Source organism: Meriones unguiculatus, chromosome 4, assembly GCF_030254825.1.
Source record: "Meriones unguiculatus strain TT.TT164.6M chromosome 4, Bangor_MerUng_6.1, whole genome shotgun sequence".
Classification (NCBI taxonomy): Eukaryota; Metazoa; Chordata; class Mammalia; order Rodentia; family Muridae; genus Meriones; species Meriones unguiculatus.
Genome location: NC_083352.1, coordinates 60,765,780 through 61,272,876, shown reverse-complemented (window position 1 = coordinate 61,272,876; position 507,097 = coordinate 60,765,780). Strand labels below are relative to the sequence as shown.

The following is a 507,097-nucleotide window of genomic DNA, read 5'->3' as shown; positions in this document are numbered from 1 at the left end:
ATAAATGACCTATCAATCGGGTCACCAAATGAAACTAGACAACCTCAATGTATTTTGGTAAGTGGAAAAAATATAGAAAGGATACATACTTTGATTTCAACTGAATTATTGAAAAGGCAAAATTACAGACATAATAAAATGATCAATGGGTAATGAGGGTGATGGGGAGGGAAGGTGAGTAGAGGGAATAGAGGGGATTTTTTAGGGTAGGGAACTATTCAGTATGCTGCTGTTATCTCCAAAGAACGTGAACAAACATGCAATAAGCACATGTCAGAAAGGAGCACAAAGAGAGAGCCGGGTGTGCGCTATGGACTTCAGCTAACGGTGGCATATCAATATTAGTTCATCAACCTCCTAACACGGGGACCACATGAATGGAAGGCGTTAGCAGTAGCGAGAATTGTGGCTATATTGGAAACTACTTTATGTTAATTTTTCCATAAAACATCTCTAAGCATCAGTCTATTAAACCTACAGTACTTTCTCTTACTTTCATTGGCAGGTATCACCTTTGTTACCAGTTTTCTCCGTGGCATTTCAACAAGTGTATGCCGCACACCTCTCATCGAATCATCCCCGTTTTCTGTACTCTCCCTCCCTACACTTAAGTAAGCAGTATTCTAAATTCAGGCCAGCTTTATTTAGCTTCCACATATGAAAAGAACATACGGCTCATGTCTTTCTGTGCCTTGCTTATTTTACTTAACACAGTATTCTTCTATTCATTTGCTCAAAATAACAGGATTTCTCAAATGTTGGAAGAGATATAAAAAGAGGAGGACTCTCATACACAGTTGTTATGGAGAACAGAATGAAGGTCTTCTAATAAAACTACAAATAGAATTCTACTCCTAGTTTTAAGTATTATATATATATATGTATATATATATATGATATATAAGTATTATATATCCAACCAAAGAAAATGAAATTCATATAAAGAAAAGATACCTGCATGCTCTATTCATGACAACACTGTTTACAATACCTAAGATAGATAGAATCAGCATAGGTACCAATCAGCAGCCAAAAAGAAACAGAAGATGTGGTACATAGCATTTAGTAAGATGCTCAGCCGGTAAACAAAATGTGGTAGATATATTCGATGTAATGTTATTCAGCCACCAAGTCTATTGATTAAAAAAAAAAATAAAACAATTAAACAAGTAATCCCCTAACTTGTTTGGCATCTTTGGGATCAGAGAGGACCCGTGTGTCAGTACAAGGTGAATAAATAAAAAGTGGAATTTAATGTACTTAAAGAAATAGACAGGACCAAATTATGGAGAGTCTTGTGATCCAAAGGAAGATGTTTTGATTTCATTTTGTATATTGTATTTCCTTTGTATTTCTAGGACAATATGAATTCAAAAATTCTCTTCAGGTTATCATGAAAAAAAGGATGATTTCTATACTAGGAGACATAAACAAGGTTGCCTTCATTAATGCTTTAACCTCAAAGGCACCAAAATGCATCCATGTTGCTTCCAGGAACGAAAAAAAGTCACTTCCCCTTAGATTATTTCAACCAAGAGGGAGCCCAGATTGAATTCTTACTTCTCTCCCTGTGCGCCTTCTGTCTGTCCTAAGTTTACAGGCACTAGTCTGTCTGTGGTCTGTCAGTTCTGTATGTGTGTCTGGGCCTGCTTTCTATGAGCTCTTGCCTTACCCGTCCCTCACAAATGCCTTTTCTCTATATTCATTGAGCAGTATGGAAAAGGAATAAGGGATAATTTCAGAAATCGTAGATTGTTTTACCAGGGAAGAAACTTTACTCACCCAAAGCAGCCAGAAAAAGAAGCAATACTGCAAATGGACAACCTATATAGATGTTGCTTGCAGCATTCATGGTAGATGTGTTGCGTAAGGCTGCTTCCAACCACGGCTGCTTTCAGCTGGGGAAATCTCAGTTCCTTTTGTCCAAGCTAAGTCTGAGATGCCTGTTAAACTTTCAGGTGGAGATGTCATTCTTACTGATCTAAGGAATGATGTTACTAACATATAAATAATGGAAATGGGGCAGTTTGCATGGGGGAGTGTAGTGAGAATTCTGGAATTTTGGTTTCTTTTCAGTGTCCAAGTGGTTTCCATTGTGATAGGAACAGGGACTGTCTCTGACATGAACTGATTGGCCTGCTCTTTAATTACCTCTCCCTGAGGGGGAAGCAGCATTACCAGGCCACAGAAGAAGACAATGCAGCCATTCCTGATGAGACCTACTTGACTAGGATAAGAAGGAAGGAAAAGAAGACTTCCCCTATTAGTGGACTTGGGGAGGGGCATATGTGCAGAGGGGGGAGGAAGGGAGGTATTGAGACAGGAAGAGGGAGGGAACCACAGGGGGGGACACAAAGTGAATAAAGTGTAATTAATAAAAAATTTTTTAAGTACAAAAATGTTATAATAATATTTTTGTTTTGTTTTAATCCCCGGTGTGGACATATGGGGCTGTTTTGGGGTGTCCCCAGCAACTGACTATGATTTGCCTCGTGCTCTAGCAGAGGTGTGGTTTTGCCAGCTGCAGATAATTTCTGCAACTGTGTGACATTTGGAATTCTGGGAACTTTTCAGAGGGTGTTTAAATGCTAGGGCCCCAAGAGGTGGGGTTGGTGGTTGTTCGTCATTCAGGAGAATTGGTTGTGGTTTGTTAGTAGTCCTGATCAAAGAAGAAATATAAAGAAAGAAATTAGATTCAGGGATATCTATATTTCTCTTCTTTTCTACCTTCTTTTTCTCCTATCTAGTGATAAGATGTGAAACTGGAGGAATAAAGGGTGGTAAAAAGAAGAACTCACAAAATAGCAAAGACCAGCTACAAGCAAAGGAGGAACAAGAAAAGGAAATTTGATTCAGATTTCTCTCCCCAACCCCTTCTTTTTGTTCTACCTAGTGATAGGGGATGAAATTTGGGAGAAAAAGTGGGGAGGGAGAGAACCTACAAATTAGCAAAGACCAGCTACAGGGGAGAAGTTATGACCTGGGTGTTTAAGATGTGGAAGCTGAGATGTTTAAGAAAGCTGAAAGGAGTTTTTGAGTATGTGGGAAGAGATGTGAGTCTGAACCTGACAAGAGAATGCCAGATCTGAAGAAAGCATGTGAAAGTTCATACTATATCAGATATCGTTGAAACTGAGATTGAAGAATGAATTTCATATACTGTGCTCCCACTTCTCCTGGAAATGCTTGCAGTCATGAAGAGGAATAAACATGTTCTCCATTCTGACTCTTTTTACCCTAGCCTGTATAGTTCAGGCCTTCTCTTCTGTAAATCCTTCCATTGGACACCACCCCAAACTCATTTGGTGGTTGGAGATGAAAGCAGAACATATTGCTTCCAGATCTTTTTTTTCTCTCTCAGTTGTCTGCCTGCCTGCCTCCCTGTCTGTCTCCCTCTGTATGTGTGTTTCTCTGTCTCTCTCTGTAACCCCCTCTCACACGCACATACACACTCACTCACACACATACATGGTCTTAAAACTCTTAGATAAGTAAAAAGGGTTGGAAAGTGCCTTTGGTCCATGTTGACAACATGTGCCAGATCTGCTGTCATATGAAGCTCAGAGTCTCTCCATGTCTGGTAGTCCAAGCAGGCTTGGGGTTTGGAAGGGTACAGCAAGCTGCCAAAATCCAAAAATAGATTTTGCCTCAAGCATCCGACTTCTGGTGCAAATCGTTTTTTCTGTCCTTCACATGTGCCTACATCCATCTACCTAAAAAGAAATTAGTTTAACTTTACCTCTGTACTGATGGAATTTCATATTTTGAGAGCTTTATAATCATCCTTGAAATATTTTCTCCATTTTGTTTCTTGAGGGAGGAGAAATTTCCAAGGTAAATTTTCTCTAGGAGTGAAATACTCAATAGAGAGGTAAAATATAATTTTTTAAAAACATTCATGATTTTAGGAAAATATTGACCTGGGAAGTAAGTTATTTGGGATTGATAAAGGGGTGTTTCTGTTCTATTCCTTGCCCCAGTACAGTTGTTTCTAAAACCAAAATTTGAAGTTATTTTTAAACTGAGTATAACATGAATACAGTATCGGTTTGCTCAGTTGTTTTATGTTAGTGGTTTGTTTGTTTTAGCAAGTATAAGCTATGCACTATATACTTTTTGAAAAGGTTTGTTTTCTTTCCAGAGTACTAGAATAGGATATGCTTCGGAAAATGAAATAATTATGTTATTTAATCTGTTGAAATGAACACTGAAATATTTTTGTTTCTGGACACCTTATAGTCTCAAAAATCAAAAATCAAGTACTGCTTGAAACTATTCCTGTTTGTTTATTAATAAGATGATAGGCATATGTAACTGAGCAATGTAGCTCCCAGAACTGGGGAGGCAGAGGCAGGTGGATCTCTGAGTTCAAGACCAGCCTGGTCTATAGAGCGAGTTCTAGGACAGCCAGAGCTACACAGGGAAACCCTATCTTGAAAATAGAAGGATGATAGGTATATGATGGATATATAAAATACAAATGTATATTTTATATATAGATATATCATGAGAAAATTACAAAACAAGAATATAAAACACATATCTCATTATTTGTTTACATGGTGACAGCATAGAATGTGCATTATGAGAGAATGAGAATAAAGAAAGTGTGGAAAATCCAAGAATAATTATGATAGTTTGGGCTTCAAAGATTTTCTTGAGTCCCAAGAAATGGCACTTTGAAAACCACAGTTCCCACAATGACATGAAATGTCATTGGCTGAGCTCATCTTTAGTGTTCTTACTCTGATTCTCTATGATCTCTGACTTCAATGTCTGTCCCCTTAGGCTTACAAATTCTTTTCTTTTTTTTTTTAATTTTATTTTTTTCTTATCAGTTACATTTTATTAACTCTGTATCCCAGCCATGTCCCGATCCCTCATTCCCTCCCAGTCCCTTCCTCCCTCCCTCATCTCCACCGTGCCCCTTTCCAAGTCCACTGATGGGGGGGACCTCCTCCTCATTCATCTGATCCTGTTTTATCAGGTATCTTCAGGACTGGCTGCAAAGCCCTCCTCTGTGGCCTAACAGGACTGCTCCTCCCTTGGGGGGTGGGGAGGCCAAAGAGCCAGTCATTGAGTTCCTGTTAGAAATAGTCCTTGTTCCCCTCACTTTGGGAAACCAATTGGTTACTACCACAGGCTACATCTGAGCAGAGGTTCTAGGTTATATCCATACATGGTCCTTGGTTGAATGTCAGTCTCAGAAAAGACCCTGTGCCCAGATATATTTGGTCCTTGTGGAGCTCCTATCCTTTCCCCATCAGACTAACTCCCCTTCTTTCTTATGATTCCCTGTACTCTGCCAAAGGTTTGGTCATGAGTCTTTGCTTTGAAAACACTGCTAGTTAGAGTCTTTCAGATGCACTCAGTAGACTCCTGTCATACGTTCAATGCACATCCCATCTGTCTTTCTAAACAAGGATTGATCATCTTACCCCATGTCTGCTCTCTTGATTATCTTTTTTAGGTGTATAGATTTCATTATGTTTATCATTTCTTATAGGTCTATATAAGTAAGTATATACCGTGTTTGTCTTTCTCCTTTTACATATTCTTTTCCATGGTCATTGACTCATACTCTTGTCAGGTCATGTTTCATTTACAAATCATCTGCAAAAGCTTCCCATTTTAAGAAGGTGCCATGGAAATCTGGTGTGACAGAGCATTTGCTGCTCTGAGCAGAAGTATGGGAATCCATCTCATTTTCAGGAAAGAACCTTCACTATCCATCCATTTCATAAAGTTGTATTTCATGCTATATTTAATTTTTAAAATAGTCCCCCAAGTACTTGAATCTAATTTAAAAAAAAAGATCAGGGCTAATCATGATTAAGAATTTTTGTGTATATGAAGGCACAAGAAGTTAAACAGTTTAGTGGTGAGAACTATCTTAAAAAAATATCCCATAGAAATCTAGTATTCAAAGTATAGAGAGAATTATTAAGCTCAGTCTTAAAAAGCTGAGCAACACAGTTAAAAAATAGAAAGATTTCAACTTCTTTAAAAGACGTGCAAATTAAAATGATATAACAAGATGCATAATGTCTTTAGTCATTAAGGAACTTTATATAAAAACCTCTGCATGATTGTTAGTCATAATGCATCATGAGGGTAGCTACAGTAGTTTTAGAAAAATACATAATTTTAGAAAAAGATAATAACAAGTAAGGTTGTTAAAACCTTGGAATTTTTACATATTTCTATTATATGTGTAAAATGCTAATGTTGTAGAAAACACTTTCTATTTGCCCCCCAAATTAAACATATGGTTATAGGATTTAACCCCACTCCACATACAACAGAAATGAAGACTTATATTCACATTAAAAAAAAAAACTGCATAGTAACATTAATTCAAAGTAGCCTTCGGTATGGATGCAACTTCACTGAATAAATAAACCATTCTAGCCATACAGTGAATACAACCAAGCCCTTGTTTTATGCCATAATGTTAATATAGCTCAGAGATATTATTCTAATTTATGACAAGAGCCTTCCAATGCTCGGACATCTCAACAGGCTAATAAGATTTATTTTTACCCGTGTGTGTGTGTGTGTGTGTGTGTGTGTGTGTGTGTGTGTAACTGCATTCATTTATATACCACTTACATGCAGGAAACCAGAAGGCATACAAAGGCATGAATCTATAATTACTGGTGCAGGTTCCATAAACACGAGCTTCTGGTGTTTGTAAGCTCCATGCAGATGCTGGAAACTAAAGTAAGGTCTTTTGCAAGAGTAGCAAGTCTCCCCAGCCTCCATTAATCTAACTGAGAAAATTAACACGCTAGATAATGTAATATGTACCTGTAATCGCAGAACTGGGGAGGCTAAGACAGGGGGATCATATTATGTAAGAGCTAAGGATCACTTGGTTCTAGAATAGCTGGGGCAATACACTGAGAAACCCTTAGAAAGCAAGAAAGAAAGAGGGGAGGAAGGGAGGAGAGAAGGAGGAAGGGAGGGAGGGAGGGAGGGAGGGAAGGAGGGAGGAAGGAAAGGAGGGAGGGAGGGAGGAAGGGAAGGAGGAAGGGAAGGAGGGAGGGAGGAAGAGACTAAGAGAGGGAGGAAGTAAAATTAGAAAAGCAAACACAAAAGGCTCATACTGTGTGGCTTTATTCATATGAAATGCCTGGACTAGACAAGTCCACGTAAATAGAAATTAGGTTCCTGGTTTCCAGAAGAAGATGAGAGAGGAGGAAGACAAATGACTACTAACTGATAGAGGCAACAACACTTGCAATAAGACGAAAAGTTCTGGAATCACATAGTACAGCACTGAGAATGTACTAGAAGTAGCTTAAGATGGTAAACGGTACGTGATGTGAATTAAATTCCACTGAAACATTGCAAAAACAAAAAGGGAAATACTTCCTACATAAATCATCACTGAGAACAGCAGAGTGTGTTATGCAAAAAATAAACAAATGAGTGAAAGAAATTTTACTGCAGATTTTTGTTGAGAAGGAATGTGTGGCAAATTCTTATTTCCACTCTGAGTCAGCCTCCCAGAGAAGCAGAGCTGGGCTTTCTCGGGTCACTGCTCTTGCTCTACAGTGGCTCACATACTCAGAATTTGAAAATGCAATCATTTGAGCTGCGTGAACACAATTCTGTTGGAGCTTATGAAAACCCACAGAAGGTGTATATAGGCCAGCTGGAGACAAGCTTCAGTTAGAGAAGAAATTTTTTGTTTATTCTTTTAAAAACTTAGGCAAAGTGAAAATTAGGAAGGAAGGAAGGAAGGAAGGAAGGAAGGAAGGAAGGAAGGAAGGAAGGAAGGAAGGAAGAAAGGGAAGGAAGGGAAGGAAGGAAGGAAGGGAAGGAAGGGGAAGAAAGGGAAGGTGAAAAGAACAAAAGAAAAGAAAAGAAATACCAACCCAAACTACCACCTCATGGAAAAAGCTCATTGAACTCATATACCATGGATGAATATATAGAATGCCCTTTCTTTGGTAATCTGTAGAAGGTTAAGGAATGAAACACAATTAAGGTAGAACTATCTGCATTCACCATGACCACCCCCCCCAAAAGAAACACAATGCAATAGAATATACTTTCAGGGCTAAATGGAATGCACTGTTATATTTTTAATGACCCTATTACAAGCTCATCGCTAAGAAGTGCACTGAAATGGTCTAAGTCATGGGAGGAAATGTCTAGTGAAGCTTTGCCTCCAGTCACTTTCAGATCCACCACCGAAGGGAATCCAATGAGGCAGGCAGTGAGAAACTCACGCCTCAGTGGCAGCCCAGAAGTAGATGAGACAAAGATGTCATAATATGGATGAACTTTCAGCAAAGACCATCAGCATCGCTCTGTGCACCCAGCCTGCTGTATCTGGAACAGTCGCTTCGGCTGTCTGCTTCTTCGGAGCACTTGAGATGGAAGTGATTGCAGCATAAACTTTTCTGTATTTTAAATTCGTGGCTTAGACAGTCCTATGCAATAAAAAAAAAATAAAGACTAGAAAGTTGCCAATGAACTGGATAAGTACAAAGGGAACACAGTATGGCACAAAAGTTCAAAAAGACATATGCTGTGTGTGTTGTGTGTTCCAAATGAATGCATAGCATTAAGGCTCAGAGGTAAACAAATATTCCTCGGATGTTTAAATAAAATCAATGTATCTTATAATCTCTATACATCTATATAATCTAGAGAGTTACATATTTGACCCCACTGCAACAGTGGGAAATGGAAAGTCCTTTCTTAAGGGACAAGAAAAGCATACACCGTTTTGAAGAGCTGCCACCTAGTCTCTTTTCATGGGGCCTGAAATTTGGGTCTGAAGGGCAGGAAGCAGCAGTGAACACGCACCCCCCATCTGGAGAGGGGTGGGACAGTTTCTAAAGAGAGGCTTCCAGGAGAAAGGAGAAATGCTTGCACAGAGCCAGATAGCCAGCCACAAATGTTAAAGGAACAGACTCAGACGTTTGTTTTTTTAATTTCCTGGGTAAGGTAATTCAGATAAAATCATACTTTTTGCTGTTGATTTCTATCAAAAACCTTATTTTCATATAAATGAGTTGAAATTTTCTTAATAGGAATTTAAGAGCCTCCAAGCTGTCTTGAAATCAAGATGAGGATAGCGCACAGTTTCTCAAAATAATTTATATCCGTAGTAAGAGAATGTTCCTTGACTCCACAACTCAGATTGTTTTCTTCTGTATAACTGTACTTCTCAATCTTCCTCATGTTACGCTGAGCCCATCCATTAAATTATTTGTGTTGCTACCACATAACTGTAATTTTTCTACTGTTAGGAATTTTCAGGTAAACATCTGATAATGCAGGATGGTCTTAGGTGATGCCTGTGAATTGGTCATTCAGCCCTCCAAAGGGGTCATGACCCACAGGGTGAGAGCCCCTGCTGTATTCTCATGACTGCTGTTGTTCCACGCAGGCTTGCAAAGAAAGAGAGACAGTGTGTGTTGCCCCATGGGTCTCATGTATCTGGAACTATTCCATCCTGCAGATAGTACCTTCACCTTAGTGTAGAATTGTGTGGCAAGGCAAGGTTAATCTGCGAAACGTGGCTGAGTCAGGGGAGTGACTGAGGAAGGAGAGTGCTTGGTTGCCACTTGCCTGCTTTCTGAGCTGTGGTATCCCACAGGCTGGCACGCAATCCCTTGTCTGAAATCACAGGGTCAGATTATTTCAAACACGTGAGTGTTTAGTCTTGAGGAAAGTAACATGTTGCAAATGTGTTCTATATACTGCGACACTATGATACCAGTAGGGACTAAGCCACAACATAGAACCAAGCACATCAACTTGCCTGTGGTTTTATTACGAACATCAGACTAAGTGAGAAAGAAACAGGCTCTTATCAGTGCAGATCAAGTTATTGCCCAAGTAGATTCTGGAAGAGCTTTTGGAATAAATAGACAGACAGACGGATGGACATACAGACAGATGATAGTGATGATAGATAGACAGATGGCATATCTATATTTTTATATAGAGAAAATGTGTGTGTGTGTGTGTGTGTGTGTGTGTGTATGAGAGAGAGAACTTTTGGCTTGCAGTTCTGTTGTTCCATTTAAGGCACTACCTGTTTTGTCTGCTGAGAGGAGAATCCCACCCTGATTTATTGGTGGCAACTCCACTGCAGTGGGTCCTTCATCATTGCCTCCTTTTGGTCTATTGAACCAAAGACAGCAGCACCACACAGGAAGCCGCCACCTGACAGCGGGTCTTATAAGACATGGCCTTGGCATTCAAATCGACAGATCCTTGTTAGAAATACTCCCAAGAGACTTTTATAATTACTGTTGGGCTTTAGTGAATCATAGAGAATATGTATCTGAGTGATTATGTTAACTAATTTTTAGCCTTATAATTTTCTTTGTCTAAATTATATATATTACCTGTCTCAACACTCCATTTAATCTGATGTAAAAAATACTGTTGTTCCCTAAAGAACTGAAATGGGTGGGTTATCTCTCCCCTCTGTTTTTCTGCTTTCTCTTTTTACCTCTTCTCTCTCCCCCACTCACACTGAGTCCTCTTACCAAATTCCAAGTAAATGTTAAAAATATGAAGAGTAAGAAGACAGCTTACTTGTTAACACAGTGCAAATATTGTCAAAGTGAAATAAGGTCACCGTTTTGGCTCTGCACCCCAGCATTTACTTGGAACTGGCAGACTTATTTTTTTTATTCCATGTCCACACAATGAGGGAAAGAGAGAGGGCTGGTTCAAGGACTGAGGGCCATGTCGACCAGTGCATCCAACAGAAATGTGTAAGCCACATTTATCATTTCTATTTTACAAAAAGAAAGAGGTGCTATTACTTAATTATGTATTTTATTTAAACCAATATATACAAAACACTAATACCACTAATTAATATACAAACAATGAAGAAAATTAATAAAGGTATATTTTACATTCATCTCTATTTTCCTACAAAGCCTTCAGAATCCTGTACATAGGTACATTTCAAGGTCTGTGTGACACATGCAGATATTTGTTGTTGTGTTGGACAGTACAGGAAATGCCACACATAGAAAACAGCATGGGACCCAATTCCTCAGAGGTTTGCTACTCTTCTGGGAAAAAAAAATGGTCCCTACTTCTACTTCTTCACTTTTGTATTGCCTCTGCCATCTATTATATCTACTATATATGAAAATAAAGACCATCAGCTGATGAGGATGTTCCTTCCGCTGCACCATCCAGTCATGAAAGCACACTTTATACATGGTGAGGATGGTGTTGTATCTTGGCAACTACAAGTTACAACTTGAATCTAAAATTGAAGAAACAAGACAATCAAAACATATGCCCCATCTTCCTGTGAAGACATTTGAGGAACCCCAGATCTTCTGTTGATGTTAACCCTGAAATTTCTACTGTAGAGATTTAAATTTAGAAAAGTGCAGTGTATAAACACAGGTGATAGTAAATGAATATTGAAATAGTTGTAAAATGTTTAAGCTTGTTAGCTTGTTTAGGAATCTAGATTCCTTTCCCATTGGAACTAGAGTCTTAAGATTTTTTTTTGTAGCAATGCTTATTTAAGAAACCAATTTCATGTTGATCTTTCACTAATGAAAAATTTCAGGCATATGCTGACACCACTGATTTGTTTACTATTCAATAGTGGTCAATGATATCACTCTGTTTTATTCCAAGGCTAAGAAACTGAGATCAAAAAAAGCATAGCTACTTGCCCAGGATCACACAATTAGGAGACAATGGATCAGAAATTATACTCATATTCCTTAAATTAATTATAAAGTCATTGTCATTTGGTCTCTCTTTCCCCCACCCCATATATAGACAGATAGATGTAGATACAGAATCCAAATCACATGTGACTTTTTTCCTGAGCTCATTTTATTTTGCATAACAAAATGACCTCCAGAGCTATCTATTTTCCTACAGATATCATTGTTTCATTGTCCTTTACAGATGAATGCAATTCAATTGTGTATATTTTGGTTCTTGCAAATTTGTGCAAGTGTCAATTTAACAGGGCTATTACTGTGCAAAGTAGAAATTTATTTTGTCTTAATCTGTTAATCTTGTTAATCTTAAACTGTTAATCTTGAACTTCTGAGTCTATTTCTCATTGGACTGTGTCTAGGTGTAGGCAGCACCCTTGTTCATCCTGGAGTTGATAGATTATTAACACCATTGTCTGGCTTTGCAGGCCGAAGCCTTTTCTTTTTCATCCTATTTTTATACCACACCACCCATCTTGCTGATCACTTACCAGTGTCTCTCTTACCAGTTCTTCCTAAATAGGGTAGAATGCAGCTGGGTGCTTGAAGATAGGGTATTAAATTGAGTTTCAGTCAAAGCCTTGAGGAAGAGGACAAGATGGCAGAGGAGGTCCTAAAAAAATGCCAGGATATACCAGCTATCTACAAGGGACTAGTGTCAAGGACAATTTTATTATATTACATATGACAATGCTTAAAGATGGCCCCTTGAAGCCCAAGGATACCTGTTTAATTCTTCACCTTTTCCTCATTTCCTTATTTCCAAAAAAACCAGAACCAAGTGATAGGAATAAGGCATGTGCCTGTTGCAGAAGCTATAAAGTTCACATCAATACTTTCATTCATCTGCCACTCTTCTGGGTCAAGAGGACACAGCGACAGTATAATTATGAAACAAAAGTGTGTCAACTTGAGGGCAGGAGGCCAAAGCAAAGTCCAAGTAAACAAACTATAAGGTCACTGCTAATGAACCAACACTGGTTTCTCACTGAGATTCTCCTGGTCTGTGAGGAACTTAATAAAATTAGACAGTGCATCAGTGGCTGGCATGAGAGCAAAGCCACATAATGATGATACAATTAGCCTAGTTCACACAAATTACTTGTGCACATTATTACAGATTCATGTAAGCTAAGAAACAGGGTTAACTCCTTCCTCATCTCGGAACACAAACCTTGGAAAAGTCAGTGTGCCAGTGATTATCTATTTCTCCTTGTTGGATATTCATGCAGAAATTAAATGTGGTATCTAATGAGAATTTAAAGATCAACATTCTGCTGAACTAGCAGAAGAAGTGGTGCTTAGTCTCATTACATTTCAACAAATTTGTGTCATTCTGAGTTTGTTTAATTTGGAATTGTGGAAGTTATACACGAATCTAAATTACATGAAGGGCCCCGGGCCAAGCTGTTTTTCAAAAGTATAAGCATCAATCTGTTCGATCTAATCCCTAAAATCTGTGTTATATTCCAGGGAAAACAATAGTTTCTTCAATATCAAACATTTGGCCATTTAAACTGGTAATCAGAACTGATCTTAAAATAGTCCTGTTTACCTGGCAAGATAAGCATTTGGCAGAATTATCAGAATGTATTGAAAACTGAGACAGAGCAAATGGGCAGGGCTATCGCTGCTGGCTTTGTGGATAGGTATACATCAGTAGACATTATGTGTCTTGACAAAGGCGCATATCTGAGAATAGGAATTAGTCCAAACTGGTGTTCACCCAGTGAATTGAGCCACTCTAGATAATTGTCTTGACTCTTTCCCAACTGACAGCAGAGATTTCATTACAATAAAAGCCAAACTAAAATGTAATGTGTTATAAAAAATTACCATATGCAAATCATCTTGGTAATGTGTGTTGAATATTGGTTCTGTAGTTCATGTTAAAGCTCGTTCCTTATGTAGCTAATGGCCCTGGTTATCTTTTTAAGTTTTACCATCATCAACCCAACATATTCTGAGACATGTCATCCAAGATTTAGGTAATTATCCATGGGTTGTTGATGTTTTGTTTTGTTTTGTTTGTTTGTTTGTTTTGCCTTAGTCTATTGAAACTGCTTCCCAGTGCCAAACTGATCACCCTCAGCTCATGCTTAGATAATGCCACACCCCAGCCACATAACAGAGTGGTCTACAATTGCCTGCTACCTTAAGCTCAGGCTTCTCTGTCTAGCTTTCCTCTCTTCTCTACTTTTACTACCTCTCTTTCTTTCTTCCTTTGGGTTTTTAATTGATTTATAATATATAATACAGGAAGGCATTAGCTTCTTGAATGTGAAGATTATGAATGTTCACTAACAAAGCAATCATGGATCAATCAGATCTAGAGAAATTCTTGCTCCTTTCTAGGTAAAACCTACCATCCTAATGGAAACACTAACCTTACTTCCAAGAGAAGACATTAATTAAGTCAATTTTAACATATGTTAAGATTCTCCTACATGCAGAACTTGGAAGAAAGCTCTGATTTGGGGGACATAAAGATGCCTTAGACCCTCCAAACCTGACTGCCTGTGACAGCAAATCTCATTCAAGCCATACAGCAGGTGTATCTCAGTACCCTTAAGCATCATTGAAGTAACCACACTTTACACAAGAACTACCAGCCAGAGGTACCAGAAGAGCAACTGATGAGAGTGGAGCAGGAGCGGGTTGGCAATGGGCAGTAGATGACAGGTAGGTAACTACATGCAGCTTCAGCTCCCTCCTAGTTTCCCCAGTTCAACTCCTTAGTCACTGCACAGCTTCCTACTCAATGACATTTAACAAAGAACTCAAAAAAGGTGCCTCCAGCTATGACATTCAACCTGTTGTGCTCCCAGCTTCCACCCAGTGCCCTTGTGCTCCAAGGAGAATGCACACTGTGCAGGGAAGGTCATTGGTGCCATCTGTCCTAAAGTACAACTTTCCTTCTCAACAGGGACAGACAAGCTAATATTTTTAATGTATATTTCTTAAAAAAAAAAAAGACTAGATGTATGCTAATTACATCTAAGTACTTGGTGTGTTATTATAAACTTGGAATTTTACTAAGCTCTTATATCGTAAAGGTAATTCAAAAATAGTAAGTCAATTACTGCTGAAACATCATGGCAGATTACTCATAGTTCCAACCCCACCACAGAAATACTTTAAGTTTCACACACTAAGAGTCAGGTGGTGTTCACATGATGGATCCAACCTCTGTAACGGTGCTGTAGTGATCACACTAGGAAAGTTTTCTGTGCACCTTTGCTATATCTAATCTTTGCATGTGGATGCTTCTATGGAGACATCACATCTTGCCTTCTTGTAGCATGGCACATTAGCTACGGGCCTACCTCTGCTCATTCAAGGGAGCCACGTAGCTGAACTAAGATGACTGATGCTCGTACAGCATGGCCTGGATTGTTTTCCCCTCCATCTATTTATTTTTATGTAAACAAAGAAATCACCTCTTTGGAGATGTAGCTCAGTGGTTAAGTACTTGTTTATATAGTATAAGCTGGGCTCTGGGTTTCATCTCCAGCAAGGGTGGTGAAGACAGAGGGATGACATTCAAGAATCTCTAGGATTAAAGTATGGAAGATGATATCTGTCCTGCACGTCTTACAAGGTGTTTTATTAACTCAGTGGCCTATTTTGAGCACATAGCATATACATGAAGTGTTTGTTGCTGGAGACGGAGGAAAGCATTGGAGCTACATCTCCAGTCACTGAAGGAGCATGTTGCACAGTACCAGAGCCAGGTAAAGGCTGTAGTACAGGTGGACTTCCACTCCCACTCAGAAGAGAACTAAAATCAGGCTTCAGAAAAGCAGGATTCTCTGCCTGCCCAGCTCACATCAAGCATCTGAACTCTCTAAGCTTAGGCTTGCCCATTTCAGCTCCTTCTCTAGTTCTACTCTTTCTCTGCTGAACTCCTCTTTACCAACACCTTGTTACCAGCTACTTTCCAAAGTGGGAGTCAGTTGTCCATCAACTTAGAGTCCCAGCCATTAGCAACAAAAACTATATACCCTTCCTGGAAGAAAAGTGAAGGGACCTGAGAAATACAAGAAACTCCATTCAGTCTTTATTGTCTTCCCTTGACAATGGACAGAAGATTTTCTTCTGAGAAGGTAAAAATGTTTTAAAACACTCTTTTTCAAATCCAATATACCATTTTACAAAGATAATTTCAGAATCAGAAATGATTAAGACCATAGTTTCTTGTTCTCAGTCTTTATCTCGTCCCAGTTTTAGTTCTAGTTTCAGTAATCCTAAAAAGACAGTTTCTCAGGCTAGTAAAACAGATCAGCTGGTAAAATCACTTGCCACCAACCCTGACCACCTGCACCTTCATACATATGCCATGGCTTGCACACATGCACACACACACACACACACACACACACACACACACACTAAATGAAGTGTATATTGTAAAAAGTATAATTTCAGTTTCCTGACATCTCGATTTCTTTACCTACTTATCTCAAATAATGTTTTATTTCTATGTACTCAGTTACTGAGCTCGATAGTTGCATCCTAGACCACTGCAGTGCCTCTAACCTCTCAGCGTGCAATGTCAACCTCTTGACCATCCTGTGTCTTTCTGGTTTATGAGCTAACTACCTCTGCTATAAAAGTCCTTCAGCATCATCCTGGCGTCCACTTCAGGGATCTTCCCAACCGTTCACCATCCATCAGTGTTTTTATGAGAGCATCATTTACTGCTTTACATTTCTATGTCCCACCATTGTGATCACTTTTTTATAAATACAATGACTCCTTTTATCTACCTTACCTCCAGGAGTGAATTCTACCATCTTTCTCTTTCTGTTTGAGCATGCCTTCAGAAAGTTGTAATGCTCTTTTTCATTCCAAAGTCTTGACATCAGGCTTCTAACTAGTTCTAAACAGCTTTATCATAGTTCTTCTATAATTCAGCTTCCAGTCGTCCTGTAGAACCAGTCTCAACCTCTCTGTCGGATTAGTCTTGACATACACTAGGCTCTGCCTCTCCACCCCTTCTCAAGCTCACACACACAAACCCAGGCCTTCTCCAAAAGTTTGTGTATACAGGCTAAACTATGGTGCTCCCCAACCTATTAGAGACTGTCTTCCCTGACAAACGTCCGTTTCTCTTCACCATGTACTCTGAGTTGTCAGATTCAGTGGTCAGTTGTCTGGCTCACAAGGGTGGCAGGCTGCATAACAACGCCACATAGACATTCACATCATACTGTTTGGACCGGGGAGCATGTTACCTTCTGTAGCCACCTTAAAAACAGGTTTATATGAGACACTTTATATGTGCTGGCTCCTCTGCCTCGAGATTCTGGAGATGCTCCATGTCAACATTATTAGAGAAGAAACTTGTGGTGCCTTTTTTTCTGTTACTCACTGTTCCTGTTCTTTTGTTTTGTTTTGTTTTTTCATGGCATTTCACAACTTCTATGTATTAGCCAGTTTATTTATTTTTTTAATCATGTTGTTATTTCGCTTATTTACTGGTCTGAAGTTTCTACAAGATCAGAGAATAGAACTCTTACTTACTATGGAGATTTGAATGAGAATGACGCCCATAAGTTAATATATTTGAATGCTTTGTCCCTAGTTGATGGAAATATTTGGGAAGGATGACTAGGTACGGGCTTGTTGGAGAAGGCGTGTCATTGGAGGTGGTTTGGGGTTTCAGAAGCCAATTCCATTTCTACCCAGCCCTCTTTCCCTGCCTCCTCTAAGATGAGAGCTCTCAGCTGTGACTCCAGCGCTACGTCTGCCTGACTGCTGCCATGCTCCCCTCAATGGTTATGGACTATCCCTCTGAAACTGTAACCCCAAATAAGTGTTTTTTTTTTCTGTAAGTTTCTCAGTCGTGGTGTTCTATCCCAGCAGTTGCAAAGTATGATAGCTATCAACATTGATTCATCAGTTGGCACAGTTCAGAATGTTCAACAAATATAGCAAAAGTTTGTAACTGAGGATGAAGGCGCAAGGGAGTGGTCCTTGCCAAGGGTGACTAGAGGCACATAGTTAAGCACTGAGAGTAGAGAACGGGGAGTGCCTGTTGCTGCATTTATGGAAAATGTAAAATATATTAAACAAGAACATCTCAAAATTATTTAGACCTATTTTATAAGCAAATATTCATAACTATAGTACATGAGATGGATTGAATCACAAAGAAATTGTAGGCAAAAATGATGGAGGTATAAAATAATTTAGCAGATAGGTATATCTTTTTTACAAGAAAAAGGACATTATAAATACATGATTATTCTGTTCACAATAATTATTTTCTTTACTACGACTTAATCTTTGATTTGATAAGACAGTTCAACCTTTGGTTTGCCGTGTTCAAATTATTATGTTTGAATGAATGTCCTAGTTTATTTCAGAATATATTTGCACTAACAAGCTGCAAAACATTCATAGTTTGTGGTTTAGGGCTAATCAGGCTAAAAGAATCTTTCTACAGTAATTTGGAAAAGATTCTCACATTCATCTGGCTATTTTTAGACACACACATCCTCCCACTCCTTCCAAATCGGATTGCCTTAAACTGGGAGTACTAGTCTCCTTACTCAGGCCGTGTGTGTGCCAGCCCTGGGTCCTTCCAACCATCTGAACCGAATAAAGAGTGCCTGGAGGAAGTGAGTAAAGTCACTATCGCTCTTGAAATTTTCAAAAATAGACATTTAAAAAATGTGCTTCAAAGCAAACAAAAGCTAATTCTACCCAAGTTACCTAGAAAAGAAAAAAAGGCAGGAACAGCCTTGCTCAGAATACCAGGAGAGATGAGCAATGGAGAGGGGGCCAGGGAAGGCTTGAAAAGGCTTGAACTGAGTTCATGCCAAGAGGTCCACCTCTAACAGACTGTTTTAAATGGCCACTTTGTTCAGAAGCTGTTTTATAAGGCAGACGTTCTCTGCCACATGAGCACTGGATGGGTGTAGTGCCTGCTGAGGTCCTGTGATGAAAGCGGGGCCTGTTGCCTCCTACAGTCCTCCACCTCAGTTAGCCACTTCCTGGCCCTGCAGGGTTCCGCCTCCTCATTTTCACCTATTGGATCATCTCTGGCACAGTAGAACCCAGAGAAATACAGAGAATGCAAAGGAGAGGGCAGAGCAAGCTACTGTAAAAGGCAGCAGAATAAGCTGGTTTCCATTTTAATTATTAGGATACATGGTGTTATATGAATCCCTGAGTAGTCATGCATCCAGCATGAAGAAAGTAAAATAGACTTCACAGATGAATGCCAATGGGCATTCCCAATGTGATATTATATCACTATAAAAATGCATGAAGGATGTCCCCTTAGCAGGTAAGCAAGCTCTGGAGTGAGACTGTAGACAGGGAGGCACTGCACAGTCTGCAGATGAGGCCCTTAGCTGGGTGCTGGGATACTTTACTAACTTTCCCTCCTGGCCCGGTAGAGTTACTTGTCTTTTAGACATCTTAGATTAACATAGTGGCATTTAATTCAAGAAGGGAGTGCTGTATCCCTGCATTACGGATGCCAGGTTCATCCATGGAGGGGAAGAAGCAGTTTCCCCTGGGGGAAGAAGCCTTAGTTGGGAGCCAGTTTGCCAAGCATAGGAGGGATGAGGAAATGCTGATAAAGCCACAGTGATATTTACAAGCAAGGACTAGTGAGCGAAACAATGGCTCCTCAGGGTTGCAGCATTTCCCACTGGGCAGTAAGGAAATGAAAACGGTCCAGCAGTGCAAATACAAGAGTGAGGTTCGGGAAAAGCGCCTGTAGTCAAAGATTGTAAAAAAACATGGCAGACTGTATTCTCGTCTTGAAAATTCATGATGCAGAGTAATATTCTAAGGGTTTTGAAAGTTGGTTGTGATGGTACATGGCTGTAATCCCAGAGGTAGAAGCAGGAGGATCATTAGTATTTTTGGTGTTTTGTTTTGTTTTGGCTACTTTATTGGGTTCCTGTATCTACCACCCTCTCCACCCCACATTACTAGCTAGGCAAGAAAGAAGGTTGAAAGGTAGAGCGTAGCTCTCTTTACATTACTTCCTGCTGAAGGGCATCGAGTTCTGGGGGCAAGTCCAATCTTTATCATGCTCTTTCCAAGCAACAATCCAGCAATGCAGCAAACAGCAAAAGCAGCAGCAGAAACCAGAAGCGTCAGCAACCGGAAACATTGTGAACAACAGCTGCCACAGAGCCCTCTCTGCGGTGCTCTCACATTTATACCCGCTCAAGAGTTCCCAGAATTCCAAAGGTAATGGATCTGTAGCTGGCAAAAATTATGACCCTCCTAGAGCACAAAACAAATCATGGTTAGTGGCTGTGGACAATATGCAGCAGCCCCAAATCCCACGCTTGGAATTCAAATAAAAACATAGAAGTCAGGCGTAGTGACACATGCCTTTAATCCCAGCACTTTGGAGGCAAAGGCAGGCAGATTTCTTGAGTTTGAGGCCAACCTGATCTACAGAGCGAGTCCAGGACAGCCTGGACTCTGTTACACAGAGAAACCTCGTCTCAAAAGAACCCAAACCAACAACAACGAAACACATAATTGACAAAACTCAACTGGATTTTTAAAGAAACCAAAATTCTCTCACTACATGTGAGTTCAAGGCCAACTTGAAATCTAAAGCAAGATATCCAAAACAAGCCTAGAACAGTCTTTCCAAAAAGAATCAGGCTTAACAATCAATGTAAGTCAACACCTTCAGAAACTTAAACTTTTAAAAGGTATGCTTATTAAATAGATTACATATATACATATAATTGCACAGACTAATAATCTATACTGAACAAACACAGTAGTTTTAAAGTATTATTTAAGAACATAAATTGTAAGCTTCCTAAGAAGGTATGCAATGCCTCCAGGACGAAGCTCTTGTCACTGCCTGTCTCAAACTTCGCGTTTCATACTAACCCAAAGCACCTGGCTTCCCCTCTTGGCATCCCCTGCCTCCCTATAGGTCTGCAAGCCCTAGCCTGCCCTGTAAATCACAGGCCACAAGGTTTTGTGCCTCAGCAAGGCATAAATGATCTCTCTCCTCCCCCTTAACCACCTAATTACTATTTATTCTCTAAGCTTTGAGTTAGTCAGAATCTCTTTGGATAATGCATTTGTGTGAGATGTTTTGTAACTTAGAGTAAAGCCGATGATTAAGAAAAATAATTTACTTATACCTAGAGATGTCTATTTTATAAATTGCTTTCTTACATATTGGTGCTTGCTGCAATTCTGCATAAACATATAATGTTATACTCCTAATTGATAGTTGAGGAGGTATAGGTCAGAAATTTTAAGTGACTTGCTTAAGATGACCCAGTCATGAAACAGCAAAAACACCCAGTCCAGTCTGTATGGCTCATCGAAAGTCTCTGAACATCCCAGGAACTGCTTTTAAACCAAATGAGAGAGCTGTTTTTCCCTCCATCTTTCCCCAACACTGTCCTTCCTGACTCCATGGGCCTCTGTGAGCAGAGACCAGGATGTGTATATGATTACTCCATTGCTTTAGCTGTTCCTTCCCACACTTTTCTGCTTGGCTGGATTTTTTTTTAAGATTTTTTTTTCTGCCTTAATTGCAAAACAAACAAAAAACAAGTGCAGCCATGTAAGCCCTCCCACCCCCACTCTGCACCCCCCAGCTCCCCTGCACACCCCCCCCCCACACACACGTGAGGGTATTTCTTTTACATGCAAATATTTGTAATAAAAGGAGCTTGAAAGATGAAACCAAGCCTCCCTTCCTTCTTCCTTTCTTTTGTGTTTCAAAATTATTGGCTGTACTTAAAAAGTTAAAGGCAAATAAAAGCTAAAGGAACCCCACACACACACCCTGCCCTGCTGTCTTTGTAAACCCTGAGTCCTATAGACAGGCACTGCTGCCTTTAGCTGCCCACCCTCCTGACTCTTGTTGAGTGAACCTAAGCTATGGGAAGGTGTGAGGCTTATCCCTGGCATGTGTGCCCTATTCTCCCATCACTACCACCCCATCACAGGAATAGCTACACTTGGATGGTCAACCAGGTCTGTCAGACCCAAGGCCCACAGGCCACATGGGCCAGGATAGCTATGAATGTGATTGGCCACAACATTTTCAATTTCCTTAATACGTTATTCACAGTTCTCGGGTAGCCACTATGTAGAGGACAACATATCACAGCGTGACAAGGTTAAACATACCTGGATATAGCAGTAGCCTGGGAAAATCACTTGTACCAAAATAATAAAGGTATTGGGGCTTTCTCTCCCTTCCTCCCATTACTGTACCACATACTTAAAACACAATGGCGAGAAAAAGGTTATTTTGGTTCACGAGGTTAGAGGCTTCCATCCACACTTGCTTAGCCCTTTTGCTTTGGACAGCATGGCCGCAGAGTAGAAAAGAACTGTTCACAGGATGGCCAGTACATGAGAGGAAGAGGGAAAGGCAGGACTCTCTATCCCTCCCTACAGCATGTTTCTGATAACCAGAAGACTTTCCACTAGGCCTTAGAGTGTTCTTCATCTCCCGTGATCTGGGCAAGGAGCCCTTGGGGTCCTTTAGGGGCGAGTCCAGATCTGAACAACACCAGAGAGAAATAAGTATGTTAAAGGAGAATCCATCTCTGAACCTACCGTAATACTTACTAGACAACTGAACTGAAAGGGCCAGAATCTTTAGTTCCATGGCTCCTTAATGGACCATAGACCTGAAGACCCAGGAGGCCCTTCTAGCATTTTTAACATTTCATCCTAAGAAAGAGTCTATTATTCTCCAGTTTCTAAATTCATTTTGACCCTAGGGGAGACACAATAACCATAAGGAAGGAAATCTAATGTATATGTGTGTTAAATAGACCAAAATGCCATTTTTTATCATTTAAACAGCTGAATAAACCTAGCGGAAATCACTTCGATGTCAAACAGCGCTACTTTTAAGTATTGCTTTCTGTTCCCTGTGCCCTACTCTTTGTTAAGCTGCCAATGGTCTTTTAAGATAAATAGGCCTTTCTTCTATTTCCAGGTTCCCACCAGAAGGCAGAGCATATGTGATAAGCACATATGCTCATAGCCTGTCCGTAGCCCACTGAGGCTGTCAAAACCCTCGAGGTGCCGGGCAGAGGAAAGCGGGAGCCTCCTGCCAGCATCTGCATGTGCTGCTTAGCACGACTCCCCCACCATGCCGGGCTGTTCCATACAAACTCTGTTCTTTCCTCGGTGACAAAGATGCTCTGTGTCCCACCGGGATCAGACAGTGGCAGAGGGTGATGTGGACATCTGCCTTCTCCTTTCCCTGTTGTTTTGTCTGCCACTTGGACAAGTAAGCTTCAGAGTCTCCCTTTACTTCTTAAACATGGGGTACCAGGTAAAATGGAACTGCTCCATCAATATACTTTTGGTCATTTTTCTTCACTTGAAGTTCTGATCTCCAGCCCTCATCTATGATGATGGCTGTTTATAATCCCAGTGCTGGGTGGCAGAGACAAGAAGGTCCTTGGGGTTTATTGGCTTGACAGCCTAGTCAATCAGGAAGCTCCAGGTTCCGCAAAGCATCCTCCTATCTCAAGAAATAGGGTGGATGGCACATGCCTTTGATCCCAGCACTCAGAGAAGCAGAAGCAGGGCTGTCGCTGTGAGTTCGAGGTCAGCCTGGTCTACAAAGAGAGTCTAGGACAACCAAGGCTACACAGAGAAACCCTGTCTTCACATCCCCCTCCAAAAAAAGAAAGAAAAATAGGGTAACAAAGGAAGAACCCCAACTTTGCCCTTTGGATTCCACAAGCAAGAATGCACACAAATATAAAACTCATTTCACATTTAAACACTATTTTGTTGTACAGATATGTACCTCATGCTCTAATTCCACTCATGCTCTTGAATATATCACAGCTTGATAATGTTTCAGTGAATTTTGTTATCTGTAAAATATATTTTAAAAATCACCAACATGCAACTCTAATCTGAGTTTATAATTGAGCCAAATATTTTACTTATGAGAGACATTTGCAATGTTAAAATCTTTTGGATGATGTTTAAGTATAACTCAGAGTAAGAAAAAAGAAAATTTTGACAGAGTTAGCTCTTTTTCCTGCTTTTCATCCCGCTTTCCCTCTTTCTTATATCCGTCACAGCAAACCTGGCATCAAAATGAATGTGCCTGACAGAAAGTACTAGAAAAGAGAGGAGTGTCAGTGGCTGATGACTGTCTCACAGCTGTTTGGCTGTTGCTAAGGTACAGGAAAGAGTATCATTTAGTGAGAGTGGAAGGAAGAAAGAAGAGGCCAGAACAATGGTCTAAGCACAGGCTTTCCATAGCCTGAGAAACTGTCCTGTCTGGGGTAGAATCTGCCAACACAGGGAACCAGTGGAAGAAGCACCCGAGAAAGCAGGGAAGGTTCAGCCCAGTTCTGAGCTATGGTGATCTTTCTCCTCAAGACACTGATGCTCCAAAGAATAAGCATGATTCAGTTTGAGTCTTCTTGGCTGACATAAAAACAAATATAGGGAATTCATGAAATTGAAAAGCTTCTGTAAAGCAAAAGATACTGTGAACAGAACAAAAGGACAGCCTACAGACTAGGAAAAGATCTTCACCAGCCCTACATCTGACAGAGGACTAGTATCCAAAATATATAAAGAACTCAAGAAATTAAATTCCAACAAACCAAATAAAGGAAAAGGGACCTAAACAGAGAATACTCAACAGAGGAATACTGAATGGTGGAGAAACACTTAAAGAAATGTTCAATATCCTTAGTCATCAGGGAAATGGAAATCAAAACAACTCTGAGATTCCATCTAACACCCATCAGAATAGGAAGATAAAAAAACAAAAAACAAAACAAAACAATAAATAAAACCTCAAGTGACAACACATGCTGGTATGGATGTGGAGAAAGAGAAACACTCTATCATTGCTGATGGAGTACAAACTTGTACAACCACTTTGGAAATCAATCTGGCACTTTCTCAGAAAGTTGGGAACAGTGTAACCTCAAGACCCAGCTATACCACTCCTGGGCATATACCTGAAAGATGTTCCAATGTAGAAGGACATTTGCTTAACTATGTTCATAGCAGTTTTATTCATTACAGCCCGAATCTGGAAACAACCTAGATTTCCCTCAACCAGAGAATGGATGTAGAAATTGTGGTATATTTACACAATGGAATAATACTCGGCTATTAAAACAAGGAAATCATTAAATTTGCAGGGAAATGGATGGGTCTGCTGAATATCATCCTGAGTGAGGTAACCCAGAAGCAGAAAGGCATGCATGAAATATACTCAAGTATAAGCAGATAATAACCATATAATACAGGATAATCATACTACAAATTACAGACCTAAAAAAGTTAAATAATAAGGAAGACCCTGGGGAGGATGCTTAATTCTCATGCAGAAGGGCAAATAGAATAGACACTGCAAGCAGTTGAAAAGAGGGAATAGGATGGTAGCCTACCATGAATGTCCCCTGAAAGACTCCATCAAAGCAGCTGCTAAGATTCACAGCCAAACTTTGGCTGAGTACAGGGACTCATAGGTAAGACTAGGAGACTAGAAGGACCCAGAGTGGACAGGAGCTTTATAAGAACACCAACAGAGGTGAAAAATTTGGGCCCATGGGGGCCTTCAGAGACTGATGAACCAACCAAGGACCATACATGGAGAGGACCTAGATCCCTTACTCAGAAGTAGCCGATAGGCAGTTCAGTCTCCATGTGGATTCCCTTGTAAGGGGAACAGGGGCTGTCTCTGATATGGACTCTGTTCCCTGCTCTTTGATCACTTTCCCCTGGTTGGGGGCCTTGTCAGGCCACAGAAGAAGAGGATACAAGGAGTCCTAATGAGACTTGATAGGCTGGGGTCAGATGGTAGGGAAGGAGGGCTCCCCCTTTTTGAGGACTGGGGAGGGGGAGGAGGAAAAGGGAGGGAGGGTGGAGCCAAGAGGAGATGAGGGAGGAGGCTATAATCAGGATGTAAAGTAAATAAATTATAAAAAGAAATAAGTTTAAATACATTTTAAAAAGGCAAATAGAGAATTGACTGAGTAACGGATGGTGGGATAATGACAGGTTGCGGACAGACAGGCATGGGTCTCCATACCCTCCAGTAAAACAGTAAAGACTTTGGAGCCCAGACAAGAGAGGCTGCGGTACCAGCTTTGCCACTTTTCTTCATTTCTGGGCCTTGGTTCCTTTAGCCCTGCAGCTTCATGGAGAGTGAATTGAATAGCAAATGTGTCTAGGGGCGAGAGCACACAAGAAAATGCACTCATAACCAAGTTCAATGAATAGGTGTCCTTGTTTCCTCTAATTACTTATATGATGTGCTTTTAAAGCAGGTCCTATCTGTCTGACAGAGTTTTGTGACAGCTATTTCCAGGAAACTCACAGCTATGTGAAATGACCCACTGGGGACAACCTAGAGCTATTGAAAGGCATTCAAAGGACTTAGAGTCTGGGTGACATGGGCACCAACACTATAGTCCTCCACCTTCAGCCTCAGCCTCACAGCCCCAGCCTCTCTTCATAGAAAGGGCCTGCTCACCTCTCTCCAGCTGTGGAAACTCTGTTGCTAAAATCTGGTACCTCCTCTATGCAAAGGACTCCAGAATATACTCATGGAAAGCCTGGACATCTGTGCGTGACACAGAACAGAGCCTTGAATCTCTTTCTGGTCCAGAGTTCTTGTCTGTTTCAGCATTTTCCCACTTACTTCAAAAGCAACTGGCCTTTGTGATCAGATGCCAGAGTGGGCACATATCAATTTAAAATACAAAGAGTCACTAAGAACATGCCAATGGGGTGAGTTGGGGGTAGAAAAGGAAATAGAAACAGGATGGAAATGAAAGACTTCCTAATTAGAATATTTTCTAAGTCTTGCCATCTGGTTCTTCCATAAATGTTCATTGCAGGGAAGTGGGGGCACCAGACAAGTTGACGTCTCTGATGACATGAGTTGGACGTGCCTTTTGGAAAGAGGGAAAAATTGTCACTCCAGCCAATGTGGAAAGAGCATGTGGTTGAAGAGTCACAGGGACATGTGCCCTGAGACTTAGAAGGGATGTGTGATGGTTTTGCTTGTTTAAAAGCCTCTCCCCAAGTCTCTTCTTTCTATCCATGGCAGATAAAGTAGCTCCTAGAGACACCAGTGTGTAGGGAAGCAGGATGCAGGAGCAGCTGTTAGAGCCCCACAGACTCATCAGCTTAACTTCTGTGCCACCTTAGGGGAGCACCTTTACCTTCTGCACACTGCAGTGCCAGTGACCCTGAGACACAGAATGTAATACATGCCATGTTCTGGGGGTGAAAGATGATGAAAATGGGAAGTGGGCCATTGGGAGTTGGGTGGGCCATGAGTGGGAAAAAGGAGGCTCGAGAAAGAGAGCCTTTACCCTCTATATCACGTGAGATTAGACTGAAAAGTCATCTGTCAAGAATCTGCCAGCACCTTGATCTTGAACTCTGTACCTCCAGAAACATGAGAAATAACTTTCTGTTCTTTGTAAGTCACCCAGTCTGTGGCATCTTGTTATCGAAGACCAAATAGACCAAGGCAGTAGCGATAGCCACCATCAGTATCAGCTTGCATCACTTTCATTGTAAGGAACTCACCTTATAATGGGTAAAGAAGCTAAACCTTGGTGCTGAAGGTGTATGGGTACCTAGCAGATGGGATAGCCTGCAGTATTCTGAAACCTATTTGTAAAGTATGAGTAAGAGTGTTCAGGGTTTATTCGTGCATTTCTTACCTCCTGAGTTGTATCTTTTATTCTGGTTCTACTTCCTATGTCCTTGCCTTCTCTTTCTTCACAGAGTACAGTCCTGTACTCTGCCCCAGCTCTGCTTCATCTCTCCATTTGTCTTTATTCAGGAGTTCCAATAATTTTCCAAATAGAATTTTTCTATCCTATTTATAGGAAGCAACCCAGATACCATCTTCCCGGATAGAACCTCTTTTTGATCCTACTAAGTTATGAATGCCAAGCCAGGTGCACTGGGCTCAGGAACTTTAGAGGGCTCCAGTATAACTGCTAAGGACACCAACAGAGGACACCACCCTCTGAGAAAATAGATAAGAACTGGATGGCACAATATCACTCCTTTGAGTTGAAGCTGAGTGGAGTGGTTCTGGGGATGCTTGGGAAACACGCTTAGCACGTGGGAGGCTCCCAGGCCAGCAGACACACTGTGGATCCTCCTCTGGAGACAGGAAGCCCAGGCTGAACACACTGTTTAGAGGAGGCCTATCAATCAGAACAGAGTGGAGAGAACTGGGCCTGGGGGGAGAGCTCAGTTTCTGCCCTCACTATGCGGCTTGAGGCAAATCACTCCATAGTCCCCGTTCATTCTCTGTTCTCAATAGGAGTGCCACGCTACCCACTTCAGAAAGTCGTTCGTCACCAGTTGAACTGAGGGGATAGAGTGCTCTGGTGCTCTTGCACACTGTATCCTCCCTCCATCCTTGTTAGGATTCTAGAATTTTATTTTTCTCTCTAAAACAGCGGAGGGAAACTATCACCATTAGCAAAGACATAGTGCCATCTAAATTATATGTTATGTCTATCTACATTGTATGAATCTTAAAATGATGGTAGGAAAATAGGAAGCTAGCTTAGAATTCTTTCAAAGCAATGAAACCGTGGACTTCATAGAAACAACAAAGATGGTTTAGTTTAGGAGTATTAATAATATCACAATATTATTATAGATGGTGAATGTCTGCAAGCAGGAAGATAGAAAGTTTAAGGTCATCCTGAGCTCAAGGCCAGCTTCGGCCATCTAGGATCTTGTCTCAAAAATAACCCTCAAGTATACACAGAGGGGAATGTGTGTGTGTGTGTGTGTATGTGTGTGCGCACCTGTGTCTGTATCTATGTATTACTCTAAAAACACATCGCAACTTAGAGAATATATATACATATTCTTTATATACATAAAGAATATTTTATTACATATAAAGAATTTTATATGATTTTATTATTTATAAAGAATTTTATATAACTTTATTATATATAAAGAATATATAATTTATATACTACAATATATACATGTATATATAATATATACATAAATATCATATATTCATAAATAAGAAATATGCATGTCATTTTTATGCTTACAAATTACTTTTACATGGATCATTCCATATGACCTGTAAAAGAGTTCTGTCCAGTGAGAGAGAGAGGAAATTATTTGCTGCTTTTTAAATAAGTCCATTGAAGTTCAGAGACATGCTGTGAGTCACATTTAATAAATGGTTACTCCAAAACTCAAGCTTATGTCTTCTAACCCCAAATACCCCGCTGACTCTCACATTCCAAGTAAGTCCTCTGCTCCTAGAGTCTTACTTGTCAAACAGAAAGCATAAAATATGCAAATGGCAACCTACTATAGGTACAAGCAATACATTTGGGTACACACATGTATGTGGGATATTATATTTTAATTACTGCGTGAACAAGTTTCTTCAAGGCTTCAAATGTGTAGATACAGGTCAAGAGTAGCAGCTAATAGTTATTGAGAATTTCTGTGCCATGTAGTAGTCACCTAATCTCCACACCAATAGCAAACCCATAAACTAGGCATGATTAGGTAGTCTTAGAGAAAATTGGTCATCACAAAAAGTAAATTTTTTTTCCAAGGGTCACACAGCCACCCAGTGAAAGGAAGACTCAGAGATGTTGGTTTGTCACCAAAATTCATGTTTTCAATTAAAATGCTATTTATATCCAATAACCGTGATTTCTCTATATCTTATCCCCTGCTTCTTACCCAGAACTAAAATTCCTTTCATAGACCCCGCACTATTTAATCATTTCTCATGGAGTTCTCCTGCACATCCCTTCCAAGCCAGCCCTCACATCAGTGCCCAAGTGTCATCCATTTCTCTGCATTTCCCATATTCCAGCTCACACAACTTAGAACTGAAATGTCCATCAGCCCTGCAATAAGTTTACACACACACACACACACACACTCACATACACACACACACACACAAAGTAGGAAGAAGAGTTCCAGGCTCACTACTCCCTCCCACTATCTGAATTTCCTCAAGAAGCCTCTTAATGACCCAAGCCCGTGGCATGGTGGTGAAGGTGCACAGACTCTGGTCACCTCTCAGAAGTTCCTCTTCTCACTCTCTACACTAACACCTAAATTGTGGAGGTAACACATTCAAACTACAATATTGAGTACTATAATATTCAATGGCCTGAACCATGAGAATTAGGTCCACGGGGAACCCTGAAGGAACCATAGTCTTGAATGAGGAACTTCAGGAAAACGTTCAGATTGTTTGCAACTGTGTTGAACATGTATATACAAAAGACGTATATAGTTCAAAGTTTCTTGGAAGTTTCATTTATAAGCCACATGGTGACTTTCAGATCAGACTCCAAATCACAGGAATAGTTAAGAGAATTTAGGATTAAACAATAAAATGAGCAGTAAATGGCAAGGAAAGTGATTCCACTTGGACATAGGTGCGGTAGGCTATCTTGATTTCCCCAACACACACCCTATCTGTCACTTGTAGATTTTTCTCCACCAGTGTTTGTTTTTGTGACTCTGAGCAGAGTCCAGCTCTCCAGCAAACACTAACCTCTGGCCCCCAACTCGTTGGATTCTCCCCCTGGGTGCTAAAGGTGTGTTATTTCCTTCCACAGGCTGATGGTGAAACCATGGGGCTGAGTCATGTCTGACTGCAGCTGCTGAGACACTGAGGTCTGAAATCCTGGCAAGGGCCAGCCCTGCTCCCTTAGAGGAAATGGCCAAGCAGCCTCAACAACAGCAGATGAAAACTTCCTTCCTTTTCATCCAGCTGCAGCCCCCCCCAACCCGAGCTACTCAAACTCTCCCCGCCCCCTTGCCAGCCACTGCAACCTCAACAGCAGCCCCACAGGGACTGGAGGAGGGACACATTTTCCCAAGTCCCAGGACAAGCTCCTTGGCTCCCAGGGACCTCAGCTGTACACAGGGTTCTGCTAACTCTTCTTTGAGCCTGCTGCCTGCGGAAGGCCCTGGAACACAGAGACCAGCTGCTTTCAATTGCCATTCCCTAAAGGAGAAGAAGAAAGAAACAAACAGACCCCAGAATCTGGAAGCAAGGAGGAGTGGTGTTTGCGGATCCTCACATAGTAGGCGTTGCCTGGCCCCTGGCTCTAGGAAACTTGGCCACGCACAACAACTGCCATGCCGGCTCGCTAGCCCAGCTCCTACAATGAATGATGGGAACAGCAGTCCTTCCGTGGGCTGGAAGCACTGGCCAGTCCTTTCTGCCCACGAGGACCTGTGGGGTATGGACCCACAAGCTAGGAATGTCATTGAGCTCTCAGGTCCACAAAGTACCCTGTCCTTTACTGCTGACAGGGGCAAAGGGGCAATCCAGAGGAGAGGAACTTTTACCCAAGAGGTACTCACGAAGAACTATGAAGAAGAAATCGGTACCACAGTACTGGCCACACGGGCACAACTCTTCAGATATTTTCCGACCATCCAGATCAGCCAGAGTTGCCTGGCACCACCTGCTGCTGTGCCCCTCAAGGTAAGACCCTGAATATACTGGAATTCTCTAGACTCCTGCTAAGGGTCAGCAAAGGGGATAGAGACAGGGCACGGAAGGCAAGTTCTGACCCTGGGCCGGTCTCTCCTGCAGGTCACACATCCCTCAGCAGCACAGGTGCTCACCTGCTTCCGTATTCTCTTGGCTCTTTCCGGTACACTGCTGCCTTTCCAGCCACTGTAGCGTCCTGTCCTAAAGGAGACAACGGATATCGGTTTCTTGAGATTTCTGCCAGGGAAAGTTGGCTAAGGGAGAGCAGACTTTGTAAGAGAAGTCTAGAAAGAGGCACAGGGACGTGGGATGGGGGAGTAGCTAGCCACTATAGGAGGTGGTGGGGTTTTTTTTGTTGTTGTTGTTTTTTGGTTTTTTTTTTCATGTCTGTTAATTCTCATAGCCATTCTGAGAAATTGAGGTTTGTATTTTCAGTTTCAGAAAAGCGAATTAAGGTGTAGTTAAGCCAAAGTCCTCTCCCTCTTTTCAAAAAAGTATGAATAAAAGCAAACTCTGTTTTCAAGGGTAAGGGTGAGGAAGACAGGGAGGGAGGGCTTCAGTGGGGGGTGCTGATTTTCAGAAGTGAGGCACAGCTGTGGAACACTGGATTGACCCCCCTTTAACACACGACCCTTGGAGCCCACATTTACCTGCCAACTATACCTGGCACCCCTGGACATGAGCCTCTGCCTCCATCAGGAAGGGGAAGTAGCTGCATGTGGTACCCACGGTTCCTTTGGGCTCTTGCAGGCTCTTTTGACTTCGCGGTGGTATATTAGCATCCTCTTCTCTGCATCTCTGGACCACCCTTTCCATTATGCTATCTCCTGAGGTCCACTCTCTCCACTCAGTTCAAGAACATCACTTTCAGATGGGTGAACAAAATTTAAAAGAGTTTTTTTTTTTTCTCCCCTTTTCCAGCAGCGTGGGTATTTCATTTGGTCAGTGAGGGTTAGGTAAACCTGAGTCTCTATGCAAGGATTAGCAGAATGAGCTACAAGAAAGGTGTGATATGTAGCAGGCTGACATGAAAGGAACTGTCAAGGAAGCCACAGGAGAGTTTGATGAAATTCAGAGTGCCTTCTGGGGGCTTGGAGGTGATGGGCTTCCCCTGGATCCTGTGCCTGTCTTCTGTATGCTCCTGTGCACCCTCACCCCCTTCTCTTTGCTATTTTAGTCAGAAGGCCTCCAGAGGCACACTTAAGGATGAATCCAAGTTCTCTCTGAGCAAAAGCGATGTGAGCATACTTCCCTAAGAAATAGTTTACATTCCATCTGAATTCTGGTATCTCTCTTCCTGCAGGGATTTAGGAGATAGGACACATCAGAGCCCAGTCTCTGGATGTAAGGTCACATAGCAGTTATCAATAGACTTTGATGCTATTCATCTCTGATCTTCTTCCCTCTGGTCTTTGGAACATAGGTCCAAGCTTCAGACCTGTGGCCAGTTCTCTGTGGAGAAGTATGTTGGGAGTTGGCCCAAGAACATAGACCAATACTAGAAACTATCTTACCCTCCTTAAGTGAATGGAATATCTATCCTGCATAAACTGAAGCTTGCAGAATTCCTAAGGGAAAATGGATATTTCAAGTCTAAGTCCTAACTGTAAGCAAACCACCAGAACTGAGTCTAAGCTTTCCCATCTTGAAAACAATAGCACCCCTTGCTTTGCACTTGCTGTATATAGACATTAGTGTTCTCAAGTGCTAGTTGAAAGTGACCCTCAGTACCTCTTTCTTCTTCTTCTTCTTCCTCCTCCTCCTCCTCTTCTTTTTAATCTTGTGGTGCTAAGCCTTGAACCAAAGGCCTTTCTCATGCTGGACAAGCACTGTATCACGGTGTTGAGGGGGAGAAGAGGAGAATCATAACCAATGGGACATTAAGGAGGGCCAGAGAAGCCATGGAATCTGAGGTTCAGGCAAGGTGCTTCCAGAATCCAGTCTGAGAATAGGGCTTCAAAAGTTGAACCTAGCCTTGCTGTTCAGAGGTAACTCCCCTGCCAGAGAAAGATGGGAATAGTGAAATCCATTCTCTCAGATTTCCAAATCCTTTAAATGCTTTACAAGTGTCATTGGTCAGGTGGTCCAGCCTCATGCCATGTGTTTGGTTTTGTTGTTGTTTTGTTTTGCTTTGCTTTATCTTTCTAGAAAAATCAACAAAGATAGTTCCTCTGTTCGATTCTTGGTAGTGTGAAGTATCCTTCACCACTCCCAATTTGAAAGACTGAAAATTTCCCATTATTTTCATGTTTGAAAATTTACCTATATGAACATACAAAGACTGATTAAAAGCATTTTCTTGTTAAATCAGCTGTCAAAGGTAAGATGACTCTTGTTGACTCAGAGTGGGATCTTACAGTTAAGGTAGTAAAGAAAAAATACTATCAAGGTAAAATGTTGATTAGATGTAGTAAAGTTTGCTCCTTCCTATGTACATGTTGGAGAATTGATCCTTGTGTCAACTTTCCCAGAAAAAAAATGTTAATAATAAACTTTTTGGGCCAGAGTGATGGCTTAGAGGATAAGAACACACTCACTGTTCTTCCAAAGGTCCTGAGTTCAATTCCCAGCAACCACGTGGTGGCTCGTAACCATCTACAGTAAGATCTGGTGTGCAGGCAAAATGTTGTATAAATAATAAATAAATCTTTTAAAAAAAGAATAAACTTTTCTTTGAATATTACAAATGGACATGAAAGTCATTGACTTACATGCTTTGACTATGAGAAGGAGTGAAACAAATTAAATCTTAAATCACCCAGTTCTTCAATTGTAGGACTTAGCTCTAGTTCTCTTGTGCACTCTGTGACTTGTGCAGCTTCCATGTGCTGTTTACTCTTCCATGAAGATGTATCGTTCTCAAATCCTGGATGAGAGAAGGTTCCTAAAAATAGTCAGCAACTTGCTAGGACTCACAGTAGCTTAGGACTGGCTGTCAAATCATCTACCCAGAGTTCAGGGCTCCCGCAGCCTTCTTTCATAATATATGTAGCTGGGGATATTCCCTTAGAAGGTAACCTGTGTCCTGGAGCCTTCCGTTGATACTGTACTAATTTTCCTGGTAGGGAGAGTGTGTGAAAGACTGAGGGCTATCAAATCTAACTGGGCATTGTGTCACTCAGCACCACCAGCTTTCTGGATGGGGAAGAGGCGAGGCTGTGGCTCTTTGGTGATGCCAGCAGAGGGCCTTCACATTCCCAAGACTAGTCTATCAGAGTAAATTAGGAAAGGTGCAAGGTCTGGGCCAGAGCCTGCCCTCACCTTGCCTTCTACTCCTTGTTATGCTGCCCCTTTGTGGGAGCACAAGGAACTGTCCACATTACACCTAAGTCTGGGGCTAAAGACGGCAAAGGGTAACAACAGACAAAATTCCAGAGGGTATGGGGTATACAGAAACTCAAAATGTCACCTATAGTTCAACTTTCTCAAAAGCCCAAACTCCTGGGTTTTGTTGTTGTTATTGTTTTGCCTTGTCTTTATTTCCTTCCTCTCTCATAATAGGACTTCAATTCCAATCAGTTTTCTGAGTTTTCCTCACCAGCTTCTAGGAATGTTCATGGTTTAGGAAACAGCATGTGGAAGAGCAAGACAGATATGGGGACAATAGAGATTTAACCAGCCCATTCCAATGATGGAAACAGAAGGCCAGAGGTTTTCTGATAGTCAGACTCTGTCCTAGGAGACTATAGGAAATAGTTTTAACTCTCTGTTTTGTATCACTACTCCTTGAAACAAAACCAATGTTTTAACTATAAATCTGTAAAGCACATTAGATTTAGAAAGTTTTTATTTATAAAAAGAGGTCATATGTAATGGGCTCCAAGAGATTTTTGAAAAAGAATAAAAACTAAAATTTAAAAGCCAGCATTCTGCCAAAAAAGCTGGCCCAAAGACCTCTAATGAGTCCCTGAGCAAAGCTAGCTCAGCTCTTGTGCTCTCTGAGGGTTTTCCAACTCTGTGGTAGCTATGAATCCGTGAACCTGGAAAGGGAAGAGAAAGTGTTTCATGAGAGAAAAGGCCAACACAATTTCACTTCATCCATTCTACCTCACTTGTCTTTAAAGATTCATTGTCCTCTTCATTAAAGGGGGCATACCTTTTTGGAGGAACACTGGGGCTTCAGCCTGGAGCTAGAAGCTCAAAGTCTGTCACCAGTTCCCATCACAGAATGATACGGTCTGTGTTGCCAGCTGTCAAATAGATGTTTCTTTTTTTTTTTTTTTTTACTGGATCCTAGCTTAAAGGAAATTCCCTTTGAAGACTGACCCTGAGCCTTGGACTATTTACCCCCCAGGAAACTCTCATTTCCCTTCTCTAGGAAGTATTCCTTCCTTCTTCAAGCTTGTTTCACTTTTCTGGCCTGTCATAGTTTAGAAACTATTCTACCCATGAAGTGGTATCCTAGCTAACTTTATCTCTATTTTAATCTACCTTGGTGAGTAATGCTGAATTTTAAAAAGGAATTTGAACAAAGAGAAAGCAGGCACAAGTGCTCATCTAGAAATTTTAACAGTGACAGAACTAAATGTGCAATGGAGCATTTCTTTTAGAAGATTCTGCTGTTCAGAAGACAGTGTTGATTAGATTGCAAGGTTTATTTTTAGTCCATTTCATGCTACATTGATTTTGACAAAGATGTCCTGATTTATTACTTGAATAAATAACGGTTGAGATAGCAGAATGGGTTTCAACCTTCCTCGAATCGTAATTTGCCTTAGTATCTCCATGACAACACACTCTCTTCCTCCTTTCCTTTGACATTCACACAAAGTCCTGTGGATGGTTGTATGGATGCTACCGTCTGTCGAGTAATTACACAAACCTCAGTGTTTCAATCTACCTACAGGAAGAAAGGGTCAGAGTACATGGACTATCTTGTATCTGAGCATCCCTATGACATGAGGAAAAGTGCCTAGACTGGGAGCTGAGACCTCAGGGTTCTAGCTTTCTTTCTGATTCAAAGTAGCAAAGGGAAGGCAAATATCCTCATTCTGTATCTGAACGCCATGGTTGTTATGTGGAAAGATTCGGCTGCCTGGTTTGGCTTTTTCATTTCCAGCATCTGATCTAGGACCACCCTTGTCAACCTACTTGTGCCAGTATTTATAAAGTGGCAGCTAGAGCTGTAGAAGTCCACATATTGAGAAGTGTATCTGTGTTAGCAACTTTCTTTATTTGTACAATCAGATGTCTTTCCCCTCGTCAGTGGGAACAAAGAGCAGAAACAGGCAGCTGGCTCGATAATGTCCACAATCTCTTTCAGAGTATTGTAAAATTACAATCGCTTTTGTAAAAATATCTCCTCTGGGCCTCTCATATTTTAAGAATACCAGATTTTATGGCCTCTGGGAAGATTGTTTTAAAAACATATTCTTGAATTAAATAATATGTTAGCTTCAGTTAACAAGTCTATTTGTGCAACTTGTAATTCTAGCAGTCAAGAGGCTGAGACTGGAGGATTGCTTAAAGTTTAGGGCCAGCCTAGGCTATATAACAATAACATCAAGAAAAGAAAAAGCCTTAGGCTCAAGTCATTGCCTCTTGTACTGCTGTGATTTGTAAATAAGTTTGTTTCCTTAGACGCGCACTACTCATTGAATGAAAAAGAAGAATACAAAAGGACATCACTGCTACTAGGTATGGTGAAGAAGAAAGTTTATTGTGGATAAAACAGAGAGCATTGCTAGAGACAAAGACATCTGGGAGGGTCAGAGAGGACATGACCCTGAGCTGGGCCATGTGGGAACAGCGGAGGGTGGGGGGAGAGGGGAGACCCAGGAGAGTAATGGGTGGATAAAAAAGGGGGCCAGGTAACAAAACTGGCTGGATTATATATAAAAGGGGGAGGGGAAGCTGGGGGGAGGGCAGCCTAGCCCTGGGCTAGGGAAGTTTAGAGAAGTGGTGAAGTATGCCAGCCATATCTTGTAACTGGGGGATGCTGGGAGACTCTGGTGGTCATGTTAGTTTTGATATGTCAAATAGGTAGGTACCTCAATTAGCCCATGTCTGAGACCTAATAATTACGGCATGGTAATTTTTTTTCTCCTTTAAAGATTGTGTGTACACACACAAATGTGTGTTTAGAAATATAAGATATTGCAAGATTTGTGCATACATGTACTTACATGAAAGAGAGCTGCACAGCTGGCAGATTACCATCATGGGTTCTGTGTATAGTCTTGTATCAGTTCACTGGGACACCTGACCCAGTGTTTCCAAAGCCAGAAGTAAAAAAAAAAAATTGCATTCCTTGAGTTGATTTATACTGACACCTTAAACTGAACTGCAACAGTGAAAACCGAACATCAAGAAATGAAAGGAGGATGGTTTATGCTGTTGGCTCATGGAGAGGCTGCAGTTTTAAGACAGTCACTTATCCTCATTTTAAGGTCATTGGTAGCTGTGGCTCCTTTTTATCTGTTCTTTGTGTTGTGTGTGTCCTGTATAATTAATTTTTTCAATATCCAGGATGTATAGCGTGCATTTACCTTTCAACTGCCAGGTCCAGAAGATTATGGGATAAAAGTCCTGGGGCATTCTATTCCTTTTTCTTACCTCTTTCTTTTTTCCTTTAGAAATGTCATTTTAGCTGTAAGAGGCTTGGTTATTCTTCACAGAGTCCTCAGCTTAATTGTATGGTGCAATGACCATTGACAAAACAGCTCATTTGCCTTATGTCATAAGCAGAAAGATCTTAGGAGAATCCACTTATACATGAATAGTTCTTTGTGATGAAGATCCAATGTCATAAGTTACAAATAGTAAATAAAAATAACAGTGAAAAAAAGAGTAGTAACAAAATGGCGAAGAGCAGAAAAGTAATAAAAATCAAGATCAAGAAAAGGTCATATTGGGATTAGAAAGAAAATCACATGCCATAAATGGCTATGGAGCTAATGTATTTAAAAGTCAGATGTTGAGCTGTCTATATCCTCGTGCTAAGAGACACGCAGTTAGCATCGCAATTCATGGGTCTTATTGTGAGAGGGAAAGGAGGGAGAGAGGAGTAATTTTTAAGATGTTAATAAAAATTAATTCTATTAGAATAAAAATTGCTTGCCCTTTAATGTGCTGGTGAGATGGCTCAGCAGTAAAAGTACTACCTGTAAGCCTGATGACCTGCACGTGATTCCCAGGACCTACGGTCCTACAAAGCGTCCTCTGACCACCATATATGTGCTGTGAACACACACATATACATACACATACGCCATATGCATACACACATAAACCACACACACATATACACATATTCACGGCACACAAATGTAAAATGAATAATTAAAATATTTTGTACAAAATATTTTAATCTTTGTATTTTTATTAAAAATAGGTTTCCTCATATCCTGATCATAGTTTTGCCTCCCTCTACTTCTCCCAGTTCATTCCCACTTCCCCTCCCATTCAGATCCATTCCCTTTCTGTTTCTCATTAGAAAAGAACAGGCTACAAGCCAGGCATGGTGGTGTAAACCTTCAATCCCAGCCCGGGAGTGGGAGAGGTAGGTGGGTCAGCTACTCTACATGGTGAGTACCAGGATAGCCAGAGGTGTGTAATAGACCCTGTCCCAGAAACGAGACAGGAGGAGGAGGAGGAGGAGGGGGAGGAGGAGGAGGAGGAGGAGGAGGGGGAAGAGGAAGGAAGGAAGGAAGGAAGGAAGGAAGGAAGGAAGGAAGGAAGGAAGGAAGAGGAAGGAAGGAAGGAAGAGGAAGGAAGGAAGGAAGGAAGGAAGGAAGGAAGGAAGGAAGGAAGAGGAAGGAAGGAAGGAAGGAAGGAAGGAAGGAAGGAAGGAAGATAATAATGATAATAATAATCATTTTATTTTTACTTTTTTAAATGAGAATTTTTAACTTCCTTGTGTCTTTACTTGACATAATTTGATAACATACATGTTCACTATAACAGCAGGTGTTCCTTGCTGATAGCTCTAGATCTGAAAGATTATTTGCACCCAGGACCATAATGTCTCTGTGTGTATTTCTGTCTTCTCTGCTCTCAAAGATCTTTTGATTATTTTAGTACTTACTTATTTTTCTCCATATTGGACCATCTCTGCTTTCTGTTATTAGTATGTCTGCTACTAATGTACTTTAAAAAACATCTATTATAGCCTAGGCATCTAAACAATAGATTATTTGTTTAAAGGAAACTTTTTGTCTTATTTATTTATTTTTTAATATTAGTTACAGTTAACTTTGTTTCCCTGCTGTATCCCGCTCCCTCATTCCCTCCCAATCCCACCCTCCCTCCCTCATCTTCTTCCTACCCCTTTCCAAGTCCACTGATAGGGGAGAGCCTCCTCCCCTTTCATCTGATACTGGTTTATCAGTTATCTTCAGGTCTGGCTGCAAAGTCCTCCTCTGTGGCCCAACAGGACTCTCCTTCCTCGGGGCGGGGGGAAGAGGTCAAAGAGCCCACCATTGAGTTCATGTCAGAAATAGTCCCTGTTCCCCTTACTAGGGTACCCACTTGGATACTGAGTTACCAAGGGCTACATCTGAGCAGAGGTTCTAGGTTACATCCATACAGGGTCCTTGTTTGGAGAAACAGTCTCATAAAAGACCCCTGTGCCCAGATATATTTGGTCCTTGTGGAGCTCCTGTCCTCTCCAGGTCATATTAGTTCCCCCCTTTTTTTAATGATTCTCTGCACTCTGCCGAAGGTTTGGTTATGAGTCTTAATATCTGCTTTGATACACTGCTAGGTAGAGTCTTTCAGAGGCCCTCTGTGGTAGGCTTCTGTCCTTTACTTGTTTTCTCCTACATCCAATGTCCATCCCATTTGTCTTTCTAAGTGAGGATTGATCATCACACCCTGGGTCCTCTTTCTTGTCCATCGTTTTTAGGTATATAGATTTTAGTATGTTTCTCCTATCTTATAGGTCTATATAAATGAGTATATACCATGTGTGTCGTTTTGCTTTTGGAATACCTCACTCGGGATGAACGTTTCTAGGTCCCACCATTTGCCTGCAAATTTTATGATTTCCTTGTTTTTAATTGCTGAGTAGTATTCCATTGTGTAAAAGTACCACAATCAACATAAAACCAGATACACTAAATCGGTTAGAAAAAAAAGTGGGTAAGACATTGAAACTCATTGGCACAGGAGACAACTTCCTGAACAGAACACCAACAGCACAGGCTCTAAGAACAACAGTCAATAAATGGGACCTCATGAAACTGAAAAGCTTCTGTAAAGCAAAGGACACCATCATCAATATAAAACGGCAGCCTACAGACTGGGAAAGGATATTCACCAACCCTATATCTGACAGAGGGCTAATATCCAGAATATCTAAAGAACTAAAGAAGTTAAAAAGCAGCAAATCAAGCAATCCAATTTAAAAAAAAAAATGGTGTACAGAGCTAAACAGAGAATTCTCTGTAGAGGAATATAGAATGGCAGAGAAACACTTAAAGAAATGCTCAATGTCCTTAGCCATCAGAGAGATGCAAATCAAAACAACCCTGAGATTTCACCTGACACCCACCAGAATGGTTAAGATCAAAAACTCAAGTGACAACACATGATGGAGAGGTTGTGGAAAAAGGGGAACCCTCCTCCATTGCTGGTGGGAATGCAAACTTGTACAACCACTTTGGAAATCAATCTGATGCTTTCTCAGACAATTAGGAATAGTGCTTCCTCAAGACCCAGCTATATCACTCCTAGGCATATACCCAAAAGATGCTCAAGTATACAGCAAGGACATTTGCTTAACCATGTTTGTAGCAGCTTTATTAGTAATAGCCAGAACCCAGATGTTCCTCAGTTGAGGAATGGATAAAGGAAACTTGTTAATTATATAAAGGAATAGTGAAAAGGCTGTGAGGAGCTGAGTGACATACCTCAACAAGAACCTCATGGACTTTGGGTTACTTTTTTTTATCATTACACGTGTTTGTGTGTGAAAGATGTGTATCTGTGTGCACCTGTTCATGTATGTTACTGCAAGTGAATGCATTAGCACAAGTGTGGAGGCCGAAGGACAGCCTTTGGTATCAGTTTTCCCACCTTTCTAAATCTATCTTGTTTGAGGCAAAGGGTCCTTGTTTACTACATACACCAGGCTAGCTGGCCCACATGCTTCTGAGGATTCTCCTATCTCTGTCTCCTATCTCGTAACAGGAGTGCCAACAAGTGCTTGCCGCTATGCCCAGCTGTATGTGGGTTCTGGAGATTTCAGATCACATCCCCATGCTAACATGGGAAGCACATTATTTACTGAGACATCTCCTCGGGGCATCCTCATGAATTTTCATATAAACTTTTTCTTGATGTTACCTGATTAGAGATGATCCTTTGGTTTTTAGGACTATGAGTCTTGAGGAACAAAATCACTAAACAAAGTAGGACAGTTTAGTCTAGATTTCTATCCAGAATTTATGTACCCTAGAAGCTCATGTAGTGCAGGTTTGGTCTCCCCAGCTTGGTGCTGTTGGGAGATAGATGAACCTTTAAGAGAGAGAGAGAGACAAGTAGAAGGCCTTTGGGTACTTGAAGGGCTTAGTGGAACTGTAGCCCTTTAATTTCTCTCTGTAAGCTACTTTATGCATTATTAAACTGATAATTAATTAATTCTCTAAGGGCTCGTGGTAGAGCTCAGTTGGTGAAGTTAGATACCTTACAAGTTGGATCCCTAGAACCAATGTTTAAAAAGCCAGGCCTGGTGTTTACAGTTACTATCCCAGCACTGGAGAAACAGAGACAGGTAGAGGGCTGAGGCTTAGCTAACCTGGTAGTCTAGTCGACTTGGCTAGTTACAGGCCAATGAATGAATCTGTCCAAAAATAAATAAGTAAATAAATAAGAATAAACAAAAGTGAACCCCTCCCGAAAACATTGACACCTGACATTGATGTCTGGTTTTCTCGTGTGTAACATATATAGATCTACACACACACACACACATACACACACACTTTATGGTAGATCTTTAAACCTATAATACAGTGGAATAACTCTCCAAGCTATCTTTGGACTCATAAATCAAGTGTGGTTATGTTTTTGCAAACATTTTTCTCATGGTTTAGGCTTATGTTTAAGGAGTTCTTGAGTGGGCCTATGGCCAGGAAATTACAGTAATATTTTGCATTGGATCAGCTTCTTGACCTAGTTTTCTAAATCTACTTTGTGAATAATCTTTGGGAAAAAATGTGCCCTCAACAGCTGGATCTGCTAGAAAGAATCAACTTCACTCTTGCTTGAAACAACATAAAAAATAAATATATTAAGCTGAAGTAAGTTTTTCCCACCTTCCATGCTATTTTAGAAAGCTGGCGGAAAGTTAATTATTAATGTCTTCATTTGGGTCCTGCTCGGGATTGAGCCCAGGGGTTTGTGCATGCGGGCGAGCACTCCACAGTGAGCTACACCCCACTCCTTGCTTTTTGTTTCTAAGGGTTTCACTAATTTCTAGGGCTGGCCTCACACTTACTCTGCAGCCCAGGAAGGATTTGTGTTCCTCCTGCATCAGCTTTGAAGTTCCTGAGATTAGAAGTCTGGGTCACTATGCCTGGCTACCTTTCTTACTCTCAACTTTTTTCAGTAAGCTTTTCCTTGTCCCTACGAACTGTCCTGCCACCATCTTTTCATCATGTAACGTGCGCTGCTGACAACTGTTTGCCTTCTGTACATGATTGTACTTTGCATACAGTCTCTAAATCTTTATGTGGAAAACAAGACACACAAAGTAAATTAGAAGTGTATTAATATGAACTATATAATTATGTTAGTTACTTTACATGTTATTTGATTGAATTATTTAGTGTCTAAGTTTATCATAAAGCATCAGACACAAAAGATTCCTTCTCTGGTCTCTATATCCTTAATGTTAAGACAGATGAATATATATGCAAAGAGATGTTTTAATGCACATACAAATGAAACAGCAGCAGGATAAAGATGAAAGTTTGCTACTGGATACCAAGATTAGTGGGAGTAGTCATGGGAGTGATGGCTGAATAGAACTGTATGTTACTGTTTGCACATTCTAATTTGAAAGGAAAACTCACCATCTTTATTCCATTTAATCCAGAGTTATTTTCAGTGGAGATAGGCTTGAAGGTGAGTAAAGGGAAGAAAAGCCTAAAGAATGGAAGAGCATTTAAGTTTGTGGCTTCTTTCAGGTTCATGTATGAACTCTGTAATCCATCATGAAGTGGTGTGACTGCATGGATATAGAGCACATTCATTTTCTAGCCTGAAAATTAAATTTTCTTGCTTAAAATTTTATCTTGTTATTCAAAGTGATGAAAAGTTACAAATAGTAAACTACACATATGAGAAACAGTAAAGTGCCTTGAAAACAAGTATATATTTTAGCATCAAAATATGCATCTTCTTGGACTAGTGAAATGAATTGTTGGTGGCTAAGAGCACTGACTGTTTTCCAGACAATCGGAAGTCGTTTCCCAGCACTCACATGCTGGTTGACCACCATCTGCATCTCTGTTTCAGGAGACTTGACACCCTCTTCTGGCTGCCATGGGTACAAGGCATGCAAGCGGTGCACAGACATAGATGCAACTTAGGGACCCACACAGAGAGAATATAAAAATAAAAACATTAACTATGAACCCTCTTATGCAGTCCTGGAGAATTTTAAAAGGGGCACAAAATTTGGATGTAGATCTTCATGTGTACACTGGATTTGCAATGTTCTCCCTTCTTCTACAAGATTCCCTCTCACAGGTGGCAGGCGTGAGGCAAAGGAATAATGCCACCTGCAAGATGTTGCTAAGAGACAGCAGACACACAGAAATGGGCGCTGTGAATGTGGCCCAAGCCAGGACCTGATGCTTTTTCCTGATGAATGCACCCAGTGGTGAATGTCTGGGTTGGACATGGAACACTTTGAATGAGAGTCCTTAGGAGCAGACTGCAATTCTAGTACATCAATGCATGTGAACCCCTTGGGGGTAAGCCCGTAACCCTTGGTCAAAAATGATGTTCAGAAGTGTGTGCATGCACATACACACATACACACGTGTGTGCGTACATGTAATATTTTCTTAAAATAGAGTATTTAATCTTTTAAAAATCCTACAAGGGGTGGTTGAGACAAATGACGTTACAATAATGCCAAACTCTTTATTTGTACATCTGTGACAACTGGGAAGATGCTCACGTTTTAGTTTTTGACACTACAGGAAGAACCTAAGTGCAGCTTCAACGATGTTTAGCCATCAGGAGACCATCCGATCATCAGGAATCATCGCTAACAATAAACAGCAACCATTTCCTTGGTTTTCTCACATTTAAGAACCTGTTTAATCGGGAGGCCCTGATTTCACGATAAACCTGCAATTTCCTGGTCACCTCATATGCATCTGTTTGTTGAGTCAAGTCTTATCTTTTCTCATCTTTCTTTTTTCTGTCTGTCTGTCTGTCTGTCTGTCTTTGTTATTATTCTGCACTGCAAGGGAGCTAACCCAGTGTTTTATGCATGCTGGACAATGTTCTACCACTGAGCTACATTCCAAGCATATGTATGAGCACAGTTTAGCTGTGTGTATCCAGTGCTTTTGCCGATAGGGTGCCAGGGTACAGAGGTATAAACATGGCTTGGCTTACCACACAGAATAATACTGACACAACAACTCTGCCTAAGTTTTGTGCCTCCTGGAGCCATAACAGTTCACCTACAAAGGCGGTTAAGCTGAGAACCCAAAGCCACGGGTCAACTTCACAATACACCGAGCTATAGAAATTACTCCAACTCTGGATTTCTCATGCTTCTAAAGAGTAGCTTATTATTGTGAAATTTAGAGTTACCAGATTTAACAAATGTAGATCTCCATCTGAAGGCTTTTTTTTACACTATAAAACCAACACCTATCTGAAGTTTAGATTTAACCACTGTCCTGTCTCTCCTCAGGCATCTTTATTTGGAGGGTTTTTTTTTTTTTTTTTTTTTTTTTTTTTTTTTTTTTTTTAATGGTAAAGTCTAACTGGCTGAGTGATCTTGGATATCTTACTCAGATCTTGGGTCTGGAGAAATGGTTCAGTGGTTAAGTGCATTTGGCAGAGAACTTGGGTTCAGGAGCCAGCACCAACATGACAGCTCACAGTTGTCTGTACCTCCAGTTCTAGATACATCCTGCCCCCTAGAAGCACCGAGCATGTGTATGATACACATATGTACCTATAGGCAAAGCACTCAAACACTTAAAATAATTCTTGTTTTGTTTTAATCCTTAACCAAGATTTGACCTTCCAAATCCTCGTGGTGAAAGTTCATAAATGTTTCTTCCAGAGTTCTTTCCATAAGAGTCCAGACTCTAGCGTTGTATCCATGATGAGCAGGATCATCCAGAACCTACAGGAAATAAGGGAGGCCATGTCCAAAGTTTCCAGTTTTGATACAGTTTTGGAAAAGATGTCGCTTGCCTTTGCTGCTCCTGACATTTGAGATGTGAAGGTGGAAGGACAGCATACTAACAAGTTGGGTACTCTGCATGGAGGACTGGTGACAACCTTAGTAGATAGCACATCAACCATGGCTCTAATGTGCACAGAAAGAAGGGCACCTGGACTCAGTGTTGACATGAACATAACATACATGTCACTTGAAGCAGGAGAAGAAATACCAATCACAGCACATATTCTGAAGCAAGGAAAAACACTTTCATTTGCTTCAGTGGATCGGACCAACAAGGCCCCGGGAAAGTTAATAGCACAAGACAGATACACAAAACACCTGAGACACTGAGGAAACAGCAGCATGACCTGAAGAAGCCCAACAATGCTAAGAGTGTGATTTGTGAGCAACTTCCTGAAATAAATTATCAAAATCAGAAGTAAAAAAAAAAAAAAATTCCTTAACTTCTCTGAGACTTCTTTTCTTTCCCCTCAGCTGTTGTGAATGTCTCTTTCAGCAAATGTAAAGCACTGAGTATATGGTAAAGTCCTTACAAAATGCTTGTCTTATCGTGATGGTGACCTTCATGTACAACACAGTTTCAAATATTTATGTACAGATCTTATCTGCTTGACTAGAAGGTGGACTTTTCATCTGCACAGACATGCACTTACGGAGCACATAGTTTGCTCATAAATACAGCTTTTGCCCCAGTACTTTTGTGGAGTCTGGTTTCCTAACTACTTGGCCAGACGCTTCTGGTCTCTTATTCCATTTTTTTCCCCTTCTCCCATTGGAAATGTGATGTCTTGTTCTTCAGTTATTTCGAGTATGGAAACGGCTTCTCTTAGCTTTCATAGGCCAAAGATCCCATGATGGGAAGAAGATCCATCGCTCATATTAAAACTGAAGGCCCTCCTGTGTAATTATTTGAGATTATGGATGAGAATGGATGGCACGCACTAGGGCTGTTCTAAAGATTTAATGACATTTGCATTCAAGCTTTTGAAAGTAATTATGACAATGGGTGGCTATTTCTGCTGAGTTTCCAGAGTTGAAAATAATTTGCCCTACATTAAGTTTGCCATTAAGTCATGATATAGGAAGAGCTTCCATCATAATCATCTATTAGAGGTGAGAGGCACTTAGATTTTCCTATAAAATTATAGTGTATAGCAAGGATTTGGGGAATGGTTGATAAGGAATTGTGGAAAGGACTTTCTGGATCACTCACCTTCCCAGGCCTTCCCTTGAGAGGAAAGGGAAGTACCCAGCAGAGAGCCGCACCATCATTGGTCACACTCACAGCAAGTTCAACTATAAGCTGCCTCAACACAGCTGAAGTCCAGTGCAGTCCCACCCCTATGTAGTAGCAAAAACCATGACCAGCATGAGAATCCAAGGCCATCTGAGGCTGACTTTATTTTTAAATGCATAACTGCTGTATGTATCACCAGCTGTACCATTCTGATATGCTGAGAGTGCCGTCAGGCATATCCCCGATGCTACAGGGTATTGTGTGGTAAACACTGGTTCTGGCACATGGGTGCAAATGATGAATTTATGAACTGGACTGCCCCTTTGGATGAGTAGAAAATCATTCCTCTCTACATCATTATCAAACAGTGTTTCCCATATATCTAATTGATGGTGGGGTTTTCCTCTGACCTCTCAGGTGCTAGCGAACTAAAGGGGAAATATCTGCTGTCAGCAGGAAAAACCGAGTTCACAGACAGATGTCAGGAATGCTTCTCCGAGCCTGCCAAAAAAATATGTCCACAGAGGGTGTAGACTGATAAGCCCAGGAGTTACCCAATTGGCTTAAAGAGGGGGAAAATGAATCATAAGAGTCAGTGGGTCTGTGCTCCTAGAGAACAGCTCTGGCCTGCTTGTTACTGTGAGGTTTGCTTAAATTCCTCAGGAGCATCCCATCAAGAGCCCTGTGTGACACCTCTTGCCTCTATCTCTGGACATACTGCAGAATATGCTGCACCTGGACCATCAAATCGTGCTTTTTCCTTTCTTCTCCAGCTACATAGTCACATGGGATTTCCATCCTTTCATATTTAGGCTTTTGAACTTTAAAAACATGGGGCCAGGGTCTAAGGACTTTTGGAATGCTCTTTCTGTGAGAGACTTTTTTTTTCCTTGTTGGGATGATGTCTTGCATGCTCTCAGATGAAGCTTTTGGATGAAAAGATGGTTCTGGAGTTTCTCACAACTCTCAGCTGCTGTGAGGCTGAGCTGAAATAAGGGTTATGGGGGTTTGAAAGGCTACGATGATGATGATGATGATGATGACGACAATGATCAAAACGACCATCATGTCTCCTCTTCATTATCATGCAAAGTCACGGCACAATACAGTTTCTTCACAGTACTGATAAAAATCTCATCACTTTTTAAAAGTGATGGAGTGTCTATCCAAAGAGTTCCTTTACCTTACAGTTAAAGCAATGAACTCATTTGACAAATACTAATTTCTAGACAAAACCAATTATGAATAATAATAATTGTTAAAAGACAAATCCTTGAGATGCTTATAATGAATGTCACAACGAAATTCAACAGTTATGGAAATGAACATTAGAGCACCAGGCCTGAAGAGCTGTGAAGAAAAGCTTCCTGGTGAGTCACAGTAGTAATGTTTACTGATAATTTATTATGGGCAGTTATAGTATGTACATTACTCATGCCCAAACCCCACAAGGAGAATGTGTTATTGGATTTATTTCATAGATAAAGGAAATCAAGGTCAAAGAGGTGAGTATAGCAAGCTGGAGGTTCATAGCTAGTTTGAGGAAGTACTTGACCCAGCTTTAGCAGTTACACACCAGGCTCTCTGTCACTTGAGGGCAGGAAGGGAAGTGAGTGAGGTTAGACACAAGGACTAGGTCAGACTCTGTGGGACTCGGTGGACCTGGTTAAATGTCAGATGTGACGACTGTGTGAGCTGGGAAGGAGGTTTCCTTAGTGCCTTCTGCTCCTTTAGAGTTCAAAGCCTCCACAAGAACACGCAGCTTTCTCATTTATAGTTGAGGGAGGCTAAATTCTTCATATACAGCCAGGCTTAAAAAGGGTTGATTAAGTGTTCTTAAACAATAAGTGATTCATGAATCAGGCAGCATCCATCAAAAGAAAATTTTAAAAAAATGATGAGCAAAGCAGCAGGGCCTCACCTGCAGAAAAATGAACACAGAGACAATCGAAGGCCAGCTGTGACCAGGCCATTTCCCTTACAAGGTATATCCAGACAAGACTTCATCATACTGGTTTGAGTAGATTGGAATTTTTTCCTAGTGGCTGCAGCTAGCACTCTCCAGTGCTAGCTACTTGACACTCTTTATTCTTTCCTCATCTGCAAAGTTAGCTCCATAAGAATCATCTATCAGCACCTCCATCATGAGGTGATAGACACATTTTATCCATCGACGATGAAGGGAACACTAATGAGGTTCATTAGGACTGTGCAAATCCAGTCAGCCAAGACCCCATGAGTTCTTTCATTGACAAACCCTGTGTCTGTATAATTGCTTGGCTTTTTCTTCCTTTCTTTTTTATTGCTGGTATCAAAGCTTAGATGCTGAAACAATTGAGTGAGTATGAATGAGCCTGGATGAATAGAGCAATTAAGAAACCAAGAGAACATAGGAACAGGGAAGGGCCTTTAAGGGTTGGAAGAGTTAGCAGTTCCCTATGAAAGACTCCAGGGAGGGCTAGTCAGGCAGGTAAACAGTCTGATATAACTGGATTTGGTCAGTTTCACCCAGGATGGGTGGTAATAGTTGTCAGAAATTTTGGGTAGAAACTAAAGTATGATCCTAAGAGAAGATAAACTAAATAAATGGTACAAAAGGAGAACATTCTAGATGATTTAGTCATGAGTATAAACTCTGTTTTTTTTTTTTTGTTTTTTTCTTTCTTATGTGTAAAAATAGCAGTACCTGCCTGCTCCTGGTGCGCTCAAGGTTTTTGCAACCTGACATAGCTGCCAGTTGAGTCATTTGGCTAATAAGAATGATTTCTCTTCTTACCAGTGAATTATTAACTATACTCATTTTTTTTCTTTCTCTAAATACTCTTCAATTTTAAGTATCTTGACCAACTGGATCACTTGATTTATTTAGCTGATTTTGTAATTTTATTTTAATTTTTAATTAATTAATTAATTACAATATTTTTCACTTTATATCCCCGCTGTAGCCTCCTCCCTCATCTCCTACTGGTCCCACCCACCCTTCCTCTTCTCCCCCTATGCCCTTTCCCTAGTCCCCTGAGAGGGGAGTACCTCTTCCCCTTCTATCTAACCCTAGCCTATCAGGTCTCATCAGGACTGGCTGCATCATCTCCCTGTGTGGCCTGGCAAGGCTGCACCCCTCCCCCCCCAGAGAGAGGTGATCAAAGAGCTGGCCACTGACTTCATGTGCAGCCCCTACTAGGGAACCCATTTGGAAACTGAGTAGCCTATTGGCTTCCTCTGAGCAGGGCATCTAGGTCCTCTCCATGCATGGTCCTTGGATAGAGTATTGGTCTCTGCAGAGTCCCCTGGGCCCAGGTTTTTGGCTCTGTTGGTCTCCTTGTGGAGTTCCTGTCCCCTCCAGGCCTTTCTATATCCCTCTTCTTCCTTAAGATTTCCTGCACTCTGCCCAAAGTTTGGCTGTGAATCTCAGTATCTTCAGTACCCTGGTGGGTAGAGTCTTTTAGAGGGCTCCAGTGGAAGGCTCCTGTCCTGTTTTTTGTCTTCTCCTACTTCTAATGTCTATCCTGTTTGTCTTTCTGAGTGAGGTTTCAGCCTCTTCCCTAGGGTCCTCCTTGTTGTTTAGCTCCCTTAGCATTATAGATTTTGGTAAGTTTGTCCTATACCATATGGCTAATATCCACTTATAAGTAAGTATATACCATATGTGTCTTTCTGCTTCTGAGTTACCTCACTCAGGATGATCTTTTCTGGTTCCCGCCATTTGCCTGCTAATTTCATGATTTCCTTTTTTTAATTGCTGAGTAGTATTCCATTGTGTAAATGTACCACACTTTCTGTATCCTTTCCTCTGATGAGGGACATGTAGGTTGTTTTCAGATTCTGGCTATTACAAATAAAGTGGGAAAAGATCTTTACCAACCCTATATCTGAGAGAGGGCTAATATCCAGAATATATAAAGAACTGAAGAACTTCAACACCAACAAACCAAGTAATCCAATTTTAAAAATGGGGTACAGAGCTATACAGAGAATTCCCAACAGAGGAATATCAAATGACAAAGAAACACTTAAAGAAATGTTCAACATCCATCATCATTCTGGAAATGCAAATCAAAACGATCCTCAGATTTCACCTTACACCCATCAGAATGGCTAAGATCAAAAACTCAAGTGAGCACACATGCTGTAGAGGTTGTGGAAAAAGGGTAACCCTCCTCCATTGCTGGTGGGAATGTAACCTTGTATAAGCACTTTGGAAATCAATCAGGTGCTTTCTCAGAAAATTAGGAATAGCACTACCTCAAGATCCAGCTATACCACTCTTAGGCATATACCCAAAGACGGCCCACCATTCAGTAACAGTGGTATTATTGTACATATAATCTTAAGGAGATGCCAACTATGAGCTCAGACAGATTTTTTTAATTCCATGTTGTTATAGAGAAAGGGGAAGAGGTAAGGATAAATGAGGCATGAACGGATGCCCCTTGTAGGGGCTGGCATCCGGCTGATACCTGATGAGCTTGCCAAGGCTATAAAAGAAACCATGGCTAATGAATGTGCCCCACTGTGTTTGTGGATGACTGAAAGGAGCCAAAGAAAGGGCCACTCAGAGCAGGTAGAAGCCGGGGAGCCTTCAACAAGAGGGCTGTTGTTGCCTTGCCAAAGGAGTTATCTAGATAACCAGGGACGGGCACCTCCTGAGCCACTTCCCCCTTAAACCTGATGCCCTGCCCTGGAAAGACTGTTTGCTTCCCTGTGTCATCTTTAATTTCCTTCTTTCTTTCCTCCTTCAGTTAACTTTATAGCTGAGAGTCTCATGCAGAAGAATTCAGCACTCCCAAATGATAATAGGTACAGCGATGTAAGAAGTACTGGTTGGACTTTGTTTTAGAAGCTCACATCACATTACCAAGATCTACATTAGTGTCAACCTACATAGGATAACTGGATTACTGATATGAGAAAACAGTAGCCTTCTTATGTACGGAACTGTAGATAGCCCCATCTTGATACGTAGCTGATACTGAAAGTAAAACCTCTCTACATTCATTCCTAGAGCCACTTCTGAAATTTTAATTCAGTTTTACAGTATTTTTATACATTTCCTTCAGTTACCTTAAAGCACAAACTCCTTAAATTACAAAACATAAAAAATGTACCCTTTAATCTGATGTTATTCCCAAGTAAGCAGAGAGACAGAGAGAGAGAGAGAGAGAGAACAACCTAACTTAGGTGTCATTTGGGAGGTTCACTGGCATTAAGTGCTGGCCTTGGGTCACATGTTCTCATTTCAAACTCCGATCTAAAGGTAGAATGAGAACTGTGTACCCATTTGTTCTCAAGCCCTGCTTCATCACCTGGGTTGCGTAGAGCAAGGCCCGGAGTCGCAGTGGCTACAGGAGACAGATCAACCAGGTGCCCTGGCCACAAGGCTGGCTATTGAGCGCCCACAGCACTCTGGCAGGCTAGAGGAAAATGGTCAAGGGACAGCCTGAATTTTTTTTGGGGGGGTGGGGGAAGGTGGTTGTTGTTGTTGTTGTTGTTTTTTCTTTCCTTTCCTTTCATCATCTTCACAAACTATTTCCTAACTTCCTTTTCTCCTTTTGTGAGAGTGATTAAAATTTTCAATCCAGTTAATACTCTAAAAACAGGATCCTTTGTATTTATTGAATAACTGATAACAACCTTTCATCCCTTCCCTAGGAAGCTGATCTCATCCAGTCTCATCTGATACTGGCTTAAATCTTAGGCTTTGCTGAAAGTTGCAAGCATCCACTCTCCTGTTCTGGCTTGTTGTTTTTCCACAAGCAGCTGCTACTGCTGTTGGATAGACTATTACAGAACATGGTGTCCTCTGCTTTTCTGGGCCTTCTCTTGCTCTATTCCCCACCCGACCTTTGGGTTGTAGCATCAGCAGAAGTAACTGCTGAATGCAGGGCCCATCTTTCCACATAAGTACAATCAAAGGAATTAAGAAGCCTTGTTATATTACTCTTCCCTCTGGTCCTCACTATGGCACTATCCTGTGGCTGCTTCCTGGCACTGTAGTGGACCTATTACCACACTGAGATGCTAGTTAAGCAGAGGGAAGCACCCTATGCATTAGACCACAGTAATTCTGTTTTCCATGGTTGCTGCATTTTATATTTGGCTTGTCTCCCAAGGACCCATATATTAAAGACTCAGTTACTGTCCTTGATGCTCTTGAGAGGAACCTTTGTGAGGTATGATCTAGAAGAGGAAAGTGTCACTGGCTCAGAACCCTTTGAAGGGGTTTAGGACCCCAGACTTCCCCACCCTCTCCTTTGCTCTTCTTTTTCCTCTCCATCTTCTCATGGTTTTCCTCCTCCTCCTCTTCTTCTTTTTCTTCTTCTCTTCCTCCTCCTCCTCCTTCCTCTATCCTAGCTCTTTCACTGTTTCCCATTCTCTCTTTACTTCCTGCCATTAAGTGGATGCACTACTCCCATAACATACCTCTGAAACTATAGACCCAAACAAATATTTCCTGCTTTAAGTGGTATATCTCAAGAATTTTTTTGTCCCAGTGATAGCAAACTAAGTGGAAGTTTCAGCCCAAGTGGCAACAGGTAACTTCAGCACCCTAATTATCCCTAAAGACTCCTGGGAAATGATCAACAGCTTCTGTCAGTCATTACAGCAGAATATGTTGTATCTCTCCAAATTTGGCAATTCCATTTTGCAGAGAGATTACATGAATCAGATGGTTCTGTTACCAAAGTGAGGTCAGCTGGAAGACGGGAACCAATATTGGGAAGTTGGCAACCATCATTGCAGTGAGGAAACTGAGCAGTTACAAAAGCTTATTTGCCTACCATCACAATCCTCAGAGAGCTCTACTGCATTCTGAGGGTCATAGTTTTGTCTTTTAAGAGTTGAAAAAATAATTAAAAATTTGCAAGGAATGCTTTGTTTTAGTTAGGGTGTTCTTGCTATGAAGAGACACCATAATTACAGCAACTCATAAGAAGAACATTTAATTGGGGCTTGCTTACAGTTTAGAGGTTTAGTCTATTATCATCATGGTGGGAAACATGGCAGCATGAAGGCAGACATGGTGCTGGAGGAGCTGAGAATTCTACATCTTGATCTGAAGGCAGCAGAAGGAGATTGTGTGCTACAGCGAGTGTACCTTGAGCCTAGGAGACCGCAAAGCCCACCCCACAATGACACACTTCCTCCAGCAAGATTACACAAACTCCAATAAGGTCACACCTCCTAATAGTGCCGCTCCCTGTGGGCCAAGAATTCAGACACATTGAGTCTATGGGGCCATCTCTACTCAAACCACCACAGTCACTAGGGTCAGCCTTAAAATACTGAGAACTGGGACAGATGCATTGTGAGAAGAGGGAACAGTGGCATTCAGCCCCACACTATGATAGGCGAAAGCCCTTTTTTTCTTGAGTTTTGGTTTTGACTCTAACAGGTTGTGTCAGCCACTCATATCACTGCAGCTGCATCATTAACTATAGCCTAGGACCTGAGAGATTAGAGAAAATAGAGAATGAAGGGATTATGTCTATTTTTTAATTCATTCATTTATTCACTTTACATCTGATTGTAACTCCCCTCCTTCCTCTTCTCCTGGTATTGCCCTCTCTCTCTCTTCCTCCTTCTCCCCTCCCCTGTTCCTCAGGGAATGGGATTCCCCCACCTCTACCACCACTAACCCAACTCAGCTCATCAAGTCGAATCAGGACTGAGTGCCTCCTTTTCCCTGTGGCCTGGCCAGGCAGCCCTGCCAGGGGGAAATGATCAAAAAGCAGGCAACAGAGTCCATATCAGAGACAGCCCCTGCTCCCTTATTAGGGAATCCACATGAAGCCTGAGCTTCATCAGCTACATCTGTGTAGTTGTCCTAGATCCAGTCTATGCATGGTCCTTGGTTGGTGCTTCAGTCTCCGCAAGTTCCTGTGGGCCCTGGTTAGTTGGCTCTGTTGGTCTTCTTGTGGGGCTCCTGTCACCTCCAGGTCCTTCTATCCTTCGCCCTGCTTTACCGCAAGACTCCCTATGCTTCTGTTAAGGAGGTTCTGCTATGCTCACAGAGGCCTAGCATAGCTGTCCCTGAGAGGTTCCACTAGCAGCGGATCAAAACAGATGCTGAGACTCAGAGTCTACTTTTTTTTTTGAATTGCAAGTTTCCCTTCCTGCTTTTCAAGCAACAAATAGTATGTCTCCCCTCTCTCTCTCCCTCCCTCTTTCCCTCTCTTCCTCCCTTTTCCCTTTCCCCTCCCTCCCTTCTTCTTCCTCTCGTCTTTTCTCCCTTCCCTTCTAGCCATCTTTCCCTCTTTCCCTTCTTTCCTTGCTCATCTTCAAGTTCTCAAGTTCAATTTGGGGAAAATGGAGAAAAAGTAAAATTAGAAAATACCGTTGCACTGTTGCTTTAAGTTGGAGAGCTGTACTCCAATTCACCTGCTGGTGTGTTTTCTTTTCAGGATCTCCACGTGTCTTAGGTACACGTGCCCTCTAGTTGTCTGCTTTCATTCTCTGTGTTACATGGTTTTGTTCAGTGAGAACACATGAGCACACATAGTAAAATAAGTCAAGTTTTCACACATACACTTGAGCTCATTACAATACATTGAACCTTATTTGAAAGCTAAGCAATGGAAAATGTAGGAGTGTTAGTATTGCTACTTTTCACAAAAATAAGCCATAATTTTTTGAAACATAATTTTTTGAAACATCTAGAGCCAAAGCTTCTGAAATCTGTTTGCCTGCCCACATTTTTCAGTCTCACCGGTTTTGCTTGAACACATACTGTAAATGGAGTCACTGACATCATTGTGCAGGATGAGAAGATGATTGGCTGTCCAGCATCTCCTCCCAGCTTTCGCTTCTGTGAAATGGGCTAGTGCCTTTCTTGACAGTTGCAATTAGGTAACACGCTACTTTAAATAACAAGGTTGGGTAGAGAGGTGCATTAATACAGATTTCTGGTCTTTAGGGGCTTTGATAATGCTTGGAAAGAGGCTCCAGTAGCAATCATGGAATGAACGAGTTCCTTACATGCCAGGACTTTAGAGGGAAGGAGTTTAGATTAGTGAAGGTACAAGATAAGATACAGAACAGTAATTTATGGAGTTAACCCACTTGTCCTACCCTGCTTTAGGGCTGCTACGTGCTAGGAGCTTAGCACACTATAGAAGGCACTGGACGGACTGTAAGGTGTGACTGGCTCCTTCTACAGGGATAGGCTCTGTGATCCAACATGTAAGATGTGACCTATTTAGACATTTCAAATACATGTTCAATGATCTATAAAAGGACAGATATAAATTTCAAGATCTTGCATAGAAAAATAGCAAAAGTGTCGTTTTCACGCACACACTTGAGCTCATTGCAATACATTGAAATTTATTTGAAACCTAAGCAATGGAAAATGTAGGAGTTTCTTTCAGTATTGCTACTTTTCACAAAAATAAGCCATAATTTTTTGAAACTTCTTACAAATGTGAGTTTTCATTATTAGATGGGTTTATAATTTCTTACCATTTTTATATGAAAAGTTTTGCAAAAAACATTTAGTGTTAACACATTGAGAACATCAGAGTTCCATACTAAAGACACTTTTAATTTGGGAAAGTGCTGATTCTTGCTTTTTCAACTTAACTCTTGCTTCTCAAATCTCTCATAAAAGATCCCTGTGCAAAGGGCTAGAGCCACATCCCTTCTGTGCCTCCTATTACTGCTCTTCATTTCACACAAAGGGAAAGTCAAAAGAGAAATTCTGTCTCTTCTGCCAGACTAATCTATGCCCTCAGCTGTCCTTGAATATTAATCTTCTAAGTCATGGACATGACACTCATTTTCAGTTTGCTAAAGAGAATTGGGGAATGATGTCTTCATTATCTATCATGATCTATCCACCTGATGATGAAAATTCACATTCCCACAATCCACAATTTAGATTCACTAATATCATCATGCTTTAATTTAGTTCATATCTCTAAAAGGTCAATATAATTTAATCTTGTCTCCCCACAGAAATAGTTTTAAATGTAAATTAAATTAACCCGTTCATGTCCAAACTGTGGCTATCTGAACTATGTATGTTCTGTATGTACAGCCTTCATGGAAATGACATTCTCTACAGCTTCAGATCTCACCCACCTGTGTCCTCTTCTGTGTTATATCCATGTACCCAGTGACCATTCCCTAAACTATTAAGTCACCATTGGAGAAGAGACTTCCTGTCACCCTTCCCCTCTGTCAGTGGAGCTAGACTGAGAGAGGGCAGGGCAGTCTGAAATTAGAGTTCATCTTCCCTTATCCTGAGGAAGGTAGAGAACAAAGTATGTCCTTTATCCTCTGACATCTGGAGAGCTGTGAAAATTACACAGGTTGGAAGGGAGGGGATTGCTTCCTGAGGTATGTTCAGGAGGCTCTCACCCATGTAATTACTGCATGGTCAGCTTGCGTGTGTACTCCCCAACTTTAATACTCTCTCCTTGCAACTTCTGGGTAGAAGACGGGGCTGTATTACATACTAGGCAGTCAATGAGGAATGACAAATTAGAAGGGGGAATTTAAAGTTTTTAAAGTTTTTAGATGTATTTATTATAATACACACACACACACACACACAGACACACACACACATGTATTTTACCTGCATGTATGGATGCATAGCACATGCATGTCTCATGCCTATGGAGATCAGAATAGGGTCTTTTAAAGAATAATTGGACATGACCTCATCGCTCCAAGAGCCTGAGTGTCACACTTCCCCTGTGATGGACATACTGTGCATTCAAACTACCTGAGAGCATATAGAATTTCCTTGGTAAGTCACCAGAATGTCTGTAAATTAGACAATCCTAGAAAAAAGAGTTTCTAACATGTTATAGCGGGACGACCCCGTGTAACAACAGTTCCATGAAAGTTTAATCATTCATGTAATGTTCTAATGATTTTTTTTCCACAAGTAAAATATCTCTGAAATCAAGATTGGATTTTCTAATAACATGTTACTTAAATAGATTAAAATAAGTATGTTACCAAAAGGTATCTAATGAAAGTAGCTGAAGGTCTGACCTAAGCAACAAGTTCCCGGTTAAAACACTGATGGATGAATGGTGAGACATTTCGCTTTGCTGCTCTTACCCTTTCATTGTTCAGCATATAATCTGAAAATTCTCAAATTATAAGTAAATGTGCTTTCACATGATAGTAACATCTAGTAGAATACTTACCTAAATATATTTCCCAGTGATTTTCACCACTATAATTGTGGAAGTGCTGATTTTTTTAGTGGTGCCCTGGACTTTTGTGTATTATATAATGGCTACACAAAATTCCTTTTTTAATTAAAAAAGTTATCATCGTTGTGTGTATATTTGTTTGTATGCATGTGCTTGTGTCTGATGTTCATCCCATGGCACATGTGTAGAAGTTAGAAAAGAGTTCTGAAGTTTGCTTTTCTCCCTCAGCCTTTAGGTGGTTTTCAGGGATAGAATTTGGGTCCTAGGACCTGTGGAGAAACTTCTTCTAACCAGTAAGCAATCTCCCCTGCCCTTGAAGCTATTTTCTGTAGAAAAAAGAACTATCATGAAACATATTTTTCATTGGGATGAACAGACAGTCCCCTGGCTGGAAAGCCAAGGAGAGCTTCGGTTCTTTGTGGTGGCAAATGGCTTTGGTATATAGAATCAGTGAAAGAGATCTGCTTCTTTCCACCTACAGCTTGTGTTCCGTCAAATTAGACAAACCAAAGACAAGCAAACTTACAAACTGAGAGAAGTACTATGAAGCTGAAGAACAGAGAGTTATAGGAGAGGGGCCTACAAAAAGTCTCATTTTACCACCACACTTGATGATCTGAGTTCAGTTCTCTGGACCATGTAATTTTAATGTCATTAAAATTATAGAAAAAAAAAGATTATTTTTGAGGTGAAGTTTCTGAAGTTGGAAAGGTCTTGATGAATTCAGAATTAAAAGGCCAATGTGATGAAAATCCCAGGACAAAAACAGGAAGTAGCGCAGTGTCTTATTTATGTGTGTAGTTTATTCTAAGTGCCATGGGAAGTCATTAAGCAGTTTTGGACAGTTGGATGCTGTCATAGGATGATATTTTTAGATTTCCCTAATCTCTGTGTAGATAAGAGTGGGTACCGGCAAGCATGGAAACAGGAAGCAGTTTGGGGGGCTGTTAGTTCAGGAAAGAAAAGGCAAGTGAGTAGAGTAAAATGTACTGTGGAGACAGAACTGTGAGAATGTGGAAAGGGAATGAGAACTCCGTGAAGACACAGTCACTGGGTGGAAAAGACTACAAGTGATGTTGCAGTGGAACAAAGGTTTATATAAGAGTGCAGTTAGGGTGCGTAAGGTCGGAGGTATCTGTGAAATATCCAAGAGAATGTCCAGGGATATTAATCTATAAAATAGACACCTTCCCTCCCCCCCTTTATCCGTGGTTTACTTTCTATGTCTCAAATTAACCATAATCAACCACAGGCCAAAGTCTCAAAGGGAAAATTCTAGAAATAAACAAGTAATAAATGTTAAATAACTTTCATTACAGTGTATTGTTGTCCTTGTTCCACTGTGCTGATTGTTGCTCTTACTGTAGTGTACTAGTCAAGCCTTACAATAGATACTTATGTGCAAAACAAAGAGTATATATGCTATTATTACCCATGATGTCCAGCATCCTCTGAGGCTTTGGAGCTGTCACACCTACTAATAAGATGGGGCTATAGAGCTTGATCTCTATAAGAAAATATAGAAAATTAGCTCTAGAAGAAAATTAGTATAAACATAAAGGTTTAAAAATTTCTAGCATATTAAAAATATTTAAATCCCTAGAAATAAGCAACATTGCTCAGGGAGAGAGTGTGGAGGGAGCAGTGGGAAAGTTCAGGATAAAATACGTGGCCCATAAGACATCTAGAATATAAGCAGCAGAGTAATCTGAGTTCACGAAGAAGAGGCACAGACATTGGCCAATCAGGGCCCATGCCAGGGGCATCCCTGCTATAAATGAGTAAAACAGACATTAATCCCTGCACTTGGTGAGTGAAACAAATATTTAGCAAGGTTGTAGGAAGGCCAAGACAGTAGAAGGGCTAGGAGAGTGGTGGCTTGAAATAGTAGCTGTCGACATAGCATGAGACATTACACTCAGCCATGCTCTGAGTGATAGTTTAGCCATAGCAGTGATTTAGTCCAGCACATTGCTATGTGTTTGTTCATAGTGAGGCTGTCATAAACACAGCTACTGTATTGATTAAGTACTAAGTATTAAAATGGTACCTAATACTTGATAATGTAGAAGATTATTGTTACTGCCTTGCAAATGAATTGTCATTATTTCAAATGGTATTCCTTGTACTTATACAGAGAATCTTATTATGAAATATTTTACCATGTAGCAGCAGCAGCCTCATATAACTCATGTGTACCACATCTTATGATTGCACCAAGAGGCCATGTCAAGTGGCATGAAGGCCTCTCCACCATTAGGTTTGTGTGACACACTCTATGATAGCCTCACAATGGAGGAATCTAGTAATGCATTTCTCAGAATGTAGCCCCAGTTGAGTAGCTATAAGTTCTTGTGTGTGAGGGTCACAGTAAAGTATCAGTCCTTGTATGTGAGGGGTTGCAGAAAAGAAACTGCTAAAATAGCCATTCTATTAGGGGAAGGTTTGTATTTTAAGTAAGAGCTCTCTCTTCTACCTTATTTTCCCTCTGAAGATATCCAGAAGCACCTGATATTTCCAGAGCAGAGAGAAAAAGAAACAAAGTGGACATGCCTAGGGCTATCTGTGAGAAAAATGAGAGAGCACAGCATAGAAAATTTATATAGGTTATAAGGAGGATGAATAGCTGTGGAGAGTGAAGCCTATGAGGTGGAGCAGGGCTGGGAGTTTGGGGCAGAAAGTGAGTGATAAGGACCAGGATGCTAGCATGTGGCCTGTGAAATGTCTGATGGGTATTTGTGGGTAGGGACTGAGGGATCCTGGAGGCTTTCATGAGCTTTGATATGCTGATAGGCACCACAGGTGTATGTCAATGGAGAGTCCCTTCTGCCAGAGGCAAGAGAAATGACTCCTTTTAGGGGAATGGGAACCTATTTTACATGTTCTTGGGGAATGCTGCTTTTTATTTAATCACTAGAAATCAATCTGTGATCTAGCTTGAGTCCATATCTGGGTATGTGGACCACCTGAGACCTAACAGTCCTGAAACCTATAAGAGAAACACAAATGTGACCAGAGTTAGTACCGTCCTAGCCAGAGGGTTTTTGTTTGTTTATTTCTTTGTTGATGATTGTTTGTTTTATGAAAGTTTGAAAGACCACCTGTGTCCAGTGTTCTTCAGATGGCAGTGTGGAGACTATGAAAAGCTTGGCTATGGTTATCAGTGGAGAGCTGAAGCTATAGGTAGAGGGGTTTTTAGAGGAAGCAAAACATGCTTGTATGTCAGTAGGAACAGAGGTGAGTGCTGGAGATACAGTGTCCAGAGAATATCCAAGACACACAGCTTTAAAAGGGAATAAGACAGAGCAGTAAGAGCTCTCCAGATCCCTCTAGAGAAGAGCTGGAGTCAGAGGCAGGCTGGCACATGACAACAGGGCAAAAGGTCATGCTCATCTGGCTCATCCTTTTCTTAAGTACCAGCCAAGGTCATGACCATGGCACAGCATGCTTCTAGTTAATACAGTAGAGTTTTATCCTCACTTTTTTTTTTAACTTCCCTTTTCATCTTTGCTCATTTACCTTGAATCCCAGTAATGAGGGAAGAGTTTGGTAAGGACTATTCAAGGATACTTGTGCCACAGGGACTATCAGTGTCTACTTAGCCTCAGGCTATGGAAAACAGACAAGTCCAGGATCAACAACTTCAGGAGATGGACTGCTCATAAGAAAGGCATACAGCCACAAAATTTACTCAGGAACCCAAATGAGCAGTTCACTTCCTGCTAAGTCTGGAAAGCAAAAGCATCTGCTTTGCAGACATAGCTTCTATTTAGACATAACTTGGTTTGTCCCTATATTTTTCCATTCTTGTTACATTGCCCATAAGGAATTTTCTATTCTTTCCATCAAGCGTCTGCTCTTTACCCTGTAGTTACAACATCCTGATTTCTTTCCCACTAAGGGAAAGAGTTCCAGATACTGGGATGTCCAGACTCAGGCTGTTTAGGTCCATTAGGATGCAGAAAGGGGAGATTCATTTGCAAAGCAATAACACAGCAGATTTCCAAGAGTCTGTGACAGGTTTCTTTTGAGTTCCTGAGTTTTATATTTTTACATTGAGATGGTGTCTTTTAAATTACATACAGTTGAATAAAAAATATAGAGGAAGGGAGTTATCCTGAGAAGTTGTGATTCCTTTTAAATGAGGTTACTACTTAAATAGCAACAAAAGACACAGCAATCAATACCGTGGAGGAAGAAAAGATGTTGAACCAAAATGTACAGGTTGTCAAGGTGACAGGATGACATTACAGAACAATGTGTTCTTAGTGTGGCGTGTAGTCACATGTTTATAAGCAAAGAACTCGGAGGCTGTGTTTCTTGTATGCATCGGCACAGCTAAGTCCTGACTTACACTTAGTCCAGTGTCTGCCTTTGGTGGACCAGCTTTCTAGTTAATCTGAGTGTAATCTGAATACAGGAAAAGGAACCACTGTGAAGATTAAACATCTGTGGCCACAGGTCACAGAATGAGGCGTGGATTCTACTGAGTCTGGGATTTCAATGAACTGCTTCAAATTATGTAACTTGGCACCATCAATGCCCTTTATACACTTGCCCTTTACACACCTTGTGGATTTTCTTTATAACTTGTGAATGAAATCCCAGGACTATGACATCAGTAAATGCAAAAGTGTTTAGGGTGTTTAGCAAGTAGATGAGTCTCCTTATGTGTGAATTGCTTCCTCAGCAATTCTTCTCAGTTAGAGAAGGTTAAACTGTTCCTCGGTAATTTATCAACCCTTATGAGTCTCATTGGATTAACATATCAAAAGTCTATGTCTTCTCCATACAAATCAAGTAAAGGGGGCAGCAATCAATCTAGAGGGCCATGGAGAGGGTTTTCACTACCTCTACCAAGAAATGGCATGCATCTCCACTGACTAGAACTGCACATAGTACATTCTTTACCTCTAAGAGGGATGAACATGAAGTCTTCTATGGGCCCAAGAAGAAGTAAAGAGGATATGGTATGCACCAGAAATTTTAATCACAAATTTTCTTTCTGATGTCTTTCTCTCTATAATATTATACATAACTACAATGTATCTGTAATATCCTTATTTTATTTATTTATTTTTTTGGTGGTAATGCATGCCTTTATTTTTTTTAATTTATTCATTATATATCCCAATTGAAGCCCCCTCCCTCAACTCCCCCCAATCCCACCCTCCCTTCCTACTTCCCTCTTCCCCCCATCCCCTTCCCCTAGTCCTCCTCTGCTATCTGTCCATAGCTTATCAAGTCTTAGCAGGACTGCCTGAATCCTCTGTGGCCCTCATCACCAGGGGGGAGTGATCAACTATCAGGCAAATATCAATGCATGGAGAGCACCTAGACCTCCTGGGCAGATGTAGCCAGTTGGCAACTCAATCTCCATTTGGCTTTCAGAGTAAGGGGAACAGTGGATGCCTCTGTCATGAACTTGATTATCCTTATTTTCTAAATGACTCAGTTAAAAACAAAACAAAACAAAACTTCAGCAAGTCCAGAATTACAGGTTTCTATAACATGATTGAACATGATGGTGTTATTAAGGGTCAAAATCATTGATATGATTCTGTTTGGGAATTACTTTAAGTCCCATTTTTATAAAATAAATTCATAATTAATCATTAAAAGTAAGCTTACTGATACTAAGAATTCCCTGAACTACCCTTCATAGCCATCCAAATGAAGATTTCTCGTTGCATGTTAACATACACAGAGCAGGGGAGATGTGGGGGACAAAATGGAGATGGTTTGGGCAAAGAAGTTAGCTCCATGACAAGAAGATTTAAGAGCACTGAAGATGTCATTTCTCCACTTTCTCCTTCCTGTTTCCCTTCTCTTATTTTCTTTAACACCTATTATTCAACCACAAATTTCCAAACACCAAGGAGACGATCATAAACAAAGTAGCCTTTGTCTCTGTATTAGGATATTCCATGGTAGGCAAATCCCTAATTCTCAGTGGCTTAGCATAAAAGATTGCTTGTAATTTCCAAATACATTCCAAAATGTGTGTTTTCAAGAAGTGGAAGGATGTTGTCTCTGTGCTTCAAGGGCCAGAAGAGGTACCAAAAATGTGAATCATAAAGCATAATTTCTCAGAGAATTTTGAAGTAAGATAGATTGGATACAAATAGATGTAATTATACAGGAGCTTAACACATCTCACTGTACTTTATTATTCCATTAGAAGTGGTTTTGATTCAATTCATCTTAGCGTCATTGGATTCCATCCTATTCCCAGCAAATATCCTGCACAGCTCATAAGTAAATTCCTTGGCCACAGGTTAGGACCAGAAGAGGCCTTTTCTCTTACTGCCCCATGAGCAAAGCATGTAAAGCAGTTTGGAAATGGTGATGGTAGGAAGGAGGGAAGAGCAGAGCACAGGCGTTGGTCCGCCTGCCTGGAAGGGAGTAGAAGCAGGCACATGTTCATCGAGGCTCGCTTCACCTGCCTGTGTATACAGCTTGCTTCCAGGCCAATTGTTGCTGCCTTTGTCATCTGGAACCCAGATCACTAGACCCTTCTTTACCTCTTCTCAATGGAAGGAAGCTACTGATTTTATTACGTTCAAGAGAATCTAAAACACTTGTACTTTCGAGACTTTGGGGTAAATGTGCTGGGACTGTATAGAGTCAGGCTATTTCTCTTGGAATATTTATCTTTTATTAGGGCAGATGTCAAGCTCTCTGAGTCATCTTGATCCAACAGGCTGAGTCTTGTATCGGGAAAGCATTTTTAACTGTACGTATTTGAATGCCTGATCTCTAGCTAATGACTGTGTACAGCAGAGAACTAAAGTTTCTCCTTGAGATGAATAGTGACAGTTTTTTTTAAAGGAGGTAAATTTGTAGCCATTATTAATTTCCCAGCTGCATGCTTAGCATAAAGGCTCAAGGCCAAGATAATCTCTGGTCCAAGATGCCTCTCAACAAAACAGTGTCCTCCAGTTTGTACTGTGGGCATTTTCTATTTTATTGCAAGTCTCTTTATCTTCTTATTTTCTCTCTTTATTTTGTAACACAACTGACCTTGAAATCACTGCCCCCGGAAATCACTTTCCTACAGGATCTTATGTCTTTGTATTCCATCTTATAAGAGAAAAAGGACTTGAATGTTTGTGTATATGTGTGTGTGTTTCTCTGTATGTAAGTGTGTTTGTGTGTGTACGTGTATGTTTCTGTGTGTAACTGGGATTCATCTTACTTGTTCTTAATACCTGCTATGTACTATTCAACAATTTCCCATGCTTCCTTCCTTCATCTGCTCAGACCTTCCGAATATGACTTTAACACTTGGTTTGCGATGACATCCTTCTTGGATTCTAACACTAGCTCCAATGTTGAAAGCTTGCCCATGGACTTAATACCTTAAGACAATGACCTTTGTGAAAGTAATCCCTAAATTTTCCCATGTGGTTGGGACCCTGGCTCCAGGCTGCTCATCTCCTAGTTGACTTTCATCTGATACAACTAGGGAGTTAGTAATTTCCAGTAAGACCTGACATGAAAAAGGCATCTAACAGTAAGCACAGACTGGCTGGTCAATTATCTGATGACATTCAAGTCTGTACCCAAGCACATGTTCTTCCCTAATAGGACTGGTTTCTGAGTCTTAAAGCACTTGATAGACTCATGTAGAATTTTCTGGGATCGTGTCCTTACTCTCATCCACTATCAAGTTCCCCCAAACTGGAGTCCTTCCACCTCTCAGTACCACTAGGCTCCCTCCCAACCCTGGACTTCTTCCTGACATAACCTCTGCCCATTCTTCAAACTCATTCCTGCTTAAATTAGTAGGAAAGCACTCTTGGAGGAATTCCAATAAATATATTTATGTCAAGTCGGTTCTTAGCGGTTGGCACTTACTTTTATGACTTCCGGTGTGTTTTTAATGAACACTCTGGAATTTTTACAAAATTGGTCCTTCTAGGTCCATCTCTTTTTTTTTTGTTCCAGATCACTTTATTGAGATAGGGTCCTCAAACTCAGTATGTAGCCTAGGCTGGCACCAAACTCATAGTAATCCTCTCGCGTCATTGTTCCAACTGCTACAATTACAATCAAAGCCACTCACTCAACAGTCTCCATTTCATTCTTTCTTCTATATTATCCCCTACTTCAATACCTTGCCCAAAAAGGGCTGAAAGTGGGCATTTTGTGAGTGCCTAGTACAAACATTCCTCTTCCCATTTCTTGTCATCTCCATCTATTCTTATTTTTACCTCTGTTCTCTCTGCCTTTGTTATAGCAGTGGAGGAAGTTTTTCTAGTCCTTCCTAGATTTAACCCATCTACTTGTGCTCTACATTTGTATGCATCTGAGCTAAAAACATCCTTTAGCTTATTATTTTGGGTAAGTGCTATGTGTCTCTTCCTTTCAGTAAATGTGCAAAGCCCTGCACTGTGTGGGCACACAGTGGATATAAAGATGAATAAAATATAGCTTTTACTCAGGGGAAGATAGTAACATGATCCTGATTTGACTGTGTGGTAAATCAACATGACATAACAAATAGTCCTGCAAGCCTTCACCAGAAAGAGCAATTACCCTGATTGGAGATTTATTTCCTCTGCTGCTCCCAAACTGGTTTCCCAACTCCAGCATCAGAATAAATAGAAAGGGATGGAATTTATGCAAGTACCCCCATTTCCTTAATCTGATCATCCATACAGGAAAGATTGATTGATTGGGTACCTACCAGGCTGCAGCACTCTGTTGGATGTTGGTAGATTCCTGATGAGCAAAACTGGGTCCTCCTGGGGTTTGTGGATAACTGAAATACGAGCTCTCATCACTCAAGTAAGTGTGAGACGTATTACGCACCATGATGGGCAATATGAAAGTGCATAAGGAGACATGCACACTGATCCCACAAAGCAGGAGCACCTCTACGCTTGGGACAGTGAAACTGAGAACTGAAGGGGGACTGTTGGCTAGCAAGGCAAAAAGAGGAAAGGAAGAACAGCCTAGAGAAAGTCCACCCCCAGAGCTGAGAAATAATGCAGTCTCTAAAGTATTATTTTAAAGATGTTCACCTTTCTTTTAGGTACTGCTAGAATTGGAATTTTAATGGCTGCATTCCTTCCCTTGTAATAGTTGGGTTGGTTTTTTTTTGTTTTTTGTTTTTTGTTTTTTGCTGCTTTTAATGACAAATTGTTAATTAACAAGTAAGCTGATATGTGTCAGAGATAAATTGCAGGCAGGGAGCTTTGCTTCAGAGTGGTGGTTTTCAGTCTTCTTAACGCTGCAACCCTTTAATACAGTTGCTAGTGTATGGGCAGTCTGCTTCAAAATTGCCTAGTAACCTATGATGTCGTCATGTGTCGCCCGCCATGTATGTAGCAGAAGCCTGGAAGATGCAGTTCTGCCCACGACCATGTAAAAGGACCAACCCACCACTTTCTCTCTCTCTCTTACTCTCTCACTCTTCCTCACTTGCTCTCTCCTCCTCTCTCCCTCCTTTTCTGTCGGGGTAACCCCAATCCCCATTTCTGCCCCTCCGTCTCTCTCTGTCTCTCTCTGTTCCTGCCCTCATGGCTCACTCAGGCCCTAAGTCTCTTCTGCTTCCCTTCACCCAATAAACTCTTTCACATAATAACTGTTGTGGAAAAAAAAAACTGTTGAGGCATTATTTTTAAAATAATAACAACAGTTCCTCCTGTTGTGGTGACTTCCATCCATAAAATTATTTTTGTAGCTACGTCATAGGTGTAAATTTGCTGCTGTTATGAATGGTACTGTAAATACCTGATATGCAGGATACTTGATATGTGGCTCCTGTGAATGGGTCGTTCGACCCCCAGGTTGAGAACTGCTGTCTTAGAGGCTCATGCTGCTTGAGATGCACAGGAACTTGTCCTGTTGTCTGTAAGGCTGCAGCCATGGGAAATGTTTACCTCGTTTTGGAAAAGATCACTTCAGCTTAGGAACTGAAAGTAAAATGTGCTCTCCCCACCCCAAATTCATGTTAGTACCTTAATACATTACAAACTGTAAATGTGTTTGACAATAAGGCTTGTTAAGGGTAAGTAAAGAAAACTAAGGTGACCAGGAGAAGCACTAACGCAATCTGACTGAAGTTACACACCTGCAATCTCAACATTCTGGAGTCTATGGCAGGAGAGAGTTAGAGGGTAGCTGGGCTACATAAGTGGGTACCTGATGTGACACAAAAATACAGCCAAAGTGACACAGAGGCACAGCCCTTGGCAACCCAAGTGAAGAAGCGTCAAGGAACCAAGCCTGCTGACCCTTGCTGCCGTCAGAACAGTGAGAACTTGAATTGATGTTGGTAAAGCTTCCAGGTGGATGCTATTTCTCTTTACCAGCCCAAGGAAAACATGGGTCTCATGCAGCGGGCCCAGATTTATGTGAAATGAGGAGACCTGATTACGCTTCCTCATTTCACTGCCCATGCAGAGTAAACACTGATGGCTTTCTTTATTTTGTGAATGAATCTTCTTAGAGATTCATAATCAAATTATACCCCCTCAGATTTCAGCTCCACAGTTCTCGTGTTCATTGGCCTCTTGCTGATTTGGAGCCCATTCTCTTTCTTCGGAAGCTAGCACACGGGTAATTAAAGCCCCCGGAGTACATAAATGATTCATTCAGTGGCCAAGCACTTTTCACTCTTTTATTCATCTATCTTTCCAAGCTGACTGCTTTTTACCACGCTCAAGGCTGCAACTATTTCTTTAGAGATCTGGATTTCAAAGGTGTGGGCTTTAAATCGGGGGAAAAAAAGGTACACTCTGCCCTCATAAAAGGCTCTGTAAAAGTGTCTCCAGGTGCTCTTCTGTTTCAGGCAACAGGTCACCCAGGACTATATGCCCTGGAGGAAAGTGTGAGGCCATGCCTCTTAGAAGAGCAGAGATTGGCTCCATTGTCCCACCAGGCTCCCTGGCATTCAGGTTTCTTTCAGTGCCAGAGGGAAGCCAACAAGCCCACTGGTCTCACCCTGATGCCACTTCTAGTGAAGATTTCCAGAGAATCAATCAGAAGCTGTCTGCCCTGGATCTTTGAAGTCTTTGAATATGCATATTACTTGTTCTAGCTTTGGGCAAGCCAGGGCTACTGCCTAACCAAGGGTAGAAAGCACATTTGCACAATGCTTCATTTTTCAACAAGCCTATTCCAGATATAGTCAGCGGTCAAACTTGATGGTGAGGGGACATTATCTACCACCAGAAGCTTCAGACCAGGTGGCCTATCAGCCAAGACATCAGTCCTAGATGTGACATACCAGAGTGATATGTCAGCTTCTACCCAAGGTACAAGTATCTCTGGCCTTCTGCTAACACATTACTCTTCTTAAGGAAGAGAGGAACAGGTATTGCTGATTAATTCAAATCACTCACAGCATTGCTACTGCGTACGTCCCTGTGCCAGGTGTTATGCAAGGTCCTGGAGAACAACAATGAATAGACAGATATCTTGCGCTCTGCCCTTAGGGCTCAACAGTATAACTCTGAAGGAGTAAAAGCTGTTTTCTCCACACACACCCCTACTCACAGCTTTAGCTTTCTCATCTTTGTCTTTTCCTCCATGCATTTATTCCCTGCAACCTCCCACTTCCCAGGGCCTTACTGCTGGAGAGGCTTCAGGAAGAGAGGTGATTCTTAATCAGGGCATGCATCCCCAATAGAGGAATTCTGCCCTATAAATAATGATGATATGTGTCTCTAGAGACCCCTCTAGTTCAGGGATCCCCAAATCCCAGTTTGAGATGAAATCTGTACTCTGAACCAGCTCTGCTGTACACAGAAGGTCCTGGGAAACTTCTCCAGAGCTCAGGGAGCTGCCAAAGTAGAGAGGCACCTTAAGGCTTTCAAATCAACAGTGAAGTTTGTCATTAGCTAATAAGAAACTGACTGCATTTCTCTCTCTGCTCATGTTCTTAAGTGCCTTGTCTACTCAAGCACCTAGCTTAGTATCTGCTTCCTGCAGAGATTTATGGCTGCATATCCATAGGAATAAAAGTCCTGCTGGCGGTGAGCCCCAGAGAGGCAGTGGAGTTTGCAGAGAATTGCTGAAAAAAAAAAAAGTAATTGCTGGCAGCTGTATGCCCTGGGGCTGCTAGCCATGAAATTTAACCCTTAATTATCCAGGTATTTTATGGGCAAAGACTTCTCTTGATCTAAGACAAGTGTTAGATAGTGCTATAATAAAGGACTGTGTATCTGTCATTACCCATTTTAAAGTCTTTGCTGCTGTCACAGGAGTAACCAGCCATTTCATTTGTTATAACTTGAATGATGGTGAATGCTGCTCAGCAATGTTGACAGCATTTCCTTGGGACTTCTTTTGTTAGCTTCAACAAAACCTCATCAGTTCTTACTGAGGAGTTAGCATCTGGGGCTTTATGCAGTAATCCAACATTGCATCAACCTTGGAAGAAAAGGCAGTTTGGCTTGCCGTGAAAAGTCGAGGCAAGGTTATACTGTACTTGGGCGTTTTCAAGAGGCAGAACAAAAGGGTAAAGCGCACAGCGCCAAGACTGAGTGAGACTGTGCGCTGCCCTTTGCTGGGTCTGACCTCAGCCAGAGCCATGGTCCTGGGAACGTGATTCATTTGTTCAATGAGTAAATGAAAGCCCAAGAAAGGACATTTCCCAAGGCTAAAGTAGCGAATAAATGAAGAGCTCCATCAAACCAAAGCCAATAAGTTCAAGTTACCTCATCCCTACATAATGCAATGTCGTTATCTCCTCTGGGGTCATCACAGTCAGTTTACTTAATGAACAACATTTCAAATTCATTTCAGCTGTAACCATCTATTACAGACATCGCAAAAGCAATGATGCTTACAGGGTAAAGGAACATATTTGGGCTCTAGTACTGATTAAACTAAGGCAGGCTCACTGCAGAGATAGTTTAGTGTATAAAAGCCTTCATTGCTCTTGCAAAAAAAAAAAAAAAAAGCTAGATTTGTTTGCCAGCACCCACATAGTGGCTTGCAACCACCTGCCAGTCCACTTCCAGATAATCTAATGCTCTGGGTACGTATGAATTCGTGCAGGCATGTATTTTTTGTTCACTGGGAGCTTTTTGTTTGTTTGTTTGCTTGCTTGCTTTGTTTTTTTAATAAATCTTAAACCAAGCAAGTCTTGAATTCAGCTTTGAACAGCTCTACCTGCCTGACAGATAAGGCGAGTATCCAGTGCTTTGGCATGCTCACAGTGTCCTGTATAGTGTTGATGCCTAGAAGGTGCTTAGTGAATCTTCACAGCCCCTTCCAGGCCTCCCCGCCCCAATTGGCTAACTTTTGGTAAGATCAGTGGCTATTTTTTTTCTTATCTTTCCATTTTAGGCTTTTCTTTCCTTTTTTAATGGGGAAAATATTTTTGAAGTGTGAATCACTACTTTTCTCTCCTTCCGTATAGAGACGTGATCTTCGTCAGTCCTAGAAAACAACTACTTAGAAATGCTGCTTTCAAGAGCTCTGTGCTGTTGCTTGGAAACGGTTTTTGTTTGTCCAGGAAAGAACCTTGGCTGAGTTCAAGGGACTTTGGCTACTGTCTTTTCTTAGCTGCCTCAAGACTCCCAGTGAATTCAAAGTAAGACATTTGAGAGGTAAATAGAGCAGTACCCAGGCCCTTTAGTCAAAACTTTCCACTGTGCACGAATCACGTGCATGGTTAAGTGCACGTGTTTGTGTGTGTGTGTGTGTGTGTGTGTGTGTATGTGTGTGTGTGCGAGTGACATGTGCACCCATGCATGTACATGCAGAGGTCAGAGTAAGATGTCAGGTGTTCTTCTCTGCTGCTCTCTGCCTTATCCCCTTGAGGCAGGACTTCTCACTGAAGCTCGAGCTCACTGTTTGCTTTTGTTTGGTTGTTGTTTTCATTTTGGCCACAAAGCCCACAGTGGACCACCCTGCCCTGTTTCTGCCCCTATGTCCATCCCCAACACTGGGGGGCGGGACAGTCACATGTGGCCATGCCTAGGATTGTCCATGAGTGCTGGGTATGCACATTCAGGGGTGCTCTTACCTACAACCCCCCATCCTGCTGTGAATCTTAATTTTATTCATCAGAGCCTTAAATTTTTCACCTGCAAGAAATAAAGTCACTTTTGTACAATGGCTTTTAAAGTTTTTTAGACATTAAAAGCAATTTAGACATTATTTTCCTTGAAAATCTGTCTGTCCTTGGAATAAACATGGGTCTATCATATAATCTTCCTGATCTCTTCACCCAAATCCTATTTATCTTTGGGTGGTCATATATGTGCACATATGAACGCTGAGTGTGGATTTGCTTGGAGAGTATGTCAGGACTTCCATTCATATGGAAGCCACACCACCACATTTCACTGAGTATATAGAAGGAAAATATCATTCTGTAGGATTTACCTATCCAGAAGATAGGTCAGCTGGGAAATTACTTTGGAATTTGAAACCGAGATGGGGGCAGACCAAGGCTATCGGAACAAATGCCACTATGCATTGTGGGGATCTAAGCTTTCCTTCTCTGCTGTTGTGAAAGTTTGTCAAACCACGTGTTCACTCATCTGCTTCTCATTAGTTTTGTTTTACTCTCAATTAAATACACACAAACACACACACAACTAAGCCATTTTAATGAAGGGAAATTCTGTTTTCCTTTGAAGTTTCTTTGATTATGAGATTCACAGAAACCTCTGAATTTAAAAGAAAAAAATGTACAAATTAGAGAGTCCTCACTAGAATTTAAAATTAAATGTGGTTCTGATGGTTCCTCTGTGTTATTGCTTTTTTTTTCAAGTTTTTTTTTATGTTTCTTTACTCTTTGATTCTTCTTGTGAAACCATTTAGAAAAAAATTCAGTCTTGAAACACTAATGGCAATTATCTTTTTTTTAAACAAGAAAATATAATTCATCAGAAAATTCTTGCTGACAATATCCAAACAGATATTCTAGTTTAGAGAGTGTTACGATTGAGCCTTTCTCTAGTTTCATCCATTGAAAAACTGTCTGAGCATAGTGTCCTGCACTTTTCTAGTCCGTATTGACTTATAGCTTTGAGCAGTCTTTATGAACGATCCAGATTAGTGGCATTCCTCAAAGTACTAGCTTTTCCAGCAGCCAGCTTTTCAAAGTGAAATAACACAGTAGAAATATTTCATTGTGCAGTCTAAGCTGACTTTCATGTAAAATGCAACTTGGATTTCCATATAGAGCATATTTCTTCATGGTTGTTTCCACATAGTCTCATTTCATCTTCAAGGATTTGTATCTCTTTTATTTCTGATAAAAGAAGGTGCAACACATTCTGAGCCGGGGTAGACAACTAAACTGAATGTCATGTAATAGATACCTTCTCTTTGGAACACATCCTGCCATATTCAGATCACATGAACAAATAGAGGTAGTAAATGCACTAGCCAGCCTCTATTCCACATTGTCGATTTCTGAGGTTATATATTTCCCATTCTGCTTCAGAGTTAGAAGGCATAGTGAGCCAAATAAATGTTATAGAAGGTGATTTTTACATACAATAAGATCAAGTCTCACAGTGTATTTCAGAGTATGATGCTGGAAATTCTAAGTAGTCCAAGAATAATTCATTGGCCTCAATCTGATTTTCCTCCCTTTTCTGGAATACCACCAGTGATAGGGGATATATTACTTCACAAATTAACCTTTACAGCAAGTTCATTTCTTGTATTATCAATACTATTCTGGTCCACACCCCCATAGCCTCTGAGAAGGCTGCTTCCAGTAGATTATGAATCTTAACAGGTCTTTTTGCTAGTTCTTCCTTTTCCATAACACCAGTGACATATTCTCCTCAGGGCAGCACATGATCTTCTTAAAACCGTGGAAGATTTATAGGAGCTAAAGAGAAGCCAGGTTATAAATCATCTTTTAAAAATCAGATGAAGCCTTGAGCCTCTTTTGGATATATGCCTAGGAGTAGTATAGCTGGATCTTGAGGAAGTGCTATTCCTATGTGTCTGAGAAAGCGCCAGATTGATTTCCAAATGGGTTGTACAAGTTTACATTCCCACTAACAGTGGAGGAGGGTTCCCCTTTCTCCACAACCTCTCCAGCATATGTTGTCACTTGAGTATTTGATCTTAGCCATTCTGATGGGTGTAAGGTGAAATCTCAGGGTCCTTTTGATTTGCATTTCCCTGATGACTAATGATGCTGAGCATTTCTTTAAGTGTTTCTCTGCCATTCAATATTCCTCTATCGAGAATTCTCTGTTTAGTTCTGTTCCCCATTTTTTACTTGGATTACTTGATTTCTTGCTTTTTAACTTCTTTAGTTCTTTATATATACTGGATATTAGCCCTCTGTCAGATATAGGGTTGGTGAAGATCCTTTTCCAGTCTGTAGGCTGTTGTTTTGTTCTGAAAAAGTGTCCTTTGCTTTATAGAAGCTTTTCAGTTTCATGAGGTCCCATTTATTGATTGTTCTCTTAGAGCCTGTGCTGTTGGTGTTCTGTTCAGGAAGTTGTGTCCTGTGCAACTCTTTCCTACTTTTTCTTCTAACAGCTTTAGTGTGTCTGGTTTTATGTTGAGGTCTTTGATCCACTTGGATTTTAGTTTTCTGCAGGGTGATAAGTATGGATCTATTTGATTTTTCTGCATGTAGACATCTAGTTAGACCAGCACCATTTGTTGAAGATGCTATCTTTTTTCCATTGTATGGTTTTGGCATCTCTGTCAAAGATCAGGTGTCCATAAGTGTGTGGATTTATGTCAGGGTCTTCTATTTGATTCCATTGATCTACCAGTCGGTTTCTATGCCAGTGCCATGCAATTTTTAGTATTGTTTAGTATTTTAGCTTGAGATCAGGGATGGAGATACCTCCAGAAGATCTTTTATTGTAGAGGATTGTTTTGGCAATTCTGGGTTTCTTGTTATTCCATATGAAGTTGAGAATTTGTCTTTCAAGTTCTGTAAAGAATTGTGTTGGTATTTTGATGGGAATTGCATTGAATCTGTAGATTGCTTTTGGTAAGATGGCCATTTTTACTAAGTTAATCCTGCCAACCCATGAGCATGGGAGATCTTTCCATTTTCTGATATCTTCTTCTAATTCTTTCTTCAGAGGCTGGAAATTTTTTTCATACAAGTCTTTGACTTGCTTGGTTAGAGTCACACCCGGGTATTTGCTCAACCATGTTCATAGCACAGCTTTATTAGTAATAGCCAGAAGCTGGAAACAACCAAGATGCCCCTCAACTGAGGAATGGATACAGAAAGTATGGTACATCTACACAATGGAATACTACTCAGCAATAAAAAACAAGGAAATCATGAAATTTGCAGGTAAATGGTGAGAACTGGAAAAGATCATCCTGAGTGAGCTATCCCAGAAGCAGAAAGACACACATGGTATATACTCACTCATATAGACATATAATATAGGATAAACCTACTAAAATCTGTACACCTAAAAAAACTAATCAAGAGGGAGGACTCTGACTAAAATGCTCAATCCCCATCCAGAAAGGCAAAGAGGATGGACATCAGAAGAAGGAGAAAGCAGAGAACAAGTTAGGAGCATGCCAGAGAGGGCCTCTGAAAGTCTCTGCCCTGCAGACTATCAATGTTGTTGCTGAGACTTATGGCCAACCTTTGGGCAGAATGCAGGGAATCTTATGAAAGAAGTAGGAAATAGTAAGATCTGGAGAGGACAGAAGCCCTACAAGGAGAGCAACAGAACCAAAAACTCTGAGCACAGGGGTCTTCCTTGAGAATGATACTCCAACCAAGTAGCATGCATGAAGATAACCTAGAACCCCTTCACAGATGTAGCCCATGACAGTTCAGTGTCCAAGTGGGTTCCATAGTAATGGGAACAGGGACTGTCTCTGACATGAACTGATTGGCCTGCTCTTTGATCACTGCCCCCTGAGGGGGGAGCAGCCTTAGTAGGCCACAGAGGAAGACAATGCAGCCACTCCTGATGAGACCTAACAGACTAGGATCAGAAGGAAGGAAAAGAATACCTCCCCTACCAGTGGACTTGGGGAGGGGCATGTGTGGAGAAGGGGGAGGAAGGGAAGGATTGGGAGGGGAGGAGGGAGGGAGCTACAGGGGGGATACAAAGTGAATAAAGTGTAATCAATAAAAAATTTTAAAAATTTAGATGAAGCCAAGTTAAAATCCTTTAAGGTATGTTCTACTTCACATAAACTGTAAATGCACTGGATGTCGAATGCCAGTCCACTTTTTGACTCTTTTCTCTGACTACATGGCTCTTCTTGTCCTTCCAGTATGCTGTGCTATTTCTATAGTGCAACCTTTGCCCAAGCTCCCTCTGGTTGAAAGGTTCTTCCCCTGTGTCCCTGTTACATGTTCTCTCTCTCTCATTCAGTTATGGCCAAGTATTATTTCTTCCGACTGTTCTAACAAAGATGAAGCAAGTAGAAAAAGGAACAGTGGTGGCTGCAACTTTTCCACCTAGAACGGGCTTGGGGACAATCTGTGTAGGAGAGGACGATATTTTGTCATATCTGTATGGGGAGTGGATGTTTTAGTGCTAATGAATAAACATTACACAGAGCTTGGGAGGGTGACAATATTTTGAGGAGAATCTATGACTCCCCGCAAGTAACCCCTTGTGCCATTTCTGGAAGATTTCCGGGAGGAAAATGTAGTTTATTTCTCCAGAACTTTCTTTCAGCATTGTAAAACTAAAGAGCACATTCTCTAGCATTTGAACATCCTCATGACCATTAAAGATTGCCATTTTTGCCAAGTCCTGTGGCACAAACCTGTAGTCTTAGCTATTTGGGAGGCTGAGGTGAAATGATCGAAAATTCCAGGCTAGTCGGTGCAACATAGTGAGACGCTAAGAATAAAAAAAGAGAAACAGTAGCTGAGAATATAGCTCCATGCAATAGCTCTTGCCTTGTATGTGTAAAGCTGCAGGCTCTAACCCTAATACTACTAACGTTTATAGGAAATATTATCACTATATTAATTTTCTCATTTGTTTTAATATATAATATTTGTTAAGATTTGGTCAAATAATAGACTAGATGATTGATTATTTGTTTGCTTATTATTTGTAGGGTCTCTCTATGAATCTCTAGACATAAAGAACCCTATTTCTCTACCATCCAAGCATCTAGGGCTATAAGAATACATCATTGATGAGTTATTAAAAATTCTAGAAGACAGTTATTATTGCTTAAATGTCCTCCATAGGTTCATGTATTTGAACACTTGTTTCCCAGTTGGTGGCACTATTTGGAGAGGTTATGGAACCCACAGGGGGTGCTGCCTTGCTGGGGGAAGTACGTCACTGGGCTTTGAGGGTTTATATCTTTGACCTGCTTCTGCTAATGTGGCCAGCTAACTTCCTGCTCTTGACAGCATCCTTTTTCTCCTTGATGCACTCTGTCCTTCTGGAATTCTAAGATAAAATAAATTCTTTAAGCTGCTTTCAGTCATGGTATTTTATCAGAGCAACAGAAAAGTAACTCAGCTGAGAAAGCAGGACAAATTGCAAAAACAACAACAAAAACTTCCTAATGCAAAAATGAAATTATTACCAGCAATAGAAAATGGGTTGATCTGTTCTGGTGATAAACAGGTCACACTTACAATAATTGTATTAGATGCAATTCTAAACACCAGGTATCTATTAATAGTAACTTTGTGCTTTATCAACAACTAATTATACACATTTATTTTAATTGGTTGCCATGGTAGTAAATGGAGATACATAAAAATGTTTACACCTATCAAATTTATTTTTAGCTCTTGAAACATAATTCATTTTAGGTAGTAGGTCATTAATATGCAGTGCTTTAAGGTGTTTAGAATGATAATGACTCTTAGTAATGAAATGATTTGCAAATATGCGTAGATACATTTGTGACTGAATATTTATAATAACAATAATAATAATGTTCATGTTTATTGCTTGTGAAATTTCTTTAGTGAATCTGATAACAAAAAAATGTCCATTACATTTATTATAAGTATTCTCCTGGTAGATCATCTATTGTCTTGGGTGCTTACCCACCCTGAGAAGGTAATCCTCAGAATGGAAGAGGCCTCATAAACTTGACAGAAGGCCTGTGACTGTCTAGACAGTAAACAGTGGAACTGTGGTATAAAGTCAGGGAGCAATGTCAGCTGCACCCCGAGGAGTCCAGGACAGGTGCTGTGGAATTTCACTCCAGGTGTCTTTATTGGAGATCTTTTAGTCCATGTTTCTGGGATACTCCCTTGGTTGCATATGTATTTCAGATTGTTCACTTTATTAAAGAAATTCCATGAAAGTCAACTCAGCAGAGTAGATAATAGAATTCCCTGAAATTCATTATACTATAAAGACTAATATAATTGTATATAGACCATAATTAATTATATATTACTCTTTCATGCTGTGATTTTTAACCCCTCCAAAATGCTGTATATTTAACACAGTAAGACTGTTAAATGTTTTTAGCCCATTTGCCTTTGGATAACAGAATTCAATTCATTCAAAGCATATAATAACATCATTGTTGCTTTCACTTGATTCTGCATAGTTTTGGCTAGCTATTAATTAAGAATAGTAGTATTTCTGCTGTAATAGAAATCTTTCGTTTCAACAACTTAACAATACAAAGGGCTATTTTTTTAACTTTCTGGAATATGTGTTGATGTGGTCTGGTTGCTCTGGCCTTAACAACCCCTACCCCTTCATTAGACAGGGAACATGGAGGCTGTCTTGGAGATTGTGTTCCAGGTGTGTGTTGCTTTTGTTGTCTGTTCATTTACTGTAGCCAGTAGTGGAGCTCCAACTGGATACAGTCATGCTAGGAAATATGGTCTTTTGTGTCTAGGAGAAAACTGACTTGATTTGACAAATATATGGATTGTTGGAGCCTTTCTTTCTTTCTTTCTTTCTTTCTTTCTTTCTTTCTTTCTTTCTTTCTCATAAATCCATTTCCAACAAGTTCAGAAAAGGGACCTAAAAAAAGAAAATTCTTCATCTATTTATATTTTTTAATACCTCAAATAAGAGTGTCCCTGAAGGCTATAACAGTTGACAAACTCAACTTTTTCTGATCGAAATGACTCAGCAATGAAGGCATGGCATCAGGTAGAAACTAAAGTTACAAAGATGGAAAAGATATAGCTGAGGAAGGAAATTATAGATTATTCTGTAGTTTAGGGATCATTGCAGGATTATTTTTAGAATCTGGAGATAGTCTCAAATATTGGCTCCAGAGGGATTCCTGAGTTCTTTTTTTTTTTCTGTTTTATTCAGTTTGAACCACTTTATAATTTACTTGATTTCTTCCACTGCTGAATTTTATTAAACTCTTTCTAAGATGCAAACTTAAAAGACAGAGAAAAGTAAAGCAAATGAAATTCAAACTACGGTTGGAAACAATTAGACTAGAGATAAATAAAATTAAAAACAGAAAAAAATAATATAGAAAAGTGAAGGAGGGATTGTAGAGATGGCTCAGTAGTAAAGAGCCTTTGCTGTGCTTCCTGGGGCCTGAGTTCAAATCCCAGCAAGCACATCCAATGGCTCACAACAAATTGTAACATCAGCTCCAGGGGGATCTGTTGTGGTTACTAATATTTACTATTGATATAACTTTTAGTAAAGCTGCAGTTATTCCTAACCGGCTGTATAACCAAATCACCACACAGAGACTAGGATTTATTTAATTAACCTAGAGCACAATGCTCGGCAACAGTTACTCCATCCTAAACCTCCAAGCCTGCATAGTTTCCTACCACTCAGATTCACCCATTATACTTTTTTTCAGTGACATCTCAGGTCCTTTCATTTCTCCACGTGATTCCAAGACCTCTCCTCCAGATTCTCCTCCTCTCGTCTCCCTGCTTCCTGCTTCCACTCTGGACCAGGATGTCTCACCCTATCCTCTCCATTGCTCAGCAATGTGGCTGGTTGTTTTAATTGACAATTTAGAGAACAAATGGTGGCATGTTTACGCAAACTCGAGACAGGTGATGCTTAGAATAAACATCACAATGCTATGTCAGGATTGAAACCAGGTAGTGTGGGAGAAGGGTAAATCGTATACATTCCACAAGAATATTACACCAACAAGGAACCTTGTTCACAAACACATAAAATACAGGTGTGACTATTGAAAATGTGCACACTTTGTTATGACAAGCCTTTCAAAAATGTTTATTATTTTTAAGACGCTTTTTATATTGGCCCAATACTTAATTTTGTGCATTTTTGGTGTTCTAGTAATTTGGCAATTACTATTACATTATCTGATTTTTAAATTCTATATCAATTTACATTAATATGATGAATTCCATTTGTTCATGACATAGTAATAGTTTGCTTGGTAGGTAGGACAAAATATCACAGACTGAGTGGCTTAAATGATTGCATTTATTTGTTTACATTCTGGATGCTAAATAGCCCAGATCAAAGTGTGTCTTACTCATTTTATGAGGACTTGAGTCCTGTTGGATTGGAGACCCACTTTTATTACGTCATTTAATCTTAATTAACCCCCTTAAAGCCCCAGTTTCCAAATCCACTCATGTGGGTTGGACTTCAACAAGTACGTGTTTTACCTAAGAAGCTACAAGAAAGTACATGATAATTATTTATTTTATATGTTGCTGGGTTCCTTAGCTAATTATTTTCACTACATCAAGTTTTGTAATAAACATTGGTCTACAGTTTCTTTTCTTTCTTTTTTTTTAATGTATTTATCTCCTTTGGGTGCCAAAGATGTTCTGACCTTACAGAATAAACTGAGAAATTTTTTTCCAGTTGCTCTTCAAAAAGCATTCTTAAAGAGTTAGTATTATTTTTCCCAGATTGTTGTAGAATTACCTGTAATGCCATCCAGGCATGCAGTTTTCTTGCAAGTATTTTTAATTAGAAACTCATTTTCTTTTTAAAAATATCTGTACATACCTACATAAACACACACCTAAACGTATACAAACTCTGTTGACAGAATTCTGCAAGCTTATCCTTTTAGCACCCCTGGTCATTTACCCCTGAGCAGTTGCATCGCCATGCTGTGCCATCTCCTTGGAAACATTCAGAGGAACTTTCATAATTTAAGCACACACTGGAAGAGGTAATTTCCATAGTTCATTTCTACTGTGGGAAAATTTTAAAGTAAAATGTTGCTCTTCGTAAAGATATGTTTTTTCTGTGGAAACCCCCTTGCATGCTGACGGTACCTTTGAAACCACTGCTCTTCAGTCACTGGATAGTTCTGCAAAAGTGGTTTGTGTCTGGAGGGAAACAGGGACTTTTTTCACAAATGTTTTCAGGAATTGTTTGACATGGAAACATTTTCTGGGAGGATGTGGGTTAAAGGAGAAAAATGTAATTGTAATTGTGTACCTGTGCTAATATTTGCTTTTTGTATTTAAGGTTGTCAGATAGGCCTTGATTCGCTCTGGGGTCCATCCCAATAGGCCAGTCCTAAGTGGAGACTATCCTAACTTAGCTAGGTGTGGTGGTATACACCTGCAGTCCCAGTAACCGGGGAGGCTGAGGCAGGAGGATCACTGTGTCCATGAATTAGAGGTTAGACTCCTTAATAGTGAGATTCTGTTCATTTTATTTCTTTTTAATTTTTCATTAATTTATTTGTTCATTTTACATCCCAATCTCACCTCTACTCCCTCTTCTCTTCCCAGTCCCACCTTCTAGTCCACTTCCCCCATTAGTATACCCCCGCCCCCCCCCCAACCTACCCTGGCACATCAAGTCCCACTGGGACTCCTAGCAGCAAGGGATACTGAGACTTAAGGGGCCACATCCTGTAGCCAGATAGGACTTCCAGTGGAGAGAGAGGCACACCAACCCACCCACAAAACCCTTGGCACAAAGTTGTCCTGCCTACAAGATGTGCAGGGATAAAATAGCCTAGCAACACTGTATGGTGGAGTGCTGTTTATCATCTTTTTGTTTGTTTGGTTTAGAATTTCTTCGGTAGCCCTGTTTTGGCCTTGAACTCCTGAATTTGTGGCTCATTTGAGATAGTCTGTATTTCCAGGGTAGTTATTGCATCACATATTGATAATCAAGGAAAAGATTTTTCCACTGAGTTTATGTGTCATGATCATCAAGTTAAAGAACTTAAGTGAATCAGCTGGAGGAGACTGCACTGTACTGAAAAGCTATATACAGTTTTGGAAAATAAGCGGTTTGATCTTATGCCACCTTTGGACCAAGCTTTCACTTGTCATTTCTTCATTGCCTTTCTCTGGGCCCAGCGCTCAGTGAAGCAAAGTGTCTAACAGACTGAATTGACAGAAATGGTTCAGGTCTGCTCTCTAAATAGTATAGCCATTAACTACCTGTGGTTATAGCACAAGGGAAATGTGCTTCAGAGACAAAAATCTTGAGTTTTTTGAAAGTTAATTTTCTTTTAATTCGTTGAAATTTAGCTGACCACATATAGGTATTGAATTGGACATCATGGGGGAGTTAAGTAGGAGAAGTGAGTGCCCAGTATTCACAGCGTGGGTGTGAACCAAATGTAGACATACGGTTATTTTTCCTCAGTGAATTATATGGCTACTGAGAACCAGTCTTTCAGAATCATCACCTTTGAACATATGACCAAAAGTGAACACTTTTAACAAACTCCTTTGTTCCCATCTGATCTAAGCCAGCTCTACCTACTACTGGGCTTGTCTCAATAGCCTCCTAATTCACCTCCCTGCTTCTAGCACATCCCACAGGGGAATCCTGGAAGGAAAAAGAAAGAAATCAGACCACACTGTTCCTTTACATGAAATATTCCGGGGGAAATTAAAATCCTAGACCCTCAAAACAGGCTGTGAGATCCCTCCCATCAGGCCTACTCTGTCTTAGCTCTGGGTGTGCTGATAGGTTTGCTGTGCTGAGCCGCCAGGGAAGAGCTCAGGAGTTCAGCATTTAGTTACACATTTGCATGACTTTCATCCCTCACCTGCCTTAGACCCTTATTCAGATTTCACCTGCTCAGTGAATTCTTCCATGAAAATTCTTTGCACCTACCAACCCACTATCCCAGACCCCAAACTTCCTACTATTTCATTGTTTAATTTTCTTCTAAAGACAGCATTATGAAGCATTCCAAATACTTATTTATTTTCTGTTTCCTCAAGTGTCTTAGACTGTAATCCCCTGGAGATATTTTGTGTTCTGCTATAGTCAGTTAAGTGTACCTAGCACATAATAAATGCTTAATAACTATCACAAGACTGGGTGAAAGAATAGCTATCCGTATAGGGGATAATAAAAAAAATAAGTGGAGGCTAGATGTGTTAGTGCACATCTGTAATCATAGACTCACTAGCTGAAGGAAGAGAATGCCAAGTTTGATATAACCTGAGTATATGGCAAGACCACGCCTTTAACAAAGCATACATATTATTACTGTTTTTCTTACCATACTTAGCCTAAATTACTTGAGTCATAGGGAAAGGTGAGTTGGGTATGCTTGCCACTTCAGACCTAACCTTTTTGAATTCCACAAGTCAGGCAGTATCTCTTCTCCTATTTCTTGGATTCACCTGAGCACACGACCCACATTTTTTAATTTTGTTCCTTATTTCTCGTTCCTCTTATCCATCCAGCATTCCCTGCACATTGGCCAGATTTGTGGTGAATTTTGCTCAGACATATCCTCTCAGTATCATTTTGGGCTCTTGAAATTCAAGCACAACACAATTTTAGGTACTATTGAACGGTTACTCCTTGACATGAACAACTTCATGTCAGCACTTACTTGTTGAAGCACCATTATGGACGGGTGTGGGATCAGGGGGTAGAAATGCCACAGCAAACCCTTCCTCTGTGAATTGTCCGTGTGCAGTTGGCGTGTGATTCGTCGGGTATCCCATCTCTACACAGAAGCATGTAAAGAAGGTCTTCGGATGCCATAGACCAATATTGTATGCAATTAGCAACAAACTCCTCTTTCTTTAAATGTATCCTCTAAGAGTCTTGGGTTATTTTTAACAATCCAAAATAAACAAACAAACAAAATAAAGAAGACTGAACTATAGACCAAAATGAGCAAATGTTTAAATGTCTTACATTTATTACACAAATCAGTTCACACTTATGAACTGTCGAAACCTATAACAGAGAAAATAAAAATATGCCAGTAAGTTGTGTCTGAATGCTGAGGTTCATATGTACATGCAACCTTTCACATTTAGTTTTTTCTGTGCATTCCTTTCTTTACTTAAATAAGTTAGTTACCTTGGCTTCACCTGGGATAAGGACCTTGTCTTATGGCTCTTGGAGAGAGAAAATATCTATAACTTTGGCATTCATGTGTGAAGTATTCAGACTTACTTGGTTCAAGACTGTTTTGTTTCGTCTTAGATTAATACCCTCTGATTCTAACTGAATTCTAATTTGAATACATCACTTGATTCAAATTTTATATATTTTCCTTTTGAGGTTAAATATACACACAGAACAGTGAACAGCTCTTCAGTATAAAATTTAATGTTTTGATTAATATGACATCACCCAAGTAGAATATTTGCATACTTCTAGTTAGTTCCCTTCATTTCTCATTAAGAAAAAAAGAACATTTCCACTAATCACTGCATATGAAAACTTTGAAACCCTATGAAAGAAACTTGATAGGTCTTCCAAAATCTGACATCATACCATCATCACACATATTTTTCCTAATGATGGATATGAAGATAGAACTCCTCTAAAAGCTAAATAAATGATAATAATATAGGTGTAGATAATAGGATTCCTTTGGGTATGACAAAATATTCTAAAAGTAACTCGGATGACATTTGCACTTTTCTGCTAATAAAGTAAAAATTACTGAATCGTGAGTTTTAAGTGGGTCAGTTTTGTGGCATATAAATTAGGTCTCAATGAAGCTATTAAAAAAAATCATTCCACAGTGATAATCAAGAATACGTACACAGCTGGGTCAGGGCACTTGAGAAGCAGAGGCAGGCAGGTTTTTATGAGTTTGAGGTCTGGTGTACATAGTGAGTTCCAGGCCAGCAAGAACTACACAGTCAGAAAAAAAAAATAGCCAAAGCACATGGGGAAAAAATATTTTCAAAATATTTAAGAAAGTCCCTTAATAGGGGTAGTTAATAAAAACATTATGTAATTTTCCTGGATTTAGCAGCCTTGAGGAATTTGTATTGATTTTCATTTTTATTTTTCAACCTAAATACTCACTCCCATTACAAGAATGTATTTTCCAGAATCTGGGCTTTTCACCCTGAGACATAGTAAGGATTCAATATGTGTGTGTTAACACCGCAGGGCAGAACCTCACCCTTCCCAGTTCTCCGTGTCTTCCTCGCGGCTTGTTTTCTCTTTCCTTCCATATCACATATATGAAGTTGGCTCATGGTCCAAGTAATTGGGAGAATACTGCATTGGGTCATCGTACACTAATCCATGCTTTGGGGACCATTGCTGCTTCTCTGGTTCTTCCTTTTGGGGTGACATGAAGATGCTTTGGATTGGAACCAGGGCATTCACTGTATGAAGAGTCTGTATCTGAGACACTTGTTAGCCCTTCTTTCCGCGTTTGTAGCGGTGAATTCTCAGGCACTGAAACCGAGCTTGAGCCCAATAGTGATCCTTTGAACTGGGCTCCTGGGTTCTCTGGGGACTAGACCCAAGTCCCTTAATTAGTAAGCTTATGTAAGTCAAGGTCCACCTTTCAGCATATATGAGGTTCTGTCTGAATTTATGAATTTTGGGTTATTTTTCCAGGTAAAAGCCACAAGGTCAGTAGCCAAGTCTCAGGGTAGCAACTACATTTTTGTATCAGTTCTTAGCCATGATTCTTATCAACACAGTTGTCAGGCTGGGAGGACCAAGGAGGCAGGAACTTAGGACAGGGACACGGGGGCTGCCTCTGAGAGGCCTTTTTCTGTAAGGGTGAAGGGAAGATCCACCGTTGAGTTTATAGCTCTTTAACTGGGCTGCTTCACAACTCATAAACCTGCCCTTACTGCTGGTCTGGGAGGGGGACCCTAAACAGCAGCTGGCTTTCAGACGTTGGAATGATTTACTTCCCTGCATACTTTCTCATTTTGGTTTCTTTGGTGGTTACTACAGACTCACTTTGGAGATAGAGATGAGTCAGTCAAGAAAAGTAGGTGTTTCACTCGGCTTTCCTGCTTCCTGCTTTGGGGTCCAGATAAGCAGTTAAGTTTAGAGACAGTCCACACTGACCTGTGGGCCACCAGGTCCCCTACTCTAAACTTGGTCCTGTTAGTCCCTTTGGCGCTGGTCTCTCTTTTGGTCCTCTTCTACTGGTCACACGGATAAAACAATAGAGCTGCAAGAGAATCACAGGACCCCCATACAACTGTCCAGGTATGATTCCGCCTTCAGGTGTGTGGCTCTGGCAAGCACTGAGCTTGAGAATGTGGAGCCTTCTTCACTTGGCCCTTCTTTAGACTGCTTCCGCTAGTCCTGGCTCTTTGATCTACAGCCTGATAATTGTGTGAACAGGGAACCATGAATAACAATCAGCACAAAGGAAAGTTGCTGGTTGGGACTTGGCCACTGACCTTATAGCTTGTACCTGGAAAACTGGCCACCTACATCCATACAGAACTCCTAGACTGAAACCTACATCCCGAGAAGGGGTGGATCCCAGCTTTTGTTTCCGCTGCAAGGATTAAATGGGGCAGGGATGGAGGGAGAGGCACTTCTGATTGAAACTCCGCGAAGTGACATTTCACTGGCGGGTAGTCCCAGTGACGAGGTGGGGACCAGAAAGCCTGGATCACTGTGAGACCTGTTCCCTTGAGAAGGGGGCCTTTAAGGTCGGGTCCTGGGGACTGGAGTCTCTACGGGGCAGGTGGCCGCGAGCACCCCGGGGCGGGTAGCTGGAGGCTCCGCCCGGGCCCCCGGGCCGTGTCCGCGAGCGCCGCGACCCGAGCAGCCGCGAGGGCGGGCGGGCGGGCGCGCGCGCCCGGGGCCCAGGTGGGACGGCCGGCGCGGCGCTCCCGGAGAGGAACCGCCCGCGAGCGCGCCGCTCACTTTCCCCGGGTGGGAAAAGTGTTGCGGAAGGAGACAAAGCAACAGGCAGCGGAGGGGCCGCTCGGCCGCGCGTCGCCTCCGCCCCCGCCTCCTCCGCCACCGCCTCCGCGGGGCGCCGCCCCCGCCGCCCTCGCCTTGACGTTGCCGGGGGCCGGCCCGGGCGCCCGCCGCGGGCTCGGTCGCTGCCGCCGGGTGCGCGCCGCCGCCGGCCGTCCCGGGGCGCGCAACAAAGAGCTGCCGCCGGCCCCCGCGCGCCCAGCCCGCCGCCCCGCCACCCGGCCCCCCGCGCGGGCGATGGAAGATGGAAGGAAGAGACGCCGCGGTGAGCTCGCCATCCCACCCGGGCCGGGCCGGGGGTGTGGAGTCTGTCACGGCGCCCTACCTGGCCTGGGCTTTCCTTTGCTCTGCCGCATCAGGCTTCCCGGGCCACTTCACTTTGTGCCCTGATAACTATTTTTTTCTCCCCTCTTTCTTTGTGCTTGTTAGGGGACCCAAGAGGACCAACTTTTTGTTGTTAAGGTTTCGGGTTTTTAATTCATTCCTCTGCCTTGCAAACCTCATTTGGGGAGGGAAAAAAAGCCCCGAGAGCTCCTTCTTGCCTGACGATCTAAAGGAAGGCATTAAAGAGGACCTAAGGAGCCCATGTTCGTCTGCCAAGTCAGCTCTCAGATTGAGTGACTATCATGTTTCTCTGTCAGAAAGAAAAAAGAAAACCCTTGCATGGAGAAAGCGAACAGACAGGGGGAGAGTGTTCCCTGCCACATTTGCACTAGCTTTCAAAGTGATTGTGTGTCTTACATGTATTTAACTTTTGCCATAGATGTCTTGGCAACTGAGATTATGAAAAAAAAATGTTTCTGAAAGGCTAACAGGTTAGCGGCTGCGTTTACCATGCTGTCAGTTTCCTCAGTAAGAAGTGTTTACTTTTGCCGCTGCTCTGGATGTAGAAGGGGGTTAAACACCCACCAGGCAGAGGATGTAATGGACATTAGGATTCATTTTTCCAGACTCCAGCTCTCCCGACAGTAGTAGCCAGGATTTCCGCTCCAGAGATTTTCTTTAGTGGGTCCAGGTGCAGGTATGGGGAGGAGGGAAATCTGGAAAATCGCTGCAAGAGGGATTTTGGCAATTCATAGTGCAATTCATTATCTGCAATTGAGTATGCACAAAGGATGATGTTGCCAAGCACATCGGCCTGTGAGTAAGGCAGGATCTGTGAGCTCTCTAGGAGCCTGCTTTCTGTTAGTAGGGACCCTGAGTAGGTTTTCTGCAGGACCCTGAAGAAGCTGGGAGGCTTACAGAGTTGAAGCCCTAGCCCTTGAAGGCCTGGAGTTGGTTGGCTTTTGTTACGATGTAAGGGAGAGGATGTTCCCTGCTGAGAGAGAGCAAATACCTTTCTACCCTCTCCTCACAATAAATGCTTTTTCAGCTTTGCTTAGAGTATTTACAGATTCCCTGTAGAAGTTCTGGAGTGTTTTGTCATACATTATTCATAAACTAAGTCACCAGGGTTATAATAGGTTAATCCCCCTCTTAAGTGGTGCAGAGGTGATACTGTGAAAATCAAAATGTGTATGTATTTTGGCTTTAAGACTGCCTTCTTTGAGGACTATTGGGATAATGCCATTTGGCAATTATGAAAAGATGATATTTGGGGGTTTGGGTTGGATTAAAAGGTGAGTAAAACATGGTGATCATTCTCAGTTTTGTCTGCAATGTATTCAGACTTGATTAAGCTTTAGATTCAAGAGAAAAATGTAATCAAAGCCTGTGCTTTAGTATGTGAGATATGGTTATATAAGGTGTGTGTGTGTGTGTGTGTGTGTGTGTGTGTGTGGGTGTGTGTGTGTGTGTGTGTGTGTGTGTGTGGTCTAGCTTAAGCTGAATCTCATTTGCTCCAAGTGTTCTCCACCATGTTCATCCAGGACCATGCACAGAGGTCTTTGGTTTTCTTCCAGAGTTTTTGATATTTTAAAATAGTGCAAATATTGAACCCATGCCTGATGTATGCAATGCTAGAGGTTAGCTGTGTCCCTACACACGTATCTCCTGTGTTCCCAGTTAAACCAACCTTGATTTATTTATGAGAGTACTAATGAAATTCTCTAGATTTCATACTCGGATACTGGGTGACATTCTCCAGAGCATTAATTCTCAGTGCTCATGTCTTGACATGTCTTGTATTATTTGTGATATTGTATGTATATTCAGAAATGAAATTGTGCTGTTTTTCTAAGTACCATTCTCTGTTTCTGAGTTCACGACCATCTTCCAAAGTTCCAAATACTGTTATTTGTCATGACTGAGTTTACAGCAGAGGAAAGGATAATTTGAAGTGTGTAGTTGACAAATTATTCTAAAACCCAGATTATCATGCCTTGTTGGAAAATAAGGTGTAACTCATAACATTAATAATGAGTCCTTGCTTTGGCTATCTTATTTACACAAAAATAACACATGTCCTTGCAGTATTTGTTTGCCCTACCAAAAGAACGTTTTTTTTTTGTTTTTTTTTTTGTTTTTGTTTTTTTTTTGCTGTGCCCAGAAGGTCAACAAACTGGAATCCAGTTGGTGTTGCCAAACAGACAAGGACTTTGTTGAAACTCCAGGGCACAGAGGTGGTGCCTGTGATCTAAGGAGGCACCAGCTCTTCTCTTTTTCCATGGCAGAGTCAGACCTTGACCAGGGCAGCCAGGTTTTTGTTTGTTTGTTTGACTTCATTAGTGACAAACAACTGTCTTGTTTGAAATACTCTCACTTCATGACTCTAAGTCAGTGAGATATTTCAAATGTACTTGCTTCTGAGTTTGAAGTGAGTGGAAGCATCTCATTTTGACCCAAGGCTGGGACAGTTTCTTTTTTGTATATTGTACAAGTGTGCAGTGAGTTTGTGTAGATGCATGTATTTATATGCATGTATAGGTGCTGGGTCTTAGGGGCTATCTACTTTTGGTGCAGTCTCTCATTGGTGAGGAGCATGCTGCTTTATTCTGTATTGGCTGGCTAGTGAAGCATTCTGTCTCTGCTTCCCCAGTGCTGGGGTTACATGTGTGTGACTTTTGTACACTTACCTTCATGCAGGTCATCTGAGAGGCAGACTTGCTTTTATGTTTCAAACCCTACCTTTTAGAAAACGCATTCTTTACAGTGAGATGCTATGGTTAGCTGCTACAGGCACAGCTAATAGCTACTGAATTCTGGCATGGAGAGCCATGAAGTCACTACCGTCACCATCTCCACTTTGGAAATCTTGAAAAATTTAATTGCTCAGGATTCCACAGCTAATAAAGCTGTGAAGCAAATATTCAAACTCAAGCAGTCTAATTTTCTTAATCCCTCTTTCCTGTGTCCTCAGAGTTAGCACTGTGTGTGCAGAAACAGGTTTTGAATCTAAAAGTCCATGACTAATTCATCAGACTAACTCATCAACAGATCTATTGGCTTAAACAGCAGCACTAGGATTACTTGGCTCATGAGATAGAACTGGTATAATTTCTTGTCCAGAGCACATTAAAGAGTTCCCTATAGTCATACATAATTAAAATAAAAATAAAGCAGATTAACAATTTGAGGTTGAATGCAAGGCTCACTTATTTTAATTTCTAATTATAACACCTCAGAGAAGCATCTAGACATTTCTGCCACAGTGGTGTTGACACAGAGGAGACTGCTTTTCCTTGTTATTTCTTCCCAGGAACTGGTACTCAGAGCTCATTGAGAATGTGTCTGAAACAATAAGAGGGGGCCAGGGAACCAGCAGAGGGCATTCATAAGAGCAGGCCACAGCTGCTCCCTGCTTGTCTGGCCTTCTGTTCTCGGACCTTTGCTAAGAGAAAGTGAACTGTAGAGATGAAGCAGCTTGGCTCTTTCTGTGGCTGTTGGTCAGTGCACATGGGAAACAGAGCATGTTCAAAAGCTGTGTAGCTTTCTTTGCTTGGCTTTTAGGAGATCATTGGTGAAGCACTAATGGGATTCCTTTTTTGTATGTAAAATTCTACTGGCTCTTTTGGAATTTAGGGCTTTGAAACTTTTATTTTCCAAGAAGCTCCTGGGCATGGTAGATTGAGTCACAGGACATGGAGGAAGGGGATTCCAGGACCGAATGAATGGCACAGACTGTGTGCAGTTAAATGCTTGCTCTCTTTGCCATTATATTGCTTTCTAGCAAATTTACAGTAGAAAATACCATGAAATTGGCGTCAGGCTGTGTGATTTTTCAAGGCTTCTCCTGGAGCCTCCACTTTGTGTGTGCAAGAGCTTTGATTAGTGTATGCTGCTTTCTTGGGTCTGGCGCTTTTCTGCATGAATACTGTAGTTCCCTTTGGACAGATGTTTTTGTTTTACACATTTATTTCTGGTGGCTCCACAGGAACCTCAAAGTTCCTTGCCTGGCCTGCTGACACATATTTCTTCTCAAAAATCTCCATGAGAATACAAAAGAAATAAACAAATAGAAAAGCATTATTGCTTTCTGAGCACTAATATCTTATAGGTAAATTAGGGCAGAAATTAAGGTACATACTATTCATTCATCCATTCATTTATTCATGTAGTCTGTAAACAGGTTTTTCTACTGACCTAAGCTGACCTAAGAGAAGCTGTGAAGAAAATCCAGAGTCCTCAAGCAATTCTTCAGAGAGTCAAACTCTACAATTGGCAAACACTGACATTGCTGTTCCTAAGAACTCAGCTCCTAGGAACATTCGTGGACTCAGTCAAGTTCAACTGATCATCAGCACTCTTTAGCAGAACTTTCTGCACTGTCCTTAACGTCCTGAATCTCTCTTGTTCAGTAGCTTGAGTTTGTACGTGGCTGTGAGTACCTGAAACATGGTTAGTGTCAAGAACTGAATTTTATATTCTATTTTAAAATGTTGCAGTGAATTTATGCGCTCCTAGGTGGCTAATGGCTGTTACGCTGCACAGCAAGGCAGTCAAACAAAAGTGCTTCACAGGATGTCATTTTCTGGCCTGAGCTGACATGTCCCTCTTGGTGCTCTGGCTGCTCTGGGGTAGTTATTGACTAGGCTTTGATAAACTTTGAGAATTGTCTTCACTTACCCCATCATGTCTAATAACCTCAAGTATGGGAAAGTATATGGGAGGGTGATATTTTAATGAAATGAAAGTAAATACATTCACTTAAAATAATGAGAGAAAAAAAACTAATTGCCAGTAGGAGCTATTCAGAGGAAAACAAGAACATATTTTGTAACTAATATCATGTAAATGGGAGAACTCTGGAGCTACTCTAGCTGAGAACTGTCCATTGGTGGAGAGTTGAAGGAAGGATAGAAGGACTCGGAGGGGACAGGAGCTCCACAAGAAGACCAACAGAGACAACTAATCAGGGCCCAGGGGGCTTGAGCAGACTGAAGTACCAATAAAGGACCATACCTGGACTGAACCTAGGCCCCTGCACAGATATAGCCAATGGTCAGCTCGATCCTCACATGGGTTCCCTTGTAAGGGTGTGAGGGCTGACTGTGACATGGACTCTGATGCTTTTCGATCACTTTCCCTGGTGGGGCTGCCCCACCAGGCCATAGGGCAAGAGGATATGCTCAGTCCTAATGTGACTTGATATGATGGGGTGAGTTGGTGGGGGCTCCCTTCTCTGAGGTGTAAAGGAGGGAGGATAGGGAGAAGAGGGTAGGGCTAGGAAGAAAGAAGGGAGGGAGCTTTGACCAGGATGTAAAGTTAATAAATAAAAATAAAAAAATGGATAACATTGTTTTGAGAGCTTAAAGAAGTGATGAAACATTACAGTTAGCTTCTTCTTTTTTTTTTTTTTTTTTTTTTTTTTTTTTTTTTTTTTTAAGGAGTATCAAATACCTTGCCTCAAGTTTTTGTGAATCTGTATAAGCATAGTCATGAAGATTTGGGTGGACAGTGGTAGGTATCAAAACAGTGAAGGTATTTCTTTCTTTCTTTTATTTTTTTATTTAATTTATGTATATGAACACTCTGTTTTCATGCACACCAGAAGAGGCCACCATGTGGGTGCTGGGAATTGAACTCAGGACCACTGGAAGAGCAGCAAGTATTCTTAACTGCTGAGCCATCTCTCAGCCCCCAAAGGTCTTTCTTGAAAAGCATACAGAGCTGTCTTGGAGAGCCAGCAGATAATCAGAGTTCATGAAGACAGCAGGAAAATGCCTGGATGACACACCTGTTGACAAGAAACTTGTCCTGGGATTTATACCTAGAGAACTCATATGGTACACTGATAAGGCCTGGGGAAAAATCTCCGATATTTTGTGTGACAGGTCTAGGAAGTGTATAACTACATTTACAGACTCCAGAGTTGTTCCATAGTGCACTGATTTTGTGTGCAGTATGTCTGACATGAGAAAATTCTCAGGGCCTGAGCCGCTCTTTATTATGGCTTTGGTTTGCATTTCTCTAATGTCTGATAGCATTACCTTTGTTTTCTTATGTATATTGGTCACCTATATATCTTCTTTGGAGAGATAATTGTTCAGGTAGCTTTTGGATTCATGTCTCCTATGTGATATATGATCCATAGGCATATTCTCTCTTTTCATTTTCATTTCTTGTCCTTTGCAATAAATATTCTTTGTCTTGAGCAAAACACCATTCTTTATGCTTGTCTACTTGCTGAAACGAGCAGGCAAATTAAGCGAAATGATTAATGATTGTGTTACTAATTTTTTGGACTTCTTTTTGGTAGAGAAAAGGGTAGAGCTGGGTGTAGTAGAACTCTGGAGGCAGAGGCAGGTGGATCTGTTGGAGTTAGAACTACAGCCTGGTCTACATGGAAGAGTTCATGACAGCCAGGGCTATGGAGTGAGACCTTGTTTTTTGTTTTTTTAAAGATGGATTTAGCCTTTTCCTGTGCTTCTTGGGAAGATTCCAGAACTCTGAAGACTCTGAGATCCATATGTCTACTGAAAGGAAAATTTAAAACCATTTCTCTTGAGGCATATGTATAAAACATAGTGCTTTCTTAGATCAGACAGAAACCTGCATTCTTAAAGAGGACACTGCACCGAGGCAAGCCTGCTTGATCTTTATAGATGCTGTTATTTCATCATCTAAGCAGTGTCTTTCCTGCTTTTCTGTCACAGGACTCTCCCAGCTTTAGATTTCTAGGGGTATCTGCAGATTCTGATTTAGCAGTACTATGAAGGGCCATCCATGTTCTGTGAACATCCTGTATAATTATGAAGATTAGAGTGCTACAAAGTCAGATCTAACTTGGTGACAATAATGACTTTTTAGTGGTGACCTGTAGAGTTTAGTTTCCTTTAGTTGGTATGTTCTCTAGTGACAAACATCCTTCTCTATGGGAGATTACAAGATGTTGATCTAAGTCATGCCTGCTTCTCAGCTGTATTCAGAATGTGTTTAGATACTGCCATTGCTGAATCTCTGGGAGCCTTTTGTGGGTACATGGAGTGCAGTGAACCTAGTGGGGAGAAAAAGGGCATGATAGAGAGCAAAATAGACAGCGTTGTAGGTAACTTCTATGCTTTGATTGTATTGGGTGGAGTCTACTGAAGAACATTCTAAGTGCACAGTCCCAAGAGGAGACTGCCCCCTCACAAAGGAGATTCTGCAGCCACGGGAGGCGGTGCTATGCAGTGGTTGGGTGCAGACCTACATTAATCTGACTCATAGCTTGAATCTGTCACATAGTTGGATCACCTCAGGGCAAATTATTTTGACATCCCTGTGCCTCACTGATTCATGACGTCATTGAGTACCTCACTAACATTTACTGGTTGGGAAAGACTTAGGATTGCATGGAAAAGCCTTAGGAGGACAGTGAATGTGACCTGTGGTGGAAATTATACTTATGTAGGGCTAGATCTACCATTGCCATTTTTAAGGTCACATATCTATTAAGTGGTAAACTGACATTTCTAGTATCTGTCTGTGATTACCTGTAAAAGTGCTATATAGAAATCAGAGGAAAATTTTTAGTACTTTGTGTGCTTTGGCACATAGTAGTCATTTAATAAACATTTGTTCAAGGGCTTATTAAAATTACAGAGACAATTAAATAGGTAAGTACAAGGAGCCTCCCGAGAAGAGATGAACAGTGAAAACACCCTGATGCTTAGCCTTCTCCAACCCTGGAATTGAATTTATAGGGTCAGCATTTCTGGCCTACTCACTTTTTGCTTTGGCCTTAGTGTGGGCTCTTTTGAATTGCAAGTTTGAGGTGTGTCTTGCCTTTCTTGCAAATAGCAGTCTAGAACTGCAAAGATAAGGGTAGCATGGCTGTGAAAGTCCTCACCTTGTTCTCGGCCTCCCGGCAGAATCTTCTGATGGAAGTAGAAAGACCATGAGCTGTGTTAGCCTAGTGTGATAAAACAGTCTTAGAAATCTCTTGCATTCATTCATCCTTTTGATTTTATCTTCTTTTCTTCTCCTCCCATTTCTACCCTTGATTTTGAGAGAGGGTTCCATGTAGCTAGGCTGGCTTTGAACTCCCTATGTAGCTGAAAATGACTTTACTATTTCCCCTCCCTTTGCCAGGATTGTAAGCATGCACTACTGCATGCCATTTACATGGTGCCAGGGATCAAACCCAGGACCGTGCATGCTAGACAAGTACTTTATGAGCTGAACTATGCCCCTAGCCCCACCTTTTCATTCTTGACACATTTCCCCCTACTGTTCTAGTGAGGCTCTTATGTCAATTGATATTCTCTTGCATTACTAAGTCCTGTTTTGGGGAGAACTTTACTAATACATGGCATGATGTTTTAAAACTGGAACTCAAATAAAGATATGTAGCTTATAGATGTAAAAGTCTTAGGGAAAGTAAAGCCAAGATTTTTAAAACATTAGGCCAGTACCTATGTATGTGCTTGAGTCAGTGAAATATGGTTTAATTATAAAATCATATATCAGTAAGATTAGCAGGGGAGCAATAAGTATAATGATAATTTTCTTTCTCAGTCTAGGTAGTTTATATAGGAATATTTGTATCACAAATTTTTATACTTTATAAATATTAGTGGTTTATTTTGCTCCCTTTTAATAATAGCAATTTAAAAATAAAATAATTTATTTTAATAATTTGATATCTTTGGCCTGGAGCCCTCTGTGTAGCTTAGCTATCTAAAAACTCTTGGCAGTCCTCTTGCCTTAACCTTGCTGCTGAGATTATAGGCATTATCACTGTGCTAGCATGGTGTTTTCTTTTTGGGGTGGGTGAGGGATTTATTTGGCTTATATTTCCAGGTCATAGTCCATTATTGAAAGAAGTCAGGGTAGGAACTGAAGCAGAAATCATGTAGGAATGCTTATTGTCTTTTTAAAGCATTCTGTTTTGCATTTATGTTGCCTACATTTAATTATTTGGGGTGATTTTTTTTGTTAAGTCTACACAATTTTAGTAATAACTAAACCATCAAAATTGGGGGACAAACCAAATAGTTTTTTGTAATCTCCACATGGGCAGAATTTCATAAGCTTGCCAGAATGGTGCTGACTTCCTGTGGTTATTAGCAATAATGGGCATCAGCAAGGATGTCTATGTAGTGTCTATTCATCTTTAAGGTGGATAATGGGACCTCCTATATGCACATCACTTTAGAAATAAAAGCAAGCCTATTTTGTACAAAGTAGTATTACTATGATATTACTATTAAGGAAGAGTCCTTAGCACATTCTTTTTAACTTGGTTTTAAAATCACTTTTGTCCTTTTCTTTTATCTAGAAGGTACGTTTAACTTCCTCTGGAAAGTGGCTCACAAAGTCATGACCTAGCATGTTCTTTTACCATGTGTTCTACTGAAGAATAACAGCTTTTTGTTTCGTTTTGTTTTGCACTTGAGTCCAGAAGTTCACTGAAAGTGGGCAACACCCAGATTTTATATATCATTAAAACACAAAGTGCTTGCACCATAAATCATAATTTCCCTTTCATGTGAAGAAATCCAAGTCCATTACTTGGCCTGATGAGTTTCACCTGCCTGAAGGAAGGATGTGTGTAGAACTCCCATTTAAATGTGCTTTGCCTTCTAGGTGCTGAAAGTCATGAGCAGAGGGGAGAACACACAAGATCAGTAGTTCCTGAATAGCCTTGCAATATTGTACGGGTTTTGGCTTATGTCTAGCATGAGGAGAGCAGCCTTTGAAAGAGTGTCAGATAAGGATGTGACGTGATCTGGCCTGTTCTAAGAGTCGCTGTGTCTCATGAGAATACACTGAAGTGGGCAGGGGTAAGGACAGAAATGGACAATCGTATTAAGAAGTGGTTCTTTGAACAATATTTGCTTGGACACATCAAAGAGATAGGCCTTTGACTTTTTTTCTTTCACAACCCCTCACCCCAGTCTCTTTCTTCCTGCAGGTTTTCACCTTATGGCTCAGGTTCTCCTTGACCTTGTGACAATTTTTCTGTCTCAGACCTGCTGGGATTATAAACATGAGCCTCATACCTACAAGAAACTCACTTTTGGGGATTCTTTCCCTGTTTTTCAAAAGAAAGGTCCAGGCTAGAGATAAATATTGTGGAGTTGTCAGATATTTTGACTAGATGAAATACATAAGGAAGTAATTTTTAGTTGGCTCACACCTAAGAGCTGGGCTGCTGGCTCACTTATGGTAGAGAGGTGAGAGAGGAGGAATGATCAGTAGAGGAGGAAAAAAAATGGAGGAAAATCTAGAATTTGTTGTCACAGGAGGAGCCAAGTGAAAACGCTTCAGGGATGGGTCAGGTGCTTCTTAAAAGGTCACGTAAGATGAGGGTCAAGTGCACATTGACTGGAAACAGCAATGAAGAGATCATGGATGAGCTTAATAGCATTTTTGATGGAGCAATGTGAACAAAAATTGATCAGTGAGGGAGGGTGGAAGACAGTAGGGGAAGAGAGAAAGAGAAACATTCATGGGTTTTTTTTTTTGTTGTTGTTTGTTTGTTTTTGCTAGAAAAGGAAGGAGGGGAATGTAGCAGAAAGGAGTGAAAGGAGGTTTTAAAGTTGGAAAAATAACAGCCTTCTTGAGTATTGGTTGGAATGGCAGTGATGAAGAAGAAACAAATGATGCCTCTTGTGGTATTACATTCCCATCCTAAAGAATTTAAAACAACTAAAACCATCCAGCTTGTTTCACAAACACTAATTTTTGTCAATGCAGTCAATTTCTTCACACTCTGGAATTGTTGTATTCTTATCTCTTTTGTCTAAACCTTGATTTTTTCCTGTGTGTTGTTTTTATATGTTCCTGCGGACCTGTGCATTGTGTGCATTTTTGTGCATGTGTGTGTGTTGTGCATGTGTGTGGAGAGCAGCTGTGGATATGAGATATTTTCCTCAATTCTTTTCCACCTTTTTAAAATAAAATATATGTGTGTGTGTGCATGTGTGGCATGAATGTAGCTGCCATGTTGTGCCACATGATGGTCAGAAGACAGCTTGCCATAGTCTGTTTTCTGTTTCTACCATGTGAGTTCTAGGATCACACTTAGTAGTCAGGCTTCATTACAAGTGCTTTTAAACACCGAGCCCTGCCATTGGCCTTCTTCTGTATTTTCACTCAGGTCACCATGCTTACATTGTAGGCATTTTATGGACTGAGACATAATTAGCAGTTGTAAAATAACGGTTTGTGTGTGTGTAGATGTTTGTATATCCTTTCTGTTCATCTTAGTCAGCCAGGGCAGCGTGTGGTCAAATGTCCATGTTGCCTGAGGTAGAGACCTTGGTGTACTCTGTAACTGATTAGTTCTTTCCCTGTCACTTAGAACACAGATTTCCACCAACCTTTCAGCATGCACTGCATCTGGTTTCCTATGAACACAATATTCGCTGTCGCTGTTGCACATACAAAGCCCTGTGTTTTAACAGTCTCAAGGAAACAGATGGGTAATAAGTAATCATTTGAACAGTACAGATGCCTCTAGGTATTGGGGGCTGGCAGCTGCTCCTCAGATGTGGCCGTGGGAATCATGAGGTGAAGATTCTAATCCATTTGCCTGGACTGAGCCATATTCCTAACGAGGTCCCAGCTGGCGGTGCTGGACATCATCTGAGTAAAAAGAGATTGCTAGGCGGTACTTCTTTTCTTTTCTTTTCTTTTTAAATAACTTTATACATTCACTTGTATCCCAGCTGTACCCTCTCCCTCTTTCCTTCCCAATCTTCCCCTCCCTCCCTCATCTCCTCCCTGCCCTCTTCCGAGTCCCCTGAGAGGGGGTGTCCTCCTCTCCTTCCATCTGGCCCTAGCTTATCAGGTATCTTCAAGATGGTTGCAGTGTCCTTATCTGTGGCCTAGCAAGGCTGCTCCTCCCTCAGGGGGGAGGGGAAGCTCATGAGTTCATGTCAGAAACAATTCCTGTCCCCCTTACTAGGGAACCCACTTGGATACTAAGCTACCATGGGCTATGTTTGAGCAAGGGTTGTAGGTTATATCCATGCATGGTCCTTTGTTGGATAAACAGTCTCATAGAAGACCCCTGTGCTCAGATATATTTGGACCTTGTGGGGCTCCCTGTCCCCTCTAGGATATACTAATTCCTCCTTCCTTCATGATTCCCTATACTCTGCTTGGTTATGGGTCTCAGCATCTGCTTTGATACACTGTTAGGTAGAGTCTTTCAGGTGCTTTCTGTGGTAGGCTACTGTCCTGTTACTTGTTTTCTCCTATTTCCAATGTCCATCCCCTTTGACTTTCTAGAAGAGGCAATACTTCTTTCTGGGTTTCTTTCTTATTGGATTTTGTTTCTTTAGTTTCTGTCTGCTGCTTCTCCAACAGGTCCTCGTCTACAGCCTTTGTGACTTAGAGAATGTGTCATTTCAGTGTCTCTGCCTTTCTCTACTGTTCTCTGGCATAAACCTGCAGACATTTAGATGTTTTGCGTAATAATTAGCTGGCTGGAGACTTGGGGCAAGACTCATTTGTATATACAGAAGGCCAGACTTCAGAGTTTATTTAAATCCCAATGCCATTTATTTATTTTTTCTTCCCTTTGGACTTCTGACTACCTCTCTGTGCTTTTGGACTTTAGTCTCTGTGTTGATGCTATTTTCCCATTGAAGTGCTATGGACATCTGAACAGTACAGCTAAATCTCTTCAATAGATGGCTCCGTTGTTGGAGGTCAGTTTGAAGGAGATAGAACAAACCTTTTCCAATGTGCTAATAAAAAGCTTCTCAGGTTCTTTATCACTTTAGCAGTGTCAGTTACATTCCATCCCCAGGAGTGGGCCTTAAAGCCAGGCAGAAAGTGGCAGGTTACACCTGTAACTTTTTAAGACTTATATGCTCTGTTCTTTATGTCCACAGCACATCTGCATGTTTTAGGTGCTAAATGGCCCCAAATGGTTGTTATATGAATGGCATGTGTATAGGTGCAGAGCAATGGCATGTATGAGAAGCACAGGTTTGTTTCTTTCTTTATTATGTCATCCTCCGTGACTGTTAAGTGTGATAAGTGGTTACATATAGAATAGTGAAATTAATATCAGGATGCAACCCCAAACATTAATATTAAAGTCAGCCCTAAAATGTGTTAATTAAAATATGTAAAATAATAAAGTATTAGTTGACTTTAGTAGTAGTTAGCTTTCAGGTGAGGGCAAATTTGCTTAAAATATGTAAAATAATAAAGTATTTTAAGCAAATTTGCTTAAAATATGTAAAATAATTTGCTTAAAATATGTAAAATATGTAAAAAATTTGCTTAAAATATGTAAAATAATAAAGTATTTTAAGCAAATTTGCTTAAAATATGTAAAATAATAAAGTATTAGTTGACTTTAGTAGTAGTTAGCTTTCAGGTGAGGGAAAATTTGCTTCTTAAGATAACTTCTGACAATGTTACATTAACATGATGGTAACATCACTGAGCGTTTGAAAGGGGAGGAGCTCTATGCCAAACATACATTATACCTTTGATTGCTTCATCTCTTATGAGGCAGGGTGGCGGTGTCTTGACATGCATTTTATAATGGGGAACCTGAGAACCAAAAGAGTAAGTGATGTTTCCCGGGTCACATGGAAGGGTTTCAACTCTAGGCAGTCTAATACCAGAAATCCCTTAGACTCTGCCAGTACATCCACGTGCTGTGCCTGTTTCAGTTTTAAATTGTGTAGTGGAATATAAGTATTTAGTTGTAAAAAGTAGGATTGTGTGATATAATTTACGTTCACTGGAAACTTTACTCTAGATGAATTCTTTACATCACTGCTTCCTGTTTATCATTAATTTCAGTATTAATTTCAACAGTTGCTTAGTTTAGAGTCTTGAGTTTTGATTGATCTCTGATTTAAATTTAACAGTAACACCTTAATTTTCTGCCTAATCCTTAGGGAATAAATAGCCAATAATATAATATATGCAGTAAAATTTTATTGTTATGGAAAGCTAGAGTTTACAGCTTGATTGTGCTTACGGAAATGTTGCATTTTTTTTAGAAATCATGAAAATCACAGTTATTGAGTGATTACTGTGTAGCCAGCCACCCTTGTGCTAATATGTTATATTCATTTAATCATTAGAGCAGCGTCATAAGATTATTTTATCTTTAATTGTAATTAGGTATCAATAGCAGAACAGTATAGCTGGAAATGATGACACTCTAAAAATTTATCTTATGAGATTCTGGTGTCCAAAGACTCTAGAAACAAACCCTAAAGTATAACCTCGTTACACAAATGAGGAAACTGAGAAAGTTAGTTTTCTGATTATATTTCTTAAACAAGTTCCAATATATAGATAAGACACACCAAAATGCCTTTAGGCAATTTAAAAGTTCTTTTCAGTCTTTGCTTGTGCTAATAAAATGACCTGAAGGTCGTTTTGTTTGTTCTAATTAGGACACGCTTGAGTTCTTTTGATTATCTTATCTGAACTCAAAGCCCAGTGATTTTCCTAAGGAAATGTTTCCTTAACTTTATTTAATGTGGCCCTATGCTTTATCACACTGAAAACTTGCATCTTTGCAATAAAAGCAGAAGAAAGGATGGAATGTCTGTGAGAGTCTATTTGTTTGGACAACAGTGTTTTTTGAAATAATCTATTTTTACTTATCCATTTACTTTTTTCTTTTTAAAGAAATTTTGTTATTTTTCTTTATGAATTTCATACATGAAATTTACATCATTTCTTTTCTACTGTCTTCCTACTTAATTCTCTTCCTCTCTAAGTCCTCCAGCAACCCCCTCACTCAAAGTTATGACCTTTTCTTCTTTGCTATAGTTTTACACCCCTCCACCATACACCTGCCATTGTCAGCCTCCTGTGTGCCACATGCTTCCTCAGAACTGCAGTGTGAGGGGTTTTTACTTTGAGATGAGAAGCCATTGAATGACTGAGTAGTAGTAGATCTGGAGATTTTCTTTCATTTGTCTTTATTAATTTTTAGTCACCAGTATTTTAAAATCATTCCCTGAGAGTTTCAGTGAACGACAGTCCAATGTGCTTTAACTTAGTGAAGCTATACTTTGTTCAGAGAGCAGGCAATGGACATTGCTGCAGGTTGACGTTTAATCCTTGTCCTTACTTACGTATGTTCACAATAAATGCAAATTGCTTAACAGTAGTCCATCTTACCTGGTTGTGAAAGCATCATGAATTCATGAATAAATTTACTGGATCTAGGTTTGAATGTCACGTTTTACTGATGGTCAGAATTTTTGGTAAATATATTCTTTTTTCATTTTGTCCATCTTTTTCTCACTTTCTTTTCTCCTCTCTCTCTTTATATATATATTTTTTTATAGAATTTCAAACTTTAGTACATGCTGGCATGGAACTATGTTGCCCAGGCTTGGCCTCAGCTCTCTAGTATTGGCTGTTTTCATTTTTCTAAACTTCAGCTTCATTGATAAAGCCATCTGTTTAATGGGCTTTTGAGGATTAAATGGCTAAAAAGGAGATGGTTCTGTTTGCATATTGTAAATATTTAATGAAACATACTATGATAATCTAGGCAAGAAGATTTTTTTTATAATGGATACAAATTATAAACTGGGAGTATAATTTAGAACCTTATTTTTAGATCATTTTATGATTTATGTTTAGAGGTCTTACAAAATGTCTCAAGTTTTGTTTCAAAGTTTTGACATTGAAACAATGCTTAAAATAACACTTTTGTCTTCACACTGGTTGTTTTGCATGTGTGTGAATTCTTTAAATGCCATTAGCTGTTTTTGTAGTATCAGAACTTGGTGTATTCTGAAGGCCTCCTCCTCATTCTACAGGCAGCAGTTTTAGACCAGTTCTAGAGGAGCAGGCTAAGTCCTGCCTTGGTCTCAATTGGCCCGTAGCTGCAGGACACCCAAGGAACTGGTGGGCTGTGAGGTCTCCCTGAATACTGTGTGTGTGTGTTGTGTATATACTTTGTTACTCAAGATCTTTGTCTTTCCAGAGAGCAAACAAGTCGTAGGTGAATTCTGTAATGTTTTTGTTTGCTTATGTTACTCATTAATACGATCTAACTTAAAGTTCACTATTGTACTTGTTGCTGTGTCTGGTCAACAGCACTGTAAAGTTTGGCTTGCTAATCTCCATGTGAGCCCAGAGAGACACTTATGTAAAACTGAACTGCACCTATGCAAAACACAGATCTGGTGGCCCTCTGTTCTTGCCAGGGTCTGGTTTTCTGCCTACTTTGCCTCAGTTTTGCAACTCATTTTCCTAGGGTTTGGGTACCCAGAAGCTGAGCTGATAAATACATCCGAGTTGTTGGAAGAAGGTTAGAGGACCATGTGGACATTTAAGCTGTCTTTGTTGGCACTATTTTGTACCCCTATCAGTTACTTGAAAGCACTTTAGCAAGTGCTGAAATCATTGTGTTACTGTGCTGATGTCATATTTCAGTTTATTCTTAGTTGATCCATTTGTGAATATTATTATCATGGGGATTGTTGATTGCAGGTAAGGTAACATGGAGGTGCTGTTTCCTTTCCTTAGGCTGTATAATGAATTCTTAAAATTCCATATTAAAGTGGGAAAAATAAGGCTGGGTATAGTGTTGCATGCCTTTAATCCTAGGATGCATGGAGGATTCAATGAGGAAAGTGACTGAGTCTACACAGTGAGATTCTGCCCAGATAGATAGATAGATAGATAGATAGATAGATAGATAGATATAATACATTTTCCTGTTTACAAAATTATAATTTTTGTAATTTAGTAATTGTGAATAACTCAATATATCCAGATATGTCTACAGAAGAAGAAGAAGAAGAAGAAAGATAAGTTGTAATTTCTGGAGTTAAAACTGATAATCTTTTTGAGGCATTTTCATTTCTTTTGTATTATTCTATGTGTGTTCAAACATACATTATTTTATGTTATTTTTACTGCGCTTAGCATTATATTATGAACATTTTCTTATGTCATTAAAACTATTTGCAAATATGATTTTAAATAAGCAGTATTTAATCTTGAGACTTTTATATGATTTAGTCAGTTCATTATTGTTGAAGGTTTAGGGTACTTCTCATGTTTTGGTTTTAGGTAAAACACTGTTAAGCATTAGTATCCATGTAAACTTTCACCTGCATCTCTGATTATTGTCTTAGTGTATTTTCCTAATGTGGAGTGGTAATCAAAGGTATGACTGTGATCATCAAATCCCGACTCTCTTTTGTAAAGGTGGTATCCATTTACATTCTTACATAATTCGGAATCAAAGGGAAAGAAGCTTTGTAGCTTGTTGTTTTCTTTCATTATTTACAGACAGAGTCTCACTATGTCAGCCTGGCTGGGCTTGAACTTACCTTGATCCTCTGAGTGCCACTGTTACCACACCTGGCTTGACTTTGTAGTTTTAAAATGATGCCAGAAAGGCCTGGGTTTAGTACAGCCACTACAAGTCTAGACCCTTTGAAGGATGTTATGGAACCATAGGTGTGGTTGGTCGTTAGGAAATATGCAGTCCTATTTTATGTTCTCCAAACGAGAAAACAGAGCTGTAAAAGTTCATTGACTCAGGAATTTGCAGAACCAGAATTAGAGACTCGACTGCTTGTCCTATATGTTTTATGTATTGTGACCCTCACTTACAGACACAGTAGTTTGCCAGCTCTGAATCAAAAGTGACCTGTGATCTGATATTTCTCCTGTCCCATCCTTTGCCATGTGTGTCCACTGCTTGGTGTAACAGTGCTATACTCATCATCAGGCCTGCCAGCAACCCTGTTCCTGGGCTTCCAGATACATCCTTTTGATTTATTCTGACTGAGTCTGGTTCGAGTCAGGGATGGGTGAATTGTGGATAGAGTACCTTGGCTAGGTTTGTGTCAAGTGTTCTCACATTCATGGCTCTGGACTGGGATACCTGGAAGTTGGCAGTTTAAATCAAATTAGATAGAGTGAGAATGAGAGAGAGATGATTTCAGTAAGAGGCCAGAGGAAAGGTTTCTGGCAGGTAGAAACAACAGATGTCTGTGGCAGATGAGATGGGGCTGGCCAGAAGCAGCATATGCCTTAGAGGAAAAAGGCATAAGGGAGGAAGAGTTCAGAGTATGAACAGCTGAAAGAGGTGTGGCCTGAGCAGGGAACACAGATTGTAATAATGGAGGATGGAAAAATAAGGTCAGATCATGCAGGATCTTACTTAGGTGTTTAGATTTTATCTAGTGAAAATCAGTAGTTATTGGGGGGACTTTAAGCAGCTTAGCTTTTTAGCAGTGCAGAGAATGGATTGGAGAAGGCAGGGAAAGAAGCAGGGAGAGTTGGTTTGAACTCAGGATTGTAGTAGTCATTGAGATACAGCCAAGTAGAAAGACAAACGAGGCACTCTGTTGTAGATCAGCAGAACCTGAGGGTCGGATAGGATGTTAGGAGAAGAATGATACAGATGCCTGGCTTGAGTCACAGCCCTCTCCGATCTGCCATTTATTAAGGTTTAGCACTTGTGTTGGTTACTTTTTTGTTCCTCTGACCAAAATACTGGGTAGAACCAACTTGAGGCAGCAAATGATTCATTTTGATTCATAGTGTTAGAAGGTCATAACCCATTATGGCAGGGAAGAGAAAGCAGAAGAGCTCTGCTCATAGCAGCTGGAGTATGTGGTGGAGTCTGGGTCACATGGGGATAAAGCAGGATGCAGAGAGAGTCGGTCATCAAAGGCCTGTTCCTAATCGTCTGCTTTGGCCAGGTGGGTCTTGCCTCCCAAAGGCTCCACAGTGTTCCAAAACAGCCACCTGCTTTCTTGCTGATATTGTTTTGTGGTACTGCGTTCCTTATACCTAGACTATAAGATTTGAATAAATCAGATATCACTGTTTTATAATAATAATTGTAACAGTAATAAATGTAATAAGTAAATAATTTATTTATTTTATAATATTGCTTATTATAATAAATAAATACATAATAAATAAATCCAGCACTGATTCTAATAGAATGCACATTAAGGCATATAGTAGGCTTATGATTTGATTAGTCATAAATTAGGTGGGTGGTTGATCCTAAGGCTCACAGCCATGAGAGGAAGCCTCAAGGAGCAAATGACCTCTTAGGATATTTCTTGGGATGATTTTTATTTTAAACATGAGGAAATGGACAGAGGCAGACCAAAAAACAATGCTTCGAAGAAGCCATACCACAGTTACCTGGGGTTCTCTTGTGTAGGATTCTGTTTACTGTACGCTTGGTCTTGGTTTGTTCTCAGGTTGAAAGCCCCAACCCCGTGAAAATGGAAGCTCCTTTCTAACAAGCCCTCACTTTCTGGGTATACAAACATACTTTTGGTATCATTTTTTCTATAGTTACTGATTTAAAAGTGATGATTAAGAGAATTTTAGAAGTCAACGTTTTTAATATATATCTCTGAAGGAGTATTAGAACAGTTACTTCTGGAGTGGGATAGGTTTCTAAGAAAATATCCCCAAACTTTGCTATCTTTTCAATCAGTCAATCAATACTTGTTTTGACATGCTTTCTTTTGGAAAACTGGCTTAAGTTGCATGACTGGAAACGGATCTCTGGAGGGGCCTGGCATCGTGGTGGGATGAACAGTTTTGAGTCGGGTAATTAGTGACAACCATGTGGAACAGAAGTGATTATTAGTCTAATTAAGTAAGCCATTTTATAAGTGTTATGGTGGACCCTTGGGTAACGGCCTAGAAATGCCTCCTCTCCTAGTTTATTTGATTGATGGAAAGCAGGTTTCACATGTCAGAACTTATTTATTTTTTGAGGTAGAGATTTATTTACCTGGTTTTTATCGGTTTCTTCGATAACTGAGAGGCAGGCCTGTCTTAATGGTTTTGGAATGGGACTTTTCATCCTTTGATGACAATGGCTTGGTGTAACCGCTAGAGACAGGATACCTTCAGTCTGCCAAGAATCCGCGTGCTTTATTTATTTGGATAGTTCAGAAACATCTTTACCAATGACAGCCTTTTCTGGCCATTTCTATACAGCTAGACTGTTCACGCTTGTCTTTTGCATTTGCTAGCACTTACTGTGTCAGGCACTATTACATGCAAGGAACTGAAAGATAGTGTAGCAGTTTCATTTCTCCATCTGTAGCCTGATGCTTGGTACATGTAATATATATATATATATATATATATTTGAAACAATGAGTCCTGTATTTTGTATGTACACTCATATTTAACTCATACAAATACTGCTCATTCTGTAAGGCATTTTTTAAAGAACAGATTTCCATAAACCTAATCTCATTTATTTCCAGGTATTTTTTAGAAAATATTTTTATTAATTCTTTGAGAATGGTATATAATGTAGTTTGATCATATCTACTGCCCTCTCCATACAGATTTATGGCCACCCTTCTACTCATTCAACTTTGTGTCCTCTTAATTTTTTTAAACTCAAAGTGACAATTTGTGCTGTCCAGATCTAGCCATAGCAAAGTATCAAAAAAAAAGGTAAAAGTAATCTTTACAGGAAACTTACATGTGACATTGTGAGCAAAGACAAGAGTGTGGAAGGAAATCAGCTCATTTCTAAACCCTACACTATTGTGGCCACCATAAGGTGCTGTCACATGTAAACCATGTTTGTGAGGCCTGTGCTGGAGCATGATTAGCTTACACCATGCACAACAAACCTACATTTCCCAAACAGAACAGGGCAGTCACATATATGAACTCTCAGAGGTATGACACTGTGCATAAGACCTGCACAGACCCAGCCACAAAAGAACCCTGTCATGGAGGGTAAAGGTGAACACAAAGTCCCATCCCTAACTGAGAATCCATTGGCAAGTGATAGCTGGGAGAAGGAGAGCCTGTTTTCTTTATGGATAGTTCTAAATTTGAAGTTAAATCTTTTGAAAGATTTGCTTCTAAAGTATGATAAATAAGACCAGAAGTGCTATAGTCTTTTAAAACTAAGACAGGAGTGAAAATATTTTGACTGATTGGTAACTGTATGGTGGTAACTGTAATTTACAGAGTATATTTGTGCACTCTTTGTTCACAAGTCACCTTAAGCTCCATTAGAGACAGCACCACCGTTTCTGTGTACTTACGGGAGCATTATGATGGTGGGCACAGTAGCATGGGGAAGAGAAATGAGCTGATTTCCTTCCTCACCCATCCTACCACATTTGAGTTTCCTCCAAGGGTTACTTCTTTTATTGTTTTAGACACTTTGAAAATAGCTAGATTAGTTTGACTGGCCCCAATTCTTTATGACATTCAGCAATATATAAAATATCCACCTCACTAAAAACAGTGTCAGTCAGTGTAGCTGCTAAGTAGGCAGTGAAATGTAGCAGATGTAAGATGCTTGTGAAACTCATTTGGCAGACATTGGATATTTTGTGCCAGTGTGGCCATGCTTATATCTCAAGGGGCTCAGTAAGAGTGTGCAGTGAGGCAGAGAATCTGGAAGACCCTTGTGGGGTTTCTGATTGCTGTGTTAATAGTTTCTGATAGAAAACCAAAAATAACAGTACCAGCCTTGTAGGGATGTTAGGGAGATTAAATGAACTAGTTATGCTAATAGAGTGTTTCACAGTAGAATTGAAGCAATATAGACAGAAACAAATTACCAAGCACTCAAGTGTGCGGTTCATATCAGGTGCCTTTGGAAACTTTATAATTGAATTTCTAATTGCAGTAATTCTTACCTAGTCATTAATGCAGTTTTTCCAAGGCCTCTAATGTTAACCTAATTTCAGTTATTCTCTGTGTGAAAGCATCATATCTGTTTCTTTTAAAAACAAATCTCCTAGATTCAGTATCAGCCCACCAAATGAATACATTTTATTATATCATTTTATATAAAGATATATAAATAGTGAGTATTTTAGATCCATTGCTAGGCTACCATATAGTTTAAAGTTTAGAGACTTTACAAAAACAAAAACAAAAACAAAAACAAACTAACTCTTAATTTGCATTTGTTTGTTTTCAAATGGGTCATGTTATATTGTTTAGTTGGCCTTAAATTCCTAGGCTCAAGCCATTTTTTTCCTCCTAGCCTCTTAAAGAGCTGGGAATACAGAACAGTGAAAAAGTGCTAGGCTGACTCTATTTTAAAATAGAACATTTTGGTGGTAAAGTGAGGTAGTAGGCTATTGATATCAAAGCTTAATGATATAATTTTTAACAGCAATACTAACTTACAGTCAAGAAGTATTCGTTCAAATCATACTATTTTAAAAAATAATTGATGGGCTCTAGTAAATTGAAATACATTCTTATAATACTTTAACATTTTGGGAGAAATAAACATCAAAACTTATTTTTGATTGTTTAATGGAATAATAATAATTCTATTAGCATGGTGCTTTTAGATAACATGGAATTGTTACTTCATTTATAAAAGTGAAAGTTAGCTGGTTATGGCAATGCACACCTGTAATCCCAGCACTCGGGGAGGCAGAGGCAGGCAGATCTCTGTGAGTTTGAGGCCAGCATGGTCTACAAAGTGAGTGTAGGACAGTAAAGGCTACACAGAGAAACCCTGTCTTGAAAAATCAGAAAAAAACCCAACACCCAAAAAACAACAACAAAAACAACCAACCAACCAACCAACCAACAACCCCAAACAAGAACAGCAAACCCAATATAAAACAAAAAAACCCAAAACTGAAAGTTCTTCCTTGAGATGGACAAATGTCTCTCTTAGATATTTTTTCTTCTTTTTTAATTGGGCGGTAAAGGGGATTAAGCACTACCGCGGTGGTGGTTGTTTTTTGGCACCTTGACACAGCCTTGGTGTGTCTGGGAAGAGGAAATCTTACTTGAGAAAATCTCCAAAGACTGACCTGTAGGCAAGTCTATGGAGGTATTGCCCTGATTAATGACTAGTGTGTGAACGAATGATTTATTTAATTCCAGGATGAAGATGTCACTCTTTTTAAAAATTTTTTTCTTTATTATTATTATTTATTATAACTTATTTATTTGTATCCTGGCTGTAGCCCCCTCCCTCATTTCCTCCCAGCCCCACCCTCTCTCCCTCTTCCCCATTTTGTCCCTTCCCTAGTCCACTGATAGGGGCCGATCAGGTCTCATCAGGACTGGCTAGAGAATGTTCCACTCTTGGAAAGCTGTAATAAAAGTTAACAGCAAAATACTAAAACTGTCTTTTTTTTTTCATGGAAAGAAGTATATGATTAGCTATATCAAAGATGTAGCATCTATTTGTGTGTGTGTGTGTGTGTGTGTGTGTGTGTGTGTGTGTGTGTAAGATACTATTGATGCTGTAGATTCAGATGGCAAACATTCTCTTGTTAGGTATGTGTTTGTCTAAGCTAAAACTCACCTGATTTTATTTTGTAAGAGCTACTCATTATGTGGAGAGTGCTGCTGAATTCAAAGTTATAGACAAGAGCTCTGTTTTCAATTACACTGTATGAAAATTAAAACATGAGCAAGGTTCTGTTTGAATACAGTTCTTGGCAATAGTTATTTGGGAAGCATTAAATGAGAAATTACAGATGGCTCTCTGCTGCCTTTCTGCAATGTTCTAGTAGTTCTCATGTTCAGTGATTTCACAAGGACTTTGTAAAGTACAGAAGCATGAAAAGATCTGAGAATCTTCTTTTACCTACTTGTGCTGCAGATGAGAAAAGGACTCGTGGGTAGTCGGGGACTGGGGTGAGGTGACAGGCCTCACTCTAGATAGAAGGATGTAAACATTACAGTTATTATGCTTTGCCTTCTTAGAAAACGTTGCTTGTGGCTGCCTAGTCCTACTGTGGCCACAGTTTGTGTATTGTGCTGTATGGTGATGAGAGTGGGAAGAGGAAAATGAGGGAGGGAAAGAAAAAGAAAGGACATAGACAGAAAGGTGAAAAATAGACTGACAAAGTCAAAAGTTGGTCTTCTTTGCTTCCTCTAGAAAGTGGTCCCAGTAACACAGTGACCTGAAGTTTCTGGAGCATCAGTGAGGTCTGGCTATGGTGGGAGAAAAGGGATGTTTGTAGCGGAAATCCACTTATAGCAGTCTTTTTAAAAACTCTACTTTATTTGGGGGTATTTAGGCCTTTACCTCCCTTTCACCATCCCCAGCCTTATGTAGGAGAGAGAAAAGGTTAGTGGGTAGAGGGGCCCAGATCCGTTTATTTCTCCCGTCTAGTTAGGGTCAAAGAGTTCTTTTTATTTTATTTTATTTTATTTTATTTTATTTTATTTTATTTTATTTTATTTTATTTTATTTTATTTTAGTGTATATATGTTTTCTTTTTAATTTTTTTCACAATTTATTCATTATGTATCCCGATTGAAGCCCCTCCCTCAACTTCCCCCGTCTTACCTTCCCTTCCCCTTCCCCCATTTCCTCCCCCTAGTCCACTAAAAGGGGGAGTCCTCCCTATTGGCATCTGCTCATAGCTTGTTAGGGTTCATCAGGACTGCCTAGATCCTCTTCCTCTGTGGCCTGGCAAGGCCGCATCACCAGGGGCGAGTAATCAGAGAGCAGTCAACTGAGTTCATGATAGAGGCAGCCCCTGCTTCCCTCACTCAGAGATCCACATGGAGACTGAGCTGCCAATCAGCCACAACTGAGCAGGGTGGTCTCGGTCCTCTTTGTGCCTGATCATTGGTTGGTGCATCAGTCTCTGCAGGCCCCTCTGGGCTCAGATCTTTTAGCTCAGATCCTTTGTTGGTCTCATTGTAAGGCTGTCCCCTCCATGTCCTTCTATCCCCGCCCTTTCTTCTTCCATAAGACTCCTTGTGCTCTGCCCCAAGTTTGGCCATAAGTCTCAGCATCTGCTTTGATTCCCTGTTAGGTGGTTCCTTTCAGAGGTGCTTCTATACAAATCTCCATTAACTGCAGGCACAGCTAGCAGGCTCCTTCACGAAGCCGCTGTGCCCTGAAGCGCTTCTCTCCAACTGCTTCAAATCACTGTACTGTCTCTGGTCTCTGGACTCTCCAAATTGCTTCATACCACACACCAACACCAAATGCCACCCAGACTCTTTCTCAGCCTCATATTTATACTCTCAGAGTCCTAGACCACACCCCTCTCTGTGAGGCACATGCAAAGATCACGCTCTGCAGGTGACAGTTAACAGGTGTGGACAAACTATAGCCCAACTAAAATCCCACACTTGGGATTTAAACAAAAGCATATTTACATAACATACAAAGAAACTAAAGACATCCCATTCTTGCCGATCACTGCTCCATTCTTCAGTGCCAACCCGTTTCGAGATTGCCATGTCTGTTATATTCTAAGCAGTATTTGTAGCTGCCTCAGGTCACGACAGGGGAGAAAAGAGCCCTGCCATGATGATATGTGTGGTTGACTGCCAAGTTTCCTGTTTTTCAAATCTTAGCTATTGCTAGCCTCCCATTTTCTTTATGACTTTTGTATCCATCTCACATCCTAGATCCCTCTTCTTATTCAGTGCTTGTGATATTAGAAGCGGTTACACTAGAAACTCACAGAGCAGATTGAACGTGTTCGTTATTTCTTGCCAGTTCACTCACTTACTGATTTGTTGCTGTGAAACTTGTTGAAACCCAGCGGCACGTGGGCATGGCTGCTGCAGCAACCTTGCTCACGGTGCCCCCTGGACTTGTAGCAAGCTTCAGCCATAGCTGTGTTCCCAGTTTTCACTCCTAGAACATTTATCTGTTCACATTCTGACTGAAATCCTAGCACACTTAACTGAGTCAGGTAGGAACTGACCCAAAGGAAATGGCAGGCTTAGCCATTTTTGCTATTGTCTTTGGAAGTGTCAAAGTATCTAACTCACCTCTCTTAGTTTGAAAGGTTGTTTACCTATTGTTACCCTGAAGCCTGTCTCTGGGTTTTCCATTGGAAGCCTCTTCCTTTCTGGCTTCTATGGTTGAAGTAAACTCACAGCTAGTATTTTATTAGATAAGCAATAAACATTCTAGGAATATCAGAAAATAAGGATAAAGAAAATAAAACAATATAAATTATCTATAATCTATCTGCCAGAGAAACCACTGATAACATTTTGTGCATATCTGAACTTTTTACATTTATTTATATAGTATTAAATAACTTTAATAAAATGAGTTTATACTGTATATAGTGCTTTGAATTAGTGTTTGTCACTTTCATTATATACATCTGTCATATGAAATAGAATTTTGTATTTTGAAAAGATATATTTCTGTTTCAGTCTTTTCAAATAAAGCTAAGTGTAAAGAAAACTTTAAAAAGGCTTATTGTCTTCCTACTCAGGTTGACATATTGAAAGGATTAGTAATGAAACAAGTAACTTGCTGTATAATGTGTTCTAAAAGCTCTTTTATGTTTCACCTTCTTTATTTCCCAGAGAAACCAAGACTGGTTGGCTCCTAAGACCATTTGTTTTTAAGATACATATCATACCCTTCAGGTTTTAACACAAATAAACAACCAGTCACCCTCGATGGGTGGCAGTTTTAGAATATATTATCTAGTCATCTCTGATAAAACAAAAGGGATCATGCACAGTTTCCTAATGTTTTAAAAATTTAATAACTTAATAAATTTAAATACCAGCACTTCCAACACACATACACATAACACAGTAAATTTAAGAGATTCTTATCGATATGCATAGAGCTGCCTCACAGTAATAACGCTGTAGATATTCATTGTGTGCTTTGGTTTACTTCTCTAATTTGCTATCGATGGACAGTTTCATTGTATAAAGATCTTTTCAAGGATAAGCACCAGTAGACTTGTACTACTAGTTTGTATAGATTGATAACTACTACATAGTAAAATTTGTTATTTCTCTTACTGCTGGTGATGTAGACCTTGTGCTGTGCTAGAAATTTAATCAGTCCTTGAAATATCCTTATGAACTATGTTATTATTGTCTGTGTTACACTTGAATAAAAGGCCTGGAGAGATTCAGCAGTTCTCCTGTAATACAGTAAGTACATGAAGTCTAAGATTCGAACCCAAGCTTCCTGGAGATACGGTCTTGACTACTCACACTTATGTGCCAGACGTCAAGAGAACAAGTAGCTATTGTCCCAGGACTGAAGACTGAGGCACTCCTGATATTAGTAAGCATTTTTCATGCCTACATATACTTGCACTGTAAGACCAGGGAAGTTCCTCTTTCAAGCTAAACTTCAGAAGTAACAACCCCTAGGAAGTTAAAAAATAGGATGCTGCATTGACTTGTACATTGAACGATGGGTGTGGCCGAACAATGCATGTGTATTGATCGTTTGAGCCACTTTTTATTTTAAATTTCCTTAACTCATTTTCTGTGGTATGACAACTTCACAGACCAGGTAATTTGTAAACAATAGAAGTTTATTTGACACCTGGCTCTGGAGGCTGGCAAACCTGTAACATGGCACAAGGTTTTCTGCTGTGTATGATCTGGCAGTAGGTAAAGAAGCATGCGTAAGACAGTGTGTCACACTGAACTCTTCCTTGCCTTACTGCACTAATCCATAGCTCTCATGACCTAGCCACCACTTAAAGGCCCTTCCCTTGAATATGGTCACATGGCAGTTGAATTTCAGCATGAAATTCAATTTTGGAGGAGACAAACCATAGCTATACCTTTATTCTTTTTTTCTATTGGATAGTTTATTTAAAAAATATTTTAAAATAGATTTATTTATTTTTATGTGTGTGAGTGCCCACATATATGAATGTGTATCACATGTGTGCCTGTTCTGTGGCGAACAGAAGAAGGTGTCTGGTTTATTGGAACTAGCGTGCCACGTAGTTGTGAATTCCTGGAAACTGTAGTGTGAGTGCTAGAAATGGAACCAGGGTGCTTTGTAAGAGCAGCAAGTGCTCTTTTTTCTTTTTTTTTTAATTTTAAAACTATATGTCACTTAATTTTATTTTATTTTTTCAATGCAGTTTATTCAGGAACCTTGAACAATCCTCAGACCCTGGGGAAAGCCAGCCCACAGCTTAAATAGCCTCTGGGTAGCCAACCCAGGCGTGCCACGTGGGCAATGCAGATAGGTCCACATACATGGAAGCAAGCCAGATCCTCAGCCTTAGCCAAATGTGGAATTGTTCTTGACAGAGAGCACTCACCATCGGGAAGGTGGAAGGCAGAAACCAGCTCCATCTTTAAGGCATAGCATTCCGCAGCTCTCTACAGTTCCCCCTTTTTGTTTTAGACGCATCAGGCAAGAGTAGAGGTCTGATCTCTGATATTAGAAATAAATTGGGACTTTGTACTGATGTTCATTTAGGTGTCATCCACCCAAAGAGCATCAGACCTGTCCGATACCTTTTTTTCAGAGGCGGGACCTGGGGCATCAACCCGCAGCAGCAAGTGCTCTTAACCACTGAACCATTTCTCCAACCCTTTTAAATGATTTTTATTGACTCTGTAAAGTAGTGGCACACACCATTAATCCCAGCAATTGGGAGGCAGAGGCAGGTGGATCTCTGTGAGTTCAAGGCCAGCCTGGTCTATAAAGCGGGTTCAGGACAGACAAGACTGCACAGAGAAACCCTGCATTGAAAAAAACCAAACAAATAAATAAATAATTTATAAACAAATAAATAAATAAACAAACAAATAAATAAATAATTTTTTCATCTGCATTACAAATATTTTACAGCATAAGCATTTTTAATTATTATAAATTTTTCATTACATGAATAGTGGAACTTTCAGCTTTCTATTGTAATATTCAATAATTACACTTATTGTTGTCTTAGGAGACTTCCTAGACATATAAATGGTAGAGTGAAGTAAATATGCATCCTCTACCCCTTTATTTTGCTTTTTTTCCCCCTTGACATGTTCTATAGTTGACTGTATTTGGAGTTTGGTTATTTGTTCTCTGACCAGATGAGTGGGACTCTCTTTTTCCTCACTCCTCTTTGTGCTCCCTTGGCCACAAGTATTTGTCAGATGGCCATAGGACTTGGTGATGGAAGCCTTGATTTTATTTCTTAGAACTTCCTCTCCTTGGGTTGCTTCCTCTCCTAAAAGAAAGACAAAGATTACATTTAGCCTTCTCTGGGAAGTTTGCTCACTTCCAGGATATTTTGAAGTCCATCATGTCCCAGGCCTTGGGCCAAGCAAGAGCGCAGTAGGAGTAGGTTATAGGTCACACAATAGAACTGAGGATTTCACATTTCAATTCACCTGACTGGAGCTTTAAAAGAAGGCTTTTTGAGCCTGTGTCCATATTTATACCACCAACCTTCTTGGCTTTTCATGTAGATTAACTCTGGTAGCATATGGAAACCATGGGTAGAAAAGAAAAATAAATGATGGTGTGTTGTAACTGTTAGTGCTTTAACTTTCTTGATGTAATTGTCAGTGCGTTAGTTTTCTTTTGAATTTTCCCTTAGTACATGGAGTTGAATAAAGTAGTACTAGATTGGGCAGCTGTGCAATTTGACTACCTAGGATCACATCTCACTGCTAAATATCAGTGTGTGCCCCTGAGCAAGAGCCAACCTTTATAAGAAGACAGTAGTCAATGCTCACATTACTTGTTTTTACCCTAAAGTAAAGCTTTAGTGAAATAACAGTTTGACACACTGTTTCTTTCGTTTCTTTTTTCTTTTTTTTGGATGTGTGTGTGTGTGAATGTGTGCATTTGTGTGTGTGGCCTTGGCTGTCCTGGATTCGTTTTGTAGATCATGCTGGCCTGAAACTCTCAGAGGTTCACCTGCCTCTGTCTCCCTGAATGCTGGGATTACAGGCATGCTCCAATAAGCCTGGCTTAGCACAGTTTCTTATAAGCTTAAACTTTGATAGCTGTCTTCTTAGCTCTACTGTCCTGTTGTGTCCACTCTTATGCTGTAGAACAATGGAGAAATATCAGCCCCATTTTTTAGATGTAGTTTTTTGTATACCTAGGATTGGGTCCATAATGAACTGAATTGCTTCTCACTAAAATTTGTAACATTGAAATTATAACCCTCTTTCAGCAGTTCCCAACCTGTGGGTCACAATTCCTCTGGAAGTCAAATGACCTTTTCACAGGGGTCGCTTAAGACCATTGGAAAGCATAGTTATTTATATTATGATTCGTAACAGTAGCAAAATTATGGTTATGTTTGGGGGGTCACTACAATATGAGGGGCTGTATTACAGGGTCACTGCATAAGAGCCACTGCACTTTATATGATGATTATACGTGAAGAAAAGGAAAGTTAAATGGAATTAAAAGGAAGGGGCAGTCAGAAGAGATAGGAGGAGTGTGAGTGCACAGAGGAAAGGTCGTGTGAGATGGCAGCAGTTGTGAGAGAACCCAGCAAGAGGGCGGCAGTCTGCACAACAAGGAGAGTGTCCTCACTAGACACCAGCCGTGGGGCCCCTTGCTCTTGGACTCGGAAGCCTCAGAACTGTGGGGAGAATGCCTACTGTGTAGGTACCTTACAAAGCCTCATGTCTTCAATATCACCACATCAGGGTTAGGATTGCAACATAAGAATTCAGCCAATATAAATACTTAGTCCCTTGAACTGTGTTCTTAGCCATGGCTTCTCCATACTTCACTGGTAGGAATCCTAGTATTTTATTTTGTATCTTGTTGCATTATTAGACCCCCTCGATTCTTCAGAGGAATTTTGTATACTGAATTAAAATCTGTTTAATTTATGCTCAGTGATTCCATGTCTGTTCTTTTGTGTAACAAAATGTGTGTTCTTATTGAATATAGCAGTTTCTTATATCCTCCTTTCCCTGTTATTTGTTTTCAACATTAAAATACTATTTTATTAGTAGTATTAGAGAAAATCAATTCCTCTTGGTTTTTGAAAGCCCAAACTGGAAAGTAAAATCAATTTGTAAGAACATAAGTAAAGAAGGAGCCCAATTAACAGAGACACTATTTCTTTTTGTTCTTTTCAATGATTATCTATCATCATTTTCCAAATTAAAATAAATCGAGAAATAGGCTATCCATTTTTAATATTTGAGTCAGTAAGATCTGTATCTTTCTTGCTTAGTATGATACAGCCTTTTTATAATCATATTATCTTATTGCATGTTTATCTTAGCTCTTGACAACATTATAGAGACTTGAACAGATCTTTTAAATAAATCCTATCTTCTAAATCCTGTATTGGCAGAAAGTTTATCTTTTTTTTTTTTTTTGGTGGCAGCCTCTTGTCCTTTTTTAGAGCCTATCTGCTCTAACAGACAAAGGGTTGGAGGTGGGCTTAGTCTGTCTGTACTAAAGCCAATGGCTGTGTCAGCTGAGCACAGACAATCTGGTCAACACTGCTGCTTTCTTGGGTGATTGGTTCTAAGGATCTGTCTGTGATGGGCCAGTATCTAGATGGCAGTGTTAGAGTCTGAGCCAGGTGCAGGGAGGTGACAGTCCACTGTAGTGAAGAATGGAGGCACCAGTGGCTCCATCGGGCTATTGTGTGGTGACACTTGGGCTGGGCTGCGTTCCATTTAATTCCAGATGGAGTGAGCTACCTCAAACACCACCAGTATAACACCACCGCTGAGCTGGACCAGTTTCTTGTTTTTGACCAGGAACCTCAAGATACAACCTTATTCGATTATTTTTAAAGTCATTCAGTAGGATACTGCTGCTCATTTATCTATGCCTACACACATGTATGGTTTGCATGTTCTCATTAAGGAGTGTGCTCCCTTGGGTAGGTGATTGCTATTTGTGTGGCAGTTAGAAATAATCTCTTCTCCTTAACTGTTTAAAGTTCAAAGTACTACTCTAGGGAAGAATTTTTTTACCCTTATTAAATAGGTTATGATTGTTAAGAGAAGCCAGTCAGGCAGAGGGCATGCGAGGATGCTGGCAGGTTGTTTTAAAGGTCTAATTAGGAATCCTGCAGATTGTATGGAATTCAATTGCAAATGTCACAAGAAAGGTTGCTTTGTCAGTGGTTAGGTAGCTGTTTTGGGGAGATGAGGTTGTTTTTGTTTTGAGCTCTGCCATACATATCTTAGTTCACGCCATATAGTTAATAAATAATCAATTTTAGGTTATTTTAAAATAGGGATTCTATGATTAGCCCAGGGTGGTGACTGTTTGAATGAGAACACTGCATTTATATATGTATAGTCTGTAACAATATTGAGCATTTTCATACAGTGTTTATTGTCTAGTAAAATTTTTCTCAGCACTAGACTATTTTGATTAGTCATAATTGACTGGGAAGCAATTTTCTGAGCTGGGTAAGCTAGGAGGCGGCTGTCACTGAGGTCAGTGGCTCTCCAGAACCCAGAAACACTGTGCAGTTCTGAATGGGTGGGTAGAAATAAGCCCCACCTTACCTCTCAAAGGGGACAGTGAGTTCCCTACCTCTTCCCAGGGATGTAGGATCCCCCAACAATGGAGAACATGAAGGTCTTCCTTCTTAGGCAACTTCAGGAGCGGTAGGAACATGAACATGGAGTTCTGATTAATTCCTAAGTCTATGGCTGTTATGAAGAGTTGGGGATTTAGTGTCTCAAATGCAAATAGCTGTTTGCTGAGTTGCTTAAAGATGTGGAGTTGAGTTTTAGTTTGGTGGCTGGTCTTTTTATTTCTTCTTTTTCTTCTTCCTCTTCCTCCTCCTCTTCCTTGTCCTCTGGCTTTGTTATGAGGTTCACTTAAATCCAACATAACTCAAACACCAGATCAATGCAGATGACACAAATTTAGTGTATTCAAGACACTACTGATTGATCAGGGCCGCAGAACAGACTTGGGAGCTGAAAAGTGACCCCAAGTAAGAATATCACAAAATATTTAAACTTGCAAAAGACAAAAATCTGTGCCAAGTTATTGTTACAATTTTCCACCAGTCAGGATAGGAGTAGGTTCCTGGGCCTGGGAACATGAACCTGTTTGACCCTGCCAGCAAGGTGGAGAAGTTGTTCCTGAGAAGGCTGGACTCAGATAACTCTCCCCTTACAAGTTGTCCCTGAGATGTCTGGACTCAGACAACTATCTCCTCACAACGGAAGCTGTTCAGCTATTGGGAAGTCCCAGCTACCCTTTGGCCTGGGATCTTGAACTTAGTTTCCCTTATGATTAAGTAGAGTCTGAAAGCAAAGTGGCAGTATCTAGAACATGCTTCTTTTGCTTTCCTCAACTCCCTTTCTGTTTCCTTTTCCTTTTCTTCCTCTCCCTCCTTTCTTCTTCATCATCTTTTTTGTTGAGCTTCGCTATGTAGCCCAGGCTTTTCTTTGAACTTGTTTTATAGACCAGATTGAACTCAAACTTGCTATCCTTTTTGCCTCTGCCATATGGTGCTTTAGATTTATATCTTTCTCTAGCCTCTTGTCAAACATCTTCGTTATTGGAAGCAATTATCTTTATATCCTAGAGGATTTATTTATATGTGTCTTCCACACTTCACCCTAATTTTGACCTTGTACAAATGATTTCCCCCACAATTGGCATATTATCTTTATGCAATTCTAATTGTGTAACTAACTTGATTACTTCTTTTATGACTGATTTTAAAAGTTCATGCCAATTTGGCAGTTCATCTCAAAATACATTTTCATATAGGTTTGTGTGCGTGTGTGTGTGTGTGTGTGTGTGTGTGTGTGTAGCCTAAAGGACAGTCAGTGTTGGCCATCTTCCTTGATCACCTTCTGCATGAACTTTTGAGACATGGTTTCTCAGTGAATCTGCAGCTTATGGCTTTGGCTAGGTTGGATGGCTGCAGAGCTCTTGGGATATACCGGTCTATTTCTCCCCAGAGTTAAGATTGCAGTTGTTTGGGGAGGCTTTTATTTACATGGCCTCAGGGGTCTGAAGTCTGGTCCTCATGCTGGTATGGCAAGCAATTTATTAACTAAGCCACTTCTCTTCTAGCCCCTCAACTCAGATTTTAAAAGGCCATTTAAATGCCAAGGAAATCTTCCTGTTGGTCAGATGCCACTGGATCCCTCTTTGGCGCCCTGCCTAGTAACACTGAGAACTTGAAGAGACCTATGTTTTAGGAGTGCAGTTGTAGGCCTAAATAGTTTCATTAAGTATGGAGAGGCTTTTAGTTACTTGTTATTGTGATAAATACCCAAGAGAAACAAACAAAAAGGAGGGAACCTTTGTTTTGGTTCACAGCTTATAGAGTTTTATTCTGTGGCAGGCTGATTCCATGTTTCTGGGTCTTTGGCAAAGCACAAACTCACAGTAGAAGAATGTGGCAGAGGAAACCTGTTTACCTCATGACCTCTGGGAAATACACACACACACACACAGTCTCTGGTGGCTAGCTCACCACTCTTTTTTAAAAATTTTCTCTCAGTTACAGCTCCCCACTTGTCAGCTGTTTCTGTAGACACATGGAAGAGTGTACCTTTTTGATATCTGAGGTGTCTCTCAAGCTAGGCCGGCTGCCAGTCAAGAATAGCCATCACAGGAAGTCTGTATTTTAAAAATTACTTTGACAGCCTGGCACAGACTGTGAAGACTGAGAAAAGGAACGACAGGATAGTGTATAGCTGCTTTACTGGGAAATCCAGTAGAGGTATCCTGTCCATGGCCTAGTGCATTCAGCAGTTTATGAGGCATCTGTCAACTGTTTCCCCAACTGGAGGTTTGAGTCTGGCAGTTGATGTTGGGAAAAGTTCTGTAGACCACTTTCCATCTCATAAAGGGGGGTTTAAATGCTTGCTGCCTGCTCCTTTCACTGGGCGTTGTAAGGATTAATGAGATGATGCTGGTAATGTGTTTTAAAGTCAATGGAAGGAATGAGTATGGGGAACCCCAGGTGTTACGTTACTAGGAATTTTGGCTTTTACCCTGCTTTTATGCTTCCATTTACTTTGCTCACATCTTGCTTTTGACAATAAAGCAAGCTCTATTAAGCTTGAGGCCCATCAGGTGGGAGTTCGTAATGGAGGTATGCACCTGTTGTGTCACGTGTTTCAACTTCCATCCACTGCAAAAGCCACACAGGCTTGCCTGGTTAAAGTGGGGCTGGTTACCTTTTCTGTGCGCCACAGGTCTTCTTGTATGCAATCAGTACTTTAATAAACTGTAAGCTTTTAGAGTGTATTTTAAATAGAGTAGTCAGTTGTCATCTTGGTAACTTAATGTATGTCATTACCACCTGAGGATATGAAACATGCTGCCATATGCACTGAGGTGTTGGGGTGTGAGAGGAAAAGGCTGTGCTGGCAGAGCTTGTGGTCCTGTTGTGAAGGGTCCCATGGGGCTACTGGTTCCCAAAAGACACAACCCTGTCTCTGTAGGCAGGGCTTTCCCTGATTCCAATGGAGATGCTTCTTTTACACTTCAGCATAATGTGATCATATATTTCAGGTCCTATAAACTGGCTCGCATAACTGAATGTATTATTCAGCTTCATGTTAATGCATCGTTCAAGTACTGGAGGCAGAACCTGTCAAGAGGAGAGGCTTACCAGCTAAATAGTTTTCAAGTTTGGGGAGGGCAGCATATGGTGGCACATCGTGGTGGAGACAGAGGTAGTGGCAGAATGGTCACATCCTGAACCGAAACCGAGAGAGAAAGGCTGGGTAAGCTTTCTGTAAACCCTTCCCTAAACCCCTCAACTTTTTTGTTTGTTTAGAAAGAAAAAGTTTCATTCAGAATGGTATCATTATAATAAAAAGAGCACTCTAAGAGAATCTATGAAATCTCCAAATGTCTCAAAATCAGGCAGAAAAAAAGTTCCTATTACAGCATAAAATATAAGTAGACTTTTAATGGAGACTTCCATACTTGGGGAAAATACCAGTAGAATCTGAGGAGAAAGGGGTCTCCCTATGCCAATCAATTCTCAGAAAAAGCTATTGAGGATACCAATTCATTTTGTTGTTCATTGGTTTGTTTGCTTGGTTATTGCTTGAAAACATGACAAACTCTAGGTCAAAAGTAAGTGATAAATCTGATTTTTGGTGGAGACACAGGAAGCGTAAGGATTGGGAGCTGAGAGCATTTGATTGTACCTCTTGTCGGTTAATGATACAAAGTTTTGTGATCATTATTAGTACTGGAGTAAGCGTGACTTTGAGGGTCATGCTGGAATGGCCTCCGTGTACTTCTGGCCCTGGAGTGCATCTGCTGTGTGGCATGTGGAGAGTCTGTCAGATTGCCACGTACAGGATCTCAGCGATAAGGAAAGTAAAGATGGGCGCGTCTCCTACTCACATTACAAGAGCAGCTATAAAGGTGAACCCGGTTACGCTAAGATCTGTGCTCAGTGCTGCCAGTTGACATTCTTAGAGCCAGAGCCCTAGAGTCTTTATTCAGATGGACACATTTTCATAACGTATAGGTGCCCTGTCTCCACATGGCCTACTTCCTAAACATCAATCCACTCCCCAGTATGTCCCGCGCCTGTAACACAAGGGACTTCCGGGGAACAGAAAGCATTTGAATTGTAGCACTAGCTCTGAGTTTAAAAGTCATACGCCAAAGTGTTCAGAAAGACATTTATGAATGAAGCTATTGTAATAGATAACAGCAAAGTTTAAAATAATGTTGATATTCTGGATGGTGGGGAGGAGGAAATTAGATGGAAGGAAAACAATTCAGCACTTTCCTTTTTATTCCACAGAAAGAGAATGCCTGATTGTTAACATATTCCATGCAATGAGTTAGGGAATTAGGCACATTCAAAAATAGAAACTTAACATGAATGAGCCTTTGTATGAGCTGAGCTTCAACAAAGAATAAAATGGTCATGAAAATTGTATTTTAGTAATCTATTTTAAGCTTTGGAATTTTAACACACATTTGAGAATTGTGAAAAAAAAAAAGAAAAAGGAAAAAGTTTGACCTAAAATCAACATAAATTATTAAAAATCTGGATAAGGGTGTATACCCTGTGAAACAATTGTGGTTTCCTTATTTGTAATATTATGCTTTCTTTGAGTTTTAAAATAAGCAAAATGGGTTATAAAATAGAAACCACTGGCTTGGAATGAGTTGAGAATCCATGTAGACACAGGGATCTTTTGTGCCTCTGTGTAGAAAAGTAATTCAGAGTCTCTCAGGATGTTTTAACAGCTTTGGAGATCAAGGGAGTCCTTGCTTATGGCAGTCAAGAATAGCCCAGGAGGTAATTCTTTAAGGAAGTAATCACTGCCTGTTCTGAGACAACTCAGTCTTTGAAGTTAAAAAACAAAAAATTAATGAGGGTTCTGATTATAAGAAATTTTATGTGGAAAATTAAGAAGAAATTAATTAGAACGAGGGATTATTTTAATCAACCTGTTTTGTCTAAATATGTAGACATATTTGTTGCCTGTTTAAGATATTTTTTCTTGTGGGAGTAGGGGCTGTCTCTGACTCTGTTGCCTGCCTTTGGATCCCTTTCCCCTGGCTGGCCTGCCTTGTCTGGCCTCAGTGGGAGAGGATGCGAGAGGATATGCTTAGTCCTGCTGAGACTTGATATGCCAGGGTGGGTTGGTACCCATGCGGGGGCTCCCCTTTTCTGAGAAGAAGGGGAGGGGAAAGGGGGGGGAGTGCTATGTGAGGGTAGGACTGGAAGGGAGGAGGAAGGGGGACTGTGATCAGGCCGTAAAGTGATTAAATAAATACATAAATAAAAAAGATCCCGTTTCTGTCCTCTGAACTTGAGGAAGCTGTACCTATAAATAATATATTATGTGGAAAATTAACTGAATCAGGTATCGGTGCTACAGAGTGGTAGTGAGCAGAAAGCACAGTGTGGAATGATCAGCTGGAACAGCACGTTTGAAGGGTAGGCCGTGCTTTTTCTCCCCTTGTCCTCTGGTGTATCAGTCTCTACTGTAAGCCTGGGGTAGGCAGATAGTTCAAGGGAAGTGCATGTCCACTGGTGTTGGGATTGGAACTTGGATCCCTAGAATCTCCACAAAAGCTGGGCAGGTATTGTAGCCTCCTGTAGTCCTGGTACTTGGGAGGCAGACAAGGTATACCAGGGCAAGCTGGCTAAGTAGACAGGCTAGAATCACTGGGTTCCAGATTCAGTGAGAGATCTTGCCTCAGTGAGGAAAGTAGAGAGCAATCAGTGAAGAAACCTACTGCCATGTTCGGCTTCTGTACACACATACAAGTACATGTGCACCCCTCCCCACACATGCCCACACATACGGACATGCACATGCACATTGAGACACACACACACACACAGAGAGAGAGAGAGGGAGAGAGAGAGGGAGAGAGAGAGAGAGAACTGGGTTAAAGTAATGCCATTTTGAACTTTTGTAGTTCCAGTCATTCACCATTTACACTAGAAATGCCTTGACCGTTCACTTCCTTCGTTTTCCATTCCTTGTGTTCTTTCCCAGCTATGCTCTATCATAGAAATTCTTGTGCAGGATAAGATGGAATAGGGAGCTGATGGGTGGGACTAGTTTCTAAATGTTTGCCGTTTCCTCTTGGGGTACATTTTCTGAGACTAGGTCTGTCTCTGCTATCTGAGGCTGCCCAGTTAGGGTAGACTGAGTGACCTCCCCTTCATGGGGATTCCAAGTGTATGCTAGTATTCTCAGCTTTTTCTGGGGGTGAGTAGGATGCTGGGAATTGACCGGAAGTCCTCATGTCCCATACTCTGGCTTTATATAATACATACGAGGAAAAAATTGATAGAAACTTTAAGGTAAGCTTATAATCGACTTCAGCTTTTTATGCCTGAGGACATTGAAATTGTCTTGCAGAGGTTCGCTTTTCACAGCACAGGGCATTTGGATTTGCTCTGATGCTGTCTGCACTCTTCTTCACTCCACATAGGAACTGGTGAACTTGGTGATCTCACAAGCTTTAGACGCAGTGACTTCCTGCTAGAAAGCCTTCTGAGAACATTGGGAGGAGAGGATATTGGCAAAATGCCGAGAGCAGGAATTGAATCCAGCCTAAGTTATTCCTGTCTTTTTAGTTTTTATTGTATCTCCCTTTCCAGGCCATAATGTAATGACTGAAAGAGTTCCAGCAATACTGGCTTCTTCCTGTCAGTATTCCAACACTAGTGGTGACTGGAAAAGACAGAGCGTGATGGCTGACATAGAATTAGCTTCTGGTCATTTGCCCAGGCTGTTGTTTTCTTTGCATTTTCCTGAGTCGAGTTAGATTATATTGAATAATTACCCTTTTTTCCTGTGTGAGTATTTACACTCTATTTGAGGTGTGTTCAGATGATATATTGCTTACTGAATTTGAATGAGTTAGACTTAATGAGTTTGAGAGGGGGAATGACTCTTGCTTACCCCTATGTCATTTTAATGACAAGATCCATAACTGGGCCTTTTGTTGCCATGAAACAGTGATAAAACAGCACCCAGCTGTTTTGAGCTCTGAGCTATGGTTTCAGCTGAATGTGCCAGAGAAGATAGGGGGAGGAAGAATAAAGCTCTAATTCATTTTTATCTGCTAATTATCAGGTCCATTATTGACAATATTTTATGTCGTATATATATATGCATGAAACACACATACACACACATACAAATGACCTGGAAACCTTGACCTCAGGATTTTATATAATATTAACTGAAATAGGGAGAGTACTAAAATGATAAAAATATTAAAATGATTGGTAATATGATATAAGTATTTTTCTTACCTAGTTTTTTATATAAATTTTTATTTATATATTTATTATATATTTATATTTATATACTTATTACTTATATATATTATATATATTTATTAATTATAGTTTATTGACTTTGTATCCCAGCTGTAGCCCTTTCCCTCATTCCTTCCCAATCCCACCTTCCCTCCCTCATCTCCTCCCTGCCCCTCTCTAAATCCACTGATACGGGAGGTCTTCCTCCCCTTCCAACTGACCCTAGTTTATGAGGTCTCATCAGGAATGGCTGCAATGTCCTCCTCTGTGGACTAGCAAGGCTGCTCCTCCCTCAGCAGGGGGTGGGGTGGGTGGGGAGGGAGAAGGTCAAAGAGCCCACCACTGAGTTCATGTTAGAGACAGTCCCTGTTCCCCTTACTAGGGAAACCCATTTTGATGATAAGCTGCCATAGGCTATGTCTGAGCAGGGGTTCTAGGTTATATCCATACATGGTCCTTGGTTGGACAATCAGTCTCATAAAAGAACCCTGTGCCCAGATGTATTTGGTCCTTGTGGAGCTCCTGTCCTCTCTAGGTCATAGTAACTCCCCCTTCTTTCATATGATTCCTTGCACTCTGTCCAAGGTTTGGTTATGAGTCTCAGCATCTGCTTTGATACACTGCTAGGTAGAGTGTTTCAGAGGCCTTCTATGGTAGGCTACTGTCCTGTTACTTGTTTTCTCCTACTTCCAATGTCCATCCCATTTGTCTTTATAAGTGAGGTTTGATCATCTTATCCCAGGTCCTCCTTCTTGTCTAGCTTCTTTAGGTGTACAGAATTTAGTATGTTTATCCTGTCTTATAGGTCTAGTATCCACTTATAAGTGAATATGTACCGTGTGTGTCTTTCTTCCTCTGGGATACCTCACTCAGGATTATCTTTTCTAGATCCCACCATTTGCCTGCAAAATTCATGATTTCCTTGTTTTTAATTGCTGAGTAGTATTCCATTGTGTAAAAGTACCACAATTCTGTATCCATTTCTCAACTGAGGGACATCTGGCTTGTTTCCAGGTTCTAGCTATTACGAATAAAGCTGCTGTGAACTTGGTTGAGCAAGTGTACTTGTTGTGTACTTGAGCCTCTTTTGGATATATGCCTAAGAGTGGTATAGCTGGATCTTGAGGAAGCGCTATTCCTAGTTGTCTGAGAAAGCACCAGATTGATTTCTGAAGTGGTTGTACAAGTTTGCATTCCCACCAGCAATGGAGGAGGGTTCCCCTTTCTCCACAACCTCTCCAGCATGTGTTTTTCCTTGAGTCTTTGATCTTAGCTATTTTGATGGGTATAAGGTGAAATCTCAGGGTCATTTAGATTTGCATCTCCCTGATGGCTAAGGACCATCAGGGATTTCTTTAAATGGTTCTCTGCCATTCTATATTCCTCTACAGAGAATTCTGTTTAGCTTCGTACCCCATTTTTAATTGGATTACTTGATATGTTGCTTTTTACCTTCTTTAGTTCTTCATATATTCTGGATATCAGCTCAGATATGTCAGATATGGGGTTGGTGAAGATCCTTTTCCAGTCTGTAGGCTATTATTTTGTTTTGAAGACCATGTCCTTTGCTTTACAGAAGCTTTTCAGTTTCATGCGGACCCATTTATCAATTGTTGATCTTAGAGCCTGTGCTGTTGGTGTTCTGTTCAGGAAGTTGTCTCCTGTGCCAATGAGTTCTAGGCTCTTCCCCACTTTTTCTTCTAATTGATTTAGTGTGTCTGGTTTTATATTGAGGTCTTTGATCCACCTGGACTTTAGTTTTGTGCAGGGTGATAAATATGGATCTATTTTCGTTTTTCTGCATGTAGACATCCAGTTGGACCAGCATCATTTGTTGAAGATGCTGGGTTTTTTTTTTTTTTTTTTTCATTGAATGGTTTTGGCTTCTTTGTCAAAAATCGAGTATTCATAGGTGTGTGGGTTTATTTCTGGGTCTTCTATACGGTTCCATTGATCCTCCATTCTGTTTCTATGTCAATGTTCTATGCTTGTTCATTGTCACTATTAGTTCACTATTAGTTCACTAATAGTTCATTGATCACTATTATCTATCAACATCAATGGACTCAACTCTCCAATAAAGACACATACTAACAGAATTGTTGTGGAAACAGGATCCAACATTCTGCTGCATCCAAGAAACACACCTCTGTAACAAAGATAAACACTACCTTAGTGTAAAGGGCTGGAAAAAAATGTTTTTCAAGCAAATGGACCCAGAAAACAAGCTGGGGTAGCTATCCGAATATCTAATAAAATAGGCTTTCAACCAAAATTAATCAAAAAAGATGAAGAGGGGCACTTCATTCTCATGAAAGGAAAATTCCACCTGGAGGACATCACAATTTTAAATATCTATGCCCCAAATACAGGAGCACCTGCATTTGTAAATGAAACATTATTAAATCTGAAATCATACATCGATCCCAACACATTAATAGTGGGAGACTTCAACACTCCACTCTCATCAAGGGATAGATCATCAAGACAGAAGCTAACAGGGAAATAAGGACACTTACAGAGGCCCTTAATCAAATGGACCTAAAAGATGTCTACAGAACTTTTCATCCAAATTCAAAAGAGTATACCTTCTTTTCAGTACTTCATGGAACCTTCTCCAAAATAGACCATATAGTTGGTCACAAAGCAAGCCTCAACAGATACAAGAAGATTGAAATAATTTTTTTATGTGGTTAGGTCTGTGTGGCCTAGAAACCTCCCATGTACCCCTTTCTTTCAGCTGACTACCATAGTCCAAAGCTTATCATTGATACCTATTTCTTGTATAAACATCTGCTTTTTACTATTTGAATTATGTTTCATGGAGCAACAGCACCAGCATTGCTGAGAGTGTGTTAAAATGCAGCCCTCGATACCACCCCAGACCTACTGAATCAGTACTAGAATTTCAGCAAGATCCCTAAGCATATTGAAACACTCTGATCTACTTCATTTTTTCTCGCCTCCCTCTCCAAGATCATTCTGAGCTCACCCAGCTGTCATTTTCTGACGTTGTCCTGTACTTTTCCAGTGGCCTGCCTTTCCTGGGATGGTACTGTGTTCCCAGAAATGCCCTTCCCTCTAACTTCCTTCTCATTCCTTCTGCTTAGTTTGTTAGATGCCCAAAGCATGCTAAGAACTGTAGTTTGGCTTGAGATTCAAACATAAATGGACACTTCTGGCCAGACACTCTGGAGGACAGCGTGGAAACATAAAGACTTGAGTCTTACATCTATGCTTTCTTTGATTCTGTCATTCCATGTCTAGAGATTTTCCTAAACTAATAATCAGAGCAAAATGTACAAAAGTCAGGCCACTGCATCATTACTAATAATAGTAAAAAAAAAATTAGTAAGTTGCTTCATAGCAAAGTTATTTGTTAAGGAAATATAATATATTCATAATAAGAAAATAAAAATGTCAACATTAAAAATAATGTTATTACAATACACAGTTCCTGTATTTCAAGAAAATAAATATATAAACTAAGTAATATAAATATATAAACTAAGCAATTTCAAAATGTAAATGTAGCAATAATAGTAGCTAGTTGGGTAGTGTCAACAGTCTAGACTCCATTCTGCCTATATCATTCCTTATCCATAAAAACTTGTGAAGCCAGGTTATTATTACTTGTAGATGAAGAAATTTAAGTGCAGACAGAGTAAGTTACTTGTGCTAGGTCTCATAGCTAAAAAGTGGTTAAACTGTGATGTAGTGGCACATTTAAGATGGAGTGCATAGACAGTTTGGAGGGCATTACTAGTTTTCCACGTGACTGGGACACGGAGAAAGACTTTCCAGATTACGTATAATGGTATGAGTGGTAAGAAGTAAGGAGAGGTGGTGGGCATCTGAGAAAGTCTGCAGAGAAGTAGGGCAGAATGTTTGAGAAATGAAGAGAGGACAGAAGCAGATATATGCTGTGATAATGACTTGAGGACTTCATTTTACTCAGAAATGGTTGGAAAATTTTAATGTGGAAGAGACAGAGTTGAGGAATTTTCAAGGCTTGCAGAAAGCTTGGGAATGGATCAGCTCACCATGACCTCAGTGATTCACGTCTGCAATGATGGCGTCATGAATCAGAGCAGCAGGGATGGACAGTAAAGACCAAAATGATCACTGTGACTGTTGCTGGGTACTATTCTGGATAAGGATGACATAAGGAGGTATACAGTTGTGCCTGGACTAAAATTCTGTATTGGAGAGTGTATTAATAGTGATAAAATTGACATTCTGGAAGACTGATTAAAGGTAGGAGTGAGAGAGAACGCAGTGTCTAGAATAACAGCGTGTGTATGAGTGTTAGCGTTCTGTAGTAAAATAAGAGTATACAGTAGCCCCCCTTAGAGTTTCCCTCTCAAAGGTCTTAGTAACCTATGGTTAACCACAGTAGGAAAATATTAAATGGAAAATTCTAGATATAAAATATGCCTAAGTTTAAATTATATGCTATTTTGAGTGGCCTGTTTCAATTTTGTGTTATGCTTCTCCTACTTGGCATATGAATAAGATTTTTCTTAATGCCTTCTCGGTCAGGACATCTACTAGTGAAGTGGAGATTTGGATTTCAGAATTAATTTGTTTTTGTAGTTTAACTGTCTCATCTATGAATATGAGTGGAAGTGATGAATATAAGCTGTTCTTTGGCTTTCGCTCTTGCAGAAGGGGTCTGCCTCTCTTTCTCCTCTGTTCCAGAAAGAAGGTAGAGTGAGCTGATTTACAGCCTTCTTGCACCTGGAGCAAAGCCATAATTGTCCCACAGCAGCCTCAGTATCACAGCAATAAATAAGCGTTCACTGAAAGCCACTAGCATTTGAAGGTTAATTATTAACTGCTGCAGCCTGATCAGTGGCAGCTGACCAATACAGCTGCCCCTTACCGGATGCCTCCAAGTTCCTTGAGACCTGCATTATTTGTCTTCTTTGTCATCTGTCCAGTATAACCTGATGTTTACAAAGTTGATCCAGTTCATTTAATTTGGAGTGTCTGGAAAGGTTAATTCCCTTGTATTAGAGCAGTTTCTCCTCACTGTGTAACCCTTAAGACAGCTTTATTAGAATCACTATGGAATTTTCCAGAAATAGATTTCTTGATTCCCATTTCTTAGATGCATTTAAGTTTGAGGACTACTAGACTTGAAATTACCTATCAGGATTTTGTTTTACCAGCCCACACTGATTATTACAAAACAAGTGCTTTTGCTTGTATTTTTCCTAGACCAGACAATTTTTGCGATATGGGAGATTGGATGGATGGATGGATGGATGGATGGATGGATGGATGGATTATGATTGGGTAGATGCATACATGCCCTACCTTGCTTGCTTCTGGATTAGGGAACAAATATTGGTCAGTTCCTACTGAAGAAATTTTAGCTGTATTTGGATGAAGGATGAAGCAACTTTATACTTGCTGTTTGCAAGTATAAAGAATCAGTGCTTAGTTAATATCCTTTCCCCATATTCTGTTCTTGAGGTTTTTGCTCTTAGAGGTTGAAGTTTACTCCTAAGTAATACATGAACATACTGAAAATTCAGTATATTACTGATAAAGTCATGCTTTTCTTTCTGCTCCTCCTGAGCCTTAGGTCCCTCCTATTGACTTTTAGAATTTGATCCTTCTAGTCTCTTTTTTCCCCCCTCCTATCCTTTTTTCCCCTCCCTTTCTCCTCCCCCTTCCCTCCTTTCCTGAGATACATCCTCACACTTCTCTCATCCCCCCCCCTTGTTCTCAGAGAAGGGGAGCCCACCCTCCCAATGTGTACCAACATACCCTGCCACATATAGCCACAGGATTAAGTACATCCTCCCCAATTGAGGCCAGACAAGGCAGTCCAGCTAGAGGAAAGGGATCCAAAGACAGGCACCAGAGTCAGAGACAGCCCCTACTCCCATTGTTAGGGGACCCACAGGATGACCAAGATGCATATTGGTTACTTATGTGTAGGGGGCCTAGGTAGAGCTCATGCAACGTTTAGACGGTGGGTCAATCTCTGTAAGGCCCCGTGGGCCCAGGTTAGTTTACTCTGTAGGTCTTGTGGTGTCCTTGAGCCCTCTGGCTGCCTCTGTCCTCCTCCCACTCTTCCACAAAACTCCTGGAGCTTAGCCTGTTGTTTGGGCTGTTGTTCTCCTCCCTCACCGAAATCCCATCTGGCTACAGTAGGTGTCTGCTTCAGACTCCATATCCTCTAGCTTCTAGGAGTCTCAGCTAGGGTCACCCCCATAGACTCCCTGGAGTCTCTTCTGTTCCAGAGATGCCTCTGCTCTGGTTTCTATTCTCTCCCCTAGTACTCCCCTAACTATTCCTGCTCACCTGATCCCCACCCACATCATGCTCCATACCCCCTCTCCCACCCAGTTCCTTCCTTCAATCTTTTTCAGATGACTGTTTTATTTCCCCTTCTGAGTAAGATTCAAGCATCCTCCCTTGGGCCCTCCTTGTTACTTAACTTCTTTGGGTTTGTGGATTGTAGCAAGGTTATTCTGTACTTTATGGCTAATACCCACTTGTAAGTGAGTACATATCATACATGGTTTTTTGGATCTGTGTTACCTCATTCAGGATGATCTTTTGTAGTTCCATCCATGTGCCTGCAAATTGTATGATATCTTTGTTTGAATAGCTGAGTAGCAGTCTATCGTGTAACTGCACTACATTTTCTTTAATCAGTCTTCAGTTGAGGGATATCTAGGTTGTTTCCAGATTATGGCTATTATAAATAAAGCTGCTATGAACATAGTTGAGCAAGTGTCCTTGTTGTATAGTGGAACATCTTTTGGGTATATGCCCAGGAGTGATATAGCTGGGTCTTGAGGTAGAACTATTCCCAATTTCTGAGAAACTGCCAGATCGATCTCCAAAGTGTGTACAAGTTTTCACTCCCACCAGCAATGGAGGAATGTTCTCCTTACTCTACATCCTCACTGTTTTGAGGGGTGTAAGATATAATCTCAGAGTCATTTTAATTTACATTTTCCTGATGACTAAGGACATTGAACATTTTTTTAAATGCCTCTCATCCATTAGAGAGTCCTCTGTTGAGAATTCTCAGTTTAGTACTGTACCCCATTTTTAAATTGGGTTACTTGGTTTGTTGATGTTTAATTTCTTAAGTTCTTTATGTATTTTGGATGTTAGCCATCTGTCAGATGTAGAGTTAGTGAAGATCTTATCCCATCCTGTGGGGCTGCCATTTTGTCCTATTGACAACATCCTTTGCTTTATAGAAGCTTTTCAATTTTGTGAGGTTCCATTTATTTATTGTTGATCTAAGTGCCTGTGCTGTTGGTGTTCTGTTCAGGAAGTTGTCTCCAGTAGCAACGAGTTCAGGGCTCTTCCCCACTCTCTCTTCTAGTAGAGTTAGTATATCTGGTTTTATGTTGAGGTCTTTGTTCCATTTGGACTGGAGTTTTGTGAAGGGTGATAAATATGGATCTATTTGCATTATTCTGCATGAAGACACGAAGTTAGACCAGCATCATTTGTTGAAGATGCTTTCTTTTTTCCACTGGATGTTTTTGGCTTCTTTATAAAAAAAATCAAGTTACCACAGGTGTGTAGGTTTATTTCTGGGTCTTAAATTTGATTACATTGATCAACCTGTCTGTTTTTATGCCAATACAATGTGATTTTTATTACTGTTGCTCTGACTACAGCTTGAAATCAGTGATGATTATCACATCCTAAAGTTCCTTTATTGTACAGGATTGTTTTTTGCTATCCTGGATTTTTTATTTTTCCATATGAAGTTGATAATTGTTCTTTCAAGGTCTGTAAAGAATTGTGTTGGAATTTTGATGGAAATTACATTTAATCTGTAGATTACTTTTGGGAAGATGCCATTTTTGCTATGTTGATCCTACTGATCCATGAGCATGGGAAATATCTATTTCTTCTTCAATTTCTTTCTTCAAAGTCTTTAAGTTACTGTTATATAGCTCTTTCACTTGCTTGGTTAGAGTTAAACTAGGATTTCTATATTATTTGTTGCTGTTGTGAAGGGTATTGTTTCCTTAGTTTCTGTATTAGCCAGTTTATTGCTCATATAAAGGAGGGATACTAATCTTTTTTTTTTTCCTTTTTTTTAATTTAATTTTATTTTATTTTATTTTTATCAGTTACATTTTATTAACTCTGTATCCCAGCCGTGTCCCGATCCCTCATTCCCTCCCAGTCCCTCCCTCCCTCCCTCCCTCATCTCCACCGTGCCCCTTTCCAAGTCCACTGATGGGGGGGACCTCCTCCCCATTCATCTGATCCTGTTTTATCAGGTATCTTCAGGACTGGCTGCAAAGCCCTCCTCTGTGGCCTAACAGGACTGCTCCTCCCTTCGGGGGTGGGGAGACCAAAGAGCCAGTCATCGAGTTCCTGTTAGAAATAGTCCCTGTTCCCCTCACTTTGGGAAACCAATTGGTTACTGAGCTACCACAGGCTACATCTGAGTGGAGGTTCTAGGTTATATCCATACATGGTCCTTGGTTGAATGTCAGTCTCAGAAAAGACCCTGTGCCCAGATATATTTGGTCCTTGTGGAGCTCCTATCCTTTCCCCATCAGACTAACTCCCCTTCTTTCTTATGATACTAATCTTTTGAGTTAATTTCATAACCACTCTTTTTTGCTGAAGGTGTTTATCAGTTGTAGGAGTTCTCTGGTAGAATTTTGGGGGTCATATCATCTGTGAATAGTGATACTTTGGCTTCTTTCTTTCCAATTTGTATTTTCTTGATCTCCTTTAGTTGTCTTATTGCTCTAGCTAGGACTTCAAGAACTATGTTGAAGAGATATATAGAGAGTGGCAGCCTTGCCTTGGCCCTGAAATTAGTGGAATTGCTTTACATTTCTCTCCATTTATTTTGATGTTGGCTATTGGCTTGCTGCATATTGACTTTATTGTATTTGGGTATGGGTCTTGTATCCCTGATCTCTACAAGACGTTTAACATGAAAGGGTGTTGGCTTTTGTCAAAGACTTTTTAAGCATCTAATGAGATGATCATGTAGGATTTTTTCTTTTAGTTTGTTTATATGGTGGATTACATTGATGGATTTTCATGTTGAGCTATCCCTACATCCCTGGGAGCCTACTTGATCATGTTGGATATTTTTGATGTATTCTTGAATTCTGTTTGTGAGTATTTTAGCACCAATGTTCATGAGGGATATTAGTCTGAAATTTTTTTTCTTTGTTGAATCTTTGTTGGTTTAGGTGTAAGGTGACTATCTTCATAGAATGAGTTTGGCAATGTTCCTTTAGTTTCTGTTTTTGTAGAATAAGGAGTATTGGTATTAGCTCTTCTTTGAAAGTCTGGTAGAATTCTGTGCTAAAGCCATATGGCTCAGAGCCATATAGTTAGAGACTTTTGGATAGGGGACTTTTAATGATTGCTTCTATTTCCTTAGGGGTTATGGAACTATTTGAATTGTTAACCTGGTCTTGATTTAAGTTTGGTAAATAGACTCTATCAAGAAAATTGTCTGTTTCGTTTAGATTTTTGAGTTTTGTGGAGTATAGGCTTTTGAAGTAAGATCTATTGATTCTTTTGATTTCTTCAGTTATTATGTTATTTCTTCTGTTATTATGTCCTCCTTTTTGTTTCTGATTTTGTTAATTTGGTTATTATCTCTCTGCCTTTTAGTTTGGCTAAGGGTTTGTCCATTTTGTTCAGTTTTCCAAAGAACCAGCTTTTAGTTTCGTTGATTCTTTCTGTTGGTCTCTTTGTTTCTAATTTATTGATTTCACCTTTGAATTTGATTATTTCCTGCCCTCTGTTCATCTTAGGTATGTTTGCTTCTTTTTGTTTTATTAGAGATTTCAGGATTTTAAGTTGTTAGTATGGGATCTCTCCAATTTCTTTATGAAGGCACTTAGTGCTATGGACTTTCCTTCTAGCACTGCTTTCATTGTGTCCCATAAGTCTGGGTGTGTTGTGACTTCATTTTCATTGAATTCTAGAAAGTATTTAATTGATTCCTTTATTTCTTCTGTTACCCAGTGGTCATTGAGTTAGAGAGTTGTTCATTTTCTGTGAGTTTGTAGGCTGTTTTTGTTTCTGTTGTGGTTAAAGACCAACTTTAATCCAAGGTGGTCTGATAGAATACAAAATGTTATTTCAGTTTTCTTGTATCTGTTGATTTCTTTTTGACCATCTATGTGGTCAGTTTTGGAGAAGTTTCAGTGAGGTGCCGAGAAGAAGGTATATTCTTTTGTGTTTGCATAGAATGTTCTGTAGACATCTGTTAGGTCCATTTTATTCATAATGTCAGTTAGTTTTTTATTTCTCTGTTTAGTTTCTATCTTGATGACCTACTCATCAAGAGAGGAGTACTGAAGTGTTGTAGTATTAATGTGTGGGATTTGATGTGAGATTTAAGCTTTAGTAATATTTCTTTTATGAATGTGGATGCCCTTACATTTGGGGCATAGATGTTCAGAATTGAGATGTCATCTTGGTGGATTTTTCCTTTTCATCTCTTTTGAGTAATTTTGGTTAAAGCCTGTTTTATTAGATGTTAGAATGCTTGCTTGTTGGGTATGTTTGCTTGGAAAACCTTTTTCAGCTCTCTACTTTGAAGTAATGTCTATCTTTGTTGCTAAGCTGTGTTTCTTGTATGCAGCAGAATGATGAATCCTGTTTTTGCATTCATTCTGTTAGCTTGTGTCTTTTTATTGGGGAATTGAGTCCATTGATGTTGAGAGATATTAATGACCAATGCTTGTCAATTCTTGTTTTTTTTTTGATGAAGTATAATGTCTGTGTGTATTTTCTATTGATAGATGCACACACAGGTAAAATGAATAGACTTCTAATCTTCACAAGATCTGTAGAGTCAAGATGGTGGGGGTGGAGTTGGCTGTATACTTTATGAAAGTAGTGAATCATTTGTTCTCTAGTGTTCTGTGGTTAAGAGCAGAGGCAATTTGCATTTTCATTTTGTTCTTTACTTCATGTACTGTGTGTTAAAAATTCACTGAGAGGATGACTTGTGTTACATACTTAGGAGTGTTTCTCCAGTGTTGTTATATCCCTTATATTGGATACTCTGGAAGCAGTTTTCTGTCTGTTGTTATACTAAGAACACAAATGTAAAGCTGTTGATAAAAGTGATGAACAACTTTAAGATAGTATAAATTAAGAAATGCTAACTTATCTACATACATCAATAGGTACTTTATGGTTGTAGCTTGTACTGTGGAGGCAGATGGGGGTCAAAAGGGATGGACTTTGCTCTTTGTATTCAGCTATGTTTCTGACCCTTAGGACATTTTGAACCTTCAGTTGTTATAACACATGTAGCTCCAGAATGAATAGGTGTCACACAGACTTCAGCCTAAGGAGCAGCTTCAGGTGTCTGGTCACTGTGCATGTCCTCCAGCTCCACTCAGTATATCCAGGTGCGGGTACAGCGGAGCCAGGTGGTTCAGCATTCTGCATTTGCCCACAGCACCCCATAGAATGCCTTACCCTTGTGTTATTTTCTCAGAGGTGAGTCCCTAGCACAATGCTTGGTTCACTTGTGTCGGAGGGTGAAGTTGATGACTTCTCAGAGCCTTAGGGAACAGCATGACATTCCTGAGGTGGTGACTGGTCAAAGGGAACCTGGAACTTTCAAATGTCTTGAAAGAGGCATCTGCTTAAGAAAGTTATGTTATCGAAAATTATTGTCATTATGCTTGCAGTGTTGTGAAGAAGTGAGATAAGCCAGGTATACATAGAAAAATAAATATTATACATTCTCACTTTTTTGTGGAACCTAAAACAATTGAGCTAATAGAAGTAGACATCGGAAAGGAAATGAAAAGGTGGCCATGTTGAGAAAGTGGTTAAAGGGTACAAAGTCTTATGTGAATGAGGTTTTCTTGCAGGGGGCATTCATGTGGATAGAATATTGTACAGCCTGGTAAATACAGTAAGTAACAACATAGTCAACATTTTCAAACTCAAGAGTAAATTTTAGATATTCTTACCAGGAAATGATAAATGTTTGAGGTGAAGAATACATAAAGTGGAAAAGTATGGGAGTTTTTGGGAAGGAATGGGAAGGTGGAGAAAGTGATCATGCTTCCATGATCACTTCCATGAGTTGGAGGATCGGGTGTGCGTGTGTGTATCTTCAAAATACATTAACTAAAATTCTCAAAGAACTAACAAAGATATTAAATTTTTTAAAAATATATTTCAGAAATTATTTGCTTTTATCAAGCATTTTATTTCTTAGAAGTTTAATCCTATGGCTTACAGTGGATCTCATCTATTATAAGTTCAGCTAAAGCCATACAGTGGGAGGGAACTGTGTGATGTTGTAGGTAGTTACTGTCCCAACGCCCTTTAAATAGTGAAGAGCTTTGGAAGTCAGGATTCAAGTTACTTTGCCTTGCTTGTCTGCAGCCTTTTTAACTTGTTGACTGGCCATTAAGACTGAACTTGAAGCTAGTGTGTTAACAGTGTGTTACTGAACTCTGGACAGCTAATACATCTTGCCTGTGCTGGTTAGTTTTTTTGTCAACATGACACAAGCCAGGCAAGAGGCAACCTCACTGAGCAAATAAATACATGCTGGCTTGGAGACAAGTCTGTGAAGAGTTTCTTTTTATTAATGCAGCCCATTGGTGGTGATACTACCTCTAGGCACATGGTCTTGAGTTGTATAAAGAAGCAGTCTGCATGGTGTATGGGGAGCAAGCCACTTAGCAGTATTCCTCTGTGATCCCAGACATACTTCCTGCTTGTAGATTCCTGCCTTTGAGATCTTGCCCTGACTTCCCTTCATGATGGATTATAAGCTTTAAGATGAAATAAACTCTTTTGTCTCCTAGTTACCTTTGGTCATGGTGTCTATCACAGTAATAAAAAGAAAACTGAAACAGTAAAAACTTATCAGGACGCTTTGAAGAAATGATATTATTGGTTAACCACTAGCATAACTTTATTATTAGCAGGGACACCCACATCATATATTTTACTCTCTATTCTTTTGAGCAACATTATGATACAATTCTTTTAGAACCACACATAGCTAATGCTTGCCTGAGAAGTGGTATCTTTTTTTTAAAATGTATTTCTGTTTTCTGATCCTACTGTTTCTTTTGGTGTCCCTATTTGCCTCACCAATATAGATGCTATTTTATGGAGTTTCTTACTACATTCTATGCGCATTGCTTGTTCTCAGTACATGGGCATTTCAGGTTAAAAAAGAAACATTTATGAACATCATTTATTAATAGTCTACTTAAATTTTCACAGGGTTTCTGATCATGCCGTGCTGTGTTCCTGGCTTTCCAAGCCCCCTTGCTATGTGACCCAGCACACATTCAGGAGTGCCCTCTGTTATGTGGTATAAAAGTGGCTCTAGAATTCTGATTGCCAACCCCACGTCTGGCAAGCAAGTTCAGAATCTTAAGAGTGTTTGTTTTTATTTTTTTATATGTGAATATTTATATCATTTGCTTTACTTATGAATTTTAAAGTATCAGAAGGACATAGACCCAGAGCTTGAGGAAGGCAACAATTGTCAGTTTGGGCAGGGAAAAGAAAGGTGAAATAAAGACTTGACTCACTGGGCCTGCTCATTTGTTGTGTGAAAGGACCCACCCATCTGTCATGACTAATTGTAAAATGGTGGGAAAAGCGGAGGAGGGGATATTGTGAGCTAATAGTATTTAGTTGTTAATTTTCTTTTAAACCCTTTCTTTGAAGTTCCCAAGCTCTCTAGATTCTTGTTATCTTAGCAAAGGAGCTGTGAGGAAAAACTTGATCCTGGTATCTTGAATTCCCTTTATAGAAAGCTTTGCTGTAGATGAATGCTAAGTATCTTATCTTCCTAACTCCAACATTCTACTTACAGTAAATGAATATATAGATGAATGAATACTAAATAAATGAATAAGTAAATAAATGAATAAATAAATCAAGCAAGCAAGCAGGGGTTACCATTTGCAAAAGCTGTAATGTCTTATGAGAGTAAAATTACATCTAAGGTGTCAGATACTTGCAGGAGGAATATAACTGTTCCACTTGGTTGGAAGACAGCTTAAGTGGGTCTGAGCTTTGTTTGTCAGTGGGAGATGTGTTTGGGTCTGTGATGGGCTTGCTTTCATATTGTTTCTACAGCTTTGCATGCTTCTTGATGAAAAGTCTTATGATGTTGGGCTGTGCTCTAGAGCCCCTGCTTCCTACCCCCATTGGCTCCCAGGCTCCGATTTTCACCTCCGTTGGGGATCAGCAGAATGTCCATTTGCCCTTGTCCCAGGGGAGCTACTTTCAGGGAATGGGCATAGTGAATAGACAGCAGCTGGCAGGAAAATGAAAATGAACCTCGAGGGGCTTTATAAAGGGGCATGGATTCAGTTTTTGTTTCTTTTGCTCACACTGATAAAAACAGATGGACAGCCAAGCTAGCAAAAGGGCTAGGTGAGAGGCAGGCCTTTGCCCTCGCCTTCTGACTCTGTGGCCCCCTTCATTATTCTTTTATTTTGATGTTCATCTCTTAACTCTTAGAAATGAAAGCTTTAGCCTTTCACTTACTCCACTTTTCTGTCAGATGCTTTTAGCTTCTCTTGAGAGGACTTGTGTTGCTATTGACTTTTGGAAGATGCAATTATCCTGTCCAGGGAATAGTGGTAGGGAAGAGGTGGGTTATCCCCTTCTTCCCAAGCATCACTGTTTTGCTTTCCTTGTTTACATGGAGGCACATGTCAGGTATATTTTTAGGGAAAAACATACATGATTCTCCCTGTTTATTTCCAGGACAACTGAAAGAATGGATAGTTTTGTATGATTTTAAGTAGTAGACATTATTAAATTGCAACCGGAAATTTTAATTAAAGTGGAATAGCATCATATTATATTTGGATGCACTGAACTAACAAGGACAGTATAGGATAGCAAATTACATGTTAGTCTTGTGATTATTTCATTAATAATGGATTGGTTCTTGGAGTCAGCAGAAATGTGTTTACAGAAAATAAGTGGTAACCATGGCTCTTGTTTACTAAAACAAAGCAAACATATGTAGACATGCAGGTGTGCATTTGTATGCATATTTCTGCCTTAGTAGTAGTTTTCTTTGGCTGCTGTGAAAAGCTTAGCTTGGGACAATATAAGTTTATTTTCTTACAGCTCTAGAGGCCACAAGAATATGAGGTTTTCAGTGTGTCAGACTGACAGTGGTTTCCTTGGGGACTCCAGAATGTAACCTTTCCTTGCATTCCAGACGCACTGCTTGGTTCTCGACCCTTCCTTCACTTTAAAGCCCAGGACATTAGCATCTTTTTTGTGAGTCTGCTTTGCTGCACCCATGATTGCAATTAAGACTCACTTGAATAACATAGGAGAGCTCTGAATTTAATTTAATTCTGCCGTTAATCTTCTTCATGACTTTACCACATGACTCTCACTTCCCTTTTACTGGTCTGAGCATGGACTAAATTTGTTCTTTGCTTCTCCATACTTTTGGTCACTCTAACTTTACTTAGATTATTTACTTTAAAAGTGTCACAATGTGTGGAGGGAAGGTTAGAAGGACCCAGAGGGGATAAGAACACAAGAAAACCAACAGAGTCAACTAACCTAGGCCCATGGGAGTTACAGAGACTGAAGCACCAACCAAAGAGCATGCATGGTCTGGACCTAGGGCCCCAACACAGATGTAACTGATGGGTAGCTTCCTCTTCATGTAGAGTGGAGGGCCATCTCTGACATGGATTCTGTTGCCTCTTTTTGATCATTTTCCTCTAGCTGGGCTGCCTTGTCCGGCCTTAGTGGAAGAGGATGTACTCAGTCCTGATGCAGCTTGATTACTGGGGTGGGTTGATACAGGGGTGTGAGACCCTTTTTTTGAGGAGAGGAGGGAAGAGGGTAAGAGGATGGGAGGGTAGGACTGGGAGGAGAGGAGGGAGGGGGCTGCACTTGGGATGTTAAGTGAATAAATTTATAAAAAAGTGTCACTACCCTTTTTATACTTATGGGTTATAACATATATGTTATATATATTATATATGTATAAATAAGTATCCTCCTTTGTACTTTTAATGATTTTGAAAGACAAACATAGATATGTCTGTATATTTTGCCATCTAATCTTCAAATGATCAAATGATCTCTCCTACCATCTCCCCAATTTTTGTTCTTATTTTTTTTCTAGAAGCCTCTGCCCCTAATAAATCCTCAAAAACTTCTGTGTGTAAACAGAAAGCAGCTGTTGTGGCTGGATAGGTGTGAAAGCTTTAAGGAATAAGAATCCTTTTGCTATTGGCCTGCCTGAGTTGCTCTTTCCAGCCTACCAGTTGCTGGTTGCTGGTAGACTGAATCACTCACTTTATCCTACTTCCCATCTCTTCTCACCCACACTGCTCTCAGAGGATTGAGCCTCTCATTCTTATTTATTTTCTAGGTAACAGGAAACAGTTGGGACTTAAGTTCCGTCACCTTGTTAAAGCAAAGAAAAACTCTAGCTCAGCAGAACAGAAGTTCTGGCCTAGGTGTGAACCTAACATTTCAGTGAAGGCCTGGTGAGATCAGAGAGAGGTGGAATAGTTAGACTATTTTTTATTCCTTCCAAAAATTATTTTCCATGCAATAAGTCTACCCATATTTGAATTATTTAGAAAAACGTAATTTTCCTTTTTCTTTATGTTTTCCATGTATACTTTCTTTAACATCTTGACTCCCTTCCCAGGATTTTGAGCTTCCTTTTTTTTTTCTAACCCCCCTCCCCACATTTCACTGCTTTTTGACTGTGTGCCTGACTCCATGCAGGCTTAAATGGCGTGGCTTCCCCGCACCTTCCATTTTCCTCCTCTGGGCTGCATTTGCAATTTACAGTTGGACTGCCCCAGGGTGTTTCTTTCAAAAAACGCTAATAAAATTGTCCTTGAGCTTCCATTTGAATCCATTCTTAAATTCTTTTATTAGTGGGATTAAGAACCTCAAGAGGGGACCTCAACTTCCCACCCTAGGCAATGTCTCTTCTGCTGTTAGTTATTTAAGGTTTCCCCAGTATGTTTGGTAGCTGTTCACAGACTGAGTGGCTTATTCAGCGGGAATGAATTGACTCATACTTTTAGAGATCAGCAGTCCAGAACTACTGTGTTGTCACTGCTGAGGTCCCTTTCCTTGACTTCAAAAGGCAACTTCTCCCTTGGTCGTCACATGGTCTTTGCTTTGTCTATCTCTCTGTGTACCTAATCTTGTTTTCTTAGAAGGTCACCAGTTACCCTAGTAGGACCTATTCTGATGATCTCATTTTAATGACCTCTGAATACGTCTGTGTTTGAAGTATGGGTTTAGGGCTTTAACATACGTTGCTTAGACTATAATTCAGCCGGTGTCACCTAACCATGCTTCTGCAGTGTGCTGAGCTTCGGGCCCCTGCCTGCATTTGGTTGGTGTGTGCACAATACCCAGTTTCAGTGGACTTGGCTTCTGCTACGGGAACAGATGGGATTAAACAGGATCAAATGTGGAATGTGAATGTTGGAATTAAGTACTGGCATTAAGTGAGTTGTGAAATATTATTTTTATAATTTTCAATTTAGCTTTTAATGTTTTCTGGCCAAAAGCACTCTGTAATACTCAACTGACTAGCTCTCAAATCTTCTAGCCATCATATTGAAGTTGATATAATTAGAAAAGCACAGTGTATGGTGCCTGCCTCAAGCCCCACTTGAGGGCTCCCATTCCCTCTCCCCTACTCCTGTGGCCCCCATCTTTCTTGTCAGCTTCATTGAAAATGACTTTTACTTCTAAAAATTTCTGCTTTGTTTTTTTTTTCTCCTTGTTTTGTAGAAGTTATTTTGCATCAGGAGCATATGTGTGTATAAGTGTGTAAAAGTGGTTATAATAATAATAACATTGTGAGTTGTGAGCTGAAGAATGTAGCTGAAATTCTTTGTAAGTGTGGAAAAGACGTCATGAGTGAGGTTGAGATTTTATTTGTGTCTTCCTTTCCTATACTGAGTACTTACGCTTGTCTGCACAACATTGCTCCTTAAGGAAGTCTGTGAAGGTGGTTCAGAAATAAGAAAAATCCTGTGCTTTGGAATTAGAGAGAGCCTCAAACAAAACTTGATTTAGTATCTCTTATTGAAGAAGGATTGGGTCAGGAGCATTTAGATTTTGTTGGAAGTTTTAGTATGGAATGTCTGTGTGTAGATAATGTAGAGCCTTATGTTTCATATACACCATGCATACATAGCCTGAAAGAAATTTCATATATCACTTAAACTATGTCCTGTGACGTAAGGTGGAGTGTGGGATTTTCTATTTGTGGTGTCTTGTCAGGGCCTAAAAGGTTTCAGATTCCAAATTAAAGATGTTCATTATAATGCTGGCTTTTTGCTCTTGTGCTCTTCCTTTCCTTTCCTTCCTTTTTTTCCTTCCTTCCTTCCTTCCTTCCTTCCTTCCTTCCTTCCTTCCTTCCTTCCTTCCTTCCTTCCTTCCTTCCGTCCTTCCTGTTGACTGTGGCTCACTGGGTAGAGCAGGCTGACCTTGAATAGTCAACCTTCCTGCCTTAGCCTTCTGAGGGCCAAGCTCATAGGAATGTGCCACCACCATACAGCTCTCCAGCTTCTGTAGTACTTTATATACATCAGGAACCTGAAGTCCAGACATTTATGCAAAATTGAGGAGTAGCAGATACTAGCAATGCTGGATTTTGGTCCTGGTCACCTAACTCAAGATAGAAAAAGTTTACTTCCTTCTAAATTACATTTTAGGTGTCCAGGACTGAGCCTAGGCCGTCATACATACCAGTCATGCACTGCTACTACTGAGCTTCTCCGCAGCACCTGTTCTGTATACTTATTGAAGAGATTGATATGCTGCTCCTAATAGGACTGTGATAAAGCAAAAGGAATACATTTTATTCAAGTAGCAACAAGACTGAAAATGTATTACTAAATCATGCATGTCTTTAATCACGCTGATTATTTCAAGTGCAGTTTTCCAATGGCCTACAATTTGTAAAATAGGTGAAGACTTAAAGCATTAGCATAGCAAGAGCAGTGTCAGCAGGGCCCTCAAGCTCATGCTACTGAAAGTAAGGAGAATGAGCTTTATTTTACATAGCACGATGGAGGGATATTAACACTTTGATTTGAGCCTGTAAGGGTCCCCACAATTACCAGAATATCGAGTGCTTTGTTAAATTGAGATACTTTCACAACTGTTACTCCTAGATTGAGCAGCCCTTTAAAGATCTTTTTCTTCTGTGAGAATCCGAGTATGCTGTGAACACTGCTTCACTCTCAGCTTTAGAGCCTGTAAGTCTGGGTTCTCAAAATGTGGTCTGCTCAGTATCAGACCTGCGTAGACAACAGTAAGACTGCCGGTTGATTCTGACATACAGTAAAGTATGAAAAGCACACTAATCTGGAGCTGTGGTGCAGGTGACACATTTCAGGACCATGAGCATCACCTGGAGTATTGGTAGAAAGCATACCTTTTCAGGCCCTGTGCTCTCTGAATCTGAAGCTTCTGGGGGCACCACAGAAATATGTGTTTTAATAAGTGCTATGGATTATGTTAATTCATGTTAATGTTTGCGAACTCCCTCACATCAATGTGTTTTAAATAGTTTTGATCGGGACACTTGCAGAAGTACACTTTAAATTATGGTCCCATATGCTCACTGTCCTGCTTAGGTTTTATTGTCAATTTGAAACAATCAAGAGTCACTTGGGGAGAGAGAGGAAGCTCAACTGAAGACTTTTCTGGTTGTTGCTGGAGAGATGGTTCTGAGGTTAAGAGCAGTGGCCATTCTTACAAAGGAGCCAGGTTCAGTTCCCAGCTCCCACACAGTGGCTCATAGCCATATCTAACTCAAACTCCAGGGTTGTCTGCTCTTTCTGGGCATAGGGCACTAGGCATGCAGATGGTGCACAGACATACATGCAGGAAAATACCCATATACAATGACAACAGTGCTGCTGCTGCTGATAATGGAATTGCCTGATTATTTAGAGCTTTGACTATGCCTATGTGAGACTGTCTTGACTGATGATTCATGTGAAAGGGCCAGCCCACTTTGAGCTGAACCATTCCTAACTGGGTAGGCCTGGGCAGTATGAAAACTGGCTGGGCTTGAGTGAGTGAGCAAGTCAGTAAGCCATGTTCCTCCATGGATTCTGCCTCAGTTCCTGCCCTGAATTCTCTTAATTATGGGCTGTGATCTGGAAATGTAAGGTGAAATTAATCCTTCCCTCCCCCAAGTTGCTTTTGATCAAAGTATTTTATCTCAGAAATAGACAGGTAACCAGGACACATACCCAGAACTGTATATTTCCCCTATCCACACCCAGAGACACATAGACATAGACACATGACTTAGAGGTCTAAGAGAAAAAGTCAATGTCATTTTAGACTTTTTATTTTATATTTTTAAAAAGTTTTAGCTTATGTGTATGAGTACTTGCCTGCATGTATGTATGCATATCATGCATGTACCTGGTGCCCTTGGTGGTCAGAGACTGTGTTAAATCCCCTGGAACTGAAGTTAAGGATGATTTTAAGACCCCATGTGGTACTGGGAACCAAACGTGTGTTCTCTGCAAGAGGAAGAAGATCCATCTTGATTGCATCCGTGGATTTACAACCTGTAGACAGGGAAGGCTAACTGTATATGACTACCAAAATATTAGACTCATGGCCTGCTGCTTTATTGATAATAACTATTCTATTGATAATTACTCCTACTTTATTGATCATACCTATAATTTAAACTATGGATGAATATAAATGATACTTAAAATCTGCTCTTAAGTTTTATATGATGTGAAAATAACATCTGTTAGGGACAAATGTATACTTACAAGCAGTACTATGGCTTGTCTCTATTCATATTTTAAAAACACTGCCAAATTTCATTTTAAAGGGGAATACTTAAATGAGTATACTTTCCTGCTGTATACCTCCAGAAATCTTAGGCTAGGGTCCCCATAAGTTAAAGACTATTGCTCTAGTGGAACTTTTCTTTAGAACTGTTTCCTCAAGATCTAATTGGAAATTTAAGCCAAAAAGAGTATCTTTCCTGTAACTGCTGAAAATCTTTCCTTGATGTTTGCTACTACTGTATTAATGAGTTTCTTCTTTACTGTATTCTTTTGTGGCACATTAAGTGGCCTTGGTGGTTACCTGGCAGCTAAGTCCAAGCTGTTGATAATGTTCTTTCTCTCATCTCACTTAATATACCCAGATGTGCAAGCCTGACTCCTGAATGTCATCCTCAAAGTTATGTGTTTTGGATTTAGACTGCATGAAATCAAATCTGAAATACGTAATTTATTACCATCTTTGACGCATTATTTACCTGTTCATTGACTCCTTTCCTCATCCATAGGACAGGATGATAGCTGTGCTCAATTTATAGGCTTTCCCTGAGCACTAAATGATGCTTTCCATATATAGCACTAGGACAGTGCTTTCCAGAGAGTAAGTGGTTATAAATGTTATCCATTAAAATTATCCTTGATTTATTCGTTTCCCTAATTTATTAAATCTGGCTGGCCAGAAAATTACGTTAATTTAAATTAACTCACTTTTGCCTACTTATGTTACCATGAGCTATATTTTCTCACTTAGACTGTTAAACTCCTTTGTGTGGTAACCCTGTGGTCTTTTAAAATGTAAATGAATAATCTTTACACTGCAAATACATAAAAAATATTTGGAAAAACCTTTCAATGGCTTTTTTCAAGCTCTTACTAAAATGAGCCTTCCTTCCCCCAGCGCCCTATGTTTGTTTGATCATTGCTTCTCACAGCCCTGCTGCTGCTGTCTGTCTCTGAACTGGCCTGCTTACATGTTCTTCTGTGCTTCTTGGCCAGTTTTCAGCACAGACACAGGCTAGTCGTTTTCAAATGACCATCCCTGTGCATTGTCCAGAAGCCATTCCAGCTTCTTGTCCTTCTCATTTCTGCAGATACCACTTCCTCAGAGATGCATAAGCATCTTACCTAAATTAGGTCACCTTCTTTGAGAATCCCTGGGGAGTTCCTCTTCTATTAACTGAAAGCTCTCTAAATACACAGGTCATCACTATTTTTCTCTGTTCGGGAAAAGGATAATTAATCTATACTTGTTAAACACATTATACTGAGAAGAATTTCCAGAGATGATTTTTTTACATTATGAAAATTAGATGATTGCAGAGGTATTTTAAGGAGTGCACTCTCAGAATTCCACAAGTTACCTTTTATAATGGTATAGAAGAGCAAGGTCACAGTGGGGGAGAGTGACAGCGATGACCCCACATGCTGAACTTGCTTGTAGTTGGGTGGCCCTTCTATTTCTGACAGTCATCTCTGCTTAAAATGTCCTCATTTCAGGGAGTTATTTGGTTGTTCATATAGCCCTTGATGGCATGTCCCCCAGAATGAAGGATCAGTGTGGGTCAGACATGAGAATAGATGTTCAATAGTCAAGATAGAAACCAGTGCACATAATATCCAGATTTTAGATGTTTTTATTCACAATAGAGGCAAGAGATTGTCTCCCTGATGGGTATAGATTAAATTTATATCCATTACTCAATTATAGGCCAGATACAGGAACCACTCAAGTTTTGACAGTTGCCTCAAGCAGTCAGGAAGGAGGTCTTAGGAATTCACAATTGTGGTATGGTGGTTTTTCTTTAAATAGCAGCTTTTTAAGAATTACAGAAGATGCTGGGCAGATGCTCCAATTTAAGACAGATTGTATCATTGGAAATACTGGCAATTACGTGTATACCTTGTTTCTGATGTACAGGTGTGGTGATTTTTAGAGAAAGACTCCTTTCTTTCTGGTGTGGCTCAACAGAACACATAGAGAGGAATATTTTAAATTTTTCCTGGGTAATGTTAATCACTCAGAAAATAACATAAGTTTTTTTTTTTTGCAACAAATAATTCTATTTATTTTTAAGTTTCCGGAGGTACATAGGACTTACGTAGACCAAAATGATGAAAATTAAAATTCTCAGCAATGAAGATAAATAAAAATCATTCTCTTTGCATATGATTTACAGATGTCTGTTTCTCTTTTTATACAACTAAGTGCCCATGCATGAACTCAAGGCTCTCTTTGAACTTTCTGATAATCTCTACGGAGTTTAACTATTCTGATAATATTTAAGAATACTTCTGGGGCTGAGTCTTACTTATCCAATTCATTTAATCAATAGATTATGGAAGTATGCTTTGAGAGTGATGTCTGAATTGATGGTACATCAAGGAACAGAAGGTTTTTAATAATAACATTTAGCTACTAAATGTTTTTAAAACATTTAGTTTATATGTTTTTAAAAGTAACATGAACTTACTGTGTGTATATGCAAGCAGGAGCCTGTTCATGTGAGTGCTTTTATGTGACTGTGCATGTGAAAGCCAAAGGTTAACCCTTGGTGTCATTCCTGAGGAGCCAGTCCCTCTATTTGAAGCAGGGTCTCATTGATCTGGAACTCCCTGAGTAGGCCACTCTGGCCAGTCAGCCTTCCCAGGGCTGGGATTACAAACTTATGCCTCTTAGACCTGCTTTCTTTTTTCTTTCTTTCTTTTTTTTTAATTTATTTATTATTTATTATTTATTACAATTTATTCACATTGTATCCTGGCTGTGAGCCCCTCCCAATCATTCCCTCCCTCCCTCTTTTCCTCCTATGCCCCTCCCCTAGTCCACTGAAGGTCCTCCTCCTCTTCCATCTGACCCTAGCCTATCAGGTCTCATCAGGACTGGTTGCATTGTCTTCCTCTGTGGCCTGGCAAGGCTGCAGCCCCCCAGGGGGAGGTGATCAGAGAGCCTGCCACTGAGTTCATGCCAGAGACAGCCCCTGCTCCCCTTACTAAAGAACCCACTTGGAAACTGTGTCTGTGGGCTACATCTGAGCAGGGGTTTTAGGTCCTCTCCATGCATGGTCCTTGGTTGGGTTATCAGTCTCTGCAGGGCCCGAAATATGCTCAACTATACAACAAGGACATTTGCTCAACCATGTTTGTAGCAGCTCTATTTGTAATAACCAGAATCTGGAAACCACCTAGATGTCCCTCAATGAAGGAATGGATACAGAAATTGTGGTACATTTATATAATAGAATACTACTCAGCTATTAAAAACAAGGAAATGTACCACAATTTCTGTATCCATTCCTCAACTGATGGATATCTGGGTTGTTTTCAGCTTCTGGCTATTTCAAATAAAGCTGCTACGAACATGGTTGAGCAAATGTCCTTGTTGTATACTTGAGCATCTTTTGTATATATGCCTAGGAGTGGTATAGCTGTGTCTTTGAGGTAGCACTCTTCCGAATGGATATAGAAATTGTGGTACGTTTACAGAATGGAATACTACTCAGCAATTAAAAACAAGGAAATCATGAAATTTGTAGACAAATAGTGGGACCTAGAAAAGATTATCCTGAGTGAGGTATCCCAGAAGCAGAAAGACACACAGGGTATATACTCACTCATAAGTGGAGATTAGACATATAATATAGGATAAACATACTAAAATCTGTACACCTAAAGGAACTAATCAAGAAGGAGGACTCTGGCTAAGATGCTCAATCCTTATTCAGAAAGGCAAAGAGGATGGATATCAGAAGAGGGGAAAAACCAGGAACAGAATGGGAGCCTATCACAGAGGACCTCTGAAAGACTCTACCCTGTAGAGTGTCAAAGCAGATGCTGAGACTCAAACTTTGGGCAGAGTTCAGGGAATCTTATGAAAGAAGGGGGAGATAGAAAGACCTGGAGGGCACAGGAGCTCCACAAGGAGAGCAACAGAACCAAAATTCTGGACATGGGTGTTTTCTGAGACTGATACTGCAACCATGGAACATTCATGGAGATAACCTAGAACCCCTGCACAGATGTAGCCCATGGCAGGCAGCTCAGTGTCTAAATGGGTTCCCTAGTAATGTGAACAGGACTGTCTCTGACATAAGCTGATTGGTCTGCTCTTTGATTATTTCGCCCTCAGGGGGGTTCAGCCTTACCAGGCCGCAGAGGAAGACAATGCAGCCAGTTCTGATGAGACCTGATAGGCTAGGATCAGATGGAAGGGGAGGAGGACCTCTCCTATCAGTGGACTGGGGGAGGGGCATGGTTGGAGAAGAGGGATGTAGGGTGGGATTTGGAGGGGAAGAGGGAGGGAACTACAGGTGGGCTACAAAGGGAATAAACTAATTAATAAAAATAATAAAAAATCATTAAAAAAAACCCCAAGGAAATCATGAAATTTGCAGGCAAATGGATAGAAAAGATCATCTTGAATGAGGTAACCCAGAAGCAGAAAAACACACATTGTATATACTTTTTAAAATTTATTTATTCATTTTATTAATTACAGTTTATTCACTTTGTATCCCAGCTGTCGCCCTCTCCCTCATCCCCTCCCAATTCCACCTTCCCTCCCTCTTCTTCTCTTATGCCCCTCCCCTAGTCCAATGTTAGGGGAGGTCCTCCTCCCCTTCCATCTGACCATAGTCTATCAGGTCTCATCAGGACTGGCTTCTTTGTCTTCCTCTGTGGCCTGGCAGGGCTGCTCCCCCCTCAGGTAGAGGTGATCCAAGAGCCAGCCACCGAGTTCATGTCAAAGATGGTCCCTGGTCCTATTATTGGGGAACCCTCTTGGAGACTGAGCTGCCTTGGGGTACTTCTGTGCAGGGGTTCCAGGTTATTGTTTGGTCCTTGTTTGGATATCAGTCTCAGGAAAGACCCCTGCATCCAGTTGGACTCAGGCGTAATGCTTACACAAAGAGCACTTTACTAACTGAGCTCTCCCCAGCCGTGTAAACTTTTTAGGATGCTTTATCATAACCCAACTCCTCAGTCATGGCAGGCTCATTGTATATTCCTTTTCTTCCCTTGTAGATATCACATGTATATTCTTTTTTGGCTGGGGCTCACTGCTGAAATCATGTGTCCTGATTGTATTGTCATGATATTTTTTTGTTTGTTTCATTTTGAGTGATTATATAATAGCTTATGAAGCATATGCGTCATGATGGTTTAATCATTTCCCTCTTGGGTGATTATTTTGTTATTGTTTGTTATGCTGTCTTTGTGATGATGTCTTTGTCTGGTTCTCATTTTTCAGGCATTTGTTTGGGTTAACAGTGCATCAGCACATTCCCAGAACGTGGCCAAGGCAAAGTACGAATTTCTGTTCGGGAAGTCAGAAGAGAAAACTCCAGATACTAGTAAGTGTTCTCTTCATTGTCTTCCAGGCGAAAGGTGTGTGCTCCGATTGATTTCCGAGTTCTGTACTCACGTGCATCACTTGCTGGGTACGCTTGTGAGGCCTGTGTGTTCCCGCTGTTCTCCATAGCAATCTTTGCAAGGCTAGAATTACTCTCAATATTTTCAAGTCGTGTTCTTCAAAGAATTTTCAGCTTCTGGTATTTTCAAGAATTAACAAATTTTCCTTAAGATTTTATTTTCTACACTTACCCCTTTTCTGCATACCTGCACTTTATTTTTGTCTCCCATAACATATGTTATGGAGAGTCAGTTTCGCAAATTTTTCAGACAATGTGATCTTCAGAGAGCTTTCATTTGAAAAACTGTTGGCCCAATCTAGCTGTCACATTCTAGAATTAGAAGCAATACTCTTCAAAACAGCTTAAAACTAATAGTACTAATATCAGTACTTATCAGTCATTACTGTACTTTGGATATGGTACCTTATTTGATATTCAGGGAAATCCTATAAATTGCTACTATTATCCCCATTCTCAAGAGGTGGAATCTGAAATAATTTCTTTTTAATTAGTTACTTACCACAGGCCTAGTACTTTAATCCATATTGCCTGACCTCAAAGCCTGAATTTTCAATCCATGGCAGCAATGCATTTCACTTTCCCAAAAGAGTGTGTGAAATAAACAGTCTCATAGAGTTTCAAAACACTTTTTTGTGTCTATGGAAGAGTCGTGATGAAGATGATGAAGAGTATGTGCCAGTATTTGGAAGGCAGAAAGGGCGGAGAGCTTGTGCTTTGCAGTTAGAATTCCTGAGTTTGAATCCCGGTCTTGTAACTCACAACATTTGTGGCAGTGTGTAAATTACCCAGCTTCAATTTTCTAATCTGTAAAAAGGGATCTCAGTTATTTTGTGATATAGAAAGATCTCAGAACAATGTGGTACATAGCAAGTGCTTCTGGTTTTATTTGTTGTATTGTTGAGGATGATAGGATGTCATCATGTCTGTACCCCTGACCTTCAACAGTAACATTTGGAATCATAGCCATTGTTACCTGTATTGTTATCTAAACCTAGGTATCTGTTTTATGTGTTTAAGGAATTTGACCTAATGTGTGTTTGGTTGAAAACAAAACAAGTAATTTTGTATTTCAGATGGCATGTGAGTTGAGGTTATATAAGAACATTTTAAGATTTCCAAGAAGTCAATGCATACATATTCATTTAATTCTTTTAAAGTGAATATTCATATTTCAACATTTAGAAATGTTTATAGTACAAAGTGGTGAAATGACTTAATAACACCATTTTTGTTATATTTCTGAACTTATAATCACCTTAAGACAGTTTGAAAATCCTTGGCTGCTTTTAACTTCGAGTGCCACCTTGTGGTGTTCTGCTTTTTTCACTTTTTTACTCTGATGAAGCATTATTTTTTACTTAATTGTATAAACAATGAACAATATTCTTTCTGTCAATAGTGGGTAGAGCTATTGGCAAGAGTGTGCATTTGTTGGGCCTGTTACATATAGGTGTGTGAAATATTTAAAAAGCAACTAAGTTAAACCTTTTGTAGCACCTAGCCATTTTATTTCTTGATATTTATCCAAGAAAATTTCAAGTTTATCCCCACTTTTATAGGAATGTTTATAAACTGCCCTTTTGTTTTGCTCTCTAGGAAACCAAGCATAATAGATTTTATGCTTTTTAAAAGTAAAAACAGATTACTTAAATTAGGAAATGAATACATAAGCGGTAGGTAGATTCTGTATGGTACTTTTCAAAACTTGTCATTTCTTTAACCGTAATTGGCTTTGATTTAGTAGATAGTATATGCTGGAGTCTCTTCTATAGTCCTTTGAGATTTGACCTTGAAACCTACAAAACAAAGCACTTGAAAAGAAAGACCCACACATAAGTCTTTGGGCCAGAGGCATGCTTTTTTTCTCCCCCTTTCTTCCTTTTTTTCAAATCATTATTGTTAAGTCATCTGAGAACATGAATGAAACTTCAGGCCCAAACTGTAGGACCAAAGAATAAATGGAAAGGGGAAGAGAAAGCTGTAATTTTACAGTCTTACAGCTATATTTGTTCAAGGCTAATGTTTTATAAGTCTTTTCACGTCATTATATAATAATAAAGTATAGTGCTATAAATATCCTTTTATAAATGCATAAAGAAATAATCTAATTTTAGAAACATATTTTTCATTATGTTGATAAAAAGATCTTCCTGCTAAGCCTTGTTAAAGGATTAAATGATATTTTTAATGTTCTTCGTCTATCACCTTGTCCCTCCTGTTGTCAACATCTAATATTTCTGGTAATTTTACCCACACTTGTAATTCTCTTAAGGTTATAGAGTTGAGTTAATGGTATGGAGTGTCCAAACTTAAAAGAAATATATAGTGGTTTCTGTTAAAATAATCCATTCTAAAGAATGGAGTGTATTCAGGGACTTCCTGCAGCATGGTGCATTGGTCTGATACAGAAAAGTAGAAAACTGCAGACCCTGAGCAGATAGAAGAGCTTGGAAAAAAAAAAAAAAAGAAAAACAAAATGGAAATTCTCTATGCCAGACAGAGAGGAATCAAACTCTCAGAGGAAAGCATGGGGCCATCCATCAGTGGGCCCAGGAAAGGATTTTATTTGCTTTGATGAGACACTTCATGTGCCCAACAGTTTCAAAACAAGAAGTTTTGGCAAAACTGGATATTGTTCATGGAATTTTGTGACTAGAAAAGTTGTGGGAAACTGTGAGAGTATGGGGCTGTGGCTTGACATACCAGTTTTCCTAGCGTTCTGAACGTGGGGAAAATTTATTTCTTGTGGAACTGGAGCCCAAAGTTGGGATAGGACAGCAGCGATGGTCTGTGCAGTGTATAGAAAGTAACATAAAACTGGTTTTAGAATGGAGAAACATCACAAACTGTTGCCGAATTCAGTGCAAAATTGCCCTGTGGACCACTTTTGCAGTTAAGGACATGTAAAGCTCTACATTAACAACTGAGTATTCTGTAAAATGACAAGCTCACAATTGGTATCATCTACACAAAGCAAGGAACTTCCATGAGAAGGGAGTCAACATTAACAACACACATATCAGGACCCAAAGAGCAAGCGCAATGGGGTGTTCTGAAACTACCAAATAGTCTTTTAGAAAGATAAAATGGGGCAAACCATTAAAGTAAAGCAGGGCATATGAGGGCACATGCCTAGGAAGCAGTCTGGGTCCCTGCTGTGAATCTGAAAACTAGAGAGTGAAGTGAAACAAACAAACAAAAAAAAAAAGGGTATTAGGTGCAAATGTATTTGGTTTGTAGTTCAGTTGTTGAGTTGACACATTTGACAGGAGAGGCTCTGTGAAGGGTTGTCTTGGTTGAGTTGGCCTGTGGGCACACAGAAAGACTCATCCTGAATGTCGGCATTCTAGGGTTGGGCTTTCAGCTGTATAAATGCAAAAAGGGAATTGAGCAGGAAGCATGCATGCATTAATTTCTTTGCCTCTCCTTTGTGGATGTAACCAGCTGCTTCAAGTGCCTGCCTTGGCTCTCCTGCAATAATGGACTATAACCTGGGATGAATTGAAAGACAAATACCCATTTCCTCCCCCAACACACACACTTAGGACTTTTTGTCAGTGTATTTTTATCACAGCTACATCATTGAAACTGAGACAGGTTTGGTTTGGTTTCTGACCTCCCATTGTTGCTACCTGCCAGGTGCTACCATAGGAAAGTGAACCAGAGAGAATGAAAACTACCATAGGAAAGTGAACTGGAGAGAATGAAAAAGAAAATCCTCAATCCCAAGCGAAGTTTTCTCACTTTGGTAGTCTCCCTCTCCTATCACTTATGTTCTCTCGTTCCGCATCTGAATGTGTACCCATTTGTTCCGTGTTCAGTGACTAGGTGAACGTTCTGCACCATGCATTGTCCAGGCCTTAGTGATACTTGTATTATTTTCTGTCTTTATTTATTTTTTGACCAGATTTTTTTTTTGTGGGGGTTGGCAGGAAGCAGACTTTTATTTTACATCCCAGGATTGCTTCTAACTTACTATCCTCCTGCTTCGTCCTCCCTAGTGTTGGGATTCTAGGCATGTTCCACCACATGTAAGAGGGTAGTTTTAGAGCTTAACTAAATGAAAAGACCATTTATCAAATTGCCTAGTAGAAAGATTGCTCTAGTTTATATTCTTAAGAGGGAAAATGGGCTTATTTACCTTTAGTCTATAAGATGTAGACATTTATTTTTTATTTAATATATGTTATCTTAAGTATGATGTGAATTTTAGGCTTTTATTTCTAAAACAGTATGTATGTATGTCTAAGGAATGGAATCTTGACCAAATTATATGGGGCAAAAATCAGGAGGGTCAGCTCTTCTCCTCCCCATCTCTTAGGGCTTCACTGCTCACATAAAGGTCTTTAGCCCTTTCCTCAGACATGCTGTGAGCCCTTTCTCTTCACCTTTAGCCAGTGTTCCATATTCCTGACACTGAGTTTGGACCATTACCACTTCATTTTGTTTTTCTTCCTGTACTTAAGTGTGCTATTATAAACATTGCTCCAGTTGCCTCATAGTTACTACTTATTATTTCTCTAATGTAAAATGAAAAACTTATCTTTCTAAAGTAGATGCGTATGATGAGTGTGTGTATGTGTTCCTTTGCTGGCATTTTAAGTATTAATGTGTATAACCTCACTTCTCATGGTGAATGAGCAGTTGCCTCATGACATTGTCATGGAGAGACATGCATGGTCTCTGCTTCTTCTCCAGCTTTCCTTCTCATCAGAAGCTTCTGGAATCTGTCTTTACTCTTACCAGACTTGTGGTATTTATATTCTGTATTTTAACAATAGCAGAGGCTCTTGTCCCTTTAGCACAGACTGATTCTAAACATTTGAACATAGCTCTTGCACTTAAAAATAGTCAAATCCAAAGAGTGTATGTAGTGGCACCTGAAACGGCAGAGAAATAGAGCCTGTGTTTGCAGCTTCTGCTGGCCACGGAAGGTGGAACGCACAGGCCCTGCCAGAAAGCTAGGGAGTGGAACAGCATTTTGTTAGATACGCTGACTGACTGTTAGTTTTTAAAAATATCATTACTACGTTATTTGTAGTAGGAATCTATTTTCCTCTAGGATGTATGCTTCTCATTCTACCTTTCTAGTCATTTAATTTGTGCTAACATTTTTTCTAGGCCATTACACAACTATTGTCTATAGACTTACACGTAATCCTGATTAAGTACTGTTCAGATCTCCTGCTTCATTCTTGAGGGGTGTGTGTGTGCCTCTTCTGTGCTTCTTAGTTTTTTATTCCTATTTTAAAATATTATCCCTATTTTTCCTGTTTTAAAATATCACCTGACATCTTTCCTAAAACTTTTCTATTTGGATAATTGTATTCACGATTTCTATCAATTTCTGTTAATCTTCATTGCAGTCTGTTCTTTCATAGATACATCAGTTTGAATTTCTAAATAATTTACAAGAACTTTTTCCAGAGTCAATACTATTTCATTAAAATTTGGGACTTCTTTTGGAAGGCACTCCTTTTTCTTAGATATTGTTACAGTTTGTTTTACAGTGATATGTACAAATAGGTATAGGTGAGATTTTCCTAAATGTGTCATATGTCCTTTCTGCAGAGTGTGGCTGGGGTGAATCTGTGTGAAGAAGGGAGGAACATGTAAACCAGCACAGGAGTAGGCTTCAGACACACGCGTGTGGACTGCCCTCTGCAGGCAAACCTCTGGGCAGCAGAGCAGGGCCGGAGCGGGGCCCTCGGGGTCACTGATGGGTAGATTACCTTTCAGTCATTCACTGAAGGCACCCCTCCGTGTCCGATGGAGAGAACTGCCCATGTGGGCTGTTTAGCTTCCCTGCATTTCTTCCTTTAGGATGAGTGAGCCTGCTGTGAGTTCTTTTGTATCTCATCAGTGATTGTAACGAGATACGAAAGTCTCTGCTACTGAATATGTGTTGCTATTTTAATTCACCCCAGGGAAAAGGAAGCACACTTTTGTACCTCTTTGCCAAAGTGATCCAGAAGACACAATAATTATTTTTGTAGAAAAGGTAGGGTTGCCTTATTTTATTGAAATAATAACATATATATGTCATCTATTTAAAATATAAAATCCATTGTTAGCCTGTTCATTGAATTGTATGACCATAGCTGTGGGCAATGTTTTGTCTTCTCAAAAATCAATGACTACTGTGCCAGTAGCAATTCTCCAGACAAATGCACACTTACTTCCTGCCTCCTCTCATAGGCTGATCTATTCTAGAGTCCCTCGTGACTGGCTTTGTTCTCTAGGGGATTTCTATCCCGTTAATGATGTTAGATATCTTTTAATGTACTATTAAAAGATATTTGCTGTCTTTGGAGAAAGTTCATTCAGACCTGTTTCTGTTTTTAATATGGTTTATTAGTCTTTCAATATTGAGTTGTAAGAGCTCTTTATATATTCTGTATACAGTTCCCATGTTAGATACGTGATTTGAAGATTGTTCTCTTCTTGTATCCTTTTCTGGATAGTATCATTTGTGGTGTGAAAAATTTTAACCCTAACATAATAAAGTCAAGTTTTATCTATTTCTTACTTATTCCTTTGGTGTAATATCTATTTGTCTACACCAGTGTTTTATGCCAGTGTTTTCTTTGAAGCTTTGTAGTTCTCTTATTTGTATGTCTGTGATCCACTTTGAATGTTTTTAAAGAGATGTTTTATGGTGTTGTTGTTGTGGTGGTGTGTGCATGTGTGTGCGTGTGTGTATGTGTGTAGATCACAGGACAACATTCAGTGAAGTAGACATTCTCCTACCTTGTATCTCAGAGATAAAATGCAGGTCATCAGGCTGATAGCAAGTGTCTTAACATACTGAAGTATCCTGTCAGCCCAGTTTTGAAGAATTATGTTTTAGTTTGTGGTATAAAGATGTGCAGCTAGGTAATCTTGATAATAGAGAGCACATGTTAGTATGTTAATGATTGGGTGAACACTACTCTATATACAGAAAACAAAAAGTAAAACAGAAAGATTTAAAGCAAGAACACCAAGCAAGCAAACAAAAAATAGTGTTGTAGCACTATAGGGCAAAGATTAGTCTATATTCTAGTCTTTGCATGTAGCTGTAGGATCTAGAGAAGCTAAGAGTCATTACTTTAAGAAAAACATGATTTGGCATAGAAACCACAGACATACAAAGGAATGAATGATAAATCCACTAATTATAAGGTTTTATGTTGACTTATTTTCTTGTCTCCACCACAGATTTAAATCAGTTTATAATTTCATGGTGAGTCTTTTAGAAAGTCTTTTTGGAACATTACATTTAGCTTGATATTTAGTCAGACTCCTTTGCGTTCATTTAAAGAGCAGAAAAATGACTTTATAATATGGTAAACAGTTATATGTTAAATGTGCTCAGTATTACTTTGCCCGTACTAAATGGACAGGTAGTCTCCATTATTGTATCTGGATCAGAGATTCAGTTTGATAGGCAATGCTTTCATCTGGTTTTGGTTTGGTCAGCTGAGCTGGAGAGTGATTGCAAACTGTCTGTTTGGGTGGGGTCACGGGTCTAATGGGCCCACCTCACCCAACACTGCCCCACATCTGCAGAATGAGCTATTCACCAGTAGCTTCAGCTGTCTGGTTGGAACTACTGGGTGCTTCTTAGACAGAGATAACCATGGAGTGTTGCAAAAATAATCTGGAGGACATGTTAAAATCTTACATTTTGTTCCCACTTTCCAGTGTAATATTTATGCCAGGTTTTAGACTGATGTTCACTATTGTATTGCTTTCTTATGTCACTTGTGTAGTGCTATGGATGGAGAGCCTAGTACATGCTAGGTAAGCATGCTAATGATTCAACTATATACCTAGTCCTGATTTTTTTTCCTTCCCCCCTTTCTTTTCTTCTTTGGTAGGGTCTCACCACAGTCCAGGCGATGTTTGTACTCACAAAACTCCTGTTTCAAGCAGTAAGTGCTAAGGTCACAGTGTGGAACAACAGCACAACTCACACGGAGCTCTGCTTTTCCTCCCTTACCACCACTGCCTTCCCTTGCAATCCCCTTTGCTCTCTTCCCCTTATTGCCCTGTATTGAAAAGCCAAGGAACCAAGAATGATGACATAGGTTTGTGGTCTGGCTACTCAGGAGACTGAGGCAAAAACAATCATTTGATCCCAATAATTCATATCAGTTTGAGAAACATAATGTGAACACACACACACACACACACACACAAACACACACACACCTTGATAAGCAGTATTTAAATTTTTCTTGATTGTCGAGTCAGATCAACTTTGAAAGAATATTGGATATCATGTCAGTTAGAACCACGAAATTTTTATTCTCAGAAATTTGTTGCACCAAATATAATTCATATTAAATTTTTCATAAGCTTACTAACTTGAAGTGATTTCCTTGTTTGCCCATGTTTTATGTTGAGGAGATCATTTCTTACTGACTTATACAGCTCTTTAGACGCTATAAGGACGTTGTAGACTATATCTTTGAGATGTAGAATCAGAAGGAAGAATGTTTAAATTGTTGGCGCGTGACACGTTTCTTCATGTACGTCCATACCACATGTGTGTAGTGCCGGTAGAGGCCAGAAGAGGGCTTTGGTTTCTTTGAGATTGGAGTTATACCCTGTTGTGAGGCATCATGTGGTTGCTGGGAACTGAACCTCTGTCCTCTGAAGGAGCTGCCGGTGGTGCTCTTAACCACTGCATCGTCTCTCCAGCCCCGCATGACCTGTATCACAAAGGGTGTTTTAGCAGCATCTCCCTGCATTGTCCCTTGACAAATTCACATTTCCTTTTATTTTTATATATTTTCCCTTTTTTTTTTTTTTTTGCAAATCAGAGATTATATATTACCATCATTCATTTATGTTTTAATTAATCCACATGTGTGAAGAAAAACCTAGTTGTTAAAATTCTGGAAGTTTTATGTAACAGTATTAGTCTGAAACTCCTAGCAACGAGGTTGAGGCTGTGGCACTCAGCTCTGCTGTCACTGGTGCCTGTAAAAAATCAGGTCCCCCGTCAACACTCCTCTGGTGTGGTCTCATCCTATGACTCTTACTGCTAGGCACTTGGCCTTGTGACCCAGCAGTAAAATCTTAGCACTTATACCCATGTTTGTGGTTGTGATTTCAAGGAATTCAGGCTTTGAAATCCAAATAGAATAGATTTTCTTAAATGCAGTGATGCCTGAGTCTTCAAAGGCTCTAGAGAGCATGGCATGCTGTTTTTCTTTCTCTTAAAGAGCTCCCTTTCTCTCAAACTATATAAAAGTTAGGACCACATATGTGGGGATCTGCCCTTGCCAACCATTAATTTGTGGAGGCCATGTCTTCTAGACTTCTATAGTGGGCAGCTGGGAAATACTGGGAATAGTTGTTTCATGTGCTGTGTGACGTCATGTGGAGAACATTCACGTGGTGTGGGAACATTATGTTTCTAATTGTTTGTGCTTAGGATATACTGAATAAACACTTTTGGATTAGGTTTAATATAGGTTTTCTAAGACGCTAACACATCAAGAGCAGCTTAGACTTTGGTTTTGATTTAGGAGATTTACTAAAAGTTGGTCATGATGTTGAACTATAATTCCTCAGGAGGCAAGAGGAAGGCCACGGAGTCATGGTTTAACGCACTGCCTTCATTGCATGGTGATTTTCCCTTTGATAAATTAGTGTCTCACTGACTTGACAGATAACTCATCTAAGTTACCTTTTGGTTTTCCTTTGTTTATATATATATATATATATATATATATATATATATATATATGAGATTATATTGATTATTTTGAATTTTACCTTTAGGCTGTTATACTGTTTATGAATTTTGCTTCAGGATAATAAAGTATTGTTGCAATCCATCTGTTATTTTAAAGGGTTGAAACTTGCAATTCAAGCATCACAGTTCTTAAAAAGGAAACGAGTACAGAATGGCTTGTAGAAGTTTTGAAAATGATCACTGTGGGAAACCTGGGGAATTTTTGCACTTCACAGAACCCCAGAAAGTGATATTCTTTGTATCATGGTACATTAGCAGCAATGGATAAAGGCATCTGCTTCCATTTCTGTAAGCACTGCCGTACCCTAGTCTTGTCTTGTTCCACCTTCAAGCTTGTTATGCTTGTTAAAAATTCATGATCTCCTAAGTTTCTCCAGTGACCCTGATTGTGTGTGCTATTGTAACAAACTCCATAGATGTGCAGATCTAGGTAGTCTTACTGTGAACATGGAGAGGCCCCTTTCTAAGGACATGGGAGGTAATGGTAAGGGATTCTGAGATAAAGCAGAATCATGGTAACACCTGCTTGGTTGGATTTTCTGTATCTATGTGTCCAACCACCGTGTTGGAGAAGGTGTAACACACATCACTAGAAGATCAAGAAGAGATCACCTGGCTCCTTTTACATCAGCTCAGCTCTGAGGACTGTGACCTCAAAAGCTGAGCACATCTGCTGATGAGTTACAGATTCATTGTAGGATTATTTGGAAGTTATCACAAAAGGAGGGTGGCAAAACTCTCTTTAGAGTGGGGAGTTAAGGAAATTGTAGCAACTGGTGAGGTATCAGAGTTATCATCAGTTGCATATTAGCAGGTTAATAAAAGTATTGGGAGGAGGTGGGAGTCCTCTCCAGCTGGCATTGTCATCTGAAGGATCAGTTGTGGGAGCCAGACAAGGGCCCAGTGCACAGTGAACTATCTTCTAGCTTACAGCAATCTACCTGGGCGGGGACACTGAAGCTGGAGTTGCTGATGGTTAGTAAAACTGGAAGCGTGCGGTGTGGCTGCAAGCTCATGCATACTGGACATGATGAACGTTCTTTAGCCCTTTTTAATTGTGATACACTTACAGAAAATGCTGGTGTGTTGAAAAAGATCTTGCACAAATAATCAAGAGAGCTGGGTTTTCTGTAGTGGCAAGTATCAGATCTCCTAAGTGTCCTTCTAGGTAAGTGAAGGGCCTCTTGAGGACATTTTCCCCGTCAGCAAGCAGTGAGTGGTTCCTGTGGTTGCTAAGCTGGAGAGAGATGTATACACGGTTCGGTGGTAGTGATAAAGTATATGATGGTCCTAACTGACTCCTGCTGAAACAAAGGCAGAGCCAGGTTTCAGTCTATGGAAGGCACAAACCAGTTTGGCTGAAAGGAAGGCATCCTAGAGGGGGAGGCTCTGTGGACAGCAGGAGAAGCTGTGGTACTCTGCAGACCACAGATTGAGGCAACAGTTAGTATCGTGAGGACAAAGGACAGAGTCTTGTGGCAGGCGGAGATAGATTGTATATCATGGTAAAACATCAGGTTGCAAATGACAGAATTTCATTTTTTGATGAATCACATTTCATTATGTATGTGTATATCTCATTTCACCCCCCTCCATCTAATCCTCCAGAAATAGGTATTTTGAATAACAATACAAAAACCCCTTAGGTGTTCAGATATTCTTTGCTTAACTGGCTGTGTTTTGGTTGTATAGTTTAAAAAAGGATTGATGGATCACATCAATCATTCTATTTCTATGCTTGTAGGAGTCTCCATTCTGCTCTTTATAATGTCTTTACTTACTTATATTTCTAGCCACATCTTACAGAGGACCTTTCCTTTCTGTATCCTCTCCATCACATCTTTGTCCTTTTGGTAATAGTCTTTCTAGGTATGTGGTGATATTTCCTAGTGGCTTAACCCCTGCCCACGTCCCTCCCTCAATTATTGGTGTCTTAGTTACTTTACTATTGCTGTGAAAAGATACAATGACCAAGGCAGCATATAGAAGGAAGAGATTATTGCTTGCAGTTTCAGAGGGAAGCGTACATAACCGTTGCTTGGCAGTGGCAGACAGGGGTGTGGCTGCAGCTATAGCAGTAACCCTCCTAAGCCTTCCCAAACAGGTCCGCCAACTGTGGAGCAAGTATTCACACATGAGCTTTAGAGGGCCATTCTCATTCAAACCACAGGTAGTGATGCTGAACATAGTTTCATGTATTTGTTGGCCATGTTTGTTTTCTGTTAAGCTTTTGAGACCTGTCTATTCATATTCTCTGTCCACTTAAAAAAAAGCCATTATTGGTTTTCTTGGTATCGTATGTTTGTTTTGCATATATTTTTCTCCCATTCTGTAGGTTTTCTCTTTATTCTGGTTGACCAATTTCTTTGCTACACAGTAGTTAAACTTGCTGTGCAGAAGTTTTTCAGATTTGTGTGGTCCTGTATTTTTTTGAAGTAATTTTTTTTGAGAATTTTGTATGACTGCTATATTTAATTTTTATACTTTCCTCCCCCTCTTTCAGCTCCTTCTTTGTTCCCCAATTCCATTTCAGTTTTCTGATTTCTTTTAATTATGTTGTTACATATATATGGATGTATAACTACAACCTTCTGAATCCTTTTGTTTTTTCCTTTCCCAGTGTTTCTGTGCATGTGTAGGGCTGATTACTTTGGATTGGATTATCAGGGGCTTGTCTCTGAAGAATGCCTCTCCTTTGCTCATTTCTTAGCAGCTATTTTCCCCCTGTACTTGTAGTGTCTCATAAAAAAAAAAAAATTAGAATTAAAAAAGCCTATTCTCAGTGCCTTTTCTAGGATTTTTATAGTTTTGGTTAAATATTTAAGATGTTAATCTACTTGAGTTGTGCCAAAATATTTTTAATGATAATAGGCTGTTAAATTAGTTATGAGATATTTGTTGCCTCCTTTAAGGACTAGGACTATAATGTAGACCATCCTGGCCACTGACAACTTGGCAGCACACTTGGGACCTTTGTCACTATGGCAGGACGATAAGAGTCTCTTTACTGTAAACTTGGAGTGTTGTTTGTTTGCTTGCTTCTTTTCCAGAGTCTCACTATGTACCCTGGCTAACCTGAAACTGGCTGGCCTGGAACTCACAGAGATCCTGGCTCTGCTTTCCAAGTGCTTGGATTCAAGGCATGCACCAACACCCCTGGCTCCTTACAGGGATTTTATTCGGTGAAGCATGATCTTTAAAGTAGGGGCCATCATAAAATGGCTTGAAATTTGATGGGGCAGAGGGGTCCTAGCTGTCAACTGATCACTATGTCTTTTGAACTTCCATAGCAGACTGCAAGTGAGGATGGCACCTGTGGTGGGGACTGGAGCAATCCTAGGAAGAATGTAAAAGCTGTTTGAGGAGTCTTCTGTTCCTTCTGGGATCATCTTTTATCTAAAGGCATGATAAATCAACCTACAGGCCCAAGTGCTTGGTGAGGTTGTGATGACATTGTAATCTGATTAAAGATATTTAGTAGAAAAAATTTAGATTTTTCCTTCAAATATGAGAATTCTTTTTCCTAAAAGCTTAGACATTTTTAGAAGTGGTTTTATTTTTGTTCACTCTGATACTCTTAATAGTTAGACAACACTGCCCCCTGGTGGGCAATTTCTGTGATGCTTTTTAGTAGCACTTCCCCAGTTGTCAGCTACTATTTCATTTTCCTGCTGGCAGCTTTCTCCCACATTTGTTCTGAGATCAGTGAGAGGGAGGAAAGAGAGGGTGTGTGTCTGCCTTCTGTTTAAGTCAATTTGGAGGCATAGTAAAACTGTAGTTATACCTTAGTCTCCTTAGGGCATTATGAAATAAAGACTTAGAATTTTCATATTTTAAACATATTCATATTTAAAAGATAAGAAACATCAATTATATATATATATATATATATATATATATATATATATATATATAAATGTAATTTGGGATTTAACCTGCTTTCTCTCCTCCAGTTAACTACTGTTCCTTGTGTTTATATCCATATTTGTATATATTTGTATCTATAAATCTTTATATTTATCTGTGACATACATCTTTATAATTCTAAATATCCGTTATATTTATCCCTGCATAGCTATAAGCTACATATCTATACATTTATCTCTGACATATATCTTTACAATTCTAAATCTCTGTACATTTACCTCTACCTATCTATAACCTACATGTCTGTACATTAATCTCTTAATACATTTTTAAATTCTAAATATGTATAACATTTACCTCTACATATTATTTAATTCTACATGCAAATACATTTATCTCTGACATGCATCTTTATAATTCTAAATATCTATACATTTATCTCTACCTATCTATGATCTACATGTCTGCAGGTTAATCTCTAACATACATCTTTATAATTCTAAGTATCTATATATTTATCGCTACATATCTATAATTCTACATGTCTATACATTTATCTTTGACGTACATCTTTATCATTCTAAAGATATAAAATGCTATCCGGAAATCTGGGAAGCAAAGGTCAAGCTTCCGTCTTCTGCCCTGTTACATTAAAAAGTGCATAGCTTTAGCGTTCCTATAAGGGACAGGATCTTTCTCAAGGCTCTTCAGCACTGAGAAGGCTCTGATATGGTTCTCCCTCTTTTGTAGATAAGGTCACTCAGAGTTCCCCTGGCTCAGTCACTGCCTCCGGCCACATAGCAGCTAGGTCATGTTGCTGGCATGCTCTCTCAAATGTGAGTTCAGGGGCTGTGTTTTCTCGCCAAGTCCTGCAGCCTTACTGACAAGCACCACTTAAAACCGTTCTTTCTCAAAAATTAATTAATCAGTCAGTCAATCAATTAATTAATTAATTTTACACCCCCAACTCACCTCCTCCTTCCTTTCCTACAGGTCCCGCCCTCCTACCCTCTTTCCTGTTTGTCCCCTCCCCTTCTCCCCACCAACCTGCCTCTGCACATCTGGTCACATCAGGACTAAGCACATCCTTTTACACTGAATCCAGACAAGGCAGCCCAGCTAGGGGGAAGTGATCCAAAAGCAGGCAGCTGAGTCCGTGTCAGAGATAGCCCCTGCTTCACTTGCTGGGTGACTCACATGAAGACCAAACTGCTCATAAGTTACATATGTGTCGGGGGCCTAGGTCCAGTCCATGCATGCTCTCTGGTTGGTATGTCAGTCTCTAAGCCTAGGTTAATTGACTCTATTGGTATTCTTGTAGAGTTCTTGTCCCTTCTTTCCCCAAGTCTTCTATAAGACTCCAGAGCCCTGCCTAATATTTGACTGTGGGTCTCAATATCTGCTTTGATCTGCTGCTGGGTGAGGCCTCTCAGAGGACAGCTATGCTAGGCTCCTGTCTGCAAGCATAGCAGAGTGTCATTAATCGTCAGAGTTGCTCTTTCCCTGGGTCTCAGGTTGGGGCAGTCATTGGTTGGCCATTCCCTCAATCTGTGCTCCATCTTTATCCTGCATTTCTTATAGGTAGGGTACATTTTGGGTCTAGGGTTTTGTGGGTAGGTTGGTTTCCCCTCCTTCCACTGGAAATCCTAGCTGTCTAAGGAAGGTGGCCACTTCATTCTCCATGTTCCACACTGCTAGGAGTCTCAGAGTCACCCTATCCTCTCAAGGGCATATCCTGTAGCAGGTCTCCAGCTTGTCCCAGAGCTGCCCCTGGCCCGCCTTGCTTTCACTTCTCTCTCCCAGCCTTTTCATCCCCCTCCACATCTGATCCCCACCCTTTTTCCCCTTCCCATACCCTTTCACCCATTTTCCACAGTTCATCCATTTCCGATGTCTATTCTGTTTCACTTCTTCTGAGTGGGATTCAGCACTCTCCCTTTTGCTGTCCTTGCGACTTAGCTCTTTGGGTGTGTGGCTTGTAGTATGATTATTCTGTACTGTATGGCTAATAACCACTTATAAGTGAGTACATTCTATGTGTATCTTTTTGGGTCTGTGTTACCTCACTCAGGATATTTTCTAGTTTCATGATTTCCTTGTTTTTAATTGCTGAGTAGTATTCTATTGGGTAAATGTGCCAGTTTCTTTATCCATTCTCCAGTTAAAACAATTCTTTAACTCAAGGTTTTGGTGTTTACCAGAGGGTTGGGGAATGAGAAGAAAATAGAAGTTCCTGCTTCCACCCCCAGTGAACCAAAACTGCCATTTAACTTCTATCTGATTTGTTTACTGAACTTCTGCACTAAGTAACATTTGAAGGAACATTTTTTTCTTTTCATGCCAGGGTAAAACCAAAAACCTTTCTGGATGTTGGCATACAGCCGTATATGTAGCATCTTCTCTTATTTTTCCTTTGGAAGCAAAGCTTGTATGTATAGCCCAACACATCAGATTATTTTGTACAGATCGCTTTCAGTTATTAGCATTCCAGAGCTGAGGACAGAGCCATCAAAAGGGAAATAGAGTCTTAATGGAGCATTCTTTTCTATCTTAAGAGAACAAGATATGTACATTCTTTGTTCCTTACAATTGGAGCACCTATCCCTCACTTTATTGGTAGCTTTCAGGGCTCCAAGTTAGAGCGCCTACATCCCAGCCAGGTGGACATCATACTGTTAGAAGAGGAAAGTGAAAATACGCAAAATGTTGACCTTGATGTTCAAGCTACGATTTCCACTTACAGTACTACTGTCTAATTAAACCTTTCTTGAAAACAAATACAAAATAACACACGATCAAGAATTAGCACCCATTTACCCACTGCTAAATAGGCACAGTCCTTGCTATTGTTATTCCTGTGGTATTTAGAGACTGAAGTACGTAGTGATCATCTATTAAGCTGATAGTATTAATGAGATCAGGGCCAAAAATTTATTGCAGGAGGAGCTTGGCAATACATTATTCATAAATGTTCCCTCGAGATATGATAGAGGTAGCACAATTCCAAACAAAAGAAAACACCTGTTTTTGTTGTTGTTTTTTTTTTTTTTTTTTTTTTTTTTTAAAGACTGAGCCTTGCTGGGTCATTCAGGCTGATCTTGAGTTCACTGTGTAGCTCAAGCTAGCCTTAAACATTCTTTTGCATTCGTTTCCCAAGTTCTGCTATTACATGTGTGTGAAACATGGAAAAATAAGTTTGCAAGGAGTACAAGGGCATGAGGAACCATGAGACGGTGCTTCTTGTTTTGCTTGGAATGACAGATAGCAAATGGAGGACAAAATGAGAATAATAGGCTATTCTTGGGAGCAGGTGAGGGTGAGGGCAGGATTATATACCGGACCGTAGATCGCTGACACAGATAGAGAGGTGAGTGAGTCAAGAAATGATTACCGAAGAACTGAACTACCAAGTCAAATAGACAGTGGGGAGCCAGACTGGACACTCCTGGGGAGCTTACTTGGTCTCCCTCAGTCTTGCTGATTGCTCCTTTCGGAGGCTGCTGCTTTGTCTTATTTTAAGCTTGCCTCTGATACTAAACAAGTTGTCCAGAAAGACACTAATTTAGAGGTTTTTCTCCCACTACTGAGTTGAAGATTACATCTGGCTTTCTGGCTGGTATTTGTCTATCTTTGCATTTTGCATCCAATATTTAGTATCGATTATAGGCCCATTAGTTTACCCAGATCCATCACTTTATTTGTTGTATTCGGTAGGTAGTTTGATTTTTAACCAATTCATGATGGATAATTAAATTTTTGGTGCCTGTATGTATGTATTTATTTTCTGAGACAGGGTTTCTCTGTGTAACCCTGGATGTCCTGCAACTTACCTTGTAGATCAGGTTGGCCTCGAACTCTGAGATCCACCTGCCTCTGCCTCCTGAGTGCTGGAATTAAAGGTGTGTACATCTGGCTTTGTTTATTTGTTTGTTTGTTTGTTTTTTTATTATGGCATCTTGTACCACTCTCTTGTGACAAATTCTATAATTATAAAAATCCTACTTGGCAAAACATTTAAAAAATCTGACTTTCACTTGTGAAAGTTGAATGAAAGGAAACTAAAATTTAATGAACATATCTAGGATATTATTATTAATCACTTTAGTTATGTTTGAGGATATGTTAATGTTGGCATTTACTTTTGGAGATTGTGTGTCAAAGCTTGAATTTGTGTGTGTGTGAGTGTGTGCATGTGTTAATGTGTCAACACCAGTGTACATGTGCCATAGCACATATATGGAGGTCAGAGGACAAGCCTTGGTGTTGGTCCTCGTATTTTAATTTTATAATTGAGAAATTTACAGTTAGCTTCTCGTGTTTTCCCCCTTTCGGCTGGGTTGTTGTTTTAGGATTTGAAACACTGATCCTGGAGGTTTTGCATAAGGGAATGTGTGAGATCCACAGCAAACTTGTGCTGTTGCTTTTTCAGAGGCCATCAAAGTGGTCCTAGGAGCTATGAAGGAAGTAGAAATTCTTAAGACTGGTTACATTCTTCCTCGCCTCTCTACCTCTTTGCTCTTCACTGTAAATTTTCCCCTTTCCACTGATTGTAGTCTCTTTTTTAAAAGAATTTGTATTTATGTTTTATCTGCATGTGTGTCTGTTTGGGCACCATGTATGTGTGGTTCCCTTGGAGAGCAGAAAAGGGTATCAAATCTCCTGGAAATGGAATTACAGATTGCTTTTAGCTGCCATGTGGGTACTGGGATTTGAATCACAGTGTCTGCCAGAGCAGTCAGTACTTAACCGCTGAGCCATCTCTTCAGCTCTTGGTTATGTTTTTGTTTGCCTGTTGTTTTTATAGTAGGGCACAATATAGTTTGTTTGTAATATATTAGACAAAGAAACAAAACAACCTACCACATTTTTTAGCCCAATGAAATTTCTTTAAATGTCTTATATTAAAATGTCACTGAACAAGATAGTAAACATCCTGAAAATGTAAAGGCGGGAATGCAGGCCACATATATTAGGGCTCAGGAAGAGGAGGAGTTTGGTCTGGGGATGAGAAGAGTAGAGTATAATTGGATATAAGGGAACAGTTTGGAGCGAAGATCTGGAAGTGACCATGTTATTCACAGTTGACCAAGGGAGAGGCAGCATCTCCTTTCTTTAAAAGAATGAACTCTTCATCCAGAATAGACTCTTCATCCAGCACTCTTCAGTGCTGGCCATAAGTTACTGAGCCTTTTCCTCTCTGTCTCTACTTCTTTGTCTCTGTCTCTCTGTTTCTGTCTCTTTAATGTAAAAAGCCAGAATGAAAGCAGTAAGAGAGAGTGAGGGGGCTAATAGTCCAGTCACTGACCATCTCTAACAATAAGGTCAAATGGGCTTACAGACATTTATTTGTTTGTTTGTTTATTGCTTTTGAGATATGGTTTTGTTATGTATCCCTTGTTGGCCTGGTACAGGCTAGGCTGGCCTAGAACTCATGGCACTCTTACTCCTGATTTCCAAGTGCTCGGATTATGGGCCTCTGCTTGTATGACTGACAATCGTTTGATCTTTTAAGGAAGAAGTCCTGATCTCCACATTAAAGAATTACAGATTTAACATAAGCGTATTGTAAATCTGTTCCCAATTTCTGTTTAGTTTTGTTTAGGGTAAGAGAGGCACACAGTAGGGCCTTGGTGATAACGCTGCCATCAGAAGCATGAGACTGGAGATGTAATCAGTGGAAAGGTGTGTGCTCACAGCACACAGGCACACACAAAATGACTGATGAAAAATGTAGGAAAACTGGGCACAGTGGAGAGTATCAGTCGTTGGGTTTGTAATTAAGGTCCGAAGATAATTTCTAAGCAGTCTCTGGGTTTTAGAGAAGCGTAAGTGTGTAGATGCATGACACTTTACGAAAATAGCCATAGTCAAGGTGACAAGACTAGAAGCAGGGCGACTTGAAGACTCTGAAGGATGGCAGCACAGTGACAGGAGATGTCATGCTGCATGTGAAATAGGAATTCTTCGTCAGTAGCTAGCTACTTTTTCCTAAAAGGTAATCACTATGGTTTTGACATGTTGAATGTGCGACATGGAACATATGAAAGATAGTGAGGGATGACTCTGCCTCCGGGTCAGGGGCTGCTTTCCAGGTGGAAGGAGGAACAGAGCTAGAGAGTCAGCTACCCCTGCTTGTTCAGGCCCTTTCCAGAACAGAGGAAAGTGGGAATCTGTCAGGCTCCCGCCTCCTGGTGGTGGCAGCAGAAGACAGACTCCAGACTGTAAGAGTGCTGAGAGTGTGTTTAACAGCAGTTACGGCTGGAACGACTGGACCATGTGTGGACCATAAGGCACGTACTCAAAACGGCCTTTTGAGTATGTAGTTTATGTTCCCCCTTCATACAAAATGCAGATCTTTTCCTTCCATTTATCACATGGGACTCAGGTCCCTTCTCAGGGATGTACCTCCTCAGACATCCATATGGTGTAAATTGTCTGGACTATGCAAAAACTGCTTTCAGTTAGGTTTTGCTTCATATGTCTATCCTCACTCTAACTATCTTAAGGTGGCCTTTTTTCCATCATATGATCATATGATATGATTTGGTAAGGCATTATGTCTTGTTTTTTGCAGTCCTTTACAGTCACTGAAAGGCTTTTTTTTTTCTTCTTTGAAGACAAAGTCTTGTTACGTAGCTCAGTGACTTCTCCTAAAGTCACTATGTTGCCCATTCTGTCCTCAAACTCATAATGTTCTCCTCGGCTCTTGAGTTCTGGAATTACACCAGGATTGAAATAAAAATTTACAGTTAATTTCTCAGTATAATTAAAGTAATTAGTAACTGGGGGAATGTAAGGAACTTGCCTCATGAAATCGATCTAAGATGAAAACTGATGCATAGTCCATGACACTGTATGTTACACTTGTGCAAGGATATCATAGTGCACCTCCACACTGATACCAGTAGCCATAGCTGTGATTCTACACTGATAAGGGAGGCACACAGTAGGGCCATGGTGATAACGCTGCCATCAGAAGCATGAGACTGGAGATGTAATCAGTGGAAAGGTGTGTACTCACAGCACACAGGCACACACAAAATGACTGATTAAAAATGTAGGAAAACTATCAGTCGTTGGGTTTGTAATTAAGGTCCGAAGATAATTTCTAAGCAATCTCTTAGATCTCTCTCCCAAGCTTTAGTCTGCCTCACTCTTTTCTTGAGTGGGAAGACTGGATCTAATGACACTATGGCATAGGAAAAAGGAATGTGGTCAACAGTAAATTCAGAAGTGCCTAAAACCCGCTGGGCCGGACATGTGAGGTGGCGGTGTGAAGTTTGCCTCTGATAAACGAACCCAGGGAGAAAGCAAGGTAACTGTAGATGAGTCGTGTTAGGCTAACTGCAAGAATGCATAAAGTCAGATATAATAGGAATACTACCAAATGGACCTAACGCTCTCAAAACTACATTTTCATCTGTACAAGGTTGCAGTTAGACTTGCTTCAGAAAAGATGTATACTGGGAGAATTTAACAAAAGGAAAGTACTGGTATAAAACCCAGACCTCAGCCACTGAAACTATACACAAACTTCAACCTTTAAATTGTGGATCAGTTAATATCCCATAAGCTACATCTATTAGAAAACTGAAGTGAAATAACTTGAGTTTATTCTCAGAAGTCAATAGGGGTGCAAGGTTCTTTGGTGGCTATAGGGTGCTCTTGATTTTGCCTCCCTTGCTTGTAGGAGGCTCACTATTCAGGACGACTGCTTCAGTTCTGGCCCCTCTTCTATAGCCCATGCTTAGGCAGAGAGAGCGAAGGCTGTCTATCCTATGCTTTCCCTTTGTAAGGACTCTTATGGGAAACTGATGACTTGTGATTTGCAGATTGGTGATTTGGATAAAGCCAACAATAGTTGTCCTTTCTGCTTTACAGTCACACCTCTGCCCCCAATCCTAGCAGCTTTTTTTTTTTAGTGTTTTGGAAAAGGAAGAACCAGACAATATAATTCAAAATAAGCCATTCAAGGTGGCACACGCCTGTAAACTCAGTACCCAGGAGACTGGGGCAGGAAGATCAGGGATTTAGGACTATCCTGGGTTATTTAGTGAGACCCTGCCCCTACCCTAGGCAATGGGGTTATTGGTAATAATAGTTATAATAATTCTTTGAGCTTCTGTTAGATATAGCTTCACATGTGAGTAGTTTATTTGTAGACATACTTTATTTACTCCTTAGAGTAACCCTGTTATTATTTCTATGGTGTCTATGGCTCTGAATGAAGATGCTGAGTGACAGTGACAGTGATGAAGTCTAGATTACAGATGTAGATCATATGCTTTCGCCACAGTGTTATGCTGGCCAGTAAGCTAAGTGCTCACAGCTTAGGGGGCAAGAAACTAAAGCTGGGCAATTTTAACCCATTTTCCAAGGTAAGGCAAACTGTGAATCTCAGCTTTTCAGCTTCCTTTCTGTTCTCCAGTCTGCTGTCCTTAGGTGCTCCATCTAATTTTTGTTTTCGTGTTTATGAGTTAGTTTTTTTGTTTTATTTTATTTTTTTTTGAGAGATGGGCCTGTTTGGTATGCTGTGCTTTCAAACCCTGAAAACTTCTTTCAGAATTCTTTCTTTAGCATGCAGGCTTCTAAGAGGTAGTGTAGCTTGGTGCTACAGAGGGTAAACGTCACAGCTGTGTCTGTCTTTGAGTTCCACTGGTGCCCGTTTTACTCATCTGATCTGAGAGGACTCCCACCTCTTTTGTATTTTAGTAGTCTCATCTATAAAATGGGTTAATAATAGCTATTCTTAAATATGATTATTAAGTTATTATCAAGCTATTCTAGAGGCTTCTGGGAGGAATAGAAGGAAGGATTCACAAGACAAAACTGCAGCTTCAAATCTAATTAGATTATTTATTTAAAAAATGAGCATTCTTAATTAAAGTGAATACATTTTCTGGCACGTGATTGCTTGCTGCTCACTGAGTGTGTGGGATAGAAAGAAAATAACTTTGAAGTGCCTGTGCTTCTCGTGCTGATTATGATACCGGAGAGGTACTTACTTTTTATTTTCCAGTGCTAGGGATCAAATCCAGGGCTAGGTAAGTGCTCTAGCAAGGAGGACCGCTCTCAGCCCAAGATGAGATTATGTTAATACTTATATCAAGTCCGAGAGCCAGTGTTGTTATTCACCATGTGTTAGGTTCCTGTTATTATTTATAAAATGAGTGCTTTTACGGAAATTGCTTGGAAAGTATTGTATGCACCCAAAGTACTATGAGTGATGTGAAAGTTTAAGCCTTTGCTTTTCAAACTGGATATTAACATCTTTGAATCTTTTCATGTCACATTTTCAAGCACTGTCAGTTACCATTAAATATTAATTTATCACAGGAACAGTAATGTAATCGTTAGTAAAATGACTGGGTGGCAGCAGCATTACAAGTGAGATAAGGACTGTCAGCTCTGGATTGATGTCACGGAAGCAGCTTTTGGGCAGTGTTTTTGCATTTGCCTCTTCCGTTGGAACAGCGTGAGAATTAGATGCTTTTAAAGGGAACCAGCCCATCTCAGTTCATGTGTGTCATTCCAGCATCAGAGAAAGTGCTGCATAATACTGGGATGACAGCCCCACCTCTGATGTCACCCGGGATGGTACGATCCTCTCTGAGCCTCTGCCGGCTTCCTGCTGCTGCACTGGGGGAATGGTTACATTAAAGCTAACTCCAGGCATCGCAGTTATCTCCTGGGAAGTAGTTTTCACAATTAGAGAAAAGCCATACGGTGGCTGTGTTCGGTAAGCTACCAAGGTAGAGAGCAAGTGAGGCTGAGCACAGCAGGAGAGCAGGCTGCTCTGCTTTTGTGAGGGGCTGAGGCAGCAGTTTCTGGGCTCGGCTCCGCTCTGGTTCCAAGTGCTCAAAGTGCTTCCATTTACATCACCGAGTGCAGTGCAGGGCAAGAGGGGCCTCCAGGAAATTTGAAACTAATTTGCTTCCAGTTGACTAGAACAGCACATTTTGCATTAGCTTGCTTCTTTTCCCGTTAACTTTTCTCAAGCGTTAAACTGATGAACTGGGCATTTTCTATGACCAATGGGTAACTGCTGGAGCTACAGTAATCTCTGTGAGTAACCTCTATTTGTAGGTCTATGCAGGCAAATATATTTAATTTATCTATCTCTTGTGAAATGCTGCTGTGACGTTTTCCGTCTGTATTATTGACTGCTTGTGTTGTCGTTGGGCCGTCCCAGTAGGAGACTTCTGGGGGCAAGCCCAAGTTCTGCTGAATCCTGCTGTAGGAAGAGCAGGCTGCATTCATTCTGGGGTATTGCTGCCAACCAGTCTCTATTTCCCCTGAAAACAGGAAGATCCTATGGGGGCCTCCAAACGCCTTTGCCCAGTACCTCACTTGGCTTTCTCTTGTAACATTTATTTTAGTATCTAATGCTGAATTTTCTAATTAAAAAAAAATTTAAATAGAGAGTAGAACATCATGCTTACCTAAAATTTTACATCCTCTCCTCCCTGGGTCCCCAAGCAGTTTTTCTAGGAACAGGGCATTTTGTCACGCTATAGAAATCAGCTTCCTTTTTGTGTTGCATTATAGAGGCAGAAAGGACACAGGCTACTCCTTAGTTTAGAGAAATGTGGTGTTGGATGGGCTAGGGGAGGAGTTTCTCTTAAAGAACCCAAGCTCCCTTTCGTCTGCATGTCTAAAGCACAGCAGGGCATCTAAGTAGCCTCGAGGGGGGTGGGTGAGGAGGCCCAGAGTGCTGTCACTGGAGTTGAGGCGGAGCTGTAGTGTCTGCAGGAAGTTACAGCAACTGTCTTAGGATTCCTCAGTGTGTCTTTCCTGTCTGTCAAAAACATTTCTAGTATTTTAAGATTTGTTTCTCTAAAGAAACCAAGTTTCAACCTTCTGTTGAACTTTCAATGGTAGATGTTCTTGGAATTTTTCAAGTCATGTTTGCGGAATGAGTGCTGATTTAAACACTTTCTCTACTGCACGTGAAAGCCACTGAGATAGCCAATGTGGACCAGCTTGGGCTTGATCCCAACTCTGGGCTCAGTGAGGATGCTTCTTCATCCTCAGGACTGCCTTGCAAGGCAGCAGTTAAGAGTCCGCAGCTGTACTTGGTTTTCACAGCTAGTAACTGAAGCTGCTTGGCACATGGCACTCATAATCATTTTTAAAAGAACTGTAATAGTATTTTGAACATCAATTTAAATTTTCTTCACTGTTAAATTTTTACTTTATAGGCTGGAGAGATGGCTCAGAGGTTAAGAGCACTGGCTGGTCTTCCAAAGGTCCTGAGTTTGATTCCCAGCAACCGCATGGTAGCTCACAGCTACCTATAAGGAAATCTGGTACATAATGAGATCTTGTGTATACATTTTAAATAAATAAATCTTAAAAAGATTTTACTTCATAAAATGCACAAAATTTATTCTAATATTAATTCTAATGTTACTACTCATTTGTTAACCTTAGCAAAAGAAGGCCTGCTCACATGCTATTACAGAGCTAAGAGTTCAGTGTGAACTGTTACTCTCTTCTAAAAAAAATGTAATTGTAACTAAAGAGTCAGTTTTGAGAGATGTTAAAACTAGGTATCAGAAGCGTACATTTTTAAACAGGAAGAAGGGTAGAACGTGGACAGAATAGATAAAATAGAAGAGAGAGAAGAGGTAAGGCTAATGAAATTTGCAGTGTGGGCGTAAACAAAAATGAGAAGTGGTTGATTACAGAAGAGCTCCTTTGCTGGGAGCGGTGCATGTACAGCTGCAGAGACTTTGTTCTAAAATGAACGGGCTGCTTCTTACCTCACTCTTCTGACCTTCTGGATGCTGTGCTGTGCGCTGCTCCGCAGCTTTCAAAGCTTCTGCTGAGATTGACCAGCATGGCGAGCCACTGCCACTCCTGTAGGGATTAGGACTGAATGAGGAAAAGTTGGTCTGCATCATTAGCATGGGGGGTTTAGTTTGTGGTAAGCACACATGTAACTATTAATCACTAGGGGAAGAATGTCCAGTTCTTTAAACACTCTGCATTTGTATGCACATGTTGGAAGCTTGTATAATGCTTGGTAGGTCTTTGAAGCACATGAAACCTTAAATATGCATTTAGAGAGCTGTCAGTGTCCAGAAAATAGTACCATCCAGTTTATATTGTAGTCTTCTCCAAAATGTGACTTTTACCAGGATGAAGAGTGGGTCCCAAAATATAATGCAGTACATTACTCACTTGGCAGTTTAGCATTACTCACACTCATTTTCTGATATTTTTATCATACCACATACATCCTCTACTGCTTGGTAACTGGATTAGATTACCCCTGCTTTGGTTTAATGATGCCCTTTCCATTGCATTGACAATGTGAGTTGTGCGTCTGTTTCTGGAGAGGTCATTGATCACTGCTTTTCATAGTTAAAGATGATAGCTACTTACAGGCAAAGTGCACTTGAAGTCTTCTTAATTCTGGAAGCCTTGATTTTTGTATTTGTTTTGTAAATGAAGCATTTGCCTCACAATCTTTAGGTAACAAAATTACAGGCTGAACGGTCAAAATTGACACTCTTTTCCCATCATTGCTTCTGCACGAGCCAGAAAGTTTTGCCTTTAGGTTGTTTCTGTGAAACTTCCACTGTTGAAATAATGAAAGTATTTGTAGTTCTTATATGTTGCTGCAGTTTGTAGCAACACACATGAGAAGGAGGGGAGCAGGTTTTCAGTGGTTTCTAAAGGACTGAGAATGTGATGATCTATAGTATTCTCAGAAAACAGATTATAGATTTAATTCAATCATCGGCAAATTGAATTTGCCTGTGAATTTCTTTTATTAACAAGTAGTATAGCCTAAACCATGAATAAGTAACTCTGGAAAAAACACTCTTTTCTTTAGGTTCTGAAAAACCTTAGTTTCTCTCAGACTTTATCTTTTAAACTCTCACATAATTTATTTAAGGACAAGTAGATGGCAATGTTCACATTTCTTTTTGGTGACGATCACATTTCCAATTTTTGTGTAAGTGTAGTCACTACCTGTCTGAGCAACAGTTACAAGGAGCTCTAAACTCAGGAAGAGCAATGTTCCAGCAAAGGCCCTTAATCTGTTTCCCTTTGAAAGGGATCCTGAATTGCTTGGTATGAGGGCAAACCCCCCTCAGAATGATGGAGCTGGAAGGAGAGATTTTTTGACCTCGGGAAACTTTGCTTGGTTGTTGTCTATTCTATTGATTGAACAATTGCAACTTTCAATTAGGAGGTAGAAACTTGTGATTTTTTTTTTTTTTAAGAATAAAATGTAGTCATTTAGTAAATATTGTCAGAATGACTTCTGTGTGGTGGTGTTGCTTCTAGGGCAGTGCTCCTCGTATTTCACTGAGTATGAGAGTCTCTGGCCTGCTTGATTTATTCATTCTTATCTTTATTTGTGTATGGTGTCTGTATAATACACGCACTTGGGTATACATGGGTATACCCGTGACAATTCATGCCGAAGCTTCAGTCTCTGTCTGCCTTATGTCTTGAAATGAGGTCTTTGACTTGAAAGCTTGTCATTTTTGGCAAGCCTGGCTGAATGTTAAGTTCTTAGAATCTTCCTGTTGGGACAGTGACATGGCACATGCTGCCAAGCCTAATGATCTTAGTTCCACCATCAGAATTCATTTGTAAGGTTACCGGAGAGAGCCATCTTACACAGCGTGTCCCATGAGCTCTAAAAACATGTCATGACACGCATTCTCCCAAACACATAAATAAATACATGGAAAACGATTAAAAAATAAAGCACATATGTTCACCCCTCTGCAGTGTGGGTGTTATAGGCACAGGTAGCAAAGCCTGCATGTGTATACGTGTGTGTGTGTATATATCTATATCTATATCTATATCTATATCTATATCTATCTATCTATATATTTGTGTGTAAATATTTTGCCTATATGTATGTAGATATACCATATTCATGTGGTGCCTATAGAAGATAGAAGAGGGCATTTGGGCCCAGGAATGAGAGCTACAGACAGTGGTGAACTACAGTACCAAACTCAACCCTCTGCAAGAGCAAACAGCAAGTGCTCTTACCACTGAGCGATCTTTCCTCCCCCATGCCTAGTTTTTGATGTGAGTTTTAGGGAACTCAGGTCCTTATGTCTGACCTGTAAGTGTTTTTGCTTATTGCACCATCTCAAAAGCTCTCACTGAAGTTTCTTACTTGAAACCCTCAAGATTCTGCCTTGGAAGGTCTGAGCATTGTTTTTGTGGCATCCTTCTGGATGTCTATGTTGCTGTCTCAGTATCATAGTAAGTACAAAGCTTTAGGACAGCACTTTCAAGTCAAACTTTCTGTGATAACCAAATGGTCTGTCTGTAGAGAATAGTTTGAGAGCTGGTTAATGATGATTATGGAATGCTGACTGAAGAGTTTTTAGATTTATTTATTTTTATTTAATATGTATGAGTATTTTACCTGCATGGATTTCAATATACTGTGTGTATCTCTGCTGCTCATGTAGGCCAGAGGAAGGCATTGGATCCCATGGAACTGGAGTTACAGAGAGTTGTAAGCTACCATGTGGGCATTGGGAATTGAACCCATGTCCTCTGGAGGAGCAACAAGTCATCTTTAACTGCTGAGCCATCATCTCTTCAACCCCTAAATTTTCAATTTTATCAAGTTAAATTTCAGTGGTCAAGTACAGATGTGGTTACTGTATTGGAAAACAGGGAGTTTATAGAGGGGTCAGTTGTGAAGTGTATGCTTAATGTTAACAGTCTTGCTTGCCTCGTGCTAAATTCTAGAAGTGTAGCTACAGCTGTCTCTATTGAACTGATCACCCAGTGAGCTCTGTCTGCAGGTAGTGTGTCCAGAAGGGATTACCAGCTTGTGACCCTCTTGATGGTAAGAGTCTTCTGATCTTCTCGGTTGCTCTTGTCTTCAGTGTTTAACTCATATTCAGTACACAAGAGAAACTGGCTGAGAAGATGAAAGGAATGAGCTCTCAGCATCTCCACTATCTATTCAAGCTGGTCTTTAGTTCTCCGGAGCCATAACTTGGGTGGTGTTTACATGTCCTGTTTTACTGGTATTTAAGGAGGCATCTTTGTTTTGTTTTCTCCTTGAAGTTCTCCTAATTGACATACCGTTGATTGTGTGACATTCTTTATTTCACTTATAAATCAGAAATGTCCATTTGCTATTCCCTACAGTAGTAAGGGACATAATGGCAAAGACATACCAAATGTCCTATGTTTTAAGTTCATATTCTAATGGTGACTAAGTAAAACAAGCTAGGTCCTCCTACTAAAAATAGTTGAGCCCAGGTTCCAGGAAACAAGCGTGGAGAATTCATAATTGTATACCCAAAGGATCTAGGCTGGACACAGCTATTATGTTACCTGGGGAAGCGTAGGTTCTGTTTCTTAGAATTGCTTAAGAAAACTGTTTTTCTCTATTCAAGCTTCGGTGACCAAGTGTGTGGTACATATGCCAAATAGTCCATGGTTGTTTTGTTTTTTCTTGAGTTTGCTAGCTAGAGAGGAAGAGCATATTTCATATACTGGTTCTCAGACATCATTCTTAGGAAGGCAGAGTCTCTCTGCAGCTAGCCTCGTGAAACAGGGTCATTTCCTCCTGATTGAAACACATTATGTTTCTATTCCATCATTTTATTACAGTTCTGTCCCTGAGTTGCCGAAACAGATGGCTACTTAATACAGAGCGAAAAGCAGTGTTCAAGTTGATCTTGTAACATTCAAAATTATCCAACTTCTTTCTCAGTATATTAAATCAAATAAAAAAGCCAGTGGGTTTATAGAATACAGAAAAATAACTCTCCTAAATGCCAGGCAACATTCTTTATTGGAAGTCTTGCCAAATATACAAGGTAGTAGATAAGATTTCAGAAAGAAAAAGACAGCTTTTAATGAAATAAAATTCCCTCCTAACTGTATTTTTTCAGTGAGTGTGAAACTCTTCTCCTTCCTTTCACTTTCTTCCTACCTGTATCTTAGACTACATTTACATTATTTTAAGAGGGAAAAAGGACTGCAGTTAAGCTCTGCACCTGGTATTCCAGTTTCATGGCTTTGTGTCTTACAGTTGGGTAAGCGCTAAGTTCTTTTCAGTACTTAGGTTTGTGCTACTTCAGTAAGGCTTTCTGCAGGAAGAAACTGTTAGCATTAGACTGCTGGCTACAGTGTCTATGGTGGCTGTGTATGGGGGAGGGGAGGAGGCATTTCAAGTCAAGTGGTTGGATGTAGGGGAAAGGGAGATGATAATAGGTGTGGATAGTACCTGAAAAGTAGAGCATCCTGGAAGATATAGCAGCTCCCTGCATCTTTGTTCCAAGCCAGCCCCTTCTGCCTCAGCCTTTCTCTCTGCTTTTGCCCAAGCCTCTGGTTATCCCAAATCTGTTTTTGCTCACACTCTCCCACTTTGGTTATCCCTCTGTTTGTTACATAACAGCTTATTGATATAAAGGTTTGCTGAATGAGTGAATGAAGGCCAGAAACAATAGCAAAGCAAAACCTTAAAGTAAAGTAAAATTTTTCTCATTTTCTTTCCTTCTCTTTAAGAAATAATCATACTAGTATAATGATTTCCATAGGAATTACTTTATTGGGATAAATACAAAATTCCAAGTAAAAGGTCAGGAGTGATATTTTACAATTTTGTTTGTTGTGAAAGGCAGCGGTGCTCAGAAGCATAATCAGCAGAAGGAAGCAGATCTTGTGTGTATAACAAAGGGCTCCTTCTTTTGCATGGAGCAGAACTCCTGAGTCCTGTGACTCGTCCTCTGTGTGTGGCATGCCATGAAAGTTGCTTGAATGCAGAAACTTCTGCAGTTAGAAGAATATTTGTTTTTTGTTATTTGCATTAACTTTACTGCTATGAAAAACAGTGACTTCGATACCTAGTAGCATCTGAGTCTTCTGCAAATTTATCCTAAGGAAGCGGAAGACTGTCAGTGTAGTCCAGTTGTAGCTCTGATGTCGTGCTTTGTTTGATACTGTTTTTCACATCTTAGTTAGGTCTCAGAATATCTTTGTCCTTGGCTGTTTAGGTCAGACTTTACTTATGAAAAGGTAAATGGCACTTATGAAGTCAGTTCTTACAGGACAGCAAGCTTGGACATGGAGACGTGGGGTAGTGAAGCCTGGGCGGAATCGTGTAGGTCCTTTCTTTCACCTGCCTCATTGCTTTCATCTTTTAGGCTTGCACCAGTTGCCAAGCTGTGTCAGGTTTCCTGCACTTGATGCATTTTCTTTTTCTTTCCGAGGGACATTCTAGTACAACTTCTGGAACTGCAGGGAAGGACTTACCACATTCTTTGAGACCCTGTTTCTCTATTTCGCTTCTCTGGGTCAGTGCTTATTTTGTAGACAAAAAACAAACAAACAAACAAACAAAACAAAACAAAACAAAAAAACAAAAAAAACTAAGGCAAAGTGGGCTCCCGATGATGTCAGTTAACACTTTGCTCTTCTGAATGAACTTCACCATAGTGGATTTGGGTATGTCTATGAATTTAGTGGCCCTGTGGTAGAGTTTCTTAAAATACCACATGGTGTCTGTTTGGGGGATGAAAACATGGGTCATGGGCCCTTCTGCTCCTCCAGAGGAACCACTTTGGCCCCAGCCGCAGTGACGGGTGGCTCACGACTGCAGCTGCAGGGTGGCGGGCATTCACACAGGCAGGCCACACGCCCAAACAATTTAAAAATCGGTTCTGTTCAGAGCTCACAATGCGGGTTAATGTTATGCTCCTATTTTGTGTATATGGACAGCTAAAGTCCTGTTGGCATTTCCGGTGAGGGAAAGTGCTTACTTTCTTTCAAGAACTGGCTATTAAAGGATGATTTAATTAAAGGTAGTGAATTGGAATTAGATCTGGAAGGATAAAAGTAACCCGATCATTTCAGGTGAGAAGTATGTCAAGTAAAAAAAAGATACTGAACAAAGGCAAAGGATGGAATATAAAGTTCAAAATATCCATGTGCTCAACTTTATTTCCAGTATATGTCAGAATTTTCAAGTTATGATGCCTGACACCATCCTTCAGTTTCAAAGCAGGGACCTAAAATTGAAAGGGCAGCTGAGAGAGACTGTAGGTTGGGACTGGAAAGATGCAAACCTCTCTATTCCCAGATATTCAGGTGTTTTATGAGCAAAACCTCAGGAAACGTATAAAATACCATGAGATCTAAAGCACAAGCTCAGAAAGGTAGTTGAGTCCAAGAGTAGTAAGTAGCAGCCAAAGTTACTTCCAGGTGGTAGAAATGCACAGCCTAGAAGTGAAATTTTTAGAAATCGACTCAATATTGTCAGTAAGAATAAAATAAACTTAATATGATAATTAAACTTGTTCATAAAACTAGAAAGCATATTTGAAAGAAGTTCAAGAAGAAGAATTACTGGCAGGACAGCTCACGTCACAGTGATATGGCTAAGAATGTAGTACACAATAGATTAACTGCCATTCCTGTCACCAGCCGTGTGGTAAGTTGATCTTCAACTCATACAGGAGACGTAAGGGACCCAGAGTGGCCAACATAATCTGCAGAAGGAAGAGCAAAGGAGAGAGTCTCTAAGTTCCACACTTTACCTACTTCAGAGCAGCAGTGATTAAGACGAAGTATGCTGACGTGTATAGCTCAACGTGATAGAGTGCAGAGTGAAAATAAGCCCTAACAGTGTTGGTCAATTGAGTATTTACAAAGGTATCAAAGCAATTCAGTGAGCAGGGAGAATAGTCTTTTCAGCAAATAGCACTGAGACAACTAGATGTCCATATGCAGTAGAATGAACTTGAATCTCTGTGTCATACCACACACAAACATTAACTTAAAATAGCTAACCCTATAAAAGCTATTAAAATAAAATAAGACTATTTTTTTAACCTTGGATAGGATTGTGGTTTGTTACATATAACAAAAGATAAGCAAAACAAGGGAAAACAGGTAAGCTGCACCTTAAATCAAAATTATAAACTTTCATAATTTGAAAGATGCTGTCAATCAAGTAAAAAGACAACTTATAAAATGTTTATAAGTTTTTGTAATTAAATAGTAAACGATATAACTTAATTGTAAAATAGGTAAAAGATCTGAATAGACAAGTTTTTAAAGAAAACATACAAATGTCCAACCCATGGCAAGATGCTCCATGTCATTAGTTAGTAGGGCAGTCAGAAGCATGGTGAATGTGCTTTATTCCTTGTATGGAGGTTATCTGTGATCAAACACAGGCACCAGTAGAACCCTCGACACACTGGCAGGAAAACCAACTGGCATAGTTGCTCTAGAAAGCCATTATACATTTAAGAAGAAAAAAAAAACATTAGAAATACACTTACCAGCTGACTACAAAACTCCACATTCAGCCATGAGACCTTAAGCTATATGTTGACTCAGAAACAATTATACAAATTTGTTACTTATAGCCAAAGGAGGAAACAACCCCAAAATATTTATTAGTTAATGGGTGAATAAAGAAAATGTGTTATTCTGTATAATTCAATATAATTTGATGAAAAAATGTGATAAAATTCGGACATGTATTACAACTTGAATCATCTTGAAAATACTGTTGTTGTGGCATAAATAAGAAGAAAATGTCATTATATGAACATAATTATATGCAAGTGTTCAGAGTCTCTGTGTTCACAGCGGTAAAGAAGACTGATATTTATTTCAGGGGTAAAGGAGAGAGCACAAAAAAAGTGATTGCTAATGGATGTGGGATTTATTTAGAGGGTCAATAAAATGTTTTGGAATGAGAAAGTGGTGATCATTACATAATTTTGTGATGTATTTAAGACTACTTAATATTAAAAGGGAAAAAATCAAAGTCCTATGTTGTTATTTTTTTTTAAATAGCTTTATATTTGTTTTAAGACAGGTTTTTCTGACTGGCCTGGAACTTGCTTTATAGACCATGCTCACCTTGAACTCATTGTGTTTCTTCTGCTTCTGCTTCTTGAGTTCTGGGATTAAAGGCCTACACTGTCATGCCCAGATACATTTATAACGTTTCTAGAACTTGCTCTCTGACAGTTTCAATCAGGCATAAGGCGCATTCTGATTATTGTAACCCCACTCTCCAGCCAGTCTCCTACCCCCTTACTCCTGCTTCTTCCCTACACCTCCCTTCCTCACATTCATGAATGTCATGGTTTTTGAGACCCATTGAGTTTACCCAGAACCATCTGTGTGGCTGTGGGTTTAGAGCTATCCACTGGAGTCTGGTGGGCTCTTCATTGCGTCCACAACCAAAGACTGACCACCCCTGTCCCAGAATCCATCAGTAGTCAATAGCTCAGCAAACAGGGATAGGGCCAGAAGGCCCTTCCCTCATCTACAGTTGACTATTGATAGGCTCAGTCCTGTGTAGGCCTATTGCAGACAGCCACAGCTTTGTGAGATTATGATGTACCCAGGAGACAGCACTTCATAGCCCTTCCCTCTGTCTTTTCACTCTTAAATTCCTTCTTGCCTCTCTTCTGCAATGATCTATGAACTTGAGATGGGGTGGCATAAATGTCCTGTTTAGGCATAAGCAATTGTCATTTCTCAGCACCTCAAACAGCCACACACCTCTACATTGGCATGTTCATTGTAGACAGAGGCTTCGCTTGATGAAGGCAGGCAGTAGCATTTGACTTCAGGTTTAAACGTAAATATTTAGAGGCACTCACCTGCACTTCTTCCTGAAAAACTGAAACTGTTAATATATTTCCCTAGGAAAAGGGATATTAGTTATTTAGCTGCCTTCCTTTGTAAAGCCAAGGATTCCTTTGCAGAGTTAGGGAGGTATATCCTATCATTTCTGTCAAGTGAATTGTGAATTCTTCAAAGGTGTACCTGATATTGTATATGCTTTGATTCTAATTTAATGTTGAAAAATATTTTGAATTGTTCTAAGTAGATTATAAAACAACACATATGCTCAGATATAGTATTACTATTTTACAAAATTTTAGTACATGAGTAATACCATAACATACGACAACACATGCTTTCAGGTTATCTCATTTTGTTGATGCCTCGAGCTGAGCTGAGTTGTTCATGCAACTTCTGTGGGTATATTCAGTCATTCATTTACTCTTTTGCTAAAGAGGAAGCTTGTAGCTTGGCAGTGGCTCAAAAGTAATGGGTATTTTCTTTCATAAAGTAGAAGGTAGTACACCAGAGATAAGGATTTTCCTGATACAGTAACAAAAACCATGTTCAGAGGGCGGTTGGATACTTAGGCTGACCTAACTGAGTGATTACCCATAAAAGCTTTTATTTAAGTATGTTGTTTATCAGAATGTCCCTATTCTCAGGTCTCAATGACTAGTATTAGGTCTCAATTTAATAGGAAAATGTCAATTTGATTGATTATAAGCATCTGAATTAAATACTGTTTTCTTGGTTTTATATACTGGAATTACTCATATGATACAGCTAAATGTTATACAGTTGGTTACTCTATATGTGGATCCCCCAAATGTTGCACTCATGGGACAGAAAGAATGATGGTCATTAGGCTGGGGACACAGGTGGGATGATGAAGGCGTCCATCAATGGATACAAAATTTCAGTTAGATATAAATTTAAGCTGTCAGTTTTACAACACAGTGACTACAGTTAATAATGACTACTTGATATTACTGAAAAAGTAGATTTTAAGTGTTTTTAATAAAAACACATACATGTATATATATATATATGCTAACTATGTGAGGTAAGGAATATATGCTTATTAGATTAGTCATATAGATGTGATATAGATGTTCATCAGATTACCTTGAAATATGTAAATTACTTCTATTATAATTAAAATTATTAAAATACAAAATAATTACACAAGATTTCAACTAGAAATTAAAAAATCCTCCCTAGCACTGTGTTTCTTCTTCATTTTTTCACTCCACTGTCACTCTTTAGAGAATTTTAAAAATGTTTCCCTCCCCAGAAATATGCCAGAGAAGAGCAGACTTCTAGCCGGAAAATATTTACTAACTTTAAATAAATCTTGCCTTTTTCCAAGGTTCAGCCTCAGATTTCATGGCATATTGGGTTAGGCTGCTTAGGGTTATGCCCTGCATCAATATTTATTATTTCACCGGTGGTATTTGGATAATGATGCTTACTGTAATTTTAATATTTATGCATATGAAGGCCTGAGTTCCTACAGCCTTATTTCTTGGATTTCATGAGAAGTAGGGTTAAATTTGGAGTGAGTCATTAGACTGCCTCTTCCTATGTGGAAGCTTCTGTGTTGATGTGAAAGGGGCCACTGCAAGGTTATAAGAAGTGTGTGTTACAAGGTTGGGTGGAATGAAACAGTAAAGAAAATAAGCATTATTGAGAACTTAATATGTATGATACTTACTATTACATACTAGACCTGATGTCATGCTTCCATTCTGTCCCATTCTTAGGTGATCATGGAGGAAGCACTTTACTCCCACCGACTGTCACAAATGAATTTCCAGAATATGGGACCATGGAAGAAGGAGGAGAAGACCTAAGAGCCTCTCTTGATTTTGATGCCAAGTCTCTGCCATGCCACCTCCCAGGGCAGCAAGCAGTCCACCTTCTTGCTGGACAAGACTCTGCACTCAACAGTGTTACAGAAGGACCAAATGGCGCCCCTCACTGTCACCCTCAGGAACAAAGTTTACAACCCATTGACTCTTTAATTTCTGCTCTGAAAGCTACAGAAGCCAGGATAGCTTCAGGAACATTTCAGGCTACAAAGGTACTGGATAAAGATGATAATTTTTCGGTTCAACAGGTGGACAAAGAGCTGAGTACTGCCAGTCATAAGCCAGAGAGAGCCCATAGGACGTTTCCTGCCAGCCCAGAACAATCGCCAGATATACCTCTTTCAGTGGAAGTACCAACAGAAGAAAATTTCTCTTTGCACATCCAGGAGGATCTGTCTGCACTCTTACCTGAAGAAGCCCAGACACAACGGTCCCAAATAACTAATTACAGGAGGCAAGGGCCTCTCCGTGTTCAGGAGCCAGCAAGTCCTGTGTCATTGAGTTCAGCAGGGAGCCATAACCCTGTGGACAGAGTGGGTGTTTTGAAAGCTCAGAGGTCTGACTTTGAGAGAGTGCATCCTAGGGCATGTGATCGGGGTGGCTTCATGGGGCGCCAAGGCAGGATCAAACATGTAGAGTTTCAAGGAGTGGAGACAAAGTGCACAGGAGAGAAGGTGGAGACCCAGCATCCTGTAGGCTTTGAGACATCACCAGAAAGGACAGCCTCTTATGTGAGCAAAGAGTTTGCCAAAGGGACAAGCCGTTATCGATCAGCTGCTGGTGTGTGCAGTAATTCCGTTCATTTAACTGGGAGTGTTTGGGATGAAACCTGGAAAGCTCCTTCAGCAAGGCCTGGCACAAGCTTAGGGACCTTGTTCCCTACACCTCTTGGTGGGAGTGGAGAGGATGAAGTCTTCCTGAGAGAAAGCAAAGAACACCTAGAGGGGAGCCTTGATACTCAGGCAGATAAAGAAAGGTAAGTTCTAGACTTGTCATGCAATTGGTGATGCCTGGAGCATGTTATAGGAAACCATTGCCTGTGCCTGGTGTGGGAACTCAGCACACAGTTCCATAGTCCCACCTTAATAGTCAGTTCACTATGGAAGATTTAGTCTGTTTACCTGGAGCCAACTGATATTTAAAAATATCAAATGAAGGATTCTAGAAACAAATAATTCATGTTTTATATAACTTTTTATCACACTGTGTTGTTTCAGTTGTTCTATTTGTTATGATTATTAAGGCTCTTACTATGGCTTATAAGAAGTAACTGTATCATGTATGTATAGTAATGACATATTTGGGAGTCATTCTAGTCTTCGGGTTTCATACCAATGGCAATTTATCCCTATGCTTAAATGGGAGGGCTGCCATACTTATTGTCCTTAATGTCATGGAATGGAAGACAAATTATGGTAATCTAGTTTCTTCTTAGATTACAAATTTCTAAAACAGAAATGTGATCATGCAATAAAGTTGTCTGTTAGACAAAGATCAGGGGAACAACGCTGAAGAGACTGACCACTCAACTGTGGAGATACAGTTTTGACATGAAAGATTAAAACTTCGTTGACACATCCTATGTAGTCATTACAACCCAATCTGGCCTTCTTCTGAGTATAAACAGTGATTCCAGTGCTGCCTGCATCCAGCCTGTAGTATGGCCTACTTTCCTGTATGGACATAGAGGTTTGGGCCATGCAGTCTCTGTGGCTTGAAAGGACATCTCAGAAGGTCAGAGGTAGAACAGACTCCAGTTCCTTTGTTCCTTGATATTCACAAATGAATCTCTTCTTGTCACAAATAGCCTGTGTTCTGATATATTGTCTAGGTAAGTCAACTTGGCATTTTCTGGCCTTCTGCAGCATGTCTCACGTCTATGCCACCTTAGAGCCTGGTTATGGAAGACACAGCTATCTCTCTTCAGTCCCTCTGAGCACGTCTTATCATTGTTTTTGACAAGTCATTTGTTGTATCCTATACTAGTATATTTTGAATGTTAGCCTTCTTTTCTTCTGTCATTCCTCATTACACATGTTTTAGAGGTTCTCAACCTGGGGGTTGAATGGCCCTTTCCCAGGGGTTGCCAAAGACCTTTGGAAAATGCAGATATTTTCATTATGATTAATAAAAGTAGCAAAATTACAGTTGTGAAGTAGCAATGAAAATAATTTTATGGTTGGCAGTCACCATAATATGAGGTGCTGTATTAAAGGGTCATGATTAGGAAGGTTGAGAACCATTGGTTTATATAGTAAAAATTATATCTGTAAAGACTGAAGGAGTTGGGCAGTGATGGTGCACACCTTTAATCCCAGCACTTGGGAGGCAGAGGCAAGAAGATCTACAGAGTTTGAGGCCAGCCTGGTCTACAGAGTGAGTTCCAGGACAGCCAGGGCTAAAACAGAGAAACCCTGTCACAAACAAACAAACAACCAAATAAGCAAAAAAGAGTGAAGTTGTATGTATATGTGGGGGTGGGAGGAGAGAAGAGGGAGAGAGAGAAGAGGATCCTTTTGGGTGACTACAAGGATCACAAAAGCAGCCTTCTATTAAAGACAGTACATAGCTCTGTCTTTACATCACTCTGACATGCACACTTTTACTGCTATTTAGACTAGTAGTTCATTGTTCCCATTCTCTTTTCTTCTCGTCCGTTTTTGTCTATAAATATTCTCAAGTTGCTTATTGTGTTCCCGGCCCTGTTAGATGCTGTAAATTAAAAAATGGGGAACTTTGTCTATAGACATTAGTGTGAAGTATGAAAATTAACCACATAAATACTGTCTAGCTACTGTGAAGGAAAAAAAGAACAGCGATCTACTGGAATGGTAAACTTGAAAGGCAAGAAAGAGGCTTATTCAGGTGGCAGCTCGGACAATATCTTTCTGTAAACATGTTAGTTATGTGAGACTTGAGAACTGAGGGAGTTAGCTAGACAGAAAATGGGGAATGAGGTTTATATAGGATTTTTGTTTTGAGATCAACGGAAAGCCATTAAGAAGTATAAGCCCAGAAAATTATTTGGTACAAAGTGGAATGACAGTAGGCTAATACCAACAAAGACAGTCAGTCATACTGTTATGTGTGGATTCTGGTAATGCATAGGATTTATTGATGAGATGTTTAATAGATACTTCCTACTTCAGTTTTATTCCTATTTATAGGAACCAGAGGTCCAGAGAGGTTAAGTAAAGTCATCTGAAATTACAAGCAAGTAGTCAACACAGCGGCACTTCAGTTCCATGTTTTCCTGATGCTCTGACCACTGACTTATCTAAGCTATCTGAATGTTCATTTTAATATTCAAAGAACATCTGGATATTAATTTTAACATCTGTATGACAGCTTTGGTGCCCCAGTCATTTATATTAATGCTGAAGTTGTATCTAGCTTTTTGTATGTTTGGCTGTCTTTCACAAATGGCATGTTTATTAGCTTTTTAAAAAATTCTTTTACTTTTTTAAAAGATAATAATTTTCCTCTTTCCTTTACCAGCTCCAAACTCTGCAATACACCCTTTCTTGTTCTCTTTGAAACTCATAGTCTCTTTTTTCATTAATTGCTGTTACATACATATATATGTTATATACCTACATGTTAAATGTTTATATATATATATATATATTCTATGCTTGTATTTATCTATCTAGGAATATATATATATATTCCTAGATAGATAAATACATATATATATATATGTATATATATGAATATATATATATATTCCTAGATAGATAAATACATGCTGGTCAGTCTGTATAATGCTACATGTATGTATGTTTTCAGGGTTAACTATATGGTGTTGGATAACTAATTGCTAGGAATGCCAAGCTACACCCATATAATCTCATGAATATGACTGCATAAACATGAGCTGAACAGGGACAACAATAGACAGGTTAATATGGACAGGGGCAGGGGTGGAAAAGCCCAGGGACCCTAACCTTACTCAAAGGACTAAGAGCAACTAAGGAATACAGAGAAACAGTCCTCTCCAGAGAAAAGCATAACAATTGTTTGCTTTGCAGAAGTTAATCCTCAGCTGTGACTCCTAACTCTCTGAAGTTCCACTTTATGTCAGCAGAGGGCAGCCGCTGGATTCTGGCAGGGTGTTCCGTGGTGCATCTGGTCTTAAATCAGAAAGTATTAATAACCAGCAAAAGTTCAGTGCATTTTTACTGATCATTTGCTGCGTCAAGTTTACATGATATTTATATGGTTCTTTTAAAATTTATGATGATAGTTGTATGATCTGGGTATGGCTGATTGAAAGGAAAATTTAGTATTTTATTCAAATATGCACTATAAAAGATATAGGAAACTAGTTTGAAACTTTAATAACTTGTCTATAGATTAGTGACAAGTGTATTAAGATATTTTTATATTTTATCCTGGTTTTGGGGATTTAGCTTCGTAATTAATAGCACATGTTCTTCAGAGGACCTGGGTTCAATTCCCTGTACCCACATAAAGCTTTACAACCACCTAGAATTCCAGTTTCAGGGTATCTGATGCCCTCTTCTGACTTCTGTGGGCTCCAGGAATGCATGTGGCACATACATACATTCAGGAAGAACACTTGTATCTATAAAATAACCTAAAGAGAATATGTTAATTTAAGTAGGCTTCATATCTTTCTTCTCAAATGTGTTAAGAAGCCATAAGGTAAGTGAATATAACAGTTACATTCACACAATACTATCTTTTTTATATGGTTGCTTGAAGTCAGGAAATGAAAAGAAAAAACTTAATATTGAGAATTGTTGCTTTTACTAATTTTCCAGGTTTCTCGAACAAGAGGAGCACCTCAGGGGAGGAGATGATGATATTCTTGAGCCTGGATACACAGAGGACTCCACTGATGTGTACAGCAGCCAATTTGAAACCATTTTGGACAACACTTCCTTATACTACAGTGCAGAGTCATTAGAAACGCTGTACTCAGAACCTGATAGCTATTTTAGCTTTGAAATGCCGCTAACTCCGATGATACAGCAGCGCATTAAAGAAAGCGGCCAGTTCTTGGAGAGGACCTCTCTGGAAGGACATCAGGATGTCCTGAGTGTGTCAGCAGATGGCGGGATAGTGATGGGCTATTCTGCGGGGATCACCAATGGACTGCATGATTCTGCCAACTCTGTCTACACTAAAGACCCTCAAGAGATTGCCTTCTGGGGAAGGTAGCAGTGCCACTCTCATTAATTCCATGGTTGTGGTTTTTGTACTATTGTCTCTTTGGGAAATCTAATGTAGGGTATTTAAAATGAATTTTGGACAGTTTCTGTGGATGTAAGCAAATGATGTGAGTAAACAGAAGTTTGAGATTCAAGAAAAGATCAGCTCTACTATAGTGGTTTGTCACATTGGCAAGCCGGAGGCATTTCCCAGGTTACCAAATATGAATGGATAGTTGTACACATAGTTGTATTGAGTAGTTGCTTGATCTGTTGCTGCAGGCTGTAGACCGTGGCTGGTGCTATAGAAAGAGCCTTTAGTCTTGCATTGGCAAGGGGTTTATTTTTTCTGTTTTACCATTGATACCAGCTTGAGATTAAATGACAACCTAGGTAGGGCAAATGCTCCATGGCTGTCATCTGCCATCATGTGTATACTTACGGATATCCATCATTTCACTTGTTCTTGCCTGCATCCTTAGTTCATCTGCCTGCCATTTAGCATCTCAGCTAGAAGGGACTGCTAAACCTTGTAAGTTTTATGAATTTAGTTTTGAAATGTGTTTTTTATATGTGTATGTGGAGATGCTGGTGGAAGGAAGGTTCAATGAGGATAAAGTATTTTAAAGGTATATAAAAAACGTCAGTGCTCTTTTTCTTTAGTTCTCTTCACATTACAGGTTTCTAGTAAAGCTGTATTTTCTAACAGCCTGCTCTGTGTTAGAATTTTCTATAATCATCACAGTTCTATGATCTTTTGGAGGGACAAATTCAAAACCAGAAAATGTCAACACTGTAGCCATGTTTCCCTGTGAAATAGATAGCGAATGACTTGTTTCACAGCAAGACATTGAAAAGTACACAGGGTATCGAAGTATAAGGTTTTGGTCCAGTATATGTGTTCATTCTGAAACTTGGTTTAATTTTGTTTTCAAAATTGGGATAACAATGCTCTGTGCACTGTATAGCTATGGGATTTAAGGGCTTCATAGAGCTGAAAGCCCCTAGCACAGGGTCTAGCTGCTAAGTCCATGTTTAGATTTTCCATATCATGAAGAGTGGTGTTGCTCTCATGCTGCAGGCTGTAGGCATTGGCCGCTGCTATAGAAAGAGCCTTTAGTCTTGCATTAGTAATACTAAATGAGGAGTGTCCCTCATAGAAAGATGTGTCCAGGGATATCTCACTGAGAGAAAAGTGCCCCTCCTCCCCTCCAGGAAAGGAGACTTATGAGAGCAGGAGTATGCCTGTGAGCAGAGTGTTCCTGAAGCATCTCTGGCTGGGTTCTTTTGGAGAAAGTATCTGTCTCTCAACAGGGAGAGCCATTTTAGGTGTTTTGTTTTATTATGATCTCTTGGTGACTGCAAATTTTGATAAAATGCTGTAGACTGTGTATATAAAAAATTCAATGTACTTCCAACTTTCTGGGAGCATATAGAAGTTGTTTATGTGGCAGACAAAGTCAGGTCAAGAACTACAGTGGTTCAGGCTGTGATATTCTACCACAGGAGTTACAGGAAAGGAACGTCAGTGAGACTAGAGCCAGGGGCAACTCAGAAAAGGCTGGATGAAAGGCTTATCTATTTCTACTTCTGTGCCTAGACAGGGAGGAAGGAATTATCACTTAGCACTGGCCTAATTAGAGTTATTATTGCTATGATGGAACACCATGACTAAAAGTGACTTGGGGAAGAAAGGGTTTATTTCACTCACAGTTCCATGTAACAGCTAATTATCAAAAGCAAGGACAGGAACTCAAGCAGGGCAGGTACCTGGAGGCAGGAGCTGATACAGAGGCCATGGAGGGGTGCTGCTTACTGGCTTGCTCATTCTGGTTTGCTCAGCCTGCTTTCTTTTAGAACCCAGGATCACCAACTCAGGGATGGCACTACCCACAATGGGCTGGGCCCTCCTCCATCCATAACTAATTAAGAAAGTGCCTTACTGCCAGATTTTATAGAGGCATTTTCTCAATTGAGAAAATTCCTCCTTTCAGATAACTCTAGCTTGTGTCAAGTAGCTGTAAAATTAGCAAGCACAGGCCCCAGTCCTTAGTGTGGACACTGTTAAGTAGTTAGAACTATTGGGACCAATTAAATCATGATGAGGCTCACAACAGATCTTCTATGCAAGAGGTTTATTAGGTGGATATGAAGAGAGGGAGGGAGGTAGAGCAGGACATGATGGGGAGAAAGAGAGGTGGGGGGCGCCCCAATAGAGAAAGGACCAAGAGAGCAAGAGAAGAGAGGACCAAGAAAGAGACCACATGGCTGGCTGGTCCCTTTAAGGGGCAAGGTAACCATGCTTTCCAGGTGTGGCCACCTGGCTGGTGACACATGATGACATCATAAGTTGCTAGGCAACTCAGAAGCAGGTTTTGTTCCAAAATCCTAACAAGAACGCTCAAGTATCTTCTAGTGGTTTAGCATGTCAGGTTAGATAATGGTATCCTTTGGGCTGTCTTGATTCAGTTGTAACGTGCCTAAGGCAAAACAAACAAACAAACAAACAAACAAACAAACACAAATCCCAGTGCAGAAAAGAAGCATTTTAGAGGAGTGTCTGCAGGACCAGTTTGATAGAACATTTTGTTTAGTTTTCTTTGAATTGTCTCAAGATAATAGATCAGATAAAATAATAACATAACAACAACAACAACAAAGGTAAAATATCAGTGTCCTAGTTTGGCTAGTGGAATTACCCAAAGCTGTGTGACTTGATAGTGACAGATCCTGTACTTGACTTCAGGCTGCTGAACTCCTAGACAAGTATTTTCACTGTCCTGTGTATCCATGTCTTTTATATAATTATTATTTATTCCGATACAATGATTATTTCTTTGTTCTCCTTTCTTTCTGTACAGACAGATGTTCGAATATGTCCATTTTCAAGAACACAGTTCCAAATGCTGAACCGGTTGCTACTGTTTTTGTTGTTAGTGGTGTGTTGTATATGTGTGTTTGTATGTGTGTGTGTTTGTATGTGTGTGTGTGTGTGTGTGTGTGTGTGTGTGTGTGTAGGGGAATTGTTTGGGGAGTAGTCAGTGTAGCAAAAATTTCTTTACTGTTTCAGTGTTTTACTTAGTTTTGGTAGCCAGGAGGAGCTGGCATTTCCTTGTTACTCTCCAACCTATGTCAAAGAAGAAAATTCCCATGATCTCTCATATTCAGTATTTAGTTGGAAAGATTCATTGAGTATTTATCTAACTATGTCTATTGTAAAGTATCATATAGAAATAAGAAAGTCTGCTGAAATCCTGGATCCCATTTGAACAGGAATAGTTAAATTCTTCTAGGATGCTCTGACTGTCCGCTGGCCAGGGAGCTGCGTGTCAGCAGGAAATAGCTCACCTCGCCCTGCTATGTAATGCAATATTTTAATGAAGGAGCAAAGAGCAGCATCTCCTCCCTTAGTGGTCCAGCTTGTGAGTCTCTGGCCCCTAGGGTTTAACAGTGCTGTGTGAAGTCCAGTCACATGGCTCCAGAATTAGAAAGGATAATTAGAGACTTACAGTCACACATGTCCCCATGGGTTCCTTTGTGTCTGGGTGTTTCTTTCTTGCAGGCCAATCAGCCGATGACCACAACTCCAGCCAGTAAGTTCTGTCTGATCTGAAGATTGCAAGCCACAAATGTTGTCATTGTCACCAGGAGCCATGGTGAATAATGTCCATTTCTGCTGAGTTGGGTTTGGACAGAGGCAAAGAGAGATAGTAAATAGAGGAAGGTGTCAAGAACTTCTTTTCTGGGTCTCTCAACTGTAAGAAACTGCCTTTAAAATGCGCTTTGTAGTGTGAAAAATGTGTTTTATATCTCAGCTTCTTAGATTTTTCTCTCAGGATAGGAGCTCGGCAGAAGAGGTAGATTGTATCTGTGAGCGGCTGATACGCCTGAGGGAAGTGCTTCACTGTTCAGTACCCTGAAGTTGGTAGTTGTGGTTTTCTGTCTTCTTCCTCTTACCCTTCCTCCTCCTTCCTCTCAAAAGGAATGCTATGCTTTTTCTTTTTCAGCCTTTTTTTTTCCTTAGTGCCTTTCTGCTTGGGAAGAAGTAAACTGAAATAGCAGTGATTAAAAAAAAAAATTGGTTAAAGTATAATTGAAGAAATGTTTGTAGCACCTCAATTTAAAAGCTGAAAGGCATTTTCATATGCACAGTCACTAGAGTAAGAGGATAGCTGATGATGGAGTAAATTTTTGGTTTTAGTAAGTGTCTGGAGAGGCTCATGGACCTCTGGCCTTTTCTTCTGTCATTAGGGGTGGGGCATTCTGCTGCCTCCTGGTTTAGTAGTGGGTGGAGTGGTTCCAGTACTCTCTGACTGTTTTTTTTTTTTTTTTTTAATATAGTCTAAATATTTTTCTACAGAAAAGGAGGTTCTCATTTTTCTCTTCCTAATTTTTTGAAGTGGTTTTAGTGGTGAAATTATGTTTTCTTTTTCCATTTGAGAGTCCCTGCTTACCTTTATGTGTGGGGAGTCGGGGGAGATGGGGGTATGTGGGGTGAGGACGTGCTCCTGTAGACTTCACAGTTAAACCTAATTTTGAGTCTTACTTTAGTTATTTAGTAGGGCTGTTATTGTGGGAGAAAACGAGATCTTTCCCAAGTAGAAGATAAAATGAACAGGAGCTCTTTTAATGAAAGAAATAACAAATGAGCTAAAGGAAAAAACAATCAAGAAAGGACAAACAAGTGGCTAATACGGTCAGAGGCTTAGTAAGAGAGCAGTGAATGAGACCCTGCTTGCAAGAGTAGCAGGAAGAGTCTGCAAGCCCCTCCCCAGCACCACCTGCAAGCTGGCTTCAGCAAGAGCTGTCAGCAGAGCCTCCCCGCCCTGAGCTCTCAGAGGCTTGCTGTAACCCCACTTCCCTATACAAAGCTCTATTCACTGTGGGCGTGGGGTGGGGGCATAAACATGGGGATTATGGGAGGTGTCAGCTTGGGCAGCTGTTTTCACTGTGGAAACTGAAATATCTTCATCAACCAATGTAGTTTTGGTATATGAATTTGCTCAGTGCTAGTTCATGGTTCACAGTGTGGTCTGAGTAATTGAATGACAAATAATAGGAAAACAGATAAGAAAAATCTTGGTACAGAAAAAAAATATACAAAGATTGGGTCAGTGTTAACTACATGGGACAGGTGGGGTTGGCTTAAAGTGACTTTAGACTTCAAGCATGGGTAGCCACTGAACCCAGAAACTGTCTCAAGTAGTTAAGGACAGAATCAGGGTTTCTAGGAATCACCTGGCAAGTTCAGCTTTAAACATGTTGCATTTGTGAAGTACAGTGGTCAGCCATTAATGGAGGTGTAATGTAGGATTCAAGGTCACTGGAGAGATGTTGGGACCACCCCTTCACTGATACCCACTTTCCAAAGAGAGAGGGTTGGCAAGGATGGTTAAATGCAGGGGAATCTGGGCATTCATTGTGTACCCTACTAATGTTTTGTACAAAATGTAATTTATCAGGGTTTTGCAGATTTTGGTGTGAGGGTAGATGACATGTTGGCTCCTTGGATGAACTTTTTATCAAATGCAGTTTCAAATGATAAAAGTGGAGGTAGAAGCTATGACAAGGAACATCGTGCCTTAAAATTAAAAACTTGAATGATCAATACTTCACTTGGTTGAGATGCTGTAACAGTCTCTTATCCACACACTGATGCAATATTTTTGTTGTTGTTTTGTGGTGGAGATTTTTAATCCTAAACTAATCTAATAGATGTTACATTTCTAATTCAGAATTAATTAGCTTCCCAAAGAAAATACACAGAGCCAGGCCTTGCAGTACATGTCTTCGATTGATCTGCGAGGAGCAAACCTATACATATGTTAGTACTGACACAGAGAAACAATGAGCTGAGGAACATTACCCAAGTGGCTTAAGCAATGCTAAGCCGTATTCCCCACAGAGTAGCAATGGTCTCAGGCATTCACATGATGTTTGGAGCCCATTACTAAGATGCCTGCTCATGCTTTCAGTGGAAGGGTAGCACACACCAGCAGAATCGTAGGCTATTACTTTAAAGACAGGACAGGTAATTTATATTTTCCTTGGCTTTGAAAGTGCTTCCGAGCACTCACCAGATCCTTATGGAGTAACCTTGTCATCTACAGATATGGCTTAAGCACATCTTCATCCTGACAAAGGGACCCCTCTGAGGCAGAGACACTTAAAACAACAGAATAGGAACTCTTCTATTTCAGATGGAATGAAGACTTCATATTTTTCAAAGTCTTCTGTGAGCAAAACACTCTTTCTTCTTCCTCTCCCTCAGGCTCTCTTTAGCGCTGAGGGGAGGGTTTGATATAGACAGACCGCTAAGGGCTGAGTGTTCCAAGGTCTCTCTCATTCTGTCTGGCTGTGGGTCTCAGTATTTTTTTCCATTTGCTGTAGGAGGATGCTTCTCTGGTAATGGCTGAGCCAGGCACTATCAGTGCAATATTTAATAGTCAGGGGAAGTGATAATATTCTTTCAGCAGAGGTCCCTTAATGCCCTCTACAACATTAGATATTCTGCTCTGATGATCAGTTGAGGAAGGAAAAAGATACAGACTGTCTTTGAAGAAATAATTCTCTGGGTCCTGGTAATCTGACTCAGCAGGTGAAGATGCTTGCTATGCAAAGGTGCCAGTCTAAATTCAAGCTTTGGAACTCATGCAAAGATGGAAGTAGAGCAGGGGCTCTCTCTGACTATGATGCCTTCCTTTAGATCCCATTCACCCAACTGGGCTGCCTTGATGTCCTCAGTGGAATAGGATGTGCCTAGTCCTGCAACAACTTAATGTGCCAGGGTGGGTTGGTACCCATGGGAACCTTCTCCTCTGAGGAAAAGGAAGAGGAGAACAGGGAGAGGAGTGTGAGGGGGGAACTGGGAGGAGAGGATGGAGGGCTGCAATTGATCAGGATGTAAACTGTATAAATAAACAAACAAATAAATAAATAAAATTAAATAAATAAATAGAGGGAAAAAAGATGGAAAGAAAGAACCTACTCTAAAAAACTGCTGTCTGACCTCCAAATATGGGTTACGCCCTGTGTGGCCCCATACACATCCACACAACACCACGTACACGCACGCACACAGACAGAGAGAGAGAGAACAAACATCGAAGTTTGGACTCACTGGGCTACAGAGCATCTTTGAGCTGTACAGTTGTAGAATCACTGTTCTCAAAACTGAGGACATGTTAGAAATTTGTGCCTCACTCTCTTTTTCTGGTTCTCTAAAGGTTGTGGGTGTTTTCATTCTGGTCAGCATCTGGACATTGATACTGCTAGATGATTGCAAAGTGAAGCCTAGGTGGTCAAGGCTCCTGCCACTCCCTCCTGTGAGCCTCAGACTAGCAGCAGAGGTTCAGGTTAGGGTGTTCCAGACCTGACTCTGGACTCACTTAGTGGCATTTGCATTTCAGTTGGATTTTAAAGCACTCTGAAGTTTAAGAAGAACTCACAGGAACCTGATTAGAGGCAGTGTACAGAGTTGAGCAGCATGGAGTCTTTTCAGGTCTAATGCAGCAGTGGGCTTGTGGTAGGGAGACTCTTCCCTACAGACCCATAAGCACACAAATGAATTTCTGTATATCTAGTATAGTACAAATGGTGCTAATCTTTCCTCTAGAAATATAGGGACTGTCTTCCTTTCCATCTAGGAAAACAGCATGCTGCCATTTGGCTCTTAAGTGTCTTCCAGAGCTTGGTTGCTAGCCTGTGGTACTATCCCAACCTATGAGAGCTTCCTACTTGGAGGAAGTGCAGTCAGGAGAGGGAGGGCATGCCCTTGATAGGGAGGTTAGGGACTCCAGCCCTTCTTCATTCAGCCTACATGAGGTTCTCTTTGACTTCATGTGCTCCTGTAAATCATGAGGTCTTGCCTTGCCACAGATCTAAAGCAGTGGGACCAAGAGACCAGGCTGAAACATATGAAACTATGATCTCAAGTAAATCTTTCCCCTTTTCAAATTGACTCAGACTTTTTTTTTTTTTCTCAGAAAAGTGCAAAGCTTATTAATGGTGAAGTATATGGATTCTTTTTGTTTTGTTTTAATAAGTTTATTTATTCACTTTACATCTCAAACATAGCCCCCTCCTGGTTCCCCCTCCCACCATCTTCCCCTTTTCCCCTCTCCCCTTCTTCTCAGAAAAGGGGACTCTCCTCATCAACCCACCTCAGCATATCACATCACATCAGGACTGAGTGTATCCTCTTCAACTCAGGCCAGGCAAGACAGCCCCGCTAGGGTAAAGTGATCTAAAAGCAGGCAATAGAGTCCATGTCAGAGAGCACCCTGCTCTACTTACTAGGGGACCCATATGAAGACCAAGCTGCCCATTGGTTATGTATTTGTTGAGGGGCTAGTCCATGCATGCTCTTTGGTTGGTGCTTCAGTGACTGTGAGTCCCCATAGTCCTACGTTAGTTGACTCTGTTGGTCTTCGTGTGGAGTTCTTGTCCCCTCCAAGTCCTTCTATTCTACTTCCCCCCCATATACACAGTTTCACAAGATTCCCCAAACCTCTGCCTAATGTTGGGCTGTGAATCTCAGTATTTGTTTTGATTTGCTGCTGGTTGGAGCCTCTCAAAGGACAGCTATGCTAGGCTTCTGTCTGCAGGCACAGCAGAGTATCATTAATAGTGTCAGGGTTTGGCTCTCTTTCATAGGGTGGGACTCAGGTTGGGCCAGTCTTTGGTTGGACATTCCCTCAATCTCTGCTCTGTCTTTATCCCTGTACTTCTTGTAGACAGGGTTCATTTTGGGTCAAAGGTTTTGTAGGTGGATCGATGTTCCTCACCCTCCACTAGAAGTCCTGTCACTTCAGTCTCCCATTCCCCTGCTTCTAGTAGCCTCAGATAGAGTCACTCATATCCTCCCAGGAGCCTGTCATGTCGCAGGTCTTCAACTTGTCTCAGAGAGATTGCCTCCCCCCTCAGTTTCCCTTATCTTTCCCAGACCCTTTACCTTCTGCTCCTGCTCTCTTCACGCCTGATCCCCACACATGCTTCCAGCCCCACACCATCTCCTGCCCAGTTCCCTCTCATCATCCACTCCTGCTGCCTAATCTATTTTCCCTTCTGAGTGAGATTCAGGCATCCTCCTTTGAGTCCTCTTTGTTTCTTAGCTTCTTTGGGTCTGTGGGTTGTCTTATGTTTATCCTGTACTATATGGCTAATATCCACTTATAAGTGAGTTCATACCATATGCGTCTTTCTGGGTCTGGGTTACCTCTCTCAGGAAGATTATTTCTAGTCCTATCCATTTGCCTGCAAATTTCATGATTTCCTTGTTTTTAATAACTGAGTAGTATTCCATTGTGTAAATGTATCACAGTTTCCTTATCCATTCTTCAGTTGAGGGACATCTGTTAAGCTCACATCATTTTATTCTTATTCTTTTCTTGTTTGAGATAACATCTTACCAATATGGTATGAGTAAACAATTTACTAAAATGCTGTGAGTCCTCAAAATTTTATATCATCGATAATAATAGTGTTTGAATTACCTTTACAACATCCTCAAAGTCATTCCATGTGAATGGACTATGGTAAGGTACCCTTAAAACATTGTATATGTGTAATGATAATTCTAGGAACATCATATTACTTGGAGATAAGGAGTTATAATAGAAAGCTTACTCTCTTTTAAATACTTCACTAACAACAGCTTTTCACGAACACTGTGACATTTTCTTGCCAAGATCACTATTATAGTCTTTAGAATAGATAGAAGAAGAGGTATTGAATGAATTAATTATATTGTAAAACAAATCTGTGAAGTAGATTTCACTTGGCAATCACTTAGGCACTTTAAGGTTTCTCATAATATTATACTTCAGTACCAGTCCCTCTTGCCTATTAGTCTGTAAGTTTCTCAGGTCTCATTTTGGGGCGTCAGAGAATCTATTATCCAGTTGTGGGAATGTACTAGGAACTGATTTTTGTTGACTGAAGAACTTATGGAGCATCTGAGCTCAGCTGCTTCACTGATAACTGCAGTGCCGGGAGCCAGGCTGAGGCCCTCAGGACAGGGTAGTTGCAGTGCTGTGTCACAAGCATTCTCCTGGAGTGCTGTTTTTTAATGTAGGCTTTGAAGGAGGTTTATGTGTGGAACTGGTTGCTGGGGTGTGAGACAGGGTGGGAAAGATAAAAAGGACCAAGGGGAGACACAGTCAAACAGAGAGATCCAGACAAAGAGACCTTGGTAGAATCAGCAGCAGCTGCTTAGATTTTGGCAGCGGGGAGTCCAGAATGAAGTTTCTTTTCCTGTTAATCTCCATTCTGAACACTTAGAAAGTGTAGCCATCACAGAGCTGATTTCAAGTAAGTAACACAGGTAATGTAGACATAACAAACAATGCAGAAAATAATTAGCTTGTGGTTTCACCATTCAGTCTGGGAATGGAAGCATCCCACCTGGATGACCTGCTCAGGACCACCTCTCACCTGTTTTTCTTTCTGGGGCAGGGTAACTGCTGTGCTGATGTTTATCGTTTCTATTAGACACGTGTCCATGAAAACACATGTCTTTTCACATGTGTTTAGGCTGCATAAGTTGTCATCTCTTTGTTTCCTGTGGTAGGTAGCACTGTTTTTTTCTTCCCTCAACATCTGAAATGCATTTATTTACTTTAAATCCCTAATGCATCGGTTAGTTGCTATGGAGCAGTCATATAATGAATGCATTATAATTATGTCTCTATTTTCTTTTTCCTTTTTAATATTTTAATCAATTAATTAATTCACTTTACATCCAGATTGTAGACTAGTCCCTCCTCTTCTCCCAGATCCCCACCGTCTCCCTTAATCCTCAGAATAGGGGAGCCCCATTATCCCCCATCCCAGCTCTTCTTGTCGCATGAGGACTGTTAGTCCTCTTCCTTTGTGGCCTGGTAGGTCAGGGGGATTAGAAAGCAGGCAATAGAGCCCATGTCAGAGTATGTCTCTATTTTCTTATAGTAATATTTTTGTTATTTGTAACAGCATGGTGATGTTCACTTATTATAAAACACACAGCTTCCTGTGTAAACATTGGAATCTTTCTCTAGGCCTAGGCACATATTTAGGAGTAAAAATTGGTGTGTGGATAGTATAATAATTTTTTTGGTGAACCACTCTTAAAAGTGCTTGCTCCATTTTTCTTTGAGTGAATGTAATTTAATGGGTTTCTGTTTATAAGGTAACTCTTAGTTCTTCTTCCTTTTCCCATCCCTACAAAACAGCCAAGGTTGAAGGAAAAATAGGCAAAGAAAACATCGTAGTCAGTTGAGTCCCCTTTCCTTTCAGGAGCTCTGGTAGAGAATCTGGTATCCATTAGTTGTGTCTGGAGGCTGGGTCTGGATCAGATTGCTCAATTATTCTTGTCCCTGTTCCCCCCCAGATGCTTTTGTGGCAGTTGTTGCCCTTGTCTGACAGCTGTGAGTGTGGCTGTCCACTTCTGGCTGACTCAAGTGGAATTTGAACAAAAGGACAATAAATATTTTCACAGGGAAATTGCAGAAAACCAGAAACAAAGTCATAATGAAACAACAAAAATACTAGCCACTGGAATGTGTATCAAACATATCTTTAACTACTTGTCAAATAAATGAACCGAATTTGTTTTGTAGGCTAGTTCAATCAGGATATGGGAGCTATTAGAAATTCTGTCTTTTTAACATAGCACTTCTGAAACCTTGGTGCTCTTATAAAAGACAGAGCTCGAGTAACTTATTTTAGAATGGTGTTGAACAAACATTTCCCCCCTCTTAAACGGCCACCACACCAATTATACTAAGATGCCTGCTGTTTCTCCCTGCTGCTAGCTCCACTCTGGCTTTTGAAGAGTTAAGCGGGAGGTTTGTGAAGTCATCAGTGACTTCACTGGGTCTGGACTTTTGAAGCAGGTCTGTTGGAGGGAAGCTGCCTCTTTAGAAGGCAGCCTGGGAAGAGGGGGCCGGGCTCCTTCAACTTCTTTCAAGTTCTTATCCCACAGGCAGCCCCCAAGGGATACAGTGGCATTCTGGGAGAATGTCACTGTGGAGTCAGTGTGTAGCAGTGTGCATTCACACAGAAGCAACTTCAGAAGTACGTTAAAAGAGCGCTTATGGAAGATGAAAGTTTGCTGAGCAGATGGGACAGCTCGTTCTCCTCCTATCCCTGACAGATTCACGGGGCAGACTGTTTGCTGACACAGGTAACAGGGATTTGGGTTGAGTGGTCCTGGGTCTGAGACAGTCTGGATCATGTACAGAGGTCGTTATAGAAAATTCCTTGGGTTTGGATTTTCAAATATCAATATAATTTCAAATATAAAGCAATGTAGGACAGTCTTGGAAAAAAAACTTAAAATGCTTTTTATTATTATTATTTTTATTTTGTCAGTAAGGCTGACAGAAGTGAGGAGGGTACTCATTCTGGGGTAGTGCTGGGACACTGGCGTCAGTTTCCTTTGTGGAACCCCTCTGCTTTCTGAGAGGATTACCCATAGCTTGGTGCTTAGACTGTGAATGCATCTTCAGAAGCTCTGCGAAGCTTCTAGCAGGCAGAAGGCCATTAGTTTGAGTTTGCTCATTTAGTGGTACATTCTGTTTCACAAGGATGCCATTCTTATTTCATCACTTATTTTATTGTGTCACTGCTCTGAAAAGAAAGTTGGCTTTGTAGTTAATATGGGATAATGTCATCTTAGAATTTAGGGGTAGGCTTGCTATGTCAATGGATACCCAGTTATCTAAGGAAAAAATATATTTCAGCTCTGCGGTTTATCTCTAGAAAGGTCCCTGTCATGTTCAACAGACATAAGGGACCACAGCGACACTAAAGAGTAAGTAGGGCATGAGTGAGTGTGGCCCACTGATAATCCCCCATCTTCATATGCTTGGATTAGAAGACTCACCCACCCAGACCTGAGAGCACCAGCCCCCGAGTTCTCAGGCGAATTAGCTGATTGCATAGCAGGCTTGTTTGTGTGCATGTATTGGTCAAATTGGCATTTTGTGAGTGGATCACAGATTTTTTTAGCTTCTATTTATAGTACTTTATAATGCCATTTGTTTTATTGGCCAGTCAGTATAGTGTTTTGACCTTCTGTACCTGGATATTTCACTCTCCTCATAAGTGCAGAGAGAATTCATGGACTAGAAATTGTACTAAACATGTTTGTGGGAGGCATAGTGCAGTGGTTAGCAGTCACAGGCCCGTGGCTTTATATTTTTCATCTAGTTCATAGGGCGTGGCCTCTGTCAGTTACTTAATCACTCTGGAAGCTCAGTTTCTTCATGTGTTAAATAAGGTTGAGAATGGAACTCATCCCACAGGGAGGCTCTTGTAAAGACTAAAGTGCAGCGTGTGAAACATTTGCCATAGTTTGTCTATCCTAGGAAGAGCTCCATAAATGTTAACTTGGGCTTTTTTATTGTTTAAGTTGCACTCCTTTGAGTCGGGTTCTCAAGAAGACTTTGTTAGGGAACACCCAGTAGAGTGTAGAAGAGCTCACATTTTCAGCATACTTGAGGCTTTGTCAGGCTCCAGGTAGCACTTCTATTCCCCATCTTCCAGTCAGTCATTTCTCTGATACAGCCTCCCATGCAACGTGATCAGGAGAGAAGGGGTCCGGGTAGCCAAGTGTAAATCCATCAATACTTGTGAAAACTTGTGTGGTTTTGGGCCTGTGATGCCATGCCAGTTAGCATCTTTGGGAAATAGTACTATGTGTGTGTAATGCACACAGGGTGTTAGGAGAAAGGCCTGCTACAATGCAGGCACTGTTCCTGTGTACTCTCCCTAGATGCAGGTTCTCTGTTCAGTGGTGGCGGTTTTTATAGGCTTATCTGTAGCTCCAGCTTTGCCCTTTGGATCTTTCTACTCCAAGGGCTGGCAGCTATGCAGCAATATGAACTGTGCATAGCTTCTTTTTCCTTGGTCTCCTTTTGTGGATGATATCTTTTTCATTATTGAGATTAAGCAAAATTCATGGAAACGACTAGCACAGAGTAAGTAGTGAACATATTTCTACTTCTCCCCAAATTGTTCTATTTCTTTTGTAATAGCCAGGGAAAGTTTAATTATAATTTCTAAATAAGTCTTTTTATCCTGTAGTTGTATTGGTAAAGGTCTCATGTCTAGACTGTGGTTCTAAAACTTTTGATTAAAATACTTTTCTTGAGCTGAGAATGGGGTGTACACCTGTAATCTCAGACTTAGGAATTAGAGGCAGGAGAATCAAGAGTTCCAGGCCAGTCTTGGCTGTATAACAACTTTGAAGTCAGCCATGCCTGAGCCGCTGCTACTATAATGGCAATAACAATAATTTTGTGTTACTAGTTTATGTCATTAATGTCAGCCTTTTTTTTACCTTGATAATAGTTTAGTGCACGTTACAATCCTTATATCTATTAATTTTTATTTTAATCTAGTTTTCAAAATTATGAAAAAATACAATGCCAGTGGTAAAAAAATCAAATGGAAATCCCTGCTTGTTTCCCCATATGCACTTCCAGTTCCCAGTGTATTCTAAGAAGGCAGAGTCTGTGAGGTTTTGGAGGGATTTTATTTGTAACTATCTTCCTGGTGTAGAAGCACAAATGTGGCTCAGAACATTCTGTCAGGTTTGCTAGGGTCTCTGTAGGTCCCTCCTTCTAGTTAGTTTCATGGGGTTTGGAATGTTTGGGAGTGTCCTTGCTTTCAGGGAGCCGCCTGCACAGCTGGGTCATGTCACCCAGAGCCCAGTGTACTTGACAGGTCCAGCTCTGCCCCTGCTGCTGTAGATCATCTGACCAGGACAGAATTCTTAGAAGATAGTCAGGGGCTTAAAATGACCCCGGAAAACGTCAATTTTGAAGTTCTGTGCTCTAGCGAGGGCTTTAGCTGGTCTGAGGGTGGGGTTCACTCAGTCCTTTGGTCTGCTGTTGTGTTTGGCTTAGAGTCACCATCAACACTGGGTGGGGAGAATGTAAAATTGTTAAACTGAACATGGAATTGCAGGACTATGTTCAACTTCCAGCGTTACTGTTTACCATCTGTGGCCTTGGCCAAGACTGCTCTGGCTCTCAATGTCTTTCCTTGCAGAGTGGAGTGACTAGAATAAAATAATGCATATGGGAGTGTTAGACAGTACAGTGCTCTGTGGACTTGTTAGTGTTAGTGGATTGTTATAAGACTGTGGCTCATTCTCATTGGACTTTGGTAGACTGAATATTCATTCGAGGTTTCAGGGAGAAAGTATAGAGTAACATTTGGTGTCTTCGACATAGTCTCATCTCCTTGAGAAGGGTTTTGTCCTTAACTGTACATGAATGCTAGTGGCATGCCTTGAAAGAAGGGGAGAAACTACTGTGTAGTTTCTATGCCTAGAGTGTTGTCAAATAAGCCACCTTTTTGTTTGTTTGTTTGTTTGTTTGTTTGTTTAGGGTATGGTTAAGTAGGAGAGGCTCTAAGAACAGATGTTGACCCCTTCTGGTATTGAATGTCAAAACTGGAAGTCACTTTTTATCTCTCAGTTCCTCATCTTCAAAAGCAGAGGCTGGACTAAAAACCCTTTTGTGGGGGCAGATGTAGTGGCTGTCTTCCTACTTCTGCAATTCTTCTGCTTTGCTTTACCATAATTTTAGAGGGCAATATCTGATTCCCAGATTAAATAATTTCAGAAAACTATTTAAAAATGTATTAATTCTTGGGGAATTTTATGTAATGTATTTAATCGTATTCACCCCAAACTCTTTCCCTCCCTACCCCTGAATTTTTTTTCCTTTCTAATTTTATTTTTTGAAAGCATTCATTGACTCTAATTAATGTCAGTATATTCTTAGATGTGACCCACCCACTAGAGCGTGGTGGATGTTCCAAGAGCCACGCCCTTAAGGAAACCTTGACTCTTCTACCCCCAGCAGCCATCACTTGTCCATAGCTGTGAGTCACACTCAGGACATCAGGCTTTACCCTTTGAGCCCTCTCAAAGGCTTAGAAAGGCTTAGAAAGTAATGAATTAACTTAAGGAATGAGGTGATAGAAGTTTGATGTTGTCCTGCATTTTCTGACATTTTGATAATGGGAAGCTCGTGTGTTTCATGTCATGACTTTGAATTTGACCATAACTAACTTTACCATAGAGATTATAGCTGAGCATTTTCTAAAGCTTAAAAGTGATGGAGCTGCAAAGTGTCCATAAAAAGTACAGCCAAAGATTGTCAGTCTGCACATTAGTATGTGGCAGTAAATTGCCTGGGTCTCAGTTGTAGCTAAGGATAAGTTTAGTGGCCATTCTTGAGTCTCCTCAGATGCCAAATAACCTGAGTTTTATAACCTGACTTTACAAAAGTAACGTTGTTTTTCTTTTTTGGTAAAGAGATAACAAATTTTAGAAGCAAAATACTGAATTGAGAAATAGAAGTTAGCATAAAAAGGATACTTCCATAATTATCTGACAGGAGAGCAGACTGGTACAGTTATATTTGATTCCTGGTCTCAGGAGTTTCAAAGATGAGCAATGCTACCTTGCTTCTGAACTAAGGTCTGATTTGGCTGCCTCACAGTGGGAGTCAGTCACATCCTAAGTTAGCTGATCCTGCCTTGGCATCCAGCTCTCCTCCTGTCTCAGGTCCTCATAACTCTGGAAAGAGACTAAGGACATCTGTCTGCAGAAGCTAGATTATAGACAAAAGGAAGTCCATTGTTGGCCAGTGTAGAAATAATTTCTATCTTATATTGAATCAGTTTTATGAAAGTATCTGAAGTCTTATATAATTATATATGAACTTGGTTACAAATTGAATTGACATACTTGTATCAGCTTATTTTTGATTTTCTAATGACCTCCACTAAGAATGTAGTAGTTTGGCTATTTATGTTAGATCTAGATGTTTGGATGGTAGGTCTTCTATACTCTACTTTCCTGCCTCTGCCTTTCTTTTCTGTATTCAGAATTTTTGTTTAGGTTGCCTTGGGTTCCTTTCCTTTGATAAAACTTAGCAGAGCTGATGAACAGGGGCTGTGGGTTGCTCTGTTCTCATGTCTTTGCCCATATTAGGCCACTGTGACTGTAGAACCCAGAGATTGTTTCCAGACTCTGCCTTAGCCCTGTGTCTGAGACAACAAGTGTCATAGGAAGATCTTTGTGCTAGGTTTTGGGAAACTTGGGCCCTGGCTGTCCATCCCTCCCTCCCTCTGTCTCTCTCTGAAGCTTTCATATACTCATCTAGAATGATTAAGTAACTCAGAGTCTAATCTAACAACACATTATTTGGCTCCATGAGATCATAATATCCTTGTTCCTTATATTAACTCTCTGTGACCAATTGGAATCCAATCTATGGAGCAAATTTAACAATTGAGGAGGCCATGGACTTGGAGCAGCAGAATATAACATGACATTAGCGATAGTGATCATAGATTATTGGATCTTTAGAATTAAGGGAGAAGTGTTTTCCTTTTTGTGGCAGTACTGTTTCAGTTGTCTATACTGGTTGACTTTCGTGTTCTTCCATGGAAGAAATATGTACAGGTTATCTATCGTTGATCTTGAGCCTTGATTATTTTTGAAGCCCTAATTATATTTAGTCAAGGAAATGCAGTGGGCAAGGGAGAGTGCAGGCCTTTATTTGTTCATTTGTTCGGCTGAAGTGCCTGACCATCGTTGGCTCTGTCTTCTTCAGCCTTATTCAGAGGGTCCTTGTTCTCACATGGAGGAAGAGATAGGAAGTCTCATAATATGCATGGCCTTTTATCTCGGAGATGCTGGTCATGTTCTCCCTTGATTCCTAGCTATGCAGGGTATAGATACTGTAAATCCTATATTCATGAAAAAAAATTTCTCCCTTTGTAACTGGAAACAGACCATGAGATTGACATGTTGAAGCAGTGTATTTTCTTGTACTTCACATTAATTCTAGGGTTTAGGACATGTCACCCATTTCTCAGATATCATCTTTAAAATGAGAGAGTGAGGCAAGGAACAGCTATATTTTCTAGAGCCAGTCATGAGCTTCTGATCTTTTTCTTCCCTAGCAATAACGTCCAAGAGGAGCAACAGTGAAGGAAGGAAGAGGAGCTAGGATTGGTTGGGCCCTGCTGTGTCTCCTGTGCAGCCTTTTACCTCTCTGAGGTGGGGCCCCTAAGTCCAGGTTACCACAAAACGCTCTAACATTGATTATTCTTTTTTGGTCAGTATACTAATTTGGTCAGTATACTAATGAGTCAAGATGTCAGCAGTTTGGAGCTCTCTAATTGGAGAGAGCTCCATCAATGCCATAAACATTTGTGGTTCACAGCCCAACTTCCCAGTCCTGGACAGTAGAGAATTTGAACTATTTGTTCTTTTATGTGGAAGGAAGACTGTTCCCGTGTGTGTGTGTGTGTCTGTGTGTCTGTGTTTCTGTGTGTCTGTGTGTTTATTCAGCAGAAGCCTCAAGGACACTCACTGCTCCAGAGCCTGTGTTAATGTGCCTTTAGGCCTTTAGGGCCAAGACCTATTTGAACTTTTCTCCAGGGAACTTTTTGCTTTTTGATAATGGTAGAACCAGTCAAAACACTTGCATTATAAACTGTGTCTATTTTCTGGATTTGAGGCAATTTGCCTTTTCCCCCTTAACTTTTACTGTTTCACAGGGAAGATTTGGAGTTGACTAATTGCCTCATTTCAAATATGCCTTGTTTCCCTTGGAGGTTGCTTCTCTCTCCAGCCCTGTCAGCACTTACCTCACACCAGCCACTTAGGTGAACGTGAACAAATAGTGAAGGTTATTGAGTGTACTTGGCTGTCTGTTCTAAGAGTCAACAGAACTTCAGTGGATTGAACCCAGGGTTTTGTATATGCTAGGAAAGTGCTCTTATATTGAGCCGTGTCCCAATAGGACTTACCTTACATGTTTCTTCTCTTAAAAACAAGAGCTTCAGTACATTTTCCTGTCAGATTTTTTATATTAGGTGGGCAGTTGATTCATATGAGTTTCTTAATCCTGGTCTTGAAACTCAGGAATCTCCCCTTGCAGGGAACCTGAGGGAGAAGAAGGTCAGAGGGTAACTTTGGCTGCCTCCTGAAAGGGTGACACAGTTAACAGGTTGTTGCTGTGGTGTTTCCAGGGACCCCCTCAGGTTAGAAACCTTTGGCTGTACTGGGTGTGATGGCTGGGAAGAATGCTGCTGCCATGCCTGTATCAACAAATCTGGAAAGAAAGACAGGTCAGGTCAATGGGACACCCTCTTCTCTGGGCAAGTATAGGCCATGATTACGGATGCCACCGTTCATTGCTGATGTTACTGTTCCCAGGGTTTTAAGGTATAATATCTCTGAAATGCCTGTAGATGCTAATCTTCTAAGAATAATGGTCTCAACTAGAATGGTATTGATGGAGCAGGCTTTTTGTACTTGAAATATTGTAGTGTGCATTCATGTGTACACTTCTTTCCTCATCTTTTTCCTTTAGAATATACTTTCCCATCAAGTAGAACTTTATTTGTTTAATTTTTATTATTTTTTCTTCTTCACAATTTATTCACTATATACCCCGATTTAAGCTGCCTTCCTCAACTCTCCCCCGTCCCACCCTTCCTCCCTCTTCCCCCATCCCCTTCCCCTAGTCCACTGAAAGAGAGAGTTCTTCGTTATAGCCATCTGCCCATAGCTTGTTAGGGTTCATCAGGACTGCCTGGATCCTCTTCCTCTGTGGTCTGGCAAGGCCACATCATTCAAAGGCGAGTAATCAAAGAACAGTCAACTGAGCGCATTATAGAGGCAGCCCCTGCTCCCCTCACTCAGAGATCCACATGGAGACTGAGCTGTCAATTGGCCACATCTGAGCAACTGGGCTCAGATCTTTTAGCTTTGTAGGTCTCTTTGTGGGGCTCCTGTCCTCTCCATTCCCGCTATTCCTATCCCCCTCTTCTTCTATAAGACTCCATGTGCTCTACCCAAAGTTTGGCCCTGAGTCTCAGCATCTGCTTTGATCCCCTTTTGAGTGGATCCTTTCAGAGGACCCTCTATAGTAGACTCCCATCCTGTTTCCTCTCTTCTGCCGCTTCTGGTGTCTATCCTGTTTGCCATTCTGAATGCGATTTAAGCATCCTACCTAGAGTCCTCCTTAGTGTTTAGCTTCTTTAGGTCTGTAGATGACTATTATATAACATATGGCTAATATCCGCATCATGGCTCTGCAGGATTTATATAGTAAAAATGGCCATTTTACCAAAAGCAATCTACAGATTCAATTCCCCTAAAATTACCAACACAATTCTTTACAGACCTTAAAAGAAAAACTCTCAACTTCATATGGAATAACAAGAAATCCAGATGGCTAAAACAATACTGTACAATAAAAGATCTTCTGGAGATAGCTCCATCCCTGATCTCAAGCTGTGTTATAGAGCAACAATAATGAAAACTGCATGGTAATAGCATAGAAACTGACTGGTGGATCAATGGAATTGAGTAGAAGGCCCAGAAATAAAGTCACACACCTATGGATACTTGATTTTTGACAAAGATGCCAAAACCATACAATGGAAAAAAGATAGCATCTTCAACAATAGGTGTTGGTCTAACTGGAAGTCCACATGTAGAAAAATGCAGATAGACCCATATCTATAACCCTGCACAAAACTAAAGTCCAAGTGGATCAGAGATCTCAACATAAAACCAGACACACTAAATCTGTTGGAAGAAAAAGTGGGGAAGACTCTCGAACTCAATGGCACAGGAGACAACTTCCTGAACAGAACACAAACTGCTCAGTCTCTAAGATCTACAATTAATAAATGGGACCTCGTGAAACTGAAAAACTTCTGTAAAGTAAAACTTTATATAAATAAGATCTTAGAAAATGTAGGCGAGATTTTGAACTCATGGCAGTACACTTTAATATTTGAGTGCAAAATCTTTCCCCACATTACCAAATGAGCTGGCCATTGTAACCAGCTTTGTATGTAACAGGTGTTTCAGATCCCAACCCTGTAACTGTATTATTTTCTTTATACCAAAAGTCAGTGTTCTGCTCTCTAGCTTATCTAGAATTTGACTACACACTTTCTCTGGATTAAAATCTTCTCTGGAAAGGTTCTGGTGCTCATGTGACTTATAAGTTTTCCTTATAAGTCATTGCTTATTACTTCATGTTTTCCTGGTAATCCTATTTTTCCCAGTGAAAGTAGTCCAGCTTATTTAAGAAAGAGTTGAGTAGCAACAAGTTACGTATTTTCATTTTCATTTTCTATTTCATAATGTTTTCAGTGAAAGTGATTCATTTTCAGTGTGGTTTGAGTCCAAGGGTCCAGAAAATAAGACCTACACATATGTTAGACAGGAGGAGAATAAATAGCTGCGATACTTATATTTTAAATTATTTGCATGTAAAGAGAAAGGGCTTTAGATACCCTGCAAGGAGTCATTGAGAAGTTCCCGCTAGTACAGAAGCTTACACTTAAAATGAAGATATGTGTGCCACTTTTAAACTGTTAGTTAGTATTGCAAGAGTGAAGAGATGAACTCCCGGGCAACTTCACTTTTGTTTAGAATTCCGAAGGGACCGAAAGGAGGAGGGGAACTTCATCCTCCATTCTTTCTGTTGGCACCATCATATTAGAAGAATTAAGAGAGACCTTGTGGTTTTCCATGTGGGAAGATAAGTCATTTAGATCATTATGGGTAATTTTACATGAGTTAAGGGTACTAATTGAAGCTCTTACCACGATTGGAGTCTCATCAAGCTAGTGTCTGCACATCTTTCTTATAGGACCAAACTTTATGCCAATGAGCAGAATCTTGTGTAGGGTTTAGATCTTGTATATGTTTTTTTAAGTACTTTCCATCATAGCCCAACATGGCCATTTCCTGCAAATATTGCCCTGAGTAAAAATCCCTCTGTTTCTCTGTAAAATACTTGTAGTAATAACTCCTTCTTGAAGCTGTTAAGAGTATCACTTTAGACACCAGTACCAGGAGCTACTATGTGCACAGCCACGGTCAGCATCAACCTTCAACCTTCACTGTGTATTCTTGTATGCTGCCGTGCTCATCAGCTTATTTCTTATAATCACAGGGTTCATATTATTAACAAGGGACAGAGCAAGCATGCCATTTTTGTTTGTTTGTTTTTCTTTTATATTTTATGCCTACTTAGGTGTTTGGTCAGAAGTACTAGGTGAGGACTGAAAGTTTATCTTAACAGTATTATGAGAACAGGTGAAAGCACCATAGAATACACTTTTGTGCAGTATCTAAGGACAGATTTTTATAATACCTTGTTATGTGAAATTGATGTTAAATGAGAGTTCTTGTTACCGTGTTATATGAAAGTGGATGCAGGGATAAAATGTGGAAACTTGATTCTCTGGCCTATGGCTTTAGGCATGCTGTTGTAATTCTTCATGTTGTATTATGTCTCTACGGAGCAGTAGACTTTCCTAATGCGCTCCTGTAACCCTCCTGATGAATCCATTAATAGTTATACCAGAGGCATAGTACTGAGTGTTACATCATGGAAAAATCAACATGGACATTGAGTATCTCCTTGTGAAAATTAGAATGATAGGAAATTGTATACATCTGTGTGTAAAAGTCTGCTGAAGGAAGACATTTGCAGCTTAACATTTCATGAGATATTCATAGTTCGTGAACTCATTCCTTGATCACTAATTTTAATCAGTATTTATCTTAAAGGCACATTTTCGCTATGTTGTCCAATCTGGTGGTAAACTCAAGGGTTGATGTTTTCCTCCTGGTTTCCACATAGCTGGGATTATGGTTTGTGCCAGCACACCTGGTTTCTCCTTCCCTAATACCCGAAGAGCTCTTCTTGGTGGAATATTGAAAATAGAACTTTTTGAGCTAGAGTATTGGTATGTAGCTCAGGCTGGCCTTAATTCAGTATTCTATCTCTTCCCTCAATTTCCTCAGTGCTGGGATCATAGGGATGTTTGATCATACCTAGCTGAAATTGTATAATTTAGAAAAAAAATCATTACTTTTATTTGAGTGTGTGTGTGTGTCTTTGTGTCTTTGTGTCTTTGTTCATGTGCATGTGCTGTGGTGCATGCATGGAGGTCAGAGGACAGCAGGTGGGAGTCAGTGTTCTCCTTCCACTTTGTGAAATCCAGAGTGCTCTAAGAAAGGGCGTAGGCCTTTGATGTAGCATTTTTATGCCTAACTACTATCTCTGTTTCTTAGTAGTCTCCATACCAAAGAAGGATTATAAAAGGTCACATAAACTTTTAGAGGTGTGCCATCTTGGGCTCGTTTGGGTTTTGGAGAGTCACATAGTGATGCTGTAAAACATGCTCATGGTTTTGTCCATGCTGCTGTTGTGGGTTTCTTACCTGTGCCATGATACTGGCAAGCTGGTCCAGCAGGAAACTCTGGGCACTCTTTCCTTCCTGGTATTTCTGGTCTTCTTGAAATATTGGTGAGCATGAGAGGATGGTGACGTGTTGTTAGGGGACTGTGGCCTGGAGACAGCAGAGGGGCCTTTACGCTGCCCTCCTGATGTGACTGGTGGACAGAGCTGCTCAGTCAGCTTTCCCTCCCTTACATCTTTATTAGTCTGGAGTATTCTTTTCAGAAGTAGAGTTTTTAATTAATCAAAGAAAAAGGATCAGTGACTCTTGTTAGTTCATACATATAATTCACTTTATTACCCTGATACACTCAGGCAGTCAGGTTTTCGCACCCAGGTCTCCTTCCTTGATACTAGAGACTTTTTCTACCTCTCTTTCTGAAACGTCCTGAGACACTTCATTCTGATTATCAAGGAAGTTTGTGAAAATCCCCTGAATTCTTTATCATATTAGGAGTCATCCTAGCATGATTTAGTGATAGTAGCTGTGTGTAATTCACTAGTCCCGGAAAAGCTCACCTCTACACTTGCAGCTGTCTTCTTACCCACTTCCCAATGCCTGCACTTCTGTCTACATTTCCCCAAAGCATCTGAGCCCTTTTCTTCACCATATGCCTCTGAGCTGGTGGACTTTAAATTCTTCATGGGTGTTCACGTGTGTGTGTGTGCATGCGGGCGTATGTGTGTTCATGTGGGTATGCGTGTTGAAATAACAAACAACTTTTAAAGTAAGGAAGAACAGTTCTACCAGCTGGTTAAGAAGCTTTGTCAGAAGCTTGAATAGTGGTTTGCCAAGCTCTACTCTGTGGACTCCCTCCCTCCTACTCTGAAGATGCTGCTCTTTATTGTCACCAAGAGATGTGGCTTACCCCTTCCATTCGTGGGCATGCTGCTCTTGGCACATAGGAATGTAGTTTACACATTGGCAGCTCTCCCCAGTCTGTCACACTAGTGTGCTTCCTCAGGCAGCCAGCTAGTGTGGGTACTACCTCACTGCCTTAAGCTGAGCTCTTACTGCTGGCCATGGGTTTGCCAGGTAATTTTGGTTGTAAGCTCTATTTTCATCCAACAGAAATCATGTTTTGTTGTCACTGTTTGCTTGTTTGTTCCTTTTGCTTTATATTCTTAAGACCTTTTTTGAACACTTTAAGATATCACATAATATTCTAATCAACTTAGTTGATAGTAGGGTATAATAGAATTTTAGACATAGATGGGATATTCATCTCGTCTTGTAAACTCCCCACACCCAGGACCTGCACGCATGCATGGACACACACACACCAAAATTCTATGTACGTAATTTTGAGTCAAAGAAAAGGACAGTTGCCCAAAGTAACACAAATATTGATGAAACTGGATCAGCATTTAAATTCTTCATTTATGTCATTACCATGCAATTTTCCATTTGACCACTCTGTTGATTTTCAGGGTTTCCCTTCCCTTCTCTCCTTCCAGTCCTTTTAGCCATAGCCACTCTTCTCCCAATCCTCTCCTGTTTTCTTGAGAAAAGGGGAGGCCTTCCATAGGTATCAACCATCCCTGGTGTATCACTCTTCATGAATCTCCTAGAAGGTGCTAGCCCCATAGACCCCCGAGTCCCCAAAGTCAGACTGTGGAAACACATCCCAGCTCTGTCACACTTACTACTAGGATGTGTCTCATTTTCATCGTTTGTCGAATGGACATGGAGTTCTTATAAAGATTAAATGCCAGAAAATTCTCAGAACAGTTCCTGGAATGATGAAGGTACTTAATACCTGTTACCTATCTTTTTTGTCTGAGTGCTTTGAATGGCAAAGGAGAGGAAGTACACAGAGTCTATTATAAATGCCATTGAAAGTTTATGTCAGCCTGAGTGAGCAATTAGAGCTAGCTTAAGATTATAAACTCTGTCTCTCTTTTTCTCTCTGTGTGTGTCTGTGTCTGTCTGTCTCTCTCTCATGCACACCCACATGCACACGCATGCACACCCCTGCCCACCTCTGGCATCTCTGGAGGAACTGTGTGTTCATCACATCTTAGCCACTTCTCTTCCACATCTACTGCTGACAGTGATTGACAGCATTAGGCACTAACAGTGGTGCTGTTGGCACATCCTTGTGAGGGCTGAAGATCTGAGTAAGCTCTTCAGGCTTCTTTTCTTGCTTATCATATTCCTTTGAAACATGGAGTAGTGACTTTAAGACTGAAGGACAAAGAGATTAGTAATAGGATCTCTAAAGACTTGTGGAATGACTACCTTCTGCTAAGCACAAGCCAGTATTTTGTTCCTCTGTGTAATAATGGAAATTACCATGTGGACTATAACTTGTGGGAGGAATGAAGAGCTTCTGTGGAGTTATGGCAGTGCAGTGTCTGCCTCTGTGAATGATGTGGGAGAGATAACCACAAAGTATTACTAAGTAACTGCCATGTCTGTCAGTCTGCTGCCAATGGCTTGTGGGAGGCAAGGCAGGTATAGCTGCAGTCAGGTTTGTGTCATCATTGTGTCATGGGAGAACTACTGCCAAGCTCAAAATCTCACTTGTGTGGTGAGTAAGGTACTTAAGAGTAAACATGTTTGTGCTTGAGTCCAGTGTGGAGATGACTTACAGTGGCTAATGGCGAAGGCAAGGGCTGCGTTCCGGAAGTGCTGGGCTGTGGAACCCGCTGACAGACTCTTGCCTTTTCCCTGGGTGAGTGCTCCTTGTTCCTGCTTGCATTTGGAGAGTGCCTTCTGAAAGCAGACTTCCTGTGTTGCTCCTAGAGCCTGCCACTCCCTTCTTTCTTTTGTAGTAGACTACTCCTTGAAAAGGCGAGAGGACTTGTGACTGGAAAAGGCAGAGAGAGCCAAGAGGAGGTACTTTGGTATGAAAGAAGCCAGAGAAGGAAATTCACCTTTTGACCGTGAATCTTTTAGGGGCGGGGATAAACTTGTTTTACTGGTGGTAGTGGTTTTCTTGTTTCATGCCTAAGAAAATGTTTTGCTTTAAAAGGATAGAAACATTTTTTAAGTGTATGCTTAGTGGAGAAAATGCATTTTTGAATGAAGGATTTTTTTCTGCTCCAGCTGTGATGAATTAAGAATGCCAGAAATTAGTGAACAGAACTCTTGAAATGGCCTGCGTTCTCTCAAGTTGGGAAGCAGATAGTTTTTGTAGCTCCTTGACTGTCTAGAGAAAAGTCAAACACTGGAAGTAGTGCTGTGAGATATATTTTCTCATTCAGCAGCATGCCCTGCTGATTTTTGTAAAGTTAGTTGGGCCTTTTTGTTTGTTTTTAACATTAGAGACTCATGTGGCTGAACAACAGCAGAAAACAAACAAGCAAGCAAACAAACAAACAAAAAAAACCCCAACAACAAAAAATCCAACAAGGTTTAGCTGCAAGACATCTTCAAAATGCAGTTAACTGAAATATATATTTTATGAGGTATTGTCTTGTTTTCATATACTTAAGCATATGTGCTCAACTCTGGACATTTTAAGAAAGGGCAGCATAGTGTTGTGTGGGCTTACTAATTACAGAAAGGCTCTTGGGAAGCAGAACAGCCAAGAAGAGGGGATCAGACTATTTCCTTTGAAGGAAATCCATGCTCCTTGTTCCTAAGAGCACTAAGGCAGTGCTGGCCTTTGGGTGATTTTTTCATTCTTAATGATTCTTGGCCAAGCCACAAACTATTATCTCGCCACAAAACTAAAGCCAACTTCTAGTATTATTCAAAGGAGATTGTTTTAGACATTAGGAGCCCTGCTAGAGTTGTAAGGTGAATTCTAATGTGAGTTGTCAAAGGGTATTATATGATTTCACTATATTAGCTAGTTAAGTCATATGATTCATTTTATAAATTAGATAGCTTAAGACCATTCCATGCATTTTACTAGAGAGACTGAGAGCAGTGTCTGCACCTGGCAGGTATTTAGAATAGTTCTCTTATCATTTCATCCCTAGAGTAACTCTGCCCTTACTCAGTAGCAATCTACCTGATGTTCAAATTGTTTCAAAGTTAAACCAGTACACAAAGAGGTCTTTGTTCTTAATCAGAGTGGAAAATTACTTGAAAACCTTGAGAGGGGATCAGAGTGCTTTAGTCTTTAATTCCTCATTTTATTTATTTGTCTGTTTATGCTTGCTTTGTGCTTATTCCAATTTATCTGTGAGCATTGCACATTACAGCAGAGAGGAAAGGCATCTGCTTTTAGGACCTACTCTGGTATTCATTGAGCATGCTCACATTCCCCTTCTGCTCTGTATATGCACATTCATGTTTGTTTTACCTGGATGGCATTTATGTGGAAGCATTTGAGTAGCTTGCTAAGGTATGATGTCATGTGTCGAAAGACCTGTCCACCACAAAGCGGTGAAATCACAATGAGAGGCATCAAGTGACCGGAGTTGGTCATGGCTGGTTCCAAGAGCTTTTGAAATTTGTTATTATGTATTAATTACTCTTTGTTGGTCAATCAAAAGCGACTTATGGAAGAAAGTTTGTTTTGGCTCATGGTTCCAGAGGTAAGTGAGGCCATAATGGTGTGAAGGCATGGCAGCAGGCAGCTGGTTCAGGAAGCTGAGAAGTCACATCTTCAGCCTCAAGCACAAAACAAAGTGAACTGGTGTAAGTTCTCAAAGCCTGTCCCCAGTGACTATGTCCTCCATGGAGGCATAGCCTCCTAGGGCTTCCACAAGCTCCCTAAGCAGCACCACAAACTGTTGAGCAAGTGCTGAAATGCCTAAGCTTATGGGGCTCACCTCTTATGCAGACATCCACAGTGTATATGTCTTACTTTTGAGGACTTGATTTTGATGTGTTACCTGCTACCCATTGAATTTTCAAGATTATGTGTGTTCTTAGTGTTACTGCTGTTTGAAGTTCAGTGTCTAGTTTTTTAGTATATCACCTTTTCCTATACTTTGTATATGTTGTTTCAGATCCCTGCTTTCCTCTTGGTCTCCTGGATACATAGTTAAAGCCCTATAGTAGATAAATTAGAAACAAACATTTAATTTGAAAATTTAATATGTATTAAAACATTTGAAAGGAATTTGATTTATAGACTTGAAAGAGTTTTGTTTCTTGAAGACAATTTTCAAAGCATACTTAAAAGCAAATTTGATTATACTGAAGATACTTTGGCACATACAAAGAAAATAAATCTGTTAGCATTTAAAAATAGCATTACTATTATTTATTTTCAGACAATATATATGTATAAGTGTACCTCTTGTCTGGTTAGGTAAATCTTCAGAGGATTGTCTGGTATTCTGTGATACAAATGTATTACGTTTATTTAAAGTAAGTGCTTTTCAAAGTATAGGGCAGACACTTTGTGGTATGTGAGTTAATTATAGAGAGCATGTGAAGGAGTGCATTTAATTTTAGGAGTTACCTGTTCCAGTGTGTGTCATAACTATGACTAGTTCATCAAACTCTATCTCATGGTTACCATTCCTTTGGAATATTTTACATGTTGGAAATATCTAGTCCAGTGGTTTTCTACCTGTAGGTCATGATCTTTTGGAGGTTGCCTATCAGATCTCCTGCATATTAGATGTTTATATTATGACTCATAATAGTATCAAAATTACAGTTATGAAGTAGCAACAAAATTTTCATGGTTGGGGTCACCACAAAATTCGGAACTTTAGTAAAGGGTCACAGCATTAGGAAGGCTGAGAACAGGTGTTAAAGCTTCTCATTCATTAGATAATTTCACCATGACTCCAGTACTCAACTACACAAATCTGGTCGACTTGACTTCAACATATCTGAAAAAAACTCACAATTCAGTATTTTTCCCCATCCCTGATGATACAGTGATCAAAGACACCATGGTTCATCATGGAATATTTTATAATATTTCCACTCTTCTCTTAATTTGCTTGTTTCATCTCTCACTCAGAGCAAAATCTAGAGTCCTTGCCATGACTTACAAGTTTCTACATAATCAGTTTGTTTCTGTTCTCACTTTAGTCTTTGATGACTGTGTCTTCTCCCAAGGCTGCTTATTTGGCTTTAGTTGTATTGGTCTTTGAACCACACTGAACATATTTGGAATGTTTCTGCCTCTTGTCTGTGTGTTGGCCTTACTTTTTAACTCTATTTTAATTGGGTTTCCTTAAGTCTCTACCTCCCTTCTCCACCCCTATCTCTCCTAATGCCTCCCAACACCCCTACAGTAGGTAGGAGATATAAAAGGTTAGTGGCAAGAGGGGGTGGAGCTCTCCTTGGCTATTTCCAGCTGTTTAGGGTAGTTGGGTTCTTTGGGAAATAGCAATCTCAGTCCTCAGAATCTCCAGCAATCCAGCAGAACTGGCAGCCTTTTTCTTTCTCTGCTGGTCTTCTTGAAGCATTCGTTTCTCTATCTATCTATCATCTGTCTATCTGTCTATCTATCTCCCTCTCTCCTTCCCTTTTTCTTCCCCCTCCCCTTCTTCCTCTCTCTTGGAGCATCCTCTTCCTCTCCCTTGGCTCTGGTATTTGTACCCTCTCAGAGTCCTCAGGATTAAACTAACTGCAGCAGGTCTCTGAGTCACAGGAGGCTGTTAGTAGCTGTGGATAATCTAAAAGTAGCCCCATAACTCATACTTAGGAGTCAAACAAAACAAAAACCTATTAACGTAACGTAATATAACATAACCAAATCTTCCACTACATCTGTGCATCTGGTTTTTCTTTCTTCCTTGGATGAATTCTCATATCTTGTGGCCTGTTCCTTCAAGTCTTATTTTTCAAAAAAAGTGATGCTGTATGAGAATCACTGATAGGTAATTTTAAATTTGTTTTACTGGTGTAGTAGTACAGTAAGTATCTTAATGTGATTTTTATATATTGTATTTATGATGATTATCTTGACTTAATTTTTCTGCATTTGGTGTGTGAGTGTGTTTGATGCCATGTCTCATGTGTTGAGATCAGAAGGCAACCAACAAGAGTCACATTCTCTCTTTCTACTGTATGGTTCCTAGGAATCAAACTTAGGTCTCAGCTTGATGGGAAGTCCCTTCACTTCTGAACTATATTGCCTGTCTTGATTTCCTTGAAGTGCTTCTAAGTGTTGTTGCTGGTTCTTAGGGTAACATTTTTAAGTTAAAAAGCTAAAATATTTTCATTTCTGCTCACAGTTTATGAATGCCTATATTCCTTCTTGGACTCCACAGTACATTATTTATCTATCTAATCTTTGCCAGTTTTGTAGGGGAAAAGCTGTTTGAACATTGTAAAACTCTTATTTGCCTAATGTAATTGTCATCTCCAAGGCTTACTGCCTCTGTCTGCTCACCTAGGCCTAGGCCTGGAAGCCTCTAACCTCTGTACAGTCTAATGTAGGCCTAGAATATTTTCAGTCTCTGAGACTTACTGTTGAATAAGATTATTCTTTCTAGCTATTTCTGAACTCCAGGCTGGTTCAGATCAGCTGTCTGGCTCAAACTCCTCTCCTAGCTGACTGATTAATCTGACTTCTCTCTTGGCTTCTGACTGAATTGCTCTGCTTGACCTCAAACTATATCTATCAATCTGTTCTAATCTTCTCAATAGAGCAGCAGCCTCTGGCTCATTCTCTGGCTCTCTGTGTCCTTACTTGGGTCTAGCTTTTCTATCTTCATCCTCTTTCTGTAAAACTCTCCACATAAAAATTGCATGTGAATCCCAACAACTGAGCTGCAGAGAACTCACCTCCATTGCCTCTAAACTCACTGACTCAACCAAACTGCTTGAACAGAATCTAATCTCTGACTAGAACTCAGAAATCTGCATGCCTTTGTCTCCTGAGCCTAGATTAAAGGTGTGTATTAAAGGTGACCTAAGCTTTTCTTTTACCTGAAACTTGGTAGAGATCTGCTTGCCTCTGTCTCCTAGGATTAAAGGTGTGTCTGTGTTCCAGATGGATCACGTAGATCTGGAAGATCTTTGGATGTGATCTCTTACCAGAACAGTAGTATTCTGAATTTAAAATTCCTCTGCAGAGTGCTTTACTTGCATTTCTTCGATACTGCTGAATTTTCTACATGTTTAGTTCTTATCTGTTTATCTTTTTTTATTACTTTGTACATTTGTTTAGGTAAAGGCTCTAGTTGCAGTGGGCTGAAAATGTACTTGTAGTAGTTTTATTGTTTGAACATTATGGGTACCAGGCTTATGTCCTTGGATAGATTGAGAAAGACAGTCAAGCCTCTTCCCAGACATAATTGGAAGGTATGAGGTGCTGTTTCTGCTTCTTTTTGCTTACTGGATTTCTCTTTTTTTCTCATAACATCTTTGTTTCCTTGTGACTTCATTCTACCTGGCATTGGTGTACCTTCCCACTTAGCTCTGTTCTTCTTCACATGATTTGTTATTATAGATACTGTCAGATTCTAAGTGCCATGGTTAGCAGTGGCCCCAGTGTGTAGGAGTGAGAACGGTCTACTTGATTGCTTTCAACAGGGATTAGCTTCTCTTCTGGATAGCTCAAATCAGGATGGGGACCTAAGGCTAAAGCACCTTTGTAAGGCAGGACACAGAAATTAGAATATGAAGGACATTTTCAGTGGGCTTATACATTTACTTATTATTTTTGTATATGAAAGTTGTCTTGTTGTATGGGCGTTTCTCCAGTTACCATTTTAGTTTTTCTTGGTGGTATTGCTTGTACAATTAATTCTATATTTCTGTGAGTATAAAGGTCAGAAACATCTCTGTGAGCAAATTAAACATTCAGTTGTATTTTTTGTTTGTTTGTTTTGTCTTATTGAGACAGGGTTTCCCTGTGTAGCCTTGGCTGTCACTCTCTTTGTAAATCAGGCTGGCCTCAAAATCACAGTGATCCACCTGCCTCTGCCTCCTGTGTGCTGGGCTTACAGGTTTGAGCCACAGTGCCCAGCATATTTCCTTTTATTCCTTTTTGGTTATCTTGTTTTAAAACATTGTTATTTGCTTGTTTGTTTTGTGTTGTGTGCATCTGTGTGTATGTATCTCTGTATATCTGTGAGCACATGTGCTATAGTACTCATGTTATGATGGTCAAAGGATAGATACCTTAGAGACATTGTTTCTGTCCTCCCATCATGTAGGTACCAGAGATAAAACTCAAGTTCTCAGGCTTGCTGGCAAACATCTTCTGAGCCATCTTGCTAGCCCTTTTGGTTTATTTCTTATATTCCCTTTGAATTATATTACATTTTAGAGAGCTGTAGGGAAGAATCGAACATTTATTCTAGGAGCATAGTTGTTTGCATTAGTCAAGCAATATCAGTCAATAATATAAATAAGCTCCTCTCCATTTTCCTCCCTTTCTTCCCTCTCCCCTATATGTGTGTGAGTAAGCACGCATGTATGTGTGTGTGTGTGTGTGTGTGTGTGTGTGTGTGTGTGTGTGTGTGATTTCACAGGGTGATTTGTTAGACTAACATACATTAAAGGCTGGATAGACAACAAATAAACAAACAAACAAACATAAAAAGGCAATTGGGGACTGAGGAGCCAGGGAATCCCCTAGTTTAAGAAGCTGGAGGCTTCAAAATGAGAGACCAGGGTTGCAAACCCAGGTCGAAGCTGAAGGCTGGAAAGCCCCTGGAGAGCTGCTGGTGAGAATCAACATTCAACATTGGGAGAATCTAAGGTCTAACTTCTACAAGTGACAACAGTAGCAGTGAGAATAAGCAAAAGCAAAAACCCACATCCTCTTGTCGAGGAGTCAAGTATGCTTGTGGGAGCCACGCCTGCCTCTTCCTTCCATCTGAGTCCCAGGCTGTAACATTGTGCTGCGTGTGTTCTGGGAAGACTTGTCTCGTTCACTTCACTGACCCACATTCCAGTCTGCTCTGGAAACAACCCAGGACATGGAGAAGTGTGCTTCACCAATTTTCTAGGCATCCTTCAACTGATTCAAGATGGCAGCCAAAATAAACCTCCACAGTGTTTGTTTATATATTTGTACCTCGTTCTTCTGAGCAAAATTGTGTAGCTTTTAAAAAATTTTTTGTTTATAATTAATTTTCTAATTAGCGCCTCTTAGTATCTTAAAGCTCTTTCTAATTTTCATTGTACAGCTGACCATTGTATTCGTTTCATATTAAAAAATGTTTTATGTTTTTGTTATTAGTTCTTTGAAATTTTCATATAGTGCTTTTTAAAATTAGCTTTTTTTTGAGAAGTTTATAAAGCTTTAAAAAAAATTGTCCTTTGAGAGTATCACAGGACCTGTTTTGTCCATATTCACTATACTTCTCAGCTCTTCCCAAGTTCATCCTGCTTCTCTATCTACCCAGCTTTCTAACTTTTTTTTTTTTTTTACTTTTTTAAATCCTTCAATAACAATTTGTGCTGCCAAAATATTTTGGGGTGTGTGGATTTCTATTAGAGAGTGGTTGAGTTACCAGATGCTACCCTCTTATAGAAAACCATCTCTCTCTCTCCTAGCAGCTAACGGTTGCTGATAACTCCGTGGCTTGGGGTGGGATTGTGTCCCAGCTGGGTTTTGGTCTGGCTTGGGCTTGTACAAGTTTTGCACATGCTGTCATAACCACTGTCCATTCATATGCACAGTTCTCGTGCTGCGCCCAGAAGACAGCACTTGCTGGGAGCCACCCACCACCTCAGTGTCTTCTACTCTTTCTGCCCCGTCTTTGGCAGTGATCCCTCTTCTGGGATGGATATGTGAACAGTTAGAGCATCTACAAATATTTATCATTTTGTTCTCTTTTTTTTAAATTACTATAGTAAGTCTTTAGAATGAGAAAAATAATTTTGTGGCTTGTGGCCCATGTATTATGCTGGTGTGTTTTGTTGGTATAATTATTATGACTGGCTGAGCACAGTGCTGGGATAGTGGGTGAAGAAAATATAGGCACATTTGAAGTTTGGAGACTCCTCTAACCCAAGCAATCTGCTTGCACCCTGCACTTGTTAGTTACTCTTTTTCTGGTCAAAGTATTATTCCTAAAATGTTCCTGCTGTTCTTCCCCTATAGCTCTTACAGTATGTTACATTTTTTCCCCTTATAACTAATACTGGCTTATTAATGTAAACTGAAAAATAAAATAGCAAGTATTTTTGGTTTGATAGTAATTTAATTTTTTTTTTTAATTCGAGAATTTCATTTATTATCTATCCATATTGGCAGGTTTTGTGTCAAGTTGACACAAGCTAGAGTCATCCAAGAGAAAGGAGCTTCAGTTGAGGAGATGCCTCTATGAGATCCAGCTGTAAGGCATTTTCTCAATAAGTGATCAATGTTGGGGGATACCATCCTGGGTTGGTGGTCCTGGGTCCTATAAGAAAGCAGGCTGGGCTAGAGACATTAAAGGCTAGGCTCACAACCAAAATTATAAGAAAGTAGGATAAGCATGTCATGTGAAACAAGCCAGTAAGCAGCACCCCTCCATGTGTTCTGCATCAGCTCCAGCTTCCATATCCTGCCCTGTTTGAGTTTCTGCCCTGAGTTTCTTCAGTGATGAAAAGGAATGTAAGCTAAATAAATCCTTTTCTCCCCAACTTGCTTTTATGGTCATAGTGTTTCATTGCAACAAAAGAAACCCTATGACTCTATGTATGTATGTATGTATCATCTTATTTGTCTGTCTGTCCGTCTATCTATCTTCTATATGTTGTGTGTGTGTGTATGTTTGTTTTGTTCAGCCTCTACTACCTCACCATGTACATACCACTTTACTCTCCCAACTTCATGTTATCTTTTTTGGACCATAGCGACTTTACTCAATGCTGCCAGTTTGTGCATGGGTGTAGGTTTCCAGAGATACTTGTTCATCTATGCTCATTACTACAGTATTCACAATAGCCAAGAGATAGAAGCAGTCTAGTTGATAGAGAAGAATTATTGTGATGGTGACCTCAGCAGTTGCCTTTGTAATGCTGCAGTTGTTTGCCTCTTTTGTCAGGGTTTTTCACAACCCCCAACCAGAACACTGTCACCCCCACTCCATAATCTTTAGCTATAGTGAGTTTTCGCTTTTCCAAATGCATCTTGTTCTTTTGCTTGTAATTTCCTAGTTATCTGCTACTTTTAGCATCTTTTCAATGTCAACTTTAGGGGCACTTTTTTCCGGAAAGCCAGTTTGCATACAGCAATTTATATGTCTTACTCCATGTTCCCAATGTCTCCTTTTCTTCAGACGAATGCTCTTATAATTTCTCGTTAAATTGGCTCATGCCTATAATCCCAGCACCTTAGGAAGTTGAAGGAAGAGGACTGTTTGAGGCCATAGGAGCAAAGCAAAACTGCCATACATATTGAGTTCCAGGGTGACTCTGTGTCTCAAGAAAAGAAAAGAAGAGAAGCTCTTTAGAATCACCTTCCTTGGGACTGTAGAAATACCTCAGGTGTGAAAGCTCTTGTGATTCAAATTTCTGAACTATGTTCTATTTGTTTGTTTAGTTAGTCTGCTTGTTTTTAGAGCAGAACATGGTAGCAAGAACTTGTAATCCCAGAACTGGGGAGTCACAAGACAAATGAATCTTTGACCAGCCAACCTACCTTATGTGTTGAGTTCCAGGCTAAAAGAAAGAAGGATAACCCCTGAGGAAGAACACTTGGGGCTAACGTCTTGCATGTACATGCACATGGACACAGACAGACACAGTCACTCATTTGCTTCTGCAAAACTATGTAAGTGCACACGTAGATACACACAGTGGTCTATTTTGGCTACTGAAGAGTTATATAACCTCAAACTGTACTTGCAGAGGGTATGTTGACTATTACGTCTGATAGATAAGTAGCCACTCAACATATATTTTTTTTAATATTAATGCTTAAGAAAAGGATGGAAAATAGTGCCTAACATGTTACAGTCTTTAGTGACTGCAGAGAGCCACTCGTTTATCAGATGCAGCAGGGGAAGCTGAGGGAGTTAGGAGGGGCAATTATCTGCCAATGTCTAAAGCCTTCCAGTCTTTCCTTGATCTGAACCAACATAGACCTGGAGGGATAGCTAGCCGACTGTTGTCTGTCTTCTGTTTGCTGCAGTTGAGTATAATCTTGAGGATTTTGAAATGCAGTTTTATATATAGATGAGCCCTGTAACCTTGGACATGAAGAAAATACAACCTTATAGTTTATGTCTTTATCCTTTAATATTGAAAAAGCTTGCGGGGGGAAAGGCAGCCAGAGAAAAAGCAACTCAGAAGTGTATAAGCGTGTACTACAGATGTTTGTTGTTACTCTGTTGGCACAAGGTAGGAAAGTTTACTCTTGTGAGCCAGAGAAGTCATAGATTTTTAATATCTTTGCAGATATGAAATAAAACTATGAAGTTTCAAAAGTCTCAGTGAATTTACCTTTATATAGTCCCATTATTTATGTTGTATATTTGTTGTTTTATGAAGTATGAACTCAGGGATACATATGAATAGAAATACTAAATCAATTTTTTGGTTATTTTCTGTATATCATTCATTTGTGCTATGTCTTGAGGAAACCTGATGTTTTCCATATTATTATCTTTAGCTTGGATAATTAAAAGCAAATTGGTGGTGATTGGGCCAACTTCGTGTTGCATTTAGTTGAGGAGAGTTCTACATTTTTGCCAGGAGTCATGAGGATGTTGAGATGTTGTTGTCAAACTGATTACTCAGCCTTTTTAGCTTTAGAGCCAAACAGTTGCCCTGCTGTGTGCACCAGAGTTTACTACTGCGCTTACCTGGTTACAGGTGAACACAGTGGGGCATTGATCTGCTAAGCAGTTTCTCTTAGGCCTTTTTCCTTTTGCTTTTTTAAAAAAAGTTGATCTGAAAGTCAACAGATGAAACAGATTGATAATATAATGCCAAAACATATCGTGATACTCAGCAAACATTTACTTCTCTGCTACCCCTTTAAACTACTTCCACTGTAGTTCTGTTCTTTGTTGTCCTGGGGACTAGCAGGAGCTTTAATGTCCATGTTGATTGATTGGTCCACAGTGGATCTGTTTTGGACGTGGGCCACTAAGAGTTTGTAATAGGAATACCAACAAAACCCTAAACAATAGCGCTTAACAATCCAGAACAGCAAGGCCCGCAGAGCCTGAGAAGCCCATGGGTCTACAAGTGTTTGTGCTCGATAGGTTTGGTATTTTCAGAGCTCTCTCAGGAGGGAAGAAATAGTTGCATTTTTTTTTCCCCCGCATTGGGCTTTGCAACAATGTAGTCTAAATTTTTTGTTCATTTGAAGCATCTTTTAATCCATATCACATCTATAATTGATATTTCAGGACATAATAAAGAGGCACCCTATTAGAAGTATAGAAAGTGCTTATGGAGGGTGATATGTCAAAGCCACACCAGCAGAGCTTTGAGCACACTTCATACTGGCATTTGATTTGAGCATTGAAGAATAGATTTCTGTGTGGTAGAAGGGGAGGGAGGACTCTGGAAGCCAGAAAACCACAGCATGAGCTAAGAGACTACATAGCAACAGGAAAACTGGAATGGTTTAAAGGTCAGGATTGAACCAGCCAAGGGCACCAAGGTCAGAGCAGTATGATAAGAACCATAGCATTGGGAAGTTTATATTTTTGAAGAACAGGACCGTTATCCAATCTACTTACAGAGCTCAGGAAGGACAGTGTTTGAATAGAAAAGAAGAATAAAACATTGTTGGTTTAGTATGTGAAGATTCCTACGAGACATTTCAACCTTGAATCTTAATTGTTCCTGTATTTTGAATGAATTTTTAGTTCTCTGTAGTGTAAGAGATCTTTTAGTTATTTTATTAATCCTTAGGTGCTTTGCCTTTTATAGTAAAAAAAAAAACTTTGTCAAGATAATTATTTGTAAATCATGAATACAAGATAGCATCTACTATCAAAGCTTGAATATAGCTACTTCGTTATTGCTTTAACTTATAAATGGACTACACTTGTAAGATTGAGTATTTGGGGGAATTTCTTGTTACTAATAAAGAGATACCCCAAAGCCTTCAGTAGAGAAAAAAAACCTAGCAACTGTATGTCTAGGGATTAGCTTTATAGATTTGAGGCTATTTTCTGCATAAGAACTGGAAAAGCAGGAGGCTTGGTGAGGATATGTGCCCTTTGGCAGGTCTGCTGAGAGGAAATGAGACCTTGAGCCTAGGAGCTAGAGGACTTGACCTGCCATTTTATTGCCCACAACTTTTAATTATGCAATCCAAGGAATATCTCATTAGCTACTCTGAGTCTGTTTTTGTAAAATAAATACAGCCTTTACGAGGAGTTTAGGAGAACCGAGTGATTTAAGCCTGTGGCACACCAGATTTCCTAGCATAAGCTCAAACGCGTTCTCCACTTCCCTCCCAAAGAGGCCGGCTCGTGTTTACCTTGGTTCAGTGCCATGTAAGAGCCCTGCTTGAGTCACTCAGTTTTGCAGGTCAGAAGCCTTGAACTCTAACTCAGTTTCTCCCTTTTTTCTTCCGTCTTTCACATATAGCTGGCCATGAAATTCTACCAGTTACTTGTTTCTCTTAGTTATGCACTCATTGCCTTGTACGGAGCCTGTCTGCCTGTCACCTGGGCAGTGACAGCAGCCTGCTCAAGAGTGGATCCCCAGCTTCCGTCTCCCTGCTGAACAGATTTTTCATGGTTCTTCACTGCTAGATACTGCTGAGCACACTTCATGAATTATTACAACTCATTTAATCCTAGCATTTTCTATGATCCACCTAGTTCTCCCTTAGATCTGATCATTTTCCTGGATCCCTCTTTCTAAACATTTAACACCTATGTGTTGCTGACCCTTCTCATGGGCTCGGTAATCAAGTGATGCTGGTGTCATGAACAAGCCATGTGGCTTGTGCTAGTCTCAGTGCTAAGAGTCTCTTATTTCTGCCCGTCTGGTAAGCACCATCTTCAGGTCCAGTACTGTGCAGAACACAAGCTCTTCAGCTGAAACACTGGTTTCTCTACCGTTTTAGTGTTTCTTCGAGCTTTAGAACATGAAATCCTTGATGTTAGGGGCTATATTTTGTTCTCCATTCACAACATGTCTAGTGTGAGATGTGAATGATCAGCAAATGATATCAGAGGGGACCTTTGTGGATTATTAGGCAGGTGGATCTTCTAGTTAAGCCTCTTGCCTTAACTATGACTTTAAAATTCTACAACACAAAGCTGAAACCATGATACTATTCCCATCACTGATATGAACTGGTAATAATTATATTACAACACCAAAACCCCGGAACGTAGAGTCCAGTTGAAAGAAAGTACACTGCCTCTGGCTGTACATATGTTCCAGTGTTTTATGTACACAGTGGAAGTTTATCATGAGTGTACATGACCATAAGTAGGTTTCTAAACATCAAAAGCAAACCCTCAAACCTTTCCAGATGGCCTTTGCTAAAAATGCATCCATGTTGCATTAAGCAATAGACAGAGACTTCCCATGGATTGGTCTGACAAAAAGCATGCCTAAGTCTGAATTCTCCACTTCTGTCCCTGTGCCTCTGTCTGCAGTGTGTGGTTACTGGCCTATCTATACACTCCGTCCCTGTCTCTGTCTCTCTTTCTGTGTGTGTATACAAAAGCCTAACTTGTGCCTGCTGCTTCTCTGTGCCTGTGCCTAACGAAGGACTTTGTTTTATATGTGTCAAACAGCAAAGACAAAATGGTGCGAGAAAGGAACAAGGAATTTTTTAATAGAAATTGTTAAAAACTTATAAGAAAGAAGTTACTTTCCTAAGCCTACCTGACTCAGAATAGCACTCAGAGTCTCCTACAGATCTTACCAGCTTACCTATACACATTGCTTCCAGCATGTATGACGTGTTTATTTTGTTTGTTGCTTTCCGCATGCTGTCTGCTTTCAGCAAGCGGTTATGCACAACACATATACGTACACAGATAATATTCCGCATCAGAGGCAAGGAAGAGTATATAACTTAAGATGAAAGCTATGCATTTAGCTTATGTTGTAAAGCTGGTTGCATGAGAAATCCAAGGCATGGGACGTTTGATTCCATTGTTCTGTTAAAGACAGGTTAAACTTAAACAGGCTGAGTACACAGTAGGATAGCAGGTTAAACACAGTCTTCAGTGACTTCCAGACATATTATTAACTTGGCTGAAAGGTCTAGATGAAGTTCAGACTGTAGAGTGAAGAGATTTTCAGAAAAACATCACTATAGTTATGAAGGTTGGCATGTATTCTTCAGCCCTTAGAAATAGCATGGTATATGTTACTGAAATCATATATGATACGACATATTCTCTCATTATTGGCATTTTAATTTATTCTTCCAAGAAAACAGTTCCAAAGATATTTAGGACAGGTACCTTTATATTTTAGAGAGTATAAGATAACATCAGATTCTGACATGCAAAGAAGTTTAACAAATTGGACTTTGGAAGGTAGAAGTCAGAAATTCCTGATATAATTTTATTAGGACCTAAGAATTACCCCAATTCATGTGAAGTGAATAGTATATGTGACAGAAAAATACCACTATGAAATTATCTATTTGCCATGTTCTGTCTGTCTGCCCACCATTGTAGAAAGCTATCCTGGGAATTATTGTAATTGCTTTTCATGAATTTGGAGGCTGAGAAGTCCCTTGCAGGTGATGAACCCATCAATCACCTGCAAGCTAGAGAACCCAGGAAAGGGTTGTTTCACACAACCAGAGAGCAGGGGTCTGGTAGTGTAGACGTTATCCAAGCTCCATTTGTGAGCAGATGGATGTTCTCAGTCAAGAGGAGAGGAAGATGGACTTCTGCAGTTCAAGTGACCAGACAGAGACTGAATCACCCTTTCTTCACCATTTTTGTTCCACTGAGGCTCACAGAGGATTGAAAGATGCTCATCCACATGGGAAGGGTGCATGTGTTTTATTCCCTTCCCGAATTCAATTCCCTTTATAGACACACCAGGAGCTAGTATTTACCCAGATATGCAGGTATCCTATGGTTTAGTGGAAGATTAGACAGCCTAGTGCCTGTTGCTCTAAGGAGGGGAAATACAAGGAAACTTGAGCATCTGATCAAATAAAGTGGCTCTGAAACAGCTAACTCAAGGTCCTTTTGGATGCTGTGATTTTTCTAGTATTTCTAGAGTCAGAAATGAGCTGCACATAGAGGCTAGGGAAGAGACCAGATTGTCACAGATAATTCTCAAGTCTTTCTGCCAAAATTTTTGGTATTTTTAAATTAATGTTAAAAGTATAAAATAATACTGTCACATCCTTCCTTTGAAATCATATTGAGCTTTCTGAGTTAGTATTTACCACTATATAAAGGATTTACTTCCCCCAACACTCCGTGTCTTCCCCGATTGATAAGAGGCAATGTGGTCAGAATGTGGATGCCTGCATCAGTAGATACTGACTTCTCAGGTGGCACTTCTATGTTGTGAATCATAAACCGGGTTGTACCTGGAGTGTGTGACTCTCCTATTTACAGATGATGTCCTATAATATGCATTTTCTTGGCCATTGTCCAGGGGACTTTCACATACAATGACTTTCAGAGCAATGTAGGCCTCTATGCTGAGTACAGCTGGTGATTCCAAACCTACTGTGTGCTTTGAAATGTCAGGAACTCATTGATGAGCTTTCAGCCTTTAGGTATGGGATGGACTGGGTAGGTTGACATTATAACAGTCCCCAAGTAATTATAATTCCTAAATGAGTTTGTCATCTACAACAAATGACCCTGCAGCAGCATTGCAGTAAGGAAGTAGATGAATATTCATCTATATTAATTGTTATAAAGAGGATCCATAAGCCAGTGTCTGAGAGCCACTGAAGAGTTAAAAGATGTGTTTGTGTGTCTGAACACTTTAATAGTTTTCTTGTTTGGCGGTTTGACTAGAAGTGTGACTGTGGACTTGCTTCCTGACCCACCGGACAACAGTGCTGTGTGGTGCTGAGACTGCCACCAGGGAGCTAGCCTGGATTCTTTTATCTCTGCATTGTAGTCACAGATCAGACAAGCCATCTTGGTTTCTAGAATTTTAATTGCTACTCTAAACTACATTTATTTGTAACATTAACTGTAAAGAGAAAAATATGTGCCTTAAGGTGACAGTTTGCCTTTGATTTTACTTAGTGGAATTGTGGGAAACTTTTACCTTATTTCTAGTTTGTAAAATTAAAAATTTTGAAGAAGATAAAGCTATTAAAGAATTTTAGGAATAATAACTCTGGTGACCAAATATAATTCTTCTGTTGTCCCTTTAAGACAGATTGTATTCTGTTATTTTCATATGAGAAAACTGAGGCTAAAATTAGGCAGTAATTTCTAGATCTGTCACTCCATATTTTTTCTCATATCCTGGCACCTCATCTTTATTTTCATTTTATCTAAAGTCTCTGTTACCTGCTTATCGACTGTGCACGGTACTCTAGGATCTAGAGAGGTTTGAGTCAGTTCCAGCTGTGCACTTGAGCAGCTTGGTGTTTTGGAGAAAGCACCACCTCTCTGGGTCGACGTGTTTCCCTTCATTACGTTTATAGGACTTTGGAAACACTTGCAGTAGATGTTTGCGAATGTGGGGTGGGTGAGTGTGTGCCTAGTGTAATACATCTGAAACTCTGAGGTGAGCACAAAGTAGGAACCTCGTTTGTAATGCGTTTCCTCCCAGTCTTTGGCTGCATCTAATTGGGGGCTGCTTCTGGAAGTATTTTGGTTGCTATGAAGTGACTAGCATGTGACAACATTGTGACAGGGTGCAGAGGTGTCATCCTTTGGGTGACTTGAAGCTGGTGACGTCACATTGCAGCCCATTATGGAATTCAGGACCTCCTGTGCCAGTCTAATTCCTCGCAGGACAGCACTTCTGACACCTTTGGGGATGACAGAGTGGAGAACTCACACCTTTGCTATTATTGCCACTTGACCTGAACTTCTTTTTTTCAGTGGACTATGGAAAAGTTCCTTTTGTAGGGCTTGTGAGTACTGATTTATATCATGTCTCAGCCCTCCTCCCTGTTATTCCAGTTTAGAATATCAAACCAAGGCAGCCTTTATGGTCTGTCTATAGGTGAATGAGGTATTTAAAAATGAGTTTTAAGAATAGCGCAAAAGGGAATGGTATCTTACGCCAGCCCAGAGGGAAGGCTTGTGTCTTCCAGGTGCAGGTCCCAGCATGGTAAGTGTCTTGCATCTTAGGTATTTTTCTGTCTGTTGACATGTTTAGCTTTTCTTCTTTTTTCTCTCCTCCCTTTATTTTCTTTATATTTATAAAATTCCTTATAATATCACCAGAGTGCTAGTTCTTATATGTTTCATGCATATAATTAAAAAACAAGTAGCTTTTCATGGATTTGAATAACTAGAGATCACTGTCAAGGGATCAGATTTGCTGGAACAGAGTGGTAAGCAATGCCATGACCCAGGGAGGAAGGTAAAGGAAATATATGTGTGTTTACAAACTTTAAGGAATCCAAAGTTGATCATCTCATGTAATTTTTTTTTCATTTTTGGCAAAAGGTAAAGTAAATAGGGTTAAAATGAATTGTGTGCTGAAATGTACGTTTTCTGAACGTCACCAAAAGTGTGTCAGCTCTGGCTTTCTCTTTGATTTACAGCTTCTTGCAGCAGATAGGAATTTTCAAAGTGGCTTGCATCTGTACCTTGTGGCATTTAGGTCAGCAAGCAGAGATGGTAACTAGGGTTTACACACACAGATTTAATATGACCCTTTAAAAAATGGATAGGTAAAATTTTAATATTTAATCATCTCTAGTATATTTGTAGCACAATAAGGACAATAGGAATGCTTAAAATAGCCTCTCTTTACTGTATTGGAAAGTAATATTTTAAAAGGCATTGGATGATTTGAATAAACTTCTCTAACATTTTGGATGATAATGATAAAATTATACAAATCTGAAAGATTAAATACAGAAAATCAGATTATTAAAATAACATGTTTCCCCACATATAGAGAAATGACAACAAAGAACTTTGTAACCTCATTATTTGGTTATCATAACATAACAATAAATAAAAGAACAGAAAACAATTTTCTTAAAAATTAAATGTTCATTTTTAGGTCCCTGTATATTAGTGAAAACAAATAGGCAGAGCTTTTTAAAAATGAGCAATGCTTCTGCTATGGACTAGGAGATAAATCAGTACCACTAGACAGAAATATGTTACTAACTAACAAAGGAAAAATGCTTTGTGAGATTTGAAAATTCCATTAATAAATCTTAGCCTGATCTATTTTTATATACAAATAAAATTATTTTAATAATTTGTTTTTGATGCATTTTGCATATATGATACTTTTGTTACCAACTCATAGTGTGATCTTTTTGAAGACATTATAAATATTAGTTAAGTCAAGAAAAAACAATAGTGTTAATTTTCCTTTGACCCAGAAAATAAACATCTGTTGGTCACTTGTCTGACAGATTTTGTACTGCCTGCTGCATGAGAATCCATTCTAAAGTCAAAGAGATAATTGTTTGATAAGACGAATTATGTACAGGAATTGATGAATTATGTATTAACATAGTTTTGCTGAAAGCAATATGCCTTTAGCTTAAATTCTCCAGAAGGTTGGTTGGAGGATTTTTTTTATTTTTCTTTTCTCATTCAGTAGTATCTCTGATTCTCCTGATCTCTCTCCTCCCTTTACAGGAAAATTTGAGAGCTGGTTTCTAGGAGTACATTGGGATGCAAACTGTTTAGAGCTGGTTCTGAGGAATGCATTGGGGTGCACAGTGGTTTGCATAGCCTCTAACACATCTTCTTTACTAGATTTTTGTTGTTCTTGTTGAATTTTCTCCATTCTAGCCTGACCAGATTTTTCATGTCATTTTAAACTTGCTGACGATTTTGTTGAGAATCAGTACCTCTTAGGAAGGCTCATTTTGTCATTATGTGTTGACCTCATCACTTTTGCTCTGGCTAGTTGTACCATAAAAAGCTAGGGGAATGGAGTTAGTCTTTAGTCTTGTTACTGTATTGTTTGTTTCATGTGATGCTGTTTTTAGATGATCCATGCTTAAGGTTTGCAGTTTGCTTTCTTCAAGCTGTACAACTGAAAGGTAGACAGGTCCTAATGACGACAGGATTTCCCTACACTGACCAAGGCTTTCTAATATAAGAAGTAGGCACATACTGTGAGTTCTGTTTGTGCAGCCCCGAGACCTGCAGGGGCCTCTTTTCCAACCCTTGTATCTAGAGGGGAGCACTATTTAACTCACATGAAGAAACTGAGCCAGGAAGTTCTGTTGTTATAAACTGACATTCTATATATATATAAACTTGTCTTATTTGAGAAAGCCAGAAATTGTGTTATTCTTTCTTTGTGTCTGATTTTAAAGATTTGTTGACTCAGATTCTCTTATAACCTGGAGAGTTAAAGACAGGTAGATCCCTGGGGCTTGCTGCTCGGCCAGCCCAGTCTACATAAAGAATTCCAGGCCAGTGAGGTACCCTGTCTAAAACAAAGACAGACACTGTATAAGGAATGATGTTTGAAGTTGTCCTCTGAGTTCCAAATGCATGCACATGTGCGCGTTCCTCCCCCCATGTATGTACATTTATACACATAAAAATATACACGATCAGCAACTCAAGTGCAAGGTTGTCCTGATAGGTGCAGCTCTTAGTTGTGTGTTAAGTAGGAAGGATTGACATGACTGTCATGGGAACACTGTTAAATAAGCAATTTATAAGTTAAAAATTGTAGCGGTTACCCATGTAAAGATTTCTTACTTTGTGAAGTATCTACTGACAATTTTGTAGCAAAATTCTTGTTTCCTCACTGGCCTATCCCATCCCTCCAAGCAGCCCCCTTCTCCCTTCCCTTCTGCTGCACAGCCTCTGAGAAGAGTGTACAGTCCTGACTTACTCAGCTTAGCTTAATGTGGACAGAGGAAGCTGTCCAAGGTCATCCTGTGAATCTGCTAGAATGAATCTGCTCCACACAAGCTTCCTTTCTTGCCCCTGCATTTAGGATTCACTGGTCTTAGACCTGTGCAAAGATAACTTCTGTGCAACTAATTATCATACGATGGTTTTCTACTTGATTGTAACACATATGGGAATGATTCCTTTTGAATTATCCATTTCAAATTACCGTGGTATGCTTTTTATTAAAATAGACAATGTTACAGACACTGCACTATCATTTGAGAGATGGCACAAAAAGAACTGCGACTTAGGAAAACAGGAAGCCTTGCCTAGTGATATGTGCTGGTCCTCTTCAGTGCTTGGGAATACAGAGAAGGAGGATCAAATGTTCAAGGACTGTCTTAAAAAACAAACAAACAATCCCTAAAACTTCAAATGCAGAAAGGCGAAAACCTGAATCACTTGTGGTTTTTCTCATAAAAAAGCATAAATGCCTGTCATGGTGAAATTTTCAATTTTTAGAAATCAAAACTTTGGAAGCAAATAATGCTCGTTTGGTGGAGTCTAGAAGCCTGAGGCCCACTGTTGTACACACTGGTGCCCTCTTGTGGAAATCTGAATGTAGGGCCCAGGGAAAAAGGTGGAAAGGGTGTCCTGGAGGTGAGCGGCAGTGACTGAAATCACCATAGTAAGGACAGACATTTTGCCTCTACGCTGCAAGTAAAAGCCGCATCTGTGTCTATCAGGACAACCTGCCAGGAGCTTCACTAAGCATGTTTTTTTTTTTTTTTTTCTTTCTCTCATGTCATGAAGTCTCTTCTAGAAAAATATATTCTGTATAGATGCATAAAATGTGGTCAGTTTGGGACATTTGCCTTTAAAGTCGATGGCTAATTCTTACTGAATTCCAGCTGATGTTTCCGTAGTGTCCAGTGTATTTTACTGTCAGCAAAATAAACACATGGTAACCTTGAGGATGAGAGTGGTAGGGGTAGGTAGTAGGGATGAAAATGGATCCGATGCTGTTAGCTGACCAGACACTGTTCTGAGGGCTTTGTGTGGATATTTTCACTTGATCATGGCTAACACCTTGTGAAGTTGGTACCATCATTTCTGTCTTATAAGGGGAGAACATTAGATAATGGACATGATTACTCAAGACCCCAGGTTGGTTGTCATTGGAGCCAGTGTTGAACTTTTGACTATGTAACTGCTCTTTGGTAGGCATTTGCTCTTCAGAAGCACCATCTGGGTTAGTAATCGTTAATTCTGGCAAACCAATCATTAAGAATTTTATTTTTTAAGTTAATTTATGTATATAGTATTCTACACACACGTACACCTCCACACCAGAAGACAGCACCAGATCTTACTATAGATCTGGTTGTGAGCTACCATGTGGTTGCTGGGAATTGAACTCAGGACCTTTGGAAGAGCAGCCAGTGCTCTTAATCTCTGAGCCATCTCTTTAGCTAATATAAGATAAACATACTAAAATCTGTACACCTGAAGAAACCAATCAAGAAGGAGGACTCTGGCTAACATGCTCAATTCTCATTCAGAAAGGCAAAGATGGACATTAGAAGAGGGAGAAAACAGGGAACAGGACAGAAGCCTACCACAGAGGGCCTCTGAAAGACTCTACCCTGTAGGGTATCAAAGCAGATGGTAAGACTTAGAGCCAAACTTTGGGCAGAGTGCAGGGAATCTTATAAAAGAAGGGAGAGATAGAAATACCTGGAGGGGACAGGAGCTCCATAAGGAGAACAACAGAACCAAAAATCTGGACACAGGGGTGTTTTCTGAGACTGATACTCCATTCATGGAAATAACCTAGAACCCCTGCACAGATGTAGCCCATGGCAATTCCGTGTCCAAGTGGGTGTCCTAGTAAGGGGAACAGGGACTGTTTCTGACGTGAACTGATTGGCCTGATCACCTCCCCCTGAGGGAGGAGCAGCCTTACCAGGCCACAGAGGAAGACAATGCAGCCACTCCTGATGAGACCTGATAGACTAGGATCAAAAGGAAGGGGAGTAGGACCTCCCCTGTCAGTGGACTGGGGGAGGGCATGGAGGGAGAAGAGGGAAGGAGGGAGGGAGTGAGAGGGGAAGAGGGAGAGAGCTACAGTGGGGATACAAAGTGAATAAACTGTAATTAATAAAAATAAAAAATAAAATTAAAAAAAGAATTTTCTTAAGAGGTGGAAAGGGTGTGGGAGGTTGCCTGCTGTAATAGACCTTTGCTCAAGTGGCAACACTGTTAGACATTGGCACATTTCAGGCATCCTTAGTCATGTTGAGGCCTACAGCTTTCTCCACAAGATTGTGTTCCCCAATGTTGGGCAGCTTCTGGGATACTACTGCATTTCCATAGATGTGGGAGGTTATCTGACTCTTTCCTCTTCCTGTCTCATTTCTTTGTAGGCATGGACTTCATATGTGCCCATTTATTTATTTATTTATTTATTTATTTATTTATTTATTTATTTATTGAACTCATAGTTTTCATTGATGGCATCACATTTCCATGAGCTTCTAAGTAAGAATTGGCCTGTTTTCTTCTCTAAGCGTAGCTCCATACATCTCACTATTCAGTGTGTACTTCATTTTACCTTCGTAACATTTCAGAGCATACTTTTTCTTTATTTTTGTGCAGACTTCCAGTTCAGGTTTTTATCTGTTGACTTCCTATCTGGTTTCTCTGCCTTCAATTTTTCCTTCATCTTACAAGCCAAAAGGGTCCTGACCAAAACTCCAAACAAACAAACTATATATGCTTGAAGGCAATTTTAAAAATATTCATTCATTTAATGTATGTGTGCTTCAATGTATGTATGTACACCATATTTGTGTAGGAGCACAGAAGTCAGAAGAGGGCATCAGATCCCCTTGAGCTGGAATTGTGGAGTGTGAGCTAGGAATCAAACCCAGGTCCTCTGTAAGAGCAACAAGTACTCTTGACTTTGACATTTCTCCAGCTCCTTGAAGGCAGTGTTTGCTATATAATCAAAGAACCAAGAGGGATCAGGAATCCCATTTCAGGGTTATAGGTAGCTGATATATATGAAAGTGGACAAAGGAAGCCTCAATTAAAAGGTAGCTTTTGAGCAAAACTTGAAGAAGTCAGCCATGCTTTTTCAAGCCATGAAAAGAATTGTAGGTAGAGAATAACCAGTGAAAAGGCCCAGATCCTGGAGGACACTGATAGGTGAGAACAAGCTACATCAGTGTGGCTTCATATGGGTCTCAGTGGTGACCTAAGATCCTAACATCATCTCAGAATCATTTCGAGTTTGCAAAGGGAAATGCAGGACCTTGCTTAAGGTGGGTAGAATGAGAACTCCCTGGTCCCTTATCTTTCTTGAATGTTTTACATATTCTGCACACACATGCTTCTCTGGATATCTCAAGGCTAATTCACTTAAGATAGAACACCTTTTCTCTCTGTCAGAAGATCTTTTCTCCCTCATCTTTGGTCTTGGCTACTGACATCTGACTTTCAGGTTGTGCTGATCTGATAGTTTAACTTTTCTACTCTTACTCCTCAAAACAGGACGTGAAACTATGGCCACTGCAGCGATGTCTTCCCTGGAATATTGATGGTGTCCCTCTCGCTCCCTTACACTTTATTGCTTCAAAAACAGTTCAAGGCTCACCCTTTTGAAATAAAAATGGAAACTTAATTTTTTGCTGTCTTTTCCATGTTCACGCATGTGTGCACTGATGTGCATGTACACATAGGCATATGAATAGAGGACGTCCTGTTTTGAGAGACAGAACTCCCTTGGCCTGGAGGGCATTTATTAGGCTAAGATGGCTAGCCAGTGAGTCCCAGAGCTCTACCTGTATCTGCTTTTTTCCACACTGGCCCATCCTTGGTAGCTCATAATAACTTTAACCATGAAGTGATCCCTGAAGATAAGGTGGGACTTTTCTTTGAATGCAGAAAGGTTTTGCAGATTATCAGTGCTGATTGGGAAACAGTCATTAATATAGACTTTATAATGATCTCTCCCAACACTATGTTACTCGTTAGTTGAGAGTGTAGCTGTGTATTGCTTAAAGGGATACATCCTGAGAATGTATAGCAGGGTATTACATTGTATGTACACCGTTGCATGTCTTTAGTGTAACCAAGGTGTTTCAGCTCCACACACCAGCCATCATCTGCGCGGTCTCACGTATCTCTCAAATGCCATGTGTGAGTTAGTGTCATGGAATAGCAACAACTACAGTTTCTACAGTAGATTGTGCTGTGTTTCTTTTGAGGGCATCACTTTATGAAGCTGTATTTTCTCCAGCTGCTGTAATAAAACCTCAGTGTGAGGAAATGAGTAAAAGATTCTCTTTGACCCAAGTTTTTAGACATCTGTAGTTGTCAGGTATACAAAATTAATCAGTGGGTAATTGTTTTTTTTTTAAATTATTAACATTAAATATATTTCAACTTAAATGTACTTTTTGTCTTTTATTTTTTAGTAGAGACAGGGTTTCTCTGTATAGACCTGGCTGTCCTGAACTTGCTTTATAGACCATGCTGGCCTTGAACTTAGAGCCATCCACCTGCCTCTCTGCCACCCGAGTGCTGGGATTACAGGCATGCGCCACCGTGCTTGGCTTTAAATGTCCTTTTCAAATAGCTATAAATTAAGTTCACTTTATGTTAGTACACTATTTTTCTGAAATTAAACAGAACTGATATTTTTTTCGTTTTGTTTTGGCATAGAGTATAACAAAAAATGTATGCATTAAAAGGTTCTGTTGACTGGGAAAAGTTTGAGAAGTTTGACTGTGTGGAGTACTTCCTCAAGCCTCATTGGTTTCTGAACCTTCCCCTTCATTCATTTGAATGCAGCTACACTGGTCTAGCTTATTCTCACACATACTCCAGCATTCAGGCTTTCATTTGGTTGTTTTCTGTGCTGAGAATGCTTTTCATTTCTGGCACTGGTTTGGCTGACTTCCTTCAGGTCTCGCTCATATGTTGCCCTTTCAAATAGGCTCCCTATGACTACTTTCAGTATGACTGTATCTACTTATGACACAAATTGGGGTCCTGTTCTCTTTTTGGCTCTTCTATTACTATAGCAAATATTGCCTTCAAGTATATATGATTTATTTTTGTGTGTTTAATTTTTAGTTGTTTTATGTTTATAAAACTATCTCTGGCACCAAACATACAACTCATTTCTACACATCGTTCCCTTTGCCCTCTCTTCATACCCATAGCTCCCGTGCCAAGCTCTGTAAACTCCCTGAACCCGCAAAGCCCTGGAGAAGTAAGAGCTTCCTAAGAAACAAGCATCCCACTTGCTGCATCTTTAGGGTACTTGGGATATTTCTTTTTGGTAGCCTTCTATAACTCCTGATTCTCTCACTGGCTACTGCTGTCAGTTCCCTTTCATATTCGCATCACAAGGCCAGGTTGAAACGACTCAATATAAGGATGTAATATCTGTAGCAATCCACCTCATTAATTTTCTCCATTATCTTCTAAAGTTTTGTTTTGTTTTACCAACAGTGACATGTGACTTACACTTTCTAATTCATTATGACTAACTGAAAGAAATGACATCAACAGGAGGTGACATATATTGTCCAGCAAGGCCAAGTGAGACAAACTCTCAAACAGTAGCTTGCAGTGACTTCAGCTGTGCTAGGACCCCTTTGACAGTGTCAAGTCCACAGAATAGACAGACAGAGAACCCTGAAACCAACAGGCTCAAAAGCAGTTTTCTTAGTAGGAAGGAAAGTCAGCCAACATGAGTTTTAAGAGCATTGTGAAGCTCATGTGAAATCATGAACCACAAACTCCTCTGGGAAGGAAATTATACTGGCCATGGCTGTTTATGGCATTTGTTTCCCAGACATGCTGAGGCAGTATAGAATACAGTTGTCAGAAATATAAACAAACCACTCAGAACTGTCATGCACCTCCAACATTAGCTATCTCGTAATACTATTTACCTGATGTCATCTAACACTGTTTAAGTACTCACCGTGGGCCAGGCCCTCAGCTAAGTGCTGCCCACAGGCTGTTCATCCAAGAGAACAGGCTGAAGGGAACCTCTTTTACATACATGGAAGCTTGTGGAAGGGGCTGGACGTGGACAGAGGGATTTGAGGATCCAGGTCTTCATACTACATGCTAATCAGTTACTCGGCTAGCTATCCTCCGGTACACATGTCCTTATTGATACAGCAAATGTAAGTTCCTGTTAATGTACAGGCGATGAATGATTCGGTTACTTGGAATATTTTGAAAAAAAAAAAAAAAAAAAAAAAAGCCACACAACTAAAGAGTAAACATGAGTCTTGAGAGGAGTTCTTTGTAGATTCAGAGTTACAGAAAAGGCAAAAGGTAACTTTGAAAGAGAACGTGTGTTGCCTGCTTGTGTTGGGCTTTTTATGTTTGTTTGTTTTAAAATTTTTATTTATTTATGTCTGCGTTCTGTGTGCATATATGATACATTGCCAGAAAAGGGCATTATATCCCATTACAGATGGCTGTGAGCCACCATATGGTTGCTGGAATTGAGCTCAGGACCTCTGGAAGAGCAGCCAGTGCTCTTAACCTCTGAGCCATCTCTCCAGCCCCAGGCCTTTGTTTATTATGTCTTGAATAGGAGTTTTGTTAAGTAGGCATATTATTATATTTCTAGTGGCTAGGAATGAACATGCATGAAAAATGAATATGCATGGGAAAAGTTTTCTACTTGTACCTAGGGTATTAGAGAAGGCTCAGCTCACTGTAGACAAATGAAAGTTGTGATCGTGCAGAAAAATAGCGGAAATACAAAGTAAGTCACAGAAATAAGTCAAAACGCACCCATGAGATATCGTGAAACCAATGGAGGAACACCATTATTGCAACTTTTAAAGTTTTGAACAAATATTTTAGGAAATCTGGTTGTCAGACAAAATATAAAATGCCCAGTTAATCTTGAGTTTCAGATAAACATTGATTTAAAAAAATCATTCTTGCAATATTTGTACATGAAGCACTAACCTGAAATTTAGACAGCTTGGCATTTCATTGCTTTTATTTGGAGAATCTAGTAATCTGTTAAAATAAAAAGGTAGTAGCAAGGCATAGTGATCAGGTTCCATGGTCTGATTTGGATTGGTGGGAGTTGCTAGTTACTTGCCTGTGGGAAATAAAGGCTCCTTTGAGGCATTTCCTAGAATACAATGGAGGAGACACTGACATAATTGGTAGAGATCTTACTTTTATGAGATTGCAAAGACAAACAGGGAAATAAAGCTGAAATATTGAAAAGGGAGACCTCAAACTGCTGAAAATACCTAATACCCAACAGACTTAGAGGGACACTGTTCTGTGCAGTTAGGAATAAAGAATGGGGTGTTATCTCCCTTGAGGGCTCGTGCAGTATGCTTTATCAAGTATGAACAAGGCAAAGCTGCTTTGTTTTATTCCCTTCATACACAGTGGCCCCTGTGTTCTGGCTTCTGTTTTTGTTGGGGCTATAAAAGCATTACAAATACCCCAACTATAAACAGGACTGAGAATGTGAGGTCATAGTTACATGACCTCACAGGGAGTCAGATCCCTGGAAGGCTGGGCAGATGAGCAGAACCAGAGTTAGAGTCAAGAATAGGAAGGAGAAGGAACTTCAATAAAATGTATGGCCCGGGCATGCCTTAGCAGTTGTCATGGGTATTATACTGTGCCCTCTTTATTGCTGGTGAGTTTGTATTGTCATCATACTGTGATGATTTATGATTTAAAAGGAACATTTTTTTGTTTGTTTGTTTGTTTGGTTCAAGTAATCTCATAAGCTGTGAAACAGGGCAGGTTGAAGACATCTAGAAAGAGGGTATTTATTTTTACTTTGTTACTTATTCTCTCCTTTAACTGAAATTTATTTATTGTTCTAAAAGAGGGCCAAGGAAACTCTGATGTACATAGACTTTAAAATTACAGCTTTCTTGCCCTCATGAGGGAAAGACAGTGAAGTCAGCTGGGTTGGGCAAGACAAGAGAAGAAAGAGGAGATAGATGCGGGACACGAGGACTGTGAGAAAAACACCCAGAAGTTTTATTAGTATTTTTTTTCAAACTTGTTATTGAATTTGAACAAAATCAGTCTGTTAGAATATGTCAAGTAATTAGAATTAATTGCTTGCATGAAGTGATTGATAAAAAGCCATGGACATGCTGAGAAATTAATAGTTATTTGTGATATGCTATTAAAGAAAATTCGTTCCTTGGCATTTGTGTTTTACTACATTTTAACTACTATGTAGAAAACATGGGAAGAACAACTACAGGGAGAAAGTGTGTGTGTATGTGTATAATAAATATGTATATATGTTTGCGTATGTATGTGTATGTGTGTCTGTAACTTACTTGATTGTAACCTACATGTTCTTGAGAAAAATATTTTAATTCTACTACTGATGTACTAAAAACTGTTAATTTCCTATAACATGAAAGTTCTAGAGTTTGTTTATATAGGTATACTATAATTAATTAAATATAAATATAAAGTTTTTCAGAAAATGATTGACAGTTTTAACTTCCTAAGTAGGTTCAGGATGAAAACATTGAAATGTATTCATTTTCATGAAGAGGTCATTGTAAGGAAGCAGTTTGTTGTCATTGGTAGATATTTTCTGTTGGAAATTGAAGGTGACTTGTTGTTTGAGAAAGGTTACTATGAGTCTTGATTTGTGTAGGTACATTTCTGTTTAGCTCATTGTTTACAGTTGTAGTTTGACTTGAAGGTGAAAATAGTTAGGGTGGGTTTGGTCCTTTTCCATTTTATACTCTGAACTTCCCCTGTGGTCTCTATTAGAACAAGTAAATTGACAGGTGTCCTGAATCAAATTTTCACACTGGTGGATGTAAAAGGCAAGCTGGCATAATAGCTTCTGCCTCTGCCCCCTACTCCTGGAGCCCGGCAGAGCAGCTTTTGGGTCCTGCTGGTCAGATATGACACTCCTTTCCTCACTCTTCCGTCGGTTACTTAGATTCTGTTAACATTTCATCCGTTGTGAATACTTCACAGTCAACACAGCACACACCGCTCCTTGAGACCCTACTTTCAATTCTGTTAAAAGAATTTTGGAAAACAACATCTCTCACCAAAAGTTTAGTGCTTTCCCTGTACTGAACAACTCTTCTGAGGAAGGTGGTGACCTTAATATTATATAATGTTGTATAATGAGATACGTTTACAAATACTTCTTAAAAGAACAAAACAGAGTAGTAGAAAATCACAAATGGGTAAAAGATCCACTTAGAGGTAGAGGAGAGAAAAAAAAAAACATGTATAGGATTTAATTTAATGTGTGAGTGCAAAAGCATATTGGACAAATTTAGGTTACATATTGCAACTGCCTTAAGAAGTTATGACTTGTCTTATTCTTATGTTACATATATATAAAGCACACCCACAGTTATTCAAAATATACATCTTGTCCTTAGGCATCTATGTTAAGACAGATTTTCTCAAAATATTTCATTCTAAATAATAAATTAAGAGACTTAAGCAGCAGGTGGTTCTGAGCATCCTGTTGTCCTTTGAAAGCTAGACAGGAATTTGTAAAGAAAGAAAGAAAGACTTGTAAAACACTGAATTTTATATTATTTTAGAAACTTGTTTTTACCAAAAATTACTAGTCATATTATACAAAATGAATTATTTCTGAATGTATTAAGACTTTACGTTTTGTTTTACTTACCAATGTGCTACATAGCAAAAGGTAAAATTGACATTGTATAGAAACATGTTGAAGTTCTCATCATTTAAAAATATTAAGGTCCTAAAATAAAAAGCATTTGTTTAGGCCTTAGGACAGAGGTTCTCAACCTGTGGGTTGCAACCTCTTGGGGGTGTTGAATGACCTTTACACAGGGGCCACCTAAGACCATCCAAAACCACAGATAGTTACATTATAATTCATAACAGTATCAAATCATAGTTATGAAGTAGCAATGAAAATAATTTTTATGTATTGAGGCTACTATAATATGAGGAACTGTATTAAATGGTCACAGTATTAGGGAGATTGCGAACCATTGGCTTAGGCAATTATTTTTATAGTCTTTGAAAATATAGTACCTGAATATATTTTTGTAAAATATTTAAGTAGACAACGATATCATTGAAAATAATTTTATATAGTTGATTTTACATTGTCACGGTAACTTCATCCGTTATATTTCTCTTCTGTCATACAAAAAAAAAATTTCTATTTTGTTTTTGTTTCTGTTTTCTTTTCTTCTTTTAAGTGCTGGCCATAGCCATGCTGAGGTGAAAACAACACGACTAGATGCTCATTGTGACATGGGGAGCACTGAAATTTTGGAAAAGGAGGCCACGGAGAGTCTCCGCAATGGCACTAACAGCAACGTGGAAGCGGCTAAGCGACTGGCCAAACGCTTGTATCATCTAGACAGATTCAAGAGATCGGACGTTGCAAAGCATCTAGGCAAAAAGTATGTTCCTGAGGCTGGTATCTGTCTGAACTGTGTGTGTGTGTGTATGTGTGTGTGTGTGTGTTTGTGTGTGTGTGTGTGTGTGTGTGTAATAGTTGTCATTTCAATAAACGACTCTGCTCTGTTTCCTTCTAGCAATGAATTTAGCAAACTAGTTGCAGAAGAGTATCTGAAGTTTTTTGATTTCACAGGGATGACGCTGGATCAGTCTCTCAGGTATGGTGAAAGAGCGCTTCTGTTCTTCATCACCTCCAAACCATGACTTCTTAGCAGGGAAGTAATGTGTTCTGGTTAGGGTCTGATTTTTTTTCACCCAATTCCATTTGCTGTGTGAATTCAGATGAGTCTCTGTATCCTAAACAGAGAGTAAGAAAAATGTCGTGAAGAATAATAGCAGAGAATAAGAAAAAGATGTTTGCGTGAACTAAACACAAACATGTAATGGGTGTATGGAGAACTGTCAGGCACTGATTTCTTTTACTCTCTCCATCTTGTAGCTAAAACTCCTAGACTGATAGATGTCTCTCTTTCTCTAAAAGCCACTCTTTTGACTATGCTGAATACTTGTACACCTGGCATCATACAATATCTGGAGGGATTTGGGGGAGTGACTTGTTAGGTATAATGGCCTCAGAGTTCACATGTACTGTAATTCCTCACAGAAGTGTCTTCCCTTCTTAGGCTGAGTAGCACTCCACTGTATAGACATAGCACCACTCTCTTACCCACCATCCATCAGTAGTTACTTGACTCACATCCACATTTTATCTGTTGTGAATACTGTTTCAGTCAACATGGGCACATACATCTCCCCTTGAGATCCCACTTTCAATTCTGTTGAATAAGAAGTTTGGAGTTTTGTCAGTTGAAATGAAAATAGTTTATTTACTATGAAATTAGAGGTCTTTACCCTTAAGTATTCACTTAAAATAACTAATACAAAATCTTCTCAAATGATATTTTCTTTTCTTTTTTTCATTATGATATATTTTTTTTAATTTTTCATCAATTACACTTTATTCATTCTGCATCCCCCCATAAGCCCCTCCCTCCTCCCCTCCCAGTCCCACCCTCCCTCCTCCCTCTGCATGCATGCCACTCCTCAAGTCCACTGATAGGGGAGGTTCTCCTCTCCTTTCTGATCTTAGTCTATCAGTTCACATCAAAAGTGGCTGGATTGTCCTCTACTATGGCCTGGTAAGGCTGCTCCCCCCCAGGGGGAGGTGATTAAAGAGCAGGCCAATCAGATTATGTCAGAGGCAGTCCCTCTTCCCATTACTATGTAACCCAATTGGACTCTGAACTGCCCTGGGCTACATCTGTATTAACCCTTAAATGGAATAAAAATAACTCAATCAATATGATTTGCAGAATATATTTCTGAAATAGATTGTACTATGTACTTTCAGCTGAGTTTTTCAAATATAGCACACCAATACTCACTTTCACACTTCAGCTACTGAGCATAAAAACTAGTGAGCATTTAATCTTATGGTCTACTTATAAGATATGTGAACCTCAGAGTTCTGGCCATCTAGTACAGTCCCTTAATTTTGCAGTCAGACAACAGAAGCCCAGGAGGTGAAATGAGGGTGGTTTATTAGAGTAGCTTGCAGGCTGTTATTATGTAATGAAAACATCTAAGAGTAAAAGGATGAGTTATAGCTTTGCTTTGTGCTGTTACATATTTATTTCAAAGGTTATAAAGAAATAGTGATCAGTGTGCTTTAGAATAATAAAGTACACATATCTAATAATAAAGAAAGCAGACTTTTCATAAATATCAGGGTTATTACACATACTTATAATAGTAAGAATTCTTAAAAATTGAAATGATTTTTATTTTATCAAAAGATTAAGGTTTATTATTATCAACAACCTAAGGTTTATTTTCCAATTTCCTTCTCATGTAACAAGGATGATGAGAAAATAGGCAAAATAAATTAACCCAAATCTGCTGTCTCCTAAGCAGTGCACTTGGCGTGTTAGTAGTGGTCAGGTGGAGATGACAGGAAGGTTATGTGGGCTTTTAACACATAGCTGGTAGGTTATACACTGAGTTGTAATTTTTTTCTTTTTTAAATGTTCTTTAAAATTTTTTTCTTCACAATTTATTCATTATATATCCTGATTGAAGCCCCCTCCCTCAACTCCCCCAGTCCCCACCCTCCCTCTCTTTTCTCCTTATCCCCTTCCCCTAGTCCACAGAAAGGCGGAGTTCTCCACTATTGCCATCTGCCCATTGCTTGTTAAGTCTCATCAGGAATACCTGGATCCTCTTCCTTCATGGCCTAGCAAGGCTGCATTATCAGGGGCACGTGATCAAAGAGTAGTCAACTGAGTTCATGATAGAGGCAGCCCCTGCTCCCCTCACTCAGAGATCCACATGGAGACTGAGCTGCCAATCGGCCACATCTGACCAGGGATCTAGGTCCTATCCATGCATGGTCCTTGGTTAGTGCATCTGTCTCTGCAAGACACCCTGGACTCAAATCTTTTAGTTTTGTTGGTCTCCCTGTGGAGCTCCTGTCCCCTCCATATCCCTCTAATCCCACCCTCTCTTCATCTAGACTCCCTCTGCTCTGCCCAAAGTTTGGCTTTGAGTTTCAGCATCTGCTTCGATCCCCTGTTGGGTGAATCCTTTCAGAGTACCCTCTGTAGTGGACTCTCATCGTGCTGGAGAGGATGTGGAGAAAGGGAAACCCTCCTCCTTTGCTGGTGGGAGTGCAAACATGTACAATCATTTTGGAAATCAATCTGGCACTTTCTCAGAATATTGGGAATAGCACTACCTCAAGAACCAGCTATACCACTTCTCCCCATATGCCCAAAAGATGCCCCACCTTTCAATAAGGACATTTGCTCAACCGTGTTCATAGCAGCTTTATTTGTAATAGCCAGAACCTGGAAACAACCCAGATGTCCCTCAGTTGAGGAATGGACACAGATATTGTGGTCTTTTACACAATGGAATGCTACTCAGCTATTAAAAACAAGAAAATCATGAAATTTACAGGCAAATGGATAGAACTAGAAGAAATCATCCTGAGTGAGGTATCCCAGAAACAGAAAGACAGGCATGGTATACACTCACTAATAAGTGGATATTAACTATATAATATAGGACAGCCATCTATAAACCTAAAGAAACTAAACATTAAGGAGGACTCTAGGGAGGATTCTTAAATCTCATTCAGAATGGCCAACAGGATAGACACCAGAAGCGATTGAAGAGAGGAATTTTTGTTTTCTTTTTAATATGATTGATCCTTTAAGACTATTTGACAATCGCAGTTGGAAATCACCTGCATTCCTCAGGTTTTCTTAGTTTATTGGCCTTTATATTCTTACCCTGACACATTTTATATAGTTTATTTTATTTTATTATTTTTTGGTGTGTGCGTATGTGTGCACGCATGTGTAGTATGTAAAGTGTTTGAGTGAATGCAGACATGCATGTGATTTAGAAAACATGGAAATCAGAGAATAACTGATAGTTCTTGCCTTCCAGTTTATTTTTGAGGTTAGTTAGCCTGTGGGCTTCTGGGCAATTTCTTCTGTCTTCAAACTGTCACCTCCCTGTAGGAGTTTTGGCAGAGTAGGTGCATCCTACCAAATTTCACCTTAACGTAGAATTTGCACTCAGGTACTCAGGCTTGTGTGGCAAGCTTTTCCCTGCTAAGCCGTCTCTCCTGCCACATGCTATAGAATTTAAATATCAATTTGTTTATTGAGTAACCATGTAGTAAATATTTTTGTGAGTAGGGAGAAATGATTGTAGGACATATTTGTATAATTAATCCCTTACTTTTCTCTAAGTTACTGTCAAATATTTTTAAAATTACAAATATAGTAGATGTCTTAAACATTTCTCTCCTTTGTTATTCTTTCTCAGGTATTTTTTTAAAGCATTTTCTCTTGTGGGAGAAACCCAGGAGCGTGAAAGAGTATTAATACATTTCTCCAATAGATATTTTTATTGTAATCCAGACACTATCACCTCACAAGGTAATCTAGTGGCATTCTTACTTTTTTAAATGACTGTTTATTTTCCTTATTATATTTTATATAAGTTATATTTTATTGTAAAAATAAGAATTTATATTTAATTTATGCCTTCTGGTTTATTTAAATCCAAATTGGAAGCATTAGTTTAATATCCTATACTTTCCCTTTCATTTTAGTTTTTCATGTCATTATCTTTTTAAGGAATATTTAATGATAACATGACATTTGTTTTCATAATACTTTTATTTTTAAAATTTCATAGTGTGACAGTGTGCTTGATGTTGTGTTTCTGTGCTCAGCTTCGCCATTTGGGGATTTTATGTACAAAGCAGTTTGTATTGCGTTACTGTTTTTCTTCTTACGCTCCTAGCCACTGTACTTTCTGCAATCCCTGTGTGTTTAGTTCCGTGATTTCTTTTGCATATTTATATATCTCAGTGGAGCTTTATTGAATCTCTGGTGCTTTTGTTTGATATTAATCCAAAGCTTTTGTTGCTGTTGTTGCTGTTTTGAAACGTGGTTTCTCTGTATAGCCGTGGATGTCTTAGACTTGCTCTGTAGACCAGGCTGTTCTTAAACCCACACAGATCCACCTTCCTCTGCCTCCCTGAGTACTGGGATTACAGGCCTATACAACCTGGACAGATTAATCAAAATCTTTATAGCCAGATTAATCAAAAATTTTCACTTACTGTTTTTACAGAGTAAAGTAAATTTAACTATTTAACTGTTAGTCTGCCCAAAGGAGAGTCTTTTTCCATTTAACATACTGTACCAATGCCTAATTTCAATTTTAAATGTAGCATATTCACTTTTCAATAGGAAATGTCTCATAAATTTATTAATTCTCAAATAAATTACTAAGATAGAGAAGGAATAGTAATTATCTCTGAATAGAAACTGTATGACCAAGGCCCTTGCTCATTCCACTCCCTCATGCTCTTGCTCGTCAGTTAAGCATTTGATCATCAATATCCCATTCTTATGTATACATTGGTACTATTTGGGCCATTTATTTACCATTTATATCACTCGGTCCGCACCATCTAGAGAAACCAAAAGGTTGAAATGGGTTGTTTTCATTTCACCAGCAATTCTAAGATGTTAGCATGCTTGAATACATGTGGGAGTGTCTATTCCTGTTCTTGGCTTTTTGTTTGTTTTTTATTGTTTTTCTTTTCTTTTTTCTTTTTTTTTTTTTTTTCAGCACGGGGTTTCTCTGTGTGGACTCACTTGGCTGTCCTGGACTCACTTTGTAGACCAGGCTGGCCTCACAGAGATCTGCCTGCCTCTGCCTCCCAGAGTGCTGGGATCACAGGCGGGCACCACCGCTCTTGGCTTCTATAAGTGCTCTTAATGAGAACGTTTGGCTGCTGACTTTAACATTCATTCCAGGAATTAGTTTTGAATATATGATAAGCAAATGAAACTGGAATAAATATGCTCTTAGGAATGTAGATGACATAAGGGAAACAACCTACTAAGCCGAAGGAGTTGCTTTTGAAAACAAGCTGTCCTTTCCGTGCATTTGGCATAAGTTAGTAAGGTTTTCACTTCATCTACAGCGATCATCATCTGGTATACTTGGGTTACGAATTGGAAAAGAGAAAAGCTAATGTTGATATTTCTAGATAACGTATTTATCTCTCCATACTTTTTATTTTACTGTATAAAGTAAGATGAAAGTGACAGTCCTATTTAAGTATGAAGTGTTATTTCAGGCTTTGACCACATTTTTCCTGAATATTTAATTTTTGATCCTCACCAGTTATTTCAATGTTTTAGTTTTGGCCTTATCCATAACATCCTAAGGGGAAAATACAATCTAAATGTGGCCTTTAAAGAATGTTATAAAATATGTCTCTTATTATCTGTATATTTTAAGTATTAAGTGATTTATTTTCACCTTGATACCATATGCTACAGAAAATTGAGAAAATATAGATCAAAAGAAATACGTTTCATGGTCCAGAGATATTTTTATATTTTGATGTATTCTTCTGGAAATAATTACATTTAATGGAATCATACTGCACATAATATCTTTCTCATTTAACTGATTTTCCGATAGCCTTCCACTTTAGCCTATATTTCTGAAGACATTCCTAATGTCTTCAACATTAGAGACTTTTGTTCTGGACGGTCATGTTTGTCTCCCATTGCAAGCAGTGTGTGTCGCAGTAGTCTTGTGTTTATGTAGATCGATAATTGTTTTCTTTGTAAAAAGCCCCACAAGAGTTGCTGTGTTGTAGAACACTGCTTCAAGACTTTGCACATGTCATGCCAACATGCCCTTCAGAGAGGTGGTAACAATTTACATTATCAGTAGAGTTCAGCTTTGTACATTGGAAGTCCTTACAATTTATCTCATCCATTTTTTGCCTTCTGAGCAAAGTTGTGTCTGTGAAACCATTGTGTTTTCTGAGGCCCTCCTAATGCTGTATTGACAGTAGCTCCTGTTTCTGCAGATGGAGTTCATTGCCTCACCTGTGCTATGATGCTGCTCAACACAGATCTGCATGGCCATGTAAGTGCAGCTTTGTGATGCTCTCTCAGACGCTGCCGCATCACAAGCTTGTCCTTGCTTTTGTGGTTCCGCCTCGCCTTACTCTCTAGAGCGTTCCCATAACAAGTAGATAAGTACAATAAATTTTCCAAAACCAGAAGTGTCCCTCTTCATTCCACCTGCTAGCTCAGAGAGTAATTGTAAAAACAAACTGTTTTGTATTTGCCTGGTATGGTATTAATGTGTGTGTTCTGTATCACCTTTCTCCACCAGATGGCAGACAGAGGTTTTGTTGGGGTTTTCTTTTGTCTTTTAGCTAGTGGTGGATGTATGTGTTGGAAAGATAATATAAGTTAGAACTCAAATTGCCATTTAAATGTCAATAGGAATAACATCTCAGTCTTTTCTGAATTCTTCAATTCACCTGTTTTGTTTACTAGCTAAAATAACAAAATAAAACCCATCACAAAACAAACTATCTTGTCACATGTTTAAAATAAGGATATACTTTATAAATTTATAATTATAAACTATTACCTATAATAGAAATGTCATTTTTACAACTTTAGTTATCAACTTCACATTTGAGAAAGTTAGAATATTTTAAGTAAATATAAAGTAATCTACATTAGAACAAAGTTCATGTATTTTGAAGGAAAAAGTCAAGTGCCTATGTAATTGAAAACATCCACCCTTGACTTAATGTATTGTATTTGTGATTTTAAGCTGTGTAAAAACAACTGCTATATAGCAGCTTTCTGTCCCAGTTTCCCAAAAGATCACACAGTTCTCTTGATACTGCAGCTCCCATCTCTAAAGAACTTAGTGTGGAGCTCCGTGGGACCTTTAAGTTGAGCTAGCTGTTACCTGAGGAGTAGGGTGGAGAAAGGGTTCTGCCAGCAGCCAAGAGAAGGGGAAACTGGGTAATAGATCATACTGAACACCATCTTAACGTATCTAAAAGTACTCAGAAGTTCGAGTTTGCAGTTTTTAAAAGGTTGTTTGTAGTCACTTGGTGGGTTGGAGACATGTAGCAGATGTCCAGAAATCATGCCCAGTAGGAGTAGAGGACTTTCGTGGGGCCTTTCATGGATAACAGGGTGGGAATACTTCCCATGGAAATGAAACTGTTGCAGTTCCCTAAGGAGAGCTTTAAAGCATTTGAATACAGTATTTCTCCATCTTGTTAAGTGGAAGACAAGGCTGTGGGTTGTCCACTCCCTTCCTATGGCCAGACAAGAAGTATATTTACAACATGGTTATCAATTTTGGACCGAAAGGGTCATTTTGAGTGTAGATGTGCCATGTGTCCCATCATAAAGAAGCCTCTTCACACTGGATGTTTTTTGAAGTCCCAGCATCATGAAATGGTTGTGTATGTATCATCTTCAAGAAATGTCTGATAATGGAAAAATGTACTAATATTTCATCCTTGTTGAAAGAAATTGAGGTCTTCGTATAATATCTGTAAAAGTTGTTAGATTTGGGAGACTTATTTCTGTTATATCCTGGCTTGCCTTTTTATTTTATTTCTTTTTTATTATTTTCCTTTATTACAATTTATATCCCAGCTGTGGCCCCCTCCCTTGTCTCCTTCCAATCCCACCCTCCCTCCCTCTTTTCCCCCCAGTCCACTGATAGGAGAGGTCTTCTTCCCCTTCAATTTGACCCAGTCTCATCAGGACTGGTTGCATTGTCTTCCTTTGTGGTCTGGCAAGGCTGCACCTCCCAGTGGAAGGTGATCAGAGAACCTGTCACTGAGTTCATCTGGTTTGCCTTTTAAAAAGCTAATAATGCTTTAATAATACTTTGAAGAAAACATACAGCTTCCTGCTCATAATATTTTGAAATAAAGCAGCTAGTATAGATGTGAAGTCGGATTTTTATTTGGATAACCTGCTGTAGTTGAATGCAGACACACTATGACCGTCTTTGTGTCTATGACCACAGCTGTAGAATCACAAGGGCTGGACTATCTGTCATAATCGCAGCTTCAGACCTCTTGAGGGGTGAAGGAGATTCAATAAAGTATCATGCATTGGGCACAGTGGCACACTCTTGGAATCCCAGTTGGGAAATTAAGGTAGGAGTATTAAGAGCATTGAGGCCAGCCAAGGATACATTGAGGTACACTGCTAAGCAACAAAGAGGCAAGCAGACAAACAAAGTTTCCTTTGACACCTGGCATGCAAGAATGTTTTAATATTGTCCTAGTTGTGCTGAGATTCCACAGTTAGCGGTTGTATAGAGTAACATGTTGCCAATATAAAGGGGGAAATTGCAATTACAGTAAATCTCTCTGAATCATTTATCTGGATTGCATTTTTGGTGGAAATTAGTTCTCAGCCATTATTGAGTGTGTAAAAATATGTACTATATACTTAGGATTGTCTAGTGTTCAGGTTTTGTGTAATAAGTTTTCTTGTTATACAATGCATACTATTATATATCTGTAGAATGTATAGTTGTGATCATAAGAACTAACCATATGAAAATGTGTTTTTCTTATCTTTCCCTCTGGATTCATTTTAAAAATAAACTATCCTTCTAGGTGGTAAGTGTTTGTCCATAATTCTGGATGTAGATTCTCTTGCATCATCATTGCCTGATCTATTATAGTCTGTGTGTGACTGGTTAGCATGACCATTCTCAGGCTGAATCATTCGGAAGATGGGTGAGATCTTTCTAGTGTTTGCTTCTTCCCTTTGCCTTCCTGCTGTACTGCATAGGCCATCACCATCTACTACCTGATCCAGTGCTGGAATAACCCTTTGCTGCAAACTAACATGCCATTTCCCTTCTCTTCTGAACCATCATGCCATAACAGCAACACAGCAGCATGACGTTCTAAGAAGTGCTAAATCCAGCTTGTCCTCATGCTTTCTACAGGGAAGGGCTAACCTGGGAAATTAATTGATTTGAGCCTTTTTTTTTCTTTGTTTTGTGACTCTTTTTGAAAGTAATGATGCTCTACAAATGCGTTGGTACAGACCTGTGTTTATCCTGCTCTTTTCACTAATAAGGCAATGGGATGAATACTAATATAATAACCTCTAGTAAGTAGTTCTATATTACATGCTACATTGCTTTTCTATCTTTAATGTGTCTTCTTATTCACCAAATGCCATTAGTGTTCCTATAATATTTCCAGTTTTGTGCCATCTGGGCAAGCATTAACAATGAGAGAGATGTGTTCAGTCAAAGCTCCTTGGTCGCTAGGCTGGTAGCCATTAATCAGATTTAACTGAAGGCATGTTTTGCAGGTAACTGAGAAGCTCCTGGAGAAAATATCAAGGTTTTAAAATTTCATGTTGAGTTATGGTTAAGCCCCATTAGATAGGTTAGGGCAAAATATCAAGTATTTATGTTTTCATTCCAGACAGACACATTGTTGCTCTTTACTGCCTGCTTTAAAATATAAATGAATTGTTTATCATTATCTTGGAACCAGCATCTTGTTTATACTTGCCTTTGAGACTCTTGTAGATTACGTAAATACTTTGTACTTATTATAACCTGGCTGACTTTTTCCGCAATCCCTTTTCTTTTTTAATGTTTCTGTTTTAATGTTTATCTACAAAATTCATATGGAAATTAAATGTCTATATATGTAGATCAACTTCTAAATTTCAGTACTAAGTACTAAGCATGCTAAAATTGCTTGGACTATGGAAGTAGGATTGATATTTTGTTCAGACTTAATGAAAAGCTATAAGGATTTGACATGAGAAAAAAGCTGATCGTTTCTGTTTGGACTAAGTTTGAATGAGTTCTGTTGGCTAAAATTAACTAGTTTTCTTATATTTGAAGCACAATAATGATTCAGCCTGCCACCCGCCTTCTCCCACCATGCAGCAAGGTTATTGCCTGGTCTGAAGACAGGTGGCAGGGGCAGGAGAGAAGATAGGACTGATAGTCCCATCATGATGGTGATGGTGATCATGATGGGGAACAGGAAACTAAGCACAAAACTTACTTATAATTAAGAGTTAGCTAATAGGAACACCATTGACTAAATCCACAAAAGCACAACTAGGTTCCCAGATAGAACCCTTGTAGTTGGGATACTGAATGTCTCCCTTGTGGTCAGAGTTTATAACATGAGGCATAACTTACTTGTTTTTGGTGTGAAGATATAAATTAAAACACAAAGCAGAACCGGATAAATATACCAATTGGTAGGGGAAAGAATTAAATGTACATTCTGTAACAAATTAATCTTAGGAAGAGTTCCTTCATAGGAGTGAGTTTCTTTTGCAGCCAGTAAAATGAATTCTTGGATTGACTTTGTAGGAATTTAAATGGTAGATTAATATTTGGCTTATTTGCCGTACTGGAAGACAGCTGTCAAATTTTTAATTAAGATAACACTTTTTAATGTCTTTTTTAATGTTTTTTTTTCATTCTTGAAAACTCTATATATGTTTACAATGAAATACTATTGTATCCAAACCCAGTTTTCTACTTTCAACTTAACCTGTATCCGCAAACATGTCTGCCTCCCAATCTCATGTCTTCCTTTTCTGTTGTTGTTGATACCCACCAAGTCCAATTAATACTTCCCACATGGATGTGCATGAGCGTGTTTCCCTGACCAGAGCATGGGAAAGTCTCATAAAGAGTGAAATCCCCTCTCCCCAGCAGTTCTACATGCAGTGGTTTTAACCCTTCAAGAAGCTGAGGAGCCATGTTAATCAATGTCCTTGAAAACTTCTGAATCCGTAGTTATTATCATAACTTTCGCCTGCTTTCCTTCCTCCTAGCTTCCCTGTGTCTTCCTGTCTGTGCTGCCCTGTATCCTTGGTGTCCTCTTGCTATGGGGCCTATCCAGAGTTATAAATCCAAGAAAGGATTTTAGCTGTGACTGTAATTCCTCCTAAGTTAGTCATTTCCATATGATCTCTTTTCCCTATGGCATTGGTTCTCAACCGTCCTGATGTTGTTGATGGGACCTCATGTTGTAGTGACCTCCAAGCATAGAATTACCTCATTGGTACTTCATGATCGTAATTTTGCTACTGTTATGAGTTGTAATATAAATATTTGGTGAGACCCCTGTGGATGAGAACTGATGTCTTATATTGTTATGTCTTTTCTCTTGATTAGAGCTCCCAGCCATAATGGCTTCTAACAGACTCTCATAATGTAGGACTTCTCACCAATACTGAAAGTCCACAGAAGCACAGTAGGCTTGGATCTAGAAGTGATAAGTATGTTTAGCTGAGATGTTTTTACCATTATTATGTTTTTAAAATATCTGCTTATTACCAGATAGAGTTTATATGGACTAGACTAAGATTCTTGCCTTCGGGTGTGGAAGGTTTTTACAGAAAAATGTCATGGTTTGATACTTTTTAATTTTAAAATGACCTTTAGAATGCAGTGCCACTCATTATCATGTTGGCAACTGTGTACATTTAATTGGAATGAATCCTTACTTAAGTATGTGGAAGTTTAATTATGCAGTAGTCAATTTCATTCACTCTGTGACCTCTGAAAATGAAACCTTTTTCATTTTCCTATCTGCTTTTTCACTTTAGTATTCCGTCCTGTTTGAGAACAGGCTCCCATGAATAAAACGTGTCACAGATAAACTTTGGAGTCTGGGATCATTTAGTAGCTTTAGAGGATCTCATTTATATATTTCATGATTCATTACTTTTCTTTGTGAGTTTTCACACTTTTGTAATAAGAAAGGCAGATGAAACTCACTTTCAAGTCAATTTTGTCCTTCCTTCCTTCCTTCCTTCCTTCCTTCCTTCCTTCCTTCCTTCCTTCCTTCCTTCCCTCCCTCCCTCCCTCCCTCCCTCCCTTCTTCCTTCCTTCCTTCCTTCCTTCCTTCCTTCCTTCCTTCCTTCCTTCCTTCCTTCCTTCCTTTCCTTGAATAGAGGAGGGGTAATAAGAAAGTGATTGACAGCTCACTGGACCTGTGCTCTCCATGACTTAACTCATTTCCTCTTATGACAGACAAGTGAAGAGGAAAATCAAATCTCTGTGTTTTGACAAAACTCAATGTATCTTATTTCCTCAGAATTTAAAAAAAATAGTGTTTTAATTATGTATTGGTAGACTCTAGTCTTAGGGCATTTTTCCAGCTTTGCTCTTAGAATGTATTTATACTCTTAAAATGTTTGAAGATCCAAATAGAGGTATTTTATTTGTTTGTTTGTTGGTGTGTTTTAATACACACTGCTTTATAGATTGAATCTAATAATTCTTTAAAGTCATTATTTGATCATTAAAGCCCATTAAATGAACAGCCCAGTTTTTATAATCATGAATTATACTTTATGACATGAGAAAATTGGGTGGAAACAGTACCTAATGTGAGTCCTTTTGCTATACTATTTGGACTACTAGAGAATTGCTAGATTTTCAGATGTGCTTTTACACGTAATCTGTTGCAATATGTCAAAACTTATGTAGCTTCTAGAATTCTTTAGTAAATACATGTGAAAGAATGTAAGTGAGACAATAAATGCTTTTAGTATTAGGACAAAACACGTTTGAACTTATGGAAACCTGGAACAGGACCTCAGAACTGAAAACTTTCATATAGTGCTTAATGTCCTTTTACCACAGTAAGTGACAATACATTACAGGAGAGGTGGAGAGATCCCCACCAAGATTTCAACTACCCTTAATGTTGGATTTTATTTTTAATTTTTTTAAGACAGATTGTCTGTGTAGCCCTGCCTGTACTGGAACTTGCTAGTAGACTAGGCTGGCCTCGAACTCAGAGATCATCCTGCTTTTTCCTCCTGTATAATGGGACTAAAGATAGCAGTAAAATAACAATTTTGATGGCTGAAAAAGGCAAGACATCATACTATTAACTAATTTTTAAAAACATGATAACACATAATCCGTGTGTGAAATGTACATACAGAGTTTTAATGAACTTTTCTCATCTGGACTGACAGAACTCCCTCAGGAGCCAAAGACCACCTAACAAAAACCCCATTACCAGACATGAGAAGACCTCTTTTGAGTTGTTGGCCAGGGCTGTCTAAGAGACTGCTTTGAAAATGTACAATGGAGACTTCTTTGACTACCAATGGTGTATCTAAAAAGATGGACACCTGAGGGCAGCATAACACAGTTATACTTCCATGATACAGAGGCAAACAAAACAAATGCAAGACCGGAGCTTTATAGCAGTGCTAGTTAGCTGAAATAATTACCAAATCAGTAGTATACTTTCCATCATGTATTGTAACATGTTGGAGGAGGTGGAATTGTTGTGTGGGAGGGTATGCTGGCTGTGTTCTAATATCTCAAGATTTATGAAGCTGGGTTTTACCCACAGACAATGAGAGCTGTTAGTTTCTCCGAAAGCACGTTTTCCACAGCTCCAGCTCTTAACACTAAAAGTAATGATCATTCTGCTTAATTCTTCAACTCCTAACTTGGATTTGATGCTGTGGTCCACTTCATGGTGGATAATTTATTGAGAATCCTGGCTCAACTAGTAGTGTTCTATAGCTCAGAGACTACTAGATTATAGTTGAAACTTTATAGAAGGTTCCATTTCTTTGTCTGGAGCAATATTCCTTTGGCTGAGGTTTTGTTTAGTTTATTTATTTATTTATTTATTTATTTATTTATTATTACAGCTTGTGTAGCTTTAGGAACAAGAGTCTTCAAACTCCCACCCCCTTTCTCCCATTATATTATAACAATTGAGGTCTGTCTATTTATGTATGTATGTATTTATTTATTTATTTATTTATTTATTTATTTATTGGTGGAGTGGAGGAAAATCCACTAAGGGAAAACCTGAAATTAAGATTAGATCTATTTGGATGCTCACTCTATTTTCATGCTTAACTCATAGTAAGTAATTGATGGGCAAATATTAATCACTGGCAAAAATTCATCTGAGTTTTGTGTGTGTATAAAGTTTTGTTGGAACACATCCACACCTACTTTTAAAAGTCTTTATATAGAGATGACAATGTTGAACAGTTTTTATAGGGAACATATGGTTTGCAAAGCCTGAAATATTAGCTCTCTGATCCTATACAGAAATTTATAGAATTTGTGTGTTTAAGACTTATTCATTTTTTGTAATTTATTCACTTTGTATCCCAGCTGCAGCCACATCCCTTGTCTCCTCCCAATCCCATCCTCCCTCCCTCCTCTCCCCCTATGCCATTTTCCTAGTCCACTAGTAGGGGAGGTCCTCCTTTCCTTCTATTTGACCCTAGCCTATCAGTTCTCATTAGGACTGGCTGCATTGTCTTCCTCTGAGGCCTGACAAGGCTGCACCCAGGAGGTGATCAAAGAGCTGGCCACTGAGTTCATGTCAGAGACAGCCCCTGCTTCCCTTACTGGGGCACCCACATTATTAAAGCTTACATAACATATTAACTATGTTTAAGACTTCTTTAAAGGCTGGAGAGAGAGCTCTGTGGTTGAGAACACTTGTACTTACAGAAAAACTGAGATCAACATCCCAAATCTATACGGCATCTCACAGCCATCTGTAACTCTATGTCTAAGAGATCTAGTGTTGTAGATTTATTAATATTTGATATTGATGCATATAGTTATTAAGGAATATAAAGGAATTAATTGTTCTAGTAATATTAATTAATGCTGGTTATTAACTCAGTAGCAGTCATTCCTTAACCTGCTATTACATAAATAAAAGACACAGAAACCTATTAGATTTTTGATAAGCCTTAATGCACTGGGGCTGGGCAGATATTAACCCTCTAAGTTATCGTGTCTACTTCCCAGCCAAAACCTCCATAAATACTTGCATATTTTCCATTTGGGCTGCTTCTCTCCACCATTCCAATCCTTAGAGCAAGTTGCTCCTGGCCACCTTCTTCTAGTTCACACTAACTCATGGTGACCTGCTCTGTTATCTCCTCTCTCTTCTTCTTTCCTTCTTGTGGTCTCTCTGTCTTCCACCTCCAGGCTTGTGACCCTTCACTCTATCTATCTCTTTTCTGCCCAGTTCAGGCTGTAGACAACTTTGTTAGCCAATCAGGGATAATTTGGGAGGTATGGTTTCACACAATGCCATTTTGGAAACGTGAGAATTTACTCATAGGACAATGAAGATCTCGGGGGCAAGCAATTAACAATTGAATACATAGTAACTACAGATCAACCAGGACGATCTAGTGACCAGTATAACATTTTTCTCTCACAAACAAATGTATAAACAAATAAATAATAAATGAATAAATAGTAGGTGGATGAATGGATAGACAGACAGACTGACTGACTGGTAGGTAGGCTTAAAGAAAGTCTCCTGTATAACTACCTACAGTTTGTATGTCTCCTCCCTCAATGTAATTAGGTGAGATTTAAACTGTTCTCTTAACTTACAGTTTGAACTAGGACTATTCAAAAATATTTAAATTATTTTATTTTGAAAACAAATCCAAAGAATTCCCTAAAAAATTTAACATGTCTTTAAAACATACCTAAAGAAAAGACTCTTTTCTATTAAAAGAAATCTATTTTAGGGGCTAGAGTAATGGCTGTACTGGTAAAAGTCCTTGCTGTTCTTCCAGAAGACCAGAGTTCAGTTCCTAGTATCCATATTAGGCAGCTCACAACAACTTATATCTCCATGTGCTGGAAAGTTTGATGTCAACTCGACACAAGCAAAAGTAACCTGAGAGGGGGAAGCTTCAATTCTGAAAATACCTCCATAAGTTCAGGCTGTAGGCAAGCCTGTAGGGCATTTTCTGAATTAGTGACTGATAATGGGAGATACAGCCCATTGTGCCTGTTACCATCCCTGGGTACTTAGGTCTATAAAAAAGCAGGCTGCTCATCACTGCATTAGAAAGCCTAAGACACTCAGCTCCAGGGGATCCAGTGCCCTTTTCTGGACTCCACTAATAGCCTGCACACCCATAACATAAAATCACACACACGCACACACACACACATACACACACATACACACACCAAAAAAAAAATACTTTTTAAAAATACATTTTAATATAGCAATATTATCAACATAGATTATAATCTTCAATTTATTCAGTGAATCTTTAATTGAAGATTTTTTATTTTTTTTTTCATTAATATTCTTTTCCTAAAGATTACATCTTGATCATTTAAACATTTATGGTTTTGACCTGTATAATATTTGAGGGTTTCAAACAAAATGCTTAACTTTTGTAGTATTTCCTGTTTGCATACTTTCACTTTCTAGGTTTGGATTAGTCTTCCTTATCTCCAAGGGCATCACCTGCAATGCCATTGCAGATTTGGGAAGACATCCATCTCTATGTCTAAATGAGTCAGGAAGCCTTTTCAAATTTTCAGTCTTTACTGACCCCATGAATAGAGATTCAGGTGATTCACCAACCCTTGTTTCAGAGGGGCCTACCTTTCTTCAAAGTGTTAAATGAACTTGGGAAGAGAATGAATAGAATATCATAGTTTATGAGCATCTTTGTTATACCCAAGAACTCATAAGATACAGAATCGGTAACTAGAGGTAGCTTTACCAAGTGGAATTTTAAAATTTATGGACTTTATTATAAAGAAGGATTCTTGATGAAAGATAATATTATCTGTACTCTCCATTAAAAATTTTATGAAATTTTGTAGAAGGAAGGATGTGTGATATACATGCCAGTAAGAATTAAAATTGACTGACTTGAGCCTTCACCTTTACCTCTAAACCTTTCTTAGAAGAATTACCAGTAAGCCAGAAAAAGACAACAAAGGGCAGTAATAACAAATTCAACTAATTGGATATTCAGAAGGTGCTTGGACACAGGGAAAGCCATATGTTTTAGCTTTTTTTCTCTGTTGATAAAAGAAATTGACACACGGTATACTGTGTGATTATGCTTCTGTCCTGTGTAGTCAAAGGTGGAGCCAATACTACATCAGCTGGGGATGCATTGTAGTCCTCTACTTTCTGCATGTGCTCAAACCTTTATCCTCTAGTCTCTTATAGAAATAATAGCTTTTATATTTTTGCACACATATCTTCCCTTACGATTATCTAAGATTCAAATATTCTCTTGATCGATTATGATATTAATCGATTCCCCTAAGTACTTTTTCCACTGAAAGTTTAGTTGATGCTAATGAAGAAGAACTTGAAGGTTGTGCAGGTCGTTCCCAACTGGAGTTTCAAAGTTTATAGGCATATCCAGTGGGTACCTTTATTACCACTGTGGACATGGTATAGTCATCGCTGAAATTATACCAAAGATGCTACAAAATGAATAATCAAAATAAATGTGGATGTAGAGTGAAGCATGACTTAGAGCCATTGGCAAACTCCTGGTTCGTGTGGTTCTGAGTCTCTGCTTATTTGGCTCAGTGGCCAGCTAATAAGTGGACAGTGAGTTCCTTAAATATAAGAAGTTTTTGTTCATGAAAAGCTACTAAAAAATAAAAATCAATGGTGGTAACTGCAAGGGGATAGAAGGAGCTACAGCGTTGCCAAACTATTTAACCTTCAGTTATTAATGTAGGAATACAAGGAAATAGTATGTCCCGTACAGAATATGAGAGTATTCCCTAAGTTTCCCTCTCCTTTCCAAACAGTAAGAGATTGAGCCATCTACTTCTGTGAGAAAAGTAGACTTCAAGGTAGTGTTCTTATACTAGAGACAAAGTAGGTCATTTTAAAATAACAATAATGAAATTCAGTAAGAAGGTATAAAATTTTGAATCAATATAGGTATCCCGGCTGTTGCAATAAAATAGTATTTAATTTTTTTCCCCTGGCATATGGAATAAAACCATTGTAGGCACAATGTTAGAAAAGACCTAGGAAAACTTTTTGTTCTTTTGTTCTTTAACCTCTAGCTCCCAATTCAGACCTCCTAAAAGTTGCTGTTTTCTTTGTAAGAGGAGATTCTGATAGAGAGCTCTTCATTTGTTAGGATTTAAACAGTGATATTGTTTTTTGTTCAGAGGTAACTCTTTGTGGATTACTGGGTAGCCACAGAATGTCTCCAAGACAACAGGTCTTTGATTAAGAGGTTGGGATTTTCATTCTCTGTATCATATGTACCGACCTACTTATAGAACAGAATAGGGCTGAAGGTTGAGTTGCCTCTAGTGGCAGTGAATAATCAGCCATGAGTGTTATAAAGCTGTTCTAGAAGCCCACAAAGGGATACTCCTCTCTCATTCTTGGAAGTCCTTGCTCACTTTTCCTTAATGAATTTGCTTTAGCTCTGCTACATATTACTTGCACACACACACATACTCATGGGGAGAAGAAACTCAGAAACGGGGGTGGGTGAAGAGGGAGAAGAAAAGGGTGGAGGAGAGGGAAGAGAGAGGAGAGAAAAATGGTAAAGACAAAAATGTGCCAAGTAGTTGAATGTCTAAGCCCCCACAAAGAACAGAGTTCTCTGTGCTTGATAGCTGTTAAGACCTGTCCTATATATTTTTTCCCAGAGTGTATCTGTATTCATGTGCCATATTGTAAAATAAGAGACAAGTGTTAGTGTGTTGTTGAATTTTATAAAGAACAGGGCAAAAACAAGTCAATAAATGGAAAAAGATTTAAACTATACAAAGTATATTCTCTATAAAATGGAATGAAATAAGGGACTGAAAGAAATTTGTGAAGTTGAATAAATAATGAGTCAAAGAAGAAGAAATTTCACAAAGGAAATGGAGAAGTAATTTTAGATAAGAGTAAAAACCATTTTTAAACACTTTTAGGATACAACTGTAGCTGTACTATATGGCAAATTTGTTTTAAGGACCATTCAGTATGGAAGAATGAGTGTAAACCATCTAACCCATTTAGAAACAAATAACGTACTAAACCAGTGAAACTAAAGAAAAAATAACACATGGCAGGCATACAGAATGGAAGGACAATAAAAATTAGTGCATTTAGAGTTCATAGGCTTACTTTCCTGTGATATTTTCTTCCTTTTTAAAAAAAAAATTAATGATTTTTTTTCTTATTTGATGTGCATTGGTGTTTTGACTGCATGTGTGCTTGTGTGAGGGTGTGAGATCCCCTGGAATTGGAGTTATAGACAGTTGTAAGCTTCTATGTGGGTGCTGAGAATTGAAGGTTCTCTGTAACAATAGTCAGTGTGCTCTTTACTACTGAGCCGTTTCTCCAGTCCCGTATCGGTGACATTTTCAAACCAGATAAAAAGAGAAGACTCATATTACCAAAGACAGTATGAAAGGGAGGGAATTATTATTGATTGATTTTGTAGAAATAAAAGGATACTAAGTAAATAGTGAATAGTGATGTCAACAGAACAGATAATTATGTGAAATGGAAAAGCCTACTGAAAGTCAGGAAGAAGTATAAAGTCTGAATAAACCTTTACAAGTCAAGTTAGTAATTAAAGATCTCTGTACAATGAAAAAAGCCCATCACATGAGTGTAGTTATAAAGTATATCACAGATGTAAAGAAATGGAAGAGGGACAGTTCTCAGATCCTTCTGTAAGAGCAGTGTTAACCTGATAGCAAAACAAAGATATCACAAGAATGTTATCCTTTATGAATAGCCTATGTTTAAAAAAAAAAAGTCAAAACACATCAATCCGGGGGCTGGAGAGATGGCTCAGAGGTTAAGAGCAATGGATGCTCTTCCAGACATCCTGAGTTCAATTCCCAGCAACCACATGGTGGCTCACAACCATCTGTAATAAGATCTGGTGTCTTCTGGTGTGGAGGTGTAAATACAACTAGAACAAATGTATACATAATAAATAAAATAATTAAAAAAAAAACACTGTGACCAATGCTACTTAAAAAAAAAAACACACATCAATCCAGCAACATATCAAATGGTTAATACATCCTCAGGCATCTCTGAGAGATATCTTTGTTTCCGGGCCATAATGAGTTGAGTATGAAAATACTGTGATTCACCCATCTTTTTGATTTCTCAACCTTAAGAGTTATACTTACACCATAGCAGACCATTAAGCATGTAATAGCCATATGTCCCTAAACCAGCATATGTTCCTTAATTAAAAATACTCCATTGCAACGGGGCTATGGTGGTGCATGCCTTTAATCCCAGTACTCAACAGAAGATCTCTGAGTTCAAGGCCAGCCTGGACTACAGAGTGAGTTCCAAGACATCCAGGGCTATGTAGAGAAACCTTAATGACAACAAAACCAAATAAACAAACAAAAAAGAAAACAAACAAACCAAACCACAAAAAACTTAATTGCTAAAAAATGTTAATGATAATCTGAGCATTTGGTGAGACACATTCTCGCTGGGGCAAGGTTTTGCCTTTTTGTTGATGTCCACATACTACACAGGCCTGTGTTTTCTGAAATTTGGGGTAGCACTGGCAGTTTCTCCTTTTTTGTATTCATTTTTTAAATTCATTATAATTTATTCACATTGTATCTCAGGTGTAGCCCCCTCCCTCATCTCCCAATCCTGCCCACCCTCCCTCTTCTCTTCCCATGCTCCTGCCCCAGTTCACTGATAGGGGAGGTTCGCCTCCCCATCCCTCTGACCCTAGCCTATTAGGTCTCATCAGGACTGGCTGCATTGTCTTCCTCTGTGTTCTGGTAAGGTTGCTCCCCCCCTCAGGGGGAGGTGATCAAAGAGCCAGCCATTGAGTTCATGTTAGAGATAGCTCCTGTTTACCTTACTGGGAAAGCCACTTGGATACTGAGCTGCCATGGGCTACATCTGTAGAGGGGTTCTAGGTTATCTCCATGCATGGTCCTTGGTTGGAATCAGTCTCAGAAAAGAACCCTGGCCCAAATTTGTTGGTTCTGTTGCTCTTGTCCCCTCCAGGTCTTTCTGTCTCCCTCTTCTTTCATAAGATTCCAAGCACTCTGCCAAAAGTTTGGCTATAAGTCTCAGCAACTGCTTCTATACCCTGCTGGGTAGTATCCTTAGTCATCAGGAAAATGCAAATCCAAATGACCCTGAGATTTCACCTTATACCCATCAGAATGTCTATGATAAAAAACTCAAGTGACAGTACATGCTGGAGAGGATATGGAGAAAGGGGAACCCTCCTCCATTGCTGGTGGGAATGTAAACTTGTATAACTACTTTGAAAAGCAACCTTTCTCAGAAAGGTTGTCCTTTTCTCAGAAAATTAGGAATAGTGCTACCTCAAGATCCAGCCATACCACTCCTAGGCTTATATCCAAAAGATGTTCAAGTATACAACAAGGTCATTTGCTCAGCCATGTTCATTGCAGCTTTATTTGTAATAGCCAGAAGCTGGAAACAACCCAGATGTCCCTTAACTGAGGAACAGATACAGAAATTGTGGTACATTTACACAATGGAATACTACTCAGCTATTAAAAACAAGGGAATCATTAAATTTGCAGGCAAATGGTGGGAACTAGAAAAGATCATCCTGAGTGAGGTATCCCAGAAGCAGAAAGACACACATGGTATATACGCACTTATAAGTGGATATCAGAAATATAATATAGGGTCATCATATTAAAATATGTACATCTAAAGAAGCTAAGCAAGAAGTAACACCTTGGGTAAGATGATCAGTCATTCAGAAAGGCAAGTGGGATGGATATTGGAAGAGGGAGAAAACAGAGAACAAGACAGGAGCCTACCACAGAGGGCCTCAGGCAGTTTCTTGCAGTTCAGTGACAAGGATTAAATTTAACATGTTGGTTGACTCGAGAGTTGTATCTGCAGTGGGCAAAAGTTTAGGATCGTCTTTCCTTTGTAGTAGAATATATTTCAGAATCAGGGTCAATGTTTTCTCAATTTCTATATGTCAGCTTTATCAATTTGACACAGCATAGAGTAATCTGAGAGGAAACCTCCAATTGAGGAATTTATCTGAACAAATCAGCGTGTGGTTATGTCTGTGGGCTTGTCTTTTGGTGCCGGAAGGCCATCCCATGAATGGCTAAGCACCATCTTAGCAGGTAAGCCTGAGCAACACAAGACAGCTAGTGAAGCCGTGAACCTGTAGGTAGTGTGGCTCCATAATTTCTGAGACATGTTCCTACCATGAGTTTTTGCACAGGCTTCCCACAATCATGGCCCATGAACTGGAAGTATAAATAAAATAAGCCCATTTTTTTCCATAAGTTTCTTCTTGTCAGTCTTTAGCACATCCACAGGAGGAAACTGGAATGCCTTGTCTTTGATTCTCTAGTCTAGGTCTTTGTTGTCATGTCAGTAATGATGCAGCACCTTCCTCAACAGCGGGCTTAATCTTCAGGATCCAGATTCTTTTTGATACATGAACAAGACCAAATGTTGTTTGCATGGTTTTGTCCTGACTATAACAAACCTGTCCTCTCTCTTGGGCTCTATTGCTAATTCTACTTGTGTTGCTACTCCTAGCACACCATTGAAATTTTAACCCCCCTAAAGTGTTCTGAGAAATCTGAAACCAGCTTCCTCCAAACTCATGTTAACTCTCAGAATTTATTAAAAATCTCATTATTAGTCACTTTAGTGGTGAATCCTTTCTAGAAGGTTCCCACATTCCTTTGCCCAAATGTTCCAATGAATCACTGTGTGATTTCATTTATTTGTCCTGAACTTACGCTTAGGGCTGCTTTTTGGTAAAAGTTTACTCATTAACCTGAATTTACTTATAAACATGTTTTTGTAGTTAGAAGAATTTTTTCTAGTTTTGTTTGCAATAAAACTACAGTATGAAATGAAATATGAGTTTTCACAGGTTAAATATATTTTAGGATGATTTATACTGTGTAATTATTATTAACATTTATTAGAAGTCAATAATGTTCAAATTCATAAAAAGAATTTGAATTTCTCAGACATGTTAAAATATTTTTGTGTGACTAGTGATTGAGTCTCTATAAAAATTTTAGTTAAAAGCAAGACTTTTAAAAGACATAGTTGCTTTGTGATAATTCATTTTTATCTTAAGTTCTTGAAACATAAGAAGGCTTTGCCAAGTCATATTGAAATGATTTGATCATACCTTGAGATACCTTGGTTAACCTAAGAAAGTATTATGAAAATTGATTCTTTGTCATTTTTAGTACACCATTGCAAAGTATATTTTAAAATTAAATTTCTTCTCTGTGCTTCAAGTGAAAAAAAAATCAAAACTTCAGAAATGCAAACTTACTTCCTTGGAAATAACTATTGAATAAGTTGACTGGCAAGGCTTGTTCTTAGTGTCAGTCTGTTCATCTAGTCTTTTGTATGAAATTTGTGTCTAGTTGCTGATGGAAGAAGCAAGAGTTTTGACAAAACAATTCTAGCTCTTCCACTTTAAATATTTAGATAGCCTGGGTGGGTGAGTCTTCTGAGTAGATATCGGGAAGGTGCGAGGTAATTGCTCTGAAGAAAAAGGCTGTGTTCTGGAAGCTGGGGTTCTGTGGATGCACTGCTGTAAGACTGTCAGTGAGGCCCTTGTACCCTTTATGTTTGGGAGCATGTGGCTTGAGTCATTCTGACTACTATGGTTCAAGTCACACCTCTGCCATTTATGAGCCAAAACATTAGCTTTGGAAAGCATAGCGTTACTCATAAAACTGTTGCATACAGACATATGGATGTTCCTGCTCCTTGTCTTCCCTTCCACTGCATATTGCCAGAAATGCTCTGCCCTGTGTCCATCTCTCTCGGCCTGCTTCCCTCTCCTGCATGTGATAGAGTACTTTTGGTTCTGTGCCTTTTCAAGATTTATTTATCAAGTGAGCAGCTTTGAAAGATTAAGTGACTCTGGAGCCATACTGAGGTTTGCTTATTGCATTGGAAGAGGGAGGTGATGCCTCTCTTCAGATGGAAGGGGCAGATACACTTTTGTGTATTATCAAAAATCCCCTTTTCTGAGGCATACAGGCTTACTATAAAAAAAGCATCCCACTGTGTGTACAAGTGTCATTTGCCCCTATTTAGCTTTTTGTGGGAACTGCAGTTCAAGCAGCCAGTTTGAATAGTATTAACATTCTGTCCTGTTACTGTTAAGTGTGAATTCCTGTTTGTCTTTCTTGGGAGTCATTATCTATGCTGGTAGATAAGACAATTTGTTAGCTTCAAAGTGGATAAATCTGAGGTCCTTCAGTGTAGTCAAAATGTAAGGAAATACAAACATTCATTCAGCTCAGAAATAACATTTTAATCCATGTTTTAAGTTGAAACTTCATTATACCCTGTAATAACCTGTGTAATTGCATCATCATTTTACAGATTTTTGTCTGGGTTAAAATAAAGGTTTAGCATAACTGCAATTTATACAGTATGACAAATTAAAAACCATAAAAAGCCATGTTTCTTTCTTAAGTTAAATTTTATTGTATCACACACACACATGTTCAAAACCAGCTGAGCTACTAACTCTGTTTAACCACATTTTAAAGAATTAATCTTAACTCTGTAATGTAATTATGATATATTTTTCTTCATTTCAGAATATTGGAAAGAAGATGACCTGCCAAGAGTTTATTACAAATCTCCAAGGAGTAAATGAAGGTGTGGATTTCTCCAAGGATCTTCTGAAAGTAAGCACAGGACTGTTGGTTTTCAAACAGACTCATGTTGTTTATACTTACTGCTACTTTGAGCTAATGATTGCTGGAGTTTTTAAGCTTTTTGTTTTGCTTTTTATTGGTGATATTTAAGGTGCTATTGAGCCTATTTTGGTGATTCAGATTACAAAGTTTCTGGTGTCAATAATTTTTAACAATCTGAATTACAGTAAGTAAAATGGAGAAAATAAGGAATTATGGACTAGTTTGATGTTTGATGGAGCTGTCTAGAGCTCAGTGTAGGTACTGTACAGTGAGTGCAGTGGCTGCTGTCCACCTTGGCAAAAAACAGTTCTTGATTTACTCTGACAAGAATAGGCCTGATCATTTGCGAAGTCCTGCAACTGTAATCATGGTTCTGAACCTCATTCAGTGTGTGTTTTTTCTTTATGGGAATAATCCAGTGACTGGAAATAATAGTGGCATTTAGTGTGGGAACAGTCATGTGACATATGGTTTTTCCTTTAGAGTATCCTTCTACCACTCACCCATCATAATAACTTTTTTGTCTTAGTATCATAAGAGTGGTGTTTACTATCAATTTTAGTTTAGGACAGGTCTTCTTGAAATCATTATGGCTATATTTCATAATTGGGTGTTCAACCTTTTCCCTACCTCCTTTTCCTCCTTTCTTTCCTCCTTCTCTCTGTTTCACCTTTAAAATTTTTTTTTTGATGTACTTCTTTCTTCTGTTTTTTTTTTTTTAATTTTGAACTATCTTCTTTTTTTTTTAATTTTTGGAGAAAGCTTCAGTTGTATGTATGTCAAACAGATAAACACAAAAATTCCTGTTATCATCTCACAAGTTTGTGAGTAACTCTGTTTTTTCTTCCTTCATCCTGTTTTCAACCTATGAAATTATAGGCACTCATGACATTCTGAGATTTTAAAAAATGTGATGAGTGAAGATACAATTTTGAATACTTTTCTTATAAAAACATCTTACTGTATTGATCAGAAATGTTTAAATCTACTTTACTGAACTGGGTCTTTTGTTGTTTCACATTGGCCTTAATTGTTTTTAAATCTCCTTGGGTCAGAAGTTATATTTAGATTTGTACTTGTTTAAATTTCTTTGGACCAGAGTAACATTTGTACCTGTATCTGATTCTGTGTGTTTGCGTAGCTGGCAGCATTTTTTAAAGGTCCAGCATGTGTTCCAAGTGACTTGGAAAAATTCTCGAAACAAATGTGTATGTGTCCTCAGAGATCACGAACTGCTGAAAAACAAGGAGGACCTTCTTTAGTTTGAACAGTTCTCTGGTATTAAAATGAAAGTGCATAATCTTTTCTTCTCTATCTAAACAGAAATGATTAAGAAAAATACACCATAATGTGTGTGTGTGTGTGTGTGTGTGTGTGTGTGTGTGTGTAAGGGAAATAAGAAGTGTACCTCTTTTCTATAATTCAGAGAATGTACAAGATCTTGCTCTGTTTTGCCTTCCCTGTGCTGATAGGATGGATGACAAGTTGGGCCCTTTTTACAGTTGTCATTTCAGTTCCAGCTCTTTCTTAAATAGCCTGACCAGGAATTTGAGTGTTTTGTCAAGTAAGTTTTCCCTGTAAGTTGTTAGATGCAGTAAGACAGCCAGTAGTAGTAGGTTATTAGCTTCTTCAGAGAAGGCAGTGCTTGAGATGGGATTTTAATGCACAGGTAGAAGCCTTATTTTTCCTTCAAACAATTTTTCTGTTCCGTTTGCTACCTCCTACAAACAGTTCCCATGTTTGGTGTAGGGTGGTTCATAATGCTGTATTTCATTAAGGAAAAATAAATAACACAAAATTTAAAGTGTTACAGATTTGAGTACACGCTCACTAAATTTCTTAATGAAATTCATTTGTTTTTCCTCGCTTCCTTCAAAACAGAGTTTAGGCAAGATCCTTTTAGAAGTAGTTTCCAAAATTACATAGGCTTTCTCTATTTCTTAGTTGGCTGGACATTTTAGGGATACATACTTTATTTTAATAATTTGTCATTTGGTATTTTTAAAGGGATAAACAATTAAAAAATAATGGAAAATTTGGGGAGAAAGTTGCAGACCTCAAACAGATTCAGAGGTCAACAAAGAGAAATGAATCTTAGATAAATATTAATGTGTTTTCTTGGGCAAAAAAAGAAATATAATTACAGAATACAAAACTCTACGATGCAGGTTCATGACCATTAGCTTTTTATTCCATTATTTCCATAAGTAAAGTTAAAAACAACTCAAAGGTAGCCTGAAACATTAGAGATAATTTTTTGTAAGTTCAAAATACACAAAGGACCTGTTTACATAGAGCTGATGAAAAGAACTATAGGGGTTCTTTTAGCAAAGCAAAAGCGAAACCTCACCTACTTCCCAAGCTCCGTTTTGGGCCTCTAATTTGATGCATTCAGCAGAGGAGAAAAGTGAAAAAACAATACTGACAGTTGTCCTTCTTTCCTCTATTTTCAACCAAAAGGTTGACCTCAAACAGCATGAGATCTTCACTGTCCGTTACCTCAACACACCCTCTCTGTGCCTGCCCTTCTTTGTATTTGATTCTATGATTATCAGTGAATGAATGCAAGTATAATTGGGAAAATATGATGAGGCCAGATTTTATTAATCTTGTTGCTAGGGATGTTATATTATTCTTTTACAAATGTTAACATTGACTGAGACCATGAAGCTTGAAAAAAATAATAAGCAGATTCACTAAAAGAAAAGAGGGGGTCAGTTCTCTCTTCAGTCAGGATAGGTATCATATTAAAATTGGTTTAATGAAATTTTACTGCTCTTTTGATTCTTTCAGTGTATTGAATATCATTAACCATAGCTCTGCTATATCTAGCAATATTAAAAACAACAAAACAGTCATTAGCTTAAAATAAACTTAATTAACTTAGGATATAAACACAATAGGGGTTTAATAGACCCTGCTTTTCTGATTTTCCTTCTTATGAAGATAAATGTGTATTTTAATATTTGTGAGTTATGCAGAAGTAAAGTCAATCTTTAAAGCAATAATACAATGGCTATTATTTTTGGAAAAATTGAAAACTGGATAGTAATATGAACCTATTATTATTCAGGATGTTTCTGGGATCTTTTGGGAGGAAGCACCTAGTTCAAAAGGCAGGACAAAACTGGTTGTCCAATTGGAAGCACTAGCTTAGATATCAGGGTCAACAGTGTTGAGGGATATGTATATAAATATTACTTTGAGCCTCTTGTTGGAGCTTCTCTTTGAAGATTGATTGCTTAGATCCCCCCTGGTTTTCTTACTGTGTTCTAAACAAATGGAGTTGACAAAAATCAAGTAGGAAAAAGATAATTGTTTTCTCAGTGTGCTATGATATGCAAAACTGAATGCATCAGAGTGCTTCAGGGCAGGGGTTGAGATAAGCAGTGTAGAATCTGGAGAGCAGAATGTTACACCTGGAACTGGTCATATGCATGCTCAGTTTCCATGCATAGCATGTGGTTATGGTACTGACCTCTCAGAGTGAATAGAAGGATTAAGATACAATGTACATTCACCAGGCTTACTGATAGGGTGGGGAAAGTCCTGGGCCCTAAGTATATTTTAGAGTTGCCAGTGATGTTACTAGTGATAGAGTTGGGGGTAAGGAACAGAAGGTATGTTAACGTTCGTTTTACTTCTTTGTGCCTTTATCTCTTCCGGTGTAAAATAAAGCATCCACCTGGTACCAGTAGTTGTGGTATTTTTTATGTGAGCCCATGAAGCATGTAGAGTACTAGCTTCTTTCTTGCCCTTCCAGTCCTGCACCAAAAGTATAAACTCAAGTTTCCCTGTTGTGTTCAAACTTCCTTATGTGATGTCTTATGTTGTTTTCAAACTTCCTTATGTGAATCAGAATGTGGCGTGGCAGAGAAGAAGTCAAAAGATAGTGGGTGATCTTCAAGACTCCTTTCAGTGCTAGGAGTGTTCTTTACACTGTTCTTGTCTTTGTAAACTCAAGTCATACCTCTTAAATTTGTTTTCCTCTTGTGCGTCTGTTTTAGACGGAGAAGCAAATCATGAAGCCAGCAAATGTTCAGTTCTAAGTCTAAGGAAGTTCCTCTTTTTATAGCAGCAATCTCAAAAGATCATGCCCAGAAGACTGGAGGAGAGGAAGAAGGGGGCCTCAGTCTGAAACAGGTCTAAACTTTTTATAAATGAAAAGCCAGAAGCGAATTCTCAAAAATGCTTGATCTGAGTTATATTCGGAGTATGTAGTTGAAAATAGGAACTTATGGGTGGTATTTAAGTGTAGCTATAAAAAGAGCATCAACTGCTGCCTGGAGTAGGTGAGCTCTCAAAGAGAAGGTCATGTAAACCTGGTAGCAACAGTATCTATGGAGGAAAGGGCTTAGAAGCTTATCCTAGTATAAGGAGGAGAGCCTTTGAAAAGAAAAGCCATGTTAGTAAGCTTTAAAAGAGAAAAGCATTAAAGGTTGAGGCTCAAAAATACAGACTCTTGCTGCCTTTTTTCAGTGTGGCAAATCAAGCTGAGTTGTGTGATGAAAGTCACGCATCTGCTTCTTTCTGCCTTTTCTCTATGGAAGTTTGCAAGTATGCTATAGATTTCAGACCTGAAATAATCATGGACAAGATGAGGATGGCGCCTTTTGTATGGTTCAGACTATGAATGAAAAATGCTGATGGTAATGAGGATATAACTAGAAGTAGCTGGAAATCTACACATCGTGTTTTTACTTTATTAAAACAACAACAACAACAACAACACCTCTCCAAAAGAAGTCTGTTAGAATGGTATGACAGAACAGATGCTGCTTAAAGAGTACAAACAGATTTTTCTCCAAAAAGCAAAGTTTGGGTGGGGGTGGTAGGAATCGTTAAGTGTACTGTAATGGAATATTAATGATTCCTGAGCAGATTCTATTTCTAATTTGACCACAAAGAAGCACTACAAGGTTTCATACTCTAGTGCCTCCACACAATTGTGCATGTTGGTATATTTGGAGCATTCTTAAAACATTGTAAGACTGCCCTCCAAGCCAGCTGTTGCTGTTACACAGACATGAGCACACATGGCTTGGCTTGAAGTCGATCACTCACTGCAATTTTGAACCTTCTCTTTTTGCTTATGATTTACCCAAAGGGGCCTGGGACACCTGGAAGAGTGACTGTCTACAGGCATACAATCCAAGATTACATGAGCTATCCAGCAAAATACTGTGATATCATGTTTATTCATTAAGGGATGGTGGAACACATTTTAATTTAGAGGAATTTGTAGTTAAAATAAAATAGCTCACAAAGAAAACCAGTTTGTTTTAAGGTGGTAGTGATACCTCAATGTGTACATATCAGTTGCAGGAAACAGACTCAATAATATGAGAACAAGTAATAATTAAGGTAACCATTTTAATAACCTCTCTCTCCTTCTTCCTTTCCTTCATTGCTTCCTCCCTCCTTTCTTCCTTCTCTTCCTCACTTCTTCCCACTCTCTCTTCACTTTTACCCTTTGAGTATGCCAGAGAAGCACTCTCTTAACCACTGATCTACATCGCTAACCCTGGTCTAATCTTTTTCATTTGCATGATAAACACTGTGCTATATAAATACAGGTGGGGTACAAGTCCTTGAAACTGGAGACTTCCTAGAGCCAGTGTTTCAATGACAGACTTATAGCCATATCCAATTACATCAAAGAAAAACAAAAAGGAAGTGTTTAGGTTCTTTACTTTCAGGTTGAAGTCATTTTTAAAAAACATGTTTTTGAGGAAGGGCCTCACTTTTAAATAGGCCAATCTGGCCTTAAACTCTCTGTGTAGCCTTGGCCCACCTTAAATTCAGAAATCTTCTGGAGCTCAAGTGCTGAGAGTACAGTTATACTGCCATCCCACAACCTGAAGAAACAATTACTTTTTCAGCTTTGTCATGAATTAGAAAGATTAACTAAGAGTTAACATGTATGTTAATTATGTGTGGGGAATAAGAAGTAATTTGATAATGATGTGAAAACAAAGTGGAACCTTGCGGGGTAGCACGTGTCTAAATGGAACCATCAAATTTTGAATAGCTTCTCAGAGAGTGGCCCTATTCTAGCACTACAAAGTGATGGATATAATGAGTCATCAGAAATGTTCTGCTGGGTTTGCTTAGTTTCATTAGGAGATGGGAGTGTGAAATAGATTTGGAAAAATTGCCAGAAAACTGTTTTATAAAGATTTGTTGCATTTAAAAAAATTAGCTTTAATCAGAAAATCAGCTAACACAGAATAAATCATTTCTTTACCCCAGGTCATGCTGGAACTTTCATTCTCGCTTTTTGTTGGGCTCCTGTTAATAGTTATAGCTAGCATTGCATATCAAACCAGCAATAGATTAAAAATATTTGGTAGAGAAATTGAATGTGCCTTTAACATGTACAAACTTTTCCTGTTATTCTTTAAGTAATATAACAATTATTTCTATAGCATTAAGAGATGGTTTGAAATAGGCAAGAAAATATGTGAATGTCATGGAGAAATGCTACTATATTATATGTAGGGTGCTTGATTGCCACATTGCTTATTTGTAGGTGGGATTGGTGTTTGGAACCAATACCAGATAAATGCCAAGGACTGTTTTTATCTGCTGATATTAATTATTTACTCTTCCTTCAAACTTTCCATAGGTAGAAGCAGTCTTCTCTGTTCTTTTTCTTCTTTCCCATCTCTCCCGTCTGCTTTTGTTCTAAAATTTACTTTCTGAGAAACACCAAAAGCCATATTAATCCATACTTTTCACAGAAGTGTTTTTAAGTATTCTTTTGAATTACAATATATAATTTTATCCTCTTTTTATCCTTCCTTTATACACCCCTTATTTTCTCTCTAATTCATGTTTTTTAGTTGTTGTTGTTGTCGTTGGTGGTGGTGGTGGTGGTGGTGGTGGTGGTGGTGGTGGTGGTGGTGGTGGTGTGTGTGTGTGTTGGTAAATATAAAATACAACCTGCTCACAAGTTACCTGTCTGTGTATGACAAAGCTGCCTACTTGACATTGACTAGCTAGCTGGGATCCCTTCCCTTGGCGAGAACATTTCTCCTCTCAGCATTACCAATTTGCTTGTAACTAGAGGTTCTTATAGCTTTTCCCCTTTCATGTTAGCAAGCCCATTAATGTCATCATTGTTCAGGTTCAGGTTCATTGTTCTTGGTCAAGCAGCTGTGTTGGTGAGACTTGCATAGCCTTTCTGACATTTTTGGAGACACAATGTCACAGAAAACTTCCTAGTCCTCTTGGTTTTACGGACCTTCTGTCTACTCTTCTATAATAATCCCTAAGCTGTAGGTGTAGGAATTCTGTTGAGGATCTATTGGTTGAGACTGGGCACCACTCTACCTCTGGCATTTTGATTGGTTGTAGTTTTCTATACTAGGCTCAGTCTGTTGCAAAGATATGTTTACTAGATGAGGGCTGAGAATTACACTTATCTGTGTGTATAAAATAAACATTCCAGATGTAGTTAGGGATTTTACTGGCTTAGTAAGGAGACAGTTGTAGGTTCACTGCCAAATTGGGTAACTATATAGTAACCTGTAGTTAGCAAGGTTTCCCTCTTGCTGAGCAGGCCTTAGATCAGGTTAGAGAGGTGTTGGTTACCAGAAAGGTATGCACGGCACTGTTGTATCCTTGGCGTGATTGTGCAGTGCTGCTCTTCAACCTTATGGTGTCAGAATGGGTAAGAATATCGTTTGTTTCCCTTTCTTGATAGCTTGCAGGGGTACCATGAAAGGAAGTCCTCAGGGAGGAAGCTTTGTAGGACATCTCTTAAGGTGAATCTTCCCCCTCAGTGTCCCATTTGTCAAATGGACACATTTATTCTGTTTCCCTCCACTGTCACCTGTGGCAAGAATTTCCATACCTTCAAGGTTTTCACTAGAGAAATGAAACATGTCATCCATTTGGAGACTACTACCATTTAAAAGAATGCTGCAAAGGAAAGCCAGTTCAGATCCTGTTACTAAGGCAAGTTACTTCCTTGTGAGATTACTTAATTCTTGAAGCAATTGTTTCATTAGAATGCAAAAAACAGGTAAATTATTACTTACTGTTGTCTCATTTACAAAAACATAAATTGGTTACCCAAGATTTTATCTTAACATAGGGGGTATTTGCATTTCAAGTTGTTAGTCTTATGAAATAGCCTTAGGCAAAGATTCTGTAAAGAGAAGACTTTTGAGACCATATTGTTTGATAAGATAGTATTTCCTGTCATTCCTGTGAGAGCTAAACTCCTTCTTGCTCATAATCTTAAGGATTGAGGTATTAAGTACAGGTTTTGTATGTCATGGTGCATATATATAATATATAAATATATTTATATGTTATATAAATATATAATATAAATATCATGTGTATTATATTTCACTCTGCTAGTGCAAAAAATACTTGTTGAAATAACTGCAGTTTCAGAGTTATCTTTGGTCCTCTAAGCAATAAGTGCTATAGACTGGAACTGTCCTATGATGCAGCCTTGTGCATTTTTTTTTTAATTAACCAAATAAAGCTTAAAAGGAAGAATTGTTTTTATTTCCCCACTAACTTTTGTGTATGACTCGAGGATCACAGTCTTTAATAGGACAGTAGCATGCCGTGTCCTCATCTAGCTTAGAAGCTGATAGAGTACACAGTAACACAAATCAGGAAATGTGTGTCTGTGTATGCAAAGCGGAGTTATTAGTGTTACCATGTTTATCTAAAGTTGGGTGAAATTTAATAAGAATTGCAAATTCTCACTTTGGTAAAAAGCTGTACTAAATATATTGGGTGAAGCAAAGATGAGTAAGACATTAGTACTGCACTGAGGAATTTTTAATAAGTTATAGTAATTTTCAGGTCTTGCTATCCATTAAAATCACCGGGACAAGGGAAGAAAAGTAAAAGGGTAAAATATCCTTACTCAAATGACAGTGTATTAAAGCAGTGAATTCTGGAGAAAGGCCTTGAAATTTGATACCAAATTAAACATACCCTGTATAGTTGCTTCAATTCAAAAGAAATAAAAGAACATATTAGAACAATAATCAAAGCAACTTTATTAATAGAAATTCCAAATTAGAAGCCATTCAGGTGTCATCAATAAATGAGGTGTGGGAGTTTCTACAGAAGAATACTGGACACAGTGCAAAGAATGGACTACAGAGTTCACAGTTGAAGGCGTCACACACACATGTGTATCTATATGGATATAGACAGATGGACATAGCACATGCATTACATATAAAATGTTGAGGCCTTTCAGGACAAGAGAAACAATCTTGGAAATCACTTTATATGGGTAGAATTTAGTTGTCTCTTGAAAGACAATTCTGATGGGTGCTCTGGAGCCAGAACAGGAGGCATTTTCGAATGCCGTTGAGACTCAAAATACCAGTGTTGAGCGAGGCTGAGCAACCGTGTGATACCCTGAAAGCAGCCCTTCCACATGAATGCATTCTCTCTGTGTTAATTATTGTTTACAATGAGCTTGTTGAGGACACTGGAGCATGAAGTCAGATTTTATTTTAGATCAAAGTAGAGAAATAGAAATGTCAAAAAGTTTATGCTCATTTAATGGGCGCAGTTGCACTATTTTTAAAAAGACTAGGGCGGTTTTATGCTGAGATTTTTTTTTGTATCACCTTCACATTGACTGCTAGAGCTCTGTAGAATTACACTTGAAAGTATAAAAATCTATTTCTGTATTTCTACATTTCTGAAAACTCCAAGTCTATAATCTAAGGAATGTGACATTATATAAATCCATGACGCTCTCACAGTATAAGACTTCTGTTGTTGGCCACAGCTAGTGAATTTCGGCACCTTAAATACAATCACAGACTGAGGAATAATGTGGTAGTCATGTGGCTTCTCCCTTTTGTTGTTAAAACATCACAGTTATGTCACTCAGTGTTTTATAGATAATCTATATAAAAGAAGAATTCTTTCTGTGGGTATTGCTTTAGGTTTAATCTTACTTTTTATCCAATATGTTTTTTAAAAAAAATGCATACACTTTGTTTTGAAAGCTCTGTGTCTATACAAAAAGTTGTAGAATATTTCCTGCCCATCTTTTAAAAATAATTCATAAGTTGTGGGCAGATGTGGGTTTGTTTTAATTATTAAACTTTCTAAATGTGTGTATGTAAGATCTAACAGAATAACCAGCTGATACTTTTTAGAAGCAGGATACGAGAACTAGGGAGAAAAGTGAGGCTGTAGTGGCAGGACGTCCAAGGGGTCTTTCGTTGGGCATCATCAATTTCACTTTCCTTTGGCAGTGGACATTTTACTACGAGTCTTCCCAAGACTTTCTTACAGTCTCTCACCAGTGTTTGTTTTCCTTCCTTCTCTTCCCACCTTCCACTCAAATCTGGAATGATGCTGGCCATGTGATCACAGGCCCATGAAGGAAACTCATTCTCTCTGTGGCTTTTCATAACTTTGAGAAGAAAAATAGTTATTTCTTGGCATTGCCATCTGAGTCAGTGTTAGTGCTAAATCCTTCCTACGAGAGTGAATTCAGTTCCTAAACTGCTGCAAAGGAACTCCATTCTTGACTTTGTGGCAACCTCGGGCCACTACCCTGCCTTCATCTCTTCTGACATCTTGATTTAAGTGTTGCACTTTATATTCAAAGATCAGAGACCTATCTCTAAGTCTGTCTTTTCTGCTCATTTGCCACTTTATAACGTTAAGGATCATTTTCCAGAAGTTCTTAAATATGCTTGTCATCTCTTTATGCTCTTATTTCTAACACATTTCTGTTTTTTAGAATAAATGACTTTGCTTATCCACTATATCAGTTACTTATAGTTCTCTAGAAAACTGATTTTTAAAGAATGAAACCAAAGAACAGAGGATATTTTAAGAATATCTCCTTTTTCTCTTTTCCTGTTCATAATACTTAATTCACAGCTTACTTTTAAGAATATTCCCTGCTATAGTCCAGCAGTAATACTCAAGCGTGTACCCAAATTGTATGTGTGTGTGTGTGTTTGTGTGTGTGTGTTTGTATAGACCAAAAAATGGAAGAAAGTGGAGATTTGGCACAGATTGTTGTTTGAGAAGCCATTTGGTATTAAAAACCAATATTAGAAAATATCTTATTTTTGTAATTGTGTTATTTTAAAAAAAAGTACCATGTAGGTTTAAAATGTAAATCTATATGCACATGCTCATGGGCACACATCACAGACACATGCACATGTGCACATGCAGTGATTCATGCCTGCGCTCCTGTGTGGACGTACTCTTTGGTCCCTCATAGAGTGTGTCCTGATTTAGTCACTGGATTAAATAGCTCTTTGACCAGCCATTTACTGTACCATACATAAACTATGCCATAGTATACTGAGCACTGTCCGTTAGAAGGAACTGCGGCATCTTGGGGGTAGTGGTTGGAGCTGACTCTGGAGCAGAGGAAACAGTTGGAGACTTCTTGTATTGCCAGAAAGTATGGAGATGCTCAAAGCAAGAAAGAAGGGCTGCTGGGAAATGGCCAGTTAATGGTAGTGTCTCGATGCTCATACTGGGACAGCTTAAGGAAGAAAATTGATAGCACTGAAATATAGCCACAGAATATGATAAATATCCAGGGAAAAATAAGTATTGGAATCGGAAAAGTTTATTAATTACAGAAAGATCTATTAATAAACATACCAGTACTAGACATTAACTAATTATTGTACTTAGACCATGATGGCTCCCAAGGGTAAAAGGTAGAAGTGGGAGAACCAGCATAGTGGCATAGTCAGAGTGTTTCAGGATATTAATTATTTACAAAGGGAAAATACTAACTTTACGGTGTAGATACCCAGCAGGTACCATCTTAGTGGGTCATTCAAGGGTTATGTCACCATTGTAAGACTTATAGCCACCTTGACATCTCTGAAGCAGTAAGAGAGACATCATTTCCCAGCATCCTTCCCCAAATGTCTGAATTCATTGTAAACTCTAAAATCTATTAGCCAACCATAAATGAGTGATACACCCCAGGAAAATTGCTCATCCTTTCCAGAAATGTCAATATCCTAAAGTAAAAAGGGGCAATAATAGAAAAGCTGGTGTGATTTCGATAATGTTTATAGTTTAATTAATAACAGCATCATTCTTTGATAATTACGCTGGGTGATGTACAATGTTAACATTGGGGGGAGGCTGAGTGAAGATGTATAAGAGCTCTTTGTAAACAGCATTTTTGAAAATTAGAAATTATTTGAAAAAATGAAAATATACTGGTTAGTGAAATGTACAAAGGTTGTGTGCAAGGACATAAATTGCAGCATTGGGCATTATATTTTATTCAGATAGCAAAATAAAAAGAACATCTGTCAAAAAGTCACACATTGTCGTTTGTCCTGATACACATGAATTTGATGCCCCCACACAAACACATCTGTCGTAGTAAAGAGGCAGACTTAAATTTGTTCGCCTTCTACTAAAGTGCCTGCTCTGTGGCCTTGGGCAAACAGTTTCCTTCTGTTTATCCATTTACTTATTTGTTAGTTGACAATTAATAATATTTAAGAGCTAGCCGTGAAGATTAAATGTGAAAAATTCATGTAAAATGGTCAATGTATATTTGAAATTAATAATGGTTTTATTAAAACATCAGCCTGCTGTTATTTTAAGGGAATAAAGATGAGGAAAGCTCCAAAATAGCATTAAATACAGAATTGCGCCACTTCTGTTAAAATTTATGTATATGAATCTTGAGGACAATCTAGTGTGTTGGTAGTGGTGTTAAGGCTGCCATCTGTGAGGTATTTACACAGTTTATTATGTAGAACGTGCATTATTTCTGGAATCAAATCTACATTGGTAGGACCTTATATATTTAATAAACTTCACTAACTCTGCACAAGTGGAAACAAAATGAAATATTTACAGTATGACTTCATTTCTGTAACAGTCCAATTCAACATTAGAAACTGAGATATTCCTTTAGTTTCCAAAAATTAAGGTGTAACCTGCACTTTCTTTGAAAATTTGTTTCCATAACTCACATACAGAAATGTATATAGCAACTTTTAAAGAAAGATTCCATTACTGGTATTCATCAAATAAAAGTAACTAAGCAGAGAAACCTGTGTTTGTAATGTGAAGTCTTTGACTAATCTCTGAGGTTATGGACTCCATTTCTGCTACAGTGGAATGAAAATATATCTCACTTTGCTGCTAGCCACTGACAGCTGATGATGTCTACAATTGTCTGCAACATGAGTCTTAATTTAGGAAATTAACTTAATCCTCTAAAATCTGTAACACTAGGCTGCAACGTCTTATATGGGATCGTAGAGACTAGCTTTTTGTTTTGTGGGAAATAAAAAAAAAAAACAAACACTCCTAGATTTTATAATTTAGTTAGAAATGGATAACTCTAGCGTGATTAAACCCCCTAGAAAAGCATAAAATGATGACGTAATCTACAAGTTAAAAGCTAAAAATAAGAGATATAGCAACTTGGGGACGCACTGTAGAAACATCCTGTCTGAGTGACAGCGGGAGCGAAATTTTCGTAGGATCATCACAAGGGTCTCTTTATTTCCATATGCTACCTACAGAGTGTATGTGGAAATATATTTGTAAATAAGTTCATTTTCAAACAACATGCTTATAACTAACTACTTAAGTTTGACGGTCCTTTCTCAATGTTGTCCGTGCCGGTCTTGTTCTGATTTCTTTAGGTGCTAGAGAACCTTGCCCGGCTACTCAGATGCACTGCTTCAAGTCTACACAGATCTGTGTGGTAGACATTGAGACTCAGCTGCTTTTGAGTCTGGGCTCCACTTGGTTTCTCTTTGGAAAATAGTTCTAGTTTTTACTTGATACAATAATAATATATATTGTTGCATTCCTAAATGAGGTTTACTTATGTCAAATGTTAACAAATCCTCTGGACTCAAAAATAATACATCTCATAATTAGTATCTACTCACAGTTAGTAGATCATTTCCCCTGACTACACTCAAGCTATTATATACCTGCTTAGTGTTTTATTTTCTAAGACACAACAAACAACAGAAAACATCTAATTCTCCCGTATATGATGTGGGAATTTCAAATTTCCTTTTTTGCTTTATTTATTGTAAGCTCTGTTTCAGGCATCGTTCTGGAGCTGCACCATTCCATTATGTCGGAGGCACCCAAGTGAATTCACACATTGAGGACCTAGAGGAGAGCCAGGGATAGCCCTGGTGCCAGGTTGACCCTGGAGCAGCTGAGAGGTGTGCGAGTGTTGCTTGCTTCTCAGGGGAGAAGTTCACTGAGGCTAGTATGAATGAGGTTAAACTAGTGACAGGGAGAGGACAGTTGGGTGTGATGGTGATGGGAGATTTCTGGATGTTTCTTGGGGGGGGGGTTGCCTTGCTGGAGCCATTTTGCTGATGTTAGGAATATAAGATCCATTTTATTAAAAGTGTAGAGAATGTTGAAAAATTATCTGCGTAGACTGGTGTCCCATTTATAATTTTAGATAAGAACACTGAGAAATTATCAAGGGTTGGCTCAAAAAGGACTCGAGACCTTTTCAGGGTCACTCAGTCTCTGTTGTCAATACAGTACGATAATTTGACTGCTGAAAGGCCCAGGGAGACTGAAACTGATGGTATTATATATTCTACCTAATAAATTTACAAATGCAACACCAAAGTGTTTTCATCTCAGTAGCTAGATAAGGTCACTGCAGCCTGTCAGAATTGACAAGAAGTGAAGTGGAAAACAACAGAGATAGAGCCAGAATCAGATTCTGAGGAGAGAGGGAAGGAATTGATTGTCAGCTCAGTGGTCGTGAAAGCATTGTGGTGGCCAGGCAGAGCTGACACACAGCAGAGGCGGCCAGGATGGGGCCAAATCCAAAGTTGGAAGCAGGAGGTGGGAAAATTCGGTTCTGGGGGAAGCAGCTGCCCAAGGGCACAGACACTGCACAGCAGCTGCTGCTTTGCGCTGAGAGCCTCTCCAGGTTGTTCATCTCTCATGTTTGCACGACAACTGACATCTTGCAGTAGGTATTCACACTCTTGTATGTGAGCTTGTTCATGAACAAGGACATTGCATCAGTTATTCCAAATTTGCTAAACGTTCCCGATGCTTTCATCGGCTAACTTTAGGAAAGAACTACTGATTTTCTAAAGACAACTTGTAGTGTCATTTTTACTTAATTGTTTTATATTTTGGAAATGTACTTGATTTAAATGAATAACAGATACTACACTTGACATTAACCAAAATGTTGAGCAAATTTAAAAATATTCTTAGTATAAAAATGTGTTTAGTTTGCTGTTTTATTATTCCACATTTTGCTTTATTTCCACATAACTATACATACCTATAATTTAAGTTTATTTACAATAAATTTAAATTGCTTTATGGTCTACCACCCAAAGTAGGCTAGAATTCTACAACTCTGCTTATTAGTAATAAAAGATACATGTGGTGCTGTTATCTGTAAGCCACTAGACACACAGATAGAAATAAAGAAACAGATTTCAAAGCATATAATCCATTCTTTCATTCTTAGCCCTATAATAAGGCACAGATGTTTACAGATAGTTTCTGGTCCATTGTACCATTAAAAATGCACTGTATTTACATTTGAACTTTTCCAGAGTTATCCAGCCCTGTGTTTCTTTAAATACTCTTGGTATTTCAGCTAGTCTAGAACTAATAATTAAGCATGGGAACATCCATTTTCTCTCGTATATCTACTCTTCTTTCTTCTTCAAAGATTTGTTTATTATCAAAAGCTTTTAAATCTTCTGAGAAAATAATGCATTTTTGCTTCCAATTTTAGCTAAGTAGAGTTTCTAATTTGAATTAATTATTTAATTACTTAATCTTTTTTCTTTTTCTTTTTTTTTAATTTGATTTTTTTCTTATCAGTTACATTTTATTAACTCTGTATCCCAGCCGTGTCCCGATCCCTCATTCCTTCCCAGTCCCTCCCTCCCTCCCTCATCTACACCGTGCCCCTTTCCAAGTCCACTGATGGGGGGGACCTCATCCCCATTGATCCCATCCTGTTTTATCAGGTATCTTCAGGACTGGCTGCAAAGCCTTCCTCTGTGGCTTAACAGGACTGCTCCTCCCTTTGGGGGTGGGGAGGTCAAAGAGCCAGTCATTGAGTTCCTGTTAGAAAAAGTCCTTGTTCCTCTCACTATGGGAAACCAATTGGTTACTGAGCTACCACAGGCTACATCTGAGCAGAGGTTCTAGGTTATATTCATACATGGTCCTTGGTTGAATGTCATTCTCAGAAAAGACCCTGTGCCCAGATATATTTGGTCCTTGTGGAGCTCCTATCCTTTCCCCATCAGACTAACTCCCCTTCTTTCTTATGATTCCCTGTACTCTGCCAAAGGTTTGGTCATGAGTCTTTGCTTTGAAAACACTGCTAGTTAGAGTCTTTCAGATGCGCTCAGTAGACTCCTGTCATACGTTCAATGTACATCCCATCTGTCTTTCTAAACGAGGATTGATCATCTTACCCCATGTCCGCTCAATTGATTATCTTTTTTAGGTATATAGATTTCATTATGTTTATCATATCTTATAGGTCTATATAAGTGAGTATATCCCATGTTTGTCTTTCTCCTTCTGGGATATTTAACTCAGAATGATGTTTTCTAGATCCCACCATTTGCCTGCAAATTTCATGATTTCCTCCTTTTTGATTGCTGAGTAGTATTCCATTGTGTAAAAATACCACAATTTCTGTACCCATTCCTCCATTGATGGACATCTGGGTTGTTTCCAGGTTCTGGCTATTACAAATAAAGCTGCTATAAACATGGTTGAGCAAGTATCCCTTTTGTGTGCTTGAGCAAACTTTGGGTATATACCTAGCAGTGGTATAGCTGGGTCTTGAGGAAGCCCTATTCCTAATTGTCTTAGAAAGCGCCAGATAGATTTCCAGAGTGGTTGTACCAGTTTACATTCCCACCAGCAGTGGAGGAGGGTTCCCCTTTCTCCACAACCTCTCCAGCATGTGTTGTCACTTGAGTTTTTCATCTTGGCCATTCTGATGGGTGTAAGGTGATATCTCAGGGTCGTTTTGATTTGCATTTCCCTGATGGCTAATGAGGTTGAGCATTTCTTTAAGTGTTTCTCTGCCATTGGATATTCCTCTGTCGAGAATTCTCTGTTTAGCTCTGTTCCCCATTTTTTAAGTGGATTACTTGGTTTGCTGCTTTTCAGCTTTTTTAGTTCTTTGTATATACTGGATATTAGTCCTCTGTCATATAAAGGGTTAGTGAAGATTCTTTCCCAATCTGTAGGCAGTCGTTTTGTTTTGATGACAGTGTCCTTTGCTTTACAGAAGCTTTTCAGTTTCATTATGTCCCATTTATTGATTGTTGCTCTTAGAGCCTGTGCTGTTGGTGTTCTGTTCAGGAAGTTGTCTCCTGTGCCAATGAGTTCTAGGCTGTTCCCCACTTTTTCTTCTAACAGATTTAGAGTATCTGGTTTTATGCTGAGGTCTTTGATCCACTTGGACTTTAGTTTTGTGCAGGGTGATAAATATGGATCTATTTCCATTTTTCTGCATGTGGATATCCAGTTGGACCAGCACCATTTGTTGAAGATGCTGTCTTTTTTCCATTGAATGGTTTTGGCTTCTTTGTCAAAAATTGAGTATTCATAGGTATGTGGGTTTATTTCTGGGTCTTCTGTGCGGTTCCATTGATCCTCCTTTTTGTCTGTTAGCCTTCCCGCGCATTTTCTGAAGCAGGACCAAATCAGAGAGTAGAGAGCAAGGGGAACCCCTGTGCATTCCAACTGGTCCCCCAAGAGAGTGAGTGAGCCTTCTAGGGAGAGGTTGCCCCAGACCCAGGGCCTCTCCAAAGAAGCAACCAGAGAGATCCCTGCCACCCACACTCCTAGTGTGGGCATCATAGGGATTCTTGGGATAGCGACCCCAACGTTGAAGCCTCTGCCGTGCGGGTCCACCAGTGTTATCCAGGCAAACAATCCCTGGATCTCAGACAGAACTGCATAATAGTGGCCTGCAGGCCACTGCAATAGTCAGAGAATCAGCGCATGTACACTGCGCCCACTAAAAGCGCACGCGAATAGCACCAGCATCACATTCCTTATTTAGGCAAAACTGAAACCACAATGCACACTCCCAAACCAGTGAACCTCTCTCATCTTCCTGAAAAAACAGTCCAGAAAACAGAAAGAGACGATCAATCTTGAGGAACAAACAGTGAGGATTATAAATAACCAGATGGCTAGAGGCAGACGTAAGAACACTCCCAACAAAAATCAGGACATAATGACCTCACCAGCAACTCCACAAAACAATGGACACTTCAATTCACTAGATATGCAAGAAAACTACCTCAAAACTATGTTTCTCCAGCTATTAGAGACCCATAAAGATGAAATGAGCAAAGCCCTCAGAGAAATAGCCAAAGAAATCGAGACTAACCAAGAGGAAACAAATCTTGCTCTCAGAGAAATGACCACGAAAATTGAGGCAAACAAAGAAGAAATGCACAAAGTTCTCAAAGAAATGTCCACACAAATGAAGGCAAATAAAGAAGAAATAAACAAAGCTCTCCTAGAAATACAGGCAATTATACCCAAAGAAGTAGTGGCACAATTAGTGATACATAGAGAGGAAATGGACAAAAAAATAGAAGCTGTCATTGAAAAGCAGGACTCCACATTCAAACAGATGAAGGAAATGGTGCAAGACATGAACACAGACTTAGAATCAATAAAGAAAACACAAATAGAGAAAAACCAGGAGCAGGAGAACATAGAGAAAAGATCAGGAACTACAAAGGTAAGCATCACCAACAGAATACAAGAGATGGAAGAAAGAATCTTAGGAGCTGAAGATATTTTTATTTTTTTATTAATTACAGTTTATTTACTTCGTATCCCACCTTTGTATCCTTTCCTCCCTTTTATCCTCCCAATCCCACCCTCCGTCTGTCTTCTCCACCCATGCCCCTGTCCCAGTCCACTGATAGGGGAGGTCTTTCTCCCATTCTTTCTGATCGTAATCTATCAGGTCTCATCAGGAGTGGCTGCATTGTTTTTCTCTGTGGCCTGGTAAAGCTGCATCCCCCTAAGAAGGAGGTGACCAAAGAGCAGGCCAATCAGTTCCTGTCAGAGACAGTCCCTGTTCTTATTACTATGGAACCCACTTGGACACTGAACTGCCGTGGGCTACATCTGTGCAGGGGTTCTGGTCCTTGGTTGGAGTATCAGTCTCAGAAAAGACCCCTTTGCCCAGAATTTTTGGTTCTATTGCTCTCCTTGTGAAGCTCCTGTACTCTCCAGGTCATACTCTTTCCTACTTCTTTTATAAAATTCCCTGCACTCTGCCCAAAGTTTGGCTATAAGTCTCAGCATCTACTTCGATACTCTACAGGGTAGAGTCTTTTAGAGGCCCTCTGTGGTAGGTTTCTATCCTGTTCCCTGTTTTTTTTTCCTCCTCTTATGATGTCCATCCTCTTTGCCTGTCTGAATGGGCATTGAGCATCTTAGCCAGAGTCCTCCTTCTTGATTAACTTCCTTAGGTATACAGATCTTAGTATGTTTATCCTATATTGTATGTCTACTATCCACTTATGAGTGAGTATATACTTTGTGTGTCTTTCTGCTTCTGGGATACCTCACTCAGGATGATCTTTTCCAGTTCCCACCTTTTGACTGCAAATTTCATGATTTTCTTGTTTTTAATGGTGGCTGAGTAATATTCCATTGTGGAAATGTACCACAATTTCTGTATCCACTCCTCAACTGAGGGGCATCTGGGTTGTTTCCATCTTCTGGCTATAACAAATAAAGCTGCTACAAACATGGTTGAGCAAATGTCCTTGTTGTGTACTTGAGACTCTTTTGGGCACATGCCTAGGCGTGGTATAGCTAGGTCTTGAGGAGGCATTATTCCTAATTGTCTGAGAAAGCTCCTGATTTATTTCCAAAGTGGTTGTACAAGTTTACATTCCCACCAGCAGTGGAGGAGGGTTCCCCTTTCTCTACATCCTCTCCAGCATGTGTTGTCATTGAGTTTTTGTTCTTAGCCATTCTGATAGATGTGATGTGAAATCTCAGGGTCGTTTTGATTTGCATTTTCCTGATGAGTAAGGATGTTGAGCATTTCTTTAAGTGTTGCTCTATTGAGAATTCTCTGTTTAGCTCTGTACCCCATTTTCTAATTGGATTACTTGATTTGTAGCTGTTTAACTTCTTGAGTTCTTTATATATTCTGGATATTAGCCTTCTGTCAGATATAGGGTTGGTGAAGATGCTTTCCCAGTCTGTAGGCAGTTGTTTTGTTCTGATGACAGTGTCCTTTGCTTTACAGAAGCTTTTCAGTTTCATGAGATCCCATTATTGATTGTTGATCTTAGAGCCTGTGCAGTTGGTGTTCTATTCAGGAAGTTGTCTCCTGTGTCAATGAGTTCAAGGTGCTTCCCCACTTTTTCTTCTAACTGGTTAAGTATGTCTGGTTTTATGTTGAAATCTTTGATCCACTTTGACTTTAGTTTTGTGTAGGGTGATAAGTATTGATCTTTGCTTTTTTTTTTTTTTGCATTTTTCTACATGTTGATATCCAGTTAGACCAGCACCATTTGTTGAAGATGCTGTCTTTTTTCCATTGAATGGATTTGGCATCTTTGTCAAAAATCAGATGTCCATAAGTCTGTGGATTTATTTCTGTGTCTTCTATTCGATTCCATTGATCCACCAGTCGGTTTCTATGCCACTACCATGCAGTTTTTACTATTGTTGCTCTATAGTACAGCTTGAGTTCAGGGTTGGAGATACCTTCAGAAGATCTATTATTGTAGAGGATAGTTTTAGCAATTCTGGGTTTCTTGTTGTTCCATATGAAGTTGAGAATTTTTCTTTCAAGTTCTGTGAAGAATTGTGTTGGTAATTTGATGGGAATTGCATTGAATCTGTAGATTGCTTTTGGTAAGATGGCCATTTTTACTATATTAATCCTGCCAAGCCATGAGCAGGGGAGATCTTTCCATCTTCTGATATCTTCTTCTAATTCTTTCTTCAGAGACTTGAAATTTTTTCATACAAGTCTTTGACTTGCTTGTTTAGGGTCATACCAAGGTACTTTATGTCATTTGTGGCTATTGTGAAGGGTGTTGTTTCCCTGATTTCTTTCTTAGCCCTTTTGTCCTTTGTATACAGGAAGGCTACTGATTTTTTTTTTTTTGAGTTAATTTTTTTTCAGCCACTTTCCTAAGGTATTTATCAGCTGTAGGAGTTCATGGTAGAATTTTTGGGGTCACTCATGTATACTATCATATCATCTGCAAAGAGTGAAACTTTGAATTCTTCCATTCCAGTTTGTATCCCCTTGATCTCCTTTGACCCATCCCGCAGGTCTGTCAACAGAGATTCTGAATGGGGGAGTGGGAATGAAAAAGGGGACAAGAGCACGAGAAATGAAGACCAAGACAGTATCTCTGATCAAAGTCTCCGTTTATTCGAGTTTTCCATACAGCTATATAGGCAGAAGCAGAAGGAATGTAATTGCCTTTGCCAGGGTTACTGAGTGACTAGAAATCACAGGATGGCCCACCAAGATGTACTAATAATGGTAATTTGGAAAGTCCCTCAGAAGAGTTACTTAGGAAGCCCTGAGGGAGAGGAGAATTTAAGGTATCTAAGGAAGATGATCTTATCAAAAGCCCCAGGTCAGCCAGGAATGCACTATTGTATCTGGGCAGTAGTCTGGTCAAGTCAGATGCCAAAATTTAGGGGGCAGCAAGGTGCCAGAAGGCCCCTGACACTCCTTTAATTGTTTTATTGCTCTAGCAAGGACTTCAAGAACTATGTTGAACAGATATGGAGGGAGTGGGCAGCCTTGCCTTGTCCCTGATTTCAATGGAATTGATTTAAGTCTCTGTCTGTTGAGTTTGATGTTGGCTATAGGCTTGCTATATATTTCCTTTACTATGTTTAGGTATGTGCCTTATATCCCTTATCTCTAATACTTTAAATATGAATGGGTGTTGGATTTTATCAAATGCTTTTTCAGCATCTAAGGAGATTATCATGTGTTTTGTTTTGTTTTGTTTTTTTCCTTTTTTTATATGGTGGATCACATTGATGGATTTCTGTATCTCAAGCCACCCCTGCATACCTGGGGTAAAGCCTACTTGGTTATGGTGGATGATATCTTTGATGTGTTCTTGTATTCAGTTTGCAAGTGTTTTACTGAGTATTTTTTTAGATTATTTATTTATTTACTTTATAATTTGATCATCGCTTCTCTCCCTTCCTTACCTCTCAGTTCCTCCCCCACATCTTCCATTTCTCCCTCTCGCCTCAGAAAAGAGTAGGCCACCTATGGACATCAGTCCTCCTTGGCATATCAAGTTGGAGTAGGACTAGATGTATCTTCTGTTTTTTTTTCTTTCTTTTTTTTATCCCTTTTTTTAAAATTTTTCATCAATTACACTTTATTCATTCTGCATCCCCCCATAAGCCCCTTCCTCCTCCCCTCCCAATCCCACCCTCCCTCCTCCCTCTGCTTGCATTCCACTCCCCAAGTCCACTGATAGGGGAGGTTCTCCTCTCCTTTCTGATCTTAGTCTATCAGTTCACATCAAAAGTGGCTTCATTGTCCTCTACTATGGCCTGGTAAGGCTGCTCCCCCCCAGGGGGAGGTGATCAAAGAGCAGGCCAATCAGATTATGTCAGAGGCAGTCCCTCTTCACATTACTATGTAACCCAATTGGACTCTGAACTGCCCTGGGCTACATCTGTGCAGGGGTTCTGGGTTATCTCCAAGAATAGTCCTTGGTTGGAGTATGAGTCTCTGGGAAGTTCCCTGTGTTCAAATTTTCTTGTTCTGTTGCTCTCCTTGTGGAGACTCTGTCCTCTCCAGCTCTTACTATTTCCCAATTCTTACATAAAATTCCATTCACTCTGCCCAACAGTTGCCCATTAGGCTCAGCATCTGCTTTGATAGTCTGTAGGGCAGAGGCTTTCAGAGGCCCTCTGTGGTAGGTTCCTAGGTTGTTTCCTGTTTTCTTCTTCTTCTGATGTCCATCCTCTTTGCCTTTCCAGATGGGGATTGTACATTTTACTGAGTATTTTTACATCAAATTGGCCTGAAATTTTCTTTCTTTGTTGGGTCTTCGTGAGGTGTAGGTGCCAAGGTGACTGTGGCTTCATAGAATGAGTTTGGTAGTGTTCCTTCTGTTTCTATTTTGTGGAATAGTTTGAAGAGTATTGGTGATAGCTTTTCTTTGAAGGTCTGATAGAATTCTGTGCTGAAATCATCTGACACTGGACTTTTTTGGATGGGAAACCCTTGATGACAGCTTCTATTTCCTTAGGGGATTTGCAACTATTTAATTGATTTACCTGTTCTTGATTCAGCTTTGATAAGTGGAATCGATCAAGAATTTTTTTTTTTTTTTTTTTTTTTAGATTTTTAAATTTTATGGTGTATAGGCTTTTGAAGTGAGACCTAATGACTGTTTGGGTTTCCTCAGTGTCAGTTGTTTTGTCCCCCTTTTCATTTCTGATTTTGCTGATTTGGATGGTTTTTATGTGCCTTTTAGTTAGTTTGGCTAAGGGTTTGTCTATCTTGTTGGTTTTCTCAAGGAACTAGCTCTTGGTGTCATTGATTCTTTGAATTGTTTGATTTGTTTCTAATTTATTGATTTCAACCCAGCATTTGATTATTTCCAGCCGTGTACTCCTCTTCTTTCATGTCTGCTGCTCTTCTTCTTTTTCTTTTTTCTTTTTCCTGGGGCTTTTAGGTAAGCCATTAAGTTGCTTTAATGAGATGTTTCGAATTTTTTCTTGAAGGCACTTAGTGCTATGAATTTTCCTCTTAGCACTGCCTTCATTGTGTGTCATAAGTTTGTGTATGTTGTGCCTTCATTTTCATTGAGTTCTAGGAAGAATTTAATTTCTCTCTTTATTTCTTCCCTGACCCAACTGTCATTAAGTAACAAGTTGTTCAGTTTCAATGTATACATAGGCTTTTTGCTATTTCTTTTGCTGAGGTCCAGCTTTAGTCCATGGTGATCAGATACGATATTAGGGATTATTTCAGTCTTCTTATATCTGTTGAGGATTGCTTTATGACCAACTGTATGACCTATTTTAGAGAAGGTTCCATGAGGTGCTGAGATGAAGGTAAATTCTCTTTTGAGTGAAAGGTTCTGTAGTTGTCTGTTAGGTCCATTTAATTCATGACCTCTGTTAGAGACATTGTTTCTTTGTTTAATTTCTGTTTTGTTGACCTGTCCTTTGTTGAGAGTGTGGTATTGAAGTCTCCCACTGTTAATGTGTGGGATCTATGTGTGGTTTAAGTTTAATTAATGTTTCTTTTACAAATGTGGGTGCCCTTGTATTTGGGGCATAGATGTTCAGGATTATGATGTCTTCCTGGTAGAATTTTTCTTTGATGAATATGAAGTGTCCTTTCCCATCTCTTTTGATTAATTTGGTTGAAGGTCTATTTTATCAGATATCAGAATGGCTACTCCTGCTTGTTTCTTGGGCCCATTTGCTTGGAAAGCTGTCTTCCAACCCTTTATCCTCAGGTAATGTCTATCTTTGTGACTTTGGTGTGTTTCTTGTATGCAACAGATTGTTGGGTCTTGTTTATGCATCCATTCATTTCCTGTGTTTTCCTGAATGTAATTAGCTTTCCTGGGTTGCATTTTTCCTTCTAGTATCTTCTGTAATGATGGATTTGTGTGCTGGTGTTGTTAAAATTTGTTTTTGTTGTTGAATATTTTTTTTCACCATCTATGAGCACTGAGAGTTTTGCTGGGTATAGTAGCCTGGGCTGACATCTGTGTTCTCTTTGGGTCTACGTGATATCCATCCAGGCCCTTTTGGTTTTCATAGTCTCCATTTAGAAGTCAGGTGTGATTCTAATGGGTTTGCCATTATATGTTACTTGACTTTTTTCCCTTGCAGCTTTTAGTGTTTTTTTCTTTGTTCTGTATACTTACTGTTTTGATTATTATGTGACGGGAGGATTTTCTTTTCTGGTCTAATTTATTAGGTGTTCTGTAGGCCTTTTTTATGCTTATAGTTCCCTCCTTTAAATTGGGGAAATTTTCTTCTATGATTTTGTTGAAAATATTTTCTGGGCCTTGGACAGAAAATCTTCTTTTTCCTTTATTCCTATTATTCTTTGGTTTTGTCTGTTCATGTTGTCTTGGATTTCATGGAAGCTTTGTGTCAGGAATTTTTTAGATTTATTATTTTCTTTGACAGATTCATTGATTTCTTCCATTGTATCTTCCACACCTGAGATTCTTTCTTCCATTTCTTGTAGTCTGTTGGTTATGCTCACCTCTGCAATTCCTGTCTTCTTTCCTATTTTCTTCCTCCCTATGATTTTCTCTGTTTGTGTTTCTTTAAATTTTCCAATTCTATCTTCAGATCTTGAACCGTTTTGTTGATTTCCTTTACTTATCTGTATTTTCCTGTTTTTTCTTCAATTCCTTCACCCCTTTGTTTGAACATTCCTATGTTTTGTTTTGGTTTTTTCTTTCAGTGATTTAATCATTTCCTCTTTGAAAGCCACAAATTGTTTTGCTCCATCTTCCTGTATTTCTTTATGGATAGACATAATCTGTTTGATTTTATCTTCCTCTAATTCTTTATACATTTTATTTGTTTCCTCTATTAACTTCTTCATAAGCATAAATGTCAGGCCATCTTCTTGAATTTCACTCATGTTAGGGTGTCCAGGGCTACTTGCCCCTGGATAACTGGGTTCTGGGCATGCCATATTGCTTTGCCTTTTGTTGGTTGTGCTTTTATGCTAGCCTCTAACCATCTGGCTGTCTCAGGTGTTGCCTGTTAATTTTTGGTACCTGCTGGAATCTTGGGGTGGGGAGAATCCCCATGGCAGGGTTCTAAAGGAGGCCTCCTTAGCTTTTTGGGTATGGTCAACTGAATGGTGGTGCTTCTCAGGAATTGTCACAGTTTACCTCAGTTTACCTGTGTGGTAACTGTGGTGTTCAGGAAGCCTTTCCTCTCATCAGTCCTGGAGATGGCTTCCCTGCTGCTGAGTTTCTTGCTCTGAGTTTACTGAAATGCTGCTGCTGCTCTTTTTTTAATTATTTTTATTTTATTAATTACACTTTGTTCACTTTGTATCCCCCATAAGTCCCTCCCTCCTCCCCTCACATTCCTGCCCTCCCCTCCCCCTTCTTCACACATGCCCCTCCCCAAGTCCACTGATAAAGGAGGTCCTCCTCTCCTTCCTTCTGATCTTAGTCTATCAGATCACATCAGGAGTGGCTGCATGCTCTTAAGCTGTATTTGCTGGACACAGCCCTCTTGAAGAACCACGGAGTCCCGCGTTTTTTTTTCAGTTTAGCGTATGAATAACAGGTTGTTCCTTGGAGGAGTATCTGAGGGCTACTCCAATGGCTCTCAGGCTTCTGAAGTTCTGAGGTTGTAGCTGTGTGCCCCAGTACTCTAGCCAAAATTAATGGCAGGCAAGCATTGCACTCATGCGTACAGTAGGAGGCCAGAGCCTAGAAGCTAGGAAACACAATCGTTGGTGTATTAGGGCCCAGAGTTCAGACTGCTGGTCACTTTGCAGACCCTGCTGTGCTGCTGGTCAGGAAGAGTGTCCTCCTGCTGCTGCCATCTTGGATTCCCTCATGTATGATACTCTTAAAAAATCACATGCTCAGCTGCCACATTTGCAGGCTGGTTCTTGCATCTGAAATTCCATGTCTGGAGGTTTTATCCTTCTTCACCTACCAAGAACAGGATCCCTGCAGGAGCACCACACTCCTGAAGACTGGGAAGAAGAAAGGTCCTTCTTTCTTAAAGATATTTATCACTGTTTTCATCCAACTGAATTTTTTCTGGTTTTTCAAATATATTATTCAAAATGATTATTGAGTCATGAATATGTTTATTAATTAAATCACTGGGAAAAATGAGCTTTTAGTCCAAGTTCCAAGCAGTTTATAGTATGTCAGTACTTAATGTCTGTCTTAAAAAAAAATCCTATACCTCTTCTTTAAGTAGCTTTATCTTTAAAAATATATTATAAGATAAAATTTTTTTTGAATAAAAATGTTGAAATTTTGTATGGAATGTGATTTTTAGGGAGAGAATGAGGGAGTTTCTGCTTTTCCATATAACTTACTTCTGCTTGGAATTTTTTGATAATCCAAGAAAGTAGGAAATATTTGTATGGAACATGATCAGTCTGTTAAAGTTTTTGGCAGCCACTGTCCTATTCATTGTTTACATCTCTCTGGGATAATGCTGTTCCATTGGCTAGGTTATGAGTCCTGATGTTGATTCTAAGAATAAGATGCTAGTTTGGACCTTTATTGCTTTCATTGTATGAGTTGTCCTATGATGGGATTCATGTTTCAGATCATTTTAAAGTATTAAATATAATGCAGACCTTACTTATTATATAGTTACTTTCTGGATTTGAATACATATCAGCTAGTAATAGTGATCTCAGAAAAGTCATATACAAAAAAGAGAGAAGTCCCTCTTCTCAACTAGGATGTTAACCAACTGAAGAAGGGTAGAGTTGAGAGTAAAATGATCTTTGTAAAATTAACTTTTATTCTCCAGAAGTAATTGTCCCAGAGCTTTCTGCTGAATAAGCTCGCACTTTCTAGCTGTTTCTGAACTCCTGGATGGTTACACTCAGCTGTTCTGGCTCAAACTCCTCTCCAAGCTGACTGATTCAATCCAGCATCTCTTGGCTTCTGACTGAATTTCTCTGCTTGTCCTCAAACTAACTCCAGCAATATGTTCTAATCTTCTGGCTCCTTCTCATTCTCTGGCTCTTCCTCTCTGTAACCTGTCTCTGTAAAACTGTCTCAGTAAAACTGCTGTACACACATTCCTCCTCCTCCCACCCTCTCTTTCTGTGCTGTTCTCATGAGAGTTGGACATATCCTGTTTCTGACTCATTCTGTCAGATCTTTCTCAGATTCATCACTTTGTGTGCCCTTCAATTAGAAGTTAATTTTAAACATGGGTGCTTCCTTCTATGAACTAACTTTACCTTCATTGTTAGGGATTAATGGTGTGTAATAAGGACATGTCTGTATTCCATCCAAATCATAGTGTAATCCAGGGTGTGTCTGTATTCCAGCTGGATCACATAGATCTAGAAGGTCTTAAATGGGATCCCTTGCCAGAACAGTCATTTTGCTGGATTAAAATTTTTCTACAGATCTTATTGATTATTGATTTCTCTCATTTTGTTAAGTGGGAAGATGGGTTTCAGAAAGAGCGAGCGAGAGAGAGAGAGAGAGAGAGAGAGAGAGAGAGGAGAGAGGTGTCTAGTTTAAGTCCTAATTGGTGGGCTAGGATATAGCTTAGTTGTAGGGAACTTCCTAGCACCTGCAAGGCTTTCAGTTCAGTTCCCTGCACTAAGGGACGGGGAAAGACATGGTGGTGCTCACCTTCAATCCCAGCATCCAGAGCGAGAGGCATCCAAGAGGCAGGTGGATCTTGGTGAGTTCAAGGCCAGCCTGATCTAATGAGTGAGTTCAAGGACAGCCAGGGCTACACAGAATAACCCCCATGGAGAAAAAAAAAAAAAAAAACAAAAAGGAAAAAAAATTGCTGCTTCTCATCCCCATTACTTGGGATTCCCTCTTCAGGATGCCTCAACCCTGCAATGCCACCCAGTACTAGTTACTAGAAAGTATTAGTGGTATATGGCACAGAGCTATAAAATTAACCTTTGCTTATAAATTTGCTGCTTCTTTTTTTTAAAACCTGTTATCCCATTTTAGGAATTTGTATTTCCTGATTGTCAATCCATTACCCATTTCTCTGTCTCATATTTATTAACACTTTTTAAGTCAAGCAAAAATAACTTGTAGTTATTCCTATCTATAAGTAGAAAAGGCATTTACAAGCAGCTCCTCTTGGTCACAGAGGGAGTAGAGGAATCCTCTCCCTGCTTGATGAGGATCTTTGTAGGGGAACAGTTGCTTAAACAACAGAAAACCATTTGCCACTGTTGAAAGCAAACCCCATGGTGGTTAGCTTTGTGTAATTTTTCTTCCAAGGTTTACAAGTTAGAAAGCAAGCAATAAAACAGAATATGTACTGTGAGGAAAGTGAATAAAGTACATACTCTCCTCCCCTAAGTTTATACCTGTAAGATTTGTAGACTCATGCATATCATAAAATTGTATACTTATACATGATTTACTGAGTTGAAAATAGCAGGCAGGCAAGGGGTATAGTTGAACTGTTGGGCATTACCTGATCAGTTGTGAGAACTCTGAGTTCCATCCCCATCGAGGGAAAAGTAAAGCAGATTAAAATTCCTGAGTTCAAATTACAGTCAGCTCTTTTCTAATTACCTCATTTTCAAACTTATGAAGTGCTTCTCAACTGTAGCTGTGTGCTAGCACCATGTGACAGAATGGAAACAAAATAGTGCCTAGTCTCCATCCCTAGAAAAATTCTCATTTTTTTTAATTTTAATTTTATTTATATATTTATTACAATTTAGTCACTTTATATCCCCGCTGTAGCCTCCTCCCTCATCTCCTTCCAGTTCTACCCACCCTCCTTCTTCTTCCCCTATGCCCTTTCCCTAGTCCCCTGATAGGGGAGGACCTCCTCCCTTTCTGTCTGACCCTTATCAGGTCTCATCAGGACTGGCTTTATCATCTTCCTCTGTGGCCTGACAAGGCTGCACCCCCTGGGGAGGTGATCAAAGAGCCAGCCACTGAGTTCATGTCAGAGACAACCCATGTACCCTTTACTATGGAACCCACTTGGAAACTGAGCAGCCAATGGGCTTCCTTTGAGCAGGAGCTAGGTACTCTGGTCTCTGCAGGGTCCCCCTGGGCCCAGGTATTTTGTTTCTGTTTTTCTCCTTGTGGAGTTCCTGTCCCCTCCAGGTCTTTCTATCTCCCTCTTTTTCCATAAGAATTCCAGCACTCTTCCCCAGAGTTTGGCTAAGTCCTTCAGTATCCCAGTGGGTAGAATCTACCAACCCTACATCTGACAGAGGGCTAATATCCAGTATATATAAAAAACCCAAGAAGTTAAAAAGCAACAAATCAAGTAATCCAATTTAAAAAATGGGGTACATAGCTAAACAGAGAATTCTCAATAGAGGGATATTGAATGGTAGAGAAACACTTAAAGAAATGTTCAACATTTTTAGTCATCAGAAATGCAGATCAAAACCACCCTCACACCAGTCAAAATGACTAAGATCAAAAACTGAAGGGATGATACGTGCTGAAGAGGATGTGGAGAAAGGGGAACCCTCCTCCATTGCTGGTGGGAATGTAACCTTGTACATATACTTCGGAAATCAGTCTGGCACTTTCTCAGAAAATTAGGAAAAATCCTCATTTTAAGTAGTTTGTGGAGATAGTTTTTAAAACACCTTGTGATTCTAATGGGCAAACAAGCCTCTAAAGAAGATGACCTTTACCATGTTTATTAATGATCCATTTTGTAGTTTCAAAATTGTGTCAAATTAATCCAGCTCAGTGCTCTGTGTGTGTTTAAAAAAGGAGTGTCTGCTATCTCTGTTAGCACCCATGTTGAATGTTCACCCATTACCTGCAGCAAACAATCTTGAGATGCCTTCATGCTAGCCAGACTTGCATTTGCAAAAAACTCCAATTCTTATGTATATGATGCTATTTGAATACTTGAAGATTATTTGTAGGATTCCAGAAGGTTACCTCTCCTGATTCTTTGGGACAAGAATATAGATATATAGATACATAGATACATAGATACATAGATATATAGATACATAGATATATAGATATATAGAATAAGCTGGCCTAGAGCTAATGGTATGCCCAAGCTGGACTAGAACTGACGATCTTTCTGCCTTGTCTTCTAACGTGCTGGCATGCTAAACATAAACCATCATTTCTGGCTCTAGTTACCTCTTCTTAGGCCAAAATATTTCCCAAGTTCTATCTCTTGCTCATGTGACATTATTTCCAAATCTCATCTTGTTTGCTGTATTGTGGAACACCACCTGCTTTTGCAAAAGCTGTTCACTAGTAATGGACATAGAGCCCCAATAATAGAGCAGGGAACAGAAGAGTCTGATGAGTTTCCATTTCTCAGATGTCGCCTACAGGACTCTACTTAATGTACTGGTAAACACAGTAAATGGTACCAGCCCTGCTTCCTCAACTTTAACTTTAACAAGGATAAGTAACATATCCTTGATATGTATTACTATGTTTGAATTTAATTGTTTAACCTTCAAATTTGTAGGTGTGAAATAAAACACAAAGGAGCAGAGCAGGCGAGTTTCTTGTTCCTGCTGAGTTCTGACAGGCTACAGTAGGATGTTGATTGGTGATGCAGCATGTACTAGGGGCTTGTAGCAGAGATGCACACATGATGCACACATGATAAAAGTAAGTTAAAGAAGGTCAGTGATGGCGTGGCAGCAGGAGCACTAGGAGGCTGGTCTAATTGTTTCCACACGTGACTACCAGTGCTTTGTTTGCTTTTTTCTTTCGTTCATTCTGGGACCCAGCCTATGACCTGGGCAGGGGGAGTCTCCCACCTTAGCTAAACCTCTTTGGAAATGCCTGCACACACATGTCCAGAGGTGAGCCTCCTGTGTGCTTGGAAATCTACTCAAGTTAAAGATTAAGTAACGCAAGAAACATTTTTATTCCAGAGCCTGGTACCATTTAACTTTTTCATATAAGTTTCCTTGTATGTAAAATAAAAATATTGGCTTCTAAGTTCTTTGTCTGCCCTTGATTCTTAAGGTTCTATGTACATTAATAAGATTTTGTGTATACCAATAAATTTAGCATCACATAGTCAAATAAAACCATTAATCTCTTAGACCTATTTCTAAAGTAATGGAGCTAAGAGGTTTTCACTTACCATATTCCAAATTAAAAATAACTTGTTTGAATTTGCAGATAATATTAATGTTGTTATTTCTTAGTTAAATCAATAATAGCAGAGAAATTGAGACTCTACATCTGAAAATTTTAAGGATATGAACTGAATCCTGTAGAATTTCATAGCATTTTAAAAGCTGTATCTTCCTGAAACCTATTAGGTCTATAGGAATTGTAGAGATATAAGTTATAAAGAGTCTAAAGGTTATCTTTATGATAGTTTCAATTGCTTTCCATGTTTAGCTACTTCTAAAGCTATTTTTCATCAAAACAACTTATATGCTAAAAACAAATAATCCATATTTTTGAATGAGTCTTGCTTGACAACCTTTGTTAAATTTACCAAATGGAGTCTCAAAACATAGTTTTATTATTCGTATAATTATTTTTCCAATTGGACCAAATTGGATTTTTTTTTTTTTTGGCTAAATATCACTGGGCAAAACATAGAAGGGTTCTTGGTATACACTGACCTCACTTTCATGGAGCCCACTGAGAGATTCACCTCCATTCTAACTCTTTTTGAACATAGATCTCAGTCATTCTGAATGGTGGGGAAATGGGAGCTGTAGACCCTCTGTGTTACACTTCAGCATCAGGTGTTTGTAGGACAAACAGTGTAAAGGCTAAAAATAGAATGTTTTTGTTCATATTGTCTCTCCTAGAGTTTCTTTGTGTCCATTTGCCAGCTTGGTGCAGGATTGTGAATAAGTATTTTGAGCAACTCAGGCATCATTTCTGACTGTATGGGAAGTTTGTGTGGTCCTATCCTGTGCCTACATAACCTTCTAAATGATTAGATTCAGGAAATCAATTGTATTAATGTTGCTGGTTTTTGAAAGCTTTTGCTTTCAATTTTAGAAAGAATGATTTAATACCTTCAAAAATGACAGAATGGGAAATCATGAGGCTCTTTGTTGTTGTTGACATTTATAATCACAGGCAAAGACTTAAATCTGGAGAGAACATTGCAGACATTCCAGCTTTGTCACTCACTTTAATAAGAACACCGTCAGAGACTATGCAGTTCTCCTGTGTTCTCCCCATGCCGCATTCAGCGCCATGAGGTCAGGGGGTCAGGCTACTGTGTTAACTGTTATTGCCCCTGCAAGCACTTCAATTAGGTTTGCTGTACAAATGAAAGAAATGAGCCGCCTAAGATCTGGGAAAAGAAAAGCCTTCCCTGTGACTATTTTGTCAGTCCATGGCAAAATCTGACTTCAAAACACTATCTTCTTACTACAGAATTTGTCCCTTTTTTGTGAATATATATGTATATACATGCACACTTGAGGCTTTATTGTGTGTGTGTGTATGTGTGTGTGTGTGTATATATATATATATAATCACATTTGGTTTATAAGCATAATATAATTTAACAATTTATATTTAATATGTTTAATAAAAGTATTTGAAAAATATTTTATTTATATTTTTATAGAGAAAAATATGGGCTTTAAAGAACTAAATAATTTCTTAAGGACCACATAGATCAGAACTAATATTCACTCTAGATTTTCTGCCTTCAGGATTAGTGAATGATCTTTCTACTTTTCCTTTGTATACTGGAATCAATTTTCATCAATATGAAGAATTATCTAGATTTTAAAATAAGTTACTATTTTTCCAGAACTTATTTTTTTCTTTACAATTTATTCATTATATATCCCAATTAAAGCCCCCTCCCTCAACTCCCCCTGTCCCATCCTCCCTCTCTATCCCCTCATCCCCTTTCTCTAGTTCACTGAAAGTAGTTCTCTACCATTGCCATCTGCCTTTAGCCCTTTAAGTCTCATCAGGACTGCCTGGATCCTCTTCCTCCATGGCTTGGCAAGGCTTCATCATCAGGGGCCAGTGATCAAATAGCAGTCAACTCAGTTCATGATAGAGGCATTCCCTGCTCTCCTCACTTAGAGATCCACATGGAAGCTGAGCTGCCAATTGGCCACATCTGAGCACATCTGGGCTCAAATCTTTTAGCTTTGTTGGTTGCCTTGTGGGGCTTCTGTCCCCTCAGTGTCCCTTTATTCCCATCCCTCTCTTCTTTCATAAAACTACGTGTGCTCTGCTCCAAGTTTGGGCCTGAGTCTCAGCATCTGCTTCGACCTGCATCTGTTTCTTTCATTTTTGATTTTGTATCCTGTGCAGTCTCTCTTAGCCTCTTGTATGGTTTTTTTTTTTCTGTTTGTTTTTCTTATTCTCCATAATTGGACTTGGAGTTCCTCATTTTATCTTCAGTGACTTGTAGGCTCTAACACTTGTTCACTAAGTTGGAAATACTAGTGAGATAGAGTGATACTGCAGATTAGCTGAAGATTAATGAACACCACCTCTTTTTGGCTTTTTATTCATATTAGAGAGTGGGGAAGAATAATAACAAACAGGAACTGAGTAGAAGACACTGGGGCATGGAGCATTACCCCACATTTTGTATGCTAGTCTGCCTCTTTTCCAGAGAAAGTTTTGTCCAGGATCAACAAAGTTAGTTTCTTAGGAACTGAGAATCATCTCATTACATCTCCACTCTGCACACCCATCTGTCAACCATCTTCGGCAAAGGTCAGGCAGGAAGAACGCCACTGTTTACTCCTCCGAAGGCACAGAGATTTGAAGACAGGGTAGCTTTGTATAGTACTGTGCTTTGGAGCAGGAAAAGGAAACTGCCTCTCTGTAGGATTTGAATTCCATGATATTCATCTATCTATTTTGTTTTACTGGATTTTTTTCATAATTTATTTATTATGAAAAATTATTATTATTTATTAAATATAATAAATATAATAATAATTATTATATTATTATTTATCTATCTATTTATTTAATTCACTTTGTATCCTTGTTGTAGACCCATTCCTCCTCCCCTCCCAGTCCTACTCTCTTCCTCCCTCTCATCCCTTGCCTAAAGGGGAGCTCCTTTTCCCATTCACCCCAGATCATCCAAGTGAAATATTTATTTATTCTGGTAAGTTATTATAGAAACATTGATTTGAAAATATTGAAAAGCAGAACTTTAACAGTTTTAAATTTTCCAATTACCAATGTACTTGGTAACAAATTTTTATGGTTTTTTTGGACATATGCTTAGAAGTAGTAAGAGTCAGGGGTGGCTTGTTAGTCCTCTATACTTATTCTGTACCTCCAGTAGGAGGAATCCTGATTAGATACTGTGATCATGGTTCCACCCTTCATATGCTTTCGTTTTTACTTTTTATGGGCATGAGATGTGATATATTATCAAACAACGGCACCTGATCTGCCATGACTCATCTCTTTATCATTTCCTTTATATTATTATGGTTTCCTTTTGTGGTCTTTTCTGCAGAGATGCAGTTGTTTTCCTGTGGTGTATGCACTCATCAAAGGGGAGGAGTCTGTCTCCTGCTCTTGATCTCTGGGATAGCTCCAGTGATCGAATGTAAGAAAAGACACCGCAGTGCTTGTAGGTCTTCAGAGGGTGTGTCTCCAGGAATGGAAGGGGGGCTAAGCCACACTGCTGGAGGGAAAAGCTGTATGAAGGAGCAGCAAGATGCCCTAGCTTGCAGTTGTACCTACGCAGGGGTGTCTTGATCCCCATTAAGTTGTGCCACAACTTTACACACACAGAGCAAATAAACTCTACAGAAATTTAAGACACAGACTTTGGGGTAGCTCATTGTAGAAATTGTATTGGATTTTTAAGATGGGGTTTATATCCTGCAAGCCATTATATCTCCTATCACATCTGTTTACTGTAATTCTATTATGCTGTGTTGCTATGAGATCTGCCATCTGATGGGTACTGTGTTGATTATAGCACAGCTTTGTTAAGTATTTTTTAGCAGCTGCTTTGCAGTTACTGATGCTCTTTTTGTCTTAAAGTGTTTGATAATTATTCTTTAAGAAATGCATACGTGCATTCAGTGTTGTTTTTATTATATACACTCCCACAACTTTGTACCACTCCATTTTTTCCCAGATCTACCACCCCCACAGAGTTCATGTCTTTTTTTTTTTTTAAACTAGAACCTACTGAATACCATTAGTGCTTTTCACAAACACATATATATGAGGCCATCCACTTGGTGGTCAACCTACCAGGCACCCCACTCTGAAAGAAAACCTACCTTCCTTCTCCTAGCAGCTAGCCACTACCAGCAGCTCCTTGGCTAGGTGTGGGGCTTGTGAGTCCCAGTCCATACTAGAAAGTTGATTGGTTTGATCTTGTACAGGCAACCACAGCTCTAGATACCATGAGTTCATGAGTGTAAAGGTCCTGTCATGTCCAGAAGACACTGTTCCTACCTCTTCTTCTGCTATGTTAATTAATCTTCTGGGGAGGCAGTATAACACACACACACACACACACACACACACACACATGTTCCATTTATGGCTGAACACTCAAAAGATACTTGTTCTCTCTACTCTGTCCAGTTATAAGTATGGCGCAGATGTTATGGAGTTACTAAACACTTTTCTCTGCTTCACAGGAGGAAACTCTTGCCTGATAGTGGAAATCTAGCCAAGCAAGCGTATTATTGGGTAGCTCTTGGGCTCTTCATTAAGCCTACTGCTAGCATTTCACTAAATGGATTGAGTGTCGATCTGACTTCTAAATTAGAGTTTGTATGCCCACAGATTTGCAGAGCTCTCTCTGAATTGTTAGTCTCATCGCAGAAACATGTTTGTCCAGTGGGGAGCTGATAGACTCATCTCTGGTTGGTGATCCTTTTTACCACTCAGATGAGGCAGATGTGTCTATACCTCTCCACGACACAGAATAAAGAGTTTCATGTAGTTGTATGTGGGAAGCAAAAATTATTCTTCTGTCTTCAAAAAATGTGTGCTTAGAAAATGATTTATTCATAAAGTGTTCATCCTGTCCCCTCTATACAGATCTCTCAGTATCCTGAGCAGGTTTACATTTTTTTAATGGATAAAGGATAAAAAAGGATATGTGTGAAAATAAAATTTTAAAGAAAAGGCTTAGACATTCTAGGGAGAGTTTGCAATATATATCTTCTATTCAAATTATAAGTGTCCCCAGGGGAACTAAGAAGGTAGTTATTTAGTTTTATTTTAAACTTTCTGGAAGAATCTGGAACATTTTAAAAGTACAACTTTTAATTTCCTGAGCAGAATGAATGCTTGTTTTAAGATTCCTGCATCAGCTTCTGCAAGCAATTTTCTTTGTAAGCTCAGGGTAGTATTTTTCTCATCTTGTTGTCACTGTTTTATACTCAAAGACTTATTGTTTCTTCTGTTGTCTTTCTGCCTTGCAAGTCCTATCTTCAAACTGTCTAGAATAGTTGATTTAAATGAATTAGTAATATTTTGTTTGATCTAAAGCAGTAAAATTTCAGTATCAGATGGATAACATAGAAGAATTCAGAAAATCAGAGTTGCTTTTCAGATTGACATGGTGGATTTTGTCATACACCCCTGACTGTTGTTTCTCACTTTTCAGTTAATTTGATTTATGGATAATTTTCCCTTTTTTTATGTTTTGTTTTTTAGACACTGGAGTTTATTTCTAATTGGACTTAAACAAGTAAGACACAATTAAAATTTGTTCAAAGATTGGTCTTTGGAGCATATATATTTTAATTTATAACACATAGTACCCACCGTGATTTTTTAAAATGAAAACAGATTTTTTTTACCCAGTATGTTCTTTTTTATTAATTTTTTATTTTTATATTAATTATAGTTTATTCACTTTGTATCCCAGCTCTGGCCCCCTCCCTGTCTCCCTCCCTCCCTACCAATGCTACCCTCCCTCCCTCATTTCCTCGCGTGCCCCTGTCCAAGTCCACTGATAGGGGAGGTCCTCCTCCCCTTCCATCTGACCCTAGCCTATCAGGTCTCATCAGGACTGGCTGCACTGTCCTCCTCTGTGGCCTACCAAGGCTGCTCCCCCCTTTGGGGGGAGTCAAAGAGCCAGCCACTGAGTTCATGTCAGAGATAGTCCCTGTTCCCTTACTAGAGATCCCACTTGGATACTGAGCTATCTTGGGCTAAATCTGAGAAGCGGTTCTAGATAATATCCATGAATGGTCCTTGGTTGGAGTATCATTCTCAGAAAAGACTGATATTTTGGTTCTGTTGTTCTCCTCCTTGTGGAGCTCCTGTCCTCTATAGGTCCCAGTACCTCCCTCTTCTTTAAAAGGATCCCTTGCACTCTGCCCAAACTTTGGTGGTGAGTCTCAGCATCTGCTTTGATACACTACTGGGTGGACTCTTTCAAAGGCCCTCTGTGGTAGGCTCCTGTCCTGTTTCCTGTTTTCTCCCTCTTCCAGTGTCAATGCCATTTGTCTTTCTGAGTGAGGATTAATCATCTTACCCAGGGTCCTCCTTCTTCTTCAGCTTCTTTAGGTGTACAGATTTTCGTGTGTTTATCCTATGTTATAGGTCTAGTATCCACTTTTAAGTGCATATATACTGTGTGTGTGTTTCTGCTTCACGGATACCTCACTCAGAAGGATCTTTTCTAGATCCTACCATTTGCATGCAAATTTCATGATTTCCTTGTTTTTAATGGCTGAGTAGTATTCCATTGTGTAAATTTGCCACAATTTCTGTATCCAATCATCCGTTGAGAGACATCTCGGTTTTTCCAGGTTCTGGCTATTACAAATGAAGCTACTATGAACATGGTTGAGCAAATGTCCTTGTTGTATACTTGAGCATCTTTTGGGTATATGCCTAGGAGTGGTATAGCTGGATCTTGAGGAAGTGCTATTCCTAATTGTTTGAGAAAGTGCCAGATTGTTTTCCAAAGTGGTTGAACAAGTTTATATTCCCACCAGCAATGGAGGAGGGTTCCCCTTTCTCCACATCCTCCCAGCATTCACTGAGTTTTTGATATTAGCCATTCTGATGGATATAAGGGGAATTCTCAGGGTCATTTTGATTTGCATCTCCCTGATGACTGAGGCTGTTGAGCATTTCTTTAAGTATTTCTCTACCATTTGATATTCCTCTACAGAGAATTCTCTGTTTAACTTTGTACCCCATTTTTTAATTGGATTGCTTGATTTGTTGCTGTTTAACTTCTTTAGTTCTTTATATGTATACTGGATATTAGCCCTTTGTCAGATATAGGGTTGATGAAGATCCTTTCCAAGTCTGTAGGCTGTCATTTTGTTCTGACAACAGTGTCCTTTGCTTTACAGAAGCTTTTCAGTTTCATGAGATCCCATTTATTGATTATTGTTCTTAGAGGCTGTGCTGTTGGTATTCTGTTTAGGAAGTTGTCTCCTGTGCCAATGACTTCTAGGCTCTTACCCACTTTTTCTTCTAACCGATTTAGTGTGTCTGGTTTTATGTTGAGGTCTTTGATCCACTTGGACTTTAATTTTTTCCAGGGTGATAAATATGGATCTATTTGCATTTTTTGCATATAGACATCCAGTTAGACCAGCATCATTTGTTGAAGATGCTATCTTTTTTTCCATTTTATGGTTTTGGTCAAAATATCAAGAATCCCTATTGTGCGGATTTATTTCTGGGTCTTCTATTCAGTTCCATTGATCCACCATTCTGTTTCTATGCCAATAGCATGCAGTTTTTATTACTATTGCTCTGTAGTACAGCTTGAAATCAAGGATGGAGATACCTCCAGATGATCTGTTGTTGTACAGGATCGTTTTGGCAATTCTGGGTTTTGAAGTTGAGAATTTTTCCTTCAAGTTCTGTAAAGAATTGTTGGTATTTTGATGGAAATTGCATTGAATCTGTAGATTGCTTTTGGCAGGATGGCCATTTTCACTATGTTGATCCTACTGGTCCATGAGCACGGAAGATCTTTCCATCTTCTGATATCTTCAATTTCTTTTTTCAGAGACTTGAATTTTTTTTTTTCGAACAGGTCTTTCACTTGCTTGCTTAGAGTCTCCCCAAGGTACTTTATTTTATTTGTGGCTATTATGAAGGGTTTTGTTTCTCTAATTTCTTTCTCAGGCCTATTGTCTTTGGTGTACAGGAGGGCTTCTGATTTTTTTTTTTTTTTTGAGTTAATTTTGTATCCAGCCACTTTGCTCGAGGTGTTTATCAGCTGAGGGAATTCTCTGATTGTATTTTTGGGGTCGCTCATTTATATTATAATATCATCTACAAACAGTGATACTTTGACGTATTCTTTTCCAATTTGTATCCCCTTGATCTACCTTAGTTGTCTTATTGCTTTAAGTAGGATTTCAAGTACAATGTTGAATAGATATGGCGAGAGTGGGCATCCTTGCTTTGTCCCTGATTTCAGTGGGATTGATTTAAGTTTCTCTCCATTGAGTTTGATGTTGGCTATAGGTTTGCTGTATATTGCCTTCACTATGTTTAGGTATGTACCTTGTATCCCTGATCTTTCCAAGACTTTAAACATTAATGGGTGTTGGATTTTGTAAAATGCTTTTTCAGCATCTAAGGAGATGATCATGTTGTTTTCCTCCGTCAGTTTGTTTATATGGTGGATCACATCAATGGATTTCCGTATATTGAACCACCCTTGCATGCCTGTGATGAAGCCTACTTGGTCATAGTGGACGATATCTTTGCTGTGTTCTTGGATTCAGTTTGAAAGTATTTTATTGAGTATTTTTGCATCAATGTTCATAAGAGAGATTGGTCTGAAGTTCTCTTTCTTTGTTGGGTCTTTGTGAAGTTTAGGAATCAAGGTGAATGTGGCTTCATAGAATGTGTTTCATAGTAATCCTTCTGTTTCTGTTTTGTGGAATGGTTTGAAGAGAATTGGAGCTAGCTCTTTTTTGAAGGTCTGGTAGAATTCTGCACTGAAACCTTCTCGCACTGGGCTTTTTTTGTTTGCAGGAAGACCTTTGATGGCTGCTTCAATTTCCTTGGGGGATATAGGCCTATTCAATCTATTTACCTGCTCTTGATTTAATTTTGGTAAATGGAATATATCAAGAAAATTATCTATTTCCTTTAGATTTTTAATTTTTTTGGTGTATAGTCTTTTGTAGTAAGCCCTAATGATTGATTGGATTTCCTCAGTGTCTGTTATTATGTCCCCCTTTTCATTTCTGATTTTGATGATTTGGATAGTTTCTCTTTGCTTTTTAGTTCCTTTGGCTAAGGGTTTGTCTATCTTATTGATTTTCTTGAAGAACAAGCTCTTAGTTTCATTGATTCTTTGAATTATTTTATTTGTTTCTAGTTTATTGATTCAAGCCCTGTGCTTGAATATTTCCAGCTACCTACTCCTCTTGGGTATGTTCACTTCTTTCCCCCCTCCCCTAGGGCTTTCAGGTGAGCCATTAAGTTACTTGTTGAGCTGCTTCAAGTTTCTTCTTGAAGGCATTTAGTGCAATGAATTTTCCTCTTAGTACTGCTTTCATTATGTCCCATAAGTTTGTGTATGTTGTGCCTTCATGTTCATTGAATTCTAGGAAGTCTTTAATTCCTTTTTTTTTCCTCTAACCCAGCTGTCATTGAGTAGCGAGCTTTCAGTTTCCATGTATATGGAGGCTCTTTGCTATTTCTGTTTTTGTTGAGGTCCAGCTTTAGTCCATGGTGGTCAGATAGAATATGAGGAATTATTTCAATCTTCTTTTATCTGCTGAGGCTTGCTTTGTGACCAACTGTATGGTCTACTTTGGAGAAGGTTCCTTGAGGTGCTGAAAAGAAGGTATACTCTTGATTTTGGCTGAAAAGTTCTGTAGAAATTTATCAGGTTCATTTGATTTAGGACCTCTGTAAGTACCATTATTTTCCTGTTTAGCTTCTGTCTAGATGATCTGTCCATTAGTGGTAGTGGAGTGTTTAATTCTCCCACTGTTAAGGTGTTGGGATAGATGTATGATTTCAGCTTTAATAATGTTTCATTTGCAAAAGTATGTGCTCTTGTATTTGTGGCATAGCTTTTCAGAATTGTGATGTCCTCCTGGTGGATTTTTCGTTTTATAAGGAAGTGCCCTTCCTTATCTTTTTTGATTAATTTTGGTTGAAAGCCTATTTTATTAGATATTAGAATAGCTATCCCAGCTTATTTTCTGGGTCCATTTGCTTGAAAAATATTTTTCCAGCCCTGTACTCTGAGGTGTAGTATTTATCTTTTTTGCAGAGGTGTGTTTCTTGGATATAGCAGAATGTTGGATCCTGTTTCTGCAACCATTCTGTTAGTCCGTGTCTTTTTATTGGAGAGTTGAGTTCATTGATGTTGACAGATAATTGTGGAGTTGGTGATGTTACTGTGATTCATTGCTTGTTTTCTTTCAATTTTTTTTGTTGTGAAGTTATCTGTATCCTATGTTTTCTTGGGTGTAGTTGTTTTCGTTGGATTGGAGTTTTCCTTCTAATATTTTCTGTAGGGCTGGGTTGCTTTGTAGATATGGTTTAAATTTAGTTTTGTCATGGAAGATTTTGTTTTCTCCATCTATGTTGACTAAAAGCTTTGCTGGGTATAGTAGTCTGGGTTGGCATCCGTGGTCCCTTAAAGTCTGCATGACATCTGCCCAGGCTCTTCTGGCTTTCATAGTTTCTGTTGAGAAGTCTGGTGTGATTCTGATAGGTCTACCTTTATATGTTATTTGGCTTTTTTCCCTTGCTGCTTTTAATATCTTTTCTTTGTTCTGTAGATTTCGTGTTTTGACCATGATGTGACATGAGGAGTTTGTTTTCTGATCTAGTCTATTTGTTGTTCTGTAGGCTTCTTGTATGTTTATGGATATCTCTTTAAGTTGGAAAATTTTTCTTCTATGATTTTCTTGAAAATATTTTCTGGACTGATGACCCTGGAGTCTTCTTTTTCATCTATTCCTATTATTCTTAGAGTTTGTCTTTTCATAGCACCCTTGATTTCTTGGATGTTTGTGTTTGGAACTTTCTCAATTTTACTTTTTCTTTGAGGGAAGTATCAATTTCTGCAAATATATCTTCAGTACCCGAGATTCTCTCTTCCATCTCTTGTGATGTTTTCCATTGTGGTACCTGATCTTTTCCCTAAGTTCTCCAGCTCCAAGATTTTCTTTGTTTGTATTTTCTTTATTGATTCTAATTCTATTTTTATGTCTTACAGCATTTCTTTCATCTGTTTGAATGTGGATTCCTGTCTTTCTGTGATGTTCTCTAATTTTTTTTGTTGGTTTCTTCTTTATATGCCTCTAATAACTAGATAAGCATAGCTTTAAAATCATTTTTCTGTGTTTCTGATGAATTGGAGTATCCATGGATTTTGGAGGTTGCTGTTGATGATGTCCTGATTTTTGTTGGGGGTGTTCATATGCTGACCTCTGCCATCTACTTATCCATAACCGTCATTGTTTGCTCCTGGAGTCTGTACTTCAGACTGGGTCCATCTTTCTCTGGTGTCTTCAGGGAGATGAGAGAGGTCCACTGGTTTGAGAATATGCATTGGTTTTTCAGCTGTACCTAAGGGAGGGTGGTCCGCTGGCGCAGAAACACAAATGCAGATGATCAAGCGTGTGCAAGGAAGTGTGCCTTAAAGGACAGGGTTCTAGAAAGTGTAGATGCCTGGAGTGGGGGGCAGGGGATTGTGCAGGTGTAGGAGGGGTTGTTGGCATTGGTGCTGTTCACTGGCGGAATGTGCATGTGCAGAATCTCTGAATACCTCAGTGGCCTACAAGCCACTGGTATTCTACTTTGTCTGGGCTCCAGAAGTTGTTTGCCTGGACTTCACTGGTAGACCCACAGAACAGGGGCTTCACTGTTGAGGACACTGTTCAGAAACACTATGTTGCCCACAGTGGGGGTTTGGGTGGGAGGGATCTGGTGTCTGCCTTGTAGAGTAGAGGGACCCTGTATCTGGGACTCTGCACGCACTCTCTTGTAGGCACATTCACTCTCTAGCAGGTCTAATTGGAAATCACAGGGGTTCCCCTTGTTCTCTACTCTCAGATTTTGGCCTGCTGGGGCAAATGTGGCTTTAGTCAGTACAGTGGTGCTGCAGCTGCAGAACTTAAGAGGCTGGTTAAGTGGTCCACTGTGTGTTCAGCCACAGCAACAGAACTCTGAGGCCTGCATAGTTTCCTGCTTGGAAGTCCTGGGGAGCCCCTAAAGCAGTCTGTGGACCTGAGTGACCCAGAGGGCCTTTCCGACCTGGTGGACCTGGGTGGCCCATAATGCAGGTTGACCACACCTGAGGCACTCAGTGGCCAGTACAGTCACTGGCTGGGAGGCCTTGTGGGGCCGCACGGCTCCTCTCAGATCCAGAACCTGGAAGGATGGTACAGCCTGCATTTGCTGCTGAAGAGCTTGGAGGGCCGCCTCTGCTGCCTCAGTTGCCTGAGAGGGGAGTTTGGTGCTATGAGCCAAGGGCACTATGGGTAGCCTCTGCTGAGGGGGAGGGAGGTCCAGCAAGAGGAAATTCAGGGGTATGGAATATTCAGCACTCTCCATCCCCAGAGAAGTCCACGCTGACCTGGATCTAAATGGTCTCAACTCACATGTTGTTCCCTCTTACCCAGGAAGCTTCAGTGTCGATGTTCTGGCTTCAGCTACCCCTCCACTCAACAATTTCGGAGTTTCAGGTCCTCTGCCTCTCAGATATGGTGCACGCTGGTTGCCACCATCTTGGATCCTCCCAGTATATTCTGATTATAGTTTCCATTCTTCCAACTTTCTACAGATGCTTCTACTTTCCCACCTACCCAAATCCATTCACTTTCTTTTCTTCATTAGAAAATCAAAAGGAATAATAATAATAAACATATAATAATAATAATAATAATAATAATAATAATAATAAAACAGTAATTAAAAAAAGGTAAAACAAACAAATCAAAATAGTACAAAACAAACAAATGCCAAAGAAAAGTGTAAGAAACATATATAGACACAAAGACAAATACATTTATACACAGAGAAAATTCATTAAAACAAAACCAGATGCCATAATATATAAACATAAGTTTTATAAGGTTAAAAAAAAATCAAATTTCCCAGACAAAGCATTATGAGATGTGGATAGACAGACAGAGATGCCAAACTAAAAACCCTCTAAAAATACTATTGAGTTCATTTTGTGTTGGCCATTTACTGCTTGCCCTTAACTGTAGTTTGTATATCCAGTGAGATTCCATTGGTGAAAACCAATTCTTTCTTTTGTGAATGGTTATTAGCTGGAGATAGCTTCTTATTAAGGTTGAGTGCTTGTGTCTACTCTTTGGACTGGGAGCTTGTCTTGTTTCACCTGTGCAGGCCATGTGACTGCTGCTATAGTCTATGAATTCATATGTGTGTTAGTCCTGTTGGCTCTTGGTGCTTTAATTTCTTGTCTTCCATCTCCACTGACCTTACATTCTTTCCACATTCACTTCCTGGAGCACTGAGGGGAGAGATTTGATGGAGACATCCCATTTAGGACTGAATGTTCCAAAAAAAGAGCCAACTAAAAAGCATAAGTAGCATGTATGGACACACACACATTTACACACAGAGAAACTCATTAAAACAAAACTCATTAAGCAAAAGATTGGTAAGGTTAAAAAAAGGTGTCTCTCACTCTCTGTACATTGTCTAGTTGTAGGTCTGCGTATTTGTTTCCATATGCTGCGGGAGGAGGCTTTTCTGGTGGTGGCTGAGCAAGGTACTCATCTATGAGTATAGCAGAGTGCCTGTAGGAATCATTTCATTGCTTATGTTCCTTTAGTAGAGCTGTTAGTTTTATTAGGCTTTCTCGTAGGCTCACGGCCTATCTAGTCTCAGGTTGTTGGCCACACAAGTAGTGCTGGCCCATCTTGTTGAGTGGGCAAACAGCCCCATCAAAAAGTGGTTGGTTACTCTTCAGGGATCAACTTTCTAAAAAGAACAAAGAAGGATAATATTAGGGAGAAAATTATTTTTTAATGTTTTAATATTTAGGTACATAGTTGTTTTTTCATTGCTATTTTAACAACGCTAAAACATGGGGTATTTTCATGTTTGTTAAATATATTTCCTGTATACCTTTAGTATTTTAGATTTCTGAAAAGTGGTGGGTAAGTATTCAGTCTGAGGCATTGGTCTCCATGGGACATGTGGCAATGTTTTAAGATGTATTTGATTGTTAACACTTGTTCAGGTAGCTAGCTCTTTATATTGTAATGACTAGGGGCCAGAAATAATGATGACTACTCTGTGGTACACAGTATATGGCTCACAGACAGTGGCCAGGAAGTGATTCTTGAATGGGTGTGTCAAAGATCAGTCAGGTAATGACATGAAATGTCTTTCTTTTCGAATAGGTGGAAAGAGTCAACTTTCTAAAGGATCATACTGTGTGTTAAACACAGCATGTGATTGTCTTGTTAATATGCACATAAAAAGGATTTTTATGCTTTCTCTCTGTAGTAGCAGAGGTCATAGCTAGATAACCATTGTTTTGTTTTTATTGGAGAGTACTTGCCTCTTGGTAGCCGGAGAAAAAGACATTTATTTAACAATTTAATAAATGAGCATTGTTGTCTTTGTTGATGATCATGTCATGGTACCTTCATCTACCAAATGTCTCATCTTTGTTTTGCTGTGTGAGCACACACAGCACAATGCTTTAGAGTTTTCCATAACAATATTTCATAAGTATTGCATTGGGGAAAACACGTAGTATTTGTAATTAGAAGAACATAATAGTTTAGTTAATGTGTTTCTTATTTTGGGAAATCAGACAGGGATATGCTGTGTGATGTCCCTGTTTACTAAGTATGGAGGCTTTTACTTTGTGATGCATGCTTTTCTAATCTCTATTCTCACTGGAGTTGGGTACTGCTATTTCAGTGAAGGGGAAAATAAATTCAATTAATAACAGGTTTACTGACTTGAAACACTTTTTAATGCATTGTAGCACCATTCCTAAGAAAAATGGGATGATTAACTTCCTCAGTAGGAAGGGTCAGCTTCGAGATTTATTTCCTTCTCTTGTAGTAGATACCCAAAGGTGTGAAGTACCTTCCCTTGACAATGACACTTAGAGCATTTTTATTTGTGACCGAGAATGAGTGCAAGGCATGTAGAGAAAGGGCATATTTGTTTGGACTTACTGCATATGATAGTAGCTCTTAATGCTCTTAAAACTGCTGTGAAATCTAAAACTTGTTTAGAAACCTGCATCTATTTATTTTTCTACTCCTTTATTTTTCTGCAATTTGTTTTATTTTTTATCTTTGCTGTACACTTCTTTAATGTGATGTTCTCAAGAGTACCGCATTGAGTCTAGACTTAGCTCTTCTCATCTTGAAATAATTTGGAGTGAGACAGGGTGTTCATTAGCGTATCACTGGGGGCTAATGCAGAGCTTGCCACATGTAAGGCTCTTAGCTATTTTTTGCGTTTGTGGAATGAGTAATTGCTAAAATGTATAGTACAGAAATGATGCAGAAATGCCATAGGAAAATCCAAGAGGGAGGTAGTTAGTAGGAGTGGGGTCACAACCTGAACTTTTCATCATGAATGATAACTTCCTTCCTTCATGACAGATATTTAACAAAATGTATCCTAACCTCCTCTCTTTCTTTTTCCTTTTTTTTTAATTGTCCATTCATCTAAAATGAATGTTTGAATTTTCCCTCCTGGTATCTTTCTAGGTGCTGAATATGGAATATTATAAAATTATTGTCCTCATAGAATTTATTTTATAATGCATAGAGTCGGTTACGATGGGATAAATGTAAATATGGAAATTAGATTAGTGTGGAGGCCAGATTAGGGCAGTGGGGAGGCCAGATTCACAGGTATATGCCCTGCAGTCAACTGGAACAGTTCCCTTCGCAGCATAATTTTACTGTGCAGAGAGGCCAGGCATGGGGAAGGACAAAGCATTCACAAGCAGAGGAGACTCTTAGCCAGCATACATATATAGAAAATGAAAGTAAAGACTCAATCAGATAAGACTGTCAAAACAGTTTATGAGAGCCAGCTTGGCCCATGTTGGTGGCGGAGAAAGATGAATAAGAAAAAAAGCTTATGACATATGTACATATTCCTTCCTCTCTCTTCTTTCATCACTCTTTTCTCTCTCCCTCTTTCTTCTCCCCTTCCCATACACCTTCCATCTCTCCTTTCTCTTTTTCTTTCTGTTGTGTGTGTGTGTGTGTGTGTGTGTGTGCGCACACACACTCTCATACATGTATGTATATGTATATGTATATGTATGTCCCAGGCACAAATGCAGAAGTCACAGGTCATCCAAAGGTGTTGGTCCTTGCTTTGTTTGAGACAGATTTTGTTGTTGTCATCATTAATTACTGCATACTCCCTACTAGCTAGCCTGAGTCCAACAAGTCCCTGTCTCTCCCTCCTATCTCTTGTTAGAACTAAACTGGAATCACAGAAGCTTGTACTACTATGCTGGTATACCTTTTTATTTTCCTCCGGGGAATCCGAACTCCAGTAGTCATAAGGCTTGTCAGGCCACTGTTTGACCGCTCTGCCATGCCTTCAACCCTCTTCCACTCTATAGTTTATCTCATTTAAAAATTAGATAGATGGTAGAGTATCTAAGTAGGAAAATGAATTAGACTAATTAAGACTATAAATTGATAGAGCCCAGAAAAATGATGACACTCCAAGAATCAGAAATAGTAGTTTTTGTCTACTTAGATTGAAAATATGTCCCACAACTGGAGTATGAGACTTTGGTTTCCTTTCGTGGATGCTCATTCTGCAGGTTTTCAGGGCTGCCATCATGCAATGGAACAAATGAGGCCTCTGCTGCAGGGATGTTTATTTTTGTAGTCTACATGTTGGCAAAATGGGACTGTTCAGTAGTGCTGGGATGCAAATAAGTAGATGTTTGGGCCCACATCCAGGTAACAATTATTTTAAGAATTGCATCTATATCTTGATAGAATGATGTAAGGATAGTAATCAGTCATACAGCAGTAATTACCAAAACTGAGATAAAAGAAGGTCAAGGAATTTTAGTGGATTTTTTTGATCAGTAACCCTGCTTTTCTATATGAGAGAGAAAAAAAGAAAGAAAAAAAAAAAGCCTAGTGTTTCTTAGTTTTTAAATTCTAAGCTGTTGTTTTTGTGCAAGTTTTCATGCAACTTAATGTCTCTGAGTGCTTCTTACTTGGCAATATCTCACTCGGCAGTTGATGTCAGTGTAGGCTGTTCTCCAGCAAATGCCTGAAAGAAAGAGAGGCCAGTGATTCATAGGATGTTAAGCAGATTTGGCACAGAGCACCTGCCTGTGCTTTATGAAGTGGCTGACACTAAGGGACTCTGCACGGCCCTGGCTTTTCTGTCGTGGCTGTTTTCTACCTGTCTGGAATGGCCATGAGCTGTGTGCTCAGTGTTTTGGATTAGATATGAGCATGGGTTGGCATTGATGTTTTTAATTTAATTTTTTAAAATAAGCCCCAAGAACAGCATTTTCAGTGGGTGTGGAAGTGGGTGGGACATGAAGCCAAGGTTTTATATTGCATTGCCTGGCTACAGCTTGGCATGTCTTCTTTTCTTTGCGTCACTGGTATTGGTGCCACTAATTTTGCCTCCCCACCCCCAACACTTTCATAACTTGTTTCCTAGGGAGCTGTTTGGCGTCTCAGTGTTAGGCTTTCTTTGGAATCTTAGCAGTGCTCTCACTGAACCACCTGGGGGCTGTTATTCACTCCATCTTATTCACTCCATGTGACTAATGATAAGACTTCCTCTCAGGGGGGTGTTTTCCTCCTACATCCTCTCCCTGGCTACCTTGTACTCCAGAGCAAAAAAAGTAAAGGATTATGTATATTCTGAATGTCTCAAACCCTCAAAACTTGGGGAAATGGGTCATAAAGTAGGAAGAATGTACAAAAGAATCCTGTGCTTGTTGCCTCCCATACTCTAGAAAGCAGAAGTTAGCCCATTTTCCAGAAGAGCGAGGATTTTTATATCTCTTTTCTAACCCCAACCAAGGAAATGTGAAATAGTAACTTCTTTCAGGCTTTAATCTCACTTACATCTCCTTTATACTTCATTCCCTTTTCTGTTTATATGTTTTCTACTCGAAGCTGAATGCAGAAAAAGAGAAAGGTCACTGTTTTTTAAACTTCCCAGGGAAGAGAAGACTTCTTGTGGGTTGTATTGCATTAGACCTGAAAGGGTGGAAAGAATTGTGTTGTGTTGTATTTAAATATTTCTGTGTTTGTGTATGTGTGGGGAGCGGTTGTTGCTGCTTTGTTTGATTTTGTTTTTGAGACAAGGTTTCTCTACGTAACAGCCTTGTCTATCCTGAAACTCACTTTGTAGGCCAGGCTGGCTTTGAACTCGCATCTATCTGCCTTTGCCTCCAAAGAGCTGGGATTAAAGGTGTGTGCCATCATGCCTTAATCATGGCTTATAAAAGGTTATATTTTGTCCTGGAACTGATAAATAGAGCACCATTGCTGTGCTCAACACTGAATAGTTCTTTTGGAGAAAAGAATTAGGAAATTAGATTTGTTCAATGTCATCCCACTTAGTAGAGTCAGGTTTACTTTCCCAAACTCAGTTGTCTTCCATTTTTTCCTCCCTCCCTCCCTCCCTCCTCCCTCTCTCCTTCCTCCCTCCCTCCCCTCCCTTCCTTCCTTTCCTTCCTTCATTTCCTTTCCTTTCCTTCCCTTTCCTTTCTTTCCTTTTTCTTTCTTCCTTCTCATTTCCCTGTGGAGCTTGCTTACACTAACCTTGAGCTCGTTTCATAGCCCAAACTGGCTTTGAATTTATAATCTTCCTGCCTCAGACTATAGTCATGACTAAGTCCTAACTACTGTGACAGTGGTTGTTCATCCTGGTGGCTAATTAGTCAAGTCAGTTTTCCTCTCCTTCTAGCTTTTGTTCATGCATTTGTTTATTCACTCTTCCAATCTTAAATTCATTTTATAGGATCATGTGTTCAGCAGCATTTACAGTTTTCACATTAACACTTCCATTCTTGAATTAACTGCTAACTAGAGCTAGAATTGTAGATTGATTTACGCACTGTGTTCTGGCTTGATTCCCTTCTGTTTCTAGGCTCGGTAACAAACCCAACTCTTTGTAGCCACCCTCCTGCTATATTCTCTACTGCATCACACCATTCTGCTGTTTGGGATCTACAGAACCCAAATTCTGGTTTCATAGTTTTCTTCCTGTTCTGTATTGATAACCTTTCTGAGTCTCTATTAATTTCAGTATGTAATGTCTCTGTATGTTTACAGGTCTCATATTCATGTGACTATGATAAAGTGTCTTCCTTTTGCCATGACCAAAGGAAGCTTCTACATGTATTCTGTCATGTACAAATGCAGAACTAGCTCATCAAAGTATTTGCTGCCTCACAAAACATGAGAGAAGGTTTGAAATAAATAAAATGGTTCTTCAGTGACAGTTGTGTGTGTGTGTGAATAAAGTCTTCTCTCCAGATTATTAAGTCAAAAATAAAGCTATGTTTTAAAAATATATTAGTGTGTTTTTATGATGTTAGATTTCATGTGATTATAATGGGCTGTTCTATTTGATATGGTTCTATTTATATTTTTCATTATTCTGTAAATAATATAATGCCTCCAGGAACTCTGGAGTGGTTACTGTATGTACAGCAGTAGGAGAGATGGTATTGCACAAGGGGCATGTTTTTGTTCTTTTTCTTAAAATAGAAAGAGAACTGTGTCCTATGTCTGCCTGTATTTCAGTATTGCATGGTACAGATAATTTAATCAATCTTTCAGTAGAGAAATGCTTATGGAACTAATTTAGATTACATTAAAATAGCTACTGAGGATCTTTTTAATGCTTGCTGTAAAATGAGAAAGTGTGTTAGATAATGAAATCCAAAAATGCAAGAAAGATTACATCCATATATGTACAAAGGCATTTGGTGAATCTGCATAACAGCTCATACCTAACCATTACATATGGCACTTAGCTTTATATGAAAATGAATCTAACAATTGCAATATAGATTATCATGTCTGGTCCATTCAGAGGTGTTACAACATCCATGCAATGTATAGACATATATTCTCTTGCTTCTGGGCTTCATGAGTAGCCAAGGAAGAAGTATGATAAGTCACTCTTGCAGAGGTATGACTGTCACTGTGTTAAATCAATGCAGTATTTTTACCTTAAGTACCTATTTATCTATTTGCATATTACGATGATAGCCAACATTTTTAAAGTACGAGTTAGGTTGAATGCCCTCAATCTTTTTATTGAAATGGGGGGGGGGGGGGAGAGGGAAGGTGCTGGTAATATGTATGAAGCAAGTAGCAAAGGACACAGGCATTCTAAGATTTTTTTTCCTACAATTGGTAGCTATTGTAAGCTCATGCAATAAATAACTCCATAGTTGTAAAAAATGAGCATTTGGTAAATGTGTGCTATGCAAGAAAGTCCTCAGGGAGTGGTTGAACTTGAATGGGCCTTATAGACAAATGATGTACACAACACAAGAAGAAGAATGGTGCCTATAAGGGTTGGGAGACAGCAGGATTTAGGAGGAAGGCTGGGAGCATGGATTTAGTGGAGCATTCCAGTGACTATGGCCAAGCAGCTTCAGACTGCACAGTTGTGGTTATTCCTAAAAAGGTAAAGATATTGGCTGGAGTCCATTAAAGAATACCCCAGGAGTTGCGAAAGACCGCTATGTCTTCTCTCTGCCCTATCTATAATGGCTTCTTACTCCTCCTTGGCTTCAGACTTTTGGAAATTAGATTAACATCTATTTTTGAGGATTAAATTTAGATACATTTGAGAGAGAGAATGAAGATAACTTCTGTTTATCCACTGCTAAAAAGCTAAATTGCATGGATCACATATTACACGGCTGATAGGAAGCCTTCACAAGGCCATATAGCTTTGAGAAGTCTTCAAGTACCAATTAGAATTACGGTTGCTTTGGCTTGGCTGAAAGCAGGACTTGTAAGAGCATGTGCATTTCTAGGCTCTGATGTAACTCACTTATTATATTTGTCAGCTCTGAAGAGCAGACCAAGCAAAGGCAGGGTGAGGGTTGCTGTTTCAGGAACATCCTGCTCTCGTGGGGCTGGAGAATCTCTAAGACTCTGTCACATACATTTTAGTCCCACTGACATATTACTCCCACACCCTTGTGGGTAGTAAAGTTAAAAATTTTTTAATGTTCTTTGATCTTCCACCCACTAATCTCATAGACATTTAAGTTCAATACTGCATCAGGAGAAAGGGTAGTCGAAATACAATTTATAGTGTTTTATTTTTTTAAAAACTTCCAAAATGGGTCTCTGTCTCTGCACCGGTTTTGTAATTACAATAATAAATTGGATTCCATTTTTAAATGTGTTGTTAGTCATCACACTTGAAGTTACGTAGCGTTACTATTAGTGACCTACTTATAGTGGTTATGTCTTGAGGAGGCGCAGTGTGCATGCAGCCATTGGTAACTTGCAGACTGTCTTTTAATTGCAACATTATGTTGAACACAGGCATGTCAAGTAAACCCTGTGGTTCCCTGGGACTGTGTGTCATTGGGTGAAGGGAGACATGGCTTTGTCAAGGCAAATATTTAGTGCATAGTTACTCTGATGAATGCAATGCCTCCCACTTGCTATTGATAAAGGGAGGGCACATTCTCCTCTTGGCTTATTTGTGTTCAGTGGTTTCTGAAGTAACAGTCAAAAGACCCGAGCACTTCCCTGGCTTTGCTATCACCCAGCTTTGTGGCTTACAGTGTGCTGCCTCCCCTCACATGCTTTCACCTCTCTTGTGTAAAAAGTGAGACCTTTCATTAAACACCAAACTTCTTGCGTTGTCCTGGCTGGACTACAGAAGACAAAATGTACACAGCGGTCGGTCCTTGCTTATAATTGGCCCAGGCTTCTGGTCCTACGTTAACTGCGGCCCCATTAAGTCATCCAGGTGGACATTTGAGGAACGTGTGAAAAGCAATCTGAAGCCAGATGTTCCCAGTGTGTCCCATCCCCCGATAGATTTTTGTTCAGAAATAATTGACTTTTACAAGAAAACTGGAAGATCCTGCAGAAAATCGTAAACACCTTGTTTTGGAAGCTAGAAGTGAGAGTTGTGAGTGAGTGTCCTGGGAGACAGATGGCAGTGACATGATTCACTGAGGCTTTTGCTGAGAGGCTTTTGCTCCCAGCGGGATATGGCAGAGAGCTTAACTGCAAAGGTTTCCTTCTCCAGAAAATCACTGGCATGCTCGTGATTAAACTCCATACTCACAGTGGCCAATGCCGCATTTCCTTTCAGGGAACAATGCTGTCTTTGTGTTTTTTCCGGTTTTGCTTTCCTAAATTCTGGGGTTTGAGGAAGAACCATACAGTGGTAGAAAAATTAAAACCATTATGTTAGCACCATTAGTAAGTCAGCTTTTGATATGACCTTTTAAAGGACTTTTCTTTCTGACCTGGGCCACTGTAATCAAGTCTATTTAAAATGAACTGAACAGTCTCTGCACTGCTGCCCCTGTGTCTTGTCTACCATCTGCAGAGCGCTGGGGGGTGACCCAGCAAGAGGGAGGCTCTGGTAGTGGCTGGCTTTTTCTTTTAATTTTATTGGCAAATTCTGCATTGACTTCTTTAAGATTCTTGCACTTCATTTTGCTTTTGATCATTTTCTGTATGATTTGTGTTTTTGTTCCCATTCAGACCTAACTCCTGCCAATTGCTAATTTCTATAAACACATAATTGCAAGTAGTTTATTAGAGGACTATATTTTCTTAAGCTTTATTATATATGTATATATTACATATATATTACGTGTTACTCAATAAAATACGGTTTCTACAGATTTTTTGTATATATGTGTATACATGTGTGTACAAAGGTAAAAACATAGGACTAATACATGCATGTGAAAGCCAGAGCCAGACTATGAAGCATCATGTATTTCTCAGTTGTTCTCCACCTTAGTTATTTTATGTACAGTCTCCTATTGAACCTCGGAATTTTCTCTTCTAGCCAGGAATGTCTAGAGAAGCATTGTTCCCTTAGCGCTGGAATGATGGCTGTGCACTAACAGGCCTGGTTTTGTTATTGTTGCTGATTGTTTTGGTTTGTGTGTGTGTGTGTGTGTGTGTGTGTGTGTGTGTGGTTGCTAGGTATTCAAGTCTAGGTCCTCATGCCTGTGTAGTCGGCACTCTGCCAACTGAGCTATCTCCCCAGTCCTTTTCCAGTTACTTCATTACAATGTGTGGTCAACCAGGAGTTGTCTTCATGAAAACTAGTCATGCCAAAGTTAATTTATTCCCAATTTAGCAAAAACCTGGTTTTTCTGTCTAAAGTAGGTGTTTTAAGTTTGTTTTGAAACTCTCTAACTATTCCTTTTTTCTTTCGAAGAGACTCTATTGCTGAGTAGTTTATATATTAGATAATAGGAATAATTAGCTCTTAATGCCATAGCTTCAAATGGTACTGTCACACTTGCCTATATACGTTTCTGTCTTGTGATTTTGAAATATCCTTATATGTTTAAAATATAAATTTGATGCTTTTTTTGTCATTACAGACATAAGAGAGGGTGATTTCTATTATTTAATCCTTATTTTTAACTCAAAAAATGGCTTTTATGGTCTTGAAAAGCTTTGACAAAGCAAAATATAAAACTTTAAATTTTGCTATACATATAAAATGACAACCAGGAGTAATTTTTGTACTGAAAAACAATCATGTGAAACAGTCAAGTCTGATTTACATAAAGGCGGGACTCAGAGAACCCTTTAACCTGCAGCTGTAGGCAGAGAAAGAAGTGCGGTGTTAAACGAGAGATCTCAGCTAAAATAGGCTTGGACCAATGGCCTTTAGAGCTTTCCAAATCTATAGCACGTAGTTTGATAATTTTGACTCTATGTAATATTACTTTAAAGCAAAGTAACTGTTGTACATAATAAAAAGATGTAGTCAGCATGCCCTCCTGCTTCTGCCAACAGTGTTCCTTGTGCAGTTTGAAATTTTTCTTTTGCCCTAGCAATCTCTAAAACATGCAGTAAGGCAGTTATTCAGCTGGACTCAATTTCAGATTTTTAAAAACATTTCATAAAATAGTTACTCAAATTCCAGCCCAGCTAAGAAGAATTTTACATGTGGTGTGCATCAAAAGTTTCTCTTGGATAGCAGTGGAGTCCACTCTTCCTCTGAGGTATCTTCTAGAATGTTGTTTATCATGCAGCCAGCTTCTGGGCTGGCAGAAGCCAGAGCTGCGGAATCAGTCTCTGTCTTCTTGGCTGTTTCCTTTAGCCTAATCCTCTTGATCTCAGAGAAGTCAGTTATCACCTCCATCCCTCCATCCTTTATCCTTGCTGGATCTCTGCATCAGAGGCTCCCTGGGCTCACAGGAGTTGTAGCAGCCAGGTAGAGTCTGAAGTTCTGTGATGTTTGTTTGTAAATAGTGTCTAGGCTTTGGTGCTCTGGATCTTTTTTGTATCAGGGACCCTTTGTTTTCAAGCTCATTTTTTAGGCTTTATTTTCAATATTTTTAGTTATGGGTTTATCTCAGTGGGCGGGGTATGTGAATGCAGGTGTCTGCAGAAATCAGAAGAGGATGTAGAATCCCCTGGGTCTAGAATTACACAGTTGTTAGCTACTGATATGGGTGCTGGGAACTGACCTCAGGCCCTCTGCAAGAGCAGCACCTGCTCCTAACCACTGAGCCATCTCTGTAGCTTTCGGGAACTTATTTTATTCCTGTGTTAGAAAAATTCCCTGATTTGCTATTTGTGTCTCTCATTTTTTCCTGTTTTTCTTGTGCCGTATGCCATCTCAGGGTTCTTGGGGGCTTTACTTTATATTATGTGGTAGCTTAGGTCTTAGAAGAGCTTACACTCAAAGAGCACAGCTGCTGCGCTGAACACAGTGCAGATCATATTTACCTCGATATTTTCCCATTAAATGTATTACATATTCCTTTTAGAAAAGCCTTTAGAATATTAAAAACACATTAGTATTCTCATTGCTCACAGGTGGTTGCTTTTAATATTCTCTTTCAGTTCTTTTAATATATGAAGTCATATGATCTACCTTCTTTTTCCTTCCTATTGCCTTATTTCCCACCAAAACAAATACTAATACATGCACACCCAGGCACACACATATGCACACACATACACATACATACACTACTATACTAAAACTAGTAATTCCTTATAATTCTTTATAGGGAAACAGGTTTATCTTTCCATGCAGTGAATAACACGGGCACTATGTAAACAGTGCACTATGATCCTAAATGACTTACTGCAGATCACTAGCACAGCAAATAAAGGGAAAGAGTGTGAAAAGAAGTTTCCTTCTGCGTTCATGGTAGCCTCCTAAGACTGTTGCTTAAGGGTAGCTAGGCCTCTGGTGGCTGCAGAGGCAGGAAGTCATGTAGTCACAGTCCTTACCAGAGACTGTATGTATCAGGGGCTCACTGGAGCATGTGTGAGACAGCACTGTATGCGTGCGTGTGTGTGTGTGTGTGTGTGTGTGTGTGTGTGTGTGTGTGCATGGATGGCGGAGGTCAGCCTTGGATATTATTTCTCAGGTGCATCCACCTAGTTTGATTTCAAGGGTTTTTCTTGTTCTAGAGTGCATCATGTTGCGTCGACTGAATGGCTAGGGAACCAACCGTCTCCCCAGGACCAGGATTTCAAGTGTACGCTGCATGTGCCTGACTTTTCATATGTGGAGTGGGGATTGGACTCAGGCCCTCCGGTTGGCCCACCAAGGTCTTGAGTAACTGAGCCACCTCACCCCCCTCAGCCAAGCGCCCTTTCTATGGCATATACTTGAAGAAATTATGTAGAACCTGTAGATAAAAGTGTGACGGGGATTCTCCCAGAGGCCCCGCTTCCTGCGTGCCTTCTAGATGAACATTAATAAATAAGTCCTTATGATTTATTTTTCCACTGGCTTTTGCCTCACCTAGTTTAATGCATTTCAGGGGAAGTCGAGCATTTGAGAATTTGTAGAAAGAGAATGATTTGATTTATATGTGAAAAAGAATCACAAAGCAAGCTATCTAGAGAGGAAACAAAGAAAATATTATGTTTTGTTGATTTTAAAAAATAGCCTTTGTGACATGGTCAAAATGGCGCAGTGTGATCCGAGTGCTCTAGTGTGACCCTTCTTTAAATTCAATATTGAGTTTGCTTCGGAGGATGTAAAAGAAATTACATTTACTATACAGATAAATGAAATATGGACTAGTGCTAATGTGTTTAAAGTTAATTACCTTTATTCCCTTTTAAAGTCTGAGTATGTTTTGGCCTAAAAGCTTAAAACATCATTGTAGAAAAAAAATAGTGAATTATCACATTCAGACCAGTTTAATCAGCGACCTCAGGCCAGTAATGGGTGCTCCTGGCAGAAGCATGGCAATTACTAAATGAGGCCTGTACTTACGGTGAGTTCTCCCAGCTTCCATTCGGGAATGCTTTTAAAGTGGACATTTTCATTTAAATGACTCTGTGCATCATGGATAGGTGTGAACAACAAATGCTTGCTATCTGAAAAACAAATTAGTAATTTACTATGATTTCATTGCCTCACGTGTTATAGTTTGGGATATTAACTGTATTTTGGAGAAGAAACTCAGCCACCTGAGCTATTACACTCTGTCCTGTGATCTTGTTTTGTGTTCTCTATAACGTGGAATGCTTGCTTCCTTTGCTCATTAGCTGCCTCCCCCATTAAAATCTGTGTTCCCGGAGTGTATGCTTTGCATTTCTCCACTGCACTTGTCCCTACCTAGATTAATGCCTGACAGGAATTAAATGTTCAGCAAGTACTTGCTGAATGAATGTAAATGCCACCCCAAGTTTCCTGGTGGCCACTTTGGAGCGTAAGGATAGGAAGGGAACACTGCCCTGAGTCTAAGCACAGGGGCCTGTGATTAGGAAGTTTGCCAGCATCTCTAGGGCAGATTGGACTCTGTGCATGTCCTGTCTTCTGTAGATTGTTCCAGCCAAGGCAAGCATAAGCCACTGCTGGAGAACAGTTTTGAATGATCTTTCTGTTTCAAAAAAGGAAACCAGGTAGTTTGTAATTTATAAAGCACTCAACGACCAGCCTTTGTAGCTCAGGCTAGTGTGGAAGTCATAGTCATCCTGTGACATCTCCTCTGCAGTTTCTAGCCTCACCCTAAGTACTTAGCTTTCTTGGACAATTGGAATTAGGATAATTTCAGGACTAGTGTAATATTGTCTTCCCTAGAGTTTTGTAATTTTTAAATGACCAATAAAGAATACATTAATAAAGCACAATATACTGTGCTTTAGTAATTGCAGTTCCATTAATAAGTAGATCATTGAATTAAGCTAATGCTTTTTCAAATAGAATTGAAATTCCTATATAAAGCTAGTCTTTATATAGGAAGGTAAGTAGTGCTCTCTGAAAGTTTCGTCCTGTATGTGCTGAGTCATGGCAAACTTTACTCCTTAACTTTAGTGAAAGTAGAGAAAACTTCAAGTCAGTGCTGTGATTGTAACTCAGTGGTGATGACTTTACCCCGAGGAACTGCTAAGACTTAAAGTTAGAGACTTTTCTGTTGAAGATTTACCTTATTATTATCTATCCGAACCCTGGATTTAGAGCTGGCATGCAGTATTAGGCTATGTACTCACATAGATGGAAAGAAAAAGTGAGCAATAGATCATTCTGCATTGAACTTGGCTACATGTTTGACAGCAGTCGTATTTAATCCTCTCAGTACAAGTTAGAGGAATTGCTGTCATTATCTCTAAATTATAAGGAGAAAAAAAAAGCCTTCTACCATCATGTTTGTTTTTATCATCTCTCTGCATATAAAAGAGGAAGAAATAGTAAGTGTGGTATTAAAATGAGCCCCATTAACACTTAATTATACAGCATTCCTCTGTGGTTTTCTCCTTCACTTCCATCTTTTACGATATTGGCTTAGCCAATATTGTAAATAAATATTATCTACTTATTTGGCCCCTATATTGTTAGAAGCAAGATTGCTTGTTCTTTGGGGCAAGAGTAGAAAAAGTGGTTAGGTGGTGATGTCCAATTTCTCCTGTCTTGTCTGAGCACTTCTACTCTGGCTCAATACTTACAGGAGCCATTTCACTGAACAAACATTGCAGTCACTATAGTCAGTCTCCCTAACAGATAGATCAGCATCTATCTGTCTTTATTCAAGCATGTCTCTTGAGGGTTCTGACTTATTATTATAAACTTTCCAGTCTCATGCTGTATTCTTTCGGGGAAAAATATTACAACTTTTATCTGTTTTAGCTACATTTCTTGTGAGACATACACTGTTACTATAAAGATGTTACAGATGACAATAAACATGGGCTCAAAATCTAGCTCTACCACTTGTGACCTTAGCAATGTCATTAATAATCTAAGCATTTCTGTCTCGTATGGAACATGGGAGATATGTTAATACCTAACTCTTAGTCTTGTCTCTGTTTTTCTATGACCTAATTCATTAAAAAGTACTCTGAATTCTGCCTGGCAGTAGTTAGCCTGTTTGTTGTGTGGCTGCCAACCACAAAGCCCACACCTCTTGGCTGCCAAAAGAAGCAGGATAAACCTGCCTGGACATTGCCAGATTCATTTGTCAGAACTTCATCTCACGACTGTGTTTTTCCATGATCCAAGCTCCAAGGGCTCATGCTCAGTGGAGGGAACTCTCATGTCATGATACGTGAGCAGAACAGGATAAATAGATGGGGCAAGGGTTATGGGCTGAGAAGCAGGTTTCCTGGAACAATCAGGAGGCTTGAGCTCTGAGGTGTTTGAAGGATAAATAGGATTTGGATAGGCAGAGAGGAATCTGGGAAAGATACAGCAAAATGAGAAAACAATTACGACGCGTTCTTGTGGGGGTGGCAGTGAAGAGGGAGCAAGATCGCTGGAGAAGGGACTGAATGTGGAGAGGAATTATTATGGGATAGGAAAATTATGGAAAGATTTAAGTTTCTGAATATCCTTTCCCTCCTCCTTTCTAAAACTGACCTGCACATGCCAAATAAATCAATTCTATCTATGCTGCTTAAACTAGCACCTTCTTTTTCAACGGGTAAAACTACAAAAAAAGTCATATGGCCGTCCAAAGGCTGCTTATCTCATGAGGCTCGAGACAAAAGGGGCTAGTGGAGTTATCTGTTCGGTGTTAGGCACCTGAAGCAACTCAGCAGCTTGTTTCAATGGAGAGGAATTTTCAAATGGGACACCAGCCTGCAGAGTTTCTTAGTTATCTTTTCTATAATCCCAATGGGATGATATCACCAACCCAAAGGAAAAATATGTGAAAGCCTACTAGGAGACATGGCTGTTTCCACCCTGGACTATGCGTCTCTGGACACTGCTGGTACCCTCTTGTAGTATTTCCTTTTTTCTTGTTCTTTGGGTGAAAGGTAACAATTATTTTTATAATATATTCAGACACATTAGTGATTTTTTTTCTTGAGCTATCTTTTATTTTAAATCACTGTGTTTTTATAATAGTTATATTAGAAAAATAGCAATGCCATAAGCAAACAAAAACCGAAGTCTCCTATGAGACGCCTAATGCTATTCCAGAATATTATTATATTGCAAATTTAGTCACTGCCTAAAATCACCACAGCTTTAAAATGTTTATGTATTTTTCTCTTGGTTTCATTGTTGGTGGCTTTGCGGATGGCTGTGACAGAACTCTGCCCTACTCTGAGTATGATCTCACAGACATGCTCCGCTTGAAGAATCATTTCCTCACTCAACAGACTTGTTCTTGTGGCAGAGATGACCTTGAGGCTGAGTCTAGCTTCACATTACATGTAAAATTTCTGCCAGGTATGCCATAAGACACATTTGCTCATTGCTTCTTGGTCAAAATCAGTAGAGTAGAAATTTTCCTTGAGAATTCTAGGAAGTAAGGTATGTAGTATATATTCATGAAAACTAATTCAGTTTCCTTGTGTTTTTTCTCGTTTATGGTGTTAATGTTTAGATGAACATGCATTGAAGTGGTGGTATGCACATCCCCAATTAACACAATGAAATGTCTTGTACATATATTTTTAAAGTATCTTATAAGTGTGTTTTCACCAGGATTTTGATTCTTGTACTTTGTTTTATGCAGTTGGTTGTGTGTTGCTTAGCCAGTCCCCAAAGAACCAGTTTGAGGTTCTTTAAGGTGCTTTGATTTTCCTAAATGATCTCTAAGGATCTTTATTTTTATTTGAATTATTTTTTTTATAATTTATTCACTTTACATCCTAATTGTAGCCCTCTCCCTTGTTTCCTCTGGGTCCCATCCTCCAACCTGCTTCCCCTGTATTTCTCTCCCCTAGCCCTCCTCCCCTACCATCTGACCCCATCCTATCAAATCTCATTAGAACTGCATACATCCTTTTTCCTCTGTGACTTGGCAAGGCCACCTACCAGAGAGAAAGTGATCAAAGAGCAGACAACAGAGTTCATGTGAGAGACAGCCCCTGTTCCCCTTACTAGAGAACCCACATGGAGCCTGAACCACCTATCAGCTACCTCTGAGCAGGGGGTTTGTGTCTTCTCCATGCATGGTCCTTTGTTGATGCATCAGTCTCTGCATCCTCCCCCCCCCGGGGGGGGGTCAGATTTATTGGTTTTGTTGGTTTTCTTGTGGAGCTTCTGTCCTCTCGGGTCCTTCTATCCCCCTCTTTTTCCCTATTAGTCCCTGCACTCTGCCCAAAGTTTGGCTGTAAGCCTTAGCATCTGCTTCAGTCTCCTTTTGGGTGAAGTCTTTCATAGGATATCTGTGTTAGGCTGCCATCCTGTTCCCTCTCTTCGACAACTTCCAGTATCTATTGTTTGCCCTTCTGAATGAAAATTAAGTATCCACACTAGGGTGCTCCTTGTTATTTAGCTCTTCAGGTCTGTGGGTTTTAGTGTGATTATTCTGTGATTATTCTGTATTATATGACTAATATCTGCTTATAAGTGAGGAAATATCATCCATGTCTTTCTGGTTCTGGGTTACCTTACTCAGGATGATCTTTACCAGATCCGATTGCCTGCAAATTTCATGATATTCCATTGTGTAAATGGATCACAATTTCTGTATCTATTCTTCGGTTGAGGGACATCTTAGTTGTTTCCAGATTGTAGCTATTGTGATTAAAGCTGTTGTGAACATATTTGAGCAAATGTCCTTGTTGTATGCTGGAGGATCTTTTGGGTATATGCCTAGGAGTGGTATAGTTGGGTCTTGAGGTAGCACTATTACAAATTGTCTGAGAAAGCGCCAGATTGATTTCCAAAGTCGTTGTATAAGTTTGCACACCCACCAGTAATGAAGGAGGGTCCCCCTTTTTTCAATATCCTCTCCAGCATGTTCTGGCACTTGAGGTTTTGTTGGATTGGAATTTTCCTTCTAGTATTTTCTGTAGGGTTTGGGTGCTGTGAAGATATTGTTTAAATTTAGTTTTGTCATGGAAGATTTTGTTTTCTCTATCTATGTTGATTAAAAGCTTTGCTGGGTATAGTAGTCTGGGTTGGCATCTGTGGTCCCTTAAAGTCTGCATGACATCTGCCCAGGCCCTTCTGGCTTTCATAGTTTCTGTTGAGAAGTCTGGTGTGATTCTGATAGGTCTACTTTTATATGTTACTTGGCCTTTTTCTCTTGCTGCTTTTAATATCTTTTCTTTGTTCTGTAGATTTAGGTTTTGACTGATATGACATGAGGAGTTTGTTTTCTGGTCTAGTCTATTTGGTGTTCTGTAGGCCTCTCATATGTTTATGGACATCTCTTTAAGTTGGAAAATTTTTCTTCTATGATTTTCTTGAAAATATTTTCTGGACCTATGAGCCTCGAATCTGCTTTTTCATCAATTCCTGTTATTCTTAGATTTCATCTTCTCATAGCATCCTTGATTTCTTGGATGTTTTATGTTTGGAACTCTTCTGATTTTACTTTTCCTGCAAGTGTATCTTCAGCTCCCAAGATTCTCTATTCCATCTCTTGTATTCTGTTGGTGATGCTTACCTTTGTGGTTCCTGATCTTTTCTCTAAGTTCTCCAGCTCCAGGGTTTTCTCTGTTTGTGTTTTCTTTATTGATTCTAATTCTGTTTTTATACCTTGCACCATTTCCTTCATCTGTTTGAATGTGGATTCCTGTCTTTCTGTGGTGGTCTCTAATTTTTGTTCATTTCCTTTCTATATGCTACTAATTGTGCTCTGCTTGTACCTCTACTTTTTTGGCTATTTCTTTGAGAGATTTGTTCTTTTCCTCTTTATGTGCCTCTAATAACTGGATAAGCATGGCTTTCAAATCATTTTCCTGTGTTTTTGATGAATTGGAGTATCCATTGATTTTGGGGGTTGCTGTTGAAATCATGATGTCCTGATTTTTGTTGGGTGTGTTCATATGCTGACCTCTGGCCATCTGCTTATCTATAACCTTCACTGTTTGTTCCTGGAGTCTGTACTTCAGACTGGGTCTTTCTCTGGTGTCTGGAGTATTCTTCAGGGAGATGAGAGAGGTCCACTGGTTTGAGAGTGTGCATTGGTGTTTCAACTGTACCTAAGGGAGGAAGCTTCGCTGGTGGAGAAGCACAAATGTGTGCAAGCAAGTGTGTGTGTGGAAGTGTGCCTTAAAGGACAGGGTACTAGAGAGTGTAGTGTAGTGTAGGAGTGTGGGGCAGGGGGCGGTGTAGGTGTTGGAGGGGTTGCAGTCACTGGCGCTGTTCACAGGTGCAATGAGCATGCACAGATTCCTTGTAGGCCACTGAGGTATTCAGCTCTGTCTGGGCACCAGGAGTTGTTTTCCTGGACTCGACTGGTAGACCCGCAGAACAGGGGATTCAGTGTTGAGGATGCTATCCCAAGAATCCCTATGTTGCCCACAGTGTTTGGGTGGGTGGGAGAGATAGGATTTCTGGCTTCTAGCATAGAGGGACCCTGGATCTGGGGCTCTGCAGACACTCACTTGAAGGCACACTCTCTCTTTAGCAGGACTATTGGGAAATCACAGGTTCCCCCTGTTCTCTACTCTCAGATTTGGGCCTGCTGCGACAAATGCAGGTGTAGTCAGCTCAGTGGTGTTGCAGTGTCAGAACTTAGGCTGTTAAAGTGGTCCACTGGGAGTCCAGCCACAGCCCCAGAACTGGGAGGCAGGTAAAGATGACTGCTGGGAAGTCTTGAGGAGCCCCTACAGCTGCTCCATGGACCTAGATAGCCTGGCCGGCCTTGTGGACCTGGGTGTCTGGTACCACTGGGTGCCCATGACTGAGGGACTTGGTGACCAGTACAGTCACTGGCTGCAAGGCCCTGGGGGGGCGTACAGCTGATTGCGGACCTGAGATCCAGAAAGCTGGTACAGCTGGCAGCTGCTACTGAGGAACTAGGTGTCCCACCTTTGCTGTCTCAGTCCCCAGGCAGGGGGTTCTGTGCTATGAGCCACTGGTACTGTGGACTGCCTCAGCAGAGGAGGAGGGAGGCCTGACAAGGGGTTGTGCAGGGGGATTGAATGTTCGCCACTCTCCATCCCCAGAGAAGAGAAGTCCTTGGGTAACCTGGATCTAAATGGTCTCGGCTCATGTGTTGTCCCCTCTGGCAAAGGAAGCCTCAATGTCTATGTTCTGGCTTCAGCTGCCCCTCCACGCAATTTCAGAGTTTCAGATGCTCTGCTTCTCAGATACACTGTCATCTTAGATTCTCTGTTACTTGAGGTTTTGATCTTAGCTATTCTGTTGGAATCTCAAAATTGTTTCGATTTTTTACTTCTCTGATGACTAAGAATGTTGAGCATTTCTTTAAGTGTTTCTCTGCCATTCGATATTCCTATGTTGAGAATTCTCTCTTTAGTTCTATACCTCATTTTTTAAATGGATCATTTGGTTTGTTGGAGTTTAATTTCTTGAGTTCTTTATGTATTTTGGATATTAGCTCTCTGTCAGATGTAGGATTGGTGAGGTTGAGAATTCTCTGTTTAGTTCTATACCTCATTTTTTAAATGGATCATTTGGTTTGTTGGAGTTTAATTTCTTGAGTTCTTTATATATTTTGGATATTAGCTCTCTGTCAGATGTAGTATTGGTGAAGATCTTTTCCTGTTTTGTAGGCTGTTGTTTTGTTCTGATGACTGTGTCCTTTGCTTACAGAAGCTTTTCACTTTTACGAGGGTCCATTTATTAATTGTTGATCATAGAGTCTGATCTGTTGGTGTTCTGTCCAGGAAGTTGTCTCCTATGCCAATGATTTCAAGGCTCTTTCCCACTTTTTCTTCCAACAGATTTAGTGTATCAGTTTTATGTTGAGGTCTTTGATCCACTAGGACTTTAGTTTCGTACTGGGTGATGAGTATTGAACCTATTTGCATTTTTCTGCATGTAGACATCCAGTTGGACTGGCAGCATTTGCTGAAAATGCTGTCTTTTTTCCACTGTATGGTTTTGGCTGCTTTGTCAAAAATCAAGTTCCATAGGGTGGTATGTTCATTTCCGGGTCTTCCATTTGATTCCATTGATCTACCAGTTTGTTTCTATGCCAGTACCATGTTGTTTTTAATACTATTGCTCTATACTGTAGCTTGAGATCAGGGATGGAGTTATCCCAGAAGATCTTTTATTGGACAGGATTGTTTTAACTATTCTGGGTTTTTGTTTTTCTATATGAAATTGAGAACTGTTCTTTCAAGTTCTGTAAAGAATTGTGTTGGAATTTTGATGAGGATTGTATAAAATCTGTAGATTGAATTTGGCAAGATGGTCATTTTTACTCTGTTGATCCTACTGATCCATGAGCATGGGAGGGTTTTCCATTTTCTGATATCTTTTTCAGTATCTTTTTTCAGAGACTTGAAGGTTTTTTTTTCTTTCATACAAGTGGTTTCACTTACATGGCTAGAGATGCACCAAGATACTTTGTTTTTGTGGCTATTCTGAAGGGTGTTGTTCCCCTAATATTTTTCTCAGCCTGTTTGTCTTTTGTATACAAGAGGGCTACTGAATTTTATTTTATTTTATTTTACTTAGTTGATTTTGTATCTACCTATGTTGCTGAAGGTGTTTATCAGCTGTAGGAGTTCTCTGCTAGAATTTTTGGTGTCACATATGTGGAATCATATCATCTGCAAATAGTGGCACTTTGACTTCTTTCTTTCCAATTTGTGTCCCCTTGATCTTCTTTGTTTGATCTTGATCTTATTGCTTTAGCTAGGACTTCAGTTACCAAATTGAAAAGATACAAAGAGAGTTGGCAGCCTTTTCCCTGAATTCAGTGGAATTAATGTAAGTTTCTGTCTGTTTAGTTTGATGCTAGTTATAGTTATGTACCTTATATTCCTGATCTTTTCAAGACTTTAAAATGAATGGGTGTTAGAGTTTGTCAAATGGTTTTTCAGCATCTAAGGAGATGATTGTGTAGTATTTTTTTCTTTCAGTTTGTTTATATGGTGTATTATGTTGACAGATTTCAATATATTGAAACATCCCTGGAATGAAGCCTGCTTGGTTTGGGGATATGATATGTTTGATGCATTCTTGCATTTGGTTTGCAAGTATGTTATTGAGTATTTTTGTGTCAATGTTCATAAGAGAGATTGGTCTGATGTTCTCTTTTTTTTGGTCTTTGCTTGTTTGAATATCAATGTGACCATAAAGAGTTTGGTAATATTCATTCTATTTTTATTTTGTGGAATAGTATTGGTATTAGCTCTTCTTTGAAGGTCTGGTAGAATTCTGTGCTGAATAGTCTGGCCCTGGGCTTTTTTGAGATGGGAGGCTTTTGATGACTGCTTCTATTTTCTTTGAGGATATAGAACTACTTAATTTGTTAACCTGATCTTGATTCAACTTTGGTAAATGGGATGTATCAAGAAAATTGTCCATTTCATTTAGGTTTTCAAATTTTGTGGCATATAATCTTTTGAATTAAGACCTAATGTTTCTTTGGATTTCCTCAGTGTCTGTTGTTATGTCTCCGTTTTCATTTCTGATTTTTTGATTTGGATAGTGTCTTTCTGCCTTTTAGTTAGTTTGGCTAACAGTTTGTCTATCTTGTTGATTTTCTTAAAGAACCAGCTCTTGGTTTCACTGATTTTTTTGAATTGTTCTCTTTTGTTTCTAATATTTAGATTTCAGCCCTGAGTTTGATTATTTCCAGCCCTCTACTCCTCTTGGGTGTGTCTGCTTCTCCCCCACCCCCACTTCCAGGTGCACCATTAACTTGCTTTTATGAGATCTTTTTATGAAGGCACTTAGTGCTATGCACTTCCCTTTTAACACCGTTTTCCTTGTGTCTCATAAATTTGGATATGTTGTTCCTTTATTTTCATTGAATTTTAGGAAGTCCTTAATTTCTTTATTCCTTCTCTGAAGCAGTTGTAATTGAGTAGAGAGTTGTTAAGTTTCCATGTGTGTGTAGGCTTTTTGTTATTTCTGTTGTTGCTGCTTTAGTTCATGGCGATCTCATAGGATACAAGGTATTATTTCAATCTTCTTATATCTGTTAAGGCTTGTTTTGTGACATACTATATGATCAATTTTGGAGAAGGTTCCATGAGGTGCTGAGAAGAGAGTATATTCTATTCTTTTGTGTTTGGGTAAAAAGTTCTGTAGATGTCTGTTATGTCCATTTGATTCATGAGATCTGTTAGTGTCATTATTTCTTGGTTTAGTTTCTGTTATGTTGACCTGTTCTTTGGTGAGAGTGGGATGTTGAAGTCTCCCACTATTAATGTGTGGGAATCTATGTATCGTATAAGCTTTATTAATGTTTCTTTTACAGATGTGGGTGCACTTGTATTTGGGGCATAGATGTTCAGAGTTGAGATGTCATCTTGGTGGAATTTTCCTTTGATGAGTATGAAGTGTCCTTCCTCATCTCTTTTGATTAATTTTGTTTGATATTTTATTAGATATTAGAATGGCTACTCCAGCTTGCTTCTTGGGTCTGTTTGCTTGGAAAACCTTCCAACCCTTTACTCTCAGGTATGTCTATCTTGTGGCTGAGGTGTGTTTCTTATATGCAGCAGAATGTTGGGTCCCATTTACATACCCATTCTGTTAGTCTGTGTCTTTTAACTGGATAGTTGAGTTCATTGATGTTAAGAGAGAACAATGACCAGTGACTGTTAGTTACTTTTATTTGGATTGTGGTTATGGTAGTGTGTTTGTGTGCTTGTCTATTTTTGGTTTTGCTTTAGTGAAGTTATTTAAACCTGTAGCTTTGGGTTTTTTTTGGGGGGGGTATAGTTAGAGTTTTCCTTCCAGTATCTTCTGTAGGGCTGCATTTGTGGACAGGTACTGTTTAAATTTGTTTTTGTCATGGAATGTCTTCTTTTTCCATCTATGGTGATTGAAAGTTTTGCTGAGTGTAGACTGGACTGGTATCTGTGATCTCTTACAGTTTGGAAGACATCTGCCCAGGACCTTCTGGCTTTTATGGTCTCTGCTGAAAAGTTAGCTGTGATTCCCATAGGTTTGCCATTAGATGTACTTGGCTTTTTCTCTTACAGCTTTTAATATTTTTTCTTTGTTCTGTACATTTAGTGTTTTGAATATTATTTTGCAGGAGGTTTTTCTTTTCTGGTTTATTTGGTGTTGTATAGGCCTCTTGTATGCTTATTATAGGCATCTTTTTCTTTAGATTGAGGGAATTTTCTTCTATGTTTTTGTTGAAAATATTTTCTGCTCTTTGGAGCAAGGAATCTTCTCTTTCCTCTATTCTTGTTATAAAAAAAAGATTTTTGTCTTTTCAAAATGTCCTTGCTTTCTTTAACATTTTTTGTTGGGTAATTTCTAGATTTAATATTTTGTTTGATGGATACATCAGTTTCTTCCATTGTGTCTTTTACACCTGAGATTCTTTCCTCCATCTCTTGTATTCTGTTGGTGATGCTTACCTCTTCAGTTCCTATTTTCTTCTTTAAGTTCTCTCTCTCCAGGATTTCTTAAGTTTGTGCTTTTTTATTGTTTCCTTTTCCATCTTCAGATATTGAATGATTTTACTGATTTACTTCACCTGTTTGTGTTTTCCTATATTTGTTTCAGTGATTTATTCATTTTCTCTTTATAGGCCTCTTTACTGGCTTCAATCTCTTTGACTGTATCTTCCTGTATTTCTTTAAGGATTTTATTCATTTCCTCTGTTACCATCTTTATAAGCATAAATTTAAAGTAATTTTCTTGTGTTTTATTTGTGTTATGTTATCCAGGACTGCTTACCTTGGGATAACTGTTTTCTGGAGATGCCATATTGCTTTGGATTTTGTTGATTGTGTTTTTACACTGGTCTTAGCCATCTGCTTGTCTCTGGCATTGGCTGGTAGTTTTTGCTGTCAGCTGGAGTTTGGGAAAGGAGGGGTGTTGTGGGAAGAGCCTTAGCCAGGAAGCTGAACGTTCCTGCAGGAACCCTCCTCAAGAGGGAGGTGGTTTTCACAGAATTGTTTGAGGGGACTCCTCAGGAGCCGAGGGGCTCTTCTCTTACCTGCTGTCATACCAAAGACAGCTGGCCTGTACCTGAGCTGCAAGATGCCCAGACACTGTAGGTCCAACTGTCTTGGAGAATCTGTGTTATCCAATAGGAGTCAGTTTTGAGCTTTGGAGCAGCATCTGAGGCTGTAGCTTCCAGGCATCAGGGAGGCCCAAGGTATGAGCTGTGTGCTCCAGTACCCAGAGGGTATTCACTGGTAGTGAGGGCAGCATCCTGACTAGTGGCTATATGCTGACTCTGTGTGCTGGCAGGATCTCAAAAACTTTTCCATGGATTGATTGGGTGCCCTGAGTTCACAACTGTTTGTTTCCCTCACCATGGGGTCTCCTCTCAACTCGAGACCCATTCTCTGGTGCTTTGGGGCCCATAGTTTATTCTGGGACAGTGAGCACAGTCTGTAGGCATGTGGCTAGATGCTGGAGACCCAGGAACTTTTCCAGGGATTACCTGGGTGATCTGAGGTTGGACCTGATTTTTCCCTAACCATGGGGTCTCCTCTCACCCAGAAAACACAGTTGCTGGTGATTTGGCCCCCGCAGTTCAGTCTGTCAGTTGTTATGTAGTCACTGCTGTCCTGCTGATCAGACATGGATTGGTGCTGCCCTCTTGGATTTCCCACCTCTGAACATCTTTAAATCTTGGTTGTTCTGCCTTCTCCTGACATGGATACTTCTCACATCTTATGTATGTCACTTTTTACTCTCAGTTTTGGTTTTTTTGTTTTGTTTTTTTTTTCAATCTTGTGTACAGCATTTTGAATAGTCTGGTATATGAAGTTAGAATAGAAGACCAGAGGGTGTGCGTTTTGGGGTGGCGTGTCTAGATGGTAGGTGTCTGTCAGCATTCAGCATTAGATTTTGCTCCATTGTACTCAGGGTTTATGCTTTCAGCTGTTGAACTTCTGAGAACTGACTCTTCATAAAGAATAATTGTATTTCAGAAAAAAATTATAAAAATTTTTGATCTTTCATCTGTGGTAAAGTAAGAGTTCAATGAAAAAAGTGCTGGACATTGTACTATTTGCTTAACTTGTATCGGTCGAGTGATCTTAGTACTTAGAGTAGTTGATGAGAAGCCAGGGATTTGTTTTAAATTAGGAAGTAGCATTTCAGTACATTGTGCTTTGCTTTGGATGGCTCATACTTTTACATCTTTTGGCAGCTTTTCTTAAGGTTTTATGAGCCAGAAGTTATGATTTTTGTTCTTATGAATCAGCTACTTTTTGAAATGAGCGGCATGGGTTTAGAATGAATTTGGTGATGCTTCAGTGTTTTTGAAGTTAAAAGCACTCTGATTAATGGGAAATTATTTTTCGTTATATGTCAGGCCAAATTCTGAAGGTGACAGCTTTTATATTCAGCTGTTTCCGTTGTATTCAACTAGGTTTACTGACCAGTGTTTAAATTTAGTGTTACATCTACTCATTAGAAGCATGCCCGTAATAAATTTTTCTTTTGATAGTCTAAATTGATGGTGATAATGAAGAATTGAAGATGATATTCTGATCTTATGAAAACACTTAATCACAGACTTTAATTACCTGGGAAAGAGGTACCAGTTACTTCTGTGTATGCCATTCCCAATCTAGGTTGGTTCAGCAGATTCAGGTGTATTTGCATTTTGGTTCATGAGCATCATTGTCCTGTACATCCATAGAACACTCTTGAAGGAAACCAGAGCACTGTTTTCTATACTGTGCATTCTTCAAGGAACTCAGGAATGGGGATGTTGATGTTGATGGAACCCCTTTCTTTTCTGCAACCTGAACAACAAAGACTTACAGGATGTTTCATCTATATTTTGACACTGGCAGGGATTCATAACTCTCCTTCACTAAGATACTAAAGTCATGACAGCATCATAAATGAGATGGAAACATGCTTTTAGGAACATATGATGATGATCTTGGCAAGGGGTATACAAAAATCACAAAACACCTTTCAGAAAGAAGATATTTAAAATAGTTTTCCATATAAAGTAACAACATTTTATGTGATTTTTCAACTTATAATTTTCAGAACAACCCATAAGGTAGGATACATGTGTAAACAGGTAACACACATGACATTTTCCTTTCTAACAGAATTGAAAAGTGAAACTTAGTAAAAATAAACCATGTGAGGTTCTCCAGTTAGTAAACGATACTTAGTTTGAATGTTTTATTGGTATCTATTCATGTTGTGCATAGTAATGTGCTTTCCAAAGACATTTTCATCATGTATCATCTTGCCTGTATTTTCTCTTCCCACAACTCCTTTCTCCTACCATCTCTCTTACATTATTTCCTTTTTCCTCCCTGTCCTACATCTAATTCCATGGCAAATGTATTATGTATTTACACAAACAAGAGAAAGCATATGGCACTTAACTGTCTGAGTCTTAGTTCTCTCACATAATATGAAAATCTCTAGACTTTATCCTTCATGGTTGAATAAAACTCTATTATGTATATATACTACATTTTCTTATCCAGTCACCTATTGATGGACACCCAGGCTGATTTTCTACTCGTCTACTCGCCTGTTATGAGAAGTGCTGCAGTTTACCTGGATGTTTAAGTATCTCTGTAGTATGTTGGCTTAGAAACTCTCAGGTATATGCTCAGACCAGGGTAGCTGAGTCATTCAGTAGTTCGGTTCTTCTCAAGACTGATCTGAATTGCTACAGAAGAATTTATTTAACTAGTCAGATCCTGTTATGACAGTATCAGAGAAAATGTGAATCTGAGACTAAAGCTACAAACAGTTCTATTTCAAGATGATCTTAAACATGTAGAGAGAGCTATTGTTACAGAAAGATCACTTCACCCTTTCTCTATGAGGCAAGAGCATACTACCTGGAAGCAAGAACAGTTACTCAGAATATTTGAAGTCATCCTACTGGTTGTGGGGAAAGTTTTGCCTTAAGAAGTCAGACATATGGAATCTTAAGGGATTTTGTTTTTGTTTTCACATAATAGCACATAATTTTCACATAACTTTTAGACAAAACATCCCAAGAGCCATGGATAGTCTGTGAATGTTGTATTTCACACCAGTGGCATTTTCATGAGTTTTATTGCTGAGTTGAAAAGGCCAAAATGAAATATTGTTCATAAGTCTCTGCTTTGTACTTATACCCATGGGAGAACTGTTGGCTGTGCAGTTTCAGAGTTTTTACCCTAGTAAGTATTTTGCTCTTAAACATTCGCCTAAAGTCAAATCCCCAGCACTGCCAAATAAACAATACATTTGGAAACAGCTTGCTTTGGAACTCATGTGTTGTACTACCAGGAAGCAATGTTTTGTTTCCTTCCAAATGAAGTTCTCTTGCATACATATCTTGGTTAACTGAATTACAATATATGCGATCAAATTGTAATCTATTGATTGATATGATTTTGTTTTATCTTGCATAGGAGCTTTCTTGATACGTGATGTATTTTAAGTTGTGTGCTCATAAATTAGCTTGCTAAAATTGATTCCCATGCATGTGTTTGGAATATGTGAGGACTAATGAAACTAGAAATTATTGTCATTAAAATTATTTATTCCAGCTTGTGTGTGTGCATAATTTTCTGTAGACAAAATAAAATTGTCAATTAAAATATATAATATAATATTGTGTTTCCTGAATTGTAGAACTTCACGTTTTGAAAGATTTTGAAGTTCATAACCTTCCATAGACAAGTTAAACCAGCCTGAAAATATGAGGTGGCTTTTTCCATACTGTGCTATAGGATGTTGGCATTGTTTCACGGTCACTTAGCTATCTGAATCTCTTTATAGAGCTTATGTTTGTGCTTACGTACTCTCCTCCTCTCCCTCCCTTGGTCCTTTCTTTAACACCCCACCCATGTGTGTATGGGGGGTGGTTAGGGCAGTGCCTGTGTTTGGGCTTGCTTGTGGAGGTCTGAGGCCACTAGTAGATGTCTTAAAGACTCTCTACCTTATATTTTGAGGCGAGGGGTTTCACTCAACTTGAAGCTAATCATTTTTCCTATTCTGACTTGCCAGTGAGCCCCAAGAATTCTTCTGGATTTCTACTGTAATTGTAGGTGCTTGCCTCAATATACACACTAAGGAGTGAACTTGTGATCTCTGCTTACATAGTGAGCCATCTCCCTAGGTCCAGCACCTATTCTGTTCTACTCTTTCTTCAGAGACAAACACATAAACAGCAAAAAGAAAGGCAAAGACCAAAGAAAGGGAGGGTGCAGAATTCCTTGCATGGGCATAGTGAGGACCCTCTCACTATGACACACATTTGTAAAATGATATTCTAGAATCTAGATGTCTAAATGCTTCTGCTTTGCTCTTATTTTGAAACTTTGAGTAAACCACTTACCACTTTGGACCAATCTGAATTGTAAATGAAAAAGTCTCCCCATACTATTTTACATAGCTAACCTGTCTTTTTCTTTTGTGTTTTCATAGGGATAGAAATATTTTTAAGTCTTCATTCACTTGAGTTAGTAAATTGAAAACTAGACAACCATAGATAAAATCATAATAAATGAAGTAAATAAAGAGAATTCTGTATCCCTCAGTATATACTTCAAGGCATCACTATATCCTGCGCCCTACAGAAGTCTTGCTCATTGAGCATGTTGTTTCTGCTCCTTCTTATCTCCAAAAGCTAATTGTTTACTTCATCAAACATAGATATTATGTTAATTTTAATATTATAGAAGTGTGTACAGCAACAAGCATTAGATACTGCTTCTAATCAAGGTTCATAAGATGTAGTGTTTTATATCATTAAGGTCTTGGTCCAGGAAAGAAAAATTGTGCTCTAGAAAATACATTATTTACAGAAATATGTAGATGACTCATTTGTGAGAGTCTATAAAATTCATATTCCTAGCTGTCTATTTAATAAATGGTACATTATGTACCTTTCAAATTTTATCTAATTAATTGATTGAGAAATCTATTCTGACAGAAAATTGGGGAACTCTGCTGCATCACCTTCTTGTATTGTTTTTTTTTAAGATAATTTTTTTAGAAGAACTGTCAAAATTGGTTGCTAATTTTATATCCCATTTCTCTACATTAGTATAGGGAAATGATTCAGTTATTTGACTGGGAAAACATTTTCATCAAGGCTTTTGCAAATAAAGAAGCCTCATAACTTTCAAAACTATCCAGGAATTTTATATGGGGAAAATGTATATTAGGCTTAGGTAAGAAAGGAAGAAAAAGAAGCAGATTATGTGGCTTGGCTGTTTTATAGACCTCGTTATGTGTTTTATATAATTTTTATCTGAGAAGAACCCTAAAGACCATTACTTTAAGTGATGGAAATGATTGGAGCTCTCTGCATATCATTTTATTCTCCTGAGTTTACCAACTACAGATCCTATGTCCTACCATACTTTATAAGCTTACTGCTAACTTGCCTTTTTATTAGTTAAAAATGTGAGATTTTATTTTTTTGTTTTTGTTTTTTTACTCGTTTTTTATTTATTATTATTTTTTCTTATCAGTTACATTTTATTAACTCTGTATCCCAGCCGTGTCCTGATCCCTCATTCCCTCCCAGTCCCTCCCTCCCTCCCTCATCTCCACCGTGCCCCTTTCCAAGTCCACTGATAGGGGTGACCTCCTCCCCATTCATCTGATCCTGTTTTATCAGGTATCTTCAGGACTGGCTGCAAAGCCCTCCTCTGTGGCCTAACAGGACTGCTCCTCCCTTCGGGGGTGGGGAGACCAAAGAGCCAGTCATTGAGTTCCTGTTAGAAATAGTCCTTGTTCCCCTCACTTTGGGAAACCAATTGGTTACTGAGCTACCACAGGCTACATCTGAGTGGAGGTTCTAGGTTATATCCATACATGGTCCTTGGTTGAATGTCAGTCTCAGAAAAGACCCTGTGCCCAGATATATTTGGTCCTTGTGGAGCTCCTATCCTTTCTCCATCACACTAACTCCCCTTCTTTCTTATGATTCCCTGTACTCTGCCAAAGGTTTGGTCATGACTATGAATACTCGATATTTGACAAAGAAGCCAAATCCTTTCAATGGAAAAAAGATAGCATCTTCAACAAATGGTGCTGGACCAACTGGATGTCTACATGCAGAAAAATGAAAATAGATCCATATTTATCACCCTGCACAAAACTAAAGTCAAAGTGGATCAAGGACCTCAACATAAAACCAGATACCCTAAATCAATTGGAAAAAAAAGTGGGTAACAGCCTAGAACTCATTGGCACAGGAGACAACTTCCTGAACAGAACACCAACAGCACAGGCTCTAAGAGCAACAATCAATAAATGGGACCTCATGAAACTGAAAAGTTTCTGTAAAGCAAAGGATACCGTCATCAAAACAAAGCGACTGCCTACAGATTGGGAAAGAATCTTCACTAACCCTTTATCTGACAGAGGACTAATATCCAGTATATACAAAGAACTAAAGAAGCTGAAAAGCAGCAAACCAAGTAATCCAATTAAAAAATGGGGAACAGAGCTAAACAGAGAATTCTAGACAGAGGAATATCCAATGGCAGAAAAACACTTAAAGAAATGCTCATCCTCATTAGCCATCAGGGAAATGCAAATCAAAACGACCCTGAGATATCACCTTACACCCATCAGAATGGCCAAGATGAAAAACTCAAGCGATAACACATGCTGGAGAGGTTGTGGAGAAAGGGGAACCCTCCTCCACTGCTGGTGGGAATGTAAACTGGTACAACCACTCTGGAAAGCTATCTGGCGCTTTCTAAGACAATTAGGAATAGTGCTTTCTCCAGACCCAGCTATACCACTGCTAGGTATATACCCAAAGTTTGTTCAAGTACACAAAGAGATTTTATTTTTATGATCTATTCTTCAGTTATTCCCAGTACTACCTAAAATCTGTAACAGGAATCATAATACCCTTCCCCCCCAAATCTGTTCTATAGAAATTCTCCTTCAGAGAGATGTTGAGCTGAGTTGATGGCCAGCATCTCATTAAGTATAAATCTATAGCAGTTATCACAATGATTTCATTATGTAAGCAAATACAATGGAAGTTAGTTCTTGCCTATACTGTTGTCTGTAGCAGGTTTTCCTGACAAGATGGTGGTTTTGTAAAGAAACGTGACAGGTAGCCCCATTCTACTTCATCTTCATCATCCCTAAAGACTTCTAATTTTTTATTATTTGTTGAATGGAGGAAGAGTGTGGGGAGAGAGCACTGGCATTTAAAATTCTTGCCCTGAAAGTAATCCATGTTTACTCTGCTCATATCTGATTAACAAGGATCTAGCTACAAGGAGCATCAAGAGATAAAAATTTCCAGAAACAACCCTATAGCAGGGATAGGAAAAAAAAATTGGTTGATGAAAGAGTAACTTTCTACATGCAGAGATGAAGATAGAGTAGAGACTGAGGGGATAACTAACCAAAACCTTGGTCGAACCTGATATGCATCCTATGGAAGACAGCCAACCCCTGACAAGATTAACAATATGTTTACAGACAGCAGCCTAACTTAACCATTCTCTGAGAGTCTCCCTGCCCCCAGCAGCTGATCCAATCAGATGCTAAGATCATAACCAAGGATTGGGTAGAGCTTGGGGAGTGGAAGAATGGGAGGGAAGATTAGAAGGACATGGAGGGCACAAGGCCACTGCAAGAACAATAGTCAAGTAACCTAGACCCAGCTTACAGAGAGAGAAGCACCAACCAGAGAGCATGCATGGACTTGACCTAGGCCCCTATCCATATGTTATTGATGCCAGTTGATCTTCATGTAGGTTCCCTAGTAAGTTGAATAGGTGTTGTCTATGACATGGACTCTGTTGCCTGCTTTCAATCATTTTGTCCTAGCCAGGCTACCTTGCCTAGCCCTAATGGATGAAGGAGAGCTCAGTCCTGATGTAACTTGACGTGCTGGGGTGGATTGCAAGGGGAGGCCTCCCGTTTTCTGAAGACAAGGGGAGAGAAAATAGGGTGAAGAGGGCGGGAGAGAGGAACCTGAAGGAGAGGAGGGAAGGGGCTATGATAGGGATATAAAGTAAATATATAAATTAAAAATAAATGAAAGAGAAAGAAGAAAAAGAAAGAAATAAAAAAACAAAGAAAAAATAAAGAAGAAAGAAAGAGTAACCTGATTACTTAGGAGCAGGGTTTCTTTGGTGTTCAGATATCTTTGGATTCATTAGTACTAACATAGACTTATAATTTTTTTATCAGTGGTAATTTCAAATGTGAATATTTCTGCAACTTTTCTTAAAAAAGGTATCACTTTTCTTAAACTTATCTTATATCCTGTTTTTTTTTTTTCTTATATATAAGGACTAACACGGTTGGAGGAGAGGGAGGAAGGGTGAGGTTGGGAGGGGAGGAGGGAGGGAGCTACAGGGGGATACAAAGTGACTATACTATAATTAATAGAAAGAAAAAAACAAAATAGATCTTAATATGAAAAAATAATCCTGCCCGACCTAATAAGGGTAGTTAGAAGTCAGTGTTACTGTTAATATTAAGTTCAGTTGGACATAAAAGCTTCAATGCTACTTAGATGATGTACAAATAAATATATCAGCTTCCAATTGCTACTGTATCCTATCACCATTGTTACTAACTTAAAACAACAAAAGGATTTACTAGCTTATAGGTCTGAAGAATGGGTTGCATGGACTGTGTTTCTCTTCTAAGTTCTAGAACAGGAGCTATTTTGTTTCCATTACTCACAGTCTATATTCTTTGCTTCTTTACCACATTTCTCTCTTCAGGACCACTAGTGCAATACCATCATGTCCATGCTGACCTCTGCTTATATATTTTCATCTCTTCTGACTCCAAATCCTCTCCCTACCTCTCAAGAAACGTGGGATTTTGTTCCCTCATATGTAGCTCAAAATAACTGCCTACTCTCTAGAACCTGGAGTCAATCATTTGTGCATCATCTGTACAGGGTTCTCCTTGCCTTGAAAAGTGACAGATTCATAGAGTAACATTAAAAAAATCCTCCTCATTCTTTGATTAGGACATGGGTACCTTGGTGGAGGGAGTCATTTAACTACTACAGTATGTTAGAGATGAGCAGAAAGTTTCTCAAACAGAAGTAAAACTAGAATAAAATGGATCTATGGTTGTTCAGGAAAAAAAAAGAGAGAGAGAAAAGAAAAGAAAAAAAGCTCATCAGACAGACACAGACATATTCATTATAACATGCTGGCTTTGGGGGGAGTGAAGAGGTTATCTTGTCCAGAACTCAAATTCCACAGATGAAAAGCCTAGAGCTTTGGAGACACATTTTCCCAGAAATAAAAATTGGAAGATGTTTATCATAGGCAGAGCTTTGGGAACATCTGGGGATTTTAGCGTAAAGGTAGAGAAAGAGATTTTTTTTTTGTTAGAACTTCATTTAAAGCACTTTATGTCTCTTTTCATTTGATTCCTTCCTTTCTCCCTTTGTTTCTTTATTCCTTTTTTTTAACTATTATCGGAAATAGATTGGTTTTCCCCCTTATATAATATATTCTGATTACAGTTTCTCCTTACTCTATTCTCCCAATCCCTCCCCAATCCTCTTCCCATCTGAATCCACCTAATTTCTGTCTCTCATTAGAAAACAAACAGGATTCTAAGGGCTAATAATAAATAATATAAAACAAAAGCCAGTACATCAAAACTAGACAATATGAAAAAAAAAAAAAGAAGGAAAAGAGCCCAAGGGAAGGCACAATAAACAAAAGCCCACTCATTCGCACATTCAGGAATCCCATAACTATGCTAAGCTGGAAACCATAACAAATAGACAAAGGATACACTTTCTGACTCCATTTCAGCAGGATGCGCTGAGCCCTGATGGGAGGGATTTGAAGGAGGTATTCTGTTAAGGGCTGAGTAAGTGTCCCAAGACTTTCACTCTCTGTGTGTTTGGCTCTGATGTCTGTATTTGCTTTCATCTGCTGTAGGAAAAAGCTTATCTGATGATATCTGAGCAAAGCCATCTATGATTATAGCAGACTGCCATTGGAAGTCATTTTATTGCTACCCTTTTTTGAACAGTAGTGTTTGGTTTCACTCTAGGTCCTAGGGCTGTTTAATTCAGATTCTTGGTCACCCAAGCAGCATTGGGTATAGGTTCCATGTTGTAGAGTGGGCTTGAAGTCCAGATATTGGTTGGTTACTACCACAAGCCTTGTGCCACCATTACCCTAGAATATGTTGACAACATTGTAAATCAAAGGGTGTGTGGCTGGGTTAGTGTTTACCTTTCTCCTTTGGTAGCCTGCAGAGTACCTCCTGGTACCAAAGATGCTAGCAGGTAGGAATGAAGGCATTACCTAGGCACCAGCTCAACTTCCCCACGTTCAGTGAGTTGTGTAGGTGTGGTCTTCAGAAATGGGGTACTGCTGTCAGTTTATAGAGAGCAATTTATTAGTCTTGGCAATAGTCTAGGATGTTTGGGGATTCCTGTAGGGCACCTTTGACTAATAATTCAATTAGATAAATAAGTCTCAGTAATGGAAGCTTCGTTAGGTGACAAGAGATGGCCAGTAGGAGCCCTATTTCCCCCATTATTTGGTAATTTCATTTAGATTGACTTCACATATGTATCTATTTTAGGACGCTTCTACTGTGTTAGGTTTCCATACTACCCCTCAAATGGCTCTTAATTTTAGCTGGCTCTCCATATATTTCCTCCCTTGTCCTGTCCTTCTTTACTTGAGTCTCCAGTTCCAGATCCCCAGCATGTATCCATGACTATACTATTTTCCTTTCCTAGGGAGATCTATCTGCCTACCCTAGCCTGGTAAATCTATAGTTTTCCTTTATGATTCTATGGAACATAGCTTGGTTATCATTGATTTAACAGCTAATATCCATATAAAAGTGGATATATATTATATTTGTCTTTCTAGGTTGGGTTACCTCACTCATGATTTTTTTTCTATTTCCATGTATTTACCTGTGTACTTCATTTTTTAACAGCTGAGTTATATTCCATTGTGTAAATGTACCATACTTTTTATCCATTCTTCTGTTGAGGAACATCTACATTGTTTTCAATTTCTGGCTATTATGAGTAGAGCAGCAATGAACATTATTGAGTAAGTGTCTCTTTGGTAGGATCCTTTGGGTATATGTTCAAGAGTGATGTAGTTGCATCTTAAAGTAAATGGATTCCCATCTTGCTGGAGAACCACCGCGCTAATTTTCATAGTGGCTGGAATAGTTTGCATTTCCATCAGTAATAGATGAGTGTTCCCTTTATTCATCATACTTGTGAGCTATCAGCTGTATTTTGATCTTAGCCATTCTAACAGGTATAAGATGGAATCTCAAAGTAGCTTTGATTTGCATTTCTCTGATGGCTAAGGATGCTGAACATTTCTTTAAGAGTTTTTCAGTCATTTGAGTTTCCTCTTTTGAGAATTCTTTGTTTAGATCTGTACCCCATTTTAATTGGGTTATTTATTTTCTTGATAACCATATTTTTATATTGATTATTAACAATCTACTAGATGTGTAGTTAATTGGTAAAAATCTTTTCCCCTGCTGTAGGCTGCAGCTTTGTCCAATGGACAGGGTCCATTGCCATGCAAAAACTTCTCAGTTTCATGAGGTTCCATTTATTAATCTTAGTACCTGTGCCAACAGTGTTCTGGCAGAAAGTATTTTCCTGTACTAATGAGTTCAAGGCTGTTCATCACTTTCTCTGCTATGTGGTTCAGTGTATCTGGTTTTATTTTGAGGTTTGATCCATATGCAGTAATATGTATGGATCTAGTCACATTATTCTGTATGCAGCCATCCCATTTGACAAGCTTGTTGAAGATGCAATCTCTTCCCCCCCGGCCCCGTGTGTATTTCTGTCTTCATTACCAAAAAAGCAAGTGTCCATAGATGACTGCATTAATGTCTGCTTCTCCATTTGATTCTGATGATCAGCTTGTCTGTTTTGGTGCCAATACCATGTTGTTTTTATTACTATAACTTTGTAGTACAATTTGAGTTTTGGGATGGTGATACCTCTACCTGTATTTTTACTGTTCAGGATTGTTTTAGCTATCCTGGGTCCTTTTGTGTTTCTACATAAAGCTGAAAAGTGTCCTTTCTAGATCTGTGAAGAATTATGTTGGAATTTTAATGGTGATTGCATTGAATCTGTAAATTGTTTTTGGTAGAATGGTAATTTTCCCTATGTTAAGCATATATTACTATATTGATCCATGAGCATGGGATCTCCATCTTCTGATATCTTCTTCAATTTCTTTCTTCAAAGCCTTAAAGTTTTTTGTCATACAGTTACCCCAAGATATTTAATAATTTAATATTTAATTTAATATTATTTGAGGCAATGTGAAAGAACCGTTTCCCTGATTTCTAACCTAGTCTGTTTGTCATTTTTATATAGGAGGGCTACTGACTTTTCTGAACTAATTTGGTGTCAAGCTACTTTGCCAAAGTGTTTATCAGCTGTAGGAGTTTTCCTGTGAAATTTTCAGGATTGCTTGTATATACTATCATAGCATCTACAAATAAAGATACTTTGACTTCTTCCTTTATTATTTGTATTTCCTTGATCTCCCTTAGTAGTCTTATTAAAGCTCTAGCTAAGTCTTCAAGTACTGTATTGAATAGATATGGAGAGTGGACAACCTTGTGTCATTCCTAGTAGTGTAATTGCTTTGAGTTTCTCTCTGGGTTGATGTTGACTATGGGTTTGCTGTAAACTGCCTTTATTATGTTGAGCTATGGACTTTTATCATGAAGGAATGTGGGAGTTTTTCAAAGGCCTTTTTCTTCATCTAATGAGATCATGTTTTTGTTTTTTGTTTGTTTGTTTTGTCTTTTAAGTTTCTTTATATGGTAGTCTACATTTATTGATTTCTATACATTGAACCATCTCTGCATCTCTGGGATGAAGCCTAGTTGATCATGATGGATGATCTTTTTGATGTGTTTGCAAGTATTTTATTGAAAAAATTGCATTTATGTTCTTAAGGGAAATTGGTCTGTAATTCTCTTTGTTGGGTGTTTGTGTGGTTTTGTATCAGGATAACTGTGGCCTCATAAAATGAATTGGGCAGTGTTCCAACTGTTTCTTTTTTGTGGAATAATTTGAGGAATCTTAACATTAATTCTTCTTTGAAAGTCTGGTAGAATCCTATGCTAAAACCATCTGGCCCTAGTTTTTTGGTTGGGAGACTTAATTACTGCATCTATTTCACTGGAGGTTATAGGTCTGTTTAAATTGCTTATCTGATCTTGATTTAACTTTGTTAAGTTATATGCATCAAGAAATTATCATTTGCTTTTAGATTTTTCAATTTGGCATAGTACAGGTTTTTTAAGTATGTTTTTATGATTCTCTAGATTTCCTCAGTGTCTGTTGTTATGCTGCCCTTTGCATTTCTAACTTTGGAAATTTGGATATTCTCTCTGTGTCTTTTAATTACTTTGGATAAAGGTTTATCAAACTTATTGATCTTCTCAAAGAACCAACTCTTTGTTTCATTAATTTTTTGTTTTTATTGTTGTTTGTTTTTATTTTGTTGATTTCAGCCCTGTGGGGTTTATGTTTTTTTTTTTTTTTCTGTCTTCTGCTTTTGGGTGCAATTTCTCCATTTTAGCTTTCAAGAATGCTGTTAAGTAATTAGTATGAGATCTCTGCAATATTTTTATATAGGCACTTGGTGCTATGAACTTGCCTCTTAAAAGCATCTTCATTGTGTCCCATAAATTTGTGTATGTTGTCTATTCATTTTCATTCAATTCTAGAAAGTCTTTTATTTTTTAATTTCTTTCTTGGCTCATTTTTCATTCAGTAGAGAATTGTTCAGTTTCCATGAGTCTATAAGCTTTCTGTTGTTACTGTTGCTGTTGATATCCAGCTTTAATCCATGGTGATGAGATAGGATGAAAAGTCTTATTTCAGTTTTCTTTTATCAAGTGTGTGGTCAATTTTGGAGAAAGTTCCATGAGGTGCTGGGAAGGTATATTCTTTTGTGTTTGGGTGAAGGGTTCTTTAAATATCTTTTAGGTCCATTTGGTTATTATGTAAATTAGCTCCAGCTTTTCTGTTTAATTTTTGTGTTGATGACCTGCCTATTGGTGAGAGAGGGGTATTGAAGTCTCCCACTATTTGTATGTGGGGGCCAATATATGATTTAAGCTGTAACACTGTTTCTCTTGTGGCATGGATCTCTCTCTCTCTCTCTCTTTCTCTCTCTCTGGCACATATTAAGGTGCCATGTCTTTTTATTAGCTTTTGATGGGTATGTAGTATCCTATCCCATCTCTTCTGATTAGTTTTGGTTTGAAGTCTATTTTGTCGGGTATTAAAATGGCTGCACCAGCTTGCTACTTATGACCATTTGTTTATAATATCTTTTTATTGTGGAATTGAGATCATTGGTATTGAGAGATTTATCAATGAGCAGTGTTTGTTGATTTCTGTTATTTTGTATTTGTTATGTGTGTTTCTCCTGTTTTGATTTTTATGTTTTGGGATTAGTTATTCCTTGTGGAGTTTTTGGGTGTGATTAACCTCTTTAGATTGGAGTTTTCTTTCTACCTCCTTCTGTAGTGCTGGATTTGCAGATTGATATTGCTTAAATTTGGTTTTATCAAAGAATGTCATATTTCCTCCGTTGATTGTGTCTGAAAATTTTGCTACATATAGTTTTCTGAACTGGTGTAATTGGTCTCTTAGAATTTGTAGAACATCTGTCCAGGCCCTTATTGGCTTTCAGAGTCTCCAGTGAGAAGGCAGCTATTATTCTCATAGGTTTGCCTTGATATATTACTTGGTCTTTTTCCCTTGCAGCTTTTAATATTCTTTTTTTGTCTTTTATGTATTGTAGTTTGATTATTTTGTACCAATGGGACTTTCTTTTCCTGTCCTGTATATTTGGTGTTCAATATGCTTCTGGTACCTTTATATGTATGGCCTTTTTTATGTTCGGGAAATTTTCTTCTATGATTTTCTTGAAACTATTTTTTGTGCCTTTCATCTAAACTTCTTAAATTCCTATTATTCTTAGTTTTAGTCTTTGCCTAGTGTCCAAGATTTCCCGAATGTTTTGTGCTAGGAGATTTTTTTAGATTTAACATTTTTTAAAGTTTTTAGATTTTTTTTTGAACAAGGTATCCATTTCTTCTGTCTTTTTAATGTTCAAGATTCTCTATTCCATCTCTTATTTTCTGTTGGTGTGACATGCCTCTACAATTCCTCTTTGAATTCCTAAATTTTTCATTTCCATATTTCACTCAGTTTGTGTTTTCTTTATTGTTTCTCTTTCTACTTTCTAGAACTGTTCCATTAATTTTTTTCTGGTGTTTTTTTTTTTTTTTAAAGCCATTCCTTCATGTCCTCGTTAAGCAACTTTGTTATATTCATAAAAGCTATTTTTAAGTTTTTTTTCTTGTGTTTAAGCTATGTTGAGGAATTCAGAACCTAGTGTGGTAGTGTTATTGGGCTCTAGTGGAGATGCAGTATCGTGGCTATTATTTATATTTTTATACTGGCTTTTAGGCACCTGTGATTGGAAGATTTTAATTCTAGTTGCTGATACCTGGTCTTTGTTGGATGGGTATTTTGTTTTTTGGCTTTTGTTTTCTCTCTGGTTCTTAGAAGAATGTGTTGGCTATGTGTTGCTTGGTAAGATGTTGTCCTGAGATCTTGCTGCATGTAGCCACAATGAGCTCCAGGTAAAACGTTTTCCTGTGTGTTTGTTGGGAGGTGACACCTCATTCCAGTGCTCTCTCCCTCTGTCCTCCCCAAACCACTCTCATCCCTTCTGTTCCTATCCCCACCCCATCTCCTACCTAGTCCCCTCCCTCTACTCACCCCAGATATCTGTTTCCCTTTCTCAGTGAAATTCAAGCTTTCCACCTTGGGGACTGCTTGTCACTTAGCTTCTTTGGGTCTGTGGATTGTAGCATGGTTATCCTGTACTTTCTGGCTAATATCCACTTACAAGTGAGTATTTACTATGTGTGTCTTTTTGGGTCTAGATAACCTCACTCATAGTGATATTTTCTATTTGTTTGCAAATTACATACTGTCATTGTTTTGTCTTTAATAGCTGGGTAATACTCCATTGTGTAAATGTACCACCTTTTCTTTATCCATTCTTCGGTTAAGGAACAGCTAGGTTGTTTTTAGTTTCTCGCTATTACAAATAAAGCTGCTGTGAACATAGTTGAACAAGTGTCCTTGTGATATAGTGGAACAGCTTTTGGGTATATACCCAGGACTGGTATAGATATGTCTTGATGTAGATTTCTTTCTAATTTTCTAAGAAGCAGTCAAATTTATCTCCAAAGTGACTATACAAGTTTGCACTATCACCAGCTATTGGAGAGGTGTTCCCATTGCTCCACATCCTTGAATTTTTGATCCTAGCCATTTTGACAGGTCTGAGATCTCAGAGTCATTTTAATTTGTATTTCCATGTTGACTAAGGATGTTAAACAGTTCTTGAAGTGGTTCCTGGCCATTAGCCGTTCTTCTGTTGAAAATTAGAGCTGTATCTTGTTTTTAAATTAATTGGGTTACTTTGTTGGGGTCTGCTTTCTTGAATTCTTTATATATTTTGGATATATACGGAAGGGTTGGTAAAAATCTTTTTCCATTCTGTAAGTTGCTTTTTTGTTCTTGTAATGGTGTTCTTTGCCTTACAGAAGCTTTTCAGTTTCATGAGATCCCATTTATTTGTTGTTAATCTTAGTGCCTGAGCTATTGGTTTCTGTTCAGGAAGTTGTCTTCTGTGCCAATGCATTCAAGGCTCTTTCACAATTTCTCTTCTATCAGGTTTAGTACATCTGCTTTTATGTTGAGATCTTTGATCCACTTGGACTTGAGTTTTGTGCACAGAGATAGATATGTATCTATTTGCATTTTTCTACATGCTTATATCCAGATCAGCCGGCATCATTTGTTGAACATGCTTTTTGTTTTCCATTGTATGGTTTTGGCTTCTTTGTCTAAAATGAGGTGTCCATAGGAATGTGTGTTTACTTCTGGGTCTTCAATTTGAGTCCATTGATCAGCCTGTCTGTTTTTATGCCAATACCATGCAGTTTTTATTACTGTTGTTCTGTAATACAGCTTGAAATCAGGGATGATGATACCTCTAGAAGTGCTTTTATATTGTACAGGATTGTTTTAGCTAGCTTGGGTTGTTTTGTTTGTTTGTTTGTTTTTCCATATCAAGATGAGTGTGGTTCTTTCCAAGTCTGTAAAGGATTGAGTTGGAATTGCATCGAATATGTAGATTACTTTTGGGAAGATTACCATTTAGATCTTTCCAGATCTACTTTTGATAGAGAAGAATGTACATTTCTTTATAAACCTCAGACCTGAATACAATATGCTAATGAAATACTTCTGTTTTGTTTTGCATAGTAGTCTTGTTTGAATAGATGAGTGAGTAGAAACCTTTTCTTAATTATGTACCCAAACAACTTGTCAGATATTTTTGCTGTCTTGAGAGGGACTGCTTTTACCTTTATATGTGATCTCTAATACTGTAGCCTCTGACCCCATGTGGCTGTAGAGCACTTGAAAGCTGGCTGCTTGAGATGCTTCATATATATAAAAATATACACCAGATTTCTAAGACTTAATAGTAAAAAAAATAAGAATTTTAATGTCTCAGTAATTATGTATCCATTACATGCTGAAATAATAGCATTTTGTATATGTAAAATAAATAAATTATTAAATATTTTGTTTATATATTTTAATGAGATTTCATGAAACTTCAAATTACTAAATTTTTATGTACTTCTATTACATTATTTTATTCTTCTTTTCATAGAACTAATGGTGGTCTGGTGCATACTACTCTCTCATTTTAGTTAAAATAGGGAAAGATGGTGTCGCTGGATTTTTTTTTATTAAATTTTATTTTTTTACATTAATTACATTTTATTCGCTTTCTATCCCAACTGTAGCCTCCTCCCGCATTGCTGGATTTCTTAGGATTAACTCAATAAAAGTTAAGTACCTAATATTTATATTCATATGCTAGTAAACTGATCATAAGCTGGCAATGTAATATTCTATTACTATTACTATATAGTAAAACCTTGATCATTCTGGGGAAAATTTATAGCAAACAATGTCTGAATTAATGAATATTTGCCTCTAGGAGAGTACTGTAATGGAAATTGAGCAAAGTGCTGCTTAGTTATATAAGCTATGCAAAGACTGTAATATTTAGGAGTCAAGTAGACTTAACATTGAGTTCAACCTGGTTCCTTTTTTAGATGATTAGCTTTAGGCAGCTTAACTGGCATCTGTGAAATCCACCCATGAAAGGGAACTAATAACATATGCCTAGTAAGGGTTACCATAGGGATTAAATGTAGTATTAGGGTTGAAGCACCTGGCTTTTTTGAAATTCCTTGAGAAACATGTTTTGTCCAATGAGTTTGGGCAGGAAGCAAGGTTGGAAATTGTGAACTGTTATGTAGTCTCACAGGCCTCCATGCTCCTCAGCTGTGAGGCTGAGGTGGTATTTACACTTGTCCTAAATGGGATGGTGGAGCTAGCCCAGTGTCGGGTCATCCTCAGATGCAGGCCCTCCTTCCCAGGAGCTTGCTTGCGCAATGCAGCAGTTCTCATAGCAAGCCAAAACCACTCATGTGTCCTTCCTTCACAAAGGGAATCACTAGCTTCCATCTAGGAGTGTTTCTTGCCTATATTTTTGTTGCTGTTGTTACTTTTGTGCTTGTCATTTTTAAAAATTTTTCTTTGTTATTACTTATTACAATTTATTCAGTTTGTATCCTAGCTGTAGACCCTTCCCTCTTCTCCTGATCCCACTTTCCCTCAGCCTTTTCCCTCTATGTCCCTCCCCTAGTCCATTCAGCCTTCATTTACATCGACGTCTTTTCATATGGAAGTAGGTTAGGGCTGTTACTTAGCCATTGAGATGTATCTTTATTTTTGCTGTTGCAGACAATAGCATTGTAAGACTCATTCCCTAGAGCCTACATGTAATAATTTCTAGATGGTAATCCCAAGAGATGTGTAAAGTCATAGGCAGACAAAAAACTCAAAATAGCATATGTACTGAGGAAGAGTACAATGGTTTAGACTGATCTCAAGTTTTAATGGTGATGGTCACTTTCTAATTTGGGAGCTGTTGAAGTGGTTTGATTATTTTTAATATCTTCCACAAACATTTTATGTGTTATTTTATATTTGTCAGTTTTATGTAATAAAAATGCCTGCTAAACGAGAACGAAGTTATCCAGAGTTCCGTAAAGCTTCTTGGGTGTCTTCTCAAGTATGTGGAAGAAGACTAATAGTTTGTTTCTAAAGTACAGCTGTGGTTTCCAATCCATAGATTCAACAGTGTAAAGAAAATACTTGGAAAAACTTGTATTTATATTGGACACGGACTTTTTTCTTGTTGTTATTGATATGCGGTATCAAGATCATTTTCAATGCAATTTCATTTCTTAGCTATTGTAAGTAGTCTAAAGATTATTATCCAGGTGGCTATGTTGAGGTTATATTTACATACTCCATTCATACAAAAGACCAACCCTTCAGATTGCTTAAGATACTATTTGATGCATTAGCCAGACCAACTTGTGACTGCAGGAGTGGCAGGTGCTGGTCTCCACCCACCCCCCACCCATTCTTTCCTTTCTGCAGGGTTCATCTGAGGAAATGTTAAGGTTTAGTTGATTGTTACCCTTCTGCTAACCAATCCGAGTGGTGCTCTCAGCATTACTGTACTGTCTGCTCAGTGCTGTACTTTGCCTAACACACAGCCTAACTTAGGCCCCTTACAGTTCTGTCTTACTTTTCTATTCTCCCTTTCTTTTCCTTTTCATTTATTGGTTCCTCCTATATTAAAGTCTTGTGTTAGGTATTTCTTAATATCTATGAATATTGCTGTTAGGGGTGCTGTGATTTCCAACACCACAGTTGACCAACTTCAAAGACCCCTTGAAATGAGGACTATGTGTTTTGTCAGAATAGGTTCATTATCTCCGTATGAGGTAGAGAAAGGAAGCTTTCATCTGAAGGAGCAAGTCTGCTGACTGATGGTCTGTAGATGTTCTTTCTGCCTTGTGCTGGTAGTGTGGTGGCAGCAGGTACAGTGGGTAGGGAGGAAGGCTTGAGTCTCAGGAGAGAGGTGACTAAGCTGTTAATGCCCAGAGAACAAGAAAATTTTACTTGCTGTTTGGAGGCCCAGGCTTTAGTAGATGCCAGCATCATTTTAATCTTTGTTAAACCCCTGGATTTAGGTACCAACTTGCTCTATTGGTTTTTTGTAAGACTTGGCCAGGAGAACAGTCAGATCCCAAATTAATGCATATTTCAGAGTATTTAAAGTCCTGCCTAACTATTCATGACTGCACTTACCATGCTTGCACGGCACTAATGCTATATGCTTCTTTAACATCTTATAATGTGATATCATCTGCACTGGCCAAGATTCTTGGCTCCCATTAAAAAAGAGACAGACAGGAAGAAAGAAAGGAAGGAAGGAAGAAGGAAGGAAGGAAGGAAGGAAGGAAGGAAGGAAGGAAGGAAGGAAAAGAAATAAAGGAAAGGAAGAAAAAGAACACAAACTTTTTGAGTGAAAGAAATTTCCTGAGAAGTTATCAGGGAGTTCAAAGTGATAATTGTTTCAAGAATCATAGGTAGGAAAGAGACCTGAACCAAGGTAGGTAAACAGCATAGGACAATACCATGTTCCTTTTGGGATATATGAGATATGGATTTCTGATGTTGCCCTAGCCAACACAACAGACCCAAGGTGGTCTCCTTCAAAAACATAAGCAACAAAAAGTCTTGTACCTTCGGGCTTTGCGCATTTGCTACTAACAGAAGAGGAACTGTCTACTACCATGGCAGAGTCCTTCTATACTGGGACAAATAAAGTGTGAAAAATAAAGCGAGTAGCCTAAAATCAGTGAACATCTAGTGTGGCATGTTTCTCCTGAGTTTTGTTTTGTTTTTTGCTTGTTTGTTTCTTGCTTGCTTCTTGCTTGCTTGGTTTGCTTTTGGGTGAAATTTAGAAGTGTTAAGAAACTCTCCTGAAATCAATCGTGAAGCCTAGATGTCAACACGGGTCCCTTTGTACTTTACTGCCACCATGGATGTTATTAAGCTATGGAAGCTACAGTTATGGTCTTGGCCAAATTGAATCTTAGATGTGGCAAAGAAAGTTAAACTGTAAGTCTGTTGGTTCTTTCTTGACTGATTTGGTTTAAGGTTGCACATTTCTAGGTGGTTTAGTTCCATTGGAACCCAACAGATATTGTAGGGGGTGAGGGGAGTGGGGAAGAAGCCAGAAACCTATGCCCAGTTCATGAGACCCCAAAAGACCACCAGGAATCGACTCTGCTGCAAAACACATGAGGGTTTATTTGATACAAGCTTGAGCCTAATAGCAAAACTTCCTGTAGAAGCAGGAGAGGAATGCAGCCAGGCCATCTAAGGGAACAAGGTTTTTAAAGGGCAAAACTGCAGGGGTGGGGCAATGCTTGAAGACTTGTCATTACACTTTTGGGTAAGGGAAATTGACTTTTGAAATAATTGGTTTACGTTAGGTACCAAGACTATAAATGGTTCTGGCCTGGCCATCTGGGCTGGTTTCCTAGCAACTATATCTCTAAACGGGCAGAAAAAGAATGCAGCAAAGCCAGTTCCTCCCAGCAGGTGACCAGACATGTTTCTACCTGGCTGGCCTTCAGTCAGGCTTGTGCTTAAACTTTAATTCAATAACCAAAACCAAAACAAAACAAAAACCCAAAAATTAATTTTTAATTCTTTGGTCTTTCAAAGCAATATCACCAGTAGGTCAGGGAAAATGCCTTTAAAATACCCCTGTATACCTCAATCCTCAAAAGGCTGGCTCAACCTGAGACATTTCATAAATGTAGCACCTGGCATTTACCTATTTAGGAATATGAGCTATATTTCTTTTGAATCTGCTTCATGGTTTTTCTAAATCCTTAAGGAATATACTTGAGGGCAAAGCTGATACTGCTCTAAACTTCCACCTAGACTCACTCTTTCTGAACTTCTAAAACCACAGAGGACAGCTTTAAGATTTTAAAAACAATATTTTTCAACCTCCTATATTATTTTAAAAGAAAGAAAGAAGAAAAAAGAAGAAAGAACAAAAAAGAAAAAGAAAGACATTGGGCTTTGGGAGGAACCCAGTGACTGAGATGTTTGAATAATACCTATCTAGCATAGGCAATTTTCTTTATTTTGCTTTTATGAAAACCAAGTACTTGGATAAGAAAATGACCCTAAGTAACAATTTCTTGTGGTCTTTTGTGATGAGCATTTCTTGCCACAGCTATTACCTTACCTATACAATACCTATAGTGGCATTGCTGTGAGTTAAAGTAAACCTAGGCACCTCTACAGCCATGCACAGTAATAAAATAACTCCATATTAGTGTAGAACACTGGTGGACCCCTTATGCCTTTGATTTTACCCTGAATAAACATTAAGGTTGTAGCACATTGAGGAATATCTGTTGGCATGGCCTGGGAATCCTCATTAGTTATTAGGAAGAGTTATGTACCATTATATTGAAATCCCATCACTGCTTCTGAAAGCCTGTGAGATAGCTTCTCCTCATCCTCAATCTGCCTGCTATCCCACAGTCCTTTCTGCCTTTTCTTCTCACTGGTCTCTTCTCAGTCACCCATACTCATTCATTTCTCCTGAACCACAGGAAGGTTGTATACCCTATCCTTCAGCCCCATCTCAGTCACCTTTTCCTAGTTTCCTTTGGGAAATTCTCCTTAAGGCTAGAATAGATCCAAAACCTTTCAGAATCTACATGTATCTTCATTATGATATTGACAGTGTTACTGATTTATCTTTGTTTGAAGGATTGATTTGTTAATCAGTGATTATTTGATTGTCTGTCTCAGTGGGAATGGGATTCTGGCTGGTTTTGCATAAGAATTTGTTCCTAGTGCCTGGAATAGTAAATGAGAGAAATAAAAATGTCAAGCAGAATTAAACATATTTGTCATTTGCACTATAGAGATTACAAGCACTATTACATAGCATCAAGTGAGAATCCCTGTGTGTTGGGGTGGGACCTCTGATGGTTAATTTACATTGATAACTTGGTTAAGATTAGAAACACAGATTTAATGAGCCTTTAGATGTATATGTAAGGGCATTTCCGGAGAGAATTTCCTGAGGAGAAAAGACTTACCACCCTGGTCTGGACTCAGGTACTAACTAAAAAGGAAAAATAAAACTGGGGTTCCCATTTCTTTGCACAGCTGATCTGCTCACATGTGGGCTGACTCCTTATCACAGCTGTGTACTGTTTCTGTTACAGTTCTTCCCCTGCTATGATGGGCTGTATTTTCAAAGTAAATGATTTCTCCACTAAGTTATGGAGCCAGGTTTTTCTTTTGTTTTGTTTTGTGTTTTTGATAGCCAGGAACAGAAAATAAACTACTAGAGCTTGAAATAATTGACTTTAAAAAACTAAACAAACTAACAAAAAATTTGCTGATGGATAGAAGCATTAAAGTAATTTCTGATAAATAAAAGTGAGATAGAAGAAATTGATATGCTTTTCAAACAGTGCTTTAGAAAAACAGGCAAGTGGAGTTATTTCCGTTGATTGACACTTTCTTGCATACAAGTATAATTTATCTCTGTTACGAAGCACCATGAGGGCAAGATCTCTAATCGTTTCATTTCCTCATAGACACTGTGCCTGGTACACATTAGGCACTTGGGATGTTTATTATTACATTGGATGGTGTAAAGAGGTAATTATGGGTGGGCTTATTGGATTAGCTTCTAGAACAGAACATTTTCTCAGCATTTTCTACTCTATATACAATTATTAGCCTACTCACCTTGGAAAAACAGCTTTGAGGGCTTGGAAACCTGATTTTTGTATTTGCATCTTGCAATTATTCTGCAACAGAGTAAAGATTACATTCTTATAACAAGAATTTGTAGTATTTCAGTGTATAGAATAGGTTGGTTTTCCTACCAACTTCAAGAAATCCTATACTTCTAGGATAGGTTCTGTGTTTTTTTCACAATGCAATAGTTTGGGGGGAAAAATGCCAGTTTTACAGAGCTGTGTCCTAGATGCAGGATTCCTTGTACATTTTCCTTCACTCCTAACTACCAAAGCTAGTGAGTGTCTCTGATCTAAATGACTTGACATGAATGGCTTGGTTCAAGAGTAAAACTATTTTCTTTTTTTTTTTTTTAAGTTTGGGAGTCCTTCCTGTTTATCTTCCATTGAGCATGTCCATGTCATTTAATTTTAAATGTGAGAAGGTTCTATTTAAAGGATTCCTCACACCTAGTTGCTTTGTATATTTGAAGAACAGATGGACTTAAAAGCATGTGATGCGACAGGCAAGATTGAGCCTGCTAGAGTAAAGCAGCATGTTCTCTTAGGTAAAGCAGATCACACAGTCTCTGACTTCCAACTGTCAGTTACTGTACATGTTAATTTATCTTCAAAGATGACTTAATTTTACTTTTTTGTTTGCATACTAATCATTTATGAATTGGGAGATGTATATTCACCCTGTGGGGCAAAATTTTTACTTTCATTTTTGAAATGACCCAAAGTAAAGTTATGTATATATAAAGATTGTTCAGCATCCTTCCAAACAGAGAACAAAGGTAGACAGTGGAGGACAAGCCAATAAATTTCCAGAGTCCTACTTTTAAAAAAGAGGTTAGGGTCAAATTGGTGAAAAGAGGTTAGGGTCAAATTGGTGGACTAGTGTCACCTAGCAAGGAGATTCAGCACAGGGTCTGCATGCTTGTCAAATTCAGTAGAACCTCATGTAGCTAGACAGTCTGAGGATCAGGTTTTTGTTGTGGGCTAGGAGAAGCTAAAGTTGCCATATCTACTTATATTCAGACTGGATTCTCTGGCAGTGCTGTATCAGCTTGGATAGGCTGGAAGAAGACAGGAGTCATACATTTAGTTTTGGTTTTTTAATATCACAGTGTTGATTGTATACATGCATTGCCACTTATGATGGTAAGTATTGTTCTATCGATGGGTGACTGGTTTTGTGATCACATGCTGTTTGGAAGGGAAGAGCACGCACTGCTCGAAGGTGCCTGCCTTCCCTGCTACAGCAAGGAACAGAAGATACCAAGTGTTCCACCTGGTTTGTAAACTAGGACAGATAAAGTTGATTCTCCAAAGTCTACTTTTCATAACTGTCTTATACGTGGTCATCTCCATTTCCTTTCTGGAATTTGTCTCCCCAGATCCACTGCCAATCCAAGACAATTGTTTCAAGCATTGGTGCAATCTAGCCATGTCTGTTCGTGGTTTATTTAGCTTTTAAAAGACAAATAGTGTAGGGGATAGCATATGAACCCCTGTGACCCCCTAGATAATCCCCCTGGCGTTAAAGAGTAAGAAACCCTGTCACAGTCATGTCCCGAGTAAGTCACTTCATGTTTCTTTATCTCAGAGATACTTATTTCTAAGTGTAAATCTGATGGTGAGTTTGAGTCCAGAGGACTAGCTTGGAGGATTATTCACTAGCACCTTTAAACAGCAGCAGCCCCTTGAAGATGCTGCTCATGTGACAGTCAGGGGCAAATCTCAGGCAGCACCTGCCCTCTATCAGATCAGCATCTTATCACCTTGCTCTGCCCCAGTCCCAGCAGTGTACTCTGAGGAGCCTTGAGAAAGAAAGGCATGTGGGCCTTTTGAACTAATGGATTTTTAAACCACCATTCTGTTCTAAGAATAAAGGAAAAAATAGCCTCCTTTGACCCCTAAGGTCCCTCCTACCTCCTGAATCCTGCCAAGCCTCTAGATCATTGGTACTTATAATTCATTTCCACTTTGTCTTCTCTCCAGTGTTCATAACTGAGTCTTTCACTTTTCTTTTATTTAGTTCATGTTTGGTTTTGGTGGTTTATTTGTTTTGGTTTTGTTATTTGTTTGGCTGATGGTCCATAAGAGGGAAAGAGGGAAGCTTCTGTTTGATATAGCACTATTGTTCTACCAATTATTTCATTTAAGGTCTGCAAGCCTTTAAGCTCACTGATACTCCAGAGGAATTTACTGTTGCTAGTGTGCTGTCTTAATTTAATAATTCAAAGTTAGGGGCACAGTTGTATGAGTGCTATATGTCCTCAGTACCTGACACCTCACTAGGCACATAATGAAAAATATATTAAATGGGATTCATTTCTCTGAGGCTCTCTTTTTATTATTGCTGTTGTTGTTATTGTTATTATTAGTATTAGCTAAGACCTTTTAAAGAAGGTTTGTGGGACTTATGTAATAAATAGTATCCTCATTCCCAGAAAGCATCAGAATGTGCCAGCTTATAGCCCTCTGGTTAATGAATTTGCCCTGATAGTTTCTCCTGCCATTTTGTTCTGTTAAGGAAGTCACTTTTGTTTTCTGCTGAAGCTTTCATGGAAAGCTATTTTTTGCTGTTAAACAGCTGCTGCTCTCTAGGAGGCCTGCCTTTATTTTATTGGAAGCAATCTGTCTGCATAGGCCAGCTAATGTCTAGAACAGGCAAGGCCTCAGAGGACAAGACTGTGAGGACATGGCTAGTGCAGAATGTGGTCATGTGATATGTCTTTGAATTGATTCCTTGATTATTGAATCTAGTTGTAAGCTTGTATGTAGTCATATCAAGACAGTGGGCAGCAGAAAGGAAGTGTGGAACAAAAAGTTTGTTTAGAAAGCCCCAATTAAAAATATGATATATTGCATCTTTATTTTCTGGAACATTATTTGTTGTAGCAAAAGATAGTAAACTCAGTGTCCAATAATATGACACTAATGAAACACAATATATTCATACAATGCATTATAATTATTAATGAATGAGATAGTTTTAGGTGGTTAAATGAACAGCAAGAATATTTGTGCTTCCATGTATTGCCCATGAGAAGGGAATGAATATAAACATACAGAAAGTATGCATACTCTGAAAAGATGCAAACCAAATCATTCTTGTATCTGAGAAGAAAGTCTAAGCAGCCAGAATTGGGGAAAGACTTCAATTACGTGCTCTCTTATAAGCAAATCAAAACAATTCATTGCTTTTCACTATATTCATTTTTTTCCAGAAAATTAAATTTTATTAAAAGCAAGGTCAGTGGTGTGAAATCTGATAGGCAGATTTGTCTTATATTTCAGGAGTTTGTTTATTCTGTATGTAGTCACTGAGCTGTTCTCTACCAGCTGCTGCTGTGGTTTCTGAGATGGCTATGACTTTAGACCAAATGAGTATCCTGGAGATGAAGGTGATAGGACTCATAAGGGAGAATGACTAGGGTGAAAGATAAAGATTGTTTTAGGAAGAGTAGCTAATGTCTACCCCTTTGAAAGATAACACTTAGGCTGACCTTTGGATGATGAGAAGCCAACTATGAAGACTGTGGGGGGCTGAGGAGCAAGGCAACACAGCTCCTAGAAGAAGGGCAGCAAGTGGGAATCTAAGACAATGGTTCAAAAAGGAGACAAGCCCATGTTCCATTCAAAGGTTGTGTGGAGACTACAGTCCAGTACCTTAACCTGGCATGGGGAGATGAATCTGATTGAACACAGCAGTAATGGAGAACCAAGAACCAAAAGAACCTGAGAACACCAAGTACCCCAAGATCTAGAAGCTTCATTGTTTAGTTGCTTCTTAAGGCCACAGTTAGCAGGTTAAAGCCACCATCTGTTCTTAGTTCTTAGACTGTTAGGGCCACTGCAGTTGTGGTTGTCACTATCCAGAGGTATGTGTTCTGGAACACAGACTACAGGGCAGGGAAGGAGGAGGCTTTTCTCTCTCACTTTAGAAGGTCTAAGTGCATCTGCAGTTTGAGGGGATGATGCCCTATCATGTGGCATAACATAAAGGCCTGGACACAGTTATGTCACAGCATCCTAAACTGGCCATCCTCCTATGTGCAGGTAGACAGTGATGTAGTTGCTTTCCTAAAGCTCTAGGTGTTGACCAAATGCAAGTGGTCATTAGTTATTATAGTCTATGGCTAATGCCAGCTTGGGTAGCAATCAGGCGAAAAAAAAAAAAAAAAAAAAAAAGCATTCTTTCCTTACCTCCTAGAAATGGAGCTGGATATCATATTGTAAGATATAGTTTTATTTCTTACTGTTTTATTAACCAGTTTGGTAGAGAAAAGAAAACTGCCTCAGGAGAAATTGTGACAATGCCTGTGGAGACTGGCAAGTATCCTAAGGCTGTAATAATAAGTGCTATTTGGTTTGCCCACTCTGAGAAGGCTCTCTGCTTATTCAGAGTGCTGCTTGGAATCTGTTGTGATGCAGTGCCTTTGTGGTTCCATCTTGGGTGTTATATTGGCTAGATACACTTATCATGTGCTCCAGTTACAATTGCACTTACTATAAATGATTATTACACTGTTTCAGTACATGCCTTATATCTTTGAAATGTGCCTTATAAAGTAAAAGCCATTACATTCCTAATCAATTACTTGAAAAGAGAAAGGTGTACCTCAAAGAAGACTATCATAGTCTCTGAACTCCATGTATCCCTAAAGGCAGTAGAGCCCTAAGATTTCTAAATATATTTTCTATTATTATTTTAGACCAAACTCCACTAACATTTATCAGTGTGCTTATAGAATAGTTGAAGCCCCAAGGCTTCAAAGAAAATATGGGGACAATGAAGGGAAGTGGAGCACAGCCTGTCATGAGGTGAAAAACAAAATCAAAGGCTCCAGAGTTCCCTTTCCCGGGGCTGGTTAACAGAGCAGGACAGCAGACATCAGTACCTGGCTGGATGTTATGTAGAATTCTCATGAATCAAAAAGGAAGCCAGATTTGAGGGTTACAGCCTTCAAATAGAGGCAGCATTTTGGGCAGAATTGTTTTTATGTACTATTTTTGTCTTGTTACTTTGTATTTAATACCCAAAACAAGACCTGATTATGCAGATGACCTGCTGCCTCTGTGATACCGGGCAAGTCAGGTGTTACAATTGTGAAAATTACATTCAAAACTAACTTTGTGTCTCAGAACTAAGTATATCTTGTTTTCTAACACTGTCCAAACTGGTAATTCTTGCTCAGAAGGCAGCATGTGCCCATGCACATTGAGCATTTGTGGCTTTGGAATCGCCTTATTGATTTGGATTCGACTTATTGATCTGACTCTCAGCCGTATTTAATGCCCTCTTTTTTTTTTCTTAACTTTCAGTATGACAGGAAGGTAACTAGCACCCTTCTGCATTTGCTGAGCACGTCAGCAATTCCTGTCCAAGTACCAAGTGGGAGGATTCTAAGGTCATAGGAAACATTTAATTCTTCTGACCAGCAACAGAATTTGAAATGGGACAGAAAGGAAAGTCATTGATCATCACGATTCCTTTGTGGCTAGCCTTCTGTCACACGCCTGCAATTGATTGAGCCTGTTGACACCCTGACACCCATCTGCATTTCTTTTCCCCTTTTAGAAATGGAGCTCCATCCATTCTCGCCCCACGTGGTTCCTTGCACATTACTTGCGACTTTTATTTGTGGTATCTCTGTTGACATTAATGAGATTACTGCACAAGAGAAATGGTGTTGCTATTTGGAATGTTAATGAATTGCTTGTTTGGCCAGTTGCCATTTGTTCCACTGTGTAAATATGGTGTGTGCGTGTGTGTGTGTGTGTGTGTGTGTGTGTGTGTGTGTGTGTGTGTGTGTAAGAGCCGAGTAGCAGGGGTGGGATTGCTTTTTTTTTTCCTCTTTGCAGCCAGTGACGTGTGCCGTGCCTGGAACAATCAGACTCGCTGCAAACAGGGTAGTTGAAGATGCTGGGGGAGGCAGCCTTGTGCTTCCTAAGCTAAGGCGATCTCAGAGCTGCTCGGGAGCTGCTTAGAGCTGCTGGAGTGCAACTGGCACAGTTCCTTCAGCATTAGAGCTTTGTAACCGGTAGAAAGTGCCTTTTTATTTCTGCAAACCTATTCCCTAGTAGACCTTTAAGATGATTGGCGTGAATAGTGTTCAGAGTGCCAGCAAGGTACGCGTGAGGACCTCAGGTTCTGTGAAGTACTCCCGGGAGGATTCTATCCGGCGGCAGTCTCACCGGTCAAAGTCTATGAAAATTTCCAACTCCTCAGAGTTTTCTGCTAAGGAGACCAAGGTAAAGAAGTGCCATGTTAAATATTGTGGACAGTTGTACGGGGGATCACAGGATGCTCTGCAGTCTTCCAGCGTCAGATATGCAGCGACAGGCTGAGAAAGTAGCAGGAAGCATAAAATGGCTCTAAGATAATCAGATTGGGCTGAGCGGTGATACCTGAAGTCCCGAGAGGAGAACTGCTGTGCTGTGCAGCAGTTTTTGCACAGAGTCAGGCTTGTGGAAGACAAGGATTGCAGCAGTACTGAGAGAGCAGAGCGATGCTTGTGGGAGCCGGTGGTTGGCATGGTGGTCGTGCTTCAGTCTCAGATAGGTTGCCTTGACAAATGGCTTTTTAGTGTGGCTTATTTTTAGAACCTCGGGAGTGTAATTTTTACCTTTCATTGACTTCATTTTTTTTCTTCCCTCTCCCAGTCTGTCCCCGTTCCTAATCTGTGGAACTAGTGTAGAAAAGTGCTATATGCTCCATTCTTGCTGTGTTCATTGCCAGGTGTGTGTGACTGGGAGAAATTTCTTCTTTTGTGTGCCTTACATATGTATGTGTTGCTGCTGTGCTGCCAGTAACAAAGCACTGGTGTTTCTGTGACTCTCTTGAGATAACATAATCTTTGTTCCTGTGGAATGGGAAGCGAGTGATTACGTAGTGAAGTGGGCATTTACTACATGCAACATATTCTTGAGCTTCTTCCCACCACCATCTGTGTGAGCAGGGTACTCAGAAACACTCCCACTCTACAGGTTTAAAAATGGAATGATAGAATCACAGGATCACAGAACTCTGGGGCTGGGGTAGGGATGAGAATAATGAGAGTCAGAGGCTTGGAGATGTGTAGGGAGAGCTTTGGGAGGTGGATCCCTATCATTTCAGCCTTTACATGGGTTCTGTCCAGACCCACTGAGAGTGACATCAGGACTACACCCTTCCAGCTTGTGGCACTGCCCTCCTCTCGTGCTGCCTCCCAGCCTCTTCCTCCTGTGCCATTACAGTATTGACAGACTTTGGTCTTAACAGGTTCCCCTCAAAATTTTGTAGGGGATAGATGAATGGTGACTTTAAGAAAGATGCTGGTCCTCCATCTATCGCCTTAAATTATGATGCAGTGGCATCTAACCCCATCAATCATTAGCAAACTATTTTGGCTCTAACAAGTTCTTCACAGGTGGCTTTTTCCTTGGTAATTTTTAGGGAGAAACATGCATCTTTTGACAGTCTTTTAATGTGACCTGAATGAGCATGTCTTGTTTCCTACTACAACTGCTATGGGACTTCCATGGTCTGATGACTACCATCTTCTGCTGACATAGACCCCCAAAGGCTATTACAATATTAAGGAGAGGTAGAATGGACTGCACGGTTACAAAATTTATTTGACAAAGAACACTAACTTAGCATCTCTGAATTTTGTTTTAATGTACGTTATTATCTATAACATGGTCAGAAGCCCTGGGAAGTAAGTCCTCATTAGGAATGCTTTTGTAGTCCAAACTTCCATCCTGATAAAAATGCACTCATTTTAATGCTACGGGTTTGTCCAGATTTAGGTTTTATGGTATAATATTGGAAACTAATTGATGCCAAATGAACAGATTTCTCTAATGCCTTCCTTATTTTTTATACAGGTACAGCCACTGCTCTTTGATAGCAATCTATGCAGTTTGTGTGATTTTTAGTCAAGAGTATTGTACCCAAGACCCTGATAGAATTATAGTCAAGTGGACATCACATGACTTTGTAACTATAGCCTTATATTTAAAAATATATATGGGGATATTATATGCTCTCTTGAGTTTTGGCATGTTTATTCAAGAATATATCTAAGCTGCTAGTTCCTACACTCGCTTTGTGTCTCCCTGCCCCTTCACCCTGCCTTTCTGCCTTGTGTATGCATTCCATTAGAACTAGAGATTAAATAGATAAAAGATTATCATTCCTTAGCAATTTTGTGTACTATGTGAAGTTAACTGAATATCCTAAGTGTTTGTACCCTAAACTAATTAACTGAATTTCATTATGGACATGTTTAATTACATGGTAAACTATGTTCTTTGCTAATAATTAAATGCTAATAAGTAAGTGGATTATTCACCTTATATCTAGTATTAAATTTTTATTAGTTAAAAACAAATTAGTGTTTTTCTCCTGTTAATCAGGTAAGTAGTATTTTTTAGTTATCTGACTGTTCAGCAAAAAAAGTTTACCTAACCAGGTGATAAGAAAGTTTATTCCTTCTACCTCATCTCACCCCTCTTTCCCCCATTAACGACAATAGTAAGATAACATTAATTAACACAAGATAACTTCTAGTATTGAATTCTCTCTCAAAAACCTAGCCCACTCAAGAATAAGTATAGGGGTTTTCATATTTTCAAGGGGTTTGATTATAATTTGCTTTGTATTCTTTGAAAACTGTCATCTTTGTTTCTTAATTTCTCTTCTGTTGGCCAGGAAACTCACATATTTCTATAACCTTGAAATCGGTTCATGTGCATGCCTCAGTTTTTATCTGATTTTACATCTTGTCTTTTATTTGAAGAAAGTGTTAAATGATTTGTGAAGGATTACTTATTTACTGCCTTATTTTTTTTTTTTTGGAAATATCTTTCAAGGTTTCTTTAAATAAAAATGAAGTGAAAAAAATTGAGTTTTCTAATCTTTGTGCATCATGTTGTCATAGTCTGAGGCAGATGATTTCACCTCTCCCAGCAAATCCTGTGTGTTGTTTCCTATAGAACTTGTTGCTCTTCATGGACTACTCCCCTAGCTCTCCCACCTCCTTAGAAGTGATGAAACCCACTTGGATACTGAACTGCCATGGGCTGCATCTGTGCAGGGGTTCTAGGTTATATCCATGCATGGTACTTGGTTGGAGTATCAGTCTGAGAAAAGACCCCTGTGCCCAAATTTTTTGGTTCTGTTCTCCTTGTGGAGCTCCTGTCCTCTCCAGGTCTTACTATTTCCCACTTCTTTCATAAGATTCCCTGCACTCTACCCAAAGGTTGGCCAAAAGTCTCAGCATCTGCTTTGATACCCTGCAGGGGGGTTCCATAGTAGTGGGGACAGGGACTGTCTCTGACATTAAATTCAGTGGCCTTCTCTTTGATCACCTCCCCCTGATGGGGGAGCAGCCTTACCAGGACACAGAGGAAGACAGTGCAGCCACTCCTGATGAGACTTGATAGACTAGGGTCAGAAGGAAGGGGAGGAGGACCACCCTTATCAGCAGACTGGGGGCGGGGCATGGGTCGAAAAGGGGGAGAGAGGGTGGGATTGAAGGAGAGGAGGGAGGGAGCTACATGGGGGATACAAGGAAAATAAATTGTAGTTAATAAAAAATAAAATTAAAAAAATAAAAATATAAGTTTAAGTATGAAAAAAAGTAAGTGATGAAACTCTCTCTTCTGGAGAATATGGTCTTTCCTTTTTCTGGATAATGTTTCTGTCAAATTATGAAGCAGATAAAATGGAGAGGATTGTAATGGAGGTTTTGGTTTCTTATTGTTAATGTTTTTTTTTTTAAGAAGAATGTTTATACATCTATGGAAAGTAGCGTTAATGATCAAAATGTCTCATTTAAGCCTGTCTATACATGCATTCAACCTTTTAACTGATACTGGAAGAATTACAATTAAGCCTCCTGACCATTAGGGGGCACTACAGACCTTCCTGCTACTAGAAGCAACTTGACAAACTAAATAAAAATAATAATTTGGAATCAATTGTAGATATTGATTCTTAACTTTTGTCTTTCTTTATTCAGTTAATTATCCTATCCAGTCATGTGTTTATCATGGTGCTGGGTATTGAATGAACTTCAGGTTTCATATATGCTTGGCACTTACTCCCATGACCTACATGGGCATCCCAGGACAAGCTAATTTAAACCTAACTTCTACCAAACATGTCCACATTTCCTCCTGCTCTTCTGTTTATATATAATATATAAATTAGCTAGTATTTCTTGATTTATAACTTGCTTAGATTAAGAATGTGAAAGCTGGTGTTCAGATTTTCATTGTTTTTATGTGCCCATCTCTCACCAAACTTGGGCGAAATCTCAGCCTGACAATGTCTTTTTTTATGCTGTTTCAGAGGGTAAAAAAAAAATTACATGCATAGTTGAATCACTGAAGCATATTGTTGGGGAATAATAGAACATCACATTAAGAATTTTCTTATGTGCACATGTCTGTAATCCCAGCACTCAGGGAGGTAGAGGAAGGAAGATCTCGGTGGGTTCAAGCCAGCCTGGTCTGCAAAACAATTCTGGGATAGCTAAGGCTACACAGAGAAACACTGTCTCGAAAAACAAAAACAAAACAAAACAAAAATCTCTCATTGATAATTGTATGAATTTAAATGAACTGTTTAAAAATGTTACTACTTTGATAAAGTAACAATGAAACTTGAGAAAGTTCTCATAAAATTTATGGTACTCTGGGTGGTGCCTAGTGAAAACATTGGCTATCTGCTTTGTGGGCTAAGATGCCGCCAGGCATAGTATCAGTTTTTTCTTTAATTATTTATTGAACAAGACCCCAAGTCATTTCTCCCTGAGACTTATCTTTAAACTGAAGTCAATGAAATATCCTTCTTCCGAGAAAGGCTAAGTTTTGTAAGTTTGATGTTTGTACACTTTTTCTATAAAAAAGAAACCTAAAGACCATGCTAGCTTCAGGGAAGGTGAGTTTTATAGCATTTCAGATAATCTGGGTTCTAGGAGATGTTAACTATAAACACGTGAGAGAGAAATGAAAATGCTTTGCTCCAAAGTACTGCCTGGGGACTGCCTCATTCATTGCTTTGTGAAACATGTTGCAACAATATTGAAAGGCACCATTAACTCTTTTCTCATTCTGCAAAGGCTTTTCTTTATTAGCAGTGTTAGGTAAATGCTAATCACTTCTCCCTCTGTAAGTCAAAGCTATATACAGAGGAACCTGAAGAAGTCTTTACAGTGCCTCTTTGCAACCTCAGATTTTAGTGGGAGGTTTGCAGACTGATGTCATGTTTTTCTGTAGATCATTTTTATTTTAGATGAAAAGCTAAATCTGGGAAGGAGATTATGATCGAATAGGTCATTCATCTCTGCCTGTTTAAAAATGCATGTCTTGTGTAGTGTGAAGAAGTATCTTCTCAATTGAAACTCATTGCAGTTGTGATTTATCTATGTAACGTATAAATACTACAAATATATAACAAAAATTACATATGTAAACTCTGAAGTTGAAGCAGAACATATTTTAAACCCTATAAATCCATCTGTTAGTTGAAAGCTTTTGAAAAGACAATATACTATTATGTCACAATATTAACAGCATCGTAGATAATAGTTAAACCGCTGATACTGTGAAAGAATCAGGGGTGAGTGCAAAGATTAAGACAATTCTATCTCCAAAGTTTCTTTCTTAATGTTGTTCTATTACCTTTACCCTATACCTCCTGTGTTTCGGAAAGTTACATTTTTGCTATAGGTGTTATTCTGCTAGACTAATTAATCCAGATATATTAGTGGTTTCTTTTTGTTTTGTTTTGTTATTTTGTTTTCCTCTCCCTCTGGCAGCTCATCCTGAAGGTTGTGTCATTTTTAATAGTTGTGTGTCTGCCTCAGGACTTCTGTTCGACTTGTTAGAAAACAAAATCTAGTTTGTGTTTGGTTTGGTTTTTGAGTTTCCAAAACTGGCAAAGTGGCCTGGGTTTTGTTGTTGGGATTGTGCTTGAGGCCCCCTCCCCAGTAGGCCCTGCAGTGCTTTCATGTAAATCAACACCTTCCCCCCTCCTCCCGCCCCCCAGGATGTACAGATGACTATTTAGGAGTAAGTGTGGAACAAGCCATCCTCCTGATTGGGTGATACCTGCTGACTCTTGAACATAATTAAAAGCAGCTCCTCCACCATCACAGTTTGATCCATTTCACTTGATAAAAGGGCATGGGGTGGTGTGTTCAGTTTGAGTGCCTCTAAAATAAGCCTCAAGTGCCAACCTCAGCTCTTGTTCTGCTGTGCCTGTGAGTGGATTGTGTGCTCACCTGCATGTAGCATGTGGACACTGGGAAAAGAACTGCCAGCTTATGAAGTCATGCTTGTCAGGCTACTGCTACTACTCTTGTCAGAGGGAGGGGAGAAGGAAAGTCTGTGATAAGAGTGAAGAGAGGAAAAAAAGAAATGCTTCTAAAGGCCAATATTTGTTGAAAATCAGGGCAATTAGAAGGGAAATAAATGTATGCAGACTCTCACATTCCCTAGCATAATGCCTTTTCTTCAGGACAACCTGCTGGATGGCGCCTGCCTGACTCAGAACAAATAACTATACTTCTTTTAGGGACATTTAGGGAAAATTGTAGATTAATTCATAATGATGCAGAAACTGAGTAGCTAAGTATGACAGCTTCCTCCTCAATTTACTGTGAAGTTACCCCACTATCACTAATTGTTATTATTTTGAATTTGGATTATCATTCCAGCAGGCCAGTTTTTTCATTATATTTTTAAAATCCAGTTTATCACATTTTGATGGACGTATCTTCAAACACACAAGCTTCTGATTTCAGTGGAATTTGATTTTGGCAGGAGATTCTTTGCTATGCTTCATGTCAATTTTTTTTCTGATTAGTGTATTTATTTTTTCAATTTATATCCTCCTTGTAGTTCTGTACCTCCTCTCCTCCTGGTATCATCCTCCCACCCTCTTCCCCCATTCCTTCTCTCCTTCCTCTTAGAATCAAAATAAGTGCACAATATTTGTGAAAGAATAAAGTGAGGCAGAGAAAATGCCAAGAATCATGTCAAAACTTTTAAAAATTACTGAGTAGGGCCCCTGCTATCAATTGTCGCTTCCAGTTTAGTTTTAAATATGAATAACTATCAGTACCTAAGACCTCAGTATCCTGCTTGCTAGACTCAGGTGTTGTGAGTCAAATAATATTATTTAGCCATCAAGATAGTCTCATCTTGCTGATTCAGGGTAAGTTCCCAGAGCCAGCTTCCTCTCGACAGCACACACCCACTGGATGCACCTCAGACGTCCATTCACATCCATATTGTGAACACTGTGTCCAAGGTTCCGAGAGTCCAAATCCTGGAGTCCCTGCAGCTCCTGACAAAGGAGTCAGCCCCTGCTATGTGCTTCATTACAGTTACTTATTATAATCTCCAGCATAGACAAACCTGAGACATTTTATGTGCTTCCTAACTGGATGCTTTGAGAGATAACACTTTTAGTTCTATGTTATTGAGACAGGACCTTATAGCTCTGTCTGGCTTTGAACGCTTAATCTTTTTGTCTTTGTATCCTGAGTGCTGGGATCATAGGCGTCTATGTCACCATGCCCTGGAAGAAAGCAGCTGCTCACTATCACAGAGGGATAATGTCAGACAAAATGCCAAATTATTTATGCTGATTTATGTCACTAACTCATCAGTCCACTTTCTTAGGAATGATCAAATAGTAAGACAATTTCGAATACTCTTTATCATGATTGGTCTGTGCTTGAAAGGCTTTTTGTATGCTCTATCGACCCCATGTTATATTATTTTAGTCCACAGATAAATGGTGTTTCTATTTAGCCAAAACATAACTATTTTAATTTGTGCCTTGAAAAACTCCACTGAAATATTGAGGGTGGAAATCATAGATCTTCAAGGACAAATGAAGGAATGTCCTTGAAGAGGTCAAAACATTTGAAATCTGAAAATCAGATAGTCTTCTTAGCTTTTAGCCCCTAGGAAAAGGCTAAAGTGTAGAAACTTTCTCCTATACAAGTAGGGAGATTGAGCAGAACATAGCAAGTCCCAATTCTGAGAGCCTCCATCAAAACATGGGACTCTTCTTTGTAAAGGCTCTAGTGTTAGAAATTCTAAATGCATTCCCCACCTATCGTGGTCATTGGCCCTCCCTTCCCTGAATTTTCTGCTCATCTTCCACACTGAGTTAACCAGAGGCTTCAGACATAATTCAGATGCATTTTGAGGCTTGGGGTGAGATTCCTATGTGGAAAATAACAGTGGTAGGTGAGATGTCGAAATATTTCACAAAAGGAATCTCTGCCCTCTCTCCTCCTTCAAGTATATTTTCTCAGAAGTAGGAAGACATGTATCCAGTAAACAAGAAGTTGAATAGCCCAGAGTGAGGGGGGAAACTCCAGGAACATGATAAAGGCAAGCCCTGGACCATAGCTGTGAAGGATATGGAAACAGGCAGTTGAGACAGGAAAGAATGGAAGGTTCTAGCCGTAGCACTGACTGAGCACCTGGCACGGGGCTCTGCAGAGATGGGAGATAATGGAGGTGAATTAGAGATAGGTCCCTAGAAAACTCATTTAATGCCACTAGCAAAATGTGCTTTGAAAAAGTGCTATACTGTACCACATTGCCTAGCTATGATTTCTATCAATATTATCATTGTAACATAGCCACTGAAAATTGATGACCCTCCAGATTGTGAGCGGATATAATTCAAATACTTTAGGTAGGAAGAGAAGTGTTACTGTTTTAGAAATGATGCATACCACAGATAGTATGTGAAAGAGGTTTATTGGATGGAGATGGAGGAGAAGAGAGAGAGAGAGAAATGGCAGGGAGATGAGGAGGATACCTGGCAGAGAAAGGGGAGAGAGAATTAAGAGCAAGAGGGAGAGGAAGAAGCAGGGGTCCATTTATAGATCCTGTGTGTGACAGGTGCATCTGCCACACACCTGGCTGGTGACGCATGATGACATCATAGGTTACTAGGCAACCAAGAAGCAGGCTGCCAAATGCTAACAAGAAGTATATGTGTATATAGAGAAACATATATTTTATATATTACATATAATTTCAATGGAATGATGTTAATAAGTATTATATTCTTTTATTTTAAAAAATACTTTTATCTCAACAACAACAAAAATAACAGTTCTGTCTAGCTCCCCAAATTTTCTTTTGAAAATTCTGTTGTTTATGAAATGCAATTGCCTAGTATCCACTAGATTTGATTATTTAATTCAGCTGTATTGATTGTTTTAAATAAAGTCTATTTCCATTTAGGTTTGTCTTTCTAATGTATGGAAATGACAGGGAGCAAATGCCAGGCCTGGCATTCCTTCTAAATGTTAATGTCCTCTGGGGAATTTTTTTTGGAGCCATTTATTTAAAAGGGCTCAGTTTGTTGCCCAGCAAAATAGTTTTTTTTTTAAATAACTGTGCACAATACCTTTATGATTATGTCTATAATCATTAAATACAATTGATTACATTTCTATGTATTTAAAATCGCTGCGTGTAATTACAAGGTCACTTGAAATTTATGTGTCCTTATGTTTCAGATTGTAAACCATTCTTTCTTAAAGCTTCTGCCTGCCACCTCGCAACAACAAGGGTTATCAAAGAGAGGATCTAAGAGCAGATCAGAGCAAGTGCTACTGAGAATTCTCTCTGAAAATATAGGTTATGGTCATATTTTTCAAGCAAGGTTTAGCTGTACAAATATAGACAAGTTTTTGATAAATAGCACTCCGGAGGATCAGGGTATAAGCATTAGAAGTGAAATCAAGAGATGGCTATGATCACGATGAATTTGAGGCTTATGAAGAGCTGCATATGCTAAGTAATTCTTTAGAAGTTAACCTTCTACTCATATTCACTAAGACTGTCATTGCATACAATTTTATTTTTGGCTTTTGGACTATAAAGTTTTCTACATGAATTACATTCATGTAAGGTTTCAAGACACTTGTCTTAACATCTATAATGAACTGAAGAAAGATGAGGATGCTTCTCTATGTTCCTGTCACTCCATCTATGTTTCAGTCAGTGAAAAGGGAATGCCGCTCTTCATCCTAGGTTAAATACCCTCCTCTGGAGTACATGTTGGCATCGTCATGGCAACTCCATTTGGGGGAATGGTATAAAGAAAATGTAAAATACTCAACTAAAAATAAAAGGGACCCTGGGGCCTGAGTCTTATGCTTGAGTTCTTATTATCTTAAGGTCAGTCACCAGATTTAACAAAGCAGCCAGATAAATCTTGATTATTTCAGATAACAATTTTTTCTATGTCTAATATAAAATTTGGGGACACACTTAGATTAAAAAGAAGATCCAAAAATAATCCTGCCTAAAAGAAGTGCAGGGACAACGAGAGACCAAAGATTGAGGGAAAATCCAATCAATAATTGGCCCAGCCTGAGACCTACCCCATGGTAGAAAGCCAGCCTGTGACACTAATAATGATACTCTGCTGTGCTTACAGACAGGAGCCTACCTTGACTGTAGTCAGGGAAGCTCCAGCCAGCAGCAGATCTGGACAGATGCTGAGACTTGCAGCCATGCATGGGGCAGAGCTATGGGGGTCATATGGAAGTGTTGGAGGAAAGATGGAAGGACCTGGAGGAGAGAGGAACCTCACAAAAAGACCAGCAGAGACAACTAACCCAGTCCCATGAGGTCTTTCAGAGACATCTGTTAAGGAGTATGCATGATCTGGACCTAGGCACACATGTAGCTGATGGGCTGCCTGGTTTTCATATGGGTTGCCTGGCAAGTGGAGGGTGGGGGGACTGTTTCTAGCATGGACTCTATTGCCTGCTTTTGGATAACTTTACCCTAGCAGGGCTGCCTTGCCTGGCCTCAGGGGATGAAGATATATTCAGTCCTGATGTGACTTGATGTGTGGAGGAAGTTTGATAGGAGGGGTGGGGGAGCTTTCCTTTTCGGGGGGGGGAGGAAAGGGGAGGAACTGGGAGGAGAGGTGGGAAAGTCACCTTGGGATATAAAGTAAGTAAAAAGTAAAATAAAAATAAATAAAAAAAAGAAGTTATTAATTGCTCCTTTGGGTTAAAATTTAATTGGACATCCTGCTTTTGATTAGGAAATCAACATCTTGAATCAAATACCAGCTCTCTGGCTTCTAGATTAGTGGAGTCAAACACTCATACTTCATAAGGTAGAGGTTGGAATCCAGCTTTGCTGATTTCTAGACCATTAAGTCCATATTTATGACCCCCCATCATTCTAATGGTATTTAGCATCCTGCTCAGTGTAGGCCTTGTTTTCTCAACAAGAAATTTAGAAAACACTGGGTTCATGATAATTTATGAAGCACTGACTACCTTTAGGAGACCACATCTGAATTTAATTTTTCTATTTTATTTTATATATTTATTTTATTTTAAATGATTTATGTGTAGTGAGTTAGATACAGAAGATTATACACTGAAAGAAATTCTTCCTATCCCATCCCCAGCTTGCCCTCTCCAAGGATAATCAATGATAATATTGTAGTGGTTTGTCATTGCTGTTTCTTTCCGGGCATTTATGGATCCACATTTTTTTTTCATAAAAAGGCTTTGCTTTACTACTTGTTTTTAACATATTCTAGTATATTTACTAACACTGTATTTAAATAAGTACCGTGGATAATGTTGTATCTCCAGTGCTGCTACTGGAACAGTTTGTCAACTAGGTTTTAAAACGTATGCTTAAGTTATGCAGAAAGGGGCCACCCTTCTCTCATAATTTAACAAAGTAGCTTGACACACCCCTATTCTGCCACTGCTGCCACCCATCCCAAGGCACAACTCCAACCTGAGCAGCGGTTTCATGGCGGCTCTCTCTCTCTCTCTTGCCTTCTGTCAGCAGCCTGCAGCCGAAGCTGGGGCTCCCCTTAAGTCATGACCACTCATCGTCTTGGAATAATGCAGTGGTTGCCCAGCTTGCACAGAGTAAAGGCCTAATTGTTTTCTACAGGACCTGCTTTGTCTGTTTTCCAATGTGCAAAAGTTTCTACTACACCCAAGGCCCACTGCATCCTCGTGTCTGCTTCTCAGGCTTTTCCCATTTGGCTTATACCTATAGCAGCTCACCCCCTTTTTCCAGATTTTGTATTGCAAGTGGGTTGTGTTTTACCTTTCCTTGCAGAATGACATTCTCTGGCCATCTAATCTAAAACCGACTCTTTGAGTTATCTTATTTTAATCATTTTATATCAACTCACTGCCAAGCCACCAGAGATATCAAATTATTTTACCTTTTTGTTACTTTATTTTCTGTCTCAACCTCACTGAAATCTAAATACTTGTGTTAACCTGTGGGCTTAGGATTTGCTAACTGAATATGTAATTAAATGAATGGCTTTAGGAAGAGATTAATGTGTACTGTTAGGAGAGTAATCCAGGTGTGGTGGCCTAAATTTGGGATTAAGCTCTCCACCTTTACTTTTTGAGACAAGGTCTCTCACTGAGCCTGGAGCTCACCTTATTTGGCCAAAATGGCTGTGCAGTAAGCTCATAAATCCTGGCTCTTCCTACCCAGAATGGAGATTGGGCATATTGCACCTGGCTTGTAAAATAGGGACTAGGGATCCGAACTCAGGTCCTCATGCTTGGACAGCAGTCACTTTACTTGCTGAACCATCTACCCTGCTTCAGTTTTGAAACTTTCAATAGACGGGGTTTATTAGAAAACCATAAAGAATGGACAGTAAGAATTTATATAGTTATAGCAGTGTTCCTGATTTATTCAGATTCAAACTCCTGAGAAGCTGATGTCTTACCTGATACTAAATCGATTTATGAGCACATATCTAAAGTTTTAACAAGGGGATTGATTAGGAAGAGATACGAGAGAATTTTCTAGAGTTGATGTTTAGGTTCTGTAGTTTAATTGGTGTGTGTTGTGTAGGGTGAATCCACTTATCAGAATGTAATTAAAGGTATGTTTAAGACTTGTAGAGTTCACTTTGTTTCAGTTATATCTTAAACTGTAAGCAGACATTGGAAAGTTAGTATAATACTGGAATATGAAGACGTGAAATAGTCTGATATCAACCACATGCTTGTTTTGTTGTTGTTGTTTTGACACAGCGTCATATGCACCCTGTGCTGGCCTTGTGCTTGCTGTGTAGGTCAGTCTGGCTTTGAATGCATGATCCCCCTGTCTCCCTCTCAAAAGTATTAGTATTATAGGAATTCTCCCACCATTCCTAGCTGCTGTGTACTTTTAAATTATACTGAAAAATAAGATGGAATGATAAAATGGCAGGATGAATGAATGGATGGACATAACTAGGTAGAAAGACAAACTTATAATATTCATTATAAATCCAGCCAGTGGGTAGATTTGTTACAATATATAATTCTCTCAATTTAAAATGCTGAAAATTTCTGTAATAAAATTACAGGGAACACAGGTATTTTACTCATAGAAATATAGTCCATAGAGGTAAGAGTTTTAATCTATAATAAAGCAGATAGATTATACATATTAGATTGTAGAATCCATACTTGGAATTTAGGATTATATAGTAATGCTGCCAGTTAATAATAACTCTGTGTGTGTGTGTGTGTGTGTGTGTGTGTGTGTGTGTGTGTGTTAGTGGGGAACACAAAGAAAGGGATGTATGCAAAAATAGAAAAATATCGAGTTTCTGTGTATGGCCCAAGTAAAATCATAGACTAAGAGCGATAAAGAGAGCCAAGGAAGGTAACTTTAGGTAATCTTCTAAGATTACATATGTAGAAAACAAGGGTCAATGTATTAGTTAGCTTTCCAATGTTACTATGGCCAAAATACCTTTAAAAAGTAAAGATCAAAAGAGTCATTTGGCTCATAGCTGCATGGGTTCAGTCCGCAGATTCTTGGCCCCATGAGCCTGTGAAGAACATTCTGGTAGTGGAGTATCTTCTTCCCCTTGTGGCGTGCAGGAAGAAGAAAAAGGGAAATACAGGAACGAGTCAGAGCAAGCTATAACCCCCATCGACAGTTGCCTCAAATTAGCTCTTTTCTGCAACTAGGCTCCAACTAATTCTCACCACCTGCATTAATGTCAGCATTTATAAATCCACTAGAGGTTAATCCAAGGGCTGTAGAAATGGCACAGCTGGTCCTCAGGTCTGAGGGCCCTTGAACCCACATAAAAGTTGAATGAGGAGGTGCACATCTGTAACTCCAAGCACTCGGGAGTGGCAAGGAAGCAGGTGGATCCTTGAAGATCACTGGCCCAAAGCCTGCCTTAACTGATGAGGATTAAAGAGAGACCCTGTTTCAAGAAAAAAATAAGGATAGAGAATAATGAAAGAGAGCATGATTATTGATCTCTGGTCTCCATGAACACCCATGCACAGGTATACACACACACACACACACACACACACACACACACACACACACGCCAGTTTAATATCTCCAGTTATCTTTGATCAAAGAGTTTGTGATCTTAGTTGTTTCTGGCGAGACAGTTACAGAAACATTCAGAAGTGTGTTTGGCAGTCAAGATTAACCATTAGGTAAATCAAATTATCTGTTTTTAATAGACAGTTTAGATGCAGGTATCCCACCTATACCTCTCATGTTCTTAGTTTCTTTGGCTCTCTTTTCTGTGTTTTTTTTCCTTTGAAAACATAAATAAAACAATGTCATTTATTAAATCCACTTTGTTATAGTGTCTCATATGTTGTATGTGGGAAGAAATAAGTTAATAGAATCTGTCAGGTGACTAATTCTCAGCTGGATAAAGTCAGCCGGGGTTAGCAGCAAATGTTGTATTTCCTTATATAAGAGACTCTTAAAGTCGGGGCAATTAGATTCATCTGTATGTGGTATAATGCCTCCATAGTCTCTACAGAGCACTCAAAATTCTTTGTTACATGATGAGTTGTATATTAGTATACCTCATATTTATTCCCATTAAGGTAAAGAGCTTCTACATTTTCCTATTTTTATTGTGGATCTGTGATGATATGTCCATTTGTGGTTAGATATGCTTGTGGCTGCTATTCTGGTTTGTACACGCACCACAGCACAAAGTTAAGTTAATTGTCCTGCTTGCTTGGTCCAAAAATTGAATCTGATTATAGATATGGAAAACCACAGACCAGATTTAGGCATGCATTTGTTACCTTGAATGTGAGCCAAAGGGAGAAGTACCCACTAGATGGCTTGTGATTTTATCTCCTTTCAAGTAGCATGCCCTTTAGATTTGGGTGAATTCCAGTGGGCTTGGGGATATGGGCGCTTATAGGGAACTATAACTTTGGTGGTATCAATTCCAGTGTTGTCATTATCAGTTTCACTAAAAATGGAAGCCGTGTAACATCTTCCCTGCTTTTCATAATTATTCTGGATCCACAGAGTAAAAAACACCATTGGAATTTAGAAATGCTTTAACTAAAATACATGTGTTCCATCAACTACACAAAATGCGCTTCTGGGGAAGCAGAGAGAGACTCCTGATTATACAATGTGGTAATGGAAAAAGATCTCAGAGCCTGTGTGGGCTGCCAGTGAAGTGCTAAGCTTTGAATAAAATGGCATTTTATCATCTTTGCGAAGCAATCAGAAGTGAGGAACAAAGACTTAAAAGTAAGTTTAGACCAAATCCTCATGTTTCTGCAATTTAAGCAATTTGTTTTGCTTTCTCATTTTTAAAATTAATCACCTTCAGATCTGAAGAAATATCAGTCCTTTTCATTGTCAGGGAAGGGTCATTTCAGAGCTCCTGAGATAAGTCTCAGAAATTTCAATTAGATCAGATTGTTAAACTCGGGAAACGGTGGCTTTAGATAGGGCATCATGTCTGAGTGGTATTTGAAATATTTGCTGATAATTCATGCAGAATTCTCAAGGGAAGCTCTGGAGATCTGGGGCAGGGTCCAAATTTTAAATTTTCCTGGATATGTACTTACTTGATAAATTTTGCTGTATACTCTCATATTTCCAGATGATACCCATAAAGTAAAAGATACTTTTATTTAGGGACTGACATGGAAGTATTTCTGAAAATTGCTTTTATTAAGATATGTACCAGGTCCTGACTTTAATTCCCAGCAACCACATGGTGGCTCACAACCATCTATAGTGAGATCTGGTGCCCTCTTCTGATGTGAAGGCATACATGTAGATATTGTACATAAAATTAAAAAAAAAAAGATATGTGCCTTTCAACCAGGGGTGGTGGCAGTCACCTTTAATCCCTACTACACTCAGGGAGGAAGAGGCAGGTTGGATCACTGTGAGTTTAAGGCTAGCCTCCTCTACAAAGCAAGTCTAGGACAGCCAAGAATACACAGAGAAACCTAGTCTCGGGCAGGGTGGTGGGGGAGAATCTGCCTTTCATTTATACCCTCATGTATTGGTTTTCTATGACTGCTCTAACAGGTGACCACAAATGCATTTTATTTTAAAAGCACAGAAATATATCCTCCTCCGGTTTTGGATGCTGGAGGCTTCATGTGAAGGCAGAGCTGCATTCCCTGGGGAAGGTCAAAGGAGAGTTTGGGCTTAGTCTTTCCCAGGTTCTAGGAGTTGCTGGAGAGCCTTGGCTGATGTCTGCATCACTTCACCCTCCTTGTTCACTTTCCTTTTGCTTTCTCTTCTGCTTCTTTAAGTTGCGCTCAGCCTTCTTCTTGTAAAGATACTTGTGATTACATTTAGAGCCCACCCACAGACTTTCCCCATCATAAACTCTTTCAATTTGATCTAAAGATTTTTTTTGCCATATAAGGAAATACTCAGAGGTTTTAAGAATTAGGACATAGGCATATTTGGGGCTATGTTATTTAGTCTCCACAGCAGGCATCACTTCACTGTGTGTATCCATATGGATGGGGCCTGTGGTACTTTTTTCCACTTTACCCCAGCTGGCAATCCAAGGGGAAGTGGACAGCCTGCCAGGACATTGTTAATCCGCAAACACTGATGCCTTGGCTAAGCTAGATAATTTATCTCTAGTTATGCAAAAAGTTATCCCCTCAGCCATGTGTGTGTGAGAGAGAGAAACAGAGACAGGGACAGAGAGAATAGTCCAAAGATCAATGATATTGGGTGTCTTCCTCAAGCATTCTTCATCTTATTTTCTGATTCATCTGGGTCAGAGGGTAACAGGAGTCTACCTGGCTCCATTTCTCATAGTTACTGGGGTTGATACACACTACCATGCACAGCATTTGTTTTTTAAATGTGGGTGTGAAGGATCATAACTGAGGTTCCCATGCTTACATGACAAGCACTTTACTAACTGAGCCTTCTTCCCTGGTCCAAGGGTTATTTTCTTGAGCTATAGCCTGCACCTCCAGTTTTAGCCACTCACATGGCCAATTCATTTGATTCTAAGTAGAGTGAGAGTTACAGGGTCATTTTAGCAAGCTTGTCCTCACTGACAGGGTACTTGAAGCACGTGTCCTAGCAACCATGGCTCGTCTGTGATGCTTATCTTTTAAGAACAGAATCTTCCAGTGCCCTGCAGTATTTGAATCCCTCTAAAAGAAGCATGAGCCTTTTCTACTTTTCCCCAAATCCTTAACTTAGGGCAGAAAAAAATGGGGCTGTAAAGCTTAGGATTAAGAGGAAAGAATGTAATTGATTGATAGTAATGTAAATAGAAAATTGGAAGTGCTGTAACTGGAAAGGTCCTAGAAACACCCAAAAAGTAGAAGAGGAGGAATACTGTTGCAGAGTGAAATTGGTGAGAAATCTCTGCGGGATCTTGAGAGACATTAATTCATGTAGGATTTCGCCTTCCTCTTCCTGTGTAAAGTAGTGTTGGCCCCTTTCAGTTCTGAAATCCCAGTGAGGCAATTATCCCCTATCCAACAGGAGAAGGCCTCAGGAACCTTGACAGATGTCTCCTGGAGAAGCTGGCCGGAGGTGGAAGAGATGCTGAATAGAGTCAGAGGATGTGAATATGCAGTGGCATTAATCTGTGCTGTTGCTTAATTTTTCTTCTGGTAGTCCCAAATGAGTCCCAAACAGATCTAGAATATTGCTGAGCCCAGGGATATTTTGCTGGTCTGGTGACTAGACCTGCACTGCCCTCTCATAGCAGACACCAGTACCTCAGGGACAGCCCAGTCCTAGAACGGCATTGTCTAGCCAATAGACAGTACACCAGAAAATAGGTAACTAAACCACAATGAGAATGCCATCTTGGGGATTTTACAGCTGGAACTGAAAGAACCCTTTGTTTTCTCACTTGGAAACTCAAGGGTGTGGATTTGCATTGCTTATAGAGGACAGTTCTTATGAGAAATAGCCATTGGAGATGTTTGATGGAAGGGAAGAGGGAAAAGATAAGGGAGTTTTAATTTCTGCATGTCTGAGGCTTGTTCTGTTCAAACCTTTTTATAATTTGGCTACAAAAACTCACCTGTGCCTTAAAAGTGCAGTTTAGGTGTTTGTCATCTGAGACTAAAAGAACTCCTGAGTTAGAGACATGATATAGCTCAGCTGATCAGGTGCCTGCCCAGCATGCACAATGCCCCGAATCCAACCTAGAATATCACATTAACAGGGGAGGTGGGTGATGCAGGCCTCCTATTCCTGCACAGGGGAGGAAGAGACAGGACATAGAAAAGTTCAGGATCATGTTTAGCTGTGAACTGAATTGGAGGTCAGCTTGAGATACATGAGACCTGCCTCAAAAGACAACAACAACAAAAAGTCGTTCTTATATGGCATGTTAGTGTGGAACACGTGAGATCAGGCTGGGATTGGCAGAACGTTCCCTGTAGCTTTTTTTCATGTGCAACAGTAAGACAATGAAAGACGGAAGTTGATAATATAGATTGGGTATCCTTCCTGTGAAATGCTTGAGTCCAGAAATGTTTCAGACTTTTTTAATGTCCTGTCGTATTTGAAAATACATTATTCAGTGTTTGCATATCTTAATATCTTGGTAAGGAACCAAATCTGAGTAGGTCATTCGTTTCAGGTACTTGTATGCACTGTCTGAAGGCAAGCTTACACAGTACTTATAAAAGTTTTGTTCATAATTATTTTACCATTTTTGAGACAAAGTTCCACTCTGTTAGCTCAGGCCGACACTGAAACTTATGATCCCCCTGCTTCAGCCTCCCTTGTGGTAGGCCGAGAGGTGTGCACTGTCTCACTTGGTCTAAAATAAAGGTTCATGGTGTGGGATTTCCATCTGTGGCATTGTGTCAGGGATTTTAAAGGTTCATATTTGGAGCTTTTATGGTTTTTTTTTAAATAAAGCTATGTTGGTTACTTTTTTTGTCACCTTGACAAAATCTGTAGTTTCAACGTACTTCTAAATTTGGAAGCGCTTTAATAAGACAAGAATTTGCTATGGGTGTACAGTTTTTTGTTTTGTTTTGTTTTGTTTTGTTTTCTGATATGTACACACACAATTAACCTTCTGAAGCCTGTGTTTCCTCATCTGATGAGTGGCTGAATGAATTCTGACCCCACTTTCCTGTCTCAGAGTAGATAGTCTTTCTGATAGTTCAAGCTCTGTCTGAGACTTTGTTGAGAAAAAGTTCTAGCATCGTAATGTTTTTTTAAATTTTGTGCCATAGCTTTGCATCTTAGAAGCATATTTTTCTTTATTTTGTATTATTCTAAATTGAATAATTTTCCTGGGTAGATGCTATAGAGGAGTAAGTTGATCACAAGGACTTTATATAGAATACTGATTCTGGGTGGGTCAGAGAGGTTGTCTTAGCCAATAGGATCATGTCTCTGTTTTACCAAGCCAGAGGAAAGCTTTCTGTCTTTTTCATCATCATCATACATATATACTGAGGTAGCACTCATTGAACTGTAGAAACAGTTATGACCTTAGAGTAAAAAGCACTGCTTGAGTCAATGTTGTAGAAACATATCTCCCAGGATATGTTTCCATATCTGTCTTAAGGCCCTTTTCCATATGTCTCTTCAGGGAGCATAGAGCAGTCACATTTCTTCCATTACAGAGGATTAGTATTACCCTTAAAGTCCCTGTTAATGAAGCTGTCAGACCATGTTTTAAGTGAATGAAATGGAATGTTCTGCTTAAGTTCAATCGAAGCCCAGTTATACAGAGGCAGTCCACTGTACTGTGGGTTATTGGTAAAAGACAGTTCTTACTTAGTGCAGTACGTGATTCTTTGTTCCCTGAGATGCTCATTGGCCTCTCCTAAGAATTCTTCAGATTCTTGCTCCTTGACCCAGAAGCTCTCAGGTGGTCCAGTTAGGATGGTCTCTGATTGTGAAGACCTGAGGAAGCTGCTCAAAAAATCACTGAAGCCTTTGACTTTACTCCTGTACTGAATTCAGCATACGGAATGGAATAAAAATAATAATTTGATTTTCTGTCCTCTGTTTACAGGCTCTGTACAACTCGATCAAGAATGAGAAGCTTGAATGGGCAGTGTGAGTATGCTAGATATCCGCTTTTTAATAATGTGCTAGTTTTTTATTACTATTTTTTTATGCCTTGGGGTGATTTTAGAGAGTTAAATATGCATAATCAGTTCTTACGTTATGTCAGTTGTCTTACCTGCTTTATATGAAATCTGAGTAAACCCTGAGGACTCCTTGCTGCTGCTGCTGCTGGTGGTGTTACTCAGCCTTATGTGTTTGCTTGGGTTGCTATTTCTATAAGCAATTAGTCACATTTCTTCCATTATTGAAGATTATGACTGCCATTAAAGTCCCTATTAATGAAGCTGTCAGACCACATTTTAAGTGAATGAAATAGAATGTTCTGCCCAAGTTCAATAATAGCCCAATTCTACTGAAACAATCCACAGTGCTGTGGGTTATTTATAAAAGTCAGCTTTTACTTAGTACATGGTTTGAATTTTGTTTGTTTGTTTGTTTCCTGAAATGTTCATTTGCTTCCCCTGTGAAGTCTTCAGCTTCTAGAGTCATGCCCCTTGACCCATTCAAATCCTTTGACTCAGTCCTTTGAAAACGGCATCTGAAAGAAAACCTGTTGGCAAAATTGTGTTTACTTTAAAACCTAATATACATGGTGTGTGGAATCCACTCATATTAATTCTCATCTTCCTGGCATCATAGATGAAGGTTTCTTGTGACACTAGTCACACTGTGACGTGAGTTCATGTTAATGAAAAGAGGGAAAAGGTTCTATGGGTAGATGAGCTTGAGAAATAATGCATTAAGTTAAAACAACCAGTTGTCTGAAACTTCAACTTTTCTAGTATATTCAGTGCCATTACATAGTATTAACAGTTTCTAATAGGAAAATAAATCCTGAATCTGCTTGGCCATGGAATATTCTGTTTCAGAGTATATGCTTTAGAAAATACTCTTTAGATAAATGCTATTTAACTTTATATAAGCCAACAATACTTTTTGTTAAATTTTCACTAATACACAATTTTTTTAAAATACATATATTATTAGATTTGCTGGTAAGATGGCTTAGCTGGTTAAGGCACTTGTTGGAAAGCCTGATGACCTGAGTTCGATCCCAAGGACCAATATGGTGAAAGAAAAGCAACAAGTTGTTCTCTGAGCTCCACATGCACTATGGCAGGCTGGTGTCCATATACCTTACTCCAGTGTCATGTACCCCTACACATGCATGTGTGCACACACACATACACACACCACACACACATAGAGAGAAAGGGAGAGATTTGAAAATCAATACCACTTGAATTGTTCTACTGATTCCCAGGCCGTACATTATTTTTGTACATGGAAGAGTCTGTATAGGAATTTAGTATTTGTGAGTGTAATCACTTATGTGTCTATGTTTATACATGACAAAGTTCACTTAAAAGGAACACATCATTTCACAGAGTACTTTGTAATATTCTTAGCAGTCATGGTTAAGAGAACCTGCTGTCCCCTTCCTCTCCCCCTTCTCCCTCTCTCTCCTGCTTGCCTCTCTCCCTTTTTGTGTGTCTCCTCCTCTTTTCCTCTCTGCAGTCACTTTTCGCTTCTCTCTCTCACCCTTCCTCTCCGATCACTTCCAATAAACCTGCATATATAGACACACATATATATACACACACACACACATATATTATCATCACCTGCTCTTCTTACAGAGCACCAAGTTTATTTTCTAGCACCCACACGGTAGTCTCTCCAAACTGCCACACCTTATCTTTGTGGGCTCTCATGTTGATATCCTTCAGAGTCCTCAACCACGGCCCTCTTCATGCTACATGATGCAGGCCATTTCCAGCTGGCAAAGACCATGCCCCCCAGGAGGCAATTATTAGCTTTGGACAAACAAAAGCCCAAACTGAAATCCCACACCTGGGATTAAAGCAAAAGCATATTTACGTATTTACATAACATGACTGAGTTTTTAAAGAAACCAAAACTTCCATTACATATCCCCTTTTTGCTTAAAAAATTGCTTTTTTTCTCTAATGTTAGTAAACTATATATCAAACAATTATATTTCATATAATTCTTATATGAATTTCATATAATTCTTATATGAAATAAGAATTATAAAAATCAGGTAAGAATTATATTTGCAATATCTAGTCCATTTGTATTTGGCCTCCTTAAAAAAATATTCCATTATCTATCCTATCCTATCCTATCCTATCCTATCCTATCCTATCCTATCCTATCCTATCCTATCCTATCCTGGTGAGTTCAAAGTTCTGTACCTAAATCACTTTCTTATCATTTTTTGTATCTTTCAACCACAAAACATCTATCTAGTCCTTAAAACATCTTTTTAGACCTAAAACATTGTCTTAGTTCCTAAACAACTAAGCTTAATTGTAGTAGGACTATGACTATCTAGTCTTCAACTGCATCAGAGACTTTAGAAGGAAATAATATTACCTAATTATGTAGAAAGCATAGAGCAGCAGCTTCCTAAACTATCAAAATGACAGACAGTTGACTGCCTGTGCAGTGACCAGAGGTTTCTCTGTGTTGGCCATCCAGTCTTCAGCCTACTGGCCCGGAATACCTGACAGACTTTTCTTGAAGCAAGCATCTTAAGGAATAACCACTTAGTCTCTGAAAGTTGGACAGTCAATTTCCCAGTGTCCTACTTGTTCACAGTTTGGACAGACAGCCTGCTATCAGCAGTTGAAGGACAGTTTTCTTCTCCAGTGGTTTATCTTGCCACATTTGTTTCTCTGATACCCATTATCTTCTTTGAAGGAGATTAGAGGTGCTGCTAGGAACTGATGTGTCTCTCTGTCAGAAAAGCCTTTTATTTTTAAAATATCTTTAAATGCCATATTCTGTAGATCTCTTGAGATGTTTGAAGACACCTATGTATCTACATTATATAGTGCATAATCACATCTGTCTATAGTATATGAGAGCAACATTGCCTGTTTATATCTATGTATATAAGATATCTATCTATCTACCTATCTATCTATAGTATATGAGAGCAACATTGCCTGTTTATATCTATGTATATAAGATATCTATCTATCTACCTATCTATCTATAGTATATTAGAGCAACATTGCCTGTTTATAGCTATGTACTATCTGCTTAACCTTGAAAACATACAAGAGACTAAATAAAGCTTATTTTTGTAATTAACTAAACTAGTATCTAACAAGACAATTAGGATTATTTATAGGTGACTAACTGCTAATTTGATCTCCAGTTATCATGAACAGTTTGCAGTGGTTAGCTTTCATAAGACTAAAACTTTACATCACATTTTCATATGAGTTATATATGTACAATAAGTAAAAGTTGAACAAAACAATTTTAAATTTCTATCAGTATGCAAAAGTATATACCAATACACAATATTTGAGACTCAGATTTAATAATCTATAGTATAGATTATTTTATCCTACAATTCTATATGCCCCCTCTCTTTTTTTAATCATTTTTTTCTCCACTCCCCTAACACCAGATAGGAGAGAAAAACAAACAAAACCAACCAAACAAACAACAAAAACTGTGAGAGGGGAAAAAGAGATTCCTGATTCTAACCTTTACTTTTTTTCCTGCCTTGACCAATGACCATGACCAATCCACAACCCACCAAATGACCAAAAACACCCACCTCACCTTTTGCGAATGGGGCCATGTTATGTTCTTAAGGTTACTTCTTGCTGGCTTGGAATAAAAACATCTTTTGGGTACCTTTAAAAAATTAAGAAATTTGCCAAGTGCTGGAAGAGCTAGTTGTGTGTGTGTGTGTATATATATATATATATATATATATATATATATATATATACATTTTTTTTTGTCCCGTCTCTGTGTTTTCTGTCCATTCTTTGTGTTTTCTGTCTAGTCTCTGTGTTTTTGGTCCAGTCTTCATGTTTTCTGTCTAGTCTCTGCGGGGTACCCCTTTTGAAGTTGACCTGGATGTAGGTTCTTGAGATAACAGTAACTGAGGCAGTCTGTGAGGCTGAATCATCGGCTTTATTTTGCTGCTTGCTTCATCTTCATTGTCTTTTGCTCTGAAAATAAACAAACTTTTAAAGGTAATATTATAGGTACATTTTGCATTATGAGGACCAGGTAGCCAATAAGATTAATTTGCCATGTGAAGACATTAATGTCTCAGATAGCAGAAGGTCTTCCCTGGTCATACCTAATCTTATAAGTTTTATTGGTAACCATATTTTTTTTCATTCCCTATAGATACATAAGCATAACCACGTCCCCATCTCAAAACTGTTGCAGGTTTCCATTCTACTGTCAACACATCTTTTATAGTTCTATGGTTTTTTTTTCTATAACCCACTGTCTCTCAGAAGCTGTTCTTCCTTTTTCATCAACAATAAGAAAATTTAGAATTTACACTGCATGATTTAGCCTGTCCCTGGGGGCTTTCACTCTCCCTTGTTGTTTAGTAAGCCTCTCTTCTAAAGTACGATTGGCTCTTTCTACAACTGCCTGTCCTGTATGACTGTGTGGTATACCAGTAATGTGCTTTAACTTATAATATGCAAAGGATTGCTTCATCTTACTGATAAACATGCAGGAGCATTGTCCGTCTTAATTTGCGCAGATATCCCCATCATTGCCAATATTTCCAATAAATGTGTAATTATACAATCAGCCTTTTTAGAACTTAAATCAGTTGCCCATTGAGACCCTGAATATGTGTCTATGGTATGGTGGACATATCTTTGTTTTCCAAATTCTGCAAATGAAACACATCTGCCATATTTCATTTCTATTGGCACCCCTAGGGATACTTCCAGCAGGTAATGGAGTTTGGTTATACAGAGAACACACAGGACATTTATTATTATTATTATTATTATTATTTCTTTGGCTTATTGCCAAGTGATAGAAAATGTTATCTTTAAACTTTTACTGTTAACATGGTGTTTTTATAACTTTTGAGTCATCTATGACATTTCCTATTATTACTTGGTCAATTTCCTCATTTCCTCATGCAAGTGGACCTCAATGAGACTGAATATGAATAATATATCATGGATAGTTTCTACTTGTGATGGCCTGTTACAATTGTATAAATAACAGAGTTAATTCTGAGTTATCAGGAATAAATTCAGCAGATCCTGAATGCAAAACATATTGCATATTGAGAGTCAGTAATTATATTCAGAGATGTAGGAAAATCTAATAATACCATAAGCATTGCATAGAATTCTAATTTTTGAGCTGAATAATATGGGCTTTTCATCATCTTGGTTCTTTTGTCTGATTTATAACCTGCCATTCCCATCTTGTTTGCATCAGTATAGAATGTCGGTGCCTATGGAATTGGTGTTTTCTTTGTAGTACATGGAAGAATCCAATTAGTTCTTTTTATAAAGTGTTTATATTTGCTTATAGAAAAAAATTTAATTTCTCCTAAGTAGTTACTACAAGCTCTAGGCTCTCATATTGATATCCCTCAGAATCCTAGACCACACCCCTCTCCATGTTTCATGACTCAGGCCATTACCAGCTGACAAAGATCACACCCCACAGGAGGCAATTATCAGCTGTGGACAAACTAATGCCCGAACTAAAATCCCACTCTTGCGATTAAAACAAAAAAAAACATGTTTACGTAACCTAACTGAGTTTTTAAAGAAATCAAGGCTTCCATTACACTTGTGTGTGTAGTGCTGGCTTGTGTTTCATAGAGAATAAAAGTACGGCACTGTGGCCATTAAATATAAAACAATGAAGTTGGATCCATGGCAGGTAACTTTCCAGTTCCTAAATCCTGTTCTGAATTTTACTTTATATCCGTGTTTCCTAGGCCAACAGTGTGTACAGAACTGTGTTGTGTTGTGTAGAGTGGATATAATACAAAATAAGGGAAGGAAATGAGGATAGATGAAGCGGTGTAGAGAAAGACAAGGCATCTGCCCTAGTTTGCTTTCTGTTGCTGTGATAAAACATCACAGCTAAAACCAAATTGAGATGGAAGTGTTTGTTTCAGTTTACAGTTTATAGCCCTCCCAAACATCTACTGAAACTAGTGTTGGTAGAGCAAACCTTGGAAAACAGTCTGTACCTGTGTTCTCGCACTGGGTTCCCCCTTAGTAAAGGTGTTGTCGCCACATGCATTCTTTGTCTTTTTTTTTTTTTTTTTTCCAGAGCTGAGGACCGAACCCAGGGCCTTGCACTTGCTAGGCAAGCGCTCTACCACTGAGCTAAATCCCCAACCCCAGCCACATGCATTCTTACACCAAGGTGCCCTGCCAGCTCTTCTACCTCTTATCCTTGTGGTTGTATCTCCCTGAATTCAACACTGCAGATTGTCTTCTAAGATCATCATTCTCATTCATTCCTCAAACTTCATCTGCCATCTCTGTACACACTTTCCTTCTATCTAAATGCAGTTCTACCTGCTTTCCTAAATTTCAGTTATCTTTACACTGTGCTGCAGCCATTGGGTCAATACTTGCATGCACCATCTCTTTCTAGCCTTTATGAATACTAGTAAATTGCTGCTTGCCTGAGTTTTGGCTTCTGCATAACCTTTGACTTCACCCACAACTTCTTTAGCCTTGGCTTTCAAGCAATATCTTATCCTCCAGTCATGCTACTGCCACTCATACTTCTTGAAGAGTGCATCCTGTGTGTCTCCTAAACAAATGTGTGTGTGTGAATCTCTTGCTTCTCTCTTCTACATTAATGTGATTGAAGCACCTTAGGCTGTAAAACTTCAAGTAGCCCCTACACATATTTTACTACGCACTGTTGGCTTCACAGAGTTCTCCCTTCAGCTCAGTGCAGTTACTAGTGCCTGACCCATGGCTCTCTGACTTTCTCTCCATTCTCTGCTTGCAGTCATTTCCCAAATTCATTACAACTCAGCCTCTATGACACCCACTCCTTTTAGTCTTTCTTGGCCTCTGCAACCAGAAATGATCTATGTTTTACTTTATCCGATAGCACTGTAAATTTATACTCCATGTTATATCTAGCTCCATAAAATTTCATTAGATTCTAGGTTCCATGAGGAAATGATGTGTGTCTGCTTCCTCCATGTATTTCCTCCTTTGTATGCCATAATGCATACATGTAGTGAAGATTCCATAAAAGGTTATAGGAAAGGTTGGCTGTGCAGGACAGTGGGAAGATATGTGCTTGGCATGTTCCGAGCACCTGTATCAATCTCCAGCACCAGGAGGGGGACATGAGAAGGGGAAAAAAAGCAATGCTGCAATGCTTCAATGCTATAGAAAGAATTTAAATGATATGCAAGGAACTACATTCTGAAAAGACAATCCTGCATGTATATCGTTCAGAAGAAAACTACAGGAAAGATGCTGCTGGTGCTGAATTTCTAAGATAATGTATACTTGAGTGGGAGTTCCTTTGTTGATGATTTTAGACCCATTGAGGAAACAGATATATAGAATTCTGGACTGCTCTAGTAACTAAAGGGATCTCAGCTATTTAATACAACTTCTTTCTAACTGGGTTTTGTGGAGCCCATGGAGTCCATGGAGATGTCTGAGGGATCACTTTCCCTGGGGTTGTGACTGAGGGAAAGAGAAATGAAAAACAATTAGCAAAAAGTATTTCCTTCATGATATTTTTAAAGATGTGATTCAAGTTTCTCTAAATAGGTTTCTTTTTGTATATGTATCTACAGTGTTTTGGGAAGTGTGTTGCTCTAGTATTCAGCTTTCTTTCTCTATGTAAAGAAAACTGAAATCAAGACACATTCATCCATAGGTTCAAAAATATCCAGCTGGTACCATGGGAAAGACAGGGTCTGTTTCCTGTGGTGGCATCCCTGGCTTCTCTATAGGTGCATAGTCTTATGACAGTTCACACTCTTGGAGAGCAGAAATCATATCTGGATGTTTTTGTGTCAGTCTTTGGCACAGTGCAAGTTAAAAGAGTTTTATATTGGTGTTGGAGCCCTATCAGAAGCCCTATCAGAGCCCACAGAATTAATGGTATCACCAGGCAGCTAGATGGTAAAGATTCTCCATTTATTTCTTCCATTCTTTTCTTCTAGGCCTGGCCAAGTGTAGAGTAGAAGGTACAGATGTGACTCTGGTGCAAGTCTGTTGCTAATAAGAACAAAGTGTGAAGGGAGGAGAGGCTGCTACAAGAATGAAAATATGGAAACTAGTGAAATAGGAACAGGGTTTTCTGTCTGCTGGAAGAGCTCAGCCACCTCACGGAAAGATACTATTTTTTCTTTCCACATTCCTTTTCTCAGTTTCTGGGAATTCAGAAAGAACAAGAGTTTGTTTATACCACTGAGGCATTTTCCTTAATTTTAAGGCAATTCATAGTTCAAGTTCACTAAACTCAAAGTAGAGAATAGGACAGATAAGATGGCATTTATGACTAATTCCAGCCTGGTTTAAAATATGGCCACATGATGATCTTCAGAGAATACAACCAGCATTGTGGCAAAGTAAAATAAATAAATAAATAAATAAATAAATAAATAAATAAATAAATGTATAATAGTATTTAGAAGAAAAAATTATGAATTTAATGTTTAACCTCTGTGATTGTTGTTATCACTATATGACATCGATATGTGGGAATTACAAGGTGTCCCTCTTAGAATGTATGTACCTGCCCTCACTTTAATGCACTATTGGGTTATCTCATACTCCTGTTCTCAGTGTGTTGCTTTTACTTCTCATCTTAAGTCTGAATAAACATTTTATAACTACATCATGAAATAATCTTTGTTACATCAGAGTACCCTACCAATTCATTTTATGATGAGATCATTTCAAAACCTTTGTTGTCTTTTCTTCTAAATTAGACTGTTTCTTGTCTGCCCTCAAATAGTGAATTATAGTTGCTTGTTTTGTGGTGTAGTGTCACAGCAGGTTCTTTCTGGCCCTTCTCATGGGTTAGAGGAGTTCTGCACATTTGAAAGTATGGTTACTGGTTTCTATTCAGGAAGTTGTCTCATCAGGCTCTAAGATCAACAATCAATAAATGGGACCTCATAAACTGAAAAGCTTCTGTAAAGCAAAGGACACTGTCATCAAAACAAAACAACAGCCTACAGACTGGGAAAAAGTCTTCACCAACCCTACAACTGACAGAGGGCTAAATATTCAGAAGATAAAAAGAACTCAAGAAGTTAAACACCAACAAACCAAGTAATCCAATTAAAAATGGGATACAAAACTAAACAGAAAATTCTCAATAGAGAAATAGCAAATGGCAGAGAAACACTTAAAGAAATGCTCAGTATCCTTAGTCATCAGGGAAATGCAAATCAAATGACCCTGAGATTTCACCTTGCACCCATCAGAATGGCTAAGATCAAAACTCAATTGACAGCACATGCTGGCGAGGATGTAGAGAAAGGGGAACCCTCCACTATTGCTGGTAGGAGTGTAAACTTGTACACCCACTTTGGAAATCAATCAGGTGCTTTCTCAGAAAATTAGGAATAGTGCTACCCCAAGATCCAGCTATACTACTCTTGGGCATATATCCAAAGATGCTCCACAATTCAACAAGGCATTTGCTCAGCCATGTTCATAGCAGCTTTATTCGCAATAGCTGTAATCTGAAAACAACCCAGATGTGCCTCAACTATGGAATGGATACAGAAATTATGGTACATTTACACAATGGTATACTACTCAGCAGTTAAAAACAAGGAAATCATGAAATTTGTAGGCAAATGTATGGAAATGGAAAAGATCATCCTGAGTGAGGTATCCCAGAAACAGAAAGACACACATGGTATATATTCACATGTGATATGTTAGACATTTACTATAGGCTAAACATACTAAAATCTGTACTCCTAAAAAAGCTAAGCAAGAAGGAGTGCCTTAAGGAAGATGATCAAACCTCATTCAGAAAGGTAAAAGGGATGGGAAGCAGGAGAAGACAGGAACAGAACAGAGGCCTACCACAGAGGGCCTCTGAAGGAATTATTCATCAGGGTATCGAAGCAGACTTGAGACTCATAGCCAAACTTTGGGCAGAGTGCAGGGAATCTTATGAAGGAAGGGTAAAATAGAAAGACTTGGAGGGGACAGGAGCTCTACAAGAAGACCAACAGAGCCAAAAAATATGGGCCCAAGGGTCTTTGCAAAGACTGATACTCCAACCAAGGACCATGCATAGAGAGGACCTAGAAGCCCTGCTCAGAGGTAGCCCATGGCAGCCCAGTCTCCAAGTGTGTTCCCTAGTAAGTAGAGCAGGGTCTGTTTCTGATGTGACCTCAGTGGCTGGCTCTTTGATCACTCTCTCCCTGAGGGGTGCAGCCTTACCAGGTCACAGAGAAAGATGGTGCAACCAATCCTAATGAGACCTGATAGGCTAGGGTCAGAGGGAAGGGGAGGAGGACTCTCCATCAGTGGGCTGGGGGAGGGGCTTAGGGGTAGAACAGGGAGGGAAGGTGGGTTTGGGAAGAGATGAGGGAGGGGTTTACAGCTGGGATACAAAGTGAATAAATTGTAATAAATAATAAATAAAGTTGTTTTGTTTTATTTTGTTTTTTTTAGAAGAAGAAAGCATGACTGCAAAGAGTCAAAATTAGACTTTTACTTCTTTCTTGTAAATTTTTCTCCCCAGACCTGAGGACCTAACCCAGGGCCTTGTGCTTGCTAGGCAAGCACTCTACCACTAGGCTCAATTCCCAACCCCCTTTCTTATGAATTTAAACGGTGGCTGTTCTTTCTGGTAGCATACTTGCTGAGAAACTGATATGCTGACATCAGAAAGTGGAAATAAATCCAAGATTTATGTTCATGCTTCTTTACTGCTCTGTCTAATGTATGCGTGTGAAGTGTCTGTGTGTGTATGGTGTGAGTATGTTTGAGTATGTGTGTGGTGTGAATGCGTGTTTGTGGTTTGAGTGTGTATGTGTGTATGGTGTGTTTGGGGTGAGTATGTGTGTATGTATGCTGCACGTATGTGAGTGTGTGGGTGTGAGCACAGCTTAAATGTGTATTTCTGCTGTGAATGTATGTGATGTGTGTATAGTATGAATGTGTGTGTTGTATGGTGTGTGTGTGTGTGTGGTATGGGAGAGTCTATGTGCAGGACCATGTTTGTACCTGTGTACACATATCCTCAGGGGAGGGGAAATGCCTTCTTGTCTAAATCTTTTCTGAGAGTTACAGAAGAAGCTTGAGGGCTGGAAAGGAAGGACATGGAGCAACTTATTTTACCTGAGCACTTTAATTCTGGGTTTAACCCAAGGGTTTGATCTGAAATTGATTATTACTTCCATTTTTCTCCATGGTCCCTTAAAGTCTTCCTTTCAAGAAATGACTCCTGAGAGCTTTTTTATTCTTGCTTTTTTATTTCCTTTTCATATTTTACTTAACTCAGTATTGATTCTAATTCTCAGTAATAGTACATAATAATTAAAATGTACTCAGTGGCTCTTTGGGATTTAGCAATCCTCAAGAAACAAACCATTTTGTTTTCACTAGAGGCACTCCTTTTAAAATTCAGATTTGGATGTGCCACCTTCACTTATGAAGGTAATTTCTTCCCTTTTGTTTGGGTTTGCTTTTCATCTTTTTTTCTTGTAGTTCTCCCTCTGAGCTTTCCCTCACCACATCTAAAATCATTTAGTAATAAACGTTGAAATTTCTTTGTCTGCCTTTGGATTTAAAGTAGTGTTCTAAAGGAAAGTGTGCTTAGCCTCATTAAAGTTAAATTAATAATAACAACAAGAACAACCAAAATCTAATGTAGCCCAGCTGGCCTTTACCTAGTGTTTGTAGGTGAGTATAACCTTGAACTTGATCATCCTGCTCTAACTCTGTGGAGTACTGGTACTGTAGACATGCCACACCACACCAAGTTACATAGAGGGCTGACGGTCAAATCCAGGGCCCCATGTATGTTAGACACTCTACCAACTGACACACATCTACAACCCTTTCTTAGACTATAATTTTATGCTGAGATAAACTTATTTTCATGAAGAAACTAAACCACAGTAGTTGTTTTGGTTTCATTGCTCTTTTGGTTTATGTTCAGATTCCTAACATGGTAGGTACTGTGTGATGTGACTATTGGTAAATTAACAGTTCTAATGTCAATGTTGTCACCACAGCTTAGGGGATGTGGACAGTGTTTACATTGTCTGACAGGGATGAATATGAGCAAATCACAGAGAAATATGTGTGGAAATGTCATGATGAATCACATTATTTTGTACACTTGAGAAGATAATTTGAATATAAAAAACAGCACAGAAATAAAAATTGACATTTAATTTAAGATATTGAGTGGAAAAAGACATATCATCTGGGTATGATCCTGGATCAGTCTCTTTCTTGGTCTTCCATGTTTTAAGAAAGCAAAATTTCAGGATGGACACTTAGAGAAGACTCTCAGGGAAGTCTATAAAATGTCATTTTATTAACCTAGATCATAGTTCACACAACATTTAATCTGGAAGTTAATTTTTCCTCTCAGTTAAAAAGATGTCTTTTTCAAATGTATATCATTCAGGCATATAGAAAACTGGAGTAATTTGCTACCAAATTCTTCACTTTCAAATGCAAATTCAGAAAGAAAGACACAAGATGTATTTTGTGCATAAATGCTATCTCTAAGTGATGGGGTTGAGATGGATCCTTGGGATGTTTAAGGGTTTCACTGTGAAGATAGTGTTAGCATAGAAAAAGCTGGCCTTGAAAGAGAAGTTATCTTTACTTCACATCTTGTTGGGAATATGCAAAGTCATCTGGTTGGGGAGTAAATGGGACATGATTATAATGTTACTACCCTCCTTGTCTTAGAGCAATTTTGGAGTCACTGGCAGGAGGAAATCTGGGGGCTGGATTGTAAAGAAGTTTTTTTCTAATACATTGGCCATTTAGGATTTGATATCATCTATAGCATTTGCTAACCTATATAAGAATAACACAAAAAACATAATTTTTAAGTGACCTACAGTATACATACTATGAATAATTATAGGTCCTGAACATGTTAGACAATGTTTTTTTGGATTTCATCATTTACCTATCTCTACATCTTAATGTGAATGTTTAGATGTCTTTTACTGCCTCTGACATAATCTGATTGGCCTCCTCTTTGATCACCTCTGATATAATCTGATTGGCCTGCTCTTTGATCACCTCTCCCTGACGGGGGAGCAGCCTTACCAGGCCACAGAAGATGACAATGCAGCCACTTCTGATGAGAACTGATAGTCTAAGATCAGAAAGAAGGAGAGGAGGACCTCCCCTATCAGTGGACTTGGGGAGGGGCATGCATGCAGAAATGGAAGGATGGGTGGGATCGGGAGGGGAGGAGGGAGGGGCTTATGGGGGGATACAAAATGAATGAAGTGTAATTAATAATAATAAAAAAAGAAAAAAGTCAGAAAAAATTAGCTATATTAATAAGGCTAAAGGAAATTACTTGCCTATTAAAAATTACTAATAGTTATTTTGAAGTCTTTTATTAGGTTTGACCTCAGTGTATTTTCAAAACTTTTTCTTTAAAGAAACACATAAAGGCCACCAGTCATAATATTTAGTTTAGAAAGCTAGGCAATTGTTTAAAGTGGATTTTTATTTAGAACGAAGGCTATGAACCACCATCTTCTTTTCATCTGTCAACGTTCTTATTGATATTAAGGGACACCCCACAGAGCTCAACACTTTAAATAAAGGCATGTTTTTGCACTTAAAAGGTCTATGCCAAATTAAGCTATTTTTAGAAAATAAAATCCAATGTGTTTCACACTTGAAGCAGTGTTTTGAAGTTTATCTATGTGCTTTGTTTTTATTTTTGGCAAGTGAGAAGGGCAGATCCATTTTACATTCCTCTTGCCTTTTAGTATAATAATGTAGAACAACAGAGCGCTCATGATAAGTCATTACTGTTTTCCTGTTTATGCTTCCATTTGTTTTGCAGCTATCATCTGATTTAGTATATCTCAGTAACTAATTTAGCAATTTACTCTTAATTTCAACCACTTTTATCTGTTGTTTTTAAGTGTTTGGCTAATTAGTTTAGAGACTTCACTTAAGTACAATTTTGGGGTTTTTTTTGTTTTGTTTTGTTTGTTTGTTTGTTTTTTAATGAACTATAAGATCTAAGAGCTACCGTTACCCATTACCTCATTTCTACCACTCCTGAAAGAGTCCTCATGCTAAGATACCAGCTTACTTCATGTGGACTCTTCCCTCCTTGTAAACCTGTAACAGGTACTTTGTATACAACTGTGCTGGGCCATGTATTTACAATATTTCAGTTAAGAGATGATACCCATTATGTGGTATTTGTCCCTTTAGGCATCTTCTTCAATCTGATACCACCCAGAAACCTTAGTGCTTGATTTGATTTTGTATTTATTAAGCTGAGTATGTGCCCTGGGGAACATATCCAGGCATTTCCTTCATGGAGGAGAAAAGGGCTCTGGTTGCCTCCAACTTTCTGTGTTCCACCTGCATTCCTATAGAGACATGAGACAGATAGGGACATCATCTTGAGGTCATGTGAACTCTTTTCCTGTGAATTCTCCCTTCTCCTATCTAGAGCTTTATTTTTCAGTGAGATGAAAGCATCTAGCTTGTAGAGCAATTCTAAGATGAAGCTCCTAAGTGATGGTGATCACAGCTGGCCTGGAGATACAGGATGATGTTTGAAACCCAGCCCCTTCTAATGTTTCTGCTAGAAGAATATGTATGCAGAGTGAAGAGCTGAGGCTATTGAGTTGCTCAAGCCTTCCTGATAGAGGAAAAGAAATGTAAACTTCAATCGCAAGATAGGGATAAAGAACCTGGCACATCATAAGTGCAGACTCACTAATAGCCTGAGAGCAAATCCTGAAATTTTAGAACACTCCCCAACATACTTACATTATTTTACTACAGTACTGTGACATGTTTAAAATACTTACTTTTTCCCATAACACATTTCTAGCTGTAAGGAAAAAATAAAAAAACATACTAGAAAGCAGAAAACACAATTTGAAGAGACAGAGGAAAGCATCAGAATCAGTCAGAAAGTGCATGAAAGTTGGATTTATCAGAGCTAGACCTAAAACAACTTTGGTTAAGATGCTAAGAACACCAGTGGATAAAGTAAACAGCACACATGAACAGATGGGCGATGTTAGCAAAGAGGTGGGAGTTCTAAAAACAATAAAGTGAAACTATATATAAACAGCACTGACAGACATGGTAGGGTGTTTGGGCCCATTAATGGTATGTACCTCTGTGGAAAAAGACTCTAAATTTGAGGGTATATCAGAAGGAACTTCTGAATGGAAAAAAAGGGGAGTTGGGTGCAAGATTTAGAAAAAGAACAATATCTGAGAACTCAACAACTTAAAGATGTAGCATACTGAGAACGCGACAACTCCAGAAGGCGTAACATACTAACAGCATGTGGAAGAGTCTAGAGAGAATGGAAAAGAGATAATGAACCAGCAGTGACTGAAATCTTCCCACCAGTGTCAAGCAGAAAGCCCCAGATCCAGACAGCTCAGAGAATGCGAGGTAGGGGATGAAGGACCCTGCATTTTGGTATATCATTTCAAGCTACAAAGAAAACCTACTCTGTTAGCTCAACAAACCCATTTTAAATATAAATTACATATGTAAGCTAGAATAACTAGTAAAGGAAAATAATGGCTAGCACTAAGGAAAAGGGCAGCTAGAGAAGGTTTAAGAGCAAGGAAATGTTCATGAGTGAAGAAGGGTGTTTGATGATAATAATAGAGCAGTCTATTCTCCAAAAAGCCATGATAGCCCTTCATGTGCTTATCTAAAAGGAATGTCATCATGTCAATAGACAGTCAAAGGCTGTGGGCTGGAGAGATGGCTCAGAGGTTAAGAGCACAAGTGGCTCTTGAGTTCAATTCCCATCAACCACATGGTGGATCATAACCACCTGTAATGAGATCTGGTGCCCTCTTCAGACATGCAGGCATCCCTGCAGACAGAGAACTGTATACATAATAAATAAATCAATCTTTCTTAAAAAAGAAAGAAAAGAAAGTCAAAGACTGATAGATTCGAAAGTGACCATGTCAACAGAAAGTCAGAAGCTGATAGATTATAAATGTTGTATATGAAGGATCTTGACAGATCCAAGAAGGCAAAACATCAAAGCCAAACATTGCTCAGAAAAAAAAAAAAAAACATTTTTTCAGTTTTACTGCACCATCAATAAACTGATATAATTGATTTCTATTGGTGACTTCATACAGTAAAAACAATTCAAATATTGGTCAATTTGTTGATTACAACAGAATTGGGAAAGTTGGTTGCACTCTCAGCCACAATAAAATACACACTAACATTTCTTAATTAGAAAGCATGTACTATTTGCCCTCAGACTATAATATACTTAAATTAGAAATCAACACTTAAATTGTAAAACCTAGAAACAGAGAGACTAAGCAGCATGCTTTTAAATAGTCCGTGAGGGCAATAACCCTGTAGAGAAATTTAAATGGTTTCAATCTAAAGGAAAATGAAAATGCAACTTATCATGATTTGTGTGCTGTGTTGAAAGCAGTGCTTAATTACTTAGCAGCTTGTGTGTAAATTAAAGGAAGAAACGGGTTTCAAATCAATAACTTTCTACATCAAGAAACTAGGGGGAAAGATGAATTAAAATCTAATGTAAATAGAAAAGACAAGTTTGGGCAGAAATTGAGAACAGGTAATTAAGAGAAGTAAAGCTAATTCTTTGAAAAGGTTGATAAAGTAGATAAGGTTTTAGGCATTGTTAACTAACAAACAAATTGAAGGCTTAAATTAAAATTATATATTTTAGATATGAAAGAGGAAATGTAATTCCAAATGCTATGAGACTTAAAGGATTATAAAGAGATACTACAAGCAGTTCTATGCCCACAGATTTGATGGGAACACATTTGTTAAAGAAAACATAAGCCAGAACTCATGAGCCAATATTAATAAAACAGTTGAATCAGTAATTTATTGCCTCCTTGACCAGCACCACACCTGGATGGTGTTACTGGTAAATTCAGCGGAACATTTATGGAACAAATTTTACCAGTTCTTTATAATCTCCCCAAGACTATAGACATGAACAGGGGTCCCACTACACATCCTCACTTGCTATTTTTAAGGTAGGACTCCAAAAGCACCAAAGTTTGGCTACAAGTAGCACTTCTGTCCTCCAATCACAGCCATCGCACACCAAAATAGTCCATGCTGAAGATCAAAAGACAGCCACCACCGGATGGCACCACTCTGCATCTGGAGCAAGTTGAATTTTTACTCCCAGAGCCAAACAAGGCCATTCATAAACCTTCATTAACACTAAGAGCACTTGCTTTAGAACCTTCATTCTTAATAGTTTGTCATAAAGTACTCTGATTCTGTACTTAAAGTTTTCCTAGTTTTTAATTGTCAAATGTCAGAATTTGTAACCCACACTTAACAGTTTGCAACACATCATTTAAATGTAGAATATTACATTATAAAAGCATAAGAGCCAATTGAAAATCTTACAGAATTTATAGTTAATTATATTTATCCAGAATATTTTTCAAATATATAATCATTATAGATTATTACTGTAATTTCTTTTGCATTGAGTTTTTAAAAATTATACAAAAATTTGAAGACAGACTTGCCATATATCAGATCCCTAGTTGCCATACACACTATGACACTGAACACTGCAGCGCTACAAACATCTTTTGCCTGGCATTATAAAATTCATGTTTGCCATCCCTAAAGCTCAGTACAGTAGTTCAAGTGAGAGGGTGTGTGATGAACACCTCAGATCACTTTTTTAATGGCGAGATTTAAAAAACTCTGCAATTCTAAAGTAGGCAATGTATTATTGCTTACTGAGGTCACCTATGCTATAAGGGTCTAGTTTTATCCTTTGCAAAAGAACAGTCAAGTTTTAAGTGTTTCTTTGCCATTCAGTATTTCTCTATTTAGAATTCTCTGTTTAGCTCTGTACCCCATTATTTAGTTGGATTAGCTGATTTGTTGGTGTTTAACTTTTTGAGTTCTTTATATATTCTGGATATTAGCCCTCTGTCAGATACAGGGTTGGTGAAGATCCTTTTCCAGTCTATAGGTTGTCATTTTGTTCTGATGACAGTCTCCTTTGTTTTACAGAAGCTTTTCAGTTTCATGAGATCCCATTTATTGATTGTTGATTTTAGAGCCTGTGCTGTTGATGTTCTGTTCAGGAAGTTATCTCCTGGAGATAACCCAGAAACCCTGCACAGATCACAGATAGCAGCAATCACCAAGTGGGTTCCCTAGTAATAGGAACAGGGACTGTCTCTGACATGAACTCAGTGGCTGGCTCTTCGATCACCTCTCCCTGACGGGGGTGCAGCCTTACCAGGCCACAGAGGAAGACAATGCAGCCAGTCCTGATAAGACCTATTAGGCTAGGGTCAGAGGGAAGGAGAGGAGAACCTCTCCTATCAGTGGACTGGGGGAGGAGCATGGAAGGAGATGAGGGAGGGAGGGTGGGATCAGGAGAGGATGAGGGAAGGGGCTACAGCTGGGATACAAAGTGAATAAATAGTAATAAACAAAAAAACCCAAATAATTAAATTAAATTAAATCATATAAATGATAACATTAAAAAAGACTATTCTTTAGTGTAAGTTCTGGGAGATTTTATTAAAATCAACTGACTATAGATTTATGTCTAACTTTTCATCCTAGTCCATTGGTTGTGGTTTCATGATGTAATTTTAAAACACACTTTTTAGTATAAAATGGAAACATAAAAAGTAGGCAATGCATGGCTCCCCTTTTATATGTGAATTAATAAGCTGGATATATCTATATCAGTAAACAGTACCCCATAATAATAAAGATAGTTAGTGGTTGATATGGAATATGGAGGATGTTAAGTGTATTTTGCAAATGAAAAGAAGCCATTTATATATCATTCTGGAAAAGGTAAAACTATAAGCAAAAACTATAGAGCAGTTGCTAAGGATTGGATGCAATTTCAAAGAGGGCTGTAAATATCCATATGACTACACTGAAAAATGCATGTAAATCAAAAGATACAGAAATTCACCACAATAAGGATTAACATTGGGAGATCCATTTATGAATATTAAGCCAACGACAAACAAAAAAACAAGGTATTAGTCAAGAAACTATCTCTACTAAAATACTTATAAAAAGTGTGGTAACTTTGGCTAAATCCCTGAGAGACAACATGGTTAATTAACTCATGACCAATAAAACCTCTATCCTTGAATCTGATGAACTGTAAAAGGGTACATGACCTAAATTGTATTCTTTCCACCCTGAACCCCAAACTTAGTCTAAAGGGAAAACAGCAGGCAAATCTAAATTGAAAATCATTTTCAAGATAATTGGCCACAATTCTTCAAAGTGTGAAGGTCATGGAGGACTAGGAAAGGCTGTGGAATTGTTACAATATGAGAAGAGAATGAGACCTGACAGTGATGACAATGACTAAATCTATTATGGGATATGGGATTCAATTCTGGGACAACAAAAAAAAAAGTGGATTAGTTTAAAAAAGGTGGTGAAACCTGCAAAAGTGTCTCTTTTAATCCATAGTATTTTACTAATGCTAATTTTTTAGTTTAGAAAATGTCACAGTGGTTATATAAGACGCTTGCAGGAGAGGCTGGACATATGGAAACTTGATGTACTGTCTTTGCAAGTCTAAAATTATTTCAAAATAAATGTAAAATATGGATGTTTAAGAGCTCCAGTTTTAACTTCATTTACCTCTCAGTTACTTACCATGGGAGAACAAAGGTCGTTTTCTCCATCTTCCTCATTAACTATTTTTGAAAGTAATTTTTGATTTACTTAAAATACACTTAGGTGATGGTTATGTTGGATAAAATTTTAATAAAAGAGCCAATGATTAGTAAATAATAAAGAGACAAAAGTAGATAATAGAAAACAGCATTGCCCGGACTCTTCCTATGCTGTTTATCAGATCCTGTGAATACCTTTCTCCTGCCTTTTCCCCTTCTTTATTAACTGAATATTGACCAGCTAATCATTTGGCCTCTTCATGCTCAGGGCGTGTCATGATCTCAGATTTAAAGTTGCTGTGCTCCAGGGTAGCATACAGAGATGTAGAGAGCAAGGCAAGGCAAATGAGAGTTTCACAGTGGCTAACAGGCAGACCCATCCATGCCTTTGTGGTAGTTGGAAAAGTAGCACCTCTTGAGAAGCACTGTGGCACTGTGGAGACACTGCAGCTTTATCTGGGGTTAGGATGCAGTAGTGAGCCTGTTTGCTTGGTGAACAAAACACAGCACTGTTCACTGACCTCCATCTGTAGGTGTCTGTTGTCTTCTACACCTGTTGTTTTGCAAGGTCCTTGTAAAAGTGTAACTTATAGTCTCTGCCAGTAAACTCACTGTTTGAAAGATAACCAAGAAACATCATAGCAGGAGAAAGCAGAGCTATAAAGATTCTCCAGACAGATCTTCCTTATCTCTTAATTACTAAATCTGTGGCTATGGGTATTTATTTGGACTCACTGAATCTGTTTCCTTATCTCAATTTAAAATGCTAATAATGGTCTTACATAATTGTTGTGATCATTAATATTTAACTCACAGGAGACTGTCACTAATTGCTGGCTGTTATTATAATACTTCTTTTATTTAATTAAATATCTGAATAAGTGCTTTTTGTTAATTTTTTAATTGAAAATGGATTTTTTTCCTATAATATATCCTGAATGCGGTCTCCCCAAGTTCCTCTCTGCTTTCCCCCATCTAAATCCACCCCCTTCCTGTCTCTAATTAGAAAATGAACAGTTTCATTCTAAGGAATAATAATTAAAAATATAATAAGATAAAACAAAAACTTAACACATCAGAATTGGACAAAACAAATAGAAGGAAAAGATTTCAAGAGAAGACAAAATTAATAGAGACCCACTTGATTGTGTACTCAGGAATCCCGTAAGAACACTAAAGTGAAAGCCATAATATATTTGCAAAGGACTTGAAGGGTGAAAAGAGTGAATACATACATACATATATATACATATATATAATATTTAAAAATATTTAAAGTATTTTAAAATATTTTAATATAAATATATTTTTAAAATATAAAAATATGGGGCTGGAGAGATGGCTCAGTGGTTAAGAGCACTGAATGCTTTTCCAGAGGACCTGGGTTCAATACTCGTACCCACATGGCAGCTCACAGCTGTCTATTATTCCAAGATCTAATATCACAGACATATATGCAGGCAAAGCACCAATGCACATAAAATAAAAATAAATTATTAAATATATATATAACTATTTATTTTATATATAATAAATATTAAAAATAATAAAAGCAAAGCCCTGAAACATCCTTATAAAATGAGGAACCTTCAAAGATTCTGTTGTTCATTTTCTGTAGGCCATCTACCGCTGGGCATGCAGCCTGAGTACTTTACCTCCCCAGTGACACTCCCTTGGATGACACTAAATTTTTATTTGCAAGTGTTTATCAGCTTGAGACTGCTTCTGGATTAGGGATGGGAGCATGTGTCCACTTCTTTCATCTCTGGTGCAAGCCCTGTCCATGATGCCTCAGTCTCACTGAGTTCAAATGAGCATCTGTTGTGTTGATTTAGGGGACCTTGTTTTAGTAGTGTCTCTCATGTCCTCTGGCTCTTACACTCTTTCTGCTTCCTCTTGCACGGGATTCCCTGAGCCCTGAGAGGAGGGATTTTAGGTAGATATTCCTTTTAGTGCTGAGTGTTCTGAGGTCCTAGGTCTCTCATTTTCTGCAAAATGTCTGTGTGTTGGTCTCTGCATTTGTTCCCATCTGCTGTATGGCGGAGTTTCTGTGATGATAGCTGAGGAAGGTACTGATCTATGAGTATAGCAGAATGTCAGGAGTAATTTCATTGCTATAGAACAAGAAGGAGGAGGAAGGAGGGATAAGGAAGAAGAGAAGAAGAAAGAAGAAGAAGGAAGAAAGAAGGAGGAGGAAGATTATTTGATTTTACTGTTGGTTCCTGGGCAATGTAGCCCCAAGTTCTTGTTCACAAACAGGGTTAGGTCTGGGTTCTATCTCATGGAGTGTGCCTTTAGTCAAGTCAGATATTGATTAGCTATTTCCAGAAGCTCTATGCTACCATTGCACCGGCATACCTCGCAGGCAGAACATCATCGTGGGACAAAGGTTTGTGGCTAGGTTGCTGTGTAAGTTTTTCCTTTGTGAGCCTCTAGAGTTCCTTTCTTATCAAGGATGCTGATGTGTAGGGGTGAAGGTTCTATGTAGGCAACAGGTCTACTCTGTGTTCGGTGAGTTGTGCATATGTTGTTCCTAGCCAATGGGGACTTCATTCAGTTTGTGGAGAGCAAGCTATAGTCTTGACAGCACTATAGCTGGTTTTTTGTTTTTTTTGTTTTTTTGTTTTTTGTTTTTTTTTTTTTTTGGGCATTCCTTTAGGACCCCCTTGACTAATAAGTCAATTAGCTATAACCCAGGCCTGGTACTGGAAGCTTCATTTTGTGACAAGAGATGGCTAGTTGGGACTCTGTCTCCTGCATTACGTGGTGATTTCATTTAGATTGTCTTCATATATGTTAATATTTTAGTATGCTGCTACTGTGTTAGGTTTCCATAGCACCCCTCTAATGGTCCTTAATTCTAGCTGTCACTTCCCATATTCCCTCCTTCCTCCCCTTCAGGTCTCTGCCTCTCCATTTGGTCTTCCCACTACAGTACCCAACCCATGCATCCATAGCTATTTATTCTATTTCCCTTTCCTAAGGACGTCACTCTGAGACCCCACCCTCACCTATACTACCACACTCCTATACCTACACACTCTATACTTACCCCTTGTGGTGATCTTAGTTAGCATTGACCTAACACCTAATATCTACATATAAAGGAGCTATTTCAGTCTTTCCGGGCCTGGGGTCCCTCACGCAAGATCATTTTTTTTTAGATCCACCCATTTACTTACAAATTTCACAGTGTCATATTTTTAAACAGCTAAGTAATACTCAATTACATAAATGCACCACATTTTCTTTATCCATTCTTCTGTTGGGGGACATCTAAGTTGTTTCTGTTGTGAAAGTGGTTGAGCAAATGTATGTGCGACAGCATGGAGTGCCCTTGAGATATATGCCCAACAATGCTATCACTGGATCTTGAGGTAGAGTGATTCCATCTTCCTGAGGAACCACCATGCTGATTTCTGTGTTAGCTGTAAAAGTTTGCAGTCTTACCAGCAGTGGATGAATGTTCCCCTTAATCCACGTCCTCACCAGCATGTCTCTTGTCATTTGTCCTTCTGACAAATGAAAGATGAAATCTCAAGTTTCTCTTTTTTTTGTTGTTTTTGATAAGGATGTTGAACACTTTTTTAAAGTTTTTCTCAGCTATTTGATTTTCTTCTTTTGAGAATTTTCTGTTTAGATATCACATCATTTTTAATTAGATTATTTGTATTTTTGTGCCTATTTTTTTTAATTCTTTATATATTTTGGATATTATTCCTCTATTGGATGTGTTGTTGGAAAAAATCTTTCCCATTCTGAAGACTGCCACTTTGTGTAAATGATGGTATCATTTGCCATACAGAAACTTTTTAGTTTTGTGAAGTCCCAATAATAACTCGATGATCTTAGTGCCTGTGCTAATGTTCTGTTCAGAAAGTCCTTTCCTGTGCCAATCACTCTTCCCCTATTTTCTCTTCTATCAGGTACAATGTATCTGGTTTTATGTTGATCCATTTGGAGTTGTTTTGTGTAGGCTAATAGGTATTAATATTTGGATTCTTCTATATGCAGTCGTTCTGATTGATTACTCCTATTTGTTGAGATGCTTTTCCCCAGTCTGTCTACCTTATTGAAAATCTGGTGTCCATAGGTGTGTGGATTTATGTCTGCATCTTTAATTTCATTCAGTTGGGCAACATGTCTGTTTCCTGCCAATACCATGCTGTTTTTATTGCTATAGCACTCTGTTGGAAAATTTGAGGTTAGGGATGGTGATACCTCTAGCAGTTCTTTCAGGATTCAGGATTGTTTTAGCTATCCTGGATTTTCTTTTATTTCTATATAAAACTGAAATTTTTCCTTTTAGGATCTGTAAAGATCTATTTTAGAATTTTATTGGGGATTTCATTGAATCTGTAGATTGCTTTTGGTAGGATGGCAATTATTACTATGTTAATCCTATAAAATCCTAATCATGGGAGATTTTCCATCTTCTGATATCTTCTTCAGTGACTTGATATTTTTGTACACAAGTCTTTTACTTGTTTGGTTAGAGTTACCCCAAGATGTTTTATATTATTTGAGGCTATTGTGAAAGGTATTGTTTCTCTGATTTCTTTCCCAGTTCATTTGTTGAAGTGGAAGTTTCTGGCCTCTTTGGAAACTCAGTTGTGCATATGGTTTATTGGTCCTAAGTGTAGGACGTGGGAATGTTTTTCCCCACGGAAAACAGCCTCCCTCCTAACAGCCCCCACAGAAAGCAGCCCCTGTGAAAAGGCATGTGATGTTGGTCAGCTGAAAACTACCTAGTGCAAGGGACATGGATTTTCAGAGCTGGAAAACCTTCTTGTGCAGACTCTGAGAAGAGATAAATAGAAGCCCACAGACAGAGACAATTTCTGCATCTGAAAGGTTTTGCATTGCTACACTCTGCAACAGTTTGGATCCTTCACTGGTCTTTGCAGAGAGAAATGTTTCAGAGAACTGCTCCTGCTACTTTGGTGGAGTTTGGCGACTTCGGGGGACTCATGCCACTTGGGCAGAGTCTAGCCACTACTACTGAATGATTCTGCTGCTGCTGCTGCTTTATATTTGGCTAGACTCCTGGTATCCTGATGACTGGGTTTGGTAATATCCAAAGAACTCATCAACCCTAATCAGCAGGAAGAAGCTAAAGGAGATCTACATCCCTTTCCCTACTAATCTCCTACCTAAGGTCTGGGGTGGCAGGTGGGGGTTGGAAGGGAGGTAATGGCCTTTAAGAACCTCAAATAAAGGAGTTTTTTTGAAAAATCAAAGCCTAGTAGGGGAGAAGAAGGGACAGAGGATGTGATTGGAAGGAGTTGAGAGAGGGGGCTTCAATTGGGATATATAATGAATAAATTGTAAAAGTAAAAATAAAAGACTTCATGCAGCAGGGTACCGAAACATATGCTGAGATGCATAGCCAAACTTTGGGCAGAGTGCAGGGAATCTTATGAAAGAAGGGGGAGATAGAAAGACCTGGAGGTAACAGGAGCTCCACAAAGGGAGCAACAGAACCAAAAAATCTGGGCACAGGGGTCTTTTCTGAGACAAATACTCCAACCAAGGACCATGCATGGAGATAACTTAGAACCCCTGCACAGAAGTAGCCCAAGGCAACTCAATATCCAAGAGGGTTCCGCAATAATAGGACCAGGGACTATCTCTGACATTAACTCATGGGCTGGCTCTTGAGTGCTCCCCACCTGAGGAGGGAGCAGCCTTGCCAGGCCACAGAGGAAGACAAAGAAGCCAGCCCTGATGAAATCTGATAGACTATGGTCAGATGGAAGGGGAGGAAGACCACCCCTATTATTGGACTGGGGGAGGGGTATAGGAGAAGAAGAGGGAGGGAGAGTTGGATTAGGAGGGGATGGAGGAGGGGGCTACAGCTGGGATACAAAGTGAATAAACTGTAATTAATAAAATTTTTAAATAGTAAAAACTAAACTAACAAAATTTAAAAAACCAACAACAAAAGAAGAAAAATATTCAAAAAAGAAAGAAAAATCAAAGCCTACAGTTTATCATTTGTATATAAGAGGGCTACTAATTTTTGTGAGTTAATTGTGTATCAAGCTACTTTGCTAAGAATGTTTATCAGCTGTAGAAGTTTCCCTGTAGAAGTTTGAGGGTCATGTGTGTATGTATATATATATTTATATATATATCATATCATCTGCAAGTAAAGATAATTTGACTATTTGTATGCCCTTGATCTCCTTCAAGTGTCTTATTGCCCAGCCTTCAAATACTATATTGAATAGGTATGGTCCTGATGTTGGTGGAGTTGCTTTGAGTTTCTTTGCATTTAAGTCATTATTGTCTATGTGCTTGCTGTAAATTGCCTTTATTATGTTGAGGTATGTCCTATGTTTCCCTAATCTCCCCTGGATTTTATTATGATGGCATGTTGCATTATGGTAAAGGCCTTTAGTGAGATGATTGTGTGGAACTTTGTTTATATGGTGGATTACACTAATTTACATATGTTGCACCATCCCTGTTTCTCTGGGATTAAACATACTTTATCATGGTGGATGATCTTTTTGATGTGTTTACCAAGTATTTTATTGATAATTTTGCATCTATGTTCTTTGGGGAAATTGGTCTGTAATCATCTTTCTTTATTGGGTCTTTATGTGGTTTGGATATCAGGATAACTGTGGCCTCATACTTCTGTTTCTATTTAAGAAATATTGGCATTAATTCCTCTTTGAAAGTCTGGTAGAATTCTGTGCTAAAACCATCTACCCCCGAGTTTGCTCACCCTTCCTTCCTTCCTTCCTTCCTTCCTTCCTTCCTTCCTTCCTTCCTTCCTTCCTTCCTCCCTCCCTCCCTCCCTCCCTCCCTCCCTCCCTCCCTCCCTTCTTTCTTTCTTTCTTTCTTTCTTTCTTTCTTTCTTTCTTTCTTTCTTTCTTTCTTTCTTTCTGTTTTTGTTTGAGAGACTTTTAGTTACTGCTTCTATTTAACTAGGGGTTATAGGTCTGTTTAAATTGCTCATCTGATCTTAATTTTACTTTGTAGTTGGTATACATCAAGAAAATTATTGATATCTTTTAGATTTCCCAATTTGGTGGAATACAGGTTTTTAAAGTATGTCTTTCGGATTCTCTGGATGTCATCTGTGTTTATTATTATGCACCACCCGTAATTTTGTTAATTAGGATATTTCTCTCTGCCTTTTAGTTAACTTGTATAAGGGTTTGTCAAACTTACTTTCTCAAAGAACCAACTCTATGTTTCATTGATTTTTTTTGTATTCTATTTTATTTATCTATTTGTTTTTATTTGATTGATTTCAGCCCTGTGTTTATTTTGTGTTGTCTTATTTTGGATGTGATTTCTTCATTTTAGCTTTTAAGTGTGCTGTTAAATGGCTAGTATGAGATCCCTACAATATTTCATGTAGGCATTTAGTGCCATAAACTCTCCTCTTAGAACCGCCTTTATTGTTTCCCATGGGTTTGTTATATTGCATATTAATTTTCATTCAGTTCTAGAAAGTTTTTTTTATTTCTTTCTTAATTTCTGTCTTGACAGCTGTTCAGTTTCCATGATTCTATAAGTTTTATGTGGCTTCTGTTGTTGATATCCAGCTTTAATCTGTTGTGGTCAGACAGAATGCAGGATACCAATTTTCTTACATTTCTAGAGACTTAATTTGTGTCGTTGAGTATGTGGTCAGTTTTGGAGAAAACTCCATGAAATGCTGAGAAGCTATATTCTTCTGTGTTTGTGTGGAATGTTCTGTAGATATCTCTTCAGCCCATTTGTTTTACAGTGTCCTTTAGCTCCAGCATCTGTCTGCTTAGGTTTTTGTGTATGTGTCCTGTCTATATCATTAAGAATGGGCTGTTGAAGTCACCCACTATCAGCATGTGATGGTCAGTATATGTTTTAAGCTGTAGTAGTATTTCTTTTACAAACTTCGGTGTCTTTGTGTTTGGGGCATAGATACTAAGAAATGCAAAGTTCTCTGTGTTTTTGTTGTTGTTGTTGTTATGTTTTGTTTTCTTGATGATTGTGTAGTGTCCTTTCCTATCTCTTTTGATTCATTTGGTTTAAAGCCTATTTTGTCATATATTAAAGTGGTTACACCAGCTTGCTTTTTAGGTCTAATTCCTTGGGATATCTTTTTTCTATCCTTTTTATTCTAAGGTGACATCTATCCTTGATATTAAGATGTGCTTTTGGGATACAGCAGAAAAATGGAACCTATTTTTGCATCCATACAGTTAGTCTGTGTCTTTTTATTGGGAGAGTGGAATTTTAATGTTGAGAGATATCAATAAACAGTGTTTGTCGATTCCTGTTATTTTGTTGTTGATGTTGTGGCGACAGCAGTGGTTGTGTGTGTGTGTGTGTGTGTGTGTGTGTCTGTGTGTGTGTCTGTGTGTTTGCCTGTGCTTCTCCTTTTGTGATTTGCTTGCTGCTCTGGGATTATTTATTCTTTGTGTTGTTTTAGTTGTGGTTAACCTCTATAGGTTGGAGTTTTCCTTCCAGGACCTTCTGGATGTTTCTTAAATTTGGTTTTATCATGGAATGTCTTATTTTCTCCATCTATTCTGACTGAAAGTTTTGCTGGTTAAATATAGTAGCAGTGACTGACATCTGAGGTCTCTGAGAGTCTGTAGAATATGTATCTATACCTTCTGGCCTTGAGAATTTCCATTGAGTTATCAGGTTCCATTGAGTTAATAGGTCTTCCTTCATAAGTTACTTGGGGTTCTTCCCTTTCACATTTACTGTTTTGATTATTACATGCAAGGGGTACTTTCTTTTCTAATCAGTCTGTTTGGTGTTCTGTACACTTCTCGTACTTTGATAGGCATCTTCTCCTTTTGGTTAGAAAAATTTTATTTTATTTTATTTTTTCTTATAATTTTTATTTTTTATATTAATCACAGGTTATTTACTTAGTATCCTAGCCATAGCCTCCTTCCTCATTCCCTTCCAATCCCACCCTCCCTCCCTCATCTCCTCCCTGCCCCTTTCCAAGTCCACTGATAGGGGAGGTCCTCCTCCACTTCCATCTGACCCTAGCTTATCAGATATCTTCAGGACTGGCTGCAATGTCCTCTTCTGTGGCCTAGCAAGGCTGCTTCTAACTCGGGGGAGAGGGGAAGAGGTCAGAGAGCCAGCCATTGAAATGTCAGAAATTCCCCATACTAAAGTACCCACTTGGATACTGAGGTACCATGGGCTATATCTGTGCGGGGTTCTAGATTATATCCATTCATGGTCCTTGGTTGGAGAAACAGTCTCATAAAAGACCCTTGTGCCCTGATATATTTTGTCCTTGTGGAGCTCCTGTCCTCTCTGGGTCATACTAACTCCCCCTTCTTTCATATGATTCCCTGTATTCTGCCGAAGGTTTGGTTAAGAGTCTCAGCATCTGCTTTGATACAACTGCTAGGTAGAGTCTTTCAGAGGCTCCTGTCCTGTTACTTGTTTTCTCCTACATCCAATGTCCATCCCATTTGTCTTTCTAAGTGAGGATTGATCATCTTACCCTGGGTCCTCTTTCTTGTTTAGCTTTTTTAGGTGTACAGATTTTAGTATGTTTATTCTATTTTATAGGTCTAGTATCCACTTATAAATGAGTATATACCGTGTTCTTCTGTGATTATTTTTGGTTGGAAATACTGTGTGTTCCTTTGACCTTTCTCTATTCCTATCATTCTTACATTTGGTCGTTTCATAGTGTTCCTGATTATCATAATGGTTCTTGTGAACAGTGATGGACTTTTATAAAACAAAGGAGCTGATGACACTACATAACTTTGTTCATTCAAAGTTACGGTAATTCCTTGTTTCAGTTTTTGTGTTTTCTCTCTTACAGAGATGATGAAGAGAAAAAAAAATCTCCCTCAGAAGGTACTGATGAGAAGGCCAATGGAACACACCCAAAGACCATCAGTCGTATTGGGAGTACAACTAACCCATTTTTGGACATTCCTCATGACCCAAATGCTGCTGTATACAAAAGTGGGTTTTTGGCCCGCAAAATCCACGCAGATATGGATGGAAAGAAGAGTAAGCCTTGCTGATTGACATTTTCTATTTGATTTAATTCATCTTTAGTCTCAAATTTTAAAGTGAATTCATTTGAAATAAAGTTAAGGATGAAGGAAAGTTGTGTTTATGTAGTGAAGTATTCTTGAAGTAAGAGTAGGCTTAAAGCAAAGACTAACATTTGTACCCAATCTTTCAAAAGTCATTTCAGAACTCTAGAAATGGAAAACTGCTCACAGATTATTCATTTCCATAGCTCTCATTTATTTGTGTATCCATGACTTTTGACAAATAACACTGATTAAGACAATGTAGCACTGAAAGGATGGGCACAGACACTATATTCATAGATTTACATTCTTGACGGCTGGGGAAAGGTTTAATTTATAGCACATAGAGTAATTAGTAACATAAGGTTCCAGAGACAATGAGGAAAGAAATTTATATCTGAAGGATATAGGGCATCGGGGTGGGTCGTTGGTAACATGGAAAGGTGAAACGCAGGGCAGTGTGATGTCATTAGTATTAGGAAGTTAAAAGAGTCATATTTGATAGTTTCCAATTTCTCTGTGTATCATGAAGTGTTATTTTCAGGTAGATAATATATTTGAAATTTGAAAAGAAGGAAATATGTTCACATAGTTTAGAATAATATTTGAAGAAAGTCATTAAGCAGTTTGTTGTAGGTGAATAGCCTAAGGCAAATTTTATGCATATTCAAAATTAGTAAACTTTATCTCTGGGATGTCCCTGCCTTCCTACAGACACAAACATGGAGTCCTGCCCTAGAATATATTAAATTAAAAGTTAGACAGGATTAGAAAGCTCTTTACTGTCAATGTTAACTTATGTATAGCTGCTAAGAGTCATGTACCCAGCTGCATCCTAAGGATTTTGTTTATAACTGAGGGGATGAAATACTGAGACTGACAGCATCCACTTGGTTACAGCAGTAAGGGATTTCTTAGGGAAGATTATGATACAGGTCTCAGAAAAGGAGTTGTTGGCAGTCATCAATAGACAATCATGTCTTTATTTTGGCATGCACATACATCCATTTCCATATGCCAAATATGAATAGCCTGTTACAATGACAAATATATCCCTTTCTCTGCAACTTGCCATATTCAGCTTCAGCTTTCATCTCCAAGGTATAGGTGTAACCATTTTCTCCAGACATATACTTATGTGGATTCAACCCACGAGCTAAATATAAAATAGAGACATGTCTGATATAGCCAGTTATAGAGGTAATGTAGGTTTAGAAACAAAGGGAAGCAAAATGAGTTTATTTTTAAATACCTCGTCAGGAAACTATTTTAAAGTTAGCAAACACTAGAATTCCAGCATTTAGGAGGCGAAAGCAAGAGGAGTTTAAAAGACCTGTCCAGCTGCATAGTGAGGTCATGGCCAGAACAGATGACATAACAAGTTGTATTATGTCTGTAAGTATGTATGTACACCAGCATCACCTACATCTCTGAAGACAATATTGCTGTGTCTTTAAGAAAAGACTTAAGCTGAAGTTCTTTTGAGTTATAATTTCCCCTAAAACATTGACTTGTCTTGAAAAGACCACCTTTTCATTCAAGAATTAATATTTTTTTACTTTTTAGTTGTTTTGTATGCTCAAGATTTTCAGTTTAAATATACAGTTTTTCAAACGAACATATTTTAAGCCTGGAAGATTTTATTTGTTTTTTGGTTTCCAAAGATATGCTCAGAAATTGTTCCTCCAGGAGACAATTAATGATTCGGGTCAAGTGCTTGTATCCCATAGAAGTGGATGTGTTTACCAGAACCATTAAATATGACATTAAGAAAAAGCTTTGAAAAGTCAAATTTGAAAAAACAAGATGTAGCTTTGGTATTTCGTCAGACAGAATGAGAAAAAAAATATACAAACTCTTGTTTTATCAGTTTTACTTGTAGAAACCAAGAAAGTGATTACATACTTAAAATACATTCCACGTGATCAAAACAATAATAATTTAACAATAGTAATAATTGCTTAATATCCAAACTTGATTCCAAGCACTTCATTTATAAACTGATTTAACGTTGACATATGAAGCTGGTGCTATCATCCACCTATAGATAAATGAAAATCTCTGACTTGTCTTAGCCTAAGATTTATCCAGTGCAGAGTGACAATCAGACAAAAGAGTCTGATGCTGCTTAACTGCATCTTTTTGTAAAAGCAATTTGAATGAGAAAACATGCCTGGAAAACAATTGCATTCTGCATCTCTTGTGGTGGGGACAGTCTGTCACTTGAATGGCATGCATTTAAGTGACTAAGTTATAAGTGGGAGCAGTGATCTCTCCACTTGGCCAACACAGTACTTTTTCAGTCTCGAGGTGCATGAGTTCAGTCAGTTCCTATTGACTGTGGTTTCTGCAGAGAATGAGAGCCTCGTGCCAGGCCTCCTCACAGTCCTTGCCACTGTTCTGTCCCCAGAGTGACTTGTTACCATGATGCCTTCAGCTCACTGACATAGTGTGCAAGAAAAGTACTCACATGTAATGCCATATGTGTATCTTTTTGGTTAAAATGTGGGCTTATCAAGTGTTTAGTTTTATTTCAAAGCCCATGGAAGTTAAGTTACAGGCAATTAAGCATTCCTTCAGAATGCAAGACTATTATAGATTATATGTTTTTATAAAGGTATAATAGACATAACCTATATCCCTCGAAGCAGTTACCTGTGGTACTACTGCTTGGAAAGAAATCACAGTTTGTAATTAGTGAGAATAAACTTGTTATCTCCTACAGCTTAAGTGAAGTACATCATAAAATACTAAAAGTTGAGGGGCAGAGGAAGTGTGGTAGGTGCAGGCTGACGATTCCCATGCGATTAGGCATAAACAGCACACTAGTGTGGAAAGAAGACAAAAGTACAGGTCTCCAGTACTTACGGCAGGCTTTTATTTGATATAAGAAATAATTTATACAGCATAAGACAGCAAAATGCTTCTGTAAATGGTGCTGGTGTGTGTGTGTGTGTGTGTGTGTGTGTGTGTGTGTGTTTTGATGTACACATACACATGTGTGCACTATGTATGTACATATACGTCTGTGCATAGAAAAATCACAAGTAGTAGAAAACACATACACACACAGATAAGCGAGGCATTTGATCTTCCACAGAACTATACCTGCAACCAAAGAATTCTTTATATTGTGATTTTCTTCTAAAACTTAAAAAGTTAAAGAATAGATTAAAAGAAGATACATGTAGCATTACAATAATAATTAGGACCTATAACATACATTTAACAAAATTTAAATTTTAAATTAAATTTAAAACAAGTTAATTAGGAAAAGAGATAATCCTGTGCTTTTCAAAGGGCTAAAGTTATGATAAGCTAATCTCACAAGAAGCTCAGGTTATTTATTTAGACGGTTGTATTTATTCTTTATCATAGTTTAAATCAGTCAGGTGTGGCAGAGAAGCCAGGGTAGCAGGAGCTTGAAGGAGCTTTTCGCATCACATCACAGGAAACAGAGAGCAATGAATGCTTACTTGTGCTCAGCTTTTTCTCCATGTGTACAGTCTAGCATCTCCTGTCAAGGGACTAGCCTCCTCTCCAATCAAGAAAAATATTCTCATATCAATTAACACAACCAAGACAATCCTTCACAGGCATGCAGAGAGGCCTATGTCTCAAGGGATTCTAGATTCTTTCAGTAAAATCTATTTGTTGTCCAGATTGACCCTATAGTCATCAATAAAAGGAGTTATGAAATATAAGTAGGGAACTAAAGAAGCAGAAAAAGTCCATTTATGTTCTTCTAAAGAGGAAAAATGCTGCCTACACAGAAAACAATAGTTTCATCAGTTATATATAAATTGAAAACTGAATAGGAAAAGTATAAACCTGTGAATTTAAAGCCATGTTAATTAGCTTCATTGTGGTAATTCACATGTATATAAACATTAAATGTCAAATTGTACCCTGTAAGTACAGCTCTTACTTGTTCGTGATGCCTTAGTAAAGCTATGGCATTGGTATGGCTATAGTTCACCTGGCAGAGGCTGGCCTTCCATGCACAAATCGCCTGTCTCTGTTCTCAACACTGCATAATCCATGTGGTGGTTCAGCAGTGTAAGATGTTCAAGGACGTTCTTAGCAACATAGTGAACTTATGGCCAGCCTCAGCCAGAGGAGACTGTGTCTAAAAACCAGTAATTATGCTAGAGATTGGGAGTAGAGGGTTTTGGTGAAACTTTATACTTCTAGCTGTCATAGTCTACTTGGTATGTGAAGATTAGGTTGGTCTGATATTTTCTGAGAGCTGTCTGCCTCTAAGTTCTAGAGTGAAAGGTATGTGCCACCACCAGCTAAGGAAAAAGATTTTTGCACCAAAAGCAACAATGCTTTCAGGATGTTCCTTTAAACTACAGAGAACAATCGGAATTTAAATTAAAATACAAAAGATGTAGTGATTATTTGCTAAACCCTTCTCTAACACAACCAATAGCCAATAGAGAGTGTTTATAATCTATGAGGACATAGTGAAGAAACACCTTTCAGATTATCATGTTAGCTAACTACCAGGATTCGGTGGGGTAAAGGGAGTAGAGGGTCAAAATCACAGTTTGCCACTTAGTGTTTTTTAAGTTTTTAATTATTGCATTTCTGTCGATTTTACACTGATATTACTAAGCTGGGATGTCTTATCTGAAGGATTTTAACGCTGCCAACACTTTAAGGCTGAGAGAACTTATACATTTTTCATTCTTCTTCATCGGCATGCAGGTGGCTGGGGATCCTGCATAGAAAGCCAGGGACTTCCACTTACTCAGAGGGATTTGCACAACTGTCTGTCATTCAATCCTACATGCCAAATGTGAGGAGGGTAAAGGTTACCTGAGTCACACATGCAGAAAACAAAGTTTAGAATGGCAATGGAGGCAGAAGTCTTCGCTATTGCATGACATTGGTAACTGTGATACTATAATTAAAGAGATAATAAAAGTGATTTTTTTTCCTCCATAAGACAGTTGTCTTTCTTGTAAGAGAGAAACTCATTTAAGAAAAGACCAAAAAAAAAAAAAAAAGCAATTATATTAAAGGAAGGCTAAGATCTGCCCTCCCCCTTCCACTTGGCTGTTCTTTGTAAACTGGGTAGATAAGAAGTTTCAGCTGTCCATACATGGTCCAAGAGCTGTCCAGTAAAAGACATCATGGATGTATTGAATAGTCCTTTGTCACATGACAGTTGGATTTGGTGGAATTTCATGCATTTTCTACAAGAACACCCTTTCACAGTCCTATATTCAAACCAAAAAAAAAAAAAAAAAAAAAAAAAAAAAAAAAGGATATTTTAGGTTGATCCCCATTTTGATGGCTGTGTCTTTAAATCCTTTTCTGCAACCAAGTTAGTGAAGAGAGGCCACCCACCATTCTCCTCAGAAGCCGTACTTTTGACAGGGAACAGTGGAACATAAACTGCCAATCTTTCAGCACCAAAAAAGTCTGGGTACAGAGGCTCTGACGTATTTCTTGCTGGAAGAGAAATGTAGTTTTCACTGCATCTAATTTTTAGAAGTTCTTCTATTTTTACTGTTTACCCTTTAGGTTTAGTTAACATTTAAGAGGAGGAAGAAAATAAATTTCTGTATCTCTGCTATGGTAATTTAATACAAGTATTAAATTCTTCAGTGGTTGAAAATATTATGTGGATAATGAACAATGCAGTTCATAGGCTCAGGATGAATGAAGCTCTGGACCCAGTCCCCAGCACCACTGATAACAACATGAACAACAGCTGAGTAGTTCTGGTTTCCTCAGAGCATACATTTCTAGATCCCTACTTTCTGTCTGAAGTTGTGAACAGAAATGAACACTGTAAGCTAATGCCATGTCCCCATTCATTAAACAGACATAGTGTATGTTGCTATAACTTTGGAATTTTGTTATTTATCTATTTATTTATGACACTTTATCCATGCTGTATACACATGCTGGAAAGGTTGTGGAGAAAGGGGAACCCTCCTGCATTGCTGGCGGGAATGTAAACTTGTACCCATCCATTGTCTCCTCCTAGTCTTGCCCTTCCTCTTCTCCTCCTGTGTCCCTCTCCTACTCCATCCTCCCCTCCTGTCTGACCCTCGCCTATCTGATCTCATCAGGACTGGCTGTATCATCTTCCTCTGTGGCTTCACAAGAATGCACCCCTCCAGAGGGAGGTAATCAAAGAGCCAGCCACTGAGTTAATGTCAGAGACAGCACCTGTTCCCCTTACTAGGGAACACACATGGAAAATGAGCAGCCTATGGGCTTTCTCTGAACAGGGGGTCTAGTTAATTTCCATGTATGGTCCTTAGTTGGATTATCAGTCTCTGCAGGCCTCCCTGGGCCCAGGATTTTTGGTTCTGTTGGTCCCCTTGTTGGAGCTACTGTCCCCTCCAGGTCTTTCTATCTCCCTCTTCTTCTATAAAGTCCTGCACTCTGCCCAAAGTTTGACTACGAGTCTCAGTATCTCTTTTGATACCCTGGTGTGTAGAATCTTTCAGAGGTTCCCCTGTGGAAGGCACCAGTCCTGTTCCTTGTCTTCTACTTCTGATGTCTATACTGTTTGCCCTTCCGTGCAAGGTTTCAGCTTCTTCCCTAGAGTACTCCTTGTTGTTTAGCTTCTTTAGGACTATAGATTTTAATATGTTTATCTTATATTATATGGTTAATATCCACTTATAACTGAGTATATGCCATATGTGTCTTTCTGCTTCTGGGTTACCTCAACCAGGATGATTTTTTCTAGTTCCATCCATTTGCCTGCAAATTTCATGATTTCCTTGTTTTTAATTGCAGAGTAGTATTATGTAAATGTGCAAAAATTTCTTCAGTTTAGAAACAACTAGATTGCACATGGTTGAGCAAATGTCCTTATTAAATGGTGGGGCATCTTTTGGGTATTTGCCCAGAAGTGGTATAGCTGGATCTTGAAATAGCACTATGCCTAATTTTCTGAGCAAGCGCCAGATTGATTTCCAAAGTGGTTGTACAAGGTTATATTCCCACCAGCAATGGAGAAGAGTTCTCCTTTCGCCACAACCTCTCCATTATGTGTCATCCTTTGAGTTTTTGATCTTAGCTATTCTCATGGGTGTGAGGTGAAATCTCAGGGTCGTTTTGATTTGCATTTATCAGATTACTAAGGACATTGAGCATTTAAGCATTTCTTTGCCATGTGATATTCCTCTGTTGAGAATTTTCTGTTTAGCTCTGTACCCATTTTTAAATAGGATTACTTGATTTGTTGCTGTTTAACTTCTTGAGTGCTTTATATATTCTGGATTTTAGCCCTCCGTCTGTAGGATTGGTGAAGTTCTTTTCCCAGCCTGTAGGCTGTCATTTTGTTCTGATAAGAGTGTTCTTTGCTTTACAGAAGCTTCTCAGTTTCATGCGGTCCCATTTATAGATTGTTGATTTTAGAGCCTGTGCTATTAGTATTTGTTTTGGAAGTTGTCTCCTGTGCCAATGAGTTCAAGGTTCTTCCCCATTTTTTCTTCTAACAGATTTAGTGTGTCTGGTTTTATGTTGAGGTTTTTGATCCACTTGGACTTTAATTTTCTGTAGGGTGATAAATAGGGGTCTGTTTGCATTTTTCTACATCTAGATATCCAGTTAGACAAGCACCATTGTTGAAGATGCTATCTTTTTTCCATTGCATGGTTTTGGCTTCTTTGTCAAAAATCAAGTTTCTGTAGGTGTGTGTGTTTATTTCTGGGTCTTGGATTCAATTTCATTGATCCACCAGTCTGTTTCTATGCCAGTATCATGCCATTTGCATTACTCTTGCTCTATAGTACAGCTCGAGATCAGGAATAGAGATACCTCCAGAAGATCTTTTATCGTACAGGATTATTTTAGCTATTCTGGTGTTTTTGTTTTTCCATATGAAATTGAGAATTGTTCTTTCAAGGTCTATTAAAAAAACTGTATTGGTATTTTGATGGGAATTGCATAAAATCTATAGATTGCTCTTGGTAGGCTAGCCATTTTCACTATGTTAATCGTGCTGATCCATGAACATGGGAGATTTTTCCATCTTCTGATATCTTCTTCAGTTTCTTTCTTCAGGGACTTAAAGTTTTTTTCATACAGGTCTTTCACTTGCTTGGTTAAAGTCACACCGAGATACTTTATGTTATGTTATTTTTGGCTATTGTGAAGGGTGTTATTTCCCTAATTTGTCTTTGGTATACAGGAGGGCTTCTGATTTCTTTCTTTCTTTTTTTTTTAGTTAATTTTGTATCCAGCCATGCTGAAGATTGTGTATCAGCTGAAGGAATTCTCTGGTTGAATTTTTGGGGTCACTCATGTATACTATCATATCATCTGCGAATAAATGATATGGTACTTTGACTTCTTTTCTAATTTGTATCTCTTTGATCTCCTTTAGTTGTCTTACTACTCTACCTAGGACTTGAAAAACTATGTTGAAATGATAAGAAGAGAGTAGGCAGCCTTGCCTTGTCCCTGATTTCAGTGGAATTGATTTAAGTTTCTCTCCATTTAGTTTGATGTTGGCTATAAGCTTGCTGTATATTGGTTTTACTATGTTTAAGCATGTGCCTTGTATCCCTGATCTCTCCAAAACTTTAAACATGAACAGGTGTTGAATTTTGTCAAATGTTTTTTTGGCATCTAAGGAGATGATAAAATGTTTTTTTTTTTCTTTCAGTTTGGCAGCAGTAAATCAGCATAGATTTCTTTTCCTTCTTTTTAACTTGATAGAAAATTGTTCTTAACATAGGTCCCACATGATTCTCTATTCCTCTCCTTCTTTCCTTTTACAGAAAGCACTTTGCATCTTCTCTTTTGTACATTCAAGCTGCCAGTATCACTACTTTTGTGCTCTGGGGCTCTTTGGGAGTACAATAAGGTTTGTAGAGAAGACAGTGGATTGGAGATGGATATTAAGGTCTAACTGTGTAAAGAGTATGGCTGTGTTGGACATATGGATGATAAAAGGGCCTTGGTCTCGCTGGATCCTGGTGATTTGGGATTGCATCACACTAAGGGCAGCACACAATTTGAAACTTCTGAATTGCAAAGTTCTAGAATTTCCTGCTTAATATTCTCTGCTGGGTAACAGACCACAGAAGCAAAGCTGCAGATAAAAAAGGTTTGAACTAGTTCCCTAAAAGAGTTAATTATGGTTGTAAAACTTTATGTAAGAAATTTTGGACTCTATATAGCACTAAATTAAGAATTTGACCTTTGAAATGAGATAGGTCATTGATACATTTTAAAATTTTTTCTGAGCACCAGTTTTGTGCCAGTAATACTTACTGTTGGAGGGGAAGGTAGGAAGAGACAAATATATCTGAGTAGGTGTTATTTAACTGAGCAGAGTGCTAAGTTACAAATGGAAGGTGATAGAGATTATGGATAAGAATATTCCGACAGAGAATGAGTACAGCACAGAACCCTGAGACTGGAAATAATCAACAAGGTTCTTTGTATGTAGCACTGTACTTGGCTCAAGGAAAGAATTCATGCTGTTACTTCAGCTACCGATTATCACCGTCTTCCTAAAAGGATATGACATAGCTGTACTGTTTGTTGAATGACATGATATATCATTATACATTTTTAAAACAAGTTTATTATTACAAGGTATACACCATCAGAAAATTTTAGAAGGCTGTATATCTTATTAGTGATACCAGTTCTCCTAGACTGCTAATCTGATATATTTTGTAGGGTGTTACTTTTTTTTTTGAGGGGGGTAGTGTGTATGTGTGTGTATTTGTGTATGTGTGTGCCTGTTTACATTTTTATTTTTGCCACTGATTCTAGAAAAATATGTGTATGTATCCTAGAATGTTTGTTAGTTAAATATACGCTAACGCAAAGGAGTATTTTAAAGTCATAGCCAAATGAAATTATTTAAATATAAAAATGTTTGGAAAATAATGGTAGACACAGAAAAGTATAATCGCATGTATTATCATGTGATCATTCAAAAATGGTAACAAGTAAGGTGTGATTGTAGGTATTTTCCATCTGATTTAAGACTGTTGCAGTCATCCCTCCCTGTCTACAGAGCTCTGGTTCTAAAACTTCTGTGAACTGCTAGAGTATTTGCAAATGACCTATGAGCATTGCCCATGTACTTAACTCATCTCTCCATTACCAGTAATGCCTAAACACGCATGTGCTCTGGAAATAGATGTTATGCTTTGTTGTTTAGGATTGTTTTTATCTACATGTTTGGTGCAAATGCAACCCTAACTAGATGCAGGCTTAACTACAAGTACATGAAGGAGTCTCCAGGTGGATGATGTTCAAAGGAAGAATGCTAGAATCTAAGGAGCTGAGAAATAGCAACTACATCAAGGTTCATTCTTGGGAATTGACCATACAACTTGACATACAACAAATTTAGGTTTTGATTTGGGAACTTTTTTTTGCGGGGGGGAGTGGGCATCAGTATCTGTAGTTGGATGAAACACATAGGGAACCCAGAATACAGAGGGCTGGCTCTGTTATTCACCGTAAATAGTGTAGAACGATTGATTAGCTGACCGGTGTTTTAGCATCAGTTAGTGAATTGCAGAAGAAAAAGCAGCTGTTTTGTCACTCTTGAGGGATACAACACATAATGGTCACTCTTTTATGGGAAGGTGGGAAGTACTTGACAGCTGAAAAAGTCTGATAAGTGCAAGGCTTTGGTTTGACTTAGGAGAAGCTCAGCATGTAACAGAGAAGGCAGCATCCCTTGGCCATGTGTTTCAGAAGTTGCTGAGGTCCTGAGTTTGGGAGAACCAGTCATACCATATCACTTTGCTTAAAGAACAAATCCTGTCTGGGGGATTTGCTCATCCTTGCCACTGTGAATTATTTTTATTGACCCAAAGCAGCTTTTGCCTAGAGGCATTTTAAAGGTGCCAGTGAGCCTTGGGCTGTTTTACAATTACAATGACTGACTTGAATTGCTATTTGTAGAGATGCGTGCTCAGCAATGGCTGTGGCCATGTCATTCCAAGGGTCACAGGGTGCTTCTGAATTTAAAAAGCTGGATTATTACAATAACTCTCCTTTTCTGATGATCAATAACCTGCAACTTTAGAGACAGACTGCAAAGAGCTAGCTACATTTCATTTTAGCACTTAACTCTGTCTTTTTAGTTCAATGTTTATAGCTTTCACTTAAGTCAAGTTACTGTACTTGAGTAAGATTTTGCTATGCTCAATGTTTTTTAACATTTACTAGGAAAAATTTTCTAGCATCTTCCCTCAAACAGATTCATTTATAAGAGTTATGATATTTCTTTCCTAGAACTTTAAAGTAAATTGCCCCTGCTATTTATTCCTTAACCAACCCTCAAATAGCCTCATAATTTGACAAGCTATATTAGTTCCTATAAGCCAGCTTATTTTCTGATATTTTATTCTAACAAAACCTTAATGGAACAATTATTTTTTTCATAAATGACCTTTTCTTTCTATTATATTATTTTTATTGTTGTTGTTATTATTATGGTATTCTGAAACTAGTCTTACACTGTAGCTTGTGCTAACCTGAACTCTTAGTTCCATTCAAGCTCATGGCAGTCCTCCTGCCTCACCTACCATGTCTCACTGTCCTTCACTCTTTCTGCATCCCATCTTCTAACATGCCTACCCAATTGATAGCAAAAGTTCTATACACAGACTCCCCCATGATATTAATATCTACTGGATCATATGTTGTATATCTACCTATTTAGGATATTTTAAATTTAGAGTGGAAGGTTTATCTGCTCTGTATACATCAAAAAAAAAAAAAAAAAAAAAAAAAACAGAGTATATTTTAGTTTAAGTTGAGTGTGAGAGATCCAAAGTTTAAAATTAGACTCTTAGGGCAGCGACTGAGGTCCTGGATAAAAGTTTAGACAAAGAACCGGGTAAATTGAAACATGTCCAGCCTGCTGCAGGAAGTAATCAGGCTTGCCGCACTCCTTCCTGGACTTAAGAGATACTGTTTCCTGGCAATCCACCTAGATAGCCCCTAGCTTGTGACCACAAAGTATGTTAATTACTCTTCTTCTAATCAGCACATTCCAGGCATTTCTCATGATCAAGTATCCTACAGATGGCCAGGCCAGGACCCATTATGGTCTTGGCACCTAAAGTAAACCAATCATTTCAAAAGTCAGTTTCCCTTACCCTATCATATACACCAAGGCTTGGAAACTCCCTGCTTGTGGTTTTGTCCTTTAAAAACCTTGTTCCTCTAGACCTCAGAGCCGCACTCCTGCTGCTTTGGCAGGAAGTTTTGCAACCCGGGCTTGAGTTTATATTGAATAAACCCACATGTGTTTGCAGTGGAGTTGATTCCTGGTGGACTTTGGGGGTCTCACGAACTGGTCATAACAAGTGCTATGTAATAGTTGGGATAAAATCATGTAAGTATTAAGTAATCCAAGGAAAATTAATGCTAGGCCAGAGATGTAGCTCAGTGATAGAGCATTTGTCTCACATGCCTCAAGCTAGAGGTTGGATTCCAAGGGACAGGATGAAGGAAAAAAGAGTGAGGAGAGAGTAAATGTTAAAGTTTGGAGAATGAAGGAAGTATGCACTGTACAACAGAAGTGGGTTGAAGACTCCTAGATGGAACAACACTTGCAGAGACCAAATTGAAGAGAAAGAGCAGGTCATGATGCTATCTTGGAAAGGAACATTCTATCAGGAGATATAGTGTAAGATATGCTTTAACCAGATTAAAAAAAAATATGAGATCTGTTTTTGTAGATAGATAGATAGATAGACCATTATTCCAATACTTCCACCCCTTTTTTTGTAACACCTAATGCTAATATGCATACTGTAGTTGCCTTCTACAGCATTTTTCATAGCTATTTATCTAGGACTTGTAACAGTGACCACCCATGGAAGTACCTTCTGAATAAAAGGAGAATGATGCATCCGTGAGCTTGGTTTGAATTATACATATATGAGTTTGGTTTGAATGTCCTTTTGCTTATTAATACTTGGGTAGAAAGTTCAGCTTGTCACTTCTACTACTTCATTGATACCTCAAAGTCAGCACAGGGCATAAAAGTAAATGGACACAATGAATGTGTTAATAAATATGTTGCACTTTGTACCCTCTCCCAGGTAAACTAAAGGTGCTAAGTGTCCTCCTTCCAAAGTAGCTACGCTCCCAAAGAATTTATTTTCCCTCCCCCAGCAGATAGACATAAACTACCAATAGCTCCTTAATTAGTGACAGAACACCAAGAGCTCCTTCCTCATTCATATTAGAGCTTAGCTAAATTGATCTTATGCTGGTAGCCAGAGCTGTTATGAGTTCATGAGTGCAATAGCCCTTTCACAGACGACAGGATTTCACAGACGACAGGATTTCACAGACGGCAGGATTTCACAGACGGCAGGATTTCACAGACGGCAGGATTTCACAGACGGACGACAGGATTTCACAGACGGACGGCAGGATTTCACAGACGGACGGCAGGATTTCACAGACGGCAGGATTTCACAGACGGACGGCAGGATTTCACAGACGGATGGCAGGATTTCACGAACGGCAGGATTTCACAGACGGACGGCAGGATTTCACGGACGGCAGGATTTCACAGACGGCAGGATTTCACAGACGGACGGCAGGATTTCACGGACGGCAGGATTTCACAGACGGCAGGATTTCACAGACGGACGGCAGGATTTCACGGACGGCAGGATTTCACAGACGGACGGCAGGATTTCACAGACGGACGGCAGGATTTCACAGACGGACGGCAGGATTTCACAGACGGCAGGATTTCACAGACGGACGGCAGGATTTCACAGATGGCAGGATTTCACAGACGGACGGCAGGATTTCACAGACGGCAGGATTTCACAGACGGCAGGATTTCACAGACGGCAAGATTTCACAGACGGACGGCAGGATTTCACAGACGGCAGGATTTCACAGACTCCCTCTCTTCCTCCTAAATCCCTTCTGCCTCTGCTGTGAAGATGTTCTCTGGACTTGGCAGGAAAAGGCCTGAGGTGAAGGGAGTGAGGTACTGATAAAGGTACCTGATTTAGGACTGGGTACCTAAAAACCACTTATTCTCAGACCTTGACTAGTTATACATCTTTCCACTGCCTTCAGAAAGAAGGTTCTCCTGCCTAAGGTTGAGAGCAAGACTCATCTATGCGTAGAAACTTAAAAATTCAAAAGGAAGTTTGATGACATGATCATTTAGCAAACTGTAACAAGAGTATGTTCTACCATAGGCCTAGAAGGCCCTACCATGGGCCTTCGAATGTTTGCTTAACAACTCTAAATTCCCTCCTAGACCAGGCTTCAAATCAAACCAATAGGTTACCCTACACTGGGTCTGACCTATTAAGGCAATAGCTACATCTTGCCCTGTCAGTTGGTATTTCATGTAGAGTCTAGCAGTTAGACTGTTCATATCTTTTCTCCTCCAGGAGCATACATTTCCTGATCAGTTTGAGATTTATATCTTTATGATCTGCAACTAAAGGGTATACACGATTTCTTTAAAGGTCGACTGTGTACTGATCTTATTCACCTGCCTGGAAAAACTGAACAGCATTGTAAATATGAAGCTTTTAATATTGTATTGCAGGTTTATAACCAGAAACGTTAGGTTGGTAGAATTTTAGAGTTATAGAAATTATAGGCATTAAGGTGTTGATAAACCTCAGATGTCTGACCCTAGTTCAGAAGGCTTTGTGAAGCTATTAGGGGCATTGGAGTAGGATATTCTTCTAGTTCTCTCCCTTCACGTCCTGTTCTCTGTCAGTAATGTAAGTTCATTTCTATTATATAAGAGAAGAAAGTCTCTTTCTGGAAAAGCAATAGGTATAGGTTAGACTTTCCACATTTTTCCTTTTATAAAACACAAGTAGCTGAGCAGGCAAGACTATCCTTACCTTACAGAAAAAGAATAGAAGAGTCAAATAAATTTTTAATAACTAAATTGCCTTGTGTTTCAAAGTAAATCAATTTTGAAATATAACATTTCAATGGGAGTATTGTATTTTTACTGCTCTGTTATAAACCTGGGAATAACTAATACTCTCATTTGCTTCATACCGTGTGACTCATCTTCCCCCAGTAGCTTCTCTTATGCTCACCTTGGACTCAGTTGCTTCAAGCACTAGTCTGAAAGTATCATACCTCTTGTCTGTTGATAAAGATTTAATATTATGGTAGTTCTCATGCTTGAGGATATTCCGTTAGGAATAAGTTTGCAACGATTACCATTAACTTCCCTTATTGATGCCGTATCATCTACGGCTTATTTAAGTCATTGCAAAACAGTTGCATGAAACAGATTCTGCACATCTGACCTGTCCCCCGTACAATGGATACCTGGGGGATTTTGCTGAGACTTGAGATACCATAGTGATGGTGAAATAAAGTAACTTTTAAATTACCTTCTGCCTCTTACAAATCTAATCTAGATGTGTCTTCATTGTATTAGTACAGAATGTTTTCTGACTGCATCGTTGTTTCTGAGTTTAGCAAAATGTTGGGTTTATTTATGAATGCTCTCATTGGGACTACAGTGTATTTTGAATATATTTCTCTACGAACCTAATGAAATGGAAGAATGTTGCATTAAAACTGTCTTAGCTCCATATTTGTGCTGTTGGTTGACATCGCAGAGCCTGGATGTTAGGCTTTAGACCAAGTGAGCAGAGTGTTCCTCCTTAATGTCTATATGGCTTACTGACCTCCACCCTCAAAGGAAAAGAGGTTTACCATATTACGTAGACTGATAGCATGTTTTCAAGATAACAGATGAGAAGTGCTGGTGTACTAAATGGAAAAAAAGGAAATGTGAATATTTTATGTTTGCCTAGTGTGTCTTTCTGATTTGGAGTTGAAAAAGAGGAAATGTAGATGAGTAGGGAACTCAAAGAGGAATGGTTGAAATGGGACAAGACTGTGCACTCCTTGCATTGTTTAGGGATGCATTCTGTTCTACAAAAGTGCACAATTCCATTTACATATTTCAGTTTGTTATGAAGACCCATGGTAAACAGAAGGCAGAACATTATTCACATCACATTATGGTTCCAAATATTATCCTTCAGTGTAGAAGAAAGATAAAAATATGACAATCCATAATATGGAAGAATTAGTGATAGTTTCACGGTTGACCATCTCCAGAGGCATTGCCAGCTTTTATGTTGCAGAAAAATTTATGCAGAAGAGTAATGACAGAAGCTTGTTGGCCTTCTTCAGATTTTATTTTAGCCCACAGAGGGCAAGAAATAGTGCGCATGATAGGGCTGATAGTCAAAGGGGTATGCACTGATGCAGTTACATATCTTATTTACTATAAATGTCTCTGTAATACATTTGAGGCAATGTGTTTCCTGAGAGGGCAGGGTCTTGCTGGATCAGCTCTTAAATAATCTGGTCACCCTTCTGTCCCATAGCTATCCAAGACACTGTGCCCTAGATCCAGCTTAACCTGCCTTGGCCTAACCACACAGCAGAAGGAAAATGCCCAGTGATGAGTGACACATGTGTGTTGAGTCTGAGGGTCTCAGATCTAACACCAGCAAAATGTAGATTGTACCAAGGCTCCATCACAGAGCTTATGTTTAATTTATACATGTGGAATATTTGAATGATCCATATACAGTATGTGCTCAGAAAACATTAACTACTGTTCTTATTTATTTATTTATTACAATTTATTCACTTTGTGTCCCAGCTGTACACCCCTCCCTCATCCCCTCCTTCCCTCATCTCCTCCTATGCTCCTCCCCAAGTCCAGTGATAGGGTAGGTCCTCCTCCCTTTCCCTTTGACCCTAGTCTATCAGGTCTCATCAGCACTGGCTGCATTGTCTTCCTCTGTAGCCTGGTAGGGCTGCAACCCCCTAAGGGGGAGGTGATCAAAGAGCCAGCCACTGAGTTCATGTCAGACAGCCCCTGTTCCTATTACTAGGGTACCCACTTGGACACTGAGCTGCCATGGGCTACATCTGAGCTGGGGTTCTAGGTTATTTCTGTGCATGGTCCTTGGTTAGAGGATCAGTCTCAGAAAAGACCTGTGGGCCCAGAATTTTTGGTTCTGTTTCTCTCCTTGTGGAGCTCCTGTCTTCTCTATGACCATATTTATTATACTATTGATGTTTGCATTATTCTCTAGAAAGGTTGGAGAGAGCAGAGACAAGAATATGCCTATATTCTAACTGTGAGCAAGGATGCATTTGAAGGCCCCAGGTTTTGGAGAGACTAAAGAAAGTAACTTAACTTAAAAATGCCCTCTTCTCCTGTCTCACTGCCTCCTTTCTAGCACCTACTTCCTAGGTTGTCCTTAACATGTTTCTTCATCTGAATTGCCTCATTAAAACTGCTTTGGAATCTTCAAGTGGACAGTCTCCTCGGTAGCTCTTTTTTTTTTAACTTTTCAGAACTGCATAAGTAATTAGTTATAGATATGTTAGTATGAGTTAAAGTTCATTATATACCCAGAATATTGGTGTTGATCAATAAGAACTCATACATACACAGCTATCCCACTGCCCAAAGCAGGACTCAGGCGAAGTCATCTCCCCTCTCTTCCTCCATTTCTTTATTTTAAATCACTTCAAACCTCTGTGCTCTCTTTTCTCCTGCCTCTACTATTCCTTCCCTTGTCATTCTGAGGGGCAGTGCTCTTCAGTCCCTCAGTCCCGGTTCCCAACCCATTGTGTTTCAGAAGGTGAGCCTGGATTCATGCAGTCACAATAGCAACTCTATGGAGATGGTAGGGAGTGGAGATCAGAGAGCCTTCCAGCCTACATCTGTGCACCGTGGTCCTTCCTTTCCCAATTCACTTGTTTATGACCACAGTCCCCTAAATAAATAGAGGTAATAGTTCCTTACCTTTAGCATTGTGGTGAGACGCACTTAGAGCTCTGCTTTACTGAAAACTGGATGTAGTTGATAAACACGGACTTGCTGGAAGTATCTTAAATTGCTTGATTTAAGTCTTAAATAATTTAATTGTAATTGACCAGACAAGATTAAGTTGTAGGCTTCTGTGGAAAATGGGAAAGTAGTGAGTACAGTAAAAGATGACTTGGCATTACTCCCCAGGGTTGATGTTCAGGTTGATTTTTCACACAAATTGCCCTTCAAAATCTGTTTCTTATAGATGCACTGTTTTGATGCTAAAGAGCCTTTACTTGGGTTCATAGATATATTTCTACTGTATGGCAGAAAAATAGATTTGTAGATATTTGCATTGAAGTCATCACAAGATCTCGTACACTGACCTCAGAGTGTCAGGGAAAGCTTTTTAATACTAGTACCTATAAACTTCTCATAGAAAATAACAGGCTTTTCTCTAATCCTGGCCAATGTTTAGCCAGTCCTTTGCATACATAAAGTTATACAAATTATCCATATATTTTAACATATTGGCTAAAGTCCTGAGGGATTGTGTGAACTTTCAGAAAGGGGTCAGTCCTGAGATAATGTGAATTCTAGAAGGCACAATGTTACCTCCGAGTCTACTTTGCAGCAGATGACATAGCCCATGGTTACTCTATGTGCATGATTATTTTTTAAAATTTTTATTAATTATTTACTACAGTTTATTCACTTTGTATCCAGGCTGTGGAAACTCCCTCGTCTCCTCCCAATTCCACCCCCTTCCCTCTTCTACTCCTATGCCCCTCCCCTAGTCCACTAGTCCACTAGTCCACTAGTCCTTCTCCCCTTCTACCTGAACCTAGCCTATGAGGTCTCATCAAGACTGGCTGCATTCTCTTTTCTGTGGGCTGGCAAGGCTGTACACCCCAGCAGAGAGCCTACCACTGAGTTCATGCCAGAGACTCTGGCCCCTGGTCCCCTTACTAGGGAACCCACTTGGAGGCTGAGTCTATGGACTACATCTGAGCAGGGGTTTTAGGTTCTTTCCATGCATGATCCTTGTTTGAGATATCAGTTTCTGCACCCAGGTTGTTTTGTTGTTGTTTTTTTTTTTTTGTTGTTGTTGTTGTTTTCATTTGTTTTTTGTTTTCTTTGGCTCTTTTAGAGCTCCTGTCCTCTCCAGGTCTTTCTATCTCCCCCTTCTTTCATAAAATTCCATGCACTCTGCCCATGGTTTGGCTCTGAGTCTCAGCCTCTGCTTTGATACCTCAATCAGTAGAGTCTTTCAGAGGCTGACTGTGGTAGGTTCCTGTCCTGGTCCCTGTCTTCTCCTGCTTCTGATATCTATCACATTTGCCCTACTAAATGAGAATTGAGCATCTTCCTTAGGGTCTTCCTTATTCTTTAGCTTCTTTAGGAGTATAGATTATAGATTATGGTTTATCCTATAATATATGTCTAATACGCTATGTGTGTCTTTCTGCTTCTAGGTTACCCCACTCAAGATGATCTTTTCTAGTTCTTACCATTTGCCTGAAAATTGCATGATCCTTATGTGGGTAGGATCAGAATTTAATATCTCCTAGAGTGCCATGGCTACCTGATAAATTCTCCTTCATGTTAGTGTATGTACACACACACACATTTTATATATATATATATGATATATATATGTATATATATCATATTATAATGTACTTTAAAAATCATTTCAGCACATAGCTTTAAAATTCACCTAGTAGAAACAGAAGGGATGGTATTTTCTATTTCCCCTGGAAACCTGCAGAGCGGATGTTTTGAGGCCGTTTTTGCCAGGTGGCTATCTCAGTGTGCTGCTGGCAGGAGCCCTTGGATCTGTAGGTGGATGCTTACCTGGACCCCAAGCTGACAGTCCATAAGGATTCAGTTGAAAGAGATTTGTATATGAATATTTCCCAAATTAAGCAGTGCCCAAATTAAAGAAAGCTAAATGTATACTAATGGGATATGAGTAAATGATCTATGTTTGAGCTAACATTTTATAGAAACAATATTCAGGTGATAATGTGTTCTAGTTAGATATTCTGGATTTATTAGAATAAATAGTCAGCATTTGTCTGAACTGTGTTTTTGCTTGAGTGATTTGCTAAGTTGCTTAAGTGAAAAGTAAAAATCTGCTTTATATTTTAGAAAAATAAAAGGAATATAAAGACTTGTGAATGGATTGGTTTGGGGAATCTTTGAGATAGTATCTAAATCTGCTTATACTACACAAGAAACTGTGAATTCTAAAGGTGAAGGATGTCTGTTATTCAGTCATTTTGAAGTCTAGGAAAAGAAACATTTAGGTGGGAAAAATGGACCACAATTGCATTGTGGCAATATCAGCATCACAGACATGATCACATTGTGAGAGAAAGGTCAAGGGAATAGTCAGTCCTTTCATAATCTAGCTGGTGACACCTTCTCTTGAACTCACATGCATCTCTAACCTGCCTGTTTTCATTTTCGTAGTCTGGGAGTCATCTGTCCTGAAAGACAGAAAGTAGAGCTATGTTCCCTGGGTTCTGTGTCCAGCTTCTTCCAGTTGTATGACTATGAGCAAGATGCTTCTCTATGCTTACTTTTATAAAGAGGAAAGTCATAATGCCTGCTGTGGAATCGACAGGATTCCTGGGTGATGAAATACAACAATACATGGAAAGTGTTTCAGAACAAGTAGATTTAAAGAGACTTTTAGTTTTCATTCTTTCAATATTGAAAAGCAGTTATGTTGAAGTTTTAAATTGTCCTTCTAAATGTTGATTTTGTCGACTAATCTTTTACATTTCCCCCCCTTAGCTCCAAGAGGAAAGCGAGGATGGAAAACCTTCTATGCTGTCTTGAAGGGAACAGTTCTTTACTTACAAAAGGTAAAGTACACTGGGTTAAAACCAAAATTCACTTCTGCGTGGAGACTGTCAGAAGCACAGGTGCATGGATATCTTCCTCCAATGACATTTTATCAAAGTCCATAAGCTGTGTCAATTACCTTGGCTACAATTCAACAGATAATTCTGACTTTACTTGAGTACATGTCTTCTCATCTTAATTACAGCTAACTCCCAGATCATTCAGTGATACTTAGAAATAGCTTTGAGGGAGTTAAAGAGCCTACTAAAGGCAAAGGCAGAGAACTGATGCATACTCAGCATCCTGGTGCAGAGTCATGTGATACAGAGTCACACTGTGAGCTGATTCATGCACAGGTACAGGATCTTGCTGAGTTGAAGTCCCTGGAACAGGAGTTAGTACCTTGTCACCTGGAGATCCTGTAATACATTCACTGAATGAGATGACAATTCAGTAGGTGATGGTGATGATGGGGCTCTATTCTTCCTTGGTCTGGTGTGTTTGACGCTTCACTGATGTTATTTTGATTTGTACATGTGTTCCTGATCTACTTCAGTAAGTTTGTAGGTGGTAATTATTATTGTTTTGCATGAACAAGTTTTAGTCTGTGCCTTGTGGTTTGTGCTGGGAAAATGGTGGTTTTTAATCACACAAACAAGATGTCAAGTCATTCTTCATTAGCATTTTCACTCAAAATACAGGCAACTAACTACTGCTATGTAATATGGAGTCACTTGGACTTGGCTTAGCATGAAAGTCTCTGTTCCATTTAAGTATGGAGTATTTTAAAGCTTGTCAACAACCTAAAGCAGGGCATAGCCTGCTCGTGCCCAGCGGAGTGGAATGAAATACTGACCAAACCTGTATCCTTTTCTGCTAAGGTATGCAAGCAAGCCATATCAAATACACATCAGACTGTTTAATTTTTGCTTAGAATCTCTGTGTGTGTTTATGTTGATGAAAACAGAAGTTATATAGATACAGATATACACATGATCAGGGAAACAGATAAGTTTTGTTCTAATTATTCAATAATCAATGTGGTAAGTTAGACCTGTGTATAGATACAGACCAGTGGCAAGGTCTGATTTCATAGATATTTATTATATAGATTGATTATCCCTTTTATATATTATTTGACCATCTTACTTTTAGTCACATCTGCGTGCACACACAAACACATACATTTTTATGTCCTGAAACTGTTATACTTAGCAGTTCAGATGAATTCTGAGTTCCCTGGGTGCATTTCCTGTCAGTTTCCTTTCTTCCAGTTCCAGACCTGCAGATCTGTTTGTGGTTCAGTTTATAGTTCCTGTCCCAATGAAGGGTGGTCTCTAGAGTTTCCAGCTCTTGGGTGGACGGAGACAGGAAGGTTACGTGATAACTGAAGCTTAACTGGAAGCCGGTCACCACTTACCAAAGGCCAGGAGGACTTTACAGATCTGTGAACAGGCAGATGAGTTGGGGCTGAGGAGAAGAAATATCTTTAAAATATTTTTAAATATTTCATAGTTTTAAGTGTGTATGTGTGTTCATTTGTGTGCACTTGCCCACGGAGCCTGAAAGATAGTGTCAAATGCTGCCCTGAACCTAGAGTTACAGATAGTTAGGAACCACCTGATGTTGGTGTTGGGAACTGAACTCCTGGTCCTCTGGAAGAGCAATACAAGTTCTCGTTGCTGGGCCATCTATCAGTACCTTTAAATGTTAAGACAAAACATATTTCTGACAATGTAGCTAGACCAAGGATTTTAGAAATGTATGCCAGGACATGAAAAAGATTGTGTGTGTGTCTCTCTGTGTGTATGTACATATATGTGTATATATTTATAAGAATGCTGTTGGGTACCTTTGAAATATCTGCTGATCATTTGTATATCTTCTGAGAAATTCTATTCAAGAACTTTGTTTATTCAAATAGTATTTTGCTTGTTCTTTCTATTTCATTTTTGTTTGTTTTGCAAGTGAGTTGTAGACTTCTCTTTTGGAGCATTAAGCATGAGGGAGTTCTCCATTTCCTAAGGTGACAGTTATTCAGGGTTTACTTGTTCACTATAATTTAGTCCTTCTTTGTGCTTTCAGTGGCCTATCCAAAAATCATTGTGAAGATTTTCCTGCTTTGTTTTCTGGTTTCCTGCGACTCTTGTGGCTTAGAGTTGTAATATACTTAATATTTAAATACTTAATGTTTATGTTTGCCCTAGCATGTCTAAGGATGGGCAGATTTTTCTAGCACCATTCTGTTGCTCATGGTGTATCACTGGCCTCTGGGAAGGATGTGGTCATGGATTTAGGGGACTCTCAGGGCTTGTCCTCCTACACATGGCTGTGCCTTCAGACCATGCAGTACTGGAGCTTTGGTATATGTTTTGAAACCAAGACTGTGATTCTTTCCACGTTCCTCTTTCTCTAGACTATCTTGGCCCTCTGGGGTTCTTTGTGAATGCAGAATTTATTTTTAATTTCTATTAAAAATGTCAATAAGATATTGATTCCACTGAATCAGTAAGCTGCTTAGAATAATGTGGATATTTTAACAATATTAAATATCCTAGCCCCGAACATGACCTATCTTTCTATTTTTTTCTCTGTAATATCATTCAACACTGTTATACAGTTTCCAATGTATGAATCTTCTGTTATTGCAGTTGCTTATTCCTAATTTTTCTATGTTCATTAATACTTCTCTAATGGAATTATAAATTCCTCATTAGGTTGATTCCACTTAGTGCATAGAAATGCAAGTGATTTAGTGTATTAGTTTATATTATGCAACATTGCTGATTTTATTAGTTCTAATGGATTTTTGGTGGGTTTTCGATTTTCTGTATACATGAGCATTTCAAACTGTGCCTAGTTTTTAGATAATTTCATCATGGTATTAATAAAGTATATTTAATTTTGTTAGGTATGTTTAATGTATTTGTTAAGGGGACATGGGATGATATAAGGGAGGGAGGGTAGGATTGGGAGGAGATGAGGGAAGGGGCTATAGCTGGTATACAAAGTAAATACACTATAATCAATAAAAAAATAAATTAATTTTTAGAAAGGAACATAAATATAAATGTGAATCTCCATGAGATTTTATGCATTGGTTTATTTTCCTATGCTAAATTATGTTCTGTCTTTACTGATAAATACTCTGGTTTGGGTCTTTGATGTTTTTAATGTACCATCAGATTCAGCTTACTATCGTTATGGGTAGTATTTCACACCTCCGTTCATCGTGAGTGCAGGCTGGCAATTTTCTTTTCTTATAATGTTTTTTTTTTAATAGTTTTGATGTCAAGGCCATGCTTGCCCCTAAGATGAGTTTGGATATGTTCCCTCTTCAGTGCTTTGGAAGTGTCTAAAAAGTATTGGCAAGAATTCTTCAACTGCTTGATGGGATTAATTCACTGCTGAAACCATCTGGTGTGAAACTCATCTTTGTTGAGAGCTTTTCTGTTGATTTTTTTTTTCTTTTCTTTCCATTGAATTTACCTTCTTACTGCTTATAGATTTTTTCCATGGTTTTACCTTGACGATTATATGTTTCTAGTGATTTGTCCATTTCTTCTAGATTGTCCAATATGCTGCTCCATAATTAATCATTATAGTTTCTTAGAAACTTCAGTGTCATTGTGTGAAGTTATTTCATATCTGATTTTATTTATTTAAGTGTTTCCTTCCTTTATTATTCTAACTGAATATTGATCCATTTTGTTGGAGGGGGAACATTTCTTAGAGTCCACCAATTCTTTCCATTTGTTTTCTATTTTCTACTCCATATCTTCTTGAGTTTTAATTCTTTTCTTTTTTTGGTAGTTTGTTTAGGCATAAAATTAAAAAATTTAATGTTGCCTTCCTTTTTACTCTAGATTTTCACTGCCACAAGTTCTTACTGGAGCTACTTTTGATGCATCCCTATGTTTTGATTTCATATGTTGTATCTATTTTGTCCCAAGAAATTTTCCATTTTTTTCCTTCGATTTCCTTAACACATTAGTTCAGAGACTATGGAAGAGTTATGTCTGATTTCTGCATATTTTGTTCTGCTATTTTCATACCATTGCAGTTGTTAAGATGTGACTGAAAAAATTTCAGCTATCTTGATCGACATGTTCTGTGGTGGAGAGAACATTACATGTGCACTTCAGAAGAATGTTGTGTCTGATGTTCTGGACATGTCTAAATATTTCACCTAAAGCTTTCTTTTAGTGATCCATTTCCTTTTCAGTTTTCTACCTGCCATTCTTCTGTTATTGAAGTGGAACGTGGAAATCTATCGTTTGCTACTTTTTCTTCACAATCGATGTTTGGGAGTTCAAATGTTAAAGGGGGGGAAAGAGAATTGACTTTATTATCAGTCCCACATTCTCTCTTTTGGCAATTTTCACTTGAGGTCGATTTTGTCTAGTATAAGGGCATCCGCTGCTTTTCTGGCTATTGTTTGCATGCATTACCCTTTTCATAATTTCACTTTAAAGCTGTCCACTTCTAAATCTGAAGGAAGGTTCTTAACGAGAGCGTTTAGTTGATCCTTTTTGTGTGTATTGTTAAGTTCATGTAGCCATTTCCCTTTATTTTGATTGAGTAGCATAATCTGTTGATCTTTGCTGAAATAGTAGCACAGATTTTGTGGAAATAACCTTTATTTTAAAGGATACGTTTGCCAAATGCAATTGTTCTGTGGCAATTTTTTTTTAATACTCAGTATATAAAATCTCATAGCCCTTTCTGAATTGTTGGTGCTCAGAAGTCTACTGATAGTCTTCTGGGCATTCTGCAGTATAAGACAAATCATTTTTCTCTCCTATACTTTGACTTTTCATAACATTGTGAGTCTTGGCATGATTTTGCTGCATCTATCACGTTGAGCTGTAGCTGTCCATTTTCTTTCCGATATTTGAGAGGTTTTATATCATTATTTCTCTGAGGAATCTCCCTACACCCCCCTCTTTTTTTCTTCTTATACTTCCATAATGCAAATGTTGGAGTCCCTGTAGTCACTTTCATATTGGTTTCTCTCTCTCTCTCTCTCTCTCTCTCTCTCTTTGATTACCCTGAATGGAACAATTCAAATGGTTCTTTTCTTCTGCCTGAGCAAGTTGAACCCCTTTGTTAATTATTTCACTTTTAGACATTGTATTCTTCAGCTTAAGATTTCTTCTGTCTTTCTTTGTTCCCATAATCATTTTATTATTTGTAATTTTCTTAAGCATATCTAACCTCTTTGTGGTTACATTTTTATATTTTATAAATATTTTTATATTTTACATTTTATCCTACATAATTTATATATCTTCTTTTCCTTTTATATTTGGTTTCTGGAGATTTATTTCTCTTTCTTAAACCAAATTCCTTGTTTTTGTATTTCCTCCAGGATTTGTTTATAATCTTTCCAACTGAAGAAACAACAAGTGTTTGTTGTTCTGATGGCTTAGGAAGTGCTTGATACAGAAAACACTCACCATGGAGGCCTGTTTAGAGATTCTCTTTAAGAACCTGTTATTTCTTTGTACCTATGCATGTAATTTCTCAATTACAGAGGATTGAAGATTGCTAGTTTCTTTTATAGAAACCAGTTGTCTTTCCCCATTCTGATATCTGTCTTCATTACTCCAGGTTATCTGAATCCACAGTGGCAAGCCACCAGCTTTTCTTTATTTCGAATAATTATATCACATTTGATTTATGCCAGTTCACCAGTCAGGTTCCATTTTCTCTGACAGTCCTAAGGTGAGCCAGAATACTTCATACATATTTGTTGCCTCCCTGCTTCTCCCAAGGGAGAAATCTTGAGCTGTAGAGTTCTCTGCACAGAGGTGTTCTATGTACCACATGCTCTTGCTTTTCTTCTTTGTTCTCTACAGGTCCCCAAGCTATCAATTCTACTAATGTTCTGAGTGAGCCATGGCAAAGGTTGAGTCCCCCAGGTGTTCTTGGAAAATCTAGAATTCTGGCCACATGCTCTCCTCCCCTTTTCTCTCCCCAGAGAGAAACTTTAAAGTTGAGCACATTTCTCCAATGTTTCAAGCTGTGCTGGCTACAGCAAGCTACCCACCACTTTCTTTCTTTTGTTCTAAGCAATCCCCAGGCATCCAAAGCATGCCAGTTCCATCCTTCTTATAGGGAGCCAAGAGAAACTCATTAATTGGTTAGCTTTCTTAAAAGCTAGAACACTGAAAGCATGCTCTACTCTTTGATTTCTCCAGGCAGACACACACACACACACACACACACAGAGAGAGAGAGAGAGAGAGAGAGAGAGACAGACAGACAGACAGACAGACAGAGAGACAGAGACAGAGAGAGAGAGACAGAGACAGATAAGAGAGATAGAGGAGAGAGAGGGTGAGTGAATCCTGAGTCAGACTATTCCCTTCTGCACCATCTTGAGGAAGGGGCTGGTATAGGCAAAGTGAAATGGTTCTTCTTACCTGTTACAGTGTAGATTGCTCAGTTCTGTGCTCTCCTGGGGTATTGCCTGCTTGTAGCTAAATTCCAGCATTCTGTTAATACTTGGACATAGTTTTATGTCAGCTTGACACAAGGTAGAGTCATCAGGGAGGAGGAAGCCTCAGTTGACAAAAATGCATCCATAGGCTCAGGTTGTAAGCATTTTCTTAATTAGGGATTTATGGAGAAGGGCATAGACCATTGTGGGTGGAGCCATCTCTGGGCTGATGGTCCTGTGTTCTATAGGAAAGTAGGATGGGCAAGCCATGTTGAGAAAGCCAGTAAATAGCACCCATCCATTTACTTTTCATCAGCTCCAGGTTCCTCTGGGTTCCTGTCCTGACCTCCTTTGATGATGTGGAAGCATAAGCTGAAAAAAAAAAAAAAGAAAAGAAAACAACAACAACTTGCTTTTGTCTTGGTGTTTGATTGCAGCAATAACAACCCTAACTAAGATAATATGTAACTGTAAAATCAGTGTTTCTGTGGGGCCATGAGTTAGGACTCCCTCTTCTGCTGTTTTGATAATATCACTCTCAAGGAAAGTTTTAAAAATCTATTGGATTTGTATAAGAGCACTTTTTTTTACATTTGATCTTTTTACTCTGCATATTATCTTAAACACTTTCTCATTAAATTCTTTCAGAACTGATCTATTTATTTATTTGGTATCTAGTGACTATCAAATAGCATGCAATCTAACTCCCCCCTCCTTTATAAGGTTTATGAAAGAATTTATTTTAATGTGTGTGCAATAGTTTCAGTTAAATAATTTTGCACAATGTAACCTTTTCCAGTTTTTCAGACATATCCCTTTTACTTCTTTATAAATACAAATAATGGTACTTAGTTAGGGTTTATGTTGTTCTGATGAAAATGCCATAACCAAAAGCAACTTTCAGGAGGAAAGGGTTTATTTTGCTTACAAAATGAACCAGGAAATTGTCAATCACAAGCCTGGGGCAGGAGCTCAAGTAGAGCCGGAAAGTAGGAGCTGATGCACAGCCATAGAGGAGCGCTACTCGCTTACTTTCGCTCCATAGCTTGCTCAGTTTGCTCTCTTATAGCAAACATGGCCACCAACCTGGCATTATTATAACACTCAAAATGTTTAAAGTACCAATTAGCCAAAATTTTTCAAGTGTTTACACTGCCCTTCTAAAGAGTATATTATCTCTAGTCACTGATTGTGCATAGATCTGATTCAGTCCTGCAGATGATGAATCAAAGAGAAGGCCCATTTTCCAGAGAAACTCAAATGTGTAAATTGTGTATGTTAATAAATGAACAGTGTCTCTTTCTCAGAATAAGCATAAAACCCCAATAACGGGTTGGGAAAAAGCTGTTGTGAGACAGATACTGTCATAAACTATTTAGATAGCAAAAACTGGTATAATCTTTATGTACATAATTTTAAAATGTCTCAAAAAGTGCTAATACTTTCTACTCTTGTGATTCATGACACTCCCAAGGATCAGTTTTTAAAGAAAATAAATAGATAGAAATGTGTTGGCTAGTTTTATGTCAACTTGACCAACAAGCTAGAGTCATCTGAGAAGATGGAGTCTCAATTGAGAAAATTGAGACCATCTTATAGGCATTTTATGGAGTGATGCCTGTTGTTAATTATTAATATTTGTTATTGATTTATCTTTTAGTTAAACAGTGGTTATTCCTAAACTATCTGTATACCCAAATCACCACACAAAGAATAGGATTTATTTAATTAACCTAGAGCACAATGCTGGGCAATAGTTACTCCATCCTAAACCTCCAAACCCACATAGCTTCCTCCCATTCAGATTTCCCACATTATACTTGCTTTTTAGTCGTCTTACATCAGGTTCTTCTCTCCTAGGGTTTCCAGGTCCTTTCCTCTCCAATCTCTCCCCTCAACCCTCTTTGTACTTTCTTCCTCCTCCGCTCTGGATCAGGATGACCCACTGTATTTTCTGCATTGCTCAGCATTGGCTGTTTTTTTTTTTTATTGACAATATAGAGAACAATGGTGGCATGTTTACACAAACTTGAGACAAGTGATGCTTAGAAAAAGCATCACAATGCAGTGTCTAGATGGAAACTAGATAGTGGGGTAGAGAAATCAGCATGTGAATGAACAAGGGTAAATTGTATACATTGCATAAGAACATTATACCAACAGAGGGAGGGGGCTACAGCTGGGACACAAAGTAAATAATCTGTACTTAATATAAAAATAAAAAAATATATAAAAAAAGAAGAGATCGTGGAAGAAATTTCATGGAAAGTGATATGTAAGCCTGTATTAAAATGACAGATGAAAAAATAAAAGTCATGTAGAGATATGGCGAGGACAAGCTTATGTGGGTGTGTAGATGTGAAACCATAGCACATTTGGAGAGCTTCAAGTTCAGTAGAGTATAAAGAGTGCTCAGGGCAGGTTTAAAAGGCCTAGAAAGATAGATTAAAGAGTCAAGACTCTCTGAGTGAAATGTGGAGCTAATGTTTGAAATGCACAGTGACAGAATTCTTACAGTTTAGAAACATCAGCATGCCTGCAGTGTAAAAATTGACCTAGAAGCAGATTCATCCACACATGCAGACTATTTTGAACTAGGGTATGTTAGCAGGAAAGGGTCTAGTGAGCGAGTTCAAACTAAAGCATTGAATTCAAAATTCTATGGAATAGGAAGTGGCTATGCCCAATATGAATTGTGCATGTTTAATCTGTAACTAAGGGAGAAATTTACTCTAAAGAGTCATCAACAAATTATTGATAATTTAAATCATAGGAATGGATGATGTCACTCTTACCTAGAGGATAGAAGAGGATACACAGACACACAATATTTATTGTAGAAAAAGTTTAAAGGAGCTTGAATGAAGTGACCATAGAGAAAGTGGTACCATAGACAACAGAGATGTTGGGAGCATTCCCATCCTGTAAAACAGGAATTAGACCATGTCACATGCATTCAGCAATCAGAATATTATTTATAGAAAAGTTCTGGTTGGAGCAACTTGTAGTAGATGCTAGGTTAGAGAAAAGTTGAGGACAACTTCCTATATCCTCTTCTGATGTCTTCTTCCTATGACTTTTGCAAATTGCAGATCCCCAGTTTCTGTCTCATTTCTAGCTAATCTCCGAATCTTTCCTGTTGTTGATTCTCTCTAGAGTAAAATAAGTTCCATCTGTCATTTTCTCTTAAAGGGGGGCTTGTTGAATTTTTCTACCCTATACAAAGTCTTTTTTCCACCATTAGCTTTCCCTCTCTCTGTCCTCATCCCAGTAGCTTTTATGTAAAAGCTTAATCTACACAGTATCCATATAGTAATGTCAGAGTCATTCACAAATGTTTTGTTGAAGGGTAGGCAGGAAAACCACATGGCCTTTCTATGCCCTGGCTCAGGTCTGAGTAATGACACAGAGACTTATATTTAGCTTTAGACCTTAGCTTACTGTTGTTCCCAAATAGCTCATGTTCAATCTATGTTCTGCCACGTGGTCCCTTACGTTTCATTATGTTCAACTTCCTCCCATAGGCCAATCTTTTTATGCCTCTGATTCTTTTCCCAGAGTTCCTATCTCTCCGGAAGTCCTGCCTCTCTCTCCTGCTTTGCTATAGGTCGTTCAGCTCTGTATTAACCAATGAGAAGGTGATGGAGAACAATGTTTACAAAACATTGAGATAAGTGATGCTTAGCAATACCAAAGTCTTACCTGTACTCCGCTCTCTGCTGCGACAAACACCAGCCTTTGAATATACAAAACCAACCTTCACACAGTACATAAAAACATCACTCCAACAGAAAGTAAACGTTCTGTCTACTCCTCGAAGAGCTTGGACTGAATGGTAGAGATAAAAAGACGTATCTTAGACAGTGAGTGGCTAGTGAACTCTTTTTTTTTTCTCTTTTTAATTTTTTAATTATTTTATGTTTTTTATTAATTACACTTTATTCACTTTGTGTTCCCTCATAAACCCCTCCCTCTTCCCCTCCCGATCCCACCCTCCCTCTCCCTTCTTCACGCATGCCCCTCCCCAAGTCCACTGATAGGGGAGGTCGTCTTCTCCTTCCTTCTGATCTTAGTCTATCAAATCACATCAGGAGTGGCTGCATTGTCAGGGTTCTAGGTTATCTCCATGAATAGTCCTTGGTTGGAGTATGAGTCTCTGGGAAGTTCCCTGTGTTCAAGTTTTCTGGTTCTGTTGCTCTCCTTGTGGGGTTCCCGTCGTCTCCAGCTCTTACTATTTCCCACATCTTACATAAGATTGCATGCACTCTGCCCAACAGTTGGCCATAAGTCTCAGCATCTGCTTTGATAGTCCGCAGGGCAGAGCCTTTCAGAGACTCTCTGTGGCAGGTTCCTAGGTTGTTTCCTGTTTTCTTCTTCTGATGTCCATCCTCTTTGCCTTTCAGGATGGGGATTGAACATTTTAGTCAGGGTCCTCTCTCTTGTTTAGTTTCTTTAGATGTACAGATTTTGGTAGGTTTATCCTATGCTATATCTCTATATGAATGAGTATATACTGTGTGTGTCTTTCTGCTTCTGGGATAGTTGCTAGTGAACTCTTAAAAATCATTTTATGAAAAACACTAGGTAACTAAATAAGGAAAGGGCTGTGGTTATAGCTCACTAGTGCAGCAGTTACCTTGGGCTAATCTCCAAATCAATCAATCAATCAATGTTATATAGGTTAGGATCAGAAAAAATAATAATAATAAACAACCCACAGATAAATGGAATGTGTTTGGGTGGGAAACAGATTACAATTTGTGGAGTCCTCCAGAGTAGAACCTGTGAGATACTACACTAGAGTTGGGGCTGATACAAATATTTGTACACTTAAAACCATTTTAGAGTTTGGGAACCAGGCTGGCAATATTGCCACACTGGGAGCTCTCTATGCTCTGTGCCAAATTTTTGCTTCATTTTGTGTGTGTGAGTGTGTGTGTGTGTGTGTGTGTGTTACTGAATGAGTTTTACTGATCTGTGCCTAGGGTTCTGTAAAAGTCCATTTGAAAAGGGAGGGGATTGTTTTGTTTTATGTTTAAAGTGTGGTTAGAATCAGGAAGGAAGGAAGAAGACAAAGATGACACCCAGAGCTCGGGTACTAAACTCCACAGTGCTCAGGGCAGGATGATCCCAGCCAGGCCTCCTTCGGCTCGGTTCTTTTATGAATCCTGTGCACTCAAGGCATTTTATCTCCTTTTCTGAAAGTGCTGACTTTGTGACCTTTCATGCTTTGAAAAGGTTATACACCCACTTTCAATCATTTTCAGTCTATAGTGGTTAATGCTTTTAAAAGAAGCAAGGAAGTGGGCTTCAAAGCCTGGTGTTTGTTCCCAGAGGAGAACTATGATGACATTCAAGTTTCCATGCATCCTAATCTAGATTATTGACCCAGTGGAGTAGATAAATGTGTCTGCTATGTGAGTGATACAGAGTATAATCACTATAAATTCTTAATAAGATACTGCAGCTGATCCTTTAGCTTTTAAGCATCTAGGCTGTGTTCTGAAGGATTCTACTGAAAACCAGTTGCAGTTTGCTTGATCCCCAGCTAGCAGAAAGCGCCCCTTACCCCTGGACATGTAGAAGGTGGGTACTGGCCATTCCAGGCTCCTGTTCCTTTCTACATGTCAGCTGCACATCTTTCCCCTTTCTCTTTCCAAATGCCTTCATCCCCCTTTCTTTCCCTTTTTTCTTCCTTTTTTTCTCTCACCTCATTTCTGCTATTCTCTTAACTTTCAGAAATATTACCAGACCTTCACCAATCATGTGAAAGAGGTAGAGGGAAATGGATGAATTTCCGACTGACTTGCCCTCACAGGACTTGGACTCAGTGAAACTGCTGTGAGTGATGGTCAGATCTGACAACAGTACAGCAATAGGTGTACCTGAACACACACACACTTTCATTCATATTGCAGGTGTGTGATTGTGCTCAACTAGGTTGTACATGTGGAGTTCAGAGAGCAACTGGTAGGAGCCCAGTTCTGTTCGTTACAACTATGTGTGTGAGTCAAGGAGCTTGAACTCAAATTGTCAGCCTGATAGCAAGCCGCCCTTTCCACCCCTGAGTATCCCAGTGTATATTTGCTGGCTCTAGAACTCTCTCCCTCTTCCCCTCCCCTCCTTCCCCCTTCCCTTTCTTTATCTACTCTCCTTCCCTTCTCTCTTTCTCACTACCCCCATCTTCTCTGCCCCAAGCATGCCTTTAGCACCTTGTTAGTGAAGTGTGGTATTGAGTGGAAAGCAGAAATGGTCTTCCATCATTTTGGCCTTGTACTTCTTAGAAAAGTAAATGATGAGAAATTTTAGTTTCACTTATAAAAAAAGCCTTCTTAGTTTGTTTGTTTCAGATATTGGTCAAAAGTATCCTATAATCCCTCCCCCCCCCCCAAGGACAGTTGTGCTCTCTCTGTTTCCAAATAACTTGTTAAATCTGACTCATTTGTGAAATTTATCCTGGAAAATGTCTGTGTCTCACTGAAGCCCAAGGCCTTACTGAGAGCACTTCAAGTCCCACTGTGTGTACTGTGCTCATGGCTCTAAATGAGGAGGTGTCAGTGCCAACAAATAATACTGAAATCTTTCTGAGGAAAAAAAAAAAAAAAACATAGGAAACTATGCATCTTTTTGCTTTCCTTGGCGTATTTTCTCAATTCTCCTTTCTATAGAAATACGGAGCACTTTTCTACTGAAAGTTTGTTTACGTATATGAAAAGATTAGGTTAAATGAGACTCGTCTCCTTTCAACTTTAAATTTGTGACTTTCACTTATAGACTTAATTTAGTGACAGATCAAAGCATGGTTTCATTTGCCTTGCTGCTATTCCTCTGTGCTGTGTTAAAAATAAAAGGATGAAACTGGGTAATTTTAGAAAAATAACTGAAAATACTAGAGGTTTTAAAAGATAACTATTAAGTTGTAGGAAATATTTATTACCATGCGAGAATTGTCATTATTGGACAATTTAGGATCCATTGAGCATTAGAATTTCAGCAATCTTGAAGCCAAGCCTGTCTCTCTTACTGTGACGTAGAACTGTCCAGAGATGGTTATGTATCAAGTGCTCTGCAGGAGGACCAGCAGTTAACACTTTAGTCATGTTGTAATCATACCTACATTATCTACTAATATTGCAATTTATAGCTTCATAACATTAAACAGTGGAGTGTTCTCAACTCATATTCTCAGGAGTCAAGAATATTTCAACTTGTTAGTTTTTTATTGCATATACTAACTGTAACTATTTAATAACACTTTAATATAAAGAGAAACTGAACATGCTTTTCATTGATGTTGATGATTTTTGTTACTTTCTAGATTGCACTTTATAGTACCTTACAAGGGAGATTTTTCAAGCTTGATGCAGTAATTTGTGGACCTATGAGTATTATGATGTGAATTCATACAAACTTTAATTAACAAACATTGTAAGGGAAAGAACTCTCTTTTTCATGCCTTAAATGAATTTTAAAAAAGGCTTTGTGAAATCACACTCTTACTGCTTATTAGGATGGCAGAGTGCTCTAATGAGTCATCCTAGATAAAGCAGTACAGATTGCAGGGAGCATGGGGGAGGCTAACATGTTTTGGGGCATCATTTTCACCTTCGTTTGTTGGAGAAAATGGGTTGTAATTAGATGTCGTGGAACATTTTCTTTCCTTATAGAAAATGCCTTGATTGGATTTATCATTCTCTCTGTTTTACATTTAGTTTCCACAGCTAACATTCTTGAGTTTGAAATGGTTTGATTACAATAATTTGTACCTTATTTCTTCCTTCTCAACCCCATCATTTAAATACCATCCTCTAGCTCAAGCAATAAACACTAAAGCTATCAGGGTAGATTCGTTAAGGTAAAGTAATTTCTCACTCTCATCGTCAACCTGAGTATCGCCACACTACCCAGAGCTGCTATCATTGGGGGTAAAGTTGCTTGGTGCTTCATTTTATTTATTGGTTATTTGTTTGTTTGCTTGTTTGCTTACTTATTTATTTGTTTATTTGGAGTTATTTGAGTTACCCAAACATATCTTCTTGTTAATATTTTGCGTTTAAGATAGCGATAATGTTGTCTTAGTATTAACTAGAATGGTAGAAGCCAATAGACTTAAAACCCCTGACTTTAGTTTAGTCCTAATAAATAGACCCTACCTTCTATTTCTGCCCTGTGTGAAAACATTCTTTCCAGTTTGAACTAGGATGTGTCTTAGAGTGCCTCAGTCTGCCTTGAGATACATTTTCTTCGAAAACAGTGTTTTCTAATGGCTGATTAGTCAGCTTTTGAGTATTATAAAAATTGGCTAATGTGAACTCATTTGCAAAGAATAGAGGTTTGCTTTGGCTCATGGTTCTAGACCTATAGACTCTGACAAGCGCACACCAAACTGCATCAACACCATGGTAGAAACAGGTGTTTCCCTGACTCCCTCCTGCTCCTTGGATGTCAACGAGGCTCCTCCCTGGTCTCCTAATCCAGTCACTACCCAAAGGTTCAACATCTAAATGCTGTAGATGGAATAAGTTTCTCGCTCTTCAATGACATGGGTGTAAGACTTTGGGAATTAAACACCTGCAGAAGAATGGGAACAAACTAAGCTTGAAACAAAATATTGTGAAAAATAGAACAAAAATTGCTCTTCGGTTTTACTTACAGGATCCATAATAAATGTTGTCTTTTGATATTCATTGCAGTTTTATAGTAGTCTAAGAATGCTATGCTTTACACATTAATGAAAATATTCACAGAATATACATCACAAGTAATTATAGTCGTTTCAAGTGCTGAAGTCACTGAGTGTTAATAGTGAGCAACTGGCCTTGCTTATTATTACTTCATAGCAGTTTGTTAGATATTATGATATAGGTGAGAGTTGAAACTATTAAATCTAGTTATGAGTATGTCAAGGGGTAATTAACGAATAAGAAAGAGAATGGGCCAGTGGCCGGATGATCATTTAAAGAACAAACTAAAGACATCATCTCTATTAACAGAGGTATTTTTACTGGTAAGAGAAAAAAACTAATGAGTTTAACCCATCTAAGGTCATAAAAACATCAAATATCAGAACCAGGTATGTAAACATACAAACTCTAGTTCTAGATCCCAGTGCTTTGAACCATAATTAGTTAAGGGTGTTGTGTCCATTTGGCAGGATAGAATGAAGGGCTTATCATGGGAGTGGACATGAATTGTCAATTAGTACTGAGAACATCCAAAACTGGAAACCTTAAATCCCTGGTACAACCATTACCTCTGTGTGCAGTTGCTTACCTTCAGTGATTGTTAGCCAGCCATTTCAATGACCACAAAAAGGAGCATCGGTGAGACTTTTTTACTTTTCAGATGAGATAGATGAAAAATTCAAGTACAGCCAAGCAAAAATTATTGAATGCTGTGAATAAAGAGAAAAGTCTATGAGATTCCTAGTAATATGTATGTATATGTATATGTATATGTATATGTATATGTATATATATATATATATACATATATATGTGTGTGTGTGTGTGTGTGTGTATACACACACACATATATACATGTTTAAATGAAAACAGAAAAGCTGGGGAGATAGCTCAGTAGACAAGTGCCCACTGTGCAAACATGAAGATTTGAGTTCAGATACCCAGCAAACACACACACACATACACTCACTCATTCACTCACTCACACACACACACAAATAGCAACAACAACAAAGCCAGGCATGGAACCATGTGCCTGTAATTTCATTGCAGAGGCTTAGGGAATAGTGGCCAGGAGGACCCTGAGGGCTTAATAGTCAGCTAGCCAAGCTGAATTGGTGAACCTCAAATTCAGTGAGAGATTCTACCTCCAAAAAGTAAGGTAGAGAATGATTGAGAGAGATAGCACGCTTGATCTCCGGCCTCCATGACTGTGCCCAGTATATTCATGCACACATGCATATACACTGAGCACAGCCCGCAGGATCAGAATGGCATTTGACTCTATAGTGGAAACTGGATGAAAAAGAAAAGCGCCTGCAGACTGTAAAGATAGGAGTAGAAAGGATTGCAACTAAAATTCTATATCCAGTTCTATACCTGTCAAGAATGCCCTGAAAGATACTTGAGTAAAACTAGAGTATATGGTCTTCATGAAGAAAATACTTAAAATATCAAAGGGATAAGAATAGAGAGATCAAGGCAAAACAAAGAAATAAAGCAAATAAGCAACGGACCATGGCACACAATCAAATCTATAAGAACAAGGAGAGAAAACAGTAACATGTAAGGCAAAGTGAAGTTTTTAAAACAGAAAATTCATAGTAAATACATTTTAGTAATATTTTAAAATAAGGCACACTAAAGTATTCTAGCCAAATTTAGAGTTAGTGAGAATAAGAAAGGTGAAATAAAATTATTTAAAAGTCTTGTTGATATGTTTGAGGAGTTAAAAAATATATACAATTTATATGGAAGGTATCTTCTGAAAGTTCACCTTCCATGACTAAATATAAAAGTTTATAGAAAAGATACTAAAAAAAAAATAGCACATGCTTTTGAGAATGATGATGCTTAAAATCTAAATGCACTAAGCTGTATAGGGCCTAACTAGGAAAAGTAAATTTATTAAGAATGGATGGAAAACTTGCATTGCATCCTCAGTAAGTGGGAAAGGTCAGTATGTTCTCTGAAGGTGATGGACAGTAGGAAAACATGTATGGACAAGAAGAGACTAGTCAATGTGCTTGGTCATAAAATCTTATCTGATAAATAATGTACCTTTTAGAGGAGCATAAGCAAAATCAACATGTGTTCAGCAACGTGAGTACCCTTAATAACTTTAATGAAAAAATAGACTTAATAGACCCCAGTCTCTGATCATAAGCCAACAATTAAAAATAGATAATGACAAGTAACTTAAGCTTTGGCACTTTCTATTACTAAGATCAAAGAATGTATATAAAAGTGAAATATAGACTGCCTAGAAGTAAATGATAGAAACAATTCATTTCTAAACTGTGTTATACTGTATAACTCACAGTCAAACAAAAATTATAGCCTTAACTTCTTCCTTAATGAAAGAAGAAAAATAATGGGACTGTGCTGTGGAGACAGGAGCAGGAGGATTACTGTAAGATCAAGGCTGGACTATCTGTTTATTGAGCTATAGAAAAGACAGAACTACACAGTAGAACTCACCTCAAGAAATGAGGTGAAATGAGAAAGGTGAAAAATAAAAGTAATAATTATCTTAAGAAATTACATACAATAAAGAAAGAAACCAAGAAGAATTGAGAGTAAATCCTGACTTATGGAGTCCAGAATCAAAAGAGGTTCATGTATATTCTGGGCTAATATCAGCAGGCCACTCCCATGTGTGTTGGGAAGAAGTACATGAGAATGGAGCATGTGTAATTCGCAGGGATAACTTCAGTGCTGATCATTTTTCTCCATCCACACATATAGCTCTTTTTTCTCAGTTTTCTATCTAGAAACAAAGACACTACAGTGACTAAAGGGCCATGCATGCAGGACTGTGTTACAGAACAGTCCCGAGGATAGAGGGGATTTTTCACTTGGGCTGTGTCTACTTGGAACTCCTACTCAAAAATATGTCATGTGAAGAGAGTCAGAGATGTTAGAATGCTGAGTCACTGAGAAAAGCCTTTCAAAAGTACAAAAGAGACCTCCCAGCAGAGCTAGAGTTTAGCTATGTGGACTGATAGGACGCATTCCAGAATATATGGTTTAATGTGGTGAGTTTATTTTTTAATTTATTTTTTATTTATTACAATTTATTCACTTTGTATCCCAGATGTAGACCGCTCCCTCGTCCCCTCCCAATCCTGCCCTCCCTCCCTCTTCTCCTCCATATCCCACCCCCAGTCTAGTCATTAACTTTTGTTCATCTTATCTTGCCACAAGACTGTCAGCAGCAAATCAGAATCCCTGAGCCTTATTAAACCAAGACTTACTGCAATCCCATTCTGGAAGTTGTCATTTAATATGCTGAATGTGGGCACTCTTTATATTGCTACTTAAGTTTACTTTATGATTAAAGGAAAACCTTTTGCTTCTCCGCTTGTACAGATAGTGATTATTAAAAACCAACATTTAGCTTGTCTGCTTTTATTCATTTTGAATAAGTTCTAGGCATTAATATATTTGAATTGTTTGAGTTTTGAATGGTATTGGTGGAAAACAGATTAATATGGGGAAAAGTACTGATTGCTTTTCTAAAAGGTTAAAAAAAAAAACAGCCTGTAATTCTCTCTTTCCTATGAGTTGGAAAGTGATTGTGTGTGTGCGCGCGCGCATGCATATGTATGATGTGTGTGTTGTGTTTGTTTTCTTTATAGGAGAAACTTAAATTTTAGTAAACATCTTGTTTTTGATGATATATGAGAAATGGAGCCTAAGCTTCAAAAAAAAAAAGCATACTGTCACAGCTTGTAGCATACACAGCAGTTAGGAATTTTTTACATTGGTTTATACCTTTTATTTATTCTAATAAAGCCAGCAATTACTAGACATAATTTAAAAGCCTGTTTTCAATTCTGATTATTATTCTACTATTGAAGTTTTTGTTTTGAGTGTCATGTTTGGATGGTACCCATACAAAAGAACCTTTGAAAACTCTGAACTATGTAGTTGTTGTCAAAAAACAAAATTGTATATGGATGAGACCCTCTTAAGTATTTTATGCCTACTTAGAGCAACAGAGTCAAGCTTTTTTTTTACACTTTATTCACTTTGTATCCCAGCTGTAGCCCCCCCATCCCGTTTCAATCCTACCCTCCTTTCTTCTCCTCCCATGTCCCTCCCCCAGTCTACTGATAGGGGAAGTCTTCCTCCCCTTCCATCTGACCCTAGCCTATTAGGTCTCATCAGGACTAGCTGAAAGACACGTGGTATATACTCACTTATTACTATTTATTAGACATATAATATAGGATAAACATACTAAAATCTGTACACCTAAAGAAGCTAAGCAAGAAGGAGGACACTGGGTAAGATGCTCAGTCCTCATTCAGAAAGGTAAATGGGATAGACATCAGAAGAGGGAGAAAACAGGGAACAGGACAGGAGCCTACAACAGAGGGCCTCTGAAAGACTACCCAGGAGGGTATTAAAGCAGATGGTGAGGCTCATAGACAAATTTTGGGCAGAGTGTAGGGAATCTTATGAAAGAAGGGGGGGATAGAAAGACCTGGAGGGTACAGAAATTCCACAAGGAGATCAAAAATATCTTGGCACAGGGGTCTTTTGTGAGACTGATACTCCAACCAAGGACCATGCATTGAGATAACCTAGAACCCCTGCAAAGATGTAGCCCATGGCATCTCAGTCTCTAAGTGGGTTTCCCTAGTAAGTGGAACAGGGGCTGTCTCTGATATTAACTCAGTGACTGGCTCTTTGGTCACCTCCCCCCAGTGGAGGAGCAGCTTTACCAGGCCACAGAGGAAGATAATGCAGCCAGAGTCAAACTTTATATTAAGTTGATCTTCATTTTTTTTTCTATCAGAAGAGCTAGAGAAATTACTTTATTTCATTGTCCCTTTTTTCTTTTGATAACCACCTCAAAAGATAGCCTCGGGAAAATATCGTGTGTTCAGACCCAGAGGCACCGTGTCTGCCATCAGTGCAGCTCTGTTGATGGTGACTGCAAGCTTCAGCGTGTGCCCCTTTGTTTCGGAAACCTGGCAGACCTAGCCATGTTGAAGGTTCCCAAGATGTATTATATGTCCGTCTGGCCTTCCTCAGGAGTCTGCCTTAACCAATATGTATTGGCTCTTACAAAAATACCTTCTGTGCATGCATTGTCTCATTGCACATTGTTAAAAAGTGTGGTACTGTCACATTTACAAAGTTATCAAGAGTTTGTACTCCCCATTTTACTTTTTCCATGGAGTTTCCAGAAAGTTTTTCTTTTAATTTCAGATTCAGAAAACTTGACTGGTGGTCATGCTCTTGTGCTTGTTTTCCTTATGTCCATGTGCAGGATGAATATAAGCCAGAGAAGGCTTTGTCTGAAGAGGACTTGAAAAATGCAGTGAGTGTACACCATGCTCTAGCATCCAAGGCCACCGACTACGAGAAGAAGCCCAATGTGTTTAAACTCAAGACTGCAGACTGGAGGGTCTTGCTTTTCCAAACCCAGTATGTTTGTTGGTTTTGTTCTTATTTGATCTTAATGTTCTCCTTGTCATCCCCCTTCTTCTCCTTCTCCTCCTTTTCTTCCTCCCTCATATAAAGGTGGAAGGAGAAAACCAACTCTCATCTCCATATTCATGATCTGGCACATATACAAACTTACACAGCATAATATACAATAGCAATAATTTGTAAATAATGATGCAGTAAACATTGACATACAAATATTTGTGTATCGGTGTTGCATGTGTCTTGTGCAACTCCCTAAAAGTATAGTTACTGGGTTGTATTACAAATGTATAGTTACTATTTGTGGAAATGATCCAGTTCTTTTCCACAGTGGTCAGGCGTGCCTCTTTGTATTTCTTTTTACTGTGTATGCCTGAGTTCAATGTTAAAATAAAATTTGTGGCTAAAAGAGAAGAGTTAGTTTTAATATTACTTTTGGCCTAGACTACCTTCTAAGAAAAAGTGGAGGCTTGCAAAGCATATATCCCATTTTCTCTATGTCTCTTGCAGAGAGGGCTACAGCCTTGTACTGTGATAATAATAATGTGTGTAGCCTTTCATTCCCATAGTGAGCCCTGTTGAGAATGTTAACCTCTAGTGAACCAGTGAAATTTTACACTAAGAATAAATTCTCTTAATGTTCCATTTTAAATCAGTAATAAGCAAAAGCAAGGCATGTTCTACCTAGGCACAGCACTATTCTGATGTGCACATCTCTTCTTCTCCTAGGAGTCCTGAGGAAATGCAAGGGTGGATAAGCAAAATTAACTGTGTTGCAGCTGTGTTTTCTGCACCACCGTTCCCAGCAGCCATTGGCTCTCAGAAGAAGTTTAGCCGCCCACTTCTGCCAGCCACCACAACAAAATTATCCCAGGTAAACCGCTGTGATCATGCTCAGTGCTTAGGAACCCATGCCTATGATGATATTAGTATTAACTAATTTTCAGTATTGAAAGGCTCTGCATATTTTGGCATGTCTTATGGGATCGGTCTTGTAAGAGTGAATTGCATAAATGGGGCAATTGCAATGTGCTGTGCTTCAGCTTCAGAAGCACTTTGATGCTTTTTTTTAATTTTTTAATCCTAATTTTCTCTTATGTGACCTAGGGGTGGGACAAAGCCCTGGCTTGTAAATGTACTCTTCACCCTTTATCCATTATTTTTCTTTTCCTAAGTGTTTTACTGGGGAATATAAAAGTATTTCCATGATTCTCTTCTCACTGTATAGTGAGACTCTGGGGTAATTCCAGTTTTAATTCCTCAACCTCAGGGAAGAGCTGGTAATATTCAGCTCCACTGAAGTCATCACAGTAAAGAGCTGAAGCTCTTTGCCACATTCATTCACATAAACTTCTCTGCTGTTGTCAGATGAATCGAAGCATGATCATATCTTGCCATTGTCAGATTACTCTGTCTAAAGATTATCATACCCTCTCCTCCTCAAAGCTGTCCTCTGAGGCCCTGCCCAATATTAAACATGTCTGAAATGGCCCCACTGACTAGGAAAGGATTTGGGAAGTCATTTTGATGTTTTTATGAAATTCTTGTTTCCGACTATAGAAGTAACTTCATCTATGATGGGCCAGACACTGCACTGAGGAGCAAGTTACTTTAGTTCCATTTGATGGATGTAAGAGAAGCATGAGTCCAGAATACTATGCAGCACAAAGGACAGGATAGCTGGTGAAAGAGGAAGCGTGAGGCCTGATAGGAAGCTTAAAGGAAGCCAAGTTATTATATGAAGTGTGATAAGGAATATGATGATGAGAGGAAAAGGCACTGTGGTGCAGGAGCTATGTCCGTGTTTCTATGGCTCAAGAAGCCTTGAGACACGCAGGAATATACTTGTGAGGAGGTAAGCCAGGGCCATGTCATAAAAGAACTCTGTTCTAATCTGTGCTGCTTTAACAGAATACCACAGAGTCGGTAACCAATTTAAAAACAAAACACAGAAACTCACTTCCTTTGCTGTGAGTTCAGGATCCTGCTGTATGGTAATCCTGTAGAGCACTGAAGGTGAAGAGGCTGAGCTGGAGGAAGTGGAAGGTGTCAAACTGATTGCTAGCAGCTCACACCTATGCTCAAAACCATAGTCTCAATCACCATGAGTGAAACTCATGGGACCTAGTCACCTCTTCAGAGCCCCAACTCCATAGCATCACTGTGGAAATTAGACTTTCATGTACATGTTGGTGAGGGACACCAAACATTGCATGTTTGCCACGTGTAGGATTTGGGTTGTTTTGGTAGCTCCCGGTGTCCTTGAGACAATAGTGTAAAGCAGGATAAGAATGCCATCCATTGGTAATGTAGGCGTTATGATTGTTACGATTTGACGGTAGAGTTTAAAGAAGGTAGTAATAGAAGAACAACGGCCTTTTGAGGAGCTTTAGTAATCCAGAAGGCAATATTTATACTAGCCTTGGAGAGAAGTGGAAGCATTCGAGCATATGACTAGACAAGATGAGAAGGGCTGTCATACAGATGTGAACAGCTGGGGACTGACTGATTCCTGACCTGGCTTGTGGAATCTTGCCTCACTTTATCCTCATCTTCCTTCTGACTCAACGTATTGCAGTGCCAGGACTCAGAAACAGATAAGGCACTTAAGAACCAGTTTCTGTAGTTATTTAGGTGGGAATAAACAAATACAGAGCCTTAAGAAAAGAAGGGAAGTCAGAAAAAAATAAAAGCAAAAAAATAACTTCTACTTGGTGGCAGAGAAATCATTGGTAAACTTGGTGAGAACATTTTGGCTGGAGTGATGGGAGACACATCGTGCTCCTCTTCTTTGATGAGGTAATGCAAGGTGATAAAGATGGAGAGAAAGGGAATGCACACAGACATGTTCACAGTTATTAAAAAAACAGTAAGAAAAAGGCATAGCTTCAGGATTTTTAAAACTTGTATTAGATATTTACTATACATGCATTACTTTTACCGTATAATTCATTTTCTGCTTACAAATGATTAGGCGTAGAAGGACCAAGCAGCAGAGAAGAGTACCATTTAATTTTCGTATATACTAACAATGTTTTTAGTAAAACACTACCAGATCTTCTCTGGGGTCAAAGGTCACCCTCTCCCATTGAGGACCACTGCTTTTCCCAATGACTAAATCCCAGAGCTTCAGATCCACTGATGGACAGTCTGACCATGGATGCCAGAGACTCTCTGGTAATTTGAATTTGTAAAGTGTATAGCAGCAAGGTGAGCACTCTGCTGGAAATATAAAGAATGTTGGGACAATTAAAGGTCCGATTAACAGTGCTTGATTCTTTAAGACACATTTGTTCGTTATCCTGTCACTTGTGAGCTTTCCTTTAATTTGTTCTTGTCTTTCCTCCAAAACATATTAGCCTGGATTATTAAGTGTGATTGCTGCCAGTGTGGCACAGCTCTTCCTGAACAGCCCTTCTGTGTAGGAGTCACCTTCTCTGTTGTTTTTGTCGCATTGCTGCCAGGGTACATTTTTCTTCTGTTGGGGGTGGAGGGACCACTTCAGACATTTAAAGCTTTCCCCCCTCCTTCTGGTGTAGCTGTCAAAACTGAATATCATGCCTCCACACACACCTTCTAGTCTATTGAGGATGTCCTTTTATACCCACCAAAGCAGTCATTTCGAAGCTTGGATGCACACAAAATGAGCTGAGACCTGTACCACAGGCTCAGTTTGCAGACCTATGTGATGACTAAGATTGAGACTGAGCCAGGAAGTGTGCATGTGCCTTAGATATGCAGATAGCTGGTTAGGAAGAAAGGTAGGTGGCACATAGACGCGTGACTGTGGCACTCTTCCTTAGGCCTTTCACCACTTCTGGACATTTATATCACACAAAGTCACTGTTTCTTGAATCTAGTTCTATTGTCTTTGAATCCCAATTACTTTCTTGTAAAAGTCTAAAATGGATAATGATTAGATGATGAATACTGTACGTTAACTGAGGGTAAGCACAAGGCAAACACTGGCGAGAAACAAGAGTCCTATGCTCCCCTTTCACACTGAACTATCCACCTCTTACTATGTGGTAGGTATTGAACCCAGAGCCTCTTGCATGCTGGGCAAGCACCCTAAAACCCAACCTACACCTCATTTTATCCTTTGCTTTGACTGAGGGTGGGAGTGCTAAGGGCCCACTGAGAAGACATTGGGAGTATCTGTGGTATGCCAGAAGACAAGTCATTCTTGTGGTTGCCTTTCTCACTGGTCAGAACTATACACCTTACCCCCCACACACTTATACAGTACATTGTGTACTGTATGTATGTATTAAAATATCACACTGAACCTCATAAATTTGTACTGTCAATACAACTAGCAAAAGTTAAATAAAGTCAGGTGCACTGAACACATCTGTAATCCAGCTCCTTGGGAGACTACTCAGGAGAACTGCTTCAAGGCCAGCCTTGGGCAATATTTCAGTTATTAAATTTACAAAAACAAAATATGAAATGCCTTTCAAAATAAAAATACTGTTAGGTAAGAGAGCGTGAAATCTTGTAAACTTCAGTTGACATTAAGAAGTGTCTCTGTTTATAGGCACAGTGTGTTTTTATAGTATGCATACATTGTGCAGTGGTGAATCAAGCTAGTTGATGTATGTTCCACTTCTGCGGTGAGAACATTTTACACCGTTTTTTGCAATTTTGAAATATTCATCATGCTGTTATTATAGTTGTCTTGATTCACCATAGAATTCTTTCATTTGTTTTTCCTGACTGACATCAACCAACGTCTGTCCAGTCCCCACAACCATCAGGTTATATAGATGCTATTACACCATCTAGTGTCATGGGGTTTGATGGTTTTGGATTTCACATGTAAGTGAACTCATGTAGTGTTTCCCATGTGTCTATGTTATAGTATTGCCCAGAATTTTATTTTTAAGGCTGAATATATATGTCACATTTTGACTAGTAATGGTCTCTGTGGTTGGACACATAGTTTATGTCCATATCATAGACATTGTGAGTAATGCTACAGTAACCATGAGAGTGCATGCATCTCTTTGACATTAGTTCATTCCTGTAAGAATATACTCAAGCAGGTGCAGTGGTGCTCACTTGTAATCCTGGCACTCAGGGAAGCAGAGGCAGGCAGATCTCTGTGACACTTTAAAGACAGCCTGGTCTACCAAGCAAGTCCAAGACATCCAAGACTACACAGAGAAGCCCTGTCTAGAAAAACCAAAATTTAAAAAAAAGAATATACCTAAAGTATGGATGGCTGGATCACCTAATAATTCCTTTTTTTTTTTAGTTTTCCATAAAGCCTGAAGACACAGGTCAGGATGGCAGCTGTATCATAATCTGAAATATCTCCCTTTGGGCTGCATACACTGGCTGTTCTTTATGATTGCTGTCCTTCTAGCCTATCCTTGCTGGGTAGTATGCATACCGAGAAGTCAAGCTTTCTTGTGTCCCCTAAGGACGCTGGGGCTTATGACCTCACCAGCTTTAACGAGGCTCCGTCTTCAGATGAAGCTGTGGGTTAGGGCTTTAGCATATGCATTTTAGGAAGGCATTCATTTGTAACATGGTCTTTACACTCCTTGACAGAACATAACAAATGACTGAAAATTTGTAAACCAAGCTCCCTGAAGAGTGTGCATTGGCTTTAGGCATTATCAGCGAGCAGCTGACGGGTTTCCCATAATCTTAGCTATATTTATCTCTCTGTGCTCCCATACTTTTCCAGGACGACTTTGGGTATTTTGTCAGACCTGGTACTTCAAATGAATGTGATCCTATTTTTATCCTTCACTTTGTGCTCCTTTTTTGCACACATTACTTTTCTTTTCATTATTTTCTACTTGATAACATTAAATATGCAGGTTATTTTCTTTTGGTTCTAGAGATGTCACTATTTTAGAGGACCTTAAGATACTGTATAAGACTAAGACTCATGCTTCTGTGTAACTTTTTACATAAAATATTATATAGTCTTGATTTAGTTTGTGGTTATTAATGTTCTGGTGACTTAAATATTCACATCTATTCTGCAATACAAATTTTATAACATTTTAAAATGTTTCTGTTACATTCAATATATTTGTTGATTGTTTTAATTCCTTTTCATTTACCATCCATTTACTTTATACTGCTCAGGTAAAATCTCTCAAGACTTTGAATACATTTTCATGGAAAAGCAAAATGCTAAGCAGTTACACAATTGTAGGATGCCAGAGAATTAAAACATCTTTTGTTTCAAGCATGTTTTAAACAGCTGGATATGGATTATGGGTCTTTAATCCTAGCACTCATGAGGGGGAAGAAAGAGGTTAATGAATGAGTTTCAAGGTCAGCTGATTCTATTCTGTGAGATATAGTCTCAGAAAAAAGCAAGAAGGAAAAGAAAGAGAAAAGAATGAATATTTTCAATATGTTATAAGATAGCTCAGCAGCCTATATTTTTACATAGTATATTACTGAGTTGATATAAATTGTGTCAGGAATGGACATTCTTATACACAGAATTGACATTTCATGTTAGCACCTAGTGTGTGCACTAATGCTGTTCAGGCAGTAATTACACTGTGTTTAACTGAATGACTGCTTTGGGTCAATGAAATTGAAGGAAGTTAAAAACCTCTGCCACTCTAGGGGAGAATTTCATCAGCACATAGGTTTCATAAAAGCATTTTTGTAGCACAATTTCTTCCCCCAAAAGGAAAACATTATGCAAATAGATGGTCATTATGATAGGCAGGGGGAAGCTAACAGCATTGCTGAGTGGGCATGAAAGGAGAACTCATGGCATGTGACTCTCAGGAAAGGCAGTTAATTGTTCCACTTGTAACTTTTTTGTCTGGATTTCTCCTAAGAGATTGGGTCCCACTCCATGACAATTACAGCTGGTGAAGGGCTCAGAAATGATATGGCTTTGCCACAAGAGACTGGCTAGTAATATTAGTCTCTGCTGCCTTCCTAGAAAGGATTATATTAACATTGGCCTAAAAAAGTTGGAAGATCTTAGGACCAAAGGCTTACTGTACTATTTGGGTAAATTGAAGTCATTAAGCAGAAAGGCTTTTAGAGTCGTCCTGTGCTTCTCTTTGACTATTCTCTGCACATGAATGACTTAAACAATTTCCTGCAGGAGGAACAGCTGAAATCCCATGAAAGCAAGCTGAAGCAGATCACTACCGAGCTGGCTGAGCACCGCTCATATCCCCCAGACAAGAAGGTCAAAGCCAAGGATATCGATGAATACAAGCTCAAAGATCACTATCTGGAGTTTGAGGTATGGTGAGCCTAGGTGTTACTAAGGCTTGTTTTATGATCTGTCTGTGAAATAAACACCTCATAGAAGTCATGGTAGTGAGCTTGCCTTGTCCTAGCTCCAACTGAGAATGTCTTGATGTAATAGGAGCCCTGGCAGCCCCTCACGTTTGTGATTTTATTTAAGCACCAAATAAATATCAAAGTGGTGGTCAGTTTGTTCACTTGAAGCAAACAGCCTGAGCTGGACTAGTCTGCACCTGTGATGAGGGTAAAGAAAGAACAACAGTAGAGGGCATGTGCCAAGGAGGACAGATGCTTTCTCTGACCCTGTGTTTCCGCCAACAGAGTTTAGGTCCAAATAAAATACAGTGGAGGAAATGAGCTGCAGGGTGAGAGGCAGCGTCTGCTCCTTCCTGCACATGCTTGCTGCCAGGTGCCATCGGTCCACGTTGCTCCACCTCTCACCGCCCTGTTTTGCACAGAGAGTGGATGAATTGCATCTTAGCTCATTCATGTGGTGTCGCCAGGATGAGGGTGAGAAAGGCAGCAGATTCAAAACCAAACTGAAAGCATCCTTCCCCAGTGTGCCCTTCGTCTAAGGTTTCCCACAAATCAAAGCCAGTATCCTCCAATTCTCCCTCTTAACAACCACCTTCCAATCCCTAAAGTATTGTTTTTATAAAACAAAGTAAAAATGTATATGCCATGATTTTTTTTTACTCTTCACTCACTCTTCTGTCAGAACTGTATGCTGATACTGCACCTCTCGTCCCTTTCATGCCCTTCATTCTTCCTCATTCCCGTATTGTATGATATTTCCTCCTTGGGATTAAAACTGGGAACATCTGAGCTTGCAAATCCTGACCAGTCGTTGCAATGCTCCAACCTGTACCCTCTTTATCATAGCCTCTGCCTGGGTGCCTCCTCTGTGCCATCCTGGCTTCCTTATCTCTCACGTGAGACCAGCGGTTGCTTCCTGCCTCTTTCCTTCCTTTAATTCATCCATGTCCTTTTTTGTTTTGTTCTGAGGCCCAAGCTGATTGATAGTGATACCTATTACACAGCTCCCAGCTCTTACATCCAAACACCCTCCCATTTACTGTCTAAATAAAGTCCCACACTGAAAGGATTTGCCTTTCTTTCCTATCTAGACCACAACTCTCTCCGCATGCAGTAATAATATTTCTGACCCTTTCTCACCCCAGCCACATACGCATTCCTTCATTAAGCTACTTCTACCCACAATGTCCTTCCTATAGTTTTCATTTCTGTGAGTCCATTTGAATAAGGCCTAATTATCCTATAAAGAGCCTGCTCTATACCCACCATCCAAAGTCAGTCTACCATGAAACTTGCCATGAACTGGCTCTATGTTACAGTCACATTAGTCTCTCTTGGGTTCATTATAGATTTCATGGGCCCCAATGCAACATGGCCAGGGCCCTGTACTTGATTGTTGAATTACATGGGATGTCCAAGAAACTGCTACCTCAGTCGTTATTATGACATTGGATTTAAGACAGACAGCAGAGGCATACACTACTCTTTTTCATGGTCAAAGAGTCCTTCTTCCAGTCAGAGGACTGTGCAGGAAAAACATCTTCTAGTAAAGATTGAAAGGCTGTTGACAAAAACTGCTGCAGCCTAACCGGAAGACTTGAAAAATTAATAAAAAGAAAAAGTGAGTAGCTCATTTTTGACCAAGCTTGTTTATTCTTGGGAAATGTGAGTTCTCAAAAAGTGATCATTATTCTTCACACCTCTGGAGCAACTTGAAGCCATGGACTTGTTTTGTGTATTACACTTTTTAATTAAATTTCCCAACACCTCACTCCCCTGCTTCTAGCATCCATCACCTTGCTTTGAGCCGTTGACTCTTTCGGAGAGCCTGTCCCCAGGAGGGCAGGCCCTTGCAAGACCATGTGAAGGTAGCCAGACAGAGACCAATCTGTGGCTGTTCTCTGGGGCCCTTTTCCTGAAAATGGAGCCCATGGAGAAAGAGCAGTTCCATTGCCTGAACATTTAAATTAGACAGGCTTTGGAGAAATTGGATCCTATTGTCATCATTATGGAATTTGAAGATTGTATTCCACGTTAAGGTCAGACTCAGGCCCCATGTTCCAAGTGTGTTGAATTGTCTGTCAGGATGCATTAACCTGTGTCGGTAAGGAAAATCCAAGGGGCACTTACTGTGTAAATTCATCAAAAAATGGTTTCTATGAGATGAATAAATGCTCTTGGGAAAGTGATTCATTGCTTTTCACTAACTCTGATAAAAATTGAAGTAATGGATCATTTAGAATCTACTGTGCTGTGAGTTTAGCCGTAAAACTGATCTCCTGTGGGTGCTTGTAGAGGCTCTTGCACAGCATCTTTTCCTTTATAGGCAACGTTCCTTGAATCACTCACTTCTGTCCTGAATAGAATGTAGGCAACTATTGACCAGTTTGTTTATTTTGCTTATAGTTCTACCCCAGATCCTAGAATATTTACAAGGTTCTTGATGCTCAGCTGAAACGTTATCCTAATGTATAAAGGAAGCATCAGAGAGACAAGTGCACTCAGAAAGCTTAGTGTTAATCCTTTATAGAGGGATAGATGCATGTGTGGCAGCAAATCCCATTAGCAGGTGAGACAAGAAGGCCTGCAGGTCCACAGAGCACTCGGATGGTCAGTGCCAAGAGGAGGGTGCTAATCCAGGCTGCATTCTCACCCAGGATAAATCACATGGTAAGCTCTCTTAGCTCTCAAGGATTGAGGCTCACCTACTCCATGGCAGGTCATCATTTGGAAGCCTCCTTTCATTTCACACCAGCTCTTGTCATTTTCACAAGCCTCAGAAAGAAAACACTATTGCTTTGGACAAATATTAAATTGCTGCTGACAACAGCAGGACTGTTCCTATGTTTATACATTTCAGTTATGTATGCTTCAAACACAAAACAGTTCTTCATGGCAAACCAAATTCATAGCTGTCTGTATTGCTAAGAATTCCTGCAAAGCCTCATTCACAGTAAGTAATTAGAAAATCCAGTAAATGTGTAGGGTTAGGACTTAAAGAAATCTGTAGAAAACAAAGATATCTGCATGTTAGCCTTGTAGAAAAAGGTTCATTTTTACCTAAAGCAGCAAATGTCACTGAGAATGGGCTGTAATTAACTGAGCCTGTACTTTGCTACCTGACTAATATTTGGTGGAGAATGGACAGTTTTGTTCTTGACTGAATTAGCACCTGAAGTCGTGGCTTTTTTCTTAGAATTTCCTTGGAAAGCTTGCTTTTGGAAGGAGTATACCCTGAAACAGGGTTATTAAACATCACTAGTCCACAATAAAGGAAACTAAGTTTTTTTTCCAGTGTGGGGGAATCAGCATGTGCAGTAACCACACATCTTTACACATTACCTTATTTCTATCCACTTTATTTAGTTCCCATTCTATTCTAAACTGTTTTCATTGACATGCAAGCTTCTGAACATTAGAACGTATATAAAGACTTAGAGGGAAGACAGGTGGTTTGTAGATAGCATAAACAGTCATAAAAGTCAAGCCAGTCAAGGCACAGTTGGCAGAGCTGTGCTGGGAAGCATTTATGTGCTCGAAGAGGCAGCATCTTCAGTTCTGTTGTTGGCCTTTCTTCAGCCTCATTATCTGGCTTTACTTCTTTAAAAAACAATAGCTACTAGAAAACGAAGACATTTTTTATTTCAAGGTGTGTTTCATGTAACACTTAAGGTAGTGGCAATAGGTAACCAATTTGTACATTGATTTAGAGCTGAGGAGGGAGAAGGAGAAAGTGTGTCAGTATAAACTGTAAATCATTGCTGGACTGGGAGGCATTTGTTGAAGAGGGATTGTAAAGGTGGCATTGGCCTCAGGCACACAAATGTGCTTGTAGAACTATCTGCAAAACTGAGTACAACACAGTGCTCCTAGACTGTCTATGACGGCACAGTGCTCTGCTTGCAGTGTAAATTCAGCTAAGCAAAACAAGTTATTTCCTTTCTGTTGGCTCCATCATATCACAGGTGATAGCTCTACAAACTGTGCTAATGCTTAGAGGTATGAGTCCTTAAACCCTGTTACTGAGACTGCAGCAGCCAGATCTTTAGAATTGAAGTATTAGTTCAGTTGTTGAATATGGGCTTCAGAATTTACCATCCTGATGTAGTTTGAGTACCACACGAAATGAGTGTGTCAGAATTCTAGTCTTCACTACAATAGTGTTGGGTGGTAGATACTAAAAGGCGAATTCAGCTCTTTGTTGCTCTCTCACTCATCTCCTCTTGCCTTCCTTCTTGCACTATAGTACACTATTGCATGACAACTCATATTCTTTGTTCTTTATAAACTACCCTGCCTCAGGCACTGTCTGCCACCACATAGACTGACAGTAACTAGAGACTAAAGAGTAACTACAGAGAAATGAAACTCGATTCTGTTACAAATGCCTGGAAATGTGGCAGTGACTTTGGAATTGCACAGTGGGTAGAGGATGACACTGTTTTGAAATAAATGCTGGAAAGGCCCATACTATCAGGAATGAAGCATAAAGATAATGTGTTAAGGGCTCCGAGAAAAGAGTCTAGGATCAAGGCCATGCCTGAAAAATGGTCACGAAGCAGAATTGTCTGTAACCTAGGCCATTAGGGAAGGCTAATTTTAAATTGGTAAATTCAGATAATAGAAGACATTTGTAAGCAAATTATTGAAGAAGTGGCTTGGCTGCCTTTAATCACATACAATAAGATAAAAGAGGGCTGAAATTAAAGACCAAATTTATCATCAAATGAAAGCAGAGCAAAAAGATTTAGGAAATTTACAGCATGATCCCATAAAAGTGTGAAAGGACCTCTTAGGGGTACAAACCACAGGTACAGCCAAGCAGCTAGTTAACTGGAGAGGCTAGCATGGATAGAAGAGATCACTGGAATGATGGGAAAGTCCTGAGGTCGCCTTAGATGGCACCAGATCACAGGTCCAGGAGAAGCCTGATTAGTGAGATCGCAGAGAGGAGACCACAAGATCTTAGCATATATTCCCCCACACCATGTAGGAGAATGGCTGTGGATGCTTCAGAAGGAAGCCCTCAGGACCCCACAACTATAAAGCTACTGGTATGCAAATGCCAGCCTAGGAAAACTGCAGGCATTAGATTCCAGCTTCCAGATGGGGTTGATGCCTAGACTAAGCCCAACAAAGCTTTGAGACTGAATCCTGCCAGCCAGGGGCCTTCATCCTTAGGCCAGGAGACAGGATATGAAGTTGAAAAAGACTTCTCCTGCTTTAAGATTTAATAATGTTTTCCCTGTTGAGTTTTGGACTTATTTGGGAGCACAACACACCATTTTTCATGTGTTTCTACATCTTGGAAAGAGAATACTTGGTCATTTGTTTACTTTGATTGAAGCCTAGTGATGATCACACTAGGATCATATGGAGATATATCTTCATTAAGATAAATTATGCCTTGAACTCCACACCCCAGTATCTAATTTAGATGAGAATCTAGACTTAAGACCTGTGCTGTTGAGCTGTGGTATTTGCTGGGTTAGTTTTTTTGAACACATATTTGACTTACTTTAAATATGTTACGGGCTTGTCAGAACATATCCCACATAAGTAGCTTGCAAACTGGGATAAAGAGACTATATTTTACATTATGAGAAAAACATGAATTTTGGAAGCTTAAAGTGGACTGTTGGTTGTCACTTGAAAGATGTAGCCCATGGCAGCTCAGTCTCCAAGTGGGTTGCCTAGTAAGGGGAACAGGGGCTATCTCTGACATGAACTCAGTGGCTGGCTCTTTGATCATCTCCCCCTGGTAAGGTGGCCTTAGTAGGCCACAGAGAAAGAGGATCTAGACAATCCTGATGAGACCTGATAGGCTAGGTCAGATAGTAGGGGAGGAGGAAGTCCCCTATCAGTGGACTAGAGCAGGAGCATGGGAATTGAAGAGGGTGGGAGGGTGGGAACAGGAGAAGATGGGGTTGGGGCTACAGCTGGATACAAAGTGAATAAATTGTAAATAATAGTAATAATTTTTTGAACAAAATAAAATAAAGATTAAATTGTTTTTAAAAAGATAATAAATAATAAATTAAATATTATTAATAAACCCAAGACCCAATACTCCTGGGTATTCTATTAGAGTGGCACAAAAATGATTAAAATATATTGTTTTGTGCTTACGAGGAGGATACTGCTGGGATATGTGTATGCACATTTTTATTTATCATAAAAGAGTGTCAGATTCCCTCCTGACTGGAACCAGGCAGTTAGAAGCTCCTTTGACTTAGTGGGCTGGAGTTCAGCTGAGCCCCTGAATTCAGAATTCCTGAATTCTGACCCAGAGTAGCATATGCTCATGGTGTAACACACAGAGGACCCACAAAGGCCACATGCCTAAAGAAATCAGTTTTACAAACAACAAATGTCTACTGTAGCAAGACATAAAAATATTTTAAGAGAGAATATTTTAAACATAAAAAATCTGGGGCATTCTTAAAGATGCATCCTTTCTGAATTTTTATTTTTCTTGTCAATTAAAATGACTTTATTTCTTCACACAGTGGTATGTTTAAGAACAAGAATACATTGTGTATGGTCATTGAGCAAACCAAAAATGCTAGTGTCTGAAGGCCACACAGTATCAATTAGAATTTGCTAAGCTTCCATCAAACTGTCAGCATTTTGTTTCATAGTTCTTAAGTGGGTTTGTGGCATATTTTCTTTTGATAAAATTCTGATTACTTACTCATATAGTTCATTTTTCATTTCCCAACACTGCATTAGTAATTTTCACATCGGGAGCTCTATAACTGACTACCTTTCCATTCCTAGCCTGGAACTAAATGCCACCTCTTTTATAGACAGCATCATAGACATGATGTCATATGTTTGGATCTAAGGAACCAACAATTCCTGGAAATAAAATTATTTTTAGTGGAATGCTGTCTTAAATTATGTTCAAGGATAGAGATATCAGCAATGTCTAGATGCTCATTTCAGGTAATAATAGAAACAGGGTTCTTTGTTATTTGGAATCTCATATTGTATTTCACAGGTGGAAAGGACTACGGAGTCCTGAAATTTGATCTTTAAATGATTACAGTTGCAGGCACAGGGAAGCAAAGCCTAGCAACTGGTTCTTTGAACGTCGTTTTAGAAGGCAGACTAAGCATTCAGTCATTTACTTGAAGTGACTCAGACCCTAAGTCCTTTCTTGATCAGCTGTGCATATGTGCCTGAGTGTCTTCTCTGATGACAGTCACATTCCATTTGCTTAAAAGACCATTCTAAGGAACAGGGTAAATGTTCTCAGAGATGTTTGTTTGTTTGTTTGTTTTAAAAAAAGGTATAATTAGCACAGACTGGGAGTCATCTGCCTATAGTTCCAGAGTATCTGGAGAATGATGTAAGCAAGAGAGTCAAGACCAGCTGAAGGCAGTGTAACAAGACCCCTTCTCAAAAAGCAAAAGTTCTGTACTAAGCTAATCAAAACTGTATAGTTTGATAGCTGAGGGATAGCTCAGCTGTACAGTGCTTACCTGGTGTGCATAAGGTCTTGGGTTTAATCCTCAGCACATGAATACAAACAGACAAAAAAAAAAACTTAAATTGATGTGTGTATTAAAAACAAGTTCTGGGGGAGTGATTCAGTGGAACAGAAAAGATCCCAGAAATAAATTTCTGAATAAAAGTATGAGGGCTACTCTTGGCTGTCAACTTGACTATGTCTGGAGCTAACTAAATCGAAAGCAGCTGGGTACACCTGTGAGGAATTTTTTTTTTCTTAATTAAATCATTTGAAGTGGAAAGATCTGCCTTTTTTTTCATTTTTAATTTATTATTTATTATAATTTATTCACATTGTATCCCAGCCGTATCCCCCCCCCCCTTTCTCATCTCCTCCCATTCCTACCTTCCCTCCCTCTTCTCCCCTATGGCCCTCCCCTAGTCCACTGATAGGGGAGGTCCTCCTCTCCTGTTATCTGACCCTAGCCTATGTGGTCTCATCAGGACTGGCTGCATCATCTTCCTCTGTGGCCTGGTAAATCTGCACCTCCCCCCCACAAGGGGAGATGATCAAAGAGCCAGCCGCTGAGTTCATGTCAGAGACTGACCCTGTTCACCTTACTAGGGAACACACTGTGATCATCCTGAACGAGGTATCCCAGAAGCAGAAAGACACACAGGGTATATATTCACTTATAAGTGGATATTAGCCATATAATATAGGATAAACATACTAAAATCTATAGTCCTAAACAAGCTAAACAATAAGGAGGACCCTAAGGAAGATGCTTAATCCACATTCATAAGGGTAAACAATATAGACATCGGAAGTGGGAGAAGACAAGGAGCAGGACAGGAGCCTACCACAGAGGGCCTCTGAAAGAATCCACCCAGCAGGATATCAAAGCAGATGCTGAGACTCATAGCCAAATCTTGGGCAGAGCGCAGGGAATCTTATGGAAGAAGGGAGGGATAAAAGACCTGTAGGGGACAGAAGCTCCACAAAGAGACCAAAGAGCCAAAAAACCTAGGCCCAGGGGTCCCTGCAGAGATCAATGAAGGACCGTGAGTGAAGAGGACCTAGAGCCCCCTGCTCAGATGTAGCCCATAGGCAGCTCAGTCTCAATGGGAAAATCCACTTTTAATGCAGATCTTTTGAGGTAGGGAGATCCACCTTGAATCTGGAGCACACCTCCTTCCGGCAGCCTATGTAAAGGACATGTAAAAAAGATGCTTAGGCTACTTGCCTGGTTGCTCACTCTCTCCATTCCTTCATTGGTAGCAGAGACCAATTGCAGTTTCTGGCATGTACTGAAGACAAGCTGACTCATCCAGCCTCATGGACTGAATGACTTGCTGAATTCTTGGATCACCCATTAGTACACAGCCATTGTTGAACAACTGAACCATAGCCTATAAACGGTCTCATAAATTCTCCTTAAATACATACATACAAATATACACACATACATATTCATTCTCTGTTCTAGAGAGCCCTAATTAATACAATAAGATTAAATAATCTTCAACAAAGATGCCAAGAATACATAATAGGGAAATGACAGTCTCTTTCATAAACAGTGCTTTGAAAACTAGAAATCCATGTACATGAAAACTAAAATTGAATTCTTACCCGATATTGTTTGCAAAAATAAATTACAGATAAACTAAAGGTTTAAAAACAGGACATAAGGCCAGACAAGGTGAGGTTCACCTTTAACATCAGCATTTAGGATGTTGAGGCAGGAAGATCTCTATGAATTCAGTGCTGCCCTGCTTTATGTACTGAGTTCTAGGCCAGTCAAAAAATTAAAGAGTAGAACCTGACCGCAAAAACTCAGAGAGCAAAGAATAGCTAAAATGCTCCCAAAACAATAATATTTTGACAATAATATTTTTTCAGTGTGTCACTAAAACCACAGACAACAAAAGCAAAACGCAACAAATGGAACTGTGTCCATCTAAAAGTTTCTGCCCAACAAAGGAAATAAGCTACAGAACTAAACAATAAACAAAAAAATCCTGTGTGTAGAGCGTGTATTCAGTAGGGGCTAACAGGCAAGCAAGTCAACATGCAGCTAAAGAAAACAGACAGACAGACAGACAGAAGCCTTACAGGAAGGACCTAGGAAGTGATACCTAAGGAAGCTATACTTTATAGGAAGGACCTAAGGAGCTATTGCCTCAGACATCCATAGTTGTCCCACCACTACCTGCTGTCAGGGAAGTTCAGCTTAGGGTGGCTATTCTGAGCAGATCAAAAAGTAGTACGTTTTGTTGAACAAAGAAAGAAGATGGAACCCTGATCCACTGAATATAAATTGATGCCACTGAAGTAGGGAATTATGAATAGAATCATTATTTGACCTGGGTATATGTCCAAGTAGAGGGAGTTGCTTTCTCTCAGAGACATACCTACATTTGTGTTTGATTGGAACATTGCCTTTAGTAGCCAAGACACAGGAACAACTTGTGTCTACCAACGGACAGGTGAAAATGCAGTTGTGATGTATTCATGATTGAGTAAAAATAATCTTATTTTTGTTAAGGGGTAAAGACTCAAAGGCTGTTCATCACAACCACAGTCTGAATTGAGAGTCTGTTAAGGCAGTGACTGCCTAGAGAGTAACACTTCCCACAGAGCAACCTTAAATGCATTTACAGGGAGCTTTTAAAGGCAAAGAACGCAAAAACTCTATCCTGGTCGGCAGCTGCAGGGAAAAGTAGAACAAAACAAGTTTAAAAGAAGCCAAAAGCATGCTGTTAGCTGGGGCATTTTGAACCCAAGTTTCTAGAACAGGGTTGAGTACTTTCCCATGGGACTTTTCATGATTGGGTCAGAAAAAGGAGGTCACTTTCAGGTTAAACCAAAGATAGCTCCAGCTTAGATAAGATGGGGGAACCTTTGCCCTGTTACATTTTATTCAACTTTAATAAAGGAAGAAAATGATACCATTTGTTACATAGTTGGACCTGAAAGAGATCACTTTGAATGAAATATGCCACACCTCATTACCAGGATTCTCTAGAGCAGTGGTTCTCTGCCTTCCTGATGCTGTGACCCCTTAATATAGTTCCTCATTTTATGTTGACCCCAACCATAACATTATTTCTGTTACTACTTCATAACTATAATTTTCTATTGTGAATCATAATATAAATATTTGTTTTCTGATGGTCTTAGGTGGCCAACAGAAAGGGTTGTTCAACCCCCCTCAAAGGAGGCATGAACCACAGGTTGAGAACCACTGCTCTAGCATACTAAAACCATTACAATGGTTAAGTAGCAAATGGGGATTTATTAGACTGGCTTACATGGTCTGGGTAATCCAACAATGGCTTCAAGATGGAGAGAGTAAGAACCCAGTAGTGTCTGGATACCTTAGGCTAGACACATCAGAAGTCCCAGTGTGGTGCTGCAGACCTGAAGGATTTCTTAAGAACTACTAGTATTCAGTCCACATATGAAGTTGGTGAAGACTGGGTTTTGATGGGAGCAGAAGTGATAGCAACAACAGGTTGGATAACATAACAAACAAGAGGCAAAGCCAAGCAGTCAAAGGACAACAGCATTTCCCTTGAACCTTCTTAGGTCTGAAGAACCTTGTTCATGTCAATCCTTCCAGAGAGTGCCTTTTACACTCTTACATATGTCTTGTTTGATTCTGGATCCAGTCAGGTTGACGATGAAGATCAACCAACATCCATGCAGAGTACACAACTACTGTATGATATACTTAACATGTCTTAGTTTCTGTTGCTAATAATATCACACAGTCTGAGTAAGTTAATAAAAGAGATTCATTTTCACTCATAGCTGTGGTTTATAGTTGAGGACTATATCTGGACCACTTTGCTGGCAGATTCTCTGTCAGGCATAGGGCATTGTGAGATAATATGCATCATGTGTGCAAAAGATTTAGCCAGACTAACTTTGATAACATGTGATGGTGAGACAGCCCATTTACCATTTGATCCATTCATGCGGGCAGACTCTTCATCACCTCTTTAAAGTCCTACTTGGCCCTACCTCTTAATATGTAATAACTGGAATGTAATTTCAACACAAGATTTTGAGAAAACAACCTATATTCAAAATATAGAATGTTTCAAGTTCAAAGGGAGTAATAAAATAAGGGTATATGTAGTGGGCGGGCAATGGGGAAGATAGTTTAGGCCAGAGTACTATAAAAGCTTGCTCAAGTTGTTTTGAGGAATGTCTGGAAAGGCTGATGTTCTTCATCATGACTAACACTAATGACTTGTGTACGGTGTAGTTGTGACAGACAAGCTGTAGTGAAGGACTCTGGGAACTGTGGCTAGGGAGATAACATAGTCGTCAGAGTTCTCTCAAAGCAAATGTGCAGACATGAGTTTGGATTCCCAGCACCTACATAAAAGCCAGGTGCAGCAGTAAGCATCTGCAACTCCAGCAACTGGGGAGTAGAAACAGGCAGCTCACTAGAGCTCACTGGCCAGCCAGTATTGTTACATCAGGGAGCTCTGGGTACAGCTAGAAGCCCTGTCTCCAAAATAAGATTGAGCATACTGAGGAAGAAATTCAACTCAAACTCCAGCTTGTGTACATGTATAGCCACATGCACATGTGCCCATTGCATGAACATGCATACATGCACACATATGTACACATACACACAAACTCCGAGAGCAAGAACATGCTTTTGAGGATAATCTCAGTTAATTCCCATGGAAGAAGCAAAATCAAAATACAAACCAAAAGATGATGAACATGAATGAATAAAATATTGGGTTTTTTAAAAAGCCAAAGTGTTTGTCTTACGGAGGTAAAGGAAACATTCACAGAGATGGCAGTATTTCTCTGGCTCGGATCTTTATATCGTGGACAAGTAGAAGCTTAATTTTATATACCTGAGGTTCAAGAGACAACTTGTTTCACTTTGCTAAACAGCAAACTCTTGAATTCCAGTAATCCAGTCAATCCAATCAGGGTGAATTTCTTACCTTTGGTTAATTTTATACCAACTTATGGTAAAAACTGTCACCAAGGAGAGCTGGTGTTAGTTACCACTGAGAATGGACATAGCCATATGCATTTGGTTGCCATTTGTGGGTTGGAACCTGACAGTCATAGTTTGAGCTTCCTCTCAGGAAAACATATTTAGTACTTTTAAGTAAGTTTTTCAGGCTTTAAAATTAAGAAATTTGAGCTGAATTTTTAAAAGTGAGCAAGTAGATACTATTGCAGACTGAGTAAAAGTAATGAGTGGCAGCAGCAGCAATGTAGAGGCAGCAGTCTCTCTCCTTACCAAGCCTCCCCTTCTCCATATAAAGAGGGTGCTCCTAGACTACCGCAGGAGGACCAGTAGGTAGGGGACAGTTACCGCTGCCCAGGATGCTCCCTGTCTCTCCAGAGACTCTGTAGGGAAGGCGGGATCTTTAGAGGTGTTAATAAGAGATAGAATTTATTTATGCTAACAGGAGTTTAGCTCTAAAAAATTAAACAGAATTCTGACAATTCTACAGATTTCTAATACATCTTGAAGGCATAAACTACAAGTAGGGGATAAGATAACATTGGTCATGAAGGATTCAGATTCATGTTGGTTGCATGGAAGAAATATTTAAAGAAATTGGTTAACTTGAATGAAGAGCAAAGACTTTCTAAGAGTTATGGGGTGGATGAGTTTACTTGAAGTCTTCAGGTTGCGGTATTCTACTTTCATGAAAATCCAAACATGGCAGACCTGAATGTATGTACCAGTTCTAATCCCAGTTGTTTGGAGTCTGAGACAAGAGAAGTCCGCATTAAAAACAAGCCTGCACTATAACGCACTCAAGGCAACTTAATGGGACCTTGTCTTAAAATAAACCGTAAAAAGACAGCTGGAGGTGTAGCTCGCTGGTAAAATACCTGCCCCGCGTGCATGGGGTCCTTGCTGCAGTTATCTCTGGGGAGGACATAGGAAGTGAGTTTCAGATTTGGGCCTGGATAGGTTTTAATATATTCTAGGTGTAAGGTACTCATTTGTGTACATCAAGATTCTTTGAGATAGATAGAAGTAAAGCATGATCTAGATGTCCCATGGGTGTAAAATTTTGGAGGTGCTTCAAATTGCTTTGATTTTTCTAACCTCTTCCACATATTAGATTCCATAGGAATATGATGGGGCAAGGCAGGGACCATAGAGTGGTGACAGGTGACACTCTGAAAACCATCCCTTTTGTCTGTATCCTAGTACAAGCTTTCAATTTCTGCTTATATAATTTTATAAAAGGTTTTCATTTTTTCTTATTTTAGAAACTACACCCACTAAGCTTATTTAGAGGACATTAAAGCAGAAATCAATACTGAATAAAAAAAAACAGACATCTGTGGGCTTTCAGACTGCAAGCTATACACACTGATAATGTAGGGTATTTGCTGTATTCTGAAAGTGGCTTCCTAGTGTACGCAGATGCTTGGCATGGGAGAAGAGGGTGAAAACCCTCAGACCCAGCACAGCCTCTGTTAGGAGTCTGTTCTGCCTGTTGATACTTTCTGAAGTTAAGAAAGAGGTAGATGAGCTACGTGGTCATGAAGAAACTAAATTGCACATCAGTTCTTCCATGTCCTCCAGGAAATCAGCCTGGAGATGACCAGTCTGTGCTTGCATAAGCAGCCACTTTGCAAGCTCCTTGCTCTGTTTCTTTGGATTTGGCATTTATTTCTGTATTTTCCAGCTCTGGAGAAGGGAAACCATCAGATGCAGGGATGTAGGTGTGACAAAACAGTAATAAAAACAGTTTCAAAGACTATCAGTTGCTGAGGCTTTTTTTTTCCAGAGAGCAATTAACATTTAATCCAAGTAGCATCTTACGTGTCCTTAGGCGAAGTGCTCTTTAATCATCACTCATAGACTTTGCTACTAATGAAGAGAAATAACTTTTTCCTACAAATTATATAAAGATTTTTTTTTAAACAGGGAATTAAGGATAGGCTTAATGAAAATAGTGAAAACTAAAGAGGTTACAAATTGAAGAAATTATCTTAGCTCTTAAAAAGCCATTAGTATTTGAGTTGTCCTTTGTACTTGATGTTGGTAGAAGCTTCATGAAAACAGCTAATTCTAAGAAAGGAATTATCAGAGAAAATTTACTGGCCCATCTGCAAGAAACAACACTTATGAATTTGGACACTTAAGTACTTTCATCTCTTGTACTTAGTATGAATCCCATCTGGGGTTGTTATCAGGTGGTAAGTTAGGTAATGCAGTCTAGACTTGCTAGAAATTTGTTTCACACTATTGGGACAGCCTTGGGGAAGGAAGGTGAGCGTGCAGCTCAGAAATACAGAACTGATCTGAAAATGTGTTTATAGCATTTGTAGGCTAAGACAGATTTTTTTTAATGGCATAACCAAAGGTTTAAAAAATGTCCTTGACACATCCCTTCTTTTCATAAACTTTTTTTGTCCATTATAATGAAAGGCACATACCTGATGGGGCTGAATAATAATAACAGAGCAATGATCTAGGCTGGATTAAGGTCCACATTTACTAGTTTAATGACATTTTCATCCATAGCTATCTCTTGTATACTATTTTCTTGCTTCCACTGTGTTTTTCATAGAGTCATTTTCAGACATCCCATCTCATTTTTAATGTCTTGATCAGAAACTATGTTAGTTTCCTATGTAGTGATGACTTTGTGGTGTTATATAAAATTAATTTAAAAGGACTTTTTTATTTTCTTTAATGTTTTATTTTATTTTATTTTTATCAGTTACATTTTATTAACTCGGTATCCCAGCCGTGTCCCGATCCCTCATTCCCTCCCAGTCCCTCCCTCCCTCCCTCATCTCCACCGTGCCCCTTTCCAAGTCCACTGATAGGGGGGACCTCCTCCCCATTCATCTGATCCTGTTTTATCAGGTATCTTCAGGACTGGCTGCAAAGCCCTCCTCTGTGGCCTAACAGGACTGCTCCTCCCTTCGGGGGTGGGGAGACCAAAGAGCCAGTCATTGAGTTCCTGTTAGAAATAATCCTTGTTCCCCTCACTTTGGGAAACCAATTGGTCTTTTGTGATATTTTACCTTCTTTTTTCTACATACTCCTTTTTGGATGCTCCAATTATAAAATTTGTCAGTGAAGTATAATCCTTCAATATTGTTATTGTTAGTGCTAATTCATTCTAATTAATAAGACAAGAAACCACTGTTCTTTGGCCCAGAGGCCTGACCAATCTTAGTTTAGTGTCCAAGCCATAAATATGATCCTGACATGTTACATAAAAACAAGATGTGAGACTGACCATGCAGGTAGCTATAAATAAACCCTTAGAAAATCTTCATCTCCTTAATTTGCACTTGTATTTGTGTGCCTAGAGGATCCTTACCAATCAGAATAAGATCAAGTCACTAACCAAATGAGAAAGCACCTGAATCTAGGCATAGTAGTCCAATATCTCACTTTATCTTTAAGTTTATAATGGGTATAAAGTTCATTCTTCTCTTACTGCCCATAAGACATACTCATAAAATATACCAGTGTTTTATGCTCCTCTAAAATATTTCTCTGTCTCTGAAGAAACTCAGTCTCAGTCAGGCAGCTTATATTTGGTGCCCTGGTTAGGATTTGTCAACAGTTAAGGTCAAGTAGATATGGGGACAGAAGGAATAAGCCTTGGAGTGACAAGCCAGACCTTAGTGATTCATGGAATGCATAGAAATACTTAAAATAATGACATATTCTCAGAGGTTCTTGAATTAATAACCTCCAGGCATCTACTGTCAATATCTGTATCCCTGTTGTTTTCATGTTTATAAAAATTGTCATAATCTATGTATGTAAAATATGTCTAGAATATATTTTCTGCTAGATGGATGAATTTATTTTCTTACATATACCTTTTTTCCATTTATGCATTCAATGGTGTTCAGTGTTTACTCTTAGTAAACAAAAGCAATTGTTTTGCCTTCATCCGAAACTGTCTAGGTGACAAAGGAGAAATAAACAAGGTTTTCTAAAACGTAAAAATACCAGGCTGCTGGATGGAGGAGAAGTGACAGGGAGAAAGGATGAGAAGTGGTGTGATGATTTTAGTGGCAGGCCTTGGTATGACTGTGACATCTTGAAGTCTGAAAATGATGAAGGAAAGTGCAAGAGGCCCTAGGAGATGTCTGGCATATATAAGGGCAGCCAGGAAGCAGTTTCTCTGGTGCATTATATGTAGCCCAGAGTTCTTTAGGAGAAAACCAGTGATGTTGGGGTCACAAAGAGTAGCAATCAGCAATGTTCAGAGGTGCCTAGCCCATGTGAAGAGTTTGAGGTCAACAGTATTTCAAGAATCAGAGAGGCATTAGACTACTTTGAGCAATGACAGCGGGCTTTGTCTCATATCATTGTCTTTTGGGAAGAGTGTACATGGGTGCTAAAGAAGAGAACAAAGAGGCAACAAGGCAGCTTCTCTTGTAGTCTAGCTCGGAGATGGCTGTGCTTGCTTCAGAGTAGCAGAAGCAGTGAGAAAGCACAGGATTCTGAATTTATTGTGAATATGGAGGAATGGATTTGCTCACAGATTGAATGTAGGATATGGGAAAAGTAGAGTCTAAGAGAGAAATCTTTATTATCAAAATTTCTTTGTGTTGTAAAATGTTCTCTCTCTTGCTTTCTATATTTGATTTTTAATCTGACCCTGGAATCTAAAACTTACATATATTACCTTAGAATCTTTTGAGAACTATAAGATACTCTGTAGTAGACATACAGGAAAAGACTGAGAGTTGTGTTTAGCCACAGAGAACAAGTGACATACAAAAACAATGGACTTAATAGTCACTGACTGAATGTTCATTATGTAACCACACTGTGGCTGAGAGTCATGTCTACCAATGAATCCCTGACTATTAAAAATTCCCAGCAAAATTATACCATACAATATAATTTTTTCATAAATAAAATTAAGATGAATTTCATTGCTATTCAATATGGATGTTTTTAATGCTTGAGACCAGGATGAGTGCTGTTTTCTTATTCAGGAGTGCTTTTGGCTATAAATATTAAAAAAAAAAATGACCAAATGTTTAAATAGCATAAATGTTCTTACATCTCACTATAAAACAAATATAAGTGGGTGATTGCTGTCTGCTAAATACTACCATTGTGAATGTATATTCTTTCTTAATTTCTAATCTGTTTTTATGAACATAATAGCTTTTATTTTCATGCTTATATTGTGGTTTCAAAAAGGCTACCTTAGTTGCAAACATTGGGTTTATCACCTGTGATCAGAATAGCATAATGGTTTTACAAAAATGTCCTAACAGACTTACACATACATATCAGGGGCTAAGCATGTGGCAGAAATGGAAACTGAAGGCATGGCAGAGCTTACTGTGTTTGTTTTTAACTTTGTTTCTTCTCCTCAGGCTAATCACATGAATATTTTTAATTAAAAAATAAATAAAATGCAGCTCCATTTGTGAAAAGGAATAGGCTGTTCAGGAAGCAGTAATTTCTTTGCTAAATGTTACTCATCAGAATCAGATTCTTTAGTCAAGGTTGACCATCCAAATATTAGCTGGGTTTTGTTTTGTTGTTGTTGTTACTGTTTTGTGTGTGTGTGTGTGTGTGTTTGTTTGGTTGGGTTTTTTTTTTTTTTTTGCTTGTTTGTTTTTGTTTTTTTTTTATTCTGGTACATCAGACTTTAAACAAAATTCACTAATTAAAAAAAAAAAAAACCTAGAGGGAAGAGGTGGTAGAGATGACTTAGTTGATAGAATGTTAGCATAAAGACCTAAGTTTTTAATTCCTAGCTTCTACAAAAAAAAAAAAAAAAAAAAAAAAAAAAGCTGCACACACAAAGAAGGGAGGAAAAGAGGGAAAGGAAAAGAGGATGGAAGGGAGGGGGAGAGAGAGAAGAAACTGTAAGGAAAACAACAATTCAAGATATTGGTTGGTCTGGGCAAAGATTGTTGGGTGGTATGACTCCAAAAGCATAAAATTAACAAATATAGTTTTTTTGTAGTTGAAAAGTGTCTGCACAAAGAAAATAATTAGCAAATGTAAAGAAGCAACTTGCTGAATGAAAGAAAGTACTTACAAATGATTCAGTAGTAATATCCAGAATGTATATGGAGCTCAAACAGCAACAAAAAGAAAATTTTTAAAAACTAATTAGAAATTATGAGCAATAAGAATGGGTCTGGAGATGGGGCAACAGAACAAAGCAATGGGGGAGAGGATGGCAAATGAACTGAATGGACTTTTCTCAAAAGAATGTGCAAATGACCAAGTATGACAAATGTTTCATATTATATTAATTTGGGGTAAAAATAAAAAAATCATAGCAAACATACAATATCTTGTCCCAGTTAAAATAGCTCTTATCAAAAACACAAAAAAAAATCAGAAAATTTGGTAGTGATGCAGAGGAAGGTGGGAGACTCATGCTGCTGTTGGTGATGTCAACTATTACAGTCATTGTAGCCTGTGTGTGCAAGTTGCTCAAAGCCTGTGGACAGAATTACCATTTGATCATGCAATCCCACTCACTCCTGGATGAATAATTGAAATCAGTATGTGAGAGAGACATTTGCATTTATTTAACTGTTCATAATAGCCCAGATAAGGAATCTCCATCTAAGTGCTCATTAATGGATGGACAAATCAATAAAGAAAACTTATATTGTTATATTATATTTATATTATTTTATAACCATGTATGTGTCCATGCCTTACCTGGCCATAAAATGTGAATGGATATCTAGCATTTGTAGAAACATAAGTGGAGCTGGACACCATCATTGTTACATAAGTCAGGCATAGAGAAAAAAATCTACATGTTTTCTTGGTAGATATTAAAAACTGAATCCTACTGAAGTAGAAAACAGAATCATGGTTACCAAAGCCTGGAAAAGAGCTTGAGGAAGAGACTAAAAGATAGCTTCAGGAAAGAGGGGTAACTTCTCATGGTCTTCAATACCTTGGTAACATAACTCAGTTGACAATATTTCATTGAGTATTTGACAAGAGTAGAAAGGATCTTGACTGTTCTCAGTACAATGTCTGGGGTGATACTTATGCCAACTACTGTGATCTAGTCATACATATTGTGTGTATGTATTGTAATGTCACACTGTACCCTCAGAGTATGTGCAGTCAACATGAGTAACTTAAGAGTAAAATCCTTCTCAAGAAGAGTATGGTCTTTCGCCTTTTCTTCCATGTGGCATAGACGGATATCCACTGGAGCTGAGCTCCCTATGATCTGTTGCTCTCTGCATTGTGTCCATGTATAGTTTTCTGCAATGGTATCCAGAAACTGATGTAATTTGATTTCAATTAAAAAATAAACTAGAAAAAAAAAAGAATGGGCATAATTGCACTTCCTACTGGATTGTTGCTTATGTACCAGCTTTAGCTTAAAACTTATATTCCTTGGTTTATCCTAGAAAAATCAATGAGAATCATGTCTTCTAAGAAAGGAAGAAAGAAAATCATTTCTCAAAGATGAGGTCAATAGTTCGAAGCACAATCTTTTTACACCTCAAAGAGAAAACAGTGAGAAATGAAGAAAGGGGCTTCATGTGGAGTTGTCTTTCTTTAGTGAGAAAGGAGCATAGGCATTTGTGAGTCCAGATGCCTGGGTTTCCTTGTCTTGCAGTGAAGTAGTCCTTTTCTCTGGTCCTCCTTCACCCTTCCCTCTACTCTGTCATTTCTTCTGAGTAGATGATTCATACACAGTCTTGCCTCTGTGCTGTGCCCCTTATATTTTGATGAGCAAACTCACGTGATGTACTTGTGATAACTGCATTGTAGTGGAGCTGTGAATTAAATGGTTTCCTTCATTTCTCTTTCAGGTAAATTCCCTCAGTGGTATCTGCTTCTTCCCAGTAATAGAAACTAGCCCTGTCAACTACCATCACCTTCTCTCCTTGCATCCCTTTTATGTCTTACCAAAACACTGTCTTTCATACTGCCTTGCTACATGAATGCTTCAGTTCATGAAATACTGTTTCCCACCATGGCTTCTTGAGTCGATTTTTAAACTGCCTATATGTCACTTACATGAAATCATGTATCATTAAAGATAATCTTTTCAGAACTTTAATTTGGCCACCAGGGCACTTTGGAGACAAAAGTGATAACGTCTTAAAATAAATACGGTTTGAGATCTGTGTCTTCGGATTTCATGTAGCTTGGTCTTCTGATTCGGGGACACATGTAGCAATGTGCAATGCTGATGACTTAGTGATTGGCAATGCTCTAACTATACTCACATGTGGCCCTCTGAGGTAATGTGTAGCATGTTCTCTGTATGTTTTCTTCTTTCTGAAAATTGGAATATTTATCAATTAGTAATACTTTCAGTGGCAAATAAAGACTGTTGATAGTGCCTTCTTGCATATGGAAAGTTATGGTTCCTCTTTATGAGTCTGAATAGGAATTCTTAGGGTTGGGTCAGATCATTGGGTCGAAAATCAGGTGCTTTTTTGCTTCTTTTCTTTCTTTCTTTCTTTCTTTCTTTCTTTCTTTCTTTCTTTCTTTCTGTCTGTCTGTCTGTCTGTCTGTCTTCTCATTCTTCCTCAGGCCTAGCATGTTTTCCTTTTGCCTCTATACCTCCTACCCCACATCATATGATAACAGCTTTAGGAATCATGTCAAATGGGGGTAAAGGAGTAAGGCTATGGGGCTAGAGAGATGACTTGGTGCTTAACAGTGCATCATGCTCTTGAGAAAGACCCAATTCAATTCCAAACACAGGGATGGGTGCTTATAACTACCTCTGGCCTCTGCTGCACTCAGGTACATAACCACACACATATACCTAACTAAAATAGATCCTTTTTACAAAGAATTAGGTTATAGAAAAGGTGGCCTCTCCTCCAACGCCCAAATCTCCCATCAGAAAGCAAAGTCCCCCCAGAGCTCCCAGCAAGAATGTCTGCTTCTTCTGCCTTCTGTCTTCTCATCTCCGTAGTCTCACATGGCCCATCCCAGCTGCTACAGGGGCTAGCGAAGCTGCCATCCACAACGTGTCTATCTTCAGGGTGGCAGGGACAAAGAAGAGGAAACTGAGAATAGCTTTTGATTGACCAAACAGTAGTGTCTTTGGGACTTCCTCCTACAATATATACAGTGATTTCTAGAAAGAAAATGTTTGCAAAACAGATTCTGCTGTCACCTTGCTGGGATTCAAGTCAAAGTTTTCTTCGATGCCTTCTGACTTCAGGCTTTGCTGCCTTTGTTTCCTTAGGAGTAAAAAGGAATACTAATGTCACAAGTTCTGTCTGATTTGGGTGAATAAACTTCATTTGAGCATAAGGGCACTCGGTGATTGTCATCACCAAAGTCTAGTGCCACACTCAGATGCAGACGGATTGATTAGCTAGCAGGCTTCTTGCTTTAACAAAATAATACAAAGTGAATAAACTGTAATTAATAAAATTTAAAAACAACAACAAAAAAATAACTTGGAAATGCAACACTTGAAACTGATGTATACAAAGTCTTAATCTAACTAGAAAAATTTCTGAAAGGTACATATTCTTAGCATCAGTTGCCTCTTTTATTTGGATAGCCTTATAAGTGATGTGCTCTTATTTAGAATTGAAACACTGGAGGGCTTATTCTGAGTCTTCTCGTGTGGAAAAACCATGCTGAAAAGCATATTTTGTCTAGAATGTATCAAATCAGGAATTGGTAATTTTCAATATGTCTATGTAACAGTTCCAGATAAGTGATGTGGACAGAAACAGTAATGTTAGGGCTACGATAAAACAAATATCTATGCAGTGTTTTCAGTGATTAGAAAAAAAAAAATAGTGCAAGAGAGATGGTGGGATGGGGAAGACAAGGGCTATCAGAAACATAGAAGGCATTCCATAAACAACCAGTCATAAAATAAATATTGCGGCATGAGATAAGCATCAGAAAGCAGTTCCATGTTCTGCAAGCCCTATCTTGTTTCCCAGTAACCACTCTTCATAGTCTGAGAATTTACTGATCCTAAAAGAAAAATGATATAAATTCAGAACGGCTTCTAGAATGTCTGACAGGGGATGAGCAGGTGGGTTCAGCATGGAAAGACAACTTCTGGAGTTACAGAGGGTAGATGGCAGTGTTCAAGCCATGTACATATGAAGCCTAGGTCATGTGCAAGAGTCTCATGTGAACCAGAGGTTACAGTTCCTCTTACCCAGACCCTCTTGGGCATGAGCATCTCAGATGCATTTACTCTCTCCAGTACATGGATATTCCTTCAGAATCTCGAGTAAATCCTAATGAAAATTGTAGCTTAATTTCTTGTCTGAATAAATGAGTCAGATGTCATCCTGAAGTTTTAAGAACCAAAGTAATTTGTCAGCTTGGGATGAAGTCAGGTATTCGAAAACCTCTCATGTTATGTGTAGTAGCTTGCTAGGTTTGCTGCAAATACACCATTGTGAACTGTACTGACCACACTTCTCTGATTTTTGCCTTCAGAAAACCCGTTATGAAATTTATGTCAGCATTCTGAAAGAAGGAGGCAAGGAGCTCCTGAGCACCGAGGGAAACGAGGCAACGGGACTAAAGAAGTCACACTCGAGTCCCTCCCTGAACCCAGACACATCTCCCGTCACTGCCAAGGTCAAGCGCAACGTGTCAGAGAGAAAGGACCACCGACCTGAAACACCGGGCATTAAGCAAAAAGTCACTTAGAATCTGACTGTGGCCAGGAAGTACTGGTCATGGAGCAAAATAGGGTTTTTCAAGATCTTTCTGGTAATCGGTGAATATATTTAAAAAATAGTCTGTGACTAAAATGGTGCATTAGTAACTTTTTACATTGTATATTTTTGTTAGTTTCTGTACAGGTGTCTTTACTCTTGAGTTCCTTGCTTTGATGATTTGGGCAACTCTATAACTAATGCACCTTTTGTGAGGAGCAGAGGAGGACAGATCCTTTCTCCTTCAGCTTTCTCTTATTTGCACTTCTGCACAGTTATTTTATGTTTTCCGATCAACTGTTGTACTTTCTTTTTTTTTTAGGTTTAAGTTTTTAATCCATTGTGAAACACATAACTGGACAAGCATTGTGCTGTAGTAGATCCTAGACTTTACATGTGACATTCTGCCCAGTCACGGAGGTGACATTGAAGGCTCGTAAATACTCAAGTAAGAACGGCAGTGCTGGGAGTCAAGGTGTCCTGGAGTGGTGCTCTTCTGCATTCATCCTGGCACCTGCTGTTGGTGCAGGACACAGAGAAAAGGGAGCACGAAGATGACAGGACTGGAGACCTTAGGGAGGCACAGGAGTTTGCCTCAGGCCTGGGCTCCATTCCAGCCATGCTAGGGAAAACAGATGTGGAGTCGTCATGCCTGAAGGGAGGCTGAGGATGGATTGATACCGGGCTACTTTTGTTTTCTAAAGGCTGGTGACAGTAATCAGCTCTTCAGGAGCTGCAGCAGTCATGTGTATGGTCTTCTAGAGGAATGTTATCTCACTCCCATTGGGTCTAGACTAGGAATCAGAATCATCTCTGTCATTGATAGCCTTCCTTCCAGGAATAGATTCATTTTTATATGGATGTGCAAACATAGAACATGTCCTGGTTGAAAGAAAGCAATGTTGAAAATGGATCCCTCCCCACCCCCACTTTTTCTTTCCTATATCAAGACAAATAAAGGAGCAAACACAACTTCAGTTCTTCAACAAGGGTCAGTGACCCTTCAGACTGAATCTGAAGTCAGTCTGATCATAGTGACTGAAGATGGAGGAATCTGATGAGTTGTATGCAGTTTCTTAGCTTATTCTCATTTCCATCTCTGTGGCCATCTTACTATGTCACTGTTACGATTGCTCCTGAAATTATTTGCATGTTTTACCTTATTTTTCCATGTATCCAAAATGGTTTCACCTTACAGTCAAAACAGTCCCTTTAAAATTTAAGGTAATATGTAGAATATTGTCTGTAGAGGAAGAGAAATGACTCAAACTCTCTGGTTTCCAACCTTGAGACTGTATTCTCTACAATTACTGTCTTCCCAACAGCATATCTTCAAAACTAACAGGGTAACATTTGACTAGTCCTTATCCTCCTTAAACATGTTCTCTGTTTCTGCTTGGTTAGTTGGAGGTACTATGACCAGAGAATCAGCTGCTCTTGCATGAATAGCATGATTCCAGTAAGTTAGAGAAAGCCTGTTCAAAAATTCTGGTAGTTCATAGAGACATATCATTAGGATATGCTAACATTTAGTTACAGGATTATGTATTAGCCTGTACCTTTCACCTCTTTACATGCCCATCTTGCTTGTGTCCAGAAACAGTAACTCCTCTTCAAGACTGTAGCTGCTTGCTTCGTGGTATTTTGCCACACTATTGAAAAAGTTCCTTAAACGTCTATTGAAAAAGTTCCTTAAACTTCTATCTCGTTTAGGTAAAGGCAATGACTTAATTTATATTTCAGAACCATGATGCAAATATGGTAGTTAACATTGTGGTTCCATATATCTGATCTATTTCATAGCTTCTTACTGAACCCAATATTTCCAGAGCAACTTGCCTTTCTTCTAGAAGGTGAAGTATCACTGTCTGCTTTTTGCCTGTGTATATGTAATCCCTGACGGGAAAGGTACCAAGACTTTTGAGTCTTGAGCATCATCTTTGAGCATCAGTAGCTGAAGAACACTTAATATGTTGAAATGTGTTTGTCTACAGTGTCTGTCTATATGTATAGGATGTTTGTGTGTACTTACCTAGAGTATCTAATATACATTGAATGGTACCTTACTGCAGAGTTTCTGAGGTGGACAATAGTCTGGGAATAGGCTTAGCATCAGCTCAGCCACTGTTCCTATTGTAGGACTCACTAGTGTTGGCTCCAGGACTTCTGGGCATACTTATAGATAATCAGATGAAGAAGGCACTTTTGAAGTGTGGACTATGTCTGCATCATTATCTAGAAAAATAGCTGTAGCATTCTTTTGTGAGTCAGAATCCCAGCCTGCCCTAGTGTGATGCTGTCCCCCTGTGGGGGACAGGCTAAAAATGTGTCTTCCCTGAGGCCTCTGGAAGGATGCTGCACTCTTTCATCTAATGGGACTCTGAGAGTCTGGTCCATAGCTAACTCCCACATCCCCCACAGTATTGAGTCATAAGAAATGGAAGGTGGTCCTTTGTGCAGCTACTCTAAGCCTGTTGCCCAGTGCATGGTGCAGGGAGCTCTCCCCCTCCTCTTCCTTCTCCTCCTTGTCCTTTTCCCTCCTCCCTCCTCTTCCTCTTCCTTTTCATGGTACTTCATCCTATCCCACCTATACCTGCTTTTACCCTACCTCAGTGCCCTGGAGCCTTAGAGTTCCTCTCTATATGATAAAGCATTATCTACTTCACATTAATACCCTAAATTATGATTTTTACTATTGAAAATATCAGCAAGTCATCAAAAGACTTTGATGATAGTCTTGTTGCAAAACTGACCATAGAAGTACCCCTTGTATAAAATCTGTTTGTAGTTTAGGGTTCACCCCTACCTCACATGCTGGCTGCTAAAAAATGTTTACCAGTAAACTAATTTAAACACTAAAATCTAGTTACTTCCACTCAGAATTCTTATTCAGATTTCTTATCCCTGGCATTTCTGAGATGTACTTTCAAAATATATTTATCATTTATCTAACTCTTAGCAATGTCTAATTAAGCCAACTATTACTTATATACATTTAAATTACTCCTAGTGAAAGCAGCATGTGGGGAGTCCTCTGGTAGAAATAGTCTGCAGGTTATATGTAGTGTTTAAAAATTGCTCTTAGCTAACTAAGATGGAGTCATTTTCCCATGCAGTGATCTTGTGATGTGTATAAGGCAGTCTGTGCTCCTCCATTCATTTCCTTCATCCTGAAGATGAGGACTGTGTTCCAGGCAAATGTAATGTGAAGGAATTGGTTCTGGAAGAGGAACACCAGGCCGGTTTTTCAAGGTCCAGCTAGGTTTGTGTTATAATCTAATTGGAAAATTGAGCACAGGAAGTTACACTGGTTTTCCCTTGCCTTCTTCCCCTTTATCATATAAAGAGCAGGGCTGAAGGGTCATGCTCTGAAATAAGGGAGGACTATCCTGAGATATGCATCATCTGACTTTTTGATTAGAAATCAGTTTTCCATTGTCTTCCTATATGATTAATTCATTGCCATTTATTTCTAGTAGTCATCAGTTAAGCCTCACTTGACATGAAGTTTCTTAGTTTTGAACATCTACATTTTTGTGGTTTAGTTTTTATGGATACAAGATTTTATCAGGTCAGCAGCCACCTTCCTGGTTTTAGTAGAGTATGACACCTTTGTAGTTCAGATGACAGCGTGTTTTCACTTGTAAAGCTCGCATTAGAGCTGAAGCATAAGCATAGCATCAGTTAAACATAGACTCTAGTTCAAGAATAATAATTCAATTTGGGGTCGAAGGCATATCTGCTTGTCTGAGAACATCTGTGTCACTCAGACAGAAGCAGAAGAGAAACTTTGCAGGCAGAAGACATACATTGCTTCCGGGTCTCTCACCCTTGTTCACCCAGGACAAGCTGCTGGTAAACCCTGAGATTAGCAGGGCTCCTTACCCACTTTCGACATATGCCATCATCATACCATCCAGAGGACTCTAGCAAACCACGTAAAATAATTCTCATATATTACAGAGGTACTTTGTCGCTGCATCTCCTTTCAGGCTCCTTTTCCATCCTTCAAACTTAAGGGACTGACATCCGAGGTCATTCTCATTCTGTATCTCCAGTGGGCATCTTAGAGCAGTTGGCTCATTGCATGTGGAGAGAATGTCAATAAATACTTGAATCTGCATGGCAGTTTGCTGACTTGTATGCAAGAGCAAGGAATGCAGCAAGTTATTTGTACATACAGTATGTTTCCTGAGGTCTTGAGGGTGCATCCTTTGTAATTTATATGTATATCTGTTGTATTAAAGTATTTGGAGAAATACTTGTATAGATAGTGTGTCACATGTCAAAGGAAATGCTTTTGTCACTTGCCAATGTTGTATTTGTGGGTATTTATAGTTGTATGTATGTATGTGCATCAATGTGTAGGTTGTGTATCAGTATATGGTATATGTATGTTGAAATTACTTTTGTCTTTAAAAACCAGTATAATATGAACAGAAAGTTTAAAACCCTCATAGGAATGATTATATAGTGCAGCTGTTCAGAGTTCCTATAGTGGTATCGTTTTATTAAACTTAAATTCAAATGATATTTTGATTACATTTTTTAATAAGACTTTACAATAGAAATTCCATCTTTAAGCTTTGAATTACCAGGGCAAAAATGACTTTGAACTAAACTTGTGAATCTATTGAAGTGTACAGTGTGCAATACAATGAGAAGTCATTATAATTTGGGAACTACAGAAGAAGTTGGCCGGGAAAGCCAGCCTGTGCAGTCTTAGCAACTTTAGTATTAAGAGCACTTAAACATAAAGTTGAGCTGATAACTTAGGGCTTATTACAAAGTGTGATGCTTTCAAGCTCACGTTCTTTATTGTTGTAATTAGTCCAGAAAAATACATAGCTTTCAGAAGAACTAAGTAAGTACCCAGTGTATCTTTTATGTGCTGGTGTATACTTTAGAGTAGATCACTCTCCTGGTGCCACACCCTTACCCTCTTTGTTATAAAGGAATATTACAGATACTGATGTCTATCAGGGCATCCCAAGATCGGGTACTGTATTCCAGGTTCACAATTGCACAAATTAACAGCTAGTGCCGCTGGTAAAAAAAGACTTTGGGAACAGGTTAAACTTTATTTAATATTTTTATACTTTGGTCTCTTTTTCCTGACTCTCCCCAAAGAAGAGCCACTGGCCTTAGTTGTTTGACATTATTGCTTATATTATAGAGTGTAAATAGTAATTAAAAGTTTTATTAACCAGCATGTTTGGTATATTTAAAGCAGCGACTGGGTGTGTGGTTGGGTGCAGTGTCTGTTTGAACACACTGCCTCATGTCTTCATGTCTAAGTCGGAGAATTGGAATTGTGAGGCCTGAGACCCAGCTTCAGCTCCAGGCTGTGGTCCCACATTGCCAGTTACACCTGAGTTTTGTTTCCTTATTTATTCTTTAGTCTCAGACTATTTTTACAAATATATTTCCCAATTCGTTCTTTATGTGTGGTGGACTGGTTGTGTGGCTAATCAGCAGAGCTTCTGCAAGAATATTTCCTTCTAAGAATTATCTATGATTTGCAGAAAACAGCCATTTGATTCAGAAATTGAGTAGTAGATATAAGGTATATTTTAGGTCATAGTTACTTGAAAAGTTTGGATTTTAATATAAAGCCATGGAAGTTGTAAAGCCAAGTAACCATTTGACATGGATGATAATATTCATTCTAGAGAGTACATATGCACATTGAATTTTTATGTCATTAAGATACTTTTTTAAGCTTTAGAAATAAGTAATTAGACCAAATTGAAGTGGAGGGGTGAGCTGGCTGTATTCCACTTGGGGTAGTCACGTATGTGTTAAATCTTCTAAGAGATCCAAAACCAGTTAACTGTCACCTTAAATGTTTAATGAGAAAATTGATATGCATAGGGCCTCATCTGTGTACACATACTTACACACACACACACACACACACAGAGAGAGAGAGAGAGAGAGAGAGAGAGAGAGAGAGAGAGAGAGAGAAGGGGGGAGAGAGAGTTGAAAACTATACAAATGTCTGACCTTAAGACACTGAGGGCCAGAATATTCTGAAGAGGCGATGCATGGAAGCGGTAGAAACTGTATCACAGATGTATTCCAAGAACCAGGGAAGAACGATGGTGTGCTCGTTTCTGACTCTAAGAGGCATCACATTTTTTACAGAGAAATGGGGGTGGGGACACTTGCCATGTCCTTCCTGGTGGACACCAACTTGAAGTCATTGTACTCAGTGACTCTCCAGCAACCCCCATAGCACACTGCAGACCATTCCTTTCAGGGGGAGTGTGAATGGAGAATGCATATTACCTTCTGAACTCCAGGTGTAGAACGCCTGCCCTGGCTGCCCAGCTGTAGGTGAAAGAGCTTGCACTGGAGTATGCTGAATGGGCGAGCACTTATCCTTAGGCCAGGATCTTTGGGATGAATATAGACAGGAACCCAATATAATGCACTTTTGTAGGGGGAGTTCAGCTCTCACTAGCAGTAGCATGAAAAAAGCACCTTGACTTCAATTCCTGAAAGCACTGGTGAATGGGGAGAACTTTGGAGTTTCACTTGGTGTTTCCCCCACAATCTACATGAGTCTTTGGACACACCTACAAGTCCCAACCACAGGATCAATGAAGGATCACACAGCAGGTCTGAGGCTCACTGCTCTGAGCCCTTAGCCCAGGGCAGTGGAGAGCAGGGTGATGATCCCTCTCTGTAGCTTCTCCTTGGCCTTCCACTTGGGCTTCTGCTCAGCAGCAGGTATATGCTGGGTTCCAGTTTCATTAGGAATCCAGCAGTCCCAGTGGCTTGACCCTGCTTAGGCAAGATATCAGCCCTGAGAGTGACTCACTCATGGAGGAAGACACATCAGGGTCACGGGATCCTCAGTTTGAAGCTAAGACCACATTGTGTCTCTTCTAGAAACAAATGGACCCATTGACTTCTGTTCAGTCAGATGATATCTTTCCTTTTGCTCCCGGCTTTCCAGAAATGGACAGTGTTTCATTCTGTGGGAAGGGTCAAGAGATATAAAATTGCTCACAACAGTGCTCTGTTCACATGAGGGTTGTTGAGCAAAGGCCGACATGCCTCCCTGCATTCTCTTCTACCTCAAGTTTTTGGAATTCACACCTGGAACAGAAAATTACACAAGAACCCATGTTGTCAGCTTTGATTACTATGGGATGCACTTAAGGGTGGCAGTTTGTATCTTTTAAGATAAACAGGAGCGGGGTTCTTGCAGACTATTAGCTGATTTATATTTACCGAGGCTCCAACTGATTGGCGATTCATAACATTCCTTTACCTTCAAAGTTTTCTCCACCAGTCCTTTTGCGTCACCACAGTCCCGGCAAATAGTGAAAGTAATTAGTGACAAAATAGCCTCCCCCCTTTCAGTGGCCAAACTGTCAGCTTTAGCAGACGTGGGAAAGCTAGTGGTATCACATTATATACAGAAAACCTGTTCCTTATCACCCACCAGACTCAAGAAATGCCATCTCCAAATTGTGGCGTTCAAGGTGGTAGTCATTTGAATGGAACAGTAATCTATGTGGATATTGTTAAAGTGTTTAAAGAATATTTTGAAAATTAAGTTTACATTTTACAATTGCTTTATTTTTATTGAAATAATTGTATATAAATATTACCCTATTTCACTGTCATTAAAGTAAACCTAGACCTTGTAGACAAGTGGGTCAGCTGATATATACATAGAAGCTGTGATATATATATATATAATACATTTCTCTATTGTATAAATGGTCATGAATAGAACTGTCCCTGTGTTTTTATAAGTTGAAGGGTATTTTGTTGTTTTTATGACAACAAAATTTATTGCATTTGAAATGGTTTTTATGTAACAGAAATCATGCAAACAGTGAAGGATTCTATTATGGTATATGTAAATGTGCAAACTTTAGAAAGAAATAAACACAACAAAGTTCGGTCATCTTGGAAGAATGTTTTATTTGCTAACCTATTCAAGTTAAATAATACTTTAATAGTAAACAGCGCTGCACCTTGTGCCCTTCCATAAAAAGGCCTGGTTTGCTGGGTCAGACACATGTTCCGTAAGCATAAGGACTTTTAAGTTTGGATCCTAGCACTCGGGTAAAATGCTGGATGTGGCCGTGCATGTGCCACCCACTGCTCAGGTGGGCCGAGACAAGGTTGCTCAGAGGTGCTGGCTGCCAGCCTACACCTGGGTTCAGTGAGAGACCATCGAAGGAAAGAGGTAGAGAAATCAAGCAGAATATTTGACATCTTTGTGTGGACAAAAGCACGTGTATCACCACATATACACACACACACAGCTGGGCATGTTAGCATACATCTGTAAGCCCAGCACCGAGCAGGCAGAGATAGATAGATCTGCAGAGTTCACTGACTGGCCAAATCGGTGAGCTTTTGGGTTCGGTGGGAGAGCCTTTTCAAAAAATAAGGTGCAAAGCAATTGAGAAAGAAACACGTGTAGACCTTTGACTTCCACATGCATTTCTGTAGGCGCATGAGCGTGCACACACACGCACACACACACACACACACAGCAAATAACTATGAAATGATAACAGTAGGAGACATACACCATGGAAGACCTCCACGATGAAAAGACTTGACCTCTGGAGTTGAACGAGGTGGTGCCCACTCAGATGGTTGGACTAATTAGCTTCCGAGAATGGCTGAAGAGTGCGTCAGCACAAAGATCTCAGTGGATATGCTAGAGACCCAGCAGCCTGTTGTCTGAATGGGAAGCTTAGAGCAAAGGAGAAAGAAATAGCTTCTTGAAGCAAATTCAAGAAACGTTTGCCTTCCCAGTGAAATCTTAGCAAAGCAAGTGTACCATAGTGTACTCTATCCTAAAATGCAGATGCTCAACTCCATAGCATTGCTGTACTGTGGCTAGCATGTACCTTTTCTCCCTAAGAAAGCCTAGGGTGAAAATTGAGGTCTATTGTCTTAGTAGGGTTTCCATTGCTGTGAAGAGACACCATGACCATGGCAACTCTATATTATACAGGAAAACATTCAATTGAGACTGGCTTACAGTTTCAGAGGTTTAGTCCATAATCATCATGATGGAAAAGATGGCAGCATCAGGCAGACATGGTGCTGGGGGTACCTGAGAGCTCTGCATCTTGATCTGAAGGCAGCAAAAGGGGGCTGTGTTGCACACAGGGCAGAGTTGAGCATAGGAGACCTCAAAGCCTGCCCCCAGAGTACATGCTTCCTCCAACAAAGCTACACCTACTCCAACAAGGCCACACTTCCTAATAGTGCCCACTCCCTAAGGGTTCAAACACTCGAGTCTATGGGAGCCTAACCTATTCAAGCCAACACATCTATTGGTTTAGAAAATGAGATTCCACCTTAACTTCTGAGTATTGGAAACAATGTCACAGTAGGATGTTTGCATCCTGTTAAACAAACAAAAGCACCTTGGAGAGGTCAAAGCTTCTATGTTATGCAGCTCTAGAACTAAAACTCCCTGGAATAAAGAGAGGCTGAGCTTCTGCATCCCCCAGCTTCTGTTTCAAGTCCTTATTTAAAGTGAGAAGCTCAGACAAGAGTGA

General features: G+C 39.2%; 1 protein-coding gene across 11 annotated transcripts; it reads left to right on the top strand.

Annotated features, from left to right (window-relative positions):
• Positions 1-30,421: 30,421 nt before the first annotated feature.
• On the top strand, positions 30,422-505,476 carry Psd3 (pleckstrin and Sec7 domain containing 3). Of its 11 annotated transcripts, none has more exons than XM_060381868.1 (17): positions 30,624-31,236; positions 152,895-152,997; positions 160,941-160,994; positions 189,070-190,153; positions 193,965-194,360; positions 250,645-250,851; positions 250,987-251,067; positions 254,747-254,859; positions 257,328-257,386; positions 275,705-275,794; positions 396,086-396,129; positions 425,664-425,857; positions 446,516-446,586; positions 466,980-467,137; positions 467,870-468,014; positions 474,240-474,383; positions 497,326-505,476. In XM_060381868.1, exons 1-17 carry the CDS (start codon positions 30,913-30,915, stop codon positions 497,539-497,541), a joined length of 3,483 nt encoding a protein of 1,160 aa, XP_060237851.1. In that variant the 5' UTR covers positions 30,624-30,912; the 3' UTR covers positions 497,542-505,476. The 11 variants fall into 11 exon arrangements, with proteins under 11 accessions (XP_060237856.1, XP_060237851.1, XP_060237852.1 ...); XM_060381870.1 differs by lacking the exon at positions 30,624-31,236 and adding an exon at positions 87,185-87,313 and having other exon boundaries at positions 257,328-257,388; positions 275,704-275,794; XM_060381869.1 differs by lacking the exon at positions 160,941-160,994.
• The last annotated feature ends 1,621 nt before the right edge of the window (positions 505,477-507,097 follow it).

Bases quoted from the DNA above. Each gene is read 5' to 3' on its own strand.
- Psd3 (XM_060381868.1), top strand. From the start codon at position 30,913: ATGAATGATGGGAACAGCAGTCCTTCCGTGGGCTGGAAGCACTGGCCA. The intron at 446,587-466,979 runs GTAAAGTACACT...GTCCATGTGCAG, and splicing joins CAGTTCTTTACTTACAAAAG to GATGAATATAAGCCAGAGAA. The intron at 467,138-467,869 runs GTATGTTTGTTG...TTCTTCTCCTAG, and splicing joins GTCTTGCTTTTCCAAACCCA to GAGTCCTGAGGAAATGCAAG.